A 576,716-nucleotide genomic window follows, 5' to 3' on the forward strand; every position below is an offset into this window, starting at 1 on the left:
ATCCAGGCACCACCAAAGTTGACAGCTTTAGTTTTGGTTGTTCTAACAGTTGCATACTTAATAACCTGAAAATTCTTGAGTATCTCCAAGGACAGCCCAGAGTGAATTGCAGTAGTCAAATCTGGAAATCAGTGGCATGAATCACTGTGGTCAGATCCAGCTGAGGCACATAGAGGGGCAAATAATGAGCCTGGTGAATGCCTGTCTTGACCCAGATCACAACTGGGTAAGCTCTCTTCCTAAGAATTCTCTATGATTAAATTATAAACAGAAGTAAGAAAAAAAAATCTGAAAGGGCTTTGATATTCCATTTGCAAAAAGGGGCAGTATAACAACCTAACAATCAATCAATTCCTTTTGCCTTTTATAGAAAGGTTTGTGAATTGCTACTAAGGAGGTGGTGTCAACTTTGCTGGATCAAGTACAGCAGGCAGACATTAGGCCCCTGAAGCTTCTGAGCCATTCCCTTGACCTTTTTAGAGGGGTGGTGGGATTGTGGTACTGGGGAGCTTTACCCAAAGGTTTTGCAGATTATGAGTGTCTGTTGTACCCCACAGAGGCCTTTTCCTTTTTTGGTTTTGTGAGCAACTAAGATAGGAGAGGGCTTATTAACCCTTATTCCTGTTTATCTCTCATTTCTATAACAGTCTGAGAAAATGAAGTGCTGAAGAAATAGAAGATCAATGGCACACGGTAACCAGAAAAAAACAATCTCGGATCATGTCTGGAAATTGGAAAAGGAAACCATGAGGTGGGTGAATTTAGAGCAGGGGTAGTCAAACTGCGGCCCTCCATATGTCCATGGACTACAATTCCCATGAGCCCCTGCCAGAATTTGCTGGCAGGGGGCTCATGGGAATTGTAGTCCATGGACATCTGGAGGGCCGCAGTTTGACTACCCCTGATTGAGAGTCTTTAAGGAACAGGTATTTTGGTGCATGGCAAATACTAGCAGTCAAAGCTTCCCAAATGGTTTTTCTGTGCTCATGAGCTGTTTTTGTAAGCAAAGAATGATTACATATAGCTTGCTAAAAATCAACATCCAGTGTCTCAAAGCGTAACAAGACAACACGGGTTTGTCAAGCCAACCTTGCAATGAGTATGTAATTGAATTAGTTCAGAGATATTCATGCCATCTGCCAGTAATGGATCTGATTGTCAGAGGAGGAGCTTCTTCAGGGTGAAGGTAGTCAATTTGGGGCTCGATACAAAACTACAGGGCCAAAGACTTGTCAAAATACATTGGGGCAAGAAAGGCTTGTATGCGTTTGAGCTTAGCAAAGATAGGCTATATAAGAAGAAGAAGAAGAAGAAGAAGAAGAAGAAGAAGAAGAAGAAGAAGAAGAAGAAGAAGAAGAAGAAGAAGAAGAAGAAGAAAGTGTTGGTTCTTATATGCCGCTTTTCTCTCCCTGAAGGAGTCTCAAAGCAGCTTGCAATTGCCTTCCCTTTCCTCTCCCCACCACAGACACCCTCTGAGGTGGGTGAGGCTGAGAGAGCCCTGATATTCCTGCTCAGTCAGAACAGCTTGATCAGTGCTGTGGTGAGGCCAAGGTCACCCAGCTGGTCGCATGTGGAGGAGGAATGGGGAATCAAATCCAGCTCACCTATTACATGTGGAGAAGTGGGGAATCAAACCCAGCTTGCCAGATTAGAAGCCATTGCTCCTAACCATTACACCAAGCTGGCTCTCATTTTTTTTGTGAATAAAAACCTTAGTACAAAATTGGCCTCTTTAATTGAGATCTTGTTTGAATGATCTTCAAGGAGAGAAATGTGTAAAATGTATCTACTCTACCTGGGAACTTAGTCAGAATGGGGCAAGCTGTATGGAGTGCATATCCTTGTACAACAGGCAAATGTTTTTACTGTGCCAGAATGATAGGGACAAAGGTTTCTGGGAGGATGGAATGCAAAGGTATCTCCCTTCTAGAAGCTCTGAGGGCAAAAGATTAAGCCGATCCTGAGTGAAGGTTCTGTGGTTTGAGGGAAATTTGATGGTGTAGAGGTAGTTCGTTGGCACGAAGTTTCGAGTGTAATTCCCATAATCCTTGTTTTATTATATCTTTGGCTTCTGGGGTCCCAAGTTGGCAAATTGTTGAGGGGAGAATCTGTATTGTTGTAATTTATTCTAGACAGCATCCACCGAACTGGAATTTCTGGGCAATATTCCCTAAAGTTAGTAGTGCTAAAAGGTATACAGCAAGCAGCAGAAGCTGTACATGTGATCTGTGTGCGTGCAAGGAAGAAAACAACACGACAAACTGAGAATTCTTTAGTCTTCTCCAAGGAATGTAAGTAGTTTATTAAGGAACTACATTGCTAGATATTGCAGGAAAGAGATAGCAACCTAATCTCTTTTTTCTGTCTAGGACGGATGGTGTCATGGTGCCAGTGATGGAGAACTCTGAGAGAGCTGTAAAAGAAGCAGGAAGGAAAGGAAGTTCCCTGAGAATATCTGTCTATGCATCAAAGGGGACAGGAATACAAATAGAGATGGGAATGCCAGGGCACTAACCTATCCATCTCTAAGGCTCTCTCATCGCCCCTCCGAAGGCTGAGACTCAGAGACATCCAACACAGCTAACCTGACCTGTAGGTAACTAGGAGGATTAAGGAAGCTGAACGAGATGGGTTAAGGCAGCCTTTCTCAACTTATTCATTCATTCATTCATTCATTCATTCATTCATTCATTCATTCATATTTAAACTTATATACCGCCGCTCGCAGAGACTTGTGGCGGTTTCCCTTAAAAGAATAAAACAACCCGTCCCATAAAAACCCCAATACATTAAAAGATGGCTACTCATAAATTCGTAGGAGTTAACTCCCCAGCTCCCCTCCCCTGTCCAGTTGCAATCAAGAAGTTTTTCATTAGAAAAATTATTTTGCAGGCTTTAAGAAACCCCAGAAGTGGTGCGATCATGCAGAGTGTGGTTAGGAAGCAGAGCTGTACACATGCCCGCCCAGGGCCCCTTCCCTTCTCACCTCCTCCAAGCCCATCATTGGCCATTTTGGGAAGGGGGAAATGGGTCAACATGACCATATATGGCCATAGCACCCAATAAATGTTTGATGATGATGATGATGATGATGATGATGATGATGATGATGATGATGATGATGATGATGATGATGATGATGATGATGATTCAGCCATTCAGTCGAGTCCAGCTCTTGGCGATCCTATGGCATAACTGCCGCCATGATTTTTGATCTTTCACCGCTTCTTTTTGTTGTGTAATGTTCTGGCTGGTGTCCATTTTGATTGTATCTAACCTCCGTCTTCTTTGTCAGACTGGTTTCCTTTTTCCACTGACCAATCCTTGCATGACTGCTTTCTCCAAGGAGTTTGGATCACATGATATGGCCAAAGTAAGTGAGCCAGAGTTTGGTGATATTGTCTATCAGTGAGAGATCAGGCTTCATGCACTATAGTAATTCCTTATGCATGACTTTTGCTGTCAATGGAATTCGCAGTAAACAAAATGTTTAACAAATGTTAAAAATATTTTAAAAAATTAACCCCCACCCTTCAGGAAACCTTTCTAGCACCATCAAGGAACCCCAGGGTTGAGAAAGCCTGGATTAAGTTTGGCTTAAACCAAAGGCCATGACTCTATTCAAAGAATGCATTTGGTATACTGTAAGAAGCACCAAAAATAGTCCTTCAGAATCTGGATTGTATGGCTTCTAGGGGGCAGGTGTCTTTCTATAAATAAATCTGTGAGCTGTACAGAAGTTTGGATAATACTTTAGCAGGAAAATCTTTAATGGTGTATACAAGCCAAAGCATATATCTGCCAACTTAGGGCATATTTCATGCATTAGATAAAGTGGGCTATAATAGCTTGTATGTACCATAATGAATCTCTTTGTCTGTAACCTTCTACCAACCCTTTACAAAAATGTACATATTGTCTTCATTATTATATTGTTACACCAGCCATCTTCAAATTATTTGTTGAACAAAAAGCTATGTTTTAACCCCAACCAATTAGAAAATTTAGATGTTTTGTGCCCAAGTCATTAGAAAATTAAGATAAAGTATAAAATAAACTTTCAGGAATTTTAAAGGAAAGCATCTAAAAACACCCACAAATATCTTCAGTAAATAAAATTAGCAATTTCTAACATTTTTGCACATGGGGATATATTTTTCTAAGCCACATTGGGGTATATTTTCTACCCCAAGAACATGTCTCTGTAGTGAAGTCAATATTTATGAGGAAGGATCAGCAATTCATCAAGAAGAATTGTATGTCTCCATGCAATGGCTTTCCTGGGGATGTATTTTATGAGAAAAGAGAATTATGTTCATTCAGGAAAAATTTCTCTGTTTTTGTTGTTGTTGTTGTTGTCGTTAGGTGTTAGATGCAGCTTTGCAGGTGAAAAGCTGAATTTAGAGGCTTTACCTTGACCTGGATATCCCAGGTTAGCCCTATCTCATCAGATCTCAGAAGCTAAGTAGGGTCAGCCTTGGTCAGTATCTGGATTGGAGACCACCAGAGGTGTGATGCAGGGGCAATGGAAAAGCCACATCTGAACATCTCTTACCCTGGAAACCCCATAAGTTGTGAGGTATGACTTGACAGCACCTTATAAACACACACATAAGGTGGTCCCTTATAAACACACTATCATTAATTCTTAAACGGTGAGGTAGATATGTTTATTTATCATGTGGCATGTGTACTGTAACCAAGAGATCTGAAGATTAACAGCCAAGGGATGTTGGGAGATAGTTAGCCATTTCCTGCCTCTGTGTCATGTCCACTAGTGGTCCTTAGAGGAACTACCACCCAAATCCTTGGCAGTTTCCCATCCAAATAATAGCCAAATTCAGCCCTGCTTAGCTTTCTGAGATCTGATGGGACCAGGCTTCCCTGGGCTCTCCAGGTCGGGGCCATTCGGTAGGTCCAGGAAAACATTCTAGCTACCACAAGGTACTTTGATTAGAATTAGAGCAGTTTCCAAAAAAAACATTTTGAGGCTCATCAAGATGGACAGGCAGCAGTCAATTCTGGAGGAGCAGGAAGATGAATTTGGGTTGTCATAATAAGAGATAGGAAATACTTATCCTTCCTAGACTAACTCAAAAAATGGGGCCGGGGGAGATGAAAGGCCAAATATCCAACTGCCAACTCCGATAATCACCGTAGTCATTTGTGATAAAGAGTTTTAGTCTTGGCTTGAGGTAGAAGAGGGCAAAGCCAGTTTAGAAAGAGGCTCTATCTCAAAAGCATCTTAAGAGAAAAGCCTGTTAGGTGATACAATGCAAACCAGGGGAAACATGCCTTTTCTTTCCGTAACACCTGCACAGATAACTTGACCGCAAGCGTTTTCAACAGAACGGCTAGTAGAACGAAGCAACTCCCCGGTGAGCGTTAATTATTTTGGTTTGCACCTGCTTCCTAAATGATGGAGAAAAATGCCCACATTGGGCTCGCTGCACAAGGAGGACACTGTTGCGCTGTTGTTTGTTTGCCATTTCTTCTTTTCTCTTGAATTAGGGCTGGGCGCAGAGAGCCAGGAGGGGGAAAGAAACTGCCCAGCGGACTGTGTGCTTTCATCAAAATGCCATTTGGCTTTAATATGAAATGAAAGCATAATGAAAGACGACATTTGCAATACTTAGCCCATCCGGCTTGTCTGTCAGCAGCACGATGCGATATTTTATCAACAAATATCAGAGTCCCATTGGTGGGGGAGGGGGATTTCAAATCCTCCAACTTTCCATGTGACCTAACATTGTAAGTAGAACTGTTTTTGTTTTTGTTTGGCTTTTTTTTTTTTGTACTCTTCTTTTTACTACCCAAAGGCGTTTCAAAGCAGCTTACAATTTCTGTCCCTTCCTCTCCCCACAACAGACACCCTGTGAGATGGGGGGAGGTTGAGAGACCTCTGTAAGAACTGTAACTGGCCCAAGGTCACCCAGCTGGCCACATGTGGAGGAGCGGGGTATCAAACTCAATTTTTCAGATTAGAGTCCATTGATCTTTAACCACAACACAAAGTCGGCCATTCTTGACCTCTACACCGAGCTAGCACCAAGCTGGATGCAGGATTGATGTTTGGAAGATTGAAATGCCGCCAGCGTCATAACCTAGACAGTTCCACAGGGCCTGCAAAAGGGAGCTCCTCCACCAGGCATTTGGTTGAGGTCGACCAAACCACTGATTCCAGTTGGCCCCCAAGTCCCCCCCCCCATGACCAACACTAATCAGTTACCCACTGGGTCCAGTAAGAATTGAGCTGAGGCTCTCACAATTTCTATTTTCTGGTGTTATTATTATGATCTTGTTGAGTTGCTATTGTTATAATATTATTGCAGTTGCTGTTACCTGTTACCATGTGTTAATTGTATCCTTTCCTGTTTTCTGTAAACCGCCCTGAGCCCTCAGGGAGGGCAGTATATAAATATAATAATAATAATAAATAAATAAATAAATAATAAAAAATAGCATTAGTCAACATGGTGTAATGATTCAGAGCAGTGGACTCTAATCTGGTGAGGTGGGTTTGTTGCTGTACTCCTTCACATGAAGTCTGCAGTGTGACCCAGGATCATTCACAGTTCTCTCTGAACTGTTCAGCCCCACCTACTTAATAAGGTGAAGAGCCAACATGCCTGTTGTAGGGAGAGGAAGGAAGACCCAACATAGTGTAGAAATTATGAGCAGTGGACTCTAATCTGGACACCAGGGGGTAACCTTTGATAGTGATGGTGCCATGCCTTAGCTAGCTGGCCTTGTGTGTCACTGTTTAATGGTAGGCAAAATCCAGCCTGGATTTCTGTTTGGGTGTCAAAGCACAGTAAGATGAAGTCAAGAACTGAGATGACAAACAGTTCATAGTAACATCAAAATGGCCTCTTGGCCAATGATTGCTTCGTCTCATCCTCTGTGTGCACATCAAAATGTGCACTTCAGACATCTCTAGGGTTGCCAGCCCCTTGTTGGGAAACTCCCGGGGATTTAGGGGGGTTGACCTTGAGAAGGATGCGGTTTGGAGAGGAAAGGGTCTTCAATGGGTTAATAATGCTATACAGTCTACCTTCCAAAGTGGCCATTTTCTCCAGGGGAACTGATCTCTGTTGCTTGGAGATCAGTTGTAATCCCAGGAGATTTGCAGGCACTGCTTGGAGGCTGGCAACCCTAGACCCAGTTCTTCGTCTTGTTCATGCCCCCCTCCTGCTTTGTTCTGTGCCTTTGTGCACACTTCTGTGGTTCTTTGTTCCTTGCAGACTCACTGGTGGCTTCTCTTTCTCAGCCCCCACCTTCTGTATTTGCCTGAACTGCCTGTTGGAATTGGAAGATTCATGGGCCCCAAAATGAAGACTATCGAAATGAAGACTGGCTTAAAATATCTTTTAAGATGAACAATAAAGAAAACATCTCTCAGCCTCGTTCTAGAACTACTTCATACTGCCAGTTTCTTAACTCTGTCAAATAAGGGAATACCTCTAGTGCAGTGGTTCTGAACCTGGTGGTCAGGACCTCTTTGGGGATCGAAGGATCCTTTCACAGGGGTCACGGCAGGGCGAGCAGCTTTGCTGGAGGGGGGGGGGGGCGCCGCCACTGTTGCCGTTCCTCCTGAAGGCACCCGCCAATTTATATACAATTTAAAAGAAGAAGAAGAAGAAGAGTTGGTTCTTATATGCCGCTTTTCCCTACCCGAAGGAGGCTCAAAGCGGCTTACAGTCGCCTTCCTTTTCCTCTCCCCACAACAGACACCCTGTGGGGTGGGTGAGGCTGAGAGAGCCCTGATATCACTGCCCGGTCAGAACAGTTTTATCAGTGCCATGGCGAGCCCAAGGTCACCCAGCTGGTTGCATATGGGGGAGCGCAGAATCGAACCTGGCATGCCAGATTAAAAGTCAGCACTCCTAACCACTACACCAAACTGTATATAACCAATTTATATACAATCATGAACAATGGATCTTCACGCCATTGGTCAGTTTGGGTTTAATTTCTGTGAAATAACACTTACATAATTTAACAGTTGGGGGCCACCACAACATGAGGAACTGTATTAAAGGGTTGTGGCATTAGGAAGGTTGAGAACCACAGCTCTAGTGTATACTCTCTTATCATTTCAGGAGCCAACCTCAGTTTTCTCCTCCAGCCCACCATTTTACCTGTTTCCCTAGATTAGGTAGCAGGGGTAACTGTCTGAAAAAACAACAACAACAACTCTGTAAACCTATAGCTGATTCTGTTCCCCACTGGATAGCCCAGGCAAGCATGATCAGCTCAGATCTCGGAAGCTAAGTAGAGTCGTCCTTGGCTCATATTCGGAGGGGAGACCTCCAAGGAACAATAGGGCCATGACACAGAGGCAAACCACCTCCAAACATCTCTTGCCTGACTATGAGATAATTCTAGGATCTGATTGCTATAATACAGACATACCATATGATAAATAATAAGTAAAATAAATGCCCACTCCCCTGGCTATGATGGCTTTGGGGGCTATGATGTTTTGGGGGTACAACTCATTATATTTTCAACACCCCAGCTATTTCCCCAATGAATATTTCTTTAAACCCAGTCCTGATTCTCACAAATATTCTGATTTCAATGAAGGTACCCCTTTTATCTCTGCTTTTACTGGAATTTTTCCATCTATCCCGAATCCCCTGCCAACAGTTCCCGGATAGATCTTTAAAAGGCTTCTCCTTTTGAGCTTACCCACCCCCACCCTTTAACTGCCATTAATAAAAATATTAATACAGGGGGGGGGGAAGCACACTAATGTCATTTTAATGGCTTGACTTTTAACTCAAGAAAGTAAGGAAATTCAAAGATAAGGCTTCCAATTAATCTTTAACTTCCAACATAAAAGTACCAATCTCTAGCCTATGCAACCCTGCAATTACAGCAGTACAGGGGAGGGGTGGGTGGGTGAAATAAGATGTGTACAGAGCCCGAGATGAATCTTAAATAGGTTAGGCCCTTTTTGTGGGTTGATCAGACCCTCCTTATTGAACAAAATGTTTGTGTGTATTATAAATATTAAATATACAACTATGAAAAGCCAACCAATATATGGAAGAGACTGTTTCCCAGGAGAGCATTTTAAGATCAAAAAGAGAGCAATGGAAAAGGGAGGGGCAGCCATTAGGGAAGGCTTGCCTGTGACCCACAACTCTGGGTGGGGAAATACCTGGGAACTTTGGGGGGGTTTCCGCACATGGGGCATTATCGTGTGAAGCCTGCTGTATGGCAAAATGCAAGAAATAATGGTGACTCAATGGCACTCCACACCTCTCAAGCTGTCTCGAATGTTTTTGGGTGCTTTTTGCATGTCTTGCACTCTTCACTCGCTGTTGGAAATGCAAGAAGAGCAGGGCACTTCAGTCTTGTTTTGCTTTGGCCTCCTACAACCGTCACCAAGCAATCCCCCTCCAGCACGGCTGTGAGATGAGGAACCATTGCTCTGAATCAGAAGGGTCATGTTACATATTATGTAAGAATTTCTGCCTTCAATCAGCTAAGAGCCAGTTTGGTGCATTGGTTAGGAGTGTGGACTTCTAATCTGCCATGCTGGGTTTGATTCTGCACTCCCCCACATGCAGCCAGCTGGGTGACCTTGGTCTCGCCACGGCACTGATAAAACTGTTCTGACCAAGCAATAACATCAGGGCTCTCTCAGCCTCACCTTCTTCACACAGTGTCTGTTGTGGGGAGAGGAAAGGGAAAGTGACTGTAAGGTGCTTTGAGCCACCTTCGGGTAGAGAAAAGCAGCATATAAGAACCAACTCTTCTTCTTCTTCTGATTCTTCTGATTCTTCTAAATTTGTAAGCATATTCTTGAGATCTCTCCAGTAGGCTTGAGCTGCTCCAGTGTTTTCTTTCCTCCACAGAAGCATGGCTCCTCCACCTCACCTAACCACGATAATGTGGCCTTCTAGATCTGGTTTTCAAAGATTCCCCTGCCATCCCTTGTGACTCACTGTTCGAAATGAAGAGTCGGGGCCACAGCATATAAAATTGTTGATGTCCTGTGAATTCCAATAGTTTATGAAGCCTTGATCCCCAATTGCAGAAGACCATTGGTTGGATCAGCTGCTGCTGAGAACATGCAACCAATAGACTGAAAAATCTGCCCAGTGGTCCGGAATCTTCAATTGTGCTACCTCAGCTAGGTGGGTGAGAACAAAACCACTCTGCATTGTTCTATTCATTAGAACGAGCATTACAGAATCGCAGTGAGTGATGAGCCATATGCTTACCTAACCAGATTGACATCCACACACCTGGTGACTCCTTGGAGAAAACAGTTATGTTTGTCATAATGGGAAGGAAGGTGGGAATTATTATTATTATTATTATTATTATTATTATTATTATTATTATTATTATTATTATTAGATTTATCAGGCATGCACTGATTCATCAGCATTAGCTAGGGGAGACAACTCCTGCAGGTGTTGGGGGATGGAACCTGTGTGGGTGGGGTCTGAGGAAGGGAAGGATTTCAGCAGGAAATGATGCCATACAATCCATCCTCCAAAGCAGCTATCCCCCCCCCCGGCCAAACTGATGTCTGTCACCTGGAGCTGGTAGCCGTGTTGGTCTGAAGCAGCAGAACAAATTCTGAGCACCTTTAAGACCCACAAAGTTTGATTCAAGGGATGAGCTTTCCTGTGCATGCACACTTTCTCAGATCTAAATTTGAACTGGAGCTGTTGTAATTGCCATGGATCTCCAGGTTCCACCTGGGAGTTGGCAACCTTAGCAACAACTGCCCATTCAAACAGAGGGGCGAAGGAGTTGACCGGACTATCTGCATTTCTGTTGACTGTGGCTGCAAAGCTATTCCTTTACCTTTTTTTGGTTCTGGTTAGCACTTCATTAAAACTGCTTGAAAAGGCTCCCTCCATAGAAATCTCCCAAACCTAAAATGTTTTTTAAAGACCTTTTTATTAACTATGATGATGACAGCAGCAGAATACAAGCAACAATGAGCAACCACTCATCCACAGGGGTAACAAACCAGAGGAGAGGCACAAATTACTGAGATCATGCAATGGAACCCAAATACCAGAACAGATAAAACAACACATATTACATTCTTTTATTATTGTATGGTGTGTGTATGTGTAGTGTAGCTAGGGAGTCCAAGGATTGTCTTGCAATCTGACAAGAGATGTTCAGAGGTGAGTTGCCATTGCCTACCTCAGCATCATGGTCCCTAGCATTCCTTGGCAGAGCTCCCCCCCCCCCAAAGTCATTGGAGTTCTCCGGTCCAAGTACTAGCTGGGGATGGTCCTGTAGTCATTCATTCTTACTGCAGTGAGTCATTCTGGAGCCAAGGTGAGAGGAAGTGCACTCAAAGGAGTAGGAAGTCTCCAATCTAGCCCATCAGGACACAAGAGGAGCATATTTGAAAAAAAAATACCAAGAGGTTCCTATTCTAGCTCATATGCGCATCTCCTCCAATGCCCCCTGCAGGACACTCTTCATATTCTGTTCAATCATGCACACTGCACATCTTGCGTATTCAGTCTCCTCCCAGGCAAGGCAGCTAAAAATGCAATGACCAGACTGTCAGGGAACAAAATATATTTGCCCAATTAGCAAACATTAAAACACACACACACACACATATGAAAACGTGTCCATTGGAAATTCAAAAGCACCCATAATTTAAAAAGCATCCAGAACTTAAAAAAAGAGTCCAAAAAGCGAACTGAAGCAAAAGGAGTGTTCACATGAACACAGCCCAATCTGCTGAAATAATTTGCCCTCCCCTAAATGTTCCAAGGCTCCCTGGGAATGAGACAGACATCAAATCTGTTGTAAGGCAGATGCTGTAGATAGTGCTTCCAAGGCATTCTCTGCAGACAAGAAAGACAGAGAATCAGGGAAGAAAAGGTGGATCAGGGTATGAGGATCTTGGTGCTCCACTGGGGAAGGAAAAGAGAAGGGTTAGCAAGAATCCTAGGAAAAGAGAGCCAGGGCAGAGAAGTCAGTCCCCCCTCCCTCACACAAAATATACACCTTCCTGCAATTGCATTTGGGACTGTTTCCATCCAAGAAGTTTCAAGGAAAGAGGTCCAAGTCTTGCCAGATGCCTCAGGTGGTCCCCAGATTTTGCCCTACATTAAATTTTGAAGCCTGTGCGAAGGCATCATAGCTGAGGATTTCCAGTGGAAGGTTGGGAGTTCTGCAAAACTGATATTTGTCAGATGGATGAGCATAATTATAACTGCAGGCCATCAAGTCATAACCAGCTTAGGGCAAGAGATGAGCAGAGGTGGCTGCCATTGCCTGCCTCTGCATAGTGCCCTTTGGTGGTCTCCCATCTACATACCATAGAATCATAGAATCATAGAGTTGGAAGGGGCCATACAGGCCATCTAGGCCAACCCCCTGCTCTACGCAGGATCAGCCCTAAGCATCCTAAAGCATCCAAGAAAAGTGTGTATCCAACCTTTGCTTGAAGACTGCCAGTGAGGGGGAGCTCACCACCTCCTTAGGCAGCCTATTCCACTGCTGAACTACTCTGACTATGAACATTTTTTCCTGATATATATCATTGTAGTTTAAACCTATTACTGCGCGTCCTTTCCTCTGCAGCCAATGGGAACAGCATCCTGCCCTACTCCAAGTGACAACCTTTCAAATACTTAAAGAGGGCTATCATGTCCCCTCTCAACCTCCTTTTCTCCATGTCCAACCCTGCTTAGTTCCCAAGCTCCAATGAGGAGGAGGAGGAGAACAAGAACTACCCGAAGGAGTCTGAAAGCAATTTAAAGCAGTTTACATTTGCCTTCCCTTTCCTCTCCCCACAACAGACACCCTGAGGGGTGGGTGAGGCTGAGACAGCCCTGATATCACTGCTCGGTTAGAACAGTTTTATCAGTGCCGTGGCAAGCCCAAGTTCACCCAGCTGGCTGCATGTGGGGGAGCACAGAATCGAACTCAGCTCACCAGATTAGAAGTCCTCACTCCTAACCACTATACCAAAGTGGTTAGCCTAGTCTGGGCTTCAGGGCGGGGGGATTGTGCAGAGATTCCATTTAAACTTCCAATGATATCATGTCAATCTTGGATTCCCTGTCCCCTTCCAGCATGCCATTAAAACGGACAATGCCTTCAACACTGTCCCAGAATCCCCTCCCCACCCCAATTGTGAGCCTCTGAGTGAGCCAACTTAGCAGCACCCGTCTTTTCGACTGCAGCGATAAAATAACACAGCTCTTGCCCGAGAGAATGACCCAGGAGAAACAGATAACATTGCAGGAAGCCAGACAACGCTATCCATCGGTCTGTTCTGCCAGCTGGAATGAAATGTGCTATTATTACCTGATTTAGGATTATGAAGTTCAGGTACGGGCACTCACTTCTTTTGGCAAGCGTCTCAGGTACTGGAGCAGACAAGATATTTATCTTCTGTAGTGGCTGCAAACCTCCGCCGCAGAACAAATTCCTTTTTGTCTTGCTTCCCTCCTTTCAAAGGCACATACTAAAAAAAAAAAAAAATTGTGTCTTTCCAGTACCATTAAAGAGGAACCATAATTCCAGAGCCAAAGCAGGGGTGATAAATACAGGATTCATCAAGCGTTAAGAGGGCTGAAAGAAGGAAGAAAGGCTGTGCTATCACCGAGGATTGCCAAGCCTAATGTAGTGGAGATGGGGGAGAAGGACAAATGTGAAAAATCAGAAGTAATGTGTAATGTAGGATCTGAGATGGCAATACAGCACCAATCTCATTCTGAGCATCTTTGTGACAGAAAGGCAACAGAAATGTGCTTGGATTTGTGCATTTATGTTTGAGTTTGTGTGGCATCACCCTACTTGGTGTGGTGGTACTTGGCTCCTTAGCTCAGATCTTCTGGCAGATGTTGCAAAAATATAATCCAGGAGTCCCCAATGTGGCATCTGTGGGTGCCATATGTTGCCCACCAACACCTTTTCTGGGACTCACCAAGTGTTTTTAGGAAGCTGGTGGGGTCAGGTAGGGCTTCTACCCAATAATAATTCTGATTAATTATTAAAGATTTGATTGGCCATGCAGATTTTTTTAAATGTTGCTTTGGCCACAGCTGCCACCACACTAGAAGGATCTACTCTGTGTTACTGAAGTTAATCTGTGGCAACCTTTTGCTGGCTGCCTCCCCCTGCGGCAGCTGTTTAGTGGAAGCCATTTTGTTGATGCCCAAATGTGTATTCAGGCTCAAAAAGGTTGTGTTGCATAACATAAATTTGTTTCCTGAATATATGATAGGGGAATTAGCCATTCCAGATGTGCTAAGTGAGGGGAGTAAAAAGTGAGATTTTCCACTTGTGCATACGGGAGGAGTATCCTCACCAGAAATTGCAGGAAGAGGCAAACACTGAAATTGACAAACAAGGATTTTATTGAAAAACAAAAATAAAGTCCCTAACACACTTTCACAATATTTAAACTAAGCAAGCATACAAGAAGAAAGAAAAGAGTTGAGATGATGCTATAGATGGATATTTTGGGTAAGAAAAGGATTAAGAGCTACCTTCCATGATGTGGAGAAGTGAGTGATGAGAGAAATGGCAAGACAAACCAGCCAGCAATCTGCAGGTATGTTGCACCCAAAAATGTGCCCTTGGGCCAGGTTTAGGCAGTTAGCCCCTGAAACAATGTGCTTGAATTACCGTATTTGCCGGCGTATAAGACGACTGGGCGTATAAGACGACCCCCCAACATTTCCACTCAAAATACAGAGTATGTTACATTACATTACAGTACTATGGGCCACTATGGGCAGCTATGTCTATCCCAACTGAAGTGCACCCGGCATATAGGACGACCCCCCCCCACTTGGAGGCATGTTTTTCAGGGGGGAAAAGTAGTCTTATATGCCAGCAAATACTGTAAGTACCAGTGAGAAATTGGGAACCCGAGACTCACTCATAATTCTAGCAAGTTTATGACAAACATACCTTGATTGAGTTAAAGGAAAACTTCTTGAGTTAGGTAATTTTGTTTTTTAAAGGGGGGCGGTGTTCTCAGGCAGCTGCAGCATTTGAATTCTTATCTGAATCAGTGCTCAAATGTACTTGGTGATCGGGTGATCATGAATGGGAAAACAGCTGGGCTAAATGACTTAATCAGGGAAATAATAAATCCAGGTATTGGGATAGTATTGAGGGTTATCTGGAAGGATTAGCTAACTGTCAGAGTGTGAAGATTCCTTTATTGAGGCATTCCAGGGGGAGGGAAAGGTCAATGACTAGGCCCCATTGTGCAATTAATTAGTTTATTCTATGATAGCCAAGATCCTTCTAGAGAGATATGGCAACTCACTAGAGCAAACTTGTTCTGGCACACTAGCATGTCTGAGCAAGGTCCCTGGCCCAACCATACCTAAGGTGTGTCAGAAATATTATTTAAAAGAAGGTTCACAGGCAAACTCCCCCTTGTGCACAGGGGCCTGGGGTCCTAACCATCCCCCCCAAAAAAATATAATCCATTGGGCTCAAGTCATTAAGTAACCTCTGAAAGCCCTTTCTCTTGTGAATGTAATGGATGCAATCATACTCAATATGACAAAGCTTTTACCCAGGACTTGTGGGGTTGGACTGAGCTCTTGTTTTGGCTGCCAAACTTCATTGTGTTGTTTCCACCCATGTATCAGACAATTTAGACTCACCCTGCTAGTGCTCAGTACTGAATACTTGCCATCATGAATGCCACAGGAAAGCTGCAGAAAATGGTTTCCCCATTAGCATGTAAGAGGTCCCCGGGTGAATCCTGTTTCAATGTGGCTTCATAACCAGTGTGCTGTAGAGCTGAGGATAACAGGCTACAATTTGGAAGACTCAGGTTTGAATCGCCACTCTCCCATTCATTCTCCTCTCAGACTAACAACAACAACAACAACATTAATCATTTAGTTTTAACTGACCCTTCTAGTGCTGTTTGGGGCAAGTAACAACATTTCATAAGAACATCATATACAAAATTAAAACAGTATTAAAATAGCATTAATTCACTTGCTTCCCATCTAATATTTTAAACAAATGTTTGGGGTTCAGGAACTTATCTTCCATTTGTCCCAGTGGTGGTGAGGCCAGCAATTATTGTCAGGTGTTATTTTGAGCCCTGACCGTAGGCCCTGTGGAATAGCTTTCTTATAGGAGTGCATTCCACCAGACTGAAAATGCCCTAGACTTGGTCAAGGCCAATTTCATCTCCTTTGGTCTGGGGATCCTTAGCAGATCATTACAGGATAGCTCCTTCTTTCAGGCCCAATGGAACTGTCTCCCTCAGGAGCACATTCCACCAGTTGTCTTGGAAGGCCAGCCAAGAGTGTTCCTTCTTGGTGACTATTCAGAGGTTTGGTGCCTCAGAACAAGGAGGTTTCCTTAAGTTAAAGTTATCTTAGCTAGTGGCTCTTGGTGGACCTCATCTCTGTGACTTTGTCTAACCCCCTTTGAAAGCTGCCTACACTATATCAATAGGTAGAAAATCCCTCAACCGATTCACAGATGAAGATTTCCTTCTACATCATAACACATGGAGATCACCATTTTAGCCTGCATGTTCTATTATATACAGGCTCCAGAAACATTTGGTATGAACATGGAGACTCCTACTGTGAGGACCCTACAAGGTTTATGCTTCAAACTGCAATCCTAAAGATAGTTACATCTTTTAAAAGCCATTAGATTTTATATACAAGTGTGCACTGTGAACAAAATGCACTATAATTCCAGATCCAAGTTTATTTTTGAATGGGATAGGATATTAATAGTTTGGAATGCAAATCTATATAATTCCAGATTTTAGGACCATTATTTTTAACAGGTAATGCATATGATGATCTGGGGCAACTGTTTCCAAAGATAATGCCACCAAATTTGTGTATAACACAGCCTTCTCTTTAATGTAAAGAACATCTAAGGTTCAAGTGAACTGGACTTGGAGGTCTGTTTTAGAGACCCTCCCCCCCTAAAAAAAAAAACCAAACTAGATACCTCTCAGTTCTCTCCAATGATTCTAGGATTGCGAGGCCAAGTTGGAAAATTCCTAAAGATTTTGGGCTGGAGCTGGGGAGGGGAAGGCTGTTTATGGAGGGGACTTCAGCAGAGTATAATACTGGCTCTCCAGGCTCCCACCTGGAGGATGGCAACCCTAACTTCAACTTTTCTTAGCATGATCGTATTTTCCAGGAACTCTTGTCTTCTTGTAATGTGCCCAAAGCACAATCACCTCAGTTTAGTCATTTGAGCTCCCAGGGAGAGTTCAGCAGGGTGCAATTCTGCTTAGGACTGCGCTGTAAATTTGAGACTAAGAAGAAAGAAACAGTCACTAAAGAGAATTCATTCTGGCTCTCGCTTGGCTGGCTTTAAATAGCTATGTATTTTAGAGGGTAAGAAATCCAAAGCAAGCCAAACAAAATAAAATCAGCAGGACATAGAGATACCAGATCCCTGCTGGGGGGTGGGTAAATCCCTGCATTGCTCCCTCTGCTTTGGGGTTTCAGAGGCAATCCCCCAAACAGCTGCTTTCATAGACACCCTGACACTCACCAAGACCACCAGGAAGAAGGCCCCAGTGTGCTGACATCATTTGAAAGTGATAGTTTGGTGTAGTGGATAGGAGTGCGGACTTCTAATCTGGCACGCTGGGTTCGATTCTGCACTCCCCCACATGCAGCCAGCTGGGTGACCTTGGGCTCGCCACGGCACTGATAAAACTGTTCTGACCGAGCAGTGATATCAGGGCTCTCTCAGCCTCACCCACCTCACAGGGTGTCTGTTGTGGGGTGAGGAAAGGGAAGGCGACTGTAAGCCACTTAGAGACTCTTTCAGGTAGAGAAAAATGGCATATAAGAACCAACTCTTCTTCTTCAGTAATGTCAAGGGTCTCTCAGCTTCCCCTACCTCACAGGGTGTCTGTTGTGGGGAGAGGAAAGGGAAGGCGAATGTAAGCCACTTTGAGGCATATAAGAACCAGCCTATCTTCTTCATATTGGCATGCTGGGGTCATGGGGTGTGACCCAATGGGTTTGGGGCAAAACTCTTTGGTTTGAGGTCAATATTTTTACCATAGAGTTTCCCCAAAAGCCAGAGCATTGCCCTCAGTATTGCTGATGTCACTTCCAGATGAAATCATCATGCTGAATGCTCTTCTGGGTTCAGGGAAGTGGGGGAGGGAGCTCCCGGAGAGTGCCCCCCCCTTTCCCACTACCTGGCAACCTTAAGAGAACTCAGTCCTCTGAAAAGGAACTACTGCTAGAAAGGTAGCCTTGGAGATTATTAAATGCGTACTAAATCAGTATATTGATTCATTCTTAAATGACTGTTGAAAATAATTTTCGGGAAAAAAAAACATGTTTTGTTCTCCCCCCTCCCCGAATCGTCGACTGCATTACTGCTAATAACAACTTCCTACCTTTTCGTATTTGCTGGGTCGGCCCTTAATCAAGGGAGTAAACAGCCAACAATGGGCTTTTGATTAGCAGTCGGTAGCAGCAACTGTAGCAAAAATGCTGTTTTCCCTTAAAAAAAAATGTTTTGCTCTGTTTGCTTGCAGGCCGGTGAGAAGCACATGCGGCACTTGGCAATCAAGACAACAAAAGAGAAATAGGAGAAATGTTCACCTCTGGAAGGCCAGTGGCTTTATTTCCCCTTATGCTGCAGATCTCTCGCCCTCTGGTTCTGATTGATAGTTTTTGAATCAGAGATTGACAACAGGTAGGACGGCAGTAATCGCTGGGCAGAGGAGCAGAGTGCTGGTACAGGAAAGGCATCAGACTGCACAGTAGTCCGTAACGGCAACATGGTTACTGCTGCACTTGAAGGAGTAGGTGTTTCTGTTTGCCGGTATCTGCAGGAACTAGGGTTGCCAGCTCTGGGTTGGGCAATACCTGGAGACTTTGGGGGTGGAGCCAGGAGTGGTCAAGATTTGGGGCAGGGAGGGGCCTCGGTGGAATATAATGCTGTGGAGTCCACCCTCCAAAGCAGCCATTTTCTGTAGGGCAACTGATCTCTGCTGCCTGGGGATAAGCTATAATTCCAGGTGATCCCTGGGTCCCACCTGGAGACTGGCATCCCTAAGATAGATGGCTGGCTGGCTGGCTGATGATGATGATGATGATGATGATGATGATGATGATGATGATGATGATGATGATGATGATGTAGATCAGGGGTAGTCAAACTGCGGCCCTCCAGATGTCCATGGACTACAATTCCCATGAGCCCCCCTGCCAGCGACTGCTGGCAGGGGGGCTCATGGGAATTGTAGTCCATGGACATCTGGAGGGCTGCAGTTTGACTACCCCTGATGTAGATAGATAGACAGACATTGAGGCAAATGGGTGTGACAGCCATAGACAAAGAGAGCTTGAATTGGGGGGGGGGTGTCTTTTGAGACTGATTCTTCTTTGAGAGGAAGACATGAGGCCTGGAGATCTCCCAGAGTTACACCTAATCTCCCAACAACAAAGCTCAGCTCCCCTGGAGAAAAGGACTGCTTTGTTGGGTAGACTCTATGACATTATACCCTGCTGACTCCCTTCCCTCTCCAAATTCTGACTCTTCCAAAGGTCCACCCACAAATCTCTGGCATTTCCTCACCTGGCATTAGCAACCATAAATGGGTGGCATCAACTTCACTTCCTGGGGTCAGGAATCCCAAGAGCTGACTGCTGAAAAAGCCTTCCTACGTATCCTTGCCGACATAAATCCTCTTAAAGTAAATGCCTGCAGGAAACAAGGTCTGAGCAAGCTTGTACAGGTAGAGGAGGAGAAGGTTGTTTGTTATACCCCTCTTTGGATGTGGGCGGAGAGGGGCTGAAAATGAGAGAAAAAAAGAGAGCAATCATGGTTGGGCTCTGCTTAGGATAATACTATAAGAACTCTAAAGATCATTATTGTGGGGAAACTTTCTGAAGGATTGCTACATCGGGTTCAGCACCACAACACTCAGTTACATAGAAGAAGAAGAAGAAGAAGAAGAAGAAGAAGAAGAAGAAGAAGAAGAAGAAGAAGAAGAAGAAGAAGAAGAGTTGGTTCTTAAATGCCGCACAGCACAGATTTTATAGGATACTCTGCATCTCCTAAATGTTGATCTGCTCTTGGCTCGGGATCTCAAGATAAAGAAACTTCTAAATTTGTCATTTTGGATTCTTCAAGACGAGAGCCGCAAAGCCAACACGGAACTCAATTCTTCCGGAAAATGCTCCAAGGTCGTGCCTGCCAATCGCGAATAAAAATTTCCGTCTTCCCTGGGCGGCAGCAGGAATAATTGAGAGATTGTTAGTCTGGACAAGGCCACTGGCCTTGCTAAAGATTCTCAGAGCGTGCCTGTGAAAGGTGAATGCTATGCCCTGTTAGCGGCTATTATCTTTAAGGTTTCTTGGAGGCAAGTCCCTTACAAAGGAAAGCCCTTCAAAAAAAATACATGTTGCCTTGCCAAAACAGGAATGCAAGTCAAGTCTTTACTCTTAAAATTTAACCTGGGATTTAAGGATGATAATCTGGCACCCTTATTGTGTGGAATTTACAGGTGAGGAAACTGGTGATTTGAGATTTTTGAAGGGACTGTTTGTTGAACTGAACACCTCAGTGTGCCCTCTCTCCTGGCCTTCCATGGAGACACTTGTCTCTGCAGGTTTCTTTTGTAGATACACCCACATACTCCCACACACATGATGCCGGAAAAAGCTGGCCATTTGTGATGGGGAAAGTACTCTTCAGATTAGGTGTCTTTCCCTTCTTTTGAATGCAGACAGAATGTGAACTAGATCTATTTGAATAAATGCATGCTTACCTTTTTTCCAATATATTTTTCAGATTTATTTCCTGCACTCAATATTATGCATCTATGACTGGACAAACTTATGGCCCATTTTGCACCCATTGGCTAATGCACTTTCAAGGTGCTTTTGCAGCTGGAATTTCCTGTACAGCACAGGAAAATCTACATCTAAACTGCACTGAAAGTGCTTTATCCTACATATGCACTTTCAGTGCACTTTCTTGGAATACCTTTTTTCAGACTGAAGAAAAGGATGTTGAGAGGGGACATGATAGCCCTCTTTAAGTATTTGAAAGGTTGTCACTTGGAGGAGGGCAGGATGCTGTTTCCATTGGCTGCAGAGGAAAGGACGTGCAGTAATGGGTTTAAACTACAAGTACAAAGATATCAGGGGGAAAAATTTCACAGTCAGAGTAGTTCAGCAGTGGAATAGACTGCCTAGGGAGGTGGTGAGCTTCCCCTCACTGGCAGTCTTCAAGCAAAGGTTGGATACACACTTTTCTTGGATGCTTTAGGATGCTTAGGGCTGATCCTGCATTGAGCAGGGGGTTGGACTAGATGGCCTGTATGGCCCCTTCCAACTCTATGATTCTATGATTCTCTGCATTGAGCAGGGGGTTGAACTAGATGGCCTGTATGGCCCCTTCCAACTCTGTGATTCTGTGATTCTGTGAATTAAGCATTGAGAGAACAAAAAACACACACACAATAATATTAATATTTTATGCAGTTACAGAGCTCATGGCCAAAAGGTTGTCTCTTAAAATGACCGGCAGGATCGATGTTTCTCATGAAGAAAAAAGATGTTTAGTTTCTTTAGATGGTAGGCTATCAAGGGTCAGTAATGAGCAAATTTTGAGCGATCTGAGCATGTTTGGTCATGTTGACTGCCTCCCTACTCCCAAAACGGCCAATGATGGGCCTGGAGAGGGTGGGAAGGGGAGTGACCCTTGGTGAACATGCACACATCTATGGCTCCCAACCATATTTTGCATGATCACACCACTTCTGGGGTTTCTCGAACCATGAAGAATATTTCAGGGGGTTCTCAATGGTAAAAAAAAAAAGTTGAGAAATGCTGAAATAGACCCCCCCCCTTTATCTCAGTTGTCTGCAGCCTTCATTTATCACTTCACATTAGCCTTGTCAGGACAAAGGAGCCCTATGTAAATAGCACTCTCTTTTATCCCCCATGTCTATCTTGATGCACCCCAGGCGAGGCACGGAAATGAGATTGCCTTGCGCTTTTGGATTTTATTTCTCACAACAGAGGGAAACACCAGCCGCTACTGAGGAATCTGAAGTAGTAAATTTAATCACCCACTTGGTTCAACAAGGTATTATATATCCCGATAAGTGAGGCTAAACAGGGAAGGTGATATCTTTTATTAGCCTGTTCTGCTGGATTGGTGGGAGGGGAGGGGGGAAGTTTTGCATATCTGAAATGTCTGCCAACTCCTCAACCTGAAAGAATAAACAAACATTTGCATCTTCTCCATTGCCCATTTTATATGGTTCCTTGGGCATCGGGACACTCTTTTCAAGGTCTTGTGGCTAGTGGGGCCAGGTTATCTGAATCTGGACATGACAAATCGTGGTCTGTCATGCCCTATACTGGATCTCTGTACTTGGTTGTCTCTACAGTGTGCTCCCTCTCTAGGGTGACCAGCCTCCGGGAGGGACCTGGAAATCTCCTTATGAAACCCAGGTAAGCCTGGGGTAGACTTAGCCTTCGCAAACAGGTCTACCTGCTTTAGTGGTAGATCTGACCATTGGAGAACAGCTCTACCCAAAAATTGGTGTGATAAGACCTTAGTAGAAGAAGAGCTGGTTCTTCTATGCCACTTTTCTCTACCCAAAGGAGTCTCAAAGTGGCTTACATTCATCTTCCCTTTCCTCTCCCCACAACACAAACTCTGTTAGGTAGTTGAGGCTGAGAGAGCCCTCATATTACTACTCGCTCAGAACAGCTTTATCAGTGCCGTGGTGAGCCCAAGATCACCCAGCTGGTTGCATGTGGGGGAGAGCGGAATCAAACCCGGCTCGCTCGCCAGATTAGAAGTCCCCACCCCTAACCACTTCATCAAAATTAGTGCACCCTACAAAACCTTTTCTTCTCGCTATGTGATCCTAGTATGATAGGCTAGTGATTTTAGCTTCTAGAGAGAGTTTGATCTACAGCCTGCTTCTTAGTCTTTTTGGACATCCACGGTATCCATAAAACTCTCCTCCCATACAAGATTTTCTTTCAGCTTTCTTCGTTGTCCAACTCTCATACCCATACATATTAATGGGGAACTGGAAATGACTTTCAGAATACCACCAACAAAGAAATGTATCACTGGAGGAAATGACTCTCAGTATGACACGTCTCCGAAATTGTTTTCAAAGGTATTTGTCTTGCGAGAACTTGGGCTTAAGAATCAAAGGCCTACAGGTCATGCCCAGGAACTGTCCTACATCGTCTTGAGAGTTTCTTCAAAACGTAGGTACATACTGTGTCACACCTCAAGGAGAACTCCCAGCTTAGTACCTGAAATGAGGATGTACTGAGGAGCTCTTAGCACCCTGTACAAATCTCGAAAAATAAATGCATTTAAAGGCAGTTTAGGAAGCATACGGCACTTCATTATCTGCCCTCTTTATTATCAACAGCATGTTCACTAATACAATCAATCAGTCGCCCAAAGAACTTCACCAGGAAATCCTCCTTAAAATGAGTTATTTTCTTCCCTCCCTCCCCAGTTTTCCCTGTAGGCTTTTCCTTCCTGTGCCCTGTTGATTTAAAACCTGCCTGAACAAAGAGATGACCCTGTCTTATGCAGCACTGATTCAATCCAGCTAAAGAGCTGGCTTTTTCATGCAGGATTCGCTAGGCCTGTGCACATGGGTCTCCCTTTTTCATTTTTAAAAACAGCACTTAGCTTGTGCTTTGGGGCTGCGTTTCGTAGATTATGAGAAATAGAACTGCAAATGGCAAACTGTCTTCTCCCTCCTCTAGTGTCTGTGAAGTACACCAGTAGGGCCCAATATGGCCTTAAGCAAAACTACCCAACTGCGTATGGAAGCTTCCAGTCCTGGTTTCCCCATCTTCCTTTCTCTCCTTCTTGTTCTTGTGCATGCACAGCAGTGGATTAGGAAGAAGGCAAGGAAAGTCCGAGATGTTAACAATGTGTGTCTGTGTTGAGTTGGCTTGCCAAGTTGCCAGCCTCTGATCGGCTTCCATGATGACCTCTGATCTCCAGATGATGGAGATCAGTTTCCCCTGGATAAAATGGCTGCTTTGAAGGGTGACCTCCATGGCACTGTTGCCTGCTGAGCTCTCTCCCCTCCCCAAACCCAGTACCCTGCAGGCTCCACCCCCCCAAATCTCCAAGTTATTCTCAACTGAGAGTTGGCCGCTCTAGTCTTAGTTCCTGAAATGTGTATGTACTGAGAAGCTCTGGGCACACTGCACAAATCTCAAAAAAGAAGAGGATTTGAAGGGAGCGTAGGAAGTGTATTTGTGCTTTGTTGTCCATTAACAAGAAGCTTCCAGCTTATGGTGACCCTGTGAATCAACCTTTCTCAATCTTTTTACCCTTGAGAAATCCCTGAAACATTATTATTTAACTTTTGAGAAACCCCAGAAGTGGCGTGATCATGCAGAATATGATTGGGAAGCAAAGCTGTGTACTCACCCACCCACTCACTCCCTCCAAACCCATCACTGGCCATTTTGGGAAGGTGATGGGTGAGTCAGCATGGACATAAATGGTCATATCACGCAGTAAATGTTTAACATATTTTAAGTATATATATACATACACACATACATACACATACATACACATACATACACATACATACACACATATATATACATACATACGTACATATTAACTCCCATCCATTCAGAAATCCCTTCTAGTACTGTCAAGAAGCCCCAGGATTTCATATAACCCTGGCTGAGAAGGTCTGCTATGAATGAATGTCCTCCAAAACATCCTATTATAAACTGCCATTCTCAGGTCTAGCAAACTGAGTGCCATGATTTCCTTGACTGAGTCCATCCTCCCCTCCCCACCGCCTCCAGGCCATTCTTTCCTCTTAGCTTGGAGCTCAAAATGGCAAGCACAGGGTGGGAACCACCAGTTTGAAGCTGCCCCCTCCCCATGCCCCAGTACCATTGAGGGCCCTTCATAGTATTGTACTTTGGCTGGGAAATCCTGATCTAGAGGTTAACAATGGGCAGAGTCAAAGCACCACCAATTAGAATTCATGGTAGACTGTCAAGAATCTTTGCTGGCTCTTTAAAGTAAGTTTATTAAGGGGGAGAGAAGTCTTTGGTCTTTTAATTACATATGGTAAGCCACCTTGAGCCACTGGGAAAGGACACCAGTGCCAGGAACAACCCAAACCAACAGATCGGTGTGCTTCTGTCAGCACTGCAGAGGGCTTGTGGCTAAGACCCAGATTGTGGCCATGACAAGGGATGGGTGTTCGCCGGATAGGTGGCCTGCATCCCTTGCCTCCACTGACATGGTCCAAATCTGAGCTCAGCACCACAGGAGGCACTTAGGCACTTAGATCAACTTCCTCAAAGGTTAGTTTTAATGCCCCAACAGGTTTCCATGGATTGTTGACAGGTGACTTGGAACATAAGAACATAAAACATAAGAGAAGCCCTGTTGGATCAGGCCAATGGCCAATATTGTGTCACAATGTGGTCAAAACCCAACAGCCATCAGGAGGTCCATCAGCATGGCCAGAATTCCAGAAGCCCTCCCACTGTTGCTCCCCAGGCACCAACAAGGCATGTTCAGAAGAGTGGCAATAATCCTCACCACTGAGGGACTGTGGCTTACTGGTACAGCATCTTCTTGGCATTGTCTGGGGTGCAAGTGGGTCTCTGGTTCAATCCAGGTCAAAGGACTAGATAGTAGGTGGAAGGAAAAATCTCTGTTTAGACCTTGGAGAGCTCCCAACAATGTGAACAGAGAATACTACCTGTGACGGAACAAGGATCTAATTCAGCATGAGATAGCTTCATGGATTCAGTTGACTTACGAGCTCATCCACATGATACCAATGCCATGTTATTTGACAGGATCTCTCTTTCTTTTGCAAATGCAGCTTCCAGGATTTTTTTTTTTCAAGGAAGAGAAAAAATTAGAAGGAAGAGGAGGAAGCGGTTTACAATTGCCTACCCCTTCTCTGCCCACAACAGACACCCTGTAAGGTAGAAGGGGCTGAGAGAGCTCTGAGAGAACTGTGACTGGCCCAAGGTCACCCAGTTGGCTGCATGTGGACGAGGAGTAGGGGATGAAACCCAGTTTGCCAGATTAGAGGCCACTGTCATGCTGGCTCTCTTGCCTTCCTTGCTGCTTTCTGTGAGGAATACTTCCAAGTTTCTTTTATTCCTTCTAGAAGAAAAGTACACATTCCTCTCTCTCTCTCTCTCTCTCTCTCTCTCTCTCTCTCTCTCTCTCTCTCTCTCTCTGTCTGTCTTCCAGAGGCATAAAAGCAACTTGATGGTGACTTCTAGAAGTATGAAAAGAGCACTGGATGGAAGGCTTAACAATTCTCTCTCTTGATCCCCAACACCGTTCTTTTCCTCCAAAAGAGAACCTTGCATGTGCAAAAAGAGGTTGGAGTCATTAAAAAATACAAGGAAGAAACTGTAGCGCGTAGTAAAGCCCTTTGAGATATGGAAGAAAGGGAACAGGGACAGCTGCAGGAATCCAGGAGTGGAGGCAAAGAACTCCCACAGAGCTAAACATAAAAGAAACAACAGCATGAAAGCTAAGTGGGCAAGAGGGACCTCTTAAGAGTTCAAATCCAAAAGCATTTTGTCTTAGATTTTTTTTTTAAAAAAGATAGACTGACATGACCAACATCCTTAATTTAACATAGAAAAGAACGAGAGTCCAGTAACGCCTTAAAGACTAACAAAATTTGTGCCAGTTTTGTGGAATCAGGGCTCACGCCTTCAGGTATCGGAAGTAGTGAGCAGTGACTTCTGAAAGCTCATGCTTGACCACAAATTTTGTTAATCTTTAATGTGCTACTAAGTCCTTGTCTTTTGTAGGGATGGGAATGAACCAGGAAAATGTGATTCAGTTTGCTTCATTCATGAAACACAAACTGTCATGAGTTTTTAAGCGTCAAACGAAATGGTCCAGTTCATGAGGTTTGTGACCTGGTACAACAGCCACAGCCACACACACATTAGAGACACCAAACTTACAGGAATTTCCTTCTCTTCTCCTTGGCTTCCAAGTTTGGTGAGCAGATTTATTACAGAATAAGAGTCCCTCCCCAAGAAGATGCCCCCAGGAAACTGCTTTCTGGGGAAATTACAAGTGCAGGTTAAGGTGATTCTCTTCCTCATCTCTTTATTATTTATTTATAATTTAATTTATACCCCACCCCTCCCGACAAAGTCCGCCCAAGGTGGCTTGCAAAAAGATGAAAGATAAAATATAACAATCTGGGGGTTCTGCTCTTGTCAGTTTCAAGAGGGTCCCCACATCCCCCACCTGGCTGGAGTTCCTTTGTGTTCTTATTTTCTTGAATTTGGATTTCTTGTGACAATGTGCATGGACATCCATCAGTCCTTTTAAGCTTGCATTCCCATGGTGATACTGGATTCTGTTGGGCATCCTGTAAACTGAACTGGTTGTGCTGGGAAAATCCCCCACCCCCACCCCACCCCCCGGCTTGGATTTCTTGAGATAGTATGCTTGGAGATCAATCAATCCTTTGAATCTCATGTTGCCACTGTGGAACTGCATTATGCTGGACATTCTGTATACATAACTGGTTGTATTGGGCTTGGGAAAATGCCCTTCAGTTTGTACTGCAGGGATTCTTTGAGCATTTCCACATCCTTTAAATGTAGTGTAACGCTTACCTTTTGAAGTCGTTATATTCCGGCCCCTCCAGATGAGGTCGTCAACATCTAGCGTCTAGGCAGTAACCAGAAGGCTATATCCTCCATTTTAAAGTGATAGTTGGTGAATCCCAAAAAGTGGATTCACCAACATATTTAGCACTACCTAATGTAGAGCAGCCAGCAGCCCACCAGCCAAAGACAGGTATGGAGGCTCAAATGCTCTAAAGGCTCCTGCCTCATTCCACCCTTGCTCCCACCCCATCTTCCAGGGATGGGAACGCCATTTGTAAAATGTATGACATCTTAAAATGCCCCTGGCACCCACAGCAAGGGAACTCCGGGGAGTGTGTGTGCACATGTGTGTGTGCATGCGTGCATGCAGGGGGGGAGGGACAGCAGCAGCGAGCCCTCACTGGGTAGTGAGTTTGTGTGTGTTTGTGTGTGTATGTTTGTGTGCACGTGTGTTTGCATGTGAGGAAGAGAGGCAGTGGCAGCAGAAGAGAAAGTTTTTTCTGTTTTTCAAAAAACTGCCTGGAACAACGAATAGGCATTCAGTCATGCAGGCAAAGACAAAAAAAATCCCCAAAGTTGTAGCACAAAGCATCCTTCTCTAAGCTCCCCCCCCATCAGGAATGATATTTTAAAATGAAGCAAGCATTGTGATTCCATAAGCGGTGGCAATAGGTAAAGGTATAGGTAAAGGTATCCCCTGTGCAAGCACCGAGTCATGTCTGACCCTTGGGGTGACGCCCTCCAGCGTTTTCTTGGCAGACTCAATACGGGGTGGTTTGCCAGTGCCTTCCCCAGTCATTACCATTTACCCCCCAGCAAGCTGGGTACTCATTTTACCGACCTCGGAAGGATGGAAGGCTGAGTCAACCTTGAGCCGGCTGCTGGGATTGAACTCCCAGCCTCATGAGCAAAGCTTTCAGACGGCTGCCTTACCACTCTGCGCCACAAGAGGCTCTTTATTGCGGTGGCAATAAAGACACACTATGAATCTATGATTAAATCCATAGGTGTTTCAATGGAGAATTATTGATTTAAAAAAAATTAGCGAGCATCCTGGGGGCCCTTCAAAGAATGGAAAAAGGCTACCTGGCTTGATTGGCAGGCGGAAGAGAGTCGCATATAAATCATGTTGCTCTCTTCTGCCATTTCCAGCAGCATTTGTGGAGAGGGAGAAGCGCAAATTGGCAGCAGAGAAGAACAAGACAGCAGGAAAGGTGAGGAGGGGCCGGGAGGCTTGATTATATGTAGCATTACACTAAGGTGACCAGATTTTAACATTGGGTAAAGCAGGACATTATTGACCGGGGGGGGGGGGTCTTGATTGAAAATGTGGTTTATATGGAGCAACCAAAAGTTTCATATAATGCATAGAACGCAAAAATAGTATTGTAATATATATTTTTTTATCTGCAACATAAGTACAATTTGCCAGGTGCCCCCAGGTGTCTCTCCAAAAGTGGGACAATCTGGTTACCTTACGTTACACCATGTGTGGAAATGCTCTTTGATTTGACAGTCTTTTGCTTACATTGCTGCAGTTACAGAAGTCTATGGAACAGCTCAGGAATAAGCCAGTGACACTGAACTTACAGGGAAACTTCCAGCCTGCTTTGGTTTGAAGTTTGGTAAGTATCTTGATTGAGTGGAGACAGTCTCTCTGGAAATCTATCCATTCATGAACCATAACAAACCTCCAGTTTATGTCAGTTGACCTGTCAGGAGCTTGACTTTGTGAACTGCAAATTAGTCAAAATTCATTATAAACGTTCATTTGTGAGCTGGTTCATACCCATCCCCCTACTCATTTCTACTGCTACAAACAGATTAACACAATTCCATATTATGTTCTATTAACGAGGAAAGTCTCCTTTTTAGCTATGAGTGTGTGTCTTCATTGAAAGACTTTCTTCAGTTGGGCATCTTCAACACTAGGCTTTTGAATCCTGGTGACCCTGAATTTTTTTTAAAAAAACCCTAATTACACCTTTTTCAATTTCCATTTTGATATTTAGCACTTTAAATTTTCCCTCTGCAATGTCTATGATTGATCCGTGATGACATTACTTTATTGGGTGTCAGTTCAAAGAGTGCCAGAAAAAGAAAAATGAACAAGCAGCCTCATCCTCCATTTCCCCCCTCCCCGCTTGCTTTGGCTATACAGTCAGGAAATGAATGGCAGAAAATAAACCCCTCTCCAGCCTTGTGCTCCTTGAATGCCAGCAGGAGCTGTGTGAGCACCGCTCCCCTCCCTCCTCTTAGCTTCCCCAATCAAATGGGAAGGAGAGAGCAGCCACCCAATTAAGTGTAGAAGACAATGTCTGCTTCAATTCAGAAAAATTAAAGCCAGGAGACCCGGATTCAGATCAATCTGAATTCAACAGGATCAAGAATTGGGGGGGGGGGGGGAGTGAGTGTGGACCCAGCCCTGTAAAGCAGGGGTAGTCAACCTGTGGTGTGTTTGCTGGCAGAGGCTCATGGGAATTGTAGTCCATGGACATCTGGAGGACCACAGGTTGACTACCTCTGCTGTAAAGCAACCAAGACGAGAAATGTATGTTTATCCCTTTTCAGACCAAAGTTATTTTAATGTCTATGAAGTCAGAAACATTGAACTATCTCAAAATGGAGTGAATGCAAACTTTCAGACTTTCGAAGAGCTACACTGGAAGAAAATAGAGGCCTTCACAACTTTCTATTACAATTAGGGTTCCCAACTTCCAGGTGCTGTCTGGAGATCTTCCAGGATTGTAACTGGTCTCCATGTTATAGAGATCAGTCCCCCTGGAGAAAACAGCTGCAGTGGATGCAGGATCCTATGGCATTATACCCTACTGAGGTCCCTCTTCCTCTCAAATTTTGCCCTCCTCAGGCTCCACCCCACCCCTTCCAGTCTCCAGGTATTTCCTAGCCTGGAGCTGACCATCCTAATTACAACTAAGGGCTGAGGAGCAATTATACTAATATACTTGGCTGCGGGTGAGGCTGAGAGGGCCCTGATATCACTGCTCAGTCAGAATAGCTTTCTCAGTACTGTGGCGAGCCCAAGGTCACCCAGCTGGCTGCATGTGGGGAGCAGGGAATCAAACCCGGTTAGCCAGATTAGAAGTCTGCAATCCTAACCACTACACCAAGCTGGCTGTTTGAATTGCACCTCCTGCTCTGTAGGTCTTCTTCACTGCATGCACAACACCCTTGAGACTTTCCAACAACTGGGAAGGTTTGAAAACCTCCCATGCAACCTCAGCTGGACAGAGACACAGCCTCCCCTGGACCATCCGCTTCACTCCTTTCTCGTCAGCTTACTTGGGTATACAATTGCTCGCGGCTCTCCCCAGTGCCTTGAAAACAGTGAGAACAGCTCCCTCTTGTTTCTTGTGTGGCAAACGATGAGACAGTCGAGCGATTAACGATCTAATATGTCTGCTCCCATGCGGGAAAGGCAACCAAATGCAGGATAATATTAACCGTAGTTGTGGGGATCAGCACGGAACACAGAGAAGTTCATTGTTTAAGTAGTAATTAACTCATCTGTCTTATTCTATTTTCCTTCCCCCTGTAGTCAAGTTGACTTTAAAAAAAATGCAGGAAGAAACGCATACTTAGGTTTCTGGTCTTTCTAGGAAAACGGTGGTCTCTGAGTTCCTCTTTGCAAAAGACATGGCCACTGCGGGAGGGGAAATTAAGAGCAGAGAAGCAGTGGGGGGGGGCGAGGAATGCTCCATCTTTGTCAACATTTTTCCATTCCCATGTCTCCCTGCCACCACCCCAGAGCTCTGACGAGCTTGTGTAGACAAAAGGAAGTTTTTAGACACTTTGGTTATTATTGTCCACAGAAAGACCTCCTCATTCTTGGTCTTATCTCAAGGAGCAGGCAACAACTGAGGGACCAGTTGAATTAAATATTGGTTTACTTTCTCCCAGTGGGAATCAAAAGGGCCTTGCAATATTTCCCTTCTCTGGTGTCCTCATGACATCCTTTTGAAAATTGGTTAGCCTGAGAGTCCAAGAGTAGCCCAGCATCCCCCAGTGAGCTTCCATGGCACAGATGGGATTCAAATCTGGATCTTTCATATTCAAGTCTGACATTCTAACCTAGCCTTTCTCAACTTTTTTTTAACCATTGAGAAACACCTGAAACTTTCTCCAGGCTTTGAGAAACCCCAGAAGTGCAGAATACGGTTGGGAAGTACAGCTGTGGACACACCCACCCAGGCCCCCTCACCTTCCCTCACCTTCCCACCCCTTCCAGGACCATCATTGGCCATTTTAGGGGAGGGCAACATGAGCATCTATGATCATATCACCTGATAGATGATGTTTACCAAATATTAAGAAACATATTAAACATTCATTAACTCTCACTCATTCAGGAAACCCTTCCAGGGCCATCAAGAAACCCCAAGGATTTATGATACCCTGCTCTAAACAATACACCATACTAAGTCTTGTGTGGGGGCAGGCAGTATCCGTGTTGGGGTAATTCCCAGTCCTTGTTAAGCCTTTGGTAAACTTTATGTAGTGAAAAACGGGAGACAAAAACCGGCAGCTATGGTAAACCGAATGCTGGCAGGGGCTCAAGGGAATTGTAGTCCATGGACATCTGGAGGGCCACAGTTTGACTACCCCTGCTCTGGACTTTTCTGTACTTGTTGGGGGGAAGTTGGATGGGAGAGCCTGTGATGATGGAGCATGGATTAAGCACTTAGGCCACCCTGACCTCCTCCACTGAAGTACAGCATGGTAGGTTCACACGATAGTCCTGATGAGGATTGTCCTCTTTTGTACTTACAGAGCTAATTTACTGTTTTTCTTTGAAATAAATATTCAAAAACATTTAACCTACTGATACCTCAATTAAGGTAATTTTATTGGTATCTATTTTTATTTTTGAAATTTACCAGTAGCTTCTGCATTTCCCACCCTCGGCTTATACTCGAGTCAATAAATTTTTTTCAGTTTTTGTGTGGTAAAATTAGGTGTCTTGTCTTATAATTGGGTTGGCTTATACTCCAGTATATACAGTAGCTAATCTTTCTTTCCTTTCTTGAAGGTGGGAGGGAGAGGATTGGAGACAGCAGAGGAGGGACCAAAAAAAAAAAAAACAAGAGGCAAATATCTGCTGAGAGAAATTAGGGCTTCTGGAACGTCTGCCAAGAAAAATTAGGGCTTCCGCTGGGAAGTGTTGGCCAATCAGGCTTCTCTACCACGGAGCTCAGCAGCAAGTTTGGAACAGGCAGAGCTCTTCATGCCGATTTTTCAAATATTGAGGGTTATATCCACTCTAGGATATTGTGGTGAAAAGGTAGAGTCACTCCAGATCAATCATGTTTGTTGCAGAGGGAAAATATAAATCAGACAAAATCAAAATGGAAATTGCATTCAGTGGAGATGGCAGGGATTGAATGGACCTGAGATTGGAATAAAAGCTCCATGCAGATTCAGCCCAGGTTAGTATGGTGGCCTTCTACCAGCTGCACCTGATTCACCAGCTCTCTCATTACCTCAACTCAGATGACTGGGCCACATTGATCCATGCTTCTGTAACCTCATGGCTGGATCACTGCAATATTCTTTATGCTGGGCTGCTCTTGAAGACAACCCCAAAACTGCAACTGGTTCAGAACGTGGCAGCCCAACTATTGCCAGAGGAAACATATTGCATGTTTTGAATGTGCTACATTGGCTGCCAATCTGTTCTCAGTTAAAGGTTGGCTATGACCTAGAAAGCCCTTTGAATCCTAGGACCCACATGTTTGAAGGGCCATCTCCTTTCTCATGTCCTTGTGTGCCATCTACTGCCAGCTACGGTTGTCAATCATCCATCCTACCATGTACTGTAGCTCTTCTGGCACAGAAGAGAACCCAGGCCTTTTCCATCAGGGCTACAGCTCTATAGAATGTACTCCCTGAAGACAGGGAAGGGACGCTCCCTAGAGAACTTCAGGAGACGCTACAAGGCCTGCTTGACTGCTAGGGCTGTGACGGGGCTTGATAGCAGGGAGAGATAGATCGGGGAGGGTTGCTATTTTATTTTATTTTAGCTGAAAACTTTTATCTGAAGCCACTTTGAATCGAGAAGAGAGGGGTGGATCTGTTGATGGTATGTACATCTGCTGCATCTCACAAAAGCTTATATTGTTAGCCTATAAGGTGCCTATGTTGCTACGACAGACTGACACAGCTACCTTCTTTGTAACTAAGGTTACTCTGACATCTTGGCTGCTGATGGAGGAAAATGGTGAGGATCCACTTGTATAAAAAGCAATTCCTATAGTTTATTGGGGCACTGAGAACTGCAGACTGCACAGCTGTCAGAGAGAAATGATGACCACTGTTAAAACCAACCCCCTTTTGCATAAAGGTGTAACACAGCCTGATATGTACATAATGCACAGAGCTTAGAAAAAGCAGTGAGTTTTGATACTGCCTTGTAGACAATGCACTGTTCTTCTAACACAGTTTGGGGGTAGGGGGGGGACAAGACCAAAGAGCCAAAGGAGAAGAAACTGGTCTATAAAGGGAAGCTTTGATGGTTCATGATCCATGATGCTCAAAAATTCCATTGTACATTCCTGAAACTTTGACGCAACTGTAGAATGCAGTCATCATGCATACTGCCATGGTGGAAAACACTGTAAGGTCACAGCTGAATAAGAGCCACCCTGCTGGGTTTTCAAGGCAAGACCCTGGTACTCCTTCGTGGTCTCCCATCCTACTACTAACAATGGCCAATACTGCTGACCTTCTGAGATCTGATGAAAACAGGCTACCATGGCAGTTCCATAATGAGAAACCAAAATGGTTTCTGGTCAGAGGAGGGGAGTAATAGAGGCGAGGATTTATGGGAAAGAAAAGGTACCTTTTCCAGTCAATTTGCATTGAACAGACTATAGAACCTTAGGGGTTATACTAGAGTCTTTATGGAAAAGGAGAGCTTTGAGGAGCAATTTAAAGACAGAGAAGTGACATTGCACAGAGGTTAGAAAAAGCAGTGTTTTGATACCGCCTTCTAGACAATGCACTATTCTTCAAACACAGTTTTTTGTGGGTTTTGTTGGGGTTTTTGGTTCCGTTTGGTTCTTGAACCACCATGCCAAGGTCTTATTAAAAAACTGATTGGACTTGCAGTGTCCCGGCTTCCTTCGAACCCATGGATTTATTAGGAGTCCTTCCTGGTGATCCAGAAGTAACTTGCCATTGAGCGCTAGAAATAACTTGACTGCATCCGCCATTCCGCACAGGCAGCAATTTCAGGTTTTTCGTAGTTTTATCTGGGCAAAAGCTAATGGACAAACAAGCCCTATGGTCCTACCGTACATCACTGCTTGGTAGCCAGTCTAAACCAAGATCGGTGTGTGTGTGTGTGTGTGTGTGTGTGTACTTGATTTCATCCATGTTGTTGCCACTTTTGAGTTGTCAGCAGAAGGACAATTTCTTCAAACACCCGTGAATGAAACTACTGCAAAAATGCCACTTTAGGTAATGTCAGAAGACAGCTAAAGAGAATCCGGAGCCTGACTGTGCAACAGTATCAAGTCTTACTGTGATTATCCCCAGTGGTCACAGAAATGTAACTTTAGATCTAAATCTCTTTATATATTTTTTGGTCTTTCTGCTAAGCCTCTGGGCGTTTTCCAGGGAACAGAAGCTTCCAAGGGGCAATGGTGCGTCGATGAAATAATCGTTTTATTCTTTTTACTAAGAAGTTAAATTTTATCCCCCAGCTGCCAACCTTTAAGTATGTGCATGAACATAGTTATTCCATGACTGCTATTTTCAGTGTTGTGCATACGTGTGTGTTTTAGACACAGCAAAAGCATGGAATATGTGAGATACATGGCTAATTATTTCAAAAAGGGTTTTTTTTAAAAGGATTGTTCCAATTCTCCTTCTGGCCCTGCTGCTGCATTTTGACACCAGAATGACAAGACAAAAAAGAAAAAAGGTTTATTTGGCAGACTTTTAGCTTAAGTTTTAGCTTAATTTCTTAGAATGAGGCTGCTGCTCAAAGTACATGGGCAGACTCAGTAAGGGGGGAATGGGAAATCTCTTCTTGTGTGGCAGAGATTCACATTCAAAGGCCAAGGGACGAGGGCGTCTTCCATACCTCTGCATCATTCCGTCTTATTCTTACCTCCTGAGACATGGTTGGTCAGTCACAAGGAGGAGAAAGTACAACCTTTGCACACGCTCAGAAGCCCTTTGCTGTATGCAGAACACTGACCTTGAAGGGTTTTCTGGAATCCTACCACCTTCCTGTAGGGAGGCCAGCTTCAAGGGGGATCCAGGGATCCCCTGGAATGACAGCTCATCTCCAAAGTCCAGTTCCCCTGGATAAAATGGATGCTCTAGCAGGGGTGGCCAAACTGTGGCTCTCCAGATGTCCATGGACTACATTTCACCTGAGCCCCTGCCAGCATATGGTGGCAGGGGCTCATGGGAATTGTAGTCCATGGGCATCTGGAAAGCCACAGTTTGGCCACCCCTCTAGATGATGGACTCTAGGTCAGGGTGGTTCTCCAGATGTCCATGGCTTACAATCCCCATGAGCCCCTGCCAGGATAAGCTAGCAAGGCCTCATGGGAATTGTAGTCCATGGATATTTGGAGTGCTAGTTTGGCCACCCCAGCTATAGAGCATTGTACCCCTCTGATGTTCCTGTCCTCCACCAGCTACATCCCCTAATCTCCAAGAGTTTCTCGACCTAGATATGGCAACCCCCCCCCCCAAGAACAGGAGAACTAGGCAGCCCTCTACAACAGTTTAGCAGGACTTTGGTCAAACCAACCAGGTGACAGCAGCCCTTCAAAGGAATGTTGGGGCTTCCAGATTTAAATGCTCAAAAATGTTCCATTGTATTGTTCCATTTGTTATCACTGTATTGTTACCGTAGAACTACTGAATTATCTGTATTGATCTCTGTTCTGCTAAGTCTTATGGATCCTGCCCTGAGACTTAGGGGAGGGTGGCATGCAAACAAACAAACAAATAGGAAGGGATGGCTAGGTGGGTTTTTGTGTCTGTGTCCCAGTTTCGGGGAGGGGGGCAGGGAGACCGAGGGACTCCTGCCTTTCCTTGAGAGGTCCGCAGTACTGAATATCTTCTAAAGGCTTTCGGAAGAGGCTGGGCAAACCTCGAGGAGGGCATCCGCAGAGATCAAGCAGCGGTGAAAACAGCAACCCGGCAGGAGGCTCCGAGGCGATGAATAAGGTCATCGGCTTTGGAGCTCTCGCCGGGCGTCATTCCCCGCGTTCGTCCCATGGTGGAGCTGTTGAGTCAGTTTTTCTCCCCCCCTGCGATCAAAACTCTTAATCCCCTTTTCCTTTCTCTCCCCTCCCCCAACACTCACCCTTGACGATCTCGATTTTAAGTGTTTTTGGCTACTTTCTTATCACAGGTCCGCATGGCCCCCTCGACTGAGGGAGCCTACCTGGCGCTGCAAAACTTCGCAGGTGTTACAGGAGACTGCCTTTGAAATGCATTGCATAACTGCCAGGTTTTTGCCTGGATCTCTCCCCCACCCCCCAAAATTGAGACTTTAGGGGTCAAACGAAATGTCAGAAAATCGAGTGTTTTGTACGCTTGAAAGAAAAAATAAAACCCACCAGCTTAAGCCACAAGGCTCGCAGCGCACGTCCGGCGCGATCCCATGCGGAGTCACGCCAACACAAGGCCGTTCGTTACAAGCCCGAGTCCCAGGCAAGGGAAACACGGCTGTCGAACGGACCCAGGATCGCACCGGAATCCGACTCGAACTGCATTCGGGGTGGAGGTGCAGAGCCCGAAAAGGGAAAAACCAAACCAGAGAATCCCCCCACCCCCCTTCCCATCCCCAAGCGCGTCTAGCATTTTGCAGCTCTGCATAAGACCCAGGCAATCCGCAGTCTGGGAGAGATTTCCTTAAGCAGGGAAGGGGCGATTTGGGGATGGGGGGGGGGGAGGCTAGCGCCGTTTCCCTTCTCCTTTCTTTGCTTCTTCTATCCCCCCCCCCCAGGGGTAGGCGGGGCGCGTGCCACGGAAGCCCGACGACCATGCAGCGCCCGTCGAGCCCATTCCCTACGGCGGGCTACCCTCGCCACCGGCAGCTCGGGGAACGGGGAGGCGAGAGTGGCGGATGCGGGCGAAAGACCCGGAGGAGGAGGATTGGGGAAAGGGGGGGTCGCATGCACTGCAAGAGGATTGTGGGAAACGGGTGTTATTCCTGGAAAGGCTCTGCACAAACACGGGAGACAAGGCAGATGGCGAGGCGGCTGCTGCTGCGAAGCGCCGCTGGGAATGGGATCCCCCGATTTGCACCCACCCCGGGCGCCATCCCGGGATCCATGCAAAGCCTCGTTCTGCTGCCGCTGCCGGCCCGGCTGGACTCGGGCAGGGGCTCGACCGGCAGCGTCGCCCCCACCCCCTCCCGCCCTTGAATCTCCCGCGGCAGCGCGCTTGGAGGACGCGTGCACGTGCGTGTGGCAGCGAGACCCAGACCGAGTCAAGCGGCTTGGCACCGCCAGCGGAGATCCGGGCTGAATCCCACTTAACCCACCGAAAAGCCGCCAGGGCTGCTGCTCCTCCCTCTCTTCTCCCTCCCTCTCCCCCCCCCCCCAACACACAGGGACTGCGGCGGAGCGCACTGCGCCTGCGCCGAGTTTTTCTCGCTGATGCTGCAGATCTGCCAGGGCCAGGCAAGGAGGGGGCGGAGCTCGAGCGGCCGGCCGGCCAACCAGGCGCGACCCCGCGGGACGGTGGGCGGGCGGAAAGGAGCCTGCAGCTGCCGGGCAGCCGCGCCAGGAGGAGGGGGCTCCCCGCACCGAGCTCCCGCAGAATGAATGCCTCGCGGGCCGGCCGGCCCTTCCAGGCTCGCCCCGGAACTGGGCCGCGGCCAAGGGGTGGCCCAGCTGGGCTCCTCCACGCTTCGCCCCCGCCGTGGCCGGCCGGAGACCGCCGGCCGGGAAGCGGGCTTTCCGGCCGGGCTGGCAGTGGAGGAGCCCCGGCGCCGCCTCCACCGGGGAGCCGTCTGGTGCGGAAAGGCGCGAGGGACGCCTCTGGGGGCGCCGCGGGCTGCTACTCCTCCCAGCCCGGCCCGTGGCTTGCGACACACGCATTCTCCTCCTACCCCCCCCCCTAAAAAGTTCCATTGAAAAAGAATTGTAGCCAAGCACCTCCATGTGCCCCCCCCCCCCCAACTGCAAGCAGTTCTGGCAAAGCAAAAGCAAAGTCTCGCCTCCGCTCCGACGGCTGGAGCTCAAGTCCCAGGAGGACCCCCCCCCCCTCTCCCGCGTATCCCCAGCTCCTTGAACCCCCGAGGGCTTCGGCCTGGGGGGAGAGACGGCGGCGCTAGGAGCCGGGCTCCGGCTGGGCCGGCCTCGCTGCCTCTTTGGCTGGCGGCGGAGCCAGCAGCAGAGCGAGAGGCTCCTCCGGCGCGGCGGCTCCAAACTCCTCCTCCTCCTCCTCTCTCTTTCTCTCATTCCCTGGCTCTCGCTCGCTCCGTGCCGGCAAGAGCGGCAGGAGGAAGGCGAAGCCCGGCGGCCGCGGCTCGCTCTCTCCGCGGCAGCTGCCCGGGCGCTTGGCGGACGCAACTTGGCGCACAGCGGATCGGCGCGCTCGCTCTCCTCTCCCTTTTGGCCGCGGCGGGCGGGGAGTGGGAGTGGGAGCGCGCCGGGGCGAGCCAGCCAGAGCCGCCCGCCTGCACCAACCAGCCGCACTTGAGCTTGGCGAGCCGGCGAGGAGGAGGAGGGACCGGGGGCTCCCCCCCCCTTCTTCATTTTTTTGCAAACGAGCGCGATTGCAGCGCTCCAGCCGGAGCGGCGGCGCAGTTCCGAGGGAAGCACGCACATTGCACACCACGTACCGGACTCTGAGCATCTCTCCGAGACTGTGCGCTGATTCTCTGAGATTTGGGGAGGGGGATCCGTCGCATCATCTGGACAGCTGCATTGCCGCCTCCTCCTCTCGCTCTCTCTCCCCCCCCCCCACCTCGATTTTGGGTTTCTCCTTCTTCTCCCGTGCCGGAGAGAGACGGATGCGATTCGGAGCTCAGTGGCTTGCGATTCACGTGGGAAGACGAGCCGCTGACATCGCTTCCCTTCTGCTTCGCTGCTGTTCGAGGAGGAGGGCGAGGATTTTGGAAGGGGGGGAGAGAGAGGGAAGGGGGACGCGCACAGACGCGTGCCCGCCCCGCAACCGAGATTCACGAGGAGGGGGCTCACCTTTGAACTTAACGACCCCCCCCCGTCTCGGAAATAAAGGCTTGAAGTTCCAGCGCTGGGGGTGGTGGGCTCCCCCCCTCTTTATTTTACCTGCATTGGGACGCCGAGGAAAGGCAGAGCGAGAGCGAGAGCCCGCAATCTCATTTGTGCCTCGGATCGGCGGGCTGCTGCTGCAGCCTCGGCTCGGCTCGCCTCCAATCGCACACGCCGCGTAAATGCAGGTAAGGCATACGCGCACACACCCCAACTGCGGCGGCGAAAGCAAACTTGGAGCCGGCGCTGACGTGCCGCTGGGCTGAGAAGGACCGGCGGAAAGGTCTCCCTTCTTTCCGACGTTTCGGACGCCGCAAGCTGCAAAACTGCCGCGACACCCCGGGTGCCTTCGGGACTACATGACCTTGCGCAGAGTTGGGTGCGAGGGGCGTGCGTGCGAAGCTTGTTTTTAAGAGATTCCCGAGCCCACCCACCCCCTCCAAGTCTCCTTCCCACAAAAAAAGACGAAGGACCTGCTTTCCGGAGAAAGCTCTCCACGTTGGGAAGGCAAAGACGACCGCCGGAGATGGATCGGGGCGCTATCCTGTCAAAGCGAGCGGATTTGCTGGGCGCTGCACGATAAGAAGCCAGCCGGGGAAAGCCCGGAGATCTTCAGCTGTTGACATCGCGGAGCCTGGACGATTTGTTCAGCCGGGAGGGGGGGGGCTGCTATTTCCCCCCTCCCGTTCCCTCTCTGGGGGGAAATCGGATTTGGATTCCCTCTCCCCGCCTCCCGGACACCGGGTCGCTCCTTGAACGAAGCGATTGACATCCCTCCCTCCCCTCCTCGTGTTTGCCTTGTGGATGCGGAGCGGAGGAGAGAGCCGGTTCCCCAGCGCCGGCCCGGAGCAAGCCAAGCCGGAGTCGCCCTGAACTGGACCGCGGGTGAGGGTGGGGGGAGAGAGAGACAGAGAGACCGACCTGCAATTTGGGGACGGACGAGGGAGGGGGGGGGGAACTGCTCCAGTCTCTCCACCGCTGCAGCGCCTTTCCTTCCCCCTCTTGCAAAACCTGGCAAAGTGATTACAGTGCCCTCGGGAAGCGAAGCGGGGGGAGGAGGAGGAGGGAAGAAGAGCGCCCCCCCTCCAAGCGACAACCCAAAAAAAAGCACCACCGCGCTTGCCCCGTGAACTGTGAGTCCAGAGCGACTGCAAGAAGCCAGAGAGGAAGAGGTGGGCAAGAGCAGCCAGCGAGCCAGCCCCCTCTCCACCCCGGCGCCCGGGATCCCCCCCCTTCCTTTTCTCCCCTCCCCTCCTTCACCGAATGCACCAGATGAGGATGCCAGGCGAAGTTTGAGCCAGAGCAAGAGGATTCTTATAATTGGTCTTTCTTTGCCCGAGACGCCCGGCTGGTTTTTCTCTTCCCTTTTTTCCCCCCCTCTTCTTTTTTCGTCCTTTTCTCTTTTTCTCCCTTGCTAAAGGGAGAGGGCCGTTGCTCGGCCGGGGTGGGCAGAAGCAGCCTTGCCGGGTGGGTGCCGCTGGGGAGGGGGGTTGAAGGGGGGCGACGGGTCTTTTTTTTTTTTTTTTTTTCCCTGCCTTCTTTCCCGGAGGGGGCGTCCTGTCCGAGGCGGAGATGGGGGAGCTGCGGACGGTGCTGGGGCTGGCGCGGAGCTTCTGCTGCTGCTGCTGCGTCCTCCTCTTCCTGCCGCCGCCGCTGTGGGTCAGCCCGGCGGCGGCCAAGCAGCTGCTCCGCTACCGGCTGGCCGAGGAAGGGCCGGCCGACATCCGCATCGGCAACGTGGCGTCGGACCTGGGCATCGTGACGGGCTCGGGCGACGTGACGTTCAGCCTGGAGTCCGGCTCGGACTACCTGAAGATCGACAACATGACGGGCGAGCTGAGCACGACGGAGCGGCGCATCGACCGCGAGAAGCTGCCGCAGTGCCAGATGATCTTCGACGAGAACGAGTGCTTCCTGGACTTCGAGGTGTCGGTCATCGGGCCCTCGCAGAGCTGGGTGGACCTCTTCGAGGGCCGGGTCATCATCCTGGACATCAACGACAACACCCCCACCTTCCCCTCGCCCGTGCTCACCCTCACTGTCGAGGAGAACCGCCCCGTCGGCACCCTGTACCTGCTGCCCACCGCCACCGACAGGGACTTCGGCCGCAACGGCATCGAGCGATACGAGCTGCTCCAGGAGCCCGGCGGCGGGGGCGACGGGAGCCGTCGGGGCGGCGGCGGAGGCAGCTCGGCCGCCTCGGCTGCCACCTCGGACAGCGCCCTCTACCCCGGGGGTAGCAAGCGGCGGCAAGAGGTTGACGGCGCCGCCCGGAGCAGCGTCTTCGAGTTGCAGGTGGCCGACACCCCCGACGGCGAGAAGCAGCCGCAGCTGATCGTCAAAGGAGCGCTGGACCGCGAGCAGCGCGACTCCTACGAGCTGAGCCTAAGGGTGCGCGATGGCGGGGACCCGGCGCGCTCGTCGCAGGCCATCCTGCGGGTGCTGATCACCGACGTGAACGACAACAGCCCGCGTTTCGAGAAGAGCGTCTACGAGGCCGACCTGGCGGAGAACAGCAGCCCCGGCACGCCCATCCTGCAGCTGCGGGCCGCCGACGCCGACGTGGGGGTGAACGGGCAGCTGGAGTACGTCTTCGGGGCGGCCACCGAGTCGGTGCGCCGCCTGCTGCGCCTCGACGAGGCGTCCGGCTGGCTGAGCGTCCTGCACCGCATCGACCGCGAGGAGGTCAACCAGCTGCGCTTTACCGTCATGGCCCGCGACCGCGGCCAGCCGCCCAAAGCCGACAAGGCCACGGTGGTGCTCAACATCCGCGACGAGAACGACAACGTGCCGGCCATCGACATCCGCAAGATCGGGCGCATCCCGCTGCGCGACGGGGTGGCCAGCGTGGCTGAGGACGTCCTAGTGGACACCCCGGTGGCCCTGGTGCAAGTCTCCGACCGCGACCAGGGCGAGAACGGGGTGGTGACCTGCACGGTGGTGGGCGACGTGCCCTTCCAGCTCAAGCCGGCCAGCGAGGGCGAGGGCGAGGCGCAGAACAAGCGCAAGTACTTCCTGCACACCTCGGCGCCGCTGGACTACGAGGCCGTGCGCGACTACAACGTGGTCATCGTGGCCGTCGACTCGGGCAGCCCCAGCCTGTCAAGCAACAACTCTCTGCTGGTGCGGGTGGGCGACGCCAATGACAACGCGCCCGTCTTCGGCCAGGCCGTGCTGGAGGTCTCCTTCCCGGAGAACAACGCGCCGGGCGAGCGGGTGGCCACCGTCCGGGCCACCGACGCCGACAGCGGCAAGAACGCCGAGCTGGCCTACTCGCTGGAGCCGTCGCCCCTGTCGGCCGAGGCTCCCGGCGGCCTCTTCACCATCGACCCGGACTCGGGCGACGTGCGCGTCCAGGCCGTGCTGGACCGCGAGCAGAGGGACACGTACGAGTTCCAGGTGACGGCCCGCGACAAGGGGGTGCCGCCGCTGCAGGGCTCCACCACGGTGGTGGTGCGGGTGGCCGACCGCAACGACAACGAGCCGCGTTTCATGCAGGACGTCTTCACCTTCTACGTCAAGGAGAACCTGCAGCCCAACAGCCCCGTGGGCATGGTGACCGTCATGGACGCCGACAAGGGCCGCAACGCCGAGCTCAGCCTGTCCATCCAGCCGGGCGAGCAGGCCCCCGGCGCGCCCGCGATCTTCTCCATCGAGAACGAGACGGGCACCATCTTCTCCACCGTCTCCTTCGACCGCGAGCAGCAGACCAGCTACACCTTCCGCGTCCAGGCGGTCGACGGCGGCGAGCCGGCGCGCTCGGCCACCGCCACCGTGTCGCTCTTCGTCATGGACGAGAACGACAACGCGCCGGCCGTCACGGCGCCGGCCAACAGCTCCTACACCGTCCTGCCGCCGTCGAGCCACGCGCGGACCGTGGTGGCGGCCGTGCAGGCCCACGACGCCGACGCCGGGCCCAACGCCGAGCTGAGCTACAGCCTGGTGGGCGGCAACCCCTTCCGCCTCTTCGAGGTCGACCCGGCCAGCGGCGTGGTGTCGCTGGTGGGCAAGCTGGCGCCCAAGCACCACGGCCTCCACCGCCTGGTGGTGCAGGTCAACGACAGCGGGCAGCCGCCGCAGGCCACCACCGCCCTCCTCCACGTCTTCGTCAACGAGAGCCTGGCCAACGCCAGCCTGGTGGAGGGCCAGGTGGCGCGCAGCCTCCACACGCCGCTGGCCCACGACATCGCCGGCGACCCCAGCTACGAGCTGGGCAAGCAGCGGCTCAGCATCGTGGTGGGCGTGGTGGCCGGCGTGGTGACCGTCGTGCTCCTCATCCTCGTGGTCGTCCTGGCCCGCTACTGCCGCGCCAAGGGCAAGCACGGCGGCTACGAGGCCGGCAAGAAGGACCACGAGGACTTCTTCACGCCGCAGCCCCACGACAAGGCCAAGAAGCCCAAGAAGGACAAGAAGGCCAAGAAGGGCGGCGGCGGCTGCGGCGGCGCCGGCGCCAAGCAGCCCCTCTACAGCAGCATCGTCACCGTCGAGGCCTCCAAGCCCAACGGGCAGCGCTACGACGGCGTCCACGAGAAGCTCTCGGCCGCCGGCAGCCCGGCCCTGGGCCGCTACCGCTCCGTCAACGGCGGGCCCGGCAGCCCGGACCTGGCCCGCCACTACAAGTCCAGCTCGCCCCTGCCCACCGTCCAGCTCCACCCGCAGTCGCCCACCGCCGGCAAAAAGCACCAGGCCGTGCAGGAACTGCCCCCGGCCAACACCTTCGTCGGCGCCGGCGACAACATCTCCATCGGCTCGGACCACTGCTCCGAATACAGCTGTCAAGCCGGCAGCAAGTACAGCAAGCAGGTAAGCGCCGGGACGCGGGCGGAGGGGAAGTGGGGCGCGGTGGGGGGGGGGCTGGAGAGAAGGAAAGGGAGACAGCCAGGCTCACCCTCCCACCCCCCAGGCCTGGGCCGGTCCGGACTCCTCCCCCCAGACAGGCTAGACCCCTGGACGCATCTCCCTCCATTGGGAATGGCAGGCAACCCCCCCCCCACCCCTGTAAGTGGCACTTTTTGTCCAAAGAGCCAAGCCCTGAAGCAAAGACCATAAAGGGAGATATCCTTGCATTGTGTTCAGGGGGACCTTAATTTTCTTAGGGTTCAGTCCCCCAACTGGGCTGGATGGGGAGGGGATAGATTCCAGCTGGGAAGTCAGAAAGGGATGGCTCTTGGATAGGTTTGGGCACACAGCCAGGCATGCCTGATGCACCCCACTCCACCCCCACCCCCCAAGCAGCCAGCCCCTAAGCTCTGACATGTTGGAGACCCAGGCCACTGGTGAGCTTGGTCTAACTAGGACTATTCATTGCAGGGAACGGATTCTGAAAAAGGCAGGGGGGGGGGTGGCTCCAGGTAAATAGGCTCTCTGCCCCCTCCCATACTCTTCCAGCACCGCAAAGTCCCTAGGATGCTTAGAGGGCAATCCTAAGGACATTTTCCCTGGGAGTAAGCTCCCAGTGTCGAATGAGTTTGCTCGGAGTTGCTCTTTTACAGCAGGAGCTTCTCTGGGCTTCCTCAAAAGTCAACCACCTGCCATTCAGTGGAGCTGACCACAAGCGTTCTTAAGGTGGTGCCCCCTGTCTGCAGTGTAGACAGTTCTACCACAGTTGCAAGAGGAAGCAGCATCTTTGCTTGGCCCTCTTATTCATACCATGTACAAGGCATGTGGCCCATCCATGCACAAATGCAGGAGATCGATAGACCCTGCCCCCCTGCCTTGCAATCTGCCATTTGACCCCTTTCACCCCCACAAGCTCCCCAGACTTCAGTAGTTATCTGCAGGTGTCCACAACCCCACATGCACTTCTTGGTGTCTTTGGTCTCAGGGAGACCGGTCAAGATGGGTAGGTGTGTTAGTCTGCCTGTAGCAGTGGAGGACAGCCACAGTCATGGAGCACCTGAAAGACTAACAAAATTTGTAGCTTTTGGAAGAAGGGAGGAGCTTTTGGAAGAAGGGAGCAGTGACCTACGGAAGTTCCTAGCCTCCCATACATTTTGCTAGTCTTTCAGGTGCTCCTGGACTTTGGCTTCTGTTTGACCTCACAACAGACCCCAGAAGCACTATGTTGATACAGGTGCCTAGGAAGTCACAGAACTGCAGTCAAGGAAGGGGGTGAAGAAAACTGACAGGTGGCAGTGGGCATCTAAAATGGGTTGGGGCCTGCTCTTTTACCCCATTCTTAAGGGGAGAGAGTGTGTCTAGGGTGCTGTATTCCTTGAGAGAGACAGCAGAGTCTTCATGATAAGAAGACCAGGTTGAAGGAAAGTGGGGCAGAGATGTCTCCTGCCTTCAGTTACTCCCCCCTCCCTTTATTTCCCTGTCGCTCCCAGTTACCAACCAGCTCCACTTCCCAGGTCAGGCTCAGACCCACAATGGGGCCTGCATGGCTATGCGACTGCAGGTGTCCATGTGAAGGCACAGGAAGGAGATGGGACTGAGCTTTGCAGACTTGTAGGGCTGCCCAGGTGACCCCATGAGTGGCTAAGCACAGTGTGTGGAGGGCTCCCCCCCCCAAATGATTCAGGAGAGTTTGTGCTTCAAGGTCAAAGGTGGGATCCAGGAGGAGATGGACCAGCTGTTAGAGATGGACCAGCTGTCCCTGTGAATGGGTATGACCTATTTGGTTGGGTACCTCTGCACCCCTTCTACAGCCCCACTAGACTCCATCACTCCTCCCCCGTCTCATGCATCAAGAGGTGACTTTCCTTTGATGAGAGAAATTGGGGAAGGGATGGGAGAAATTGCCCCATTCTCTTCTTCCCATCATAGATGGCCCACCATTCCTGGGGAATGGAGCACCAGCCAGCGGCTGCCCTGCCTGTGAAACTTACACAGATACCAGATCCCTGCCTGTGACCTGGTCCCACCAAGCATGGAGGGAGTACCCCCTTCACAGGAAGCTGCAACCCTTGGCAGAGTATATGAGGAGAAGTGTTAGGGGACAGCCCCTCTGCCCCATTGCCCCACCATCTTCAGCCTCCCAGCATTGATCAGCTTCCCCTCCCCCAGACACTGGCCCAGGCAGACAGAAGCTAAAGGATCCAGAAGACGTAGGAAGTAGAGTGTCCAATTTCCTGTCCATCTTGCCACTTCCTGGCATCTCAGCAGGCCACGGGGGGGGGGGGGGGTCTTGCCACAGGTCAGACCTCCAAACCCACCACCAGTCCTTTCCTTCACAATAGCTTGGTAGTTAATCTGAGAGGAGAAAGTCTTCTGGACCACTTGGGGGTAGGCACCCGGTCCAAACCAGGTCTCCGAAACCCGGAAACGTTGTGAGGTCCTCGAACTCTGTCTGTGTGGTGGGGAAGTGCTTGCGCTTAAAATATGTGTGATTTTCTACATTGCAAAAGTCCAGGGTGTTTTCCTTGAATTCTTCTTTCTAGCAGGAAAAAATGTCACACTTGTAAAGATTGGAGTGAAATGACATGTGCTGATCCCCCCCCATTGTTGTGGTCGAAGAGGTTAAAGAGAACTGAAGGGAGGTAGACAGGGTTTCCTCTCAGTCCTCTGTGAACTTTGCTCTATAAGCACTCTCTTTTTGGGTGATATTTCCATAGAGGGAAACCATGCTTTTATTCAGTGGTTAAAGCCGGCCATAGTCTGGTTTTGGGAAAATCCCAGCCGCATGATCCACCTGGAGTGCCAGAGCTTGACGTGCAGATGCCAAGGGCTATTTCTGAAGTTGGCTCCAAAACAGAGAGGAAACACACACCCTTCCATGCAACCATTCATACCCTCATAGGAATCCTCCGCTTTGGGGTGCCTTTACGTCCGATCTTCTAGGACAATCTGTTTCCTTTTCTGAACCAAGACGATTTCTCTCTGGGTCTTTCTGTACCTTGTTGGGAGGTTGCATGCCAAGCGAACCGCTAAACCGCCAGAACCTGAGCGAGGGTAAATGTTGTGTTATCTCAACCTGCATAGCACCTTGTGCGAAATTCCATTATAGGGAAATGCATGCTGATGAATGCAAATGCAGCACCGGGTGAGGAATGCAGAGATAAAGGCTTGGCTGATGAAACAGAAAACGAAAACAAAACCCATGTGCTTTAAAGATGCACAGGTGACTCCCCCAAACCCGTATTACCATTGTGGGACCTGTTAGCTGACTCTGTCCCAGAACTTTCTCCTATGCCACATGGTTGTATCTTGTGGTAGAAGAACATGTCTTGGTGGAAGGAGCTTGCCTGTGTTGATTGTCGTGGTGGTGGAACAAAAACAGATAGATCAGATTTTGGGAAAAAAAGGGGGGCATATATGTTTAGATGGACGGATATAGTTTTTGCAGATATAGTTTTTGCAGTATGTAACGTACTGCGGATGGACTCAGCCAACCTTTTGCTACATTTGATCAGCTATTGTTGTTTTTAGGAAGAAATATGACAATGTTATGCTTGACTGTAGTTCCACTGCTTGAACTTTTCCTTTGTTCCAGTTTACACCCTTGAACACTTCATAATCACATTAAAAAAACCAAACAATAGCTGTGATGAATCATGAAACCCTCATTAGGTTAATCAGATGCTGATGAACTTTTCCTGAAAGGTGACCTGAAATGAAATGTGCACACCTGTTGTTAGTTTCAATTGTGTCTAATTGTACTGTTCATGCTTTCTTGTGTCAAGAAAAAGGGTGATGGGGGGGGGAAGAGTCACTGCATGTTACTGTGTCAAAAAGATGCTGCATACATCTTACGTGAGATATTTGGCCAGAATCGGAGTAACGGGAAGGATCTTGGGGGCTGATCCAAATTGGATAGGGCTGCATTTTTAACGTTGCCCTCTTTCTCTTTTTGAGTGGATGAAGCAATCCCAAAGAAGACCTGTTTGTAGATTGATTTATTGGATGTGAACTACATGGCCTTCCAGTGTAAAGATGCAGATTTTACAACTGCTCTCTTAGGGGTTGTTGGTTTTTTATGCAGTGTGTGTGTGTGTGGGGGGGATCTATGACATCTCATCATTGAATAAGAACTCTGCCGTTGTATGGCGCACTGTCCCAGTTACTCAAAACACACAACTCTTCCAAGAAAACCTTGGGATTTGTAGGCAACAGCAATTCATGGATGGGAGGGAGGCCTGGGGAAGTGCTATGAAAGAGCCTCTCACAGAATATATTAACCATGAATCCTGCATGGGGTTAACTTGATTCCCGGTGACATTTCTTGCATCTCTCTCCCTCCCTGCCCATTTTTGCATAAAACCACAAGACTAGCGGGCAGAGGGTTATATAAATAGTCTGTGAACTTTTCAGAAGCTCAAGCAGGGTCCATCTGAGGGCCGCCAGATTCTTCAGTCACAGGGTCTGCATCTCCTCCAAACTCTTAAGCAGCTGGCTTTCATGTTGGCAAGGGGATTGATTTTGTGTAGGGCTGTTGTCGGAGGGTGTGTGTGCGGGGTTAATCTCACATCACAAACCAGTGGATGAAAGCAGAGAGGATGAAAGGGGGGGAAGGCGACAGCGGGCAGGTTCCGGGAAAGGAGGAAAAGAGATGAAGTTTGCGGGAGGCCTATGTATGCCTCTTTGGATGGAAAGGAGCATTTGTTTTGTGCAGATGAGCCTGTGCAGCCTCGGAGGGACCGGGGAGGTCGCAAAGGGCAGGCCAAGCGGGCCTTGCACAGAAGCACCGGGCGACAGAGGAAGGCCCATTAATGCAATTAGAATTGGTAAACTGATACCATTCGGTGTCTGCCAATCAGTTGTCAGGAAGTGCGGTCTCTGTTTGCAGGGCTGGATTACTCAGTGAAGAGAAACCACATCAGTGGCAGCTTCTGGTTGAGGTTTCCCGCTTCCTTTCTCCCTTTTTAAAGCCGGATACGTGTTTTTGTAGCATGCACAGATCTATATGGTATGCGTAGACCTGTACTGTTCTCTCATGGTGTAAATCGTAAAGAGGTTGGCCTGGATCTAACCAGCCTTCCCTAATGATTCTCGATGCTCCAACCGAGGTTCTTCATAGGGTTTGGCCCCCCTGGTCTCTAACATGACCTGGTTGGGGGTCAAAAGGAACCGTCTCCTTGGTTTGTTTGACAGGGGCAAAGCTGGATGGATCCAACCCATTGGCTCTGATCCAGTGTCCCGAATCCAGCAGCCAGGCCAGAAGCTTTGGATCCCAAGACTTGTGTAGCATGAAGTAAGACTCACTGGGTTACTTACAGGACGACCCTAAGTGGATGGATGTTCTTGTACATCCACTGAAACCACATGGCTTAGAAGAAGGGAACTCTGTTTAGGATTGTGCTGGGTGACTCTCCTAAAATGTGGATTAGGTGACAGCCACACAGCCCCTGGGTGACTTCCGTGGCATTTACGAGTCAGACTGCAACTCTAATGCTCGTATCCTAGACAGTCATGTTGGCCACTGGTATGGCTTTAGTCAAGAGACAATGCAGCAGAGGGATTAAGAGCAGCAGTCTCTAAGCGGGAGAACTGGGCTTGATCCCCCACTCCTCCATAGGCAGCCAGCTGGGTGACTCTGGACTAGTCACAGTCCTCAGAGTTTTCACAGAGCAGTTCTCTTAGAGCTTTCTCTGCCCTAGCTACCACTGGGTGTCTGCTGCTGGGAGAGGAAGGGAAAGGTGCTTGTAAGCTGCTTTGGAACGCATTCAGGTAGTGAAAAGTGGGGTATAAAAGAAACAGCTCTCCTCCTCCTTTTATGGCTGATTCTCGAGCCTTAGAGTAGTTTCAGGAAGAAAATCCCTATCCCGGTCTTACTTGAGCTGCATCCCCCCCCTTTTTTTTTGTCTGATTAAAAGGCCAAACTGAACGGAGGCTTGGATTCTTCAGCAGCAGCACAAGGGGGACTTAAAAAAAAACACTTCTTTCTTCCACAAGTACCAGTTGCAAAAGCTTCTGCCCAGTTTTCTTTGTCCCCCCACTCTTTGCTTGTATAGCTCAAGAGGCTGGCAGAGTTTTAAACTGAGACGTGTGTGTGTTTTTAAGCATATTTCTTTCATTGCATTTTGCACAAGAATCTGCAGGTGTCTGCCATTGTACGGAAAATGGACTCCTTCATTTTTGTCATTGCCTTATCACCCTCCCCCAATTTTCCTGCCACTCTCTAAGCAAACAATGCCAGCCGGGGGTAGGGGTGGGGGAGAGGGATATTTTGCCCTGCTTTCTGCCACCCGCTTTGTCCCATGAAACAGATGCCCCCTTCAGCCTAGTTTGAAAAAGCGCGATGGGACTCCACAAGTCCCATGCTCGGTCTACATTGTCACTTCACCGTTTGTTATCTTCTTCTTCTTTTTAATATATGAACAACCCAGACATTTTTGCTCTTTGGGAAAATATCCTGCCTATGGTAGGAGAATGTTATCAGGGTCCGCAGGGCTGGCACAGCTTTACCTCTCGAACAGAGCAATTTGCCGAAAATAATTCCCTTTTTTAAAATGTGGGATTGGCGCATTGTTCGGCTGGTTTACATTGCTTATCGGAGACCCAACCAGCTGGGTGGGAGGGTGGCTTTCGGCGCATGGCCAGCTTGCACGTGAGCGGGAACAGTCAGATATATATATATTTAAAAAGGTCTATTTCTCCATGAATGTGCGTCTGGAATTCCCAGTGACGTTAATGGAAGTTAATGCCTACATTAAGTGAAGAATCAGTTTCTAAAAAGGAGAGTTTGACTTGCTAGGCAAACCTGTCATTCATGGCAAGATAGATTCATCCATGAACTGATTGGAAGGTGAAAAGCAAGAAGCATCAAGGAGATGATCCAGATATGAACACGGCTCCTGTCCTGATGAATGGTCCTGAATGCAAACATAAAGGACTATAGATTCCATTTGAGCTTACACCGTGACAAACAATCAAATAGAAGTTGCATAGGATTTTAGAAACACATGTTGTGGCTATTTTTTCAAGGGATAACTAGAGTAATGTTGTCCATATAGGTCAGGGGAGACTGTGTGAGGGGTCAAACAATTCAGACCTGGGTTGCCAGGTCTGGGTCAGGAAAAGCCTGGAGATTTTTGGGAGGAGGAGATTTGGGGAGGGGAGGGAACTCAGTGGAGTATAATGCCATAGAGCAGTGGTGGTCAAACTGTGGCTCTCCAGATGTCCATGGACTCCAATTCCCATGAGCCCCCACCAGTGCTGGTGGGGGCTCATGGGAATTGGAGTCCATGGACATCTGAAGAGCCACACTTTGGCCACCCCTGCAAAATCTCCCTTTGCGAAGCAGCCATTCTCTTGGTAACCTGGAGACCAGTTGTAATTCCAGGAGATCTCTGGCCACGGCCTGGCCAGCTTAGTTTAGTAGGTGAGATTGGTAGCCTCTCATCTGAAGATCCAGGTTTGTTACTCCACTCCTCCACACACAGACAGCCGGGTGACCTGGGTCCCGTCCCTGTTCTCTCTGAGCTCTTTCAGCCTCACCTACGTCACAGGGTGTCTGTGATGGGGAGAGGAAGGGGAGGAGATTGTAAACTGCTATGAGACCCATGAGGTCTGCTGGGTGCCCTTGAGATTCCTCCTCCTTCTCCAGTCTTCAAGGTCCCATGAATGAGCATTGGGTCTTGTCAAGCTGGAATTAGGGACCTGGGGAGAGTCCTATAAATGTGTGGAGCTGGCTATATGTGGTACCGTCTTTGCTTCTATGTCAGTAAAGTTGCTGAGTCCTCGCTGGTAGTTTCCTAGAAATCTGAGAGGGTGGAGTTTGGGATGGAGATGGAGAACCTGCCCTCCAAAGCCACCGAACCTGGAATCTAGCAATCCTAAGCAGGCTAAAGTTGTAACCTAAGCAGGCTAAAGTTGTAACCCTAAGCAAGCTAAAGTTGTAACCAGGGCATTTTCTTCCCCCTGCTATTATGGCCTCTAGGGTTGATTGTTTGGGATAGAGCAAGGGCTTAAGGTCTATCAACGGCCATAATAGCTAAATGGAGTCTCCATGTTTATAGCTGGCATGCCTATGGCTCTCAGGCGGAGTTTTTTTTTAAGCTTCTTAGAGTCTTCTAATTGGCTGCCACTGGAAGCTGAATGATGGACATGGTGGACCTCAGCTCCATGTTCTAGCCCAGCTCTTTCCCCCTACCAGCACCCTGCTTTTAGAGAGATGTTCCTCTGCCATTCCAACAGATTGCATGCACATCTGAGCCAAGAGATTGTGGGATTTGGGGAAGGAAGGAACCTGTCATAATGTCATAAAATACACCTGCTGAAGCAGCCATTTTCTCCAGGGGCACCGAAATCTGTTGTCCATAGTTCATTTGTTATATCAGGAGATCTCCAGATGGCACCTGGAGATTGGTAACCCTACTGGTACTGAATTCCGGCACCTTTTCTGGGCTCTCCTAAGTCCTGGAAGGGGAGCACTGGTGGAAACCAGTGCAAACTTTTCTGCAAATACCGGCACCCTGATTGCTTCTGAATAAAGCACCAACTCGAATGCATCTCGGATTGCCTGGAGGTGCTTTCCGGCTTATCCATCAGTGTCCTGTTGTCTGTAGCTAGTTTCCCTGGTTAAGTTTACAGCCAGAGGAACCCATGTCCTCCTATAAAATCGCTCTGGCTTTAAAGTCTGTCCATAAAAGACATTGGGATCTCTTCAGTGTTTCAAAAAAAATGTGCTCCTTTATTGTCTGTTATGACTGGGGAAGCCAAAATACTGGATTTAAGAAACTGATTTGCAGTTTAATTTGTATTCAGGCGGGATGCCCCAATAAGGTGTGCTGTGGTACTTCCAACATTCTGTCAACAATCCTGGCCTTCTTAGAGGCATTTTAATTGACCTCTTTGAAGTGGCGGCATTCTTTATATACGAGGTGTCATTTTTAGAATCATAGAATCATAGAGTTGGAAGGGGCCATACAGGCCATCTAGTCCAACCCCCTGCTCTACGCAGGATCAGCCCTAAGCATCCTAAAGCATCCAAGAAAAGTGTGCATCCAACCTGTGCTTGAAGACTGTCCGTGAGGGGGAGTTCACCACCTCCTTAGGGAGTCTATTCTACTGCTGAACTACTCTGACTGTGAATTTTTTTTCCTGATATCTAGCCTATATCGTTGTACTTGTAGTTTAAACCCATTACTGCGTGTCCTCTCCTCTGCAGCCAACAGAAACAGCATCCTGCCCTCCTCCAAGTGACAACCTTTCAAATACTTAAAGAGGGCTATCATATCTCCTCTCAACCTCCTTTTCTCCATGCTGAACATTCCCAAGTCCCTCAACCTATCTTCATAGTCCCTTGGCGCCAGATCATCCTCGTCGCTCTCCTCTGTACCCTTTCAATTTTATCTACACCCTTCTTGAAGTGAGGCCTCCAGAACTGTACACAGTAGGGTTGGGTGTGTGGTTTTTTAATTTTTGTGTGTGGGGGGGGTTCTGATGGTTTGCTATCTGCAGATCTTGCCAGATTTGGCCGTGCCATGATTCCACAATACATTTTAACCCCACTCCCTTTTACACGGCAAACTGATTTGTAGTTTCATCTCGGGTGCACCGGGATTTAAGAACTTTGTACAGCGTGTCTTCCCCCAGGGCGGTTTTACTGGCCATCTCGGATCAAGAGGCCTTTGAATAAAATAAATGCTGAACGGCGAGATGGATCAATATCAGGGTCTCGCTTGATCTTATTCAGTAGGGTTTGCGGAGCTCACAATATCTTTCCCCCTACCATCATTTTTTCATTGTTCGGTTTTCTTTTCTTTCGGTTGTTAAAATGATCATCCCTCATCTTTTGGGTAGACATAACGAACTGAGTCCCGTCAGCTTTTCCACTCCGTCTTGGCCAGTTCATGTCCTTAATGTCCCCATCCTTACTCATATGCGTCCCAACAAAGCTTTTCCGATAGCCAGAGGGGACTTTCTCCTTTACTCAACAAAATCAGAGTCGAGTAGCACCTTTAAGACCAACAAAGATTTATTCAAGGCGTGAGCTTCACGCCTTGAATAAATCTTTGCTGGTCTTAAAGGTGCTACTCGACTCTGATTTTGTTGTGCTACTTCAGACCAACATGGCTGCCCACTTGAATCCATCCTTTTCTCAACTACAGCATAGCTGATTGGATCCAACCCACTCAATCCGACCACTGGGCCCCGTAATGGAATATTGCTCCTTTCGACTGGCGGCAGCCATCCGGGTTCTTTCCTTCCTGAGATTCCCCCCCCCCCGTCCCTCCCTCCAAAAGCCAAACAATGTTTTGGTATCTTTAATTAAAAACAACAACAGCCCAACCAGGTTTGCACCTCAGGCAGCTGCTGGAATAGGCTAACTTGAGCTATGAATGGCTATAAAAAAGTCTTTAAAGTTTTCTTACTTGTTGAATAGTGAGAGCCAGAACGAGGTCTGGGTTTGTGTTCATTTCCAGGGTGACCACTTCTCTCGGTAGTTTTACCCCTTATTTCCAGTCAGTCTCATGAATTCGCCTCATACTTATAGCTATCTATATCCAATGCCTATAACTTTGCTTTTAAGTATCAATCAGACCACAGGTTCTGATGTTCAGTAGAGGCACCCAAGTTGCAATAGTGTACATCTTCCTGACATGTGCTATCTTGGCAGGAAGTGGATACGGATCTTCCAGCTTCAGGGCAGGTCCTGCAAAGGCAAACAGGAGCTGTGTAGGGTTGCCATTTTCCAGGTGGGGCCTGGAGTTCTCCTGGAATTACAACTGATCTCCAGACTTCAGAGATCAGTTTCCTCCGGGAGAAGCGGTGGTAGGCTGGCTCGTTCAACTCCAGCCTCATCAAGCTCTACCCACAAACCTCCAGCAATTTCCCAAGCCAGAGTTGGCAACCCTAGTGGTGAGCATTACCATTGCTCTCTAAAAAGGTTCTAAGCAAGGTTGTTAGTCCCCAACAGTGGCTGAAGATCTCCTGAGATTGACACTGGTCTCCAGGTAATAAGGGACTGTTCATCTGGGGCAGATGGCTGCTTTGGAAGGCAGTACCCATGGCATTATACTCTACTTTAGCCCCTCTCCTCCCATGCTCCACCATCCTCAGGCTGTAACCTAGTCTTAGAACTAGGGTTGCAAAGCTTTGGTCAGGCGGGGGGGGGGGCGCCCCAAATCTCCAGGAATTTCCTGACCCAAAGCTTGCAACCCTAGTTCTAAGACTGAAAAGGATTTGATCACTTTCATTTAATGGAGAAAAACATGGAGGTATAGGCTCTGATTCATAGACTCCCTTTGGGGGATGGGTCACTCCTACATTTCTGTTTAGAGTAAAGAAGCCACCCAGAAAGCTCCCCTATGAATACGTTGCTAGAAGAATGTAAGGCTCCATTCTTAGTTTCTGGAGCAGACTGGTCACGCCTCCTGCCACGCAAGGAACATTTCCATGAAACTGCCAGGAGGGCGAGCACAGCTAATTTTCCACACATCCCACCCAATTCCCATGTGATTTCAGTCAGCCAAAAGGCCCCAGGACTGAGCTGAATTCTGGCTTTTATTTGTGTCAGAGGATGTTGCAAGTACACATTTGTCGTATGGGGTCCCAGTCAGTTTTGATCTGAATAGTTGGGTTTAGACCGTTGGTGGTTTGGCTGGGTGTCAGCTAAATTAGTCTTGAAAGGACCCCAAGATCTTGTGAATTAAGAAAGTAGCTAGTCTTGTGTCTTCAGACAATTTCATGGGTAATATTAGCCTACTGTGAAATATGTCCTTGGGGCAGAGCTGTAAATATGTTGTTTGAGTGTGTGTAAGGCTAGAGAAATTAAAAAAGCAACAACACATAATACAGTTTGAATCGTAGAATCAGAGTGGGAAGGGGCCATATAGGCCATCTAGTCCAACCCCCTGCTCAGTGCAGGATCAGCCTAAAGCAGTGGTCCCCAACCTTTTTATCACCGGGGACCAGTCAACGCTTGACAATTTTACTGAGGCCTTTTCGAAGTGAAAGAAAAAAGCTTTTAAATACTTTTAAAAGTTTTCCCCAACTGTAGCAGACATATACTAACTGTATTGAAGAGGGTGTACGCTGTAACGCCCCCCTCCAAAAATATATATATATATATAAAGTTTGGATAATGCTCATACTATTGGTACCATTGTGTCCCTGCCTCCCCTTGCTGCAACCCTAATCCTGGACAATGTGAGGCTATAAGAACAACCCTTGTTAAGTCTACCTGAGAGTGAGGCCTATTTTATCCTGTGGGGTTCATTCCCAAAAAAGAGTTCCTAAGCTTGCCATCTATGTGGGGTGCTTGGTTCATGGGATTATTTCGAGCACATGCTCTTTGGCCATGGCCCCACATCAAGGGTGGCAGCTGCCTGCCCCACGTGGTTCCCCATTTCAGATGTTAGCAGACATGGTGTGGGATCCAAGGACACAGAAATGTGGCATTCTTGCTCCACGTAAGGATCCATCCTTCAGGACCAGTAAAGAGCTCTGGGCTGGAACACTGCAGGGGCGGGGGGGGGGGGGCGGGGGGGCTCCTACATGATTTCAGTAAGAGCCCTGTACAATGGAAAAAACTGAACTGTGCATCAGGTTGATGCAGAATGTCTTTTCTCTGGTTCACTAATTCTCCTGTCCCTCCCTTTTCTTCTTCTACCCCTTTATTTGCCTGTTTGGAAATGTGAAAAGGGGGGGGGGGAAGTGAGAGAATGACAAAACCTTTTAGAAAGGGAACTGCACGTTTAGGGGAACAGAAGGTTCACATGAAAGGCTGCATGTGCTAGAGGAGCCTTGCTAAAGCTACTCTTAATTATCACCGGAAAAAAAAACAATGAAATAAACGAAAGGTTTCCCATTCTGTAAAATAGCATCTTGCCTCTCTTCATCAGCACTCTTGCAGGGTGCCAGGGACAGTTTCTGACTTCTAATGCAAGTGCTAGAATAGCAGCTTCCCTTCTATTGACTGCATTGTTTGATTCAGGGGCGACTCCCAGGCACAAGGGAGTCCCCCAGTCTGCATTGAGCACCTCCCCCATCCTGCCATCCTCCTTATGGCCCTAACCTTTCAAGTTGAGGTTGTGATGATGCGGGTTTCCTAGATTGTACTCTGGTATGAAAGAGCCTCTGGTAAGCGCAGAGTGGTGAGGCAGCAGACGTACAGACTGAAAGCTCTGCCCATGAGGCTGGGAGTTCAATCCCAGCAGTCGGCTCAAGGTTGACTCAGCCTTCCATCCTTCCGAGGTCAGAAAAATGAGTACCTAGCTTGCTGGGGGGTAAAGAGGTAATGACTGGGGAAGGCACTAGCAAACCACCCCGTATTGAGTCTGCCATGAAAACGCTGGAGGGCGTCACCCCAAGGGTCAGACATGACCCGGTGCTTGCACAGGGGATACCTTTACCTTTATCTTTACTTTTTTACTCTGGTATGAAATCTGTGTGCCCGTGAACCCTCGCTGCAAGATAATTAGACAGTTGTTATCTATTTATACAGAATATAAGTTATGGAGAAGCAACCTTTCCAGTTGCCGTGGGTGGCAGAACTTGCTGGTTGCCAGCCAAGATCCAGGGCTTAATCAGACAAGTCGCTTTTAAGGTGAAGCTAATTGGAAGACCGCATGGATGCATGTATGCTCCCTCCCTCTCTCACCCCGCCACATCAATGTTGTGCACCCCCGATCCAGTCTTGCTGCATGTTGTTTAAGCTTGGAGATTTTGCATGGGAGGCAAAGGAGTTCTTTCCCAGAGAGAAAATGTAATGATGCAAAAAGACACATGCACACCCTCCTGAGTCTGAATCACATCTTTGGGAATCTGGTATCTTGCAGGGAAGTGGTAGGAGAGGAAAGAGCCAAATAAATCCACTGCCCTGATGTCATGGCCCTGTATGACCTCTGGCCTGTATGGGGTTATGCCAGAGCTCCACTAGGGTTACACAGCCTCCCCCAGAAGATCAGATGGCCGCTGACATCGCTAGACATCACTGGAGCCCACTTCCCCTGTTGCTCTACAGGCTGAGTCTCTTTCTCCACAATGGAAATGGTCAATGATCCATTGATATGTTAGCTGGCTCCCGCATCATACTTCCGCACCCACTTCTCTGCAAGGGCGTCTCACCACTTCCAGAGTTCCTCGAAGTCTGAAAAATATTTCAGGGGCTCCTCCATGGTCAGAAGGTTGAAAAAAGCTGCTGTAGAGTTTTCAAGGCAAGAGGTTCTGGTTCAGCCTCACCTGGAGTACTGTGTTCAGTTTTGGGCATCCCAGCTGAAGAGGGATGTAGACAAACTGGAGTGTGTCCAGAGGAGGGCGGCAAAGATGGTGCGGGGTTTGGAGACAAAGACGTATGAAGAAAGGTTGGGGGAGCTTGGTCTGTTTAGCCTGGAGAGGAGATGACTGAGAGGGGATCTGATAACCATCTTCAAGTATTTAAAAGGCTGCCATATAGAGGATGGAGCAGAATTGTTCTCTCTTGCCCCAGAGGGACACACCAGAATGAATGGGATGAAATTAACTCAAAAGAAATTCCATCTAAACATCAGGAAGAAGTTCCTGACAGTTTCAGCAGTTTCTCAGTGGAACACGCTTCCTTGGGAGGTGGTGGGTTCTCCTTCTTTGGAGATTTTTAAACACAGGTTGGATAGCCATCTGACAGAGAGGCTGATTCTGTGAAGGGAAAGGGGTGGCGGCTTACAGTTGATGAGCAATTGGGATGTGAGTGTCCTGCATAGTGCAGGGGGTTGGACTAGATGACCCCATGAGTTCCCTTCCAACTCTATTATTCTCTGATTCTAGGTTCACAGGCGGTTTTCCATTTCTGGCCTCAGCATAGCAACCCTGGATTTCTTGGTGGTTTCCCACTCGAATGCTAGCCTAGGCTGACTCTATTTAGTTTCTGGCAAGATCAGGCTAGCTTAGGCAGCATGTGTTGGGAGCAAGTCAGCCTAACATGAGGCCAGGGATCCAAATTTCATCACCAATGCTGTTTCTCTAGTGGTTGAGCCCACAACTGGCATTAAGCAGAAGTCGACGCCTGGAGCCAAGTTCTCTGGCTTGCTGCTGCTGTTACCCACAGCTGGCAATACCCGTGGAGTTTGTGACTTCCGAGAGTGGAAACTGACGGGGAAAATATTTCAACTCAGCTGCTCTCCAAAACAGCAAATATCTCAGCTCAAATGTCAACCCTGTGATGACAGAACATTTGCATGGAAGCCAATTTACACCCAGCTCTGAAACACTTGTGCTCTCAACCCAGAGACATTTATTGCTGGGTGCAGTCTAAGCGCCTGTCTTTACGCACTGGGATGGCTTTGTTGCCTACAATAGCATAATTCTGGATCAATACTCCCTCCCCCTGCCCCAAGATCAGGTCTTTTATATACCTCTTCTCAGTGACGAACCGGTTGCATGAGTCAGGTTCTTCTTAGAATCATAGAATCATAGAAACAGAGTTGGAACAGACCTCCAGGGTCATCTTTTCCATCCCTGCTTGGAGTAGGGGATAGAGCAAGGGCTTAAGGCCTATCAAACTCAAAACTTCCTGCCCACCCACAGTGACCCCAATTCCATGTCCAGATGATGGTCCCCCCCAAACCAGAATCAGCGGCCAGTCTGGCCTGGAAGAAATTTGCCTTCTGATCCCAAAGGGGCAATTGGCCTTTCCCTGGGTGTGCAAGAAAGGGCCACAGGAGCCAAGCACCGACACAATCCCTTCTGCCCACCCACTTACAAACTGCCTAAATTCACAGAATCAGGATTGGTGCCTTAACACAGGAAAGGGGAACCCGCCTTTCCTTGTTTTTGTATCTGAAACCCTTCAGGTGGGGTTTGGACTTCTGGAATTGCAGCTGATCTCTAGATGATTGAAACCAGTTCCTCTGGACAAAAATGACAGGTTTGGGGGGTGGCCTGTACAGCGTCAGATGTCCACTGAGCTCCCACCCCTCCACAGACTCCGCCCTGCCCAGGCTCCACAGCCCCCCAATATCCAGGAGTTTTACTACTCAGAAATGACAACGCTCTCTCAGGCGCAGTCCCCTCCCCTCTTCCGAAACACGAACGCTTCATTACGTTTAAAATTGCGTAAGAATTGCTTTACCAAAGGGAGAAAAGCCAGAGCGGAGCCCTTTCGGAGTATTTATTTCCTTCCGAAATAACTTGTGGAAACTTGGTCAGTGGGAGTAATTGCATCCGAACCCGAAAGACCTCTTTAACGGCAGGCGGCTAGACGCTCATGCGGCAATCCTCCGCTCTGATCTTAGGTGATAACTGTCGGATAGATTTAGCCAGCTCATTCATAAAGCTCCTTGGGAAGAATTTTCGGCAGCTTCTTTCTGCTTGCTGCCAGGAGAAAGGCTACGTCCGACGATGATTGCTCATGTTTGCCATTCGTTTGCTGCATGCTTGGTGTTCACTTCCTTTGTTTTGAAACATGATACCCTGCAGATTTAATAGCCAGGCCTCCCCTAAACAGGGAATGTTGGTTGGTTGGGTTTTTAAACCACACCGACACATCAGTATGGTCAGTAAAGCGGATGGCAGCCATTCAGAACCAGAGTAGGTCTAGAAAACAGTCTAACAGCACAACCCTACATTTTCCTTGGGCTAATCCCCTGAAGAGTACACCTGAGCAGGATTTTGACTCGACCAGCTGAGAATGGCTCCCATGGAGAGCTGTAGTAAGCAGATCTGCTCAGAAGCAAGTCCCATTTTATTCAGTGGCACTTACTCTGTGGAAAGTGTCAGGGTGCAGCTTTAGTCAGTTATAGGATTACCAGCTCCGGACTGGGGATAGGGATGCCAGAACCCTTATTGAGGTTGGAGGAAAACCCGCTTTATCATTGCTCCCCTCATTTTGGGGGCTTCAGAAAGCAGAAGGAAATCCCTCCAAAACAATCGCTTTCATAGTGATCCTCGTCCCAGTAGACCCCCTCCCCACCGCACTCCCCGGGACCAGGAAAAACATCCCAAAGTGCTGACCTCACCCGGAAGTGATGTCAGCACACTGGGGTTGTTGGGGGTGATGCTCTGGGTTTGGGGCAGAAGCTCTATGATTTGAGGCCATTTTTTTTTACCATAGAGTTTTCCCAAAAGCCAGAGTGTGACTTCCAAGGTCTCCAACATGTTGACATCACTGGATCTTCTAGGTTCAGGTAATTGCAGGGATGCAATTGACTGGGAACTATAATGGGGAAATTGTGGGGGTGGAACCTGGGGAAGGACATAGTTTGGGGAAGGCTTGGACCTCAGAAGGGCATAATACTGTATGATCTGCCATCCGAAGTAGATATTTTCTCCAGGGAAAAGGATCATGGTCATCTGGAGACTAATAGCAGAAGATCTCCAGTTGCCAGTGGACCCTCACGTCCCGCCTGGGGACTTATATCCCTACTGCAGATGTCAGTTCACCTGGATAAAATGAATGCTTTGGAGGGTGGTCTCTGTGGCATTGTACCCCCTAAGGCCCTTTTCCTCCCTTGGCTCCTCCTCCTCCCAAATATCCAAGAGTTTTCCTACTTGGTGCTTGCAGCCCTATCCCACAGCCCCCACCTGTGGCCAGGAAGGACTGACTGACAGTTGTTTCTGCTTGCAGGAGCTGCTAACATATTTATGCATTTATGACATGTGTGTTGCCAGGAGATCTTACGATTGGAGGATTGCCTGGTAGCCAAGCAAGAGACATTTGGCCGTGGCTTGCCATTGCCTGTCTCCCCATCATGACCCTAGTGGAGGTCTCTGATCCAAATACAAAGCAAGGCCGAGCCTGCTATTTAATGCAGAAGGCAGTGTTTGCGTTTGCCATTGACCCAGACTGATTCCTGCCCATACGTAAAACATGAGAGGAACAAGCTATTTGCAGAAAACAGGATACCCTTTGGGAATGCTGGAGATGCATGCCCTTAGCACCCAAGGATGTTTGCAACCGTCATCTGGATCTTCACCCATTGTTGCAAGAGGGTGCCGTTTATTATTCCCTTTTTGTTCAAATTTATTGCTGAGTGCGTGTCCTGCCTAATCAAGGCACAAGAGGAATGCAAGAGCTCTCTAGACAGCACATGACTTTTTTTTGGAGAAAATAATGATACAGAGACCAAAGATCATAAAATTGCAACAACACAGCATACCAGTGTAACAAAACATAGCAAAAATGGAAAAGAGGAAGCAATAGCAGTTCGACTGCTGCAATTGAACTCTTAAATTCTCTGAATAACAACAGTTGTTCAGAATAACAGAATAACAACAAGTAGAATAAACCGAATTCTCCTTGGCTGGAAGGATGGTCTGCAAGGAAGAGGTCACCCAAGGCATATCTTTCCTTCTAGAAGAGGCTTTTTCAACCAGGCTTTTGCAAAACCCTGGGCTTTCTTGACAGACCTGTAGGGCTTTTCCAAATGGCTGGGAGTTAATTAATTTTAATATCTTTTAAAAATTGTTAAACTTTTATTGGGTGATATGACTATATATGGTCATGTTGACCTGCCCCCTCCTCCAAAAATGGCCAGTGATGGGCGTGGAAGGGGTGGGAAGGGTAGGGGCCCCGGTTGGGCATGGACACAGCTCTGCTTCCCAACCATATTTTGCACAACCACACCACTTCTAGGGTTTCTCGAAGATGGAAGAATGCTCCAGGGGTTTCTCAATGGCAAAAAAAGTTGATGAAAGATGGTCTAGGAGAAAGCAAATTGGCTTCAAATAGTTGGGGGCACAGGAACGACACTTCTCTTGAAGAATTTGATGTGAATGAGAAGGTCCCGTGGGCTAAGCAACTCCTGGTGTATCCCTTGCCAGTGTGGTGCAATGGTGAAATTGTTGGACTAGGGCAAGGGAAGTCCCGGTTCGAATCCCAGCTCAATCCCAAGCCGTGGAAACTTGGCTGGGCAACCTTGGGCCAGTCACACAAACTCAGCCTGACCTACCTCTTAGAATTGTCAAGGAATAAAACACGGAAGAAGAGAACAATGTAAGCCGCTTTTGGTTTTTAAATCAAGGCAAACCAAGCCAACGGCTGCTGTTTATGTGTACTGTTGTCAGCAGCCAGGGTCAACCATTTTGAGCTTGTGCGGAGGTGCATAAGAAGAAACAGGGGACGCAGGGAAGGAAGTTTGCTATGACTATCTACACTCCTCCCTGACGTCTCAGGATGACCTCGGTGGGCTTGTGTTGCTAGGTAACAATCTAGCTCAGTGTGTCCTCCTGTCAAGACAATGGCCTAGTTTTCACTAAGGTGGTAGATCTCTGTGCATGGCTAACAATGCTTCAGAAGGAATGCATCCTGGAACAACTCCCCACCCCTCACATACCTTCTCTCTGAGATGTAATTTTTGTTCCAGAGAAGCTTTCTTCCTGACATGTAGAGGTCATTCTTTTAACAGAGAAACATTCAATAATAGGAGACCTGTATCATCATGTGGTCCAGCTGGAGCATTGCCAGCTCTGAGTTGAGAAATACCTGGAGACTTTGGGGGTGGAGCTGGAAATAGGTAGGATTTGGGGCAGGGAGGGACTTCAGTGGAGTATAATGCTATAGAGTCTACCCTCCAAAGCAGCCAACTGGACCAGTGGAACTGATCTCTTTAGTATGGAGATGAGATATAATTCCAGGGGATCTCATCCCATTAGAGTTGCCAGGTCTTGCTTCACCATTGGCAGGGCTGGGTGGGTGGGGTTTGGAGTTGCCATGCTGGGTAACTCCTGGGGATTTGGGGATGGAGCCTAGGGGAGAAAGGGACCTCCAGGAGGCAATAGTCCCTCTATTTCCTGCCCCCATATGGAGCAGTTCCTGAGCAAAATATAACTGCTGTAGTGTTAAAATGCAACAGGTCAGCCATGATAAAGTAGAAGAAAAAAGTCTCAAGCTGGCGGAGGCGAAGTGATTTAATGTTCAAAACAATATCACAATTTTCAAAACGGGTATATGTCCGTTTTCAATATCTTCATCAGTGAAATCTCAATATTGTAATAATTCAGTCTTCTCTAATAATGTTTTTATGATTGTTGGAAATAAACTTAGTCTCTTATAATGTCTTGGGTATATAGTTCAATCGCAAAGTGGTTACATAATGTCCAAATTTGTAGGGCTCTACTAATATTAACACCACTATGTATAATTTCTCTATAGTGGGAAATACCTGGAGACTTCGGGGGCAGAGCTGGGAAAGGGTGGAATTTGGAGCAGGGAGGGACCTCAGTGAAGCATCATGCCATGGAGTTCACCCTCCATATCACCCATTTTCTCTATGGGACCTGATCTCATTAGCATGGAGATAAGCTGTAATTCCAGCAGTTCCCCAGGTCCCACCTGGGGGCTGGCACCCCCTACTCCAAGCAGTCATTTTCTCCAGGGGAACTGATCTCTGTAGTTGGAAGGTGAGCTGTAAATCAGCTCCAGGGAATCCCCAGGTCCCATTTGAAGGCTGGCATCTCTATAAACAGCCCAGAAAGGCTTATCACCTTAGTATGAATGAGGGCAGAATAGTGGGCCATGGCACCACCAGTTAGAGCTGAGGAACGGCTTGCCTGACCGAGCCACCAACTCCTTCGTTTTCTGCTGCCCTTTCTGCTGAATAAACAATAGCTCCAAGTTGAATGCATTAACATGGACTTTGGTGCCTTTTTTTTTTGTTTTTTTTAACGCTGCATGCTAAATTTAGAGCATAATCTTCGCCTGCCTCTCATCAGCCAGATAAAGCAACCGAACTCTGAAAATTCACCGGTAACCTTCCTCGTGAATTAATGTACAGGAACATAAAAGCCTGAGCCGAACAGTCCCTCGATCCAATGTTGCTAAAAGGCTTTATGTATTTATACGACTTTATGATCTACTATTGATGCAAATTACTAAGGATAAAAAAGAAAATCCATCTGTTATCAAAGGGGGAAAAAATAAATGAAATAATTCCCAGGATTTAAAAGACTTAGCACAATGACAAAGCCGGAATATATACTTTGCGATGGGTATATAGTAATTTAGAGTAGAAAATACTGAGGTTCTTTTTGGTCGTTCGTGTTATTTTTATTTGCCATAACTGGAAGATGACAACTCTTTTGCATCTGCTAGACAGATGTGAGCTGCCATGAGCCAGCTTGGTATAGTGGTTAGGAGCATGGAATTCTAATCTGGCGAGCCAGGTTTAATTTCCCCACTCCTCCCCTGCATGACCTTGGGCTCGCCACAGCCCTGATAAAGGTGTTCTGACCGAGCAGTGATATCAGGGCTTTCTGTTGTGGGGAGAGGAAAGGGAAGGCGACTGTAAGCCACTTAGAGACTCCTTCGGGTAGAGAAAAGTGGCATATAAGAACCAACTCTTCTTCTCCTTCTGTTCTGACCAAGCAGTGATATCAGGGCTCTCTCAGCCTCACCCACCTCACAGGGTGTCTGTTGTGGGGAAAGGAAAGGGAAGGCGACTGTAAACCACTTAGAGACTCCTTCGGATAGAGAAAAGCAGCATATAAGAACCAACTCCTCCTCCGCCTCCTCTCCCCAAGGAGGGGCAGCCAATAAATATATTACTACTACTACTGCTACTGCTACTGCTAGCATTTCTTGTAACATATTTAGTTCATTTCCCTCCTAATTTTGCATTTCTTTCTCTAGACATACTTGCTTCTATGTTTGGCCTACAACAGCTAAATAAATAGCAATTTATAAAATCTGAAAAGGAACCAGAGTATAGTGATAAATCAGATATTGTGTAGTCCGTATCATTATTCTTCTTAGGGTGGGTACAAATGAAAGGGCTTCCTTGACAACTTCACACATCAGGTCTTGTGGTTGGACCCCATGGGTGGGATTTAACCGGCTTTGTCGTTGGTGTCGTTCAAACTCTTCCCGCTCCTGTCCCATGCGGCTGTGATCCTGTGTATTTTTGTTAGTCTGGTGAAAATAGTTAGGTAGACCCCAAAGTGGTCAGATTCCAGGCTCCAAGAAGATCAGTTTCCAACACTGGATTGGGACATTCCTGCAGATTTGGTGGGCAGAGCTCAGTTCCCTGAAGCAAGCTGGCTGCTTGGGAAGGGGGACTCTCTGGCATTTTGCCCCACCAAGGCCCCTGGCCTCTCCACCTTGCACGCCTCCCCCCCCCCAATGTCTCCTGGATTTTTCCAGTCCAGATATGACCATTTTATTACCATCACAAGCCCATTCATACATCCCTTTCAATCTGGGTCAGCTACAGATTAAAGCAGGGATGGGTGGCCAAACTGTGGCTCTCCAGATGTCCATGGACTACAGTTACCATGAGGGGCTCGTGGTAATTGTAGTCCACGGACATCAGAAAAGCCACAGTTTGGCCATCTCTGGAATAAAGGCATTGGGTGATTGACGGTCTCCAAGCCAGATTAGTCTGCAAAGGTACAGCAAAGTGAAATCCGCTATCTACTGATGCCCATCTTCTGACTTGGCATGGAGCGCTAGGGTGGGAAGTTCATGCGGAGACGTCCACCCTCACCCCCCAGTTGTGTATGCAACATGTGCAAACAGGCCCTGAAGGTGCACACACGACTCCTGCGATTTGCCGCTTGGTTCCAGTGTGCCATTTAAAAGGCGCAGCTGTAGCAAACAAAATGTTGCCATAAACCCTAATTACTATGAAGTGTTCCTTTTTATATCGGGTGTTGAAATTGGTAACCGGTAAATGAAAGCAAACATAAACACATAACCAGCGAGCAGCGTGCATTGTGAGCCTAAAGTGTGCAGGTGTGTTACTGTGCAAAGGTTTTCCTCCCCCTCCCTGCCGCCCGCTTTTACCTTTTGTTGCCTTCTGCTACTGCTGTTTTGTTTGAAATTAGAGAGCAAGATTTCTCGGGCAGAGCCATAAATAACGTCCTGCATTCATAGTTTGAAAAAAAGAACTGTTCGGCTCTTAAAGATCCTTTGGAAAGGCAGGTTTGTGTAGGTTCCCAGCAAAGTTGGCTCCCATTGCTGTCTAGAGACTTGAAATTGCCAGTGCAATAATTAGGATAATTCCCCAAATGACATGGTAGCATGAATGTATGTGTCGCATGGTGTTTTGGTGGAGGCTGTTTCAGACAAGGAAGGTTATTATGGGCAGAAACAAACGGCAGCAGCAGGAGAAGGGGAAGATGATAATGTAGCTTGTTAAAGTTCCTACAGCTTCTGTGTCATACCAGGCTGGGAAGCCATCCGTGTTTCAGGTTGGACTTGGAATGGGCTAGAACAGCCTTTCTCAACCTTTTTAACCATTGAGAAACCCCTGAAACATTCTTCAGGCTTTGAGAACCCCCAGAAGTGGTGCAACGATGTAGAATATGGTTGGGAAGCATGGCTGTGTACACACTCACTGGGACTCCCTTCCCATCCCATCCCCTCCATCATTGGCCATTTTGAAAGGGGGGGTGGGTGGGTTGACATACATGGTCATTTCACCTGATAAATGTATAACAAATATTAAAAATATATTTAAAAAGCGAATTCACTCCCATCCATCCAGGAAATCCTTCCAGGGCTGTCAGGAAACCCTAGGGTTTCTCAAAACCCTGGTTGAGAAAGCCTGCTGTAGAGGTTGGCATACGGTTGTCAGATCCAGGTTGTGAAGCTCTTGGAGATTTGGGGATGAAGCCTTGAACATTCAATGGGGTGCAGTGTCAAAGTGCCCACCCTTCAAAGCAGCCATTTTCTCCAGAGGAACTGATCTCTGTTGTCCAGAGATGAGCTGTTATTACAGGGAATCTCCAGGTCCCACCTGGAGACTGGCAACCCTAGGCTGACAGGCAAAATCTGGCTGGTTATTTGGAACCCACACAGCAACTTTAGCCTTCTAGCCTTGTGTACCGTCACCTCGATTTTTCCAGTTTCATTTCCGCACTGATTGTCTCCTCTTTTACCTTTCCTCTGGCCTACTCCATCTTCACTGGTAAACATCTAGAGTTACCAACCCCTGGGTGGCACAATAAGATCTCAGAAATTACATATGATATCCAGGTGGCAAAAATCAGGCTATACAGCTCCGGACTACGTGGTCAGTTTCCTTGGGGGAAACAATAGAAGTTTAGGAAGGATGGACTCTGTGGCATTGTACCTTGTTGAGGCTCCTCCCCTTCACAAATCCCACCATCCCCAGGTGCCACCCCCACATCTCCTGGAATGACCTTGAAACTTAGAAACACCTGTAGAGTTTGGGGTGGAGCCTGAGGAGGGCATGATTTGGGGAGAGGAGAGACTTCAGTGGGGTATTTATTTACTTTTAGGTTTCTATACCACCAATCTCCAATGGTCTCGCGGTGGTTTCCAACATCATTAAATACAATAAAACCCATAAAACATCCCATAAAAACCATGACAAATTATCACAATTAGACAGATGGCGAATCAATCCTATAGGTGCCCTAACCCTAATACCATAAAGTCCACCTTCCAAAGAAGCCATTTTCTCCACACAAACTGATCCTGGTTGCATGGAGAACAATTGTTTACCTTTTCTCCACAGGGTTTTCTTCCTTTACTGTCCCTCTAGCACAGCCTTTCTCAACTTTTTTACCATTGAGCAAACCCTGAAACACTCTTCAGGCTTCAAAGAACCTCAGAAGTCATGTGATGGTGCAGAATATGATTGGGAAGCAAAGCTGGATACATGCCCACGCAGGGCCCTGCCCCTTCCCACCCCTGCCCCCAGGCCCATCAATGGCCATTTTGACCATATATGCTGATATCACGCAATAAAATTTTAACACATGTTTAAAATATATAATAAATGTATTAAGTCCCATCCCTTCCAGGGCCTCAAGAAACCCCTTGGTTTCACAAAACCCTGGTTGAGAAAGCCTGCTGTAGCATCTGAGGTGCCCAGCAAATGGCAACCACAGCCCTGTCGCCTGTTCCCCCTGTGACATCAGGGCAGTTTGGCCAATCACCATCAATCAGGGCAACTTGGCCAATCACCTTCCCTGCCACAGAATGCCTAATTGCACTGCCATGCCGATTCTGTCTCTCTGTAGCCACATGAAGCAAAGCAGGAAGTGTTCACTGCCATGAACAATAAACAATGAGAGTACCTGCTTTACACTGTCAGAAAGTTATATATATATATATATATTTAAGCCAAACCTGCTTATGAGTCCTCCAGCTTTCACAGCTGTTAATTTTGAACATTTCGATTGCTGTCCTGTTCGACAAGAGGAGGGTGCTGGGAGGGCAAAGAGGCCACAGTGAGTAGTGAGAGATTCTGACAACAGGAATCCATCATTATGAAACTGGCCATGCTTGGCCTAAGAGGTGGCCAGTGCTATGAAAAATGCAAAAGGAAAATAGGATTCCCCTTGCAAGATTATTGTTGTTTGATAATATCACACACAGGCTTCTTCCTAAATGCTTCTCACATGCATAGTCAGTTGTTGTTGTTGTTGTTGTTATGTGTGAAGTCGTGTCTGACCCATTGCGACCCCATGGACAATGATCCTCCAGGCCTTCCTGTCCTCTACCATTCCCAGGAGTCCATTTAAGTTTGCACCTACTGCTTCAGTGACTCCATCCAGCCACCTCATTCTCTGTCGTCCCCTTCTTCTTTTGCCCTCGATCGCTCCCAGCATTAGGTTCTTCTCCAGGGAGTCCTTCCTTCTCATGAGGTGGCCAAAGTATTTGAGTTTCATCTTCAGGATCTGGCCTTCTAAGGAGCAGTCAGGGCTGATCTCCTCTAGGACTGACCAGTTTGTTCACCTTGCAGTCCAAGGGACTCGCAAGAGTCTTCTCCATGGTATTACATTGTGCTGAATTCTGCTTTAATATAGCAAGTTTAATACTAAGGCCATGAGTGTTCTACATGGGGTTAGGTTACATTTTGAAATCCCGGGTGTCTCTCCTCTGTTGTGAAGCTATGCTGGTATGGGTTGGTTTTAGCCACATAGTTGATGGAGGCTTGGACCGTGTAGCCAGTAGTTGCTTGGTGGGATGGTTTGCAGATGGGGGAAACAGTGCATTTGGGGAGATAGCCAGCAGGTTGGAATGCAGGTAAGAGAAAAGTTAAACACCTCTCCCCATCTGCTGCTTCTGTACTGTTAAGGAACAAGAGTCCAGCAAGGGAGGGGAAATAAGCTCGGTCTGGCTTAAGAGCTGCTAATTAACAGGAGAAGGGAAGCCAAGGGGAATCTTTGTGGACATTGCTCTGGTCTGAAGGCCAGAGAATCATGACTGGTAAAAAGATGCTTGGCTGGTCCTTTCCCACTGCCCAAAGCCACCGGGAACTATTGTGGAAACCAGATTTGCTCGCCACAGCTGTTCTGACCGAGAAGTAATACCAGGGCTCTCTCAGCCTCACCTCCCTCACAAGGTGTGGGGAGAGGAAAGGGAAGGCTGCCTTGAGACTCCTTCAGTTAGAGAAAAAGTGGCATATAAGACCAAACTCCTTCTCCTCCTCCCTAGCTTTCATACCCAACATGAAATGTTCACCACAAATTATCCTAACAATGCTTCAGGTTGAACATTATCAGGGACATTCCCATGTCTTGTCTCATACTCCACCTGTGCAATTTTTTTTTCCATTTCCAAACCGCCACACTTGGCAACAGCCAGCAACAGCCGTCTTCCTTGGTAACGGAGTCTAAACCAGACGTTCTCAAATTTTTAATATTGAGAAGCCACTGAAACATTCTTCAGGCTTCAAGAAACCCCAGAAGTGGAGCAATCATGCAGAATATGGGTGGGAAGCAGAGCTGTGTATATCCCCACCCGGGGCCCTGCCCCTCCCCACCCCCTCCAAGCCCACAATTCGCCATTTTCATAGAATCATAGAATCATAGAATCATAGAATCATAGAATCATAGAATCATAGAATCATAGAATCATAGAATCATAGAGTTGGAAGGGGCCATACAGGCCATCTAGTCCAACCCCCTGCTCAACGCAGGATTAGCCCTAAGCATCCTAAAGCATCCAAGAAAAGTGTGTATCCAACCTTTGCTTGAAGACTTCCAGTGAGGGGGCACTCACCACCTCCTTAGGCAGCCTATTCCACTGCTGAACGACTCTGACTGAGAAAAACTTTTTCCTGATATCTAGCCTATATCGTTGTACTTGAAGTTTAAACCCATTACTGCGTGTCCTTTCCTCTGCAGCCAGCAGAAACAGCATCCTGCCCTCCTCCAAGTGACAACCTTTCAAATACTTAAAGAGGGCTATCATGTCCCCTCTCAACCTCCTTTTCTCCAGGCTGAACATTCCCAAGTCCCTCAACCTATCTTCATAGGGCTTGGTCCCTTGGCCCCAGATCATCTTCGTCGCTCTCCTCTGTACCCTTTCAATTTTATCGATGTCCTTCTTGAAGTGAGGCCTCCAGAACTGCACACAGTACTCCAGGTGTGGTCTGACCAGGGCCGTATACAATGGGACTATGACATCTTGTGATTTTGATGTGATGCCTCTGTTGATACAGCCCAAAATGGCATTTGCCTTTTTTACCGCTGCATCACACTGCCTGCTCATGTTTAGTTTACAATCCACAAGTACCCCAAGGTCTCGTTCACACACAGTGCTACCTAGAAGCGTATCCCCCATCCAGTAGGCATGCTTTTCATTTTTTACCCAGATGCAGAACTTTACACTTATCTTTATTAAATTGCATCTTGTTCTCATTTGCCCATTTTTCCATTGTGTTCAGATCTCGTTGAACTCTGTCTCTATCTTCCGGAGTATTTGCCAGTCCTCCCAATTTGGTGTCATCTGCAAACTTGATGAGTAGTCCCTCCACCCCCTCATCTAGATCATTTTGGGAGGGATGGCAGGTCAACATGACCATATATGGTCGTATCACCTGATAAATGTTTAACAAGTCTAGAAAATATATAAAAAATTAATTAACTTCCACTTATTCAACTCCCCTTCCAGAGCCATCAAGAAACCCCAGAGTTTCATGAAATCCTGCTTGAGAAAGCCTGGTCTAAACTCCAGTTGACCACATTATTCTGTTTTCTCTGACCAAGGCATCAAGTGGTTTTGGATAGTGGTGTTATCGGCTCAGTTGAATTTTTGTTGCATTTGGGTAAAACCCATTATCCTCTCGGAAGCCCTGTCAATTTATCCAGTGACCTGAGAGCAAGGTGATTCTTCACCCTCCTTCATTACTAGGGAAGACACGCCTCTTGCAAATACAGGTTTCTGTCCAGCATGCACTCAGTTGTTTTAAACATAGAGGACTGTATTGTGTGTGTGTGTGGAAAACCTGTGAGCCTTAGTGGACTGTATTGTGTGTGTGGGAAACCTGATTTGAAACCTCAGTGCTTCTTTTGTGTATATTTTCCATGTCATCATTTGGAGTTGAAATTCACTTAATTGTTCTGAGCAGTGATGTCATAGCTGCAAAGGAAAAAGCAGGCTGGGGTGACGGGTCTAGATTGAGCCCTGGAAGTATAATTGCAGTAGGGCTGCCAGCCTCCGGGTGAGTCCTGGAGGTCCACTGGCATCACAACTAATCTCCAGACTACAGGAGGCTGCACTATGAGAATTTTGTTTGGAAACCTAACCCCATCCACCCAACAGCCGTGATCTTGCCCCTTCAGGTTCCTTTTTGTTCCCAAAACTCAAAAGGACATTGAAAAGGAACACGATTTGAGTCCCTCGAGGCTGTCAAAACTGCCATTTTGCTATGGTACGTATCAAAGAGTGCAGAATTTTGGAAGGAAGGGTCAGAAAGATTGGAAACACTACCTTCAGAAATGTATAGAGTTAGTTAGCGGATATGTCAAGGAACAAAAACTTCACATTTTGGAATTGTTGTTTCATACGGCTGTCTATGGTTTTGTAGGAATACTTTTTGACTTGCTCTCGTGAGTGGGTGGGTTGGTGTGGGTGTTTGTTTATGTATTTATATATAGTAGATAGATAGATAGATAGATAGATAGATAGATAGATAGATAGATAGATAGATAGATAGATAGATAGATAGATAGATAGATGGATGGATGGATGGATGGATGGATGGATGGATGGATGGATGGATGGATGGATGGATGGATGGATGGATGGATGGATGGATGGATGGATGGATGGATGGATGGGAGTTGCATTTACAGTTACATTTGCAGTTACAGTTTGTTATTTACTTGGATTTCTGTTGAATTCACTTCTGTAAGCTATTGAAAATCCTGCCAGTGTTCTAATTTTATATCAGGGAGGCCTATGTGTGATCAGTATTCAATAATACTTAAATAATCAGGCAAAATGAAGGGGAAATTTCTGCTTTTTTGACTCCATGTGCATATGGCATAAAACCTCTCACTATGGCAGAAATCTAAAGCTATTTATTTTTCTTCCCTGAAGAAAAGTCTATTATTTAAGTAGTCTTGTTCATATAGATCAAAGGAGCTGAGAAATCCAGTTCAGTGAATTACAGATACCTTTTCTGTGTGTGTGTGTGTGTTTAATTCCTGTATATTGTGCTGGAAGCACATACATATTTTTAATCATCCCAGCATAGCTGTTTCCAGTCATGTTTTATTATTAAATAATTAAAGAAATATTGGGGGAGAATTTGTCAGGGGAAAAAATATATTCCCCTTTATCTCTTTTTCCTTTGTATCTAAAGCCCTGTACAATAAAGAAATTGGGGATGGAGCTGGGCAAACTTGAATGTTTATGATGTTCAAAGCATACTTGGTTTTGGCTTTTTATGCAAATGCTTCTGTTTGCAGAAATGTTGACTACACACACACACACACACACACACACACTTTTGGAACATAGTATAAGAAACTTTTCAAAAGATCTCTAGCCCAAACTGATGCATATTTACCCAGATGTCAGCTCCAATGTGTGCTGTTGTGCTTTAAGTAAAGGTGTAGGCATACAACAGACCTCACCCTTCCAAGCTGCTATTTCTTCCAGGATCTCAAACAATCTGGAAATCAACTGTAATTCTAGGAGAACTCCAGGATCCACCTTGAGGTTGGTAACCTCAACATCACTTCTCTGCTTGTAGCCAAATAGCCATGTGAAAATGCCCTCAGGTCTACAGCTGGGCTGGGTGTGCACATGTACAAAACCAGTACACCTCCCGAGAGCCACAGTTGCAAATATCCACAGTCATGCATGACTATCCAACCGTAACTCTCCAATCATATTAAAACCTGCCGCTAGTCCATGGATCACGTAGGCCTGGGAGGGCTCTACGCTCAGCGGGGAAGAATCTCCTGATCGTTCCTGGCCCTAGAGAAGCACGCCTGGCCTCTACTAGGGCCAGGGCCTTTTCGGTCCTGGCCCCTACCTGGTGGAATGAGCTCCTGGGTGAGCTGCAGGCCCTGCGGGATTTACCAGATTTCCGCAGGGCCTGCAAGACGGAGCTATTTCACCAGGTTTTTGGTTGAGGCCGGGGTCAGCGAATGAGTGCCAGCATTCCCCCCCCCCCTGGACCTAGTAAGTTAGATCTCCTCCCCACCTTCCCTGCCGCTCTGATAGCAGGGGATAGGAATAATGAGAGCTTCTGCCATGTTCAGATTGTTTTTAAAGTCTTTTAATGGGTATTTTAATGGGGATAAGACTATTGTGACCCGCCACAAGCCTACGGGGAGTGGCGGGAAATAAATCTAAATAATAATAATTATAATTCTTCTTATTCTTATTATTATTTGCACCATTCTCAAACTAAAGCTTGGTGAGTCTTGGATTTGGAATCCTTTCTCTAATACTTTTTTTTTTAAATGCCCATGGAGTAGAGAAGGTGGATAGATGGATCTTTTTTTCCATTTCTCCCGCAATGCTAGTATTCAGAGGCGTCCATCCAATGATACAGGACAGACCAAAGGAACTAGTTCTTTACTGAACGAGTAATAAAACTGTGGAAACACAGACCGATTTCAAAGGGGGCCAGGCTTATCTTCATGGAGGATAGCAACATCAGTGGCTACATGGCACAGTGCCTAAGAGGAGCCTCCCTATTGAGGAGCACCAAGCCTCCGAATGCCGGTGCTCGGAGGCAACATCAAGGAACTGCCCTGTCTGCTGGCCCCTCCAGGACAAGCAGCTAGCTGCTGTGAGTAGCAGGGGGCTGGCTGGGTTGTGAACTTTTAGATGTTACCGTGAGATCTGCCATTACAGTTGGTTCACAGATGACGAAGATCGGTTCATTTGGAGGAAATGGTTGCTTTAGAGGGCGGACCCTGTGGAGGTCCCTCCCCAAACCCCGCCCCCAGGCTCTGCCCCCCAAAATCTCGAGGTATTTCCCAACCCAGAGCTGGCAACCTTCGATGTGGGACCGGATGGGCCACCAGTCTGATCTAGCAGTGCTCCATTTATTTCTATATGGTACAGTTCAGCCCAAATACACCGAACAAGCGTTGTTCGGCCCAAGAAGAGTGTCGTTTTGCCCAAGAAGAGCCAAACTTGTTTGCCTCCTCTACCACTGGCCCTTTTGGACAGAAAGCAGTCAAAGGAGTATAGTAGTACCTGGAAGACTAACCGGTTTCTTGAAGTGTGAGCTTTTGCAGTGTGCAGATCGCTCGGTGAGATACGAAAAAGAAATTCTGGACTCAGCGGAACAGATGCAGGCAGAGGGAGGAAGAAAAGGGCAGATTGTAACATGTCCATGCAAAACACAAAAGCAGACAAGGTGACCACTCACTCTAGGCTAGAGTTCAGGGAGGAGACGTCAGCAGGGTTCTCTGATTTAATTGTGCCTGAGGAAGGTCTCAAGTCTCCTGAACCCTTTGCTGGCACAGTGCAAGATGCTGATGAAGGACAATTCAGCAGATTCCTGCTGGAATCTCCCTTGGGATTATAGTTCAAATGTTGTCAGCAAAGAATGGGGCCTTTCAAGGCAGCAGAAAGGTGCTCTGAAAGACTGGGTCCTGGGGATCTCCTGGATCTCTGGGAAATAGATCGCTTCCCCTTATAAAAACAGCTGCCTTGGTGTGGGGGCTCCATAGCATTATTTTACACTTAGGTTTCTCCCTGCCCCAAGTCCCACCCATACCCTATAGCAGTGGTTCTCAACCTGGTTGTCGAGCAACCCTTTCACAGGGGTCGTGGCAGGGCAAGCAGCTTGGCCGGGGGGGGGGGCATCATCCACACAACAGCCTTGCAGGGTAGGTGGAGATAGAGCATTCATCTGTCTGGAGCAGCAGAAAAGAGCGAGATCAGCATGGTGGGACGAGAGGCAGAACAGAACTGAGAAACTCTGGAAAAAAACCAATTTATATACAATCATGAATAATGAATCTTCACGTCATTGGTCAGTTTCGGTTTAATTTCTGTGAAAGAACACTTGCATAATTTTACGGTCGGGGTCACCACAACATGAGGAATTGTATTAACATTAAGAATGTATTAACATTAGGAATCACTGCCCTATAGTCCGCAGGTATTTCCAGACCCAGAGCTGGCAACCTTAATAAGCTCTGGGTCCTGCATTAGTGCATATCTCTTGATTTTTCTGTGCTTAACTACTGGACACTTGTTGACTGGGTCAAACAATACATTTGATGTTCTGCCCTGGGATGACTTTTGATGGGAAGGGATGTGAGGGTTGACTGTACATTTTCTCTCTCTAGCTTCTGATCTGCAGTGGCCCATTTGCACACACGAGTCATCCCTTGATCCTCCCCCCTCCCCGCTCCCCCCACTCGTTGCTTTATGAACCTTCCCATCTGAACTGTTTCCTCCCAGGGAAGAAGGGGAAAACAAAAGGACGGCAGTTTTTCCATTCTCTCTCCTAGAGCAGTGCCCTCGGCTGGCTTCTGCTGAGAGGGCCATCAATGAAATCACTTACACATGGAGGGAATGGATTTGAATGTCAGGCAAGGGGCCAGATTTGGTGTACTTTAGTGAAGCTCTGGAAAGGTATTCTGGGCAGGGGCTGATTTCGTGCCGAGAATTATTTTTCGGGTTATTGAACAAAAGAAAGATCAGAAACCATATAGGAAGGATCTCTCTCATGGCAAGCGTGAGTTCTAAACTGATTCTGCACTCCCTCACATGCAGTGGCTGGGTGACCTTGGGCTCATCACAAGCTGTTCTAGCTGAGCAGTAATATCAGGGCTCTCTCAGCCTCACCCACCTCACAGGGTGTCTGCTGTGGGGAGAGGAAAGGCAAGGTAATCGTAAGCCGCTTTGAGACTCCTTTGGGTAGAGAAAAGCGGCATATAAGAACCAATGGATCTTCTTCCAATGGATCCGGAAACTGCAAGACACACTAACCCTATCCCACTGTCGTCTGGGGTCTTCTGCATTTCGAAGGGTTCCTTTGTCACTGTGATCCCCTCCCCGGATTTTTTCTGCCAAACAGGTTCTGTGTTCTCACTGCCTCAGCAGGAGTCAGACAACATGGACCCCCCCCCCCCCCCGCTAAGCAGCCCAGTGAAGAAAGAAAAAAATAGACTTTGAATATTTTTCAAGGCTTATTCCCTCCACTGCATTGTACCGTACATGCTGGAGTCTCAGCTGTGCTGAAGTGGGGTTTCGCCTTTATTTTTACTTCCCAGTTGTTTTGAAAGAGCAAATGTTTGACAACCAATGATTATGTGGAAGAAAAGAGATGAATTCATGAAGGCAGAAAGGATTGTTTTGAAAATTGTCTGTAATATGTACTCCGTCAGATTTCATATACTGATGGGATTCTATGGACTGTTATGCATGGGTGTTCCCCCTCACTTTCACCTGCATGTCCATTTGGTTTTCTTTGTTGTTCTGCATTGATTTCCCTCCTTTCAGCACTCTGTTTGCTTTCTGGTCACTGTTTTCCCGGGTTTTCTGAAAGTGCTATTCTGTCAATTTTTCCCTTCTTTGGCTTCCAAGCCAGAAGTAATTCAGAAACGTACAGATTCCCTGGCATTTCCCTCCAACCTTTCCCCACTCCTTGAAGGTCACTTCCCCACTCACATCATGGTTGCTTTTCCTACTCTGCGCCTTCCACCATCCTCCTCCCTTTATCAGTGTACAAGCTTTATCCCCCCCCCCCCATTTTAGAATGTTTATTTTTTTTTACAAGAAGCATCAGTCTATCAATATGAGACTATCACTAGCCTTGGGTGACTGAATTAAAAAGAAATTAAAAAATTAGGGGGAGTTTAAAGGGATCTTTGTAAGGTTTAGTTCTCTGCTAGTACGGACTTGTAAGGGGGATTGAGAAAAGGAAATGGCAGTGCAAAAAAGAAGAAGAAAAGGATTTCAGTGCTGCATGCCAGCAATCAAACCCTCTGGCCCTGATTTGTGCCAGATGTTTGGAATAAGTGACTTAAGGCTGAAGGAAGATGATAAACTGATTCGAAACACTGTATTTTGGCATTCTGTTTAAAGTGGTTGGATTGTAGTCACTTTTTGTCCACTTGGCTATCACTAAGAAGATGAAAATTGCTGTTGTTCATTGTGAAGTAATGTCCGACCCATTGCGACCCCATGGACAATAATCCTCCAGGCCTTCCTGTCATCTACCATTCCCCGGAGTCCATTTAAGTTTGCACCTACTGCTTCAGTGACTCCATCCAGCCACCTCATTCTCTGTTGTCCCCTTCTTCTTTTGCCCTCGATCGCTCCCAGCATTAGGCTCTTCTCCAGGGAGTCCTTCCTTCTCATGAGGTGGCCAAAGTATTTGAGTTTCATCCTCAAAATCTGTCCTTCTAAGGAGCAGTCAGGGCTGATCTCCTCTATGACTGACTGGTTTGTTCACCTTGTAGTCCAAGGGACTCGCAAGAGTCTTCTCCAGCACCAGAGTTCAAAAGCCTCAAATTTTTGACGCTCCACTGTCCTTATGGTCCAACTTTCACAGCCATGCATTGCAACTGGGAAGACCATAGCCTTGACTAGACACACTTTTGTTGGCAGGGTGATGTCTTTGCTTTTTAGGATGCTGTCTAGATTTAAGATGACAATTAAAACCCCACAAAAATGTTTGTTGAGTTCACATCAGGACAAAAAAGACAAAGGCACTGCCTGTAGAATGGGTGTTTTTAGATAACGCAATGAACATTGCTTGTTTTTGTACATATAACAAATGAAATCTGAAAGAGTATACCACTTGAGCCATTTCTTGGAACTGCTTCTTTGAGGATGTTATTTTGAAAACTGAGGGCATGGATTTACAATTTCAGAAACGGCTCAAACTGAAGAGAATGGCATCTCATGGAGCTGTTTTGTGTTTGACTCAGTGGAAGCTGTAGTACTATGGTCTGTTGCATTTGCTCTTTAAATGGACTGCAGTCTTACAGCAGTCTGCAAAAACTTGTGCTGAATTAAAGAGTGGCAGTATTATATAGCTTAGCAGTGGTGCATTCAGGGATATGGAAGAAAATTGCATGGGAAATTGCCAAGGGAGGTTCATTAATTCCTCCCTGCTCTGCATGTGTTTGTCAGTTTGTCTTTCTGCCTTTGGGCAGAATAACAAATCTTTATTTCTGCTTCTCCTCTGTCGATTTTAAGAAAAGGGTTTACACACTGTAGCAACTGAATGCTTTAAGATCTCTCCTTCCAACCAATTTTAAATTGTCCTGTCTAAAGGTGTCTGTCAGCTTTGGTGGACAAGGTGCTGAAAGTGGATGAGTGGTAGGAGTCCCACAGTCCGGCCTGTTTGATGCTGAGAACCAGTTTGGTGTAGTGGTTAAAGAGCAGCAGATTCTAATCTGGAGAAGCGGGTTTGATTCCCCACTCCTCCTCCACATGAATCCAGCTGGGTGACCTTGAGCTGATCACAGTTCTCTCAGAGGTCTTTCAGCCCCACCTACCTCACCTGGTGTCTGTTGTGGGGAGAGGAATGGAAGGTAATTGGAAGCTGCTTTGAGACTCCTTCAGGTAGTGAGGAGAGTGGTACAAAAAACCCAGAGGTGGTGGTGGTGGAGTGGTTCTTCTTCTTCTTCTTCTTCTTCTTCTTCTTCTTCTTCTTCTTCTTCTTCTTCTTCTTCTTCTTCTTCTTCTTCTTCTCCCTTCTCCCTTCTCCCTTCTCCCTTCTCCCTTCTCCCTTCTCCCTTCTCCCTTCTCCCTTCTTCTGTTCAACATATGCTTTCTGTACATGGATGGCCTTTGCATATGTGCAGGGCTACTCTGTCCAGGTGTTTCTGCCCACCCATCAGATCCTGTCCCTTCTCAAATCTTTTAAGCTTCTGGCTTTCATGCAGTTGTGTGTGTGTGTGTGGGGGTGTGTGGTTCAGTGGGCAAGCATCTGGTTTGCATGCAGGGGGTTCCAGGTTCAATCCCCGGTATTGCCAGATGAGCTAACGTGACAGGAAAGATCTCTGCCCTGAGATTCTGAGTAGATGGTATTGATCCTGGTAAATCACCGGTGTTCCTCACTATAAGGCCACCAGATATACACACCTGGTTGTTGTCTGTGTATCCGCAGGGCCCTTCTCTCTTTTCTTTCCCTCAATCTGTTTCTTCCTGTACCCAGGACCACAGGGTTTACAGGGCCAAAACAAAAAGAAAATTGCCCTTCAGGGTGACTGAGGCTTATTGTATGGCCCTGTGGAAAGCACTTCATAGCTCCTGATAGTTGACTGACACTTTAAGAAAACAATTACTGCTTGGAGACTCTGTTCCAGTGTGAAAAATAAATTGGGCAAAGGTTTTGGAACATTTGACATCAGTGACTCCGATAAATCTCTTATCTGGATATTTTGTGCCTGTTTATTAGGCCTGCTTGAAAAAATAAGGCTAATTTCACAAATTTGAAATGGAATAGTATGAAGTCAGGTTTCCGGACCATGGGTCAGGTTGTGTGAGCTTGATGCTCTGGGAGACGCAGTGTGCGAAGCAAATATTTGTCATGTGTTTCTGAATAAGATTGTCTGGAATGGGGTACCTTCTTCAATCCAGTTATTTGCTTATAAAACACGTTCATTATGATAGGTTCATTATGGCCTTGTTTAAGGTGACCAGATTGTCCCACTTTTGGAGGAACATCTGGGGGTACCTGGCAAATTGGTGTCCCGCTTTACCAATGTTGAAATCTGGTCACCTTAGCCTCATTTTCAGGTAGGGAGGCCAGCATCTATTTTATTTTATTTGCTGGCCTCAACCAGGAAATCCTCTCTTATATGACTTTGATTTGGATCCTGCCTAAAGTTTCCACAAATTGAAGGATTTCCATCCAAAGAACATGACTTGTAGTGGTTTAGAGTGGCAGCCTGTAATCTGGAGAGCCAGGTTTGATTCCCTCCTCCTCTGCATGCAGCCAGCTGCGTGACCTTGGGCTATGCACAGTTTTCTTAGAGCTGTTCTTACAGACCAGTTCTGTCAGAGCTCTCTCAGTCCCAGCTACCACACAGGTTGTTTGTTATGGGCAGATGAAGGGAAGGTGATTGTAAAGCACATTAAGACTCCTTTGGGTAGTGAAAAGTGGGGTATAAAAACCAATTCTTCTGCGATTACATTCCTCCTCATGCTTCTTCTATGAGAAAAAGTGCTCCAGGAATAGATGACAGAGAGAGGCAGAGATCTGTCATGCCTGGGGGTGGAGATATACATACATACATATATACATACATACATACATGCATGCATGCATGCATGCATGCATGCATATATATATATATATATATATATATATATATATATATATATATATATATATATATATCAAAAATCACCTGTGCATTTGGAAATTTTAGGTGGGATCCATTCCATCATGTGGAGTTTTATATTCTAATCCCATTCCTTAAATCATGGTGCTGACTTAATATTCTCATTCACCGTTGTAACATCTCTGTGAGATCATTTTCATTCATGATTTAAAGATGGGGAGCCAAATATAAGAAAGGTATTAAATTTCCCAGGCCATCCAGTGAGTCTATGACTGAGTTGAGAGTGGCTCGTGTGTCATATCCCAGTGCAAAGTAGAACGCGAGTTGACCTTCGGAATAGATAGGGCCATTACATATGACAAAATGCATAGGGCCATTACATATGACAAAATGGCATAGGGCCATTACATATGACAACATTTCTTTTTCATAAGAAAACTGGGTCATCTTAATTTCTTCTTATTGATAAAATCCTGGAAAGGAAGGGTTCCAACCTCGAGTTTTCCTGTTTCAAGCAGGAAGTGCTGATCTTAACTCCAAATTTCCAGAGAGGGACAGCATGCAAAATTAATTCAGTTGCCTGGGCACGGATACCTTCACAGTGAATAACTTAATGTTAGGCTGCATGATGCTCTGACTAATTAGTGTTCACTTGCATCCATGGCTCTTTAGGATAGCAACTGTGGCTGCAAGTGTACCTTCCAACACTAAAATGTCATCCTTCCCCATTTAACAGTGGCTGGCGAATCACTTGGTTCTGACAGTACGAGAGGCTAGACTGAACAGATGGGCAAAGTTGAGACTCTTTTTTGTGAATGGCTGAATGCGTGAGAGATACCTTCAAAGTCTTTATACTCTAAAATGGTGATTGGATGCAAACAAACAGAGAAATGATTGGGAGTTGGTGGAAAATCATGAAGAAGTAGAGTTGGGTATTATACCCCACTTTTCATGCAGACCAGGTGGCTGCAGGTAGAAGAGTGGGGAATCAAACTGGACTTTCCAGGGCTGAATCTGTACTGGGCTTTTTATCCCCAGTGACCCTGAATTTTAAAAAGTCATCTACACGATATTCGATTTCCATTCTGATATTAAGCATTTGAAATTCTCCCTCTGCAGTGTCGATGATTGATCCGCTACAGAATATTGCATGTGCACTCTATATATTAACAAAAGCCCCACCCAAATCTGAAGTGGTGTGTCTCAAATTTGTCTCTTAAAGAAATTTTTAAAAAAACATTTCTTCCATTTCTGCTTTTGATCTTTGTAGAATAAAGATTCATCCGTGGAACGAAGCTTGCTCCTTTAAGAGGAAACAGCTGGATCCTTTTTAGCTCAAGCCAGTACCAGATATGGAGATGCTTAAACACTTTTTGAAAGCTGTATTGTGAATGGAGGTGGGGGGAATTTCATGCTTGATGTCCTCTCTGCTACTGCAGTGTTCACTGCAACTGGGGCTTTGTTATCTTAATAGCACGGCCAATTTTGCACTGGTGCTTTTCCTAGGTTTCGTCATGCATGTCCTTTGAGCCTGACTCTTTCCCATTGTTCACAGTGGCTGATAACACAGCAGAGAATGACTTAATACTCTGCGATATGGAAAATGGGGTTTCATAGATGCTTGTCAGTTTCAAGAAAAGTCTTGTCAATTTCAACATCAATTTCTCCTCCCCCCCCCACCCCCAGCCTACCTTCCTTTCTGTTTCCTTTCATTTGACAAACTAACACTAAAATGTATGAGCATATATATAGAGCCTCTTGTGGTGCAGAGTGGTAAGGCAGCAGACATGCAGTCTGAAAGCTTTGCCCATGAGGCTGAGAGTTCAATCCCAGCAGCCAGCTCAAGGTTGACTCAGCCTTCCATCCTTCTGAGGTCGGTAAAATGAGTACCCAGCTTGCTGGGGGGTAAACGGTGATGACTGGGGAAGGCACTGGAAAACCACCCCATATTGAGTCTGCCATGAAAATGCTGGAGGGCGTCACCCCAAGGGTCCCCAGTGCTTGCACAGGGGATACCTTTACCTTTATATATATATATTGTCCTCCCCCCAAGTTCCATCCCAATTTAGAACTTAGAAAAAAAAGGTAGCAGCAGGATAAATACATCAGAGGAAAAAGAATGGTGTTTATTGTGGGCATAGAATCCAAAGTCATAATTAATGGCTTAACTGCTCTAAAAATCTGCACTAAGATGTGCGTGTGTAATGGGCCTATGAGAATGGCTTGCCTCCCCGTTATTAACAGTAAGTGGGCTTTCAAAGGTCATCTCCTATCTGCTCTCTCATCAACTCAGTGTAGTGGACATGGTTTTCCCCCTATTCTATCCACACAACAACAACCTTGTGAAGTTGGTTGGGTTAGTGTTGAATGACTGTCTGCAGAGTCACTCACACAAGAGGAGGAGGAGGAGGAAGTAGTAGTGTTTATACTCCACACTTTTCATGACCTGAAGGAGTCTCAATGTAGTTTGCCATCACTTTTTCCTTCGTCTCCCCCAAACAGGCACCTTGTGGAGGAGGTGGGGCTCAGAGAGTTCAGAGAGAACTGAGACGGGCCCAAGGTCCCTAAGCAGGCTTCATGTGGAGGAGGAGTGGGGGATCAAACCCAGTTCTCCAGATTAGAGTCACTACACCATGGTGGCTTTTATGGCAGAACGGGGAATTTGATCCAAGCTCTCCCAATCCCGACCTTGGTGGACCAACGGCCTGGTCCAGTAGAAGGCAGGGTGATGCGTTCGTATGTTCAAGAGCCATTCATTTCTGCAGGGAATTTCTCAAGAGCAGCTGGCTTCTGTCTGTTAATTGAGGGCCCCAGGCCCATACGCTGCTGTCCTGTGCAATTTGTTTTGTGCATTCCAGCTGGAAATCCTGCCTGACCAGCTACGCGCGGATCCTTCTTGCTTAAGGGGAATCTTTGGATGCCAGCAACCATCGTGAAGTCTTACGAGTGCTCCTTTTGGCAGAGAGTTTGGTAAAGCAGCTGCAGCCACATAGGGTAATAATGTTGCTGGAGATAGTGGGGCGTTAATGACGGCAGGTCCACGCCCAGACAACGCCTGGAGTTCATCTCTAAACCGTCCATCTAGTCAACAACTCTTGTGCCTTTGAGATGCAATTCCTGGTTGGGTCTGGCCTGCCCTGATCCCTTGCTGTGGTGGTGGGGCTGGAAAGTGTCATCCAGTTGCAGCCAATTTATCATGACCCTTTGGGCTTCTTCAGAGCAAGAGGCTGTACAGAGGTAGTTTGCCATTGCCCGTCTCTGCATTGCAACCGTGGAGATAAAACTGGCCTCGACCAGAGCCAGGGCCTTTTTGGCCCTGGCCCCACCCTGGTGGAACACGCTGCCAGAAGAGATCAGCATCCTTCAAGATTTCAACAAATTGCAAAGGGCATGTCAAACAAAGCTGTTCCACCAAGCCTATGACTGCAGCCAGACTGGGCCTCCCTCCCAAAAATCCGCCTGCAGTTAGGCAACTAAATGTCCAAATTCCAGAAACTGCCAGCTCCAGATTGGGGAAAAAAACCTTAAGATTTCGGGAGTGGAGCCTCAGAAAGGCAGGGCTGGGGGGGGGGGGGCTTCACTGGGGTATAATGTCATAGAATTCACCTTCCAAAGAGGTCATTTTCTCCAAGTGAACTGATCAGTTGCAATCTTCAGGATCAGTTGCAATCTCAGATCTATCTCCAGCTACCACCTGGGGGTTGGCAACATACTTGAAGACCCAAAGTCTTTGCAGTTGTTCCAGAGTCCTAAGGCACTGGAATTCTCACCAAAGCCGAAGCCTGAGAGGATTGAGATGTGGGGGGCACTGGGAGTGCCTGAGGACCCCCAGGACATTAGTACCAGCATGGGTGTGCATGCATGCACCCATAGAAGCACGTCGTGTGGGGGAGAGAGGCAGACAAAACTAGCTGGAAGCCCCAAGAGGGAAATATAATATTTGTGGGGTTTCATCGGCTTCTTTGATGTGGTCTCCAGTAGATGGGCCAAGCAGCATGTTAGCGATGGCTTGAGTTCATTTATTCAACCAATAGTTACAGGAAAAAGGGGTTATGAGTGCTGGAAAATGTTTTTGCAAGGTGATTACATCCTTACTTAAGTCACGCAGCTGTTTAATCATTGGCCTAACTGTATCCAGATGTACCTTGACTTTACTGATTTGTTCCATGTTGCGGGAGCGCATGGACTGAATGTGAACATGGAAAGGCTTTGACAAGCCATTTGGATTCCATTCACTTCCCAGCAACTTTTTTTTTGATGTGCTTTTGGCTGAACCAACTTGGGGAGCGGGTGGGTTTCCATCTTCCAGGTAGGGGCTGGGTCTCCTGGGATTACAACTCATCTTCAGGTGCCAGAAATCGGTTCATCTGGAGACAGTGGCCAGCTTGGACTCTATGGCATTATGCTCCATTGAAATACCTTCCTAGGCCAAACTCTGCTTTCCTCAGCTTCCACCCCACAAAATCTCCAGGTTTTCTCCCTACCTAGAGTTGGCAAGAAGAAGCAGAGTTGGTTTTTCTACCCTGCTTTTCACTACCAGATGGAGTCTCAAAGCGGCTTACAGTCACCTTCCTTTCCTCTCCCCACAACAGACAACCCGTGGGGTGGGGCTGAGAGAGCTCTAACAACCCTGTGAGAACAGCACTATCAGGACTGCGATGAGCCCAAGGTCACTGAGCTGGCTGCATGTGGAGGAGGAGTGGGGAATCAAGCCCAGCTCATCAGATTACAGACCGCTGATCCTAAACACTACCCCCCCCCCCATCAACCCTAAGGTGGGACCTGGAGATCTCCCAGAATTTCAGCTCATGGATGCTTTGGAGGGTGGACTCCGTGGCAGCACATCTCTGCTGAACTGTCTCCCCTCCTTCCCCAGATTCCATCTCCAAACCTCCAAGTATTTCCCAACTTGGTGTTGGCCTCCCTAAGTGAGGCAAGGATTTAGAAGAAGAAGAAGAAGAAGAGTTGGTTCTTATATGCTGCTTTTCTCTACCTGAAGGAGGCTCAAAGCGGCTTACAGTCGCCTTCCCTTTCCTCTCCCCACAACAGACACCCTGTGAGGTGGGTGAGGCTGAGAGAGCGCTGATATCACTGCTCGGTCAGAACAGTTTTATCAGCGCTGTGGCGAGCCCAAGGTCACCCAGCTGGCTGCATGTGGGGGAGCGCAGAATCGAACCAGGCATGCCAGATTAAAAGTCCGCATCCCTACCCACTACACCAATCTAGCCTGCAGTGCTCAGAGCGTTTTCTTGAGGGTATAAGGCCCACTGAATCAAATGGCTCTTCCTCCTGCGTGTACCTGGGTAGGCTTGCTGCTGCCTTTAGTCATCATCCAATGATCTTCGTGGCTGACTGGGCACAGCAGTCTATTTTTATCAAGCCTCCCAAGAAGCCAAAAGATGCCGCCGCACGGTCAGCTCTGTGCAGCCGAGTGTTCATATCGGTAGAAGCCTCGCCTCGCCTTGTCGAGGAGGAATGATTCATTCCGATGTTTAAAAAAGAAACGTATGTCGCATTTGCATAGTTTAGTACAAGAAAGTTCATATTTCAGAACAATTTGGGGGGGGGGGTCAAGAGATTTCTTTTTAATATACTAATATAGTGTCTCTTATAAAATCAGCTTGGCATGTAATGGTGCAGGGGTAGTCAAACTGCGGCCCTCCAGATGTCCATGGACTACCATTCCCAAGAGCCCCTGCCTGCATTCACTGGCAGGGGCTCATGGGAATTGTAGTCCATGGACATCTGGAGGGCCGCAGTTTGACTACCCCTGGTTCAGAGCAACGGCCTCTGATCTGGAGAACCGGGTTTGATCCCCCGCTCCTCTTCCACGTGCAGCTATCTGGGTGACCTTGGGCCAGTCACAGTTCTTTTGGGGCTCTCTCAGCACCACCTACCTCAGAGAGTACCTGTTGCAGGGAGAGAGGGAAGGAAGGCAGTGGTGAGCCGCTTTGAGATTCCTTTGAATAGTAAATAGCAGAATCCTGAAATCTGGCTTTTCTTCTCTTTGTCTTCTGGATCCAGGAGTTAGCACTGGGGCTCGTCAAGCTGGCCATAGGGGGAGTGTAGGAGTAGAGGGGGGGTAGGCGATTGTAAGCCGCTTTGAGACTCCTTCCGATAGGAAAAAGCAGGGTACAAAAAAGAAAAAAAAACAGCTCTTCTTCCTTATTACAGCCCAGAGGCCATTCAGAAGCAGAAAGCGCAGCACTGTAATTGCCTATACATCTTAGTATACCTCATTCATCCCAGTATGTCTTACAGTTTAAGGGGTGGAATCAGAGTAGATTATATACCGGATGTGATCTCAGCCTGTATTTTCACTGCATAGGACAGAAGCTTAGTTACGGATACAGTATTTACTCAGCCAGCCACTGCTCATAAGATTTGGAGAGTTTTCTGCTCAGAGAACACCTTTTTAAAAAAATCAAACAATGCAGGTTTCAATAAATCTTAGCAGGTCTACAGTGGAACCAACATTTCAATCAGGTTAGCAAAGCAACGACACAAAATCTACAACTGCATGGACTGTCCCCTCCCCTTTCCTGAATGTAGTTCCTACGGTAGCACTTTAAATCAGACATGGACACCCCACAGACATAATACATCTCAAGACAAGGCGTGTTATTTGTAAACATTTTACAGATTAGTGACCTTCAGTGAGATGTTGTTCTTAATCAATTAGTCATGTTTCGCCAGGGTTTTCTTGTAGTCTTCTATTTGCTAAAAAGTTTTTGAACTGGATAGTACACGCATAAGAAACACCTGTATTGGATTTAGATGGTTCACTTCCACCCCTAATGTTTGAGCTCTTATAATACTCAAATGTGAGTAGCTTACCAACCACCTAGTTGGAAGGAAGATCTCGGCATCTGGTAAGTTCTTTCAAATATGCTTTGTAAGGCTGCATTATTTGGTTCCTTATTGTTGAAATTTTTAGTAAAAATTGAGGAAGGACTTTGGTAGTCCTAAACGGTTAGCCCACTCATCTTTTACTTTCCTTTTAGCCACATTCGTTGACCAAGTGATTTTTTTTTTAATGTGCTGATATTGTTTATATATTCCCAGTGCTATTACGCAAGAAGATTAAAGCCGCCCTTACGTATGAGACTGAGATATTCTTTTTGATGCTAACACATGGTTTCTCTCTCTTTGTATTAAATCTAGCCAGCACTGACATGCGACAATGTCTTGGAACAGCTAATAATAGATTGTGTGCATATTGTTGTCCGACCTTTTGCCCAAATTGGATACTTGGTGAGAATGTACCCTTCAAGGGTTTTTTGAAAATCAATATCATCCCTGATGTGTATGTAGCTCAAATAGTTGACTGGGGCACAGGTTTGCAAAGTGACGATTCTTATATCATACTTGTAGCCAGATCTCCAGGGATTTCCCAGCCCAGAGTTGGCAACCCTGTTGTGGACCCAAGGAGTGGGGAGCCAACTAAGTATCCTGTGAGGTTTTGCTGCTCTTCTTCAAATACTTTGCCACTTGGACTACCAGCACAGTGTCTCCTTTTCCTCCTTGATGTAGCGATTAAGAGCAGCAGCTTCTATTCTGGCAAACTGGGATTAATTCCATGCTCCTTCACATGCAGGGACCTAGGTGACCTGGGACTCATCACAGCTTTGATAGTGCTCTTCTGACCGAGCAGTCCTGTCAGAGCTCTCTCAGCCCCACCTCCCTCACAGGGTGTCTGTGGTGGGGAGAGGAAGGGAAGGCAATTGTAAACCACTTTAAGACTCCTTTGGGTAGTGAAAAGCAGGGTATAAAAACCAACTCCTTCTCCTTCTTCTCCTTTTTTAACCCTTCCCTTCCAACAGCCATCAGTGGGCTGGTATTCAACAGGTCAAGACCCGTAAGCCGCGATACAAGCAAAAATAATGATGTTCAAGCTGGCAATGGCAAATAACAGTTTATTCCACTGTGAAACAATTTCTCCAACTTCCAAATCATCAAAACGAACTAGGTAGTTTTTCGTTTTCAGTGTCTTCGTCATCTCACGAAAAAATAAACTGTTATTTGCCATTGCCAGCTTGAAAATCATTAATCAGTGGGCTGGCAGGCGACAGAGAGGGAGACACTGGTCTCCTGTCACCCGAGGGCTGTCTGTCTCCTTACCCCTGCATGGAAGGAGTGGAGGTTCCACTGGTGTAGCCTAGCCAGGAGTACTGTGGGCCAGACTTGACTGGGGAGGCGTGGAATGTTTTTGGGAAACTCCCTGCCTTGCCCCCTTCAAAGTGGGAGAGAGTCTCTCTGTCTGTCTCTCCTCTGCCCTCAGCAATATCTTGCTGGGTGTTCACCTGGCTGGCGCGTAATCTTTGTGCTCACACATGTTGTTCCTTCTCTGGTGGCCTTTGCTTGGCCTTTTCTAGCTGTCTACGCAAGCTTTTTGGTTTGATGAGGCTCCCTGTGCTTTTCTGTAGATTGCCTCGCGTGCTTTGACACATTGTCTCCCAGACTCGGCCTTCCCTCGGTTCTGCAGGGCTCTGCATGTGCAAATTGGATGTGTTTTCTAGAATCGCTTCTTAATCTCTTTGTTCCTGAAAAATATGCTGCATGTGTCACACATAGGACTTGATGTGTAGTCTGCAGATGACTTTGACTGGTGTGAGCAAAAAGCTTTGCAGACACTTAACCTACAATTCATTCATTCATTCATTCATTCATTCATTCATTCATTCATTCATTCATTCATTCATTCATTGTATGGCATGAGTGTAGCATAACCAGGAGATCCTAGGATTTCTGGCAGCCAGGCAAGAGACATTCTGAAGTGGTTAATGACTGTCCGGGACTCTTTCACTATTGGTATGCTTAACAGTGCAACATTCTGCTTGATCCAGTATCTTGTTCCAAGGCTTCCTAGCCTATGTGTCTGTCTTCTTCAGAAGCAGCCTTGGTGCTTGTAGGGACGAGACTCTGGCTATAGTATTGGATATCACAGGAGACAGTAGTCCTTCAGCTTCCCTGGGCCCTTCAGTGAATCATACTGATACCTAAGGTTTCCAGCTCTGGGTTTGGAAATACCTAGAGACTTGGAGGGGCAGGGTTTGGTAAGGGGAGGGACCTCAACAGGGGCAGGATTTGGTAAGAGGAAGGAGCTTAATGTCATGAATCCAAAGCAGCCATTTTTCCCAAGGGAACTGGTCTTGGTCATCTGAAGATCATTTAGAAGATGGTCAGTTGCTCCAAGGAGGTTCTATCGATACCCTAGGACAGTGGTCCCCAACCTTTTTATCCCCGGGGACCGGTCAACGCTTGACAATTTTACTGAGGCCCGGGGGGGGGGGGGGATGTCACTACCGCTGCCTGAGCCCCTGCTCCGCTTGCTTTCCCGCCGGCGCCCCTGACTTCCCGCTGGCCGCTGGGGGGCTCTGCCAGCAGCAGCTGTGCAGTGCTACACTGAGGGGGAGCCCCAGCCATGGCAGCCACCGGAGAACACCAAAGGTGAGCCAGCGTTAGACTGGCAGGGCAGCCCCCAAGGCAGCAGCCAGGGTGAAGGACGAGGAGGAGCTGCGGTCCGGTACCGACTGATCAACGGACCAGTACTGGTCCCCAGACCAGGGGTTGGGGACCACTGCCCTAGGAGGCCTGGAGATCAGAATGGGAACCATGGAGCGTTTACGCACTGGGAACTTCATGGCCCCAGCTTCCATGCATGAGCACACCAGGCCAAATGCTCCCCCGTGTGGGTGCAGGAAGAGGTGGGGCAACCTGCCATGACTAAAACTCCAGCCTGCAGCCTGGCATGAAACCTCCAGTGCATAAACGGTCATGGTTGGTATTCTTGGAATAGATGAATCCCAATATGGAAGCATCATTGCTATGGATGCAAACCTGTTGCATTACAGACAATGCTCTCCAAATGAATGTGATTTTACACCATTGTCTTCGATTGAACTTCATGGGGGACCCAAAATGTTGAAAGTGTCAATTTAAACTTTGAAGCCAGTTATGCTGACTTCAGTCATTGGAAGATTTAGCTTGGCTCAGGATGCGGTTGGGTCTTGCCAGTTGTCCTAAGTTGTTACTCATTTTGGGCCAAGTTTAGAAAGTGCTGACTTGAAAAAATACCCCCAAAGACTTTCCCTTGTGTCTTGAGACAAGGGTCAAACTTTACGTTTGCAGTAATCTTTGAAAAATGCAGTAAGGTTAGCAGAAGGAACTTTGGAAAGATTTCTCTTAGCCTCTTGATGTTTGGAATCCTCATTAAAAACCGCTCATGTAGATTTGAAAGCTCCAAGGAGGCTCGTGTCAAGGGATGAAATATCGTCACTGTGATTATCACAGCTTCGTGGAGGATGAAATCACTGGGGGAAGAAGAAGAAGAAAAAGAAGAAAAGCTGTTTTTTGGACCCTGCTTATTACAACCCAAAGGAGCAGCTGACAAATCACCTACGCTTCCTTTCCCCAAATCAGATGCACTGTGAAGGAGGTGAGGCCGAGAGAGCTTGGAGAGAACTGTGGCAGGCCAGCTGGCTGCATGAAATGGTCCATATTTTTCAGGGTTGGATCTGGCCAGCTTTTCCAATGATGAAAATGAAAATAGGAGGCCTGCTGTGATCACTCAAGAGGGGTATTTATTTATTCATTTTCAGATTTCTAAACCGGCCATCCCCCAAAAGGGTCTCAGTTATAATTCTCTCCCCCCCCCACAATAGTGACACATGTGGAGACACTGGGGGCTCAAACCAGGACCCTCATAACTCAGATGCGAGTAAAATTATTACAAACTACTTGGCACTTTGGATTGTTCATCCCTCGGATCCCTGTTTATTGTCAGAAGGGAAATCGGGAGGAGCAACAGCAGTGATAGGAAATAGGGGATGTTTACATTGCCTAGGTCTGGTAGAGAGTAAACAGTCTTTCTTTATTAGCGTGATAAAAGGGATAAGGGAATTAATAAAACCAGAACAGACATGCAAAAGTCAGAGGACGATAATAAAATTAATAGAACCATTATAATAACATATAAATTATGTGCAGCACATATACTAAGATTGGAACGATACAGAGAAGATTAGCATGGCCTAGGTCTGGTATAAATACGTAAAGAGTCCATCCTGAGGGTACCATTTATTCCCTCAATGCCTTCATTATTGACATTTCCAATATGAAATTGAATTGGTTGCCAGTTCAAAGGCCAAAACAAGGACTAGAGATGCAGCAATTTTCCTCTGTTCATCCATAAAGAACGACGACCAACGTAGATTGCAGTTTAGTTCTGAAACATCCATTTGTCCTGCCTCTGCATTCTAGACTTCTACTGTTGCCTTTGTCAAGAGACCGATAGCTATGTCTAGGCTCTCCTTCCAGGTGTGTCTCCACAGGAAAGTCATCTAACAAGGGTCTGTGAAGACCCCAGACTGGGGACCGTCCTCTTCTTGGGGCCTCCAACCTTCTGTAGCCTTTGGCATGCTGTCACAATATGGTAGGCACAACCACACAATGGCTGTCGCAGGAGATGGAGCCAGCCACAAAACTGATTCCTCAGCAGATGGGGTCAACCACAAGCTGCCAGGGAATGAGGTTATTCATGAATCACATAGTAACGCTTTAACATTTCAGGCAAAAATTATGCCCGTTAACAGGATCTACATGGCCAATAAGATCTCCAGCAAACAGTCAGGAGCTCTGCTGGGCAGATGCCCCACCTACTTCTTAAAAATACTTGGTAGGTGTCAGGAAAGGTGTTGCTGGGTGCCACGTCACCCATTGGGGACCCCAGCCATAGTTGCCAAGATCAACTGCTGGTTGGAAGAAACAGACCAAAAGGTTTAGTTGATGCAATTAAGCGAGCTATTGAACATGCAGCCCATCTAATAAAACAGAGCAGAAAACAACTTAGACTTAGGAAAAATCCATTCACTTTCAAATATGGAGTCATTATCTCAGGTCAACCTGGGGATTTTCAGGACTGGATTATTACCTGATGTCCACTTGTTAGAAGCCAGGTAGAGCAGGAGATCTTCCGACTGTGGATCCCCATTCCCCACCACTATATCACTGGGGAAGGAGGTGCGCTTGCCAGCATTGTGATGACACGTGCTATCGATTCTGGTGCAAATCTGGAAGGGACATCATTGTGTCAGTGCAAAAATGAGGATCCTGGACCATCACTCCAACATGACATCTCTTCTGGATTTTCACCGGCAGTGACATTGCGCATCAGCATGGCTGCCATGACCCTGTGTCCTTCCCCCAGTTTCCCCTGGTGGCTTTTTATCAGTGGCTGGTAACCCTTTCCATTTCATTTATAGTGACCTATAGCCCGAGTTTGCGCCTGACCCCCAGCACAAAGTCTTAGGACTTACAGTTGAATTTCCACTTTTTGTAGTAGCAGTCTGTTCTTATTAACTGTCTGAATGCGTAGAATTGATAAAGGCAGGTAGGAATGAATGAGGGGGGAAAGAAACATATCCCAAGTGTGAATTATGACATATTTCATTAGGGAATGTCCCGAAAAGAATTCAGCTTCACGAAAGAATTTTGCACATTTCTTAACTGTTCATCCAAGACCCGAAAGTCGTCTGTTGTCTAATGGTGACAGGGACATGAGCCCCAAAAGAAAGACAGACAGAAAAGGTATCACTTCATTTTGTTCCCTGCGTCGAAAACATGATGTATTGATTCATTCCAAATTGTTTGGGATCCGAGGTGTTTGGGGCTTGTAAAAGTTATGACTCGAGGTCCCTAAAATATGAGCCGTTAATATGAATGAAATGCTCAGACAATGCAGAAACTATTAGTTTGGAACAATCAATCTTGTCAAGCCCAAGGTACTTTCGGGACGGTTAAAAAATGAAGGTCACATGATAACACTGCTCAGGGAAGGATGTAAGACATTTTTGCCAAGATTGATTGCGGTATGAACTTCGCTCTAATATCTTTTTGGAGAATCTCTTGTTTTTATGGGGCTTCCGGCCCTAACTCTATTTTGTCCTTAATGGCACTAAATTACTTCTGCACCATTTGATAATTACATTAATCTCTTCCTTTCGAAGGCTCTTTCCAATTAGATAAATTCACTAGATGGTCTCCATTCCCCTTGATTTATTCTTCCAATTTAGATATATGAAAACTGCCTGGTTCAGATAAAGGTGGCGTCCCACACAGGAGTTAAACGGCAGGCCTATCATTTCTGTTGATGAATGAGCCAATCCGGAAGATTGGTAGTGCCGGAGAAGGGATACTTAGGCCAGGGCACCCCGACAGTGGCTTTAGCATCAGACACAAGCCTTAGATTGGTGTTCTGAAGGCCTTCGGCGGATTGTGTGCACTGTGTCTGGCAGATTAATCAACTCAAGCTTTAATGGATGAATGGTGCTGAGAGGAAAGATTTTTATTTTTAAAAATTTTAAAAGCCGTTTTGACTGTGATCTTTCTGTATCACCGTGGTCTACACATTTCCTGTGGCACAGTCTGGCTCTGAGGGGGTCTTGCCGGGACCTGCAGCTGTCATGTCCTCCAGTGTCCGCTTTGGCATGGCTGGTCCCCAGAACAGCCACAGAACTGTGAGGTTTATCTTCACCCAGGTCCCTCACTTGCCACTGCCAGTAGACCTTTCCTGGCTCTCTAGGAACCGGTCTGGCCTTTCCTCTCTGACTCTGAAAGCCAGCTGGGTGTAGTGCTTAAGAGGGATGGCCCCTAATCTGGAGTGTAGTGCTTAAGAGGGATGGCCCCTAATCTGAGCCTCCTTCGGGTAGGGAAAAGCGGCATATAAGAACCAACTCTTCTTCTTCTTCTTCTTCTTCTTCTTCTTCTTCTTCTTCTTCTTCTTCTTCTTCTTCTTCTTCTTCTTCTTCTTCTTCTTCTTCTTCTTCTTCTTCTTGATGTCATTCCAAAGCAGGCCCCAGCGAACAACTGAGAGAAACCTGAGGTTCTTTCTGTTGGCCTCCCTCACCTGGTCTTTTGGCATTCTTAGGCAGTAGCATCTGCTGCTGCTGAAAAGCTGTCACCGGAAGGAGAAAGTCTGTTGAGCTCTAACAATAATATATATTCTGCTTATATGCCGGAATAATGATGGGTGTATTTTTGTGCAGGAAAACACAAAATACCTTCTTTGTTTCTTCAGGGGGGAAATCGCTTACGATTGCTTTCCTGAATCATGCTCATTATCAGCCGTTATTTATTCTTTTCTTTCTTTCTCTCCCCCTCCCCCCCCCCCCTTTCGCCTTGCTGTGTGAGCTCATGATAGAAGACTATTTATATCGACCGTTTTTTAGTTCTTATTCAGATTGATTGCGCAAGCCTCCTTCCTTCTCTTGCTCTCTTTCATTAGAATAGAATACCTGCAAATCATTTGGGGGCTGTTAGATTAAAGTGCTGTACCCCAAGAGGACATTGGGAGGCCAAAGGAAGCATGGCATTCAGAGGGAAGTCAGTTTGGCCTTTATTGCTAAGGTTTGCGATCTGTGCTCTTCGGTTGAGGGGACTGATTGGAAACCATTTTGGTGTTCGGGAAATAGAAGTCACCCGATTTAATGTGTAAAAAACAAAAAGTCACAAAAGCTTGGATCTTTCCATTGTGAAAACTCGTATCTGGGGAATGGTAGGACCACATGCAACCAGCTGGGTGACCTTGGGCTCTTCACGGCACTGATAAAGCTGTTCTGACCGAGCAGTAATATCAGGGCTCTCTCAGCCTCACCCACCCCACAGGGTGTCTGTTGTGGGGAGAGGAATGGGAAGGTAAGCCGTTTTGAGCCTCCTTCGGGTAGGGAAAAGCGGCATATAAGAACCAAATCTTCTTCTTCTTCTTCTTCTTCTTCTTCTTCTTCTTCTTCTTCTTCTTCTTCTTCTTCTTCTTCTTCTTCTTCTTCTTCTTCTTCAAAGATACAGCACAAAACATTGGTGTGTGTGTGTGTGTGTGTGTGTTTGAGAGAGAGAGAGAGAGAGAGATGGCAGACCACACTGGGTATGGTTGCCAGATCTCCTGTAGCCATCAGTAGGGATGGGGCACTAGGATTGACAAGACCGGGTTGGGAAACTCGTGGAGATTTGGAGGGGTGGAGCCTGGGGAGGATCAGGACCACAGTGAGGTACAGTGTCATAGAACACACCCTTCAAAGTAGGGTTGTGTGCTTCGGTGTGTGAAGCGGCTGTTCCAGGCTGAAGTGGGAGGGGGGAGGGGAGGCTCCGGTGGCAGTGCGCAACCCGGCACCTGGAAGCAGGCACAGAGCTTTGTGACTGCATGTGTGTGCCGACTAGCACGCCGGTGCTACGCCTCCTCTCCCCGTGCCGTGGCGCTGCCTGCTTCGGCCTGGAATGGCCGCTTTGGACGCCAAAGCATACTACTCTACTTCAAAGCAGCCATTTTCTCCAGGGGAACTGATTTCCATTGACTGGAGATGAGCTGTAATTCCAGGGGATCCCCAGGTCCCACCTAGGGACTGGCATCCACACCACTGGTGCTTGGTGGCCACCAGCTTTATCCTCCACCCAGTCATAATGTAATCGGAGCATTTAAGATAATTTACAACTCCATTCTAAGTACAAAGGACTTAAATTAGAAGCGTAGCATGCTGTTTAGGATGACACTGCTAGCCTTATTGCTGCTAGAAGGGATTCTTCCAACCCAGAACCGTTAATGCAAATAGATCTGTTTTGGTTTCTTTCTGTAGTGCACACAGCGGGACCTCGCACAAATGTTTTGGCTCATCTTTGCGCATACTTTGCTGATGGTCAATTTCTTGGTATGTTTTCCAAAGCAAAACCAATATTTTCCCACGCACACTGACTTCTTCCATTAGTTTTGGGTTCTCGAATAAAACTGGTGGCACGTAACCGTAACAGCCTCACATATATAAGACACATGTGTATCCATTGGAAGCAGGAGTGGCAGCATGAGAAACACTGGGGGGAAGTGGGGGGAGTGATGGGTATATGATGTAAGTGATGTTGTCATGTCTCTGGTGACACTCTAGCATTCAGTCACATCTCTGTGATTAAACCATAGAGTTTTGACCAAATCGTAAAGCATAACTTGAGATTTTATTACATCACTTCCATTCACGCCAGAAGTGATGTCAGCGTGCCCTCAGCAACATGATTACGATAAACCATAGACTTTGGACCCAAAAGTAAAGCTTTGCTGGAGATTTCATTACGTGACTTACAGTGATACCAGAAGTGATGTCCGTACATCACTGGCAACATGGATATGTTGCCAGCAAGCTTTTCCTTCCTCTCAAATGGTGAATGTCCTACCAGTTACTAGCTAATGCCAGGCTTAGAAGAAGAAGTAGAAGAAGAGTTGGTTCTTACATGCTGCTTTTCTCTACCAGAAGGCGTCTCAAAGCAGCTGACATTCGCCTTCCCTTTCCTCTCCTCCCCAAAACAGACACCCTGTGAGGTAGGTGAGGCTCAGATAGCTCTGATATTACTGCTTGGTCAGAACAGCTTTGTCAGTGCAGTGGTAAGCCCAAGGCCACCCAGCTGGCTGCACGAGGGGAGCAGAGAATCAAACCTGGCTTGCCAGATCAGAAGTCCGTGCTTGTAACCACTACACCAGGCTGTCATATCAATGCTGGCCGACCCAAAACTGCCTTGTAACTCTGGGTGAGTGAAGAGGAGCTCTTTTTTTTTTTTGTACCCTCTTTTTACTTCCCAAGGGAGTCTCAAAGCAACTTTCAATCGCCTTCTCTTCCTCTCCCCACAACAGGCGCCCTGTGAAGTAGGTGGGGCAGAGAGACCTTTGAGAGGACTGTGACTGGCCCAAGGTCACCCAGCTGGCTGCCTGTGGAAGAATCAAACCTGGTTCTCCAGATTGGAGGCCACCGCACTCAGCCACTGCACTACGCTGGCTCTCCAAGCACCAGTTGGGAAGAGAATGTTAATTAAAATCCTTGCATGCATCTAATTGGGGATGGGGGAAAGTCCTAAGTCTCATGAGCCTGAGATCAGAGACAAACTGCGTCTGCTAGGAGACACTGGTGAATTGGAAAGAGACGTCATAGGAAATGCTGGAAGGTCTCAGGGGAAAGGAGAATAACTACGATCGCGTGCGTTCAGAGGGTAAACGACGCGCACAGTTGCGTTCTCAGGAGCCCATGTGCGTTATGCACACCCAGATGAACATCTCGGAGCTCTGTTGTACATGAAGGAATTGAACGAAATTATCTCAAAAAGAATGTTGTTATTGTTGGTGCTCTGGGGGAAAAAACATCCTTCAGACCCATGACAACCATGTTGAGAAGGAATACGAGAACTGATCTGGGTCAGTATGACATGTGTGGTATAGCCAGGGCCCATTCTGCACACATTGGATAATGTACTTTCAATGAGCTTTTACAGTTTTCCTGTGCAGAACAGGAGAATCTACCTCTAAAGGACATTGAAAGTACATTATCCAACATGTGCAGAATGGTCCCTGGAGATCTGAGGATTGTCCTGCAGCCAGGCCAGGAACATTCAGATTTGGTTTTCCATTGTCTGGTTCTGGGTCATGACCTCTAGTGCAGGGGTAGTCAACCTGTGGTCCTCCAGATGTTCATGAACTACAATTCCCATGAGCCCCTGCCAGCATTTGTTGGCAGGGGCTCATTGGAATTGTAGTCCATGAACATCTGGAGGACCACAGGTTGACTACCCCTGCTCTAGTGTTCCCTGGAGGAAGTACCACCCAAATTCTTGGGAGTTTCTCCCATCCAAATACTAGCTTGAGTTGGCCCTACTTAGCATCTGAGATATGACTGGATCGGATTTTCCTGGGCTATCTTGGTCAGGATATCTGTTTATCATATGGCAGATGAAGTGTAGCCAGGAGATCCGGGAGTTGTCTGGCAGCCAGGCAAGGGACATTTGGAGGTGGTTTTCCATTGCCTGGCTCCGGGTTCTGACCCCTAGTGTCCCTTGGAGGAACTACTACCCAAGACCTTGGAGATTGCCCATGCAAATACAAGCCAGAATCAGCCCTACTTAGCTTCTGAGATCTGATGAGATCATACTTGCCTGGGCTATCCTGGTCAGCTCACATGTACCTGTAACATGGATGTAGTGGACCTGGGTTGAAATTCTTCATTGTTTGTGTGAGTCACTAGCCAAGCCCATCCATCATTATTGAAACTGCCTCACTCGAAAGACTGGGAAATGCCTTGTTCTGCGCTCCTTGGGGGACTGGGGAAATAAAATGTAATAGAAAAAGATCCCCTTGAAAATGGGATGCATTGATTTCCTCCCTCCCCTTCATATTCAAACTGGATTGGGACTGTCTCTGTTGTGCTAGTTTTCTTCCTAAGCGCTTTAGTGGAAATCCACTCCCTTCAGAAGGGAGGAATTATTAGTTTTGGGTTTTGAAAGGTAGCATTGTTTCCAGACGTTTTGTTGCAAGGCAGGCCAAAGGAATATATTTTGTTATGTTACCAGTCTCTGGTCGAAACGAAGCAGAGACACTGAAAGATCAGACTTTTATGATTGCTGCCTGCCTCCATGTGACACCTGAACATCCTCTTCCGCCCTGATTATAACCAATCTCCAGGTGACAGAGATCTGTTCACCTGTAGATTTTAATTTTTTATCTCATGGCATCTGTGTAATGTTGCCAGGAGGTCCTAAGATTGTCTGGCTGCCGGGCAAGAGACATTTGGGAGGTGGTTTGCCATTGTCTGTCCCCTGTGCTATGACCTTGGTATTCCTTGGAGGCTGCCCTTCTGAGTGCAAGACGGAGTCAGTCCCAGTTAGCTTCCAAGATCTGATGGGATCACACCTGCTTGGGCTATCCAGGTCAGGGGGGGGGGAGGTGTTGCATTTTGCAGGGGTTCCTCACCCTAGTATCAGACAGAATTTACAGAGTTCCCAAGAAAAGCACACCTATGTATTGCAATACGGGTGTTGCAGTACTGGAAGAAACTGCTTCGGAACTGGAATTTCTGTGCCAAAATGAGCATTTTTGCAACAGTTTAATTTTGGCACCCTAAGAGCTAGTTTAGAAGGTGTTTCTGTCATTTCCGTTTCTGTGTTTCAGAAAAGTACAATACCATTCTTCTGCATAGAAGAACAAACAATTGGATGCACACTAGGATTTTCATTAACATTCTCTTTCCAACTATCACTTGGAGAGCCAGCGTGGCATAGTGGCTAAGAGCTGTGGCCTCCAATCTGGAGAAGCAGGTTTGATTCTGAGATCTGACGGGAGCAGGCTTTCCTGGGCTATCCAGGTTGGGTTCACCTGGAGAAAAAAGGCAGCTGTACAAGGTGGACTGGTGTGGTCTGATAACCCATATATGACCCTCTTCTCCCCAAGCTCCACCTTCCTCAGGCCCCACTCCTAAAATCTCAAGGTATTTCCCAACCTGGAGCTGACAACCTTAGTATGGGGTTCTGAGGATACGAACTATTAATGAATACTACTATATTCAAGTGAAAAAGTAAGTGTAGGAGGGGGTGGGGGGAAAGGTGGCCAAAATGTGTACATGCATTTAAAGTGATTCATAAAGATGATACGGTGTCAGGAACAAATTGTGTGGTCTGGTCTGTTTTATGATGTGATCAGCTGCTGCTTCAGAGTTCTCATTGAACAACGCCTTAAAAACCACTGAGTGCAAGAATGCAGTCTCAGCATTCGTGAATTGATTTTTTTTAATGGGATATTAAAAGCCTATTGAAGAAACTGCTTGGAGAAAATGCAATCAAAAATTACACACACACGTCGGAGCGATGGCTCTTTTTGCTTTCTATTAATTAGAATAATGGGTACATGTAAAAATGGATATTCTTAGCAGCTCCATTTGAAATTGCAGTTAGTTATGACTTGTTTCGGAACATTCAAACATTTGGATCGGAAGGAATGGAGAGTGAACTGGGCTGGTATTCAAAAACTACGTTGCAAACTTCTGATAATCTATTTGCCGTGTGGCAAAATGACACACTGGAAACACATCCATTGTTGTTCCTCTATATATTTATGAATCAGCGTAGGGGGTGGGACGTGTCCAGCTGTCCAAGTTGGAATAGGGCCAATCAGGGTGCAATAGGGCCAATCAGGCGACTGCGGTGTGTCCCGCCTTAGGTTCCCTTAATTCTGGTCACTTTAATCAAGTGTTGATTAGGCTAACATTATAAGTAGCGACAGGCAGGTGGCTGTGTCAGCCTAAAGCAGCAGAACAAAGTCCTGGCACTTGTAAGACCCACAGAGTTTTATTCAGGGTGTAAGCTTTCGTGTGCACACTGACTTCCTCAGATACAATGAAATGGAATTTGCCAGTCTGTACATATAGAGGCCATCACCTCAAGGGTCAGACATGACCCGGTGTTTGCACAGGGGATACCTTTACCTTTACCTTTACCTTTACCTTTACCTTTACATATAGGTAGAGAGTGAGCATCAAATTAGCATGCAACATAATGAAGATGTGTAATGGATTTCAGGGACCAAACTGGAATAATAAGCTTAGTTTACATGGTTGGCATTTGTTTGAGTTTAATTTGTGTGTGTGTGTGTGTGTGTGTGTGTGTAGGAACATGATAAAGGAAAGAAATATAATAAATACAGCAACAACAACAAATTGATTTACTGTCTTTAGGAACAAACTGTAAAGATACATTTATAATATCAGTAAATGCCAAAAATGTGTTAAGAATAGAAAAAACATATTTAAACCAACAGGTGCTGACTTTGGCAGCACATCCTTATCCATTGTTGTTCCTCTCTATATATATTTCTGAAGTAGCCTAGGGGGTGGGACATGTCCAGCTGTCCAAGTTGGAATAGGGCCAATCAGGGTGCAGCCAGCTTTGTCCTGATTGGCCTCGCCCCTGCGGCTCCCGCCCTCGAGCCCTGGATTCTAGCCTCTTTGCTCTCAGACGCCTCAGTGCCTGGAGCCAGCAGCAGGTAAGGGGAGAGGGCCCTGGGCAGAGGTGGTTCACCATTTCCTGCCTCTGCATCATGAACCCCCCAGTGTTCCTTCAGGGAACTTCATCCAAATCCTTGTCAGTCACTAGCCAGGGTTGGCTCTTCTTGGCTTCTGAGATCTAACTGGGCCAGGCTTGCCTGGGCTATCCCTTGAGCCCTAAAAAGGCTATAATTGGGGAACATGGAACCCAGATGAACAAAATCCCATCTGTAATGAGGGGGGGGGGTTAATAAGAGGGAATTGGTTGAGATTGAATGGGAAAAGAACTTATAGGATGCCGTCTTAGGTGATCAGGAATGATCTATCTCAGCAGTGACCACTTCGAATCCGACAACCATCTTAATTCATCCCCTCATTTCTCAGAGTGGGGAGGCTGTGGAGAATTGGACGCCTGCCCAGGCAGAGATACTGCAAGTCAAGGCATTGAACATTCTTGGATGGTTTATTTTGTTCTCCTCCCCCCACTTTCCCGCACAAAGACTGTGAACCTCTTGAACCGTCTTTTTATCAGTCCACATATTTGATCCTAACTTGAATGGAACCTTGCTATTTTTCTAAGGCTATTTCCTACCTAGGAAATGACTGGAAATTGATTTTTTAGCCCGGCGCGCTCTTACACTGAAGTAATATAAATTCTTTGTCTAATAAATGTACAGCAAGCCTTTGTGGGCCATCAGAGTGCTGTGACATTCGAATGCATTGATTTTCTTTCTTTCTTTCTTTCTTTTTTTTTTGCGGAGCTAAGGGGCGGCCGGGCTAGTGGTTATGGGGCGGGTGAGAATTGCGCTTTGAATTGTGCACCAAAATGAGCCCAGATTTTGACTGGTACACAGCGGGCATTTCAGAACACACTGGAAACACATAGGAGGGCGGGGGAAAAAACACAGCAGTCTCTTGTTGTTTCTAATGTGTAAACTTAGAGGACTTTACAATGTTCATACCAGCCCAGTGCATACTAATTGCACTATTTGCATGCAATATTGGACTTAAAAATATCCTTAAGATGTTCTGGGTTGCAGTCACTTGTACAGATGGAATGAAATGAGGCTAAATTTTATGGGGGTGGGGGGAATGGTTGGGGTAGGGTTGCCAGCTCTGAATTGGGAAATACCTGGCTCTTTTGTGGTGGGGGGCTGCTTTGGAGGGCCAGGGTTGGCGGAGGAGAGGAACCTCAGCAAGGGATAATGCTGTAGAATCCACCCTCAAAATCAGTTATTTTTTTCCGGAGGAATGATCTCAGTTCTCTGGAGATGAATTGTAGTAGCAGGGTATGTCTAGGTCTTGCACCATAGGTTTGCACCATAGTTGGGGAGTCACAATAACATCTCTACCTCAGACCTTTCCTCTATTCTGACTATGGTGTTGATCCACCGGGCAGGAAACTCTCTTAAACAGATTAAACTGCTGGAACTGGCAACCCCAGCACTGGGGCCAAACCCTTATGGCTTAGTTATCGGCCTGCATCTACTAGGCTCCACACATTCAGTGTGCAATCTGTGGCTTCCATTGTGCCCCAGTTCTCTTTGGATTAAAGGTGCTCAGCAGAGGCTCACAAATTAAGCTGTGAACAAAACTGGGGTGTGGCCTTCACATAGGTTTGGGAGTTACCTGGAGACTTTGGGGGTGGATCTGGGAGTGGGTGGGATTTAGGGTGGGCAGGGAGGGGCCTCAGTGGAGTATAATGCTATGGATTCCCCCCCTCCAAAGCGGCCATTTTCTCCAGGGGAACTGATCACTGTCACCTGGAGATGAGCTGTGAAACGAGGCGATCTCCGGGACCCACCCGGGGACTGTCATACCTACCTTCACAGAAGGAGCTGTGCACCTTTGATTACCTCTTCTTCAGATGAGACAGCTTTATTGTGCCATGCCCCTGTTCTGTAAAGAAGACTTTGATTACATGATCATTACTTGAAGAGGTTGGAGCAAAAGAAACAAACAAAACAGAAAAATCCGCATGAATCTAAGCCACAGGATACCTTAGCAAATTGACCAGGGAGGTACTAGATTTATGGACTTCAACCCATTTGTCTTAATCAGTTTTAAATTTATTGCTGAATGGTCCTGATACTCTGTGAGCTTGGCTGCTCGTCTGACCTGCGAGTGACGGAGAGGTGGGGGTCGGAGAACGTGTCGTGTAATAGATGTTTTCTCTATTTCCTAACAGCATAAGTATTCTGCTTAAGCGGATTTGCTAGGAAATGACAGTTTTGAAAAATTGGAACCCGGGGTTGCTGGAAGCCTCTGAGATCCAGGCAATCTAAATAGTGCAAGGAAAGGATTGGGGGTGGGGGGGAGAGAGATGAAATATCACTGTGTTTTAAAGATGACAGTTTTATCAAAGAATCTTTTCCCACTCTTTGGTTGAAAACAAATTGAGTGAATCAAGTACATCTGTTTAAACTGCATGTGCACTCAGTGCAGAAAGGCACCGTCTTGCATAAGCCTTCCTGCTCAACACCCCAGCGATAAAGCTGATCAGAAGACAGCAGATCAAAGAATCTATCTATCTATCTATCTATCTATCTATCTATCTATCTATCTATCTATCTATCTATCTATCTATCTATCTATCTATCTATCTATCTATCTATCTATCTATCTATCTATCTATCTAATTGCTAGTTCAACACAGTCATGGATCACAACAACCTTCCAATGGAGCATATATTTGGAGACCCTTAGAAGAATCTGCTATAGTTGGCATCTGTACATGTGTTTGTACTATAGGATGCAGACAGCTAGCTTTTTGACTCTGACTTGTCCATTTCCCTCCCTAGGGTTACCAGCTCTTGGTTGGAAATGCCTAGCCATTTTGTGGGTGGAGCTTGGAGAGGGCAGGATTTGGGGTGGAGAGGGATTTCAGGAAGGCATAATGTAGACTCCGCCCTCCAAAGCAGCCATTTTCTCCAGGGGAACTGACCTTGGTCAGCTAGATCAGTGGTCCCCAACCTTTTTATCACCGGGGACCACTCAACGCTTGACAATTTTACTGAGGCCCGGTGAGGAGGGGGGAGTTTACTCCTCTACTCTCAACCACTGCCCTAACACTCTTTGATCGCTATGGTAATGTTTAAACATCCCTTCAAAATAAGATACAGACATGCCACAACAATGAACATAAGGAACATTTTATTTTCATGGAAATTTTAACTCATGACAATGGCAAATCAATGGGAACCCTGAGCTTGTTTCTCTGATATGAGATAGTCCCATCTGGGGGTGATGGGAGACAATGACACCCGAAGTGTGTTGTAAAGGGCCGGGGGGGGGGAGAAGGCGTCCTTCGGGGCCCACCTCCAATTAGTCGAAGGACCACATGTGGTCCACGGCTCACAGGTTGGGGATCGCTAATCTAGATAACAACTGTAGTAGTGGGACACCTCCAGGTGCTAACTATGGGGAGCAGGTGTGCAGTAGCAGCTGTACCTGTATCCATTGGCCTACGCAAGCCAGTCCATTCATATCACTCAGAGGCAGCTTGGTGTCCAAATCCAGCTTGGTGCAATGGTTAAGAGTAGTGGCACCTATTCTGGAGAACAGGGTTTGGTTCCACACTCCCCCGCATGCAGCCAGCTTGCTGACCTTGGGCCAGTCACAGTTTTCACAGAGCTCTCTCAGCCCCCTCTACCTCACAGGGCGTCTGTTGTGGGGAGAGGAAGGGTAGGCGATTTTAAGCCACTTTGAGACTCCTTCAGGTAGTATAAGTGAGTTACAAACCTTCTTCTTCTTCTTCTTCTTCTTCTTCTTCTTCTTCTTCTCCTTTTTCTCCTCCTCCTCTTCCTCCTCCTCCTCCTGGAAGTAGCTCCAGAGCAGGCTATACCAAAGTGGCAGGCTTTTGCAGTTCTCCCAGCATGGAACTGGGATATGTGTTGTAGGACAACAGTCTTATCTTCCAGGCCCATTCCCGAAGAAGGCTTCTATACATCTCCAATTCACAAGAAGCCATCCTGCTTGTGATGTATCTTAGCAATTTCCCATGTTGATGTGATGTAGTTTAGGCATTTCCCGTGTTGTCATGGGAAACCTTTCCTGCAGATTGGATCCCTTAAACATAATGAGATCTGGGACACTGATTTGCTTGGAATCTAATCGATGAAGATGGATAGCCATGTTCCTCTGTTAGCAGCAGAAAAAAAGCAAGAGTCCGGTACCATCTTAAAGACAAATTTTCTGGCAGGGAATGAATTTTCCTGAGTCACTGCTTAAAGTGACTCAAAGCAATGACTCATGAAAGCTCATACCCTGTGACAAATTTTGTTAGCCTTTAAGATGCTACTGGACTCCTGGAATCTAATGTTATCTACAATTATTTACACTATGGACTGAGTCATCAGCCCCATACAAAAACCAGCCAGAATTCTAAAACCCCATTGAAATATCCCAACCCCCCCCCAATATTTTGCACTTGATCAATATTTTTCACAAATATACTCAAATATTAAATTTCACACATATTTTGGTCAAAGCAATGATTTTAGAAGGAACAGTTAATGATTAAGGAAGGTGGCATTTTAACAATGACTTGAGACTTAATTTCAAAGTAATTCCAATTATCCCCAAGTCAAATAATTAAGACTTCTCCTTTTTTCTTCCTCTTCCTTTAAAATCTTTTATGAAGGATCATCCACACACACACAAACATTTTCGTAAACAAAATGTTTGCAAAGAACAAAAAGCCAATTATTTGCCTTTTGCATAAAATCCATACAATAATTCTGCAGAGTTTAATTAAACCAGTACATCATTTTTTACATGTAAAGCAAAGGGATATCGAGTAAGCGTGTTTCCCCCCCTCCCCCCTTGTTAAGAACAGCCATATTGTTTGGATTAAAACCTACAAATTTACTAAAGAAATTCTAACCACAGTATATGCCTTCCCACCCTCTCATTCAAAGGAACTGCCAGCTTCAAACAATATTTCCTTGGGGGGGGGGGGATACCTGTAACACTTAAGGGAATTGTTGTTTGTTCAGCTGTTACATCAACACATCTATGTGTATTAATACTGTCAATACTGAGAAGTGAAGCAGTGCTGAGAAGGGATGCCACACTGTGTATGGTTTTTTTTAATTCTCCTGCAGCCACTCAGAGCAGTGGCAACTGGGAGTAGGGAATTCTTCCCCCCCCCCCCCCCAAAAAAAAAGGCCTGGCAGCCCTAGTTTAACCCTACTTCATCGGCCAAGCAATGGGATCTGTTGATGTCAGGGTGACATTAGAAAAACATATCTTCTGCCCTCCATCACTATGCTTTGTTCTTGAGACATGTGACTCCTTTGACCTGCATGGAATAAGGGAAGGGTCTCAGGTGCTTTTGTTTTAAATGAGAGTATTATTGCTGTACTATGCCCAGGAATGTGAGCACAGGAATGTCTGAGATAGGGTAACAGGCATATAATCGGCCACTGAAATGGCTCCTTCACTCTGCCTAATGGTTGGACTGGTTGTTTCCAGGAATAGGGATGGATTGGACGGTAAGACCATTGGGAGAAGTGGTAACCCTAGTTACCAATCCACCAGGAGTTCTTATCAAGATACTCACTAAGGATGCTTTCGGCTGATCCTTCATTGAGCAGGGCGTTGGACTAGCTGGTCTTCAAACTCTATGCTTCTGTTGTTCTAATTTATTTCCAGATGACCAGGATCAGTTCTCCTGGAGGAAATGTCTGCTTTGGGTGAATGGACTCTGGGGACCTGATGAGATCCTCCCTCTCCCCAAACCTCCACAGGGTCTACCCCCAAAATCTCCAGAAAATGTCTGACCCAGAGCTGGCAACCTTATGAGTGGGTTGATGGCTTGGGGAAAGGCGCACCCTTTCCAGGACTGCCCCAAACCCAAATAAGGGGTGGTCCTTGTCCCACACTAGGTGGGTGGGAGCTGTTTGGAGCTGAATTGGGTCATCCTGGATGTTCTCTTCTACAAGCCCCATTTAAACAATGGTTGTCACACCTGAGTGCCACAGTGTGCTGACAGTTGCTTTCCTATTTCACTGAGGCTTGGGTTGTAGAATGTCCCCTCAGGGAACCCTTGTTGATATATATTTCTTCCCCCTCCCAAGTGCTCCATGCATGAGTGAGATGAGCATCTGTCAAAGCCCCCCAGGTACATGACATGATGGGTAATGCTTTCTAGTGTCTGGTAGCAATGAACACATCAGTCTTGTGTTCCTGCTGCTGCTTCCTAGCCTATTTTTAAACACATTTACAAATTGTTTTGTTCCGTGAATAATGTACTTCTCAGAGTGGGGGGGAAATAAATTCTCCAGCATCTCCTGTGACCTTGAGTGTTAAGGCACTGAAGATCTTCACATGATGGCCCAGCGGCAGATACGATGTCCTGCTTTTCCTCACGGCCACCTAAGTTCCTTGAGAAAATAGGAAATTAACTCAAGACTTTTGCTTTCCTTAAACGTATATATATATGTTTTATATATAAATATATATAAAAACTGTTAAACATTTATCACAGTGGTTCTCAACCTAGGGGTCAGGGTCAAACAATCCTCTCACGGAGGTCGTGGTAGAATGAGCAGCTTGGCCAAGGGGCAGGGGCACCACAACTGTAGCCGCTCCACCTGCAAGTGCACAGAATTGAACTGAACTGAGAAACCCCAGGAAAAAAATGTATATACAATCATGACCAATGGATCTTCATGCCATTGGTCAGTTTTGATTTAATTTCTGTGAAAGAACACTTGCATAATTTTATGGTTGGGGGTCACCCCAACATGAGGAACTGTATTAAAGGGTCACGGCATTAGGAAGCTTGAGAACCACTGATTTATCAGTTGGTATGACCATATATGGTCATGCCAACCTACCCACCTCCCTCCCAAAATGGCCAATGAGAAGGTGGGAAGGGGAGGGTTTCCAGGAGGGCGTGTACGCAACTTTGTTACACAACCATATTCTGCACGATCAGGCCACTTCCGGGGTTTCTCAAAGCCTGAAGTCTGTTTCAGGGGGTTCTCAGTGGTAAAAAAGCTGAGAAAGGCTGATACACAGCATACATGGGAATGATTCTTATCAAAAGCTACAGACTGTCTTACATTAATATCTTTGCACTACGCATTTTACATTACTCAATCCATGTCATATGCCATATTTAACTGTTCTCCCAATGCTTCCCCAAAGTTCCAAATATTTCCAAATATTCCAAGTATTACATTGAACAAATGGAAATTTAAAAATCCCTGGGGCCAGAAAGAGAAAGACTCTTCCCCCTAAAAAATATGACAGGAACCCATATTTTTATTCTGGATCTCCAGCTGCCATTCTCTTTATCCAAGAATCTGGCCAAATAATAATAAGCACTTGAGAACACTTCCTGGCCAAGTTCTGAGCAATTGAAAAGCACATCAAGACACAAATAGCAATCCCCTTTCACAGCACTGAGAAAATACTCTTAAAGTCTTGGGCGTTTTATTTGCATTTAGTAATGTGGAGGGTCTGGAGAACACACATGAGATCATTAGCTGTGCTACCCACAAAGAAAGGCCATGATACAAGACAGATGTCTTCGAGAATCGTAAACACCACGTGAATTTAGGGTCAATGATGAAACCACAGGAGGTCCCGCCCACAAAGCAGGCTAGGCTGTGAAATATTTGAAAAATGTACACACCAGAACATCATTCAGAGAGAAATGAGATCTCTCCATGCTTGTGAAAGAACTGTGGAAGGGAAGATGTGCTAAAAGCCAGAACATTTTCTTTAACATGGTGAACTAAAAATGTGCCATGTGTTTGTGTTTATGCCTTAGAAATTTATTTATATATTAATTTATATAAATGTTGCTGCTGATCAACCCTATTTGTTGTTTAAGGCGAGTGGGATGGGATTAGGTGTCATGTCATTTGAACATGCACACACAAGCAACTCTATGATTCTATGATTCTGTTCTATGATTCTAAGCATACATGAAGATGCTCTAGACTGAATCACACATTGGTCCATCAGGGTCAACTCAGACAAGCAGCACCATTCCAGGGTCTCAGGGAAAAGTCTTTCACATCACCTATTGTCTGGTCTTAAATGGAGATGCTGGGGTTTGAACCTGGGGCCTTCTGCATGCAAAGCAGAGGTCCTTCCACTGTGCCGCAGCCTTACTTTGGGGTTGGAACTCTGAGAATATCCCCAATAGTGAATTGTATCTCTTCCTATGATGGGAATCCTTGGTTTAGAAGATTGTGGTCCTTTCCTTTCTCAAGGTGGTCAGACCTTGCAGGCAATGTGACAGCTTCTGGGTAGTAGTTTGTGTGAACAAGATCTTGGGGTACTTATGGACTGTAAGCTAAATATGAGCAGACACTGGGATGGGGTGCCAAAAATGCAAATGTAGTCTTGGGCTGTATCAACAGAGGTGTAATTGGCAAGATATCATAGTCCCACTGGTCAGACAGAACCTGGAGTCCTGTGAGCAATTCTGGAGGCCTGATTCCTGTTAGCAGCAGAGGATAGTACCCGCAGTGATGCCTTTAACTATGTGTAGAATGGTACTGGCTAGATATTGGGGGAATCACAGTCAGAGTAGTTCAGCAGTGGAATTGGATGCCTAAGGTGGTGAGCTCCCTTTTGCTGGCAGTTTTCTAGCAGCAGCTGGACAGATCCTTATCCTGAATGCTTGACACTGATCCTGCATTTAGCTGGGAGTTGGACTACTGTTACTGCTGCTGCTGCTGCTGCAGCTGCTGCTGCTACTACTACTACTACTACTACTACTACTTCTATTTGGATTTATTACCTGCCACTCTCAGCAAAGCCGGCTTGTGGTGGGCTACAAGATAAAAATAAAATAACCCCCTAAAAACCCTGCTAAAATACAATTCATAGCCTGTAGGGTCCCTTCCAGCTCTATGATGAGTCTATCCTTCATAGCTGAAATCTTGCATTCAGCATGGTCCTTGCCATTCTCTTTGGTAGGAAAGAGGCGATGTGGTGCCCTGCCTTTTTCTCCCATGACGTACCTTGCAGTGTTAAGTGCCTGAGCCTCAGATCTCTGTCATCCGCACAGATATCGATTCTTTTCTTTGGCTTCCCGCTTCTGCTGACTCCGAGTGTTTTTTATCATGCTGTCCTACTTGCTCACTTATGGACCGGGGGAATGAGGGATGAGGTGTGTGTGTGTGTTTTAATGCTTAGTTTAATTCAGCAGGCATAATTTTGACCTGTCATTGGCTATTGCATTAACTGGACTGAATGACCCAGTAAAGTGTGGGGATGCCGGTCATGCAAATGCAAGTTGCTGGTGACGCTGGGATTGATCTTTCCCCTATTAGACGCTGTCAGATTGACCTTTCCCCTATTAGAAAGTCTTCTGCTGCTAAACTATTGCTCTGCTTTGGTACTGTTTTTGGCCCTGCCTCTAGAGTTGCTGGCCTCCCAGTAGGCCCTGGAAATATTCCACTGTTACAATTGATCTCCGGGTGATGAAGATAAGTTTCCCTGGAGAAAACAGCTGCTTTAGAGAGTTAAATCCATGACCCTCCTGAGGTCCCTCCCCTCCCCAACCCCTCCCCTCCCCAGGTCCCAGCTTCCAGGTGTGTCCCTGTAGATAGACCATTTCCACCTGGTATACCACTGGCCTCCTCATATTTAATGTCCAGTTTTGACACATGCTCATGCATGATGTGTAACCCCACCCTACGAGAATATGATCTCCACCCTACGAGAATATGATCTCAGATAGGCTCCTGCAAAAAGGGCAGGGAGCAGTTCCTGTTTGCGACAGAGGAGAGGACCCGCAGTAATGGCTTCAAGCTGCATGCCAGTTAGGAAAAACAGTTCAGCTTACATAGAAGCTTGGTGGGGGCAGCAGGTCAGGCAGAGCTGATACCATTTTAGCTTCCCATTTATCCTGTGCCTGCAACCCAAACACGGGTGGATCTGAGATATATAGCGAGCACTGGCCTCCTTATATCTAACCTCTAGTTTGGACACACACATATCCAAACACCATATATTCTTTATGCATGATATATAGCCTTGCCCTACGGGAAAATGATCTTGCAGGACGAACCTCCTTTTTAAGACAGGCTCTTTCTCCTGCCTCCCCGTAAGCTGTGACAAATTCTCATCTAACTGCAGACATTAACAAATTATCAACTAGGGCCTTGAACTAACAACCAACAAACTAAACTAATAGGGTGGGTGAGATGCTGCCTCCTCTGCTTCCTCCAGCAGAAGGAGGTCAGCCAGGCCATTTGGCGCTTTTATATACAGCGCCTACCTCACCCAGCCACCCCACCAATCAGGCGCTTCGCTGCTGCTCCTGCACGCACCTTGAGCACACCTCGCTCCTGCGTCTCTTGTTCCCACCTGCTCCTCCATCTCTTCGGGTAAGTCTGAGCTGCTCTTGTCTTGGCATTCACTTGTATGAAGTAGTCTCTTGGGAATCTTTTTTGCCTTTTCAGAACACGGTAACCCTGGACAAGGTGCACAGGGAAGAGAAGCTGATGTTAGGGCTTGTTTAATAATTGTGATTTTAAAACTGAGTGGGATCTGGGATTCTTCCGCTAAAAGTTCAGACAATCCATTTGGTCTTGAGTGCTAATGGACGTGGGCAAAAGGTGTTCCTGCCCTAGGTGCACACTTGTAAATGTGTAAAAACAATTGTTTATTGTCTTGACAGTTATTAAAATAGTGTTAATGACATAATGTTTCATTTTTCAGTAGGGAATATTTAAGGGTGTTTTTAAGGAAGGAGCCAGACATCAGCTTGCTTAGAGGTTTGGGCTGTGGGGGGTATGGGTGGGCAGCAGGGCAGACAGAGCTGAGATCATTTTAGCTTCTCATTCATCTTGTGCCTGCAACCCAAACACAGGTGAACTGAGATATGTGAGGACGAGTTTTTGGCACAACAGCTTTTATACAGAAACAGTCATGGAATCATAGAGTTGGAAGGTTCTTCCAGGGCCATTTAGTCCAACCCCATGAAGTGCACAGTGCAGAAACTCACAACTACCTGCTCACCCATGGTGACCCCGATTTCATGCTCAAGTGACCCCTCCACCAAAAATCTTCAGAATCCAGCCTGACCTGGAATATGTTGAACAAGACGGGGTCCAGACCAGTTCCCTGAGGCACTCCGATCGTCACTCCTTTCCAAGAATATAAGGAACCATTCACAAGCACCCTTTGGGTGTGATCTGTCAACCAGTTCTCAATTTACCTAACACTAATAGGATCCAAACCCATTTTACCAACTTGCCAATAAGAATATCATAGGGAACCTTATCAAAAGCTTTAATGAAATCAAGATAAAAAATGTCCACAGCATTCCCATGATCTAGCAAGGTAGTAACTTTCACAAAAAAAGAAGAAGAAAGAAATAAAGTTAGTCTGATGTGACTTGTTCTTGAGAAGGCCGTACTGACTCTTAGTAATTACAGCCGTCTGCTCTAGCTGCTCAAGGACTGACAGTTTGATGATTTGTTCTAAAATTACGCAAGCTGACATCAAAACTTCTTCTTCTTCTTCTTCTTCTTCTTCTTCTTCTTCTTCTGCTTCTGCTTCTGCTTCTGCTGCTGCTTTGCCGGCTTATGGGAAACATGTCTTGGGGAATATAGCAGTTAGAGCCCTTTGCTTGAAATACTGTAGTAAGCATCCTAAACGTTCTCTAAGAATATTAATTCATGGAAATATATTTTCTCAGAACTTTATTGTCAGTATTTTTTTAAAAAAAGTTGTTGTGGATTTAGCTCACCTCAATTGAAATTCATCTCTTAAATGAACATTTTATTTGATTTTCTAATCTAGAACAGATTGCTGATTGCTGACTTAATTTTTGCCTTTCCCCAGCCTCCGTCTCTTAACATCTTCCCATCCTTTCGGCCTTTGGCTAGTAGACTGTTTGAGAAGCTTTTAAAGTCTAACTTTTATTTTGTTTTATTGTGTGCTAAATTAGAGTTTAATGATTTCCTAATTGAGGAACATCATGATAATAAAGCACATCTGTTGCACGTTAATGAGACAACTCTCTTAGAGGAGGAGTCAGCCATGTTTATTTTATGGGCTCCCGCTTCTCAAGAGAATTTTATGAAGGAACACGCTGCTCAGGTTTATTGCATTTGAGGGAGCTGAAAGACACTTAAAATCTCTGCGCCATCAAAGAGAGATGCTCAGCAGTGTGGAGGAGTGAATCAGGTCATTGGTTCATCTTGACCTATACTGTCTTCTTCAGTGGTTGGTGGCTGGCCAAGCTCTCTGCTTCCAACTGTGCTCCTGGAAGGTTCCTTTTCACTGGAAATGTCGGGAGCCAAACATAGGACGTTATATGTGACAGACGTGTACTCTGCTATTAGCTATCTGACCTCTCCCTTGATGGACTTTACAGTAAGTGACATGAAGGCCTCAGTCTACTTGCTTCGAAAGCCAGCATGGTATAGTGGTCAAAGAGAAGTGGCCTCTCATCTGGAGACACTCCTCCACATGCAGCCAGCTGGGTGCACCTGGGCTAGTCACAGTTCTCTTTGAGATGTTGTCACAGAGCAGTTATCTTAGAGCTCACTCAGCCCTAGCAGCCTCACCAGTGTGTATTTTGGGGAGGGGAAGGAAAAGGTGTTTGCAAGCTGCTAGGGAACTTCTTTGGATAGTGAAAAGTGGGGTATATTAGAAAAGCTCTTCTTGAAAAAAAAATGTTTATGAGATCTGAACAAATCTTTTCCCATAGACTTATGCAGGCTTTCTGAATCATGGCTTTGTGAAACCCGGGGTTTGTTGACAGCCCTAAAACGGTTTCCTGAATGGGTGGGAGTTAATTTATTTTTAATGTATTTTGATGATCTACTAACATTTATCAGGTGATATGACCATATGTGTTCCTGTCAATCCACATGCCTCCCAAAATGGCCAGTTATAGGGGATAGGAAGGGAAGCAGCCCTGGGTGGTATCTATCCAGCTGTGCTTCCCAACCATCTGCTGCACGATTGCACCACTTCTTGTGTTTCTTGATGCCTGAAGAATGTTTCAAGGGTTTTTCAACATTTAAAAAGTCAAGAAAGGCTGAAGTTGTGTGTGGATGGGTGGGTGGGGCAGGGTTATTTGGGATTGAAGTGAATTCTTCCATCTCTAGAAGAACCCTAACAGGATACCCAAGATTCCCAAGAAATGGGAGAATTCAGCTCCATTTCAAATACATGCCATGCTGCACTAGGATCCTGGAGGATCAGATTTGAATCCCTACTCTGCCATGGAAGATGACTGGGTGACCTGGGACTAATTGCCTCTTGCTCAGCATAGCCAGCTTCCAAAATGATGTTGCGTATATTCAATCTGCCACAGTCCAGAGTCTCAAATCACCTTTCTGCACCTCTACATTGAGGAGTGTGAAAAATTCAGAAACAAACTAACCGACCCAACTTTGGACACAGATGAATCCTTGGGTGTGTTTAACACAGCCTGTTGGGTCCTGAAGAGCGTGTGGCTTAGATAGGGTAGTCATGTTTCTATTCGGACACATGGCAGGCTGGGGATGTTGGAAATATGTTGCTGCTTCCACTATGGGGGCATGTTTTGCAGGCTTGCGCCAGATGGCTTTCCTTTGAGAACATCGTGTTTCGGCTGGGAACCAGGCACTCCTCAAACAGCATTTGACTGAGAACATTTGGAGGCCTTTTGTACATGCTGATCAGAAACTGTTGTTTCTTTTGCATTACAGATCAGGCTTTTTCAACCAGGGTTTCATGAAACCTGGGGTTTCTTGACTTCCTGGAAGGCTTTCCTGAATGGGTGGAAGTTCATTAATTGTTAATATATTTTTTTTCATTTGCTAAGCATTTATCAGGCAATATGATCATATATGGTCATGTTGACCCCCCCCCCCAGTGGCCAATGATGTGCCTGGAGAGGGTGGGAAGGGGATGGGCTCCAGGTGGGCATGAACATAGCTTTGCTTCCCAACCATATTCTGCATGATCACACCACTTGCAGGGTTTCTCGAAACCTGAAGAATGTTTCAGGGGCTTCTCAACGGATTGATAATGGGTTCTCTCCAGCCAGCTTTTTAACTCCCTCTTACCCCATTTCCCTCCTTACTACCATCCCTGGGTTTTTCATGGCTTTTTTCAATACAAATCCCATAGCTTTTTTTGTTGGGGGGAGCATTGGTCTTATGCACCTCATAATTTCCTTTCCAACAATGGAAAAGCTGATTGGATCCCACCTAGTACCTCTACTAGATTGTATGTGCAGTTGGGCACCCAGCAAGACCAAATTAATCCAATTTGTAAGTGACTGTGGTTATAGACAAGAACCCTGCTGTGTGTTGGGTCACTGGCACAATTGCAGAAGCACAGCTTTCCCTTGGCATCCTTGTCCTCCAAACCCAGATTGACTTGCTATTCCTATCATGAATTAATTGGCCTCTGGAGATGGCTTTAGAATGTGAAAGGAGCAGTGCTAGATGCCAATGACCCGCCCAGTCCAACACTCTGTGTCATACTGTGGCTAAAACTCAGGTGCTACCAGGAAGTCCACCAGTGGGGTCAGAGCTCCAGAAGCCCTCCCACTCTTGCCCCCAAACACCAGGAATATGGAACATTACTATCCCAGACATAAGAACATAAGAGAAGCCCCTTTGTGTTGTACAGTGGCCAAAACTTAGAAGCCCTCCCAAATGTTACCCACTAAAGCACTAAAAATATAGAAGAAAAAGAAGAAGAAAAGTTGGTTCTTATATGCCACTTTTCTCTACCCAAAGGAGGCTCAAAGCGACTTACAGTTGCCTTCCCATTCCTCTCCCCACAACAGATACCCTGTGACGTAGGTGAGGCTGAGAGAGCCCTGATATCTCTGCTCGGTCAGAACGGCTTTATCAGTGCCGTGGTGAGCCCAAGGTCACCCAGCTGGCTGCATGTGGGGGAGCGCAGAATCGAACCTGGCGTGCCAGATTAGAAGTCCGCACTCCTAATCACTACACCAAACTGGCATTACTGTCCCAGATGTAAGAGAGGCTATGTGGAATCATACCATTCAAGACTCTGTGTTACACTGTGGCCAAAACACATTTGCCATCAGTAGGGCCACCAGAAGCCCTCCCAATGTTGACTCCCACACACCAAGAATACAGAGCATCACTGCCCCAGACAGAGTGTTCCCTGTGTACCTTGTGGCTAATAACCAATATGTTACATTGGTGGTCCATGCCTGGATCCTCAAAAATGTAATTTGACCTCAAAAGGCCACTGAAGGGAACCTGATATGAATCAGGATGGTAGGTTGAAGATGTAAATAACCCTCCCCCCCCAGCACTGTTTCCCTGATCAAAACTGATTCTTCTTGCCCTTTTTGGGGCCGTTCAGTGGGCTAGATTTGGTTGGGAAAGGAATCTTTTAATCTCCTTTCTGCAAGTCCAATCTATATTGGGATGGGATCTGTAAATAACAATGGTCATATAATCAGTCCCAGATTTACAGTCTGCATAACTTGGCCCTCTGTATGGAAGGGAACCAATCAAATGAAAGTGGAAATTAGTGAATTGAAGAGTTGGTTTTCTATGCTGCTTTTCGCTACCAGAAGGAGTCTCAAAGCAGCTTACAGTTGCCTTCCCTTTCCTCTCCCCACAACAGACATCCAGTGAGGTAGGTGAGGTTGAGAGAGCCCTGATATTCTTGCTCAGTCATAGCAGCTTTATTAGTGCTGCGGCAAGCCCAAGGTCTCCCAGCTGGTTGCATGTGAGGGAGTGCAGAATCGAACCTGACTCGCCAGATTAGAAGTCTGCACTCCTAACTACTACACCAAGATGGCTCTGGAAGCCACTGGAAGCCCTGCATCTTCTCCTGTCTCTTGTGGCCAAATATAACTGTGATATGAACTCATCCTTTGACAATTCTGCCTGGCCTGAACCCCCACTTTATTGGCTGCTGCTTGTGAAGGTTAGGTGAATCTACAATACAGACGGAGGCCAGTGGCCCTCCTCTCCAGCCTGCACTTCCAAGATTAGTGGAAGGAAAAAAATGGGAGAAAATGGGAGCATGTTGGCACTGCCCCAATGCATGACATCACTTCTGGCAAAAAGTGGAAGTGACATCATTCGGTCAGGAACGATGCTGTCAGATTCACCTAAAACTAGAGTTCTGGGGGAATCCTACACCCTTGCCTGTAGTTTAATGACTTCACTTCTGGTTTTCACCAGAAGTGATGTCATGCATTAGCATGCATGTCCCTACCCATAATTCCTCCTCGGAGATTGCCAGCTTGGCTGGCATCCCTAAGAACACAGTAACGCAACATCATGAATCATGAGGAGACGAGGAGGAAGAGGCAGCTGTAGTGAACACTAGGAATCTTTTAAATGCCTAGTTTGTAAAAGGAATTGTTACTTGTAGTACATTTTAGACTACATCTTTTATGCCTATATTAAGACTTTATTTAGATAACAACCACAATATTAATTTTGTCCTGTTCAGGAGAGGAAAGCTCTCTCATTTTTGAGGACTAAATGAAAACAAAATCAGGGGGAAATCAACAACAATAATAAAACCACCCAAGGAAAGGGAGGCCCAGTTTGTTATGTATTTGATGGTTTGTCATTCAGCTGAAGCTGTGGCAAGACTCTTATTTTCTGTCCTTTTTTCTTTTAACTTGAAATCTGTGCAATGTTATAACTTGTGTACAATTGAACCATGTGGAGTGTGATTGGATTAAGGATGTGGACATATTAATCTCTTCTTTTTAAAAAAGCAAAGAAAAGAAACCGTGTGATAGGAATAGAGTAGCGAAACCCTACTCACATCCCGGTAAGCAGACATATATTTTTGTATTTTTTATAGGTGGATACAGTGCAGACCTCGCAGCCCCCTGGCCACATTGAGGAATCGTGTAAAATGAATGTATGTGCTCGTAAGTGAAATATTTATGAATGAAGCTCCAACTTGTGTACGTTGGATCAAAAACAAACAAAAACACACATGTGACCTCTGTTTAACCATGTCGTACTAAGAAATCGATTCCCAAGAGGCGGGGTCACTGCAAAGCTGAAAAGACTTTTAAAGCAAAGGAAAAAGAAAGGAACATTCGTGTTGTTTTTTTTTCTCAAACAGACTTCTGAATCATATTATTATTTTTATTTTTTTATAACAATAGAATCACAAGACATTCAGATTACCTCTTGGGATGACGGTGTGTTTGGGAAGAGCTATGGTTTGATTCCAGAGAGTCAAAGGGATGTGAGAATGGTTTTTGTTTTTGTTTTTTGGGTCGTGTGACCTGGTCAACTGTGGCTGAACGGAATCGCACGCCCTCTTATGTAGGACTGTGAATCGGAAAACGAGAGGTGTTTCCCACCCGTCAAACTGACTCCGAGAAGACCAGACCGCTGGCCAAAGAATATCACCAGAGTAGCTCTTCAGTTGGTAACTGCGGGGGGGACTGGAGGACAGAGATGAGTTTGAACAAAAAAACTTGCAGTAAAAAAATAGCTGTGCTATATAGGTTAATTATTTTTTGAAAAAGAAAAGATCCCTTGAGCATGTGCTAGATCAACAAAGAAAATGGTTTCGATACCTCAGAACTGGTTCTGGAAAATCAGAAGCAATCCCATCACTTAGAGATGCTGATGGAGAAGACCACACGTTCAAATTTGTCATTGTTGAGTCTCAGCTTATTTATGAAGTTAGCAGAATTTGCAATTGTGGGATGAAAAAAAAGGCCCGGCCCAATTGAAACCACATTGCAAAAGGGGGGGGGGGTCAGTATAATTAAGGGGACTCTGCATGAGATGGCTGCCCTCTTTTTGCCTTTCTAGCCCTTATTACACTGAATATTGCCATAATAATTCAAAGACTATATTTTATTTTGTAGCCAAGAGATTAAAGAATATATTTGAAGAAATATTATAAGGGTTTGGAAATGTTGATTTATGAGATGACAGAGAGAGGCTGATTATTCTATTTCCAAATAATTGTCTCATTCATATCAATTCCTTCCCCCCCCCCCCATCATCTAAGAGAGAAGCAGGGGTATTTAAGTATTAATGAATGTCTTAGGTCCCCTCCCCACCCTTTTTTGCTTACCTGCCAGTCACAAACTTAGCTTATTCAGATTGCTGGTTTCTATCTGGTATATTTATATGAAGACATTTATGTTGCATTAATGGATAAATTGTATACCTATACGATTACTTGCCTTTACAACAGGGGTAGTCAAACTGTGGCCCTCCAGATATCCATGGACTACAATTCCCATGAGCCCCTGCCAGCGTTTGCTGGGAGAGGCTCATGGGAATTGTAGTCCATGGGCATCTGGAGGGCCGCAGTTTGACTACCCCTGCTTTACAACATGCCTTTTTGGATAGTCAAAATACAGTGCTGAAGATCGTACGTCTGGGGCATGATTTTGCCAAAGTTAAGGACTTTTCAGTGCAATCCAAAACAGAGTTCTAACCTTTGAAGCAAATTTAGCTCAGTGGACTTAAGACGGTTATGACTCGGTTTAGGACACAGAAAGTTGACTCAGACCATTGGCCCTTCAAGGTCTCCTCTAATGAGGAGAAGATTAGTCTTAGGTGGTCTATTACACGATCTGCTAACCTGGTCTTCTTAATAAGAAACAATGGCCATTGAACCTGAGGCCTTCTGAACATGCATGAATATACATGAAACTGTGTTATACTGAATCAGCCCCTTGGCCCATCGAAGTCTGCATGGTCTACTCAGACTGGCCCCGGCTCTCCAGGGTCTCAGGTCCAAGCCTTGCACATCACCTACCACCTGATCCTTAACTTGGAGAAGCCTGGGATTGAACTTGAACTGTTTTGCATGCAAAACAGATGCTTTTCCACTGAGCCACAGTGAGGCAAGTAGATGCCTTGCCATTGAGGTACTGACCTTCCTGTTTGCACAAGCATTGCACTGTTAAAGTTTCATGTATTTCAGCAGGAGGAATTAAAGCACATGCTTAATGACTGTGACTTGAACATACTTGACTTTGGCTGGATCATACCCTTCTGTCTGACTGCTATGCATTTTCCCTTTTGTATTAAGTCACACGCGAGTTCTTACAATTTTTTTTAATTAATTTGGCAATTTGCCCACTTTTGGTAATCATTCTCAGGTGGTGGAATCTATAATATGGTAGGGGCCTTGGCCTCTTTATTGTATTAAGAATATATTATCAAACTCCAGAGTCTGTACCCTTCTGCTGTATTGATTTTTCTGTCAGCAAAATCAATAAGTAAAATTAAAAATAAAAAAAAAATCTATTCCTTCATTTGTTTTACGTTCGTATTTTGTTTGCTTAACCTTGAACTTTCAGTTTGGGAATACAGAAACACCGTCCAGAGTTCAGTAATAGAGAGTAAAGTACTTTTCACAGTAGGAATACACTTGGAAAGAAAATTAGGTTGATGGCAATAAAGTCAGAGAAGTGGGTTGCTATATCGCAGTGGTCCCCAACCCCCGGTCCGGAGACTGGTACCGGTCCGTAGATCAGTTGGTATCGGGCCGCAGCTCTTCCTCATCCTTCTCTGCTGCCGGCTCACCTTTGGTGCTCTCCAGTGGCTGCCATGGCTGGGGCTCCCCCTCATCATGGCAGTACGTAGCTGCTGCTGGCGGCGCCCCCCAGCTGGCGGCGGGAAGACAGGGATGCCGGCAGGAAAGCAAGTGGAGCAGGGCTCAGGCGGCAGTGGTGAAGTCCCTCAGCAAAAGACTACCCCGCCCCCCCGGGCCTCAGTAAAATTGTCAAGCATTGACCGGTCCCCAGTGATAAAAAGGTTGGGGACCACTGCTATATAGTACAATTCTGATTAATGTGGGTGGGTTTTTTGAGGTCCCTTCCCAATGGAGTTCACATGAACCTTGATTAAGCCCTGGGTTGGAAAATTCCAGGAGATTTGGACGGTGAAGTCTGAGGAGGTCAGTGTTTGGGGGAGGGATTTCAGTGGGGTATGATGTTAGTGATGCCAGATCTATTGGCACTGCCAGTGAGGGATGGGGGGAGTGCTTTCTGGAAGTGGGGAGGAGTTATGTGATGTGATTACGTCAGTCAAAAGTGATGTCAGCACATTTGAGACAATGGGGGTCATTTTTTTCTGCACTATATGCCAAAAATTTATGCCCAAATTCATGACTATTAACCCCCTCTAACCCTGATGTACCAATGTGACTTCTGGGTAACGTCAGCATGTGACATTAAAATGTGGTGTTCTTCTGGGGTAAATTGCGGGGCAGATTGGGGTGGGGGGTGGGGTGCATTAGGAAAGTGGGAGATCCCCACTCATACCAGGGGACCTTTGAAACCTGTATAATTCCATCAAATTCACTTTCCAAAGTGGTCATATTGTCCATGACTGCCTTTATTAACCTTTTGACTATGGAGTAATCCCTGAAATATTCTTCAGGCTTCTAGTAATCCCAGAAATGGTATCAGTGAGCCATGCCTCCCTGCCATGCCCCCAGAAGTTGCATGTTTACAGTGTGCATGGCATCATTAATAAAATAAAAATGCTTGTTAAATAAGAAGTTAGTTTCATTTTTTGTGTGTGCAGTACCTTGCCTGAGCAAAACAAGGAAGCATTCAACTCAGTTGGTATAAAGCCCACCGTGCAAATAAGCAATTCTCCTCAGGGAAAATGATCTGTGTGATTTAGAGATCACTTGTATCTTTGAGAGATTTCCAGGCAAAATAGGTGAATCCCTTTACTTGAAATAGCCTTCCTGCAGCCATTTTCTGCTGGTGGAGCTCTGAGAAGAAATTCTGAGAGGGGGGAAACGGGAGAAGCTAATAGAGGAAGATTCAGCTTTTTTGTGCCTATTCCTCCCACCTCCCATTTTATATATACAATAATATAAAATCACCCCCCCCCAATTGGAATAACTCCTCTGGGGCTCTGAAGTTGAGAATGACTGCTCCAGAGGAACTAACCTATGTTGCCTGGAGATCAGTTGTAATCCCAGGAGAACCCACCACCTGGTTGTTGGCAACCCTCAACTTGATCTGTTTCCAGTAAAGACCACCATGTTGCAGCCTACAGATGTCTGACATCTTTTATTTTGGCTTTTGTATATCTGACATGGTGTGTTGTCTGGAACTCTTATCCACAAAAGCAGATATGTGTGTTTCAGAATGCAAACCCAAGCCATATCTTGGATTTGATGCATCCAGCTTATTCATTTGTGAAAAAGAGAAGCTGAGGTTCCCTATGACAACCCACAAAGTCTGTCCTGAGAATCATGGGACCTGCATGAAAGAAAGAAAGAAAGAAAGAAAGAAAGAAAGAAAGAAAGAAAGAAAGAAAGAAAGAAAGAAAGAAAGAAAGAAAGAAAGAAAGAAAGAAAGAAAGAAAGAAAGAAAGAAAGAAAGAAAGACATGCAGAATGTGGGTTGTAGTAAAGAGGGGAATTGGGTGAGATTAAATGATAAATTAGGCTCCATCCTATCCATTTAACCATTTTGTGTGCATCATTATTGTACTGCTGTTTGTTTAATCCTTATCATGTTCCTCCTTCAAAAAAAAAAAAAAAACCCTCCCAAAACCCAACATTTCTTTCTAAAGCAGTATAACACATATCTGGTTTGTTGACACTCCCATGTGATTTTTGTTCCACGCTTGTGCTGAACTGTGGATCAGACTGGATCAGCAAACGCTGGCAGGGGCTCAAGGGAATTGTAGTCCATGGACATCTGGAGGGCCGCAGTTTGACTACTCCCGGTATATAAGAGAGATGCTCTTATGGGGAGCAACATACAACAAAGTTTATTACAGCGTGAATGCTTCTATATCTTTAACTGTGATACACTGGAGCCAAATGGCTTGAATTTGGAATGGGACTTGGCGTGTTTCCTGTGACTAATGAGCTATACCTGTTGCATTAGACAGCTATAACTTTAGTGGTCACTGATAGTGGTTAGGTCTAGCTAATTAAGACTTAAAAGCATGATAGGCGGAGAGCCCATGGGATAATTAATATGGAACAGTGAAAACATTAAGAAAATACTTAGGTATGTTTTGATTCTTAAATGCTGTAATTAGGTGGTAATAGGTGATTTTGGTTATATTATTTATTATATCATTATTATTTTTTATAGGATCGCAATCACTGAGGAAGTTTGGGAAAACGGGATATTATTTACCTAAGAACCCGTTTTGGCTGTGATTTATGATTTTGGATGATTTACTAAGTTTGGAATTATTATAAAATGAAGAAATAAAAAGACCAATTAATGATTTGAAATAGCCTGGACAATTCCTATACATTTTGTTTGGACTGGAGTTACCCCTGGTATAACCTGTTGGAAGTCTTGCATCAGGTTCCGAACATACAGCTGAGTATTTGGGGTTAGAAAATAGTGGGCATCTCAGGTTGGCCTGGATTGATTGGGCCTGCTGAGTGCATGTCAACTTGAGAACTGGATAGTCTTTGGTACCATCCATGTGACCAAAATACTCAAGATTTCTTCTTCAACAGCTTAACAAATATGTTGTCCAGTGGAGAAAATTAACACTGGAATATATCCTCTCATTATCACAAGGAGGCATCAAAATAATTATCACCTTTCCCCTGTATCATTACTGACTGAGCCAGTTAATGAGATATCTAATAAAGGTGTTTGATTGGATGTATTGTTCTTTGAAATGTGAACTTGAACCAGATTGGTTTGTACAGACACATTGAGTTGGAGATCTCTTGGGACTACAGTTGAACTCCAGGCAACAAAGATCAGTTCACTTGGAGAAAAAAGCTTCTGAAGAAGATGGGCATCGTGACATTTTACCCCATTGAAGTCCCTCCCATCCCCAAATTCCACCCTTCTCAGGCTCCACCCTAAAGTTCTCCAGTTATTTCCCAGCTGAGAGACAGAAACCCCAAGACTGAGTGTCCTTAGCTGGGCTATATGAATGAAGTCTACAAATGAGGCATGTTAGGTTTTTAGCAAACATGTGGCCTCCACCGTAAGGGAAATGGTTTCAGGCAAGTAGAGCAGAAGCGAAGGAGCTGGTGGTTCTATGCAGGGTTCATCCACAGGCTTCTCTAGACATTGCTTCTGAATACAACAAGTGAGCCTCACATATTTGTTTGTTTGTTTGTTTGTTTGTTTATTTATTTTCACATTTATATACCGCCCTCCCCAAAGGCTCAGGGTGGTGATTGACTTAGTACTCCAATGTACCAGATACCTATTCTAATCAGGAATTCGAAAGATCATTTAAGATATACATTGGAGTTTAAATGTAGGCTTCATCAACCTCATCAGACAGACCCAACATATTTTTGTGGCTGAAGTTCTTTGGGGGAAGGTCTACGTACCACTCCACATAATTTTTCCTGTCACACAGTTTCCAACTTCTCACGCTGCACCAGTGGCGGGAATCAAAGCAGTTCAAGGGAATATAATATGGGGTTAGGTATAAGCCCCCAATTAAGCCTTGCCTGATAAATGAGGCAAACTGACAGGCCCCAAAGGGTTTGCTTCTTAAAGTAAAAGAAAGGAAACACACAATTGAGGGAACTATTAGCAGTTCTCCAGGAGTTGTGACCTGCTAGGCTTTGTGTAGTATACGGTCAAGATAACCCTTTTCCTGAAGGTGTGTAATGTAATGCAGAAATTCAGCACTCTGCTGCAACTCAGTTAGACACCACGCTCTCCAAACCCTCATGACATCCTCTTAACACCTCATTTACTCAGACTGGAAAACTTAATCAAAGATGTGATGTCTCAGTGATCTTTAATTGACCTCCCATTGAACTAGCTCTTCTTCCTTGCTCACGATTTCCAACCTCTTAACTCTCAGCCCTCAAAACCCCAACTGACTTAAACCTCCACCTGTTAGATCTTCAACTTTTCCTAGCACACAGCTCCTATTGTCTTGCTTAGGTACATTTCTGGGTGATATCTGTCATAACTCTGCTTGCTTTGATACCTAACGACTCAGACTGGACTATGACCTTGCTCTGGTGTGGACTCTGGCTAGGCTCTGCAGCCCAGGCACCTCCTGCACAGCTGTGTGGGTGTGGCCAGATAGGGCAGCATACCTGTCATCATTTCCTCTTCCAGCTGGACACCAATTCAACAAAAGATTTTACATTAAAGAAAAAACTGAGAAAAGTCTATTGAAATTGATAATCACCTATCCATCTACACACCCATGCTGTATCACAAACTATTGTTTAAGCAAGCTAAAATAAAATAATAGGCAGAAGAAAGGGGGGATTTAATGGGTGGCATGGTTTGATCGATGCTAATGGGACATATTGTCACAATGTCAAATATCAACATTCTATCAATAGTGTTAGTGTTGTGGGGGCCTGTTCACACAACTTAGTGAGACAATTTGTGTTCTGCCTAAAGGAAGTGGCAGAAGTGAAGTCAGGTAGCTCTTGGAGAGGGGTGGCCAAACTTGGCCCTCCGGATATTAATGAACTACAATTCCCATGAGCCCCTGATAATTGTCCATACTGGCAGGGAATCATAGTAATTGTGATCTATGGACATCTGGAGGGCCACATTTCGCCCACTCGTGGTCTAGGAATTGCCCGAAACTCTATGGTAAAAACATTGAGGTTCTACTATTCCTAGAGCCACCCAACATGACATTCGTGTTTTCACCCAAAGTGATGCTTGCTCACATGCTACTTCGTGACCTCAAATCATCCTCAGGTTGTTATCCACATGCAATTGTAACAGAATGGTCAGCTCACAGGTCCCCTATAGAGCAGTGATCTAATTGTGCAAGGCAATTGCACAGGTTGCCATGATAGTCATGTTGAGCATCATTTAAAAAAGGAAAGTGAGAACTGCTTTTTGATGCCTGTCTCCATATTCAAGATATATGTCTATCCAAGATGATGCCTCTTTTCTTCCATTTCTGTGTTATTAGTTAGCTGCTCGGAAATCATTACTACCAACAGAGCCTTGAAGGACTATTGAGGAAATGCTGTTTGCTTGTAACGCGCAGCGTTTAGCAGCCAAGTGTCTCACAAGGAATAAAACAACTTTCCTTTTTGTCTCCTGCTACTCCTCCAGTAGGGAAAGGTCAGAGAAACAGTGGGGAACCAAATGAAGGGAGATATATGTTTTCCGCCAACTTTCAGAATGCTGCAAATTTCACAAATTGCAACAGAGAGATAGAAAGGTTTTTTCCTTCAACCCGTATTTCTTTCCTCCTGGCCTCCTACTGCTAGTTTATTGTTGGGAAAATGTATCCCCTTCTCCTCTGTCTGATGTGAGCGAGTAAAAACTTGTTTGTGACAAATGAAATGCTATTTTCCTTTGATATTGTTGGACAGGAAAAGTGAATAAAGGGATCCTTGGACTCACCTTTCTCAGGCTGTATTCTCACAATGACCAATTGACACGATGTATTGGCTTCTTGATGTGAGCGGCCCTTGGCCTCCCAGGAGTATGTTTGTGTGGATGTATAATTTGATCCAGGCAATCCCAGAGCCCATACCAATGATGAAAGTGGTTAACAGTACATCTACTCAGATGTGGGCTTAAAGAAAGCCTGGGACTGTGTACTGTAGAAAAATGTCTGGTGTGACATACCGTTGCAACAGTGGGTGATCCTTTAAGGGAAAATTAAATTCTATGCTAGCACAAAGAGCTATTTAGAAGAGATGTTCTTTTCATTTGAGATACATGCCCTTCCCGTGTCATATTCCAAAATGTCATCTTGAACTGTTGAACGGAGGATTGTGTTGGACAATCCTAAGAAGCAGCGTGAAAGGAGGTGACATGGTAGTCTCGTCAGATCTTGGAAGCTAAACAGGGCTATGATTTGAATGGGTAGGGTTGGCTTGGGAAATAGCTGGACATTTTGGGGGTGGAGCCTGAGGAGGGTGGAGTTTTCAGAAGGGGAGGGACTTCAATGGAGTGTCATGCTATGGAGTCTTCTCCAGGTGAGCTGATCTCTGTTGCCTGAAGATCTGTGGTAATTGAAGCTCTCCAGCTGCCACCTGGAGGTTGGTAAAACTATGGATGGGAGGCAACCAGGAGAGGTGATAGATGAACCACCTCTGCTTCTCACTTGGTGGAGTTGTTGTAAGTCAGTTACAGCTAGACAGCAGCTGTGACTTGCTTGTTCTCCTTCCCCACCCCCCCTTTCCCATGACTGAGATGCCCATTTCCCTTGATGGGAGATGCACATTATGGCCAATTAAGTCCAGAATGCTTATCTCAGGCCCCCAATGAGATGAGATCGAGGAACAAACCATTTTCATTTATCTACTACCAAATGCCTGCAGCGATGGAAATAATTCTTTAACCAGCTATACCACCATGATGCAACAGAACCCCACTAGTTGACTTGCCAGAAAATATACTCATCAGCAGTGAGACAACTATCAATGAACTAAAATGTGCAATAAAATCACTGATGAATGGAAAGGCACCTGGAGAAGACTAGGTTACTGCTTAAATGATTAACGATGGGAGAGACATTCTGCAAAAGCAGCTCCACCCCCTAACACTCATATGACGCTCAGAATGTATGTCATTAACACTAGCCATCCTTGTGCCAATCCTGAAGAAAGATCCTGAAGAATTGTGATTAAGATGGATTCCACAACTCAACAATGCAAGAAGAGTTTGAACCACTCTTCCATGCAAACACCCTTGGTGAACCATGGGTGACAACCACACACACACTTGCAGCCTACCTTTCCTCGTGAGATGTTTCTGAGGATACAATGGAACAGAAGATAATGCCATAAACAACTTTGGGTCCCCATTAGGTAAATAGGTGAGCTATAAATGAATTAAATAAGTGAATTTATTCGTCAACATTTGTATCCCCCATTCAAAAGGAGGGAGTGGCTGAAACTGCCATAAGTGTATACCTGGCAAGCCTAAAACCAGAGAATGGAAGAAAGGCCACATCATTTTTTTTTTTTTGGTGATAATTCAAAACTGGGTTCTTTTTCTTGCTAAACACTGAAGTAGAACTTAGCCACTGAAAGCTCCTGCCTGACATTTGACCCTTTATGGAAGTACCAACTCCCCCTCACACCGGAAAGGGAATGTATGGAAGAAAAGGGGGAAAGGTCATAGCATTTTCCAGCTATCTGCTACTTGGATTGGGGGTAGATGATCTGGCCTGCAACCCTTCCTTAATCATATTTTTTGACTCTGCTCTTTGAGCCAGGATTGTCCCATTTTAAGAGATCAGTCTTGAGAAAAACACTTATTATTAAATTCAGCAGTTGTTGACTTTTTTCTCCTCAACCAGTTTTTCCCATGTTCCTGTCTGTAACAAGGTAGATTGGCTTGTGAGAAAGAGACAGTTTTTAAAAATAAAAGTAGTGACACCCAGGCTCTCACAGGTATGTGGGATACATACCTGCTCCATCCCCCCTTCCCCTCTCCCTTCCCACTCCCTCCCTCCCTCTCTCACAAACACACACACACACACACAAACATCTCCCCACTTCCTCCTCCCTCTCGCTCCTTCCCTCTTCCTTCCCCAACCTATTCTCTGGTCCTTCTCCCCCCAGACACACACACACACACACACAAACACACACAAAGAGTCCTCCCCCCTCCATCTTACCTCTTCTACCAGGAGAGCTCTGGCCTCTTCTTGCCTGGAGGGAAGCACCTCGGCCTGCACTGGCATTACAGCCTGCGTGCCAGCCATTGGAAGCCTGGAGGGCAGACTGGAAGCCCCGTGGACTCCACTCTGGACCCCAGAGTCCTCCCCACCACCCAGACTCCCTGCTCGCTCCTCCCTATCCTCACCTCCACCTTGCAATGTCCCCTGGCCTCGGACAGGGCGGCGCTGGCCTGGCCTCTACCCACAATGGCATGCGCTTCCCCAGCTAGCTGTCTGCCATGGTGCCCCACAGCTGCCCCAGCCTCTTCTAGTGCATTCCCTGGGATGGGGCTATGGACATTATTGCTGTATCCATTTCTGTTCCAGGGGTTGCGTCAAAAGATGTGTCCCGCATCAAATATACCAGGGACTTAGAAAAAAGTGGGGTGTATATTGTGCATCTTTAAAATGTATCATACAAATTATTCAGTGGGTGTACAAAGAAAAATCTAGCGTAGATGGATTAAGGTAAAGGTAAAGGTAAAGGTATCCCCTGTGCAAGCACCAGGTCATGTCTGACCCTTGGGGTGACGTCCTCTAGTAGATGGATTAGGGCTGCGAAATTCCTGATGGATTTTCTGGTGATTCTTAGAGCTACCCGGAAATGACAAAGGGTAGCTCTAGGAATTGCTTAAAACTCCATGGTAAGTAGACAAGCAGACACAGTAGATCTTTTTTTCCCCTTCTAGGACGGCGCCTCCTTACAACTTTCCTGTTGGTTGCCTGGCAACCCTAACATGGATTGTACTTGTATTTACTGTAATGTATGTTCTCTGGGTTCTCAGTTTTGCATGCATTATACTTGCCTAGGGCAGAGAAGTCAGCAAAAAACTGAAGATGTAGTAGACATCTCTGTGTTCGATCCTCTTCATTATGATAATGCCTAATTCGTTACAATGATTCCAAAGCTACATCAGTTCTCACAGAGACAAAGAAACTGGCATAACCTGTGCTCTTTGAAATGCATTTGTTGACCATTTTCTTTGAACTTCCTTCCCCAGAGACTAGATTCTCTGCATACATGATATTTGTTAATTCCTCCTCTCAACCCACTAAGAGCCCCCCCCCCCCCACAACTGACACCCACATTCACCCTGCAGTGCATGGAAGATAGTGAGTGGGAGAAACATCCTTTTTAACCTCTACATTTATTGATAAAACATTGAAATAGAATCACAGAACCATAGAGTTGGAAGAGGTCATACAGGCCATCTAGTCCAGCCCCCTGTTCAATGCAGGATCAGCCTAAAGCATCCATGATAAGTATCTATCCAGCCACAGCTTAAAGTCTACCAGTGAGGGGGAACTCAATGCCTCCTTAGGCAGCCAATTTCTTTGCTGAACTACTCTGCCTTTCCTCCTAGGGCTTGGTCCCCAGGCCCTGGATCATCCTTGTTGCTCTCCTTTGCACTCTCTCCATTTTGTCCACATCCTTTTTGAAGTGAAATCTCCAAAATGGTACACGGGACTCCAGGTGTGGTCTGACCAATGTGGTATACATTTAAAAGGTGAACATTGCCTTCTACTGTAATAAGTTTTTTTTTTTTTACAAAACACTTTTAGTTTGGGAAAGAATGAAAGGGGAGGGATATGAAACTAGGAGTGGATTGTTTATTTCTGAGGAAGGAAGGGGTTTTGGCTTAGTTCTTAGTTTGAGAACCTTGCCCTAATAAACTCAACTTCCAATAGTCTCTTAAGAGAGACTCGCGTCCACTGGCATGGAAGATCTGCCACCACTCTGTAGACCCTGTTCCATTCTATGGCTCTTTTGGATGCACCAGTCATTGGATATTATATTTTATAATAAAATAATGTATCACTTGGATTTTCCTGTGTAGGAAGGGGCTGTACTGGTTACAAGAAATCACTTTGTGCTTACCCAAAGATAGTTTAAGTACCATTTCTCCTAAAGAACATTGTGCCATGAATATACTGATAGCTCTTGGTCTAGCTCATGGTCCCTGGCCCCAAAGAGGCAGCCTCAACCAGAGCCAGGGCCTTTTCAGCCCTGGCCCAGGCCTGGTGGAATGCTCTGCCAACTGTTATCAGGGCCCTGCAGGACCTAGATCAGTCCCGCAGGGCCCGTAAAACAGAGCTATTCCACCAGGCCTGTGGTTGAGGCCAGGACATAACACCTATCACATCAAACTGGCTGACCCCCCTGGCTAAACATCTGTGGGAAGAAGATCCATCCATCGAATGAATGGAGCTCCCTCAGAGACTTAAATTCCTTAGGCAGATGTATGTCAAAAGTGTAGAATTTGAACTGTTTTAACTAACAGTTTTAAACAACCTTTTAATCTGATTTGTGACTGTAACTGCTACTTGAACCACCCTGAGCCTCATGGGACATTATATTATTATAATAAAATTAAGTTCTTTATTATTATTATTAATAATAAACTGGGCCAGTGTGGACACTTCCCTTATAGCAAGTCCGTAGCCAAGTTTGCTTGTTTTTATATCTCAAGATTTCAAAGAGAAGGCCCAGGATTCCCATAATTCATGCTTAGAATGCACATGATATATGGATGCTCCCAGTAAACTGGGGGCTACCTGTTTTCCATGCAGGAGGAAAACAAACAAACAAACCCATGTGCAGCCCGCCATTGATAACTTTCCCTTTGCTGAGAATAAATAAATGCTCTTTTGCAGCAGATACGGATGTAATTTCGGATATGGCATTCCGACAGTGCATTTTCTATTTCTTAGTGGATAATTACTCTCAAGGTCTACAGAAAGTGGAATGCTAAAGCTAGCCTGATTTTTTTTAAGCCCCTAAACATGACTACACTCATAGAGCAGGATATGATGAATGAATCGAATAACTGCATGACATTTGCAGCTTGCCTGTGCTATTCCAGTGCTAAAAATTAAGCCATTTGTTTGTGTTAGAACATATCAGAAAACATCTGAAGCCTTTAATCATATTATTCCTTGACTTGCCATAGAAGGAGGAGCCAGGGATCGGTGGCAGAGCACTTGCCTTGCATACAGAAGGGTCTGAGGTTGGATGATTACGTAGGGGCTTTCACGTGTGCAAAATAACATCCACTCCATCCACTTTCAGTGCACTTTGCAGCTGGATTTCACTGTAGGAAACAGAAAAATCCACTTGCAAATGGTCGCTGAAGCAGATCGAAACATGTGTGAAAGGGCCGAGGATAGACTCTCTGGCGATGGCAGTTGTGGCGTGGGGTAGCTGACCTCAAGGGCGGTACCATATGGTGTAATAGAGAATTGATCTGAGGGGATCTCTCTGTATGTGTGTGTGTGTGTTTTAGGTAGAGGCACCAAATTTGTAGGCTTGTCCCTCTCCCCTCCCCAAATATCCCAAAAACATTGGACCAGGGGTCCACTTCTATGGCCTCCTAAGAATATGCTCCCATCCTCCATTGGTTTTTTTCTGTTTGTCCGTTCGTCCATCTGTCCGTCCATTTGTCCATTTGTCCATTTGTCCATTTGTCCATTTGTCCGTCCATCCATCCATCCATCCATCCATCCATCCATCCATCCATCCATCCATCCATCCTTCCATGCATTCATTCATTCATTCATTCATTCATTCATTCATTCCTCACCATTCCCAGCTGTTCCCAGCAATCCGGCTCGCGACTATGAGTTACAAAAATAAAACCCCACAATAAAATAACAAAACTATACCCCTTAAAAACATTCCCTCCTGAGTGACGAGCCTCTAATCCTCATCCTCCCCAACCCTGCTCATCAGCCTCCCAATAGTGTCTTAGAGGAGATGTTAATGGGGAGCTTGCTGTGATAGCTAAGCAGGGGAGGGGCCTCTGATATCAATTGCCCTGATCTCAATCAAATGCCTGGCGGAAGAGCTCCGCCTTGCAGGCCCTGCAGAACTATGAAAGCTCCATCAGGTCCCTCAGCTCTTCCAGGAGCTCCTTCCACCAGGTCAGGGCCAGGACCAGGAAAGCCCTGGCCCTGGTCAAGGCCTAGAATTCTTCTCGTGGGTCGGGGACCACCAACAAATTAGCACCCAGAGAGCAAGGCCCTGTGGGGGCATAAGGCAATAGGTGGCTCAGTGGAAGGGGAGGGAAGACCCTTTAAATGCCTTCTGCTAGATGCAAGTGAAGTGGTGCGGTCCAGCTGACAGGTACATACAGGAGCGGGCAGTTCTTTTGATCCCATTTAATCAGGACAGAGCTTTCACCCAAGCCAACTCTCAGTAGCTTTTGTATTGGTATTAGTCATGTTGCGACCTCGACAGTGAAACTAACGTGGGTTCAGGGATGCATGATGTTACTCTAGCTGGCAGCTCATTAAAGAGGAACAAGCAACCTGCGCATCTTCAGCTCCAGCTCCCCATCTTCAGCGTCTTCCAGAAGAGCAGGATGACGTGGGTGGGCTAGACATGTGTGTTTGTTCTGCCTGTTTGTTCTGCTAAAACAAATAGCACATTTGTGTTGTGGGTCAAAACGAGTGTTTTGCTGTCTCAGCAGGGGAAAAAAAAAAAGAGCCATCCTGTTCCTTGTGTGGAACTTGTAGACACAGCATGGAGAATCCATAGGTAGAAATGCAAAAAAAAAAGAAGGGAAAGAAAGCTCTGAAATATATGGAAATAAAATATAGCAGTTGTTTTTTTCTAGGAGATACCTGTTTTCTGTTTGTGTAACCATGATTATGCCTTAATAATATCCATAGTTATGCAAAGCATGATTTGGCATGTAATGTTTAACCCTCATTGCTGGCTTTGTCCTAGGGTTTGACCCCATGAGTTGGATTCACATTATGGCTTGGAGACAGCCTTGGCTAGCCTTCATCCGTGGTTTGTATCAGCCAGACGATAGTGTGAATATCGCTTATGCAAATCAAACTAGGGCCCAGATTGGGTAGAAAGCCGGGATAGAAATTGTAAATAAATGATAATAAATAATAAGGCAGCTCAGTTTACAAACCATTCAACTCAGCTGGGGCTTTCTGAAATGCAGTTGCTTTGATGATTCATCTATGTATGCATAAGTAGCTTCCAGTAACTCTGAAATATTATTAATTAGTAATCAGATGTGAATATTAATAGCTCTGTTTGTATACATCAACGGAGTTACATTACCGAAGGCTGAATGAAAAAGGATCGGGGGTGCTGCGGACTTGTTTTATTCACGCAGTTATGCATCACCCGTTGAAAACTGCAATGCGTCCTTTGTTTTTGTCGAACCAATTCTTCTTACACGAGCAACTAGCGCTGAGCCGAACCGTGCAGTCTCCCGAGGGCTCAAACCGAGCTGCAATCAGAGACTCTTGATGAGTTTGCATTCTTGCTATTTGGTCAGCTGTGGCAATTATCACATGAAAGTGCTCCCGAATGTCAGGACACTGAATGTTCCTCTTGCAATTCGAGCACTGGCGACCTCGAAAGGAAGGCAAGACATTCCAAACTCAGGGCTTCCAAGCACAGGAGATTGCCTTAAGCCAGACGTTTTTAGTCTTTTGACTGGGAAGGAACTCCTGAAATGTTTTTTTCAAGCTTTGAGGATCCCCAGAAAGGGTGACATGCCCCTTCAGAGAAGGGGGCACAGAAATAAGATGTGGGAGCCAGCCAATCAATTGATTGATCATTTAGCATTTCCATTGTGGAGAAAGAGACGAGGCCTCTAGAGGAACAGGGGAAGTGAGCTCCAGTGATGTCTAATAGGATTGCCTTCTCTGGTGTGCTTTGGCGAGCACCAAAGCCCGAGCTGGCCAGTGGCACGGAGAGGAGGGCTGACAGCGGGGGCCAGCTGGTGCACTACCGGTGCCCCTCCTCTCTGTGCTGCCGAGCTGGCCTCCTCGGTGCTCGCTGAAACAGCTGAATTGCACCAGAGTGCAGAACCCTAATGTCTAATGATGCAAGTGTCTATCCAAATTTCTTGGAATGGTCACATAAGCTCCGAGGAACTCTCACGTCACACCAGATTTCCCTGGACCTGGGTTGGGAATCCCTGTCTTAAATAGTGCATTAGGAAGGAGAGTGCCTGCTAGCACTCCCCCCAACCCTCCTTAAGAGGCCTGCCGAGGCCTGGAGAGGCATCAGCAGCCCTTTTGGGGGCAGCAGGGGAGCTTCACTAGCACTCCCCCCCCCCTCTCCAGGCCTCCCCTGGCCTGCCCGGGGCAGAGGAGGGCCCTAGCGCCTGTTGTATTTTGCTGGTATACATACATACATACATACATACATACATACATACATACATACATACATACATACATACATATATATATATATATATATATATATATAATTAACTCCCATCCATTTGGGAAACCCTTCCAGGGCTGTCAAGAAACCCCAGAGTTTTACAAATGCCTGGTTGAGAAAGTCTGTTCTATATCAATAATAGCTCAAGATCCTCCAGAGGTACATGTGCTTTGTCTGCATTAAAAAGACACGTCACCTTCAGGCCTGAAACCACTTCCTTTTTGGGCATGTATAAGTAACCCTTTTTGAATGCCTGCATACACAATCTAGCCAACCAGGAAGCAGTGACTCATAATAAGTAACTTACTCTGAAGTGAATGACTGGGAGTCAATCCAAAGTAGAGCTGGAATACTCAGGCAGTGCAGACTGGCTGTTTAGAAGGAGGCATGGTAGAGCAGTAGGCCCTGCAGAGACATAACAGACAACCTCCTTTGAGAGTATTTTGGGCACATGCGATCCTTTTTTATTTCTTGTTCCACATTTGCCGTTTTTTTCCTGATTTTCACCCGTGAACCAGCCTGCTCCTTGGGAACAATTTGGATTACGAAACCAAGGTCATTTCTGCCTATTCTAGTCTGCTTTGTTTTCTAAAACAGGGTTCTTCATTCATTCATCAACTCAGTTTCCCTTTGTTAATAAGAACGAAGAAGACAGGGAAAGCAAAGCTTCTGGGTTCTGTACATGGGGTTCCGAAAGAAGACTGAACTATAACATATATGAATTCTCTCATAAGATAAATGTAACGAGTCATAGCATGGTGGGCCCCTTGTTGTGCTTTAAAAAGCAGATCAATTCACGGTTGGCTCGGCCATTGGCAGTCATTTTTTGATACGCTGCTTTAGCACTTGGAATCCTTTCAAGGAGATTTAGGATTGATGCAGCCGGGCTCTGTGCCAGTCCCTTCAGTCAGCTGCAGTCTTATTCAAACGGGAGGCGTCAAGCCTGCAAGAGCCCAAGTCAACTTCGCCCACCATAACCTACTCTTAAGAGGAGGAAGAAAACATGGTCCCCACAGTCACCAGAGAGATCAACCTTGGGTCGTCATTGCTGGCCCAAGATGAAATGTATGCCGGAGGTTTAGCTGCATCCTCAGCCGCGATCTGTTTTTAACTGGGCTGAATAATACCTGATTGTTTTGGGGCCATCTGTTGGCAAACCTGGCAGCCAATGATTATGTGCAGCCAGTTCAGCAGAGCGCACCTTAAGCTCAGAGAATAGCTTGTTTATTCCCTACCTGGTCTCGGGGGGCGGATTAGGGGGGATAAGGTAATCTGATCCCAATGCCCTTTAAAGCAGCAGCATGAAAATATGCAGAATTTTGAATACTGATTCTTAATAGGAGGCGATCTACAAATCTTGGAGGAAAATTCAGAACGAGGAGGGGATATGGGTTTTTTGGCAGCCTGTTCTCCCCCCTCTTATGGTAGCTTCTGACAGCCGGTGAAGCTGCAGTCCACTGTTCACCTTTCAATAAGAACATAATTCTATATCTTAGATTTGTTGCCAAGGCTTTTTCAAACATGGACACAGCCAAAATAGGAATCAAACCCTAACATTAAGTATTTGGCTGATGGCCATAGGGCACAGGGCTCTCCAGGAATGTAAGCTTGAGTTCTCAGTAGAGTTGCCAGCTCCAGGCTGGAAAATAACTGTAGATTTTGGGGCTGGATCATGAGGAGGGCATTCCCTGATGGGCAGGAATGGATAGAGTTTGAGAAATATCATCCTAGAGAACTGCAATAGACCCATATTATGGTCTGCAAGGGGTCAGGTGGTGTAGCGCTCACTGGATTAGGTTCTTGTCAACAATAGGGCACTTCCACACATCTGTTCCTTTTAATAAAATGGTAAGAGGGAGCTGGGATTCATCGCCTACCCACCAATCAGGGAGGCTGTCTGGGCTGCCCCTCCCCAATTGGCCATACGTCCAATGAATGGCCAGTCAGGAGGGATGTCCTGCCCCTCACCACATCCTCCTCTAACTTCTTCCATATGGAGGAATTGCCAGCCTCCAGTAAAGTAAACAGGTAACTGGAGCTGGGAGTGAGTGGGGAGGGTCAGAGACTGCAGCCAGGGACAGTGGTGGTGAGCATGGGGGTGGAGGGAGGAGGGAGCCCCTGGCAGCACTCCCACTCCCCAAAACAGCTCTGGCCACAGCCTTGCCAAGCCTTGGCAGGGCTACCCATGGTGTTGTGGGGAGGACTGTAATCCCCACCAGCACTTCCCCACAAAAAAGGCCCACTGAGACCTCCAAGGCCTAGGTGGGCCTTCTGGGGGTAGTGTGGGGTAGAGAAGTCCCCAGCAGCATTTCCCCCCCCCCCAATTTGGGGGGCAGTGGGCTGGGAGGCTTCACTTGCCTGCCCAGGATGGGTGAGGGGGAGCCTAGCGCCCATTGTATTATTATGTACCACGGGCTTTGTTCCTAGTGCTAAATATTTAGCGTTAATCCAGTTCCATTACAGTTTGCAGGTGGATTTTGTCTTCGAACACAATGAAATCTGGTGTTTTTTTTTAACTGTTTTTCATCCACAATGCCTACATTCTCAAATCCCATACTCTGTGAAACCCATCATATTTGGAGAGGAAAAGCAAGTTAAAAACAACTACTGTTTCTCCCCTCTCCCCTCTCTCCCCCCTTCACACATGCTGCTTTCCCCAACAATGACATCTTCAGCAAAATGCACCATATCCCATTGTGGGTTTCTAGAATGGACTGAAAAAAACATCGAGACCTCGCCGCCTCTTCCCCACAATAGCGACTGTAGACTGCCATGAATGCATAATGTCAGGGATGATAAAACACCCGCGGAATTACATAATAGCACTTAACTAACGCTGAATGCATACATTAACCTCCAGAAACTGGCTGGTAGTGGTACTTATTTAAAGAAAACAGAATACGATGGTATTTGTTGTTGCTAATAACAGTAGTTCAGAGAGGTCTCTTTGAGTTCTTTTTTGCTTTCCAACAACTGCCATTAAGGGAACCAATCTGATATTTGCTTCAATACTAACACAATAAGGGTGCACAAATCAAGTGACATGTAGAACTGTAAGTATTAGCCGGGTGGAGACAAACTGTGGCAGAAGCTGCCATGCAGAGGCCTCTAAATGATATTAGGCTTGTCAGGTCTGGCCTGGTAACCAGTGTAGGGAATTACCTGGAGACTTCAGGGCTCGATCCGGGAGTGGGTGGGATTTGGGGCAGGGAGGGGCCTCAGCGAACTATAGCGCTATGGAGTCCATCCTCCACGGCAGCCGTTTTCTCCAGGGGAACTGATCTAGTAAGAAATTTTACTAGATATTTTCAAAAGAGTGGAGAATCTCTTACGCCCCCACATTTCCCTTAATAAAGCTAACGGCGAAACGTCGGGAAGGGGAGTTATTTTTGGAGCTGTAATCTGTGCCCAAACTGAATGAAATATAAGAAAGGAAGATAAAGTCTTGTTGAAAATTTTGTGGAGAATTTCTGTTACCCTGCAAAAAAGTAGAAGGTGGACTGGATGGCATCACACCCCATTGTAGTCCTTCCCCTCCCCTCCCCTCCCCAAACCCTGCCCTCTGCTGGCTCCGCCCCACAGAGTCTCCAGGTTCTTCCCAACCTGAAGCTAGCAATGGGAAATTGCGCATAGGCTCCTTAAGATTCTAGGCTATCCCTCCGTTGGATGTAGAAATAAGTGGCTAGAAAAACCTGCAGGGCTGTCATTGGGTCTGCCAAGCGATTCTTTCCGTTGGCCAGCATTTAAAATATTGCCTGTTCCAAGCAACTGCAGCGGCCCCTCGACGGTGTAATATAGTGACAGATCGATACCCATAAAGTCAAAGCAGAATTATGATTAGCCTAATGCACATTAGCCTTCGTCAGGATTTCAGGAGCCGTAGCAACTCTACATAAGTGCAGGTTTGGGTATATATGTAACGCATTTCACAGTATCGATGGCTGAAGACCCCAGCCATTTAAATCATCCTCCAAGCTTCACTTCGGGGTTTTATTTGGGGAGGAGGGATACTCCATACACTTTTAATTAGGGGAGAGAGAGAGAGAGAGAGAGAGAGAGAGCAATTCAATCACGATTATAGAACATACTCCATTTTCCATCTAGTGTCAATATCAGAAAAACTAATGGCCTGATCTCATTTCGAAGACTTGCTGAGCCAACAGAGAGCAACTGAAGGCAGAGTCGGTGGTTGATGACAAACCTGGACATGGTGCCAACTTCGTGGGGAAATGATACAGCCTTGAAGAAAGATACTCCCGCTCAAGGGTCCGGGATCCAAACCAAACCGGCTGTCACTGTAGCTTGATCCGGAGTGTTGGTCACATGCATTTGGGAGTTTCGGTGCTTTACCTCAGTGATCCTTTAGCAAAACCCTTGTTGGGTATACCACTGTTAACACTCATAATGCCGATGTGCAGCCCAAGTCACCTTAGCCCAATTAATGCAGTGACATATATGTATATACTAGTAAATAAGCCCGCTAGTATATATACTAGTAAATAAGCCGCTGTGGCGGGTGGTGGTGTGGGGCACTCCCGGGCATGTGGGCCAGCTGCAGGCATGGTGGAGGTGGAGGCAGTGGCAACGGCGCGGCGGATGGCCGTTACAGGGCACGCCGTGAGGCAGCGACCGGTCTGGCGGAATGCCATAGAAGAAATGGCGGCGGTCGGCCGGACGCAGGCAAGCTGGAAGGGGGGCGGATCGGGAGGCACTTCACATGGCTTGCAATTGGTCCCTTGCCACTGGACTGACAATCGGAGAGCCCAATCGGGCCCTCCGATTGTCAGTCCGGGGGAAGGGGCCTATGGGCACCCTTCCTCATCACGGACAGGGCCTGCCCTGGGGGCCGATACCGAATTATTTAATACGCTCCTCTAGGAGCGGGTTAAAGATGATGGAGAGAAAGGGATGGCTGCTGTTTTGAGACCCCGTCTGTTAGTGAAAGGCAGTGTATAAAAACCAATAGAACTGCTGGTGTCTCTTCCTCTTCCTCTTCTTCTCAGTCTGCATCTTTCCCCTAGCCATTTTATCCTCACAACATCCCAGTGAGGTATGTTAGGCTGAGAGGGTGTGTCTGGCCCAAGGTCAACCAGTGATTTTTGATGACATAATTAGAATTTGAACCTGGGTCTCACCGATCTGAGTCCAACGCTCTAGCACTACACGATCATTTGTCCTGAAATTTAAACGGAGTGCTTCCTTGCATATAGTTACCATGCATCTACTGCATCCAGTAACATGAAGCCTCAAAGTCTGTCTGCTGCTCTCATGACTGATCTTTATAAAATTCCTATTGTTTGTAACTGATCAGTGCTGTATTCTGAAGCATACAGGGATGTCATAAGAGCATAAGGGAAGCCATGCTGGGTCAGGACAATGGCTGATCCAATACAACACTCTATTGCACAGTGGCCCAAACCTAGGTGTCATCAAGAGGTCCACCAGCAGGACTAGAATTCCAGAAGCCCTTCCACTGTGGCCCTCCAAGCACCAATAAAGTGGAGCATCACTATCTCAGACATGAGAACATAACAAAAGACATCCTGAATCAGGCCAATGGCCCATCCAGTCCAACACTCTGTATCCCACAGTGGCCAAAATCCAGAAGCCCTTCCAGTGTTGCCTCTCAGGCCCCAAGAATGCAAAACATCACTATGCAAGAGAATTTTAAGAATGTAAGAGAAGCTACATTGGATCCGGCCAATGGCCCATCCAATCCAACACCCAGTGTTACACAGTGGCCAAAGTCCATCATGACATCCACCAATGTGACCAGAACTTCATAATCCATCCTACTGTTGCCTCCCAAGCACCAAGAAGCCAGAGCATCACTGCCCCAGACATAGTAGTCCATCTATACCTTGTACCTTGCTCCATACATTTATCTGTGTGTTTGTCCTTGAGAATCAGCATCTCTTTCTGGGTACCACTGGTTAGCACTGCTTGAAGCCCTATCAATGTGATGTGGGAGATCTATGATCAGGGTCCCCCCCAATCCTTGAATAATCTACCTGAAGGAAGCATTTGGGTGTTCAAGCAGCACAAAAGCCATCCTGAATTTTGCATTTTCCATCCCTTGCCTAGAAACTTTTCATTTCTTTTGCAGCAACATCTGTAATATGTTTCAGGTTACGAGTATAGATAAGAAGCACAGATGCATCTGAGCAAAAATCGTGATGGGAACATAATGCACTGGAAACAAGAACATCATGTGCATTGAAAGCAAAACAAAAAACAAAAAAACCTGGAGAAAATGCGGTGTAGTGGGTAGAATGCTATACTTAAGAATTATAAGATAGAGAAAGAAACTGGTAGCAAAGCCTCTGCTGAGAATGAATACGATTTCAGCAAAAATAAACATGTAAGACTTGGCTGTAAGAGGGCAGAAAAGGGGGAAAGTCTGTTTCTCTTCTTTTACATGTGGTATTTAGGAACCTAAAAATTGCCCTGTATTCAGGAGCTGCCCAGCTCCAGGTTTGGAAATACCTGGAGATTTGGGAGTGGAATCAGAGAAGGGCAGGTTCAGGAAGGGGAGGGAGTTCAGGGGTATAAAATGCCATAGAGACCCCCTTCCAAAGTGGCTATTATCTCCCAGTGAACTGATTTCTAACTCCTGGAGATTAGTTGCATACTCAAAGATCTCCAGCTACCACCTGAAGGGTGGCAACCCTACTCACAACCCTGGTAGGGTTTCCAAAAACGATGAGACTAAATTAATTTTTTACATTAAAAAAAACTTTTTAAAGCATTTATTGGGGGATATACCCATAAATGGTCATGTCCTGCCCCCCCACAATGGCCAATGACAGGACTGCAGGGGGTAGGAAGGGGAGGGGCCCTGTGTGTGTGTGTACACAGCTCTGCTTTTCAACCATATTGTGGATGATTGCACCACTTCTGGGGTTTCTCTAAGCTTGAAGACTGTTTTAGGGGTTTCCATGCTAAGGTGTCCCCCTTTCTCTATTTGTTCCACTATGACCGATTATGCATGGGTCAGAAAGGCCAGGCTCGTGGTGATAGCACTGTGGGGCTAATCCCCCGATAATGCACAACATCACCACCATCCTGTCCACCTCCCAGCCCTGGCCCAAATCAGGGCCTCAGATGGCCTGCGGTAAGGGAACGTGGATACTTCCGCATCCCCCGTGATGGGCCACCATCTGTGGCCCTGTTGGGCCAGCCCTGTGCATAATGGAAGAGCCATTCCCAAAGGCTCCTCCCCCAGCCTACAGGGACACCAAACACTCTGGTCAGCTTTGAGGTGCTGCAGAACCGGATGGGGAGGTCCCCCACGATCGTGTGTTGCAGCATGCCACTTTCCCACCATTATGGGCGGGGGGCATGCTCCCCATGCTGCCTCTTGGCATGATGGAATTGTCCAGCATTTCCTACTTGCCACCTACAAGTCAGCCATGGCAACATAACAAACCTTCTTTACCTTCTCTTACCCCATTTAGCTCTGCTTGTGAGGATATTTGTTAAGGGCATCTTCAGTATGAAGTAACACAAAATAGGAAAAAACACACACAATATAAACAAAAATCCTAAGCAATAAAACAAATCTGACACTTCCAGCACCATCCTAAAAAGATTTACACCCATCTGGGGACATTAAAATCAATACACCTAGAAGGGTATGGCTGTGTTTAGGATTGCACTGTTTGCATTTTAATCCACATCGAAGTGGCAGGGATTTATGTTCCCTATCAAAGGGCAGCCACTCCATGCCTCTCTGCTCTTCCGAGAGGTCAGCTTGTTGTCCTTTAGAAGGCCCCAGAATGATCACTTTTTTACCTAAGAGGCATTTATGTGGGCAGAGTTTAAATTTGCTAAGAGGAGTACAGCAACACTTTAAAGGAATAAAATAGCTTTATTTAAAAATGAAACAACTCTCTCTCTCTGTCTCTGTCTCTGTCTCTGTCTCTGTCTCTGTGTGTGTGTGTGTGTGTGTGTGTGTGTGTGTGTGTGTGTGTGAGAGAGAGAGAGAGAGAGAGAGAGAGAGAGCTAACTAACTGTTTGTTCTAGAGGCTAGTAGAGAGGAGGAATGCTCAAAGGAGCATGAAGTCTCCCAAGTGCCAGTGAGGACACTGGAGGAGACTATCTGAAAAAAAAAATCAGGAAGTTCATAATCTAACTGTGCTAAAGACACATCTCCTTTGACGCCCCCTGCAGGGTATTCCTCATATTCTCTTCAATTATGCATGCTGTAGATCTTGCATATTTCAACAATAGGTGACAAGGAAAGAGGCACACCTGAATGATTCAAGATGGCGGGCAGAAGGAAAAATGCAATTGCATGCCTTTATGCATTGAACAGCCCTGAATTAGACCTTGTTAGATCCTGCTTGAACAGAAGAAATTGGGGTTTCTGGAGATTCCTTTGCTGTAGGGCAAGTGAGGGGGGTGGGATTCAGTTCTGTGCCTGAAGAAGCGGATTTCAGCACGGAAATGGATGAAAAAGTCACCCTTTTAAAAATGCAATTCTGAACAATATCGCTAGTGTGGAAACAGACTTTGAGGATAGAACCTAAGGAGGGTGGGGCTTGGAGATGCGTGAGTTTTCAATCAGCTATAATGCCATAGAGTTCACCTTCCGAAGTACTCATTTCCCCCAGATGAGGAGGTTGGTTTGTTTTTTCCTCTTCTGTCCCTCGTGCAAGAGGAATGAAGGGGATGGGGAGAAAAAGGAGCTCGCCTAATGATAAGAAGAATCTTTGGAAGAAGGATGTGGAAATTGAGAGAGTTGCGAGAACGTTTCCCTCAGCCCCAAGAGGGGCAGGGGGGGGGGAGGATTCCAGCGTTCATTAGCGAGAGCATGGGACTGAGAAGATGAAGAGCTAGTTTCTAATTCCTTACCTCATCATTCCACGGTTTTGCACAATGAAAGAAAAAGTCTCATTAACATCTAAATCGAGGGTGAATGGAGCGAACAGGCCTCTCTATTTTCACTTGGGGAGGGGGATGTTTCTTGCTTGCTTGCTTGCTTTCTCGCTGTTTTGGTTTAGCTATTGGGTTATTTTTGTTGCCCTCACTTCTTCTCTAAAGGTAACAGCTCCTTGTGCCTTAGAAAGATATTTTAAATGTCAGTTAACTAGCTTTTTATGTTGGCAGAGCTAAGGCTGGTTGTCCCTCCTTTGGCATGGCCAGTAGGAAAGCGGGCAGGCTGCGAAGACTCGCTTGTCTCAGAGCGGTGTTATTTTATTTTTATTTTATTGAGGGTTGGGGGGGGGAGGAGACATGTGTCTTTGAGGTTTACAGTGGCCTCTCTGTTTGAACACCTTACAATCCCACTCCATGCGCCTGGGAGGAGCGCACTCGGGGCAAGAGAGCCACTTTCTGTACAGCCGGCTGCCCTGGCAACCGGAGAGAGTTCCAGCAGCCATCTGTGTGGGAGCGAATAGCTGTTCTTTTGCCACGTTAACCCTTTTTCTGGAGAGAGCGGATCGTGTTGAGTTTTTAGAATCATTATTGTTATTTTGGTTTGTTGTTACAATGGATTGTGCAGCTTGCAGCTGGCTTGCAAAGCCTGCGGAGGTAGAGAACCAGTTTTCTTCTGGGACAATTCTTCCCTGCGGTAGAGGCCTGTGGGTGCTCATAGCTTCAAGTTAAATTGTATGTTAAATAGTATGTTAAATTCCAATGGCTGAGACAGGCCAAATATTTAGAGGCCCAAGTAGGGACACCAGGCCCCTCCTGGCAACTGGCAGGGTACAGAGGGGGTAGAGCTGCCATATCCAGGTTGGGAAACTCTTGGAGATTTGGGGATGGAGTCTGGGAAGGTTACAATGCCCGAGAGTCAGTGGGTTACAATGCCTGAGAGTCAATGGGTTACAATGCCTGAGAGTCCACCCCCCAAAGCATCGATTTCCTCCAGGGAAACATATCTCTGTTGTCTGGAGACAAGCTGTAATTCTGGGAGCCCCCCAGGTCCCACCTGGAGGCTTGCAAGGCAGTGAAACCAAATTTATTCTCTCTCGGCAGGTAAATATTATGCATATCATGATAAAAAAATGAATGACAGGCTCCCTGCCACTAACTTGTTCCTGTAAATCTGCTATGTCCTCCTGGCACTCTTCTTCCTTTCATCCTCTTAGTTTCCTGGTTCACAATCCTCCTAAACTTTTTTTTTTTGGGGGGGAGGTATTTTCTTGCTAGTAGCATCTCATAAGGTAGCCAGGTCCCTCTTGGCTACTAGGAGGGGGGTGGGAGGTTTGGGTTTCCAGAGACAGGTTGGGAATCTTGCAGATTTGGGGATGGAACCTGGAGAGGACAGGGACCTCAGCGTGGTAGAGCAGTGGTCCCCAACTCCTGGTCTGGGGACCGGAACTGGTCCATGGATCATTCGGTACTTGGCCATGGGTCCTCCTCATCCTCCTCCTCGGCTGCTGCCTTGGGGGCTGCCATGCCATTCTGCTGCTGGCTTACCTTTGGTGCTCTCGAGCGGCCACCATGGCTGGGGATCCCCCTTGGCATGGCAATGCACAGCTGCTGCTGGCAGCGCCCCCCAGTGGTTGGCAGGAAGTCAGGGGCACAGGTGGGAAAGCAATTGGAGCAGGGGCTCAGGCAGCAGCCATGTTCCTCAGCAAAAGACTTCTCTCCCCCAGGCCTCAGTAAAATTGTCACGCGTGATAAAAAGGTTGGGGACCACTGTGGTAGAGTGTCAAAGAGCCCTCCCTCCAAAGCATCCGTTTTCTCCAGGGAAAATGAACTCTGTAGTCTGGGGGTGAACTGTAATTCTAGGTGCCCCCTGGAGACTGGCATCCCACCCCAAGCTCCAACCCCAAAATCTCCAGGAATTTCTCATCTTGGTTCTCTGTCTGCATCTTCTGTCATTCATATACAGGGTGGCCAAACTGTGGCTCTCCATGGACTACAATTACCATTACCCTGCCAATTGTTCATGCTGGCAGGGGCTCATGGTAATTGTAGTCCATGGACCTCTGGAGAGCCACAGTTTGGCTATCCCTGACAACAAATAATTCTGTGGCTCCTTTAGAAAGAATTATTTCTTTTTTTGCAAGGCCTCTTATGCTTTTCAAAACAGACAGACAGAAACAAGAACAGCTCTACTGGTGCATCACTTTTGTTCCAAAACTGGAGTGGCATGCATGGAAGATGAGAAGCAGGCATTCAAAAGGCTCCACCTCCCTCATTATTGCATCATGTACCTTCAGAGGCAGGCCTCACTGGTTGAACTTCTGTCTGCCATTCAGCTCTTCTGCCATCACAAGCACAAAATTCAGTCGCCATGGATTTCTCATGGTTGTCTCATTTTCCTTCGGCGAGAAGCTTTCCCTGTTAAATTCCTACTTCTGTACAGGTACCCTGTGAGACTGTATGTGTGCTCAGGTAGAGAGAATAATATAAATGCTCCACCGATTATGTGACAAATTGCTAGCACAGGTTTCTCACACATTAGAATGTGGCCAGCGCCGCGGTGCCTGGCAGGGACTTTGGCTGATATAGGAGCTGTGAAACTGTACTTTGGATCTGTTGTTGCTAGTGTTAAGAATAATTTGAGACCTCCCTGTGGTGTTGTACAATACTGCTGGTAACTCACCTTCAACTGTGCTTTAGAGTTTAAAAAAAACCTTTGGAAGAGAGCTGGTCAGGAAGTGTCAGAAGAAAAAAAAGAGACGAGTGGGGGAAATGGCAGAAGCAGATTTCTTCCAGCAGACTGGTGGAAGTAATGTTCCTGAAAGCCCAGTTCTCTGTGATATTTGTTTTAAAAAAATTACTAGGAGGGGGGTGGGAGGTTTGGGTTTCCAGACACAGGTTGGGAAACTTTTGCAGATTAAAACCGTCATGATTTCATGACTAATTATTACCTTTCTTTGGCCAGGGAAGGTTTATCCACCTATGTTTCTCTTTCTTTGTCAACTGGAATCTTCCATCATGGGAGCTCTCTCTGACATTTTTAAAGTGGTGAAGCCCCAAGCATAGGTCTGCACAATTAGTGATGTGGAAGATTGTGATCTCTCATGACTAAATATAGCAATGGGCGGGGGGGAGGTAACCCTTGATGATAGTTATGCACAGCAAACCCATACCTTCCATTAAAATCCTTGTTCAGTCTATTGCATGAAAAGGCACACAAAGAAATACCGTCGAGCTGTGAAAAATTCACCGTGAATCTGACACAACACGTTATGAGTCTTAACTACAGCAGCTGCAAAGCTCTGTTTTGTTTATTTCTAGGGTTGATTCTCCTCCATCCATCCCCTTCATTGGCACACGAGCATCATCTTCTTGTGCTTATCCATCAAGGATAATGGTTAAATTAAATTCACCTTTTAAAACGTTTAGCTGCACACACATACACACCAGCTGAAAGTTGATGGCTGCTGTGCTTAACTGGTTGTACATGACCCGATGCCAGACTTGATTCCTCCCCTCCCCCTTCCATTAAAACAATTGCCTGAAAGGGAAAACCTGGAAACAGATGGGGCAGTGGAAAGAACGGGGGAGTCATGGGGTAGCTGAGATGGAGGTGGGGATACTACCACATTTTGTGGGGAAATGCTTGATAGACAATTCTGTGTGTTGGTGCACACACACATAAACCACCACCTTAGAACTATGTTCTCTTTCTTTTTGAAAAGACTCCTGCCTATACTTCCACTTTTCTCTGTCAATAATCCCCTCAGTAATCCAAGAGTAGCGATAAACATATAACTAGACTTTTCCTGCTTGTAATAAACGAAGCAGAACAAATTTACATGATGGAAAAAAAACTAAGCAGTACTGGAGCTTGTATTCCAATGAGGGCAAGAGGATGGCGGAAGATACAGAGTGGAAGGAACAACCTCAATGTGTTCAGTGAAGTGGCCTCTGTGGGGTGAAAAAAAGGTGGAGGGAAGTCAAAAGTAATGTGTTCACTTGAATTACCTTACCTTACGTGAAGCAAGGAGGGAAACCACTACAAAACCATTCTCAGAAAACCAAGGAAAACAGCATATAGAATGCAAACTGTGCATCGAAGGGAGGAAAATCAATACAGAGTGAAAAAGAAAATTCAACAGATGTGCATGGTGTAAGTGATGGAAAATACTGGTGCATAATAAGCCTTAGAATCTATGGTATACTGAACACTTTGCTCTCAAAAACTTCCCTTTCCCCTAGGGGAACTGATCTCCGTAATATGCAGATCTCTTAGAGCACGGGTAGTCAACCTGTGGTCCTCCAGATATCCATGGACTGCAATTCCCATGAGCCCCTGACAGTATTTGATGGGAGCATCTCATGGGAATTGTAGTCCATGGACATCTGGAGGACCACAGATTGACTACCCCTGTCTTAGAGGACCTAAGACCACACTAGAATGTTAACAGCCCTAGTTATGACTCTTTTTGGGGGTGGATGGAAGCCACCCATCCTCCCACTGGTTGCCAGGCTTGGTGTACAAATCTTCACACTGCTTCTGATTGCTTATGACCTTTCTGCATTGCTCTGCTTTCTTTAAAAGGCTGGCATTCTGTGGATGTTTTGGGCAGTGGTGTTTTGAGAGGAAAGACATGATGCAACTTCACAAATTAATGCCACCGGGTTCCTATTGCTTCACCCTTCCAAAGTGCTTAGAGGAACTGAATTTGTTGGCGGGGGGACTGGCTAAACCGAGTCTGCAAGAGCAAGCTTGGAAAACAGTTGTTGGACACAGAAGACTCTTGGAAAACAATCTCTCTTGGATTAAAGGCTAGAGGTGTTTTTGGACTACAAGAGCTGGGATGAGTTTAATAGGCCGGCCTTCTTGCCAGTTGTTTTCTGACTGGGCAGGATCTGTTCCCGTCTGGCATTTCAGTCTTCACAGCTGCATGAAGAAATTTCAGCTGTTTCGCATCACTGCACGGGTGGCCACCTGTTCAGAGTTTTCATTGGCTGCTCTCATTTGCTTTCTACTTAGCATGGACAAAAGTTCTCTATAACTTCCCCTCCCCCCACCCCCATTGGAGACAGATTTGTATGTACTTGGGGAAATCTCCCTGCCAAATTTCTCCCCTGGTCTTTGGGCTCCAAGTGAACAGAACTCTCTTTACAAGATGCTGACAAAATTGGATTCTGTGTTCTCCTTTTATCCCCTAGATATATGTATCAGATGGTGTATTCTTTCAGAAAGGCAACTTAAAAAAAAACTCACAAAGGAAGATATTGTTTAAAATCTATTTTAATAAAAACATGTCTGCTCCATGCAGCAGTGTTCATGCAGAAAGTCAACTGGAAAACCTCCAAAGAAATACACATTTGTCTTCTCTGGAAATGGGGCCTTAAGGCAGAGATAATTGACCAGGAGCCACTTCAGGGTTGCCATCCTCCATGTGTGACATGGAAACTTGTCTGGAATTACAACAGACTTTGAGACTATAGAGATTAGTTTCCCAAGAGAACATTTCAGTTTTGGAGAGTAGACTCTGTAGAATCAGAACTAGGGTTGTCACCTCTGGTTCGGAAATACCTAGAAACATTGGGAGGTGGAGGCAGGAGTAGGCGAGGTTTAGGGGTGGGGAGGGACCTCAGTGGGGTATAATGCTATGGAGTCCATCCTCCAAAACAGTCATTTTCCCAGGGGAATTGATCTCGGTCACTTGGATATGTTGTTTTCTGGGGGATCCCTTCGTCCCACCTGGGGAGTGATATCTCTATGCACAACCATGTTGAGGTCCCTCTTCTCCCAAAACTTGGTCTTCCCCAGGCTTTATACTCAAACCTCCTGGAATTCAAAAGCTGGAGATAAGCAACCATAAGCTACCCATGGCTCTTCTGAACACCACTGTGGCATCCAACTATTGTAGGGTTGCATGCTGCGGCATGCTTCAAATGCTTCGGTGAGCACCAAAGCCCGAGGCAGCCAGCACTACGGTGCGGAGTGGAGTGGAGGGGCAGTGCTGGTGGAGGCACACGAGCCGGCTGGCACACTGCTGCTGCCCCTCCCCCTCCCCTCCCTCCGTGCCATGGCGCTGGCTGCCTCTGGCTTTGGTGCTCCCCAAAGCGGCCAAAGCATGCCGAAGCATGCAACTCTAGTGAGTGAGGACTGTGTTTGGCAGTTGTTCCATACCTTGAAACAGCTGCTGGAGGAACATAAAAACTCCAAGTACCCCAGAAGTACAGATAGTCTTGCCCAGCCCCAGTTGGAACCTGGGGATGCCCCAGTTTGAAGACCTTCTCCCACATTCGGATTCTCAAAAATCGAGAAAACTTCCCAGGCATGGGGAGGCAAGAAACAGGAAGTAAATGTGAAGTGACGCAGGCTTGTCAGTGACCTTGGGAGGCGCACACCCTAGTTTTGGGGCAGATCCCTATGGTAAGAAGTGAATTCCACCATAGAGTTTTTGCCCCAAAAACCAGAGTGTCACCCCCACCAACTCCAGCAGCTGGGAAGGCCCTGGCAACCTTAGACAAAGGCCTCCAACTTCCCGAGTATGCATCCATGCTGTCATCTAATCCATAGCAGATTTGGGCGATTTTCCCCGGAAAGTAAGTAGCAAATTGATTGCAGCAGATTACTTAGATTAAATAAAGTCTCCCAACGTGAAGCTTTTGTCCTCAAAATTAACTTGGAAAGCGGGGAAGGTGCAGACATCTGTCTGGGTGGTGTTATCTCTCTTTTGCTTCCTTTTTTGTGGAGCCAGGAGAGCTTTGACAGTGTGCCCAGTCCAAACCTCTTTTCAGAGCGCTCTCTCCCCTGGCTTCACCAAGGGATGGATCTTTAAAGGAGTCTGGCTCAGTCCCATTTGGCACATCTCTTCTGCTCTTTGCTATGAATGGAGAGTGCAGAACCCAGTCTTCCCCAGGAATCACTGCATCAATGGAGCTTGTTTAAAGTCCACCTCCTTCCCTCCCCCTTTCAAGCTATGGCTCAATACGCAGCACAATTTTGATTCTCTGCTCAGATGTGGGTAAGAGGGTGACATGGGTAAGGCTCAGACTGTTGGATTATGCAAGATTTGTAGTGTGCATGATTCAAAGGGATATGAAGAATATCTTGCAGGGGACGTTGGAGGAGATGTGTATTTAGCATAGTGAGGACCAGAACTTCCTGATGTTTTTCAGATCATCTTGTCCAGTGTTCTGATTGGTGGACTTTATGGCATCATACCTCACAGAGTTCCTGATCCTTCCCTAGCTCCATTCCCAACTCTCCAGGGGTGTCCCAAACTGGATCTGGTCATCCTACCCCACTATCCCCTTGATGGTTCCTGGGAGGGACCTGGCAATCCTAAGAGAAAGGCAGGGCACAAGTGCATTAAAGAAATCAACTAAACAATAATTGAAGTAAATAAATCAATAAGACAAGTCCTGTGAGGTAGGCTAAACTGGGAGTTATGTTACTTGCCCAAGGTCAGCCAGAAATTTTCTGTGGCAGAACAGGGGGCCAACCTGACTCTCAGAGCTCCTAGCCTAATGCTCTAACATTACACCACATGAGAGAGCCACACTTCCTCCCTGCTTAATCTGCTTCACTGAGATGTAGCTTGGGGTACTCATGCCACCCAGGATTTCATGACAGAAAAGTTGAGAAACCATTGTGACGGGATAGTCAAAGTTCAGCTTGGTTCGATACGAAAGTTCCAAGACAATTCGCAATCCTCCTTGGGCCACTGTGGATGGTCAAAGATGATGAATATTTTAATAAACTCCAAATAGCTTTCTTGCTGAGTTCAGGGGAGTTTAAGGAAGCCGTGGTCTCCGTGAGGTGGTATCCATAACTGTTCCTTAATTACATGTCCCTTAATGAACACTGTCACTTGGGAAGCAGTAAAGTGAGGCTAAGATCGGCAATGCAGCGGAATTTGCAGTCCTGTGTTCTGTTCAGCTGCTTTCTGCTTTGAAATCAGTGGACATTGGAAAGTGTCATTCTGCCTAGGATTGCAGCATGCAGATCATTGTATGGCTTCTTCAGCCTGTCTGGCTTTGCCATTGAGGTCCCTAAAATATATTGTTGGGTATGGAGCAGGGTGGACTCACACAGCGGGAACTGCAATTCAAACAGTGGGAGCATTTAAGTCTATTGGTTAGCATACAGGGCCCATCCTGCGACTAGACTGTTGAATAATAGACTGTCCAATAAATTTAAACCAGGGATCTTGCAAGGAGCCAATCACAGGGTTTGGTGGAAACTTGGGCCTATATATAAGCTCGGGTGGTGGGCTGTGTGTCTCAGTTCAGTCGGGGTGATCTAATAAAGAGATGATGTTTCATTCCACAAGTGACTCCATCTCTTATTGAACCCACTATCCAATAGATATCATATTTTTATGTTTTCTTTTAGCTCTTTCTCTGTTTTTAATCACCCATACTTCTGGGCTGCTTTATTATGCAAGAGAATCTCTCGCCCTCCACCCCTTCATGTAAAGAGCTCTTTTACAAATTAGGGGGGGGCAGGGAAGCAAACAGTATCTATTTACGTATGGATTTCAATCGGATAGCTTCTGTTGAACGCACCGTAGTCTCCGGGAGCTTCTGTCCCATTGTTCTGCGCATTTTCTTTTTGGAGGACTTTATGATGAAGTCTCTGAAATGGAGTGGGATTATTGCTCTGGCTCCCTTTCCAAGGACGATGATCTTCATTTTGCCCGTCTCGTCTACAACAATAGCGTTAGTGCTAAGACTCCGTTTTGAGAGTCGATAAAGCAGGCAATCCTACATGTGTTTCTGTGGCAACTTAGTTATATATATATATTTTAAAAGCTCTCTGATTTTATTCCCTTTCCGACTTGCTGAGTTAATGGCAAGCCAGTTATAAGTGCTTGTAAATACTGGAGAGAGATCAGATCAGATGGGTTGCCAGCTCTGGGTTGGGAAAACCCTGGAGGCTTTGGGAGTGGAACCAAGAGTAGGCGGGATTTCTAGCGGGGAAGGACCTCAGTGGAGTCTAATGCTAGGGGGTTCACCCTCCAAAGCAGCCATTTTCTGCTCTCTGTTGCCTGGAGATGAGCTAAAATTCCAGGAGATCCCCAGGTCTCTCCTGGGGACTGGCATCTCTATCAGACAACCCTAGTGAGACATATATTGGTTATTCGCTCCTTCCATCGACGACATACTGGTAAATCTCGAGCCGGGCTGGATATGAATACCTGTCCCAAGTAGTATTTTGGTATCAAGGTAGCCTGCGCGTAAATCAAATTTATTTCATCTGAAATGTGTAACTAAAGATATCAAGTTTTGCACCTGTCTTTTAAGGAAAAGATTGCCTCATTTGCTTTGAATATTTTCTTGAAATGGGATTTCATACCCGGAATAGCTAGCCAGAATCATGACTGGGGCAAACAGGATGGTCCCGAAGTTCAAATTTCTTCTGCCCCACAATATGTTAAAATTGTTGGTCTTAGGGTGATTGCAGAAGACTTGTGCTTGCTGGCGGATCAAGCAAGACTTGACTCCTTTGCAGGTGTGCCTGGGAAAACTGTTTTAGAGAGAGGGTGCAAAATTCTACAAGTCTCACAACTGATTCTTGTGTCTCCAGATACTGATAGGACAAGAACTTAGGAACTGCCTTGCTGGATCAGACCAAAGGTCTGTATAGTGCCATCTTCTTTTAGCAACAGTGACTAGCCAGATGTCCTCATGGGAGATGAAAGGCCAATCATGTATGGATGGCAGCCATCTCCCATTGTTTTCCTGCATCTGGTCTTCTGAAGTCCATTTCCTCTGAATGTGGACGTTCCATTTTTAGCAATTGTGGCTAATAGCTATTGCTAGTCCTTTCTCCCATGAATTTCTCTCTTCTTCCTTTAAAGTTATCTGAGCTAGCGTCCATTGCAGCTCCCCATGCAAATGAATCCTGCAGGAATCCTGCATTTTTGTGAAGATGACTGATTTGTCCAGAACCTAAGGTGTATCAGAACAGCACTAAGGTGTATCAATGGTAGCACTATTAAAATCAACAGGCACAGAAAGAAAATATGACAAAGGCAGGGGGTTGTACCCTGCTTTTTACTACCCAAAGGAGTCTCAAACTGGCAAACAATTGTCTTCCCTTCCTCTCCCCACATCCTCTGAGGTAGTTGGGACTGTGAGAGCTTTGAGAGAACTGTGACAGGCCCAAAGTCACCCAGCTGTCTGCCTGTGGAGGAGAAGCGAGGTCTCAAACCCAGTTCTCCAAATTAGAAGCCACCACTCTTAAGATATCATAATCCCACTGGATACTGCATTGGTCAGACCCCACTTGCAGTCCTGTGTGCAGTTCTGGAAGCCACCTCTTTGTTCTGGAGGACCGCCTTCTTCTTGCTGCAGAGCTGTTGAGTGGCCAGGTTAGTTGCGTTTGTTTGGTTCTTTATATTAAGGATACCTTCTGATGAGAGAGTGGTAGAAACCAGTAAGGCAGAAGCGTTGCACAAGAGGAAAGGTCAGGCAAATAGTAATAGATCTATGACACCATGCCTCCGAACATCACAGCATGATGGGAAAGAAAACGTGTCATTCCCATCCACTTCCCCATATCCAGAGAAAACAAAGTTTGAAAGGACTCGGTGCTGCTAGAATCTCTCCTTGGATTCTGCTTTCCTTGCACTTATTTTATTCTAACCGTCAAAGTCCGTTCTGTATTGAACCAAGAACAAAGAGACTGAGAATGAAATGTTGCACGGCAATAAGAAAGTGGAGCTCTGACATTGTGCAGATCTCTCTCTCTCTCTCTCTCTCTCTCTCTCTCTCTCTTTGTCACTTTAAAAGAAAGAATAAGCTGATGATGGAGAATTGGACAATCTCATAGTGCAGTGGTCCATCCAGTTCCTCACAAATCTGTTGATGGCTGCGAATGACCTTCCCACTGCCATCTCACTTTGGTTGAAGGGCTGTGGTCCATAATTCCTCACACCAGTCCATAATGGATATTGAGGTCTTAATTGCCCATGTTTTAGCAATACACATTCTAGCCACAATAATGAAGACTCCTATCTTCAAGACCAGCTCCCACGCAATCAGCAAAACATTTCTGGGGCCATTGTGAAACCCTGGTTGAAAAAAGCTGAAATAAGGAAACAACTTCAGCCTCCTTGACGTTTTCCTGATCTTAATTCCTAGTCACAGTGGATGCTGTGGAAATGTAAGAAATATAACCAAACTAATATATGTTCCTGAAACATTTTGGGTGGTCGGCTGTGACTCGGTGGTGGATCACCTCATTTGCACATAGAAACACCTGGATTAATTATTATTTTTAATTTATTTATTGGATTTATCTACTGCCATGCCCAAAGCCAGTCCAGCTCGTGGCAGCTTACAAAATGCAGTCCCTGGAAATGTGAGGTAAAAGGATCAGGTTGCCGGTGATGTAAAATATTAGGGCTGTCAGTTCCCAGCTGGGGCCTGGGGAGTCTCTGGTTTGGCACTTTTCCCCGTTTCAAGGGGAAATCTGGAGTATCCCCCCCAGAAAAAAAAACACACACACACACAGGCAAGAAGTCTGAGAAAAATAAGGATGTTGGTAATGTTGGGGGAGGGACAACACTCTGGTTTGGGAGCAAAACTCTATGGTAAGAAACTAATTCTATATCATCATCATTGTCGTCACTTCCAGATGATGTAGAAAAGTCAGTACTTCCTGTTTCTTTGCTCCTTCCCACCCCCCACCATCTGATCCTATGGATCTGGCAACCCTGTAAAAGGCTTTTACCTGAGACTCTGGAAAGCTGCTGCCGATTTGAGAAGACAGTATTGACTTTGAGAGACAAGGGTCCAGCTCATTCTAAATCCATTTCATATATTTAATGTTGTATGTTGATGAACTTTCGCGTCATGTGGGAAGGGGAGGATTGAATGTCTTTAGTAGTAAACCTAACATAATTCCTCAATTATCTTAAGTTTAATTAAATCATGTGAGAGGACAGGGAAGGAGCATTATTTATTTATTTTCACGTGTGCATGCCGCCCTTCCCCGAAATGCCTCAACGAAACATAAATGTTGTGGTCTAGCTGTAAGGGAACCACTTTGCTTAATAGATCTCTTCTCCGTTTCCAGCGCTGCAAAGTAAACATTTAAAAACGGCTGGGATGGGATTACTTTCTGGTTTGGCCTCTGGGCACAGCTGGCTGCGAATGGGAACAGACCCGAAATCTCTTCCCAAGGACTTTTCGGTCTATTATAGAAAGGCAGCCAGCATTTTGATAAGTTAAAGTCGGAATGTTTGACCCAGATGAAGAATGTAAAAAGCTTCATGTTTAAGTAAGGATAGAAATTTTGAATATGATTTGGAGGATTTGCAGACTCCAATAATGGATATGTAGATTCGTCGGAAAGAGCCATAAGCTACAATGCTAATGGGGTATTCAAGCAGATCTCGGTTTGGGGGAAATTATGAGCCAGTTGAATTATCGAAAGGGATTCGGTGAGGAGAATACTTAATTTTTAACATGGACTAGATAAGAAAAAAAAATCTCTGTGCTTTGTCAAGTCTACATTAATTTTCTTGCAGCTTTGCTTCTTAAGACATTGGGGAGGAGGGATTTTGCTGCCACTCTGATTCCTCCTTCCTCTTCTCCCGTCACATTCTCCGCTAGCTCATTTTACCCTCCACTGCCTGGCAAGGGCATGTGCAGGTGTGAAAGACGGTGAACATAATCGCCCTTCATCCTCTTTGTTTCTGCTGCAAGGCGATCCTGTTTTCCTTCCAGTGGGGGCCTTTTGGCTTGCTGAGAAATGGTATATTAGTTTGACCTCCTTTCAGAGAATTCTCAGGTTTGGTCCGGCACCCTGAGACCAGCCTGGCTTGACCTCTGACTCTGAGTTCAGGAAGTAGGGTACATTGGAAATAATTAGGATTCTAATGAACAGAGGGAAGACCTTTCTTTGCTGGAGTGTACTGCTGAAAAGAGAGGCAGAACACATGACACAGTATTATTTACCTTTCCTCTGATGTGTGCTTGTCTGCAGGTAAGCAGCTTTCTTTCTTTTGTTGGTGTGAAATCAAGATGGGGAGAAGTACAGAACTCTTTTCTGCAAGCTTTTCTTTAAAATCTCTCTCTGGCTGTCCTTTCTTCCTCAAGGGGAAAAATGTATGGACCTTTTTTTTCTCTCTAATAAAGGAAAAAAATATGAGGGTGGCAACTTTCAGAGTGAAATGGCTATCAGGTAAAGCCCTCCCCCTCACCTCCTCTTCCTGTTTAGACAAGACAGAGAAAAGTCACATGGAAGTGTGTGTAAGCTGTAGTTTGGCCGTGGGGTACATTTCATTTATTTATTGGTGTGGAAACACATCTACTGGCACACCCCTGGTAACTGACATGACATCTGTTTGTCCCACTCCTGCCCATGACAAGCAAGCAGGGGAAAGAGGGAGGGCACCAATAGATGGGAAAAGAGCCAGCTGTGGGGCAGGCAGCTCAGGTGGTGGTGGTGGAAGACTGAACAGAATGGAAAATGGGTGGCAGAGGCAGTGGCTGGCAAGGGCCGGTGCTGAGCCCTGCTCACTGCACTACCACTGCCTCCGCCAACCCCAGCCACCACTGTGCTCATTCGTGCTCCTCCCACACCCAGCCTCTGCCTGAGGCTGAGTTCCCCACTTTTTTTCTCCAGCCTTCAGGCTGGAATGAAGGAGTCCAGCTGGGGCAGAGGCAGGTAAAGGGAGTGCCAGAGCAGGTATGTGTTTCCACATAACCTGTAAAAATCAGATTGTTAGTAATTTTTTATTTATTATATTTATTCACCACTACTCTTGTTTCAGCCTTCTCACAGCGGCTTACAACACTGAGCATATAACATACAATAAAATCTCCACATTCCCATAAAATGTCCATAAACATAGTTTCACCCTGAACAAGACTCGATGGACCCTTCGTCCAAATGTCCAAATGGTAGAGCTAACATGATATAGTGGTGAGAATGACAGTCAAGGATCTAGGAAACCCATGTTTCATTTCCAGTCATTTCCTCTCCCTGATTGGCTGTCATGCTCCCCATTCAGCCATTGCCTTTGTCTTGAGCACCTCAGGCTTCAAAGACCAGAGGGGTGGCACAGGGGGCTAATCCAGATGTATTCTGGGCATTTCTGCCTTTGGAATGCCCAGACTCAGTACTCAGGTCCATGGGAATCCCCACAGCTGAGAGTTGAACCATCAGAACTTGCTGGTTACTCCATGCACCGGCGTAGCTGAAAGGAGACTTGCCCAATAGGGCGAAGAACAAAATTCACTCCTTGGGCATTGAGTGTGGGGGTGTGTGACCAGCTAGGACCAGCTATTCCAGTAAAGGCCGGGTATTCCAGCTTTGTAAGTGCCCTGTGTTTATAGGTGCTCTCTCCCTTTTTAATTGTGTTTTTTTTTTGCAGTCTGGAGTAGGCTGAGCCATTTCCCAGGCTTTCTTTGCATGTTTTGCCTCAAGGCCTTTCCTCAACCATGTAGGTATCCTTTGCATCCTTTCCCATCTGTCATCGTCTGCTTTCAACGGCAGTACCCAGACCTTAGCACGCTGCTACCCTAGGGTGGAGCTCGATGTGTGCCCCATGACCCCTCCTTAAAGAGCTATGTGGAGCTCCCTGAAAGTGCCCTGAAGGGAACCTGTGGTTTACGTCTAACAAAAGGCAGCAGGCGCTGTGACTTGTCTTTGTTTGGTCCTAGCGAACAGCTCAATCCAAGAATCTCAGGACATTCCTGACCGTGGATGTGGCTACGAATATACAGAACTTCAACAGTAGCACCCATAGCAAGAACTCAGGTGTTGAGTCGCACATGGAATGCAAAGAGGGAGATGGGTCAGGATGAGGAATTGCCAGGTAGCCACCAGCATCTGCTATGATTTACTTGACCAGAGTTCCAGAACTCTCCATGGAGAATTGTTCCACTCATCCCGTACCTTGCCTTTCTGTTCCCAATGCTCTGGGCCAGACAGCCCTCTCTCATGCCTTCAGATGTTTGGGCTATCTCCTTCCCACCAAGAGGTGCTAGCAGTAAACAGTACTATCCTTTGAAGATAAGAACCATCCTGTGTGAACCTGAATTGTGTATACCTGGTGGTGGGAATTTGCCTCTATAATTGCCTTTTGATCCTTATTGCTTTTATCTTAGCACCACTGAAGTCCTGTCATGCTGCTAATTCACTCTTGAAATAAATTACTGAGGTTTTTGTGTTTAGGGTTGTTGTTTTTTTGCCAAAGCTCTGAATTTGCCTATTTGGGGGAGATTTACAATGGTACAAGACAGGTCTGTACCTGTGTGTAATTTATACACTAGTTATTGCCATGTTTTGTTTTCATGGCTCCCCAGTTCCTTGAATTCATTTCCAAAGTCAGTTTTCTGCTGTGGAGTGAGACTCGGCATTATTTTATAGTGTATTTCTTTAATATTCAAAGAAGAATGATGAACAAAAGGAAAACCAAGCTAAGGGCTACTCTATGATGACTTCGGAGAAGAAACCAAATCTGCTGTAGAGGCGGATCACACTAATCTTCAGTTGCTAGCAAGAGGCTCAGAATACCTTGACTGATCCTCTTTCTTCTCTGGGAAGGTAAAGCCAAGCAAGGATGTGAATTTGAAGTTCTACCTTAAACGATAGGATCTTCTAGGCAGGCAGTAGCCAGCTCCCTGCCTTGTTCTTGGGGTACTTGTAGACTAGCTAAATATGAGAACATAGTGTGATGTGGTAGTAGAGAAGGGAAATGCTTTCTTGGGCTGTATCAACAGAGGTGTCACATCAAAATCGCAAGATATCATAATCCCACTAGATACTGCATTAGTCAGACCCCACTTGCAGTCCTGTGTGCAGTTCTGGAGGCCTCCCTTCAAAAAGGATATAAACAAAATTGTAAGGGTGCAGAGGAGAGTGACAAGAATGATCTGAAGCCTGGGGACCAAGCCCTATGAAGAAAGGCTGAGGGACTTGGGAATGTTCAGCCAGGAGAAGAGACCTATTGCTCTCTTGAAGTATTTGAAAAGTTGTCAGGGCATGGTTCCTGTTGGCAGTAGTAGATAGGGCCTGCAGTAATGGTTTTAAACTACATGTAGAACAGTACAGGCTAGATATCAGGAAAAAAACATTTTTACAGTCAGAGTAGTTGAGTAGTAGAATGGGCTGCCTAAGGAGGTGGTGAATTCCCCTCACTGGCAATCTTCGAGCAGTGGCTGGACAGATACTTATCAAAGACTAGAGGCAAAGCCCGTTGCACCCAGGAGTACAACAGGTGCTAGAACACACACCTGCACTGTGATCTTCTTGGATTCCGGCCCTGTCCCCCCCCCCCCCCCACACACACACACTCCCTGCTTGAGCTTGAGATTCAGTGTGGTGAAGTGATTAAAGAATAGCAGACTGTTATCTCAAGAGCTGGGTTTGATTCCTGACTCCTTCTCCATATGCAGCCAGTTGGGTTGCCTGGAAACCTGCACAAAGATGAAAGAGAGAAAGACAGTAAGAGAGAGAGAGAGAGAGAGAGAGAGAGAGAGAGAGAGAGAGAATCCCATAACAGGCAATGAGCAAGTCAAAAAAGACTTACTCCACCCTCCTGCAACAGCTTCTTCTGCCTGTGTTCTAGCTACATCTCTTTAAGGCAATGACAGTTTGTACAGCTTGGTGTATTGGTTAAGAGCAGCAGCTTCTAATGCGGCGAGCTGGATTTGATTCTCTGCTCTTCCACATGTTGGGTGACCTTGGGCTAGTCACAGTCCTGTTAGAAACAGTTCTCACAGAGCAGTTCCTCTCAGAGTTCTCTCAGCATCACTTATCTCACAGGTTATCAGTTGTGGGGAGAGGAAGGGAAAGATATTATAAGTCACTCTGAGACGCCTTTGTGCAGTAATAAGCAGGGTAGAAAAACCAACTCTTCTTCTACAGGCAAGGTGCTACTGGAAAACAGTGTCTCTCTCCCCACCACATGTCCCCAGAGCTTTGTGGTGCTTTGTGCCCCCTCTATAGTTTCTCCATATTCTATGCCATTGGTGCCAAATTTGCTTTGTTGTGATGGCCTTGGAAAGACTGTAGCAAGACCAAGGTGGTATCCATATGGGAAGGGAAAGTCTACATCTTCCCACTCTCACCCACATCAGCATTATTTTCCCTGCTGCAATTTCCTGTGTTGGTTACCCCCAAAGTATTCCTCCCTTCTTAGATTGCAAGTTCCATACCTCACAAGACTTACTCATGATTAAATATTCCCAGGGCAGAAGATTTCCCTGGCTGCCCTGGGTCCTAGAGGGTTGGCAGGGGACTGTTTCCAGGCCTCCCACAGTCCCCCCCTCCAGAAAGCACACAGATAATGTGCCAGGAGGCAGCTCACTCCCCCCCCCCATATCTTCTGAGTTGAAAGAAGTCAAGAGAAGGCTACTTTCTGTTAGTAGGGCATGCTCTGAGGCTAGCTCATCCTCTGCCCAGCAAACTTTTGAAACTGGCAGGAAGATGGAGGCAGAGAGCTGAGCCCATATTAGCTTTTCCTGGCTGAGAACTCCTCCTCATTTGGGCAAAGTACCAGGGTGGGCCATTTCTTATTGAGGGCCATCTCCTATTGAGGTAATATTCTGGGGGGGGGGGATCAGGTAGGGAGTGGTTTATCTGCATGCAATTTGAGCTGATTGACACTCATTGGCAGAGTGCAGTTCAAACTGATTGGCCCTCATTGGCTGAGTCCAATTTGAGCTAATTGGCTCTCATTGTCAGAATGCAATTTGAACAAATTGGTCCTCATTGTCAGAGTGCTCTGTTTCTATTGGTGGCACATACCCAGGGAGGTAGTGGGTGAGCAGTCAGTTTGGATTGTATAAGGTTTACTGATGCTCTAGGCTGATCCTGCATTGAGCAGGGGATTGGACTAGATGGTCTATATGCTCCCTTCCAACTGTATGATTCTATGGCTCTGGAATCTTGCTCTCTTACACTTCTGGTACACATCTCTTATACATCCGCATGTTGCAAAGTAGCACAGGGAAATTGAGGTGTGCATGTTCAAGTATCAGTGTTGTATTCTGTGTGTAATACAACCTGAAGTTGTATTTTGTCTTTCCCTCTACTATTTTGTTACTCTGTGTGAGTGGGTGGGGAGAGGGGGAAATTTTTCCTGAAGACGAAACAGTCAGAATCCCGAGACTGATGTCTGATTGTTAATCTGTGTGTTTTCTTTGGTGACTGAAGAGCCTCTTCAGACAAGAGTGAGTCACCTCCATGTGAAGAACAAAAGCACCCCAAGCAAGCATTGTAGGATGCATGATGAATTCCTTTCCCCTCTTTAGAATAACGCCTGGCTAAATGCCAACAAGGCATGGTTGAGAGGGAGACAGGAGTCGCTGGGTCATGGCTCCAAGCTTGTTGCATTGTGCAAAAACAGTGCGCGCCTCTAACGATGCAAAATCACAGAAATGTCTGAAATTGGAAACAAAACAAACGCCTGAATTAGTCACCGATTTCATTCACCGCAGAAACCCTTTTGACCTTGTACCCAATGCTCATGCTCTCCGTTGCAGTGCCTGATGTTTCTCGCTCCAGAGCTAACAAAGAAAGAATCAACATGGGTGTAGGTCTTTCTAAGAGTTCTTGAAGAGGCCAATGATAGTATGGATTCAGACGTGTCTTCCATGTTAGTTCAAAAGGCAATATTTGTTTTGTTTTTGCCAGTAGAGGGCATGGAGTCTATGGAGATCTAATATTACCAGGCTGTTGGATCTATTTTAATCATCTCTACCTGCCCCATTGGATGTAGTATTTTACTTCCCACCAGATAACTGTAGGAACTATGGCCTCTGTGTATCTTATTGGCTTCCTATTTGTTTGTTCTTAACAGAAGGCAAAGACTTTACTTAATCTGCCTGGAAAAAGAGAGTAAGTTCTATCCGTTGAAATACTGCTTCTTTCAAGCAAAATCACCTCCTCATTGGTTGTGTTTTGGGTACTGTGTGACCAGCATGGCTACTTTAGTTCCTGTTTGCTAGCTGAATGAAGTGTGATCTTGCTGGTGCTCTCTAGTTGATGAGCCAGATGCCTGTGGTACTTGACCTCAGGTGCTTGCTAAATGCTCTTACATGAAGGGAGATTTCTGAGTGAACAGATGTAGTGTAGTGTACAGGTGTAGTGGTTAGGAGTGCGGACTTCTAATCTGGTGAGATGGGGTTTGATTTCCTGCTCCTCCCACACATGCAACTAACTGGATGACCTTGTGCTTGCCACAGCGCTGATAAAGCTGTTCTGACCGAGCAGTGATATCAGGGCTCTCTCAGCCTCACCTCTCTCACAGGGTGTCTGTTGTGTGAAGAGGAGAGGGAAGGCTATTGGAAGCCACTTTGAGGCATCTTCTGGTAGAGAAAAGTGGCATACAAGAACCAACTCTTCTTCTTCAGTTGCTATTTTGGTATTATGAAATTGCTTCCTGGAAAAAGTGAGACAAGTACTTACCCTCAGGGACTTTCAGAGAAACTTTAAGACAGAATTATTGTAGAATTTATAGGTAGTTTGAATGGGCTGCAGCTGAATAGTCAGAATTATATGGGCTTTTTTTTTCTTTTTTAGTTATGGTGTTAATTAAACAGAATGTTTTTGTAAGATTATTATCATCCATCTACATTGAGTCCAAAGATCAGGCTAGTCTGGCCATCCAGGTTAGGGCAGAGAGGATACATCTTCTAAATCAGGGGTAGTCAACCTGTGGTCCTCCAGATGTTCATGGACTACAATTCCCATGAGCCCCTTCCAGCAAATGCTGGCAGGGGCTCATGGGAATTGTAGTCCATGAACATCTGGAGGACCACAGGTTGACTACCCCTGTTCTAAATAAATAAACACACAACATGCCTTAGAGTCACATTGGAAGGGATGGTTGTCCCATCTATCCTCCAGTGAGCTGTGAGAGAAGCATAAGTAAGACGTGAAACATCACCCCACCTCTACACACTTCTCCTTTCTGAGGTAAATTTTCCCTCAAAAATTAAACATTGTTCCCTCAGAGACTGAGATAGACTAGTCTTGTGGTTTTCTTTGTTATAAAAATAAAGTTCACTGTTCCACCCTGCCATAGTTAGATCTTTTGGGCTATATTCAGTCCAGAAATTTTGGGAAGGCACATAACCTTGTTTTCTTTTCTTTTTCATAAAAAAGTAGCATCATCAGAATGGCACTGAGGGATTTTTACCAACAAATTAAATATTTTATTTTACAAAGCGGGAAAACGCAGTTGGAATGAAGAATCAAATTTCTTTATATGAATCAGTTATTTTACAGTTTCTAGTTCTTAGTTAAAGGCTATAAAAAGATGTTTGTTTGTTTATTTATTTATTATCAGTTTTATATACCACCTCTCCCAACATAGTTGGCTCCTGGGGATTTACAGTTAATAACAAGCGTAAAAAACAGCAATAACACTAAAAACATCATAAAACATTCAATAAAAACCCAATAGTACCATAGTTACAAAAATTCAAAAAAATCAGAAGAATCAAGATGAAAGTATCAGTTCACTCCCCCAGCAGCTCAATGCACCTATTCACCATGGCATCACCAACGGCTATATATAACCCACTGGGAGATTATACAATAGTTTCTTCTGGAATCTCATTCCACCAGGTAGGGGCCAGGACTTTTTCAGTCCTGGCCCTGTTCAAAGTCAGGCCTGCCTCCCAGGGGCCCGGGACAACCAGCAGATTCATACCCACAGATGTTCTTTTAAACGAAGAGGTTATCCTCAAACACATTTGTTTTTCTTTTATCTCTCTCTTGTTTTGAGTTCCCCTGAATGCCCCTAGTTTTTAGAAAGTGGCTGCTTAGCTTGTACCCTCACTTCTCCCTTCTTAGGTGAACCAGTATCCCACTGCCTGAGGTAACTGAAACACTTTCTAACACACACACAAATCTGAGGAAATACACATACCTGATTTCCCCTTATTAACTAGGCAGAGATCTTCTTCCTTAGAAGGATTTTATTTCCAATTTGACTTAATTTGGGAGGCTAACACCTCATTGCTCAAATTCTCACTGCCAAATAACTGAGCTAGTTGTCCAGATACTGTGTGGATTAGCTGTCAGTGGTAATCCCAGAGCTCTCAGTAGAATTTCCTATCAGTGAAGGTGATCAGTAAAGGTTCTATCAGAATCAGACTCAGAATTCAGAATAAACTCAGAAAGCCTTCCCTTTAGCACACATTCAGAATATCAACTCTCACTCAGCTAATGCTGGCTAGGTAGAGGGCTCCGAGCAGCTTGCAGCTCTGTCTCTGTCTGCCTGGTGAGAATTTTTAACCCTCCACTAATTGTTGTTGTTTCAGCACTTAAAACCATCACAGTGTCCAACTACAGATGTTCTCCTAGAATCATAGAATCATAGAGTTGGAAGGGACCTCATGGGTCATCTAGTCCTTGGAGCCTGTGATAGTGAATGACAGAGTTCTAACACTGCTTTGGCAGGAGAAGGGAGAAAAAAGGGTTATGAGCCATCCTGATTCCAACATCACAGTGGATTTGCTGAAAGAAAGCTGCTCAACATTACTTACCACCTTCTGTTTTCTTTCTCCAAATGGAAAAGAGATAGCAAGCATATGACTAGGTCATTAGTTGGGGTTGAGGGACAAAGGTGCATTTACTTGAAAATCAAATGCTGTTTCTAGGTAAGCGTGTTTAGGGTTTGAGTCTCCCTATGTAATATTTGGTTGAATCTCATGTCACTTCATGGCCATCTCACCCTCCCCACTCCCAAGTTAATATTTACCATCGTCAGGGAGATTACAAAGGTAATTTTCAGTTGATTACAAAAGTCAATGGAATATGCAAGAAATTTGACCTTTTCTTAAACACTAAAACGACAAAAATAATGACCAATGCAAAACAAAACAAACAAACAAACAAACAAAAAACAGGCATGCTACAATAACAATTGATGGTGAAGAGATCGAATGCATTCACAAATTCATTTTTCTTGGATCTCAGATTAATGAGACTGGTGATTGCAGTATTGAAATAAAATATTGAATGGCTGTGGTTCACTCAGCAATGACGAGCTTGAACCAAACATGGAAAAGCAAGGACATAAGTCAGACTACCAAATGTAGTTAGTTAGATCTATCATATTTCCACTCACCACTTATGGCTGTAAAAGATGGATGATGGAAAAATCAGACAAGAGGAGAATCGATTTGTTTGAACTTTGGTGTTGGAGAAAGCTTCTGCGGGTTCCATGGATGGCAGAAGTCAAGAACAAGGAAATCACAAAATGCTGACTCACTTACTTTGGCCATATCATACTATCCAACTCAGTGGAATGAACAATTATGCTAGGATCTGTCAGTGGAAAAAGGAAACCAGGCCAACAAAGAACATGATGGTTAGACAGGATCAAAATAGACACCAGCCAGAACGTTACACAATGAAAAGAAGCAGTGCAAGATTGGAAATTGGGGCAACTGTTGAGCCATAGGGTCGCCAAGTGTCAGACTCAACTGAATGTCTAGCATCATCTTCAGGGCAGTGAAGCTGTTGACCCTATTGCTGCTTGCCAGCTTTTCCCAGCAGCCCCGCTGTCAACACCATTTGCATGCCTTTTCCTGCCTTATTTCTAGCTTTCAAGCCAGTAAGGACAAGAGGAAACAGAGAAGATCAACCGGGAGAACTAGTAAATGGGGAAAGGTCAACTATATCCTGGGTGTTAGGGTTTAATCATCAGTCTGATCCCTGGTCATGAAAACTGATGATACTAGGAATTTGATTCCAACTATTGATTTTATGGAAATGCTTAAAGCTGTTGGGCAATTCTGACATCATTCGTTCAGCACCTGGTCTTGGACTGATGATTAAATAATATCTTTAAATAAAATCATTAGATTTTAAATAAAATCCATCCAAACGATTCATCTAATTATACAAAGAATGATCATAACACAACAGACTCGCCCCCTTAATGACGGGAGCACATGATCTCGCAAACGAATCGTTCAATTTGTGCCGGTTTTAAAAAAAGACAACACATTCTATTTTTCGCTTTGTCTATTTCAATTCTCTCCCCCCCCCCCAACACAATTTGGTGCAACTTGTATAACCACAAAACCATCTGCACTTAATTAATCATCTGCTCCACCCCAACGCTATCATGATTATCCAGAGACAATTCCAAATATAAATTGCTAAATTAATTCATCGGCTAATACTTGTTTTTGTTATCAAAATGGTTAGCACTGTGGGGAAAATCTTACCACGCTGATGTGTGATGCAGATCTTGAGTCATCTCCACTGTCCTATTTATTTCATTTCATTTTTTTAATGCACGTATCTTTCGTTAAAACACATTTAAGGTCACACTTTTAGAAACCAGCTTTGTTGTGCAGGGCTAAGGACAGGGCTGCACTGCTTGGAATGTTAATGACGGAGGCAACAAATGCATATTAATGGTGTGTTGTGCCATCTCTGGCTTGACAATGCGCTGGCATTTGCATAGTCTTGTATGGGCTTCCTTTCGCTTTTGGTTCACTTTTAGATGGGGTGGGGTGTCTGCTTTGGTGCAAGTCATGTGTTTCCCCCTTTGCACGGTGGGGCGGGGGTCTTTGGCCTGTGATTCCAGAGCCAATTTTGGCTCAGTAGGGAAACAAACACAGCTTTCTTAAAAAGAATATGAAATCTTCTTGAGCTATGGCATCCTAGAAGGTGGGAAGATTGACTACCCAACATGGAAAGGGAACAGCAGGCAAAAATTTTGATGGCGCAAAAATGCTTTGCAGAAAAATGAAATTACAAAAGGGAAAATTTGCTAGTAATCTAAGAGCAAAACATGGCCAGGTTTATGCTGCACACTAAAAATTGCATTGGGTGCTTCTGTGCCTGCCACTTCCTGCTGCAGGACTTGTGACACCTCAGTTTATGGATTGGGTATCAACATATCATTTAGCATTACTGAGAAGTTGTATGTTTTCAGCTATACAAATGGGCTTTTTTACACGGTACATCTGTCTCATTCTTGTCTTGAGAGCCAGCTTCAGATTGTGGATAAGTGCTGTGGCCTCTAATCTGGAGGACTGGCTTTGATTACCCACTCTTCCACAGGAGGCTTGTTGGGTGACCTTGGGTCAGTCACATGCTGCAATCTCACTGTTAGACCAGGAAAAGAAGGTCATGCTTGAGAATGGCAATTCTTCATTGTAAGAAATGTCCACAGATCTCGCCAAATGGTGAGAAAATGCCCCAGACAAGTTGTTTTACCAAAGAAAGGTCCCAGTGTGATGTAATGGCTAAAAGTGGTGGCTTCTAATCTGGTGATTGATTCCACACTCCCACACATGCAACCAGCTGGGTGACCTTGGGCTTGCCACAGCCCTGATAAGGCTGTTCTGACTGAGCAATAATATCAGCCTCTCTCCGAACCACATACCTCACAGGGTGTCTGTTGTGGGGAGAGGAAGGGTAGGGAATTGTAAACCACTTTGACTTCTTTGGGTAGCAAAAAGCAGGGAACAAGAAACCAGCTGCTCTTCTTCTTCTTCTTCTTCTTCTTCTTCTTCTTCTTCTTCTTCTTCTTCTTCTTCTTCTTCTTCTTCTTCTTCTTCTTCATGCAGTGTTTAAGAGCAGTGGGCTCTATTTGGGAGATTTCCCTGGTTTGATTTCCCAGTCTTCCACACAAAGCCTGCTGGGTGACCTTGAGCCAGTCTCAGTTCTCAGAGCTCTCGCAGCCTCACCTACCTCACAGGGTGTCTGTTGTATGGAGAGGAGGGGTAGACTACTTTGAGACTTCTTTGCATAATAAAAAGTTGGATACAAAAACCCAGCTCTTCTTCTTCTGACTCATAGCAAGTTATACCAGTTTCAACCATCTTAAAAGTGGTTTTTTAAAAATCTATAATTGCAGACAATCAGTGGGTCCCAAACCAAAACTATGTGGCTCATCCACTGGAACAATACCCCTGTGTTTTCCATAAAAGCATAGCCTGAGGAGGAGAACTTCATAATGAATACTTTATAAACTGACCTAAAAACCATAGTGGTGAACTTGGGCATAGTTTGGAAACTTAGATTTCAGTGTTTTCTTGATGCTCAGAGTCATCTGATATTGGACTGTAAGAGCAAATTAACATATATGTAGCTGCCTTTGTTTTTCTGTCAAGGTCAATATTGTCCACTATGATTGGTGCCAGCTCTTCAGGGTCTCCATCAGAAGTCCTTCATATCTGCAGTTTTCATGAGAGATGTTAAGGTCTGTACCTGGGACCTTCTGTATGCAAAGCAGATGCTATGCTACTGAGCCACAGCTCTATCCTTAAATTAACACTTGTGTAGGTATAACACTGTCACTATTAAGGGCCCCATACAAGACTCCTGGTGGTCTCCAGGCACTCTGCAACATATGGCTACCTGCAGATTCTAGTAAGCATCACAGCCAGGTTGCATTTTCTGTTCATACCGTTCTCCTGTGACTAACCATTGATTACATCCTCAAAGTCAAATGCTTGTCTTGAAGTAGAGTCTTGCTTCTTTACCATTTATTCCTTTGCCATTAGCAGTTTAGTGGTGGCATGGCGGTAGTACTGGGTCTAGGACTCTCTGCCTGTTTCACAAATGGCCAAATGCCATAATTTTGTATTTAATTTTATTTGCCATATGATGATGTTGATGAAGACTAATTGGTTTTAGTATGCCGCCTCTCCTTGCATGCAGACTTGGGGCGGTTCACAATAAGCAGCACATGTGCCTATAAAACCACAATTTAAAACATTATTAAAAACTTATGATGCTCGGTTACATCTTCACTGTTTGTCCACCCTCACAGACTGCATGCCCTTCCAAATGGGCTCCAGCTTGGTGGAGGGAAACCTGGAGATGGAGGGAGGGAGGTCTGTTGATTTCATTGGGTGTTGGTTTGTTCTGGCCTCAACCAAAGGCCTGGTGAAAGGGCACCATTTTGCAGATCCTGCAGAACTTGGGTAGATCTGTCAGGGCCCAGGTCTTACACCAAGCTGGGGCCACAATCAAAAAGGCCTTGACCTTGGTTAAGGCCAGACACATTTCCTTCAGGCCAGGGACCACTAACATATTGGTACTGGAAAAATCTTAAAAGTTCTTCTGGGAACATATTTTCTCACAGTTAATCAAGGTGGATTACACTCAGTGAGTCAGGACAATAGACATGTCTGGAAGCACCAGCAAGAACTGAAGCAGTCGTGTAAACCTTCATATGACACACTGTGCGGTACAGAAATTACATGAATAGGGTCCTAATGGCAATAAGCTAAACACAATGCTATAGACCACAGTCCCCAACCATTGGTCCCAGGAAATTTGTCAAACCATAACGAAGTATATGTTAGCAGGTTATGGCTGTTATGTTGTACATGTCTTTTTCCTGCTGTCAGTTCTACAACTATTCCCCCCTCCCCCTAACAAAGCTATCAGGTTGTCTGGACAAGATCTGTTTAGATAATTATTATCACTTGAAGACCCTCGTACAACAAGATAAGTGGCAGGTTTTTTTTGCATCTACAGGTACCATTTTCAGGGTAAATGCTCCAAATGAAACGGAAGGTTGGGAACAATTTGTAAAACCACATTTTGTGTATTATAGCTATTTCGTGTTTTATATTGTGTTTTATACCCTTTAATGTGACTTATTCGTTTTATTATTTTGTGATGACTGTTTCAGACTCTGTAAATGTTATCTATGATTGGTCTATGACCGTCGTAACAATAAATCTGAAGCTGGCGTACCAGTTAAAAAGCAGTTTGAGCATTTAGTAGCAAAGAATAAAATCAGCGAGATTTAATGGCAGCAAAACATATTTTATTTATTGTCTGCCTGGCTCCTTTCAAATGGAGACCATGAGGGGTTTGGCAAGAACAGGCTCAGGGAGCAGTAGTTAACCAACAAAGGGACAGGACCAGTAGAGAAGAGAGGAGGAGAAGGGCTGGCATATGGATTGGGAGCCACTAGGCTGCCTTGGGTATGCCTCTCTGAGACCATTTATGCACTGGAGGTTTCATGCTGGGTTGCAGGCTGGAATTTTAGTCGTGGCAGGTTGCCCCACCTCTTCCTGCACCCACACGGGGGAGCCTTTGGCCCGGTGTACCTCATCCGCCCCCTAATTGTGCTTGTACACAGAAGCTGGGGCAGTGAAGTTCCTAGTGCGTAAACAGTCTGACTGGAAAAGGCCTCCTGGCCTTGGAAGAGAGTGGAAGAGTGAGGGGGGAAAGGGGTGCCACTGTCATTGCTGCCCATCTGAACAGCCAGGGGACAGGTGGGGGATGGTGAATTCCTTTCCCCCTCCAACCTGTTCTCAGCCCATGAGGGAAAAGGAGCTGTGGGATGACAAAGAACACCCCCTAAAAGTTTTGTAAACAGCCTCTCCCTCATGCCCCCCCTCCCCTCAGCCCCGCTGCTGAGGAGGAATGCAGGATGAATATGGGGTGGAGATTCTAGAGAAGCCTGGTTCAGACCCCACATACAAACACACACCTCCTGAGCCCTCTAGGTCACCTAGGGCCAGTTGTTCATTCTGGTCCACATCATAGGATTCTTCTTGTTGGTGTGGATGGGGCAGAGATAAGGAGAGCCCGGTGTACCTCCTTGAGATTCTCAAAAGTAGGACAGGGGGAAAGAGGAAACAAACAGGGAGAGACCAATTTATTGGGCCTTTTGTGGGTTCCCCAGAACATCAGTTGCTTTCATTACCAGGCGTCAATTGCTTTTGGTTGCATTTTGGGTAAAAAAAAATACTTGGGTTTGCCTGTGCCCTTTTTAACATTTTGATCTCCAGTTCCTGGCATTACGTGCCATGGCAAAGTTAGAAAAAAACCCAACACCCATAACAAATGAATTTACACCTCAGGGAGAACTCTTCAAGTGGTCTGTGGTCCCCAACCCCCGGTACCAGTCCGTGGATCAGTTGGTACTGTGCCGCGGCTCCTCCTCACCTCCTCCCCAGCTGCTGCCTCGGGGGCTGCCTTGCCACTCTGCCACTGGCTCACCTTTGGTGCTCTCCAGCGGCCACCATGGCTGGGGCTCCCCCTCGGCATGGCACTGCACAGCTGCTGCTGGCAGCACCCCCCAGCGGACGGCGGAAAGTCAGGGGCGCTGGTGGGAAAGCAAGTGGAGCGGGAGCTCAGGCAGTGGCAACATCCCTTGGCAAAAGACTACCCCCCCCCCGGCCTCAATAAAGTTGTCCAGCATTGACCGGTCCCCAGTGATAAAAAGGTTGGGGACCACTGGTCTAAAGTGCATAGAACAGAGGATATTTTTGGGTGGGAATGGTTTCCTTCCCCCATGTTGAGCTTACCTCCTTCAGCCTTTGTTTTTTTTTTTGTTAACTGGTCTTTTTATTTTCTATTATCAGTCCTTGTTACCTTGGTCTCCTCTGCCAATTTTACCCACCTTGCTCTCCTGCCAACCAGATCACAATCCCAAGCACTGAATGAAGCCAATGGCAGTTCTCATCCTGCATCTTGCAGTGCATTGAGATGCCTGCTTTGGCCTCCTTCTCCTTAACAAAATGTGTTTTCAGCATAAAAAGCTTTCGTTCAGTAACGGCTCAATAGCCAGGACTGGCTGATAGCTAATTACTTAGTATTAGACTTCATGTAGCTAAAAGGATCCATAAGCAAGCTATTATTATGTGGATGTGCATGAATGACAACTTGGAGGGGGCGAGAGGGGGGGTTACCCGTCTTCCTGGTTATTATTAATGTGATTTTTGTAAAGTGCATTTTTTCCCTCCCTCATGCAATGAATCTTTTATAGCCTATGATTTCCATTAATGGGCATAAAGCAATCCGGTGTTGGCTTGCATGTTGTAATAGCCTCGGACTTATGGCAAGAGGATGAGTTACTTAAAAAAAAATAAGACAGCGGTGCCAAGGGACATCCCACTGTGATAATTGCAACATACCCAATATAACAGGAAGGGAAACCACAAGCAAGATGAAAAGTATATCCCGAAGGCATCATTTTAGAAGCTTGCGAGCCAGTCCTCAATGTTCAGGGCTGCATTAATTGGTAAATTAAGGAACAGATCAACTGATGATTTAAACAAAAATAACATCAAAGGGGTCTATCAGATGTTGATAAGAGCGGCTGATATTTCAAAAAGCTGTTGGGGTTGCAGAGAGAATGCCTAATCAGCAGGAAGGATCTGCCACTTGAATACAGCAGGGTAGTAGGATGAACTGCTGGGCCCTTGGAACGAGGGTTTTGCAGTTTGGCTTGCGGTCTCAGTCCAGCATTTGTTGTTATCCTGTTGCACCAGAACTGTGGAGACTGACTTCAGTGTTACCATGTGCTGTCGCACCCTAGACATGAAATTGTACAAAGATGGTCTGCTTTGCAGTTACGGACAGGACTGGTTTATGGATTTGTGGGGCCCGTAGCAACAGAGCCAGTTGAAGGATTCTGTGGGGCCCTAGCAGAGTACAGTTGTGGCAGGAGCAGCCAGACTGGGGGCAAAGAGGGCAGTGGAAAGGGGTGTCAATCTGATTGTCCTTAAAGAGGTAAAAGGGGGGAGGAGAGAGTACAGTCATGATCCATGGTAGGGGGAAGGCACCATGCAGGGTCCCTGGAAACACAGGACCTGTAGCACGTGCTGCATCTTGTACATGGATAAACCAGCCCTACCTTTGTGTTCCTTTTCCTCTCAGAGGTAAACAGAGGTTCTATTTGGTAGAATGTAAGCTGATGATTCTGTTGAAGGAGAAATAGGTCAACTAGGGGAATGTATTGTGACCCTCTAACGGAATAAGGACGAAGAAGGTTTCCTTGATGAGACCCAGGGGTCTCTACAGTGAGAGGAAGAAAAAGATAATGAATTGGAAACATCTCTGAGGGAGCCTCCATTGTGGACTATGGTTTGAAAAAGGAAGCGCAGGCTTAGATGGTTCTGTATACCACAGGAGTGGAGTAATCAGTTTCAGAGTTTAATGGAGGATTCAGTTACGGTGGACATGGCTGAAGTGGATCATCACGGCCCTGAAAGAGGAAGAGGGGAGATGGAATAGAGATCTGCTGTGTGCAGTGGAATGAGCAAAAGAAGGGAAGGTCTTGGTCATCTGTGATTCCATGCGGGTTGGAATATTATGTTTTCGAACAAGACCCTTTGACTCAACAGGACATTAGTGATAGGAGGATGTAGTCTGTGAATCCCAGTGATTATCACCCTCTTGTGGCCACTAACTCCACTGAGTGTGGTTAAATGGGCCATGTGGTTCAGGGGAGACAAAGGATATGGGAGTCCAAGTGATGTTTGCCTCAGTCTTCTCTATTAGAGGAAGGTGGGGGTGGGGCAGCAGCAGATTTTGGAGGTAAATCAATGGTTGAGATAGTAGTTCCAGCAGGAGTGGTTCAATTTTGGGGATAATGGCTTAGGATGGCACGTGATGGGCTCCATTTTACAAGTAGTGGAAGAAAATGATTGGTCAGAGTTTCTCTAGACCAGTCTTTCCCAACTTAGAATTGAGAAACTCCTGAAACCTTCGAGAAACCCCAGAAGTGGCACCATCATGCTGAATATGGTTGAGAAGCATAGCTGGGCGCATGGGCATCCAAAACCCCTTCCCTTCCCACCACCTCCAGGCCCATCATTGGTCATTAGCAGGGGAGGGTTGACATTTATTTATTTATTTATTTATTTATTTATTTATTTATTTATTTATTTATTTATTTATTTATTTACTTACTTACTTACTTACTTACTTACTTACTTACTTACTTACTTACTTACTTACTTACTTACTTACTTACTTACTTACTTACTTACGGCTCAGGGCGGTTTACATGAAACAAGAAAAGGATACGGGTAAAATCATTTATAGTAACAACAAGGTGATAACAACAACAACAACATTAACATGATAAAACAACAATAACATTAAGGAATGGTGGAAACTGTAAGGAGCCTCAGCTCAACTCTTACCCAGTGGGTTGGGCAGATTCGTAGCAGTCATAGTAGGAGGGGGAGGGCTTGGGGGCCAATTGGAAGTGATTATTTAGGTCGACCTCAACCAAATGCCTGGCGGAGGAGCTTCCCTTTGCAGGCTCTGTGGAACAGTTCAGGTTCCATAGATGGTCATATCATCTGATAAATGTTTAACAAATTATATATACATATATAAAATTAGCTCCCACTCATTTGGGAAAACCTTTCAGGATCATCAAGAAACTCCAAGGTTTCACAGAACCCTGGTTGAGAAAACTTGACCTAAACAGTGATTTTAATAGACCATCAATCCCTTCCCCCTTTTTTTCCCTAAACACTTGTTTCAGAGGAAGATGGTCCTCTAGGGGCATAAAGTCTGACGCAGGCTTAATAAGAAAAAAGAGAGTACTGTATTATGAAGCTATTTGCATTGCTATGCAGTATTAAACAGCAGCGATTTTGTTTTCCAGTGTGACGTGTCCCATAAGCAGGCCTGCTTTTAAATTTTGTTTTGTGTTCTCAGAGATAATGGAAATTGTGCTGCCCGTCTGAAGCAGCATCTTTGCATTCCTCAGGGGTGCGATTTGCCATCTTGCAGAAAGCCATTTTCTCCTCTTCTCCTGTACATCCCATGCAGTCAGATGTATTGTCTGGCCTCAAAGGATGCAGCCTCTTCCCATCATGAACAACAAATGTTCCAAGGTGTCTCAGTTGGTTGCTTGCGATGGCCACGTATCAAAACACGTACGCCTGCACTGCAGAAATCTAGCCTGGTGCAGATGTGGTGGGGGACATCTCTGACAAATTCTCAATATTAGAATATCTCCAAAATGTCTGGTTGAGGAAAGTTGACCCTTGTGCCACTGGGCTTTGTGTCAGGCCTTTAAACATGTCATCAAATTGTCCCTATTTCTTAGGGATGGATTATTCACATTTTCTTGAAGAAGGAGAGTTGGCTTTTATACCCTACTTTTCACTACCCAAAAGAGCCTCAAAGCGGTTTACAATCACCTTCCCTTCCTCCCACACCACAGACAACATGTGAGGTAAATGAGGCTGAGAGAGCTATGAGAGAACCCTGACTGGCCCAAGGTCACTCAACTAGCTGCATGTAGAAGAAGAAGAAGAAGAAGTAGAAGAAGAGTTGGTTCTTATATGCCACTTTCTCTACCTGAAGGAGTCTCAAAGCGGCTTACATTCACCTTCTCTTTCCTCTCCCCACAACAGACACCCTGTGAGGTAGGTGAGGCTGAGAGAGGCTGATATTATTGCTCAGTCAGAACATCCTTATCAGAGCTGTGGTGAGCCCAAGGTCACCCAGCTGGTTGCATGTGTGGGAGCGCAGAATCAAACCCAGCTCACCAGATTAGAAGCCGCCACTTTTAACCATTAAACCACGCTGGCTCTTGGACCTTTCTTTGGTAAAACAACTTGTCTGGGGCATTTGGCGAGATCTGTTGCCATCTCTTACAATGAAGAATTGCCATTCTCAAGCATGACCTTCTTTTCCTGGTGTAACAGTGAGATTGCAGCATTCAGGGCCGACTAGGCATTTATTGAATTTCACAATAAAGAGACCCACATCAAGCTTCTTACCTAAAGTCATCCAAATTTCACCTTCCCACCTTTTTTCTGTGCCCATCATCTGCAGACGAAATGGGACTACACACTTTAGATCGGTGGTCCCCAGCCACCGGGCCACGGCTCCCTCTCCCTACCCCCCCCCCCGCAGTGAGAAACCTCCCAGGCCGCAAGCAAATTGGCCGCAAAAGTGGCCGATTAGCTTGTGGCCTGGCAAGCTTCTTTCTGTGGGAGGGGGGGGGGAGATGGAAGCAGGGCCGCTGGCGCAAACGTGCATGCGTGGACCGGCCGCGAGATCGCCCTCCCCACCACCACCGGTCCTCAGCCTTAGAAAGGTTGCGGACCAGTGCTTTAGATAGTCAATGTTCATGACTGCATCATTTTAAAAGAACTGGGGATATTAAGAAGATATCATGTTTGTCTGTCTGTTTCGCTGGGCACTTAAAGGGGGAGGCTGTGTCAGCTCAGATCTTAGCTAGATGGATAGTGTCCACAATCAAAGAAGCCTACACACAGGGAAATGTACGGTGTCCATTGAATATAACTGCACATTCGACTTGATATCAGTCAGTGTCGGCTGCTCTCTAAAGAGGCATTCCGATGACAGAACTGTGCAAAGCTGCTACCCAGTTGCCTGCAGATAGTTTCATAAAACATAAATCTGTAGATGTCAACATAAGAAAAAGAAACTTCAGCAAGAACAGTGTGTGTTTCAGTGAACCTAGGGTTGCTAGCTCTGGGTTGAGAAATACTGGGAGATTTTGGAAGTGGGCAGGGTTTGGGGCGGTGAGAGACCATAGTGAAGTATAACGCTATGGAGTTGTTCCCTCCACCCCAGCAGCCATTTTCTCCAGGAGAACTGATCTCTGTCACCTGGTAATGAACTGTAAAGTCAGGGGATCTCCAGATCCTACCTATGGACTAAAATCCCTGAGTTGCGTGCCTAATAAATTAGCTTGGTAGTCTACCAAGTGGGATTGGACAGGACTATGATGATGAAACCTGGGTTGCACTTACTTGTAACTGTTGTTCATCAAGTTGTCACTGAGCAGGCACACATCCCTCCCTCCTGCCCTGCTGTGAGCTATTTTAAAAAAATAGATCTGGATCCAAGCTTCTATGGCAGAGTGGGGAATCAAACCAGAGTGTCCCAGATTGTAGTCTGACACTCTAGCAGTTACGTGGTGTCGTTTGCATGTTTTGTGTAGCACAAAGGCTTTCCAGGACATCTTCTTCAGCAGAGGCCTCCTGCCCTGCAGTGCCCCTACCCACTGCTGTACAGTAGGATGGCAGGAGACAAAGAGGGAGGGCAGAATGCATTAATCAGCAGTGATACCACCAGTGACATCATATTATGCAAGTTCTTGTTTCCCTCTACTCTGGCGCTTCTGTCCTGTGTTATTTTCCCTGGCTTGATGTGCAGCCACGAACTCTTCTCAGAGACACTTGGCGGGTGCCATAAAAAGGGTCAGTAGGCACTTTGGAGACCCCTGATCTAAGGCAATATGTTCTGTAGCCTGATGCAGAAAATACATTACAAAGGTACATTACAAAGGCAGTCATATCCCATGCAGTCAAAGCAAGGTGATAACCATGAACCATGAAGTCTGTTACTTCATTAGAAACCCCTTCCTGACTCACACCATTAAAATGCAATTCCAACCACCTTAGAAGAAGAAGAGTTGGTTTTTATATGCCGCTTTTCTCTACTTGAAGGAGTCTCGAAGTGACTTAAAAATGCCCAAAATATTTCTACTTTGCCCATTTTGCGGTATGACAGGAGGGAAAACATCAGAATTCCTTCGTCCTGCAGAATATGAAAGACAGGCAGAGGAGAAGTAAAATCAGTGAAGCTGAATAGTTTCTGTGCTCTTTGAACCCCCCCCCCCATCTATTTTCTCCAACGTTCCTTCCTTCATTTGTTTGGTTTGTTTTTTAAGCCTTTGCTAGAATCTCTCGCATCACGGGAAGGAATTAATGGCTTGTGGTTTCTGCCGAGCCCTTCAGGGCTATTTTCAGTATCCAACCCAACTTAATGGGCAATGCAAAAAACAAAACAACACAAAACAAAAACAAAAAAACCCCAAAACAAAACAACCTATCACTCATGTTCCTGTCTGGCTTTTTGCTGGCTAACAAACCTTCCCGTTTCCCCTGCTTTTTTCTATGTATTTTTGTACTTGACATTGAAAATGAAGGGATACATCGGAAAGGGAAAGGCACTGGCAAACCACCCCGTATTGAGTCTGCCATGAAAACGCTAGAGGGCGTCACCCCAAGGGTCAGACATGACTCAGTGCTTGCACAGGGGATACCTTTACCTTTACCTTTATCGGAAAGGGATAACATTGTCAGATGTTCTGAGAAAGCTGTTCAATGCCTTAGGCCCAGCGAGTCAGGTAAGGATGTGCTTGGGTGGGGGGGGAGCATTGATTTTTCAGCCATAGTACCTAATGAGTAGGATGGGGGGGGGGCAAAATCAATACAATGTAAAAAATAAGAGTTTGGGGACTGGACAAATTTGTATTTTACTTAAAATAGGGTTTCCATTGTTGACATCTCTGAGCTGGTTTGCAGTTGATGCAGTTGATGCAGTTGATGCAGTTATGTCCCCACCCCATGCCCGAAGCAGCAGAAGGCAGAAAGAGAAATACACCAAAAAGTCACTTGTACTCATGCTGTGGTTTTCAGTTTCTAGGTTCCGATCCCCCATTGAAAACACTGGAACCTAAGGTCTGCTGGATACTTTGTAGAGTTGGATACTTGTAGTGACTGATTAAGAACAATTTGGAAAAACATTGGAATGTCATAAACTTGAAGCCACTGAAGAAGACTTCCCCTTGAAAATGAGTTAAATACTAGATCTCTTTTTGGCTTTTGTATTTAAGAATAAAGAAGATTCTTTGGTTGTATATAGCTGTATTGTCAGCGTTCTTCTCATCTGTGACTACCTGGTGATCGGCAGCCCTACTTATTAAGCTAAATACAGCCAGACAGTTAAAGGGATTTTTATTCATTTTGGTTTTGAATTTTGAAACTCCACCCCCCCCCCAAAAAAAAATAATAACTTTGTTATTTATTTGGTACAGGTCTAATTACTTTGTAAACTGCTCAGAGTGCTTTCTTTTTTGGCAGACACAGCATATAAATCTTACATTGTATTTGGTAAAATGATACCACAACTCTGGGAAGGTCAGTTCGTAAATAAGCTGCCACCAATGAGGAGACCTGAGTCTGTTTTGCCTCGCTTTCACTGCACATGTCCGTGAGGATTCCTTTGTCATTCTGCATTGATTTTCTTCCCTTCACCATTTGCTTTTTCCTCGTGTTTTCTGAGAGTGATTTTGTGCTGGTTTTTCCCTTTGCTTCACTTCTGAGCAGAAGCCAATTCAAAAGCATGCACATTCCTGTGGATTCTCCCCTGCCCATACACCATTTTTTATACATTTTGCCCCTCAGAGGTCACTCCACCACTTATATTGACAGGAGAAGAGGGAGAGAAAGCAGAAGAAGGGTAGGGGGCTTTCTTGCTGGTCTTGCTGGAAGCGGTAGAAGAATACCTTCCCTAAATCATGGGGGAAAGTGTCATGATGTACTGGTGGGGATATTGCTCCACAGTGAGACTTTTGTCAATTGCACCACATTTGATGATTTTGTTTGGAGTCTGGAGATGTTTGAATTTTCCAGCATCTGTTTGGCCTTTGCATTTAAGACCCTCTCCATTGTAGTTGAATTCGGCGCTAGCTAACATGTGTATTGTTGTTCTCTTCAACCATGCAAAGCCCTGGGCATCACATTTTATTGTTATTTGCATCTGTGGGATACTGCTTTCAATGCCTTGCCATGAAACTATTTATTTAATAGGTACTTAGTAGGTATTTAGCATTTAGTAGGTACTTAGGCACACCTTATAGGCTGGGAGAGGAGACATTTGTGGAGGTCTAGGTCTGATGAGGTGGTGGATCACCTTCCCTTGCTTACCTGAATGGGGAGCCTGTACTTTTAGTGTTCCTGGGGGGGGCTCTGGGGGGATAGAGGGTAGGTTTGCCAGATCCAGGTTGAGAATCTCTTGGAGTTTTAGGGATGGAGCCTGGGAGGACAGGGACCTCAGAAGGGCACAATGCCAAAGAGTCCACCCTCCAAAGCAGCTATTTTCTTCAGGGGAACTGCTCTTGGTAGTATGAAGATGAGGTGTAATTCCAGGAGATCCCAGGTCCCACCTGGAGGCTGTCATCCCTGTGTCATTTGCATGCTCACTTGAAGGCTTCTGCCTGGTGTTTCACCAAGGCATACATTCAGAGCACAGAAGTAGTGATATGCAGTAACGGTTCTTTCTCCTAGGTTCTGAGTGAGAAGGGCACTTTCTTTAGTGTTTGCCTCTTCCATTAAGAGTTACCAACCTCCACACTGGGCCTGGAGTTCAGCCGTAATTCTAGGAGAGCTCCTTAGATAATTTCCTTCAGGGGAAGTGGCAGCATTGGTGGGTGGCCTCCGTGGTGTCACATACACACTGAACACCTTTCCCGAGCACTGCCCCGAGACTTCCAGGAATTTCCCAAGGCAGATCTGGCAGCCCTCTTTCCAAATCTGTGTACTAAGCATGCATCTTGGGGGGATTCCTCAAGGTGCATGCTTAGTACACACAAATTTGGAAAGAGGGTTGCCAGCCATGGCATGCTTCATCTGAGATCCAGGTGTCTTGACTGAGGATTGTATAGGGCAGGGGTAGTCAACCTGTGGTCCTCCAGATGTTCATGGACTACAGTTCCCATGAGCCCCTGCCAGCGGTTGCTGGCAGGGGCTCATGGGAATTGTAGTCCATGAACATCTGGAGGACCACAGGTTGACTAACCCTGGTATAGGGCTTAGTTGCCCAAGATGGATTTCGTTGGGATCTTAAGATCCATTGGGGTGTTCTAGATGTCACTCGAGAAGGACAAAGGGAATTGGGTTTTATCTTGCATTGAGCATTTTTAGTGGTGTAATATTCCACAGGCACCGGGACAGGGTGTGGGCCTAGGGCAACACTGAAGTTTCACTCTTCCTCAGGGGTGCCATTAGAGATCTCCACTTATTATTCCATGTCAGCACAACCATGTAATTGTCATGTTAATACCGGCACAGCCTTGGCTGGGTAGTGTATCTGCAAATAACATGTATCTTTGCATAACATTTGCATGGAGCTTCATGGTAGCGACCCTAAGCTGTTGACAGAGTGGATATCCGAAGGCCAACTGGAAACCTCTCTTTGTTTTTGTTTTAACTTCTTTGTGAATGACAAACCTCTCTATTTCTTCCACTCTTTTCTGTATAAAAGAATACCTCGGGGAGGAAATCACCATGTTCTCTGCTTTTAAAGATATCTTTAAAAGGAAACAAAATTAAAACCAGCCAAAATGGAAAGCGACTGAATGCTCAACTCCCTTCTGCATCTCTTGGCTCTTAAAGAGTTTCGTTTCAATCCGTCTGCTTGCACATAGACAGAATTCTATTAAATTGTTCTTCCCCTGGAGAAACATTATGCTTTATAATTCATTTTATTTTATTTAACTCTCTCTCTCTCTCTCTTTTTGTATTCTGTACTGAAGCTGCGTTCCACTTCAACAGCTCTGCAGCTATACATAATCTCATCTGCTAAGAAGCTGCAGGTATTAACATTTGACGCCAAAGCTTTCTGGCTTGGGAGTCGAACAGAGCAATCCTAAGGGCCCTTTCCTAGGAGTCGGACTCATTGAGTAGACTTTAAGCGGGTCTAACTCAAAATTGTTCTCTACGTGCGGGAAAATACGCCTGGGGGTGTGAGGCACGGTGAGAGGTACACTTGAATAAGCAATACATTGCCATTGGAGTTCTGCCCAAAGGAAATTTGAACTAAAGTCTTCCCGTGACAATCTGAGGACTTTTGTGGAAAACCCGAGTGGTTTCTCAGGAAGATTTCTAAATTATCAGCAGCCTCTTAAAGCAAAAGGTGAGGTTAATTTGGAGACGTAATGGATTTGCCTGTTCCATTCTCCCTCAAAGCAGTTCAATCCTTCCCCTTCCCCTTTTTTGCCCCCCCCCCCGATCTTTGGAGGTCTTCAGGGGGCACTTCAAAGTTCCCCAGGATATTTGAGGGGGTTTGGATGGCAAGCATCTTTTAAGCGGGAAAGAGATTTGGGACTCGTTTCGTTTTGGTTTGAACTGAAAGTGCTTATTAACTATTCTTATAAACCACAAGGTTGTTGGCAGAGTTTACATTTGCAAAAGGGCAGAGCACCAGGCTGCTTAAATGGCCCAGACAACTGACCCAGACAAAAGTCCAGCAAAAAGGGAAGGCTTATTTGGTTGAAATAAAATATCATTGATCACACAGTCATCTGTCTATCATTTTTCAATTGGAGAAGATGAGCAATTATATGAGCAAAATACAATGTGGTGACACCAAAAGATATCTATCTTGCATTCCTCATCATTGTGTAGGCCTAGAAATAACTAAAATGCACTGTGACCAGTTCTCCCCTACAGTGCCCACTAATTCCTTTAACTTGCTTTCCTAAAAGCGGAAGACTCTCCATTGTCTAATGTTGAATCAGACAGCCCAGTAGCTGAGAGATGCTTGCTGGGAGCACACGCTTGTGTGAAAGGGAATTTTTGTTAGATAAAGGGCCCACAATACACTGTTCAATGACTAGAATAGCTTTGCACATGGGGAAGACGGGAGATGTTCTGATTTCTTTCTGGTTTGAGGACTGTTTTAGAAATGAGATGGCAGTGTTGAAGGCAAGAAGATTGCAAATAGTAGTTTAAAAAAAGAATCCTGTTAAATAGGATCCAAACAAAGGATTCAAACAGGCATTGCTGTGTGTGTGTATATATATATATATATACTTGCACTGGGCTGGTTTGGAAGGGACAATGCATTTGGGTAGCTGAGGTTGTAAAGAATCTAAGCATATATAAACTGTCATGTATATATTAAAAATTAATTCCCTCTGGATTCCATATATATATAAGGTTAATTCCCTCTGGATTTGATAATAATCTGAAATTTAAAATTACCTCAGAATGTAACTTCAGGTTTAGATAATCCGGAAAAGTACAACAGTTCAGCAAATCTCCGTCTTTCTTTTGCACAAATCTAGGAGCTCCATGTCAGCTGTTTTCTGTCAAAGGCAGAGATACTGGGATTCCTGGTCTTTACCAGCGTAAGAGGCTCTTTACTAGTGCCTCTTGGGGTGCAGAGTGGTAAGGCAGCAGACATGCAGTCTGAAAGCTCTGTCCATGAAGCTGGGAGTTCAATCCCAGCAGCCGGCTCAAGGTTGACTCAGCCTTCCATCCTTCCGAGGTCGGTAAAATGAGTGCCCAGCTTGCTGGGGGGTAAACGGTAATGACTGGGGAAGGCACTGGCAAACCACCCCGTATTGAGTCTGCTATGAAAACGCTAGAGGGCGTCACTCCAAGGGTCAGACATGACTCGGTGCTTGCACAGGGGATACCTTTACCTTTACCAGCACAAACTGACCATGCCAGATCCCAGAATGGAATGAAGTAGAAGTCTTCTGCAACTGGAATAACTGGTCTCTGAGTCCCCGGGGTAGGGGAAACCGTTTGGATCTAGAAGAGCCTTTCTAGACTATTTTTTTACCAATGAGAAACCCCTGAAACAGTCTTCAAGATCCCAGAAGTCCCAGAAGTGGTGTGATCATGCAGAATACAGCTGGGAAGCCTAGGTGTTCACACTGTGTATGAGAGAACTGTTAACCACTTTCCTTTCCTACAAGTCTACTGGTGGTGGTGGTGGGGATAAGGCCCACCATAATTGTGAGTCTGTGGGGGTCCCATTTATACACTCCCCTGGAAGTGTATATTGCTATTTGTGAGATTCCTTTGTGAATTTAATTATGAAGAACAATACAGATTTGGGGGGGATGTTTTTAGAAGAGACAAGACACTCCACCTTCCCAGGTTCTGGAGATCAATAACGGTTGAAGAACTTGTAACTTAATCTTGATAATCTGCCGCCTTCTCCCCACGTACCATTAAGAGAGGCCAGGTAAGAAGAAAACCCTATGTGCTTCCCACCCACTCCCCTCAAGAAACAAAGTCCCCTTGCAACTAGAAGTTCTGTAATAACACATTTCTTTTCATTTCATTTATTTATTTTTGATACAAGCTGCATTCGTATCAACCGTTTGTACCTCCCCAGGCGGGGGAGAAGAAATGCAGCTGACCTGCTCATGGTCAGTGGTCTTGATGACTATAGCCTTCAGTCATACATCTGTGGGAAGTGACCCCGATGTGGGAGGTTACTTCAGCCCGAAAGCAGGAGTTCAGAAGGCATTGGCGGTGTTGACTTCTTCTTCTTCTTCTTTTTTTTTAAAAAGCTTTCAGTGGAGTCTTTGTTTCTTTGATGCTATATAAAGAGCACACGGCTTTCTGGAATAACTTTCTGAAAGCCAGCTTTGTGTAGTGATTAAGAGCGGCGTTTTCTAATCTGGAGGCTTGATTCTTCACAGCCAGTCAGATGGGTGACCTTGGGCCAGTCACAGTCTTGTTAAGAGGTGTTCTCACAGAGCAGTTCTCTCAGGGCTCTCTCAGCCTCTCCTACCTCACAGGGTGGCTGTTGTGGGGAGAAGAAGGAAAGGTGATTGTAAGCTGCTTTGCGACTCCTTTGGTTGGTTAAAAGCAGGGTATTAAAAAAGCAGATTCTTCTACTACCTGTGGTTCTCAACCTTAAATTGATGGCAACCCCAATTCGACAGCAGCTGGCACATTGGTGTCCTCAGTGCTTGTGCGCGTGTGCACCGGTGACATGCACATGCATGGGTGGCATGCGCGTGCATATGCGCGCATACGCTCAAAATTGAGGCGGCGTGAAGGAAGCCATTTCCATGGCTCCATCTGCTCTGCCCACCACCGCATCTGCCCGCTGCAACCTCTGCCTGCCGTCGCCACCCACCGCCACCTCTGCCTGCCACCACGTACAACCACCACCTTTGCATTTCCCTGCTTCTGCTGCCACGGCCCGATACCCACCACTGCCCGCTGCCCACCACCGCCCGCTGCTGCTGCCTTCTACCACCATGGCAGAGGCGGGCAACCTGGCAACCCCGGGAAAGGGGCCAAGTGACCCCAATTGGGGTCACGACCCACAGGTTGAGAACCACTGTTCTACTACTTTGTTCGATCTCCAGGTTACCAAATAAGGGTGCATGATACCACATGGGGCAGTCACTGGCAGTCTTCAAGCAAAGGTTGGATACACACTTTTCTTGGATGCTTTAGGATGCTTTGGGCTGATCCTGCGTTGAGCAGGGGGTTGGACTAGATGGCCTGTATGGCCCCTTCCAACTCTATGATTCTGTGATGTGCCAATACATCATTTCTGGTGGAAAACCTGACACAGGGTAGCTCTAGACATTTGCAGGAAACTGGGGATTAAATTTATAATCTCTAGCATTCTCATTTTTGGCACCCATCTGCACACTTTATTGACATTGCAGGTTACTTCAAAGGAAGGAGACCTTGAGAGAAAGACAACTCACACCAAAATAAACTATGCACCAAACAAAGTGGACATGATTGTAACTTGTATTTAAAAAAAAAATTGTACTGAAGTAAATGCTTCATTAAAGTATTTATTGTCTGCCTTTGTCCCTGTATGGAACTAGGAAACATAACCCAAATAAATAAACTCCAAGCAGTAAAACTCAGCAAAAACAAAAACAGCCATGAATATCCCTCCACATAAACTATAGGAGGATAACTGACAAGAATATAGACAGGATAGTTTAGTGAATCTAGAATCACAGAATTGTAAAGTTGGAAGGGGCCATACAGACCACCTAGTCTAACCCTCTGCTCAATGCAGGATCAGCCTAAAGCATCCAGGATAAGTATTTGTCTAGCTGCTGCTTAAATCAGCCTTTCTCAGCCTTTTTACCATTGAGAACCCCCTGAAACATTCTTCAATCTTTGAGAAATCTTGGAAGTGATGTGATACTGCAGAATATGTTTGGGAAGTATAGCTATATACATACCCAACTGGGGACCCTCCCCTTCTCTCCCCTTTTTGGCCCATCATTAGCCATTTGGGGGGAGGTGGGCAAGTCAGTGTGGCCATATATGGTCATATCACCCAATAATTTAAAATATATATAATGAGTGACCGGATTGGCCTGTATCCATTAATATCAAACTTCTCCCAGGAGCCTTTATCCCTTTTATTTATATACTCATGGTTACAGATATGTATATGTAAGTATACATTTAATTAACTTCCACCCAATTGGGAAAACCCCTCCATGACCATCAAGAAATCCCAGGATTTCATGAAACTCTGGTGGAGAAAGCCTGACTTAAAGATTGCCAGTGTGAGGACCATCACAGAGAGCTTAGTATGAAGTGTTTCAAAGTGTTATCCTGTATGCATTCTGACATTGTACAACAACGCCTTCCACTTTTTCATCTGTTATTTTTGCGGGATAGATTTGCGGTTCCAGAATGCCATGTTTTGGGCATTACAGCTCAGCCAACCCTGCTTCTCGAGACTGTAAGGACGAAACAGAGATCTGAGGAGATCGAAATGGGGCTGAGTGGAGATGCCGGGGATGTGCTTGGAGGGTAGCGTGTTTGTGGATCGTCTAGTTCAGGACTTGTCTATTTTTTTTTCTCCTCCGGAGTCTGAAATCTGGAAGGGGTCTTCCAGCCGCAGCAGCACACCGGACACCAGCGATAAGGCCTGTCAGCAGTTCCATTTATAACCCCGGTCTGTCCTTCACACCCTCTTAAAAGCCTCTCAAATTGATTTTTTAAAGGTGCTTTTAATGGCAGCAGCCATGTATCAATTGCTGTGTGCAACATTTTAAAAAAATTCTTAACATACTTGTGTGATAAGCGAACAGCTTTTCGCAGAATGGAAAGGCGTTTTCGTTAGGGAATTAATAAGCCTCTGTAAACAGCTGTTCATTAAGAAAGCTCCCAAATGCCAAGAGAGGAAACACATACGCACACACCTTCAAGGGTTTCCCCCCCCCCCCTTTCTTTTTAAGTCAAGGGTGTTTTATACCTATCTGGCTTCCATGTCAACATTGATCTATATTTCCATCTCTAGAGAGACTACCCCCTCCACACACACACACACACTTGTGGTTGTATAGTACTAGAATAGGGGCGGCCACCCCGTATTGAGTCTGCCATGAAAACGCTAGAGGGCGTCACCCCAAGGGTCAGACATGACCTGGTGCTTGCACAGGGGATACCTTTTCCTTTTAGGGGCGGCCAAATGGTGGCTCTCCAGATGTCTATGAACTACAGTTACCAGAAGAAGATGAGTTATGTAGGCTTTATACCCTACTTTTCACTACCCGAAGAAGTCTCAAAGAGGCTGACAGTCACCTTCCATTCCCCATGACAGACCTTGTGAGGTAGGTGGGGCTGAGAGAGCCCTGATATTGCTGTTCTATCAGGACTTTGATGAGCCCTAGGTGACCCAGCTGGCTGCATGTGGAGGAGTGGGAAATCAAACCTGATTTGCCAGATTAGAAGCCACTGCTCTTAACCACGACACTATACTCTCATCCATTTTTCTACCATAGACCTCTGGCTCATCCCTCTCTCAGCCTCACCTGCCTCTGAAAGAACTGCTCTATGATAACAGTTCTAACAAAACTGTGACAAGCCTAAAGTTGCCCAGCTTGCTGCATGTCGAGAAGTGGGGGAATCAAACCTGGCTCTCTAATCTGGCTCAAAGCGGTTTACAAACATCGTTCTCTCTTTCTCTTCACAACAGAGCCCCTGGGAGATAGGCGAGGTTGATAGCTCTAAAAGAAATGCTCCAAATGATCATCTCTAAGAGAACCATGAATAGTCCTAGGTCATCCAGTTAGCTGCATGTGGGAGATCAAACCTGGTTCTCAAGATTAGAGTCCACCTCTCTTTCTCTACTACACCACGCTGGCTCTTGAGTTGTTACGCTTCCTCCATGTAACAACAATGCAAAGAAAACAGAATATTTATTTTCTGAAACTCAGGATGGTATTGTCATTTCTTCCTTACATTCTCTCCAGGTATTGCATGAAGGTCTTATGGGTAAAGTACTATCATTGCGTTAGGGGAAACAATCTGCCTCTAAGAGGTGTCATAAATTGTTGAAGAAAACAGAACACACTTACCATGGTGAACTGTTACCCATGGCCGCCTTTTCTTTTGAAAAAGGTGAACCTGTGTCTTCCATGGGTGTAAGAAGGCAGCCATGCCCATTTAGTAGTCCATACGTAGGAACCGCAGAGCTTAAAACAGAGAGGAGAGGAAGAGAGGATAATAAAGATCTTGATTTGAAAAGTGTTTGCATTCACTTGCAAGATAAATTGGCACTGCATGTGAATAGCCTTCAAAGCGAAAATCCTGAAGGGGGTGTACATTTTAATATTTAAGTATCCACAGAGGTACAGTTGCTGTCCATATTTTCCCAGTATGGATTTTAGTTATGCTTAATACATTTCAGCTTTTATATTGTTATAGCATGCATTGGCCTTGTTTTCACATGGATAACTTGAGCATTTTAAGTTGGTGTCCAAAAAGGAATAACTTTACCTTGCGGTGTTAAGACTGAGAAAGTCTTGTCCCTTTAACAATGTGATAGGTCAGAAATCCCTGTCAGAAATCCCACCCCTTCACCAAAAACTAGCATATTGGAGCAGCATGACAGGATAAGAGTTGTTTTGTATATGCCTATTTTCTCGACCAGGAGTCTCAAAGTGGCTGACAATCACCTTCCCTTCCTCTCCCCACAACAGACACCCTGTGAGGTAGGTGGTGTTGAGAAAGCTCTGTGAGAAACTGCTCTGTGTGAACAGCTCTAACAGTACTGTGACTAGCCCAGGGTCACCCAGCTGGCTGCACGTGGGGGAATGAGGACTCAAACACAGCTCTCCAGATTAAAAAGCCCCTGTTCTTAACCACCACACCAAGCTGGCTTCAAAATGATTTACTATTTTGATTCGTTTCCCTGTGCAGCCTGGTGCAAATAATTGAATCTGCTCATTCTGTTTTTTCTTTTTTTGAAAACTTGTTTTATAGGAAGAGAATATCTGACGTGAGGAACCCTTCAAATATGTGGCATGCTCAATGCCAGCAAAATCTGTATAATTAAGAAGCTAAACTATTCTCTCTCACATACTTGTTTTATAGAAAATGCCAGTTCGTGGTTTGGCTGTTAAAAAAATGGCATTGGTTCTCCTTGCCTCTATCAGATGTCAGCTTGGTAATTTAATAAGAAGGGAAGGTGTCCAGTATAGGTCTATGCAGTGAACAGCTGTGTGATGAATAACCTTGCCTGTGTGACCTCTGAGTTCATTGAAAGCTGGCCTCCTTCTGCAGTTGCTGCTGACCTTCTCAGCTTGGGTTTTCCACTATGACCTTGAAGTAGGTTGAAGGAATTTCGGGGAGGAAGCTTAAGAACTACTTTGGCCACAGGATGGGACAGCCTGGAATGAAAAGCACAAAGGAAATGCCATCTCCTTGTCGCCCTCCCCTCCTATTTGGGAGTGGCAGTCTATAATTAGGTAGACATAGACTCTTTCTGTTGTGGGTTGGGGACAGCTGAGTGTGTCCCCCAGCAGTGGAATGGGAAGGGATAGTGTTTTCAGCTTACAAAACCATGGATGTCATTCCTGAGGGTTAAGGACGAATTGGTGGCTTAACATGGAGGTGAGATTCAGATAGAGGAGACCAAACAGCAAGCAATTTGGAAGTGTTGTTTTTTAAATGGGGATCTTTCCCATGGGTCTCTTGTCTTTGCTGTGAGGGATGTAAAGGCATCAAAATCAGGCCACTAATGTTAATTTGCCCCTTCAGATCAAGGGATCTCGTGTGGGTGTGGAGAAGCATCAGCCATAAGACCCGTGGAGGGGCTGGAAGGTGACAGAGGCATTGTAACAACAATAATAGTCAAATAATGAAAGCATTATTTCGCAAGCTGTCACCAAAGAGGAGCAATTGTACGTACACTTTTGGGAATCTCTGCTCTAATTAACTTTTCAAGGTAACAAAGCAATGTGGCAATTGCGCATAACCATTCCACGCACATCGCTGCGCACTCTCGTCTCTCTGGTTCCTGGCAGTTCATAGACATTTCCTTTCCAATGTGCTGATGCCAGCAAGCTCCTCTCGCGATTTACGCCTGTCGTCTTGATGCATCTTGCGGGAGGCTGAATAATGGTAAATGTTTGCAAATCACTTCAGCCGTCCGGCCCATTCCTGGCTGTTTCAGTAGCATGCGGTGTTTTGATCAGCCTGCCCGCTTGCATGCGGCAGCGCTGCAGAGGAACTGAACCTCCTAATTTAATCAACCTGTCTTAGGAAATACAACACATAAATCAGAGCTATCGCTGCGGCTTTCCAAAGGGACTGGGGAAAGCGGCCCCCATCTCTCTACTGCCCCCATTTAAGCATCTTCTTTGGGGAAAACTGCCCTTAACCCTCCTCCCTGCCCCGGAGGTCTGGAATGCTAAGCACATAAGGCTCATGTGTCCTCTGGTCAGCAAAGCAGCCCTTTCAGTGCCAACAGCTGACATCTTCTTTCTCAAAGATAAGACCATTCATCTCTGCAGTATCTTTAGTCATCGGGAGCAGGATGAAGTTTTCTAGGTCTCCTTTCATCATGGATCTGTAGCTACTGAGATGTGTTCCCTGGTCTCTTTGAGATGAAGATGGCCACACACAACTGGAGGGGCAGGAGGGTTGGGTGCTGCTGGCCGCACATGGTCCTGAATTGTAATTTTGGGAATTGAAGTTTCGGGATGCATGTGGTGTTGTTGAATTGCAGTTTCGGGAATCGTAGTTCCACGCTACCACTTAGGGCCTTTAAACTGGCTGGAGGAGACGAGCACAGGTAGAAAATGTAAAAAAAACCCAAAACTTTAGAAGTCTGAATATCAGATAATTTACAAACATTCCTGGTAGATTAATGTGTCTAATGTGCCAGATAAAATCTGATGTGTTTTGGCTTCTACAGATTTCCACAGTGTTTTCAAATAGATTAAGTAGATAGAACAGATTTTCAGAGAGTATTATATATTGTTCACAATGGGTGTTGTTCTATCCTGTGCTTTGTGGTCAGGCAAATTTTTTTGAATATATAAGGCAAGCTTTCTCAGCCAGGGTTTCATGAAACCCTGGCGTTTCTTGGTGGCCCTGGAAGGGTTTCTGTGATTGGGTGTGAGTTAATTCAATTTTATATAATATATATGTGTGTGTGTGTATCTATAGATAAATTTGTTCAACATTTATTGGGTTATATGACAATACATGAGCATGTTGATTCACCATACCTCTCCCAAAATGATAGACCTGAAGGGGGTGGGGGAGGTGGGTATGTACACAGCTATGCTGCCCAATCATATTCTGAACAAGTGTGCCAATTCTGGGTTCTCAAAGCCTGAAACATGTTTCAGGGGTTTCTCAAGGATAAAAAAGAAGCACCTTTAAGACCAACAAAGATTTATTCAAGGCGTGAGCTTTCGAGTGCAAGCCCTCTTCGTCAGACTATGAACTGACGTGTAATGTGTAAGCAAATGTGTAAGCAAAAGTTAATCCTGTTACATTAGTAGACTGTGTCACAGCATGCTGTGATGGTTTGCTGGGGAGAGGACAACTTTGGAGGGATGTCAGAAGGCTTCTCTGGGAAAGTATTCTGGGTCCGTCCTTAGCCTCCTTCGAGGAGCTCTCTAAGCAAATGCATCCTGTAGTGGTTAAAGGTAAAGGTATCCCCTGTGCAAGCACCGAGTCATGTCTGACCCTTGGGGTGACGCCCTCCAGCGTTTTCATGGCAGACTCAATACGGGGTGGTTTGCCAGTGCCTTCCCCAGTCATTACCGTTTACCCCCCAGCAAGCTGGGCACTCATTTTACCGACCTCGGAAGGATGGAAGGCTGAGTCAACCCTGAGCCGGCTGCTGGGATTGAACTCCCAGCCTCATGGGCAAAGCTTTCAGACGGCTGCCTTACCACTCTGCGCCACAAGAGGCTCTTGTAGTGGTTAGTTATGCTAAAAACAGTTACCGCCTACGCCTTGGGAGTTAGAGCCATCTGCAGAGTATTGCACCGGTTGCTTACTCTCACCGCCGTTGGATAGGAATAAATAAACGTTTCATTTTTCTCGGTTTATATCTGCCATAGGAAGGTTTCCTGAAGTGTCTTTAATTTATGCAGCTGTTTATATTGTGTGTCAGGTAGATTTTTAAATATATACCACATGTGCAGAGTTTATATGTACGAAACAAGTCATGTATATGTAAATTCCCCACGTTGTGTGTAGCTGAATTTTTAATGGTTGTTTTTCGGGCCAAAACTAAGAAGTTTTAAATCAGCCTAGTTTGTTGTTGTTAGCTGCGAAGTCATATCTGACCCATCATGGCCTCATGGACATTGATCCTCCAGGCCTTCCTGTCCTCGACCATTCCCCGGAGTCCATTTAAATTTGCACCGACTGCTTCAATGACTCCATCCAGCCACCTCATTCTCTGTCGTCCCCTTCTTCTTTTGCCCTCGATCGCTCCCAGCATTAGGCTCTTCTCCAGGGAGTCCTTCCTTCTCATGAGGTGGCCAAAGTATTTGAGTTTCATCTTCAGGATCTGGCCTTCTAAAGAGCAGTCAGGGCTGATCTCCTCTAGGACTGACCGGTTTGTTCGCCTTGCAGTCCAAGGGACTCGCAAGAGTCTTCTCCAGCACCAGAGTTCAAAAGCCTCAATTCTTTGACACTCTGCCTTCCTTATGGTCCAACTTTCACAGCCATACATTGCAACTGGGAAGATCATAGCCTTGACTAGACTACTTTACCCTATCATATTCTACTCTGCTTGGCAGTATTTGCCTTTTATTGTTTTATGCCAATAAAGGTTTATTATATTATTATATTATATGTAGATTACCCCAGTAATGTATACAGTTTAGGGGGTGGCAGCAGTGCAAAATATTAGGAAATAGTTTGGTTTCCCCAAGAGGAAAGTGGAATTGAAACAAAGAAAGAAGAAGACAACAACAACAAGAAGGTGATGAAGAAGAAGATGAACTGGGTTTTGGTACCTGCTTCTTACTACCCATAGGAGCCTCAAAGCAGCTTACCAACGCCTTCCCTTCCTGTCCCCACAACAGACACTCTGTGAGGTAGGTGAGGCTGAGGGAGCTCTGAGAGAACTGTGCCTGGCCTAAGGTCTCCCAACTAATATGAAGAAAGAATGAAGAGCCACAGGCATGTTGTGTGTCAGAATTTTTGCCCACAGCCAGGAGCACAATGTTGCCCACACCTCTTTTTGGTTCTGAATCCCTGAGGTGGTGCGTTGTTCCAGTTTGACAGTTAACTCCCATCTGGGGGAAATGGTGCCTTGGATCCCAGTTGGATACTGTATTCAAGCTTGACAGAGTTAGACACAGGAAGCATATAGTAAGGTCATAATGTAAAATAAGTTGCCAAGATTGGGCAATCTCCCTAAATAATAACATCTAAGTTTTCAATCCACTCAGTTGCTGCTGGGGAGAGTACAAAGAGCTCCATCCCATCTCCCTGGAGAGCACAACTCTCACATTCCTGTGACGGATGGAGAGAAGCCTGGCAGACTTCACCACAATCACATTTTGTCCCATTGAAACAATGTCTGCACAGCCGCCTAATCCTGTTCATATTCTGTTCAGAAGAGTGGGGAAATGAATGGGAGCTACCTGCAATAGATGATTAATGTGTGTATGAATCGGCACCAGGCAATGCCAAGGAATGGGCAAGGCAAACATAAATCGATTACTAATTAAAGCATGCTGCAGCACTGCCCTCCAAGACAGAGAAACCTATTTGTATTTGGTTTGGCTTCCCATGCTCATCAGCTCTGTGTGAAATTTTCACTCATCATCTCTATGCGGAGTTTTCGCTCATCAGCTCTGTGCGGAATTTTCGCTCATCAGCTCTGTGCAGAATTTTCACTCAGCTCTGTGCAGAATTTTCAAGGACTCCATAGCTGTTGGAATTGCCGCAAACATTAGAGAAAGCAAATCCTCCACAAAAGGTCAGGTGCCCTCTGAATCACTTGTCCTTCCCCCAAGAGTAGGTCTGGGTCTGGGATGATGAGATTATGTTGATGAATGTGGCCATACATCATAGGGAACCTTGGCTGCAGGAACCTTTGGAACCTAATCTAGTTGCCTTCCTGGTTAAACAAGGAAGTCTGTGATTTATTGGCCCTCAACTTTCATTATGAATAGGTCAAACCATTTTTTAAAAAAAAAAGTAAGGCACATCCATTGCCAATAGCAAAATGTCCAATCTGTCAGTGTTGTCCACGTGAAGGACTCAGTTCTAGATATCACCGTCTGTGAACAGCGGTGAGCCCCATTTTGCTTATCCTTACTGCATTGCTTTGGACACACCAAGGAATGGGGAGAGGTTTAATAGCAAAGTCACAACAAGTGATGCCTGAAAGGAAAGGGAGAAACAGTACTGGACTGCCACAGGTCAACAATGAGGTCCTGTGGATTCACTGTAAGGGAGAAAGGAATGGCAGCCATTTGGGGGTTCGAGCAGAAAGGACTTTCCACTCACAGTAATACTTAAAACAGGGAGAGAGAAAAGCATGATGGGAAGAATCCGAGGATTTCTGTATCCCTTAGGGTGGGTATTCTCATCCCCAGTGAGTGAGCAATTGGAGCAGATAGGGAGACCAGATGTGTATTATTCAAGGCTTTATTTTATTTATTTATTCCTTAGATTTTTACCCCACCCATCCTGCCTAAAGGTTGGCTCAGGGTTAAAGCCACAGCAGAATATAGCTACAATAAAGCACTCAAAGCCATTGTTACCCAACCAACCCAGTGTATGGACCATATAAAAGAAATGGGCATCAGAACCATAGAATCATATAATCATAGAGTTGGAAGGGGCCACACAGGCCATCTAGTTCAACCCCCTGCTCAACGTAGGATCAGCCCAAAGCATCTTAAAGCAAGGCTTTAGAATCTTTAGTAAGATGTTGGAAAGCCAGGACTTGAAAAGCCGGCCTTGAATACCCAATGGAAGAGCATTAAGGGCAACAGCATCTATCTAATCTAGATAACTGGGTTTTTCCTTCCTCCTCCACATGTGGCCAGCTGGGTGACCTTGGGCCAGTCACAGTTCTCTTAGATCAGTTTTGAGTACAATCCTGTGACAGAGATTCAAGTTTTATTCAACTTTAATCCATAAATGAAGAAGTGTGCTTGCACATGAAAGTTAGTACCTTGAATAAAACTTGGTTGGTTTTAAAGATGCCACTGGACTCCTACTTTGTTCTGCTGCTTTAGTCTAGCATGGCTACCCACCTGAGAGAGATGAGTCAGCCATGTACCAAGTTGTGATCACACCACGATGGAAGAAGATGGTTTTACACCAGCATGGTTCAGTGGTTAAGAGCAGTAGTGTCCAATCTGGAGAACCAGGTGTGATTCCCCACTCCTCCTCCACATGCACTCAATTGGATGACCTTAGGCTAGTCATAATTCTCAGAGTTCTCTCAGCCTCACCTACCTCACAGAGTGGTTGTTGTGGGGAGAGGAAGGACAGGCAATTACAAAGACTCCTTTGGGTTGTGAAAAGTAGAGTACAAAAAACAACTCTTCTTCTCAATTCTGGATCCCTTGTGAGTATAAATGGCCTCATAGAATGCTATTTTCTCACCTCCCCTTTCCCTCTGCAGTCCTCTGAAATTTCTGAAGTGCAGCCTTGGTGGTATGTAGAGCTTGGGGACGGTGGAAGGGGAACTTGACATTTAAAATGTATACATAGGCAGACTGAGTGAGCAAAAGGGGGTTTAGGATCCATCTACATGTTTCTGATTTTCTAGGGAAAGTCTGTTCGGTTAGCAATCCACTCAGGGGAACATCGTATGGCACTTATTTGTTGACTGGGGAAAAAACACAGGTTAATTGTTAAGCATGTTGGAGGATGAAATATAGATTGATGCATCACATTAAGTTTCCAACTCTGGGTCAGGGAAATTCTGGATATTCATGGAGCCTTGGGAGGGACCCTACTGGGATATAACACTATGGAGTTCACCCTTGAAAGCTACCCTTTTCTCTTGAGAGGAACAGATCTATGTAGGTTGGAGATCCATTGTAATTCCAGGAAATCTCCAGGTCCCACTTTAAGGTTAGGGATGCCAGCCTCCAGGTAGGACCTCTGGATCTTCTGGAATTCCAGCTCATCTCAAGACTACAAAAATCAGTTCCTCTGGAGAAAATGTAATTTTGGAGGGTGGACTGTATGACATACTCCACTGAGGTCCACATCCTCCTCAGGCTCTATTCCCAAATCTCCAGTTAGTTTCCCAACCTGAATCTAGCAGCCCTGTCTCACAACACCTGCTGGTCGTCAGTGGGTACTTGGCACCCTACTGGAGGTTAGTAAGCCAATATTGCATACAACAATGAGGCCCAGAAAATTAAGCTGGCACCACAGCTTTAATCACAAAAGTGTGGGAGATATTAAAGTATATTAAGATGCAGTGTGAAGAATCAGAACATCTGCCAAACAGCATATTCTTTTGCAAGTTGATTCTCTCAAGTTGCTGACAGAAAGATGGCAGACTCTGAACCTATCTTAGGGTCCTTTGCTCAAGATGTTAGTTAGACAGTATCGTTAATCTTGATTCGCACAGATATGATGTCAGGTCCCAAGCCAATTTTGTGCAGCATTTCCATGCATTTTTGTGTGTGCCTAATTACTGCACAAGATCAGCCTGTTCCTAGCTCTGTACTCTTCCCTTTTTTCGCCCTGGTTCTTCTGCTGTGTGTAAAATGTTCTTACATGTATTGTTTGTTTGTTTTTTTATTTTAAAAAAATCCAATAAAACGTGTCTGCTAAGTTACTCCCACTGAGATCAGTGGAGCTTGTTTTGGTTTTTCTGAAGGTTTATTTTTTTATGGGGCTGTGGTGTTAGACCTATTTGAAGTCCTCTAGCAGATGAGTGCTGTAATTAGAAAAGCAAGAGAGGGAGAGCCTGTCTTTCCATGGGAAGTGAAATGTTTGCCAGAGGACATCAATGTGGGAGCGTCCTAGAGGCAGAATTGCCTGTTGGAACGCTCCCATTCTTCTTTCTTGTTCTTAGAGCTTTGGGGGAAGACACAACAGCAATAAAGAGAAATGTGCAGGCTGGGCCCTGGTATAATTACAGCTTGGATCTCTCCTTTGGTCCACCTCCAGACAGAAGATCTGACACCCGAAACACAAAGGGAGCTTCCCTTTGAAACTGGCAGAGCTTAATAGGGTGTGATATCATGTCTTCATGTTCATACATCAAGGCGGTGGGGGTGGGACAGAGTGAAAACAATGGTTTTCCCTCAGGGGAGGGTTTTTGCAGTTCTTACCCCCTGCTGTCTGGAACCCCCACACCCTGTTTTGAGTTTGCTTCTCACTTGAACAAGGCTAACAAGAGTGTTTGTTTTCTTGCCAGTGTCACTTTCTTCTCATTTGTTTCTCCATACAACTGGATTGGATCTGCTGGTAGCATTTGGGTGAAGAACAAGAGTTGGTATTTATACCCCACTTTTCACTTCAGGCAGACTCAGAGTGGCTTACAATTGCCTTCCATTCCTTTCCTCGCCACAGACACCCTACGAAGTAGTTGGGAGTCAGACACCCCAAGAGAGCTCTGACAGGACTGCTCCGTGACTACAGCACTCCCAGGGCTGCGACGAACCCAAGGTCACCTAGCTGGCTGCATGTGGAGGAGCGGGGAATCAAACCTGGTTCGCCGGTCAGAAGCCTCTGCTCTTAAACACTGGACTATGTTGGCATTAATTTTTCTACCAGAAATCTCTGACTCCTCCCTCATGGTATTCCAGAAGCTCCCCTGCCCCTAGGGTTGCCGGATCCAGGTTCCGAAATCACACACTGATTGGTGAAAGGAGAGAGAAAGAATGATAGCTGGGGAAGCAAGGGTTGGGAAGCCATGTGGTTTTGGATGAGAATTATGCAAGACTGCATTCAGTTGCTGGCTTGCTGGCGTGTAATGTTCTGGCTGCTTTCTTTTATATATTAAACAACCAACCAAATTATGTTCCATCTAGAGGAGATTTGTCCTGGTTAGAAGTAGTGTCGGTGTCTTTCTTTTCTCTGTGTCACTATGATACATGGGTGTATGTAGCCGGTGAATCTGTTCTAAGCTGGTTTTGGCAAAGATAATATTTGGGCCATCTATATATTCCAGAACCCTCCCAAGAGTAGGAAATAGAGCACAGAACACTCAGCCATAGGGGATGGGGGACAGGGGAGAAATTTTATTTTAATCAGTGAATCTTCCAGCTAATAAGAACAAAAAGTTTTATTCATATTGGGACAAAGTCAGCAATCCAAGTTGTGTCGTATTTGTTTATAAGACGGTCTCGTGAACACAGCCTTGGGTGTGAACTAAAACGAGGATTAACTTTCCCTGTTGAGCTTAAATAATCCACAGGATGTGTTAAGATAACTGTAGACTGCGGCTCGTAATTTGCCATGGGAATTGTGCGTTCAGCTTGAGCAGGCGGAGAAAAAGGGGAGGAGGGGAAGAAAACAACAAAACAAGCACTGCCTTTATTCCTAACTCATTTGGATTAGGGCGGGGGGTCGTTCGAGAAGTGCAAGATGGCAATGCCCTTTCCCCCCCAAAAAAGTCAGTTAATGCTAGGCACTCTGATATCCGCAGAGTGCATCTGGTTTATTTACTGCAAAGAACAGCGAGACGTCAAAATTGGCCGCTTTTGAAAGCCACGGGCAGTAAACACATGGCAGGACATAAACATCAAGAAAAGGAAGTTCAAGCTGACTCTTCAGATAGCAAGAGAGTGACTCCCCATTTATGAGATAACGTATCGTAAGCAAAAACACAATTTGGTTTGTGAGCTTGAGACGCGGCCTGTTATGGCCTACGTTCCATGTGCGCCATGCTTGTCTTTGACTTTTGCTTTAATTTGGCCCCTCGCTATTTTTAAAGTACTTTTTATTATTTTTAATGTGTTGCTTTTCCAGTTATGTTGGTTTGTGCTGCTTGATCCCCCCCCCCCCCCAACCCTGCATTACCTCCTCAACGGCCACGACAACAAATCTATTTACGGTCTTTCAAAGCAAACTGAAAAATACGCACTCAGCTCCCTCTGAATTATATTCGCTTCAGGGAAACACTCCTCCTTGGCAACTGACTCAACTTTATTGCTTCTTTAATTATATTTATTTACTCGTTCATTTGTTTATTGTTTACATTTATATTCCACCCTTTCCAGCACAGCTGGCTCACGGCAGGTCACAGCATATATAAAACAGTAAAAAAAAATATGTAAGAATCCTCCCCCCCCTTTCCCCCACCGCTTAACCCCTCCCACCCCAGACCCAGCTTAACCCCTCCCACCCATATACCTGGGAAGATGGTAATAGGACATGAGGCTAGGGTAAAAAGTGGTCTGGATCTGATTTAGTATTTATTCTGAAAGAGCCAGCTTGGTGTAATGTCTAAGAGTGGCAGCATCTAATCTGGAGACCCAGGTTTGACTCCCCACTCTCATCCACGAAGCCCTGCTGGGTGATCTCAGCCAAGTCACAGCTCTCTGAGCTCTCTCAGCCCCACCTACCTCACTGGGAACCTGTTGTGGGAGGAGGAAGGGTTGGCATTTGTAAGCCACTTTGAGACTGCACGCAGTAGTACATATGTACATAAGGCCTTTATTGGCATTATATAAGGACGTCCAATTGATATGTGTACAATGCCAGTTTATCGACACAAATAAATGTTGCAGCATGCAAAAACAAAAATTAGAACACATGAAAAAAGGAATGAAAATGAGAAATGGTGGGTTCAGCGACACAAAGGCGGAGAGGAAAGTTTGGGGGCCAACGGCACCGTTGAGGCCAACCAAGTTTTATTCAAGGTGTGAGCTATAATGTGCATTCATGCTTCTTCAGACAATGAAATGGAAGTCACCAGACTGCATGTATAAGGAGAGAGTAAATTAGTAGCAAATTAGTAAGTTGGCATCCTGAAAATGTCAAACAAATGCACCTGAATCCATCTGCAATGGAAAATAGAAACTACAAATGAGTGTTTTTGGGTCAAAACGGGACGAGAAGTTTGATCCCTAGAGCAGAAATTCTTTGCTTCAGCAACATGAGTTTGTGTGTGTGTGTGGGGGTGGGGGGCAGAGAGAGATGCTGTTCCATAATGTAGGATGCAACATGGTATTCTTGAACTGATGATTATTTACTGTAGAGGTGCTTTCTCTAGCTGCTGCTCCTCATTATAAATCAGGGTGGCAGAACTGGTGACCAGCAGTGCAGAATAGCTAGCTATGGGATCTTGCCAAGTTCTTGATAAAGCTCCCATTTCTGATACCTGCCTGGGATGGGGGCGGGGGGGGGGGCAGGAGGTTTGTCAAACACTTCCCAGGCTGTGTTCCGCAGCTGGTGGTCTGCAAACCACCTTTGGCGGCCCCTCACTCTAGGGTGTGATGCAAACAAATACCCAGCAAGTCAATTAACGGTGAGCTCCTTTAAACAATTGCACATTGGTGAGAAACATCACACTCCTGCCTGTACACATTCCTTACAAACTGCTGTCTCTCCTCATCTTGTCGGAGGTGAGAAAATTCCTCATTAGCCGGAAGAAGCGGTGAGCTGCTGAAATCCCCAGGCCCCCTGAATCCCCTTTGAAATCCCAGTAAGTAAGAACCTGTTGCAAAATAACAAGGGATGCACGGCAGCTCAGCATAATAATGGACAACATGCACGATGAAAGTGCCTGTTTTTATTGTGACTTATAGGCAATAGCCTTGCCTAATCTCCTCCCCCCCCCCCCCTCCCCAGCTAACCTGTTCCAAATTGTCTGCAGCAATGATGTTTTGTTAACCCGGCACAATATATCTCGAGGGTTCACTGTCCTTTGAATCTATTTTCTTCTCTGTGTTTGAGGAGAGGCGGCAGCACTGTCTTGTGCTAGACCGCTATTCCCACACTGAATGTTCCCTAGGCTGCAAATCTCCAGGTAGCTCCTGGAGATCACCTGCTTATTATAACTGACCTCGAGATGACTCAGATTGGTTCCCCTGGAGAAAATGGTGGCTTTGTAGGGCGGACTCTGTGGCATTGTATCCTGCTGAGGTCCTTCCTGTTGGAAGTTGTGCCCTGCGATGCCTCTTGCCCAGGCTGCAGCCGGAGAAGATACCATCCCATAGAGCAGTGGTCCCCAACCTTTTTATCACAGGGACCGGTCAACGCTTAACAATTTTACTGAGGCCCGGGGGGGGGGTAGTCTTTTGCCGAGGGACGTCGCCGCCTGAGCCCCAGCCATAGTGGGGGAGCCCCAGCCATAGTGGCCGCCGGAGAGCACCAAAGGTGAGCTGGTGGCAGAGTGGCAGGGCAGCCCCCGAGGCAGCAGCCGGGGAGGAGGACGAGGAGGAGCTGCGGCCCAGTACCGACCGATGTACGGACCGATCCAGGTCCCAGGACCGGGGGTTGGGGACCATTGCCATAGAGTCAGTGAAATAGATAGGAACACCAACCACTCACCTTTCTGATCTCTCTGATACTGTCCCTTTAAGGCTAGATGGAGTCTATTAGGGACAACTTCCAGTTTCCTGCATCTTGAATAAAGCTTGGTTGATCCTAAGGGTGCCATTGTCTCAGACTTTGTTCTGCTACTTCAGACTAACATGGCTACCCAGTTGAATCTATCTCGGTGTTTAGAGCAGCCACTCCTTATTTCATGTGCTAGGGGGACTCCTAATTCCCCCTGCATTGCTGCAGGATCATGCTACAACAATATAACATTTCCTTAAATCTCTTTTGAGGATTCTTTGTATAATGGTCTCTCTATGTTCAGGTAGATTTCTGATAGGCTGGCCATGGTCATTGGACCCCGATGATTGTGTGTTCACAATAAAGATTTAAAATAAAGAGCACAGATGCTAGACTAGTAGGGAAAGGGCTGCTTCATCACACTCCCCCCCCCTTTCTCTGTTCACACCCCACCTCCAGAAAACACACACAGGAATTTGGGTCGCTGCAGGATCCCAATATTCCTGTGCACACGGAAGAGAACATTTTATTTGAACTGAGGGCATGTTGCTTTGCGGTCCCCTAGCAATGTGGATTGCACCATTTTATTAGAAAAAAATTAGATCCGGAAATGGAGAGGGGACGGGGACGGAGAAAAAGGAATTGCAGAGTGATACCCATCATGCGATGGATAGGTGGTGTCCTGTGTGCCCGAATGAATCACCGTACAGTCAGTACTGTAGTTTGACTGGTAAGCTCTGTCAACCCTGCTTTCTATATCCCTGGAAATGTTAGACAGAGGTCTAGTCCCTGTTTTGCATGAGTAGGGCCTTCTGCATCAATATCTAATGTTGGAACCTTCTCATCGTCTTCTCCTTCTCTTCCTCTTCACAGAGGAAAGAGCCATGAAGACACAACTGACTTAAATCCACTCTGTATGGTATTCAAGGCAAGAGATGATCAGAGCATTGGGTTTTTATTTTGTGTGTGTTTGTGGAGGGGGGGATTGCTATTGTCTGTGGCTGTCCCTGGCCTTTGTCGGTTGTCTGCCATCCAAGTGACCAACCAAAGACAACCCTACTTAGCTTCCAAGATCTGATAAGACACCATTGGAGTTGCTTTGGACATAAGTGACTCACAAAATTCTGGAGCAAAGAACTTGGTCAGTCCTTGGCACAGTTGGTAAGGAAACCATCCCAGAGAAACTGGAGTGAAACCTCCCCTCTGTTACTTTTGGTCATGCCCGTGTGTGTGTGTGTGTGTGTGTGTGCATGCTTTTTGTGTTGCTGTTTTGTGCTGTTGTTTTTGTGTTGCTGTTTTCACTATCTCAAGCATCCAAGTGCTTTTATGATTCCAGGTGTTCACCTAAAAATCTCAGGAGTGCTGTTGTGGATGATGGAAGCTACTTTGGGTCCCTTTTGAGGAGAACAGTGGAATATAAATAGGGATGCCAGCCTCCAGGCAAGACCTGGAGGTCCCCTGGAATTATACCTCACCTAGATATGACAGAAATCAGATCCCCTGGAGAAAATGGATGTTTTGGGGGGTGGACTCTGTGGCACTGTACCCAACTGTACCCAACTGACGTTTCCCAAGCAGGATATACCCCCTAGCACCCCTTTCCTACTCCACTGGTAACCAGGGGGTACCTGACAACCCTAATCAGAAATGGAATAAATAATGTGCATGCCCTAATAATACCAATACGTGTTCTCTCCAAGGTGGCTTCTGTTTGTGCCTTCTATCTTCAAGGTGGCTTCTGTTTGTGCCACCAGCAAGGACCAAAAGTGCACCAAGTAGCTAAGCTGCCTTGAATTGCTACCTACAAGCTGCTAATAAAGTCCAGTAGTTGAAACCTAGTCAGCTGCTGTATAGACTGTGTTTTAGCAATCTGGCAATGCTGTGTCATAATTGTCATTGTCTTTGTTAGACGTGTCTGTATTAATGAATCAGTATAGTAGTAAGGATTCTTTTTTTTTCTGCCTTTCAAGCCTGGCAGTTGTGGCAAAATCATGGGAGGTTTTGGGGTTTTTTTTAACACATCAAACTGACTTTATCATATTTTTGGCAAAGCTGCATGTTGTGGATTTGGGGAGCACGTCTCAAGAATCCTTGAGCAAGATAAACATTCAAGTTGTACATAAACAAGAGCTTCAAACAGATGGGCTTGTGCTACTGCCTTTGGTCTTTATTTTTAAGTTCTTGTTTGTTTTTTTTCTGGTAAGAAAAAATAGCATTTCAATGAAACATGCACTCGGTACGTTCCAAATTCCTCCTTCTTTCTGCCATCCACTTGAGTTGAGAAAGAAGTCTTTCTGGGCATTGGGGTTCAAGAAAGATATTAACAAGTTGGAACATGTTCAGAGAAGGGTGGCTAGGATGTTTGAGGGGTGGAATCCATACCTTCTGAGGAAGGCTAAGAGAGCTGGGTATGTGTAGCTTGGAGAAGAGGAAGGCAAGGGGTGATAGGATAGCCAACTTGTTGACTGAAGCTTTAGAGACTAGTGTCAATTTCATACACATTGGATCATCCACTTTAGAAGTAGATTTTCTTGTTCCGCACAGCTGCAAATGCACATTAAAAGTGCATTATCAAATGTGTGCAGAATACGCCCGAGACTAGGAGCAATGGGTTCAAATTATGGGAAAGAAGGTTCCGCTTAAATATTAGAAAGCATTTTCTGATTTTGAGGGCTGTTCGTAGATGAAATATGCTGTGGCGGACTGTCTTTCATTGGAAATTTATAGGAGGAGATTGGATGAGCATCTGTCAGGTGTATATGATTTTTAAGCTCCTGAGAAGGTGGGAGGCTAGAATGGATGGCCTTTTATGATCTCTTCCAGCTCTGCGTGGTTCTGATTCTGAGTAAGCTTATTCTCACAGTTATTTTCACATTCTATGCACTGCTTTGGACTGGTCAGTAATTTTCTCCAGGTCAGTAATCTCTTAACCTAAGAACTAGCAGGCAATTTAATGGTAGTCTGTCAATTTCTTGTAGAAGATTCTGCAGAGAAAGAGTTCTGAGATGGCCAGGAAATAGACAATATGTTTTTTTGTTCATGTTTTAGTTGAAGGTAGTAGCACACTAGTGCCACGACATCCTATGTAAGAACACAGTTTCTTGTCCTACTCATAGGGATCCCAGCCTCCATGTGGGTTCCCCCAGAATGACAGCTCATCTCCAGGCAACAGAGATCAGTTCCCCTGGAGAAAATGGCCACTGAGAAGGTGATCTGTGTGCCCCATTGAAGTCCCTCACCTCCCAACCTCACCCTCTATAGGCTCTACCGCAGAGTCTCCTGGCAATCCTAGATTTTAAGCACTGGTAGAACATCACTACAGCCAAGTATTGATGCTGTCCCAGAACCCCACTCCAGGAAAATTGCTGTCTGCTGTTATTGTGCTAGGTTTGTTTATTTGCACAACGTATTCCCTCATTGGGGCAGTAGTAAGGTTTGCCCATCTTCGAGTGGGACCTGGAGGTCTCCTGCAATGACAACTGATCTCCAGACCCTGGAGGATAGGGCAGCTTTGGAGGATAGAATTTATGACCTTGCAGCTCCACTGAGCTTCCTCCCCAAACTCTGCCTTCTTCAGACACCATAACCAAAATTATCAGGAATTTTCTAAACCAGAGTTTCAGGAGCTGGAGATTATGTCTGCAATTCATCTCCCCCCTGAGGTGATTCCTTCTCAACACTGGGGCATTAGGAGTCCAGCTAATATTATTATAGAAGTGGCCAGACTGTAGCTCTCTCCAGATGTCAGTGGACTACAGTTCCCATGAGCACATGTTGGCAGGGGCTCATGAGAATTGTAGTCCATGGGCATCTGGAGAACCACAGTTTGGCCAACTCTGTATTATTATGTATTTATTGTATGGTATGTTCATTGTTTAAGATGAAACTCAAATACTTTGGCCACCTCATGAGAAGGAAGGACTCCCTGGAGAAGAGCCTAATGCTGGTAGCGATTGAGGGCAAAAGAAGAAGGGGACGACAGAGAATGAAGTGGCTGGATGGAGTCACTGAAGCAGTTGGTGCAAACTTAAATGGACTTCGAGGAATGGTAGAGGACAGGAAGGCCTGGAAGATCATTGTCCATGGGGTCACAATGGGTCAGACACGACTTCGCACCTAACAACAACAACAATGTTCATTAGCCAGGAGATCCAAGGACTGTCTGGCAGCCAGGCAAGGGACAACCAGAGGTCATGACTCTTAGTGTTCCTTGAAGGAACTACCATCCACATCCTTGGAGGTCTCGCATCCAAATACTGGCCACGATTGGCCCTACTTAGTTTCCAAGATCTGAAGGGATTGAGTTTACCTGGGCTCTCCAGTTCAGGGATGCCCATCTAATGGTGAGATGAAAGGCATGACTATTTAGTATGATTGCCAGGTCCCTCCTGACCACTGGCAAGGGATGGTGTCCCAGCTCCTAGATATTTGAGGGTGGAGTCTGGGGAGGACAGGGGACCTCAGTGGGGTACAATGTTATAGAGTTCACCATCTGGAACATCCGGTTTCTCCAAAGGAACAGATCTCCATAGTTTGGAGATGAGTAATAATTCTAGGGGATCTCCAGGTCCCACTTGGAGGCTGGTATCCCTAGTATTTAGGCCTGGTGGACTGATTGATACAGCTCCACAAACCACAAGCCTGTGGTCAATCCTGGAGCACAGTGTCATGTCAGACTGAGATCGATAAGTGGCAAAGAAAGTTGTGAAATGTCCAGCTTTCCCCCTTCCTTTTTGGTATTTGGGATATGCACTTATATTCTTTCAGATTGTAGCCTTATTCATTTCTACTCATGGCTGCAGAGGAAAGGACACACAGTAATGGGTTTAAACTACAAGTACAACGATATAGGCTAGATATCAGGAAAAAAATGTTCACAGTCAGAGTAGTTCAGCAGTGGAATAGGCTGCCTAAGGAGGTGGTGAGCTCCCCCTCACTGGCAGTCTTCAAGCAAAGGTTGGATACACACTTTTCTTGGATGCTTTAGGATGCTTAGGGCTGATCCTGCATTGAGCAAGGGGTTGGACTAGATGGCCTGTATGGCCCCTTCCAACTCTATGATTCTATGAAAATGGTGAGTGAAAGAGTCTTGCCCCAGACTTCAACATTTTCCCCTGGCCCCCAAAGGGCTTTAAAAAGTTTTATTTGAAGCCTGCTTGACCATCACTGCTTATGGAATGGGTACGACTATTCCACAGCAAGGAGGGAGATCTGGAAGGCCTCCCAAAAGGAAATAAAGTATAAATGTTAGTATCTCAGTTTATAGTTGGCTGAGAGCTAGAGACAGGTATAAATTCAGGCCTTTTCCATTTAATTGCTTCCCTACCACCCCTAGGATTATGCGCCCTTTGTACTATCAAGGCTTTAAGTGTCCATGGGACAAAATGGCCAAAAAAAACCATTTCCCCCCCTCTTCCCAGTAGAACAAATTGCTGCCAGACATTTGGAAGAGTAATGGGGTACATTAATTAGAGACAATTAGGGAAGTTTCTTGCATGTGTATCATGTCTGGTGTATACCTATGTGGGATGAGAAATTAAAAGAGATAAGCACTCCATTTCTCTGTTGATGTTCGGTATGTATTATTCGCCCAGTGGCCCTCTGCTGCATAAAAGTGAAGGTCAGTGAGAAAGCAGTGAAAGAGATTTATGGCCCTGCTCACTCCAAAGGTGTGTGGAAGTTGCCGAGTTGAAATGTCTTTGTTTTGGACCAGGAATAATCCTAAATCCGATTTTTCAAACATATTAGACTGACAAGCATCCTCAGTCTTATGATATGCTACAGTTGAAGTGGGGGGGAGTCACCAAAATTTACTCAGGTATATCAACAAGAAAACGGACAGGCTCATTAAGATAAGCTTAGCTCATTTCAGTGACGCGAGTACACAAAGAATCCCAGAATTACGAGACCTATAATTATATCCATTATATTTCTGAATTAGTAAAATAAGTCTCATTGAAATGGAAGGTTAAAATAAATGCAATTGGGTTAAAAAAAAAAGAGTACAGTAAACAAAATGCTCCTAGTTTATATAACTATGTGAAATATTTCTTCTCAGAAGATCCAAGAGGGCATTAAGGATTTAATTTGATCCAGGGCTACAGTTAGTATTGCATTTGCTAGGACTGAAATAAACTGTTTCTCCTCCCAAATTCTGCTTTGAACTTGGTTGTTGAATATTTACCACAGATTATCTGGATAGTCAAATATTGATTGAATACTGGATGCCTGTATTGGATGTCAGATACCAACATTTGACCTTGAATTTCATTTCAGCCTTTGGTATTTGAGAACTGATAGAGTCTCATGTTATTTCACAGTGAGCATATAATGGTATTCACCATTTTACTCGGATTATTTAGTATCTTGACTGTCTGTCAGAGTTGGCCCACGGGTGGATTTGAAAGGCAGAAGAGCCTTTGCGTGGTGGAGGCAAATTCTTTCCCATCCTTTCCAACCTTGAGATTGTTTCCTTTTGGAGAGGTTGAGTTGCTGTGAGAGCACAAAGGATTCTGGGAAATATGGGCATGGGGAGATCTTGTACGGAGAATATTACAATCCTTGGCCCCAAAGAAATCTGACTGGCCTCGACTAGAACCAGAGACTTCTCAGCTCTGGATCCTGACTGGTGGAATGAGCTACCAGTGGAGATCCAGGCCCGAATAGAGCTGGTGAAGTTTCACAGGGCCTGCAAAACGGTGTTCTTCCACCAGGCCTATGGTTGAGGCCAGGGCAAAACAAAAAACAGCTAAGGCCTCCCTCCATCTTTCACCTCCCATGTCTCCTACTGCAGCTCTCCAAGTACAACTGAATGATCTCCCACATAGAAAGACCGCCCACCATAGGCCTGAAAATCTGATAGAATGCCAGGGGAGCTTGGGGAAAGGAATAGCAATAGAACTTAAACTGCAACATTTTAATGGCTTTTATTTATATGATGACTAGCAAGAAAGCCCATTGCAAGCAGGAATGCAATGGGTGCTAGGACCCAGGGGACACCAGCAGGCGCAGATCTCTCTCTCTCTCTCTCTCTCTCTCTCTCTCTCTCTCTCTCTCTCAGCAGGAGCCATAGGAGGTAATCAGGGCTGTTTGTAGCAGGGAATGAGGGCTCGTTTGGGTGGCTCTCTCTGCCTGATCAGGGCTGCTTTGTGGTTTGGCAGGGCTCTCTGTGTCTCTGTGTCTCTCTCTCACATGCTGGCTCCTGCAGCATCTGAGGGCAAAGTGGCTAGCATCCAGGGAGGGAGGCCGGGAGCTTTAGGTGCATGGCAAATCAGGGTGCAAATTGGACAGCCAGGACACTTTCCACCCCCAGGGCTATTTCACAAATATTAAGAGGAACAATGGATAAGGATATTAAAATTGTTTTGTAAGCTAATATGATAACACAGGACTTGCAACAGGCCAAGGGAGGTTAAGACTGAGATGTGAGGGGTTTTTTTAAAAAAATAAGCCGTGCACTTTCAGCACTCATAGGCAACTAAAATCAAGAGGAACAACATTGGGCATGATGGTGCTTTAACATACCCCTGATTTCAGTGGGGAAATGGTCAGACTCTGTACACATATTAAATGAATGTGACCCCAATGCTTTCGTTGGAACAGGCCCATGGCCTTGTAATTCGAAGGAGTTTGACACATCAGATCAATTTCAACTCGTGTGTGTAATATAAATTGGCATGGACCCTTATCTGGCAAACAGTGAAAAGGCCATTTTTGTGATTGCCTGTAATACCAGAGGGATCAGGTCAGAGTTAATTCTGCACATTTATAATGCTGTCACCACCCAGATGTTTACATATGCTCTTGTTCCAATTTTCGAGAAGATAAATAGCAGATGGAAATCTGCACATTTGTCCCATTCCTTCCCAAGTATCAAGTCTCATAAAGTCTTTGCCACTATTCCCTGGATGCTTGTAAACATGGCGGATTGACCTTCTTCCATCTGAATGTCTCAAAGGCGTTTACAACACTGATGAATAAAGTACGAGGATTGTGTGGTGATGTGAGTGGGGAACTATACATGGGATACAGATGCAGATATTGGCTGATGGAAGAATCTGTGCAGTTTTTAACCTCTCTTTGGAGGCCTACATGATCTTGCATGTCTCTGGGTGGCTTTGCATCACCAATCAAGTACTTCCTCTGCTCGGAACAGGGCTTTCTACTTGGATAGCCTCAGGGCTGCCCTCAGCTTCAAGATGATGTAAGCTTCATCCCTGGCCTTTAAGAAATCAACAGGCCTGTGAGTCATTGGCTTGTAGAAAGGGTTAATGTATTGCAGAAGGGATGGGGGCAGGTCAGGAAGATTCTTTTAAATGTTTGATAATTTTTAAGTTGATATATTCTGGTATTTCTGGAAGCATCCTGATTCCCTGGGATGGAAGGATAATTATTTTAAGCTGATAAGCAGTTCTTTTCAGTCTTTTGACCATGGAGGAACCCCTGAAAAAAATGTCAGGTTTTGAGGAACCCCAGACGTGATGATATGACCCTTCAGAGATATAGGTGCAGATATAAGGTCCAATCCTTCAATTGATAATTTACATTTTTTTTCCATTGTGGAGAAAGAGATTAGGCCTGTAGAGCCAAAGAGGAAATGGGTTCCAGTGTTGTCTAGTGATTTCAGTGGCCATCCACATTTCTGGGAAAGGCCTCGGAAGTCCTGGGGAGCTCTCGTGTAACTCCAGGTCTCCCTGGAACCCTGGTCATGAATCCTGAGATAAAGGGTGGGGGAAAGTAGTTCACAACTGCAGCCCAAACAAAACAGATTGATTTCAAAGGGCCATGTAAATGAGCTTCATTGAAATAAAAGGAATTGTGATTTGTATCTTTCCCTGGATTAGAACTGGGGTCTCTGGTTTGGGAAGTGACATCATTCCCAGGTGCATAGAGCTGAGTACCCAGACTAGCTGGAACTTGTCATAGCTCTGAAACTAAGCAAGGTCGGTCAGAGTTGGTATGTATGTATGTATGTATGTATGTATGTATGTATGTATGTATGTATGTATGTAAGAGCCTCTTGTGGCACAGAGTGGTAAGGCAGCAGACATGCAGTCTGAAAGCTCTGCCCATCAGGCTGGGAGTTCAATCCCAGCAGCCGGCTCAAGGTTGACTCAGTCTTCCATCCTTCCGATGTCGGTAAAATGAGTACCTAGCTTGCTGGGGGGTAAACGGTAATGACTGGGGAAGGCACTGGCAAACCACCCCGTATTGAGTCTGCCATGAAAACGCTAGAGGGCGTCATCCCAAGGGTCAGACAGGACTCGATGCTTGCACAGGGGATACCTTTACTTGTATGTATGTATGTGTGTGTGTGTGTGTGTGTGTGTGTGTTTGTTTATTTGTTTATATCCAACCTCTCAAGACAGTGTCGCCACGAGGTGGCTTACAAAATCACCATAAAACAATATGTCCCATAAAATCCCGTTAAAACTACAATAACATTAATCACAATATCCCACCATTCTAAGTATCCCCCCCCCCCATTTGGAATGGGGGGACACCCAGGAAGACCAGGGTTGGTACGCAGAGGGGGGAAAAAACCATGGCAAACCAACCCCTTTTGCCTTGAGAGTTCTGTGCAGGGTTGCCATAAGTCAGTAGCAACTTGCCAATACTTAAAATAAGGCATAGGTTCAAAGCACTGAGAAAGGAGTGTGGCAGGTTGTGTCTCCTCCCCCTTGGATGCTGAGATCATTATGAGAGAGATGGAATTTAAAGAATCAAACACTGGAATTAAGATTGGAGGACATGTATACTGCCCATCTATGGTCCTTATTTCTTCTTGAAAAACAAATATAACATGTACTACATATTACAGAACTACTTTAAAAAATCGAGCCGGTATTTTGCAATCGATTTCCAGAAAGAAAATAGAGGACGTTATCGTTGAGACATTTCACATACCGCGTTCTACATTTCCCCCCACATTTTCATAGACAGTTTATGAGTTAGTTATTCTTTTCCGTTTCATTTTTACTGATCAGGATAACCTAAAATGGGACTCCATTTTCTTTTAAAATCTAGTATCGCTCTATTGTGCATCCAATGTTATCGCATATTCAGTCATTTTGCTTATTTCTCAAAGCATCAGCAAGAAAATTAAGGCAATGGGTTTATTGCAAGTCTACAAAAGGATGATCTACTCACGTTTTGCATGATTAGGCCTATGACACAAAACAGCCAAGGAAAGCCCAGTGATTTGTCCCAGCGTTTGAGGAACAGCTGAGCCTCTTGTGGCGCACAGTGGTAAGGCAGCCATCTGAAAGCTTTGCCCATGAGGCTGGGAGTTCAATCCCAGCAGCCGGCTCAAGGTTGACTCAGCCTTCCATCCTTCCGAGGTCGGTAAAATGAGTACCCAGCTTGCTAGGGGGTAAACGGTAATGACTTGGGAAGGCACTGGCAAACCACCCCGTATTGAGTCTGCCATGAAAACGCTAGAGGGCATCACCCCAAGGGTCAGACATGACTCGGTGCTTGCACAGGGGATACCTTACCTACCTTGAGAAACAGCTATGTGTGAGGGAGTGATGAATATTTTGAATGGAAATGACGTACATCCACCAATTAGGATGGGAACGAAATGTCTGGAGAACTTTACCCGTGTGAAAATTATATATCTGTTTTTGTACACATTCAGCCCAGCCCAGTGATGTCACTTTGAGCCATCTGAGGGAAAGGAGGGAGTATGTGTGTGAAATTAAAGTCAAGGCATTCTCTGCTCAGCAAATGCCAGCTGGCTGGTGATCCCTGGCTCTAGAGATGTCCAACTGACCTCGACCAGCCTGATAGAATGAGTTGCTAGCCGTCAAAATTCCCCAGGGCCTGTGAAATGGCACTCCGCCAGGCTTATGGCTGAGGCCATGACAGCCCATAATTGGAAAGGCCTGCCCTTTCCTTTCCTTTCCTTTCCTTTCCTTTCCTTTCCTTTCCTTTCCTTTCCTTTCCTTTCCTTTCCTTTCCTTTCCTTTCCTTTCCTTTCCTTTCCTTTCCTTTCCTTTCCTTTCCTTTCCTTTCCTTTCCTTTCCTTTCCTTTCCTTTCCTTCCCTTCCCTTCCCTTCCCTTCCCTTCCCTTCCCTTCCCTTCCCTTTCCTTTCCTTTCCTTTTCCATCCTGCGCTCTCTTTCCCTCCCTGCCAATAGACAACTCCGCTGAAAAAAATGAACAACCTGATGATAAATGGAGGCAGCTGGGTGGGTTTTTGGTAATCATTTTAATCAATGTTTTATACCCTACATTTCATTGCCTGAAGGAATCTCAAAGAGGCTTACAATTGCCTCTGTCCACAACAGACCCTGTGAGGTAGGTGATCCTGAGAGAGCTCTGAGAGACTGTTCTGTGGGATCAGCCTCTAACAGGGCTTTGAGGAGCCCAAGGTCACCCAACTGGCTGCATGTGGAGGAGGATTGAGGCATCAAACCTGTCTCGTCAAATTAGAAGCTGAGTCTCTTAACCACTTCACCAAAATATCCCTTTGGGAGGTGAAAAGGAAATCCATATGGTGTTTTTCATATTAGAGATGCATTTCCAGAAGTGGCAGCGATTCACAAAGACATATTCAAGGCCAGTCAGATCATCCCACTACTGTACAAGGCTTTCTCGTCCAAAGGCTTTATTCTTCCCCTCTCCCAAACAAAATTCTGCTCTGTCTCGTACATCTTATTTGGTCAAGGTAGAAGCTGGAACGTGCATATTTGTCCTGCAGAAGTGGAAGACGCAATACTGATGACTGTGCTAAATAATCCGGCAAGCCAGATGGCTTCATGGTAGTGACAAAAGCAGCCAAGTGGGAGATCGACATTGAATTCCGGGCCATGCAATATGGAGCTCCTGATGGCAAGTTCGTTTCCCCCCCTTTGTTTTTAATTATTTTAGAGGGCGCTGATCAGAAACTTTCTTAACTAATGCCAGCTGGCCTCCTAGAAGCACACAGTGCTTTGTTTTGTCACGGGCCAGAACGATAGCTTCTCCTCTCTTCATTATGGGAAACATAAAATAAAATTGTATTTATTCTGATATTAACATCGAGTGGTTAGGACTGAGGCAATGGAAGTAATGCTCATATTTCATTTTACTACCCTAAACCGTTCTAGCAATGCAATAGAAATCAGTGGGCCCTAAAGTAGCTAATTCCAGCCTGGGGTCATGAGATTTTTGGTGGAAGACCTGAGAATCACTGAGCTTTGAATGTTATCTGGACTTTTTTTTTTTTTAAGGCATCAACTAGAAACTTTCCTAACTAATGTCTCATAGAAGAACACATTGTTTTGGCTTGTCAGGCCAAAAATATATTCTCTTTGGTCTTCTTAATAAGAATCCACCTTGGATACAGTTACAATCTCAATACCAGCATGATGAAACAGAACATTGGGATGTCCTTGCTTGATCAAACTGAGGTCCACCATTTTGTTACCGATTCTGGCCACCCAGAAAGTTTCAGTCCATGGGAGAACTGCTGTGCTGTGACTGGTGGCTTGCTGTGATTGACAAGCCAAGAAATGGAGGGAAAAGTTCATTTTACTTTCCCTTGCAGCCTCGTGAGGAGGCAAAAAGCTGAGATGGGGCAGAGGGAAAACGTAGGAGGGGTCTCCCCATGAAGAAAGCTGAAAACGCAAGATTTACTATCCCGCATTTGCAAGCAGAAAGCCACTCTCACTTTACCCCTCTGTGTGGAAACGGTTGCTGAATCACATTTCAAAAGCATCGATGATCCTTCAAACACACTGCAATGAATATTTGAACACATTAGACGAAATCTGATCTTCGTTCTGAAAGACAATGCAAATCAATCACCAAAAATACTCGCGTAGGTTAGACTCTTGCCCTAGGATATCCATCAAACCACTGGCTTTTCTTGCCGCTGCAACCTTGAAATTGGCCAGACGAAATTGTGGCAGTAGCATCAAGGGATACACATTAAAGTTTACGAACTTGTCTTTAAAAGTCCCCCCTCCTCTTTCTCCCCTGATATGTTCCTGAGCAAAGCTGATAATGTGTTTATAGCTAAATATGTCTATAAACATTTGACTGACAGTGACGGTTGTTGGAAAGCTTTACGATCATCAAGCGATTAATCTTTGAACTATAATGTGAATTTCATCCTTCAACAGATGCATAAAACAAAGTGCCTCATAAATCATGTGCTGGATATAGTTGTGAAACAGACTATAGTTCTTTTTTAAAAGAAATTACCCTTCATTGCCTTATTTCTTTTTGTCTGAGATGAAAGAAGCATGCATTCTCACCTGCCATAGACGATACATGAAAATTGATTGACAAATCTAGCAACATTGTTTATATATTAGCAGTAAAGCCCGTTGCATCCAGGAATGAAACAGGTGCTCAGGAGAAAGGTAGACACGTGCATTACATACATAAAAGCAAAGAAATTAAATAAATACCTTCCTTAGTATGTAGCACCATTCTATCTTTCCCTTCCTCCAAGGATCTCAGAAAATAATATGTGGTTCTGTCATCCCCCATTATGTGTGTTAGACTGAATGAGGGAAAGATTTCCCCTTTTAGAAAAAGAAGAAGAGTTGGTTCTTATATGCCGCTTTTCTTTACCCGAGGGAGTCTCAAAGCGGCTTACAGTCGCCTTCCCTTTCCTCTCCCCACAACAGACACCCTGTGAGGGAGGTGAGGCTGAGAGAGCCCTGATATCACTGCTCGTCAGAATAGCTCTATCAGTGCTGTGGCAAGCCCAAGGTCACTCAACTGGCTGCATGTGGGGGAATGAAGAATCGAACCCAGCATGCCAGATTAGAAGTCCGCACTCCTAATCACTACACCAAACTGGCTCTCTAGTCTTTTAGCCATCTAGTTCCTAATTTATTACTCTTGGGGGAAATGATGGGATGGGATCTTTGTTCCACTCCAGGCCCTCATGGAAGATTCAAGTTATATGCATCCTTAGTGGTCTAAACATGATTCTTATTTCTGGTGAATGAAAAAATGAATGACCTAACTTCGGATTCAACAAAAAATGATTCCAATAGCACTCTTAAGACCAACAAAGATTTATTCAAGGTGCAAGCTTTCGAGTGCACACTGTTCCTCAGACTGGTCCTCAGAAGAGTGCTATTGGACTCAAATTTTTTTGTGCTATTTCAGACCAACATGGCTACACACTTGCATCTAACTTTTGTTTCTAAATTCAGAGACACTTTCAGATTTGCTGCTTCAAACCATTTCGAACAAGCAAACAGATGAATAAAAATATATTTAAAAGATGAATTCTATGGCATTATATCCCATTGAAGAACCTGCCCAAACTCTATGCTCCTTAGGCTCTACCCACAAAACCTTCACGTTTTTCCCTTCCTGGAACCTATGTTTGTTTAAAGTACAGGGCTTTTTTTGTTTCTGTGCAATATCTGCTCCCCTCATATGCCCGGTTTTTGTTCATGCAGTGCATCAGTATTGTGTCTATATTTCATGTGTGATATCTTAAAAAGGCATACAAGTGTACACAGGACATCTACCATTGGCCTCCTCATGGTTTAAGCCAGGGATAGTCAAACTGCGGCCCTCCAGATGTCCATGGACTACAATTCCCAGTAGCCCCTGCCAGCGAATGCTGGCAGGGGCTCCTGGGAATTGTAGTCCATGGACATCTGGAGGGCCGCAGTTTGACTACCCCTGGTTTAAGCACTTCCATTCATAATTCACTACAGGGTGACCTCTCAGAATGTTTGAATGTAAAAAAAAAAAATTCCATTCTCTTAGAGCAACCTTTCTCAACTTTTTTACCCTTGAGAAAGCCCTTAAACATTCTTCAGGCTTCAAGAATCCCCAGAAGTGGCATGATCAGGTAGAATATTGTTGGGAAGCAGAGCTGTGTACATACCTATCTGGGGCCACTCCATTTCCCATCCCATCCAGGGTATTTTGGGAGGGGTGGGTGGATTAACATGACTATATATGGTCATATAATATGATAAATATGTAACAATTTATAATTAATTAATTAATTGATTGATTAATTAATTAATTAACTCTCACCTGTTTGAGAGTCCCTTCCAGGACCATCTAGAAAACCCAGGATTTCACAAAACTCTGGTTGAAGAAGTCTGCCTTTAAATCATAATCAGTTTATCCACGTAGCACGTATAGCACATGCTATGGGCCCCACACTTCAAGGGCCCCATGCAGTGCCTCCCTCCCCATGAACCATGGCCATAGCCTCTCTCTTTCTCTTCACCTCTTGAAGGACACTGTGAGGAGCCCCTCTGCCCCTTGTCTCGCTTGTCCCACTGCGATTGTACTTTGCTAGGGGCCCCCAAATCCTTAAACCACTCTTGAACATAACAGTCAGGGCCTTTTCGCACAGGGATCTTTGTTGCAAATTGTTTGCGGAATGAAAAATCGCCATTTAAAATAGTGGAATTCGTCGTTATGCATACCTGCCTTTGTAGTGGAATCAGTTGCGTTTTTTAGCGTTTCCCACAGGCTTCCGGTCTCGGCAGAAATCGCTAGAAAGGAAGCGCTATTGCCAAGCTCGTCCCGCCCCTGGCCGTCAAGCAGCCAATGGGCAGCCGTTAGCATGCTCCCAAACAGCCCCTTTCCCTTTAAGAAAGGTTTAAAAAAAAAAAAACGACCCATAGCAACGAATCTAGGTAGATTCGTTGCTACGGAGAGACCCATCCAGCTGCCTAATGTGAGCTGTCGTTTGATTGTATGATCGTTTGCACGCTGCCTCGAGTGATAAAAAAAAAATCCCCCCCCCCTTTCTCACGGGCCCGTTTTTCGGGTGAATTTATTTGTAAAAAATAAAGGGACTTTATTTCAGAAAATGGGCTTTTCAGTGGTTTGTGCTTAGTGACTAAAGGTGAAGGACTGAAGCCAGGGAAGCCTCTAAACAGAAAGAGGCTCGCCGGTGCGTTTATCCCCGCTCGCTCGGAGAAAAAAAAATGGCGATCGCTTCGCCGGAAGTTTGGAGGAGAGAGCCAGGGGGGGGGACTTTGAAGAACCAGCAACAATGGTAACGCACAGGTCTTTAGCGCTACTATTGCAGATTGGTTGCAGGAGTGTATCGCTATCCGGAGGGTGAATCCACTTTTCTGGATTCCCCTGAAAGCGCCACAACGAAGCGCTTTTTGCTGATTGGTTTCAGGATTGTTGCAGATTGTCTACGACGTCGTGGGTTATGGCAAATTAGTAGCGTTTCCAAATAGCAACCATTCTGCTACTTTGAAGCCGTGCGAAATGGCCCTCAGTCTCCCCTGTTCTTACAGGTTTGTTGTTGCTGTTGGGAAATGTTCCCTCTCTCTCTCTCTCTCTCTCTCTCTCTCTCTCTCTCTCTCTCTCTCTCTCTCTCTCTCTCTCTCTCTCTCTGTGACAAATTGCCCCATGACATTAGAGGACCTGTTGTTGTGGCAGGGTGAACCAGGGATCATCTTTCCGTATATCCCATTCTTATTTGACAGCCTTGACCTAGGACCTCTGATCCATTCAGTGTAGCTGGCCAAGTCACTAGTAAAGGCAAATTGCCTTGCCAGCCCGAAGAGTGCTTCATTGCCACATTTCTGCAGGACAACAATGTAGGGTGAAAGCAAGCCGACCTCAACTCATACTTTCCCCAGGATTGGTTTAATTAAAATAAATACTGGTCCACGATAGATAAACAGCGATACAGTCAGTATAAATAAATTAAGAAGGAGAAACATATCCATAGAAATGCAAATGTAATGTGAAATCGATGGAAACATAATTACAGGGCACTTAAATATAATGAGCCTTTCTGGGTTATATACAGCTTATTTGATGTGCTGCTTGGGAGCATAGTTAATCGGTTGCCCATGAGCCTCCCTGGAAAGATCATTCTCCCTTTGGAAGGCAACTATTGATAGCCCACGTTTCCTTGATTGAAGAATGTAGTAGTGGATTTGAAGTACGAGTTTCACTATGCTGCTCTTGAATCTCACTTCTTTTCTTAGTTCATTGGAACAATTTATTTCCTGTCTTCATCCCCCCCCCCTTTTTTTTCTTCATGCAATCTCTCCATGCTAGGATATCCAGCTTTTGTAAGAAGAAGGAGCCTTGAGTTTATGTGTTTCACGGATTCTGTCTGTACAGCTACAATCTTGTTGAATTGCAGGCTGGGTGTCGGGACCAGTTCACACACTGTGCAGAGGCAGATTGCCCACTGTGTCCCAGATGCACCTTCCAAGCTCATCCTGTTTCTTTCCCTCCCTCCTGGCCTCTTAAACCATCTGTAATATATTGGCAGAGTTCAGATATGCAAAGAGGTGGTGTAACTCCAGGCTGCTTAAAGAATAAAACAGTTTTATTTAGAAGAGAAACAACTTTGTATGGAAAGTGTGCGTGTATGTGTTTGTTAGAGAGGGAGAAAGAGAGATTCTTAACTATTTAATTGTTGTTCTTTGTTGTCTTCATTCAGTTTGTTCTGGAGGCAAGGAGGGATGATGTTGGCTCATTTGGAGACTTCTGGTTCCATTAATCATATCAGGACACTGGAGGAAATGGTTGGAAACTCGCCAGGACGTTCCTATTCTAACTTTGTGAAATACGCATCTCCTGCAATGCCGCCTTCTTGTGCCTTCGAATCATGCAGACAGCAGATCTTCTATACTCCAACATAAGATTCTCAAGCCATTTTCCAGTTCCTAGGCCACCATTTTAGAATCACTGTCCAAAGCTGTTTGGTGTGTGTGTGTATTTGTGTGGCATGAAGCAAAGGTGTATTTCCACAGGAGGGGAGAGTCCTTGGCCCATTCCGTGCATGGTAGATAATGCACTTTCAATGCACTTTGGAAGGCAATTTTCCTGGTCTGCACAGGAAAATCCAGCTGCAAAAGCACATTGAAAGAGCATTATCCAATGTGTGCAGAATGGGCCCCTTGTCTCATTGGAGGAAGCATTTGAGTCCTCCTCCAGGCTTAAGTTGCTTCTTCTTCTTTTGTCACCCAGTCACAGCTGATTTATGGTTACCCTGTAGGGCAGGGGTAGTCAACCTGTGGTCCTCTAGATGTTCATGGACTACAGTTCCCAAGAGCCCCTGCCAGCAAATGCTGGCAGGGGCTCATGGGAATTGTAGTCCATGAACATCTGGAGGACCACAGGTTGACTACCCCTGCTGTAGGGTTTTCAGGGCAAGAGATAGTTGAAGGGGGTTTGCCACTTTTGGCTTCCACATGACGACCCTAGAATTTCTTGGTGGCTTGAGTCAAAGGCAGCTTGTATGAGGCAGTGTAAGCAACATGTCATATTCAAAATATTCCTCTGTTCAGGTTCCCTGTATATGGGGGGTGGGGGGAACCTGCTCTGAGTTGCCATAAATTCAAATCGTTTGGAGAATAGAAATTGTGGAGGAAAGATTAAATGGCCAATATTTCCATTTGTATCAAGCCTACATTTATTTTACTGCTTTAATAACAAAATGCATAATTTATAAGCGAAGAAGTGTTCATGCACATGAAAGCTTATACACAGAATTAAACTTCATTGGTCTTAAAGGTATCACTGCACTTGAACCTGGTTCAAATAACATCAGCGTAGAAAGAGCAATGTTTCGTCATAATTATGAAAGTGTGACTGTCTCAGTTTTCCTTAAGCAAAGCTCTGAATATCCCTAAGTTCTTGAATATGCGGCTTGCGTAAATCCACAAAGGCCTTTTCTGCATGCACAGTTCACTCTCCATTTTCACTGAATTCACATAATTATGGCATTAATTTGAATGATGTATAAGCCTTTCTATTTTCTTGGAAAGTGCAGTATATACCCTGCATACCAATAAGAAAAAACTGGATTGTATTGTGGTGCCAATTTTTGTATTTTGTTTCCAGGTGTAGCACATGAGTTATCCTATTGGTCAGTTTCTTGCTAGACATATGTTTTTTTGAAAGCTAAAATTTGAGATTCTTCAGTCTGTAGGTACTGTCTGCCAGTCATATTTGCAGACAGTTAAGTTCTTGTGCCTTTATTGGTGCAGAAATTCAATTTCCTTTTAATTTAACGTTTTGTTTGTTTGTCTATATCAAGAAAAGTCTAGCGTTTATTTAAGCTGAATGCTACTCTTGGATCCTGGGAGCATCAGTAATGCCTGCAGACTTGGGCTCATGGTGCATGGGCCAATTTCATGGGTACAGACAGAGGCAGCTGCCAGAATGAAGGGGGGAGGGAAAGCAAAGGCCCCTTTGTGTAGCCCATTTAAAGAGACTATACAGCTGCTATTCAGCAGGCCTGCCATGAGGACTAGGAAGAAAATGGGTTGCCTATTAAACCATAGCAGGGCTTCTGCACTCCTGTCCCTGCTGGATCAAGGGTTATGCACAGGTGCTCGACCTGGGGGTTGGCCAAGCAGCTCCACCTTGACTCTCAGCTCTGTGACCAGCTTGGCAGCCTGCTTCCCTCCCTTTCCTGGCCACACCCCTCTTTAACTTGTCTTCTTTTCTTGTGCAGCTAATGTATTTGTACAGCAGTTTCCATGTGAAGTGCAGATGAGAGATTGTATGTCTCCCACTACATTGAGTTCCCAGTGCTCCTGCAGCTGAGCTAGACATGCAGCCACTGCTCCCTAAGTGGTGCCCACTCCCCAAATCAGGGCTTTGTAGGGAGAGAGGTCCAGGGTGTTAATAAGCAGGTTACAGTAGATGAGCGATAGGGTTGTGAGTGTCCTGCATAGTGCAGGGGGTTGGACTAGATGACCCATGAGGTCCCTTCCAACTCTATTAAGCTGTGATTCTATGATTTTAAGCAATACTGGACAGTCTAAAAGTCTCTAAAAGTCCATCAGAACAGATACAAGCAGCCCTTGGGATGTCCAAAGCCCTTGGAGATCATGCAAAGATGGTCTGGGAAAGTGAAAGCACCTTCGTTTGTAATTCAGTAACGTCACTTTTTTCCTTCCCAGGGTTTCCCCTTTAGGGAGTACTGGCATTTTCCTCCAAGTATTGTGACAGACCTTCAATTATATTACTTTCTCCTACTTATCGGGCCTAAACCAAGTTTTCTTTAAAAAAAAACACAAAGAAAAGAAAAGAAATCTTGCCAACATATTTATCTTCTCACTTCGGTGTTGTACTTTCAAGAGTGGTAACAGCCTTTCTTGCCGGAGCAAAAATAATGCCAGCTTAATTTGCCAATTATACCCTGAGACACAATAACAGGATTGCAGAAATGTGAGACTCGTAGGTGGAGGAGAGGACTGTGTGGGCTGATATTCTGCATGAGTGGATAGCAATTGTTCATTAATATTTTGTTTGTTAGTCTTTCAACAGGCTGCTAGCAATTAAGAATGGGTACAAAGGCAAGGATAATGACATGTTTTTGTCAAAAAGGGGGAAAAAATACACACCTCTCAGCGCTTTCATGAAATACCTTGAAACTGTACGACTGGTTGCTGTTCCTTTCCTTTCCTCCTCTGGAGATCTACCCCTCCACATGACTCAAAACCACCGTGTTTATATCTTAACACAAGCCTCCCCCCCTCCCCATTAGTGCCATGAGACAAATATAGTGATTGTGTCAAAACAACTTTGTTTAGCTGTCGAGCATACGTGATTGGATAACGACTAGTGGCAGTGGAAGAAATTAGATTTTGTTAACAGAGTGTGGAGAGAAGAGCAGAGTTATTCTCGGGTGGATGACAGCTAGGGCTGTGTACAGAAGGATGGTTTCTCAAGAGCAATGGAAACCACTTCCTGAAGTGCATTTGCAGCGCCTCTCCTGTCCAGCTTTTGAAGTTGGACAGTCCTATGGACAGAATGGGGGCTGATGCGGATTGTGGCTGCTTCTAGCCTTGAGAGGCAATAGAGTGATGAAATTGACTAGACTGCAGTGAAATTGACTAAGCAGCAGTTTGGAAAGCGGAATACTGAAGGTCAGGAGATCAGCCAGTGGGGATAGATAGGCGTGCAATTTGATCTCCAGTTGATATAAGCTGCATGGCAGTGTTTGGGAATCTCTTTCCAATAGCGGCCCAGTTTTTGAGAGGATCGCCAAAGAAATGGATAGCTTCCTTCATCAGGGGATTGTATTTTAGATACAATGATGCATTAGGTACCCTTCCATCAAGGTGTTGTGATGGTTTTAGGGTCCAGTTCTATTGGGACCAGTAATTCTCTTTGTATGGTGGTGGACTAGTGTGCATCCCCTAAGATGTTCTCTCCACAACTTGCATAATCAAGGTGTGACCTGCTGTAGTGGTTAGGAGTGCGGACTTCTAATCTGGCGAGCCGGTTTTGATTATGCACTCCCCCATATGCAGCCAGCTGGGTGACCTTGGGCTCGCCACAGCCTTCATAAAGGTGTTCTGACCGAGCAGTGATATCAGGGCTCTCTCAGCCTCACCCACCTCACAGAGTGTCTATTGTGAGAAGTGGAAAGGGAAGGTGATTGGAATCTGCTTTGAGACTCCTCATGGTAGAGAAATGTGGCATAGAAGAACCAACTCTTCTTCTTCTACATCAGTGGTCCCCAACTCCCGGTCTGGGGACCGGTAGCAGTACGTTGATCAGTCAGTATCAGGCTGTGTCTCCTCCTCATTCTCCTCCCCGGCTGCTGCCTCGGGGGCTGCTCTGCCAGTCTGCCACCGGCTCACCATGGCTGGGGCTTCCCCTTGGTGGGGCACTGTGCAGCAGTTGCTGGCAGCGCCCCCCAGCAGATGGCGGGAAGTCAGGGGTGCCGGCGGGAAAGCAAGTAGAGCAGGGGCTCAGGCAGCAGTGACGTCCCTCGGCAAATGTCTACTCCCCGTGGGCCTCAGTAAAATTGCCAAGCGTTGAGTGGTTCCTGGTGATAAAAAGGTTGGGATCCACAGTTCTACATCATACTGAAGTCCAAGTAATAGAATTCTTTTCCCTTTAAATATTTTCAGATACTGGGGTAGGTGTGCAGGGGCTTACTTCTTTGTACTGATGCAGGATCACCAACCCAGGAATTACGAAACCATTGTATATCTGCAATTAAAATAAATAAATAAAAATTTGTAGTTCTGATATAACAATAACAGCTAGTGGAGAAACTTTCTACCCATTTCTGCTTTTTCCATATTGTTAACATGTGCTCCATGTGCTTTACAAATTACAAATTCGTCTTATTTATCAGATGGAATATGGCATGTCTGTAGTTTAGGTGGGAGATCTTATTATTGTAGGATTGTCTAGCAGCCAGGCAAGAGACATTCAGAGGTGGTTTGGCATTGCCTGCCTCCACATCATGACCCCCATTGTCCTTGGAGGTCTCCCATGCAGATACTAACCAAGGTCAACCCTACTTAGCTTCTAGGATCTGATGCGATCAGATGAGCCTTGGGTCCCCAAGTCAGGCTATAAACAGTTATAAGCCTAGTTAAAACAGATGAGTTAAAACATGTGGAGTTAAAACCACAATGCTGTTGCCACCAGCTGCCAAATATATCCAATTTCCACTAAAAGCACATCAGAGTAATTCTGCTTTGCACCTTTTAGGGAAGGAGCAGAGTATAGGAGCTTGCCATGCCACACCTGGGTAGTTGTTTCAAATTGTGTATGAAGCCACTGAGAAGAAGATTATAAATGAGCAGAGTTCCCTAACAGAAGGAAGCTTCAGAATTGAGTGGCCTGATTACCATAGTTGGCACCCAGGACTTCATGTGGGAAGATGGTTCACTAGGTATGTGCGTCCCAGGCTGTGAAGGGCTTTGTGGTGCACAGTGAGCTTATTTCGAAGAAGCACCAAATTGTCTTATCTTTTTGTCTTTTACAGTATCTGGTTATACTTTGTGTGGATCCCTAAAGCTCAGAGAGCCAGAGCAGTATAGTGGTTAAAAGCAATAGCCTTTGATCTGTAGACATGGGCTTGATTCCATGCTCATCTACCTGCAACCAGCTAGGTGACCCTGGCCTAGTCACAGTTCTCTTAGTGCTCTTCTTGCAGAGCTGTTCTCTCCCAGCTCTCTTAGCTACACCTCCCTCATGGGGTGTCTGTTGTAATGAAGGGAATAGTGTTGGGAAGTCACTTTGGAACTCTTTCAAGTGGTAAAAGGTGGGGTGTAAAAACAAGCTCTTCTTTTTCTTCTACTCATTGTTAAACAAATTTAAAAAATGAATTCATGTCTATTCTCTCTGTGTACTCCAGGGAGATGAAGAAAGGGGGAATGGAAAAGTATGAGGCCTCACTGGTTCTTTCACAGATCAGGTTTCAATCCAAATAACATTTTGACAAGGGAATTTTAATATTAGATTGAATGACGGTAGATAAATACTTCTTCACATTGTTATAAAAATATAATAAAATTAGTGTCCATAGTACCTATATGCACCAGGGAAATGAAGGGGGTGGGGATGGAGAAACAGAAAATATCCCCAAAGTGTGAACCCTTCTTGGACTGTCCATTGGTTCTCCCATAAATCAGGTTTCAATCCAAATAACAGTTTGACAGAGCAGGTGTAATATTTGATTGAATGAAGGTAGAGGAATAAATGTCGACCTGTTCATGTGTTTTCCACATGGGGAGGTAAGATGCAAAATTATTTGGGAAGTGGCATCTAAACAATGGGTTATATCCAGCTAGGGTTTGGTTGTGTGTTGTTGTTGTTGTTTTGCTCAGTATTGTACATTTCCTCTCTTCATTACCACTCCTTATCCCAATTAGTTCCAGGGTGTCCTAGCCCAGTGGTCCCCAACCCGCGGGCCGCGGCCCGGTGCGGGCCGCGAAGGCCTTGGCGCCGGGCCGCGGCTCCTTCTTCCCTCCCCCCCCCCGAAGCGAGAAGCTCGCCAGGCCACGAGCAAATTGGCTGCCAAAGCGGCTGATTAGCTCGCGGCCCGGCAAGCTTCTCACTTCAGGAGGGGAGGGAAGAGAAGCTTGCCGAGCCGCAAGCTAATCGGCTACTTTAGTGGCCGATTTGCTTGCGGCCCGGAGGGGCCGGGAGGAGAAGCCGCGGCCGCCGGGATGGCGGCAGCGGAAACGGCCGCGCACGCGCACGCGCATGCGCGTTTGCGTTAAGGCTGTCGCGCGTGCGTGGGCCCCCGGGCCGCCCTCTCCGCAGACTACTCTGCAGCGGTCCGTGACAAGCGGAAGCTTACCAACCGCTGTCCTAGCCCATTCTGCACGTGTTGGATAGTGCGCTTCCAATGTGCTTTTTGCAGGTAGATTTTCCTGCACAAAACACAACAATCTACTTTGAAAGTGCATCATCCAATGTGTGTGGAATTCAGTGGTTGGAGGGAACTCCCTCTGCCTTTTTTAATTAATAGAAGAAAAAAACCAAACAAAACTAGTTGGATTCATCCCATCACATCTCGAACTCTATGTTTTATGCACTACAATAGAATGCATACTATATGGACAGGGATAACAAACCTGCTTTCAAAACCTGCTTTTATGTTTAACGTTTTAATTGATGTCCATATTCAGGACATGGCAGATAAAGATTAATCACTGTGTGATCCTTCCTTCTACTTATTCTTGAATACAGCTCATGCATCGATACCTATTTGTAATAATTTTTTGACACATCCAAAGAATTAGGGTGATCCCTGGCAAATAGTCCCTGCACAGAGTTATGGGACTAGCCCAGACTAGCCTGATCTTGTCAGATCTCAGAAACCAGGCAAGGTCAACCCTGACTACTCTTTGGATGGGAGACCACCAAGGCATATTAGGGTGATGGATGCAGAGGCAGGCAATGGCAGACCATCGCTGAGTGTCTCTTGCCTTGACAACCCCAAATGCAGCAACCGTGGATGGCAGTGGGTATCCAAATGAGCAAAATTTAGAAATGAATTTGCTGTTCCGTGCTCAGTGGTGCAGCTGAGGGAAACAGCTAAAAAGTCTGCAAGACTAGCATCCCTCCTTGAGTGTTGTTTTTTAACACTGATAATCAAAGATATTGCCTTGCATTAAAATCCCCACTTTGAAAGCGTGCAGTTTGGGAAAGCCACTGAAAGATATGAGCAGCTTACTAGAAAGCTGCTATGTCAGCCCTCCAAGGCTAGATTTCTCGCGGTAGCTGACTGAAAAGAACGTTGGCAATGATTCTCCCATGAATTACTTAGACCTCGTCCGCTCTCCCCAATTCAGCATCTTCTGAAGAGGGAAGGATGAACGTGCACTTTTGTTGGATTCTTGAAGAAGTTGGTAATTGTGTGGAAATTGAGGGAGAAACTCAAAAAGACAGAGCCATAAATAATATAAAGGCACCAGGAGACAGAGTGGTTTTCTGAACCAGTCGTAAGGAGGTGGTTCCAATTAGTCTCCTTCCTCTTCGGTGTGTGTGTGTTACTTCCTTCCATGCAGGAGTTCCTACTTTAACTTTTAAAGACTAGTACGGATATTCTGGGCAGAAACCCAACTTTCCAAGACTCAATCAATAGTGGTGTAACTTTTGTAAAGTGGCTACTCTGGGTCTGTGTGTGTGTGTGTGGGGGGTCTTCTCCAGATAAATATCTTGGGAGTTTGGAGAGAAGGCAATTGTTCAGAGAACTTTGGTGGAATATTTGTATGTGCAAAGGCACACTTCCTTAGGTTGTCATCAGATTTCATGTAAAACTAAATGTCAAACAAATAGTTTTTCATCAGAGACATGGCCATGCGTGCTACGTTGGGGTCTTCCTCTGGGGGTCTCTTAGGAATTTTGGAGCTCGTGAAGACCCTGCAAAGAGAGGCTGGACTAGAGCAGGCATCTCTGACCTTTTTGGGCCTCGTGGGTGCCTCTGGAATGCTGACACAGGGTGCAGATACAAAATGGCTGCCACAGGAATTAGAACCCACCGCAGAATGTCAGGAAATGCGGTTATTCAAAACACTAATAGCAGTTCTTGAACATCTCAGGCAGAGACTCTGCTGAACAGGACACCTTTTAAAAATGAATATATTCTGTGTTGGTGGCTGCTGTAAAAAATCAGCTGGTCAGATCTCCAACAGCCAATTGAAGCTCTTCCGGGCAAAAAGCCCATTGAGCCTAGGCCACTTTCAAAATGTACTTGGTGGGTGCCAGGAAATGTTTTGGCGGGTGATCCATTGGCAGGTGATCCATTCTGCACTAGAGAACATGTCAGAAGAAGAGGGATATGCATTCATGTCAGTACCAATGGTTTTCCCAATTTACCTTTCAATGTCCTTCAAAATGCTGTGCTGGTTTATTGTGCCTTGTTTTATGCTAATGGAGGGAGTGGGAATTGGCTTCGACTGGCCAAAAACCCTAGGCTGGGGATTGTAGAGCAAAAAACATATGGGACAGGGGTTGCAATAAAGATGAGTGTGGGCAGACAGGGTGAAAAAGCTGGTGTGATACAGCTCCTCTCTCCCTACCACTGTGCTTGTTCCCCCTCTCAGCTGGTTCTAATCCGGGGCCACACTTGTACTTGAAGTAGGATCTCACCACCAAACACAGAGGTCCTACACAGATTTGTCCAAATCCGTAAAGTTTCATTTCTGTGTGTGTGCGCATGCTCCCTGTCCCAGGCAGCAGGGAACAAGCTCTGCCTGCAAAGGCATAGGAAGGCATTTAAGTGTGTCCCACCAAACAGCTGATATTGGCAGGCACTGCATGGCGTGCCCTTTAAATGCCTTCCAGAGCCTTCGCAGGCCTTGAGAAAGTTTTCTGTCATCTGGATAAAATATACCCACTCTTGTTCATAAGTTATACCAAATGCACACAAGGGAGATGGTGGCAAATGTTCCCAACTCTTTATGCACATTCAGTGTCCCCCGACTGGAATGGATGAAAAGAACCTCCTCTCTGCTGTGCATCCCCCAGTGAAACACAGATGACTGACCTGTAGCTTAATCAGTTGCTCAAGAATAGACATCTCTTCCTCCAAAGCTGTATGTCCAGCCAGTTCCATTTCAGCAGCAGGATCCATGAATATGGCTGAACCCAGACTTCTGTGAACCTGATTATAACCGGAGTGCTTCAAAGACTTTAACTCAAGGGTCGTCAAACTGCGGCCCTCCAGATGTCCATGGACTACAATTCCCAGGAGCCCCTCCTGGGAATTGTAGTCCATGGACATCTGGAGGGCCGCAGTTTGACGACCCCTGCAGTGGTCGTATAGCGAATGCATTTGAGCTGAGGTCTGTTGAATCATGTCCTTGCTTTGTGAAGCATGAGGAATTTACGACACATGCAGCTGAGAAACTCTTGCTGCTCCGGGAAAAGGAAATGCATGCTGCCCAGTTCAGATATCTCCCCCTACCCCCTAGATCTGTAGTCTCTCTCGGACTGCAGTCCAAGGAGCAAAATTGGAATTAACGGGCACATCATTTGTTGGGCAAGGCTTTGCCTGTGTTAACATCCTCATTTCAATTCTAAGGAATTGCTTTAGTAGGCTGAACATGATGTGTGTTAATTTGGGGGTCAGGTAATTTGGCGCTCCGGTCAGCCGCGGATGAGAAGAAGGGACCAGGGAGAATCTCGGTATGTTTTTAATGGTGATTGGGGGGGGGGGGAATGGTTGCGATGTTTTAGCAGGGGTTGGAGATGATCAAGCTCAGTGGCTGTAGAGGTCAGCATTTCCCCGGTCCCCTTGTAATAGCTGAGCTTCATTTCATTTTTAAACCTGGTCTGCATTTTTTATTATAGGACATAGATAAGCTCACCTTCTTTGGGTGGATAATTGGAGACAAATGCTGCATGGACAGCCAAAGTTACCAACAAGATAGTTTTAGAGAGGAGCAAACCAACTCTGTCATTAGAAGGCAAGATATTACGGCTAAAGCTCACTAACTTTGGACACATCATGCGATCAAACTCGCTAGAAAAATCATTAATGCTCGGCAAGGTTAGTGGCAAAAGGAAACATGGTCGCCAAAGGATCCGCTGGCTCGACACGATCAAAGCCGATACAGGGATGACCATGAACCAACTAAAAGAAGCAGTCAGAGACAGAGAGATTTGGTGAAAACTTTCCTATAGAATCACTGAGGGTTGGACACAACTAAACCGATAACATCATCATCAAACAGCATTACTTGAGCCAGATATTTGGAAGAATGAAGACCTGGCTTTCAGTAACGTCTGGGTGCCCTCATTCTCTCTGATAGCTCCCCCTTGCCACGTATGCTCTGAAGGGGAGCCAGGGCACGCTTGGCTGTTCTCCAAAGTAGGTCAAACCAACTGGGAAATGACCTTAGGTTTTGGTTCCTCACTGTTCTCCCTTATTTTCAGTTGGCTAAGCTCCACGGCTCTCTAGCAAAGTTCAGTAAACAAAGAAAGGAAAGAAGAGTTCCAGAATCTCAACACTGAGCTTTCTACAGCCTTCTGTGACAAGCAAAGTACGCAAAAGAAGTTCCTTTCAATTTGCGACCAATGCACACGGAGTCTAATAAAGGGTTTTCAAGTCAATTGAGAACAAAGGTAGTTTTCTTTTGCCTTCCTGTGCAGAGCTTTAGGGTCCCCCACCCAATTACCAACCCTACTTATCTTCTGAGCTCTGGAGATCAGGCTATACTGTGTTATTCCACGTCCCCAGTAGCCTCTACCTACAGTTTTTTTTAAATTCTTAAATAACCAAGCCTGTAGGGTTAGAGAAGCAAACGGCAACCTGGGAGACTTGGATTCAGATTCCCCAGCCTGCCTTAAAGTTCACAGGGGGACCTTGGACAGTCACTGTTAATGTACTCCACGAGGTTGTGGGGAGTATAAAACAGAGTAATATGTGCTACCCTGAGCTCTTAGTAGGAAAAGCAGGATGAAAATTGAATTCAGCAAGGCTTGATTTTGTTTGGACGATTAAATCCTGAAGGATTTAATAGAGTTCAGGATTTCATTTGCAGCTTCTAAGAACTAGTTTCGAAGGAGTGTACTAAGCTTTCTGAGATTCTAGAATGGCTTTTGGTTTGATTGAACAACACAATTGTTGATCCAGCAACTTTTGCCATGCATTATAGTCTTGGAAACATGACTTGATGTTTAATGGATTGAGGGAAGCAAACTGTCTAATGGCATCCTGGCCATTGTATTAGAGGAAGAGAGAGAAACCCGTGTAATGTGGTTGGGATCAGTCTGTCCCTCATGGCAAAAGAAACGTTAATGGCTGTGGCTGAGGGCCAGTCAAGCTGGGGGATTTCCCACATTCTCATTTTATTCCCTTGTGTGTTCTAATTGATTCAGGGCTTTTATTATCTTCTGCATGTGTTTTGCTCCCCCTAGCAGTTTTCAATATTATGCCTGGCATAAAACCCTGCAGTTTTAAATCCTGGGCATAAGCAATGCAATAGTGAATTGACCACTAGGGGGAGAAAAACGGATGTGGAACAGAAAGATCCCCTCAAAGAACCTTTCAAGTGAGAAAACTGAGAGTACAGAAAGACCCTTAGAGAAGCTACGGGGCAGCTGGATCCCGGGTTTGTGAGACCCGACATGACTTTACATTGCTTGACTTGCAATGATCTGTTCTTATTATGGGGCCAAACACATGTATGCCAATATGCTGAGAGCAGGTGAAATACTGTACAAATGAATATATGAACAAACACAGCAGTTTTCTCTCCCTACACAAATGTGCTTTTCCAAAGTCATTTGGCAAATATTAAGACTAAATGTATTCTTGACTAAGGTTTTCCACTCTTTTATTTAAACTGGCAAATTATGTACCGGCCATCTGATTACATAATCTGTGTGACAAAACAGGAGGACTTCAAGGGCAGCTACACTGTCGACAGTAAAGAAATCTGAATTATTTAAACTGTTAAGACAAGAGTGCGGATCATTGATGCAATGCTATAGGATGTATTAATTACTGCAATTTCAATCCACTATACATATTTTTCCCCCCTCCAAGTTTGGGGTTTCTTTAAAAAAAACAGTCAAAATTGTCTTGCTGCTGCAACACATGAGAAATTTGTGCATGTTAAGGGTTCTACATGCTGCTGACAGATTACTTGAAATGTCACTATATTTTACACTAATGTCTGTCGATTTACCAGCAGGGCTAATAGTGGCGATACTGTCCCATCCCAAAACTGGTAGAAAAAGAAGAGTTGGTTATTATATGCCACTTTTCTCTACCAGAAGGAGTCTCAAAGCGACTTACAATCACCTTCCCTTCCCTTTCTGTACAGCAGACACCCTGTGGGCGAGGTGAGGCTAGAACAGCTTTATCAGTGCTGTGTTGAGCCCAAGGTCACCCAGCTGGCTGCATGTGGGGGAGTGCAGAATCAAACCCAGCTTGCCAGATTAGAAGTCCACACTCCTAACCACTACACCAGGGGTAGTCAAACTGCGGCCCTCCAGATGTCCATGGACTACAATTCCCAAGAGCCCCCTGCCAGCGAATGCTGGCAGGGGGCTCATGGGAATTGTAGTCCATGGACATCTGGAGGGCCGCAGTTTGACTACCCCTGCACTACACCAAACTGGCTCTTTAACCCTATTAAACACTGCCCCAATAAATATTTTGGTCTTCCTTCATTTTTTAAAAAAATATTGAATTGTTTTATAATTTTGTATTTTTATTAGATCAATGTGTCAGCTCTAAGGTGCAAAACGCCTGAAGACTTTGGGGGTGGAGCCAGCAGTAGATAGGATTTGGGGTAGGATCTCAGTTGAATATAATGCTACGGAGTCCACTCTCCAAAGCAGCCATTTTCTCCAGGGGAATCACAGAATCATAGAGTTGGAAGGGGCCATCTAGTCCAACCCACTGCTCAACGCAGGATCAGCCCAAAGCATCCCCCAGCCTGCCTTAAAGGAACTGGAGATGAGTTATAATTCCAGGGGATGTCCAAGGACTGGCTTCCCTAGTTTCAACTGTTTTTAATGTTTGTCACCTTGTGGACCGTGACTGGGGACAAAGGCAGCATAAAAAATGTTTGAAATCAATAAAGCAGCAATAAGTCAAAGAAAGGCATTATCTTACATTTCAGAATTACTTTTCCCCTTCTGCCCTCAGCACAGTTTGTTTGTCACTGTGTTTATATTTGGATGTATATCCCCTCCCCTCCAGAATGCTGGCTCAGGGTAGTTTACAGCATCATCGATACAAGAAAACATCGTGAAACAATAAAACAATTAGAATTAAAATTCTGAGACAGCTGAAATTCCAATTATCAGCACGGCCTACTTGCAGATGTTGAATCCCTCAGCTGTTATTTGTTCCAAGGGGGAACTCTTCCAGGATTTTCTGGAAGGAGGCCAATAAAATAATGTACTGCTGATTATTCATTGACCCCAAACAAATGCCTGGTGGAAGACTTGCATTTGGCAGGCCGTTTGGAACTATGAAAGCTCCTGAAGGGCTCACAGGTTTTCTGGGAGCTCATTCCATCAGTCTGGGCCAGGACTGAAGAAGCCCCAGACTATCTCGGGGTCCAGGGACCACCAGCCAGTTGGAACTGGTGGAGTGCAACACTCTAAGGGGGCACAGTCACAGAATGATAGAGTTGGAAGGGGCCATACAGGCCATCTAGTCCAACCCCCTGCTCAGCGCAGGATCAGCCCAACGCATCCTAAAGCATCCAAGAAAAGTGTGTATCCAACCTTTGCTTGAAGACTTCCAGTGAGGGGGAGCTCACCACCTCCTTAGGCAGCCTATTCCACTGCTGAACTACTCTGACTGTGAAATTCCCCCCCCCCTGATATCTAGCCTATATCTTTGTAGAGTGTGGTCCCTCAGGTATGTGGGGCTCAAGCAACAAATGGCCTTAAAAGTTAATCCCAAACCCTTGAACTTCATCTGGAATTCAATTGGGAGCCGATGCAGCTGCCTGAGTCCTCTCTGTGGTATGTGGGCTCTCTGTGGTGTTCTGCTGCATTTTGGACCCCATTGCATTCTCCAGATCAGGTTTGCAAATATTTTGAATGTGTGTTTACCCTCCTTTGCATGAGAAGAGATTTCCTTGGCACTGAATAATGGAGGGAGTGGCTGAAATTAACACCACAAGGATTCCGGGGTTAGCATAAGAGGCTGAAATGATTGTGCAAACAAAATTTCACTCACCTTTCCTGGCAATATCTTTGAGTGTCAGAATTTAGTGCCTATGCTCCTCCAGTGACAGTTATTTCTCTGGACCTGCCTGGGCATTTCAAATAAACCCAATCCATAATCACAGTCAACGGGCCTACAGTCCCAGGGGGAAGCCTGTGGTGTCAGCAGCAATGGTTGTGCAATTTTGAAGGCTTTATTAAGTCAGCTGGCCAAACACCCCGTCCGCCAGCATTAAATTTAATGGCCAAAAGTGGGAGAGACTGAACCGTTTTCTCTCTCCTCACTGCCCCCCTTCCCTTCCCAGTGCTCTGCCTTACGTGGTCTGGCTTCAAAACCCACAACCATTGATTTTTAAAAGGCCCATGTGTGTGTTCGGTGTTACTGGCAGCCGTACTCTCCTGTAACATTTATGGGCTCTATAAAATCTTAGTTCGGGGAAGACCCTCGGAAGAGCTTTATGCCAGGCAGTGAGCTGGTTTCATGTTGAAACTTCTCCGACAGGCTTCGTTCAGAAACTGCTGCGCCTCAGAATAGCAACCTGCAACTTCTCCCTTGCCCCCAAGAGATTTCATAATTGCACCCTAGAGGTGAAGACAAATGTTGCCTACAAGAGTGGTGGAGAATTTTTTTTATTTAAAAAAAAATTGGTAGTGGGGGAGAGATGTTTATTGTATCCCGGTGGTCAAAGACGCACAATTGTGTACCCTAGTCAGTATTCACAGCATCTTCCTTGTCCTTAGAAAGCAATTTCTGAGGAGAAACAGGAGAAAATTTATAGGGCCCTTATCAAAGGGCCTTTATTATAATCTGCTTTAGCAGCCAGTGGTTAGTGGTATTTTTGTGTCATTTCAGTCTCAACTGTTGTTGTTGTTGTTGTTGTTTGGTTTTTTTTGTTTGCAGCAACTGAAGGGTTTTATTTGTAACAGAGCAGGCTGTTGGTTCATCATCATGGAGCAGGCATTCTCAACCCGGGTTTTCTGAAACCCTGGGGTTTCTTGACAACCCTGGAAGGGTTTCCCAAATGGGAGATAGTTAATCAATTTTTAATATATTATTTAAGTTTGTTAAGCATTTATTAGGTGATTTGGCTATATATGCTCCCGTCAACCCCCCAAGTGGCCTATGATGGGCCTAGAGGGATATTGTATTCCAGGCATCACACTATAGCAATCATTTACAACTGGATTGTCGTGTTCACAGAAGATAATACATTTATGAATGATTGGCAGCATCACATCACTGGATAGCATTGCACTATAGCAGAGGCTTTTCATGTGCACTCAAACCAGGTTGGATGTAGAGTGTGGTCGTGGAAAATGCTGACTTTTAGAGGTGTTTTGCCATTGCCTTCCCTTCCTCAGCATCTTAGATGGTATCTCATTCAGGTGCTGACCCTGCTTGGATTCCAAGATCTGATGAGATTGGACTAGCCTGGGCTCTCCAGGTTGGGACAGGTAGATAGTTTTGGTTTCTGTAAATAAGCATCTTTGTATCGGGCACATGTCAAAATCCATTCTGGAGAAAATGGTATTGAACATCTCTGGTAGAACTCTGATAAAGCAGATCTTGGTTTGACAACTTTCAGTTTTAGTTCTTATGTGTTTGTTCATTCCATTTCCATCACAACTTCCTTCAAGGAGATCAGGGTACCCCACGTAGTTACTTTGTTCTTTATTTTTTATCCTTGAGGTAGGTTACTCCAAGCCCATAGTGAGTCTCATGGTAGAGAAGGAGGATTTCTTCATTCCTTGATCCAACACTTGACTTGCAAGCGATATTCTTAGCCTAGGGGCAAAGAAAACTAGCAAGTGGGAGTCACCTCATTTTTTTTTAATCACACTGTTCATTGTAGCTTCTTTGGGAGAAGATCATGGGGGCTTAAAAGCTTCTGGAAATTAAAGGGTCATTTCCCAAACATCATTGTTTAGAGATTTGAAATTCTCACTCTGGTACAAGAAACATGATGTTCTTTTTGGGTTTCCAAGAGCAAAAACTGTATCCCATTGAGAGTTCTGTCCTTTCCTTCCCCCAGTAACATTTAGAAGCTCTTGCTTCCCTTGTGAGATTCATCACCCCCATTCAGTGCTCCTGAATGTCCATGTTAGGAGGCAGCATCAAAGGGATGCTTTGGCCTCCATGTTGTGTTTGGCCCTCAAGGACCACTGATTGGCCACTTTATGAACATAATTCTGGGCTGGATCTGTCAGGACACCTGTTAAGTTCCTCTTATATGAAAATTCAAGTAGAGGATGTATGGTCTCAGGAACTTCTGTCTCCATGGGCTTCTTTCACACTGCATGCTCACCATGCCATGACTGCAACATCAAGTAATAGTCATGTGCAGACAGGCCATCACAGATTGGATTCCACAGACAAAACATATGTATCCCCTCACATCACCCCCAGTATTGTCCCTCCTCTTGGAGTCAGATCACCCAATTAAATTCCCCACCTTTGTGAACAGTAGTCCAGTGTAGATGGATTAAGTATCATGATGAATGCGTGAACCAACTTCACATCTCCCTTGCGAGATCTGCTTTAAACTTTCAGAGTAGCCTTTGAGTATTAGCCTTGAGTGCAGAACTGGGCCTGTCAGACATTCAACAAGTACTTTAGATAAAGGCTCTGTAGTAGGGATGCCAGTCCATCATATGGGACCAGGGGATCCCCCAGTTTTACAGTTCATCTCCAGGCAACAGAGATCAGTTCCCCTGGAGAAAATGGCTGCTTTGGAAGGTGGGCTCCATAGCATTATACTCTGTTGAGGTCCCCCCATGCCCCAAATCCTGCCCACCCCCAGCTCCACCCCCAAAGTCTCCAAGTACTTCCCAACCCAGAGATCCCTAGTCAGAGAATGGGGGAGGGGGCTTGATTTGTCTCTTGTGGGCTCGGGTTTTTTTGTGTGTTGCGTGTGTTGTTGTTAAGAACGGCTTTTCTCGAACACCCTGCCTCTCAAGTGACATTCAGAATCTTTTCTTTTGCAGCCATTTCGTAGAGTGACGTTTTCAGTTGTGAGTCAGCCTCAGGACCCGCATCAAGGGTCATTGCAGAGTTGCTATGACAGCGGTCTGGAGGAGTCGGAGACCCCAAGCAGTAAGAGCTCTTCAGGGCCGCGGCTGGGTGCCCTTCCCCTCCCAGAGGACAACTACGAAAGGACTACGCCGGATGGCAGTGTTGGTGAGGCAGAGCATATGGAAAATGGTAGGGGCAAACACAACACACACACGCGCACACAACACGCAATGTACACGAGCGAACCCGCGTAAAGTAGACTTATCAAGAGGTCAGTTTGGGAAAAGGCTTGTCGAATGAAACAGGCTTAAAAGCGTGCCAACCAGCCACGTCAAAGCTCTTCACGTTCCTTTGGTTTTGAAACCATTGGCACCGCCTGTGCTGGGCTCTGACTTGGTTGCATTTGTAATACTCCAACGGAACTGGCCAAATAGGATCCTATAGTACAATAACGATATAACTTAAAAAGAAATCCTTGGGTTTTTAAACAGCACTGCTGAGAGACGTGATAGATCTTTAAAAAAAAGAAAAGAAAAGCCCAGAACTGGCGAAGCCTATTTAAATATCCCCGAGAATGAGACACGTTATCTCTGTTCAGTGTTCTCGTTCTAAGTTGTGCTGTGGAACAATCTGTTATTATGACTTCGGGAATAGTACGCGCTCCGTATCGGCCAAAAGAAAACAGGCTCCGAAGGGGTACTTCGAGATGGTGTTGTTTCCTTGACGGTTTGCAAACTTGGTTTCATTCCAAGAAAACATGTTATGACAAAGGGGGAGGGGGGGAGTGACCAGTGAAAGGTTTATCCCAAAGGCTTGTGGTCCCGACATTTTCCGTGCGATGCTATGGAAGGCCCAAAGATCTTCAGTTGCAAACATGTGAGTGAATGGCAAGTTCCTGCTTGCACTCCCTGGATGATAACCATTGGCAATCGATGCTAATATCAGGGGTTTGCACCATCTGCCTTTTATGGTAGACTTCCACTATTGTATATGCTTTTTGGTAGACTTGCAATATCACATATATACACAGGAGGAATATACGATATTGCCACATTCCAAAGGCATACAATTTATTAAGGGTGCATGGGCGGGTGGAAAGCATTCCCCATTACATTTTTGAAAATGCCACTGGAATGTTTCATTCAAAATTTGGGAGGCGCGGGGGGAGGGAGTTATATCAAGAGCAATATTGCATATCATTTCTCTGTTGAATTTCCCAGCAGTTTAATTTTGTGTAGTGTTTCAAGCAGTTGAATATGTTTTTTTCCAGATCCTTGCCACACACACACTTGTGTGTGTTTTTGCAAGGGGGGGAGTGTTATGTGCTTAAAATTAGACAGGAAGCAGTGTCCTTTTCAATGCCCCCACTGGATTCTATAGGACAGCTTGGCCTGATTTCCTGCTATCCTCTCATTTTCTACCCCCCCCCCTCCGATCGGAAATCTTTTGAAGTTGGTTGCATTGATTTTGCTGTTCTTTGGATGGACACCCCTAGGTTATTGAACGCCTGGGCACAGTCCGATAGCTGCAAGGAAAACAACATGGGTGCCGATAATATTTGTGTCGCTGTGAGCGTGGGCAGCTAACTGAGGGATCAGTTTTGCTTCAAATTCAAAGGTTCAGTTCTTTCTTTTCTTCTACTTCTGTATTTCTGTTTGCTTCTTTGGGAGACTTATAGCAACAGTTAATGCTTTTTCTTGTAGTTTCCCTTTCCCCGAATAGATGTATTAATGCAATTGCTTTCTATAATAAATGAAAAGGAAGTAATAATTACAGTAAAAAAGCAGAGCATCTAGATGAAACTGGTTTTTTTCCTTCTAATACTAATGATAACAACAACACAATATCACTCGAATGAAGAAAAATTCCTAGTGGTTCTTTCCTTAGTGTCTGTTTTGAAGACGTCGCATACCTTTGAAGGTTCTGATTGTGGTATGTGCTTTCAGAGAGTGGGGTGCCATTGTAGGTTTTTATATGAGAGAGAAAGACTAGGGATAATTCCCCTAGAGTTATAGCTCATCTCCAGAATAGAGATAAGTCCCCCTGGAGAAAATGGCTGCTTGGTGGGTGGACTCCATAGCAATATCCTCCAGTGAGGTCCCTCCCCGCCCCAAATCCCACCCACAGCCGTCTCCACCCCTCAAGTCTCCAGGGCCCATTCCGCACACAGAGGATAATGCACTTTCAATGTGCTTTGGCAGCTGGATTTTTCTGTGCAGAACAGGAAAATCTACTTCTAAAGTGCATTGAAAGTGCATTATCTATTGTGTGCAGAATAGGCCCAGGTCTTTCTCCTCCCATGGCTGGCATCCCTAATAAAGACCATTCAGTTGGGGAGACAAGTTTTCAAACAAAGTTTAGAGCCCAGTTATAGAAGCAAACAGCAAAATGTCATCCAGTCTTTCCATGAAATATGGTGACATTTTGTAGCCTGTCCCTTCCCTGAGCAGTCCCATGAATGCCCAGAAAAAAACTCTGTGTCTAGAGATGGAGGGGTTCTTGGGCACCCACTTAAGGTGTGACAAAGCAAAGAGGGGACAGTCATGCAACATCAGTGCCCCTTGACTTTGCACAGGTGGAAGAAGCTCCATGAACGGAGCAGAAACTCACCCAAATTGGAGCAGGGCAATTTCTGTCCTTGTTTCCCCACCACCACCCTTGGTGGCTGCCTCCCCACAGCAAGTTGCACTAACCCTGAGGGTCTCCAGTAGAGTTAAAAGTCTCCAGGAGGTGAATGGAGACCTCTCAGAATTACAGCTCATATCCAGATGACAGAAAGTCATTCCCCTGGAGAACATGGCTGCTTGAGATGGTAGACTCTGTGGCATTATATCCTGCTGAGGTCCTTCACTGCCCCAAACCCTGTTTTCCCCTAGCTCTGCCACTCAAAATCTCCATGAATTTCCCAAGCCAGATCTGCCTATTCTCGGGTGTTTCTTTGGGGAGCGTATATTCCTGGGTGGGGAAGATGGCAAAAATCCCCCCCATTTGTGAAAGCACTGACCTCGACTCTGAATTCCCAGAGCAATTATTGTGGCTCATTTTCATCTGGCAGAAGGAAGGCTTGCTTCTTAGGATTTCGGCTCATCTCACTCAAAGAGTAGTAAAACCAACCTTTCGGGCTATGGCTATGGCCTCTTGAAAGAAAAGCTCGCCCTCAATACAGTGGTGCTCATGTGCCTGTTTTTGGGGCTTGTTTGTTTGTTTGCTCCCAGGGCAAATGCCTCACAAACTGGTTCTGTGTGTGAATGATGAAACAGGAAGTAGGTTTGAGCTTGTTATGGTCTGATCCATGGAGGTGAGGGGGGGGGGGGCATGAGCTGCTACAGGATACACAGGACGTTCCAGCAAAACCACTTGCGTGGAATGATAGGCCAAATTGCAGAACAGCTCTTCAGATACATAGAGTGCTCTTGAGTTCCACTTTTGGGTGACAGGTGTGATAATAATACACAAGAAACACAATGGTCCTTGCCCATTTGGGGTGACAGACCAGAAACTGCCTCCATGGCAAAGGTGGGAGGAAGAGTGGGCTGCCACAGTGAGAATCATTGAATCCTAGAGTTGGAAGGGGCCATCCAGGCCATCCAGTCCTCCTGAACTTCACACAGTACCCTAGGTGCCATCTGACTAATGTGGTATACAGTGGGACTATGACATCTGTTCTGGCTGATTCCGCACAGACAGAAAAGACCAGGGTGGCATCAGAATGGACCTGGAGCTAATCCCTGTATTCATATGTCTCTACCAGGCATCTTAGGAATTGACCTAAGAGATGTTTTCCCTACATTTTGGGGTGAAAGGTACTCAGAGGCAGCTTTTCCATTGAGTGAGACCCTTGCTTTTTAATGTCTGTCAATTGCCCAGGTTATGGATGTATCACATTTATAATGTGATAATAAATAACTAATAATAATAATGAAAAAGGGGCAAATGGAGACCCATGGTTTTTCAAACAAAATAATTTATCTACAATACTTGTCTAATGCTTTTATTAACTTTATATTCTAAACTTATGAAGCCTTAGGCATACAGCTACAATAAATGACCAACAATATATTTAATTCTCAGCATGGGCCCATTGGTGGATTCTTCAGTCCAGAGATTGGTGAACAGACAGGACAGATCTTTTTATCTGGCCAAGAACTACCCCACGCTGCCTCCAATCCTGCCTTTCTCAACTTCTTTTTACCCACTGAGATATGTTTGTAGGAAAAAGACTATTTTTTTAAAGTTTGGGTGAATTCTTTGCCCAAATAATGTTAGTGCCTATACAAAATCAGTGCCAGAGAAATCTCAGTTATTGTGGTGGGGTTGCTAGGCAATCACAACAATACTGCCAGCCATCAAACCTTGGTTTCTGTTAGTAAAAAAGAGTGTGTGTTGGGGAGGGGGGAGGAGACAAGCCACCCCTACTCTCTTTCCTTATGTCCTGGAGAAAGGACTCATCAAGTAACTTGCTGTTGGGAAATTTGCATGATTCACCCGGACGCAGCAGTGGCTACCAGATAAGTTATTGTCATACAACTTGCCTGGGCCAAATAGCAACCTCCGCACAATTTACGCAACTTGGTCAGGCCCAGCAATAGCTATCACACCACCCACTTGAGGGACTCACTACAACAGGTCTTTTGCAACTTGGACCTACTTATCTGAGGTAGAAACTAATGGGAGGGGGCTGAGAGGCAGTGTGATATAGTAGAGTATCAAAGCTGGATCTAAAGAAGAAGAGTTGGGTTTTCACTACCTGAAGGACGTTCAGAGTAGCTTACAGTCACCTTCCCTTATCCTCCCCACAGCAAATACCCTGTCAGGTAGACGGGGCTGAGAGAGCTCTGACACAACTGCTCTGTGAAAACAGCCCTAACAGGTCTGTGACTAGCTCGGGCTCCCCCAGCTGGCTGCACGTGGGAAATAGGTGCAGTTTCCTATTCTGCCATGGGTGCTTGGTGAGTGACCTTGGGCCAGGCACTCAGTCCAATTTTCCTCACAGGTTTGTGTCAAGATAAAGTGGAGGAGAGGAGAAAGATGTTAACTGTTTTGGAGTATAAGTGAACTAAGTGCAATTAAACAAAACTGAAGACTTGGTGACAGATAAAAAAATGATGGGTTGGTCAGTGAAAAGGAGAAAAGGAAGCCAGGAAAGGGGAGAGGATATGGGGCTGCCGGGAAGAAAGAGGAAATAGTGGGTGAAGGTGATGCAAGGAAACCAAAGCGATCCCACACGTCCTTGTGGGTTCCCCACTTTTCATATCTGTTTCCCAGTTTAGGTGGAGACTGGTAAGTTTCTTCATCTAAGTATCAAAACACTGACTTGGACTCTTTGGAAAGGGCAAGCCATTGCAATGGAAACACAGCCGTGCCGAAAAGGGCCATCTTTTTGTCTCTATCTAAATTTGACTTTTCTGTCGCAGCATGTCATCTGCCTCCAGTAATTACTGTTGGCACTGGCCTGTAGGTAATGTCAGAACAAGAGGCAATGCACTTTTTTGCTAGGCTGTAAATGTAACATTTGACATTTGAGGAAGAGGATTCCCCCCTCCTTTCCCCTATGCTTCCTTTCCAGCTTTTAAGCCTATTTGTCCCAGCTCTACAATATTCTGTACAGCATCTGATTCTGCTTACAGACATCTCTAGAATTAATGGATTGTAGAAACCATGAGGACCAAAGTCTGCTAATCACTCAAGGGTTATGTTTCTTTCAAATCCAGAGAGCCAGTGGGGTTTTACATGGTGAATTTTTAATCTAGACACATGCTGGATTTCCATTCTTTCCCTTCCTTCCAAACAAGAACCAGATTTTCCTCTCTTCATTTATGGTCGGCCAGCTTGGTGTAGTGGTTAAAACAGGTGGCTTCTAATCTGGTGATCCGGATTCGATTCCACGCTTCCCCACATGTAGCCAGCTGGGTGACCTTGGACACATCACGGCACTAAAAGCTGTTCTGACCCAGCAGTCATATTGGGGCTCTCTCAGCCTCACCTCCCTCACACGGTGTCTGTTGTGGCAAGAGAAAAGGGAAGGTGACTGTAAGCTGATTTGAGATTCCTTAGGGTAGAGAAAAGCGGCATATAAGAACTAGCTCTTCTTCCTTCTTCAGTAATATCTGGGCTCTCTCAGCCTCACCTCCCTCACAGGGTGTCTGTTGTGGGGAGAGGAAAGGGAAGGTGACTGTAAGCCGCTTTGAGACTCCTTCAGGTAGAGAAAAGTGGCATATAAGAACCAACTATCTGGGCTCTCTCAGCCTTACCTCCCTCACAGGGTGTCTGTTGTGGAGAGAGGACAAGCATGTGATGTAAACTGGTTTGCGACTCCATAAGGGAGGGAAAAACAGGGTGTGAAAACGTAGGCAGCTGCTTCTTTTCGGCAGCTGCTTTGTTTGCAGTAGCCCTTTGATCATGATGATTCACCATACATCTGTGGGGATAACACGCAACATGCGAGACCAGTTATTGTGATTTTGTTTGCAAAACAACGCACTGTAGATATGTTCAGACTTTGTACATGTGTACCAGTTCTGGCATGCATGTGCTATGGATGAAAATGCACATTGCCCCTCTTCAGGCACAGTGCAGCCTCTGAAGTGAAGTACTAATATTAATAATAATAAATCTCAGCATAGAGTCGTATTTCCTTTGTGACCCTTAAGCACACAGTTGGAAAGCTCCCTCAACAGGCCCGTCTCTTCATTTCAGGGGCAGAGTGTTTACCCCCTTTAATATTCTGAAATGTGAAGTCTAACTACTACTACTTCTTCTTTTGGGTGTCCAGATCCTACCGGCTATGGTATGCCAAAGAACTACATGTATGCGCCTGCTAACACTTTCCATATTTCCGTAACACTTTCTGAACTCGCAGGACTTTCAGATCTTTCCACTAATTAGATAGTTCTGTAGGGGTGTAAATTCCAGTGCAAGGTCAGAACATGAGCAAGGGAGAATGCATTCTCCCTTCCAGTTATGGTTACTAATTATGACTAACCAGGACCAATTCCCCACTGAGTTAGATGTTATGCCACCTTAACCCAATACGAGATTTGCACATTTGTTTGTGTGTGTGCCTATGTATGTATACCTATAGGTATATGTATGTATATGTATTTGTGTGTGTGTGTGTGTGTGTGTGTATGTGTGTGTTTGTGTGTATGTGTATATGTATATATGTGTGTGTGTGTACATACATACATACATATAAATACATACATATATATATATGTATGCTATGATAGTGGTGATTTTTAGTTGCAAAGCAATTTTTAAATTTTATTTTAAGGGATTATTTTGCTGGATCAGATCAAAGGTCCATGTAGTTCAGCATTCGGTTCCCACCAGTTCTCAGCCTTTGGAACTTCTCAAAGAGGGTATAATCATCATCATAATCCTTGCTGGCATCTGGTAATTAGAGGTACAGGGCTTCTAAGCACTGAGGTACAATTTAATAATACGTTACAGTACGTGATGGCTGAACCTATCGATAAACCTGCCCGCTCTGAAATATGGGCCGTTTTTCTCGATTATTTCATTTTGTTTGCTTGATTTATGTCAGAATATGCAAGATCCGTGATGTGCATGATTCAAATGGATGTGAAGAATATCCAACAGGGGGTGTGGGAGGAGACATGCATTTAGCATAGTTAGAATAGGAATTTCCATATATCTCCAGGGTCCTGATTGGCTGCGTCTGAATTTTGTGGCTTTTGGTCCTCAATCGATTGTTAAAGAGACCGCCTATTTTGTATTTTGGAGAGTGAGCAGATTCTAAAGCCAGCTGGGGCAAAAGAGCCGGCGATGCAGAAAGTTCACCTTCTTGCCACGTGTTCGTCCTCAGGTCTCTGCGTGCACGTTGGCAGCTCTGTACAAACATGTCTGGAAGGGTTTTCTCTCTTTGTGGTTTTCCTGTGACTCGATGAGGAGAAAAAGGAAGCAGAGGGAGAGTTAGAGGTTAAAAAAGAAATTGGAATAGATGGCAAAGAATCCTGCTAGACAATTTAAAGAAGTTTTTAGCACACCAGTTCCCCTACCCCCTGCCAAAGATCCTCAAGCTTAGCTGTTAGTGCTCTCTTCTAATTTAGTGGGAGTTAGGGCTATAAATCCCTTTTGAAAAGAGATTAGGTCTCCCTTGGTTTCAGAGAGAAGAATTAGTAATTTGTATGAGGGGAAAGCCAAAAGAAATTGAAGCTATGGGCCGGAATTAACGCTGGAAGTTTAGGGGCTGTTCTTACACAAGCAGACAATTAAAACTCCCTGTTTTACCAAACGGTGACACTTTTCTTTTGTGTAAAACAGGAAATTGAATAAAGCAACCCCGAGTGACTGCAAAAGACACAAGTTCAGGTTTAAATGCGATTATGGTGCAAGGCAGGAAAGGTCTAATTCCTCAGTGGAATGTGTGTACATGCAACCGGGATTCCTTTATGGTGGGGTGGGCACGGTGGCCTTAATCTTTGGCCCTCGAGTCAGAGTACATAATCAAAGACTACCGTCTGGCAATTTCTGACTCATCAACAGAGCACAATTCAAGTCTTTCTGGTAATACAGTGAATGTTGAACTCTGGATTTATTACCTTTTTGTGGGCAGCACTGAGAAGGGAGGGTAGCTTGGGTATTAAATTCTGCCTCTGTGAGTAGGGTCTCAGCATGTATCATCAGTAGGGTCGCCAGCTTCCAGGTGGCACCTGGAGATTTCCTGCTATTAAGATTGATCCCCAGATGACCATGTTCTGTTCCCCTTGAGAAAATGGCTGCTTTGGTGGGTGGACACTATCGTATTATTATTATTATTATTATTATTATTATTATTATTATTATTATTATTATTATTATTATTATTATTATTATTATTATTATTATATTTATTTCCTGCCTCCCCCGACAGGCTCAAGGCGGGTCACAACAACTAACCCCATTAAAATTCCCATTAAAACATCAATCTACTAACATGACGGCTAAAAATCCCATCCCTCCCCCAATTATCAAAGAGGTGAAGAGGAAAGGATAGGGGAGTAGCGTACACTCCAACTCCTAGGAGGGGTGGAGCGATGTCCCTGATTTGCTGACCCCAGCCTCAACCATATACCTGTCTGAGGTCCCTCCCGTTCCCAAAACCTGCTCTCCCTTGTATGCCAATAAAGATTTTCAGAGTCTGAGTCTTAACCTGCTCTCCCCGGACTCCACCTCCTCAAATTTCAAAGTATTTCCCAACCCAGAGTTGGTGGTTCTAACCTCCAGAGTCATTTAACTGAGGCTGAGAGCCAGCCTTGTTCAGTCCCTCGCTGCAGTTTGGCCATTTCAAAGGCCCACACCACTGTTCTGTAGTGAATGACATGTTTTCCACAATGCCGCTACAGTAACTTCATAGCTGAGCAGTTATCCTATCATTAGCATGGAACCTGGATCTCATTAAATACTGGGGAATTTCACACTCACACCCCGGTTCTTGGGTATGAGACATACAGAACTACCCTGCTGTGATCCATACCCCTAGCCACTCCAGCCCACCGACTGTATTGGTGGCTGAGGAGAGCTTTCAGTTGTACCGCCATCTTGTTTTATTGTATCTTACTGTATTCTATTGTTATGCTTATTTTATTGCGGTAAGATTTGGGAATTTTATCGTAAGATTTTATGTACTATGTTTTATAGATATGCTGTAAACCGTCGCGAGCCAGTTCGCTGGGAGCGGCGGTCTAGACATCAAATTATAAATCAATAAAATCAATAAAATAAATGGGCTAGTCACAGTCCTGTTAGCTGTTCTGACCAAGCAGTAATGTCAGGGTTCTTTCAGTCTCACCTACCTCACAGGGTGTCTGTTGTGGGGAAAGGAAGAAAAGGTGATTGTAAGCCACTTTGAGACTATTTCTTATAGTGAAAAGCAGCATGTAAATAGTAACTTCTTTCTTTCTTTCTTTCTTTCTTTCTTTCTTTCTTTCTTTCTTTCTTTCTTTCTTTCTTTCTTTCTTTCTTTCTTTCTTTCTTTCTTTCTTTCTTCCTTCCTTCCTTCCTTCCTTCCTTCCTTCCTTCCTTCCTTCCTTCCTTCCTTCTTTCCTTCCTTCCTCCTCCTCCTCCTCCTCCTCCTCCTTCTCCTTCTCCTTCTCCTTCTTCTTCTTAGATTAAAGGATGTGTTCTACACTGGGTTGGAAACCTATGTGCATCCTATCCTTAACATTTTTGCATGGGATGAAATGGTTAATTAAAGAGCCAGGGCTTTGGGCAACCCAGCATGCTTTAGGAAGTGTCTAGCCCCCATAGTGTTAATTTATTTTGAAGGTTGCCTGGTTCTGTACAAGCAAGCAGATGGGTCCATGCTGGTTTTCCCTACTTGCTTGTCTTAACCTGCTTTCCCCCCTCTATATCTATGGAGCAAATCAACCCTAAAGAGCCCTGCAGGGGGACTTGTTCTTTTTACCGAGCAATCTGTATTATTGCTTCAGCAAGGGAAGTGAAATCAAAGTGAATCATATCTTAAACTGCATATAAACAAGGCAGAAGAGCTTTTTTCTTCTTCTTTTCCCCCTGTAGAATAATGGATGATTGGCTTCCTTGATCAAATGATTCCTTCTTTTTCAAATGTATTTTTTTGTTTTGTTTTGTTTTGAAATTTGCAAACAAGATTGCTGTTATCTCACGCGGAAGGAGGGGAGGGCAGGTGTCTTACCCAGCTCCTTTGTGTACAGATTCTCTGGAAAGCTGTGAAGTCCTTAATAGTTGCATTGCTCTTTCTCCAGGAGTCATCTTTCCAAAAGCTCCCACCATCTAATAGTAGATTGCATTAGAGAAGGTTAATTGGTTTTACTCTCCAGAGTGACTTTTTCTCCCCCTCCGCCCGTCAGCACATATAAGTGTTGTGGTGAGGGTGCAGTGCCCATTTTGTAGTTCAAGGGAAATGACATTTGTGTGTTCATGAACAAAGTTTGCATGTCAATTAGAAAAGGAGGGTGGTGGTGGGGAAGAATCTCAGCATAATCTAAACAATGTGGGTGGCCCCAGAACCTGCTACGGTTTCCCACATTACTGCTGCTAATGAAGAGCATACCTGTTCCCTTGATGGGGCACATTTTCCCATTATACTGCTTGGGAAAATGGCAATAATCTCTCTCGTGATCTGCCGTTAAATCTATCAGTGATGGTTTATCCTCTTGGCTGGTGGTCCTCTTGATGCAGCTGCAGCCTCTCGGTCTGGAATCAGGACTCTTTTTAATGGCAGGACATTCCACTCAAACAGAAATCCCAAGAATGTTGTTATGCGCTTATCCGATGTAGCAGCTTTGGGCCTTCTTATCGAAATTTTGCATATGAAAGCAAATAAACAGGTCTTTCCAGTTAGGTTTAAGCTTAAGCCCATAAATGCTTCAGCTATTACTTCATTTCTCATAATAGTTGACATTATTATTTTTTTTAACCCTAGCGCAAGTGAGTAGCGCATTGCACACATGCTGGCTAGTGTTAAACTTGGCTCCAGCTGAGAATGAGCCAGTATGACCAACAGAATAAACTTTCCTCATATCTTTTGGTATCACTGGTATGCTGTCCTCTTTCCAGGGAGCTGAGCTATTTTTTTGGTTCTTCTTGTTGCTATTTTTACCTCACAACAACCCTGTGTGGTAGGATCAGGTTGGGAAAAAGAAGTTTCTTGGCCTAATGAGCCTCAGTTATGTTCATGACACAAGAGGGGATTTGAACCCAGACCTCCTAGAGTTTACCTCAAAATTCTAAATACTATACCATGCAGGCTCTTAAATGGACCTTTTATGGCCCATGCAGTTCACACATGCATTTTCATCACTCAGTGATTGCATCATCAGTTTTATCAAGCAATAATGTGTGAATTGGCCATTGCAGTTACAACAGCAGCAAAAAAACAGTTTGACCTCACAGATTCAAATGTTTCTCAGTATGGTGGGTTCTCACATTCAGGCACTGATCGAAATGTTAAAAGAAATCAAATTATATGCTGGAATATCTGAATCAAACCTATGAAGAGATACAAATTTGTATTATTTGTGACAGTAGAATGGTCCCGCACAGTGACAGTAGAATGGTCCCGCCAGTCGGGGTTTGTGTGTGTGTGTGTTTGGGTTGGGGGGGGGGGTCATTTTTCAGGAAGGTGGAAAAATACCTCAGGAGGGGGCCTGCCCAGTGGCTGCATCATGTGGAAGCCTGGATTAGTTCCACTTCCATATGACAACCCTCTCAGCCTTTTCTGCTCATGCAGGATTGGCCTCACAGAACCTGTCTCTGCTTAGCTGGGCATCTGCTCTGAGGAGAATTTTTAATTACATTTATTAAAGTTTGCAAACTTATTTATGCAGTGTCTGGGTAACTGGAACATATATATTTTTTACAGAGGGAACTTAGGCAGTGAGGTATTACTCCCAATTCAGGCCAGAAAGAAGAGGGGATAATTCTTCTAATGAGAGAAGCCTTTCAGGTGTGAGGATTTCCTTAGATATGTGTGTGAGAGAAAACTTGCTTCAGTCTCCTTAGACTTGAGGGAAACTGGTATTTCTAGGAAGGGAAAGTGGTGGCAGTAGTATAAGGTACCTGTGTTCTAGAAACCATAAAGGTTCAAGGGAATTCAGAAAGCCAAAAGAACACAACAATCATGTTTTGGAAAAAAGACAGTGACTACAACCTCTTAGTGTGAAGAAAACTAAGTGCTAAGAACTAAGAAAAGCTTAAAGAAACCTCTCAACACTTGTAATAAATAACTTTAAACTACAAACTACAGCAACACCTTAGAGACACAGAAGGTTTTAGGTGGATAAACTCTAGAATCGAAGCTCTCCCTACCTGAACTTCATTAGAGCCAAAGCTCCCTTCATGAGAGCTGATGTAAGGTCATCTCTTGAGGTTGTGCATTTTCAAGTGGGGGTGGGGGAATGTGAAGTTTTCTCTCCTAACCACCTACCTGCCTTAATCCCTTTGATGAATAGCCAAAGATTCCTTATTTTGTGCAGACCTGCCGATCAACAGAGTTCGGTATTGCCCGCTCTGATTAGCAGCCACAGCACAGACTCATTTCCAGTCTTTTACCTAAAGGACTTTTCAACTGAGAGGTGCCGCAGATTGGACACGGGATATTCCATAGCCAAAACGTGTGTTCTACCTCCATGCTGTGGGTACCATGTGTTTTCAAGGTGGAAATCTGTGTAGTAGTATTGGCAACACTGAGGAGGCACCTGGGGATCTCCCACTATTAGAGATGATCTTAAAAAAAACACCCATGATCAGTTTCTGGGGTGTAAGTGGCTGTTTTGGAGGGTCAAAACACTGCTGAGGTCCCTTCCCTCCCTGAAGTTCGCCTTCCCCAGGCCTCACCCCTACCTCCAATTTCCAAATATTTCCCAACCTTGCTGGCGAGGGAAACACTGAATATATGTAAGGCTTAACCTCTTTGTATTAGAAATGGCAAAACATTGCACCAAGGTAGATCTTCTCCTTTTATCATTTTATTGTCTCATTTCATCCTGCTGTTACCCACCCCAAGCTGATAGGATGGTGCTGTCTAGAAATAAAATATTTCTTTATTTATACTTTCCCTACTAAAAAGGAAAAAAGAAAAAGAAAGAAAGAAAAGAATGCCTGCAAAGTGCAGAGAACGTTGCACAGATGTGATGTATTTCCCTCAGCCCTGGAGGCCATGCAGTAATGAGGTTGTCTCTGCCCCACCTCCATCCATCATAACAATGGATGTGTTGCCAAAAATCCAGACTGTCGACTGTGATCTCATGCGCACGCAGGTATGTGTGCCTTGTGTTTCCTCCTCTTTAAGGAGCACACTCCCCCCCCACCCACCCATTGCCTTCTGCTGCTGTTTTTACTAGCACCAAACACAAAATGGCACAAATTAATAAGCCGATTAAACAAAACATCACTGAAGTTGGTGGGAGAAAATGAATTTGTCCTATCTCAAGCTATTCTGTCTAGGATAACGTCGTTGTTGTTGTTTTTTTGGGGGGTGGCGGTTGTGTCTCATCTGCTTTGTGCAGATTTTTCTTGCCGCTTTGCCACCGGCATTTAGAAGACTCTTTGTTACCGAGAAGGTGGATCGGAAAGCTGTAGTGGCAAGATTAATTTCTCTATTACAGCGAAGATAAATAGTAAGAGAATTGAATCCAACCTCTATTCGGAGTGACCAGAAGTAATTACTTTCGGTCAGCCGTTACAGGTAGCAGGCATGAAATCCACTTGCGAAACTCTTTAATACCACAAACAGGGGGAATATTTTGCTAGCAGGCAATCCTAAGGGAGTATGTGGAAATGAATGGATACAAAAACGGGAATAGCGAAAGCATTGATCACCATTGATATCTGAAGGGTCTTTTGAGATGCTTGTTTACTTTTATATTTATCTACCTTCTAGCCCACCTTTCTCACTCGGACTCAAGGCATATTATAGAGCAGGGGTAGTCAACCATTGGTCTGCCAGATGTCAATGGACTACAATTCCTATAAGCCCCTGCCAGCATGGAATTATAGTCCATGGACATCTGGAGGACCACAGGTTGACTACCTCTGTTATAGAGAGTGAGTCAATATAATTCATGGTGTTGTGTCTGTAGGTCCACCTGGGAGTAAGCTTGAGGTCCGAGGCAGGATTGGGGTTTACAGTGTAACTGACCAATGTACAGCTAGATCGGTATCCATCTAATGGATACAGTCAGTTTAAACTGAAACTGACCAGTGGTGTGCACAGATAGGAAGGCCCATGGTTTTCTGTGTATATAAGTTGGGGGTTTCTGTCCGGTTGTTGATTCAGTTCAGTTCTTTGTCGCACCATGACCACGTCTGAACCCACGGATTTAACAGATGGGATGGGACATCTGATTCGCAATGCATTAGGATTAGGGTTGTAGCACCAACCAGAAATCTGGAGACAGGATGGAAGCAAAGCAAAAGTCTTAACAAGGTTGATTAAATTATGCCAAAAATCTCATAGTAATATCCTAGTAACAGCAGACTGAACACAGTAGTGTAGATCACAGTCCTGAATGATTCTTCCAAGTAACTTTGTGAATCCTTTAGTGCAGGGCAACTCTATTGCCTGCATAGAAAACCCCTCTTGGATAATTCAGGCTTGCGTAGATTCAAATGGGTACCCGTGTTGGTCTGAAGTAGCACAATAAAATCAGAGTCCAGTAGCACCTTTAAGACCAACAAAGATTTATTTAAGGCGTGAGTTTAAATAAGCTCACGCTTATTTAAGTGCAAGCACTCATAGTCTGAGGAAGAATGCTTGTACTCGAAAGCACATGCCTTAAATCAATCTTTGTTGGTTTTAAAGGTGCTACTGGACTCTTGATTTTATCAGGTTTGCATAGTTTGTGGAAAGCCAGGAAACTGGGTGCATTACTGACCATTGGTTCCGATTTCGATGTAACACTAAATTTATCTGAGCATTTAAAAAACAATGTTCATGGTTCAACCAAAAGTAGGCATGTCTTAGCCCCCACTGAATTAACCACTTAACCCAGGAAATAAACACTAAAGTTTATTCTTTCTTTCTTTCTTTCTTTCTTTCTTTCTTTCTTTCTTTCTTTCTTTCTTTCTTTCTTTCTTTCTTTCTTAGCTGGATAATTGGCATTGCTCTTACTGCTATTAGATGTTATTTGTGGCTAATATCAGTTATTGCCGTGTTTTTCACTTTGCCGTGCATTTCTATCAAGTCATACAACATAAGCAGAACGATAGGCCCCTGAATGTGGCAATCAGAAATCTAGCAGGAAGGAGAGGCCCTCAGGGAGAAAGATTCAAAGGCAACAGGGGATAAGGTTGAACAGATGCAGTTAGACATCGCTAGGCACCTCTGCCATTGGGAATAAAGCTTTGGCAGCTTGCTGGTGGGAGCTGAGTGAGGAAGAAAAGATCCCCTCAGAAGGAAAATTTGTGGGATTCTAAGCAAGGGTCAAGTTACATTTGTTTCATTGACAGATCAACACCATCTGTGGTGCAATGAACATATTCGAGAAGTGAAAGAAGACCTGCTCCTAGGCATGTTCAAGAGGGGAATTATTTAATGAATTTTGAGGGATTTATAGCTTCCTATGCCTCCCAGTTCCATTTATTTCATTTCTGAACATGCTTGACCATCAGATTCAGTGCAGGTAGGGACTGCCAATCCCCCAGATGGTGACTGGAGACCTCCTAGGACTACAACTGATCTCCAGACAACAGAAATCTGTTTGCCCAGAGAAAGCAGCCACTTTGGAGGGTGGCCTCTGTGGTACTATACCCCATTGAACTCCCTTCTGTAGCAACCCCCCCTCCTCAGTCTCTACCTCCCCCCCCCCAGATATCTCCCAGCCTGGAGTTAGCGGCCTTAAGTAATGAAGTATGCTAGATCTAAAGATACAATCCTCCTGATGAGACCTGGGTATACCCTGGAATTACAGCTCATTTTCAGACTACAGAGTTCAGTTCCCATGGAGAAAATGGATGCCTTGAAGGGTGGACTCTGGGGTATTGTCCCCCACTGAGGTCCCTGTCCTCCCCTGGCTCCACCATCCAGGAGGTTTCTAACCTGAATCTGGAAACCCTACACCCCCACCAGTGTCCAGGGGGAAGACCTGGCAACCCTAGCTAGGCCTGACTCCTCCAATGCCCCCCTCCACCTCTGCTTCCTCTGCTTCTCTCTTAGGAGTATCCAGAGCCTTTCCCTCCAAGTTGGGTCAAAGGGGTAGGGCATAGGGGGAGGATCTTCTCCTGTGTTATTTCCTTTCCTGTCCAAATATGATTTTTTTTGGGGGGGGCAGTGTTTTCAGACTGAATCTGAGGGGAGCTTGCCGATCAATAATGGAAACATTTGCTTACCAGCGTGTTCTTAAAAGCCAGCTGGGGGGTGGGGGAGAGAACGTGTATAAAATCCCCTTCCTAATATCTGTAAGGACCAAGCTGAGCTAAGCAGAGGTTTCACGCTGTTCCCGAGCGGGATCTAAACTGAAAGGCGCCAAGAATATATTTCTATACATAAAGAAATCGGCTTTTGTCTCCAAAAAGTTTTCTATACCAGCTCACACAAAAGGGAGCACTTTGCTAGATGTGTCGCTATAGGTTGGCAGCTTTGCCCCCCACGGACTTCTCCATCATTCCCTTTGACTCTTGTCATTTCGAAGTGCCCGTTAACGCTACTTTGATAAGTGGCCGCCATCCTCCTCGTGGGCACAGTGGGCGTGAAGCTGTCACCAAATCGGTTTCCGCCCTAACAAAGCTCCTCCATTGGTGAGACCGCCTTGAAAAAAAAAATTGTTCTATGCTTTTAATTTTTTTTTTGCTGCCTCGATGCAAGCTTCTTTCATTTCTTTCTCCCTCCCTCTTTATGCTTCCACAAGTAACGCTGACAAAGAATGTACACTAAAAGGACTGCGGGGAAAACGTATATGTCACACCCAGGGGTTTTGTTTTGGACAAGAATTCCCCCTCCCTAAACAGGCTAAGTTTTTAAGTGGCAGTAGTCTGCAAGTCAACTGTAAGTTGGGGCGAGGGAGTCATAAAATAATCCCCAATTGCACATCATTTGGGGCCAAGAAGACTCCTCTGCTCCCAAAATCCTTCCTTGCCACTGAAAATTTGGAATACAGAATTACAGATGAAACTGTGTTTAGCTGTTTTAGACTTTTAATTATTTATGGTATATATATTTTATTACTTTGTATGTTTTCGATACAGTGTCCCCCACTCTGAGTCGGAACAGAAAAGATTTCCACTGTGGGGAAACTGATTGACAATTACAGTTGTCAAATCAGTGATGTACAATAAAACCACTGCAAAAAGACATAGCAGAGGTATAGCCCCTCTTCCCACCCCCCTCTAAGAGATTTTTATTGGAGGAATGAAAGTTGAGTAAGTTTTTCCGCCGTACTTTCTTTCTTTCTTTCTTTCTTTCTTTCTTTCTTTCTTTCTTTCTTTCTTTCTTTCTTTCTTTCTTTCTTTCTTTCTTTCTTTCTTTCTTTCTTTCTTTCTTTCTTTCTTGTTCTTGTGATTGGTTGGGTTTGTGTTTTGTTTTTATGTCTGGGGGTTTTAATGTGGGTTTTTACTGGGATTTTATTGACATTTCTACATAGATGTGATTTATGGACGACGGTGATTATGTGTGTGTGGGGGGGGGGGTGCTGTGTCTGGGCCAGTAAGTCCCCCTCCCCAATCTGAAAGACCTGTTGTCCTTAGCAGACTTTCAAGTGCTTGATAGAGGCATATGTTTTGAACTCATTCTGATTGCTGAAGCACAGTGTTAGCTTCCTTGTTCTCCAAGTGTGTTACAGAGCCTGCACCTTCCCTGTGCCCCAGAGACCTAAGTTACATTCAACTTTTGGTGCCCTGTGCATTTTCAGGGCATGTCGGGGCCTGCCTTGCTAATCACATCTGTGGCTAGTCACAATAGGGACTGCCGTTAATTGTGTTCAAGTATAGCAAATAGGTCACAAGCCTACTTACACGCTGTCGGAAACATTCCCCACACTTGTATGCATTTCAAAAAAAGGCCTCCCAAAATAGCATCAACCATCCCCCCCACAACTCCCCATGCTGTGCATAATGCGGGTATTTTGCTCCAGGTGGTAACATCTGAACATCCAAGCAGGGCTTGGTGATACTCCAGGGCAATTAAAACGGTTGTTAGTGCCATCCTGCCGTGCAGCGTTGACAATTATGAACTAATCATGTTCTAAGAGACTGCCTTGATACAACTCTCCTCTGCCCAGAATGCTTTTGGATTCATAGGAACTGAGGAATGTACGGAAAAGAACTTCATAAAATCTAAATCACAGAATAAAGGCGATAGTAATAATAATATATTATCATCATAATCATAATTGTTATAATCCTAACTAGCTTCAAAGCCCGTTCCTATGAATGGGCCCTGAAATGGTCTCCTTCCCTGGTCCCTGGCCAGGCAGCTTAAGGTGGCTTTTCATGGCAGCTCGCAGCCAGATCAAGTGGGGTGTGTAGGGGCTGGGCAGCTCATTAGCAGGGCCAGGATAGAGCTCCTTAGCAGGCAGTAGGCAGGCCCAGCCCAGCAGGCCCAAGAGACCTTCATTAGCAAGCCCTCCACCATGACCCTTTGCCCGGGACCCTCTCCCCTTACCTGCTGCTGGCTCCAGGCACTGAGGCATCTGAGTGCAAAGAGTCTAGAGTCCAGGGACAGAGAGCGGGAGCTGCAGAGGCAGGGCCAATCAGGGCAAAGCTGGCTGCACCCTGATTGGCCCTATTCCAACTTGGACACCCAGACATGTCCCTCCCCCTAGGCTGTTTCACAAATATATAGAGGAACAACAATGGATAAGGATTATAGCTCATAATAGTTGATGGGATTAAGATTCCTTGAGGTGGGTAGCCATGTTGTTCTGAAGTTGGAATCCAGGTATACCTTTAAGACCAACCAAGTTTTATTCAAGGTGTAAACTTTCGTTTTCATGCACACTTCTCCGAACATCAAAATGGAAATCATTAGATCCAATCAGGAGGAAGGAGGGCTAGAAGCTTAATAAATGTTAATGATAATAGATTACACATATAAGGAGAGAGTAAATGTGTGCAAATTAGTAAACTTCAGCATGAAACTATCCAACAGCTATGAAGTGTGATGACAATGTTTAGTAGATTAAAGATTTTTGCTAGCATAACAAGCGGAGAGTATAAGGTTACCAGTTTGTTGGGTGCAACTCCAGTTTGAAAAAGATAGTTGTGGGAATTGAAAGTGTCAATATTAGTGATTAATGGCAGATGCATTCCCAGTTGTGGAGCAGAGAAATTAAAAGAGATCTGTTAGAAGTCACATCCATCTCCACCCAGGCATGGAGGCATCTTCACAAGTAACAGGCCATCCTGAGTTAGGTCTCCTGCCCTAAAACCAGAGAATTAGATACCAATCTTCCATTCTAAATGACACTACATCCTTATCTATTGTTGTTCCTCTATATATTTCTGAAACAGCCAAGGGGGTGGGATGTGTCTGGCTGTCCAAGTTGGAATAGGGCCAATCAGGGTGCAGCCAGCTTTGTCCTGATTGACCCTGCCCGTGCGGCTCCCACCCTCCGTCCCTAGCCTCTAGCCTCTGTTCTCAGACGCCTCAGTGCCTGGAGCCAGCAGCAAGTAAGGGGAGAGAGCCCTGGGTCATGGTGGAGGGCTTGCTAAGGAGGGCCTCTTGCCCTGCTAGGCTGGGCCTGCTGATGAGGGCCTCCCAGCCTGCTGACTGCCTGCTAAGGAGCTCAATCCTAGCCCTGCTAACGAGCTGCCCAGACCCTGCCCGCCCACTTGATCTGGCTGCAAGCTGCAGCCCAAAGCCACCTTAAGCTGCCTGTCCAGAGGCCAGGAGAGGGGACCCTTTCAAGGCCCATTCTTAGGAACGGGCTTTGAAGCTAGTACTACTATATTACATTATATTACATTATATTACATTATAATCCACTGTACAATTGTATTATCCCAAATGCAATGAAGTCAAGAGAAGATTGTAAGGAATCATCATAATCAGTAAACCTTAATAATGTCCAAACTGACTAGCCCACCCTGGTAGTTTAGCCCCCATCATGAGGGAACCTTCAGAAGGGTTTAATAAGCATTCAGCTTTCCACCCTCCACTTCCTGCCAGTTTCAGATGTTTACTGGGTGGAAGAGGAGTCAGCCTCAGAGCAATAAGGCTATTCTTATTTTCTGCCAAAGAATGCTCCCCCCCCCTGCCCCAACAAAGTAATAGGAGACTTATTTATTCATTTATTTATTATCATAGTTGGTTGCTTCTGGGAACAGATCAGCCAGATCTGATATGGGAAATACTTGGAAATTTTGGAGGTGGAGCCTTGGAAGGATACGTTTTGGGAAGGGGACGGGTCTCAGTAAGCTGTAATGTCATGGAGTCCACTTTCCAAATCAATAACTTTCCCTAAGGGAACTGAATTTTGTAACCGGGAGACGTTCTAATTTTGGGAGTTCTCCAGCACATAGGAATATGGGTTAATCCCCCACCCCACCTCCATCCTTCCTAGGAGGAGACAGGATATTTTGACATACAAACTATTTGAAACATTATGAAGAATTTTTCTAGGACATTATGGTTGTGAGGTCCTTTTTTGGGTTAGACATCATTCCTATCTGATTTCTTGAGTCCACTGAAGAAGAGGAAGTCTGGCGAAAGATAGTGTAACGGATCTTTGTGGGGATTACAGTGTGATATTTAAGACAGGATCTCATTTATAATTACTTCATGTGCATTGTGACTAGAAATCCTCAACAAAAAATGGAATATAATAATTTTTTTGTTAAAAGAAAATGGTTACCTGTATATAGATTGATTCAGAGGTTCCCAACCAGGTATCCACAGATCCCTAGGGATCCACAGGAGCTCCAGAGGAGGTCTGTGGCCTTTCCCCTCCTGCCTTAATGGACATCCACAAGTTAGGGACCTGGCCATTTCCATTGTTCGCCTCCCCCCATTCTTGAGCATGAATGGGTTCTCTCATGGTTTCTGCACCTAGGAGGGGGTGGAGCCTTCATTCCTACTCCCACATTAAATCACCTCCTGTTTCTCTCCCCTACCCCCCCCCCAGTCTTCCTGGAGCCTGCCTGTTAATTTGGGTGGTGATGTCACTTCCATTGACATGTCACTTCTGGGGAGCTTGGCAAGGGAAGGCATGACCAGCTGACATCACTTCTGGAGCTCCCCGAAGCCTGAAGAATTATTTCAGGGTCTCCTGCATGGTCAAAAGTTTGAAAAAGGTTGGATTGATTATACAGGACTCTCTGGACACTTGCAACCCTAACCCAACGTGGGTTCAGCACACCCCTTTTTTCTTCTCAAGAAATGGTAGTTGGTCAAATCCTAATTATCAGGTCCTTATCGTACTCTAACTTGAGAGCTTTGTGTTTTGAGCTTAAGTTTACACTGAACTTTGCAAGGCTCTAAAATACATAAGGGTTTGGGGACCCCAGAACAAACAACCCAACAAAACCAGGAATTCTCATTTACTTGCAGATTAACAAATCTCCGTGTGCATTGGTGTCTTGGAATTTGTCCTCAGGCAGCATCCTTATGCCAAAAAGGATGCCTACCATTGAGCTTGTCAGACGGCCCAGTTCCCCTGCAGGCACATGTTGTCTGAATAAACTTGTAAAAACCTGTAATCGATATAAGGTGGGGTCACATCTGCCAAAATGCATCTACTGCTTGACGGTTGAGCACAGCCCTTGTCTGTCATCCCTGGCCAGTGGTGTTACCTGCATAGCTCCGTAGGAAAATCTGATTTCATTTTGCGCCTCTAGCCTTTCTCATCAGCCTGCTGGTTTTATTTTAGATTATTGCGTTTGACGTGTAAAGTGGAGATTTTGAGGGGACCCCGCAAAGATTAAAACGTTAAACTCTAGATAACAAGAGAAGGATGAGGGAAAACACAGCCTAGTTGTATGACTGTTTAAACTGCTGAGTTTTTCACGGGAACATTGACATAGCAGACACTGAACTAAAACAAACTCCAGGGAGATTTTGTGAAGCTGACTTCCATGCCTGCATGTGTAGGATCAGGGCATAAGTGGTTCTGGATGGGTTATGTGACTTTACTAACTCAATTCCCCCCCCCCCCCCCCAGTTTTTCCTCGTAGATGAGGATTGGAAAACTACCTTAGGAGTTACTCAACATTTAGCTTGCAGTGATTGCCTGTAAGGGTGCTGGCTCCTGATGTGTTGAAGACCCCTGAGTCACAAGAACAGTAAGGAGAAAGTCATTCACCAATAAATATGCTGTTTCCACCCTAGGACAGCTGGCCGTTCTCTTTTAGACTTCTCCCTCCCGCTTTGCCAGTGAGATGCGTCAATTTTCAGGCCAAAGTAAAAGTTTCTTGTGTGGGGGAAAGAGAATTAATTACCGCAATAGGAGAAAATGATGTTTTAATTAAAACGGTAAGCAAACCATTAATCAATGATTAATCAGCAGCTCAGTTAGTGGAATATGAATATTTTTTTTCTAAAGAACACTCCGGCACAGTGCTGACACTGCTATAAATATGTGACGTTCAGCTCAGTGTTTCAGCATCAATTTATCGCCATTCAAAGTCATTACTTAGTTAAGAAGGTGGGAAATCAAAGGGTGTTGGGAACAGAGAATGCCCTTCCCGGAGGAGAAGAGGAACCGGACACACGTTCCTGAGCAAGCAAGAATCATAAAGGTTATGAGGATGGGGCTGCTTGAAAGTCGCTGACTTTGCATTCCATCATCCACATACATTCCCTGCCCGACTTTCGTCCCATTGCAGCTGACGGGCTCGAACAAGACTTTGCATGGGGATCAGTTCACACAACTGTGTTCATCCCTTGTTGTCTGTAGCACAGAGGTGCCATGTCTATGGGGTGTTATGCTTTTTATGGGAATTTTATTGTGGGGTTTAACATGTTGTTACCCGCCACGAGCTGGCTGCAGGAGTGACGGTTATAAGTCAAGTTATAAATAAAATATAAATAAAAATATCTTAAACCCACTGGTTTGGGTTGCCAGGTCCAGAGTGGGAAACTGCTGGTGATTTGGGGATGGTGAGGACAGGTACCTCAGTGGGGGACAGTGTCATAGAAGCTCCTCCAGTGCAGCCTTTTTTTCCCCTGGGAAACTGATCTCTTTAGTCTGGATAGAAGAGATCATTCTGGGGGGAGGGGAACCCCAGGTCCCACCAGGAGGCTGGCAGCCCTACCATAGTACCAAGTGATGACTTGCCTGTGTGAAATAAGCAGTCATGGGCTTAGTCTGTCTGTCTGTCTTTACTTATTTACTTATTTACTTATTTACTTATTTACTTATTTACTTATTTACTTATTTACTTATTTACTTATTTACTTATTTACTTATTTACTTATTTATCTGATTTCTTGACCTCACCCTCCAAGCTAGAGGACTCAGGGTGGTTCACCAAAATCGTAACTTAAAAAAAAACGACAATCCACAGAATAAAATTATTATTTTTTAATTAATCATTTCTAAAATGCTTCGGCATTCCACCATCCTAACCATTTTATTCAGATTGCCATTTTGTCCAGCCATTTTGACGGTACCCGGTGGGTGGGGAGGGGGTGGGGAGAAGCCTGCAATGAGGGGAGAAATCTGGCCAGGGAAACAGAAAAAGAGAAAGAGTACTGATCTAAATCACCCTATAAGCCTGGTGGAAGAGTGCTGTTTGACATGCTTTTCAGTTTAATTTGTAGTTTCTGAGCAAGTGCTTCATTGGGGCTAGTTGATGCATTCCCTCTTCATCACCAAATGTGGAGTAATCAAATGTTAAGGGATGTTGTGACATTGAAAACACTTACAACCAGCCCGACCTGTTTGGACTCAAGGCAACAAAACAGGGGTAGTTGCAAGGATTCAGAAGGAAGGCAGGTGCTCAGCAACAATATAAAAAAAGTTGTGGACAAATCATCCCAAAAAAAACCCACTTTACCTTCCGCCCAAATGCCCTTTGGAATCAAACTGGCTTGCATATTTTCATAAAGGGAGCAAATTACGATGATCCAAACCTGGCTTGAAATGGGTCAAGGGCTGATGTTTCTTTCAGAAACGCCTGAGGATATGCCGCCACCTCCTCCTCACCTACCCAGAAAACAAGGGGTTTGACACAGGTCAATAATTTGTCCAAATCCCTCTTACCCAAGGATGCCTTGTCAAGGAGAGCTCTAATCATGCTTCCTTCAGCTGCAAAGGAAGGAAACACTCCTTGTAAAAGAGACGTATTAATGATTTCCCTAAAGGAAGTGCCACTTTCTAATCAAGTTAGACATGCGTGTGTCGAGCGGTTTTATTGAAATTATAGAGCGTCGTAGCACTGTGAGGCTCTTGGGAATGATTATAGGCAATTGTCAGATCTAGGTCTACCTTCTATTGCTGGGTACCCAAGAAGGTCAAGAATGTATCCAGACACATTTAATTTTAGAAGGGAGTGTGCTAGGAAAATGTAGTCTTTGTGTTTTGGTCAGACATACCTTCCAGATACAGTTCTCCTTGTTTACACCTACAGGTGCCTTGCATAGCACTAATTGGCTAGTAACTGAAGTCACTAACTCAGCAGTGTTATTTTCCAGTGAGTAGCCACGTTGTTCTGAAGCAGCAGAACAAAGTTTGAATCCAGTGGCATCTTTAAGACTAAGCAAGTTTTATTCAAAGTATAAGTTTGCACGTGCATGGACCCTTCTTCAGACACAATGAAATGGAAATCATGCATCATCAACAACTTTCAACCGCTACTGGATAATGACAGATACTGTTTGGTCCTTGAATCTGTTAAACATCTTCATTATGTTGTATTCTAATTTGCTGCTCACCCTCAACCTATATGTCTGGACTGGTCATTTCCATTTATACCTTGAATAAAACTTTGGTAGCCTTAAAACTTTGCTCATCAGAGTTATGCCTTTGTAAGTCTCTGGGAGTTACTTGGCTAAGAGGATGCAATACCACTTAGGATGGCACTATAAGACACTCTCGTTGTCTTCCTTAACAAAGTTCTTCAAGACTGAGAAGAAATCAGACCCACTGACTGTTTGATTCATTTGAAAGATATATCAGTGCGGTGTAACAAGAGATTCTAGTCTGGAGAAACCAGGTTTGATTCCCCTGTCTTCCACATGAATCTTGCTGGGCTAGTCACAATTCTCTCAGAACTCTTTCAAGCCCACCTACCTCACAAGTTGCCTGTTGTTGGGAGAGGAAGAGAATGGAAGTGAATTTTAAGCCACATTGAGATTCCTAAATTAGAGAAAAGTAGAGTATAAAACAAACTCCTTCTCATTTTTCTCCTTTTTCCTCTCTATTATTGTTGTTGTTGTTGTTGTTGTTGTTGTTATTGTTAGTCTCTGGATGTGCAGCTGGCCAGGGCTAGCAACAGGCAGAAAATAAGGGGCTTGCCTACCAATTCTGGCATCTCCAACACCATGACATCACTTTTACTGCATGTGATGCCAGTTGTCTCTCTGTCATTCACCTTTGTCTCACTCACTGTAGAGTTCCAAGTGAATGGTAGAACATTGTCCCAATGTGTTGATGTCATTTCCACTTTTGGGCCTGAAGTGACACCAAAACACCCATTCTATCCCAGTTGCCTTGTTGAGAATCAGTGAGGCACGGGGGCTGGCCGGCATGACTCATGTTATAGCAGAGAACCCATCTTCCCTAAATGGGGGGGAGGCATCTCTGCTAGTCCTTTTCTATCTATCTCAGGCTTTTCAACCAGGATTTCATCAAACCCTGGGGTTTCTTGACATCCCTGGAAGAGTTTCCTGAAGGTGTGGGAGCTAATTAATTGGCTAGATATTGTTTAAAATTTGTTAAACATGTATTGGATGATATGACCATATATGGTCATGTTGATCTACCCACCGCCTCCCAAATTGCCAATGACAGGCCTGGAAGAGGTGGGAAGGGGAGGGGCCCCGGGTGGGTGTGTACAGAGCTGTGGTTCCCAACCATGTTCTGAATGATCACAACACTTCTGGAGTTTCTCGTAGCCTGGAGAACATTTCAAGAGTTTCTCAAAAGGTAAAAAATAAAGTTGAGAAAGGTCGCTATATCTGTTCTTATACACAACCATCAAACAGAGCTGCTTGCGTTTCTTCCTCTGGATCTCCACTGACCTGCCTTAAGAACTGCAGCTTCAATCTGCATTCTGGGGTTGGGAAAATGCAAATGAGATTGTCAAGCAGGCTAGCTTGATTATTGTGCTGTGTGCAATTAGTGCTTTCTTATGCAAAAACAAAAGAGGGGATGTGATTGAGCCAAAGATGACTCATCCCTCTAGGTGTGTTTACAATGCGCAATGTGGATTGGTGCGCTTTCCGGCAGAGATAATGGCTCGGTGCGAGTTCTAGCATGGCAGGCGTCTCTTAAGTGATGTGGTAGATATGTGACACATTTAACATTCTTTTGGAAGGCTGATGTTTGCATTTCACTTTGGTTTGGGACCAAAAGAAGAAGAAGAAAATGCCTGTGTTTATTGAGGCATTTCAGACGGGTCTGTTAAGCATCCCAGTTGCAACTTTTAATTTTTTTTAATTGCCGTCGGAAATCAGAGAACCTCCTGTAGATAACTATATGGCAACGCTGTAATTAACAGTACGGCAGTGTCTTAAACAAAATGCGCCCACAGATCTGCGGTTTTAATTATAACATGAGAATTTTTAGCCGATGGAAATAGAAGGGAGTTATTCAGGTAGCTTCATGGACAAATATATATTTCTGTCTATTCTAGTGAGTGCTCAGGACCTCCCGGTGCCTTGGGACAAGAGCTGCATTTGGGCAGGAAATAGATTATTAATTTTTCCAGAACTAATCGTTCCCCTTGGCTCAACTCAGTTTCGGCTTCTTTAAAAACAATATAATTGTCTGGGGGAAAAATAAACTGAAACTATTTTGGAAGGGTGCTGGGAGTGAGAATTTATTTTCTTTTAAAAATGAAGCATTTTAACACATTCTTAGAAAAAGAAGAGTTGATTTTTATACTTCACTTTTCACTACCTGAAGGAACCTCAAAGTGGCTTACAATTGCCTTCCCTTCCTCTCCCCATTACAGATACTCTGTGATGACGGTGGGACTGGCAGAGCTCTGACAGAACTGCTCTGTGAGAACAGTACTATCAGGACTCTGACTAACTCAAGGTCATGCAGCTGGTTGCATGTGTAGGAGTGGGAAATCCAACCTGGCCTGCCAGATTAGAAGCTGCCGCTCCAAACTACTAGGCCAAGATAGCTCTTAGGATGCAGTCTACTGAAGCAGAAACCACCATCAATCTGTTCAACTTCTACAATCCTGCAAGACTCCTGCTTTAGTCTTTGCGGCAACGCAACTAATATATCCAGCCCTCAGGGAGTAAAAAAAAGAAAAGAAAAACCTCTCCAGAAGCCCTGTACATATATTTGTTGCTTTCCCATAGCTCAGTGCCTCACTGCCAAGAACTGTGCATATGAGAATAACCATCTCCTCCCCAATCCAGGGCCTCAAAATTTCCTAAAATTTGCTGAGGCAGTGCTGGCAACCTTGCTACACTGGCATCTGCCACAGCCAGGAGCGTCCAGCAGCCCTGCTGGCGATGCATCGGGGGGACTTGGCCCCCTTGCCATGGCAGGTGTATATGAGGGGAGTTTGGAAGGTAATCTGCTTTCTAAAATAGACTTGACACGCTAAGTATATTGAGGAATCACTGTCTGTCCGAGGGGTACATGCCTATTCAGTATCCCACCTTCCTTGCTTTTGTGAAAGAGCTGTCCTTGTCGGTGTGCTGTTTGAGGAAGTGTAGGTTGAATAAAGCGGGTCCTTTTGGAAGGATGCCTTCCATCACAGCAAACGCGCTAGACTCTCTCTTTCATTTCGAAACAAAGCACACCAGCCGTGCAGTTGAGGAATTTGAGCTCTCTCTGGCCTTGCGCAAGGAACTTTTTTACCTGTTCACGTTCAATCACTGTTCCTGGCTTGAAAATACTTGCAGAATAAAATACGTACACACCACACACACATACGCCCTTGCGAATGGTTATTCATATTTCATGAAGCTGGAGCATCAGGCAGTTTGTTAGTCTGGCCTGGATATGTAAACAGCCGAGCAGCAAATTCTGCTGAAGAAGCATTTAGAACTGCCATTCTCTGAACTGCCATAAAGCGTACAGTACATGTTGTGGTATAGATTGCCACGGACTGCACAGATGATAGAAAATCTTAAATTTGCAACGGCTGGAAACATGACAGTCAATTTTGCTTGATATTCTCTGTAGGGGTTCAGAAACTCAAGAAAACCTACTGGAGAGAGGGCAGGGGAGGGGGGAAATGTACTTAGACATTCAGCATCTTCTCCAGTTCTTGCAATGTGGTTCTTTGTGCGGCCCGGAGTTAAGTGGTATACAGCAAGAGAGAGGATTCGCCCCCCCCCCTCCATTGCCTCCCATGGTCCCCTGGCAAAGGGCTTTGGGAGATGCAGATCTTCCCTACAGAAGTATAAATTTGTCCTTTCTAAGAGCTGAGCTGGGGTCTGCCTGGATAAAATGTCCTAGGGAATGAGGGAGGGGCTGGACTAAGCAGAGTGGATTCAACCCCTCGTCTACCATTCCACTTAGAAAAGTGTATTATGCAGTGATTTATCAGAATGTGTACACCACACTATTTCTTTTGGCTCGAATTAGGAGCTCTTCTCCCACTTAAGTGGATCTTCTGTTAAGGGAAATCTTCTTATATTGGAACAGACGGTTTTAACCTGGGGCCCCTCCCCTTTGCACTCCTTCCAGGCCCATCTTGGGCAGCTTGGAGGGGGGGCAATTTAAATGGCCAAATAAAAGTAGATTAAAAAAATTAAAAACAAAAGAAAATACTTTTTTTTTCTTTCCCACGGTGGGTCTCCCCACTTGCTGTTTTGAAAACCCTCATGCCGCCAAGTTCACGGCCCAAAAAATGATGTGATGATGAGAGGGCGGGGGAGCAATCTAGGGTTTGTCGAAACAATATGGTTTAACCCAGCCGTTCTCAGCCTTTTTATTCTTGAGAAACCCTTGAAACATTCTTCAGGCTGTGAGAAACCCGAAAGGAGACATGATCATGCACAATATGATTGGGATGTATAGCTGTGTACAAGCCCATCTGGTGCCCCTCCCCTCCCCACCCCCTCCAGGCCCATCATTGGCTATTGAGGGGTCAACATGATCATATATGGTCATATCACGATAAATATTAAAAAAAATTAAAAACATATATTACAAATTAATTAACTCCCATTCGTTCAGGAAAGCCTTCCAGGGCCTTCAAGAAACCCAGGGTTTCATGAAACCTTAGTTGAGAAAGCCTGGTTTAACCATAGCATTTTTGCAAATCCTAAAGCCCACTTTTGCTAAATCATTTCTAGTTTACACCACATTGATGTGACACAGGTATGCTTGTCTCTGCTGTTCAAATGATTCCAGGGGCTCCTGGCTGTGCCCTGGCAACCATAGCCCCTGCTGTTACAAGAGCTTTTGGTGGCATAAGCAGGAGTTGAGGTGATGAGCCTAAGAAGAGCTCTGTTGGATCTGCCCCATGATCCACCTAGTCCAGCGTCTTGTCTTACGCAGTGGAGGACCAAATGAGGACACAGATGCCAAGACCTTCTCCTGATGCCCCCTGGCATGGCTATTCAGAGATCTACTGCCTCTGAATTTGTAATTTCCCTTTAGTCAACATGGCTAGTCATCACTGGTAGACCTATCTTCCATGAATCTAATCCCCTTTTTAATCTCCCTTTGCTTATGACCTTTCGGCTGTCAGCAATTTCTGCATTTTAAGTATGTGATGTGAAAGAAATATTCCCTTTTGTCCACCCTCAATCTACTACTGCTCATCAACTGATCTTGAATGTGTCCCCTCCTTACTGATGCCCTGGGAAAGTTGGAATGACTAGTGTCCAAGGGTGCCATCGTACACATGGTTTGTAGGATCAGAACCCGTATTTTTTATTTTGTCTGCTCAGGCGCTTCAGAGCATTAAGATCCTTCAAATATCTTATGCATCCAACATGCTTTGGGATCATCACTTCCTGAAATGTAGGAGGTTAATTGCTCAGTGGAACAGTGTTGAGGTTTGACAGGCATAAACATGGTGGCACAGGGTCCCAGGAAAAACAACATGCTTCACCACCTCTTGTTCACAGGGCTCGAGTATGCAGAGAGAGAGAGAGGAGCACCAGACTGCTTCAAGAATAAAATAGTTTTCCTTAAAAAGAGAAACAACTATTTCTAGAAAGAGAGTCTTAACTGTCCAGCTAGCTGCAGTCAGTCTTCTGTTCAGCCGTTCTGGAGGCAAGCAGGGAGGAAGTGTGCTCAAAAAGCAGGACATTTCCTGTTCAGCCAATCAGGAAACTGGAGGAGATACTTTGAAGATTGTCAGGAAGTTCCTAACCTAACCGTGCTGAATTTGTATCACCTTGGATGCCCCCTGCAGGCATCCCTTTATATTCTGCTCAATTATGCACACTGTGGATCTTGTATATTCTAACACCTCTGAGTCCTGGAGAAAAGAGTAAAAACACAGTGGTCTGGAATGCTGAATCGCCCATCCACAGCCAAAACCAGCTAGGATGTAACAGCTCTTTTTTTCTTAGGAGAGGCGCCCCAAGGTGGTATGGTTGCTTCTGAGGCTTTCTCCCTTCCTCCAAGAGCAAAGGAAAAGTCAGGTTTGGGAGTTCTGTCTCTTTCACCATCCGCAGACACATTGTCTGGGTTAGAAGGTTGTGTGGGAAGTGCTTCTTATCTATTCCCCTCGTCCTGGAGGCTATACTGAAGAATGGAGCAGGACCAGGTTTAGCAATGCAGGTTTGGCCTTGTACATGGCTGGGCTCAAGGGAATGTCCTCAGTGATGGATGAAGAGGAGGGAAGCAGGGCAGTAGGGTTGGAGAAAGGGCAGGATCCTCTATCCCTTCCTCTGCTGTCAAACATGACAAGGTTTAGGTACTTGGCTAGATCTATGCTGTGGAGCATCTATGCTTGCCAGCTTCCTCCAGATCCAGGTTGCCAGACCCAGGTTGTGAAACTTCTGAAGATTTGGGGATAGAACCTGGAAGAACAGAAACCATAGAGTCTACCCCTCAAAGCATCCATTTTTCTCTATGGGAGTTGATCTCTGTAGTCTGTAGATCAGGGGTAGTCAACCTGTGGTCCTCCCGATGTTCATGGACTACAATTCCCATGAGCCCCTGCCAGCATTAGCTGGTAGGGGCTCATGGGAATTGTAGTCCATGAACATCGGGAGGACCACAGGTTGACTACCCCTGCTGTAGATGACATGTATTTCTGTGAGAGCCGTGTGGGATCCTTAAGATCAGCTCTTCCCAAACTTTCAGGCAAATGCAGCAGTGGAAAAGCATTTATCTCAGGCATGTGGAGACTGCAGAAATTCAGCGAGATCATATTAAAGTCTGCCAATACTAGAAGGTAAAAAAGAAAAGAGAGAGACCATTTCTGAGTTAATAACATAAAAATAACTAGTAATGACTTTCAGTGTCAGAGGAGTATTACATCTGCCCTTTGCTTTTTTGTCCTAGCTGGTTTGGCATCGGACTTCCTTGTGCGTTCTCATGCGATGACACGCACTATCTGCACATCTTTGTTAACTGGAAAAGAAAAAAAGAGCAGCATTTCAGCATTTAATCGCTGAGACATTATTTTGTTTTAGTACAGTTGCTAGGAAATAAAAGATCCGTTCTTGTGACTAGTGCAGTCATAGGAGCAACGTTCCAATTTACCTATCCGATGACAGATTTGGGGGAAAGTTCCTGCAGCGAGCTGTATACGCGAAAAACTGCTTGCACCAAGTTGGATGAAAGAAGGGCCATCACAAGACACAAAGGGATCACTTTCCGTAGCTTTTATTAATAACTTGGGGCCAAGCCCGTTGCATTCAGGAATGCTATAGGTGCTAGATCGGGGGTGGTGGTGGTGGTGGTAGAACTCTGTGGATGGCCTCTCCCTCCCCCCAGAACCTGGGATTTCATGAGACCCTGCTTGAAAAAGCCTGCCCTAACATGATTCCAGATTTATGCCAGAAGTGTCCTCATAAAACTGAAATGACTATATTTTAATATGTCCTTCACCCGAATAAGTAGCTATGCTTCCCAACTGTATTCTGCATGATGCTACCACTTCTGGGGCTTCTCAAAGCCCGAAGAATGTTTCAGGGGTTGCTCAGAGGTAAAAAAGTTGTGAACGGCTGTGTTAAGGTGATACTCTAGGACAGGGGTGGTCCTCCAGATGTTCATGGGCTACAATTGTAGTCCATGAACATCTGGAGGACTACAGGTTGACTACCCCTGCTCTAGGATTCTTTGAAACTCATCCTGACACTTCTTTTCCCTATAGGTCAATGCAAATATCAGTAAAGCAAGTATAGCCAAAGTACAAAAACCTTAGGGTAGTCAAACTGCAGCCCTCCAGATGTCCATGGACTGCAATTCCCAAATTTCCCCTGAGCCTTCGGGGAGGGCGGTATATAAATCTAAAAAAATAAATCTAAATAAATCTAAATAAACAAATTATGCAAATGCTGGCAGGGGCTCATGGGAATTGTAGTCCATGGAAATCTGGAGGGCCGCATTTTAACTACCCCTGTTGAGGCACACCAAAGTACTGTATATACACATATAAAATAAACCATATAAATAAACAATTTGATTGTTAAAGTCAATTAAAAACCAAAACACTTCTTTTCCCTATAGGTCACAAAGGTATATCAACTGGTTATATGATACCGAGAACAGCCCGGGACTCTAGGAAATAAGTCATAGAAACACACATGCTGGAACAAGAAATCTGTCTTCTTCTCCCTTTCACAGGCAGAAGCCCATCTGAGTCATTTAAATATGTGGGCTTATACCTGCACAATGAACTTCACGACACAGTGTCATTTTGCCCCTGGGAATTAATTTCTCAGAATGAAAAACTTCCTCGCTGCTGGCGTGTCGGTGACTGGCTTTGTGTAATGCTCGTAATCTAAGGGGGGGCGGGGGGAGAAGAAGAAAGGGACGTATTATTCTGCCAAGAAACTGTACGGTCTGCATTTTTGACAGTCAAGAGAGTGGACTTAGGCCAGGGATTTAACCGCTTGGCCCTGCCAGAATTCCTAGCTATGGTCAAACAAAGGCTCATGGGACTGATGTAGAAGAAGGCCTCGTTTCCCTATAAATTTTGCCATCTGTAAAAAGCTACTCATAAGTAGTAAAAACGTGGTGATTCTAATGCTAAAAAACCTCATCATAAGCAGTAGCAGCAGCTTTGCCACTTGCTCCTAAATGCCCAGACTTGATGACAGTGAGTCTTGGCTGGCATGCCACCATGGCAAACATGGGTAGGCATTTTTGACTGCTATACCTCAGCTATATGGTGTATTTATTTATTTATTTTACAGCATCTCCAATGAGCCTCTTGTGGTGCAGAGTGGTAAGGCAGCCATCTGAAAGCTTTGCCCATGAGGCTGGGAGTTCAATCCCAGCAGCCGGCTCAAGGTTGACTCAGCCTTCCACCCTTCCGAGGTCGGTAAAATGAGTACCCAGCTTGCTGGGGGGTAAACGGTAATGACTGGGGAAGGCACTGGCCAACCACCCCGTATTGAGTCTGCCATTAAAACGCTAGAGGGCGTCACCCCAAGGGTCAGACATGACTCGGTGCTTGCACAGGGGATACCTTTACCATTACCTTTACCTTACAGCATGTATGGTATAGTCAGGAGATCTGAGGATTTTGGGAAAGGGGAGGAATGTCAGTGTAGTATAATGACAGAACTCTGTCACCTGGAGATCCATTGTAATCTTCTTTGGAACTGGGAGCTGTCCTCCGACCTCTCTTTCTTCCTTTGTCCTCTCTCTCTCGTCCTCTCCATGGTCTTCCATGGAGATCTCCAGCCTCCATCTCAAGGTTGGCAACCTTATTAAGGATCAAATAGTGTAGTATGGGTTTTCACTAAAGGAGGAAGTTTGAAGGAAAAGAGCAGGGGTGTCCTGTAGGTGTTAAGGGAGAAAAATTTTCTGTTGTAAGGAGCAAAGAAAGTGAAAACGGAGAGTCCTTCCTTCATGTTTTAGTGGGTGGAAGGTGGTTGTACATTGATCCACAAGTCAATCAAGTTGGTGTTTAGTGGAGGATGGAAGTGTCCTCTTGAGAAGATACTAACCATTTTAAAACTCTATTGCCTTGAACATTGCCTCCTGGTTCCTCTTTGAACTTAATTCATGGGAAGGGGTAGAGCATTTGTGAGGCATGCAGAAGATCCCAGGGTCATTCCTTGACATTTGCAGCAGCAAGTCGCAGGTAGCAGGTGATATGAAAGACCCTGGAGACCTTCTGCCCACCTGAGTAGACAATGCTGACTTTGATGACCCAAGTCTAAATTAGTAGAAGACAGCTGTACATCTTCATGTGTTCAGATGAAACTTGGAGAGCATTGTTTCATGGAAATAGATTGTCTTCACATTTACTTTCCCATCTGCACTCAAGCTTCATCTTGAAAGTCATCTTCCTTCCAGAACCTCCAGTGTTGGACTGGGCAAGGAAAGCTAAACATGATGTGTTTTTTATGGGAAAACATTTCAGTGTGAATGATCCCCACTGACTTACTGCTGGTAGCCAGAAAACTGACGTTAAACCTAAATTGGAGGGATTATTTATTCCCTGCATATAATTTCTTTGTGGGATACAAACACAGAAGGGCCATGTTGTTCCTTAGATTGAGCACACTACCAATCTCTTTAACAAAAGTTCTGCCATTCTGTTCAGCAGGTGGAATCTTTGTTTCTTCCCATCAAGCATCTTTACCATCATGCAAAGGATGGTGTCTGTGGTGGAGTGAGCAACTCAGCATGCCTGGACATCAGTGCGAGGGAGTGCTACATCACTCTACATCTGTATAGGTGCTATCTTGCTGCTATGCTTCTCTTTATCTCCTTCTGTCTTTGCCCTCTCCTTCTACTTTGCCCTCTCCCTCTCTCTCCATGCGCTTCCATGGAGACACATGTCTTGGCAGGTCTCTCCTGTCGAAGCAATACCCTCATAATCCCCCACACATGATGTTGGAAAAGCTGGCCATTTGTAATTGGGCACTTGCTATTAAGTCTGTGGGTTCAGCGATCACAGACTCCAATTCTTCAGAGCAGCTCTTTTTATTTAGCAATTCCAGCAACAGACTACAACTACTGAACAGAGAAAAACAGGCAAACTCATGCACTTTTATACCTTTCAGGCAGCCTGCTGCTGCCTCTGATTGGCTCTAAGCAGAGCAATCCAATTGGCCCCGTCAGAGCAATCCGATTGGCCCTTAAGCAGAGCAATCCGAATCAAATTGGCCCCTAAGCAGAGCAATCCGATTGGCCCTAAGCAGAGCAGTCGGTTTGGCTCTAGCAGAGCGGTAAGGTTCCTTAGATTGGTTAGCTCCTTGGCTAGCAGAAGCCCTCATTTGCATCAGTGGCCAAATGCCCACAGACATAACATTTGCCATACTCCTAGGCGTTATTTTCAGCTTCTTGATGGCTGTTGGATATAAGTTAATGAGCAGTCTTGCTAGCCATTGTGGGGCCAAGACTAGGGCACTGTGTGTGTGTACATATATATATTTGTGTGTATCTGGAGAAAGACAGTATGAAAGTTGGAATGTTTTCAGCAGAACAGAGATGTGTGTATGTGTTGGTCACTTATCTAGGGTAAGTATTGTATGGTTTGCCTGTTTTATGTAAACCTTCCATGAACCTCAGAGGAGGGCGGTATCTAAATATAATAACTAAATAATAAGTACTGCTTGTTTGGGGTGAATAACAGTGGATAACCGAGTGCCCCACTTGTATATTTGTAAATAAACAGTTATTATAAAGCTGCCACAAATCTCGAGTGTCCTTTCCTCACGAGAGCGCAGATGCTATGAAAGGCTGTCCTCCCCCTGACACTTGCTACTGCTGGAGCACTGGGGAGTTGCTAAACAGCGCTTAAAATAGTTCAGCTGCAGCCTGCTCTGCTCACAGCCTAACAAGCTAAGTGCAGCCCACCAGCTCCATGCAGCTGCCTGCCAGATCCCCCTTCTTTTGGGGCTTGCAAAAGGGAGAAGTACTGAGCCATATTCGACAAATCCCGTTGTGTGACCCATGGACCAATGCAGTGTAGCGGGTTAGAGCAGCCATTCTCAACTTCTTCTTTTTACGGTTGAGAAACTCCTGAAACATTCTTCATGCTTTGAGAAACCCCCGCAGTGGCAGAATATGGTTGGAAAGCAGAGCTATGTACATGCCCATCCAGCGCCCCTCCCCTCCCCTTCCCATCCCCTTCCCATCCCCTCCAGGCCCATCGTTGGCCATTTGGTGGGGTCAACGGACCATATATGGTCATATCACCTGAGAAATGTTTAACAAGTTTTAAAAACGTATAAAACATTTATTAACTCCCACCCATTTGGGAAACCCCAGGATTTCACAAAACCCTGGTTGAGAATGCCTGGGTTAGAGCTTTAGACTAGGACCAGGGTCCTCAACACAAACACCTTTTCTGATGTCTGCCAAATAGGCCTTTTTATTTTTGTTTAGGGTTTTTTTGTCCAGTGGGACCTCTGGTAGGATTCTGATGCATCATGCAGCTTTGTAAAACACATTGCTTCAGCATGTGCTGCCCCAATAGCACAAGGATCCTCATTGGATAATCGAAGCAAGCTGAGTGTGTGCAAGAAGATAAATATTTTAAAATACTGAAAAGGAATCCTGTCTAACATGTGGAAGAGTTACAATTAGCCTCACTTTCTGACATTAAGCGGTGGTTCCTCTTCTTGGGACAGCCATTTTGTGGTTATGTCCATGCCCTTGTGTCATTATTCTAAAGGTGCCCACAGGAGCCCCCGGACTAGGAGTGGGGAGTCCCAGGGACAAATTCCCACTATGCAATGGAACCTGGCTGGGTGATCTAGGGCCAGTCCCACTCCGCCTATCTTTTCTCACACTGTTGTAGTAGACATAAAATGGAAGAGCAAAGAATGATGTAAGTCGCTTTAGGTCACTGTTGGGGAAAAGGACGAGGTACAAAGGCAATAAATATGTTTGCTCTGGGCTGACTGAACTGGTTTCCAAGCGGCAAAGTTGTTGTTCTGTTCTTCCCAGAAGATCTGTTCCAAGCAATTATCCTCCTCTCGTATATATACATTCCTTCTTTAAGCTGACTGGACGGTTTAGCTATTCCCTTTAAATGTAGACTCTGGAGACTGGAAAGAGATAAATAGAAGGGTGCTTGCTCTGTTGTGCCTCAAGGAATAACCCCTCCCCCTCCAAAAATAAAGCATAAAAACCTCTCTCTCTTTTTAAAGAAGCAAGAAAGGAGTTTATCAGGGCATAAAGCTTATAGAAAGGATCTCCAGAGATGGTTTTATGGCATTTCTACATTTCCCCTTTGATTATCTTCTTTAAAGAAAGCCAAAAGACTTAGTTAAGCTCATGTTTATTTTATTGGGGGGGGGGGATTACTGGTTTTAGTGGTGTCTGCAGTGTTGTTTATCAAGTGTGTTGCAACAGTGATGGGATCAGCCAGTCATCTGCACATCTTGAGCGGGGGACGGGGAAGGGTTGTTGAACTTATGCCAGTCCCCCTGTGGGAGCTGAGGATCCCCCTGGGATTATAGCTCGTCTCCAGTTCTCCTGGAGAAACTGGTTACTTTGGAGGGTGGACTTCATAGTACCATATTCCACTGAGGTCCCGCCCTGCCCATCTACGAATTCCACCCACTCTTGGCTCCACCCCCAAAGTCTCCGGAGATAGCATCCCTTGTAACGGTAAGCTAACATTCCTGTTTTGCTGGCTAGCTCATTTTTGTTGAGATGGTAGGTGATGTTGCAGTGGGGGAAGGTTCCACCTTGGTTATTTTCCCTCCCCAGTACCCAGTTATTAGTCCAGATGAGACTGCTTCTTCCAGTTGCAGTCCTATGTGTTCTTTTCATTTATTAGAAGAGAGTCCTAAGACACTCCCCCCACCCAGTGATATTGGCAAGAGAGACAGAGACCTTCATTGCGGGAGAGCGGCGTTTGGCTCCGTCAGACGTGGTGATAAAGCAAAAACCAAAAAGAAAATTCCTCTTCTGCTGATGTAACAGTAATCAGATGGAGGTGCTGCCGGGTGACTCACAGTTTCCTCTGGCGTCGAGCCTAAATCAAGTCAGTTTAGATGAAGATTCCTCAGCGTGCTGCTGAACTGTGCCAGATGTTGACTAATCGGATGCTGCAAGGCTAGAAGTCGTCAGAGGTGGTGTTGGGCTCGCCCAAAGGGCCAAGATCTCGTTTTGTTTGGTTTTTCTTCTTCTGAAGCAAAGGCATCTAAAAGGCCAAGTGAAGGATACTGATTTGAGAGGGAGAAATCACCTTCCTCGCCATGTTGGGGATGTGACTTCCTCTCAGGTATCTTACGAATGACAAAATAAAAGGGTTTTGTGTGCTATGGCCCTTGTGAAGAAAGAAACTGAAAGGAGAGGCAAAATGTTTGGTCAAAGTCTCAAGTAAATTCCACCTTGAGTGATGTAGGGTGGAGGAACCTGGGGGGGGGGGAATGGTGCTATGTCAAAGAAATGTAGGGACAAACAGGGTTATGCTGCTATCTAAAGACTGCTGCCCAAAGAAAGGGTCCAGTCACATCTTGGGAGGTATACTAGCCTCCGAGACTGTTTATGCACTGGTGGTTTCATGCCAGGCTGCAGGCTGGAGTTTTAGTCATGGCAGGTTGCCCCACATCTTCCTGCACTCGCATTTGGCCTGGTGTGTCTCATCTGCTCCCAATTTGTGCTCCTACATGGGAGCTGGGGCAGTGAAGTTCCCAGTGCGTAAACGGTCCAAGTGAGACCTATGGATCCCCTGGAATCCCAATTCATCTCCAGGCAACAGAGATCAATTCCCCTGGAGAAAATGGCTGCTTAGAAGGTGGACTCTTATGAGGTTATACCCCATTGAGGTCTCTCCCCTCCCCAAACCCCATGTTCTCTTGGCTCCACCCCTAAATTACCCAGGTTTTGCTCAATCCAGAGCTCGAAACCCTACAGCTAGAAGACAGAGCCCACAAAGGAAGGCAAACTCAAACAGACCTCTGTTTTTCCCCAAGGAGTTGTCCTTCTTCAAGGAAAGCCTATGATTCCAGTCTCCTCATGGCGTACACTCTTGACAAGTATCCTTTCAACTACCTCACTCACCCAAGTACATGCCAAGTTAGTACGCTTGACAATATCTGGGTAGGGCTTGGAGATCTTTGGCTTTTACAATTGGTCTCCAAACCACTGCAATCAATACCTCCATGGAAACTGGTGGCCAGAGACTCTATGACACCATACCGGGCTGAGGTCCCTCCCTTCTACTAATCCTGCCCTTCCCAGGCTCAACCCCCAAAATCTCCAGGTATTTTCCAACCTAGATCAAACAACCCTACGTATCAGCTTGCTTCCTGGTGCCTTCCTTTGCTGCATTATTCCCCATCATGCTCTCTTTGCATTTTGGGTCTACTACTAATTTGCTTGAGAAACAGCATCGGATATCACTTTAATAAATCATGAAGTCGCCGTAAGCCTCAGCGAGGCTCTGCTGCTGGAATGCACTTGCCATCCGTGACGCTTGCGATTGGAGGGGTGGTAACGATGACAAAAAGTAACAATCTAAGGACACGCGGCTCACACTTACCCACCATGTCACCCGAAGTGCTCCTGACCTTGGCAAAATTTCAACATCCATTTTGTTCTAACGTTCAAGCTGCTGCCGAGCCTTTTCACCAGCATATTTGAGACAAAACTCTCTTTTTTTCAACATTCAACAGGCAGGTCTTGCCTGTGGGGCTTGATCTCCTTCCCACGAGAACCTTTGCCTATGGCAAAGCAAGCCCCTTTATTCCATTGGTGATTGGAGTTGCCTTTGTAATGCTGAACTCTGAGACTAAGATTGGCATGCCTTATTTTTTTGCTCCATTTTCTCCCCCTTTTTAAGTATCTCTTTGAGACTCTGGTGCCAATGTGGTACCCGACAGACTTCATTACTTTGCTAGACATACTGCTGGATTATTATTTTTTTAATCACTGGAATGTATTATTCACAATATGGCAAGGAAAGAAGTAACGGGATTTGTGTTCTGTCACTTGAAGGAAACAATTGGCAAAAGACAGCAGGTTTGGGAATATCAACTATGCAGGCTTTAAGAGAAGCAGACTGGGTGATCAGTTAAGACATAGGCGTTTTTTTCCTTCCACCTGCCAAAATGCCTAGTTCCAAATGACTATTTGAGGGACTGCAAGTCTCTCCTTGACAATAGCTTGCATTGGAAATATGGATCCGCTCTGCCAATAGAAGTAGATGGTTTCTTGCCCTAGGCTTGTCAGCTCTGAGTTGAAAAATACCTGGAGACTTTGGGGGTAGAACTGCAAGTAGGCAGGATTTGGGGAAAGGTAGGATCTCAGTGTTGTATCCTGACTGTATAATGGAATCCATTGTCTGTAGACCTGGATATATTTTGCACGGAGCCAAATAAAATAGTAAAAAAACCAACAACCAGTTTAGACCATTGTATTATACTACAGTCAATATAGTCTGCTGAAAAACTACGCTGCAATGCTTTTTGCATGGAACAATTCATAGACCTGACCCCTGTAGATTTGCCAGTGACATGCTTTGTTCTCTAATGCAGTCACTAATCTGCATAACCAAGGAGCTTCTCTGCATGGCTGATGCAAGCAGAAGAGAAATGAATCGGTGAAAAGCTTCTTTCAGAAACAACGCTTAAAAGATGCTTAAAGCACCGAAGAGGCAGTTCACCATGCAGAGCAAAATCAGTTTTGCGGAGTAAATTCACGCTCCTGTGCAGAGATCAGAAAAACCACAATGTATTTAGTGAGTTTTCATCAGCTTTTCCATCATGCAGAAGGGGCCCTGCAGAATACCAAGCTTGAGGTCTGAGGGGGGAGCATATCTTACAATGTAATTGACCACTGTGTGGCTAGAGCCCTTCTGCCAGATCCAGTCAGTTTAAACTGAAACTGACCAATAGTGTATATCAGTTGCCGGTTTTCAAGGTGTTATTCACTTCTTCTTATAACATGCTGGGGCCCTGATAAAGAACTCAATCATGACCATTATACATGTCCACCGCAGAACCCAAGTATTTAACAGAGACTACCTTCCAAAGCAGCCATTTTCTCCAGGGGGAATGATCTCTTTAGTCTGGAGATGATCTGTAATTCCAGGGGATCCCCAGGTCCCACCTGGGAACTGGCATCCCTGTCTTGCCCTCACTTTCCCCCAGCGAGACCCCCTGTGGTCCCCATGGAGGCATTCTCAGAGCTTGATAACTGTCAAAGAAACAGTAGCACCTTTAAGACCAACAAAGATTTATTTTTGCTATATATTCCCACTGTCACGTAGGGAGTTCCTAGTCTGAGGAAGAGTGCTTGCACTCGAAAGCTCACGCCTTGAATAAATCTTTGTTGGTCTTAAAGGTGCTACTGGACTCTGATTTTGTTGTGCTGCTTCAGACCAACACGGCTACCCATTTGAATCTCTCAGAGAAACAGACATTACTTCCTTCCTTATTTCTGTCTTTATTTCTGTCTGTCTGTCTGTCTGTCTTTATTTATTTATTTATTTATTGCATTTATTTATTGCATTTATATATTGCCCTCCCCGAAAGCTCAGGAGCACTTTCATTCATTCACACTTTCAGTATACTTTGCAATTGGAGCTTACTGTGGTAAGAGCTTATACACGGTTACTGAAGTATATTGAAGCTGCCTTACGTAAGCAGCTGTGAAAGCACTCTATACGTTGCAGGCATGACCAGTCTTGCTGGGCCCTTCTCTTGCCAAAACCATAATGGATTGTTCTTGTTGCAGAGAAGTGCCCTAAACTTGGCAACAGGTTTATTATCTGGTTTATTTGATTAAAAAAAAATACACACCCCTAAATTTCCATCTGCTCAGTTTGCTCCTGTGAGTCTCTACTTGGGTTGCTGGTCACTAGGTGGTAAAATGAAATGCCAAAGATGCTGGCAAAGAGGCTACACTGGCTTTTCAGCTTCTCTTGTAGATCTCCTGGATGTCTGAGTTCTCGATTTCCAGGCAAGCAAACTTTTATTTCAGAAAGTTTCTCTAATCTGGAACGAAGACATCCATTCAAGGCATAGACAGAACTGGGGTTACAAACATGAGGCTACACATATAAAACACCAGTACACCTCTCTTTCCCCCTCTCCCATGGGAAGGTAGTAGCCTGTAGTTCAAAGGAAGACCAAACATTGTAATCTACTATAAAGGTGGAGGGAGGGAAAGCCGGTAGGAAAGGAGGCTGTGAGGGCTGCATCATAAACCACAAATGCTGGAATTTGGCCTTGAGGTATGAAGGGAAGCAGGCACTGAGAAGCATCACAGACTAGGCATATATGACAGCTTTGAGAACCAATCACAATCAATATGGCAGCCATTCCAAAGGGATTCAGAAACCGGAGTTACACTTGGTCTCTAGATTACAGAGATCAGTTCCCCAGGAGAAAATGGTCACTTTGGAAGGTGGGCTCTATGGCACTGTGACCCACTGAAGTCTCTCCCCTCCCCAAATCCTCTTCTCCCCAGGCTCAACACCCAAAATCTCCAGGTATTTCTCAACCCAGAGTCAACAGCCCTACTCCCACTAGGATTCCAAGTAGACATTACAGCACACGTACATCTTGTCATGAACTCCGATTCATGCCATCCCTGGCTCCATCCATTGCTGCATTTTTTCACACTTCTCTGTTCTCCCCGACCGGCTCTGGCCAAGGCCGTAAAGCTATAAACCTGTCCTCTGGGATCCTCACTCCCTTCCTTTCTTAGCGGGAGAGGCTCCATGCGAATGTATCAATCTTATTGTAAGTGTCCTTGCGGAGACAACTCAAAGTCTCAACAAAGTGCCAACCGCTTGATAAGATTCCGGGCCACCTGGCTGCCTGGGAACCGACTCTCTTCTGCTACCTTTCTGCTCTCCCGCCGAAATACCTTCCACCCCCCTCCCCTATTTGGTGGGCCCTATAACTACCCCACTTGTTTCCCTTACACTTTGTTATTATCAAGATCTTTGCTTAGGAAGAACTTGGCATGCTTTAGCGTTCTGTGGACTTAGCCAAATAAGGCTACTTTTGAAATTTGCAACCGACTGTTGGATTTCGAATGCGCTTTCACCTGGGACTCCACAGGCTGGCCTCAGCCTGATTCCTGACACATCTGACCCATGGACACGGATGCCATCTTAGAGCGGAATGGAACCACTTAAAAATGCTACATGGGCCTGACCCTGATCAGAGCCACTGCTTATCAGGACCAGGCAGTCTTGTCTCCCCCCCCTCCTGTTCTTTCATGTACCAAAACAGTTGTAAGGGTACTGTGGACCCTTGAAAAGGCATGGAGGCACAAGATTTCCTGACCCCGCTACTCTGCTGGCTGAATTCAGCTCTAACACGGTGTGTATTTAGATTCAAGTAGGTAGCTGTGTTGGTCTGAAGTAGCACAGCAAAACGTATGTTTTGTGAGCAACTAGCCTCTTTTAATTATTTCTTTTCACAACTGGGAAAGTGTTTGTCATTGATTACCAATATGGACAGTTCTATTTCTCTAATCTTCTTCGTGAACTTTGACTGAACTCAAAAGGACTCATTAGCTGCCTTAGCAAAGAATTGTCATGTGGCATAATAATATGGCATAATTTGGAGACTATGACGCAGTTTACTAATTTGCCACTGAAAAGTGTGCGTTCCTTTTGTAGGAAAGTGCCCTAAATGTTCATTATCAGCATGGAGGTAGGCAGCCCATCCATGAAAATACAGGTTTTGCACATACCATCCACTGACAATTACAGCTGTCAGGTTCCGATAGAGCAACATGCCTTCTAATTCTCTGATGGCATTTATTTTGGGGCAGATGACTCAGAGCCCATTTTGAGTCCTCTTGGCTGAAGGCCGGGTCCCCAAAGGTCAGCCTCGAGAAATCCTCGGAGATGACAGAAAGGGGATGAAGTCACCTGATAATAACAGCCACCTGTTTGAGAGCCGTCAGTAAAAACCTGTTCCCCGGGCAAATTCCTCCCTATTAATCACAAGGCATTATCTGGCCATCTGTTAGAGCTGCCAGAGAAGCAATAATTCCGTCAGTAGCCGTTATTAATGAATTCCACACTCCGCATTTTACTTGCTTGACATCGTCTGTCCTCCTTGAAAGGTTTTCTACCTGGGTGAGTGCCGAGGGGTCCTAACATTCACCTCAGAAGTTACTCGAAGACGCCCAACTGGCATAACAGTGTCAAGGCTGAGGCCGATGTCTTATTGAGGTAGTGGGCACACAGCTAAGGGCATATGAGAACAACTACATGCAGACCAGCACGTCAAAACTCAGCAAGAATCCTTTTTTAATTTTCTCAGAAATGGACCTCCACGATGACTGAGTTGAATAATTGCTCAAAAGACAGATGGTTTTCAATGATGGAGAGAGACAAATATATATCTCTGACAGCCATATATATTTGGTGTGGAATGTAGCTTTGCATCTAGGGTGGTTGTGGTTTTTAAAAAACCTACATAGCCTCTAGTGCAGCTTTTCTCAACTTTTGTACCATTAAGAAACACCTAAAACATTCTTCAGGCTTCGAGAAACCCCAGAAGTGATGTGATCATTTAGAATATGGTTGGGAAGCAGAGTTGTGTATAGGCTTACCCAGGGACCCTCCCTTTCTCACCCCTCCAGGCCCATCATTAGCTATTTTGGGAGGGGGGTGGGTTGAAATGACCATATTGCACAATAAATGTTACATATCTTAAAGGTATATAAAAATTAATCAACTCCCACCCATTCAGGAAACCTTTCCAGAGCTGTCAAGAACCTCTGGTTAAGAAAGCCTACTCTAATGGAAAAGGTTCCGAGTTGACTCTACAGTAGCACAGAAATATATAAGTTTACAATTGATTCATTGCCAAACATTATTTATAGTTCTAAAGGCTTTCTGTCATTTAACCCACCTGCGTCAGACCAGGTCTGGGGTGTACATTGGAAATGAGTTATTAGTGGCACGCAGACAGCTGTGCAGAAGGTCTGTACTTGCCAGATGGGCTGGCAAACATATGAAGACATAAAAAACACACACACATAACAGGGACCACCCACTGTCTTTCTACCAACAGCGAGATTTCTTATAACTCCTTGACCTCTCTTTTTCTTTAATAACTTTGTTCTTTGTTCAACCTTCAAGGTGTACAGCTGAGAAAACAAATAGGAACAGAATGTTACTAATTTTTAATCCAGAAATGCAAAATTGCTGTGCCTCCCCTCGCCCCCCCCCCAGGTTAATATTTTAAGTCCCCTTTTGGAAAGTCAGTTACATCAATGTCAGGGTTTTTTTTTCCCTTGTTTTTTTTTCTTTTTCTTTTTAACGTTTGAGTCCATTGGCACATTTAACCAATTTTGTCAGACAGCAAAGTTGGCATCTGGGTTTGTCGCAAGCTCTGGTACCCGTGTCCATAGCCAATTAAAATGATGGATTATTATGGGTGAGGAGTTGGTTGAGATTGGGGGGCTGTCTGTGTGCTAGAGAAGGTTTGACCCCCAGTACTTGTGAAATAGGGAATGCAGGTAGTTTGGCTTTGAGCAAATTATGAGTGATTCTCTGAATAAATCAGCCATATGGTTGTCTCACTGCTACCCTCTTTTGATATCATTTGTAGGATCTATTCCCTGCTTGTGTGGTCTAGAAGAAGACTAAAGCTGCAAATTTATGCACAGGGAACTTGAAGCGCACCCTGTTGAGTTCAGTAAATTTCTGAGCAAGTTCATGACTCAGTGTTAGGGTGCATGCTTTGTATGCCAAATGAACCAGTTCATTTTTGACATCTTCAGTTAAAGATCTCAATGAAGTGCATTTGAACAAAAAAAGAGAGGGGAAAACCCTGACTTGCTAGGCTGGAGAATTGCTTCCAGTGATAGTCTATAATGAGCTAGATAGCAAAACAAAAGACAGTTTGATACATTAATATGCACATCCCAATCCTATCTGGGTAGCCACTCCAGATTTTTATTTTTAAAATATATATTGGGGCAATGGTGTTTCATCAATTCTTTGAAAAACGGGAAACTGATAGTACATCTCTTTAGGAAACAGCAGAAACTCTATGGTTTTATCATAGAGGTTTTATCATGGATGATTTAACCATTTATGGTTTTATCATAGAGGTTTCCAGCAATTCCTAGAGAGGTGTGGCATCACTTCTGTGATGTCATACCAATGCTGATGGTACGCCCTCCCCATAGTCCTGCTGGTTGCTTGGCAAGCCTGATCCAGCTTATCCATACTAACTCAGAACTTATCTGTGCTAACTCAGAAAGGTTCCATGGGATGTATTCACTAGTAGATTTCAAATCTTGGAATTATGACTAGGGAGCTATTCTAAACATCAAGCCACATGTGTGATTCAGAGACTACATTATCTCATTAACCAATGAAACTGAGGGATAGTAGGTTCAGGATGGACAAGAAGCAATGCTACTTTACACAGAGAGTGATAAATTGTGGAATTCGCTGCCAGAGGATGTCGTGATGGCCACAGGAATGAATGGCTTTATGGTAGATTAGATATTCATGAAGGAGAAGTCTATCAATGGCTACCAACCATGGTAGCTGAGGGGAAGCTCCATATTCAGAGACAATAAATCTCTGAATTTCAGAGCCAGGAGGCGATGCCAGCTTCGACCCAGCTTCGATGCCCTCTTGTCCCTCCGGCCCTTTACAACACACTTCGGGTGTCATTGTCTCCCATCACTCTCGTTGCAGAGAAACAAGCTCAGGGTTCCCATTGATTTGTCATTGTCATGAGTTAAAATTTCCATGAAAATAAAATGTCCCTTATGTTCATTGTTGTGGTGTGTCTGTATCTTATTTTGAAGGGATGTTTAAACATTACCATAGAGATCAGAGAGCGTTAGGGCAGTGGTTGAGAGTAGAGGAGTAAACTACCCCCTCCACACCGTGCCTCAGTAAAATTGTCAAGCGTTGAGTGGTCCCCAGTGATAAAAAGGTTGGGGACCACTGCTCTAGAGTGGGTGGCATGCACATGTGCTGGTGCATGCAGGTGCACATGTGCATGGTGCACAACAATTGAGGCATCCGCCACCTCCACCCACCTCCACCGGCCAGCCACTCCCGAGCGGTGGGCAACCTGGCAACCCTGGTAAGGGGCCAAGAGACCCCAAATGTTGCAACCCCAAGGTTGAGAACCACTGCTCTAGAGGAACTGGTTGGCTACCGTCTGAGTCAGAATGCTGGACTAGATACATAAGTGGCATGTTCCAGCAAAGCTCTCCTGATGTACTTATGAAGGCCAAGGCCCCTGTGCCCTACTGTGGGCCCTCAAGAAGAACTGGTTGGCCACTATGTGAGATGGGATGGTAGACTAGATGGACCGTTTGTCTGATCCAGCAGGGCTAATGTTCTTATGAAAGCCTTGGCCTCTCTGCCCTGTTGTTAGCTGTCCAGAGGAACTGGTTGGCCACTGTGTGAGAAAGGATGGTGGACTAGATGGGCCATTGGTCTGATCCAGCAGAGCACTTCTGATGTTCTTATGCACAACACTGACCAAAGTGAGTGTTTTCTGGTACCCACAAAATAAATAGTATAGAATAACTAGGAAGAGAATCTATAGTCAAGCAAGAAACAATTTTATCCCTTCAAGTATTTCAGAAATTTCCAACTTGTGTCTTCATTTATAGGTAGCATTTGAGAGAAGGATTGCTAGTCCTGTCTTAGCAAATTCAGAGAGATATCAAGAGTGATGCTTGAAGAGAGTGGATTTAGTTGAGGATGTCCCATTCCACCATGGAATTTGTTCACCATGGAATTGATTGAAGCTGCAAAACTAGCTTCTGGGATTCTTTTATCAAAGAGGTGAACAAAATAGGCAAGGAAAGCCCTTAACTCTTTCTTCCTTTGTTGTTTTCTTCTTGGAGAAAACTACCCCTGTGCTAGGAAAACACCAGTGCCTGCAGATTTTGCCTGGCAGAGGTAAAAATGGTTCTGGAGTGGTTTTGTGTGCAGGGGTTGATGGGTAATTGGTATAGAAAAACAGGAGAAAACAGGCAGCCTCCCACCCTGTCCCTTATGCTATTCTGCTCCTCAATAAAGCAATCAATTAAAAAAAGTGATTTAAAATTAGTTCAGTCCTCACAATCTGATAAAGTGGAGGAAACAGACCTTGATATGCCACCCAGAATTCCTTGGAGGAAGGGCAGGATAAGAATGTGAAAGTCCTCTTGAAGATCAGCTCTCTTAGTCTACTCATTTGCCCTTCGAAGATCCCATATCTCATATGCCCCCAGAAGATACTCAATAACTATCCATACTTATCTCTAAAACCTCTAGTAGCCCCATAGGCTTTCTCTCTGTGCAGTTTCTAATTTTCTTTAATTCTGTCTGCTTTCACATGGCTCAGTCACTGATTCTCATCCTGGCCTTAAGGTGGCCTTTTTCAATCTTTTCTGACCTTGGAGATTCTGCTGATATTTGTTTTCAGGCTTAAAGGTACCAGGAAGTGATGTCAGCTGACCACGCCTCTATGCCAGTTTTAGTTTTCAGCGCTCTGCTGGAAGGAGGCATGGAGGTGGATGAGCTGACTGGAAATCAGGAACAAGTGTCCAAGGAAAGAATACTGAAGGAACGGATGGAATTCATGGTCAAGGTCAAAGAGTAAGCGTGTGCAATTTGGTTTGGATAGTCTGAAAAGTACCTAAATCAATGTTGATTCAGACACTTTGGGGGCTAATCCAATCTGGATCAACCTTCCTCCATATTTAAACTCTCAAAACAGTCTTGGCTGAACCACAATTCGGGTGCAGTTTGGCCATGCAGAGACTGGGCAGTTTAAAGGAGTCAAAAATGTCCTTTTCTGTTTGTTCTGTGATCTTGGGGGGAAGTAAGAGTTTGAAGTAGAGGCACCAAATTTACAGCATAGCTATGGAAGCCTCTCCTCAAAAGACCCCCGAGTTTCAGAAAGATTGGGCTAGGGGGCCCAATTTTAAGGGTGCCCAAAGAGGGTACTCCATCCAACCTCCAGTGTTTCCAATGGTGAGACAAGAACAGAGAATCTTTGCTCCCTCACTATTGGAAACAATGGAACTGGGATGGGGGCCCCTTCTTTGGGTGCCCTGATCCAATATTTTTGAAACTTGGGAGTTCTTTTGAGGAGAAGCTCTTACTACTACATTGCACATTTGGTGCCTTTACCTCAAACCACCAGACCATCAAATAGAAAGAAAGGGTAAATTTCCTACTGACTTTAATGACATAAAATAACTTCAGATTCACACAAACCACTTTGGCCAAATTCAAGTCAGGGAAGGTTGCTTTGGGTGTTTCTAATTTGGGCTGGATCTGAAATGGTCCCGATTTTCTTTTTTCTTCTTTTTTCCCCTTTTTTGCACATGCCAAATCAAGAGTGCAATCCAGCACCATCAGCAGGAAGAGATTGCAGGTTAATTACAAAATTGCATCAGCAAAAGACACCTCCTAGCCCCAAGTTAATATAAATTTCCAGTAGCCTCTCACTCCTCATGCTGTGATGCCTCACATACGTCTGCAGTCTACAACTCCATTGTTAATATGTCTTTTAGACTTGATCTCTCTTTGGCACATAGGCTAAATTGGTTAATCAGCTTGGATGAGCCTGGTGGACTGACAGGACAGGGAGCTGCACCTGGAGACTGGGCAGAGGAATGAGGGGATTCTGCAACAACTTCAGAGTCTAAGCCTTGATTTGTCTGCAGTTCAGTTTGTCTCTGCTGGTCAGATGTCTCTGCCTGCTGAACATCTGGCAGAGCTAAGCTGTCATCCAGCTGGGGCTTGAGTGAGGCTGGGAGCTCCCAGCAAGACTCACTAATAGAGCCAGAACTCCCAACAGCATCCCCGTCTTGGGCAAATGGCTGGAGCCCCTCCCCACTCTCTCCAGGCCCATAATTGTCCTCTTTAGGAAGGAGCAAGTCAACCTGTCCAAATAAGGGTTGTCTTTTTGTTTAAATTAAAACCCCTTTTTCTTTCACAGGGTGGGAGGGCTCTCCCCAGCTGCCATTTTGAAAACCTCCATGCCACGGTACCATTGAGGGGCCTATGGTACCTCAGGACCGTGGTTGAGAAACCCTGCCTTAAAGTAACAGGTAAATGATTATTTCTCCTCCGTGAGATACATCAAGGTACATAAGTTTGGAGCGAGTAACTCGGCATGCCTTGACATTGTGGGGGAGATACATCCCTCTTAAGTGTGCATAGGTATTATCTCCCTGAACAGGATGCCTCACTTTGTCTTAACCTGGTGGCTTCCCTATGACCCTTCCACTCTCAGTTTGTCCTCTCACTTTCTTCATGTGAGCTTTCAGGGGGACACAAATCTGTGCAGATATCTCCTGTACAGACAATGTCCTCATACTCCCATGCACATGATGCCAGATTAGACAGACGTTTGTGACAGTGAAAGTACTTTTTGGATTAGGCTTCTTTCACTTCATGTGACTACAACCTGAATGTGAACAGGATTTACTCAAATAAATGTACATTTACCTTCGTTTTATGCAGTATTCTTCATGAGAGGTCTATTTACTGCACTCAATATATAACTGAGCAAACCCAGCAAAATCTGCTATATTAACCTAATATCCCAATACATGCATTATGCCATTTATTTTTAGTTCTTAAAAGGCTTTCCCTTGTTCCACTGCGGGTTTGTACTTGGGCTTGCTTCTTGCCAAGGGCTATTGCATATTGGATTTGTGAAATGCAGCAGTGTGTGTGTACGTGTGTGCGTGTGTGTAAGGGGATATGATTTTCTGCTCCTGTACAATGCTACTACTTACTCTCCAGCTCAGTAGATGAAAAGCAAAACCACTTGGATGTAGCAAAGGACGAGGGGTGTTAGTTTGGCGGTAGAATATCTGATTTGCATGCAGACGGTTCCAGATTCAATCTTTGGCATCACTGGTTAAAGGAATGAAATAGTATGGGGTGGGGGGATCCTGCCTGAAATCTCAGAGACCCCCCCTACCAGTGAGAGCAGGCTGAACCGATCTTGATGGAACAATGGATTGACTCAGCATAAGATAATTTCATGTGTTCATACATGGATTCTAATAAAACCATATGTTTCTTCTGCCAATAAATGTTCTTGTGACTCCAGATAAATAGGACATAGCTATTCTAGGACAGAATTACAGTCTTGGAATCTTGTGCATGTATGGTTCTCGGTCCAAAACGATGCCACACAATCTTGTACCAACTAGCAAATTATCTGTGGGCACAGAATTATTCTTCTACTCATGAAATCCAGTTCATAACATTAGGGAAGTATACTTTGTATATCATGGTGGGACCGATGAGAGACAGAATAAATGGTCCAACGTTACCCAGTGAACATGAAGATTCGAACCCTAGATTCTGGCACCTTACCACACTGATTGCTTCATAGAAATAATGATGTCCACACCATGACAAAATTTCTCCTGATAAATTCTGTGGCTTCAACTACCACTAAAAGCCCAAGAACAAGTTAGTAACACCCCACCCCCTGTTTGTTCCTTGCCATCTCTGCTTCCTTTATCTAACTTGGCTGTCAAAGAGCCATTACGACAGAGTCCTTTCAGGTCGCCAGAGCTGTCAGAAGGTGTGCTCACAGGTTTGCCTGTTAATTGTCACCCACAGAGTTGTCAAGTTAAATAGAAGTGAGTCAGCCAGCTTGCTCTTTAGGAAATGTTAGGTGTTCCTGGGCCATCCCTGCCGAAAAGCAAATTCATCCCATGAAAATAGTGGTCACATCCAGGTTTCTTACATCCTGACTGAAAGCACTATGGTGCAAACCCCTTACTTCAGAGAAAGCTTTGTGTCAGCTGTTGGATCTGTACCTTGTGGGGAGCCTTGTGTGCTTTGCACAGTTCCAAACCCAAACACAAAAGACATTTGTTGGTCCGTTCATTCATTCATTCAGCTTATATACCGCTCCTCACTGTGAGGTCTCGGGGCAGTGCACATAGAATAGAGAAACAAGAAAATGCATTTAACATTTGCAACCATTCAAACAAGCATCGATAACACGGTCTACCAGATGAGTGGGATGTCAATGTTAGTTTCTTGACAACTGGGTTGATTATTGGGGGGGGGGGTCCTCCTTGCTGGTCATATTCAAAAGCTTGGTGAATGATCTCCATTTTGCAGGCCCTGTGGAACTGTTCCAATAGAGCCTTGATCTCGTTGGGCGCTCATTTTACCAGATTGGGGCCGTGGACGAGAAATCTATGGCTCGGATCAAGGCCAGGCACATTTGGGGGGGGGGGCAGGGATCACCATATTATTGGAGTGGATAGAGTGAGTTGCTGTTCAGAGAGTATAGGTGAGGAGATGGTCCTTGAGGTACACAGGACCGTTGAAGGTGAGTACCAAGAAGACATTCAGGCCAGTAGTCATGTGGGTCTGAAGTAGCAGGGCAAAGATAGGCCCTAGACTCTGCCCATTCCACGCACATTGGATAACACACTTTCAATGTGTTTATGCAAGCTGGAGCTTCCTGTGTAAAACAGGGAAATATAATTCTAAAGTACTTTGAATGTGCCTTATCCAATGTTTGTGGAATGGGCTGAGTCTAGTGGCACCTTTATTATATGGATTTTCCTTTTGTGGGACCCACCGTGAGCCATTTTTCGAGAGCGGTGGGCTATAAATCCAATTAATAAATAAAACCAACAAAGATTTATTCGAGGTGTAAGCTTTCTTGTGCATGCATACTTCCTCATACACAGTGAAATGGGGATTTTCCAGTGCACAGAGTCCAGTTCTGTACAATGCTTTATTGCACACCCTCCTCTTATATATGTGTGGACTGGAAAATTCCCATTTCATTGTGTCTGAAGAGGTCCATATGCACACTGAAGCATACACCTTGAATAAAACTTTGTTGAAGGACCCACCAGACTCTAACTTTGTTCCACAAAAGTTATTGTCGGTGTCGACCTAGCATCTGGAAGACCTGGGTTCATGTTTATACACGGACATGATGTTTGCTTGTAGGACCTTAGGTTGAGAAAGCCTGTTTCATACAGTTGCTCAGAGATGGGGGATCCTGGAGAAAATTATTTTTCCTTGTGTGGGCAGAACTTCAAAATTCCAAGAATCCAGGTAGACTTGCAGCCCTGAGGGCTGAAGTTGGAGGAGACAATACCGGCTAGGGGCCAGAAAGCAGAAGGTAGTTTCAGGTGTCTGGGCCTTTGTGTTTTATGAACCTCTTAGAACAGATTATATTGTCCCACCTAGATGTTAGGATTTTACTTAAGATTGTGTTTCTTATTCATTCTTATGGCTTCACATCTGCTGACTGAGTAAAAGGAGTCCAAGAAAGACTTTAAGATTTGCTCAACAAGCTTATCCCAGTTGGAAACATAAGAGATCTCTCTGACTAAGCCAAGGTAGCCCTCTTCTATGCTGAAGTATATAATTTTAACTTTAAGAGGGAACTCCTAAGCTTCAAGAGGTGATTGTCCCGATTCATCTCAGAGGAGTACCCCCACTACACCATTCAGAACTCCACAGAGGGAATGTAGGGACTTAAGAAGAACTGAATCCACAGGCTCCTCTGTTTTGTTAAACCAGATACCCAGCCCCATGTAAACTTTGTGTAGCCATCTTGGCTCTAAACACTTTTGATGGTGGTGGGCTATACTGAGCTGCAGATAAATAAAAGGAATGACAGATCCTATTTGACACCACGGTAGCCAATCTTTTAAGATGAGCAGCTTGCAGTGAAGAAGTATTTTAAATAGGGGATCCCCTCAATATCATCACCATGGGTTTTCTTCTTGTGGCATCATTGTAGTTGATGGACATCTGTAGAGCCACAGTTTGACCACCCCTGTTGTAGAGGTACACTTCAAGGGTCTCAGGTGTCAACTAAATCACACAACAAAGTCAAGAGGCCTTGGTTAACCTGTTGTCAGCACCACTGTAAAAGGTACAGCATTCTAAGACTTTGGAAAAGATTGAGCTTTGAGCAGATACGATCCAGCCAAGCTTTGTGTAATCCAGTTTCCTTGCCTGCTCTGAGTCCCGGATTTCCTCACTCACATGAACGGTTGGACTGCTTGTACAATGAAGAACTCTGTTTACAGAGAACTGCTTCTCCACTTTGTCCTGAACATTCTTAAGAAGGCCTTTGCTTAAACAACAAAGAATGGCAATGGGTTTTGTTGGTTGTTGTTGTTGTTGTTTTCTCAGAGTGTTAACGCCTAACAACTTAGTGAGTCATTGTTAGGCAGCCAGCTGAAGATACAAAACATTTAAAAAATCCATTACAGTTGGTATTTAAGAACCAGAGAAGCTGAGTGGGCATTGTCAGCTTCAGACAAATACAAAATGATGGTTAGATGAAATTCACAAGCTGTTGGTGTTTTGGTAACAGAAATTGCAAGTGAGGTCCATAAACATAGATGCTTGCATGAGGTCTACGCACACACACACACATGAGTGGTTGAAAGGGGGCAGGGCCATAAAGTTATGGTCACCTCATTGGGTCTTCAAGACAAGCTGTCAGTGTTTTGGTAACAGAAACTACCAGTGAGATCCAAAACCACAGATGCTTGTTTGAGATCTGCACACATGGTGGGAAGGGGGAAGAGCCATACAGTCATAGTTGACTTATGGTGACCTCAGTGAGTCTTCAAGACAAGGGATTTGGAGAGGTGGTTTGTCACTGCCTGCCTCTGCATAACAACCCTGGGTTTGCTTGGGGGTCTCCCATCCAAGAACTAACCAAGGTTGACTCTGCTTTGCAACCAACAGTTGAGGAGTTTGGGTTAGCCTGGGCCCCCTTGGTCAGGCTAGAATTCAGCCATCTTGCTGAACATAACAGTGAATCAATAAGCTCTGACAGATATCTGTGCAATTATGACAAGTAATGTTAATAGTATTGCACACTCTATGACAATACTGCAATTTGCTTTATTATTACAAAGAACTTTGTTGTGAACCATGGGGCTGCAAAATGTGTAGAAAGTGCATGCACATACCTGGTTATCATGGAGCCACTATGAATCAGAAGTTGTCTTATTAGCAGGGAGTGTTTTCCTGAATATGTTGCAGGGGAGAGTCAGTGGGGTGACTACAGGGATCTGTAGAAGCGTGCATGCTCACAAAAACTTAAATTTGAATAAAACTTGGTTGATCTTCAAGGAGCCACTGGACTCAAACGTTGTTCAGTTAGACCAGTGGTTCTCAACCTGGGAGTTGGGACCCCTTTGCGTGTTGAATGGCCTTTTCACAGGGGTTGCAGCAGGGCAAGCAGCTTGGCCAGGGGCCCGCCATCCACACAACAGCCTTGCGGTGTAGATCGAGATAGAGGGTTTGTCTGTCTGGAGCAGCAGAAAAGAGCGAGATCAGCATGGTGGGACAAGAGGCAGAACTGAACTGGAAACCCCGGGGAAAACCCCAACTTATATACAATCCTGAACATTTGATCTTCACGCCATGGGTCAATTTTGATTACATTTCTGAGAAAGAACCCTTGCATGATTTTATGGTTGGGGGTCACCACAACATGAGGAACTGTATTAAAGGGTTGCCGTATTAGGAAGGTTGAGAACCACTGAGTTAGACGATTCTTAAAATATTGGACATAAAGCTGCGACCCTTCCCCACATCTGCAGAACTTGTGGTTCAGTGTCTGCTTGCATAATCTCACATACAATACAAAGATTGAGGGTGAAATGGATATTACTGCAGAATGGATGTAGCTCTTGAGAGCCAGCGTGATGTAGAGCTTATGAATGGTGGACTCTAATCTGAACTCTAATCTTGATTCCCCAGTCCTCCTCATGAAGGTGACTATGGGCCAGTCACAGTTCTCTCAGAACTCTCAGTCCCACCTACCTCCTGAGTTGCCTGTTGAAGGGAAGGTGTAAGCCACTTTGAGACACTGTAAGGTGGAGGGGTATGGAAACCTTTTTCTTGAGCTTTATGGAGGAAGAGTCTGCTAATAAATATAAAATTTGTACCAACATTTAGCTCGTGCTGCCCAAAGCTTTGGGGCCAGACATTTTCCCCATGCAGGCAGTCTACAAATAATGGACATGGAAATATATTACAGTGTAGATCTCCATGCTGTTCATTGTGCCATGGTGAAAGAAAATCAGTTGTGTCTGTAAACATGGCGATCTGTAGCAGTGTCATGAATTCACAATGTACCATTAATAGACCTTTTTCTTACACCCCGGAGACTAGCATTTGATTCTTAGTTCTGTGTTGGAATATCAATAGGATATTGTGCTCTCTTTATACAGTTGCTCAGAGATTGGGAATCCTGGAGAAAATTCTTTTTTTTCTTATGTGGGCAGAACATCAAAATGCCAAGAATCAAGGTAGACTTGCAGCATTGATCTTCCTCGGGGCGCAAAGATCAAGCTTTATTAAGCACTGATTTAAAAAAGAAGCAGTTTTTTTTTCTTTCTTTCCCATATGTAAGGCACATTACTTTAGAAGAGCTACATAGAGCTATAGGAGGGATTTCCGAAAGACCAATCGGATCATTCGAGCATTTCAGTGTAAACACCTTGTGTGCTCATGTTCCTTACACTAACCATTGTTGCTTACTGAAAACAAAATTGCAAAAATGGGATACTGGGGGAGTCATGATTGAATTTCTGCAGTGCATTTAAAACAAAACCAACTGCAATTGTCATGGCCAGTTGTTTATCAGTCTAGAAGCCCCAAAAGAAGTTTCCTTGTGAGACAGGAAGGGTGGTTGCTGCCCCCTCCCAAAGTGGCCAAAGTGGGGGTGGGAATAGGGAGGTTCCGGGGAACACCGAAGGGAGGTGTGGCTAAATGACATCACTTCCAGGTATCACGATGGCTGAAAAAATATTTCAACAGTATTTCCATGGTCAAATGGCTGAAAAAGGCTGGAGTAGACAGTACTGACCTTGATTGGCCAAACAGAAAGCTTCATATATACCATTGGTAGTCAACCTGTGGTCCTCCAGATGTTCATAGACTACAATTCCCATGAGCCCCTGCCAGCAGATGCGGGCAGGGGCTCATGGGAATTGTAATCCATGAACATCTGGAGGACCACAGGTTGACTACCCCTGATATATACTGTTTCCACTGCCACACTGGTTCACCCTTCCCACAATGCTATTGGTCCTAGAAGTTTTAAATGATGGCCAACTGTTTGCCAGAGCCACTAACAATGTAGGGGAGCCAGCTGAAATGTGTGAAACCATGCAGGCATAGATGGCTGTGCTTCATCTACAGCTGAGCGAATGTTTCTTCATGCATTTGTTTTCCATTTAATTGGCATTTTGGCGACAGTTTTCATCTTTCTGTTTTGTCTCTGTTGATCTGTTTGTATGGTGTTCAGGCATTCTGGAACTTCCGTATACCGTGCCAGTGGCATTTATGCATACAATGTACACCGTTATATATAAAGCAAGGATGCCAATGAATCAACACACAAATGTTGCAAAAGTCAGCCATTGTTTTGTGACAACTCAGTAGGAGGAAACAGAAAATGGCGCACAAATAAAGCATGACTGGTTCTATGTGCCTAAGAGTGAATTGAAATTGGGATTTTTTTTCCTTAAAGAAGAAAAAGATTTGGTTTTTATACCTTGCTTTTTACTACCTGAAGGAGTCTCAAAATGGCTTACAATCGCCTTCCCTTCCTTCCCCCACAACAGATACCCTGTGAGGTAGGTGGGGTTGAGGAAGCTCTGACAGAACTGCTGTGTGAGAACAGCTCTACAATAGCTGACTAGTCCAGCTGGCTGCATGTGGAGGAGTGGGGGATCAAACCCGACTCTCCAGATTGGAGGCCACTGGTCTTAACTACTACACCAAGGCTTGGTGAAGTGGCTGGGATGATAGATTCATAACCATCCCAATATTGTTAAAAACACACACAACAAATCCAGTAACACCTCTCTGGTATCTCATCTATAACTCTCAATAAATGTCCTTTATGAGATATAAACAAGATTGAGTTTGATTATTACTTTATTTATTGATTTCTTAACCATGCCCTCTTCACAAGTGGGTGGTTCACAACAATGTTAGCATTTTTCCTTGATACAATGGGCTTTGCCCCTAGCAGTTCCAATAAAAACTATAAAAACTGTAAACCCTGAGTACTCTATTATCCAATCTCTTAGATTTTGTTCTTGTATCTAAATCTTAGTTCTGGAATCTATATCTTATCCTCAGTTGCAGAATACACCAGAGAGGGAGTGGAGGAGGTCCATTTGATTTTATTTGCTTGTTCTGGCCTCAACCATATGCCTGGTGAAATAATGCCATTTTGCAGACCCTGCAGAACTTTGGTAGTTCTGTCAGGTTTCCACGGGCAGCATATTCCACCAGGCTGGGTTCAGGGCCAGGCTTCTCTATACCTTTGATTTGCTTAAATTACTCTTCTGGTATTTATATTTGAACTGTAAAAAAATTGTAATGTATTACAGATGGTTTAGTCATTTACTGCATCAGCAGCCCAAAGCAGGTAGGGATATCTTGGGGTCTTTGTAATTATAAGTTCCTTTATTTTATTTGTATTTAAATTACTTGGTAGGTAAGAATAAGCTTGTCTCTTTTGTTGAAGCTGGTGAATATGCAGCTGTTCCAAGGGGAGAAAAAGCCTTATACAGTTTGGCTTCAGATGTCTTTGTGCTCTGGAAAATACCACTATCAACTCATAATTCAACATAGCCCATAACATAGATTGGCTGATAGGTGAATGGATCAATTTAATCTACTAATTACATCCTATGAGAACCATGGTTCATGCAAAACCTAGAATTACCTATTGGGGTTTTGTTCCCTATGAGCAATAAGAGCGATTAAAGAACAAGCATGGAGCAAACTCAGGCATAATGCATATTCTGTATTTCAAGAGCATTGTCCATAAGTTTTTGTCTTACCCATCAGTGCTAAAAGTAGGGATGCCATCCACTGGGTGGGGCATAGGGATCCTCTGGAATTAAAGCTCATCTCCATATCAGTTTCCCTGGAGAAAATGGATATTTTGGACAGTGGACCCTATGGTATTGTAACCCATTGAGGTTCCTATCATCCTCGGTCCCTATCTCCAAACTAACTATTCTACATGTGGCTACAATATTCCCCATTCCATGCCAGTGGTTAGGGGGGACTGGGCAACCCTAGCTGAAATATGAGAATCCTTCTTTCTTGCTTTTTTTTTTTTTAAGTTTGAAGTTGATGACCCTACCTGTCAAAAATAATCATTATAAAGATTGCTAAAATAGTTATGTCAAACAGAGTTCATTCTTCCTAACAACTGAAGTCTTTCCTATTTATATACCCAAGTGATTTAGTAAAATAAAGCAATCGTAATCAACATGCCCTCCATGCAGAACAGTAACAAAACTGACATTTTGAAATATTTTAATTGCATGTTCAAAACTGCTGGTGAATATGCCAGAGCTTTAATTGGTTTTACGATCTTGTTCCTGTGGATTCATTTATCAAGTGGCAATAGGGCTGTTATAAATACAATTAATAGCATTGTAAAAATATATTTCTGCATGCCCACATTGTAATACAGAATGCTGCAGCACTGCCCCATACAGTTTTAGCATCACAAATGTTGCAAGATTTATTTATTTATTTTAATTTAATTTAATTGCTTATTTAAGTCTTAGAAATGTCTGCATATTTCCAAACTTATTTTCCCCTAGAAAATAAATCACAGTCCTCCCCCTTTTATAATCTACCTTGTCCATGAAATTGAAGAAGAGTTGGTTTTGATACTCAGTGTTCCCTACCCAGAGGAATCTCAAAGCAGCTTCCAAAGCAGCCTGCCCTTCCTCTCCCCACAACATACACCCTGTGAGTTAGGTGGGGCTGAGAGAGCTCAGAGAGAACTTCTCTGTGAGAATATCTCTGATAGTACTGTGATTATCCCAAGGTCATGCAGCTGCCTGCATGTGGAGCAGGTAATCAAACCCAGCTCACCAGATTAGAGGCTGCTGCTCTCAGCCACTACACCAAGCTGGCATTCTAATTTTTAATAGACATTTCAATCTGCTATGTTTGCTTTTCACCATATACATGCTCTTCATAAACTAGGAAATAACATAACATGTTATCATTGTTATTATGGTGCTGAAGAGACTGAAAAGATAAAAAGGAGTAGAAGGGTGTGTGGCATACACTGGTTTTTTTATCTCTTGCTTTCTCCAGCAGTTACATCTCAAGCCAAATGCAATCATTAGAACAGAGAAAATAAGTTTGAAAACAAGTTATAGATTTGAATGATTCTTAGGGTTGTCATTTCCCAGGTGAGGGCATGGGATCTATAGTGAATAATGATATAGAAATGTGAGTTCTGGAATGGCATCCTGTGATGTTATTATTTCATTTCCTGCCACAGGACTAGAAGTCATGTCACCATGTTGATAAATGCTCTAGGATTTACCTGTAACTCTTTTACTGATGCCATGCAAGTCTAATTATGTTCACCAGTGTCTGAAGTCTACTTGACTGTTTCCTGAATTTAGAAGAAGAAGAAGAAGAGTTGGTTCTTATATGCCGCTTTTCCCTACCCGAAGGAGGCTCAAAGCGGCTTACAGTCGCCTTCCCATTCCTCTCCCCACAACAGACACCCTGTGGGGTGGGTGAGGCTGAGGGAGCCCTGATATCACTGCCCGGTCAGAACAGTTTTATCAGTGCCGTGGCGAGCCCAAGGTCACCCAGCTGGCTGCATGTGGGGGAGCGCAGAATCAAACCTGGCATGCCAGATTAGAAGTCTGCACTCCTAACCACTACACCAAACTGGCTCTCTTTAGAGGACCTTACTGCATTGAATGGGGGAACATCCAAACATATACAATATAGAATATTTAATGTGTAAAATAGAAAAGTATTTTCATAAATAACTCACTGCACATGTTCCATGTGGGGGTTGGTGGAGAATGTGGGCTTGAGGCTGTCTCCTGCAAGCCAGTATATATAGGACACAAATTAGATTCCTTGGCTTTATTGGTTCTACAGATAGTCACTTCCAGAATTTTGAGAGAAGGGTGACACTGCAGAATCATTGCCTTGGGAAGATCTTGGTGACACTACAGAATCATTGCCTTGGGAAGAACATCTGTAAAACAACCCAGAGCCAGCTTTTCACACTTTAGGCAGGCCAGCCCTGGTGCCGCTTCTCACAGGCAGTTCAGGGATCAATTGCTTGTCAGTGCTGAGAAAGGGAGCGTTGTGGACAAATCAGAAGTGATGTTACTTTCACTGAATGTTCTAGGAACCCCCCATATCTTAGTGATAAAGACCAAAGAGAATTGTGTGTTCCTAGGCCATTTGAAAACCAAAGAGTTTGTGGGATAGAAATGTATCAAAATAGATATCAAATGAAGTCATTAAACAAGACTCAGTATATTTTTAAAAACATAAAAGGAATCACTTCTTTTTTCTATAGATCATGCACAACTGTCAGCAAAATATGTGCACCATAAGTCCTAAAACCTTTGACCTAATGTATTTCAGTCATAAAAGATCTTCATCAGAGGTCAATGTTATAAATACAATATAAATATAAAATTCTTTTTTCAACCAGTGGGTTTTTAAAAACATTAATTAATTAGAATACCTTTATGTTTTCAGGGTCTGCAATTTACTGTTTTTCAACTAACATCTATCTGGAATCTCTCCTGGGTGGAAGTAGATTGAAGCCCTTTGTCCTGCTGCATCTGGACCAGCAGGCAAGAGAGCCTTAACCAGCAAGGATGGCTGTGTGGGGATGGGGGTGGGGGGGTTGGTGATGTGGCACTGATCTGTTTCCTTTCAATGCTTCTGGTGCCCCCCCCCCCACACTCTAGTATCCTGGGCACTCATGCAGAGCTGCCTAGTAGGTAGGAAAGCCCTGTGATGCCTGCATTGGTGGACAGGGCCAGCTACAACATGTTGGGGGGCTTCAAGGAACATGCCTTAATGGGATGGAGACAGCTGCTTCTCAAAAGAAGCCCCCTGCCTCCTAGCTTCTGCTGAACCACCTCGGCTTCTGAGGTAGTAGAAGAACTGCTGCCTGATGTAATTTCCCAGATGATGAAGGTTTGTTACCTAGGTTACCAAGCCATAGGCACCGAGCTGTGACATGTCTCCTTAGAAAGAACACAGAATTTTGCTAATATACTTTTAAGAAAAGAGTGACCTGGAGTGTCCTGTTTTTCTACTGTTCCATTCAATCCTAGGGACAGACAATAGTAGAAAGGACTGATAATTGAACAGATTTTGAGTCCGGTGGCACCTTTAAGACCAACAAAATGCTATTCAGGGTAGGGGCTTTCGTGTGCATGCACACTTCCTCTGATACAATGTCATGGAATGGAAGTAATCAGTTCATGCTTATAGGCAAAGCACAAGAGCAACTTAGCATACAGCATAGTGAAAATTCCAGAAATAAATGGGGAGGGGGGGCAGCAATTTGGATTTGTTCATATTCTTGAGAATGAGTTTGATAAAGGTGTCTTCACAGGAGAGCAATGAGCAAAAATATAATCAATTAAAGGCAGTTTACTGCTTGTGGTGTTTATATATATTTTTTCCATTTTCACATCTTGTCAACAAGTTTTCCAGGTCATTGTATTTTAATGAAACAAAACAAAAACACAAAGAAAAGAAAAACCAGTAGAATCAGAGGTAACAGTGAGGTAGACGTGGTTGGAGCATATGGCATGAAAAGTTATGCCTCTCAGCTCTTGTGAAAACTCTTTTGTGTGTGCAGCCTGGAAGTGCAGGCTTTGGGGGACACTCTTTGATCAGGTAGACCCTTTTTGTTTGCAGAGTTTGCAGTGGAGCACCAGGCTACTTAAAAGAATAACTTTGGAAGGAAAAAGGAGAGAGAGCCCCAATAGTCTGAGTGTCTTTATTCATTCTGTCTGTTCTGGTGGCAAGTACGGAGGCAGTATGCTCAAAGGAGAAGGAAGTATCCAAATGTGCCAGTTTGGGCGCCGGAAGAGACTATTTGAAAAAGAAAGTCATGAAATTCCTAATCTAACTGCTAAATACAATCTCCGATGCTCCCTGCAGGATATTCTGTAGATGCTTTTGAATCATGCACACTACAGATCATGCATATTCCAACACTTATGAGGGCTGGGCTGTCCCACACAAGGGGAGAAGAGAAAGTAAAGTTATACTTGGTCAGACACAGAGAAAGCAAGTTGAAGCATAGAGGTGTTCCTTTGTCATGAAATAAGAAAAGTGACCCACCATGCTGCTCATTTGGTACCTATGCTGAACCATGAACCTAGAAAGTCATATACTGTTTTGAGACTAGAATCTGGCTGTTCCCAAGCTGGAGTTTCTGCTAGACCAGGAAGTATCTTTAGCCAAGTTAGATGACCAGTGAGCATTTCTGGAGTGGTTCAATGCTGGAACTCCGACTGCCTATCTCCATGTGGGACCTGGAGATCTGGAATTACAGTTTATCTTCAGTCTACAGAGATCAATTTCCCATGAAGAAAATGGCCTTTTTTTTATGGTGATAGCTATGGCATTATATCCCACTGAGATCTGCCCCTTTGCTAAGTTTGCCCTACCTGGGCTCCACCCCCTGGAGATCCTTAGTCCAAAATTGGCAACTCTAGCTGGAATCTGGAAGGATATTACAATTATTTCTGTCTTTTGTCTTGTCAAATGATCACAGATTTGGGGGATAATCTCTGAGAAGGGTGAATTGTGGGGAAATTGTGGGGAAAATGTCCTCTAGGCTGCCTTCCCTAATATATATAGTCTTTGGCACAGATGCTAGGGGGAATTCCTAAAGTGTGGGAGGCTTTTATTTTCTTCCATCACTGGTAATTCCCCACTCAGGGAGGATAAAAGGGGCCTCTCCCTTTGAAAGTTTGTGTGATTCACCACATTGGGACACAGATCAAAAGGATCTCATTGTGGTCCTGCTCATCCCACGTGAATGGAAATTTAATTCCAGCAATACCGTTTAATAGAACGTCTGTTAATAGGTGTGCATAAGTAGACTTCTGGTAACTTGGATGCATGCCTATTGCAGATAAAAGCCTTGACCCTTCTAAGTATTAAAATAGACTAGTGGGCTTATTAAGTTGTTCAGTCATATCTTCCTGAAAATCTGTGAAGACATACTGGCTAAAAAGAAATTAGAAAACAGTAAACTTGAGAGCCACAAAATGTGTAAGATGGTTCAGCTGAGTTGGTAATCTTTATTATGAATAAACATTGAATAATAGGAGCTAACATCACCCTAGTTGAAGCTTTCTCAACCGGGGTTTTGTGAACCACTGGGTTTTCTTGACAGCCCTGGATGGGTTTCCTGAATGTGTGGGAATTAACTAATCTCAATATATTTTTAAAATTAATTTTGTTAAACATTTATCAGGTGGTCATGCCTACCCAACCACCCCTCCCAAAATGGTCAATGATGTGCCTGGAGGGTGTGGGAAGGGAAGGAGCCCTAGGTTGGCATGTACACAGCTACCCTTCCCAACCATATTCTGCACAATTGCACCACTTCTGGGGGTTCTCAAAGCCTGAAGATTGTTTCAGGGATTTCTCAACAGTATAAAAAAGTCAAGACAGGCTCACCTAGTCTTTTATGTAGTTAGCACGTCCTAGAATTCCATTTCCTGGACCTACTATGCGAAGCATCAGCAATGAGCCATTTTGTGGTCCAAATCCAGTTCTTGTAAGGGCTTGTGGTATGCTCTTCACCTTTGAGATACCAGCCCAATCTAGAGATTAGTCTTTTGCATTGCAAAAAGTCTCAGTCTAACAGCAGCATTAACCTCGCTGAGAAACCAGGTAGGACTGACACACCCGAACAAATAAACTCTTCTATGCAATGGCAGAAATCCTCCCTGCCCCCTTTCCTTCCAACTCCTGTCTGAAATTACTATCAATCTCAGTAATTGTTGTCTGTGCTGGCAGTGGTTTTAACTGTGATTTTAAAATTTATTGATTCAATTTTAGCCTTATGTAAAATTTGTATTGGTTTTATTCCAATTCATCAAATGTGTTGTTTACCGCCCCAAGACGGCAATGTCCGAGAGGGGCGGTGTATTAATCGCTTAATAAAATTAATTGATTGATTATATCCTGCAAGAAAAGGGATTCTGGGATAATTGTAGCCCCCATTGCTCATGTGAAGGAGCCTGGATTTCTTCTGTTCAAAATGAGTCACTTCTTATGCACTTCCCATCGTAAAAAAGCTTATATGCGTAGTTATGGTTATATACGTAGGAGGCTGAAGCAGCAGAGATGGGCATATTAAGAGTGTGCCTTATTTGAGACCCTTGATCTCTGAACACTTTGCATGTACGTCAGTAAAGACACTATTAATTTCTTCTATGCAAGCCCTATTGAAAGAATGGGAGCTAGTGCTGAAAAACAGCTCCTGTTCATCTCCATGGGGCTTGCATGTGAGATCTTTCTCACAGGGTTGTGCTCCAAGACATCGAAATGTTTCTATTTTTTTCTTTCCAAAGCCTAAAGCATTAATAATATGTAAATTGACCCTGTATACATAATCAACATATATTCGTGTTTATTTTTCTGTTCTATACAAACATAATTTTAAACACTCAGCTCTGAATTAAAGTTGAAGCTGCTGATTCAAGGGAAAAGGGAAACCTAACATTTTCCATATGCGCTGTCATGTTCCATCCCTCTTCTAATATTCATGTATCATGAGCATTCCGTTTGGGATGAATCTGGGCCTGGTCTGATGGGCAATTTCCCTGTTTCTCCAATGTAATATATGTACTTGTTGCTTTAATGACCAGGAGCCATTTTGCTGTGAAAATCTTACCTAGTTTGTAAAAGGAAAATTCCAAATCTTTATTAATTGGGTTACTATTTGATGCCGATTCATCCCGCAACGATACTTCGGACAAGGCAAATTCCACCATTCGGCATGTGGTAGATTGCTACTGGCATTGCCTGCAGAAGGAAAGGGCTGGTTTGCACACTCACTTCCATGTTGCCTTCTCACACTTTCTGGAGGACATTGTTCAGGTTCCCAGGGTCTGTCTGCAGGAATGTGATTACACACTATTTGTGGGATTCAGGTGGGCAGTCATGTTGGTCAGAAGCCATAGAACACAGTTTGAGTCAAATGACACCGTTAAGTTTAATTCTGGGTTTAAGCCAGACTTTCTCAACTTTTTTACCATTGAGAAACTTCTGGAAAGTTCTTCAGGTTTCAAGAAACCCCAGGAGTGTTTGAATCATGATAAATATGGTTGGGAAGCATGGTTGTGTACATGTTCACCTAGTATCCCTTTCTTTCCCACATCTTCAGCATATCATTGGCCATTTTGGGAGGGAGGATAAGGCCATATCGTCTGATGAATGGTTAACATTTGTTTAAAAAATTAAAATATATATATTAAAAATGAATTATCTCCCACCCATTTGGGAAACCCTTCCAAGGCCATTAAGAAACCACAGGGTTTCATGAAACGCTTTCATGCGTCTGCACATTTCTTCATATACCTGAAGAAATGCACCTTTAAGTTTATACTCAGAATTAAACTTTGTGGTTATTAAAGGTTCCACGGGACTCAAAATATGAGTTGTGTATACTCCAAAAATTCCTGCTTGTGCAGTGCCTGATTTAAATCAGCACCATACCACATGTGGAGAAGAGGCTCCGCCCATGTCATTTTCTTGATCCTAGCATTTCTAGGGAGTTAATGTTGGATCTTAGGGAAACCTACAAGTATTCCAATAACTGCATGGGTTTCCTTAAATATCACCTCCCAGATGATTTTAGGTTGGAACACAAGCAGAAGGGAAAGGTTCTGAGGCTCGGTTTACAGCAAAAACCTCATCCTAATCACATCTGGGAATTTAGGAGAACATCTAACACAAGATTTGGGTTGCCAGCTCTGGGTTGGAAAATACCTGGAGACTTTGGGGGTGGAGCTAGGAGTTGGCAGGATTTGGGGATGGGAGGGACCTTAGTGGAGTATAGTGTTACAGAATCCACTCTCCAAGGCTGCTATTTTCTTTGAGGGGAGTAATCTGTGTAGTCTGGAAATGAGCTATAATTTCACAGTAGCCGCAGGACTAGCATCCCTAAACTGGATAGGTATCCAGTGGACCACAGGCATTGAGAAGATGGGAACTTCCATCCAACTTGTGTATATCTGATGAGATGTTACACACACACACACACACATATATCTTTAGGATGCTTTGGGCTGATCCTGCGTTGAGCAGGGGGTTGGACTAGATGGCCTGTATGGCCCCTTCCAACTCTATGATTCTATGAATCCATGATTCTATGATTCTATACCCAGATTTACAGAGGCCTGAATTAGGAAAACCATGTTCCTCAATCAAAGAAAGAGAAAAAGAAAAGGAGAAAGAAATATCGCATCATACATATGGACAGGAAGGGGTGACTTCATACCTTCTCCAACATACATATAATACCAACCCCACCCCCTTTCAAGTGAGTGTATGAACCAGCTCTCATAACCTCTGGAAATGCCACCTGATGTGGCTGATGAGATTTAGATCATTACAACTTCTGGGAGTGGAAGATCTCAGCTTGTGCCCTGTCAAATGCAATGGAAATTTTAATGCATGCACCTTTAGATTGATCTCAAGCCGCTACCTTGCCACGGAAGAAGTTAAATTGGGCATCTCTTGAAGAACATGTTGTTTTAGAAACGAATGTGTTCGTGAGCATTTTGTTGTCTCTCTCTTCCCTTCTTCTTTAAACATCGGCTTGCGATTGGAACTAATTTACTGCCCAGGCGTGAGTTTAACAAATATAGGCTTGCATATATATCGTCCAGTGTGTCCCGAATAAGTGATGGAATCTTGTGTCCGCCAGGGCTGTGATGTCTAAATGCAACATACATGTCATTAAGCCTGAGGCACTTGGTGTTTGCATGCCAGTTTCTGGAAGGGCAGAATGGATGTTTCGGGACCAGCGCGCTCAGAAGTAGATGTGAATATGTCACGAATAGATGTTATCCGTCAAGCAGCAGGACAGCTCGTAAGCAGAGGCATGAGCCTCCTGCCTCAAAACATATTCAGCATTTCCCTTTCATGTGCGTAGGCTCATGCTTGAACTGTTTTCTGAGATGTGATTTTGTTCACTTGAGCCTGTATGCTCCACTACATTCTGTAACTTCTCTGCCAAGAATTTGACTTGCTTTTAGGGTTACTGAATAATCAAACAACGTTTTATTTGGTGCATTATATTATAGGCTTGATAATTGCAGGAGAATTTAACAGGGTGAAGTGTTGATTGTCAAAGGAGGCCATAACTGATTGTTTAATCGATTATAATAATGTGATGGGTCAGTCCTACCCATGACTGTTCAGGGGAGATATCAGAAAGTTCTGATAATATTGTGCAGGCAAATAGCTCCGGGAGATGGGTGGGGATGGATACTTTACTAAATAAAGGGATTGTTACTTAGCAATCATCTCGATGCCCGAATGATGTTTGACAGGTGATTATCAAAAAATACTGCATCTTTATTTCATTTTAACCCTGTCTATTCACACTACTGATTCCGTGTGGCTTTAATGATCAAAATCCCTTCCCTCACCTCAAGTGTCTATTTGCCCTGCAGCTAGTAGGACTAATGAATATCTCATTACCAATCTCTTTCTTTGTGTTTCATGGTCATCCCACCTACACGAAAGATCAAGGCTACAGCAGAGTTAGTTTTAACCTGCAATCACTCTGTTGGTGATCTATCAGAGCCAGCTTGTTGTAGCGGTTAAGAGTGGGGGCTTCTAATCTGGCAAGCTGGGTTTGATTCCCCGCTCATCCCCATGCAGCGTGCTGGGAGGACCTAGATAGTCACAGAGCTGTTCTCACAGAGCAGCCCTGTCAGAGCTCTCTCAGCCCCACTTACCTCACAGGGGTCTGTTGTGGGAAGAGGAAAGGGAAGGTAATTGTAAATCGCATTGAGACTCCTTCAGGTAGTGAAAAACGAGAGTATAAAAACCAGCTCTTCGTCTTATGTTAGGTTCTGTTAAGAATCTCTTAGGATCAGACTTCACTTGACACCAGAGACCTGGCATTTGAACAAAACAAGACCCCCTCCCAAAAAAAATTAAATGATGTTGCTTGGTACGGAGAGTGGTCATTCCACCCATGTTTATTGACTAATCAAAAGCCTTACCTCCTGGCTGTTTGCCCGGCAGCTTAACAACAGCAAGGAGGTGGAATGGTTTTGTAAAAACTGTATATGGGGGGAAATAACCCCACAGCTGCATAGAGCCACCTTGGTGTAGTGGTTAAGAATGTAAGCCAAGGACCCCACCTCTTCCTCCACAGGCATTCAGATGGGGGACCTTGGCCCAGGCACAGTTCTCTCAGAGCTCTCTAAGCCCCTCTGCCCCACCTCACAAGGAATCTTTTGTGGGGAGAGGAAGGGTAGGCGATTTTAAGACTCCTTTGAGACTCCTTTGGGCAGTAAAAAGCAGGGTACAATTTCCCCCCACTGTTCTTCTCTTCTTTTTCTTCAAGTAAAAGCAACAAAACAAAACAACGCCAATGTTGAGAACTCATTCTTAGCTCTCCAAGGTAAAATATAGTTTGGTTCTTAGAGCAACCTTTCTCGGTTCTTTTTTTTTTTTTAACTTTGAGAACCCCCTGAAACATTATTCAGACTTCAAGAAATCCATGAAGTGGTGCCATCATAAAGAACATGCCTGGGAAATATCAAGAAACCCCCGGGTTGAGAACCCTGGTTTCCCTGGTTTCTCAACCCTGGTTTCTCAACCCTGGTTGAGAAAGCCTGCCTCAGAGCGTCAGAGCTTAGTTTTTTTTTTACAAAGTTGAGAGGGGCATGCCTCCCCACCAGCACTTCCCAGGCCTGTGGTGTAGAAACACTTGCCCATGCTGACACTTCTCCCTCAAAATGACACTTCTCCCTCTTGCACATGAGTGAGTTCTCTCTTGGTTTCCGCACCTGGGTGGGGGCAGAGCATGCACGCCTACTCCCACCTTAAACTGCTTCCTGTCCTCCTGGAGTTTGCCTGTTAACGTGAGTGCTAATGGCACTTCTCTTGACATGTCACTTCTGTGGGGTGGGGGGGGGGAGAGATTGTGGCCAGCTGACATCAATTCTGGGTCTCCTCAAAGCCTGAAAAATTATTTCAGGGGCTCCTCCATGCTCAAAAGTTTGAAAAAGGCTTCCACAGATGAATGTCCCGAGAGATCGTTTCCTTTTTGGTGTAGCTGGGGGGCTTCTAGAAGTGGCAAGTGATTTGATGTAGCCCACTTCCAATCCAGGTTTTCAGTAGCCTCCTAAATCCTGGATTATTCTGGATTTTGCCCCTGAAAAGCCAGCTGTGCTCACATTTCTAGATGAGGGGGGACTTGCTCTATTTCTGTGGTATGGAAAGTTTTTTTTTTAATGGTATGTTAGCTTTACCGTTTAATCATAACTGGTTTAGAATAAGCGTCCAACCTCTCGACCTCTTTTACTTGTTATTCCAGTCATAATTGAAGCGCCCAAAGTATGTATTGCATGTCTGGCGCTTGTATACAAAATATTGCACATGGCTAGCATTTTTCTAATTATCTGTGCTGACACAACTCAACGGGTGTAACCCCCAGAAGTGCCACCATAAGCACACCTTTTTTAAAAAGATGTAATCTAGCTAGCAGCAAATTGGGTGTGTAGCTCTGCAGTTGTGGTGGACTGCATGTATTGAACCTTGAAGGCCTTTGCCTAACACTTTCTAGCAGATAATGTCACTGGCCCCAAGGGGGTCATGTATCTGTGATGTACTGCGGGAGATAGGCGGCCTGACTCCAGTCCACATTCATATCTGTGTTGCAAAACCGACAAGAATGTATGTCTCCTCCCAAAGCCTGCAGTGCAGTGGAAGCGATCACGTTTGGATACATCTCTAGATGTTCTTCCATATCCAAACTAATTGAGAAGTTCCTGGTCCATCAAGGGAAACTATAGATCCTCAACCCTGCTTGGAGCTGTGACTCTCCAGTGAACCAAGAGGGATTTACTCCCAAGTGAGCATGGATAGAGTTGAGTCACATTGTTTGCATTTTTAAGTGTATTTGGAGCTCATATTTTTTTCCCCATAATGAAATATTTAAGGGTGGCAAATATGGTAGTTACAGGATCAAATCTAGCTCTGCTTCAATTATTATGTTCTATGTTTTCTCTTCAAAGGGAAATCGGGGTGGCTTACAAAAATCAAAAAGGATAAAACAGAATATCTACAATAAAATATCTAATTATCATTAAACCCAGTCAGCAAAGACATCAGGAAATCCGTACACATCAGGAAATCTCCATGAATGACCTGTTACCCTCCACCAATGATGGGCTCAGGGTGGTTTCCAACAATAGTATATATCTAAAAACTATAAAACTCATAATAGAATACAGTTTGTTCCATAGTCACCACAATAGAACTGATTAATTTAGTGATCATGGTAGTAGTAAAGGGAAGCCTCATATAGGGAGATGGGAGGGATATGGAGAGAAGAGGAGGAAGGCCCATAGAAGTTCTAGGGCATCCTTGTTTTACCCATAGGCCAGTTAAAAGATGCCATTTTACAGGTCCTGTGGAACTTTGACAGCTCTGTTAAGACCCGGATCTCTGCTCTCAGCTTATTCTACCAGGAAGGAGTCAGGGCTGCAAAGGCTCTGGCTCTGATGGAGACCATACAGATATATCTGGGCCCAGGGATCAGCAACAAGATGGTATTTGCTGAACACAGGGTTCTCTGGGGAACATATTGAGAAAGGTGGTCCCTCAGTTACCTCCAGGCGGCCATTCCGTCAAGGCCATTCCACAAAGAAGAGGCCACTGTGCAGTAGGGTAGTCAGTTCTGGGTTGGGAAACATCTGCAGATGTGAAAGTTGGCAAAGAGGTTAAGAGTGGCACCTTCTAAACTGGCAAGCTTGGTGTAGCGGTTAAAAGCAGTGGCTTCTAATCTGGTGATCTGGGTTTGAGTCCTCACTCCAAATCTCAGCCCTCATCACAGTGCTGTTCCCACAGTGCAGTTTCTGCCAGGGCTGACTCAGTCTAATCAACCTCACAGGGTGTTTGTTGTGGGGAGAGGAAGGGAAGGCAAATGTAAGACTCCTTTGGGTAGAGAAAAGTGGGATATAATACCAGTTCTCCTCCTCCTGAGGAAGACAGGGTTTAGGGAGGGGTAGGACCTCTGTGAGGTATAATGTCATAGATTCTACCTTCCAAAGAAGCCATCTTTCTCCCCAGGGGACTGATCCTGGTCAACTGGAGACTGCAATGGTAGGAAGACTCCAGGTACCACCCAGAGGCCGGAAACCACAATGTGGAGTGTACCCACTGAGGCTGATTTTATTATCCTGCTTGAGAATATTTCAATTTTTTAAAAAAAAGAACTACTATGAGGAGCATATTTGTCATTCAGGATGCTATAGGGAGAGAGGCCGTTCAAGCGGGCTGAATCATGTGCCTTCCAACCATACTCGGGGACCACCTGCATTTCTTTGCCTCCGTTTCAGAGTAAGGCCCACTGAAGAACTGAACCTAGGCTCAAACTGCATGTTAGGAGTGTTAAGATTAGCATCCCCCAACCTGGTTGTTCATGCCAACAGCCAAACATCAGGAGTCTCTTCTGCTCGCCCCCCCCCCCCTGCACCAAATTCCTGCTTTGGCTTCGGTTTCTGGGCAATTGAAAAACAAATCCTCCAACTCTTCACATCTAACAGCATCAAATCCTGACAGATCCTGTATGCCACAAATTGCAATGTGCTATGTTCTTGGTTCCAGGTACAGGCATTGGCTTGGACTCCCTAATCTTTGGTATGCATGACAGTGCGTATAGCTGCCTGTGGTTAGTTGCTGTGTATTCCTAACTTATTCTAGTTAACATATGGTCTAAAGCAGTGGTCCCCAACCTTTTTATCACCGGGGACCAGTCAATGCTTTACAATTTTACTGAGGCCCGGGGGGGGGGGGGGGGGAGGGGATAGTCTTTTGCCAAGGGACGTTGCCGCCATGTGAGCCCCTGCTCCACTTGCTTTCCCACTGGCGCCTTTGATTTCCCGGCGCCCACTGGGGGCGCTGCCAGCAGCAGCTGTGCAGTGCCACATTGAGGGGGAGCCCCAGCCATGGTGGCTGCCGGAGAGCACCAAAGGTGAGCCAATTAGAGTGGCACGGCAGCAGCCAGGGAGGAGGACGAGGAGGAGCCGCGGCCCGGTACCGAATGATCTACGGACTGGTACCAGTCCCCGGACAGGGGGTTGGGGACCACTGGTCTAAAGAGTGATTCTGGACCTTTTAATTGTCAGATGAGGTGTGGAAAGTCCAGCAGGTGGCCCCTAAACCTGTACGAATACTGTTGCTGAACCTGTTGAACTCCTCTCTCAGGCAGCTGTCGAAGGCCTAGAAGCACCTTCAAGGACCAAGTGTCAAAGTCTCTAGGGAGAATTCCTCTCGGTGTCTGATTCCCACCTCAGGCAAGAAATGTTCTTTTCACCTATGTATTTTTTTTTGACAAATATTCTGTCTTTTTGCAAACAGCCAGCTGTCAGAAACAGAACGGAAAAAAGAATTCTCTGCTGGAGGAGAAACAAGGAATATGAAGGGATGAAATTAATGGAAGTAGGACGAACAGGCAGGGTTGAACTGTCTTTAGCTGTTGTTTCTTATTAAAGGAATCTTTATCCAGTTCCTTGCAACCTCAATTGCATTATTGTTGCAATGAAAAGCGAGAGTTAACATCTTAGTGTTGTGGGGTGAGCCTGAGAAAGAGATAGGACTGCGTTTTCGTTTCAGGCACTGATTAAATCTCAGTTTGTTTTACTAATTAAAAGGCAAAATGAATCTGTACAGTTTAATTTTGCAAATGCCCTATGAGGCCCCCGTCGACTTCCCTCCCTCTGCGGCAAGATTTTCCCTCCATTTTCCTTTCTGTGACAAAAGCACCCTGCTTATCTGTTTTCTCCTCTCCTTTTAGATCGCTAGCTGCCCCACCCTGTCACAGTAGGATGTTTTGGGCTCTTTGTTCATCCCAGGAACCTGAGCGAAGGAATGGGAATCCTCTTTATGATATACAGCTTCAATAATAATAATAATAATAATAATAATAATAATAATAATAATTCTAAATAGATTTTTATTTACTTCATAGAATCATAGAATAATAGAGTTGGAAGGGACCTCATGGGTCATCTAGTCCAACCCCCTGCACTATGCAGGACACTCACAACCCTATCGTTCATCCATTGTAACCTGCCACCCCCTTGAACATTCACTGAATCAGCCTCTCCGTCAATTGGCGATACAGCCTCTGTTTAAAAATCTCCAAAGATGGAGAACCCACCACCTCCCGAGGAAGCCTCTTCTACAAATCACTCTGTCAGGAACCTCTTCCGGATGTTTAGACAGGATTTCTTTTGAATTAATTTCATCCCGTTGGTTCCTGTCTGTCCCTCTGGGGCAAGAGAGAACAACTCTGCTCCATCCTCTATATTCATTCGTTCGTTCGTTCGTTCGTTCGTTCGTTCATTCATTCATCCATTCGTATATTTATATTAGATTTTTACATATTTAAACCCCCACATAATATACAACAATTTTGTATTGGCACTCAGAGGGTTTTCATTTTCCATATTACAACAAACCAATTTGTTCAACACAGTGGGGGGAAATCAGTTGAAATCAGGGGTAAAATTTCTGAGATTACTCAAATAGGGGTAAAACCAGCACACACAGAGACCTTAGTTCTTATGGCTAATGAGAGTCTCTTAAGTTTTTCACAGTCACTTAAATCTTTTTGTTGAGAGGCTATTGTTCCATTATTTTCTCAAAATACACCAATACACTTGTTTTGAACAATCTCTAATTTGTTTGGTTTCCAGAAGGTCAATACCCTCTTTTCAGTACCCAGACTCCTTCTCTTTAAATGTCAATACTCATCTTGAGTGTTTATCTGACTCTAAAGACAGTTTCTAACCAGACCAGACCAGAGACCTCTGCACTCTTTAGAGCCAACTCCCTATGTGTTTGTTTGTTTATTATATTTATATTTATATACCACCCTCCCCCGAAGGCTCAGGGTGGTTTACAGGAAACAAGAAAAACAAGACATGGTAGGGAATTTTCGTCTCCTCTAGAAGAGCTATCCCCTTTCCTTTGCCTGAATTGACGTTCTGCCTACTTCCCAAACATCCTTGCCAACTTTCTCCCAGTTTTCCTGTCTGTGTTAAACCACCAAGACTGCCCTGGGTCAGTATTCTAAGGCTAGCAATGGCAAACACATGGGATCTCCATAAATTTTCTGCAACTTGACACACACAAATTAATAGGAAGGAAAGTGTGCCTGTGAAATGGTGGCTTGACCAGGACAACCTGGTCAAGTTAATGGCAGCAATGGAAAGACTTGAAGTGAAGATATTTTTTTTCTTTACATAAAATAACTGCATTTTTAGGAAGGAGTGTAGCATGCTTCAAGTGGCTCACAATGTTTTCAATAAATATAACCCCTGTATGTAAACAGGAGGTCATTAGTGATTCTGGACAGATCTCCAAACCCCACCTTAAGACTGGTAACCCTGCTGGTATGGGAAGGTGCATATGATTGGGGAGATGTTGTGTAAAGGGGCTACAGGGTTTTTAGGTATGGCGAGCGAAAGAAAAGAACTTTCGGATGTGAGTGAATTTGTCTCCTTGTCCAGGGACTCCAAGATATGATGGGAATTAACCTTCACTGATGTCTTGTACCCCCACCTCCAAGACGTTGCTCAGCAGATACCTGATAATATTGTTAACCCCACTCTGCAATCTGCTTTTCTACTATCAGAAAATACCAAATCCATATCTGGTGTCTGTCTTAGTTACGTATGGGAAGCATGCTGGATTTCTGTCCTCAAAACGGTACCTGTCCAGATTCCCTTGGTGAGAGAAAGGCTTTGGTTTGGTGCCTCTGCTTGGCATCCAGAAGGTCCCAGATTCAAATGTGGCATCTCTGGTTAAAAGAATCAGGTAGGAGTGAAGCCAAAGACCTCTGCCTGAGACCCTGGAGAGCCACTGTCAGTCTGAGTAGACAATAGTGATGTGTGTTATGACTTGAAATGACCAGAATTCTGTTTTGTTCTTTCAAACTCTGCTCTTGCATAGTGAGAAGGCTTCGTGATTCAGGGGTAGAATATCTGTTTGACATGCAGAAGGTCCCAGATTTTCAGATTCCTGGAACCTCCAGTTAAAAAATTCAGGTAGGAGCTGTTGTGGGAGGTCCAGGAGAGCCACTGCCAGTTTGATGGACCAAGATTCTGATTCAGTATAAGATAGGTTTGTGTGTTCACATTACTCTGAGTTTGAAGCCTGCTTAAATTGAGCATGTTCCTGCATTTCTGGAAATCTTGTGAGATAGCTGTAGTCCATGGTAGATAACTTAGAATAGCCTTCCTGAACTTTTTTTACCGTTGCCAAACCCCTGGAACATTCTTCAGGCTTTGAGAAGCTCCAGAAATAGTCTGATCATGCAGAATATGGTTGGGAAGCATTTTGCCACCTCATCCCCCCCTCCCCACACCCTCCAGGCACATCATTGGCCATTGTGGAAGGGCGGCAGGTCGACATGATCATATATGGTCACATCACCCAAAAAATGTTTTAACAACTGGTCCTCGTGCTGCTGGCTGGGGCGACAACACCGCAGCTGGTTGACCTGGTGCATGGTGGCCAAGCCAGTAGCCCTGCTGGTCAGCCCACTGCAGCCGCTGGTGGCTTAGTTGATCTGCAGCCGAGGCAAGGTAATATGGGAGTGCCCTCCTTGGTGGCAGATAGCGGGATTTGTCCCAGACAGCACTCCGCCTAAAGAGGGTTTTTCACAAATATTAGAGCCACCAATGGTCCCACCCATTTGGGAAACCTGGGGCTGTCAAGAAATTCCAGGGCTTCATGAAACTTTGGCTGAGGAAGCCTGAGTTAGAAGGATGCTTCTTGTGATGGAGCCAGTGCCAGCCAGCACAACATCTCTGTGCATTTCATGTGGATCTACAACCCTGTTGCACTTAAATTATTGCCTTCTTGGTCACCGAAGGGAAGTTTCTCTGCATTCCAGGCAAATTGTCTCCCCTGGTTACGGGCAATTAAAAATATCCAAGGAAGAACAACTCCCGGACAGATGTGGCAATGTTCTCCTGGTATGACTTCCGTATTTTCATCAGCGCTGGCAAAAGTCACGGGCACTATTAATGACTTATCAGTGATTCGGATGGTGGTTGGGCTTATTTTTGCACATAAAAAAAACGGAACCCAAATGAGACACCGTGAAATCATATCCACTGTGTGGACTAGAAATAGCAGTGTTGTGTCTGGCATTGTAGCTGTGAAGTTTGAAAAGAATTCTGTTTTCTCATCCTCCCCTCCACCACCGGAAAGACAGAATCGCATTGCATGTCTGTTAAAACATTAACAACACATTAGAAATGTGCACTTGTAATTTGTTTAATGCATGTATTTAGCACCGTCTGAGAGCCCCACTAGACACAGTCTTGGAGCTCTACTACTGGAACACCTGGTGGATTACTGTCATTCAAAGCGGTGGAGGGAAAACAGTCCTCTGGCTGAATCAAAACTGTGGATCTGGGAAAGGGACGTTTGATTCTTCCTTTCCTCATAATTCCCCTGATCATCTATGATTACCAATTCTGGGTTAAGAAATTATTGGGTCCATTCCGCACAACTTTAATATAGCACTAGTCTTGCATTTTGTTTTCGGCACTAAAACTACGTTCCGCATGACGTCATGAGCAATCTGCAACACTCCTGCAACACTAGCGCCAAAATCGCTTCGTTGTAGCAATTTCTGGGGAATCGGGAAAAGTGGATTCACCCTCAGAAAATCGCTACACTCCTGCCAACAACCTGCAACACTTGCGAAAAGGACATGTGAGTTCTCAATGTAGCAGTTGCAACAAAGTCCCTCCCCCTGGCTCTCTCCTCCAAACTTCCGGCGAAGCGATCACCATTTTTTTTTCCTCGGAGCGAGCGGGGAAAGCAACAAACCAGTGAGGCTTCATTCACCCAGCGAGGCTTTTCTGGCTACAGTCCCTCCAGAGAAGTGCTTTAAAGCTCCCCTAATTCCCCAAGCACAACACAGCCCCCTGTTTGCCAGTTCCCTTTAATTTCGGCCAAAAATCACACCTGTGTGTGGGGGGGGGTTCCACTTGGGGGAGCGTGGTAACGATGACTCACCAGCTCACATGCCAGCTAGATGGGTCTCTATGTTAGGAAGAATCAAGGCATATTCGTTGAAACGTGTGTGTGTGTGTGTGTGTTTTTTTTTTAACTGTGCTTAAAGGGAAAGGGGCTTTTCAGGAGCATGATAACAACCACCTATTGGCTGTTCGTTTGATTAATGGCCAGGGGCGGGAACAAGCACAGAATAAATCGCTTCCTTTCTAGCGATTCCTGCGAGACTGGAAAGCTGTGGGGAACGAATGAAATGCTACTGGATTCCACTACAAATGAAGGTATGCGGAACACCGAGATTCCACTATTTAAAATAGTGTTATTGCTCTGTGAAAGCAATTGGCAACATTGGTCCTTGTGCATAATGGGCCTTGGAGATTTGAGGATAGTGGAAATCCAAAAGTACGGCCTTATTATTCAGTGTATCCACCTGGAACGTTAAAATGTGTGCTATGAAACCTTCACTCGTCCAGATACATGGAGCATTTTTCAGGATGGTGAAATAGGTACTTTAGAAATACAGGCATTCTACCAAACAATGGTGCAGCCCTGCTCAGGTTATATTCCCAGGCTAATTTTAGTCTTCGCTTAGAGCAGGCTTTCTCAATCTGGGTTTCGTGAAACCCTGGGGTTCTTGACAGCCCCAAAAGGATGGGTGGGTGTTAATTAATGTTTTATATTAAAAGGGTTTAAAGCCCGCTGTAGGCCCTATACAGCAGATGCTAGCAGGCCAGTGGCTGGGTGCGGGAGGGCCCCCCGCCCCCCCTGGCCTGGGCACTCCCTCCCCGCTCCTGGTTGTGGGGCCCCCACCATGAAGCCTTTCCCCCACTCCCCCTCCTGCCCTAGTCTCCGGCTTTGTTCCTTTGGCCGCACCGAAGCCTCCCCCGCCTGCCCCCTCCCACCCGAACAGGGCCAGCATGCCTGGGACGGGCCAAGAGGCCCCAGACTGACATTCGGAGTTTTTATCCCAGACTCACACCACCCCTTTCTCCTCCCACAGAGGCCTTACCCTTTTATTCTTACCGCTCCCACGGAGCAGTTTACAGATTTGTTAAACATTAACCCAGCCACCCCTTTCAAAATGGCCAATGATTGTCCTAGAGCAGTGGTTCTCAACATTTTCTTCGCTGCTACCCCAACTTTGGCAGCGGCTGGTGAGGTGGCCTCCACTCAACTCTGCTAGCCACCAGCCACCGCCTCCACCTGCTACCACCGCTGCCCACTGCTGCTACCACACGCCTCCACACACCTCCGCTGCCATCTGCTGCCCTCCACCTGCCACTACCATGGCGGGCAAGCTGGCAACCCTGGAGAAGGGGCCAGGTGACCTCAAATGAGGTCCTGACCCAAGGTTGAGAACCACTGTCCTAGAGGGAGTGGGAAGGGGAAGGGCTCTGGATGGGTGTGTACACCTCTACGCTTCCCAACCGGATTCTGTATAATCATGCCTCTTTGAGGTTTTCTTGAAGCCTGAAGAATGTTTCAGGAGTTTCTCAAAGGTGAAAAAAAACTTAAGAAAGGACTAGCTTAGAGAGTAACTTTGATGAGGGCCGTGTAGTTGCAGGTTTTATTCATTATTTACTGTCTCGCATGTGTATAATATGGCCAGGAGATTTAAGACTGTCTGCCTGCCAGGTGAGATACATTCCAAGATGTTCCCTGTATTGCATTCATGCCACCAATTTTGTATCCAAGAGCTGGGTCCAAAGTGGCTCTTGTGCAGGCAGAACATGAGTTTTCAGCTCATAGAAGTTTCTTGGGCATGTTGCATGCCAGAGTGAACCTTTGACCGATGTTTTCTCCCATGTGCTTGCACAAGCCCTCTTCTGAGTGGGAGCATGAGGACTGGTTCCCTATTACTGGACCACACATACTCTTCTGTGAAAGTTTGTGAAATTGGGCTAGGCAATGAATTTTCTTCTCTTCACACTTTCTTGGATCCAAGCCCCTGTGCTTAATGCAACAGCTGCTTTCCGTTTTATTATGGAGGTGAACGAACATTAAGCTGCCCTTTGCTGAATCCAGGTGGTGGAAGTGGCTATGCAGGACATCTAGTCCAACCCCCTGCTCAATGCAGAATCAACCATCAATATATCAGGCACTCCAGGGTTTGGGGAAGAGGTCTTTCAATCAGCTAGTATCTAGACCTTTAATTGGAGATGCCACAGATAGGACCAGCAACCTTCTGCATATCAAGCAGTGGCTCTTCCATTGAGCCACAGTCCCTTCCCAATAGATCAGCAGATGGGCTCTCCACTGGCAAACTAAATGTGTATGGTCTGGAGTGCCAAAACTAAATGGCACTCTCATCAGCTGTAAGTCACCCCATCCCTACAGAGATCTAGCAAATGAAGGATCTTAATATGCTTTGGACATGATGCTGTGGCCTCATGAATCTTCAGTGGGACCAGGCTATTAAAAATTGAAATGAGCAAGGATGCTGAGCATAAAAAGTAAAACTTGAAAGTGATGGCTCCATCAGTTGCTTGATATTGTAAGTTCTGGGGGAATTTGGGTAATGGGGCCATCCATCTATCCAAAACAACTAGTTCAGATATTCAAGGTTTCTTGCCACAATAGACTTCCTTCCTTCCTTCCTTCCTTCCTTCCTTCCTTCCTTCCTTCCTTCCTTCCTTCCTTCCTTCCTTCCTTCCTTCCTTCCTTCCTTCCTTCCTTCCTTCCTTCCTTCCTTCCTTCCTTCCTTCCTTGCCTGCCTGCCTGCCTGCCTGCCTGCCTCTACAATCCAGGCATTTTGCCCCAAATAATTGCTCTGAATTTCAAGATAACCCCTTTTTTCAACATTAAATCCACAACATTTTGTGTTGCCAGGAAAATATACTAAACCCATCCTAGTGTGTCTATTGTGGTTGGGAGCAGGTTGTGTGTGGGATGTTGTTTCTCAAGTTTTACAGGTTGCGAAAGCCTTGTGATTTGTATCTTTGGCGGCCCCACCTGCATCCATCCAATTTAAGAAGCCCTGGGGGCAAAAGGAGATTGTGTCTCAAAGCAGTATCCATTGTGCGCATTGGAGATGATCAGCTGGAACCATTAAATGGTCCACAGAAATGCATTGTTTGCCTTTGAAGATGATTATGGGATATACGTTTGTTTTGCATTTTGGTATATATGTTATTGTGCATTTTGGTATATGTGTTGTTATTTGTTCTCTGACGGCATTTCACCTGGGCTTGCTTCAAGACTGCGCCAAGCATGAGTCCAGATGTTCAGCAGACGGCCACACTGTCTGCTTCAGACTGAATAAAGACTTCACAGGGCCTCCCAAAATTTCCTGATACGATCTCAAATGCATGGAGTGCATCGCAGACACTAATGTTTCATGCGCTATTACATGTCCCTCTGTGGTATAATCACTTCTGTTCATCAGAAACATTCCTGTGGTCTGCTTTAGATTACATTAGGTAACTGAGAAGGCTGTAGGGAGTTTAAACGGGAAACCCGTTTTCTGCTTTTCTGCTTGTGGAATAAATTAAATGTCAGCAGCCATGCCAAGTGAGACATATGTAAGGAGCACCGTCTTGATAGAAGGGAGACTGTCCTTGGGAAATAAATGGCAGAAGAGGAGAGCCAGCGTGCTTGGTTGGAGCTTGGTTCTGACACAGTTTGTGGGAGCCCTGAGCTTCCTTGGAAGCTTGTTTTGGCCAAATGGAAACAGCTTGCTGCCGATGGCCCTCGACACGGCACATCTGTGAGAGTGTTGGGTTTGTGCTTGTTTAACACTGGATGATGGCTGTTGACTCACATGATTGGAGGGAGCCCTTGGATGTGGCCCAGAATCCTCTGATGAGCTTTCATGGATGATGTGCAAGCATTCCTTGGCTTACAAGACAGAGATGAGTCCCTGGGGTAGTGGATAACTTGTTAGACCGGGTTTAGATGTGTGTGTGGTGGGGGGGGGGAATCCAGTTTACTATCCCTGAGGAAGGTGACATCTGGAAATAAAAGTGTGCACAATATTCAGTGTGGGTTGCAATTACAGCTGGTAGACTCCAAAAGTCGGAGAGGCAGAGTTTTGCTTTAGAAGAGGACTTGTTTGACTGCCAATATGTTGTGGCCACCCCGACCTGTTGCAGTCACCCCAGCATTTGACAATCCCCACCCCATCTTTGCAGCATTGTGACCCAGGAAAACTGGAGGGGGGGGAGGGCTCACAGTAAATTCTCATAGGGTTGCTAACCTCCAGGTGGACCTGGGAATCTCCCAATATTATGCCCAATTTCCAGGTGAACAAGATCAGCTCCCCTGAAGAAAATGGCTGATTTGGTGGGTAGACTCTATGACATTATACTCCACTGAGGTCTGTCCATGCTCCAAATCCCACCCACTCTTGGCTCCACCTCCAATGTCTCCAGTTATTTCCCAAGCCAGAGTTGGCAACCTTACCTCCATTGTTTTAAAGTCTGCTTCCTGATGAGATTGTGACTGGGTTGTGTCAGTGTTTGTCTCTTGTGGCCCTTCCTTGCATGCCCAGCCCCCTCCTCCCAAGAAGGCTTATTCCACTGTGTGCCATCTGTAGTTATCAGCTACTCTCCTGGCTCCCAGTGGGGGTAGGTTGTGGGTCGGTTGCCACCGTTTTCTGGTAGTTTGTATTTTAATTATTGATTTTAGAGGGTTGTAGGGGTTTTCGGGGGATTGTCTTGTTTTATCCTATAACCCATCACGAGCTGACTTTGCCAAGAGTGGCGGGTAATAAATCCAAATAACAAAAACAACAACAACAACAACAACAACAACAACAACAAGGGAATGCTATTTTGCCACTTTGGGATCAGGAAGCAAATTTCTTCCAGGCCAGAGTGGCCTGGGATTCTGAGTGTTGTTTTTTTTTAGGGGGGGGGGGCGTCATCTGGGCATGGAATTAGGGTCACTGTGGGTAGGCAGTTGTGAATTTCCTGCATTCTGCAGGGAGTTGGACTAGATCGGTGGTCCCCAACTACCGGGCTGCGGCCTGGTGCCAGGCCGCGTAGGCCCTGACACTGGGCTGCGGCTCCCTCTCCCCTCCCCCCCCCAGTAAGAAACTTCCCAGGCCGCAAGCAAATCGGCCACAAAAGCCACAAAAGTGCCCTATTAGCTTGCGGCCCGGCAAGCTTCTTTTTGTGGGAGGGGGGAGAGGGAAGCAGGGCTGTGCATGTGCGTTTGCGCCATGCGAGGCCGCAAATGTGCATGCACGGCACTTCCACGCAAGCACGGCATGTGCGGCCGGGCGATCGCCCTCCCCGTTGCCGCCGGTCTGTAGCCTGAAGAAGGTTGCGGACCACTGGACTAGATGACCCTGGAGGTTCCTTCCAACTCTATGATTGTTTGAGAACTTGTCCAAAGGGAATCATCTGTTGTTCGTGAGCCATCACAGTTCTGATTTATTTGTTTTAACAAGCCCCATGGTACCAACCAAACATCTCTAAGCTTTGGCCATATTAGCTCAAGCCAGGCAAGTACCTAATGACATTTAATTCCAGCAGGCAGACCCATTATCATCACCCACTGAGGAGCTTCCCAGGAGTCAGAGTCTGGTCCTGCTATTAGTATTGTTACACCATGGTGAAATTGCCAGTTTAAGAATGAAGGCAGAACAGAGGCTTGGACAAAGGAGAGAGAGACAGAGAGAGCAAAATCTCTCACTGGTACAGGCCTTTGCTTCGCCTAGAGGGAGAGACGATTGTTGCGTGCTAAGATTGCAAAGCAAAAAAATAAATTTTAAAAATCACAGACACACCTAAGGAAAGAAACATATGGTTTGGGGGTGGCAGGAACAGACAGTGCGGAGAGAGGTCCCTGACTCAACTGAATATTTTATGATGAATTCTTTTTCACTGCGACTTGCCGGGGGAAAGGTAAAGTCGTGGAGCAGGAGTTGTGAAATATATGCAGCCATTTAAGATCAGTTTGGGGATTCTCTCCATTTTAATTGCTCTGGATTTTGCGTTTGCATGGAAATAGTTTTGCTTATGATTTGAGCTCAGTAAGGAAAGTTGGAACAGGGTTGGTCATTTTGCTGGTGGCATTTTGGAGCTGGGAGGCAACATTAGAGGAAAGCCATGGTCTCTACGCCTGTTGTTGGTTGCCCAGAGGAACTGGCTGGCCACCGTGTGAGACAGGATGTTAGACTGAATGCACCATTGGTCTGATCCAGCAGGGCTCTTCTTATGTTATTATGAAGGACTCAATCTTTGTGGTCTATTGCTGGCCCTCCAGAGGAGCTGGTTGGCCACTGTGTGAGACAGGACAATTGGGCTAGATGGACCATTGGTCTGATCCAGCAGGGCTCTTATTATATTCTTATTTGGCTTCTGGGAAGCCAATGTGGAGTAGGGTTGCAGTGTCAGACTAAGATCTGGGGAAACCTGGATGTGAATTCCACCTTGTCATGGAAGCTTGCTTGATGACCACAAGGCAGTTAGACACTCTCAACCTTACCTATCCCACAGGGTAAAAAAAAGGAGGGGAAGAGAACGATATGAACCATTTTGTGTCCCCGTGGGTGGGGAAAATGGCATGTAAATGAAGTACCTTCAAAAAGTCACAGCCACATGGCTGCTTAGATCTGGTTAAAATCATGCTGTATCTCCATAACAGGGGTGGTGAAACTGGCTTTCCCATTGTCCTTGGACATCTGGAGAGCCACAGCTTAGCCACCCCTGTTCCATAAGATTCCTGGTGACTTTCTGTAAATCAGTCAGCACAAATGCTTCATGCACATGAAATAATTCCAAATTCTATTTGCCTTCTTCAGAAGCAGGTCTGCTTCAGCAGGTGCCATTCCAAACCTGTAGTCCAATCAAAAGGAACCTTCCTCATCAACCCAAAGTGGATTTGGCTCTGAAGGGGCAGCACGGGATAGTGCTTAGTGCTGGCCTGGGATCTGAGAGATCCAGGTTCGAATTTGCACTTGTGCCGGGGAAACAGACCTTGGGCCAGTTGCTCTCTCTCTGCCTCACCTACCTCGCAGAGTTTTTGAGAGGATGAAATGGAGGCAAGGAGAACGATGTCAGCTGCTTGGAACCCCACACTGGGAAGAAGGGCAGGGGTACGAACAAAGTAAATAAAAATATTGAGAAATCTCACACCGAACATAGAGCCTTCTGCATTTATCCTCTGTGGAGGGGATAAACACTTGAACGTGTGAACCACACACCACACTTCTTTTCTTTGTGGGAGGGATGACAATAAGCTCCAGAGAAATTGCACGTACGCTTCGAAGCAGGCTGTTTTTAAGCTGGCGTGAAATAAAATGATGCTCTGTAATACAGAGTAGAGGGAGAGATGTGCATGTTTGCACGTGTGCGTGTATGTTAGCTCTCTCTCCTCCTCCAAGGCTCTTAGCTCCCCACCTTTTTTGATGCATTATAGATGGGGTCTAAGTCTTTGGCAGACTTTGCCACCGGTGGAGTTTGCCCTGTGGTGCCAACAACCATCTGAGCCCCTGTGTCGACAGAGCGTAAGTGCTAGAATATTCCTTTAGGTTCTTTCCTCTCCCTGGAGACTCAGGTTTCATGGAAGGGGAGCAGGATAAAACTTTTTTTCTTGCATTTCTACACTAAAAAATAAGTGTTCCCAGTTGGCATGCTGAGAATTTAACTCGTGCAGCAATAGCAATAAACCTGGCATTTGGGGACGTGCATCCAAAACATTTTGAACAGCAGTGCTTTCTTTCTTTCTTTCTTTCTTTCTTTCTTTCTTTCTTTCTTTCTTTCTTTCTTTCTTTCTTTCTTTCCTTCCTTCCTTCCTTCCTTCCTTCCTTCCTTCCTTCCTTCCTTCCTTCCTTCCTTCCTTCCTTCCTTCTCTCTCTCTCTCTCTCTCTCTCTCTCTCTCTCTCTCTCTCTCTCTCTCTCTCTCTCTCTCTCTCTCTCTCTCTCTCTCCTTCCCTCCCTCCCTCCCTCCCTCGTTTTACCCTTTTGCCAAGTTGCCTGCCCCTAGGAAGACCACAATACAGGTGTGCATCCTAGCACCTGTTCTCTGTATGTGTGTGTCTCTCTCTGTCTCTCTCTCTCCAAAACCCATTCTTATATTTTTAGAAATCTCTGACAATTTGACCCCATTTTAGTATACAATAGTCCACAATTTGCTAAGAAACAAGTTTGGCTTTTCAAAAACTTATTTCTAGTCCGTTTTACTGCTTAAGTTTTGTCTTTTGTCTTTTAAAATCAGAATTGTGTTTCTTATTCTTGACTTCCAGATTTCCCTTTGTCTCTTTAGAGGTTCTCCCCTTCTCAGGGAGTGGCATTTTGTGCTGCAACACTTCCGAGCTTATTAACTGGCCGTATATTACTCCCTGGAGTAATTTTCAACAAGTAAACTCGCACAGGCTTTTCTTTAAAAATAAATAAATAAATCTTGCATCTACTGAGAGTAAAACTCCTGACTATTCCCTTTCATACTTCATGTACCTTATTATTCTGTTTTGTATTGTTATGTTTTAAGATGTTTTAATTCCTGGTTTTAATGGATGTTTTTGTATCATCTTGTGCTGGTCTGTGACCGTAATAAAACTAACTGAACTGAACTCTTTCATACAACCTTCTGGATTCAAAAGTCATTACCACGAATATGTGACCTTGGTATGACGCTTCTTCTCCTGCACCATCCAAAATTCCATTGTGCACACTCCTTCTCTCTCTCTCTCTCTCTCTCTCTCTCTCTCTCTCTTAAATCTTTTAGTAGGAAATTTAAAACATGTGTGTGTTAAGTGCTGTCAAGTCACTTCTGACTTACAGAGACCCTATGAATTAATGAGAGAGGGAAGGCAGCAATCTCTTCAGATCTCCTAAGCAGGGATGGTATTTGGAAGGGAGACCACCAAGGGAGACGCTGCTGAGGAAAGCAATGAGGAGCCACCTCTGCTCCTCAACCCTTTCTGGAGTTGCCATAAGTCAAGTGCAACTTGGTGGCACACACAGAGCAAGGCAGACACACAAATTAATTGCCTCCAAAATGTTCTGTCATTAAAAATATCACTGAGGTCCTGAAAACTTAGAATTGTGGCTTCCTGTAATGAGTCAGCTTGGGGATAGTGCTGTTCCCCCGGAGCAGTAGCATCAGGGCTCTCTCCACCTCTCCTGCCTCACAGGGTGCTTGTTGTGGGGAGAGGAAGAGAAGGTGACTGTAAGCTGCTTTGATACTCCTGGTAGAGAAAAGAGAATTTTTTTTCCCCTGATATCTAGCCTATATCGTTGTACTTGTAGTTTAAACCCATTACTGCGTGTCCTTTCCTCTGCAGCCAACGGAAACAGCATCCTGCCCTCCTCTACATGACAACCTTTCAAATACTTAAAGAGGGCTATCATGTCCCCTCTCAACCTCCTTTTCTCCAGGCTGAACATTCCCAAGTCCCTCAGCCTATCTTGGTCCCTTGGCCCCAGATCATCTTCATCGCTCTCCTCTAACCTGTTCCTTCTTGAACACATGTGCTTTAGCCTAATGTTTTTTTATATATATTGTCTGTATTTGAGATGTGGCAATATTGTGCTGTTCTTCAGTTTGTTTTGTCTTCTTTTTTAAAAAAAGGTATTGATTACTGCTGTTGCTCTTCTGCTAGATGGCCCATGGCTAATGCAACAGAGAAATCTAACCCAATATAAAAATCTAACAGCTGCGAACAAGCTGTTTGCTCTCTGTCTGCTGTGCACTTGTTCTCTGCCTCTGGCGAGCCACGTTCTGGGGCAATCGCATAGGCTGATCTATAGAGAGGCTAATAGGGTGATGCTCATGCCTAGAAATAAGCAGGTAGGAGCACGCAGCTTTTTGCAGTTTTCCATAATGCAGTAGCTGACACTGTCTGCCATCAGGACTAGCACAGCTACCCAATAAAAAACGTGTCTAAAAGACATTTGGGGGGGACATGTAGGGAATTACATGTCTTTATTCACAGTCCACAGGTGGTTTTGGATTAAGATTTTAAGTCCAATTTGCGTGGATTTGGACTCATCCTTTTGTAGGATATAAGCCTGGATATTTTTGCCGTATTAGAAGAGTAGTAGAAGAAGAGTTGGTTCTTATATGTCACTTTTCTCTACCCAAAGGAGTCTCAAAGCGGCTTACAGTTGCCTTCCTTTTCCTCTCCCCACAACAGACACCCTGTGAGGTAGGTGAGGCTGAGAGAGCCCTGATATTACTGAAGAAGAAGAAGAAGAGTTGGTTCTTATATGCCGCTTTTCTCTACCCGCAGGATTCTCAAAGCGGCTTACAATAACCTTCCCTTTTCTCTCCCCATAACAGACACCCTATGAGGTCGGTGAGGTTGAGAGAACCCTGATATTACTGCTCGTTCAGAACAGCTTCCTCAGTGCTGTGATGAGCCCAAGCTGGTTGCATGTGGGGGAGCATGGAATCAAACCTGGCTCACCAGATTAGAAGTCCACACTCCGTACCACTACACCAAGCTGGCTCTCATTATTAATGTGCAATACAGAAATGAGAGTAGCAACTGTCGCTCAGCAGATCTAGGTTCAGAGTCTTAGTCTTCCATGTTACTGGAAGGTCTTGGACCAGTTGTTCTATTTCTGCCTGACTTTGGTAGAAGAAAGGATGCATATAGTTAATTCATTCATTTGCACATGGGTCACGTCATTTGCCCTGATTCAGATGGCCTGGCCCAATCTCCTCAGATCTCAGAAGCTAAGCTGGGTCAGGCCTGGTTAACAGATTCAGATTCAGAAAAGCTTTCTTTCAGGAGCTTTCAGCATTCCACAGGGCCTACAAAACGGAGGTCTTCCGCCAGGTCTATGGCTGAGGTTGGGTGGCAAGGAAGATCATGACCCCCCTATAGGATTGGTGGCTTGCAAGTTCCATCTGCTCCCTCCTTGCCCTCCCCCCCCCCCAGAGGTATTGCTGGGGATTGCTAGGGATGGGACAATGTTCTCGGCACATTTTTTATTGTATAGTCTTGATATTGTTGTATTTTATGGTTTTATGTCAGAGCTTTTAATGGGGATTCTTTTTTTTGGGGGGGGGGTTATCTGACACTGTAACCCGCCACGAGCCTTCGGGGAGTGGCAGGAAATAAATTGCAGTAATAAATAAATAATAAATAAAAGTCATAAAAGATGTCTCTGTAGAGAAGGAGAGTTCATTTTTATATCCTGCTTTTTACTACCTGTAGGAGTCTCAAAGTAGCTTAACACTCAAAGTCTCCCAAACGGCTGCTTGTGGAGGAGTGGGTAGGCTCTCCAGATTAGAGGTTGCTGTTCTTAACCATTACCCCATGATATCTGTCACATACCAGGGGGCAGGCAATGGTACAACTCTTGCCCCCAAAACCCTGCAGAGTCACCATAAGTTGGCTGCAACTTGGCAATGCTTTCTACTACCAACTCATGAACGGCAAAGAGTATGCCTCAATTGCTTTGAGGCTGAAAGAGAGAGTGGAACCAATGTTTCAGGTCAGGAAAAACATTTTTTGTTTAATAGCAGGGTTATGCCTGTTGGCCATTGGCTGCATTAATAAAGTACCTCGAGCTAGTGCCACTGTGGTTAATTGCTTGTGCAAATGTATGCAGACCTTGGGCCTTGACATTATGAAATTGAGACCCAAAATAACTAATTTGTGAGAACTGGGGGAAAGGATGTAATCTAACCGACGTACTGTCGGTTCGAACATAGCTCCAATACAATACAATACCAATTTGTGAAAGGATGGCAGGTTTGGTTGACCCCTGCTTTTCTTGAAAGCTGCCTTGTGTCAAAGCGCATTTTATAATAGATCAAGCTATCGTCATCGCGTGGATAAAGAGATTTTGTTGCTTGTGGGGCTGTGGCTGACTGGCAGAGCATCTGCTTGGTATGTAGAAGGTCTCCAGTTCAATCCCCAGCATCTCCACTTAAAAGGATCAGGTAGGAGGCAATGTGAAAGAACCCTGTTTGAGACTCTGGAGAGCCACTACCATTCTGAGTACAGAATACTGACTTTGATGGACCAACATTCTGATTTATGTGTTCCTGTGACAACGGGTACTCTTTGTCATTATGGGCAGGGCAAACGCTGGCAGGGCTCATGGAAATTGTAGTCCATGAACATCTGGAGGACCACAGGTTGACTACCCCTGATTATGGGAAACTCTTCAAGTGTTTGAAAAAAATAGAATACCCACTAGTCAACATTTCCATGGTGTGGTTTTCCTTATTCTGCTGTGTTCTGCTGCCTCCGCTGGTTGACTAAACTAAAAGTCCTGGACTTTGACAGTCACAAGTTTAAAAGATCCCATGGTCAGCCATTTCTAGCTTTAGTTAGGTGTTGACCAGCTTTCAGATATCTGGGTGAAGTCATGGTTAGATATTTTTGAAATACATCATGCTTCTTTATCAGATTTAAGCAGAACAATGTTGAGTCCAATAGTACCTTTAAGACCAGGAAAGTTCTTAGAATGTAGACTTTGAGATGTTTTTTGTAATCTCCATGTTTTCCACAAGTAGTGTATCAGATATCAGCTTGTTCATCAATGTCAGGGTACCTTGATTTAGAATATGTTGAATTTAGCCCCACAGATTTAAAGATATTTTCCATTTCCACTAGGTTTCCCAAATTGAGAAACTTGTAAAGATTGGGGGAGTGGGGGTAGAGCTTGGTGGCTGTGGGATTTGGGTAGAGGAGGGACTTCAGTGGGGTGTAATGCCACAGAGTCCAAAGGGAAACCAATTTCTGTATCAGTTTTAATTCTGAGAGATCTCCTGTGCATGGGCCCTCCTAAATTCCAAAAATTTCAAATAATTTAATTTCAGATGTATCAAGGAAAGCATTTTAAAGCATTTTTGAGGTGTATGTTATATGTTTTGGTTTGAGAGAGAAATGTATGGTTTTCCTGTTTTCAGTTTTCCCCCATTTTTAATCAAGGGGCATATTTGCCAAATTCTAATTCTCTAACAGGAGCATCCTATTGACATCCATGGGCTTAGAAGAGTCTAACTCTGCTTAGGATAGCACAGTAAAGCTATATCCACACTGTTGGATACTGTGTTCTTGCAATCATCAGAAACTGGATTTCCCTGTGCAGACAAAGTGGCCCTTTTGAGAATCATTGCTATGGTGCAATGGTAACACTCTTATCCTATAATGAGCGGCATCAGTCTAGGTCAGGGGTAGTCAACCTGTGGTCCTCCAGATGTCCATGGACTACAATACCCATGAGCCCTGCCAGCATTTGCTGGCAGGGTCTCATGGGAATTGTAGTCCATGGACATCTGGAGGACCACAGGTTGACTACCCCTTGTCTAGGTCATGCAGAAGTTCTCTTGCCGTTGGGGTACCGGAATGAATCAGCCAAGCGAATGAGAAACCGGAAATCTGAAACTCGCTTGTCTCACATATTAAGAAGAAGAGTTGGTTTTTAAACTCTGCTTTTCCCTGCCAGGAGTCTATAAGCAAAAATAATGAACTGGGAGGGGTGAGTCCCAGTGAAGAGACAAATATAGAAAAATATAGACACACTGGGAAACCAATATGGCAATAAGATATCAAATTGGACTTATATAGAGTCTTCTCTCTTCAGTAATTCTTTTATTCTTATTATATTTCACACAAGTCACGACACATTTCGCCTTACAGCTTTTTCAAGGGACGGTTCTTGGAAAATACAAAGGTAAAATTAGTGGTGGTCAACATTGATATTAACAAATTAACAAGCAATGGTCATGAATACATACTTTATATTTAAGGACCAACTTCAACTTATTAAGGAAGCTCTTGATAGAGTATCTAAAACAGAAATACAATATTCAAATTATTCTGAAAACAGGAGTAAAGATATTTTACAATGATTGTAAACAATATAACAAGCTTATATTGTTATTCTATAGCATTAAACTTGTAGAAAAAAGACAAAACAGAGACTTACAAGGTCATGCTCACAATAGCTAAACTTGGCTTGTGGTGCTTCAGACACACCTGAATCAGGGAGAGGAGAATGCTAAATACCCTCTCTAATTATCAACAGCTGGGATACTACAGAATCTTGAGCCAAATATCAATAATTACTGAAGAGAGAAGACTCTATATTGGTCCAAATTGATATTTTATTGCCATATTGGTTTCCCAGTGCGTCTATATTTGTTTCTTCACTGGGACCCACCCCTCCCAATTCATTATTTTAGGAGTCTATATGCGGCTTTACAATCTCCTTCCCTTTCCTCTCCACACAACAGATACCCTGTGAGGTAGGTGGGGCTGAGAGAGCTCTGACATTAATGCTCTGTGAGAATAGCCCCATCAGGGCTGTGACAAGCCCAGGGTCACCCAGCTGGGAATGAGATGGAATCAAGCCCAGCTCCCCAGATTAGAAGCCACTGCTTTTAATTGCCAGACCAAGCTGGCTGAATATTTCACTGGTACTATCCCCATTCCAAGTACTTGTGTGTGTCTGTTAAATCTCTTCTTGCACTTGGCCTCTTCTTTCAGTTACAGGAAGAGAAGGATTTAGGAGTGCTGTAGTTTCATTAAAGCCGAAATAAATGTTTACGAGAATGCGGCCTTGGTAACGTGTTGTCTTTTCTGAATTTGGCTGCAGACATCAATCTCTCGCCCAGGTCTGGCTGCTTGGGGAATCTGGGCAGGCAATATTCCATCAGCTACCACCATCAGCTACCATTGACAGCTTTAAAATCCCATACGTCAGTGAGCAGTCAGAGCTAGGCAGGAATGTATTTGAGTTTGTTTCCCAGCAGAGTGATAGGAATCCCGCTTTGCAATGAAATGAAGTATTTGTTGTTCTGGCAGAACACAACAGCAGCAACAACAAAAAGATATATAATAAAATATCAGAAATATGATTTGTTGTAAATCCAGTCTAGCTAGAGTGTTAAAAGAGATAGATAGATAGATAGATAGATAGATAGATAGATAGATAGATAGATAGATAGATAGATAGATAGATAGATAGATGGATGGATGGATGGATGGATGGATGGATGGATGGATGGATGGATGGATGGATGGATGGATGGATGGATGGATGGATGATGGATGGATGGATGGATGATGGATGATGGATGGATGGATGGATGGATGGATGGATGGATGGATGGATGGATGGATGGATGGATGGATGGATGGATGGATAGATAGATAGATAGATAGATAGATAGATAGATAGATAGATAGATAGATAGATAGATAGATAGATAGATAGATAGATAGATAGATAGATAGATAGATAGATAGATAGATAGATAGATGACATAATCCCTGGGAGCTCTCACATAACCCCACGGTTCTCCTGAACCATAGTTGAGAATTCTGGGTCTAGATCCAACCCAACTGATTAGGTCTAGCTAATTTTTTAGGTTGGTCTTGGGCAATTTCCCACTTTGCTACAGCACCCATTCAACATGACTTTGGCCCCATGATCCCCACTGGAGTCTTTTTGATGGTCAGAGGAGACCTTCGCCTCCTTTTTCTTCATTACTGAAAAATCTGGTTTGGATCTGACCTCAATACTGGAATGAAATCTGGCTTGCCTCTTAATGCCCCATCCGTCTCAATGTTGGAAGATGGCATCTAATGCACAATACGGTCCTGTTAAAAAGGCAAGAGATTTCGAATGAGTTGATGCAAAATGTTTTAGAATTAGGCAAGAGGAAAGCTGGCAAGCTTATGTCAAAATGATATTCTACGGTAATCATATTGCTAACATAGAAATGCACTCCTCAGTCTATCATCAGAGAGAGGTCTCCTTAAACTTGGGACCAACATATTTGTAAGGATACCTGCTCCAATGTGGTTCTGCCTTCCTTTTGAGAGGCCCCGAGTTCTTAAATTATTTTGGAGGGTACTAAAGCTAGGGCCTATTCTGTCCTAGCATGCCAATGTCCAACTAGTGTCTAGTCTTCAATGTTTTAGACATCATGTGAACAAGTTGTTATTCTCTCAAATGTTCAACGAGTTGCTTAAAAGTGTCTTAACGTTTTCCTTGGCAGTGTGTGTGATGCTTTGCTGCCATTTCATAGCTCTCTATCAATTGTTTCATGATGAGCGGCTTGCTTCTATTGCTTCTGATGTGCTGAATAAGGAAAGCCCTAAACCCATGGGTTTGTATGGGCATCGCTGCTTAGGACTGCACTGGTAGCCACTTTAAAGGTTTCGAAGAGGAAAGGCAGGGTAACAATTTTAAAAGGAACCAAGGCAAAGAAAAAAAAAAAAGGAGGATCCAGAGTAGAAGATTGTGCTCTAAAATACACTGGATTCTGGCTAGTTGGTGCTTCCAAGGTCAAAGGAGTATCATAACTTTCTATGGTTTGAGTTTCTCCAATTGTGAGTCTCTGCTAGGGGTTGGTCTTCCCCACACAGCAGGATGAGGGGGGAAGGAACGGAATGTACAACTCCAAATGAGGGATGCCAGGTCCCCTCTGGCTACTGATGGGGCTGAGGGGCAGCACTGCCTGATGCAGGCTGGGAAACTCCTGGAGATTTGGGGATGGAGCCTGGAGAGGACAGAAAACCTTAAAGGGGAGTCCATCCTTTAGAGCATTCATTTTCTCCAGGGGGACTGAGCTCGATAGTCTGGAGATGAGCTGTAACACCAGAGAATCCTTAGGTCATGTTTTCTCAACCAGGGTTTCTTGATAGCCCTTAAAGGGTTTCTAGAGTTGATGGGAGTTAATTAATTCTTTACATATTTTTTTAAAATTGTTAATGATTTATCAGGTGATATGGACATATATGGTCATGTTGACCTATTTCCCCTCCCTGATGGCCATGCAACTTCTAGGGAGGGGGGCGTGGAAGGGACGCATGGCCAGCTGACATCAATTACAGACTCCTCGAAGCCTGAAATATTATTTCAGGGGCTCCTCTATGGTCAAAAGGTTGAAAAAGGCTGGTCTAGTCTCAAGGTGAAGGGCATCTGTGCAGCTGAGGAGCTCACCACTAAAAAGTCTCTGGTCACCATCTGCCCCAATTTTGAAGGGGGGGGGGGCGTGGAGAACAGATCTTATAGTACAGACCTTGGCTGTCAGTCTAGATTGTACAGAAGAAAAGAAGCCTTCAAGATGTATGAGCCATGAGGAATATTTAAGTTCATAAGCAAATATTTGTTACTAATTAGGAAGGAGCCAGTCATCTGTATATGAGACTGCCCATTCCCACACTCTTGTGAGCTGCCCCAGTCTTGCCAGCCTATTTCAGATGCTATGGAGTTGGCAAAAAATCAGATTGTGCTGTTGGAATAAATCATTTAAATGGAGCCATTTATGTACAAAACAAAACTACACAGCTTTCCATTCTTCCAAAAGCGCTCCTGTTACTCTGATGTAGCTAAACAGAAATGGGGACAAATGTTTTTTCAAGTTTGAGCTCAAGTGCTTTGGGAAAGGGGTTTATAGCCTCTTGCATTCCTAATGTGCACCCTGGGGTCTCCCAGAGAGGTGTCCTGGCACATCCAAAGAGGGAGAGCCAATTACATGCCTCACATTTCAGCAGCTTGAAACAAAACCTCAGGCATTTCCAGGCATCATAAAAAAAGGTACAGTCACAACTTTTTTTTCCTCTTTTTTTAAGGCAGGTCACCTTGAAAAGATGCTCAGCTCTCCCCCAGGGCTTTGCTGGAAAGAAAGAAAAGGGGGTGGGCGGGAATGAATATCTGGAAAGAAACTTGCCATAGATGCCGACCTAAAAATCACTTGTTCGAGTGCAAAAATGGGTCGCAATTATGGGGCATAAGGTAATTTTAGCTGGTGGCTTGACTTTAGAGGACTTCAGAAGTCCAAATATGGAAAGATAACATATGCATATGTGCATCTTACATTCGGCATGAGCACTGGCGTGGTGCCTTTTTAGGACAACATAGTCATCCGAGAAAGATCTCTCTTTAAAGGAGTATATGATATAAATTCACTGGCCGGGAGGGGGGAGGAGAAAAGAAAGGGAGACTAGTTATGAGTTGAATGTACACAGATATATTTAAAGCTGCTAAGTGTGCAAAACAGTCCACTGAGAAAGGCAGGGCTGCTTTTAAGTTTGTATCGTTTTGAACCCATTCGTCATTTCACTTTGGGAAAAGGGAACCTATTCTTCGTCTTCTCCGACTACTTTTGTCTCCTTGTACCAAATTCATTCCATAAACTATAGGCTTGTTTGGAACATTATCTGTGTGTCCAGAAATCAGGCTTGTATATAACATGTGTCTTATACACATAAACGGTGTATCCTATACAGAGGAATGCTATATAAACTACACAGAAAAGTTATTTGGAGGGTTGGATCCAGCTAGGATTTTGGCTCAGTCTTTCTCAGTTCTCTTCTTTATTGCAGGTCTCATTCTATGTGGCTTTTGTCCATGCAGGTTCCACAATCCTGAATGTTGCATTTTTGGCAATCAAAGGGGACCCCTTCCTGCCTGCCCCTCCCATGAAAAATCTGGCTCAATATATAACAGGGATAGGCGATTTGGTTCAGATAAGCCAAAAAAGACCTGGAACAATGTTAATTCAGGTACTTTTCAAACCTATCTGAGCTGAATTCTGTACTTTAAACTGTCCAGATCCATAGCATCCAAATCATAATTCAGCCAGGTAAAAGGAAGAGTCGGGGGAAGAGAGTGTGCCAAACAGGGGGTTGGACTATATGCGTAGAGCAGGGGGCTGGACTAGATGGCCTGTATGGCCCCTTCCAACTCTATGATTCTATGATTCTATGATTGATTCTATGAAACAGCTGGTCTGTCATGATCAGCTGCTTGACACAGTCATTAAATGACTCCCCTCCCAGCCTTCTCAGGCAATGGAGACAACTGTGTTGCTTGAAAAGGGGGGAAGGGGAGAGGCACATGCACAGAAAAAAAAACCTGGACCGTTTTGGATTCAACTCAACTTGATTCGGTCAAATCTGAGCCAATGAAGTGTGATGCAGGTGATTTGAATTTGGCCCAAATCAAATTGGATCCAAATCTGAAACAGTCCTCCCCCCCCCCTTATGCACATGATGATGCATCCTAAACTTTCTCAATAAAAAAAAAAGGAAACCAGAATTTGAATCTGGGGCTGAAAAATGAGAGAAATGAAATGGGGAATATAGGTGAAATGGCTATTCCCACCCCAAAAAAAACCCCCAACCCTTAACACCCTTAAGAGGTGCTTTGCTGAAATACACCAAAAGGCAGTCTAATCCAACATTCTGATTCCATCAATGGCCAAGTAGAGAGCTTAGAGTTAGCTAGAGATGCCAGTCCCCAGGTGGGGCCTGGGGATCCTCTGAAATCATAGCTCATCTCCATGCAACAGAAATCAGTTACCCTGGAGAAAATGGCTGCTTTGGAGGGTGGAATCCATCCTCATCCCAAATCCTGCCCCATCCCACCTCTACCCCCAAAGTCTCCAGGTATTTCCCAGCCCAGAGCTGGCAACCCTGTGATTAGCAGTGATTATCATCTTGTGTGCATTCTTTCCAAGGCCGCACAACCACTGCGCATTATCTCCGTCTGCAGACCTCTCTTCCATGAACATGTCTAATCCTGATTTAATACTATCTAAGCTAGTGGTCATTACCCGCATCTTGTCATTTTGAATTACATGTTTCAACGTATACTTTCCCTCTAACACAGTCATTTTGTTAATTCTGCCACAGAAGCATGCTGTCAAAATATAAGTTTTGCGATCGTCGAAGAAGAAGAGCTGAATAAAAAGAAATTAGCCGCGTGTGTTATTTTGGTTTCAAAACCGCCTTTAAATGCGGCTGCTTCCACCACCATCCCAGCCAACCCATAATTAAGAGATATGGAATGTGGAAGGAATGGTGGTTTTGAAATGTTTCTTGCAAGCAGCAGCTCTTCTTTGGGCTCGGGTGTTGAAGGCAGAAGGCAAGGGAAACGCGAGAGGCAAAATCCCTCCCCCTCAGTTTCAACTGCTTCTGAGGACAGATTGTTCAACTGGTTTCCTTTCAGATTCTTTGGTCAGCTGAGATGCCGCTGACATCACAGATTTAAATAATGTGAAATAAAATGGTGGCAGAAAGGGGATAAATATCCAAGCAAAACCCCAAAAACTTCAAATGATGAGTTGGCCATGTCAGTAAGGAATTCATGAGTCTTCAATGAGAACCTGCAGTCAGGTGGGAGGGGTCACTCTCCTCAGCACCTTGAGAGCCAGCATGGTGCAGTAGTTAGTGGTGGACTCTACTCTGGAGAACTGATTTGGATTCCCCAGCCCTTCTCCACATGCAACCAGCTCCTCCTCCATATGCAACTAGCTTGGTCACATAATGACACTGTTTTCCTGCAGGGAACTTAGCTATGGTATATTCCTTAACCATATCCACTGCTCTCTCCAACCTGCCACGTGACACAGAGTTGCCAGGCACAGCAGGTTCCCAGCAGGGATTCTGTCAGTGATCATAGAATCATAGAATCATAGAGTTGGAAGGGGCCATACAGGCCATCTAGTCCAACCCCCTGCTCAACGCAGGATCAGCCCTAAGCATCCTAAAGCATCCAAGAAAAGCGTGCATCCAACCTTGGTGTGACCTCATTTCCAGGTGAAACCCAGAAATGACATCACATTCCTCTAGGAATCCTCAGAAATTTTATTGTAAAACAGTAGAGTTTCTGGTGATTCCTAGAGAGAACAGGGTCACTTCTGGGTTTTTTTCCAAGGAAGAATATCTCACCATTGACTTGTTAGCAATTTGCTGTAGCTGTTGCTGTTGTCACCAGGAGGGAGGTCTCGAACCATGATGGCAACCAAATTCTGTTTGCTGGGTCTCCTGCTCTTTGTTCAAAGAGTCTGGAATGAGATGTGTAGGGGGTTATACTATTCTATCTTCAGGGTAACAAACTACCTTGTGAGACCCATGAAGTGGAGAGAGGGAGGAAGCCAAGTAATATTCATGGCTACATGTGGATCTGAATCCTTGTCTACCTTGTCCTCGATGCTATTGCCACATCACGCTGTGTCTCACAATTACACCCTTCTATTTGATGGTTTTTTTGAAGGTTTCAGCCTTAAATTAGAAATACTGTATCATATGTAATCGCAGCCAATTATGTTCCTTGAAAGAGCTGAGCTAACATAATCTGTTTCTTTTGTGGGCGGCAATCTGAAAAATACAAAGAAAAAAAAATAAAAACATCCAGTGAGTTCCGAGAAAATGATTCCGGGGTGTGGAAGCCAGTATCTGAAATAAACAACAAACCAACGGTGATCTTTTCTTTCCTGAAATCTGTTTTCCGTTAACTTTCCACCTCACACAGCTCAATTCCTCCCCGAAGAATCGGAAATAGTCACAAAAAATTAGATCAGGGCTGTGGAAACGAAACTGAACATGCTATTCCCTTGCAGTTATACTCTTTTAGCATGGTTGAGTTTGCTGACTACAGTATTTTTTTTGTGAAGCAGAATAATTAAAAAAGAACTTGATGGTTTTCCTAGTTATTTTCATACATATCCACCAACCATTCCATAGCCGGTGCCTCAGAAATGCACGCTCAAAGAATTTCTGCAGCTTTCCCAGTGGAATGGGTTCATTCTGGGTCAATCAACCACCAAATTACATAGAGGGGGCATTCTCACTAACTGTGGGGGGACCCTCAGCTGCACCTGCCTCCAGAAGCACCATAGCTGCAACTCTCTGAAGTTTCTAGAAGAAATAACAATTCTATGCAACTTGTGACCCAGGAAGCCTGATCCAGTGGATGACTCAGATCAAATATAGCACAAGATGGTGGCTTATTTTAACAATGGTTTGTCGATGAAAGCAGGATTTGGCTCACCGATAAGGATACCAGCCTCCAGGTGGGATCTGGTGAGCCCCTGGGATTGTAGTTCATCCCCAGACTACAGAGATTGCTTCCCCTGGAGAAAACGGCTGCTTTGGAGGGTGGACTTGATGGCATTGTACCCCTACTGAGGTCACTGTCCTCCCCAGAAGTATCCAAGCAAGAAAGACTTTGACCGTTGGCCAACTGACCTATATAATTCTAAAGCCAGCCTGTGTCAGCCATGTCTCCAATGAGAAGGATATCTCTATTGTGGCTAGGGCTGCCAACCTCCAGATGACCCAGATTGATAGTTAGGCCTAATTAGGGTTCTTTTGCCCAGCCCCCATTAATATCACTGAGATTAATAGCTGGAGAGATACTTTTTTATGGATGCTGTAGGCTGATCCTACATTGAGCAGGAGGTTGGACTAGGTGGCCTGTGTGGACCCTTCTAACTCTATGAAATGAAATAGCCTAAAATCACTGACCTTCAAGTTCTCAGGAGAAGGTTACTCTCCCTTCTGCAAATATTAAACTGCATGAGCTGTGCAGGCATGTGCCAATCCTTATCTATAGGAGTGACTGCCAAATAATATTGTCATTTAACCCTTTCAGGTGTAAGGCTCCCAATCTCAACACCCAAGCTGTTTCTTGTCTTCGTAAATCTCTATCATCTCATCTGTTTGATTAAAATAGGACCGAAAATCGGAAATCTGTGGGTTCATGACAACATTCTGTGAAATGCTGGCCATGAAAGAACCTTCTGGAAACTGGTTGGAACCTGTCAGCAACATAAAACTCCCCTCTCCATTTAAATACTAATATATATATTTATGTTACCTTTAAAGAGGATTTTCTTGGCTGTATACCAGTCAGATAAAATGTGAATTGCAATGCTTTTCTGAGGGATTTTCAGAAGAGCAACGTTTCTACCCATTTTTCCCCCTCTTGAATAACTATTTTTATTTCCCATTGATTCAAATATTTTAAGGTCATGCTTCTGCAGCAAGTTTACGGTAAATATAATAAAGGGAACTGTTGTGGCCACTTTTCGAGAGGTCAGACAATCAATAGACAGTAACGGTAAAGGCTAATGGTGCAAACTGCTTATGTATTTGGTGCAAAAGTTACTCAGTTGTTACACGCAGTCAGTACGTCTCTTGATGATTTCTGTAATATGAGCGTGCTGTACATAAAGGAATTAGAATATTTGGGAGGTAGCCAGATTGCTCTAGTACTTGATGTAGGTAACCGTATAAACATTCTAGTTACTGAAAAGGATTCCCTTTGAATAAGGTGACCAGATTTTAAGATTGTTAAAGAAGGACAGGATTGACCGTGGGTTGCCAACCTCCAGGCATGGCCTGGAGTTCTGGATGGACTGTGGAGGGGGGTTTACTGCCAAACTGAATCTGCTGCTTAGTGCCTTTTGTGGGCAAAACAGAGAGATCAAATTCAGGAGAGTGACATGCTCAGGATGTCGCCTGTCAGTGCTGTAGGGCTAGGCAATCAGTGCCTGTCGTTAGAGCTGGGTTTGCAGAAAAAATACAGAGCCCTGTTTTCCCTGAAGAGGAATGCATTTCCCTGAGGAAAGGAAGGATGCTCTTGGGGGCAGTGATGGATCACGCAAATTAAGCTCTGTTCTCCGGGGCTCACTCACTGTGGGGCATCGGGGTGTGGCATCGGGGGGCGTTGTGGGTGTTGTTGTCGGAGGAGGCAGGAGCGGAGGCCCTGCCAGTGGTGTAGGAGTTGCAGGCGTGCTGGGCGGCCTCACAGCATTGCCTCCATGCCGCCGCTGCCATCCCAGCCTGTGCCTGTCACCATGGCCTCCCTTGTGGCAGGCAGGCAGGCAGCAGGCAAGCAGGTGGGCGCCCAGCCCACAGGGCTCCCTCAGCCCTGCACACACATGCATGCAACCCCCCCCCCCACTGCTTCCTTCCGATGATCCCCAGCCCGCCCGCAGTGGGCAACCAAGAGAGCACCCCGAGTGCAACTGCGCGCACCTCACCAGACTCGCCCGAATGAGGCTCACCCACCAGGAATCGCATGCCTGTGCACAAGGGCTTTATAGGACTGCTCCGAGCCCAGACTTTTCTTGCAGCAGGCGGGCAGGTGGATGCCCTCCCCACAGTGCACTCAGGTCCAGTGGCAGCGGCACAGCACCCGGCACCTCATCTTCCCATGATAGAACTCATGCTTGAGAGGATGGAGGGGGAGCAGTGGAAGTAACTGATTCTGTAGCTTGTGGAGAAGCCCCTTAAGACAAGAGGAGAAGGGCTGTAGACCCCCTCTGGAACTCCCATGGACCCCTGGAGATATGTGGATCCCCAGTTGGGAATCCCTGCTCTAGAGAAAGTGTGGACCAACTTTGGAGTGTGTACCAATGTCTCCAGGCATTTCCCAACCCAGAACTGACTTCACTACTTGCAGCCCTTGTAATATAGTGTTCTACTTTGGGCATGCTGCAGGCAGGAGGTTGAGTTTGAAGTTCTCTGTTTCAGAAGCAGTGTGTCCCAAAGCTGGGAGAGGGGAGCTATTGCTCTGTTCACATAAGTTGAGATTATTGCACACAATGATCAGAATTCCACCCCCCTCTATCTCCCCTATGTGTGCGCATATGTGCATGCATGCTCTGGAAAAGATGGTTATGCAATATCAACTTAAAAAAAAATCCAGTAATATACCATAGAACTTTCTGCTCTTAATTTTAATAGATCTTTTTGTCAAGAATGTAAGCGTTCCAATTAGGTGTCAAGGCCTTCTCAGTAAAATAATTGCAGGAATAACACTTACTTTGGTTTCCCAGGAAGAACTATTTCCAAAGTAGCATCCCTTTTGCTTTGTCTTAAAATAAGTAGGAGCTAAATAGGTGAAGTTATATAACTCTGGGCAATGTGACCTGGGGGAAAAAAGTGCTTTGCTCAGTATATTATAGGAGTACTTTTATATCGGTTGTTTATGAACTTCTTTTCCTCTCTCTTTAAGTCATAAAAGAATACAACCTTGGGACATGTTTGACACAAACAGATCCTGGTTGGACTTGTTCAAAAAGTTGCTGTGTTTTGTTTTCTCTTAAATAGTAAGAATGATTGCAGTTTTTACACTGTGAGCTATATTTATGGCTACGGCAGCAGTTCAGTGAGCCCCATTATTTGCAGACAATAAGGCTTAGGTACATAGACCTGCATTGCTCCTTGTCTGTTTTGGGGTATTTTTTTATTCTCCTAAGTGCCCTTCATCATCCACAGGGACAGGAGAGATATTTTGTCAGATGGTGTCAGATATGTGAGCTGAGAAACAAAGCTCACTGCCTAAACCACTGGATCTGTGACCTCAGCCTCTTCATTCTTCAATCTAAAGGAAGCTGTTAATAAAACTGACCAGATAAGAACAAGGTAAATAGTTGTAGAGATGCTGCCTTGAACTCTAACATTGATAAAGGTGGTCTCCTGACTGGAGGTCCCTCGTTTGACAAGGGTCTGATTCAGTATATGACAGTTTCATGTAATTGCCAGATTCAGGAAACTCCTGGAAATTTGGAGTGAAGCCTGAGAAGGACAGGGATCTCATTTAGTACAATAGCTTAGAGTAGGCTTTCTCAACCAGGGTTTCGTGAAACCCTAGGGTTTCTTGAAGGGCGTGGAAGGGTTTTCCGAATGGGTGGAAATAAATTAATTTTTTTTTAATTGTTCAACACTTATTGAGTGATATGACCATATATGGCCATGTCATCCTACCCCCCCCCCTCCCAAAATGGCCAGTGGTGGGCCTGGAGGGGGTGGGGAGGGGAGGGGCCACAGGTAGGCATATACACAGTTATGCTTCCCAACCATATTCTGCATGATCGGGCCACTTCTGGGGTTTCTCAAAGCCTGAGGTATGTTTCCGGGGTTTCTCAATGAAAAGAAAGTATGACTGCTTTAGAATCTACCCACCAAAGCATCAATTTTCTCCAGGGGAACTGATCTCATCTTCCGTCTCCTCTATGTAAAGATGCATAGAGACAAAAAAAAAAAAAAAGGAACAAGACAGTGTGGGTTTCTTCCTTTCTTGTTGTAGATGTGCTGTCTGTTAATGAAGTTTCAGGGGAAGGTTCCATTCAAATTTCATCCCAAAACTTTTGCTTGCTTCTCCTGATGGTTGATCTAGCCAGTCCGTTGTTTTGAGATATACATAGTGGACAGAACAAAATGTTACTTTTCCAGAATTAAGCCTCAAAGATTAGAACAGATGCACAGCCGTTGCGGGAAATAAATAAATGTCATACAACAAAGTCTTGTTTTGCATGGTAATGATTAAACCAGGAGGGGGGAAAAATGAAAGCTTGGCAATTGAGACTCCTATTCAATGTATTTTTAAAGGATTTGTTCTTTTCATTGTGGAAAGAATGTGTAAATAATAAGCAGAGATTTATTTTTGCTTCAGCTGGGTCACTTTGCAGTGATATTCAGGTGGGTTTGTAATGCACTTTAAATTAGGGGTCAGCAGTGGACGAACACTGGGTTGGGAAATTCCTAGAGATTTGGGGGTGAAGCCAGGAGAGGGTGGGGTTTGTGGATGGGAAGGACCTCAGTGTGGTAAAATGCCATAGATTCCACCTTCTAAAGTAGGCATGGTCTCCAAGGCATCTGGACTCTATGACCTGGAGACCAGGTCTAAGTCCAGGAAATCTGTGGTGGAGATGGACCTCCATGGAGTACAATGCTATGGGGTCCACCCTCCAAAGCAGCTATTTTCTGCAGGGGAACTGATCACTTTAGCTGGAGATGAGCTATAATTCCAGGGGATCCTGCCACCTAGCATACATTCGAAAATGAGGCCTGCTAGAAAACCTTAGCCCTGACTGGGGCTTAAAATCAAAAGCTTCCAGTATCCTCTGTGTGATTGCATGGAGCCTTCAGATAAGTACCCATGTAAGTTTGGAGGATGAGTCTGTCTGTGTGTGCTATTAGTAGATTGTTGGTCAAGTATCTCTGGCAGCAATCCTCAACCGCCCACTCCGACCATTAAAGTAATGGGCTTGTGTTGAAGCATTTGTCTGGCTCAAGTCCTTCCTGCCATTTGCAGTTATTATTAATAGATATCACACGGGAGGTGCTCTTTGGCTTGATGTGTCCGGCAGCCCTCTCAAACTCCCATTAAATTTGTTTATGTCATTGTTCATTCTCCTCTGTTGGGTTCTCACATCCTGATCTCTTGGGATGGTGGATGAGATTTGAAAAAGGAAGATGAAAGTAATTTGTCTCCCTCCCCCCGCCCCAATACTCAATAGCAATGTTTCTTAACACAAACAGAAAGAGGTAGCAGGACCCTGAGCTAAAATAATCCCATGCTTTATGTTGCAGAGAAGGTCCCCCCCCCCCAAAGGACATCTCTAGGGCAAAAAGTAGGCCAAAAATCAGTTTGGTTGCTGAGAACTAAGATTGTGACATAGACTTTTCCCTATAACACTAGCTATATATTTGCGGGAAGGGTTCGTTTTTAATGTAGGATAGCATTTTAGAGATTAGGGAAGAATTGTGATAATGCAGCATATTCTATCATGTCCTTCTGTTGTATGTATCAACCATGACTTGGTTGGCAATGTTTAAATATTCAAATAGGGGTAAAGCATCAAGCTGCTTAAAGAATGATTTTATTGAGAGGGGACATGATAGCCCTCTTTAAGTATTTAAAAGGTTGTCACTTGGAGGAGGGCAGGATGCTGTTTCTGCTGGCTGCAGAGGAGAGGACACACAGTAATGGGTTTAAACTTCAAGTACAACGATATAGGCTAGATATCAGGAAAAAGTTTTTCACAGTCAGAGTAGTTCAGCAGTGGAATAGGCTGCCTAAGGAGGTGGTGAGCTCCCCCTCACTGGCAGTCTTCAAGCAAAGGTTGGATACACACTTTTCTTGGATGCTTTAGGATGCTTAGGGCTGATCCTGCATTGAGCAGGGGGTTGGACTAGATGGCCTGTATGGCCCCTTCCAACTCTATGATTCTATGATTATGATGATGATAGAGAAACAACTTTGTGAATAGGAGAGGAGAGAGTTCTGTCTATCTGTTCTTTTCTGCGTTCATTTTGTTTATTAAGGAGGCAAGCAGGGAGGAAGTGTGCTCAAAGGAGAATGAAGTCTCCGAGGAGCCAATCAGGATACTGGAAAAGATTATTTGAAAAAAAACCCATCAGGAGGCACCCATTCTCACTATGCTAAATTCACATCTCCTCTGATGCCCTCTGTAGGACACTCTTCATATTCTGCTCAATCATGCGTGCAACAGAGCTTGCATATGCCAACATCCTTCCCATTATGAGTCTTTTTTTTTTTGTTTCTATTATGTTTTTCTTTAAATATATCAATTTACAGAAGGGCTTTGGCAGCACACAAAACTGTCAAAGATCAGTCTTAAAGATAGTGATTTTGTTTGTTGGATTTGTAACAGAGCACTTTTCGGCAACTGACAGTTTGGTCTTTTTCGCGGGGTTCCGCTGAGGTTTGCTCCCAAGGTCATACCTTAACGGCCAGAAGGAGTTACAAAAGTGACAGGGAGTCTGTGGACACCACTTAAACACGACACATTTTTGAGGTTTTTGGATGGAAAAAGAGGAATCAGTTGCACATCCATTATGATTTGGCAGTAGGGATGCCAGTTCCCAGGTGGATCCTAGGAATGCCCTAGAATTATAGCTCATCTCTAGGTGATAGAAATTAGTTCCCCAGGAGAAAATGGTTGTTTTAGTGGGTGAGCTCCATAGCAGCATACTCTACTGAGGTTTCTCCCCAAATCCCACCTACTCACAGCTCCACCCCTAAAGTCTCCAGATATTTCCCAACTCAGAGATGGCAAACATTTTTATCTGGGCTGTATGTCTTTTTTTTTTTTTGTCTCGAGGAGAAAAGTTTTCCACAAAAAAGGGATGATGTATCTTAATACTGCAGTCACATCCTTCAGTTCTAGGCTGCATTCATTTGCTGTAGTCTCTGCAGTCTGTTCATTTGGAGAACAATGATGATTACTGAGAAGGGTCAAGGCCCCAATTACTGAGAATTTGCCTTTGGGAATGATCTTAACATCTAGGTGACCAAATTGGCCTGCATTTGCAAGCCTCCGTCTCAGTTGGGAGGCTTGCTCAGCTTATTTTCTTCAACAGTCACAGGTGGATCTTGGAACTCAACACCTTTTTCAACAAGTCATGGAAATGTTCCTCTTCCTTTTTTCATTTCTTCTAGGAATTGGTCAGAGTTAACCTGTGTTGCTGTGGCAGGGTGTCACAGACTCCGTTTTGCCGACCTCTTGGTCCCATCATGGACTCTGTTTTGCCAACCTCTTGGTCCCATCATGATTCTGAAGGTGGAGCTTATCAGAGTTTTAGCAAACCTAGCCAGGAGTGAGGAGTGTCACAATTCAGGTGTACTAAACATTCTTGGATCTTGACCTGGTTGATCAATCCCTGGGCAAGATCTGGGGATCCCCTGGAATTACTACTGGTTCCCAGGTAAAAGAGTTCAGTTCCTCCAGAGAAAATGGCTGCTTTGTTGGGTTGACTCCATAAAACTGTACTCCACAGAGGTCCTTCCCAACCCCAAATCCCACCCACTCCCACCTCCACCCCCAAAGCCTCCAGGTATTTCCCAATCAAAAGCTGACAACCCTAAGGCCAACCCAATCTGAAATGACACCCTCATAACATCCCTAAATTATTGAGGGCTCAGCTCCTACCTGGTAAGTTCATGGAAGTTTGGAGGTGATGCCTTTGGGTAGCAAAGTTTTGATACGGGAGGAAGTTCAGTGGTGGTATGGTGCCATAGAACCCGCCCTCTGCCATATCTTCCAGAGATATGTCTGCCATCTGGAAATAAGTGGCAATTCCAGGAGAACTCCAAATCCCACCTTGCAGCTGGCAAATCTACTAAACAAAGGGGTCAGATTAGCATTCTACTTTCATGTTTAAAGATAATTATGTTGAGGGTTTTTTAAAAAGAAAAAAGATTTAAAAATTAACAAAAACTAATAGAAGATGTGAAAAAAAATGAAGAAAAGAAAAGAAAAAATAGAGAAGCTCCGGATTTTCCTTATGGCAAATACACGTAAAATTACGAACTTCCTCTATCATTACAAAGAAAAAATTCTCATTTCCTTTAATATCTAATATCCCCCCTTAATCATCAAATCCACAAATCAGCAGTTCATTGTTTTTTTTTCCTTTGCAAGCAAAAAGTCTATAAGAGGTTTTCAGTCAGCAAAAAAACGCGTAGATATTATCTTTTCTCTAATCAAAGAAGGAAGTTTAGCTTTCGAGTTCTGTCACCTTCACCAGTCATTCCTCTGCTGCCGGTAATGTTGAGCCTTTCCATGTTGGACCATATAATAATCTCACTGCAATGGTCATATAGAAAAACAAAGGTCCATGATTCTTTTTCCAGAGCTGCCTGTCCATTAATCCCAAAAGGTTTTAATTGCACATTAATCTTTAGAATCTTCTGGGTTAATGATTGTGTTGGTATAAAAAATATTGACTTTGTCACGCGGCTACTATAAATGCTAAAAGGTCATATCATGCTGTCCATGTTTCCAGTATACGTTCAAAATATTTTTATATATTCTAGCTAATTTCTCTGGTTTAAAAAAAAAGATTCTTCTGGCTCAGTAATGGAAAGGTGTAAAAACATTACAAAACAAACCTTTCTTTTGCTTCCTTTCATGGGCAAAGTGAGGTATGCAGGTGAAACAAGGGCTTCTTCAGAAAGATTCAGGATCAGACAAAGATGCAAGAGACCATAAATGGCCATCCAGCCCAGACCCCACCTTCTCAAGAACTTAAAAATCACACATGCCTGACAGGGGCTCATCCAGTCTCCTCTTTGGTGTAGAGCTAGTTTGGTGTAGTGGTTAGGAGTGCGGACTTCTAATCTGGCATGCCAGGCTTGATTCTGTGCTCCCCCACATGCAACCAGCTGGGTGACCTTGGGCTCGCCACGGCACTGATAAAACTGTTCTGACCGGGCAGTGATATCAGCGCTCTCTCAGCCTCACCCACCCCACAGGGTGTCTGTTGTGGGGAGAGGAATGGGAAGGTGACTGTAAGCCGCTTTGAGCCTCCTTCGGGTAGGGAAAAGTGGCATATAAAAACCAACTCCTCTTCTTCTTCTCTTTAAAGCCTCCAATAAAGGAGACTCCACCACCCTCTGAGGCAGCATATTCCATGTACAAACGGCCCTCACAGAAAATGCTTTCTAACATTTAAGTGAAACCTCCTGTCCCATAATTTGAAGCCATTGTTCCTAGTCCTTGTCTCTAAAGCTTTAGTAAACAAGTTGGCCACCTCTTCAACATGTCTACCTTTTATGTAATCCAGGCTTTCTCAGCCAGGGTTTTGTGAAATCCTGAGGTTTCTTGATGGCCCTGGAATGGTTTCCCAAATGGGAGGAAATTAATTTTATATATATATATATATATATAATATATATATATATTTAAAAAATTGTTAAACATTGTTAAACATTTATCAGGTGAGATGACTATATATATTTTCATGCTGACCCAACCACCCCTTCCCAAAATGGCCAATGATTGGGGTGGGAAGGGGAGGGGGCCTGGGTGGACAGCTGTGCAGCCCAACTTCTGGGGTATCTCAAAGCCTGAAGAATGTTTCAGGTGTTTCTCAACAGTAAAAAAGAGAAAGTCTGACATAATTCAACATAGCTACTAGAACAGCAAGTTCAATGTAAGGCTACCTTCTCTCATAACCTACACAAATGAGCACACTGGGGTTATTGTAGCTGTGTCTTCTAATATCTGCCCTTGAAGTGCTGTGGTAACCATAGCTGTCCTGGGTCATTTCAGGGGTTTCCCAGAATGCTTTGGGTTCACACAGTTTTGCTTTCATTTTTGATCTATAAATACCTCAGAGCTTAAACCTTCTGGTATCATATTTAGAATGAATCAGCAATTTCAGGGCACTCTGTGCTCTGCATTGATACATACACAAAGACCAGTGTGGTGGAGAAGTTATGAGACCCAGATTCAAATTCCTATTCTACCATGGAAGCTTACTGTGTGACCTTGAGCTTATTACACTCTTTCTGTCTAACCAACCTGATAAGATTTTTGCGAGAGGGGAGAGGAGAATTATATGCACTGCCCTGATTTAATAAAAAGATATCAACCTGCAATTTTGGTTGATCTCTAGACCAGGGTCTGTTCAGATAGATAGATAGATAGATAGATAGATAGATAGATAGATAGATAGATAGATAGATAGATAGACAGACAGACAGACAGACAGACAGACAGACAGACAGACAGACAGTTTGTAGCATGGGAGAACAATCAGTTAGTGGCCCTATCCGGTTTTGCCGGCCCTTCAGTTCTTGTTCGACACACAATATTCCTCTTGTTTAAAAAAAAACAAAATAAATTGCCAGCCATGAATGTGAATAAACTGCATAGCCAAATAGGGAGAAATTTTAGGACACCAAAGTTATGACATGCTGGGTTTGGTGGTACACCTGTTCATGCATATGCATCCCTATTTATTTAGTTCAAGGCATCAAAAAGACAATTAGCAATGACAGACATGCACTAGATCTCTTGAGCAAGTAGAAGGGGGGGGTTCTTCTGCAAAGTCATACTTGGGCTTCATCCATAAGATATTGTGTGACCGATTTATGGGCACTATAATATATAGGGAGGAAAGTGTTTAGTGTTTCATTAGCAGAACTTTCTCGAGCACAATAAAGTTGACTCTCTGTTTTTGTATTTGTGGAGGGCTCAGTACATTACGCCTTATGATGTCCTTTCTACTCAGATCAAAGGTCCAGATTTGTGAACAATCTCCTAGTGGGCTGTAGTTTATTATCTGATTTGAAGAAGTTGGAATTTTTGCCTTCCAATAATTAACACCTTGGTCATTTCCAACATGTTTTTGGCTTGGCTGCTGCGAAAATTCGGGCAAATTTATTTCTACTGATAGCATACCTTTCAGCTCTTTGGGTTTTTTTAAACAATTTGTTGTATTAATTGCTTATAGATATTAGTTAAATTTAAATTAGGATAGATAGGCAACCTTAGTGGATTGGATGTGGTAGCTGAGGGCAGAAAATTTTAAATCTATGTACTTGAAATTTATATATATCTGTATAAAAGGTAAAGGTATCCCCTATGCAAGCACTGGGTCATGTCTGACCCTAGGGGTGACACCCTCTAGCATTTTCATGGCAGACTCAATAAGAGGTGGTTTGCCATTCCCTTCCCCAGTCATTACTGTTTACCCCCAAGCAAGCTGGGTACTCATTTTACCGACCTCGGAAGGATGGAAGGCTGAGTCAACCTTGAGCCGGCTGCTGGGATTGAACTCCCAGCCTCATGGGCAAAGCTTTCAGACTGCATGTCTGCTGCCTTACCACTCTGCACCACAAGAGGCTCTATATATGTATACCAAATTGCAGTTATAGTATTTTTAATACTAAACTGTAGTATCGCAGAAGCATTTTTGTTATTCTTTTTTTATAATGCAGTTGTTGGGTGTGTGTGGTATGCTTTAAATTGGTATGCTTTAAATTGCGGAATGTGGTGTTTGTAACGGGTCAAAGACCCATAACAACTATAAACTGAAACTGAATTAGGATTGATAATTTTCTGAATGATCAGTTGAGTGTAATGCATTTTAACTGTGTTTTAGCTTAGAGTGCAAATATGATCCATGAAAGGAAATCACTAGATGTATTGTTAGATCTGAATCTATTTTTCTTTGCACTCGCCTTTGGCTCAGTGCAATAAATTTTACTGTCTTTTGCACCCCCTAGCAGGAAACGGCTCTGTTTTCTGATTAAGTTTTACTACAGGGAGATGCGAGGCCAGTTGGCAATCTGTTGAAACATACATATTCTGCAAAACAGATTAGCAGATGTGGATCACAGAATGCGCGGTCACCCAAAGGAAGCTATTTAATACAGTGTAAATATTTGGCCTGCTTTCTGTGTAGCCGAGGCCTTATCATTATCGTCATATTATGTCGATCCACATGTACTACAAATTGTGCAGGATGTGTAGTTAGGGAATATGCAATAGCTGTTGTTTGATTTGGTTTTGCTAACAGGATCTTTTTTTTTTCTTTCCCGAGCTGAACTATGTCCTGGGAATTGTGAATTCTTAGCCTAGTTTCGTGTATCATATTAATAGATTATAAAATCGTGTCGGTGGCACAATCGCAGTATGATTTTGTCTGAGAAATGAACTTCACTTCTGTTGTGTTTTAATCCTAGGCCAGGCTTTCTCTATCAGGACTTCATGAACCCTGAAGTTTCCTAGTGGTCCTGGAGAATTTTCCCAAATGGGTGATTGTTCTCCCATGCCATGAACAGGAGGTCATCTATCTATCTATCTATCTATCTATCTATCTATCTATCTATCTATCTATCTATCTATCTATCTATCTATCTATCTATCTATCTATCTATCTATCTATCTATCTATCTATCTACCTACCTACCTACCTACCTACCTACCTACCTACCTACCTACCTACCAATCTAGCTTAATTAACTGGGTGTTATGTCCATACATGGTCATGTTGACCCACCACTACCACCACCACCAAAATGGCCAATGATGGGCCTTGAGGGGTGGGAAGGCAAGGAACCCCAATTGGGCATGTACACAGCTCTTCTGCACAATTGTGCCACTTCTAGGATTGCTTGAAGCCTGACAAATGTTTCAGGGGTTTCTCTGTGGTAAAAAAAAAAAAAAAAATTGAGAAAGCTAAACTCATAGAAGTACATGCAATTGGAATTAAAAAACAAGATAAGATTTTATTTCAGCATAACAAGATTTTATTACAGTAAGTTTTCATGAACCAGACTTACTTCACCAGGTACAGCGTAGGGTTGCCCAAATCCTGGTGGTGCCTGCTAGGACTTCAGTGGGGTTTAACTTACAAAGCAGCCATTATCTCCACGGGAACTGATCTCTTTAACCTGGAGACTAGTTGAAAGCCCAGCAGCTCTCTAGCCACTACCTGGAGGTTGGCAACAGTAAAATTCCAATTTTCTTTCTCTAATCATACCCTTACATCCCTTGCATAACCCCCTGGGACAACAGTCTGTATACAGTTTTATGTTATAGGTTGTGTCCAGCCTGCAGTTCCACTAGAAGAACTGCTACTCTGCCTCCCTCTTTCTCCTGTGGCTCTTGGAAAGTCACTTCTGGAAGAAAGGAGACCTTCAATGACTAATGTGCATACTGGTCAGGAAGATCCAGTGAGGCAGGGAATCACGATAGATTGCCCCATCTCCTTTCTATGTCAGCGGAAAAAGATGCAGCTCTCTATCTGGCCATGTGCTATCTATTCAGGGGAGCAGAGGTCGACTTTGAATCTACTGGCCCTGCGGGGAAACTGGCCAGGTGTGAGCCAATTAGCAGCACAGGGTTATAATCCTGCCTCGAACCTCAAGCTCCGGTCCTTGGCAGATCCATATGCACAACAGTTTCTGTGTCTCTGTCATTTGCATGTGTGTGTGTGTTATAAAGAGTAGGATCTGACCAGCTTTGTTGCTGCTACAAAACGGATGGGGGGGGGGGAATCACCAAAATAACTCTGCCAGGGGTTATGGGATCTGCATAGACAAACCCTTGTGTATGAAAGAGAGAAATCAGGGGAGGTTGACTGTAGGATGGAAGGATGGCTGGATCAAAACTTTAGGTTATAGGAATAAAACTTCTTATATTTTCTGATAATTTCTTCTCCTATCAAAGGGTATATGGAATTGGGAAATGTGACTAATTACTCTGTTCTGAAATCATATGCATTATCTAATTAATAGTGTAATTTTAAGAACACCTTCCTGAAAGTAACACCCATTGAGTAGACCTGTTTGTAGGATGGCAGAGTGACACGTTCTCCCAGTATATTTACAACTCATATATAGAGATCAGTTCCTTTGGAGAAAATGCCTGCTTTAGATGGTAGAATCCATGGCAGGGATGGCCAAACTGTGACTCTCCAGCACTCCATGGACTACAATTACCACGAGGCCCTGACCTAACTTATGACAGAGGTTCATGGTCATTGTAGTCCATGGACATCTGGAGAGCCCTGGTTTTGACCACCTATGGCATTGTAGCCCACTGAGTTCTCTCCTTTCCTCCAATCCTATCTTCTCCAGTCTCCAACCTCTAATAGCCAGCCTAGAGTTGGTAGCCTTTGGCAACCTGCTAGCCATCCTAACTAGTATATACACTTAATAGCTTTGCACTGTAAATAGGCAGAAAGAGGATCTGAATCATACTACGTATCTCACATGCATTCGACATGCCAGCACCTTCCCAATCCCCTGCCCAGGTTTTTTTCGTTGCCTGATGCTTTAAAACAGAAAATATGTTGTTAGGCAATATTCACATTATTATTCTTTTTTTTCCCCATCGCCTTGAAATAAATAGTACTTACCTAAAAATAAAGGCAAGGCAGTGCGGTTCCTCGAGCATTGTGCATGCCCATAAATTGTGCTGCATGCTGTCTGATTAAGGCCTTCCAGGGCAACAGCCTCCTCCAGAGTTACGGCGCAATCCACGGGTAGGAATAAAATGACCCAATTTCTACTCAGAGGCAAGGGAATTAACACCAATGGCTTTCGTCACAAATGAAAAACATCCCAGGTATGACTTTTGTGACGAACGTCACCTGAGATACATTACTGCTGATCCTGTTATTGTTTTAATTTAATATAGGAGGGTGTGTTCCCCTCTTATCATCCTCATTTTCTCTATGACATTTTCAACTCAGGAGCAAAGTTGTGGTTGTTTAAAATCCCTACGATATGAATTTTGAGCAGACAAAACTAATATAAAGTAACAGTTCAAATTGTGTACAGGCACAAAATTACTTCCTGTAATCTCTTGCTAAGATTTCTGAACATTCTTCTTGATGGGCGGATTCTCAGGTTTTGCGGACGATGCTTTCAAAGGAAGCCTGTTGGCAGAGAGAAGTTTCCACTCATCTGTCTTGGGTCAGTTTGTATAGACCGTTTACACACTGAAGGTTTCCTGCCGGGCTGCAGGCTGGAGTTTTAGTTGTGGCAGGATGCCCCACCTCTTCCTGTATCCACATGGGGGAACATTTGGCCCGGTGCACCTCATCCGCCCCTGATTTGTGCTCCTGCATGGGAGCTGGGGCAGTGAAGTCCCCAGTGCATAAACGGTCCTATGGAGCTTTCTGCAACAGGTATTCAGGTTTTGGCACATTTGGAAAAATTATTTTCAGTGGGCTGGATCCAGTGCGGAGCTTCTGCAGGCCCAAGGGCCTCCCGCTTCCTGTGGCTGTCAAAATGGGTCTCAACATCCTGTTCCTGGAAGAAAGGGGTCCTCCCCAGGAGCCAGATTGGGGAGACATTTTCATCCACCATCGAAGGAGGGAGTTAAGAAAGTGGAAGTCCTTGTGCACTGGATCGAACCTATTAAATCTCCCATGGTGACATTTTGGGACTCTGTTAATGTATTTTCTCCCCTTCTGGCTTGTTCCTTTCCCCCTGCTCAATCCCAAGAAAAGCCAATGATCTATATATTGGCTAAAGTTTTGCTTGGGACTGGGGAGACCCGAACCACTCTGCCACAAAGGGTGATCTTTGTCCAGTTTCTCAGCCTTACCTATCTCCTGGGGTTGTTGTGAAAAGAAAACAGGAAGGGGTGATCTATGTACAATGTCCTGAACTCCTTGGAGGAAAAGCAGAACAAAAATACAGTCGGCGAAATGATAGAGAAGAAGGCAAAACAAGGATAAACCGAGCAGCATTTCTCAGCGGGGCAAGAGGATGTTCTGTAGGTCTCCCAACAGGAATGGGAAGCTGGCATCGGTGAGCCAGTAGGGTTTGGTAGGGCAGGAGCCCTGCAAGGTGTTTGACCATGCTGCAGATGGCCGAGCTGGCATTTGGCAAGACGGATAATCCTGCTGGGCAAGAACAGCCTTGCCAAGCAGGAATCCAGCAACATCCCATAACACGACTCCAAAGAAGAATCTAGCAGCCATTAATTCCTACTTTGATTAAAGGCCCCAAATATTAATTAACTCTCTATGAAGCAGCATTTCTTATATAATTAGGCATCCCAAAGGACTAATACAGAGAGATAGTTATTGAAAACGTTTGTCTTTTTTTTTTCCTGGCACGTGAATATTAATTGTAGAGGAATATTCGGCGCTAGTCTTACCACGTTGAACATGGGAAGACGTGTAATTTCATCTGTTGTCGTCAGGTCTGATTAGTCATTCAGCTTTATCTGCATCTCCATAGCAGGTTTCATGTTGGATGTCTTCTGGGACTTGCATCTTTTCAAGGAGCTGTTTTTTGTTGTTGTTACATGAAAAAAAGCATTGTCCCCCCCCCCCCGCCAACCCATTTTTTGTGTGCAGCCATTTAATGCTCCTGGTTCCAGATAGTTTTTGCATGGAAACTCCTGGCAGTTTGGAGACAATAATTAGCAGTGGCATAATGTGATGTAAATAGATTTTCATTTCTCCCTCCCCCCCCCAAAAAAAAATCATTTAAATAATGGGTAAGGAATATTAAGGCTATATTTTGATCATATGTTAATGGAGAAGCCACAGTGCCAGAAAAGAGATATAAATATGCAATTTTTATTTGTGTGCGTATGCTGAAGCAAAAGTCAGCATCTATTTTCCATAATAGTGTGCTTGCAAAATGTATCTGCTTTGAAAAGGCTTGATGCAATATTCTGATTTTGCACCGTCATTCTGTATACACAAAGAGGTTTTATTCTTTCGAAAACAAGGTCAGATTCATGCCTAATGACTCTATTTCTTCCAAGTTTTGCACCCAGTGAATATATATATATTTAATAAACAGTAAGCAAAATGCAGAATGCCAGATCTGGGTGTCATTCATGTCTACTTCCAGGACTTCTTAGCGTGGGAATCTTGACACATGTGCATTGTGTGTGATTTGATGTGTGTTAGACATGCACATGCATAAGTGCAATGGAAATTGACAACAAGAGCAGTTCAAACATGATCCCCCAAGACAAGTTCCAGGTTTGATGGAGACGGTGTAGGTTTATAGAATGCCCTCTATCAATCCCCTGCTCATTGTCCCCTTCCAACCCAGCTGCATCCTCTCAGTGTCCGGTCTTACAGCCATCCCATCACCTGCATGCCTTTCCCCTGGCAGCCTGTGTAACTCTGGGCAGAGATCTCTCGAGTGGGCAGTTGAAGGCCATGCACACATATTAAGAATATAAATGAAGCCATGCTGGATCGGGTCAGTGGTCAATCCTGTCCAACACTCTGTGTCACACAGTGGCCAAAACCCATGTGCCATCTGGAGATCTACCAGTGGGTCCAGAACTCCATAGGCCCTCCCATTGTTGGCCCACTCAACAGCAAGAATACAAAGCATCGCTGCCCTAGACATTTTGTTCCATCTATGTCTCCTGACTAATTTCTTTTAAGCCTGAGCCTCCGGGGAGGGCGGTATATAAGTATGATAAATAAATAAATAAATAAATAATAGGTAGTGATTGATATTTTCTGTTGAGTTTTCCACTAGGACTCCAAAATCTCTCTCTTGGTCAGTTACTACCTGTTCAGACTCCCTTAGGTAGTAAGGAAGGTGGGCAATCAATAGCAGCAGAGCCCCAGCAGCTGCCCCATCTCAAGGTATGCTGATACCAACCCTGTCCCAAGAAGTATAGGCTGAACACTCCATCGCAATCTATATGTGCAACCCTGGGTTTGTTCTTTAGCAGATATACATGAAGAAGGTTAAGTAAATTGGGAGAGGGAACTAAGATATGGTAGTTTAGTGAGACCCCTGTAACTTTCCCCCTTCCAGACTGTAGCATATTTTGCTGCAAGGGGAAGCATGTGGTTGACTACGCATGATCACTAGACTGCCCAGCTGCTGATGGTAGTGGGAGATTCTCCTGTCCATTCCTTGTCACCACTTGAAGCAGTTATGGGGGAATTTCTCTTGTGTATTTACCAGAACTGACTAACAGTCGCTCTAGGGATGGATGGAGAACTTTAGGGTTTAACCATGGAGTTTCTGGTGAGGATGATCTGGGGCCAAGGGACCAAGCCCTATGAAGATAGGTTGAGAGACTTGGGAATGTTCAGCCTGGAGAAAAGGAGGTTGAGAGGGGACATGATAGCCCTCTTTAAGTATTTGAAAGGTTGTTACTTGGAGGAGGGCAGGATGCTGTTCCCATTGGCTGCAGAGGAAAGGACATGCAGTAATGGGTTTAAACTACAAGTACAACGATATAGGCTAGATATCAGGAAAACATTTTTCACAGTCAGAGTAGTTCAGCAGTGGAATAGGCTGCCTAATGAGATGGCGAGCTCCCCCTCACTGGCAGTCTTCAAGCAAAGGTTGGATATACACTTTTCTTGGATGCTTTAGGATGCTTTGGGCTGATTCTGCGTTGAGCAGTGGGTTGGACTAGATGGTCTGTATGGCCCCTTCCAACTCTATGATTCTATGATTCCTAGAGTGATCCTATGTCACTTCCAGCAAATACCTAAACTTTCATTTAAAAAAAATCCTATGATGCTGCACCCACTGGCCCTTCTGCCGGTTGACACGCACTGCCTGTGAACCCTAGTGAGCAGAGTGGAGCCTTTCAAGTCTGAATATACTCTCAAACTCAGGGCAGAAAGGCTTGCCAAAGGCTGAGGCTGTGATGTACTTTTCCTCCTTTGCTGTAAACAGGTGTGGCAAGATAACCGGCTCTTCCTGGCATGAGATGGATCAGCCACCTTCCAAGAACCCTCCTTCCCCTTCAGCCATATTCTGATTCATTTTTTCCCAAAACACCGGGAAACACATAACGACAAACTAAGGTGTGTGCTTCCATCGTCATCCCAAAGGCATGGAACCATGTGCTTAACCACAAAGGCAAAGCATGCCAGAAGATGTCATAGTGATCTACAGGAGCTAAATCACTGGGCCATGAAAAGAGTGGAGAGGGCAGGGCTGGCGACGGCACATCTGGAGGTTGATTTCTGGCAAGGTCCACTGCTGCTGACTCCATGCCCCTCCCCAGATACCTTTCTGCATCTGTACGTCCAACTGCCTAGAGCCCCTGAGGAAGGACATGTGGGTGGTGTGCTTAATGATAGCACTCCTGTTGGCCATAGCAGCTAGTGCAAGCAAGCAGGCTGTATGGGCAGGTGGGGAGGTGGAAAGGGGCATGCACGGGCATCATCTGCCCAGTGTTTCCCCAAACCTGGAACTGCCTGAAGGAGAATCTCCGGGTATTTCCCAAACAGGAATGATCAATCCTACACAAGATCCTTTGGAGAGCATACGTGCGTTTCCCTTGCACTTTGTTAGAACTTTTCCCTCTGCGGAAAGCTTTCAATTTGCATATCCGTAACTGAACAGTCGAGCCTCTTGTGGCGCAGAGTGGGAAGGCAGCCGTCTGGAAGCTTTGCCCATGAGGCCGGAAGTTCAATCCCAGCAGCCGGCACAAGGTTGACTCAGCCTTCCATCCTTCCGAGGTCGGTAAAATGAGTACCCAGCTTGCTGGGGGGTAAAAGGTAATGACTGGGGAAGGCACTGGCAAACCACCCCGTATTGAGTCTGCCATGAAAACGCTGGAGGGCGTCACCCCAAGGGTCAGACATGACTCTGTGCTTGCACAGGGGATACCTTTACCTTTACCTTTTTAACTGAACAGTCAGAGCTGTTGTGTCGGATCTCATAGATCTGGTCTCCTAATGGTTACTAGTTGCCTTTTCCTTCTGCTTGCTGAAAGGCGGTGTCCCCAGGTCCATGGGATCCAAGCCATCGGATTACATTGGGGAGGGAGGAATAACTTGAAGCTGATAACTTTACAGTAGGATTGCCAAGCCTAGGTTTAGAGAATCCCTGAAGATTTGGGGCCGTAGCCTGAGGAAGGTGGGGTCTGAGAAGAGAGAGAGACCTCATTGGGTTATAATGCTATGGAGTCCACCCTCCAAAGAAGGGGTAGTCAAACTGCGGCCCTCCAGATGTCCATGGACTACAATTCCCAGGAGCGAATGCTGGCAGGGGCTCCTGGAAATTGTAGTCCATGGACATCTGGAGGGCCGCAGTTTGACTACCCCTGCTCCAAAGCATCCATTTTCTCCAGCGGAACTGATCTCTGTAGTTTGGAAATCAGTTGTAATTCTGAGAGATCTCTAGGCTCCACATGGAAGTCATCAACCCGACCTTACAGTATACCACCCTAAGGGGAGTTCCCCCGCTCTACAACCATTTTCCTCCCCTGCACTTAGAGGGGAGTAACTTGGCTTCAGATTGCCCTGTGGGCGGAATGCAAATTCTCAAAGACATGTTTTATATTTCGTTATCATTATGGAGTGTCGCAGCTGGGAGTTGCTCTCCCCCATTGTTTCTCGGTTGTCAAATGCTGTTGCATTCTGGCCTCAAGCCAGCAGTCATCTCTGTATCGGGACCCAGCAGGGGATGATGAATGGTTAAAGGCTGTGGCGGAGCAGGCCAAGAAAGCTCCACCCTTTCCCCTCTACTCGCTCTCTACATATGCAAAAGAAGGCCGTGTCTTGGCTGCGTACATGCTGCCTGGTTGTAAATGAGTTAATGAAGGGCTCGTGCTACAATTTTCTTGTGCCTGTGCCAACAATACAGATGCCTTAGCTATGGCTCTTGCATAAGTGAGCTCTTGTTGTAGCTTACTTAATGTGGCCAAGATATAAATAAAGCATCGCCATAATAATGTTAAGAATGTGTCTGGTGCTTTGGAGCATTCGGAGGGCTTCTTGGAGAAGAACTTGAAGAACTGGAGGAGACCTGATGGGGAGGAGGTCTCTAAGCCAGAGATCTGAGGAACTGGAGCCTTGGCTCCCTCACCACATATAGGGTTGCCGGGTTCTACATAGCTGCCAGAAGGGATATAGAGGGTGCACATTCTGGGAGCAGGGAGGAGCACCAAAAATGAATATGATTTGCTGCCATCACCCGGACATGTTGGCTTTGAGGCAAAAAACTTGATGGTGCACGGAGCTTTCTTCCCATAGAGTTTTGCCCCCAAACGAGATTGTTGCCTCCGACATCACCCATGTACCTGTATTGCTTCCGGGTGTTGTCAGCACGTCATGTTTACTTCCTGCTTCTTCCCTCACCATGCCTGCTAAATTTCTTCAGTTTCTGAGAGCTTGAATGTGGGGGGAAAGACTCCAAACTGGGGGATCCCTGGCCCCAATTAAGCCCTGCAACTACATGACTTCAATGTCATAAAAGCACATGAAACAGACTACTGGTCTATCAATGGCATCTACTCTGACTGGCAATGGCTATCCAGGATCTTCAGGCAGGTATTTTCCCATCACCAACTATCTGATCATTTTAACCGGACATAGAAGAACTGAGCTTGGGACCTTCTGGATACAAAGCACAGTACAATGTATGGGCAGTTCTAAAGGACAGATTCACCCTACACAGAGAAATAGTGTTTTCGCTCAGGAAAATGGCATGGGGCAACAGCAGGAGCCCCTTCTCCCCTGATACTCTCAGCCCAGTCCCAGTATGACTCTTGAGAAGTTCACAAATGTTCTGTGAGGAAAGCAAGTTGGGTCAAAGATCACGGAGCCAATGCAGTCAAAAACGTCAGCTGTAGTTTGACTCTGGGCCATGGCCTCACCCAATATATGAGTTGCTGTTATGTGTTCATTGGAAAAGTAGGAGAAAACACACCTTCCTTCTGCGGTTCTGGTCTTTTGTGCATCTGGTCACTCGTAAAAGTCTACAATGTGACATTACGAAGCCATGAAGCTGTCTCCTTTTCATGTGTTTATTGAAATGGCCGTTGAAAGGGAATTATCTGACCTTAAGTCCTAAAGCCGAAATCCACAGCAGGTGAAAGCAAAAAACCCAAAGCTGTAGCGCTTAGAACTCGTTCATATTTTAGCCCTTGGTGTAGAAGAAAAACGGGAGGGGAAAGCCTCAGAAACAAATTGACAGGAGAGAACTCAGCCAGATTGTGGTTTGGACACTCCCAATAGCTGCTTGTTCTAATATGGCAAAGAAATGAAGGCAGACATCTGACAACATGCTTTTATTAGACCAAATGCTCTCCTAATTAATAGAACACAATACAGAGGGAATTCTCAGGAGAGATAACAGCAGCACAAAGCCTGTACTGAGACTACCAATTCAGGCATGTTAATCAAAGTTGCAAGATAAGATCAGAAACATGAACTCCACAATGATCATTTGTCCAAAAATGAAGTCCCCATGGGAAGAGAAGAATGGTGGAATGGCACAGAATAAACACTCTCACTTGACAGTGTGTTCTGGTCCCCTATAAGGAATGAGTGTAGGCAAGGGGCAACCTGAAGTATACAAATGCACTGAAATACTTTGAAAATATGATACTGTTTTATCTATAAATCCATATTTGGCTCTGTGGCTCTGCATTTAACAGCACTGAAGGGCTGTTTGGCTCTGTGGCTTGACAGAGATCCTACGTAATTCAGTCTGTTTCAGTTTTTTTTTTTCCAGTTAGACACAGGACAGCCAAATAGCCTTTGGGCTGATTTTATTTCATTTTTTATTTTATTTTATACTTGGATTTATATCCCACCTTCATGACTTTTGTCACCTTGAGGTGGCTAATAATTAAAAACATCAACAATTACCCCCATAAAAACCTCATTAAAACAATAACAATACATATGTTGTTGTTGTTAGATGTGAAGTCATGTCTGACCCATCGCGACCCTATGGACAATGATCCTCCAGGCCTTCCTGTCCTCTCCCATTCTCCGGAGTCCATTTAAGTTCGCACCGACTGCTTCAGTGACTCCATCCAGCCACCTCATTCTCTGTCGTCCCCTTCTTCTTTTGCCCTCAATCACTCCCAGCATTAGACTCTTCTCCAGGGACTCCTTCCTTCTCATGAGGTGGCCAAAGTATTTGAGTTTCATCTTCAGGACCTGGCCTTCTAAGGATACATATAGTAACCCACAAGACAATACATATATTGCCCTGTTTTATTTTAACAATTCAGTAGAGATTTTTAAAATCATAATATCTTGGATTAGTCTGCATTTCTGATTCCAAATAAAATAATTTCTAAGAGTGCATAGTGAAATAATTATATATAACTGTATTTATTTTGAATTCTACATTAATTATATGTGTGTGTGTGTGTGTGTGTGTGTGTGTGTGTGTGTGTGTGTGCATGCATGCTTCTTTATTAGGGATGCATGCCTCAAAGGCCTTTATATTGATAGTTTCACCTTCCTGCTATGCCTACCTACCTACCTATCGTTCTCACAGTTTTGCTCTGCTCTTCTTCCAAGGGCCTCAAGGCTGTCTAGATTATTCTCTCTCCCATATTTTCACCATGACCCTAGGAGGTAAGCTAAACCAGCCTTCTCAACTTTAATACCATTGAGAAACCCCTGTAACATTCTTCAGGCTTCCAGAAACCCCAGAAGTGGCCCAATCATGCAGAATATGGTTGGGAAACATCGCTGTGTACATGCCCCACACAGGACTCCTCCCCTTCCCATCCCCTCCAGACCCATCATTGGCCATTGTGTGTGTGTGTGTGTGGGGGGGGGGGGAAATTGACATGCCTATATATGGTCACATCACCCGATAAATGTTTAACAAATTTTAAAATATATATTTAAAAGCCATGAACTCCCACCCATTTGGGAGACCCTTCCAGGGCCATCAAAAAACCCCAGGGTTTCATGAAATGTTGAGGTAGATTAAAGGTAAAGGTAAAGGTATCCCCTGTGCAAGCACCGGATCATGTCTGACCCTTGGGGTGACACCCTCTAGCGTTTTCATGGCAGACTCAATCCGGGGTGGTTTGCCAGTGCCTTCCCCAGTCATTACCGTTTACCCCCCAGCAAGCTGGGTACTCATTTTACCGACCTCAGAAGGATGGAAGGCTGAGTCAACCTTGAGCCTGCTGCTGGGATCGAACTCCCAGCCTCATGGGCAGAGATTCAGACTGCATTTCTGCTGCCTTACCACTCTGCAATGGCCCAAGGTCACCTAGGGACCTCAAGCACCACTGACAGCCCTGGCAGCCTGTGAAATGCTGGGATGATGATGGCAGAGCTCACTCAAGTGGGCAGTTGAAGGCCATGTCCACAAGTCCCAGTTGAACACTGTGGCCGATGCACCATTCCTGGTAACTTACATTTGGGTTGTATGGTTCTCTTAGGTCCATATTATCATTGCACATTGTATGCATTTTATTATCCATGGTTTTTCCCATTCCCTTTCCCAAAGCACAGACAGCCCAGATGTTCTGAACCATTTTTAAGCATCATGCGTGCATTTTCTTTGGTAGCTCGTCATATCCTGAAGTAGAGAGACAGATAAAATGACTTATTTTTAAGTGCAATGTTTGTTTGTTTGTTTGTAAACCTGTAACAAATAGCTGTACCCATCATTTCTAAAATATTTCAATCGATGTGCGCTCGTCAATTCTGAAATGCTTGAATTCAGTGCATTGGGACCCATAAAACGGATCGTGTTCCACACTGACAAACACCAGCCGTGTAAAACCACAGATCCTAGCAATTATTTCACATCACGTGCACAATACCTGTTAATTGTGAAACTGTTCACCCCCCCCCCTCGTAATGTTATCAGAACATATAATTATATTTAAGTACTATTATTTTAACTCAGCCTTCCCACGCATGTATGCTGGAGTCTGGACCCAGAGTTCCTTTGTTGCAGTAGGTGAAAAGTACATCCACTTCCTCCTTTCAGATGACATACCCAGGGCAAAGGGCTTGATGCAGGTGGAGAATCATAGAGTTGGAAAGGACCATCTAGTCCAACCCCCTGTAGCAGGGGTAGTCAAACTGCGGCCCTCCAGAGGTCCATGGACTACAATTCCCACGAGCCCCAGGGGCTCGTGGGAATTGTAGTCCATGGACATCTGGAGGGCCGCAGTTTGACTACCCCTGCCCTGTAGAATACAGGAAATTCACAACTACTTGCCCATCTACAGTGACCTCAATTCCATTTCCAGATGATGACCCCCCCAAAAAAGAATCCCTGGTCAGTCTTGGTCTGGAGAAAATTTGCCTTCTGACCCCAAAGTGGCAATCGACATTTCTCTGGGCATGCAAGAAAGGGCCACAAGAGCCAAGCCCAGACGCAATTCCTTCTGCCCCCCCCCCACACACACACTGACAATCTGCCTAAGATTACACCAGCTGGTAGCTGGGAATTTTACCCAAGTGCTAGATGAGGTGAGCCTGATCCATCACCAGGTTGGTTCCAACCCACTTTCCCAGTTATGAAACAGAACAGGATTAATGAATTGATTGATGACTGATTGATACATACTTTGATTTATAGTCCCCTCTTGGACTAGCCATCTCAGGGCACCGAATAACAGGATGCACATTCCACAATAAAACATATTAAATATAAAAATAATTTGTGATTAATTTAAAGGTAAAAATTATTGCCTGCAGCCAGACTACTTAGTCAGAACTCCTTTTGGTTGCCGGCAGCCAGACTGGAGAAATCAGGGTGGGGAGAAGAGAGGTGGGGAAAGAGAGGTTAGATGTAGCTTTGGTTGGTCTCAACTATAAGCACAGTAGAAGAGCTCCACCATGCTGGGGAGCTGCATGGGCTAAAGCCACGTGAGATGGGGGTTCTATTAAGGAGAAGAGTCCCAACCCATTTCTCCTTAAAAAATGCATTGTGTGCATACAAAAGATCACTATGCACAGATTAATTATACCTTTATTGTTAACAGACCCAGAGCACACATTCCATATTATAAATTTAAATCAGATCACTAGACCAGGAAGGTAATATTGATTCAACTAATCTCAACCACGATGCAAATTCTTAGCAAAGAAATCCGTGTGGTTTGGTTTGGTTTTAAACCCCATACTTATCACATTCTCTGCCACTTCCTCCACCCTCAAAGAAGTCTGCTAATACCCATACTTTTTGTCACACCGTACTGGAAGCAATTTAAGTCTCTAGTCCTCCTCTTTCTTCCCCTTGAAATTGCCTGCTACGGATGGCCATCCAGTCGAAAGTCATTGTGGTAGAAATGGAGTTTGTAAAGGAGCCAGCTGGAATTTTTGCTATATTTGTACTTGCCGTCTGTTTCAGGTATATTTGTATGCATGCATAATGATACTATGACACATAATTACACTTAAGTACTATTATTTTAACTCAGCCTACCCAAATGCATATATTGGTATCTGGCCCTGGTATTATTGTGACGGGTGGTTAGTAAACCGCTAGCCCCCAACCACTTCCTTTCAAACCTCATGCACAGTGCAGAGCGATGGGTGGAGGTGGGGGAAAAAAATTAGCAAAGTACTCATTAAAATGTAGGAAATCTCCAAGCAGAAGCTTAAGCCTTTCGTACAAACGGACTAGCAAAAACAGCAGAAACATCCCCGGGTAGCTAACAAGTTCTGGTTAATATGGGGAAATGGAAAGCTATCTGAATTGCCGTGCGGCAGATCAGAATGCCGAACTTTTTGCAGAAAGGATGGAATGCTGTGATTTGAATTATGCAAGCAAGTTCCCGCTGGAAAGAAATTGATGAGGATTATGTTTACTCCTGCGCAACCCAAGGCGGTGGGAGGCTCAACAGACGGATGGGAAATTGAACATAATTTCGCTGTCACCTGCCTTTGCCATCGCTCTTCTGTTGGCTCCAACGTTGCGTAGCCTCTTGTGGGTTTACTTTACTGGGGAAGCTTGCTTCTTCCTGGGGAGGTTCATTAGAGAAGCTGGCATCAGAGAAGCTTGGGCTTTAATTGCAGGCAACTGTTCTTTCCTTACCCATTTAACTAGCTGTACCCCTTGACTGTTTCCAGAGGATTCTGCAGCATTGCTCTGGTGTAAGTAACTGCAGGAGAGCAGCGCAGAGGAGCATGGTGATACCCTCCCCCCCAAAAAAAACCTTTCACTTCTTTGTCTTATGTGATACAAAGCTATATTTTGCTTCGGCCTACGCTTGGTCTTTGACAAGGGCGATTTGGAGTGCAGGACTGATGAAAGGCATCTTTTGTCACCAAAACTGAACAAAACGGGATGTTACCAAAATCATGGGACAAAACTGCCCATCCTGTCCCGATTCTTCCCAATAAGGATGCCTGCCTCCAGGTGGGACCCAGGGACCTTCCAGAATTACAGCTTACCTTCATACTACAGAAATCCGTTTCCATGGAGAAAAATGGGTATTTGGGAGGATGGATTCTGTAGCATTGTACCCCATTGAGGTCCCTGTCCTCCCTGGATTCCATTATCTAGGAATGCCAGTCCCCAGATAGGACCTGAGGGTCTCCTGGAATTATAGTTCATCTCCAGACTGAACAGATGAGTTCACCTGGAGAAAATGGCTGCTTTGGAGGGTGGACTCTGTGACATTATACTCCACCTCCCTGACCCAAATCCCACTCACTCTTGGCTCCACTCCAAAGCCTCCAGATATTTCCCAACCCAGAGCTAGCTCCATCCCCAAATCTCTAGGAGTTTTCCCAGCCTAGATCTGGCAGCATACCTACTCCATCCCTTGCCAGTGGTCGGGTGGGACATGACGGCCCTACTTCCCACCCATCCATCTTGTATCATTGTGTTGACTCTGCATCTTGAGGTCATTCCGACATGCATTTTCTTCATCTTACACCGCATCAGTAGAAAGTGTCTCTAGCCTCTTGGTGGGGCCTGTAGATCTCCCAGACTTCAGGGCTCAGTTCCCCTAGAGAAATGGTCAGCTTTGGAGGATGGACTCTTTGAATTTATAACCCACTGAGGTTCCTGTCCTCCCCATTCTCCATCCTCAAATCTCTAGGAGTCTCCTCACTTGGATCTGCACATGGCAATGTGATCTGGGTTGGGACAGGCCTGGCGAGCAACTAGTGAGAAAGGATTTGAGGTGGGGCTGCCACTTTTGGAATAGCTCAGTTTTCATGCTGTTACAGGTGGTTTTTGAGCCAGGCCCAGATCTGCTTGAGAGGAAAAAGGAATATACTTCCCCCCCACACCCTCCCTGTGCTCCTAATTGGTGATATAACAGAAAGCAATCAGACGCACTCAACTTCTTAATGGCAAGCCTGACAGGTTATTTAAAATGATGAACTATGAGAATTCTCTTTAGCGCAGAAATACATGCTGTTCCTGTGCCTTTTCTCTCCCTCCCTGCCTGCTTGTGGGGGGCGGGCGGGCGGGCGGGCGTGGGGTTGGGGAGGGGGAGACAAGCTTCTTACCGTAGGTTACCTGCTGGCACTGATCTCACCTTTGTGACTATCTTTATATTAAATTTTTTAGCTATGGCTGCCGCTGTAATTTCACACTTTAATGAGTTCCTTGCCCCGGTACTTTTTTAATAACGAACACGGCCGGGGATATGCAATTTAACAGGAGTGGCAGGTTCTGTGGTTCTAGTTACCAAGGGGTCAAGCTGCAGTTGGTGAAACATATAACAGGTTCCCCCCTCCCCAGTACTGTTTAGTTGTACTGACTTTGGTTTTCAAAAAAAAAAATGCATCTTAGAACTGAACCGTAATGCTTAACTGCAGCAGCAATGGAAACACTGGAATTGCTTCTTGAATCTGATCAAGTCCTAGAATCTGTTTCCAATAATTGCCTGCCAGATTTTTTTTGGGGGGGGGGAAGCTCACAGGGAGGATATGATTGGGGAGGGAGTCTCCTGTTCTTTGCATTCAACATCTGGTATTCTGGACCGAGAGGTGGGAACACCTTCCTTCCCTGGAAAGACAAGAGAATTTGGGGCATGGAGTGGGTTTGGGTGATGAAAGGGAGAGATCACAGACACTTATAAAACTATGTGTAGAAAGCAGATAGAATCCCACCCCCCCTTCCAAGCCCTAGAATTTGGGGTCATCAATGAATTTGATAGGCTGCAGATTCAGGACAGGCAAAAATCATTTTTTCAGACAACGCACAACTCATGTGGATGTTGTGATAGCGGTAGCTTTTTAAAGGGGTCTGCACAAATCCATGGAGGTTAGGGACTAGTAGGGGAGGGGCTGTGGCTTATTGGCAGGTCATCTGCTTGGCATGCAGAAGGTCTCCATTTTAGTCTCCAGCATCTCCAATTGAAAGGACCAGTTCGTGTGAAAGGCCTCTACCAGAAACCCTTTGAGTGACAGTACTGGCCTTGATAGATCAGTAGTCTGATCATATGAGCTTCATATGTATGAAGACTGTGAGGGCTAAATACAGCCTCTGTACAAGTGGTAAGAAACCTCTGAACACCTTTTTTTCAAGAACGCCATCTTTCCAGCAGTGGCAGCAGAAGGCCTTCATGAACTCCTGGCCAGATGGCATTTGGCGTTAGCAGGGCTTTCATTCCAGTCTGACATTCTGTTCTGTTGTTGCATCTAATAGTTGTTGATAATCCTGCCCTATATTTTAAAGTCTATATTTTAAAGGTGGTGGGGTATAAATTTAATAATAAATGAATGAATAATATAAATAAAAGACCATCTAAGTTCACTACAGTTTGTCAGCTTGATTGCCATAAGTTAGTTTTGCATTGCACAGAGAAGCACTTCCTCTTCTGAGCTAGTTACCAAGGGGTCAAGCTGCAGTTGGTGAAACATATAACAGGTTCCCCCCTCCCCAGTACTGTTTAGTTGTACTGACTTCGGTTTTCAAAAACAAATTGCATCTTAGAACTGAACCGTAACGCTTAACTGCAGCAGCAGTTATTAGCGGACGTAGCTGCCATCTGTTTCAGTGGATGACCGCAAGTTCTAATGATAAGGAAGCCTTCCAATGTCTTCTCTACTTGTACTTGTCCCAGAACGTACAGCTGTGATCCAAATCAGCCACGTCACGGAACAGAATTGCATTCATATCATATTTCTCTGTTATCTCATGGAGTGCCTTAGATTTTTATTGTCGTTTTTTGAATGGGTTGAAGATGCATTTGAAATAGAGTTCCCAGTCCCTAGTATGGGCCTGGAGATTTCCTGTTTTGGAGTCTCTAACCCCATTTTAGGGCTCTCACAAACTGGAGGAATTTCACAAGGACAAGGAGGGAAGAAGCAGGAAGTAAATGCAACATGCTGACATCATCTGGAAGTGACACAAGCATGTCAGTGACATCAGGCGGCAACACACTGGGGTTTGTTTTGGGCAAAACTCTATGATAAAGATGATCATTCTACCATAGAGTTCTGTGCCCAAAAGCTAGAACACTGTACCCAACATGGCCAATGTGCTGACTTCACTTTTTGGCAATGGCAGCAAGTCTCCACAACTGAAAAATGATAGATGATCAATTGATTGGCTGACTTCCACATCTTACTTCCATGATTAGGGGCATGTCACCACTTCTGGGGCTCCTCAAAGCCTAAAAAATCTTCCAGGGGTTCCCTGATGCCTTGTTGGTCTTAAAGGTTATATTGGAGGCAACTCTTTAACTGCAGATCAACATGGTTATCCACCTGAAGGAACCAAGATAGTCAGAGAACCTTAACATGAGTTCTGGGAAGAATGTTACAGGAACTGGATTAATTTAGCCCACAGAAGAGAAGACTGATCGGTATTTTCAAAACCTGCTTTCACATGAAAGGGGAGAAATTATGGATGCCAGCCTCCAGATGGGATTTAGGGATCTCCTGGAATTACAGCTCATCTCCAATATACAGAGATAAGTTCCCCTAGAGAAAATGGGTGCTCTGGAGGGTCAACTCTGGCATCCTACCCCACTGAGATTCCAGCCCTCCTCAGGCTCCATCTATAAATCTCCAGGAGTTTCTCATCCTGGATCGGGCAACCCTCTCCCTAGATCTCCTGCCAATAGCCAAAAGAAGAAGAGGGGTTTTTTTTAATATCCCACTCTTCACTGTCCAAGCCTTCCTTCCTCTCCCTACAGCAGATACCCTATGAGGTAGGTGGGGCTGAGAGAGCTCTGTGAAAAGAGCTCTAACAGGACTGTGACTAGCCCAAGGTCACGCAGCTGGCTATGTGTGAAGGAGCAGGGAATCAAGCCCAGCATTCCATATTAGAAGCCATTGCTCTTAACCACGACACCAAGCTGGCAACCCTAGGAGAAAATACATGTTCTCTGTTGTTCCTGAGAGCAGGATTTTATAATTAGATGAAGGAGGGTAGGTGTCAGTTGAACATTAACACAATGAGTATGGAACACAATGAGTATGGCAGTCTTCAAGCAAAGGTTGGATACACACTTTTCTTGGATGTTTTAGGATGCTTAGGGCTGATCCTGCGTTGAGCAGGGGGTTGGACTAGATGGCCTGTATGACCCCTTCCAACTCTATGATTGTATGATTCTATGAACCAGTTAGTGGGAAATAGGATTGCCAGCTCTGGGTTAGGGAATACCTGGAGATCCCCAACCGGCTTACAGTTGCCAATGAGGGTTGTTTAAAAATTTCTAAGGGGAACACAGGCGATGCATAGTATAAACAGAAAAGAACCCGGAAGGAAGGGGTAAAGTGGAGAAACCCACTTACAGCCCTGGACAACTATCAGAGATTGACATAGGGATGTAACATGGAGTCTGCAAAAGGTGGGTTTGAAGGAGGGGGGGTACCTCATGCTACAATGCCATAAAGACGACCATCCAAAGCTGTCATTTTCTCTCGATAAACTGTTATCTATAGTCTGGAGACAGTAGTAAAAGCAAGAAGTCTCCAGGCCCCACCTGGATATTGTCAACCCGAGTGGGAAAGTGAGGGGTAGGTCCTCCTTCCTTGGAGATCTTTCAGCAGAGGCTCAGTGGCCACCAGTCTTCAGCTTTGGATTCTATATACAGAGGAGCAGGTTGAACTAGATGTCCTCGGAGGCCCCTCCTAACTCTACATGACCTTTGTGAGCAGTGAAAGAGCCAGGCCTACAGCATGAATGGGGAGTGTGTGAAAATAGCAAGAATTCACTGTCTGGATGAATTCCAGTTTCTGTCCAGAGGTGAAATACTCCAGGCAGTTTCCGCATCAGACGATACACTTACGTTTTGTTTAGAGAATAACTTTTGCTTTTCCTCCCCCCCCCCCTTGTCCTATGCCTAAATCTGGCATGACTCTGCGTGCAAAGCTAGAGGAATTCCCACCAACTCCCTTGGGAGTGCCACCAGATGCTGTCTGAATTTTTTCCTTTGGCAATTTTGGGAGCGCAGAACAAGAGGCCACATGCTAGAATCAGCCTGCTGGGTATTTCTTCTTTTCCTCTTTCTTCCCATGGCCTGCTTTGAGGGTGGTTCTTTCTTTCTTTCTTTCTTTCTTTCTTTCTTTCTTTCTTTCTTTCTTTCTTTCTTTCTTTCTTTCTTTCTCTCTCTCTCTCTCTCTCTCTCTCTTTCTTTCTTTCTTTCTTTCTTTCTTCTCTCTCTCCCTCCTTCCTTCCTTCCTTCCTTCCTTCCTTCCTTCCTTCCTTCCTTCCTTCCTTCCTTCCTTCCTTCCTTCCTTCCTTCCTTCCAGGTAACCATGAATTAAAACTGAAGCTGATAGTGTCGTTACGAAGCTTGTTGTGCAGGCAGGGTGGGTGGTGATGGAAGCTGGTCCTGGATCCTTTCCCCAGCCTCAGCCCAGTTATCAGGACTTGTGTCCAACATCAACTCTGTGCAAGACCATGGAGATCAATCCCCCCCCCCAGTATTTGCTCTGTGCAGGAGCCAGATTATTATTAGAATTATTTTTTGCTGAATTGATTCTTAAAATGCTACAGTATGCTTTATTTGACACCTTGCCCTGATGTTTAGTGCATCCATGTTTTAAAGTTCTAAGTGGCAGATGGCATTTAGTAGAAGGGGGTGGGAGGCAGTTAGGCTTACCGACTCTACTGATCTGTCTGGAGGCCACCTTCCCTCTGCCCGCTACCTCCTCACCCCACTGCAGGTTGGCAGGGGAAGAAGGAGGGGCCAAAGTGCTTTTCACAGTTTGTGCCAGATGTTTGTGTCCAAGCAACAGCATTCCCTTCTGTTCGTGCCCTTCACTTTCTCCTGCCCTCCCTACCTTTCCTCCGAAGGTTGCCATCCTCTAGGTGGTGGCTTGGAGATTTCCTAGGATCACAACTGATTTCCAGGTGAAAGAGATCAGTTCACCTGGAGAAGATGTCCATTTGGGGAGGCTGAGAGTATGGTGTTATGTCCCGTTGAAGTCTTTCCCCTCCCCAAGCCTCTCCTTCTGACTCTGTCCCCAAAATCTCCATATTTCCCAATGCAGGTAGTAAAATCATGGTAGGTTTGTTTTGTTTTGGTCTTTTTGCTTTTGGGTTTTGTTTTTTTTAAGAAGAAGAGTTTGTTTTATACCCCACTTTCCACTGCCCAAAGGTAGCTTACAGTTGCCATCCCTTTCTGCTCCCCGCAACAGACACCCTGCGAGGTAGGTGAGGCTGAGAAAGCTCTGACAAAACTGCTCTGCGAGAACAACTCTAACAGGACTGTGACTAGCCCAAGGTACAGCATGTGGAGGAGCAGACAAATCAAACCCACCTCTCCAGATTAGAGGCCACCATTTTTAACCACAACACCAAGCTGGTTCACTGTTAGTCTTCAGCAATACTAATTGTTTCCCAGGCCAGCAACTTGGGTCTTGGTGTGGACATGGTAGACAGTGTGCTCAGGTTTTCTTGCATCTTTCCCTGCATATCTTTCAGGTAATTTTGAGGGGCACCCTTAGCATGGAGCATGATGAAAGTCTGTCAGCACTAATTACTCTGGTTGCCATTCCTCAACCTGATAAGTGACAAATCAAACCCGAGCGGCTGGAGTGCTGAAGGCCGTTTGACAAGGCCTTAGTGAGAAGAATCTGGAGCTCGGGAAAAGGAGCTATGCATGTTAAAGGAAGAACAGCTTTGCAACTCGGTTATAAGCAAGTGGAGACCTGCCTAACAGCTTCACAGTCATTTTTAGCTTATATTTTGCATTTTTTGAGCATTTTCATTTTCAGTTAGGTAAGGGGAAAAGCTGTTTGCAAAGAGATTCATAAGCATATTCAGTTGACAGTTATTTTTTTCTTCCTCATGTTTTCAAACTCTCTGGAATCATGACTCTAGGAATGTGGGTGTTTTAGTGGATAGAGCTTCTTCTTCTTCTTCTTCTTCTTCTTCTTCTTCTTCTTCTTCTTCTTCTTCTTCTTCTTCAAGATGTGCTTTGGCCATTCTGTGTTTTGCAAAAGAAACAAATCTGAGGACATGAAGGTACAGGTGTAAAAGATAAAGAATTAAAACCAGATGATGGAGTTTTATTTATCATTTTTCCCCTGAAGAAAATGAAAGCCTCAAAGGGCAAACTATGACATTACATACCAACTAAGTTGTACTTAAAACTACAATGGGCACTAGCCTTCCCTCCACTCCCCCATCCTGGGTAGGCACGCTGAGGCCTGGAGAGGCTATGGCAGGCCTTTTTGGGGTGGAGGAGAGCGCTGGTAGGGACTCCTTTCTTAAGTTCCACATAAGGGGCAAGAATCCTTGTTGGTTGATTTTTTTCGCGGGATTGTAGATTTCCCCCAGTGTCTACATGTCTTCTTGTCCTAGGAAGACCTCACTTTGGAGCGGTTGGGTTAGAGCCAGGAAACGACTTGAGTTGCAGAGTTCCCGGAATGTTCGGTGTATGATTTGTGGGAGTCACAATCTTATTTGGGAGTTCAAAGCTTTGACTGCAGCATTTCTCAAGTTTTTTTACCATATATGCTTTAGGATGCTTTGGGCTGATCCTGCGTTGAGCAGGGGGTTGGACTAGATGGCCTGTATGGCCCCTTCCAACTCTATGATTATATATATATATATATATATATATATATATATATATATATATATATATATATATATGTGTGTGTGTGTGTGTGTGTGTGTGTGTGTGTGTGTGTGTGTGTGTGTGTGTGTGTGTGTGTGTGTGCATATATATATATGTATGTATGTATGTGTGTGTGTGTGTGTGTATGTATGTATGTATGTATGTATGTATGTAAAGGTAAAAGTAAAGGTAAAGGTAAAGGTAAAGGTAAAGGTATCCCCTGTGCAAGCACCGAGTCATGTCTGACCCTTGGGGTGACGCCCTCTAGCGTTTTCATGGCAGACTCAATACGGGGTGGTTTGCCAGTGCCTTCCCCAGTCATTACCGTTTACCCCCCAGCAAGCTGGGTACTCATTTTACCAACCTCGGAAGGATGGAAGGCTGAGTCAACCTTGAGCCGGCAGCTGGGATTGAACTCCCAGCCTCATGGACGGACAGCTTCAGACAGCATGTTGTTGCCTTACCACTGTGTGCCACAAGATAATATAAAATAATATAAAATTATTATTAGATTTATTTCCTGCCACTCCCTAAAAGGCTCATGGTGGGTAACAGACATCATTAACCCCATTAAAATTCCCATTAAAAACTTTAAGATCCCCAACATGGTGGAAGAAAAAAAGAATCCCATTCCCAACCCCATTACCAAGGCGGTAGAGGGAATGGAGGGGAGTGATGTATACTTCCAATGCCGGGGGGGGGGGCGATGACTAGTTCGCTAACCCCCAGCCTCAATCATAGACTTGGTGTAAGAGCTCCGTTTTACTCGCTCTGCGGAAAGCTGACAAATCCCGCAGGGCCCGCAGCTCACCTGGGAGCTCATTCCACCAGGTAGCGGCCAGGACTGAAAAGGCCCTGGCCCTGGTTGAGGCTAGGCGTGCTTCCCTAGGGCCAGGAACAACCAACAAACTCTCACCCGCAGAACGCAAGGCTCTGCGGGGGACATATATATATAATTAACTCCTATCCATTTGAGAAACCCTTCCAGGGCCATTAAGAGCCCCAAAGGTTTTATAAAACCTTGGTTGAGAAAGCCTGTTTTAATTTGTCCTTAGGAGTTATTTATCATATTTCTAGCCTGCCCTTCCCCAAAAGCTCAGGCCACATTGCAACATATAAAATCACACAATTGAAATATCTGTATTTGGATGCAGGAATAAGAAACTAGGAAATGCGAATAAGGAGGTCGGTGTTGGGATAGCTGGTTACTGTAGCAGACTTTTGCTCAGTCATAGAAGTCTTAATCAATCTCCCAAGAAGAGGGCAAACTTGCATTCACTCCGTTCACATTCAGGCTGCAGTCGAAAGAAGAGAGAGATGCCTTATCTAACGAGCACTTTCCCGATCACAGATGGCCAGCTTGTCTAGCATCACGTGTGTGGGAGTATGAGGGCCTTGTCTCTATCGGAGAGACCTGCAGAGACATGTGTCTCCATGGAAGGCCACGTGAGGAGAGTGAGAGGACAAAGTGAGAGGAGGAGTCAGAGGGCATCTCCCTGGTTAAGACCAAGAGAGCCGTTCCATCCACGGAGATAAAACCTATCCACAGAGTGACAAAGCGCCCCCCCCCCCCCCCAAGCAAGAAGTGTTCACTCCCAGACTGTTCTTGGAGTCCAGATTACATTTCCTCGTAGTGAAAAAAAAAGATGTCCATGAACTGAATCTGTTTGCTGTGGATATTTTCTGCAGAAGGGAGTTCTGCCTCCCTCTCGCTATTTACCACCTTAAATCCTAATGTTAGTGTTTCCCGGCTCCTAAGAGAACATGCAACTTTCATAATGTTTTCCTTTTTAATGCTTAATTGCAGGGGAATAAGACTTCAGGTGCAAAGATTTGAATAAAACAGGAAGGTGATTAACATATTGTGAAACGTCTGGAGTCTGTAACTAGTCTACCTGTAGCGTAGCATTCCGATAAACCCTGCTCAGTGAGAATAAATGAATGTGCACTTTGACTGGCTCATCAGAGGAACGGGAAATTAGCCATCATTAACAGCCATTTTCCGAGCGATGAAGAATGTTTTTGTTTGTTTGTTTACTGCTAGGGGAGCATTGCTTGTTCTAGTACCTCCCCCTGCCCCTCCAGTCTTTCTGGGAGAGAAAAAGACTCACTCAAGGCTTTTTGCAGACAGTTTTAATAAGAACGTTAATTCTGATGCAAACAAGAACAGATCAGGTTGGCATACTGGAAAAAGATTCACATTTCTTCCTTTATAGAATAAAACAGACAAAACAACCGGGTTTAGAATTTGAAAAGGAAGTTCACCAATTACGTTCTCAGACATCATGCACTTTTACCTCTCTTTTGGTGTACACCCTACATCCTTTCTAGGGAGAAAAGGGAAATATGTCCTTTATGTTGCAACATACAAGATCTGCAATAGAGATCTGCTTAAAGACTGCCAGCAAGGGGGAGCTCACTATCTCCTTAGGCAGCTGACACCACTGCTGATCTATTCTGATTGCTCCCCCACCTCTAATATCTAGCTAGTACCCTTATACACATAGTTTAAATCCATTATTGCAGATCTTATCCTCTGCTGCGAGCATGAACTTCTCCCTGCCCTTCTCCATTTGACAACCATTCAGATATTTCAGGAGAGCAATCATGTCCCCTCTCAGCCTCCTCTTCTCCAGGTTGGACATCTCCAAGTCCCTCAGCCTTTCCTCATAGGGCTTGGACCCCAGGCCCCGGATCATCCTCATTGCTCTCCTCTGCACCCTTTGCATCTTCTCAATTTTGTCCACATCCTTTTTGAACTGAGGCCTCTAGAACTACACACAGTACTCCAGGTATGGTCTAACCCAGTGGTCCCCAACCTTTTTATTACCAGGGACCGGTCAACGCTTGACAATTTTACTGAGGCCAGGGGGGGGGATAGTCTTTTGCCGAGGGATGTCGCCGCCGCCTGAGCTCCTGCTTCACTTGCTTTCCCGCCGGCACCCCTGTCTCCGCAGTGATATGCTGAGGGGGAGCCCCAGCCATGGTGGCCGCTGGAGATCACCAAAGGTGAGCTGGCAGTAGAGTGGCAGGGCAGCCCCTGAGGCAGCAACCGGGGAGGAGGAGCCATGGTTCGGTACCGACTGATCAATGGACCGGTACCAGTCCCTGGACCGGGGGTTGGGGACCACTGGTCTAACCAATGCGATATACATCAGGACTATGTCATCTTGCTATTTTGATGTGATACCTCTGTGGATACAGCGCAAAACTGCATTCAGCTTCTTTACTGTCACATCACACTGACTACTCATATTTAGTGTACAATCCACAAGTAGCGCAAGATCTTATTCACATATACCGCAACACAGAAGTGTATCTATCTCCCAACCAGTAAGCATGCTTCTCATTTTTGTTACCCAGATGTAGAACTCTACACTTATCTGTATTGAATTGCATCTTGTTCTCACTTGCTCATTTTTCAAGCTTGTTCAGAATTCGATGAACTCTATCTCGATCTTCTGAGATGTTTGCTGCTGCCCCCAATTTGATGTCATCTGCAAATTTAATGAGTAGTCCTTCCACCCGTTTACCCAGATCATTGATAAAACTGTTGAAAAGTACCAGACCCAGTACTGAGCCCTCTAGCACCCCACTGCTCACCTCTCTCCAATCTAATGAAATGTGCATAATTCAGCAGAATATAAAGAGTTTCCTGCAGGGGGCATCAGAGGAGATGTATATTTAGCATAGATAGGATAGGCACTTCCTGATGTTTTTCAAATTATCTCTTCCAATGTCTTGATTGTCTCAATAGAAGACTTCCTGCTTTTTAAACACACTTCCTTCCTGTTTGCCTCCAGAATGATTGTTGATCAGAAGAATGACTGCAGAGAACAGTTGGTTAGGTCTCAGTCTTGCTCTTTCTATACAAAGTTGTTTCTTTTACAAATAATAATTAAAAATATTATTTAAGCAGCCTGGTGATTCGCACTCTCTGCACATTCAAACTCTGCCAGCACCTTACACATTTTTCATGGGAGATAAGAATGGAACAGACCCTTGACTGAGATAAGGTTGCTATAGCAATCAGCAGGTCAAAGAACAGATTTTGTGTGGGGTGGAAGGAAGGAGAGAAAGATCCAGAAATAGAGCTGATCAAACTTAAGGTCCCTAATCAAACTCTGTGTAATGATCGTAAATCATTGCTTAACTCCTAAGGGTCAATCAAGGAAAATGCTTTAACTTTTATTAATTAATTTATAATCTGCCTTTCTTGTAGAAACTTAAAGCCATCAGGGTAAACTGAACTGAAAGAACTCTAAATTGTAACATTTTAGGTAGCAAGGAAGGATAGTATGATTGATTGCTCACCCCATTACTTAAAAATCTCGCTATGTGTCCTATCTATATCCATTTCCTCAAGAAACTCAGAGCCATGTGCATAGGGTTCTCCGGTTCATCATTTTATTCTCAGAGCAGAAGAGATGAGGCTGAGAGAGCAGCTGGTGCAAGGCCAACAGCAAGCTTTGTGGCTCAATGAAGGTCTCCCAGATTCCAGTCTAACACCCCAACCTCCACACCACATTCACCTTCCCTTTCCTCTTCCCACTTACAATCACCTTCCCTTTCCTCTCCCCACAACAGACACCCTGTGAGATAGGTGAGGCTGAGAGAGCCCTGATATTACTGCTTGGTTAGAACAGCTTTATCAGTGCTGTGGTGAGCCCAAGGTCACCCAGCCAGTTGCATGTGGGGGAGTGGGGAATCAAACCGAGCTCACCAGATTAGAAGTCTGTGCTCCTAACCACTAAAAAAACTGGCTTTCCCCCTTTTTATCTGTGAAAGAAGGGAGGGGGAGAGAGGGGGGGAGAGAGAGAGAAATCCCAAAGCAAGCAAAAAGAGTGATAAATCAACAAAATTTTACGGGGGTGGGAAGCATTGGTGTTTGGCACATTTGTGGTGGCCTGTTTCCTTCAAAATTTATATCCCACCATTGTCCTCAACGAGGACCACCAAAGCAGCTAACAATATCAAACATACCTGATAAAATGACAATTTAAAACCATTAAAACCTACTCCCTCCCCAAAAATCATTAAAACAGTTAAAATACATACAAAACATTAAAAAAAAACAGTAAATAAGATATTAGTTAGGAAAGGGAAATGGCAAACAAAACAAATATTTTCACTGAATGGACAAATCTCCCTTAGGAGAAGGTTCTAGAGCAGTGGTCTCCAACCTTTTTATCACCGGGGACCGGTCAACGCATGACAATTTTACTGAGGCCTGGAGGGGTGTAATCTTTTGCCGAGGGATGTCGCTGCCCCTGAACCCCTGCTCCACTTGCTTTCCCGTCGCCGCCCCTGACTTCCTGCCGCCCACTGGGGGGCTCTGCCAGGAGTAGCTGTGCAGTACCACACCGAGGGGGAGCCCCGGCCATGGTGGCCGCTGGAGAGCACCAAAGGTGAGCTGGCGGCAGAGTGGCAGGGCAGTCCCCGAGGCAGCAGCTGGGGAGGAGGACAAGGAGGAGCCATGGCCCGGTACCAACTGATCTACGGACCGGGACCAGTCCCCGGACCGGGGGTTGGGGACCAATGTGCTAGAGCATTGGTGCCATATCTGAAAAGGCCCTCCTGGTGGCCACCCACCTAATCTCAGAAGATGAGGCCTCCAAAGCAGGTGATAGCGGTCAGGCAGGTTCAGAAAGACCCACCCACCTATGCTTCCAATTTGTGTCTTGCATCCTTAGCACAATGTCTGTTAAAATATATATTCTATACATTCTTCTGATGAGAATTTGGATCTTGATCAGGCCAAGATAACGGAACTTAGGGAGCTGTATGGCTTTGTTGATTAAGTCATTTCAATATTAGCACTTCCTCGTAGTAATATTGGATTTATGACTGGTCCTCAGTCTTGGTGCCATGGAGAATCCTTCCGAGTCAGTGGGCTCTGAGACTAATTTGCTCTGATTATCAGGAGGCATTACTTTGTCAGACTCCTTGCTCACTTATGCAAGGACAGACCTGTTAGTTCCAACTCGTTGACTTTATGCGGGATGAAAGGTGAATGCAACAAAAGTAGCCCTAGAAGCCTCAGGCTTTGTACATGTAGCAGTAAATGTTAGTTGTACGTGTCATGCACTCCCTTGGAAGGATGAAACATCACACAGCTTGGCTTCTAGGGGGTGTGTGGGGGGGTGTTAGATTGCTGACTCGGTCAATCAAGGGCATCCTTTGGGCTCCGTAAAGGAAATGCATGGAGCCAAGAACCTGCTGAGCTCACCAGCTCAAGGATGTGGCAGATAAATTCCATCAGAAAGCTGCCCTCTTTATAAGAAACATTCTAATGCAAGAAGACAAGAAATGCATTAGTAGACGGGAAAGATGGTGAAGATCCAGTGATGGATAAGCTGGGCACGGAAACAGATTTTGACAGATAGATTCTGCTTGTGGAGGAGAGGGAGTTAGATGCTTTCTGCATCTTGCCCTTGGAGATGGCAAGAGCACTGCTTGCTCCTAGCCCCAAAAGTGTGAAGGCTGTCCTCATAGCCTGCCCACATAGCCTGCCCACTACTTTTCTAATTGAGATATCCCTGTCACCCTCTCTCCCACAAGGGAATCAGAATTCCAAGTGAGCTAGAGGGTAAGCATCCCAGCCAATTTCTCAAATGTGTCCGTCAGCAAGTCAGCTCTACAGGGGGGTCCACTACCATGAATTTTTCTTCAAGATAGCTCATCCGGCAACAGTGATCCACGTTTCATGGATTGATTACTGGAACACGGTCTATGTTTGGCCACCATTGAAGATAACAGGAAATGTTCCTGGTCCCAGATTATGGCATCTTCTATTCAAGGTGCTGGTTATTTAAAGCCCAAGGCCCATATATGTGAAGGACCAACTTTCATATGTTTCTATCTGCCAACTATATGCTGTCCATCAGACTACCATCTACTGGCTGTTTCCATGCTTAAAAGTGGCATGCCTGGAGTCTGGGCCTCCACCATCATGGTTCCAACTCTATGGAATTGTCTCTCTCAAGAGGATCTCCTAATTGAAGATCCACTGCAAGTCCTATTGGTTTGTCCTGGCTTTTCTCAGAATCTGAACAGCTGTCACCTTAATGGGAGAAGTAGGAAGGGTTTATTGTTTATTTTTAATGAACTGTAAGCTAAGAGGAGTAGGAGGGAAGGCATGGTGAAGATGAAGAAGAAGAAGAAGAATTGGTTTTTATACCCCACTTTTCACTCAAAACAGCTCACAATTGCCTTCCCTTCCTCTCCCTACAACAAGCACCCTGTGAAGTAGGCTCTGTGAGAACAGCACTATCAGGCCTGTGATTAGTTCAAGGTCACCCAGCTGAATGCATGGGGAGGAGCAGGGAATCAAACCTGGCTCACCAGATTAGAAACCCCCACTGTTAACCACTCCTCCAAACCCAAGTAGGCTCTGTGAGAACAGCACTATCAGGCCTGTGATTAATCCAAGGTCACCCAGCTGAATGCATGGGGAGGAGCAGGGAATCAAACCTGGCTCACCAGATTAGAAACCCCCACTGTTAACCACTCCTCCAAACCCAATCTTGTCAGATCTCAGAAGCGAAGCAGGGTCAGTACTCAGATGGGAGACGGTCAAGGAAGACTGCAGAGGAGGCAATGGCCACTCCCCTCTCCTTCTCACTTGCCTTGAAAGTCCCTTGCTGGATTTGCTGTAAGGTGGTTACAACTTGATAGTTCTTGTACATTTAAGCACATAGGAAAGGTGGAGTAAAAATAAATAACTGAAGTGGGATGCCCAATGCTCAAAGTGGTCCTTTCCATATCTAGGTCAGTATCAGTCAGGTTAGGTTTCCCCAAGCTTCAGGAGGAGCACCGTACTCTTTTAGAAGATGATGTAATCTAACTACTGGCCTACACTGTTTCTTGTGAGGAGTGCTGGTACAATCTCAGACAAAGCAGCCTTGTACTCTTTTAAGGGAAATACCTTCTTATAACTTAGATTTCCCTTGTCAGTTGCTGCTCTAGAGTGAGCTAGGTCTGAAGCATAATATTGGGATGACAATATTTCTGTTTGCTGTGGTGTGGTCTGCCGTGGCTGACCATTTGCCTGTGGTTTTCTTGTACCTGCAGTGGTTGAATAGCATTTATTGCATAGAATGTAGATGTGAGCCAATGATGAGCTTTGAGGGCAGCGCCCTGGCTGGCCTACTGCTCTTGCTTTACACACAACAAGCTTTTGTTCTGCCTAGTATCTCTCTAGTATCGAGGCAAACACGGCTTTTGTTCTGTCTAGTACCTGGCAAACATGCCTAGTTATTTCAAAATATATCCGGTATCTGCAAATAGAAAGCAAATATGACACAGTGCTGAATGGGAAATGGATTGCATAACTTCTTGAACTTCACATTTGTTTAGATTTGAACTCTGTGTGCATGTGTGAGTGTGTGTATGTGTGTATTTTGGAGCCAGACTACAGTTTCACCTAGAACATTAGGCATACTCAACAATGCAGGCTGGTCTTGAACAAAGATAGATCAGCAATTATCTCACGATGCAGTAGACCTAAGGTTGCCAGCTCCAGGTTGGGAAAAAAACATGGGGACTTTGAGGGTGGAGCCTGAAGTGGATGGGGTTTGGGGAGGGGAGGGGCTTCAGTGGGGTGTAATGTCATACAGATTGCCTTCTAAGCAGCCAGTTTCTCCAAGGGACCAGACCTCCGTTGCCTGAAGATTTGTAATCACAAGGGATCTCCAGATCCTGCCTGGAGGCTAGTATACCTAGGTAGACCCTCTGAAACCAATGTGAAAATGTGACAGTTTCAAACTTTCCCCCTATTGATCTATCCAGCTAATTGCCTTAAAAGGTAGTGTGGTAAACATCAATGATCTTAAAGTAATGCCAAACCTCAAGACATTTCCTGCTATTGTATAGTATTTTTGAAGGGGAAATGGACAAAATGAGAACATTGGGGACTTATCTTTGTACCAAAGCCCTGTACATAAAAATCAATACATAGGCAAAAGTTTTGCTTTTGTTTTTGTTTTGCTGGACCTTCATCTTTGATCAGTATCTCACTACAGGAAAGTATTTTCTTCCTGTTTGAGACAGAGTATAAATTTATTCTCAGAGAGTGTGGGTATGGGGGAGGACGGGACTGGAAGAATTTTGCAGCAATTCAGCTTTCATTGGTATCCTTGAACAGCAAATACAATGCTATTGTTTACCCATCTTTCACAAATAGAAGATCAAGTTGCGGGTCATCAATTGACTGGAGACTGGAAGTTCTCAAGCAGACAACATAGCTGAATTTTTAGACAATAGGTTTCTGCAGGGAAAAAAATATGTTTCTAATTAACGTTGCAATTTCTAAAATAAACCCCTTTGGCCATTGTACCGGAGTAATATTTTTTTCTCTCTCCCTTGGATTATGTGCCTCATTAAAAGAAAAGATAGGAGAAAAGGTCAAACTCATGTAAGCACCATTGTTCCTTAACATTGTTCTTTCCAAGAATATGTACTGTGCTTTACTACCCACAAATGATTAATTCCATTTTCTACTGTTTATTAGTTTGGGTGAAGAGAGATTTTAGCATTTAAATTCATATGGCTTATACACCCAGATGCGTAGGATCAAAGCACACATCCAGATTTTGTATCTAAATCTTACTTTCTTGGGGTTAATGTTCTTTGGCTATAAATGTATTAGATAACAAAAGGAGAAATCTTAAGCCTCAGACCCAAGTGAACACCAAGCATGAAGGCAGGTATATCACACATGGGCAGGCAGAAATTGTGTACCCTCCAGTATTCCACTGATAAAAATAAAGATACTCCTGGTACTTCTGACATCCCTGTTCTCACACCAGGGATCACTGCCTGAGTTGCACTTTCTGATGCCAAACTCAGATGTTGCCGGACATCTTGCTGGTGATTTATCTCAAGAGGAAGATTTTGGAAGATTATAAGGGACAGCCAAACTGGATCTCATTCCAGTTGAGCATGAACTCGCACCCTAACATACCGTACAACAAAGAGGAATCACTCCTAACTACTAGGGTTCCCAACTTCCAAGTGGGGCCAGAATTACCATTCCCCTGCAGAAAATGCCAGCTTCAAAGGGTAGGATCCGTATCCCTGCTGAGCTCCTTTCCATATTCTACTCTCTTGAGGCCTGGATCTTAATCTCTGGGAGTTTTCCAACCTGGAATGCCACCCCACACAATCTAACAGTCCTCTATTGGCTACTCAGAACTTCTAGACCATGCATGAAGACCTCCATGCTTCAACAGGAATCACTGTAAGAAAGACAAGGTGTATCATGCATTCCATCTTTATATCCATTATGGAACAATGACAGAATAGAAATAAAACAGTGATGGCATATATGCTACTTACCCTGAATATTAAGCCTCATCCTAATTTTTGTTTACAGTCTTCAGGAGACATTATTAGATCCTTTTGATAGCTTTCTGTAGTTTGGGTTTGTTTTTAAAGAAATTGCTCTGCATATGATTTTGTTCCTGGCTTGCTTTTTACTGAATCTGGTAAACTAATGCAAGGTACAATGTTGGTATAGTTCTCTCCTCTCCCCTCCAAATTTGTTTTAGTAAATGATCTTTATCCGATACCTGTTCACTCCACCCTTCCTAATTAGCATTGACCTTCAGGTGGCAGTACAGTGGCATAAATATTAGCTCCCCGAGCAATGTGTAAATGTGTGATAACATTTCCCCACCCAAATATTTCACCTTTCCGTGTTTCCTCCTTCACTAAGTAGCTGTGAAAGAATCCTGTTTCAGATTTCTCAGTATTCTTCTAAAATCTCGCCTTACTTTTTTTTTTTTTGTCGCAGAACGGGTTAAAACCTTTTCACTGTAAATATGGAACTTGAGACTCAGTTCAAAGGAGGAGCTATTCACACTCGGAGAAAACCAGAATTGCTGGGAAAGAAAATAATTCTAGGAAATGTTGAAGGCAGCAGGAAAAGAGGAAAGGCCAACATGAGATGGACTCAACTAAGGAAGCCACAACTCTCAATTAAGTTAGCCACAATTAAGGAAGCCACAACTATTAATTCATTCATTCATAGGGGCACCACAAGTCAGAAGCGAATTGACAGCACTTCATCTCATACACACACACACACACACACACACACACTGAAATAAGTGGTTTGCGTACATGGCCTTTCTGGTCATTATTTTTAGCCAGATACTAATTTACAATATTTGTGAAATAATACTTAAAAGCCAATGGGACAGTCTTGCGATGGATTCACACCATCGTGTGGAGGATAAAGGGCTTGTATTTAAGAACCAGTTTGGCGTAGTAGTTAGGAGTGTGGACTTCTAATCTTGCAAGCCAGGTTTGATTTCGTGCTCCCCCACACGCAACCAGCTGCACCTTGGGCTCGCCACAACACTGAGAAAGTTGTTCTGACCGAGCAGTAATATCAGGGCTCTCTCAGCCTCACCCACCTCACAGGGTGTCTGTTGTGGAGAGAGGAAAGGGAAGGCGACTGTAAGCTGCTTTGAGATTCCTTCGGATAGAGAAAAGTGGCATATAAGCACCAACTCTTCTTCTTCAGTAATATCAGGGTTCTCTCAGCCTCACCCACTTCATACCCACCTTCTCCACTGTTGTGGGGAGAGGAAAGGGAAGGCGTATGTAAGCCACTTTGAGACTCCTCAAAGTAGGGGGAAGCAGTATATAAAAAACAACTCTTCTTCTTCTTCTTCTTCCTCTTGGGGGAGCATCATTATGCCTGCCTGCCATGGTGTTAAATACCAATGAGATTTTTTCCTTCAAAGAAATACGTTCCTTGACATGTAAGGCACGTATACACTCTCATACGTAGCCAATTGACCTGTCTGCTTATTGCCTTGCCTTTGTCATCTATGACTATACCGTATCCATCCATATGTTCACCTATGGTGATAATAATTCATTTATACAGTTTCTTGTCTTTTGCTTGCAGGCTGCTTTGCCTTCAGACCCTTCTGAGTTTGTTTTTCTTCCAGTCACACTGGCATATGTGAAAGGCCCAGTAACCTGGAACTAGTATGCTTGTCATTGTGTGTGGCGGGTAAGTGGGCTTGTGTCTTACGAGGACCCCCTGGGTGGTGCAGTGTGTCTGCCTGAGTTCTCCATCCATCTTTGTGACAGCAGCTGTGTAACTGTGTTTTTAACTTTGAGAGCCAGCTTGGTGTTGTGGTTAAGAGCTGCAGCTTCTAACCAGGAGAACCAGGTGGGGTTCCCCACTCTTCTTCCACATGCAGCCAGCAGGGTGACCTTGGGACAGGCACAGTTTTCTCAAAGCTCTCTCAGCCCCACCTTCCTCACATGGTATTTGTTGTGGGGAGAGGAAGTATAGGTTATTGCAAGCTGCTTTGAGATTCCTTCCGGTAGTAAAAAATGGGGCACTAAAAGCTGCTCTTCTTTTTCAGTGTAGGGCTCATTCTGCACACACTTCACTGTGCTTTTCCAGCTGGATTTTCCTGTGCGGAATAGGAAAATCTACCTCTAAAGTACATTGAAAGCACATTATCCAACATGTGCAGAGTGGGCCTTGCACAAGCTTCACTTTTCCTGATATGAATGAATACAAAAGTAAGTGCTGTCAAGTTGCAACAAACTTCTGTTGACCCCAGCAAAGGGCTTTCAAGACCAGTGAGAAGAAGAGTGGTTCATCATTGCCTTCTTCTGCAAAGGCTTCCTTGATGATCTCTCAGCCCAGTAGCAGAAACATGAATGTATAATAGGAAACATGAATGTATAAAGGAGGAACTGAAGGACGTAATTCTTGAGAGCCAGTTTGGCGTAGTGGTTAGGAGTGTGGGCTTCTAATCTGGCATGCCGGGTTCGATTCTGCACTCCCCCACATGCAACCAGCTGGGTGACCTTTGGTTCACCACAGCACTGGTAAAGCTGTTCTGACCGAGCAGTGATATCAGGGCTCTTTCAGCCTCACCCACCTCACAGGGTGTATGTTGTGGGGAGAAGAAAGGGAAGGCGACTGTAAGCCGCTTTGAGACTCCTTTGGCTAGAGAAAAGCGGCATATAAGAACCAACTTTTCTTCTTCTTCTTCTTCTTCTTCTTCTTCTTCTTCTTCTTCTTCTTCTTCTTCTTCTTCTTCTTCTTCTTCTTCTTCTTCTTCTTCTTCTTCTTCTTTTGACTATATGGGGAAGCAGGGCTAAATCTGTCTCTTGCCCTTGGGATACCTGTCATTCTGCATCAATTTGTGTTTCTTTGATTCCCAGTGGCCAAATGGCACGCAGAGATCTTCTAACATTACAGTTGATCTTTAGGTGACCCAGATCAGTTCCTTTGGAGAGAATGGCTACTTTGGACGACAGTCTTCATGACATTATGCCCCGATAAGGTCCCACCCCAAACCCTGCCCTCCCCAGGCTTCACCCCCAAGATCTCCAGAACTGGCATCCCGATCTGTTTCTGCTTACTCAGCCCTGCCCCCCCCATTATTTTCCCTAATCTTCAGCAAGATCTCTGTTCTAAGTCATGTGAATGGATGTTTCCATTGAGTCAAAAACCTGCAGAGACTACAATTCCCATCCTCTCTTGCAATTCAGCCAGTGCAGAGTGTAGACCAAATGTTGCTAGCAGCAGGCAGGCTGCAGTGACAAGGAACACCGTCCAATTTGGACCATTTATGCACTGGAGGTTTCATGCTGGGCTGTAGGCTGGAGTTTTAGTCATGGCTAGTTGCCCCACCTCTTCCTGCACCCACACGGGGGAGCATTTGGCTCGGTGTACCTCATCTGCCCCTGATTTGTGCTCCTGCATGGGAGCTGGGGCAGTGAAGTTCCCAGTGCATAATTGGTCTTGTTGACACAAACGTATTCGAAATGCTGCTAATTTAAATTGCAAACCAATCAGTGGTTCGAGAGCCAGGAGCGCCCGACTCTCGAGAAAACAGTCAAGGTAAACACGTTTTTTAAAGTCGGCTATTGACAAGGATTGCAGCATCGCTATTAGGACTGCTTTCACGGACCTAGTGGGATGATACAATCCATCGCGTTACCTCAGGGCAGTCTTTTAAAATGAAGCACGACAGAATAAAATGCAAATTGATCTTATTGTAAAATATTTGGGACACTGAAGAATGGGAATTCCCGTTTTCTCTCTTGTCATATGTGCGAGTTTCTGTAATTTGCAAGAATAATGCACCTGGCTTACATTTGATGTGTACTGCTATTACCTTTTTGGTTTCATCTGTTTGCATCAGGTAGCTCCAAATTACACAGAGCAGAGATTCCTTTGAGAGTTATCCGTCTTGCAAGTTTTGTTTTGTTTAGTTGTTCTGCCTGCCCTGGTCTCTCTCTCTCTCTCTCTCTCTCTCTCTCTCTCTCTCTCTCTCTCGTATGTATGCATGCACACACGTAAATGTACTAATGGCATAAATTGTATCCCGTTTTTTTTCCTCCTCCGTGTTCATTGGATGCTGTCTGGGATGTCACTGTCTTTTACCTTCAAATGTTTCGGTTATGTGGGAGCAAAGTACGTTGGCTCTGCGCTTCCAAGGAGTTGTTTCCCATTTGCCATCTTGTCTTTTGTGAACAGTGGCCTATTTTTAGCTTCTTCTTTTTGTCATGATGTAGCTTTTCAATTTTGGCCTGCCTGGTTTGACTTGGTCCCACCCTGTTTTCCCCGTGGATCTTTATATAGCTCTCGCCTTTGGAGTTATATTGGTGTGCAGTGGCTTGCTTTTAAATTTAGTTGTTTATGAACTCACTTTTGCCAGGCCTATATTCAGGCATTCTTCAGCTTCACCATAATGTTGGGTTTTTTCACCTCCCCTTCCGTTTTAGGCTATTTTTATCAGGGAACAACTTGACAAATTAAGCATTTGGCCTGGACTCTTTGAATCAGTCCATTAAATTCAGCTCCTGATGTCTCCTGGTATGGTCCCTAGCCCTGTGTTGGGGAATGCCTAGAGATTTGGGGGGTGGGGGAGATCCTTGGGAGGATGGAGTTTGGGGAGAGGAGGAAATTCAGCTGGATATAATGTCATAGAGTAGACCCTCCAAAGCAGCCATTCCCCCCCCCCAAAAAAAGAACTGATTTGGGTCTTCTGCGATCAGCTATAATAACTGGAGATCAAATGACAGCCAGTGTTTAGCTTTTACATAATGCATCAACCTTGACCTAGATGGCCCTGGCAAGCTAAGCAGGTCAACCCTGGCTAGCATCTGGATGGGAGACCTCCAAGGAACACAAGGGTCATGGTTTCAGTTAGCTGCAAAGATGCGTCTTCACAATGGAAAAAGCGCAGTGTGCACAATTAGCTACAGCAGACACAGCAACGTGTGAACCAAGCCTCAAAGAAATGGCGACGGTCATTTTTAGTCACCTTGCTACATGAGACCATGGTATCGGTATAATATTACCCATATCACAATTCAGGAACATTGTTGTTTCCATTTTCATTTAATGCCTAATAGCTTCATGTTCCTTGTAGGCCGTAGAATGGCCCCTGTTCCACAGCATCATGTAACACAATGCTGTAAGCTTCCTATTTTTAAAACTCCATTCCGGCAGTTCATATGACTGGCTTCAATTTTGTATTCGAGCTCACCCGTCTATTTATGCCATACTGTTGCAGTGCTTGTTTTGATTTACTTGCTCTGGGTTATGACCCTTTTCATTAGAGCTGACTGCTTAATTAAGTTTCCAATTGTTTTTTTGCTCCGTATCCACTGCCCCGGCTCTCCCAACAAAATAGCTGAAGCACATCCGTCGCATTTGTGCAGTTGCTTTATCAATTATATTTCCCTCTTATCAGTTGTTTTCCTCTCTTTTCATATTAGCTGCGTGCTTTACAAGGATGTTAATTTTCGGAAGCCTTGGAGACACTAATATTAAATTCGTATCGATCATTCACTTAACAGGGGTAACATTTATGCTGAGGTTCATCCAGACATTCAATAACCTTGTTGAGAGGGGCTAGAGAAATGTGTGTGTGTGTTTGGCACAACCACATATTAATTTTGTCCCCACATTGTTGTGGATTTCTTTTTTTTTAAATGAGGTGGGGATGATGGGATTGTGTTTCATGCTTAATAGTGCCATTCAAAGAAAGGACTTCCATTCATTTCACTTGAACGGAATGAGGGGGAAATAAGACAATTTCTGCCACACTTCATACCATGTGCTCTGAAGTGTCTAATTTCAGGGAACTTATGTTTCTTACAGCAGCACTTCCCAACCCATGGATCGGGACCCAAAATGGGTTGCAATGCTTCTGAAAGTGGGTAACAAGTCAGCACTCCTCAATGACCACCCCTGCCCTTTCTGTCATCATCTTTTTGTATTTTGGGAACCCAGCTCTGATCCTGGAAACAGCATCTTCCATGTCGCACATTAATTGGTAGTTTTTCTTCATTGCATATGCCTGCTGAACAAGTAAAACATGCATCAATAGTTACTTGAGTGCATGAGAATTTTAAGGGGTAATCAGAGGAAATAATGGAGGAGGAGAGTGCAGTGATCCATCCCAGGCTGGGCTGGAGACCCTTGCTTGGCTTGGCCTGTCACAACTTTGGAGCGGGTAGAGTCCCCTGCTGTGCTATTATCAGTCCTGGATGGAGGCCAGCAGCATAGCAAAAGAATATGTGCAGAGCCTCAGCCAACAGCTGGAAATGCAACACAGAGCCAGAACTTGTCTTCTGTGAGCAGGCAGACAGGAGTCAGGCAGGTCAGTAGGCAGGCCAAAGGTCAGTGGGCAGGTAGACAGTCAATGTAGTTATAAAGTGGTCCAAGAGGGCAGGGGGCAGTCGATGAGGTCGTGGCCAATCCTGGACAAGAACAGACAGGAATTCAGTCTGGGCAGGATTCCAGGTGGAAAGATGTGGATTTGACAGCAGTCTCACTTGTTGTACCCAGACTGAGCACTTGGTGTATCAGCTGCAGCTAGGCAGGGCCAGAGAACAAGTGCAACATTGGCAAAGGAGTTCAGGCCTTTTTATCCTTTTCCAGCTTTTTGTTGTAACAATCAGCCAGCCGGGCAGTTCTCCATCTGAGACTCAGGTCCTGCCTCTGCTGCTATTGCTCCATATCTTCACCACTCCCCCATGGCTCCCTCCTGCTCATGGCTTTTCTGCTGGAGTTGGGCTGTGGCTTCTCTTCCTCCTCCTCTTCCTCTTCACCGGCCTTCTCGGGATGACTCCTGGCAGAGTGGGTGGTCAAAGGCTGGTATATAACCAAAAGGCAGCACGTGTCACAATTCCACTTGCTTGGGGTTCATAATAGGGACAACTGCCCCCTTTGTGTGATGTTGGTTTCTCAAATGCATCTGGTTGGCCACTACATGGGTGCCATGTCCATAGAAGAAGAGTTGGGGTTTTTGCATCCCACTTTTTACTACCCAAAGGAGTCTCACAATGACTTACAATCGCTTATACTTCCTCTCCCCACCACAGACACCCAGTGAGGTAGGTGAGGCTGAGGGAGCTCTGAGACAGCCATGGCAGGCCCAAAGTCCTTCAGCTGGCTACATTTGGGAGAATCTAAACTGATTCTCCATATTAAGAGGCCAGCATTCTTAACCACTCCACCAGCTTTTTTACTATTGAGAAACCTCTGAAATATGCAAAATATGGTTGGGAAGCATAGCTATGTACATGCCCACCCAAGGCTCCTCCCCTTCCCACTCCCTTCAGGCCCATCATCGGCCATTTTGGGAGGAGGACCAGATATGGTCATATCACCCATTAAATGTTCAGCAAATTAAAAAATATATAGTAAAAATTAATTAACTTCCACCCATTTGGTCATCAAAAAACTCCAGTGTTTCATAAAACCATGGCTGAGAAAGCTTGCACTACACCAAACTAGCACACCTAGGGCACCAAAATAACTTGGGTCAGCTCTGACCGGGTCGCCATACCAAGTAAATTTGGACCTGTGGGTCACCATACCAAAAACAACACTGGGAACAGCTGTCTTAAAGGGTTTTGCAGATTAGCTTTGGAGCCCCTGGAATTCCGTCCCCACGGATAGCCATTTGTATTGTGCCTGGCCCGTTTGAAATCTATAGCTGACATCCCGAACTTCCATTCCACTGTGCCTTTTTCTGCTCCAACCCTGAGTCATCGGTGAGCTCTCCTGGCAAGAATCACGTTCTTTCTCTTTGGTGTTTGCCACACCGCTGCCTGATATATAAGGTTAGGTTTAGCCTAGAGAGGAGACGACTGAGAGGGGATCTGATAACCATTTTCAAGCATTTAAAAGGATGCCATAATGAGGATGGAGCAGAATTGCTCTCTCTTGCCCCAGAGGGGCAGACCAGAACAAATGGGATGAAATTAATTCAAAAGAAATTCCATCTAAACATCCAGAAGAAATTCCTGACAGAGTGGTTTCTCAGTGGAACAGGCTTCTTCAGGAGGTGGTGGGTTCTCCATCTTTGGAAATTTTTAAACAGAGGCTGGCTGGCCATCAGATAGAGAGGCTGATTCTGTGAAGGCAAAGGGGTGGCAGGTTACAGTGGATGAGCGATTGGGATGTGAGTGTCTTGCATAGTGCAGGGGGTTGGACTAGATGACCCATGAGGTCCCTTCCAACTCTATTATTCTATGGTTGTATGATTCTATGTTAAGCGGTAGTAATAGTATTGAGGATCAGTCAAGTCACATGTTCAATCGCTATCTGCCATTCTCAAGGCTAAGCTGGGTCAGTTAGTTGCTTCTCCCACTGTTCCTGTAATCACTGGCCACAGAGCAAAAGAAAGGGGAAAGCTCCACATTTAATAATGTGTTAGTAAAGGGATCGAAATTAAATCAAGAAGACCGGTGCAAGCAAGCCACTCTGAATTACAGTGTTCCTTAAATATTGAATAAATTATACAGGTTGTATTTTATACATTTCTCATCGACTATTTGCTATTAAGCCTGTTCCTTCTATTAAAAACTTCAGATATCTAGTCTCTTGGAACGCCATTATGCCAAATGAGCCGTCTCTGATGGGGTGGCTGTTGATTTACATTATTGCAAAGAAGAAGCCGGGGAAGAAATTCATAGGCAGCAAATGAATTTATAGGCTAAATGAAGGCTGCGTGTTGGGGTGGGGTGGGGTGGGGAGTTACTGCCTGGTGTTGTTAATGCGTGATTTTGTTATAGCTGCTCTAGTGCTCGTAACTTAGGAGTGTGTGAAAGCTGAGATATGTTGTTGTTTTCTCCAAGCTCTCTTGAATGCTTTGGGGTTTATTCTAAAGGGTACCTGTATTATACCAGGCTTTGCATTATCACCTAGGAAAAATAATGACTATACTGTATAGCCCAGGCTTTTTCAATAGGGGGTTCGTGAAACCCTGGGTTTCTCAACAGCCCCAGAAGGGTTTCACCGATTGGGTGTTATGACAATACTAGGGGCCAAGTCCGTTTCATTCAGTAATGCACTGGGTGCTAGATTAGGGGGGTGGAGTGAAATAACTCTGTGGACAGCCTCCCCCTCTGCTTAGGACCTAGAAAGGCTGCAGGCAGCTGTTAGGGAACTCACCAGCAGGGGCAGCTTTCATGTGGCAGGGATCTGCAGCCTCCAAGCCTCAGAGGGAAATGGAAGGAGGAGGGGGTGGTCAGGAGTGGGAGGCAGAAAGTGATTGGCTGGCCGCTGGATAGACAGGCAAGCTGGCTGGAGGAGGAGGAGGAGGCACTCAAGGGTGGGACAGCCACCCTGAGTGGGTGTTAAGCGCTGAATGGCACTTAAGTCATGAGACACGCTCCTCCCCCAAGGCCTTACCAGGAATATATAATGGAACAGATATGGTTATGTCAATTCAGACTCACACACACTCTTCCAAAATGACCAATGATGAGCCTAAAAGGGTGGAAAGGGGAGGGGCCATGGTAATAAAAATCCTTATTGGCCAAGGCTTGTTGCATGTGGTAGTGACTGGAGGCCAGAGAAGCAGGTACTCTCCTTTTAACTTAACTGCATTGGGGTGTGTAGAAGGGGCTAATAGAGCGATGGATGCCTGCCCAGACTTGTCTCTAGCCCAATGGAGTAGGTCACTGGGCCATTTCTAGAGTTGGAGCGGGGAGGCGATAGATCATGATGTCACATCCAGTGTGAGTGTCTGGGTGAAGTCACTTCTGGTAACATGTGACCTCCAGGAGCATGGCATGAAGGTGTGGCCTGTTGAATACTTCTGGGGTTCCTTGAAGTATGTTTCCAGGATTTCTCAATGATGGAAAGGCTGATAAAGGCTGTTCTAGCCTTAGCTGAAGGCATTTCTCCTGAGACGGATTTCCCAAATTCAGCAACTCTGCTTCAAACAAGGCTATTATGGATCATTGTTATGTGGCCATGCATTTCGATTTGCGCTGTGTGATGGTAACACCAAAACTGGGGCATCTGCTGTATATGGCTACAATTCTGGATTCCAAAATGTGTATATATTCTATATTTTAAGTCTATATTTTAGACCACCCAGCAGATTAAAGACAGCAGTTATAGTTTAGCTTTTGAAATACTTTTGAAGAATTGCGGGCCTTCAAACTCTTTGTTTCTGTGTGCGTGATAGTGTAAGCCTCCAAGTTTCAGGTGGGATGCAGGATTTCTAAGGTGCCTGCAATAGGCCATCTTGGCCCCCAAGGCCGAGAGGGCAACTTGATGGAGCTCTGTAGAGCTGATGGGGGGGTTCTGCTCTGGATTTCAGCATTCCCTGAGGTGGGGCAGCTGCCAGGATCTTGGCTAGATCTTGAATCAGAGAACATTATCTACCAGGCAAATACCTGACTGTGATGATTCAACATCTGTATGTGCCCTCTGGCACAGCTGTTCCGGAGTTTTGGACTGGGTTGTCATCAGTATGTGGATGACACCAAGTTTTATCTCCTGATGGCTGGCTGGCCGGGCTCCCCCCCAGAAACGTTTGCCAGTTGTTTGGAAACAGTGTCTGGGTGGCTCAGGAAGAGTTGCCTGAAATTCAACCCCTCCAAGATCGAAGTTCTTTGGCTGGGTAGAAGGGGACAGGATCAGGAAGCACGTCTCAACCTGCCTGGATGGGGTGCAGCTTACGACTGTACCTGAAGCCAGGAATTTTGGAGTGGTCTTTGATGCCTCCTTATCTATGGAGGTTCAGGTCACAAAAGTAGCCCGTGTGGAATTTTTCCATCTATGCCAGGCTAGGCTACTAGTGCCCTGGCCTCGACCAGGGCCTTTTTGGTCCTGGCCCCAACCTGTTGGGATGAGCTCCCAGAAGAGCTAAGGGCCTTGATGGAGCTCTCAACATTCTGCAGGGCCTGTAAGACGGAGCTCTTCCACCAGGCATTTGACTGAGGCTGGGCTAGGAAGAGCTTCTCACTTCCTGTGCAGGCCTGTAAAAGCCTGTTGGAACACACTTTTTGAGGCTGCCTGTTGGAGGATTGGTGGCTGTTGTGTATGGGGGTTGGGTGAGTGGGGGCTAAGTGGGTTGTCCTGTTGTTATAATTTTACCACCATCTTGGTTGAGTCTGGGAGTGACGATCTAACAATTTACAAATTTGTTGTTGTTGTTATGTGCAAAGTCGTGTCCGACCCATCGCGACCCCATGGACAATGATCCTCCAGGCCTTCCTGTCCTCTACCATTCCCCGGAGTCCATTTAAGTTTGCACCTACTGCTTCAGTGACTCCATCCAGCCACCTCATTCTCTGTCATCCCCTTCTTCTTTTTCCCTCGATCGCTCCCAGCATTAGGCTCTTCTCCAGGGAGTCCTTCCTTCTCATGAGGTGGCCAAAGTATTTGAGTTTCATCTTCACATTTACAAATAAATAAATATAAAAAGAAATGATTGGTGGTGGTGGTGGTAATAAATTGAAATTGAAGTATTTTCCAAATTCAGAAACAGGTGCAAGACCCATGCCATGGACAACACATAAGCCTGGACAATCAGTCCTCTGTTAGGTACTGGCTCTCACTTACTGAGGAACCTCAAGACCATCTCTGGTGCCTTCAGCTTGACCTGTGCTCAAAACAATGCACTTCCTATGGTACACAGAGGCTCGGACTAAAAGTAATCCTCTTGCTGTACCCTATGTCTGCAACAGTGTGTGTGTTTGCGTGTTTATGTGTGTGTGTGTTAAAGTAGTTGTCACATTATCAGCTTCACTGCCAATGAAAATCAATAAAAACAATTTCCAGCTACATTTATAATCCATTCTTCGCCACTTTCTCCTTATCATTCTCCAGACCCGTTTCATCAAAATGTCACTGGATCTGAATATATAATGTTATTTTTGCATTGCCTGTCTCTCTCTCCCCCCCTCCCTCCCCCTCCAAACACAGGGCCCTTGATTTATGTTTATTTTCACCCAAGTATAGTAAGCTTATTTGAGTGCAATATGAAAAGGATATGAGATACTTATATTCATGATCCACCCCACCCCACAAAGGATAATATCAGCAGGGCTTTTTCTTTCTAGACCCAGATCAGAGATTCTTGAGCTGAAAAGTTATAACAAGCAGGCAGGAGTTCAAACAAATATACTTACAGATCCCTCCCCTAGCATTCTTCTTTGCATATGCTTGCTGGGAGGGTGGAATCTCCAAATACTGGATGCCTGTATTTCCCATTCTGTGTTTGATTGATGAGAGTTTGTAGTTCTCCTCCGTCCTGGAGGAGTGTGAGAATGCACAAGCGCTCCCAATAATCAGACTGCATATAGGTAAAGGAAATACTTTATTGAGACACCAATCAGATCATCGCAGGGCCCTTGCTAAGACTGGGAATCTTACGCAAGCACTCCCTTGTCAACCCAGCTCCACAGCCCCTCCCAGCACCAAACAGTTTTAGGCATAAACAACCCTTGTTGACAAAACAGCTTGACCTTCAAAGCCTGAGATAGTTCCCAAGGCAATAGCCCGCAGGGGCAGGAAGTGGGCTTTCACAGCTAAGATCCGAGGCAGGAAGAGGCTAAGGAAGGGATCAAAGACCCTACAATAAAACAGGAATGGAGACTGACAGAGACTTGTAAAGGATGCTAAGCGGAATACATGGCAAAACATTAACCAATTGTGATTTTGACAGATAACCCAGGATTGCCAGACCTCATCAGTGCTGGAAGCTAAGCAAGACCGGACCTGGTTAGAACTTGGATGGGAGACCACAAAAGAATGCCGGGATTGCTGCACAGTGACAGGCAACAGCAAACCTCTGGCCTCAAAAACCCTATAGTGTTGCTGTAAGGCAGGGGTGGGCAAACTGTGGCCCTCCAGATGTCCATTCGCTGTCAGGGGCTCATGGGACTTGTAGTCAATGGACATCTGGAGGGCCACAGTTTGCCCACCCCTGCCTTACGGTATCGGTGACTTGTTGACACTTTCTAAAAGCTGTCTTAGCTTATTTATTGTATGATATTAAGACCAGAGGCTGTAAGACTAAATAGATTATTTACTTATTAAAGCCACCGTATTGTAGAAACAGGTAGTTCCTAGGAAAATGGTAGAATTTGGCAATACTAGAGAGTTGACATGCAGCTGTCACTGAGAAGGACATCATTGTGCTTCCAGGAGGAGTGAAGTGAACTTGTGGCCCCATCTCCATTCATGATTGAATGATCCACCCCCATCCCCCACCTAGGTATGGGTGCTGGAACATGGACCTGGCATCTACAAACATACAATCTGCACACAAATCAACACTTTCCATAGTATTTAGTAGATACAGTGCTATTGTCATTAGTTTTTGAGATTGCCTATTTGAAGCCTTCCAAAATCACAATGGATAAAACCATTGTTAATATTTAGACCAAAAAAAAAAGAAAAGAAAATGTTTTTTGTCAAAATCCATTTTGACAAGAGATTTTTCAGCTTGACACAAAATCGTATTTCCTCACCCACAGAAAACAAATAGCAAAATTGTTCCGTCTGTGTTTGCTGGAGATTTACTAATCCTTCAGTACTGTTTAAGCTGCATTCCTTTTCTGCAGGATGGTACTCAGTTTAAAAGTTCATTTATTTAACTAAGAGCCAAACCTGTGTATTTTCTCATCGCTGATTCTCCTGCTCCAGTTGCAAATACTGATATTAAACAGTGTTGTCTCTGGCCTGTGCCTGGCGGAACAGCTCTGTTTTACAGGTCCTGCGGAACTGCCCTAGGTCCCACAGGGCCCCAATCTCACCGGGAAAAGCTTTCCACCTGGCGGGGACCAAGGTCAAAATATGCATTAGCTACTAATCTGATAAGATAGAACAATATATTTTGGTGGAAGAAGGGTTTCTTGGTGGGGTGATCATTGGGATTAACATCCTCAGATTTTATTCATAGAATATTCATTTATTTGTGTTCACGTCAGTTTTGAGGTAGTTCCAGAATAAGTGATAGTCTATACAGTCAATCCCTTTTTCTCTGATTAAATGTCAGAGTTTGTAAATATGTAGAAAACTGATAATTATTCAATCATAAACAATCTGTACCATTAATCCATTGAATGGATTTCTATGTTGTAATTTATACAGTTTGGTGTAGTGGTTAGGAGTGTGGATTTCTAATCTGCCATGCCGGGTTCAATTCTGCACTCCCAGCCAGCTGGGTGACCTTGGGCTTGCCACGGCGCTGATAAAGCTGTTCTGACCGAGCAGTGATATCAGGGTTCTCTCGGCTTCACCCACCTCACAGGGTGTCTGTTGTGGGGAGAGGAATGGGAAGGCGACTGTAAGCCACTTTGAGACTCCTTCAGGTAGAGAAAAGTGGTATATAAGAACCAATTCTTCTTCTATATTGAATTCCTATGCATGAATGCTCCTAAGAACTTTTGGGCTGTTTCATCACTACGAGAGATGTGACCTCTCCTTTTACACCATGATTTGGAACGGATTTTTTAAAAATATACAGGATTCCATAATTCCCTAATCCGGCTCCTAATCATACTCAGCCTGATAATATTGGGATTAAGATGGGATCAAAATGACCCTCTTCTATCAGCTATTCCCTCCCTTACCCAGTAGCCAGTGGAGTATCAGGGTAGGCTGGTAGCCAGTGGAGCAGTAGAGAAGTCTTTCTGTGAAAGTATTGCCCCTTGGTGACTGAAAGGTCAGCTCCATTTGCATCTGTTCTTACCATCTGGGCTGCTGCCTTCTGTGTATAAAGGAGTATTGCAGGCTCCACAAAGAGGTCATCTACAATGCCCCCTTCCCAGTTGTTTGTTTTGTGGAAAGAGAACAAGATGCCTGTTGTTGTGAGAATGACAAAGCTGAAGGAAGTTCATTATGAACCAGGCCCAAGCTTTAGTTGAGCTGAGGCTTGCCTTCAAATTAACCCAAAAGATTGGACCTTCCAGTTTGTCTTGAAGAGTACATAACATTCAACTATTCTATTGGAGACATCACTATTTTTATGCATTCTTTTCATATTGTCAGCCCCATGTTGACACCATGCTGAAAGTCAGCATGTTGCAATGGCTGGAGTATTGGACTAGGCCCAGGGAAAGCCAGGTTCAAGTTCCCGTTCACCATGAAGTTGTAGAACAATTCCAGATGGAGATATTCTTTCTCAGGTTGTTGAGAAGGTGAAATGGTGAAAACTGGAGCCCTGCACACTACTCAGATTCTTCAAGGAAGGGTGGAACGTAGGGTTGGCAATCCAACCCAGCCTGTAGGAGACCAAGGGGCTGCCGTCACCAGTGGTATGATGTCATTTCTTGGATCCCAGTCCTCTCTAGGCATCACCTCCGTGGTTTTACAGTAGAGTTTCCAGCCATCCCTAAACAGGTAATGTGACTTCTAGTGTTTTCCTTGAAGTGATGTCATTGCATAAGTTGCTCAAAGCTTTGGTGAGAAATGGGAGATGGGGAGGGGTCAATCACCACTGGGGGACCAGTAAACCTAATTTAGTACTAAGTTAATAGTGTACTAAACATGTACTACATGTATCCATGTACTACTACTACTAATAATAAAAAAAACAGGCACTGCTATTTCAAGTGGTTGTTCTGCACAATAATGAGTCACATTTCTGTGACTCTAACTCCTAAACGCAATGGAGCCAGCACTAGCATGTTCAATTGGCACACGGTGCTTACCCACATTCAAGTCTCATTCCATCACTTGGGTAGATGACGGTTGGGGCTTGTTTGGCAACACAGCAACAAGCGACTAGGAACACCCTGTATTGCTCTCGGTCTCTTCCCATGTGTTTTGTGTGCGACTCTGTTGCTGATGCTTAGTAACATAACACATTTTCCATCCACTTATCCCAAGAGGGAGACATCACACTAATTTTTTGGCTATGTGGACCTGGGGAGGGGCCATGGCTTGGTGGTAGAGCATCAGCTTTGCATCCAGCATGGTCCAGTGTCAGTTTTAGGATTGCCAGCCTCCACATGGTGGCGGGAGATCTCTTGGGATTACAATTGATTTCTGTGTGACAGAGATCCATTCTCCTGGAGAAAATGGCTGCTTTGGAAAGTGGACTGTGGCATTATATCCTGCTGAGGTCCCTGCCCTCCCCATGTGCTATCCTTCAAATCTCCTGGAATCACCCACCCCAGCGCTGGCAGTCTTGTAAAAAGGTTCATATAGAAGGTACTCCGCCTGAAACCCTGGAGCACCCTTTTTCAACCTTTTCAAGGTACCAGGGTACCAGGAAGTGATGTCAGCTTTGAGGTACCAGGAAGTGATGTCAGCTGGCCATTCCTCCCTGCCATGCCCCCCCCCACCAAGTGAGAGGAGCTTTGGGTGGTTTAAAGGACTCCTCCCCTTCCCACACCCTCTAGGCCCATAACTGGTCACTTTGGGAGAGGGCGGGTCAACCTGTCCAAGTAAGGTTAGATATTATTTTTTTAATCACCTTTTTCTCTCCACTTCCTCTCCCCAGCTGCCTTAAAAAAAAAAACATTTTGCAGTACCATTGAGGGGCCTTTGTGACTCTGTGCAGTACAATGACACTCTGGTTGGAAACCTCTGCCTTGGTGGATCAAGGCCACTCCATTTTGACCTGCGTAGGCTGATGGTCTGAATCGGCAGGAGGTAGATTCATGTGGTTCGATGCATTGCCCTGTCTCGGTGAAATGCTGCATTCCCCACATCTTGCATCATTGACTGAGAGAAAATGTACTTTCCATATTGGAGAATTTGCCATGCTTTGAATTTCATGTCGAAAAACACCTTTTCGGGTGAGAAGAAGAAAAAAAAAACATTGCTCAGAATCGACCCCTTACTGAAATTAACGGATTTGTGTCCAAATTAGTTTTTGGTGCAAGGCTTTTTGCAATCAGCTCAGTGTCAGAAGGAGACAGGACATGTGATCAGCAGAGGGCAAAATCCCTCGCACTTTACACGAAGCAAATTAAGCACCAAAAATATTTGAACAAAATCAGTAAGGGGGTGGGCGTTTCTTCTCTCCTGTAAAGCTGTTTTTCACAGCAAAAAAAGAAGAAAGAAATCAGCTGAACATTTGACACAGTGCTAAGGGCTGGTTGGTTTGTTTTGATCCAGTTATGTCTCTCTTTTTTTTTTTGAAAATCCAGGTCTACCTATCTGTCTTTGACCTACAGGGTATTGTTATGGTTCTTCAATTGGAAGCTTTGAATGAAAGTTGTACTCAGTTGACTGATGAGCTTAATTGGGTCTCCTACAGTATTCCTATTCCCACTCAGAGCTTTGAGTAGTTATAGGAGAGGCTGGGCTTTACTGTTACTCGAAATTGTATATCAATCTTAACTCAAGTAGCACGCCCCTTGTGCAGCATCATTTGCACACGCATCCCAAAAGAAGCAATCGTGCCCCGTGAAAGGGACACTTCAGTGTTGCCATGTAGGGCAGCAGAAATCAGATCATAGAATCATAGAATAATAGAGTTGGAAGGTACCTCATGGGTCATCTAGTCCAACCCCCTGCACTATGCAGGACACTCACACCCCAATCATTCATCTACTGTAAATCGGTCATCAATTCGCCTGGACATAATTGCTGTTTTGGATGGTGGACTCTATAGCCTCACGCCCCACTGAGATTGTTAGCGATTCCAAAACCTGCCCTCCCAAAGTGCCACCCCTCCACATCTCCAAGCATTTCCCAACCCGGAATTGGCATCCTGGGTTGTCTAGGTGATTCGTTGGACATTACCTTCATTTTTAAGGATTATGGTGATTTTTAAATCGATAGTCAACACTTGCCCATTTTTTCTTGCGGATATTTCTGTATTCTTTCATACTGGCATCATATGTTCAGGACATTTGCAGATTTTGACACTTAATTTTGTATAATGCCCCAAGAGTTTTACAATAGAATCATAGACTTGGAATGGTCCATACAGGCCATCTAGTCCAACCCTCTGCTCAATGCAGGATCAGCCTAAAGCATCCATGGAAAGTATCTGTCCAGCTGCTGTTTAAAGGGGGGGGAGCTCACCACTTTCTTAGGCAGCCCGTCCCACTGCTGAACTACTCTGGCTGTGCATTTTATGTCTTTCTATCTAGCCAGTACCATTTATTATGGGACCTATCCTCTGATGCTCTCCTCCAAACCATCTCAATTTTGCCCATGTCCTTTCTGTAGTGAGGCCTCAATATCAACATGTTGATCCACATCTGCTTATGATCCCCAGCCTGAAGGAGGTGAAATTGGCCTCAGCCAGGGCCAGCATTTTTGTTTGCCCCAGCCCCGGCCTCAGCCCCAGCCCCAGCCCCAGCCTGGTGAAATGAACTCCCTGGAGAAATCAAGGCCCCACAGGACCTTATGGCTTATGGTTGAAGCCCACAGTAGCTGGCTTCACTGCTGGGAGGAGGAGGAAGAGAGTAAGAAGATTGGCTCCTTGCTAGAGGACTCACCTGTCTGGGAAGTTCAACTGGGGGTGCTTTTGTAACAATTGTAAATGTTTTAAAGTTTTGTGAGTAGATTTTCCTGCTCTTACCTGCCCTGAGCGACTCAGAAGGGTGGGTTAGAAATGAAAATGTATTATTGCTGCTGCTGTTGTTTTGAACCAAGAAAATTCAACTCATTGGCATATCTCCAAATGCATGTTGTTAGCCATGGTTGCACATGTCTTTGCTCATGCAACAACATAGGTCAGTATCACAAGAAGGGATTGGGTTTGTGGCCACTCCCCAGCCCAGCTCTTGAAATGTGTTCAAGAATTTTGGTTATACAGAAGGCGTGAACACCTGACTAACTAAGATTCCCAACTCTATGTTGGAAAATACCTTGAGATTTGGGCTTGGGGTTGAAATATAGAAGATCAGTAGTGTGCATGAATCAACAATCTAAAAAGAACATCCTGCAGGGGGCATTGGAGGAGATTTGTATTTAGCATGACTAGCTTAGGAACTTCCTGTTACTGTTTTTTTCTTCCAAATAATCTCCTCCGGTGCCCTGATTGGCTCTTTGGAGACTTCCTGCTCCATTGAGTACATTTCCTCCCCACTTACCTCCAGAACGTACTGAACAAATGCAGAACACTTAGACATTTAGGTCTCTCTCTGTCCTCATTCCATATAATGTTTCTTTCTCTTCACAACGAAAATCTTTTATCCTTTTAAGCAGGCTGGTGTGACTATCCTCTTTGTCTGTTTAAACTCTACCAACACCTCAATCTTGGGGAGGATGAAACCTGGGGAATAGAGAGAGCTCAGCAGGGACATAAGGCCATAAAATCCACCCAAGAGAAGTGATCTCTGCAGTTGTAATTTCAGGAAAACTCAGGCATCATCATCTGGACATGGAATTGGGATTAGTATGAGTGGCAGGCAGTTGTGAATTTTCTGCCTTCTGGGGGTGGGGGGGTGGGGGTTTGAATTAGATGACCCTTCCAACTCTATGATTCTGCTATCCTAGGTGTGCCACCGGGTTATTGGCAACCCTATGGATGACCCATGCCTTCTGGGATTTTTTTCCAAGTAGAAATTGTAGATGTGAGATCCATGAGCCCATAGAGGTCAGGGTTGGGACCTCTAGTCTCTTCATCTGCACCCAAACAAAGAAGTAAACAGGGTTGGATGGAAGGGAAACGCAGCCTCTGAGTTTTCCAGCACTTTTGAGAATTTGTTTTAGTTAGCAGAATGAATTATTGATCAGCTGCTCTAACAGAACCATTTAGGAATGCAACATTTGAGCCATTTTTGTTGAAATAGAATTGCCTGAAATATTTAGACAGGGCCTTGACGATGAATGCTTCTTCCTTCCAGGCGGTTGCGGGATGCTCATAGCTCTCATTGATTTGCAAGATCCAATATTCACCGTCCCTTTCTCTTTAAATTACAAGTCACTGCAGATGTTCTGTGCTATTAGCAGAAGGGAACTGTTAGAGGGCCCCGATAATGTTTTCAAGGTCATTCTGTGTGTGCTGCAATTTTTAAAAGACGCGCAGATGTAACACTTGCAAAAGAGGTTGAAGATGTGCACAGGTTTGATGGAGGAAACTAAAGCCTTTTTAAAGTTGAAATGCTATGTTAATTGACACTTCAAAGAGGGATTTGTCCATCCTTTGTGGTGCAGGAGTTAGAGAAGCCTTTTTCAACTTTTTGACATTGGAGGAGCTCCTGAAATAATATTTTAGGCTTTCAGGAGCCCCAGAAGTAATGACACCTAGCCACGATTCTCTGCCACGCCCCTGGAAATGACATTGCCACACATGTTAACAGGTAGGCTCGAGGAGGAGTGGAAGGAGGAGAGACAGGAGGTGGTATAAGGCAAGAGTGGGTATGCAGGTGCAGAAATCTTGAGAGAACTCACTCCTGCTCAGGAGGGAGTGGTGGAAGTGGCCGATTCCCTAGCTTATGGCCAAGTCCATTCAGGCAGGAGAGCACAGGCCACAGACCTCCGGGGGTCCCTGGTTGAGAATCCCTGGGTTAGAGAGTGAGAGCAGAATCTAAGAAATCCAGGTTCAAGTCCCAGCTATGGAAGGCTGCTGAGTAGGCCACCTTGAGAAGAAAGGGGTGAAACGAACAAAGAAATATGCCATCTAGCCGTAATTCTCCTGCATCTCGATGCTGAAGGTATTGTCCTGCCCAGGGATGGGACTATCTGCTCTCTTCAGCAGCTGCTGAATAAAAAGAGAGGAGGCCAGAAGATCGTTTCAGAGAGTAGACCAATCAGAGTTGAGTTCAGTAGTGCCTCAGAGATTGTCTCGTGGGACTTGATCTCTGGGAAATGCATGCCTCGAAACGCTGGCTGGTTTCTAAGGTAGTATGGGAGCCAGAACGGTTAGTGAAGTAAAGCCCTAATTGGCTACTTCCTCAATCAACAGGAACTTCTGGCTTACAGAGGCCTCTAATTATTGGATTTGTCTCTCATGGCAGATTTATTAGGGTTTTGTGGTGGTGTTTTTTAGTAGTTGTTGTTTTTTTTAATGTTCTCTGGCGCATGCTTTGAGAACAACTGTTCAGGTCTCAGGGCTGCACTTAAGCAGTACTTTATGTACTGGATTATAGTTTGTTATCCATTTAGTGCCCTAGGAATTTTAACACTGTTTTCTATCATTCCAATGACACCACCTATAGGACTTTTCCTGGAAGTGACATCATGCCGTCACTGATGGCCGCTCCTCCCATGTTTCCTGTTTCCCACCAAGCAAACCTATAACTGTTAGATCACTTCATACTCAGAGCCACAGTGTACGAGCATGTGTGTGTGGGAAATAGCAAATTTCCTGGCATGTATTCAGTTTCACTGAGGGAAATTTCACCAGTCGAAGCCACCAGCAGTCTCAGACGAAGCTCAGATATTTTTGGTTTAACAACTGACACTTTTCTCCAGTTTGGAACCTAGAAATGAGAAGCTATTCCTTTAAGCACATGATTTTATTGCTGAGACTTTGGTCATTGTGCCCCCTCCCCCCAGATTGTTATTCTTGTGTATGTGGGCAATCTGAGACAGAGAGCTTGGAGCAAGAAACTGGAGTCCTGAACTCATGACTGGGATTGGTCAAGTCCCTGTTCCTCGCTGTTCATTGGACAATTTAATGGACCTTTTTAGGGCCTCTATTAGGGAACAGTTGTTTGCCTTGGCAGAAGCCTCAGACATGTAGATAAGTTCCCCGGTTTTGCTTGTCGTTGTTCAGTGTTCTTGTGCTTAGTAAAGAGTTGGTTGTTTGGAGCTGAAATGTCTGTGTCTTTGCTGAACCCACAGATTTAACAGTTATACTCCCCTTTGCAAATTCCCATGAACAGACCTGGCAGCTAACAAGCTGAACCTGTTTCCCCCAAGCAAGAAGGGTAGTTGGCTCCAGTGGGAGAGAACAGATGTTGTTTTGCCTTGTCCTCGCAGGGCATCATATTTAGAAGTTGTGACGATCTGCCCTAAGGGCTCTGTTATTTATGAGGTTTCTAACAAGGTTTCAGCTGCAGGCCTGTTCCTGCGGAAGGAGGTTTAAAGGGTTTTATTAACTTTGTACATGTTTAATCTGGGAACAATAAGGCATCTTGAGCCGCAAGGAAAAGGTGAAGAACCAACATGTTAATGCATAAATACACAGCTTGCAAACTGCCCGCCATGCCGTGGTCTCAAGTCTGTTCTTCTTCCCCAGCCAGTAGAAACTCTTTATATCAAGTCTTAGATAAGGGTCCCAGGTTCCTAGTAGCCACCAGTGCACTATGAGGATGTGCATCTTGGGAGCGGGGAGGAGCACTGCAAATTAGTGTGATGTACTGACTGTTAGATCCGTGGGTTTAGAGAGACCAGGACACTGGGAGGTCATTTCAGCTCTTTATTGTGAACCTCAGCATGATAGTACAGGATCTAAAACTGAACCAAGGAAACCTACAACCAATTCCACCTTATATACACAAACCACCCAACTGATCTTCCCTGTGTGCACTATTGCGCTAGGCAGTGAGTGTTAGTGGTCAGTTTCACTTTAAACTGTCTGGATCCAGCAGACAGGATCTAGCTGCACATGAGTCAATTACAAGATCCAGCTTATGATCCTGCTTTGGACCATAGTGCTCAACAAACACAACACCAACGCCACCTGGAAGGGATGTTAGTGATATGGGGGAGGGGCTGAGGTTCTGGATTTTGGCCCAAAACTATGGTAAAATTAGCTTCTTATCACAAAGTTTTGCCCAAAAACTAGAGTTTTGCTCCCCACATCATCAACATGGGTATGTCACTTCCAGCTGACATCAGCACTTCGTAATTACTTCCTGCTTCTTCCCTCACTGTGCCTGATAAGTTCCCCTGTTCGCCCTGAAAATGCTACCTACCACACAAGGCTATTGAAAACTCAGACATCCTTGCATCTTGGTGTCCTGCTTTTTCTTGCTACAAATCATTATGGATAAGTATAACAAAGATACTTTGGGACTTAGGAGCAGCTGGTTTTCCTCTGAAAAAGCTGGCCAACAGAAGAGGGGTAGTGCCAACATCTGAAGGTTTTGTTTTTTTTTTTAAACAATACTTTGTACATATTCTGCTTTTCTCCTTAAAACAGCTTGTGTTGTTCTCTTCTCCATTTTATCTTCATAATAACTCTGTGAGGTAGGTGAGGGCTGCATGTTACTGGCCCAAAGTGGATTCCATGTCAGACTGGGAACTTGAATATGGGTCTCCCAAATCTCTAACTCAGCCTTTCTCAACTTTTTTACCATTGAGAAACCTGTGAAACAATCTTCAGAAGTGGCATGATTGTGCACAATATGGTTGGGAAGCATAGCTGTGTACATGCCCATCCCTTCCCACCCCCTCCAGGCCCATCAATGGCCATTTTGGGAAAGGGGGACAGGTCAACATGCCCATATATGGTCATATCACCCGATAAACATTTAACAAATTTTAAAAACACATTCAAATTTATGCCCACCCATTCAGGAAACCCTTCCACGACTGCCAAGAAACCCCTGGGTTTCATGAAACCCTGGTTGAGAAAGCCTGCTCTAAGCACTGCACCACAGGGGCTCTCTAAAATTGTAGGGCAAACAGCTGCTGTTGAGTTTATGATTGCCAGGTCTCCAGGTCCAGGCAGGGCTTCTACACTTTCTAGATGCAACTCACCCCCACAAAACTTACCCCAACCCAGAAGAAAGCCACATTTTAACGTGACATGCTGACATCAGCCAGAAGTGACATCAGCACCCTGTGATTGTTGGGAGGTGATGATGCTCCCCCCCCCCCACAACATCTCTGCCATGCCGATGTCACTTACAGGGGATGTTCCCACCACCCCCATCAGCAGTGCTGATGGACCTGCCAACCTTAGATGAGGTAGTGAATCAGATCCTTTGCTCTTCTAGGATTGTGTGGAGCATGTCCCTCTGTCAACACCTTATGATTAAGCTGTCTTGATTCAACATGGAGAGTAGTACCAGAGACCATATACAGGCAAAACAGGTGTTCTACAATCAGCAATGACCTTTTCCTGTAGCCGCAGGAGTGATAATTGTCTGTCAGCACAGTGTTTTGATGCTTATTGATAGTTGCAAGTGTTTCCTTGTCATTGGTCAAATTGGCATGGCAACAGCTATGTGACCAGTGAGTTTTAGGCCACATAATTGCTTTTTTATCAGTGTGATCCTAAGCAGAGTTATACCCTTCCACGTCTATTGAAATTGGTGGGCTTAGATGAGTTTGGTCTGCTGAAGATTGTGCTCATTAGCCATTGGTCAGAGACAAGACTTGCCCCGGGCAGAGCGATCCACAAAAACCTCGTGAACCAGAGAATGTCTGGTAACTGAGGGCTGACTAGGGTTGACAGCTCTGGGATGAGAAATATCTAGAGACTTTGAGGGTGGAGCCAGGAGTGGGTGGGATTTGGGGTGGGGCGGGGTCTGATTGGAATTTAATGCTACGGGTTCCACCTTCCAGAGCATCCATTTTATCCAAGGAAACTGATCTCTTTAGTCTGTAGATGAGTTATAATTCCAGGGGATTCTGAGGTCCCTCCTGGGGACCGGCATACCAAAGGCTGGCCAGTATACCTGACTACAGAGTTCAAGAGTATTAATAGCCTTCCTTAGCGGTTGTAATATTGGCCCTTATTTTCTTTGCAGCCAAAGCAAATAGAGCAGTTTTATATGTTACATTATCAACCTGGTCAGATAAAGCTGGCCAATATAGTAATGGGGACTTTCCGGAGTCCTGTAAGACAGAACTGTTCTGCCAAGCCTGTGGCTAAGAAAGCATATCAAACCAACACTGGCCTCCCTGCTTGAGAACCCATCCAACCAATGGAAACCATCCCAAACCATCCCATCCCTCTGTGAGATTTTCAGTTGTTATAGCGGGCCGCATTTAAATCCATTTTAAAGCTTAAATTAAAAATTGCAACGTCTTATACATGTGATTTATTTTCTCACTTATTGTTTTAACCCCGATATTGCCTGACCTAAGCTGACCAGGGAAGGGTGGGACGAAAAAGAAAATAGTAATTATTAATAGTAGTAGTCATAACAATGCTTAAAAATCACCATGGGTTTCTAAAAATGCCATATATTTCAGTCTCCACACAATGTTCACTGGAGGTCAGAACCAGCCTATGTTCTTATTTTCATTTATTTTCCACACACATACACACACCCGTTGTAGAAGCTTCGTTCTAAGCCTTTAAATCTTTAAATATTATGCTGAAGGGAAGTGGCAGTAGTCTTTGTTTCAGGTTTTTGTTTTGGGGGTTGTTTGTTTTTTGTAATTGAAAAGTGTTCCGATGCTCGGCTTCAAAGCATGCTTACTGCATTAATCTCATTCTGTGCTGAGAAGCTAAAAAAAATGACAACACAATTATTCCCGTGAATCCCTCTGCCCTAAGGGGGCCCGCTCTAAGTTGGGAAATACATGGAGATTTTGGGGGTGGAGCCAGAAGTGGGTGGGATTTGAAACAGGGAGGAATCCCCCCTCCAGAGGAGCCATTTTCTCGGGGGAACTGATCTCTTGTCTGGTCTCACCTGGAGACTGGCCTCTCTACTCTGCACTAAGGCAGAGTTTATGGTTTATTCTTTGAATGTAATGGTTGCATACTTGGGTCTGATGAGTGTGCTTGAACCTGTCCTCCTTGGTAAAGGGCATAGGAGGATCCATGGGTCTTCTGGCCTTAACGGTTGACGAGATGGTTTTGTTGAAGCAGCTCCATCAGAGTTTGAAGGAAGTCATCCCTACCTCCTTTCACTCAAAGGAAAAGGCAGAGATCAGTCTGTGTGTGAAGCAAATAGAAGTCCAGCAACATCTCAGAAACTTAACACCATGGCATGTAAAGAAAGCTCCACTGAGGTTATTAAAGGATGGTGGTCCACTTCCAGGTGGGACCTGGGGATCTCCCAGAATTGCAATTGGCCTTCAAACTACAGAGGTAAATTCTCCCTGAAGAAAATGCCTTATTTTGAAGGATGGGATCATTCCTATCATACCCTGCTGGCAACAATGGGTTGCCAGCTCTTGGTTGGAGAATATGAGAAGTCTTTGGGGGTGGAGCCAGGGGAGGTGGGGAGGGACCTTAGTGAAGGATAATCCTATGGAGTTCAACCTCCAAAGCAGCCATTTTCTCCAGGGGATCTGTTGAGTTTGGAGATGACCTATAATTCCAAGGGACCTGGGGACTGGCATCCCTATATGAGTGGGAGAGAAGCAGACAGACCCTGCTGTGAGTTGGCTGGAAAAAAATGGGGAGGGGGCATGATTAATCTCTCTCTGGAGCTGATAAAGGATAGCATAACCTCTATTGCAGTTGATCTTGAGATAACTAGGATCAACTCCTCTGGAGAAGACAGTTGCTTTGGAGGGCAGATCCGGTGGCATTATACCTGATGAGGTGTCTCTCTTCCGTAAGCTCCACCGTCTCTTGGCTCCACCACTAAAATCCAAAAACTACCACCACACTCCAGCGTGCCCTCCTCCCTGGAGAACCAATGCAGTAAGCACTCATCTTAGAACTTCTCACCACTTGGAGAAGTGAGACAAGCATAGCCATATAGAGGCCCACTTTTATGGACACATCCATTGCCATGATTCATTCATTTTTACCAGCACCTTACTTGTTCTTTTTTATTATTATTGTAGACATTAGATGGTTAGCAAAGGAATGTGGCCTTTAATAAAAAATAGGCAGAAATGTTGCTTTGGGAAGGGAATATTTAGAGCAAAACTACAAAGGGGGAGAAAGAAGCCGCTGCACTTCCCTTCGCTTGCTTCTTCTGTACTCCAGATGGTCAGTCCAGTCTCCAAGTACAGTTGCCAGTCTCCAAGAAAAACCTGGAATCTCGGAGAATTACAACTGTTCTCCAGATGGCAGAAATCAGTTCTCCTAAATAAAATAGCTGGTTTGAGGTCTGAACCCTGCTGAGGTCCCTGCCTTCCCCAAACTCTGTCTTCCATACATTCTGACTCCAAAACTCTAGAAACCTCCAAGCAGGGCTGGATTTTCCTATAGGCTAACTAGACTTCAGTCTAGGGCCTATATGCCAAATTTTTATAAAGGTTAGTACCAATCACAACATGTCTCATTTAACATATTGATATATCACAGTGATGATGTATTTTATTATCTCTCATGTAATTTACAAACTTAAAAATGGAAGGTGAAAGGGCCACATAAATGGAATAGCCTAGGACCTCTTTTTTCATGTAAATCCGGCCCTGTCCCCAAGTCTGAAGATGGCAGCCCTGTCCACAAGGATCTGATCCCTCTAGAAAGGTCCAGAAGTGTAGTTGGGGCAAGCCCACTTCTGGTGACCTCAGAAGGAGGCAAAGGCAGAGAATCTGGAGCAGACAAACACCTGGCAGGGAATGGGTGTACTACTCACCCCTTTCACTGCCTTTCTCTGCTCCCAAAACCTCACAAAGCAGACATTCATTTCTAAATGAAAGTGTTGTTTGCATGTCATGTGAAGGAGATGGGGCTACTCTGTTGTCGATTCTCTGCACTTCCTTGCAGTTGTTCAAAATGCCAGGTACTTCATTGACTGACTGACTGCTCTGTCTGTTCACCACCCAGCTGTGCCTGTCACTATTGTGATTTAAAGGCATTAAGACAATATTCACTCATGGGGTGTTACAGTAGTTGAACAGCACGTTACTTGACTTTCTCATAGATTCACCATCTGTTTCTGGACTAGGACTTGGGCCCCATCCCCTCTGGCCTAATAGGGAGATCAGGTTGCCAGAGCCAGATAGGGAGATTTTGGGAGATTTGGGGATGGAGCCTGGGGAGGATTTGGGCATCAGTGGGGTACAATGCCATAGAAGCCACCCTCTGAATTATCCATTTTCTCCAGGGGAACTGATCTCTGGAGTCTAGAGATGAGCTAATCGTGGGGATTGGAGGCTGCCATCCCTATCCCTCCAATCCCCAGGCATCCCAGATCAAGATATGGAGCTACTGTATATGACAGCAGGCCAGCCTTTCTCAACTTCTGTCCTGTTGAGATACCCCTGAAACATTCTTCAGGCTTTGAGAAACTGCAGAAGTGGCATCATTGTGCAGAATATGGTTGGGAAGCAGAGAAGTGTGCATACCCACCCGGGGCCCTTCCCCTTCCCACCCTCTTCAGGCCCATAATTGGTCATATGGGGAGAGGGGGACAGGTTGACATGATTTTAAACATATTAAACATAATTAACTCCCACCCATTTGGAAAACCCTTCCAGGACCTTCAAGAAACCCCAGGGACCGATTATGCACGGGGCGGAATGCCTGGGCTGGCAGCGACAGGGCTGAGAGGCTAGTTCCTAATTATGCCTGATGTCACTGACATACCGGGCACCGGCCAGCCCGGGCCCAACTCAGGCCCTCGGATGGCCGGTGTTAAGGGAACACAGGGTCTTCTGTATTCCCTGAGATGCCATGGGTGCTGTCAGGGGCTAGGTTGGACCAGCACTGTGCATAATCCTCCTCTGACCTATGATATCCCTTCAGGGACACCACATGCCCCTGTCAGCTCTGCAGAGCTGTGGAGCTGGCTGGAACATTCCCCCACCCCAACCTTGGTGGGAGAGTAACAAGGTGCTCCCTGCCATCATGCGGTGGGGGCCCTATGGCTCCTGCTGCTGCCGCTGCTGGGCAGCACATCGGGCTTTCCAGCCCCGGCAATGTGCATGCACGCATGCTACACCAGGGCAGTCCACGTATGCCGGGGGATTCCCTCCCCCGTGCTTACAAGGAAAGCGGTGGGGCATTCCACCCAGGTGTATGGACCCGGCAGTAGGCCGGCGTGGCTGCTGCCATGCATAATGGGTCAGGGTTTCACAAAATCCTGGTTGGGAAAGTCTGCAGTGAGCCATTGATCTCTTAAACCCTGCACTATCTGCTCTAGCCAGGAGCAGCTCTCTGAGGTTTATCTCATTTTAACTAGAGAATGAACCAGAGGCTTTCCATGTAGAAGCTTTATTTTATGTTGTTGAGCTGTGCAAAAATGTCATTATAGCTGCAGACCCCTGCTGCTGACCAGGGGAGATGAGAACTGAACCCATCTCTGCAGCATTTGACCCATTTTATGCCATCCTAACAGCATCTGCTCTCGATCACTGGCTGCAGCACGGTGAAAGGCAGGGCATGGTTATGTTGTGAGATGTGCAAATGATCTCTAATATTGCCAGGGTGCGGGGATAAGGGGAGGAGAGCCGGACTCAGGGCTGCCATTTTCACCGGCAGCTCCGTGTCACACATAATGTGTTGCTGCTGGTAATTGCCCTTTTCTATGCCATCAGCCCTGTTTTCCCAGCTGCTCCAAACAGAGATTAATCCATCACAACCCTCTGAATCGGCCACTGATCTTCATTTTCCCCTTCATTTGTATTCATGTTTTCCAGATGCCGTGTTTACTCATTTGTACCTTCAGGTTCTTCTCCCTCCTCCCTCCCTGCCCCACAATTATACATGACATCGATGTAATTCTCTCCTATGAACTATTTTATCAACATCTATTAATTTCAGGCTGCCTCTTTGTTTTCCTCTCATCATCTGAAAATGAGAACCTATCGACATCTATTTGGCGCAGTGTACAACACGGCACGTGCGAGCTGACACTCTCGACTGTTTGTACAGAGGGCCTGTGTATTTCATTGCACCGCTGTCTCCTTCAATCACATGTCAGCATCGGCTCTCCCTTTGATGATTCTGAATCTCCCGGTGTAGGCTGGCATTTTGGTGTTGTCCCCCATCTTCTTTTCCCTGCACTGCTGCAGTTTTTGTCCTGTTTATCAAAGCGAGTCACCGTCCCCTCCTGCCAACACGATGGTGGCACTCAGGCAAAAGGTTTCTTTTAAAATCATTCTTTTAAAGTAAAGAGAAAGTAGGTAGAGCTCTGCTAATTGCTGTGCATCGTTGTCAGCTCTGCATACTAATTAATTCCAATGTAGATTGAAAGAGTTATCCAAGGTGAAATATCAAACACTCGGGGTGGCAAACAGCAATACAGACAGCAGTGGATTCTGTCTTTTTTTCAAAAGGCCTGCTTTTCAAGTGGTTTGCATGCCCAGTGCTCTGAGCCTCCATAGTTATCTAAGCTGAATCCCATTTTCTCCACCAAGCTTAGCTTCCCCACCAAGCCCCACCCAATCTAGCATGCTGATCAGCCAAAGACTGCTGAATTAATTCCTCACATGAAAAGATACCATGCAGCTTTTGTTTGGGGGTCTTACTTTGGACCCACACCACTACTTACAATTCAAATCAAACTAGAGCGTGGGCCATCAACCCCCGGGCTGTGGCCCGCTGCTGGGCCGCGAAAGCCTCAGCAGCGGGCAGCGGGGGCCGCACCTCCCTCTCCCCGCCCCCCCCAGTGAGCGGCCAATTAGTTCGCAGCCCGGCAAGCTTCTCGCTGTGGGAGGGGGGGAAGAGGGAGGCACAGCTCCTGGCATGCCAGCGGGTGCAAACACGCATGTGTGGCAGCTCTGTGCATGTGCAAAACTGTTGAGTTTGTGCGTTTGCCCCCCGCTGGGGGTGCAAATGCGCATTCACGGCAGCTCAACACATGCGTGTTTGTGCGGGGCTGCCGTGCATGTGTGGCGACCTGGGCCGCCCTCTCGCCCCACCCCTACCTAGCGGTCCGCAATTGGGAAAAGCTTGCAGGCCACTGAACTAGAGACAGACGCTTGTGCATGACTTTAGTATTTCCATTTCTATGCTAGGCTTGCCAACCTCTAGGTGGTGGCTTGAGATTTCTTGGGATTACAGTTGAACTCCAGTTGACAAAGGCCAATTCATCTGGAGAATATGGCTATTTTGGAAGGAGGACTGGATGACCCCATTGAAGTCTTTTCCCACCAGCTCTCACCTCCGCAGGCTCTATCCCCAAAACCTCCAGGTAGTTCCCAACCTGGAACTGGCCACGCTATTCTGTGCTCCTTTACACACTCTTTATCCAAGCCCTGCTCTGACCTTCAGTGGTATCCCTCAGTGGTGGTAGCCAAGTCAGTAGGCATGGACACCAACATCTCTTCCTTAAAGTGTGACTACACCACTTAAGGAAGAGATGTTGGTTAGCCATACCTACATAGCCATTTTTGTTGTTACTTGTTTTTGAACCACCAGAAGGCCTCAAGTTTTCTGGTTCACCGTCACACTGACCCATCATTTTCGGATCGGGTGAATTCGTCTTTTGGAGACCAAACAAAGCAGAACAAATACTCATCCCATAGAACAGGGATAGTCAAACTGCGGCCCTCCAGATGTCCATGGACTACAATTCCCATGAGCCCCTGCCAGCATTTGCTGGCAGGGGCTCATGGGAATTGTAGTCCATGGACATCTGGAGGGCCGCAGTTTGACTACCCTTGCCATAGAACTTCCTACTGGAGCTGGCAGATCAGCCTGGCTCTTTCCCAGCAGTAGTGGTTAACGTTTTCCATTTTAATAGAATATTTGATTAGTTTTAATTTACATATTTTTTATTATATTTGTTAACCACCACTCTCAGGCCAGCCGTCTCGAGGCAGCTTGCAAGTAAAATACAGTGCAATAAAATAGACTGATGCACTAGTGGAATAAAATAAAACTTCTAACAACAAAAAACTCACCCTCCAAACTTTCTGGCTCCGTGGCCCATCTTGACCTAATGCCTCAAGATAGGTTCTTGGAGGAGGGGCCCAATATAGTCTTCCTAGCTCTGGCCTCAACCAAACACCTGGTGGATGAGCGCCAATGTACAGGCCCTGTGGAACTGAGTTAGTTCCAGCAGGGCCCTCAGCTGTTCCAGGAGCTCATTCCACCAGGTAGGGGCCAGGACTGAAAAGGCCCTGGCCCTGGTTGAGGCCAGGCATACCTCACATTAGAATTCACAGAGTGGAGAGTTTTGTGGGGGCCATAAGGAGTTAGATCAGGGGTAGTCAAACTGCGGCCCTCCAGATGTCCATGAACTACAATTTCCATGATCCCCCTGCCAGCATTTGCTGGCAGGGGGCTCATGGGAATTGTAGTTCATGGACATCTGGAGGGCCGCAGTTTGACTACCCCTGAGTTAGATGGTCCCTCAGGTTTGGTGGGTGAGGGTGAAGTTTGGAGTGCTCTTGATATTTTAGAAGATGGGCTGTTACTGAATCTCTGCTTTTGTTATATCAGTTTTGTAATATATGGTTACATATTGTATTTTCTTTAAGCTGTGATGGCCAAGGTTATAAAAGAGGTCAATGGTTGAATAAATGGGAGGAAAATAAGAGTGAACACCATCCCCTGGCTCTGTTCTGCTGCCATTTCTCAAATCATCTGCGCAAAGGCATTCTGCTCATCTGACCTTCGTCTCCTCTCTTTAGATTACCTCCCCGCTCCAAAAAAATAACATTTTGCTTTAAAAATGTGTGTCTGAATGCATATCTTACTTAGCTATTCAAGAGGATGTGTCATGGGTTCTTGACTTTATGACTACTAGCCATACATCGCGCTGGGAACTATAGATTCAAATAAGGATTCAGCTTCACTGTTTGATAGTTGGCAAAATGGGATAAGTTAAAAAAATACTCTTGGGCCTCTTGAAGTCTCATGGTGCTGATGATCTACATGTGAGGGTGTTGAGAATTTGCACTTGGCTTGGTCCTGAGTCTCTTCAGACAAATAGAGCTGCAGAGTAACAGAGCATTTTGAAAATATGCAGTTAGTTACCTTTCTGGATGAGGCATAGATCTAGACTCACAGAGCTTTGAGGTTTAAAAGAGACAAATCTTTACTGAAAAGATTATACATTAAAATATATCATATTCATCTGCTTCAGTCTCCTTACTGAGGTAGTGAATCAAAGCTTAAAAGGTAGTTACAAAGAAATACATTGCAAGCCCCTATGGCTGGGCTGCAAGTAGACTACATGCCCACACATCAGCAGATGGAGAAAGCAGAAAGCCTAATGGAGGACACTTGCTTCCTCCCTGCTAGCAGAGAGCCTTCTATTCATAAAGAAGAAGTAGGCAGGAGTCCAGCTTAAACAAAGGGAATCCCAGCCATTTGCTTGGAATTTTTCCACTGCAATCATTAGGTGTCACTAGTGAGCACATGGGCATAGCTTAGCAGGTTAACAACTGTACAGCAACAACCTTCCAGAATAAGTTGCTGATTGCAGTTCCAACAGAGGAAGATCTCCCTGTAACATCTGTCATTCCAATGATTGCCAGGGTAGATTTGGCTGATCTGGCAAGCTAGGCAGGTGTCCCCTCCCTCACCACTCCATGTGCACCCCTCTTGAAGCCACTCGCTCGGTGGAGGAGGACAAGAATCACAGAGAGGAGTGTGCCATTCTTTGCTGATGATCCTTGTAGAATGGCATATTTTAATATGTGTTTACAGTTGTTGAGAGATGCAGTTATAAATAGTTCACTAACATCCCCATATTTAAACAGTTCAGAACCTGTTAGTGCAGGTAATACTGATTTAGATTCAGACTAGTGTTTCTATTTTGGCATAATTCCCCGCTGTACCAAGGCAGCCTAAAATGCCCCTTGAAATTCAGTTCCTGGGGCTTCCTGGTATAGTTACCAATTCTAGCCTGGCCAGTCCCTGCAGATTTGGGGGCAGTGTTGGGGGGGGGCAGTGCCTGTGAAGGTAGGTTTGCCAACTTCCAACTGAAAATCTCCCAGTATTGCAGTGAATTTACATGTGACAGGGAAAATGGCATCTTCAGAGAATATGCTTTTATGGCATCATATTCCTCTGAGATCCCTCCCTTCCCCCAGGAATCCTATGAATTTCCCAACTCAAAACAGGTAACACTCTGTTGAGAGGGAAGGTGATCAGCAAGGAAATGATGCCATAGAATTCACCCTCCGAAGGAACAGATTTCTGTAGTCGGGAGATGAATTATAGCTCTGGAGGGCATCGCTCTGAGACAGACAGCACTAATTCTTGGGAAACCTGGTGGTGGTGTTTGAGGTAAAGGAAAGGGTGTTAAAATACCCAAGAAGGCCCTTAGTTTTGTCTTTAAAATATTGGAGGGCTTACAAAACTGCAGGGTGGGAAGCTTGCATCTGGCGATATTTCTTTAAGAGAGAGCGTTCGATAGACCAAGCCGTTGCACCTTTGCTACTGTTAGAAGGAGACATAAAGAGCCCAGCTTTACGTGATGATCTTGCAGAGTTGCTAATTTCCTTGTGTTGCAGGATCCCTTGATGCATGTTAAATTACATTAATTAACCTTGCCTCCCAGATATCAGATGTTAACCTCTTATGGGAAAATTATTCCTCAAAAGGGATTATTTTTTTACTTTAATTTGCTTTTTACAGTTTGTCAGCATAAGTGAAAGCCCCAAATCAGTATGGAGCATGTCATAATTTCTAGAACTGGAAAGGATGTTCTTATCCCATTTTTAAAAACAGCCTCTTAAAGATTAGGCTAGTCTTTCCCTCTATGAGAGCATCAATAGGATTTCTGGTAATATTTGCTTCTGTGTCCCATAGGGCTGTTTCTTTTGAACTCTAGCACTGTAGACTGAATGTCTCTGAACATCTGCAGAGTTCCTTCCCCCCATGGGAGCAAATTTGCTTTTTGTTAAGGACCAATGGGCAAGAAGCATCTAAACATATACCAAATGCCTTTTGCTTCTGTTGGCAGTGGAAAGCTTGCTGTCCTGGTTCCTGAATGCCTGGAATGCCGTCCTTTTTGTTGATAGTATCGTTCTGTCCTCTTGTGCGGAGGGCAATGACCCCACACCTCTCTCAGATGACCGTTCTTTGCTGCAAAGCAGAATGGATCTTTGTTGCAAACCATGAAGGATCTTTCCATTAGAGCATAATGTCTTGCTGGTTGCACTGCGTTAGCAGTATAATCTGCAGCTGTTCCCATAATAGAGAGTCTGCTAGGAATTATTATTATTATAAAGAATGATTCCAGGGTAGTTTTAAAGAACCTATAGATACCTCTTTGTGCGGGCTGCTGGTAACATTAAGGTGTGTGTGTGTGTGTGTGTGTGTGAAATAAACCAAATAGGGCCAACTGGAATCACATTAATTTGAGGTTGTTTTTTTTTTAAGTGGTGTTGAATTGTGCAACGCTGAGAATACGGATAAGGATGTCTGCCTGATAAGTTAGACTAGCCTTTCTCAACTTTTATACCATTGAGAAACCCCTGAAACATTCTTCAGTCTTCTAGAAACTCCAGAAGTGGTGCCATTGTGCAGAATATGGGTGGGAAGCATAGTTGTGTACACAGCCGCCCACGGTCCCTCCCCTTCCTCCATGTAATCTGACTATTCTCTCTTTAACCAGCACTCTGAAATCTTTAGGGCAGGGGTAGTCAACCTGGGGTCCTCCAGATGTCCATGGGCTACAATTCCCATGAACCCCTGCCAGCGTTTGCTGGCAGGGGCTCATGGGAATTGTAGTCCATGGACATCTGGAGGACCACAGGTTGACTACCCCTGCTTTAGGGGATATTTCAAGGATTAACTCAGGAAGCTAAGATGGCCACTAGGTTACAGTGACCCATTTTCTAATCTGTACTTGCCGTTTCTTGGTGACCTTGGACCAGTCATTCTCTCTCAGGCTAGCCTAGGTTTGTCACTTAACTTGAGCATGGCAGAAATCCTCCAGCCAATATTCTCATGTCCTCTCACACTTGCTCAGAGTGGTTGAAATGGCAAAAGGTTATGTCAGCTGATGGCACAGAGCTGTAGAACATCCTTGACATTCCATGGTTTTACCATAAAGTTTCTTTTTTGGGGGGGAGGAGGTGGATTCTTGGTGCCTTATGATGTCACTTCTCTGTACAACTGGGGAGTAACAGGTAAAACCTGGAAATGGCACCCCAGCATCAATCAGTGGGCTGTGGCTCAGTGGTAGAGCATCTACTTGGCATGCAGAAGGTCCCAGGTTCCATCTGTTGGCAGAGCTTAAATATGCAAGGAAGGCAAAGCACCAGCTGTTTAAAAGAATCAAATAGGCTCATTGGAAAGGGAGAGAAAACTGTGAGAAAGAGAGGAGAGAGATACTGACTAATGGTCTTCTGAAGGGAAAGCAGGCAGGAAGTGTTCTCAAAGGAGCAGGAAGTCTCCAACTGCACATCTCCTCCAGTGCCCCCGTAGGATATTCTTCATATGGAGCTGAAGAATGCATGCTACAGGTCTTGCAGTTGCCAACACAGCCCCTGGTCTGTGCAGTTTAAACATTCTGGCAGTAGATGATGTGGAAGACCTTGGAGAGCTGCTGCCTGTCTGAGTAGATAGTACTGATTTTGATGAACCAAGGGTCTCATTCAGTATGTTGGTTTCATGTACTAGTGCTTCCCCTCACCATACCCTAACCTCCCAGGCTCCCAGGAGTAGAGTGCTGAAGCCTGGCAACTGTAGGTTATTATGAGAATAAAATGTAGGAGAAGAAGATCCACATCATGGAGATCTCCTATCTGGCCGGTACTCCAAGAACTCGGTTGGCTCCCAGTTGAATTCCGGATTAAGCTTAAGGTTTTGGTAATCACCTTTAAGGCCATATGTGGTCTGGGCCCAGTGTATCTGAGAGACCGCCTCCCTGCCTATACACTCAGAAGAGCTTTACACTCTGCCACCTCCAACTGGCTACGGATCCCTGGCCCTAAAGAGGCACTCGGGCCTCAACAAGGGCCAGAGCCTTCTCGGTCCTGGCCCCCACCTGGTGGAATGAGCTCCCCAAAGAGATCAGGGCCCTGCCGGAACTTCCACAATTCCGCAGGGCCTGCAGAATGGAGCTCTTCCACCAGGCATTTGGTGGGGCCGACTGAGCCATAACACCTACAGGTGCCCCCAGACTGAGGGACCGAACCTACTGAGGGAATCAAGTTATTGTTGAAGTGCTGTTCTAATTGTTCCAGTTGATGTGTTTTTGTTATTGTCATACTGTTATATTGATTTTGATAGTGTTCTATATGAATGTTCAAATATGTTTTATGTAAACCGCCCAGAGCCGTAGGGAAGGGCGGTATAAAAAGATAGATAGATAGATAGATAGATAGATAGATAGATAGATAGATAGATAGATAGATAGATAGATAGATAGATAGATAGATAGATAGATAGATAGATAGATAGATAGATAGATAGATAGATAGATAGATAGATAGATAGATAGATAGATAGATGCCTCCCAAAGATCCACTAAATATAAACGAAATTCCAAGAACTTGTCCTCACGAAGTATGTACTCCAGCAATGATATATTAACCACTTGCTGTATGATGCCATAAAAGAGCCAGCTTGGTGTAGTGCTTAAGAGCAGCAACCTCTGATATGGAGAACCAGGTCTGAGTCCCCACAAGTTAGCTTCACCACTGACCAGAGATTTGGATCTGAATTTTGCATAACTTTACAGCATTGGTAACTTCTATGTAAGCAAATTTCTGAGTCCACTGATGTTAGAAAGCCAGCGTGGTTTAGTGGTTAAGAGTGGCAGCCTCTAATCTGCTGAGCCGGGTTTGATTCCCTGTTCTTCCACATGCAGCTAGTTGGGTGACCTTGGGCCAGTGACAGTTTTCTCAGAGCTCTCTCAGCTCCACCTACCACACTGGGTGTCTATTGTGGGGAGATGAAAGGAAGGTGATTGTAAGCTGCTTTGAGACTTCTTTGGGTAGTAAAAAGTGGGGTACCAAAACACAGCTCTTCTTCTTCTTCTTCTGCTTCTGCTTCTGCTTCTTCTTCTTCTTCTTCTTCTTCTGCTTCTTCTTCTTTTTCTTCTTCTTCTTCTTCTTCTTCTTCTTCTTCTTCTTCTTCTTCTTCTTCTTCTTCTTCTTCTTCTTCTTCTTCTTCTTCTTCACTGTAAACATTCTCCATTGTCATTACAATCTGAGAAGGAAGATTAGGCTGAGAGAGGATGGCTTGGCCAAGTTAGCTTCACCATTGAGTGGAGATTTGGGTCTGAATTTTTCATATGGGACTCAAACATGCTCACGCAGGCCTATGACACCCCCACACACAAGGCAAACAATCCATTTATTGTGCCATCCCAGGTGCCCTTCAACCCCCACCAACCTCAGTGAAAACAAGAATTTTATTGGGCCACCCCATGCAGCTGGCACATTGACTAAAGAAGTCAAGTTGCATAGGCCTGTTTTAGCTTTTCCGTTCCATTGGCTCCCTAGATGAGACTCGAGCTTCAAATGTCACAACCAAAGGAGTTTCATAAAACAATGCAATTTCTTTCTCTCTTTTCAGAAATATACTCTATACTTCTTTTTGCCCGCCAAATGATTACAGATGTCTAACTTTCATATTTGGTGTTCTGCAGTTGTTTTCGTATGAGTTGAGTTTCTTATTTCTCCCTCTGCTGAGCAAATTGGATATCCATGTCAAGAGCAAAAAGTGCTTTAAGCTGTTGATATTGTGTGACCTTCTAGTCGTTAACTGTGGGATGGCTCAGATAATCCTGAAAAGGATCATGCCCCAATGACAAAAAGAGTGGAGAGACACGGGGTGGTCAGCTATGCTGAGTCTTCCGAAGAGCATTATTAGCGCTGGTGCATATGTACGCACTGTTGACCAATTGCACTTCCCATTTCTTTCAATGTTTTACTTGGCAAAAAGCATAAATATACACCAGTGTCATGCGGAACTCATCAAGTGTCAAGGACATGTGTGTCCAATTAGAAAGCCATGGGTCTGTAAACCATTTGGAGAATGAATGTCTGACTCTTGTAATAGTCTCATTTCAAGTGTTGACATAGTTCATTGCTTGTTATTACTACAGTCCATAAAATATATGCAGTGTGGTATGAGGGAGGAACTAGAGTACATAAATAGTAAGGCTGCAAGAAAATCCACTGTCCAGATGTTCTTCAGCCAAGTGCAGTTCCTCTAGTGCAGGCTTTCTCAACCAGGGTTTTGTGAAACCTCTTGTTTCTGAAGGGCCCTGGAAGAGTTTCCTGAGTGCATGAGCGTTAATTATTTTTTATATAGTTTTAAAATGTGTTAAACATTTATTGGGTGATATGACCATATAATGAGCCTCTTGTGGTGCAGAATGGTAAGGCAGAAGACATGCAGTCTGAAGCTCTGCCCATGAGGCTGGGAGTTCGATCCCAGCAGCCGGCTCAAGGTTGACTCAGCCTTCCATCCTTCCGAGGCTGGTAAAATGAGTACCCAGCTTGCTGGGGGGTAAACGGTAATGACTGGGGAAGGCACTGGCAAACCACCCCGTATTGAGTCTGCCGTGAAAACGCTAGAGGGCGTCATCCCAAGGGTCAGACACGACCTGGTGCTTGCACAGGGGATACCTTTACCTTTTACCTTTACCTCTGTATTGTCTACCTCAGACTGTCAGGGGCTCTCCAGGGTCCCAGGGCTTTATCATCAACTACTACCTATAGAGTTCGCAGCGCTGGGATGGGAAATACCTGGGGGCTTTGGGAGTGGAGCCAAAAGTGGGTGGGATTTGGGGCAGGGAGGGTCCTCAGTGAAGCATAATGCTATAGAGGCCACCCTCCAAAGCAGCCATTTTCTCCAGGGGAACTGACCTCTTTAGTCTGCAGATGATTTATAATTCCAGGTGATCCCCAGGTCCCACCTGAGGACTGGCATCCCTCACTACCCGATTCTTTTATCTGGAGATGCCAGGGGTTGAACTTGGGACCTCCTTCGTGCCAAGCAGATGATCTACTATTAAACCACAGCTCCTCTCCATGTAATCACAGAGTTGGTTGTATCCTCAGGCTCACTTCAGCTGGCTCTAGATTTCTGTGGATTTGTTTTCCATAGGCCCCAGTCTCTGTGAATTAACCCACACCCAGGCACAGGATGTTGAGGGGCACAGAAGGCTGGCACTGGAAGAATAGTGGGGATATTTCCTTTGCATGAGCAATGCTTGGGATGCGGTGGTTAGCACTCAACCCAATAGAGAAGGGGTAGTCAAACTGCGGCCCTCCAGATGTCCATGGACTACAATTCCCAGGAGCCCCTGCCAGCATTTGCTTGCAGGGGCTCCTGGGAATTGTAGTCCATGGACATCTGGAGGGTCGCAGTTTGACTACCCCTGCAATAGAGCATCTTACACTGCACCAACATCATTTTCGATCTCCAGAAATAACGGACAAAGGCCTTTTTCCATCTCCATGATTTCGTCACTTTTGGATGAAGTCAGTTTATACTTTCAATTCCACTGTTGGTATTATATGAAATCAGTCCTCTTGAGTTCTCTTACTTACACTGATCAAGTCTTTTTCTTGTCTTGCTCCGATATCCTTTCCAGCACCTGCAGGAACAAAGCAAGCATCTCCTTGCGTGTAGCGCTTATTCGTCTTAGCGATTCTGAGATTCTGAGTCTGTGTGAGATTCTTGCGGAGGAGATGTAGGCCACGGAGGGGGAGGGGGAAACCTGCCTTGTTTCGAGAAAGAATGAAAAGGAGAAGTGAAAGTGGGAAGAGCGCAGAAGACAAACATAACTAGTTTGTGAGCGAGCCAAATTTTAGAGGATTATGTTCTTAATCTTGACATTCAAAGGAGACATCCTGTGATGCTGTAAATGTTCCAACAGGATTAAGCAGAGTGACTGCAGAGACTGTAAGAGCATTCCAACCTTTTCCCAATATGCTCATTTTTGGGGACAGAATCGTGCAAAAAGAAGGGAGGGGTGTCGTATCAGACTCTTAGCTGTCTTGTCAGCCGAATTCAAGGTTTGACTCGCATCCGTGACTGTTGCGATAGCATAATTCTAGCTAATTTCTTGCCCTGTTTTCCCCTCCTTCCTGTGGGCAGCATGGACAAAGGCGGTAGTGGAGGAAAAAGCCTCCAAACGAAATGGCAAGTGGGTCAACTATAGCAGGAAGCATCACAACAGGATTAGCAGAAACCGGTCTGAAGACGGAGGAATCCAAACGAGAGAGAAATTGATACATCCAAACCTGGGAGGGGGGCGGTGGATCTTAGATGTTTCAGAATGTGCAGATGAGAAAAAAATCAACATGATGTAGCTCTAGCTGGTCTCTACCATGTTGGAGTTCAGGTTGGGAAAGGTGAAGAATCATCGTATTATAAAAGCAAATAAACTTTTTTAAAAGAATGACGAGTTAGGGATGGTGTGTAACAGAAGGAAGCCAGAGTGAATTCCGCTAGGGGAAAAGCTACTCAAAGATGATAGGGCAATGGGAAAAGGAATCCCCTTGGCTCAGAATGAATGCTTTGCATGTTGAACCTTTGCATCACTAGTAGAAACATCCGGCACTATGACAGACTGAAAACTAGAAAGTGGCTGCTGGTTAGCATTGATAGACCAATGGTCTGATGTAGCATGGATGAAATTCACATATGCGTTTGAATGGGTGTCGTGCATTTCTCCCGGTTATGTGTTCCAGCTGTAAATCTTGCATTCTCTGACTGTGCCTTATCCAGCAGGGCCAGCCTAGCACTTACTAATGGTAAATTGCAGCCCTTATTTTTTAGAAACTTGTTGAGGTTATGTTTCTGTAATCCTGTTAGGCTGAATTGCCACTCTTCGGGATTCGGCCCCCTACCCAGGTTTGGAGTATATTTAAATAACTGTGTTTGGGTGTATGGAAGAGAGAAAGATGCATCTTAAATTTAATGCACACATGGGCACATGAGCACATATGGACACTAGTGTACTGCTTGTTGGGTTCAGGCTATCACCCCCAATATGCCTTTGTCACTTCTGGCTGGAACGTCATATTTAATTCCAACTTCTTCCCTCCCATTCCCTGCTGACTGATCTGATGGACCCAACAACCCTAATGCATTGGAACTATAAGGATCCGTGGAAACAGAATCATTATAAGGTACTGGATGTTGAAGCAGGGTCAGAGCCTCCAGCCGTGATTGGCTGAGTTACTTCAGTGTCACCAGGAGGTGGGGTAGAAGGGCTTTGGGAAGCCATTGGTGAGCTGTTAACTCCTCTTAGAATGAGCAAAGCCAGCAGGAATGTTAGGGTTGCCAACTCCAGGCTGGAAAATTCTGGTGATTTGGGAGTGAGCAGAGCCTGGGGAGGGGAGAAAGCTTTGGTAGCATGGGATGCTATCCTGTCTACTCTCCGAAGCCACCATTTTTCCAAAAGAAATGATCAACTGTAGTCTGGAGATCACCTCTGATTCTAAGGTGCTTCCTGGCCCCACCAGGGAGGCTGAGAATCCTAAGGGCTACAGGAAGAAGGGATATAAGGGTAGACATGAGGAAGTGGGTAGATAACGGGCTAGGACAGGCTTTCTCAACCCTGGGGTTTCTTGATGATCCTGGAAGGGTTTCCTGAATGGGGGGGTTCTATCTATCTATCTATCTATCTATCTATCTATCTATCTATCTATCTATCTATCTATCTATCTATCTATCTATCTATCTATCTATCTATCTATCTATCTATCTATCTATCTATCTATCTATCTAAACATTTATTGGGTGACTAGCTTCTAAGCCCGTTCCTAAGAATGGGCCTTGAAAGGGTCCCCTCCCCTGGCCAGGCAGCTTAAGGTGGCTTTGGGCAGCAGCTCACAGCCAGATCAAGTGGGGCGGGCTGGGGCTGGGCAGCTCATTAGCAGGGTGGGGACAGAGCTCCTTAGCAGGCAATCAGCAGGCCGGGAGGCCCTCGTGAGCAGGCCCAGCCTAGCAGGTCAAGAGGCCCTCGTTAGCAAGCCCTCCACCATGACCCTTTGCCCAGGGCCCTCTCCGCTTATCTGCTGCTGGCTCCAGGCACTGATGCATCTGAGAGCAAAGAGGCTAGAGTCCAGGGATGGGAGCTGCAGAGGCAGGGCCAATCAGGGCAAAGCTGGCACCCTGATTGTCCCTATTCCAACTTGGACAGCCGGATATGTCCCACCCCATAGGTTGTTTCACAAATATATAGAGGAAAAACAATGGATAAGGATATGACTGTATATGGTCATGTCAACCCATCCACCCCTGCCAAAATGGCCAATGATGGGCCTGGAGGGCGTAGGAAGAAGAGGGGCTCTGGGTGGGCATGGCCAAAGCTGTGCTTCCCAGCCACATTCTGCACAATCATACGACATCTGGGATTTCTTGAATCCTGAAGAATATTTAAGGGGTTTCTCAGTGGTAAAAAAAAGTTGCGAAATGCTAGGCTAGGAGAACAGGAGGGAAAACTTTCCAGAAGAATTAGGAAAGCCAACCAACATAGGTGTTCTGAAAAAATAGAATGGGTGAGAAAATGAACCAGCAAGGAGAAAATAAGAAATAAAAGTGGCCGGATCGAGTGAATACTTGGCCGCAGGCCTTCAGCCTTATTCAAATATTGGAAAGCGTTTCAGTGAGGCTCGGCTGGGAGATGGGGCTGCTTGTTATACCAGTCAGGCAAGAGGGATTTTCAAAATCTATTGCTCAGATGCTAGCTTCCTGGGATTGTTACAGTACAGAGAGCAGGGGAGAGGCAGGAGAAAGGGGCAGCATTTGATACAAAAGTGAAATGGGATGCGATTAAAAACAAACAAACAGAAGAGCACAGAAAAAATTGATCCTGATTTGGAATAATCTTTTTCAAAGGACTCTGAGTTTGTTTGTTTGTTTTTTTTTCTCCCCCAGGTCCATACCAGATTTCGATTCTGCATTTGTTCTGAATGAACCACCAAGAAGGAAATCAATATTGAGATCTCCTTCTGCCAGCATAGCTGCACTCCATTTTAATAAATCATTTGAGTGTCTTTAATAATCATTTGTTCCTTTAAATAGTTGGGGATTTTATGGGGTTTGACGATGGTATCAGCGGGGAGAAGCTGTTTAATAACATGCAGTGCGATGTTTGTTTTATCTGAGGTTCTCTTTTTGCATCTTAATTTTAAAGCCCAGGTTCCTTCCTCTCGTAAGTTACCTGCATGTTTGGCTGTTTGTTCTCCATCAGGAAGAGGCTCAATCTGAAATGACTCAATCAGATCCATACCTTTTCATTGTGGGGGTTTTGTTTCATGTAGCAGCTTGCCTTTTTAAAAAATGCAATATGCTTAAGCAATACAACTTTCGATCCTCAAGCTGCTGTGCGTAGGGAACCGTCCCCGCCATATAACAGAGATGTAACTGAACCTTGTGAGTTTGAATCTTGTCATCTGGAATTCTGTTCTCTCTTGTGACGAACAAGCCTGAAGAGCATGCCTTTTTGGCTTGTCCTATTGATATCTCTGCTGCAGGGTTTAAGTTGAAGCAGGCATGCGCCTACTTGAATGATGCTAGTTTGAGAGACAGCACGGTGTCGTGGTTAAAAAGTAGTCATCTCTAATCTGGAGAACTGGGTTTGATTCCCAACTTCTCCGCCACGTACAGCCAGCCAGGTCTAGTCACAGTTCTCTTGCAGCTGTTCCTACAGAACAGTTCTATTGGAGCTCTCTAGCCCCCAGCTACCTCATAGGATGTCAGTGGTAGGGAGAGGAAGGGAAAGATGTGGAAACAGGAAGGTACTGTATGAGTGGTAATATTTTAAGCATGTTTGTATTTTGAGTAATTGAAGATGAGAGGAGAGAAGAAGAGCTGGTGGGGTTTATATCCCACTTTTCACTACCTGATGGAATCCCAAAGTAGCTTACAAACACTTTTCCCTTCCTCTCCCCACAACAGACACCCACATAAGTAGGTGGGGCTGCGAGAGCTCTGAGAGAACTGCTCTATGAGAACAGCTCATTGGATTATCCCATAGATCTGGTGATGGGGTGGGGATGGAGTTGTGAACTGCCCCGAGCCCATATAGTGAAGAGGGGTATAGAAATTAAATATGATGATGATACGGGGTACAGAAGGATCAGCCACAGCATTCCTGGATGACGGGTGACTCAGGTGTACTGCTTTTTACTGAAGCACACTGTTGCCGTGCCGTGCTTATTCTTGCTTTCACTGCTGGCGCTGCCATTTCAGTATCGATCCTTATGTCCTTAACACTATCAGGCTCTCTTTGTGGTTTTCACCCATCTTCTGTTGCGGTGAAGTACATGGCAAAGTGTTTATCACTGGGATGAATGTCACTGTCTCTATGCAAGTTTTTGATCATAGATTTCCTTCCATGCTGGGCTTTTTCAACCAGGGTTTTGTGAAACCCCAGTGTTTCTTGATGGCCCTGGTAAGGATTCCCAAATGAGTGGGAGTTAATTAATTTTTAATATGTTTTATAAAATTGGTTAAATATTTATCGGGTGATATGAGCATATATGGTCATGTCGACCCACCCATTCCCAAAATGGCCAATGTTGGGCCTGGAGAGGGAGGGAAGGGGAAGTCCACAACTATGTCCACAGGTGGGCAAGTCCACAACTATGCCATCTCATACAGGGTGGCACTTTTCGCTCTGGCTGCCAGGAAGATCCGAGCCAAAGCATTTTTACAGGATTCTCCACCTTGATACACCATTCCCCCCCCCTCTTATTGTAACTCAGTAGCCCATGTTTACAATTTTATGTACGCAATATTGGAGAAATACTGGTTTATTCGCATTTGTATCATATTGTTTTAATTGTGCTTTGCAATAAATGTTATCGTATCATATCAATTATACACAGCTATGCTTCTCAACCATATTCTGCACGATCGCGCCACTACGGTTTCAGGAGTTTCTCAATGGCAAAAAAGTAGAGAAAGAGCGCTCGACATGCACGCACCCACACAATTAAACAAAACTCCCTTGAGTCATGTTCAAAGCGTATTTGCGTCACTACTGCAAGTTGCCAAGCCAGTGTGTGAATTTGTCGCCTGAAAAAATGCCACAGCTTTTCTCCTTCTTTCCAGTATCGAAAATGCTTCCCCTTAATTTCTGAGCAAGTAGGAAATTGGTGTATAATTGCCAGGGCAGAAAAAAAAATAGTTGGTTCCTGCATAACAATTTCTCTGCAACGCTTGTTATCGTGGGCACATTTGCAATGGCAAAAATTAATTTCGTTCACTATAGCTGTGCCGGCTGTAATGAAATCAGTCCCTTAAGTCACCAATACACCTCTGCAAATGGTTACAGATGATAGTCTCAGAGAGGCGCACATTCCGGTCGTCTCCCCAGATGTTTTAGTGTTGGCTATCAGGTAGCACTAATTCCATTCTGCGTCCCTAATTCTCATTTGTATGAAAATCCAGATAGAAATGAAAGTAATGTATTAGCTGCATTGGAGAAAACGTTAAGTCAATTATCCTCCTACAAGATTTATACGAACTAAAGTGAGTATAAATTTGAATTGTCGAAGGAAATTTTACATGCATTAACCACTCCGTAAAATCCATCATATGTATTTAATTATGTACCGAGTTTTGAACTGCCATCTCCAAGGCGGTGGAGAAGGAGAGCTTTCCCAAACCACTGTTCGTGGACATTGTTGTGAATTATGCATGCCAAAGACTCTGTGTTTTGCAAAAGTTGAAATCTCTCCGAGCGACCGGCTGTGCGTGCATAAACTTCTTGTCTCATTCTGGAGGGAGAAAGCATTAGCCGAATGGAATTCTCACCAGATATGTTAAGGTTCGTAGGAAGGAAGTGCACTTGGATGGGATGTGGCCTGTTCTTTGGGGTTATGCACAAGATGTGATTTTGGGGCATAGCCAGTGGAGAGTCAGTCTCTGGCTTTGGTGGTGAAAAGAAGCCTGCAAAAAGTTCCCTCTTGAGCATTCAAAACATCTGAAATAAATTTCACATAATTAAAAACTGGGTAGAATTTTAGAATTGACATTTACCTTTTGGATTTATGTGTGTGTGTGTTTGTGTGTGCATGTGTGTGTGTGTGTGTATTGATTCATATATACGTATATGTATGTGTATGTGTATGTGTATGTGTATGTGTATGTGTATGTGTATGTGTATGTGTATGTGTATGTGTATGTGTATGTGTATGTGTATGTGTATGTATATGTATATGTATATGTATATGTATATGTATATGTATATGTATATGTATATGTATATGTATATGTATATGTATATGTATATGTATATGTATATGTATATGTATATGTATATGTAGAGCCTCTTGTGGTGCAGAGTGGTAAGGCAGCTGTCTGAAAGCTTTGCCCATGAGGCTGGGAGTTCAATCCCGCAGCCGGCTCAAGGTTGACTCAGCCTTCCATCTTTCCGAGGTCGGTAAAATGAGTACCCAGCTTGCTGGGGGGTAAACGGTAATGACTGGGGAAGGCACTGGCAAACCACCCCGTATTGAGTCTGCCAAGAAAACGCTAGAGGGCGTCACCCCAAGGGTCAGACATGACTCGGTGCTTTCACAGGGGATACCTTTACTTTTTAATATGTATACCTTTACTTTTTAATATGTATATGTATGTATGTATATGTATGTGTATGTGTATGTGTATGTGTATGTGTATGTGTATGTGTATGTGTATGTGTATGTGTGTACATACAAGCCTCACATCTTCAACCAAACTTTCAGATTTGGGATTTTCTGTTTTGTTTTGTTTACAAAAAATAGCTACCAGATTATTAATGCTTGGCAAGCAAGATTTCCAACCTCCAGGTAGAGCCAGGAAATCTGGAATTATCATTGATCTCTAGCCTCTTGGAAAACTGGGCTAAAATGAATTTTAGTAGTGATAAATGTAAAGTTCTGCATTCAGGTAGGAAAAATCAAATGCATCGTTATAGGATGCGGGAGACCTATCTTGGCAGTTGTATGTGTGAAAAGGATGTGTGAAAAGGATCTTAGGAGACCATACATTGAACATGAGCCAGCAGTGTGACTCGGTGGCTAAAAAGGCAAATGGGATTTTGGATTGTGTCAAAAGTATAGTTTCCAAATTGCGCAATTTGATGTTACCGCTTTTCTCGGTCCAGAGGAGGGCAATGAAAATGGTGAGAGGTTTGCAGACCAAGTTGTATGAGGAAAGGTTGGGGGAGCTTGGTCGGTTTAGCCGGGAGAGAAGACAACTAAAAAGTGATACAATGGCCATTTTCAAATACTTGAGGGACTGTCATATACAAGATGGGGCAGAGTTGTTTTCTGTAGCCCCAGAGGGATGGACCAGAACCAATGGTATTAATTTAATTCAAAAGAATTTTCAGCTTAACATCTGGGAGAAGGTCCTGACAGTTAGAGCAGTTCCTCAGTGGAACAGGCTTCCTCAGGAAGTGGTTGGTTCTCCTTTGGATGTTTTTAATCATAGGCTAGATAGTCATCTGACAGTAATGCCGATTTTTAATGTGTCGAGCCGGGTTTGATTCCCCACTCCTCCACTTGCAGCCAGCTGGGTGACCATGGGCTCGCCATAGTACTGATAAAGCTGTTCTGACCGAGCAGTAGTATCAGGGCTGTCTCAGCCTCACTCATCTCACCGGGGGTCTGGGTAGGATATGGGGATCCCCTGGAATGACAGCTCATCTCCAGGCAACAGAGGTGAATCTTCCTGGAGAAAATGGCTGCTTTGGAGGATGGACTCTGGGGCACAGCCACTCAAAATACCCCAAGTTGAAGGGTCAACTCTCCTTCTCCCCTTTACAGACAGCCCAGAGACCTCACCTATGGCCTATCTTTGAAGATCTATCTTTGGCTCATGGCCACTCAGCCTCTTCAGTGAACCAGCAGGTCTCATGGCTGTGATCTTTGGGCTCTTCTTTTTCCCCCATGGGTGGGGTAGCAATGCAGTGGGTCCAGGGAGCAGCTTAATTCCCTCTCATGCTCCCAAAAAGGGAGAGTGGCATGGCAGTGGCAGCAGTGTCCCAAATTGGCCCGGCTGCCCATGGCCTGTCCCCAGATCAGTTACCCACAGCCTGCCTGGGATGGTGCCATTGTCTTCGGCCTCCTTTGGTGCCCCCTCTGGCAAAGGAATGATCTGTGAGGCCAACCTTGTGGGCCAGGATGCAGCTTTGTGTGGACTGCTCTGCAAAGGCTGGTTGCCTCAGGAGAGCAGCGCAGCCACACGGCCCTCTAAGCACTGGGTTTTTCCACCAACAGGAAAAAGGCAGTCCAGATTCAGCAAGCACTCTTCCTTAGACCATGAACTGACCATCATAACCAGGGGTAGTCAAACTGCGGCCCTCCAGATGTCCGTGGACTACAATTCCCAGGAGCCCCCTGCCAGCAAACGCTGGCAGGGGGCTCCTGGGAATTGTAGTCCATGGACATCTGGAGGGCCGCAGTTTGACTACCCCTGATCATAACAGTAGGAATATATACGCAAAAGTTAATCCTGTTATATGAGTAAACTGTGTCAGAGCATTCAAACACAGCCACATGATAACTCCCCGCCAAACCAGCCAATCATCAATGGGTTCATCAGCGGTTGTCAGGCAGATCCCCCTCGGACTGCCTTTGTTGTATTGGAGAAACACTCCCCCACTGAGGGCCAATTGCCTCCAGTTTTCAGGAGTGTGTCCTTGAGCCCACAGGATTGGTTTTGTTATGAGGAAATATTGGCTGGACCTCTGTGCCTAATTGGCTCTCCTTTGAAAATGCCTGGTTCTCCGAGCTGTCTGAAGGACCATGTGGTCTACATGTAAAGTCTCTGAAAATAGGGCCCCAATAACAGGCAGGGATGTGCCCGTTAGGTCCTTCCAGAGCTGTGTTTGTTGTGGCTGGCCTGTCAGCAGCTGCTTGGGCAGCTAAGCTGAAGCGTATTGATCGATTAGTGCCAGCTCCAATAAGAAGTATGCCAGCCCAAATGGGTTGTTAACAGAGGAATACAGAAAAGACCCTGTCAAAGGAGAGTGTTTTTTTTTTCCCAGAGAGGAGGGGGGCTCTGAAGGAGAGCAAAGGCCTCAGTAGAGGGACAAATGTTTCATTGTGAGAAATTTCATTCCCCAGTAACAAAAGGGGCTTGCTTGTCTGAAAAATGGGCGGATCACATCAAGTTTTACAAGCCCAGATGACAAAGCATGTAAAAATCTTTCTTTAAAAAAAAAAATAAGATTGGGTATGTTTAAAACAGTCCCAACTTTTAAACCTGTGAACATTTCGCTTGAAAATTTCTTTGTATGCCCTTGTATTGAACAAGGCCAAATTCATTCCTAGTATAGTCATTTCTTTCAAACTGGGCTGAATAGCGTCAGCGCAAGAAGGAATTTTGGAGCGCAGCCTCCAGGCGACGGTTATCCCTGTGAAAGATTCCTGTCTAATGAAAGGGGGAAGAATGCTTAGTTGATAGGAAGGGCGGGGAAAAAAATTAGAATCACATCTGTGACACCCCCTCCCCCCCCCCCGTGCCCCCGCTTCAATTCATTTTTCCATCGGAAAATGACAAGGCTAGATTGTTTTGTTTGTTTGGCCTTTTGCAAAAGGGGGGGGGGGAAAGCCCACCTTATTGCTTGGAAGTGCTTGACTTAATCAAGTGCTTCATCGTTGTTTGCGGTGAAAAAGAGAAAGGAAAGGAAACAGGAGGGGAAACCGTGAGGCCAAACACACACGGGAGGTAGTGGGGGAACGGAAAGACTAACGCTTGGAGTGCTTCATACAAGACAGGAAGTTTGAAATTGGAAGAATACCGGTCTCCTAGAAACAGCCGTGTTGATCTGAAGCAGCAGAACTAAGTCGGAGTCCAGCGGCACCTGTAAAACCAAATATAGTTTTATCCAGTGTGTGAGTTTTTGTGTGCAAAAACATTTCTTGTTCAAACTTAAGACCTTGAATCAAACTTTGTTGGTCTTAAAGCTGTCACTAGACTCCAACTGGGTTCTTCTCCAATAAAATTATTGCAGATATCTTAACTTGGTTCTTTGGTTCCGCCAGCTTCCTGGTGGGACCTGGGGACCCTCCACCATTACAGCTCATCTCCAGAGATCAGTTCCCCTGGAGAAAGTGTATATTCTGGAGGGTAGACTCTATGACATCTCACTGAGGTACCTGTCCTACTCAGGCTCCATCCTCAAATCTCCAGGAGTTTCCCAACCTGGATTTGGGAAGCCTACTCCCTATCCCCTCCTCACACAGGCTAGAGGGGTCCTTGCAACTCTTGCATATTCATAGTTTGTTATTGATTCTGTAGCTCAGGGATAGTCAACCTGTGGTCCTCCAGATGTATATGGACTACAATTCCCATGAGCCTCTGCCAGTATTTGCTGGCAGGGGCTCATGGGAATTGTAGTCCCTGATGGGACTTTTTCTGTTCTTTCTAGAATGTCTGTGATTATTTAGGATGTCCACCAAGTGTAGCAAGCAAAGTTTGACTGCTTGTTGTGGATGCTGTAGATAAGGTGGCCAAGCCTGGAGGGGGTGGTGGATTCCCCCACCTGAGGTCCTGTTGATGGTCACTACTTGGTGCATCAGTAGAAGATTGTTTTTTGAAAAATAAATGCAGTCTTGTATACTTACCAGAAGTTCTTGCTGAAAGTGATAGGAGGAGGAGGAGGAGGAGGAGGAGGAAGAGGTTCTTATATCTCGCTTTTCTCTACCCAAAGGAGTCTCAAAGCAGCTTACAGTCGCCTGCCCTTACCTCTCCCCACAACAGACACCCTGTGAGATGGCTGAGGCTGAGAGAGCCCTGATATCACTGCTCAGTCAGCTTTATCAGTGCTGTGGCAAGGCCAAGGTCACCCAGCTGGCTGCATGTAGAGAAGCATGTACAAGGTAGCTCTAGGAACCTCCAGAAACCTTATGGTTTTATGATAGAATTTTTGGCAGTTCTAGAGCTATCTTTTGCCCCTTCTGGTAGGAATTTCCGGTAAGCACATAAGGCTGTGGACAACCTCATAGAATGAAGTAGTGGCATTCCAGGATTGCATTACGCTCCTGGTTTACATCTATGTGTTTCAGGCATGTCTGGATTTGATTATAGAATCCACTCTGGCTTTCATAATCTGCTACAGGGTTTTGGCAAACTGGAATTCTTCTCCACCAAGTCTTTGTGAATCACTTGGCCTTTACCATCCTTGAACCAACTATTATCTGCTGAGTATGTACTGTTCATGGCTCAGTGAGTTATGGTGTGAAATGTAGAATATCTTTGAATAAATGTAAATATGATGTGATTCCTGTCTGTGATAACAAGACAAGGTTTGAGCTTCATATGTCTCTATATCAGTTAAGCCTTCCATGTAATTTGGGCAGAATCACACTGTGATGCTTCTTCTACTGCCCTCTATAGGCAGAATGCCTACTACTGTCTATAACAGTGGTTGTCAACCTAGGGATCGCGTCCCCATTTGGGGTTGCCTGGCCCCTTGGTGGGGGTTCCCTGATTGGTTGTTGCTGCTGCCACGGACAGGGGCAGGTGGCAGTGGCCAGGAGTGGGCAGTGGCAGCGGTATGTGCATGCTGCCGCCACTACACCGGTGCCATTGCAGTTGGGGTCACGGCATGGGAGTGGTCCCTACCTAGGCCTCTCCAGGCCTTAGCGGGCCTGCCCCAGGGGCAGGGGTAGGAAGGAGGAAGGGAGTTCCCAGCAGCACTTCCCCCTGCCCCGAAAATACTGTGCCGTGGCTTCTCCAGGCCTCGAATGGCCTGCATGGGGTTGGGGGGGGGGGGCTAGTGCTGTTGTATGTTTAAGTACAATGGGCTTTTTTTGCTAGTTGTGTAAAATATGTTAATCCGAGATAGTAAAGTGTGTGTGTCTATCCTGTAGTCACACAGTGCACAGGGCTACACTAAAACAAGAAGTTAACTTTTATTTATGGTGTGAACATAATACTGAGGAGATTAAGGCAGAAGTAGCAGCAGTTTGCTTCCACTGAACTTTTGAACTCGGGTCCTGTTACTGCAATTGGGATTCTTTCATTCAAATTGGCTATTCTCAGCCAGTTCCTAAGCCAGACATCTGCCTTTTCTTCCCTCAAACCTTAAACTACCAACTCCTAACTGCTGCTCTCTCTCTCTCCTGAGCATTTTGACAGCTCTCGCTGGTTGCTCTTAAGGCGGAACCTAGCCCCACCATCACATACGCCTATTTAGAATTTATATATGTATTGTAATAATTGTGTAGCATCCCAGGTTTCAAGCCCCTAGAGGTAGACACAGTCTAGAAGTATGCCCTCTTGAACAGATGTTTGGTGCAATAACTAGAAATAATATAGTCTTCTATGTCCCCTAGGCAGGTTGTGAAATGTTCCACTGAACCAGTCTAGAAACGACCATATCAAAATCCCAAATCAGTCATGACCTCTCCATTATACGTTCTCCCCCTCTTTCTCTCCCTCCCCTCTGATTTCTGTGTTTGGCCAGACATACCCAGATATACATAGATTTCTGAATCTAAAATAGCACATTGGAGGCTTCTAAGCTCCATATTTGGTCATGAACGGTCTCTTGCCGTAGAGATGACTGAATTGTCCAACTGAAGCCCTAATTCCTAACTTGCTCGTTTCACTTTGAAGTTTACAAAGTTTTATGTTTCAGAAGTTGAACTTTTCACTTAATGCAGCGTGGAGTGTGCCAGTTGGCTCCGTTTAACCACATTTCTTGTTGGGCTGGCTACGGCGGCTGAAATCACAGCTCATAGCTATGAAGAATGTGGTTAAAGGGGGGGAGGTTATATTTTAGAATTACTGGAACAGCTCTGAAGTAAATGAGCCAGATTCGAACCAGTGTGCGTTCCTTGGGTATTCAATTAGTATTGATGCATGTGCTCTTAATGAAATGACTACTCATATGTTATTTGCCATTCTAATGCAGATTTAAAATGGAACAGAGGGGTTCTGATTTACACTATTTTTTTAGAGGGGAAAGTCTGATCCCAGCTTTCTCTTGACATTAGATATCAGTCTGTGTCTTAATATTAAGATTCATTTACTTGTAGTTGTAAGAGGTGTTGTAAAACTTGCCTGGATGTGCCCTGCCTTAGATTGGCTGCTTAAACATGAAGCACTTGTATGTTCATCTCCTAAAAGAGACCAAGCACAGCATCACCATTAGTTAGAGCATTGCATTTGTGGAAGGCTGGATAAAAATAGAAGGCAAGAATTCAAGACAACTGGGGTGCAAAAGACTACAGTCATATATGTTGTGATTAATTTATAGATGAATGACTTGATGAGACCTGGGACATGTTGTACAGGAGTACAACGTCATATAAAGCCAGCTTGGTGTAGGGCTTAAGAGTGATGGGAAATGTTTCTCATGCTGCTGTAGTAAGACATATATCAGAAATTAGAATGCTGAAAATGAATAGAAGACCAAATGTGTTAGAACTGTGTAACCTTAGACTGTCTTAAGGCAACTGATCAGCATAGAAAAACCAGTGAAATGCCAGCCATTTTGACAGGTAGGAAGTGAGTTATGGAGGGAGGGCCTATCAGAGAGATGGGGGTGGGGTGAAGTTCTCTGTACATTCTCCCCCATCCCTAATGGACCAAGATGGACTACTCCACTTGAGTGGTATTTCCAAATTTCCATTTGACCTATAGAGGTGAATGGTGGCTGTTTTATTTATTTACTAGGGGCAAAGCCCGTTGTCTCCAAGAATACAACGGGCGCTAGAGCGTGGTAGTGGGAAGAGGAAGGGGAGGAGTTGTCCAGTCTGTAAGGGCATGGGGTTGTCATGTGTGTTGTGTGGGAGGTTGTGGTGGCGTGGTGGCAAATGAGGCCATGGGTGTGGAGATATGGGTGTCAAGAACCTGTGGTGTGGAATGTTCATTGATTGTGGGAGAGGACTGACCTTTGGGAATTGTGGCATAGTGGTTACAGATGAACTTTCCAGAGCCATGTCCTCAGATATGTGAAGGGAAAATCAGACTGGAGACTCTTCTCAGGGGAAGATTACATGGCAACCAATTCCCCCCAGTTCTGCGTCATTTCCCTTCTTGTGTGAATTAGGCCACATTCACCGAAATGCCCCTCTGCCCTAATACACCTAGGGTAGTCACAGTACACAGGTGTACACCCTGTTCCTTCTGTCTCCCATATTTTCACTGTTGGTAAAATGTTATGTGCCCACATGCTTCTTTCATGGTTGTTCCTTAGAAGAACGGATTTTTGTACCCTATTGCTTACTACCCAAAGGAGTCTCAAAGCGGTTTACAAACACCTTTTCCATTTGTCTCAAAAGGAAGGCCCTGAGGCTCCCCTGCATTGCTTTTGGAAAGGCCTCCTCTCCTCAGTCAGGGCCTGTCAGAGGTTCCTTCGCAGCAGGCCTGAAGGGGGGGGGGAGCACTCTGCAGCCTCCTGCCAGCTCTGTCAGGGTTCTGAGGCCATTTGCAGTTGGACTTGACAGTTAGGACAGCCTTGGGGTGAAAAGGGCTGGTGCAGCCTGTCCCAGCCTCTGTTCTCATCCCCCTTGGCAGCCCTACTGACCTCCTCTCCCTGCAGTGGTCAGGAGCAGACTGGCAGCCAGACTGGGCTGGGTGAATGGAATTTTGGTCTGTCCTGGTGAGGGGCCAATAGGAAGGCACTTTGCGCACCTCCCCATTGGCTGCTTGGCCCTGGATGGACACTGAGTTTTTATCCTGGACAGGGCCCGCCCTAACTCCTCCCCAGGTGGCCTCACTCTTTTATTTAATAGGACCCTGTCCTATTTAAAGATAGTTTGATTGTATACTGCCTCTCTCAAACTCAAGTTCCAACAGAATCAAGTTCCAACAAATCATAACAGCAAACAATAAAACAATAAAAATAGTTTAAAAAACCCCTGCAACTGTGTCCCAAGTTGAAGATGGTTTGCTTTGCCCCATATAACTTAATGGGACTGAGCCAGCTTCTATCAAAATACCTGTTTTCCCAATATTTAATACTACCCTCTCTTTGGCTCTGTTTCTTGATGCCATGATAGTGACAGTCTTGAGTCCTTAAAAGTATGGAAGAGAGAGCAAATATTGAAAACTGACCAATTGAAATAGAGAAATGCTGTAACATTTGAATAGATAAGAATTATCCTCCAGCTACTGCTTATTTAATGTAAATATCATACAGAGGATCTACATGTTTCCCCTCCTCCAGTAATGTAAACACCTGAGATTATGGTCTCAGCCAGCCAGGCTGTTCTACTAATTTGCTTCTGTCTGAGGACAGGTGGATTTGAGGATTCCAGGTGGGGGGGTGGGGGGAGTTAAAATGAAATATAACATTAGTGTTCAATGCAATAATGGCCACTTGACCTGCTAATGGGCCTTTGAAATCTCCTAGTTAGTTCAGTTTCATTGATCTGTCCTTTTCCCAACCTTTTCTTGAAAACTGAGTGACTGAGATCATTGAAATGGTCAAATAATTAATACAAAAGTGTTTCATATGGATGGGAGGGAAAGCAGACAACCGAGAGGTGAAAGATACAATCGGGGGAGGTAGGAGTTTAGAATATGAGGAATGACTCAGATGGGGAATAAAAGAGGAAGAAGTTCTACGACTGGATAAATATTGAGTCTGTTCTATAGACAGATGGTTGGGTTTGACATAATATGTTTGGTATATATGAAGACAATAAGACCTAATTATTATCTCTTTGACTTAGCACTGGGAAATGCAGAGAAAGAAAGGTGGATGGGTGGGTGGTAGGGTAAAAAGAGAGGCAGGCTGGCTGGCTGGCTGGCTGGTTGGTTGGTCAGTTGGTCAGTTGGTCAGTTGGTTGTTGGTTTTCTATAAAATGAAGATTTTCGATAAGGTTCAAGTTGATTTGGAACTTTCAGGAAGTCAATACAGACAGTGAAAGAGATTCATTTGAGACTAATAATATAGCAAATCAGTAGTAAGACAGATGGAAGTGGGATTCGTCTTGGAGAATATTAAACTATTGAGGTGTTAATGAAGAGAGGGCAGCACTTTTCTGTCGTACATTATTGACACATTCACTTGAAGCATCTGACATGCTGCCAACATTAGGTCTAGACTAGTAGGCAAGAATGGAAGGTAGGGTCCTAAGGATGAATGGACTCCTGCCCTCTCCCATCTCCGCTATATTCATTAATATGAATTCACTTTTCATTCTGGCATTTTCCATGTCTTTGTGGAACTTCAAGAATTAAGACCCCAGGAGTAAAAAGGGAATCTTTATCCAGAGTTTACAGATTCCACCTTGTGTAACATTTATGGTATAATGTGGCCAGTCTACCTTGCGTTGCCTTGTCCTTCCAGGCCCTGGCCCTCCTGTCTTGAGTTGCCAGATTCAGGTTAGGAAATGGCTGGAGATTTGGGGAGATCAGGCTCCAAGATAGTGGGGTGCAATGTCATAGATTTCACCCTTTGGAGCAGCCATTTTCTTTGGATAACTGATTTTTGTAGTCTGGAAATGAGCTATAATTCCAGGGGCTCCACAGGCCTCACCTAGAGGCTGGTAGACCTACATGTACCTGAGCAGGGTTTTTCAATCATTTCTAATGAGAATTCCAGGATTTCATGCTACCTCACTGCCAGCCACAAGGACAGACATTTTGTATATACCCCCCCCCAAAAAAAAAAGCCATTTTAAAAGAATACTATGTACACTTAGGTCAACACACAGAGTCCTAATTAAAAGACACAATGGTGGAATGTGTGTTCCCAGGTATTAAAATGTGTTTAGCTGGGTCCTCATCTTGGACTGAACTGTCTTCTTTAGGCCCACCTACAATGTGACTGGAGTAACAATCCCTAAACCAGGGGTAGTCAAACTGTGGCCCTCAAGATGTCTATGGACTACCATTCCCATGAGCCCTTGCCAGCATTCGCAGTTTGACTACCCCCACCCTAAAGGTTTGCTGTGAGAAAAAATATGAGGGGAAGTACCAACTCCTTTTTAAAAATCATCTTCATTTAGCAAACAAGACTGGCAAGAACCTTCTTGGGGGGGGGGGGTGCCTGATTTATTTTCTGCACAGAATTTTGCCGCGAGGTGCTGAGTATCTAACTGCCACACATTTTCATTCCTGTACTTAAGATCTAAGCCCACTTAGCTCACTAAGCCAGTTCCCACCATCTGATGAGAAGGTTCCCAAGGAGTCCCTTACAGGAAAGTTGGCAGGATTTCCCTGGGAGTGGCACTTGAAGAGGACAGGGACCTCAAGGTTGACTCAGCCTTCCATCCTTCCGAGGTCGGTAAAATGAGTACCCAGCTTGCTGGGGAGTAAAATGGTAATGACTGGGGAAGGCACTGGCAAACCACCCTGTATTGAGTCTGCCAAGAAAACATGAGAGGGCATCACCCCAAGGGACAGACATGACTCGGTGCTTGCACAGGGGATACCTTTACCTTTATGTGTGCTAACTCCACCCCCTCCCAGGCACAAAAAACATGAGAGAACTCATTCATACACGGGACAGGGTTAGGGGGAGCAATGAAAGCAGCCAATCCCCTAGCTTGTGGCTAAGTCCATTAATAAAGGAGAGGAAAGGCTGCAGACCCCCTCTGGGACTCTCACACACCCCTGGGAGTCCATGGACGCCTAGCTGGGAATCCCTGTTCTAGAGGTGAACTGTAAAAGCTGGCATCCATACCTCACACATCCCCATTTTCCATTCCTTCCTGTGCTTTCAAATCATCCAGGTAGTCTTTAGCAGGAGGAAAAAGAAGAACTGTGTAATGGCTAGTATTATCTTCTTCTGTGTGTGTGTGTCTGTTTGTCTATGTTTAATAACTGACTGACAGCCTTGTTTTCGCACAGGGGGGAAATATGCAAGGGGGGGTTTCATTTATGCAATTATGGAGAGCAGAAAACTTGAAATGCGTCTTGGAACAAGTGTCAAGGCTCGGTGATCAGGCTGACAGATCCATAATCAGTTGTCATCTCGAATTTACGTTAAAAGACTTTATTTAAGAAATTTGAATAATTTTGATGGGAGCTGATGACACCCGACGTCATATTATTAATAGGGAAGGAACAAGGTGATAGTAAGCTCAATTGTGCTCACTAAGGAGGAAAAGTGCTCATTAATGCGTTCTGTCATAAGTACAAAAACAACACCTCGCGTGCAGTTGGCCAACTTTAAACTGGGACATCGAGGGTTAAAAGATTGCAGGCCTCAGATTGCTGTGAAATTTAATGTGCTGCTAGAACCAGGTACCTGAAACCTTGCACTTGAAAGGTGAGATCATTCATCCAGCGGGTTTTTAATATTACCTCCACAAAAAAAAAAGTGGTTACTCTGCCCAACCCCAGGTCAAAGCCAGACAATTTGGCCCACGGTATGAATTTTAGCTTTTTGATAAAGATTGAGGTGAGGTGACTGTGGGTGGTTTATAAATGAATAACAGCTCTGGGCTTGCAGTCAGCAAATCAGGATTTAATCTTGGACAGGACTTACAGTTATGCCACAACAGTGTTGCCTGGAAAATATGTTAGCAGAGGGAAAATACAATCAGGTTTGGTTTGGAGTTTTTTGAAGGAGAGCTGACATGTTGTGTTGTGTTTCCTAGCGTTTTCTTGGCTCTTCACAGCGACTATGAAAAGTAGATTGTTAATATATGTCACTTCATGAGAGATTACTACTAACCTATTACTACTACTAACCTACTACTACTACTACTACTAACCTAAGGCTAACAACAGAAAGTTATCTAAAATAAAATTTGGGGCTAGCTCCTCAAGCGACACATACTTTGGGAGCACTAGGAGAGTGCTAAGACTGCTGGGTCATCCATTCCTGCTTTGAAACAGGAAGTGACACCATGACATTTGAAATCATAGAATAGAATCATAGAATCATAGAGTTGGATGGGGCCATACAGGCCATCTAGTCCAACTCAATGCAGGATCAGCCCTAAGCATCCTAAAGCATCCAAGAAAAGTGTGTATCTAACCTTTGCTTGAAGACTGCCAGTGATGTTCAGATCCCTGTGGAAATGTGGAAGTTCATAGACCATCGCAGTGTAACTTCCATTTCTGAACCAGGAAATAACATCATGATGTTCCAGGAACATCTACATCTCTATAGAGTTTTGAAAATTCCTATAGTGTTGTGACATCACATCCGAGAAATTTCAAGAGGTGCCAAAATAAATGTAATAAGGCAACATTTCTCAGAGGGACAGGTGGGCGTCCGTCCATACATCCTCGATTGTCATTGGACAATATGCAGAAGAAATTAGGAAACATTTTTTTCCCATTCCTTCTTGAAAAGGGGTGCCATAGACTTTGCAGCAAGGAGTTTTGGGACATGAATATACCATATTCAACAGCTGTAGTCACCAATAAACCTAGGCTCAGCTGAGACCTGCCCAACTAACGGTCATCGAACAGTTTTGCAGCTGTGCAGCAGCTAGGGTGGTAGAATTTTGTGTCTTTTGCATCTGTGTGGGAATTGAAATTATTTAGGAGTGGAACTGTGATGGCATACCCACTAATGCAGTATAACAATACCGGGTTTGCCATTGGTCCATGAATGATGAGCAAACCCTTTTCCTGAGCCCCATTTCCCCATCCCTAGGAAATGAAAGAGCAGAAGGAGAAAAAATAGCCCCGTAGCAGTGCTCTGGGAATTTCCTCATGCCTATATGGTCCCTATCATAGAATTTATGGGAAGTTACTAGAACATCACCTAAAAATTGTCAAATCTTCCCAAAACCCTCCCATCCCTGGGCACCACCCTCAGAATCTTCTGGCTTTTCCCGGACAATCCTTAAAATGCACATGAGCAAATCACCTTAATAACTAGGATCATCAAGCTCTTGCTGGAAAACCCTAGGAGTATTGGGTGTGAGTGTGTAGAGACTGCTGGGACAGAAAGTGGCATTGAAATAAGAATTAACATCATGACATTAGTAATGTTCAGATCTCTGTGGTAAAAACCATGGAGATTTGGAAATTTGTAGACTGTCCTGATGTCACTTCCAGTCCTGGATCAGGAAATAACATCTGGACACTCAAGGATTTGAAAATCCCTACAGTGTTATGATATCACTTACTGCATTAGTCAACACTGTTCTCCCCTCTTCTCATCCCACCACACCATTGAGGAAAGGTGGAAGATGGGGAGCATTGGCGGAAGGTGTCCCACCAGAACTTAATACTTCACAACTCTATTGATTAAAGAGAAATGAACACCAAATTGCATGAATTTTTAGAAGACAGAGCATTTATAAGTACTGGTTGACTGGCTGACTGATTTCCTTCCTAATTATGCTGAGTTCCAAGTAGCAGGTAGGGACAACAGGTCCGTTGTTTCAACACCCTGAACCAAGTTTAATTTTTCTGGTTTGTGCCCATCCCTAAACTTGGTGCCTTAAAGACCTCCCCTGGGAGGCTATTCCACATGATTGGGCCACAGTGAAAGAGACACAAGTTAAGATCCAAGCTCATATTCCTCGGGGGCAATATGATAAGTAGGAGAGAAAACAATCAAAAGCAGTGACTTGTATAGAACTGCAAAGGAAGCATTTTGATATCTGGCACCTTTCCTGACAGTAAACTTGCTAATGGCTTAAAGAAACACGGTTGGATCTAGCTAGGTTTTTGCCCAGTCAACCACCAGAGTTAACAATTCTGGGGATTTAAGGGTGGAGATGAGGAGACAGGGATTTAGGGAGGGGCAGGACCTTGTTAAGGTATAATGCTATGCAGTCCACCTACCAAAGCAGCTGTTTTCTCGAGTATAAGTGGAAGCAATAAGCAATAGCAGTTAATTTATGGAATTGGGAGATCATTAGTCATTCCTGTCTCCACCTGAGGGTTTACAACCTTATCTCTTACCAAATTCCTCTCCTGTCTGTTCCCATAATCCCAAGCATAGCCTTTTGGGTGGTCCAGTGGTTGACCTCAGCTTCCCATTTTCACCAGTGGAAAAGCTAGTTGGAGGGAATCATATATTTGCGAGTAGGAAATAGTATGCCTACCTAAAATAGTTTGGTCTGTTCTGTTTCAGTAACAAAGGGAAAGAGCACACAGAAGGTAGCAATTAAACTGTTTTGAATAATGCTCAGGTTTACTGTCTATTCAAAACACTACATAAATCACATTTCAGTGGCTTAGATCTTGCTTTGATTGGGGAAAAAAAATAGCTTCCCTTTAAATTTCCCTTTAATGTTTCCTTTTAATATTTTAATAAGTACGCTTTTTGATAAGTATAAATGCCCGTTTTATGTTCCTTTTAACTATCTTTTGTTCTTTAATGGAATGTTTAATTGGCAATATTCGGTTTTGGTAAAAAGGGATAGACGTGTAGTGTATAATTTGAACTGATTTTTTATTTTTTTTGGCATGTCATATCAGCAAACAGAGTACGAAAATCTGGTGCAAGTCTTTCATCTCAGATGGAGTGCTCTCTCCCTGAGTTTTCTTGTGATAATACCCATACTAGAGTGAGCTCTCAAATTCTGTGTTCCAGTCTGCAGCTTGGATGAAAGAGAACTGTTTTTTGTTGAACCGTGAGGCATGTTACAGGAAAAGTGAAAATGTTTCTCCGCGGGAATTCTTTTCCCCATCCTTCTGCCACCTTCTCCAACAGAAGTGGCTCTTCTCCTCACGAAAGGTTAAGAAAGCTTCTTGGAAAGATTGCCAGCTCTGGGTTGGGAAATACCTGGAGGCTCTTAGAGACCATTTATGCACTGGGAACTTCACTGCCCCACCCCCTGTCAGGAGCACAGATCGGGGGTGGATGAGATGCACTGAGCCAAATGCTTCCCCATGTGGGTGCAGGAAGAGGTGGGGCAACCTGCCACAACTAAAACTCCAGTCTGCAGCCCTACATGAAACCTCCAGTGCATAAACGGTCAGAGTGAAGCCAGGAGTGAGTGGGATTTGGAGCAGAGAGGGTCCTCAAGTGGAATAAAATGTTATGGCACCCACCCTCCAAAGCAACCATTTTCTCCAGAGGACCTGATCTCTTTGGTCTTAAGATGAGCTATCATTCCAAGGGATCCCCAGGTCCTGCCTGGAGGTTGGCATCCCTACTTCTTGGGCACATGGAACTCTTCAGGAACCTTTGCCTTTTACTGTGTCACCAAATTCATATAATAAAAGTGTGAAAATAGATTGCAACATGTACCCATGGAAGAATGTCCCCTGTTCCATAGAAGAACTAATGTAATGTAGTATTCTAGATCAACCTCTCTCAACTTTTTTTTACCATTGAGAAACATGCCCACTCAAGGCTCTTCCTCTTCCTACCTCCTCCAGGCTCATAATTGGCCACTGGGCAGGATGGGTCAATATACGGTCATACTGAATGACAAATGTTTAACAAATTTTAAAAACATACAAAAATAAGTTAACTTCTACCCATTCAGGAAACCCTTCCAGGGCCATACACAAACCCCAGGATTTCATGAAACCCTGGCTGAGAAAGCCTGTTCTTGGTGGAAGGCTATAGATAGGGAGGCCTATTGAATCATTACTTCTCCTGTGAAAAGAGGGAAGGATTGAGTCTCAGTTCATACCACTGTCCACAGAGAGGTAGAGTCATCAGCCTATCATCTCATGGTGCTTGTTCTGCATTTCCTCTTGAAGATGTGACCATTCATGCCATGAAATCTGGTAGTTTGTTTTCTTCTCCTGCTTTTGGGGTTATTTATTTTTTCTGTGCAGTTCTATGAACAAACAGCATGAAAATGCATAAAGATCATCAAAGGAACAATAAAGAATGATGAGAGATATTAAGTAAAATGAAGTGCAACGGAGAAACTCTCCTATGCACCTACTGATTTGAAACTTGCAGCTCTTGCCAGAGGTTATGTGGTATAGATTGCACTGTTTGGAACAGAGCTAAGCTCCACTGCTAAGTGCTATAGAAACACAAAAACATATGCCCAAGGAAAGGCAGCACTGACCTCAGTGTATTATTATTACTGTGGGTAGGCATATCTGGGATGTAAAGGTTGGAAGGGGGGATCTCACTTTAGCATCTCTCAGAATTGGGATGGGTATTGTGGATAACCAAATCCTTCCCCTGGTTATGGTTCTTTGTCATAGCGTGCACCTAGGCTTAGTCACATAAGCATACATAAGCCCAAAAATCTGTAACTGTCATCCACTCTTCCATTTTCACTAATAGCATTTGGCCTATTAGTGTTGATTCTATACAGGTAGATAAGCCCGAGTGGGTGACCGTCATCCCAGTGTCTATAGGTTCAGGTGGGCTGTCATGTTGGTCTGAAGCATCAGAATCCAGTTTTGAGTCCAGCAGCACCTTTAAGCCCAGTATTACTTTAACTCAAGGTATAAATTTTGGTGTGCATGGACACTTCTTGAACTGCAAGGAAATTCTGCTATCTGAAGAAGTGTGCGTGCACATGAAAGCTTATACTTTGAAGAGGTCTGCAAGACTTATAAAACAGCTGTTCTATCAGACCTATGGTTGAAGCCTAAAACATGGTGTATTGAGCTGGTCAAAGCCCCAACTGCACATAATCTGGGGCCAGTAAGACACCTCTGCCCCCATATCTCCATCCTTGCCACTGGAATTTAGAACAGGCAATTAAGGATGGAATTGTTTTTAGAAGATTTAGAGATCATCCAATCTCAGAAGCTAAGCAAGGTCAGTTCTGGTTAGTGCTTGGATGGGAGACCACCAAGGAAGTCCAGGCAATGACAAACTACTTCTGAATGTCTCTTGCCTTGAAAGCCCTGCAGGGTTGCTACAAGTCAACTGTGCCATGTTCCACCACCACTACCATGTTTGAAAGCATGGAGCTCATGAGAACTTCTGTTTCATCAATTCCAGATATGTAGATCTGCCCATAGCTCAAGTTATTCTGGGCAATTTTTAAAAAAGAAAACAAGAGAAATAACATCTTGTGGTGTTCAGCTAATTGAGCTGTGAACCCTGGGGAACTAAAGCATTTGTTCATTTCAGGAGTGCTAATCAAGTCCAAATTGACATGAGTCCCAACCTCTCTGTGCTGTTGATTAAATGTGGCCTGTCAAAGTTGTGCCTTAGGTATGTTCCACTTTGTCCAGGAAGACTGATTGGGGACTACCTTTGTGCAAATGACAGACGCCACTATCTAATGCAGAGAACATTGGTTCAGGGCTTCAACCAAAGGCTTGGCAGAAGAGCTCCATTTTACAGGCCCTGCGGAACTACTGAAATTCTGACAGGGCCCCAATCTCACTTGGGATTTCATTACACGAAGCTGGGGCCAGGGCCAAAAATGTGATAACAGCAATAATAATACTAATAATTATATATACACACACACACACACACACACACACACACACACACATACACATACACATACATATACATATACATATACATATACATATACATATACATATACATATACATATTTATATGACCCACCCTTCTCCTGAAGGCTCAGAATGGTTAACAACATATAGATAAACAATAAGAATTCAATTCAGTATGAACATTAAACGTAACATATAAACAGTCAAATCATAAGAATACAGAAATTAGATTAAAATAGATCTTCTAAGCCACCACATCTCCTTCTAGTGAGAGGACTGATGTAAAAATAGAGAGGTGATAAGAGGGTTAACTGATGTTCTGAGGAGAGTGATGATTTGGACAGGGAGGCCAGTCTTCCAGTATTGTCTCCAAACTCAATCCTGTGGAACTGTCCTTGGTCCTGCAGAGACTTGATCTCCTCAGGGAGAGCATTCCACCAGGCTGGGGCCAGGAACAAAAAGGCCCTAGCCCTAGTTGGTGCCAGTTTAACCTCTTTGGGGCCAAAGACCTTGAGCAAATTTTGCCTGCTAGATCTTAGTTTCCTTTGGGGGGACATTAGTAGTAGTAATACAATTTGGGAAGTGTCATATTTTTCCAGATCGGGTGTAGGAATGCTTCTTGCAAAGACAATTTGTACGTTAATATCTAAATTAGGGGATAGTGGGGGGGGGGTCAACTGCTGTTTAGGCTTTTCCACCCAAAAACTGTTCTTGCAAATTGGGGAGACCTCCGATATGGTGGCCGATATTTCAAAAGGGGCTACAGCCTGCTGAGAACTGGCAAATGTCATTGTTTAACCACACATTTATCATTACACTAAGAAACACTCAGGCATTGATAAGCAACTGGGAGAAGGCAGGGGATAGAGAATTATACATATATCTTGTGGGAAAGCAGAGTTTTTCAATGAATGCAAATAATATGATGTTGGCAGGAGAGATTTTTAGATAAGCTTTTCTTAAGATCCTTGAGAGGCTTCCCTCTCTCCCCCCCCCCATTTATTATTAAATCCTAACAGGAAAAATGTTATTATTCCAAACAGCTGAAACATACATGAGAGGAAAACATATTTTCATCTCCAGGATTTTGAACAGATGGCCGTGTAAAATACAAATCCGTAGAACTTTTAATCTATTAGAACCAAATTGATGAGATGCCGCTCCAATGTTTTGTTCAAACTTTAAAGGCTACTTTAAAGGATGTTGTCAGTTATGAACTGAGATATTGTTTTCCATAATCTCTTTGGATCCAGCATTTGATAACTTAGAACACAGACAATCAAATCTCCTTTCCAGCAAATGACCCCAAATTCTGCAGCCTAAATGTGCTCCTGGGTTGAGTTTTGTAAGCTTATTGGGTCGATGACCAAATCTTCTCTCATTGTTTGACAATAGTTTGACTCACCCGTGGATTTGGTTGATCTGAAATGGAGAGCAATCATGGATGTGGGCTCAATATAATAAACCTCCGACTAAAGGATTATATGATAAAATACTGAAATGGATCAAAGTTATTGCCATGGCAGACTTTATCTATGGCTCATTGACCACGGAGAGAAAGGCGCATAGAATAAATGTTCAAGTCAAGTTTATCAATGGTCATTGACCAGTAAATATAAAGTTTAAAGCAGTATTACATAAGCATAAAAATCAAGTGAATCCTCTACCTTAAAATCCAAACTTATATTTTTAGGAGGCTCTCAAAGACACTATCTTACAGAGTCACCCAATAATTAAAATCCACAAATATATGCAGGGGGAATACATCAAATGCATTTTGTACCTCCTAGACCAGTTCTTTCACACTCTGCTTGTTGGCCGCCTCTGTGCTGAGATCTTGGCATTCCATAAAGGTCTCTCATCCAAACACTAACCATGGCTTACCCTGGCTCATGGGATTGAGCTAGCCTTCATAAGAAGAGCTCTAGATCCCCTCTGCTGCATTCCACAGCTGGGCCTTGTAGCACATTTAGTGTTGCCTACATTGGGTTGGAAATTCCTGAAGTTCTGGGGGGGAAGCCAGGGAATGGTGTAGTTGGAAATTGGAGTGATCTGGCAGCAATGTGATACCACTGGAGTCCATCCTTCAAACCTGCTGTTTACTCTTGGGGAACAGATTTCTGTAATCTGGAGATCAGTTTCCTTGGAGAAAATAGCTGCTTTGAAAGGTGGACTCAATGGTACTATGGTTCCCTCTCCTCCCTGTATCCCACCATCCAAATCTCCAGGAGTTTTCCAAGCCATAGCTTGCAAATTTATAAATCCAGCCCATTTTGCTCTGCCAATTTGGAGCCTCCCTCCACCCATTTTGTAGTTTGAGCCATTATCTGAGGCTGGGAAAAGGTTTCACACTTCCTGAGCACAGTGGCTGAATCCAGGCAACAGATATATGTGTTATTCTCACACATAATTGGGGCAAGGAACAGGGCAGAGAATGACTACTTCTCTCTCATTGTCAGAATCCAGTTGGTTCTGCCATGATTTATTGCCTGAGGGGACATAGTTAGCCTGCCTGTAGCCATCTTGCTTGTCTGCTCTGATTTTATGTATTTGCTTGTCTTTTGTTACTTTCCATTTTCACACTGTCTGGCCTGCAAGGTCAGATTCTCAGGCTGGGTGTTATCTACATTCTGCATGGCATGCTTCCCGGACCCTGCACCTGGGATGCTTTATGTTATGTCTTGGCCTTGGGCGTACTGTACCATCAACACGGAGGGGAGGGGGCCTGGGTGAACCTTATAATGTATTGTTTGGCCTGAATCAAACAGAACTGTCTTTGGGTTCAGTTGATGCAGTTCGAAATAAACTTCTGTGCTTCAAACAGATTTTTTTTGATTTTCGAGTCTGAGATTCTGACATTCATACCTGGGGAAGATAGGGACCTCGATGTGGCACAGTGCCATAAAGTCCGCCCTCAAAAAAGAATTGTTTTGTATATTCACAGAAAGCTTTGCAAATGAGTTCCAGTTGGTCACATGGTTCTCCTCTTGATGGTGAAAGTGATGTCAAGTCATCGTTGACTCACATCAACCTTGTGGAGCTTTCAAGGCAAGAGACATTCACAGGGGGTTTACCATTGCCTGCATCGGTGTCATGTCCCTGGTATTTCTTGGTGGTCTCCCATCCAAATACTAGCCATGGCTGCACCTGCTTAGTTTCCAAGGTTTCATAAGGTTGGGTTAGCCTGGCTGTCCAGGTCAGGGTCAGAACTCTTCTTTGGCTATGAAAAAAAACTCATTTGTATACACTAGGGATGAGGGCTTACAGGTGGGACCTGGGGACTTCCTGGAATGACAGTTCACCTCCAAACTACAGAGATCAGTTTCTCTAGAGAAAATGGCTGTATTGGAGGGTAGACTCTGTGGTGCTGCATCCCACTGAAGTCCCTGTCCTCTACAGCAGGAGTAGTCAACCTGTGGTCCTCCAGATGTCCATGGACTACAATTCCCATGAATTTACATGTGCATCCATACCACTTGAGTCCTCTACAGCAGGAGTAGTCAACCTGTGGTCCTCCAGATGTTCATGGACTACAATTCCCATGAGCCCCCTGCCAGCGTTTGCTGGCAGGGGCTCATGGGGATTGTAGTCTATGAACATCTGGAGGACCACAGGTTGACTACCCCTGCTCTACAGACTCTACTCCCAAATCTCCAATAACTCCAAATGCTGAGGCAAATTTGGAGGAACTTTCTCAGGGAAGGCATCTGAAGAATCAAGGGAAGCAAAAAACCTGATGTTTTGAAAAGAGGATTTTGAGGAGAATTTTTGGGAGCAGATGGGTTTTGAGTCAACTAGCATGTGTGCATAGCATGAGAGTCCTTCTAGTACATAAATGTGTGGCTTTTCCACTTTATCCCATAGCTCTGTAACCTCCAACTCCTGATTGTAAGCTTCAAGTTCGTTGCGTGGCCTTAACCCCGTTGTGTCTTACTGAAATACCCAGGTATATCATGGGCGGATAATTAATCCTCTTCTTTTTAACTCAGCAGGATTCACATAGCTAAATGAAGTATCTTAACATGGCATGAAGGATAAATAAATCCCTGAGGTTATTGCTATTTTCCATTTAGCAAAGCAACTTTTTTCTTGACAGTTACTTAAAAAGACATGAAGTCTCTGGATATTTGTCTTCCATCTTCAAATATCACATACGGTTCCTCCTGCGCTCTGCATTATTTAGATGATCGTTAGCATGAAGGGCATGAAGAGGTTCGTTAAACTCCCCCCCCCTTCCTTCTTCTGAAGGGAATCTAAGACACATTAAGAAGGATTGCACATGCTTCATGCTTCTTTGCTCAAGGTAATTTGGGCTACAATACTGGGCCTTGGGAACAGGATGGAATTGCATATCTGCATACATAGTCTGCACTCCAGAGATAGATCAAGATAGGTAGCCATGGTAGTCTGTCCATAGCAGCAGTAGTAGAAAATAGTTAAAGTCCAGTAGCAGCTTAAAGACTAACAACATTTGTGGCTGGGTATGAGGCTTTTTGAGTCATTGCTGTGTACTGTAGAGCAGGGGTAGTCAACCTGTGGTCCTCCAGATGTCCATGGACTACAGTTCCCATGATCGCCTGCCAGCATTTGCTGGCAGGGGCTTATGGGAATTGTAGTCCATGGACATCTGGAAGACCACAGGTTGACTACCCCTGCTGTAGAGCCAGCGTGGCATAGTGGTTAAGAGTGGCGGCCTCTAATTTGGAGAACTGGGTTTGATTCCCCATTCCTTCTCCGCATGCAACCAGCTGGGTGACCATGGGCTAGTCCCAGTTCTCCGAGGTCTCTCGCCCCCACCTCCCTCACATGGTGTGTGTGATAGGTGAGAGAAAGGGAAGATGATTGTAAGCCTTGTTGAGACTCTTCGGATAGTGAAAAACGGGGTATGAAAACCGACTCGACTTCTTCTCAGATACTGGTAGAATGTGAGTCTTATCTGTTTTCATATCTTGAAAAGAGGAGGGATTTCAGATTGTGAATGATAATAGCATGTTTTGGTAATGAGACATGAAACCGAGGTCTCAGTCCAGTCCAGCAAGATGCATTACTTTGACCTTCCTCATCCATTGCAATTCAGCAGTCTCTCTTTCTAATCTCTCTTTGACATTCCTCTGGAAGAGAACTGCTACTCTTAGGAGAGCAGCTGAATGTCCTCGAAGAGAAAAGAAATTGTGCAGTTTGGGGGGAAATTAGCTATACTCATGGTTGAACAGGGGTTTGGACTAGATGGCCTGCATGGCGCCTTCTGCCAGGCATTTGGTTGAGGGCGGGGTAGTTAAGATCAGAGACTCCTCTTCCTCTTAGCTGGGACTGCAAGTTATTCTCCCCTTAATCTCCCTGAGGCACTGTGTGTGTGTGGGGGGGAGTTGTTGAATGTGGGGGAGAGGGTCAGTTTTAGCATTCGGCATCTGAGAGGGTTAAGTTTGTAAGGTGGGGATTGCTTTTATTGTTTTATTGTGGGGTTTTATTGTTATAACTTGCTGCGAGCCAGCATCCTGGAAGTGGAGGTTAAGAAATCAAATAAACAAACCAGCAGAGGATTGGGGGTGGGCAGATTTAGCAATTTCAGGAAGGAAGACCAGCCCACGTTGCATCAACATGACTACATCCAACATGACGGGGAATTGATGTCCACACACAGTGGTGTTGGAACGATGCTCTGGTTTTGTCAAAATATCTTGAAACTAGGGAATAAAGCCCATTTATAAAAATGGGCAGAGGTTGGGCGTAGTGAGAATGGGCTTCGGGGCGTTCGTTTAAATGGAGGTAGCGGCGCAGGGTGGGCTGAGGGGATGGGGCGAGTCATCGGGAGGCGAAGGACGCATGCTCGGGTATCCGCCGCCCGCTAACCCCCCCACCCTCCCCGCACCCCGCCGCCACTTCCCACGCTTCGCGCACACACTCACCCGCGCCCACACCATCCGATCACCCTCCCACCCTCCCCAGACCCCTTCCCGTCCCGCTAACGCTTCCGACATTTCCAGCACCCCCCCAACCACACAATTACCACCCTGCCGCCGACCGATCACCCCACCACACTACCCAGACCCCTTCCCACCCCGACACGAGGTCCAAACAACCAGCCGCAACATACCTCCCAGCTCCTGTCCCCGGCCTTCCCCACCACCCCTTTCCACCCTCGCCGCCACCACGCTCACCTTTCCTGGTCCTCCGCAGCCCGGCCCCTTCCTTCCCATTTCGCCGACGCTGGCCCCAGCCGCCCTGCTCTGCCCGCCTGCTCAGGTATCCGGGCATGCGTGCAGGAGCGTGGGGGCGGGGTGCTTGGGTGGCGGAAGTGCGTTGGGCTCTGCAACCAGGCATGCGCGTGAGTCCGCGCATGCCTGGGTCATTCTAGGGCCGGTGGAGCAGGCGGGCAGAGCAGGGCGGCTGGGGCCAGTGTCGGCGAAATGGGAAGGAAGGGGCCGGGCTGCGGAGGACCAGGAAAGGTGAGCGTGGTGGCGTGGAGGGTGGAAAGGGGTGGTGGGGAAGGCCGGGGACAGGAGCTGGGAGGTATGTTGCGGCTGGTTGTTTGGACCTCGTGTCGGGGTGGGAAGGGGTCTGGGTAGTGTGGTGGGGTGATCGGTCGGCGGCAGGGTGGGTAATTGTGTGGTTGGGGGGGTGCTGGAAATGTCGGAAGCGTTAGCGGGACGGGAAGGGGTCTGGGGAGGGTGGGAGGGTGATCGGATGGTGTGGGCGCGGGTGAGTGTGTGCACGAAGCGTGGGAAGTGGCGGCGGGGTGCGGGGAGGGTGGGGGGGTTAGCGGGCGGCGTGCAGGTGGGTGAGTGTGGATGGTTGTTTGAAGGGTGGAATTGGCGGGGATGCGGGAAGGGGGGCTGGTCGGCGGGCTGGTCGGCGGCGAGGTTCTTTCGGCGGAGGCGGGCTGACGTGGCGAGAGGCGCTTCGCGCCTCTCGCCGCTTCAGGCCACCAGGCAGGGAACCCCCCGCAGCCGCGCTTCGCTCCCTGGGTCACTTCGCTTCCTTTGCTCCCTTTGCTCCGCTTCGCTTTGCTTCGCTCCGCTTCGCTCCCTGGGTTGGCGGCCTGACGCAGCGAGAGGCGCTTTGCGCCTCTCGCCGCATCAGGCCGGGAGGAACTGTGAGCCGCGCTGCGCGCGGCTCGCAGTTGCTGGGGCTGGGAATCGGAGGGACAAATCGGCAGGCGCTTTGCGCCTGCCGATTTGTCCCTCCGATTGTCTGTCGTGAGGAAGGGTCCAATCCGGACCCTTCCTCATCACGGACACATCCCGCCTCGGCAGCCCTTAACGAATTATTTAGTCCGTGGCGCCCGTGGCGCCATGGGCGGTTTAAGGATGATCAGATTAATCACTGCTTCCTAGAGTTACTGCTTGGGACAGGAACACAATATCGGTTTTGTTAGTTTGGGTTTTGTTTTTGTTTTTTTACCTCTCTATATTGTAGTTTTGACCTGCTTATTTTAATTATTACACATGCTTGGAGAGTTTTTAAATAACTAATTTTGGGATTTATTCCCATTGTTTTCATTAGAAAGCATTTCTGACTATAGATATGAATCTCTCATTGTGATCAGTAATTTGGGGATCGGGCACCCAAAACATGTGTGCTTTCTGGTGGTGGGGCATTAATGGGGAAAGAGGGAGGGCGTGTGATGAAGCAGCCCTCTCCCTATTAGCTTGGTGTCTGTACTTTGTGATTTAAATATTTACTTTACAGTCATTGGGGTCCAGTTACCATGGCCAGCCTATCACAAATGTACCCAAAAGTAAAGAGAGACCATTATAAGAATCCTGAAAAGAGATCTAAGGGAATGTTTCATTGTTGTGACGTGATCCTGTGGCAACACAGAAGTTGACATTGTGGCATTTTCCCATAGAAATGCTGAAGTGCATTTTTTCTTCTTAAAAAATTTAATTTCAGGGCTCCAGGGGGAAGGTAGTTTGAATCACCAGAACAACAGCTGTGAAGGGATTGGTGGCTTGCCTTGATTGACAAGCTGAAGGAGTGCAGGAGATGTTTTGTTGTTCTCTCTTCTGGCTTCTCCGCCACCTTATTGGGAGGCAAAAAGTTGTGATGAGGTGGTCAGATAACATGGGAGGGGCTTCCTGTCAGGAAGCTTGCAGACGTGTGGCTTCCAATCGCACGTTTGCAAGCAGGAGGTGGAGCGCGTTTTACTCCTCCATGCGGAATTGGTCATGGTGTTGTAAGACTTATGACTCTTAAAACAAGACTTACAACTCTTAAACACATGCTTTGGGCTTGTCCACTTATTTGATCTTTTGGAGAGGAAGGAATTACTCATACCTATTTTGTATTAAAATATTCATTGATCTTTGAGTATGGCTATGTATTTTTAAAATATTTGCCTCCATGCCCTTGCTGTAGTTAAAAGACTTACATTACATTACTGTACACACAAAAAATTAACTAACTTCTTATTTAATAAGCATTTTATTTTATTAGTGATGCCAAGCACACTGTAAACATGTGACTTCCAGGGATGTGGCAGGGAGGCATGGCCAGCTGGCATAATTTCCATGGTTATTCAAAGCCTGAAGAATATTTCAGGGGTTACCCCACAGTTTAAAGGTTGAAGAAGGTTGCAAATGTGCCATTGGAACAATCAATGTCCACAACTGTAATCCGGTATAATTAGTATTAGGATGTATGGCGTATAGCTAATAATGTTGTATTTCATATATATCTTTGTTTGTTGTGATCATGGATCAGCCAAGATTGACACACAGAGTCATCTGTAGATATGATAACACTTCAGTAGCACAGACAGAATTCTAAGAAAAAAATAAAAGCTTAACCAGCTGCTTCCTCATTGATCTGCCAAGGTGCAAAATGCAGCCATTTAAAGATGGTCTCATTAGAAGAGGGGAGATGTATAGAATGTATCAGGTCTGCTGAGAAAACTCAATAGAATTAGAGTTATTCCTGGAAATCAAATATCTCAGCAACACACAGGGCAGGCTTTCTCAACCAGGCTTTCATGAAACCCTGGGGTTTCCTGATGACCCTGGAAGGGTTTGCTGAATGGGCAAGAGGTAATTTTTGATATATATATTTTAAAACTGTTAAACATTTATCAGTTCATATCAACCCACCTCTCCCAAAGTGACCAGTGATGGGCCTGGAGGGGGTGGGAAGGGGAGGGACCCCAGGTGGCTGTGTCCATAGCTCTGCTTCCAATCATATTCTGCCCAATCACACCTCTTCTTGAAGCCTGAAGAATGTCTCAGGGGTATCTCAATGGTCAAAAAGTTAAGAAAGGCTGACAGAGGGCTACACGGAAGCACATGATCAACTGTTTTGATGATGCTCATTCAGCAGAAATAAACAGGTGAAGAGCTGGGCTACTTTAGGTTTGCCACTATTGCATGTGGATGGGGAGGGGCAAGGAGTTTCATCAAACATTTTAGTTATATGGGCTAACACATTGATTCTTCCTCCCTTTTTTTGTGGTAAGTCCCCTGATGGCAGCTGATTGGTCGTGGAGAGGTGGGGCATTGTAACAGGAGACCACCTCACCCCCCAATTGGAGGGGTCTGGCATCCCTAGGGTATTTACTCACTTTTTTACTTCTTTCTGTTAGGGGTAAAATAAATATATTTTTTCCCCTAAAAAAACTGAGCAGACAGCAGAGATTGGGAGTTGTCTTTCAGTTGCCACTGCATGAGTGTATCTAGCCTTGACCAGGGCCAGGGCTTTTTTGGTCCTGAGCCTGACTTGGTGGAATAAGCTCCAAAGTGAGATCAGGGCCCTTTTGGAACATCAACAGTTCTGCAGGGCCTCTAAAACAGCTTTCCGCCAAGCCTTTCATTGAGACCAGCACAGATACAATAAGGTAACTATGGGTCTTCCCCTACATATATACATACATACATGTATATACTCTTTACCTTCACATTAGGAATCACTTCTTGAGGTCTTGGGCAGCCGTTTTGGTGACTAGAGGTCAATTAATCTAGTACTATAAATTGTTTTGGTTTTATATCCATTACTAGCTTCAAAAGCCCGTTCCTAAGAACAGGCCCTGAAAGTGTCCCCTCTCCTGGCCAGGCAGGTTAAGGTGGCTTTGGGCAGCAGCTTGCAGCCAAATCAAGTGGGGCGGGGGCTGGGCAGCTCGTTAGCAGGGCCAAGACAGAGCTCCTTAGCAGGCAGTCAGCAGGCCAAGAGGCCCTCATTAGGAGGCTGTCCCCCACAACCCTTTGCCCAGGGCCCTCTCCCCTTACCTGCTGCTGGATCCAGGCACTAAGGCATCTGAGAGCAAAAAGGCTAGAGTCCGGCGTTGGAGGGCGGGAGCCACACGGTCAGGACCAATCAGGACAAAGCTGGCTGCACCCTGATTGGCCCTATTCCAACTTGGACAGCCAGACCTGTCCCACCTCGGGGGCTGTTTCAGAAATATATAGAGGAACAACAATGGATAAGGTCTATTGGCAAAGCCCAGTGCACCCAGGAAAGCACCAGGCACAAAGAGGCATGCATGGATTGTGGCCTTCGTGGGTGCTGGCCACATGACAAAAGCATAAATCATGGTTTCAACATCCTCCTCCCCCTGCTTCCCACTCCATCTTAAGATTCAGTGAGGTGTAGTGGTAAGATAGCGGCAGACTCTAATCTCAAGAGCTGGATTTGACACCTCCTCCATGTCCAGCCAGTTGGGTTGCCAACCTCCAGAGGAGCCAAGAAAAAGAATCAATAATTGGCTGTGCTATGAAGTCCATTTATTCAAATGGACTTTATCACACAACCAATTATCAATTTGTTTCTCTGCTTCTACTTGTGGGATCAACAGGTTTTTGTTTTTGAACCTCATAGGGAGGCCTGGAGCTCTTCAGGAATTACAACTGGTCTCCAGGCAGGAGTCCCCATGGAGAAAACAGGTGCATTTGAGTGTGAACTTTCCCCCCCCCGCCCCCTGCCCAATGCTCTCTGAATGCAGAGAGTGCAGGAAGAAGCACTTGGCCAGCAGTTGGTAATCTGTGGCCTGGTGTAGGTCTTGCCAGGGAAAGTTCATGCACACAAACATGCATGTTATCTCCTCCACATGCTGGGTGACCTTGGGCCAGCTGGGTGACCTTGGACTAGTCATAGTCCTGTTAGAAACTGTTCTCACAAAGCAATTTATCTCAGAGTTCTCTCAGCCTCACCCACCTCACAGTGTGTCTGTTGGGAGGGATAGGAAGGGAAGGCTAATATAAGCAAATCTGACACTCCTTTGGGCAGGGAAAAGCAGGGTATAAAAACCAACTCTTCTTCTACTGGGAAGGTGCTACTGGGAAACAGTCTCCATGGCCTGTGTCCCCTCTACAGTTTCCCCCCCTTCCATGCCATTAGCCTCAAATTTGTTTTGTTGTTATGGTCTTGGAAAGATTGAAGCAAGACAGAGGTGGCATCAATATGGGAAGGGAAAGTCTACATCTTCCCAGTCCCAACCACATCAGCATTATTGTCCCTGCTGCAATTGCCTGTGATGGTTACCCTGAAAGCATTCCTCCCTTTTCAGACTGCAAATGGCAAACCTCACATGACTTACTCATGAGTACACATTCCCAGGGCAGAGGCTTTTCCTGGCTGCCCTGCATCCCAGAGGGCTGGCAGGGCGCAGTTTCTGGGCCTCCCACATCTTCCAGAAGGCGTGCATAGACTGTGCAAGGAGGCACTTCATTCCACCACCACCCCATGTTCTCTGAGTCGAAAGGCCAGAAGACCAGGGCAAATTGCTAGCAGCAGAGCATGCTCTGAGGCTAGCTCCACTTCTACCTACCAATCTTCTAAAACTTGCAGGAAGTTGGAGATGGTGAACGGACCACTTATTAGCCTTTCCTGGCTATGAACTTTCTCCAGATTGGAGCTAAACAACTAGGGTGGGCCATTCTTGGCTGAGAACCATGACTTACTGATGAGTAAACATTCCCAAGGTAGAAGCTTTTCCTGGCCACTCTGGGTTCCAGAGGGCCAGCATGGGGGCATTTCTGGGCCTCCCACAGCCTCCCCTTCAGAAGGCACACAGGGGCTGCCCCAGGAGGCACCCCCCCCCATGTCCCCTGAGTTGAAAGAAGCCAGGAGGCCAGGGCAATTTACTGGCAGCAGGGCATAGTCTTGTAAGAGTTAATGTGTTAGTTGTGCTATTGGTTCCTTGAAACACAGACGTGCTTACCAAAGTTGATACATTTAACCCAGATGCTTTCATCTCATTGGAAGCTTGAACCATCTGACCTAGTCTACAAGAGAGAATGTTAAATGCAGTAGAGTTTGTGAGGCAAAGCTCTTTTAGTGCTTTATGGTTGGGCTGTCTTTCTCCCCCCCCCCTCATTTTCTAATTTTATTAGTGTTGCATTCATTAGTGTTGCATTCATTGTGTTGCATTCACGCTAACTTGGTGCAAACAGCCGTGATTGAGGATTTTTTTTAATGCGATGAATTTATGCCTTCCTGGAAAAACACGTCATTGCAAAAGTGAGCAGCCTAGTCTCCCTCTTATGCACCCATCAGTGTGATGATGCACTGTCTGTTACTTAATCTGCACATCAATTTGCTGATATGCAATGACTGGTAACCACTTTCATTGAAGTGGCTTCATGGAATAACCTTGTGTGAGAAGGCAGGGAAACAAGAACTTGTCGCTATGACACTAGATCTGTGCTGGGTCAGGCAGGCAGGCAAGCTATCACTTGACACTATGGTCATAGTTTGGTGGATCTGCGAATTCATTCTGGGCAATGAATGTACCTATACAAACTGCCTCCTTGCTCAAATCATTTCTCTTGCAGTTATTGTATTTAAATGCATCCTATCAGTTACTTGAGTGGCATGTTTGCATTGTGTTAAATGTGCAAGTTAAGGCACATGGACAGCTTCAAAAGTGAGGTTCATAGACAAGAGGCATGTCGGTGGATACTAGCCATAGTGCCTAAAGGGAACTTCACATTTAAAGGCAGTAAACCTCTGAATACTAGTACCAGGGGGCAGCATCAGGGGAAGGCCTCAGCCTCTATGCCTAGTTGTTGGCCCTCCACAGTAACCGGTTGGCCACTGTATGAGAAAGGAGATAGGATTAGATGGATCATTGGTCTGTTCCAGCAGGGAACTTCATTTGTTCTTACGAAGGTCCTGGCCTCTGTGCCCTGTTGCTGGCCCTCCAGAGAAACTAGCTGGCCACTGTATGAGACTGGAGGCTGGACTAGACTGACCACTGGTCTGATCCCATAGGGTTCCTCTTATGTTCTTTCTTTCTTAAGGCAGAACTATACAAGCTTTGACTCTTGCAGTGTATTTGAAACCCACAAGACTGCTTTTTATCATTAAGGCACTTTCATATCAGCTCACCAAGAATAATTTCTTAAAAAATAATAAAGCTATAAAAATCTTCATGAAACGGAGAACAGCAGCAGAAGAATAAGCAGCATAAAATAGTCTGGTTCTCATAACTGGGTACTTCATAGGGATGCCAAGTCCTATTTACCCTGGAGTATCTCGCAATTCCTAGAGAGATCCTTTGTCACTTTAAGTAAGAACTTCCAGTAAACTCATGAGACTGCATTTTAGAAAAATGTTCTCCCATTACCAGGTACTGGGTAGGAAACCTATGGAAATTCGCAAGGCTATGATTTTTAACTTGCCTTTATACCAGGCTTTCTCAACCAGGGTTTCCTGAACGGGTGGGTGTTAATAATTCTTTTATATATTTAATTTGTTAAATATTTATCAAGTGATATGAATATATATGGTCATGTCGACCTGCCCCTCCTTCCCAAAATGGCCAGTAATGGGCCTGGAGGGGTGGGAAGGGGAGAGGCCTCCAGTGGGCGTATCCACAGCTCTGCTTCCCAACCATATTCTGCAGGATTGCACGACTTCTGGGGTTTCTTGGAGCCTGAATGTTTCAGCAGTTTCTCAATGGTAAAAAAAAAAGCTGATAACGGCTGTTTTACACACTGATCTGCCTCCTGTTCGCAGTGTATCTTAGACCTTGGATGCTAAGAGATTTTGGAATCCACATGTCAAATCATACTTTTCCTTCGATATGGGGAGGCTATCTGAGTTTTGCATGCTTCCTATGTTACAGAAATACTTTGGACTTCTGCTTTCTAGGTTCTGAACAGTCCAATTGGGAAGTGAATTGACCCATCAGAAATGAGACCATTCAAATTAATTCAGAATGAAATAACTTTACCAAAGTTTCCACACTCAATAACAGCACGGGCATGGAAGGCAGTGTGTGATTTCTGAGACAGACGGCTACAGTGTAGAGAGATTACATTAATCTTAAATGGCCATGAGTGAATAACAATGGTGAAATCAAAAAAGAAGGAATAGAGGAATGATTTGGTCCAGTCTAAAACCATTGATTGCAGTGTACATTTAAACTGGAGCAAAACTACACAGGATTGCACGGGGAAGTGTAATGACTAAGAAACAAAAATCGATCTGAGTTTAACAGTTCAGTGATCTGTATTGCTGTATCAGCCGAGAGGAGTTCAGACGTTAAATCTAAAAAGACAGAGGTTCCCGTTTTAAGCGAAAGATTTACAGAAGATTTTGTCAAGTGCAGAGTGATCAGTTGCAGAAAATAACCATTTGCTCCAACCCACAAATTAAAGTCTAAAAGTTAGTTCAGTTCCCATCTCTGCCTCTTGGATTCTATCTCTAGGACACTCGCATCACTCCCACCTGAAGAATGAAAGGTCCTGACCTCAGCTTGGCCATGTCACTTGTGACTCACATCCTGAAATTAACCAATATTCAGACTCACCTCTGGCCTGCCTGTTTTAACAGTTTTTTTTAAGGCTTAAATAGATTCCAGACAATGGATCTATGTAGTCAGTCCTCACTATAAGTGAGCTTATCCACCCCCCACCCCCCAGATATGACATACATTCAAATATGGATTAAACTAGATTACAGAAAGTATGGACATAGATCTCTCCAATCTTGCAATGTAATGTAACTTTTTAAAGCAACATTGAGAGCACATAGGGTCCACTTTAATAACAAGTAGTAGTAGTAGTAGTAGTAGTAGTAGTAGTAGTAGTAGTAGTAGTAGTAGTAGTAGTAGCAGTAGTAGTATTAGTATTTATTTTTAGCTCGCCCTTCTGAACACGCAGGGCAGGTAACACCAATAGAATAAGCATTCTCTTCAATACTTACAATACACAAATAACCCCCTCTAAAATTTCCAGGCAGGGAAATCTTCTAGGAGGAAGCTGATCTTCCAGCTTCTCCTCCTCCTTGCGGAGAGGATTTTCTTGGATGTTATGGTGGGCTGCAACTACTTGGATGACTACCTGCCACCCAAATGAATCTCCTCCCAAAAATCCCCGGAAGAGGTACACAAAGGAACACCATTGCAAAGATGCTCAGTCTTTAGTCTGCAGCTAGAAGGACCTGGCCTCTTGCATCAGGCAATGAAGAGCTTTCAAAATCACTGTGGATTGGCTCCGGAAGCTACCTCCTTTGATTTACTGGGTTGGATGCAACCAGCTGGTGAAAAATAAAGGAGGTAGTCTGCTTTGATCGCAAACCTGCCCTCTGCTGGGTGCAGTGGGATCTGCATGGGCAACTGCCATGGGGTCAGGCATTATAGTAAGGAGAGGAATTAGTCAGAACTGAGAAAACTTGGCTGGATCGATTGGTGTGGGCCAGCCAGTTCAGTTAAGTTGGCTGTGCTTAAGATACCCTGGTGTTCCTATGGATTTCTTGCCCTGCATCATCCCATGCAAGCATCATTGCAGCTCATCTGATTAAATCTTGGACAATTTTTGTGCCGTTAAGATTTTTTTAAGGGTTGTGAGCTATTCCCAGCACATACTAATAGGCTTTCGGCTCTGTGCATGTCTAAAGCAAAATCCCATGCCGTGCAGTTTGTGCGTCTCCCGTAGCCAATCTGCACTTGACTTTATTCAGTAAGACTGCTTCGGAGCCGGCGTGCGGTCTCTCTACCGTACATGATAATGCCACATTTGGAATGACAGCGGACCAAGCCTTGGGGCAGGAAATGCTGCTTGAGATATGTTCAGTTGCCGTTTAACTGTGTTTCGCCCGAGGTGCTGGGAAAGAAGTTGCCAATGCTTTCAAACATGCTTAAGCGCTTTAAGAGTGTCTTGGCTTGTCAGAACGATGCCACAGTGCTAACTGGGTGCTACTCGCTACATTGCTGCAGTGAGGTCATGTGGATTTTTGAAGAGAGCTTTTGGACTGTAGTCATTATGCTCTGGGGGTGAATTTCACAATCTGCCTTCCTCCCCCTTCTCCATTGTGGATGCTCTGGTATGTAGCAGAGAGAATGTAAAGGCTCCATTGTCTTTGCTGACACAGTTTTCCATCTTGATTGGCACCCACAGTCTGAGTCTGAGAACATGGGCTCCTTGCAAATGACTCAGACTGGCTCGCACCCTTCACCTGAACAGGAAGTGACAGATTTCATGCAGCTGAGAAGCGGGGAACACACCCGATGCTGTGTGCATAATGCAGCATGTAGCATGGATGCGCCATGTAGGGAATCCGAAACGTTTGTCTGATACTCTCCCCATGGGGGAGGGGAGCAAGAGGGAACACATGGGCTTCATTGTTTATTTGAAAAAGTGTCAGCCCTGCTGCAGAGCAGTCACAGTAATGATCCTTTGAGAAGGTTGATCTATCTCTTTGAACAAAGTGGGGTAGAGGGGCCAGGGTTTGGCCCCTGGCTGGCAGGAAGGGAAGCCAGTCCACACTCATGCCAGGGGCCTGACACAGGAAGCTGGGGTGGCCCAAGGAGATCAAACGTGCTGTGAAAAGTGAGCAAATGAAAACAAGGTGCACTTCAATAAGGAGAAGTGCAGAGTTCTACATCTGGGTCACAAAAGTGAGGAGCATGCATAGTGGATGGGAGATCAGCAGACAGTGTGATGTGACTGTAAAAAAGGCAAATGCAGTCTTGGGCTGTATCAACAGAAGCATCACATTGAAATCACAAGATGTCATAGTCCTTCTGTCTACCACATTGATCAGGTTGGTCCTGGAGTACTGTGTCGAGTTCTGGAGGCCTCGTTTCAAAAAGGATGTTGGCAAAATTGAGAGGGTGCGGAGGAGAGTGACGAGGACGATCTGGGGCCTGGAGACCAAGCCCTATGAGGAAAGGCTGAGGGGCTTAGGGATGTTCAGCCTGGACAAGAGGAGGTTGAGAGGGGACATGATTGTTGCCCTTAAGTATTTGAAAGGTTGTCACTTGGAAGAAGGCAGTGAGTGGTTCCTGTTGGCAGCAGAAGATAGGACCCCCCGTAATGGCTTTAAACTATGTGTAGACCTGTACTAGCTAGATATCAGGAAAAAATTTTCATAGTCAGAGTAGTTCAGCAGAGGAATCTACACCCTTAGGATCTGCTGAGCTCCCCTTCACTGGCAGTCTTTAAGCAGCAGCTGGACAGATCCTTATCATGGATGCTTTAGGCTGATCCTGCATTCAGCAGGGTGGTTGAACTAGATGGCCTGTATGGCCCCTTCCACCTCTATGGGTCTATGATTCTATTTTCCAGTTTGTACCTGGCTGCACACAGCAAACTAGACTGTTCCGCTGGTGCAATGTAACTCTTCAGCCTTTTAATTTGTAATGCTGGGAAGGAGATTTAAAAATATTCAGTGACTCAATTTTAGCTCAATGGGGAAAATGCAAATCTCCTCATTGTGTTAGATACCTTCCTTTGGTGATAACAAACAATTGTTCTGAAAGTGATCCAGAAATGGCATAAACATATACGTGCACGTAAACAACCATGTTCATTTGCATGCCGCTATGCAAATCAGTAACAAGATGTGGAAGAGAAAAGGCAGACACAGATACATCCCTGCAGAATGACACATATATGTAAGGGGAGAGTGTTGTTCCTTTGCCATCTAGCTTTTCAGCAAGAAATATAAGCCTTAAGTCCCCTCAGTAAGTTGGTGTAACCATTACTATGTCTTTTTTAGAAACCAAAATTTGTTCAGGATCCTGTGGCCCCAAAGAGGTGAGGCTGACTTCTCAGCCCTGGCCTGGTGAAATGCTCTGCCAACTGAGATCAGGTCCCCAAGGCACTCTCCACCCCCAGGCCTGTTTCACAAATATTAAGAGGAACAAAGTTCAGAGAACCAGCAAACCTAAATGAGGCCCTCTCTAGCAGAACTCCCTTTGTGTCGCGTGAAAACAAACTAAGCTGTATTGATTTGAAAGAGGCCGATAGAATCAAAGAGTATTCAGTCCTTTGAAACACTTCCACTCAGGGTAATGCTTTCCTCCAAAACTGAAAGGGTCTTCCACTAACCTTGAAGACTCTTCCACAAAAGGTTTCTCGTGCCAAGGGGAATGGGGGAAAATAACACTTTCAGGGCATAGTGTGCAATAGTTTCACCAGATTCAACCAACTAGAAAATTATTCCCAAATTCTTAAAGCACTCATGATCAAACTCTTCCAGCATGTTTTGAACCTCTGCTTTCTCCCTCAAGGAAAACTATGGCACGGATCGAGGAAAACCTATCCCAATATCTATTCAGCAAAAGAACAGTTGAAGCTAGTACTCCAGCAGGATGAAGGATTGGTTCTCTCTAGGTTTGATTAACAATTTGTCAGACCTTGGAAGAGCAGCTTTATATCTCTGGCTGCCTCTATAAATGTTGAACAAGGTGATCTATATAGAAAAAGCTTTGCTAGAGACTGAATCAAACGGCTGATATCAATCCAGAAGTTACTCGGAGAGAAACTGAGGAGTAAGAAATGACATTTGGGAAGGGGGGGGGAGGAGGAGGGTAGTCTGATGGGGTTAAGAGATCTAGTCAATGAACAACATCATTTATCACTGCCTTTTCTCTCCTCCCCCCTCCCCTCCCAATTTCCTCTGTGGTTTTCATTCAGCAGTGACTAATAGGCTAGACCTGAAAAGAGAGTCATAACATACTGGAAATGGTTCCACGTGGCCAGGGCAGGTGTTTGAGCTTGCTCTGCTTTGCCCTGGTGCTTTCTGCTTAAGGCAGGGGTAGTCAAACTGCGGCCCTCCAGATGTCCATGGACTACAATTCCCAGGAGCCCCCTGCCAGCGAATGCTGGCAGGGGGCTCCTGGGAATTGTAGTCCATGGACATCTGGAGGGCCGCAGTTTGACTACCCCTGGCTTAAGGCATTTGAAATATTTGTATTTGGTTCATGTTGCCGGATAAGGTTTGCTCCCATGCTTCCATAGCAGAATGTTCTGTTGAGTCCTGTTAATTAGCAATGGACGAAGGCCCAGAGTGCGCTTGCCGCTGTCTAAAAGAGCAGCGGGAGACAGTCCTGGCCCAGGGCTCTTTGCCGAGTCAAAGGCCATGACTTTTGCACTGGGATACTGTACAGGATGCATCTGAGGATTTTCAGAAGGCTCACTAAAGTTCAAGGTCTCACTCGTGCTGCCAATCAAACAGGTTGAGTCAGCCCAACCTGTCTGTCCTACTTTCACAGATCTCCCGTAAAAGTCCCTGGGATGTAAAAATACCTGAACAAAATATCTGTCTATCTACCTACCCACCCACCTGTCCATCTACAAAATGAGGAACTACCCAGGAATATTTCTGTACTACCCTGGAATATGTGGATTAGCTTCCCCAGTCCATTCATTGGTATCTTGGGGCTGAAATCCAAACAGTCCTGATTTCTTTAATATGAGAGTCGGAGAGTGGTGTAGTGGCTGAGCAGGGATGCCAGTCCCCCAGCCCCTGGAATTATTGTTTATCTCCAGATTAAAGAGATCATTGCCACTGGGGGAAAAAATGGCTATTTAGGAGGGTGGGCTCCATAGCATTAAGCTCCACTGATGTCCCCCCCCCCATATCGTGTCTACTCCCAGCCCCACCCCCAAAGTATCCAAGTATTTCCCAATCTGGCACCCCTAAGATTAAGACCGACATTCCCTCCTCCTCCTCATGCAGCCAGTTGGGTGACCTTGGGCCAATTACGGTTCACTTAGAGCTCCTTCAGCCTCACCTACCTCACTGGGTGTCTGTTGTGGGCAGAAGAAGAAGAGGTGCTTGCAAGCTGCTTTGAGACTCCTTTGGGTAGTAAAAAGTGGGTACAAAACTCCCAATTATTCTAAATTGGCATCAGCAGAAGCATACCTCTTGCCTGCCTGCTTTGCCCATTAGCAGGGATGTAAAAATCTGTTTTTATTAATCACCATATTCAAAGGTATTCATTTGAGTTTCGAGGTCAGCAATGCAGATTGGGTTGTTTGTCTTCCGTGATGATTTACTGACTGCTGACAGACACCGTGACACGTCAGATCCAATTAAGCTTGTCACCTACCAGTGTGGTCTCCAATGAAGTGTCTAAGTTTGGAAATGATTTCTTTATTAGAACACAAAAAAATCCCACGTCTTATGAATAAGAATGAGATAAGACGCAAATCCTGGGATCGAAGGGATGCATCTTTTAAGGAAGAACTGAATCTGATGTTGGAATCCATAATATTATTGAGATGAGGGGATGGTTGCATGTGGGGGAAGGTGGTATGGTGTATCCCAGTCTTGTCAGAGTTCAGAACACAAGCAGAGCTGAAACTTGGAAGGGAGACCACCGAAGAAGATCCTGCAGAATGAGGCAACGGCAAACCATCTCTTCTTCTCATTGTCCTTAGAATCATAGAATCATAGAATTAGAATGGACGTCCTGGTTCATCTAGTCCAACCCCCTGCACTATTCAGGACACTCACAACCCTATCACTCATCCACTGTCACCTGCCACCCCCTTGAACCTTCACAGAATCAGCCTCTCCATCAGATGGCTATCCAGCCTCTGTTTAAAAATCTCCAAAGATGGAGAACCCACCATCTCCTGAGGAAGCCTGTTCCACTGAGAAACTGCTCTGTCAAGAACTTCTTCCAGATGTTTAGACGGAATTTCTTTCCTCTTACGTCTTGGTCTCCAAACCCCTCACCATCTTTGCTGCTCTCCTCTGGCCTTGAAAGCACCTTGCTTGGATACCCATGGTTCTTTGCAGTTATGCGCATATGTAGGGGGTGAGTGAGGCTGTTGAATGCATAGGTTGCCAGGTCCAGGTTGGGAAATTCCTAGTGATTTGGGGGCGGAGCCTGAGGGGAGTGGTGTTGGGGAAGGGAAGGAGACTCACCTGAGTATAATACCCCTCCCCCAAAGCAACGGTTTCCTCCAGAGAAACTGATCTCTGTAGTCTGGGGATCAGTTGTAATTTTAGAAGGTCTCCAGGCATTACCTGAAGTCTTCAAGGAGAAACCTCTGTCTCAGTGGCTTATATTTCTGAAATTCCTTTATGGGGGTAGGCTGTTTCCACACAGTTCCCCCACTGAAAATGTTGAAACCTAAGGTCCACTGGATACTTTGTAGAGTTGTATACTTGTTGAGACAGATTGAGAACATTCTGTAACATCATGTGCATTTCAGAAATATAAGCCACTGAGGAAGAGTTTTCTCCTTGAAGAGGATTTAAACACTGGATCTTGTTTGGGCTTCCACGTCTTGAATAAGCAAGATTCTTTGTTTGCAAACAGCCTTCTTCTCCTCTGTGATTCTCTTCGGCTGACAGGTCTTCGTTTTTTATCATTTGAAGTTTGGGAACCCTACGGATGATTTTATCATTAATCCACTGGCTGCAGTCCACATTTTGTGGACATCAAACCCTCCTTAATGTTATTGTGGCCGGGTTGTGCAATAGTTAGAAGGGAATAGAAGGGAATAATGATGGTGGTTTTCCTTCCTTCTGTTACAAAGAGTAACCCGGAGGGGGGGGGGATAGATTTAATTACCTAGAAGATAAAACTAGTTTGGATGGGTAGATGGCATGAAATCGAATCCTAAGCATCATTAAGAATTCAAAATTGAATTACGAACATGAACAATGGAAAGTCTATTACTTTAATTGTAAGGTGACGATCTCTTCGGAAGCTAAATGGGATGTCATTTGTTGGTTTTGGGATAAGGCCTTCTACACAGCAATGCAGTTATATACAAGCTTGTTAAAGATGCCAGACTCCAGGCTGGACCCCCAGAATTAAAGCTCACCTCCAGAGATCAGCTACTCGGGGAAAAAATGGGTGGCTCGTCATTGGGACACACACGATCTGTCGTGTGACTGAGTTAACAGAATCAGAATATCTTACAGGGGCATTGGAGGAGATATGTAGCTAACATATTTAGGATAGGAAGGTTCTGATATTTGCAAATATTCTCCTTCTGATTGGCTCAATTGGAGACTTCCTGCTCCTTTGAGTATACTTCCTGTCTCTTTCCCTCCAGAACATTTAGTCAATTCTCTGTCTCTCTGTCTCTGTCTCTCTCTGTCTCTCCCTCTCTCTGTGTGTCTCTCTCCTTTCTTCCAAAGTCCCCCCCCCTCTTCTCAATAAAACAGTTTTATTCTTTTTAAGGAGGCTGTGCTCTGCTCATTAACATATTAACATTCTGTCAAATATTGTAGGCTCTATGGCATGACCCCTTAAAGCAGCCTTTCTCAACTTTTCTGCCATTGCGAAACTTCTGAAACATTCTTCAGGCTTCAAGAAACCCCAGAAGTGATGCAATCATGGAGAATATGGCTGAGAAGCACAGCTGTGTAGATGCCCACCCAGGGCCCCTCCCCTTCCCACCCCCTCCAGGCCCATCATTGGCCATAAGGGGGGGGCAACATGACCATGTATGTTCATATCACCCGATAACATATATAATTAATTAATTCCCACGCATTCGGGAAACCCTTCCAGAGCAGTCAATAAATTTGTGGTCTTATCTAGAAGAGCTCGTATATATCCCCAAGGTACTTCTATGCACAGCTCAGGGAGATGCAAAGTGGAATTATTTCAATTTGCCTTTAGTGGATGTAACTAATGAATGTCACAGGAAGCTGGGACTGACATGTTTGAATTTGACATATTTTAATTTATATTTTTTATTGTTGTATACTGTTTTATAAAGCTGACTGTTTACATTTTGTAAGCCATCTTGGGCATTGTGGAAAAGCAGGATACAAACAACCTAAATAAATAAATAAAAGCTGGATTCTCTGTGTTGATGTCATCCCTTCCAGCGAAATGGTCATCTGCTCTTCAGAAAGAGAGAAAGAACCTTCAGGCTGTTGCAGGAAGGCTGAAAATTCCCTGCACATGACCCTTTGGACCCTACCCTTGAAACACGAGGCTGAGATCATTTCAGTAGCCTGGTTATAAGTGCTCCCAGGAGATAGTTAAAAGATTTCTCCTGGTGGTACTCACAGCAGGAATAAGGAACCACCATAAACCTGGCTCTCTAAATGGTCATTATTTGCATACAAATTATAGACTCCCTTGCAGAGCTTATTAAGAGTGGAAATGATAGCAGGGATATGTTTAGCCTTATTGTGAAGCTTTAAAAATTTAAGAGGATTTCCCTGCTTAGAAATCAAATAGAGTCATGTATTCCCAAGTAATAAATCATTATTCCTGCTTCTTACTTTTGGGAAATTTGAGAATAATACCAGGTTTACTCTGATACATAATTGTGCCTTCCTGTTATGTTCTCTGAAGCCTGCCTGTGTACCTATCATGCTCCATCCCCAATAGTTGTAAGATTTTATGGATTGACAAATAGTCAATAGACGGTTATCCATTATTAGTGAACAGAAATGGAGTGTTTGTTTAGGAACTGAGTCCAGTTGTTGGACAGCTAGATTAGCATCAGGGCTACTTAGAGATGAGGATGGAGAGTGGTAGTTGACCAAGGTTTCCTTCTGGACCACCAAGTGCCTCCTGGGATCCCTCTTCTTGGCTCTCAGTTGGATGTTTGAGGTCAGATTCTGTGACATGTCTGCTCCTTCATCATACAGCTGCTGATCCCTACTCCAGTGTGCATAAACCAAACCCCCAAAATTAACACTAGGGATCATTGCAGGTCTTCATTTGGATTGGGAGGGTTAGTTTATTGTACAATTATGGTTGTGTGTATACTCAAATAAGCCCAAATTGTGATCAAATATCAGTTTCCAGTTCTGGGCCTTTGTTCACAAAGCTGGTTAGTGGAGTCAGACATCCCACCTCCACTAGACCCAAGGCTTTTCCTGGATTTTTACTTCCTCTCTACTACTACTGTTTTGTGACCAGAGATGATGGATGGAAGGAAGGAAGGAAGGAAGGAAGGAAGGAAGGAAGGAAGGAAGGAAGGAAGGAAGGAAGGAAGGAAGGAAGGAAATAGACATGCCAAAGTAAACTTCTGGGTGTTTCTTCCTGAATTGAGAACCACACATGTTCCCAAGATAACTACCAAGGGTAACAAGTGTTCCTTTAAAGTCCTTCCAACAGTACATTAGAAGAAGTGGAGTTGGTTTTTATACCCCACTTTGTCACTACCCAAATCAGCTTCCCTCTCCCCATAAATATACACCCTCTTAGGTAGCTGGGGCTGAGAGAGAGAGAATTCTGACAGTACTCCTTTGTGAGAACAGAACTATCAAGAATGTGACTAGCCCAAGTTCACCCAGCTGGCTGCATGTGGAGGAGTGGGGAATCAAACCTGGCTCACTAGATTAGAAGTCGCCACTCCTAACCAGTAAACCAAGCTGGCTCTCATGTAACGTCCTGTAGCAAGGAATCGACTGTATTTACCTCCATTTTATACAATATGTTCAAAATGTACTGAGTATGTAACACAATATATATTTTTCATGGTCTTGGTCACCCCTTTGCCCCCCCCCCACGCTGAAGTCAGTGTTCATTTAAATCCCATTGAACAGGAAGTTGCAAATAGCTGAGGGGTGCACATTCCTACCTGGAGGGCTGTCAGCCGTCTGCAACATCCTGTTGCAACATCCTTTTCACTCAATTAGATCTGTATTTGAGATGAACGTTTGATGCTGTTGGATGATAACTTGTATGGTAACATACTTGAAAGGGAATAGAATGCTATCGGTCCTTTCTGCCTCAAGCAGGCACCATAAATAGAATTTTATCTTGGACTTCAATACGCTTATCTGTTTTCCGACCCGTCTGGCCAAAGACATTTAAGTAACAAAATTAAAGACTTCCCTTTATTTTTAAAAAAGGCAGTTAAAATGACGCATTCAAAAGGGGGAGGGGAAGAATAATGATTAAAACCACACACAAATAAATCGATCCAAAATAGCCTTCACGTCATTAGTCGTAGGGTTTCCATACATTGACAAATGATATAAGTTGGTTAATTCATCAATGACATCTACATAGATTGGCAATTGGGATATAAAGCAATAGTTTTGAGAAAATAATTTATTTTATTTGGTATTGCAGCCACTAGCATCTTGATTACACGTATGAAAGAACAGAGGTCTTTTCTAAAAAGCAAGTTGCCATGGGCAATTTATATAAGGAAATACACTTTTAAAAAGGAAATAAATAATTTTTTAACCTATTAATATAATTACATGGAGCGTGAGAAAGGCCCAACCTCCGTTACCAGCAATGAGGTGACATCACTTCCTGCATGTACAGGAAATTATATCATCATGCTGTATCACACTCTGGCATTTGGGAAGAAACCCTTTGGTAAAAATGGCTTCTACCACAGAGTTTTTGCCTAAATACAGTAGTCACAAAATGGCTACCAAAGGCTACTTCTCTTCAGTCACACAGTGAATATTCTTGTGCTGTGGTGGTAAGTGCTGCTGAAGCAATGTTTTTTTTTTTTAACCTGCACAGCCAATTAAATCTCAGCAGCCAATCATAAACGTTGATGGTCAAAATCACCACCTGATTCTGCCTAACATTCTAAACTACCTGGAAAGGTTTTGGCAGGCACCATGGGCCCCACTGTGGGAAGCCCAGAATTAGGGATCCTTTTTCCTTCTCTCCAGGAACCCCACATCTGGATTTAAAAAGGAGCTCATGAAGATGATAGGAGCAGATGCTATGATCACAAAACCACATTGCATTCACAAAACACTGTTTCAAATCAATAGGCACTTTGTACAATCAGACACTTACATAAACACATAGAATGGTATGCTTTTTTGTCAATTTGCTTCATTCTCATCCCTTAAAATCAGCTGTTTGTGTGCTCCTAACTGTTTAATGAATGTCTGGATTTAGTGCATTATGTACAAACACCTTCAGTTCCTGTGAAAACTGGTGCCTCTTTAAATTGTGTAAGGCAGCCCAATTAATGGCTCCGTTGACGTACAACAACAACACCAATCTGGCTTTTTAACCCTTCACCTTACGGCATGCCTCTAGTTCTAGTACCCCCTTCAAAGTGAATGAATGTTCTTTGTTATGGGTTATATCTCTGTCTTCAGCTAAGGTTGATATGAATGGTGCCTCCTTTGCTCAAGTGAGGTCCAAGATAAAGAGCAGATGTTTTAGGGGAAAACAAACATAATTGGGCACCAGTTTTTGCAAGACAGTTGTTATGAACATCAGAGATTCAAAGGGAAGGTTTTGCATTGAGATACCCCCAGAACGTGTTTAGTCATTTTTCTTTTGTCCCCACAATGGACAAAGTCCACATTACAGCTTAATGTCCATGGCAGGTGAAGTATGGCCAAGGGAACAAAACTCTAGGTGCCCTGTTCTCCTATTTGGTTCCTCTGATTTTGTTCCTGTCACCCTGGTGACTGAAAAGGACAAAAGAATTCTCCACTTTCCATGCAGACAGCTATGAGTGATCACTTCCCATCCTGATGTCCTTCTTTCCTAACCCTCTGGAGTAAGGGCTCCAAAGCCAGACACTTTAATTTCCAGGCAGGCTAGAGCTCTGGCACTTCTCAGTTAAGCATTAACTGGAAGAAAGGGGAAAGGGGAGACTCCAGTACGAGAAAACCCTCTCATGGGGATGCTAAAGTCCCCATCTCTCCTTTTAACCAAGCTTACTTTCTGAAAATGTGCCTGATTTCTAAGTATTGTGAAATACTGTTGTATCCTTGGTTAAGGTCCACCGAGCATTGAACACACAGAGAATTCAAGGTCCCTTTCAGCTTTCACTATCGAAGGTATTCTATCTCTCTCCCAGGTGGCATGGAGTTGTGATGCTGAGTGTATTGCACAACTAATGTCAACCTGTTGTTAGCATTGATGACATCCAGTCCCAGTGGGTGTAGTTCTCAGGCAGTGATAGTATTGACACTGAACAAAGAATCCCCCATACCTTCATGAACTAGCAGTTCCCAAAGTCCTTTGGGGAAAGCTGTGTCAATTGGATTACTCTCAAATAAGTTCGAATTTTCCATGGAAACTCTTGCTGAGAATTCTCAGTCAGATGTCCTCTATATCTTCACCACCACAACTACTTCAGTATTTTAGATTTACAACCCCGGATGGTCACTGGCTTGTCAGTGCAAAACCAGCCTTTTCAATTGTATGTTCTCTAATATTTGGTAGCCGCAACGAAGAACAAAAATCTAACATCCATTTTTTTTTGGTCTTTTGTCTTCAGATTCAAGACCTTTACCAGATGTAGCCCTGACTGGGAAATGCACACGGGAATGCGATGAGTACGGCCATTCGGACTCTTGCTGGATGCCAGTCCGCACTTCACCCGAAAGGAAGCCGAAGAACCAGCCAAAACTTTCTACTTTCATGCCTGTCGATGAACGGGGCAGCCAAGAGAAGCTGGCCAATGGAGAAGCCTCCATCATGGGTGACCGCAACAGAAACCTCCTCAACAAAAAGTTGACCTCATCCTATGAGACCTTCAGTGCAGCCAGTTTCAGCAAAAACGAGGAAGCCAACCCGGAGGATATTCCCCTCACACAGACAGGGGAGTACAAGCCATCTCCTGTCAACACTTTAACGAGAAGAGAAGTCTACCTTTAGGCGACAAAGAAGCCACAAAATGGTCCTCTCGTATGTCAGAAGGGAATTTTTTTTTTAAAGGCAAAAAACCCTATACATTGAAACAATAGAAACTCAGAAATAAAAGGAAATTCTATCGAAAACAAAAGAGGGGGGCTACCAAAGAGACAAAAGCTCGGCCGGCCACTTCTGCCTCCGCGCCAGGCAATTTAACGCACCCTGTCTGCCTGACAATGCCTGACAATGCTGGACAATGTAGAAACCGTTGTTGTTCCTGCATGCCTGATTCCCCGGCTCACCGATCATTCTTTTCCCCAAATGTATGGTTAATTCCTTTCAAGGGAACAAGTCTGAAAAATTGGAAAGAACCACAGGGACTGCTGATACTCAATTCCCTCCCCCCCCCCCACCTGCCCTCTGCTGAAGCCACTCTGCTTAAGCCACTCTGATTCTGGTTCGGTGGTCATTTGGCTTATTTGGGAAGAACAGGTTTAGGTAATTTTTTACTTAAATATGTATAAACATGTATATGTATATTCACGCGCAAACACATGCACACACATATATATCGAGAGAGAGAGAGAGATTCCCAAGATATCATCTATTACTGGTTCCTATCAGAGATGAGCCTTCGGAAACGACAGTGAAAATATGTAAAGGGATAACTTTATGAAGCTATTTGTGAAGATCACAGCTTTAATACTTTCCTGTGGCTGAAAACAGCAGAAAATATGTATATATATACATATATTCAGCCCAAACATAACATGTTTCCTGTAATCATAAACTAGGGGTTCAGTTTTATCCATACTATCTCTGCTTTCATCCTTCTTTCTGACTCTTCCTTCTTCTTCTCTCTCGTTATCCCTCTTTACTCCTCCCCCTCCTTTCAGCTTCAGAATCAACAAAATAATAATAACATGTATCCCTGCATACTAAAGATAAACTTTTCAACTGGTACTTGTTTTTGTTAAGGCCAGCTTTCTAGCTTGGATGACCACCATCACTAAAAGGCCAAAGATCACTCTCTGGATCAGGGGAATTGCTTATTGGTCACGGTTTAGGAGATCGGACATAACACACACACAGACAAACACATAAGCATGCGCTCCGTACACCTTTGCGCAGCAACCTGTGCTGCCAGCTAAATAACATTTTTTTTTTTTAAGCAAAGTTTAGTTGAGTGCCCAGAGAGGTCAGGCGAGTTCTGATGGTGATACTAAGACACCTTAGTTGCTAGATTAACGTTCCCCTCCAGTTCTAGAGTGTATTTTCTTTAGAAGGTTTCACATCCGTACAGGAGGCTGGATCAATGAACGACAACCATGTGCTAAGGAGTGGGGAATGAAAAGAAGAGTGCAGCGATGACAGAGGAAGAATATATATGTCAAGTCAAGTACGACACCATCTTTGCTGAGAGTGGGTGTTGGCCCTTGGGCCATCAGGATTCCAAGTCAACCTTCTGCTCTTGGTGAAGGTCTTATGCAGGTTTTCTTAAAAAAAAAAAAAACACAAGTGCATTAACACTGAGTCCTGTGCAATACAAAGCCAATGGCAAGACTCAAGGCAATCAGGAGTCTTGGTTGATGTCACTGTCGACACGTTCTGTGCAAGAGTTCTGTTTCAGGCAGGTCACAAAGAGTCCGAAACGGATCGTGCCGGTGCAGAGCTCTGGGCTGTGACAGTTCTCACATTTTGCACTACACAAAGTGAGCAGGAGAATGGACCAGGTATATTTTGTGCAATAAGAAGTTACAGGAGTGTGTAGAATCGGAGCTAGTTGTGTCTTGAGGACGATGTTAGTAATAAAGAGTGGGCGAGCTTAGACATTCAAACAAAACTGACAATCGGTTGCCGCAGTGGGGACAGCTCGAGAAGTGGTACAAAGAGAAACCAACCCCCTCTGGTTGTTTTAACTCAGCATTAAAGCATGACTAGATGGTTCTAGTAGATTGTAGTCACAAGATAGCTTTGGGTAATTTCTTGCTTTAAGAAATGACATAGAATATATTGTTAAACAGTCTAAAATACAGACTGATCAAGAGGTACCGACTTATCACAAGTTTTATGTTTTGAACCCCCGTTTCTAGCCAAGTGCCCTGCCATTTGTCTGTGCATCTTCTAATTTTTTTGTTTGTTTGTTTTGCATTTTATTTTGAAATTAGTTTGTGTGTAGCAGTTCCAGATGGGCAAGTATTAGAATGGGAAGACATTAAGAACAAATTTATGAGTGATCATTCTAATATGCCATTTTTTAATTATAGAGATGCAAATTTCAATTTTATTAGAGGACTGAATACAACTTTTACCGTATTACATAACTTTTAAGTATCTTCAAGGGATGAAATGCTTCTCAAAGTACTTACGATAAAAGCTCAGACGTTTCCTGCCAAGTTCAACAGAAAACCCAACCGCATCATCCCAGTGATCAACAGTGATATTTAAAAAAAATAAAAGTCAAAATTACTGAATACCTACTTGAAATCCACTCAATTAAAAAGTGCTCTAGATAAACTTTCTCTCTTTTAAACCGTTTTCTAGAAAGTAAATAAAGGTCAGAGAATTCACCAACGAATTTATCAATTTAGACTCCGCAGTTTTGTGCTACGATACAAGGCATGTCTTGTGATCAAGGAATTTATCTAATTTACTCTTAGAGCTAAGATGGGTACAAAAGGATAAGAAAACAAAAATTACAATGTACTTGTAGGTATTCTTGGCAATTTTCGTGAAATCTAGCCATCGAAATTAGAGAGTTGCTTCTTACGACCTGGCATGAAACACATATTTTTGTGGGTTTTTTTTTCCATTTGAAAGTAATTAAATCTGGTGGCACTCCATATATAGAGTGGTTTTGTAAAGAAAATAATAATCAATAAAACTAAAATGAAAACTCTAGAGTGAATGCAAATTATGCAACTGTGCCTTTTCTACCTGTTGTTATGGTAAAATGATGGTTGGGGGTAGACACTGAAGATTAATGGGCTATTCCCACTTTTTTGAATCTGTATATTCAACCGTGTTTATTTTCTGAAAAATGAAAAAAAAAAGATATATTTGAAAAAAAAAAATCTTCTACCAAACTCAGATAATGGACCAGTCTTAAATATCATTCATTATTAAAACCATGAAAGTGGTTTTAGAATGGGACATTTGTTGTCCTACCAGCTGCAATATCAGAGCCTGAGCAATCCTAAACAGATCTACTCAGAAGTCTGTCCTATTTATTGAATGGGATTTTCTCCCAGAAAAGTGTTCTTAGGGTTGCAGCCAGAGGAAGATGTTATGAGTCAGTTTGTCATAGGAATTGAAGATTTGATTTTTTTAAAAATATTATTATTTACTATCAGAAGCCATTTTCTGTTCATTTCACAATGCAAGAATCCTGGTTTTTGTTCTTTTAATTCTGCAAGCCAACTGAAAGCTACTGTGCATGTATTTTAGGTTCACTCATTTATAGACTGACGCACCACATTTGTAACTTTTATATGAATTAGAAGATGTCTGTATTAACTGCAGTCTAAACTCATGTTCATTCCGACCTCCAGATCTGCTAATCTTTAGTCAATATGATTTCCGACTGGCCTACTGCCTGAGTTTCAGAAAACAAGGTAGACGTTATTTTTCTGTGGGGGAAGAACTCCTGTGAGAGATTGAAGGTGCTTGGCTGAAAGACTACCCTGGGAAGTTGTCATATGGGTACATGGAGCTGTAGGGAAATGGAGAGAGGGGGCAAAGTGAAGCTCCCGTAAATGCAGTTATCATGGAAGGACTTCTACAACTTTTGAAGAACAGGATGGATCAGAGATAGAGATCCAGTGTTAAGTGCTGGCCAATGGATGATGGTGGAGATAAACCTTGTCGTTTGCCATGAAGGACATGACATTTGGAAGAAGGCAACATTTCCCAGCTACCTGGGGTAGACTTTCAGGCATTCCGTTTCCTGAATTTTGAAGCACTTCAGCATTCGGTGTGGTTACGACCTGTTTGTAATATTAATCATTGACTATTGTTCTGCAACTTGGATGTTGATAGTGAAGCAAAGAACAACTTATCATTGTTTATTATGAGTCACTATGCACGCAACTATGCTAAAATTTAAAAAAAAACATGGCAAACATGTATTCAATGCTAGTCCACCTCTATTTATGAAAAGATTTTTTGCATAATTTAAGTTGCTTTTGTACAGTTTTATGTAAATAAATTGCTTGTCATTTTTGTCTCTGCAGATTAAAATATAACATGTTCAAATGACTGACTGCTCAGTGCTATTGGACTCAATTTTTGTTGACTGCCCAATGGTATGTGTGCTGTCAAGAGGATGGTTTTGAAGAAATCGGAAGAGGTTTGACGTGGAGCCCGGATGGCAAGATGGAAAGCAATGTGCATTGACCACTTGCTTTTCACTCCATGAAGGAGTCTCAAAGTGGCTTACAATCACCTTCCCTTTCCTCTCCCCACCACAGACACCCTGTGAGGAAGGTGGGTCTGAGAGAGCCCTGATATTACTGAAGAAGAAGAGTTGTTTCTTATATGCCACTTTTCTCAACCCAAAGGAGTCTCAAAGTGGCTTACATTCCCTTTCCCTTTCCTTTCCCCACAACAGCCACCCTGTGAGGGAGGTGGGTCTGAGAGAGCCCTGATAGGACTTCTCTGTGAGAAGAGCACTATCAGGGCTGCGATGAGCCCAAGGTCACCCAGCCGGCTACATGTGGAGGAGCAGGGAATCAGACCCGGCTCACCAGATTAGAAGCCACCACTCTTAACCACTACACCAAGCTGGCTCTCTAGATTGACCAAGAAAGAGGGGAGTCAGTGGAGAAAGACACAAGTAACAAGACAGCAGAATGGAGGAAAAGATTTGAAGAACCATGACCTGTGAATGAGAATCTTTCCCTTATTCTCTCCTGACCTAATTCAAATCTTGCACAAAGTGAGTCTTAACATGAGCCTATGTGCATTAGTACAGCTCTTCTGAGCTGCTGCTTTACACCACACAATTATTTCCAAGCACTCTTGTTCGCTCCCTGAGGGCGTGAGATCTAAATGTTTGGCAAGGTCTTAAATGACTATAGCCTTCCCGAGCGGCACATCAGTGAACTTAGCATAAACCCTTCAGGTTTACCTGCTCAGCAGTGTTGCTTTAATGAGCAGCTTCAATCAAGCACCTCCCTTTTTTCTCTGCTAAGCATGGCTGGCAAAGGTGGGCTTTTATTTGTTTTCCTCCTTGCTTTTTATCTTGATGCTGACCTAATACTTATTTACCTGGCTGCATCTCGGGAAATGATTAAAGCAAGATGAAGCAAGTTTCCCAGATTTCTTTTGTGTGTGGGGCAGGAAGCACAAACAAACCATTCACCTGTTTCCCGCCAGTTGGAATGTTGTTGATGTTGACACTCCTTTGCTACAATGTAGGAATTTAAGACTTTTAACAGCAATGACCTAATCTGGAGTAAGACGCAATTATGCCTCAGGAAGTGGTGGCAGCTACAAGCATAGATAGTTGCAGTGGTTCTCAACCTGGGGGTCGGGACCCCTTTGTGGGGTTGAACAACCCTTTCAGAGGGGTAGCAGGAGAGCATGCAGTTTGGCAGGGAGGGGGTGCCATCCACACAACAGCCTTGCAGGGTAGATCGAGATAGAGCATTCATCTGGCTGGAGTAGCGGAAGAGAGCGATATCGGCATGGTGGCAGAACTGAACTGAGAAACCCCAGGGGGAAAAAACAATTTATATACAATCGTGAGCAATGGATTTTCATGCCATGGTCAGTTTCGGTTTGATTTCTGTGAAAGAACACTTGCATCATTTTATGGTTGGGGGTCACCACAACACGAGAAAGTGTATTAAAGGGTCACAGCATTAGGAAGGTTGAGAACCATTGGTTTAGAGAGGGGACTGGAGAAACATATGAAGCCAAGGCCCATCAGTGGCAACTAGCCACAAGGTATGGAGGAAACACTCTGCCTGGGGCAGTGATGCTCTGTATTCTTGGTGCTTCTGACCCTGCTGGTGGACCTCCTGATGGCACCTGAGCGTTCGTCAATATGTGACACAGAGTGTTGGGCTGGATGGGCCATTGGCCTGTGGTGTGTGTGTGTGTGTGTGTGTGTGTGTGTGTGTGTGTGAGAGAGAGAGAGAGAGAGTTTCTGTCAAGTCTCCTGTGGAAGAGCACATAATACATTTAACAGTGTATATATGTCCTGACTACCCAAGTCACAGTAATTGACTCTGGTCAAATGTAAAGTTGATGCATGAATCTTTACATTTACAAATCCTAGCAGATGGTGCTAAATGGCCACACCACAGAAGGCATAAAGGTGTTCTTCATGCAGAGGGAAATATTTCTCATAGATCCTTGGATTTTACAATCAAAGTAACCAGGGTAACTGTATGGGGGTGAAGGTGACAGAAAAGAAAGCTTAGTCCAACATGTTAAAGGGGTGAGGGAAGTAATTGGAACCTGGTTTATTGCAGTGCAGGACTTGATTGACAAATGGCATTGAATGTTTTCCGTGGGGCCCAGTTTGAATGTTAGGACTTCCACCCAATATATCTGCTAACCTCAGCAGACATGTTTAGGCCTGCCATTACATTCCTGAAGTGTCCTTCCTAAAAAGGAATTGAAATGTTTGCTTTGAATTTTGCTGGAGGTGAAAATCTGATACCATCATTCATTTAAGAATTCATTTTGGAATGTATGTGGAATGTTGTGTTTTCTGAAATTAAATCTTCATTGCAGTTTCACTCATTTCACAAAAGCATGAAATCTCAAGGGATAGGGATCATCCACAAAGCATCATGAGCCACCAAGGAGAATCAGTTGGTCAGGAAGTACCTCACATAGCATTGCTCAAGGCAGGGGTAGTCAAACTGCGGCCCTCCAGATGTCCATGGACTACAATTCCCATGAGAATTGTAGTCCATGGACATCTGGAGGGCTGCAGTTTGACTACCCCTGGCTCAAGGTAAGCTGGAAGGGTGGGAAAGTACGAGCTCTATAGAAACCCATACATTCCTTCCGGCTTGGTAGAAGCAAAATGAAACAAAATTATGAGGCAAATCCTAAATAGCATTACTATTTTACAGCATTACAGGTCTACTCAAAATCACCCCCAGTTTTATTCAAGGGAGATCTCCTGGGAAAGGTGTACTATCATCACCACTGTTCTCATATTGTCCTGAAGGATATGGCATGCAGATGAGAGTTTGATTCGTTCTGGCCATTGATTGATTTTCCTGTGGCCATTTCTGCCCAGGGAATATTCCATTACTGATTGAAGCTGTTCCAGATGGAGTTTTCTCTCTCTCTCCCTTTTCTGTGTGGTATAGTAGATGCCCCTGAATTAAAATGAGATGTTTCCACACAATGTCATGTTTTGACTTGATCTGACTCATTGGGTTCTTGGGGCTTTCCCCTTCAAACCTGGTTTTAAAGTGATACTTCCTTTGGTCAAAGAGGGGAGCTGTGAGGTGAGTATGGGTTAAATTTCCTGTCTTATCAAAAATCTTTTGGTTTCCCTCACAACTACTTCATTGTTTCAATTTAGTCAGAACTGTAGTAACAAGCATGATTTATTGTGTTTCAATTTTAAGATTTCTTCCCTCTTGATAATCATCTCAGAGGCACACTTATAGAACCATCTTAAGAAATATTATTAACCTTCTGACATTTGTTTCTCAAAATTATTACTTAACTAGGGACAAAGGCTGTTGCATTCAGGAATACAATAGACATTAGATTGGGGGCTGGGGGCTGGAAGAACTCTGTGGATAGCCTCTCCCTTACCCCAGGGCCTGGAAAGGCTGCAGGCTGGAGGCTTCTGGGCAGGAAACTCACCGGCTGGGGCAGCTCTCATGCAGCGAGGATCTGCAGCCTCTGAGCCTTGGTGGGAAGTGGAAGGAGGAGCAGGTGGTCAGGGATGGGGGACGGAAGGTGGTCACTGGACAGACAGGCAAGCCAGTTGGAGGAGGAGGAGGAGGAGACACTCAGGGGCAGGACAACCACCCTGAGTGGGCGTTAAGCACTGAGTGGCAGTTAAGCCATGAGACCAGCTCTTCCTCCAATCTCCTACCAGAAATATATAGTGGTACAGGTGGAAATGAAGCCAAGATGTTAAAGTAAAATCTCTTCAGGGATGGAGAGTAAAATAAACGTAACATGTTTACCAGCTGACTAGGAACCTTCAAATTCACCTCAAATTTGGCGTTAAAATAAAACTGTATGATAACAAACCCAGGCAGACTGGGCGGAGGTAATCTGGTAGCTGCTGCATCATTTTTGTATAATATGTAGAACCCCCCCAAAATTACATATGATTCAGTACTCAAGCCAGAGCTAAATAATAAATTGGAGCAAAGGGACATGGACATTAAGAAGCCTAGGCAAGGGAAGAAAGCCATCTAAATTGTGAAATTTAATGAGATGGAGAGTCAACGAGGCAGAAAGATGCAAGGGGAATGTTGTACAGGGAAAGCTGTTGGCAGGAGCTGTGGGGATAGAAAATCCCTCTCTGAGATAATCTTGGGTTGCCCTTGGAATGCACGGAGAAGGTGGACTTTTCTGCAGAAGCGGCAGAGGATGATGGGAATGCTGCCAAGTCTGTGAGGTGAATTCTCTTGGGAGCAGAATATAAGAATAAATATAACACTTATTTGGAGCAGTTATCTAGCAGGGTATTTCAAACTAGCTTGTGAAGTTCACCCTTCATCACCTCAGTGGCTCCTTGCCATGTGCAGTTCTCCACATTTGCTCTTTCTTGTTTCTTTAAAAAAACATATTTAATTTTTTGCAACATTTTCCAGTATTGGTTGACAAAAGGATAATTACATCTTTTAGTCACAATACATCTACCAGTCACAGTACAAGATGTGCCAATAATAGCAGAAGATGAAGACTTTCACCGGGTCAGCCAAAGGTGGCAAAGATGTGACTGTGTGTCATATATATATATCATAATTACAGTATTTTATGTAAGTCACACGTGCACACAGATATATGAGAGGATTTTTATGTGACTTTACTTTGCACAGTACGCCAGCTTGTGCAGTGGTTAAGCGCAGCGACTTCTAATCTGGTGAGCTGGGTTTGATTCCCTCCTCTTCCACATGCAGCCAGCTGGGTGACGATTTGCTGGTCACAGTCCTGATAGAGCTGTTCTCACAGAACAGTCCTGTCAAAAATCTTTCAGCTCCACCTACCTCTTAAGATGTGAGGAGAAGAAGGGAAGGCGATTGTAGGCCTCCTTGAGATTCCTTCAGGTAGTGTAAAGCAGGGTATGAAACCCAACTATGATTACTATTATTATTAGTATTATTGTTGGTGGTGTTTATTGAAATTGCCCTTCTCATGGCATGACAAATATTTATGGCCGCTTATGTTTGCTTTTTCACAGTTTGATTTTTTTTTCTAGCTAGAAGTTCTCAGTTCCTTAGAAATCATTAGAATATAGGTGTCATTGACATACCCCAGTGAATTGTGATTGAGGAAGTAGGTATTTTTACGTTATTGTTTCCATGTGACTAATTGACCTGTCCTGGAAGCCTTTGTACCTTTGTGTTACCCACAAACTTCACTTAGTTTGGGGGGATTAACAAAAGGAAACTGTGCAAGAGGAGGGGCAGCTGGGATCTCCATCTAGGTTTATAGGGACTTGAGAACTCTCGGAAATTAGGACGCAGTTATTTATGGGAAAGGTTTTTATTGGATGGCATGAAAAACAGGATAAAACAGCAAATACATAAAAGAGCTGTCAGAAATGCAAAGTGGAAACTGGAAAGCATTTATAGGGATGGGTGATGATTACTGATCTAGAAGAGGTCTGTGGAGGCAAGACAGACAAAGAGGAAAAGGACAGCATTTCAGGTAGCAAGAGAGAACCACGTGCAAGTAGGGGGTACTGGGGATCCCAGAACACATACACCTTGCAGGGGAAGCAGAATGATATATATGTAGGGCAAAAAGTATCATGAGACAGGTTGACTCACTGCCAGAGGTCAGTGATCTGATGGTTCTACTGGAGGTAGACGAAGGGGTATGAGGGGCTTGATGGGCTCCAAGCACCGGACAGGAAGGCTGATTGGGAAAGTTAAACAGACTTAATTAATTACTGCTTAATCAAAGGTAATGGGGAAGTCAGATGGGTATCAATGGGATTATACTGAGAACTGATAGGTCCTGGGTGACCCATTGTTCTATGCCATTGCCTCTCTCCATGGAAAAGAGGGGAATGTAGCCAGCCAGCTGCTCTGACTTGCACCCTGAAAAGTGTTTTCTCAGTGTTTTTCTGATTAATATCCATCTTCATCCATTTTAGCTCAAGAGTGCCCAGCAATTAGTGTATTGGCTCTTTTAACCTACAAACTACTCCTCAGCAGTATGAGGGATCTGACTGCTAACATTTGGACAAGATGGTCAGCGATATAGATGAGAGCCATTTCTCTTACATTTTCCAACGTGTTTTATTTTTTATTATGATCATGACGGGATTTATATTCTGCCGTTATCATTGGGAACTTGGTGTTTCATGGTTAGTTGACTCAGTTTATTTCCCCCTCCCTCCTAGAGACTGCTGATATGATAACACTAAACCAGCATGAGTGTTGCTCATGTATATAATCTCATCTACAAAGGAAATCGACCACACATCAGGTGCAGATAATTGCTAAACTGCTGGACCCCCACAGATCTCTGATTCTCTCACACTCTTCGCATTGTTCCCCTCATTCTTCTTGAACACTCTCTCTTCCAAGCATCCTTTCCTGACCATCTACTTCTGTTGGTCTTTGTCTTCTCTTTTCATAACTTCTGAGACACTTCTGTAGAATAGGGCAGCAGAGTCAAGAACTGCCTGTGGTGAACTTTCTGTGTGCTATCATTCTCCACAACCCTCACAACAAAACCTTGGTATAGTGGTTGAGCAGCGACTTCAAATCTGGCAAGCTGGGTTTGATTCTCCTCTCCTCCACATGCTGCCAGCTGGGTAACCTTGGGCTTGTCACAGCCTCATCTACTCACAAAGTATCTGTTGTGGGGAGAGGAAGGGATGGAGATTGTAAGCCACTGGGACTCCGTAGGGGAGTGAAACGCAGGATATAAAAACAACTCCTCCTCCTGTTTCTCTTCCCCTTCCTCTTACTCCTCCTCTTCCTTCTCTCCAGCCTGTCCCCCATTTCTTGCCTTAATGGCATTGTAACGAAAACAGAGAACCAGCCACTTCCATTGATCTGAGGGTGGCATTCTTGCATGGTTACCATACCTGGGAAAGAGGGTAACACTTGAATACCTACCCTGCCTCATACTGCATCCTTTTCCTCCCCGCTTTCAGTTCTTCTTGGGTGTGACCAGCTGATATCACTTCTGGCCTGGTTCCTGAGCTTCTTGAAGCTTTAGGAATATTCTAGGGATTCCTCCATGGTCAAAAGGTTGGAAAAAGCTGGTATGAATTATCATAGATTATTTTCTTTCCAGTCCTATGTCTCATCTTGCTGCATCTCATCATGTTTCTCCGGCTAAATTATTTACCTGAAGTAGTGACAACATCAGCTTTGATTCTCTTTCCAGTCCTGTACATCAGAAAATCAGGACTTTCCCTAGCCTCACTGACGTCTTGAGTATTTCACAGCTCTGCATGCATGCTACCGCTAGTCTTACCTTTAGAACCCAAAGTTCACATGTAATGTTTTTCACAAATACTCTAAATGCAAAACCAAATCTTCAAGGGGTCCATGCAGCTAGAGAGGAAAGCAGAATGGCAGGGTTTCTTTCAGAGGCCGAATAACCATTTAACTTGCAGCAGATGTTCCTGCCATGCAGGTCTTACTGGGATGGGTCTGTGGTTCAGCGGTAGAGCATCTGCTTGGTAGGTGGAATTCCTGAGGTTTAATCCTTATCATTCACAGAAGAAAGGATCAGATGGTAGATGATGTGAAAGACCTCTGCCTGAGAACCTGGACAGCCACTGCCAGTCTGACTAGACAATACCAACCTTAATGGACTAAGGCAGGGGTAGTCAACCTGTGGTCCTCCAGATGTCCATGGACTACAATTCCCATGAGCCCCTGCCAGTGATGCAAATGCTGGCAAGGGCTCATGGGAATTGTAGTCCACAGACATCTGGAGAACCACAGGTTGACTACTAAGAATCTGATTCAGTAGAAGGCAGCTTTGTGTTCATATTTGAAGACAGGAATAAGCATAAGGTAAAGGTAAAGGTATCCCCTGTGCAAGCACCGAGTCATGTCTGACCCTTGAGGTGACGCCCTCTAGCGTTTTCATGGCAGACTCAATACGGGGTGGTTTGCCAGTGCCTTCCCCAGTCATGACCGTTTACCCCCCAGCAAGCTGGGTACTCATTTTACCGACCTCGGAAGGATGGAAGGCTGAGTCAACCTTGAGCCGGCTGCTGGGATTGAACTCCCAACCTCATGAGCAAAGCTTTCAGGCGGCTGCCTTACCACTCTGCGCCACAAGAGGCTCTTAGGTGAATAAGCATAATCCTCCCCTAATATCTCTGCCAGCATTGCAGCAGCCACTCAACGTGGCTTATTTCTGGGCCATTTTAACTTTCCTATTACCTCTGATTTCTTGTCTAAAAACGTTACCCTTGCATTTCTCTTCATCATCCTCTGGGGCATGAACCCTCCTGACCTCTTCTCCCATTACTTATTTAATGTATGCATTAGTACATCATTATCCATGGACTGAGCATGCCAGAACAAAATGAAAGAAACGTTCTGTGATAGATACCATTGAGCACGCTAAGGTGTGACCATGGTACACCGGTTGTTTTCTGGAATGTTTATGTATGCAAAAAATAAAAGTCCCTGTGGTACCAGCATAATGAAAAGGCATCACAAAGCAAGTGTTAAGTACTATGATGAAATGATGTGGAAAATGCACATCCACCACCAGAAGGGGTGAAAATCATGCAAAATTGAAAATACCATGGTGGAGCTCCTGTGGGGAGAATGCTACCAAAGGCAAAAAGTAAAAAAAAAAAACACACAGTGGTTTTTGCAGAGGTTTTGCAAGGTTTCCCCCAGTGCATAATATTTTTGGATGTCCATTTATCCGATGGCAGAGGAACAGAATACTGTTTATTCTGTCTAGCTCCCTGGAGTCCCAGGCAGAGGTCTTATCCCATCACATACAACCTAAATATTTTATCTGGAGATACTGGGGATTGAACCTGGGACCTTCTGCATGCAAATCAGATGCTCCAACAGAGGTACTGAGCCACTGAGCCAAGCCACTCCTTCACCCCATAACACATTGCACCTGGAGTGAAGATTTTTGTCTCACAAAAATGATCGCTATTTTAATGAACTCTGCGGTTTCACACCCATTACAGTCAACATAACTAGTGAACAGTTTCTCTGTTTTTCCTTATTAGAGAGGAACTTTATATTATTAATGTCACTCAGTACCGCCTACATTTCATCTCCCCTTGACTCTTCAGTTTAAGAAACAAACTTCCTTTTAAATTGAGTGCATAATGAGGATCCAGTTATGTTCTGTGTGCAAGTGATATAAAGTCACTTCCAACTTATGGTGAACTCCAAAATGTCCTATTGTTAACAGCCTTGTCTGGGTCTTGCAAACCAAGGGCTGTAGCTTTCTTGATTGAGTTGATCCATTTCATGTTGGGGCTTCCTCTTTTCCTGCTACCTTAAGATTTTCCTAGCATGATTGTCTTTTCCAGTAACTCTTATTTTTTAATTTTTTTTTAAATTTATAATTTGATTTCTAGACCACCGCTCCCAGTGAACTGGCTCACGGCGGGTTACAGCATATATAAAAAACATCATACATAAAAATCTTATAATAATAAAATCCCAAAATCTTACCACAATAAAATAAACATAACAATAGAACACAATAAAACAAGATGGTGGTACAACTGAAAGATCTCCACAGCCTCCAATACAGTCAGTTCGGTGGGCTGGAGTGGCTAGGGGTATAGATTACAGCAGGGTAGTTCTGTATGTCTCATATCCAAGAACTGGGGGGGGGGGGGGAGTTTGAAATTCCCTGGTACTCATCGTACCCAGCCTCAACTAAATGCCTGGTGGAAGGGCTCCTTCTCGCAGGCTCTGAGGATTCTCGAAAACTCCAACAAGGCCCACAGATCTTCAGGGAGCTCATTCCACCAGGTAGGGGCCAGGACTGAAAAGGCCCTGGCCCTGGTCAAGGCTAGGTGCACCTTCTTACAATGTGGCCATAGTATGCTAGCCTCAGTTTATTATCATTCATTCATTCATTCATTCATTCATTCATTCATTCATTCATTCATTCATTCATTCATTCATTCATTTGATTTCTTCCCTGCCGCTTTCGGTGAACCGTCTTGTGGCAGGTTACATTTTAGCTTCTAGGGAGAGTTCAGGCTTGGTTTGATGTAGAACTCAGTTATTTATCTTTTTTATAATCCATAAAGCTCTTCCTGAGATCTGCAAGACTCTCCTTCTATTCCATAGCACCTGTTTTAAAAGGATTATGCTGGAATGCGTTTGTTTTTACAGTGCCAAAAACTTCCTGCCCATGGTCATGGTTGAGAATACATGGCTGTGCCACTTATCCAAGTCCTACCGCATTGTCTAAGACAGCCTTTCTCAACCAGGGTTTCATGAAGCCTTGGGGTTTCTTGACATCCCTGGGATTTCTTGACAGCCCTAGAAGCCCTGCTTCCTAACTATATTCTGGTCTAAGAAGACAAAGAGTTCATTTGAAGGGGAGTCGTGATATGTGGGGGATGGTAAGGTCCCTGAACTGTCAAAACCTTTGAGGAAGCCTCCCTCTCCAGTCATAAGGACCTCCCCTCTCTCTTTTTTTTACATTGAAAATATTTGGCCACAACATGCCTTAACTTTCAGTTACATTGGGCAAAATGGAGGTAGCATATCTGAGGGCACTTGCAATGGAAGTGAAACATCTGCAAACATTTCCAATGTGAAAAGAGGAGTTTAGAAAGGCCTAAAGCATTCTCCAAATGCCCTGGACTTTGAGCCAATGGTGTCTTTAGTTACTTGGACAATTTGTTCTCCCCCACCCCCATACTTCTTTGAAAGAGGCAGATCCAGTAAGCATTTTAATTAGAACTTCCAAGTATATTTTTCTGAGATCAATTGAGGCTCCCTTCCCCCCATCCGGATGGTTTCCCTCTTTGTGTTTCTTTGAAGGAAGCAATTTCAGCTTAATGGGATTCAATTTGGGAGAGATTAGCATCTTTCAGATTAATCTGCCCTACATGCTAGTCACACACCGTGCTCAAAGACAAATTCTCTTGTTTGTTTTTTTCTAACCACCTTCTTATTACTGTAAGAGGAAAAATCGTATCATTATATAGAGGAGGAAATCAAGAAAATGTTTATAAATCAGCAGACCTTTTTAAAGCTGCTTTGCCTTTTTAACACCACTCTTGTTATTTTGAAGTCATAGTCAGTATCCAGAAGGTTATGAGCTGTACATTTTGCCATAGGTGGTTTGTCCAGTGGTCCAATGAATTATCTACTCTTTTACCATCGAGAATCCCCTGAGACATGCTTCAGGCTTCAAGAAACCCCAGAAGTGGTGTGATCCTACAGCAAACTTAGGTGAACTTGAGTCACTTAGAGCTCTCTCAGCCTCATCTACCTCACAGGTTATCTATTGTGGGAAGAGGAAGGGAGAGCAACTGGAAGCCAGTTTGAGTAGTAAATAGTAAGGTTATGAAAACCAACCTTATTTTAAAAAAAAACCTTCTTCTTCTTCTTCTTCTTCTTCTTCTTCTTCTTCTTCTTCTTCTTCTTCTTCTTCTCCTTCTCAAGGTTCTGTTACTACATGCCCTGCAAATCCTTAAACCACTCCTGCATTTGACACAGCCAGATAGATAACTGAACATGACTCTTCTTCATTCCTTATGACAGGTGCCCAGTTCTCTCAGCCAGCCGCCCATTATGCCAAGCACTTCCGAGGACCAATTTTTCTTGTGCCATATTTTTTGCCCATACCATGAACACCTTGGAGGGCACGACTCAGCATGCCTGGATATTGGGGGTTACTTCATCATTCTAAATCATTCTAATTGTATGATTATTAGTGCAGATTGTTTCATGTATGGTTCATAAGTTCAATGTAAACCGCCCTGAGCCTCCGGGGAGGGTAGTATATGAATATAATAAATAAAATAATAAAAATAAATAAATAAATCTGTATAGGAGTAGTCTTTCTGACTCTCTTTGTATTAACCTGGGAGTTACCCTCTGACCCCCTCCTCTTTTGCTAACTTCACCCTCTCCCTCTCTCTCCATATCCTTCCATGTCCTTGCACTCGTTCCACATGGCCTTCCATGAAGACACATCTTTCTGCAGGTCTATAGAGACAATGCCCTCACACACCCTCATATGATAAGCTGGCCATTTGTGACAGGGAATGAACTCTTTAGATTAAGCTTCCCTCTCGTCTTCTGACTACAACCCCAATGTGAATTCAATCAACTTGAATATGTATATTTTCACCTTTTTTACAATATACTTCTTGGGAGATTTATTTACTGCACTCAGTATCATGCTTCTGTGACTGGGTGAAACTCTGCTGTATTAATCAGATCCAATACCAAATGGTAGAAACCCAGCAAATTGTTATGCAGGTAAGATATTAAATTATGCAACTCAATTACATTTAAATTGAAAAACTGAAGAAAAAAAGAAGAAGAAAGCATTAAGGCTTGCAAGCAAACACTGAAAGGACTTAAACAATATTAAATTCATTTGGGGAAGAATAGATTTTAAAGAATTAAATCAAATGTCAATTTACCACATTAATTGCTGCTCATCATTGGACTTGGAGGCACAGTGTATTTGTTGGTGCTTGAATCAGATCTATCAAATCAACTTGCCTAATGGGAGGGGGAGAGGAAGAAAAAAATCAGGGGCAAGGAGAGTCCTGCTAAGAGAAACATTAGCACAAAGATATGAAACCTGAATCCTATGCCTTTCCTGGGGAGATTTACTCCTGCATCCCACCTTTGCCATCCTCAAATAAATGAATGGGATGGCCCAGACTAGCTCAATCTCTCAGATTTTGTAAAATAAGTAGGGTCAGCCCTGGTTAGTATTTAGATGCAAGACCACCAAGGACATTTGGGCTCACTATGCAGAGGGAGGCAAGAGCAGACCAACTCTGAAGGTCTCTTGCCTTGCAAACCCAGCAGGGTCACCAAAAGTCATCTGTAAGTAGATGACTCCACTACCATCACCCACCACCACCAAAGAAATGACACACATTTTAAGAAGTCAAATGAATAGGACGATCTGCTTTTCTCCTCTAGGCTCCAACTTGTGGGGGAATGGGAGCAAAACAATTTATCCTGGGAAAGAATTGACCCTTGACCCTGCTAGCTGGAACACGATTCCACATGACGGCTCCAATCCCAGGAGAAATGTTGTGCCAACCTTCAGCCCAAAGGCTGGCTCCAAATAGCATTTTCATCTTGCCAGTTGGCCCCAGCCAACATGTTCAACGAATGTCATCCAGTTTGGCTTCTTACCGTTGGCAGAGTTTAAACAGGCAACGAGGGACAAAGCACCAGGTTGGTTAAACAAATAAAACAGTTTTAGTATGAAGAGAAACCACTTTCTCCAGAAAGAGAGATGAGAAAGAGAGTCCTGTCTCTGACTAACATTCTGTCTGCGCTGGAGGCAAGCAGGGAGGAAATATGCTCAAAGATTGCAGGAAGTCTCCTATTGAGCCAATTAGGACACTGGAGATTATTTTTTTTTGGGGGGGGGGACAGGCAGTTTCTATCTATGCTAAATGCACATCTCATCCAATGCCCCCTACAGGACATTCTTCATATTTTTTTCTGAATACAGATCTTGCATATTCCAATCCTTTCCCCAACTCTTCAAGACTTTTGTCCATGAAGGTCTCATGATTTCCATTGTACCATGTTGCTGATCAAAAGGGACCAACTCATTTGTTTGTTTCTTATTCTAGTGAACGAGCTGGTTGGATGCAACCCCAAATAGCTGCATAGGAGACAACAGTGGCTTAATGGGAACTAATAATTTCGAGGGGTGCACTGACCATTCAGATAATGGCGTGTGGGTTCCTCAGCCAGTGCAGTCCATGCCAGAACCCCAACTGCCAAAAAATGTGATCCAGCCCAATGAACAAAACATCCCTGAAATCCTTTTGCGGTGTGCAGTTCAACTAATCCTCACGCAAAATGAAGTAAGTCGTTTTGACTAAGCCGTTGTTAAGAGCTGAATCAGGCAGACATGTCAGAGACGATATAAGGTGACCTGAAAGCCGTTCGAAGCTGATGGTTGTCTCTTGCTCTTTCAGCATCACTGCTTGTCTGCAGAGCAAGCTTCCCCCCTCCCCTTTCCTTACTGTATAAATGGAAGAAATGCCCTTGGCACAGAGCTGACTGCAGTTTGTGTTTATCTGTGCAAAAATATGCTAGAACATTCCGGGCATCCTTCTTCAGAATTAGGTCCTGCTTTGAGGCTCCCTCCCGAAGGTGTGAACAGTCCTGCAGCAATGTATGCCTTTTAGGCCTGACCTATGGGTCAGGGCCCAGAAGTGGGTCATGAAGCATCTGCATGCGGGTTGCGGGTCAGCCCTTCCTAAAGGCTGCCCCTGCTCTTTCTGTGTTGGTATCCCTGGAAATAGTATCTGTCATGCCATACATTAGCTGATATTGTTTTATTTCTTCACTGTTTATGCATATTGATCACCGAGGTAAGGATCTTAGCTGGGAATAGAGAGAGTAATGGAGAAGGAGAGGGTGGTCAAAGGCTGGGATGAAACCTTCATATTCCAAGGTGGTGCATATTCCAAGATGGGATGCACAGCAGGGGAAGTTATCCCTTTTGTGTAATGTTGGTTGGTCTCTCAAAAGCATCAGGTTGGCTGCGGAAGAAAATAGATGGTTGAACTAGATGTGTCACAAACTCAACCCAAAATATTTCCATTTTGTCAAGAGGGTCGAGCCACAACAAATAAAATTAAATAAAAATTAAATATGAGAACCATAAAGCCCACACAGGCCATCTAGCTCAAAGCAGGATCAGCCTAAAGTAGCCTTTCTCAACTGTTTTTACCATTGAGAAATCCCGGAAACATTTGTCAGGCTTTGAGAAGCTCCAGAAGTGGCTAGATTGTGCAGAATATGGTTGGGAAACAAGGCTGTGTACTTGCCCACACAGGGCTCCTCCCCTTCCTGCCCCTTTCACGCCTATAATTAGCTTGTTTGGAAGGAGGAAAGGGGGTCAACATGACCATATATGGGCATATCACACTATTAATGTTTAAAACACACACACACACACACACACATATACAAATTACTTAACACACACCTATTTGAGAAAGCGAGTTAAGTTTTAGCAAAAGTAATTAGCTCAACTACTGAATTTAGGACTGAGATCACATTTGAATTTAAATCTCCCCTGTCCTGCCTGGCATAATCCTGAGGCAAACTGAGGCTGCATACACCTGCAATTCACATTTTCTGGACAGGCCAAAAGACGATGTTCTTCATCTCATCTGTTACAGAGCCCGAAGAAGAGTTGTTTTTTGTAGTCTGCTGCTTTTCACTACCTGAAGGAGTTCCAAAGCAGATTACAAACGCCTTTCCTTTCCTCTGCCCACAACAGACACCCTAAGAGGTAGGGGCTGAGAGAGCTCTAACAAAACTGTTCTGTAAGATCAGCCCTAAGAGAACTGTGACTACCCAAAGGTCAACCAGCTGGCTACATGTGTAGGAGTGGGGAATCAAACCGCCATTTTTAAGCACTACACCCCTCTGGTTCTCAACAGTAAGTATATTTCCGAATACCAGTGCTAGGAGGCAACATTAGGGGGTATTGCCCTCCATGACCTGCTATTTTAGCCCTCCCTCCAGGGCAACTGGGTTGTTGTTATGTGAAACAGGATTCTGGATTAGATGAGCCGCTTGCCTAACCCATTAGAGCTAAGCTTCTGTTCTTCATGCTCTGACTGCCTTGCTCCAGAGAATCACATCATTTGTCCAGATGCCTGTAACTATTGTAGCTATGCCTGTCAGAATAATTGCATAATTGCATAATTGTAGCTATGCCTGTTTGAGTAATTTTCCACTCGTAGCTGCATTTGGTTTCAGAGGTACCCCGGAAGAAGAGCTGCATATCCCGAGAAGTGTTAGGGAGCCGATTATTCCGTGGTGCTATTTTCTCCGCCCTGACCCTAGATGTCCCAGGCCAGTCCAAATCTCATAAGATCTTGGAAGCTAAGCAGGGTCCACCCCAGTTAGTTCTATGGAGGGAAACCACCAAGAAACAGGTGGAGAACTTGGCAGAGGTAGGCAATGGCAAGCCACCTCTAAATGACTCCTGCCTTGAAAACTGGACAGGGGCACCATAAATGGGTGGCAACTTGAGAGCACTTCCCAACACCGCCATTTTCTATGCACCTCTGATAGCCTTTGCACTTGCCGTAGATCACTAGAGAGTCTCCATCTCCTACTTGAGTTTACTGGGAACCCTACTTGATAGGGAAACGCTCAGAGAAACACTGAAACCTGGAGCTTTACTACGAGTCAGAAGATGTATAATTTATAATTGCGTTATTTATTAATGCGTGCTGTTTGGGCACCCTGGCGCGCGATCAAGAGTCGTGTCGTTCCCCACAGGCCGGAAGAAAGCAATCTCCCTCTGACAAATGTTGACAGCGTCTTCTCTTGAACTCAAACAGGAGCCTCCTTGTTTCGGTGTTTGCCATTCTCTCCCTCCCTCTTAAAAGTCACTCCAGAGCTATTTACTCTTTTGCTCTCCGTAGCACTTAAAGACTTTAAAAAGCACTTCCTGTGGCGGTCAGTGCCGGATTAACGCAGCAAGAAACAGACAGGCACATGGCAGTAATAACTCTCCGTCTTGCTCCCCCCCTCCCTCCTCCCATCGAGAGACAGAAATACACAGCAGCCCAGAAGCAGTGGCATCAATTTACTTCAAAGGAAGTAAAGTGCGGCCAAATTTAACACTGGTTCTGAGGCATGGTTAACAGCTTCTGACATCCATTGCATTCAAATGTGTTTAGTGGAGCGGGGTTGGTTTTTTTCCATTCCCCTTTTCCCAGCCAACTGTGTGCTATTTCACCTACAGATCTCATCAGCTGCTTGAAAGGCTGCCCTTGCTTACTCCAAAGGCTGGACCTATGCTACTGTTTTGCGACTTCTTGCTTCTTCTTGTTCTTCCTCCTCCTCCTTCTTCTCCTCCTCCCTCATCTCCCTCTCCTCCTCCTCCTCTCTCTTTCTCCCTCCCTCTCCTCCTCCTCCTCTCACCCTCCTCCTCTAGATTTCCTACAGGAACCTGGTCTCTCAGGGAACAGCACTGTCCGTTGGAAGTCCTCTGTAGTGGACTGGGAATGACTTGGAGGGAAGGACACACCTCTGGGCCCAGCAGCAGGACACAACTGGGTGGAGAAGGCTGCAGCAGTGGTGGTAACAGGGCTGCTTTGGTGGTCTGTCCCGGGGAAGCTCAGAAGATATGAAGGCAGGGAGCAAGCCTGAATGAGAATACCGGTTCTCTGGGCCCAGGGTTTTTTAAGGCAGGTTGGGGTTGTGGGGAGCAAGGAACAGGGAAGAAAAAGAACAGCTTTGTTTTTGTACCTCGCTTTATACTTCATCAATTTATTTGTTACAGTTTCATGACTTCATTGCTCTGAGGAAGTTGTGGGGGGATTCATTGTTTGCCTCTCTCTGACATTTTAACAGTACAACAGCCTTGTGAGTTAAGGTTAGGCTGAACAAAAGTAATTGGTTAATCTTCATCAACGAATAAGTTTTTATACCCCACTTTTCACTACCTGAAGGGGTCTCAACATGGTTCCCTTCCCTTCTCTCCCCACCACAGGTGCCCTGTGAAGTACATGGGTCTGAGAGAGCTCTGACACAATGGCTCTGTGAGAACAGCTCTAACAGGACTGTGACTAGCCCGTGGTCATGAGCTGGCTGCAAGATGCATAAGAAACTGGGCAATAAAAACTGCCTTTTTCCAATCGCAACAATTATCATCCAAGAAATGTACGACATAGAACAGGGATTGGATCTAGGTTTTCTCTAGGGAGGATTGGCCCATAACCCACTTTCAGAGACTTCATGGCCTGCTTCTGGGGAACAGCCCACATGCTGGGGGAAAACTGTTTCGGATATATAGGTCTAAGCTATAAAGGACTTCAAAGGTCATAACCAGCAGTTTGCATTGGACTTTGAAACGTATCGGCAGGCAATGTCGCTGTCTTGAGATGGATTTAGAGATGAATCTCCTCAGACGTTGTCCTCAGACACCAAATTCACACTGACATTTCACTGTATGCAGAAGTTACCAGTAATAGCCCACATGGCTGCGGATTTTGCGGTGCGCGATTATCAGAGTGTGCCAGGAGTCTGTCTCTGTGTATGTCTGTCAAAGCTGTGACATTTGTCACAAAGCTGGCTGCATTAATACTATATTGAGGTTGGGCCTGGATGTGATGCGACCCAGAGACTTACAAAGCAGGCGGCCACTTTGTCAGAGACGCCAGCCATGTCGCCAGCACCCATTGTACGGCCGAGTCGCTCAGGCTGAGAAATTGTGTTCTCCCTCAAGGTTATCTGATGAGGTGAGGATTGTACCCAGCAGACACCATGCAAACACAACCAACCAAGCTGAACAAGCTATTTCGAGCAAGGCCCACACAGAGGGTAACCGAGGGAGACAGCTCAGAGTGGCGCGTCGTCCCGCTGTGCCAACTGACCTTGAAGGGAATTTGAAAGCAGGCTCTGTGTACAAAATGGTAAAAGCTCTGAGGAACCGTCCCTCTTAGGAGCCGGGGGAGGGACCTTGTAACTGTTGTCTGCGGAGAATACAATTTATTTACAATGTTCTGGAGACAGGAGTCTTATTTGGGAAGAATTCATGGGACAGTTAGAGAATTCTAGATTTGGGTTGCTGGGCAGAGAGATTTTAGGGACCCCCCCTTTCTACCCACTCACATAGGTGAGTATCCATTTTTCCCTGGCTGATGCACAAGCCCTCCCACAGCCTATGCTCACAGAAGAACAGCGTTGGTTTTTATACCCTACTTTTCATTACCTTAAGGACAATCCCACCCCCTTTGTTTCCTCATGACAGGCATCATGTGAAGTGGGTGGGGCTGAGTGAGCTCAGAGAGAACTGTGAGTAGCCCAAAGTCACTCAGATGGTTTCATGTGGAAGAGTAGAGGGAGAATCAAACCAGGTTAGAGGCCACTGCTCTTATCCACTACAACCAGCACTACAATCAAGTTTAACCATTACATCAACAAGTCAGGGGGTCAGCAGCAGTGGGCCCTACCATATACCTTGAGATCTCCACCTGAAGGTATGCTGATGCCAGCTCTCATGGAAGGACAGAACAAGTTCTTGGGCTCAGCAGTAGTACTCAGCAGTAGGGCTCACCAGGATGAGACACAGAGGGCACCCGGGGGCATAAATGTGCAGTCAGAATAGAAGAAGAAGAAGAAGAAGAAGAAGAAGAAGAAGAAGAAGAAGAAGAAGAAGAAGAAGAAGAAGAAGAAGAAGAAGAAGAAGAAGAAGAAGAAGAATGGCTGACAACAAAAACCTGTCCGAGACTTACTTTGGCCAAACATTGACATGGCAGAAGGTTTGCTGGGAGGAAGAAGCAACCTTGCAGTGTCCCTCTAGTGTGTGCACTGTTGGAACACAGCACACACAGCCTCAAGGGCAGGGCAGGATCTGTGATGACTATTTAAGTCACCACATGCATGGGTTTCACCCTCTTCACCAAGGACACTATGGGAGCTGCTTCCCTCCCACCACCCTATGTTGTTGTATACAGCATTGTTCAGGGTTTTGAGGTGAATTTTCTGTTCAATAATTGTCACAGCTGTGGGTTTGCATGGGATGGAGCCTGTTGGCAGGGGGGCTGGTGTGCAATCGGACTCCCTGGGGTTCAGGGCCTCCTTATGAGGCGGCATGTATACAAGCATTGCTTACCCAGCTGGGAGGTCAGAGGCTCATTTGCCAGGTGGGCCTGGGGGAAGTCAAATCAGGTTGGCACCCTTTGGCTCCCCCACATAGGAAACCCTCAGTTTCATTAGCACCACAAGGGCACAGACATACTTCTATTGGCCAATGCTGTGATCTTCCAATGAGTAAGTTGAATGACTGTAGGTCTACCTCCCCCCTACACACAATATACTTCTTAAGAGAAAGATTTATTGTACTCAGGATCACTATACTCTGACTGGGCAAAACTCTTCTCCAGTAACCAAATATCCCAAAATACTTTTTAATCTTGTGTGCTGTTTTGTTTTGGGCCAGCCGTCCGGATCAAATTATGATCTCTCCAACAAAGAAGGCTCACAAAAAAAAAAAAAAGCCAATGTGGCTGTTCACAGGATAATAAAATCAGTTTTCATTTATGGGCCTTAACTACATGACATACCAAGTCAATTGGAATGATTGGCAGGCCACAGCTAGCTCCAGGGTCATAGACAATTCTTTTGTAAGTAGACAAGATATATAAGAACAAAACTCCCCCATTGTCTTCATCAGTGGCTTTAGAATATACTTGTCTATAAAATCAGTGCATACACACGGGGAACTTATCTAACCAGTGTTCCTTTGCCATATAAGTAAATTTTTATTTATTTATTTACCCATTCATCTTATATACTGCCCCTCATTATGACAACTCGGGGCAGTGTGCCTAGAACAGAGAGAACAAGAAGGTACGCTAAACAATTGCAACCATTTGAAACAAAGACATATAACAGCCATCAGTAATCAATGAATCACATATAACAGCAAATATTGGGTGTCAGTGTTAACATTTGCTGGCAATTGGGATGATTGTGGGGGTCTTCAATGTTGGTCGTTCAAAAGACTGGTGGAAGAGCTCCATTTTACAGGCCCTATGGAACTGTCTGAGTTCCAGTAGGGTCTCGATGTTGTTGGAGAGCCCACCAGGTTGGGGCCCATGGAGGAGAAGGCTCTGGCTCTGGTTAAGGCCAGGTGGATTTCTTTGGGGCCAGAGATTGCCAGGTTGTTGGAATGAATGGAGCGAGTCCCTTGTCAGGGAGTATAGGCAAGAGGTGCTGAGAATTTCAACACAACAATGTTCACCCGGCATGTTAAAGTCCCCTCAACTTATGAGTTAGAACCCTCACTGGATTGTCTGTGTTTTCTGTAGAAACGTGCCTTGGGCTCCATGCCAGGCACAGTAGATACTTGGTTGTAGGACCCAGCCAAGCCTTGACTATGTATGTTCTGCAATGTCTGTGTATTCAAACTCTGCGAACAGTAAGCAAAGTGAATCAGGACCTTCAAATTCTTTGTTTCTTTAAATCACATTGCTTAAATCGCTTCGTTCTATATCTTGGGAATGTGGGTAAGCTGCTTCAGTCCCTTTTGGGGAGAAAAGTGACATATAAATGCCCTAATAAAAACCAGTCTGTTATTCAATACATAAAATGAACAAGTATATAAATAGAGGAGATGCAGCTCTAATGTGTAAACCATTAAAAGAGAAACAAGTTAAGGTCATACCCTTCCCATGCAGTATTATTCCTACAAAATGGCCCTTTATGTTTTGATTTAACCCCCCCCCCCCACACACACACACACACACACACACAAACAATTCTTTATAGCTTTAGATCAGTGTTTCCCATACTTTTTTGTGCTGTCTCCCCCTTGGCTGCCAGGCCACATGCCTAATGTGCCCCAGACACACACATGAACACACACCTCTTTCCTGGTGTTAAAGGTAAAGGTAAAGGTATCCCCTGTGCAAGCATTGGTTCATGTCTGACCCTTGATGTGATGCCCTCTAGTGTTTTCATGGCAGATGCAATACGGGGTGGTTTGCCATTCCCTTCCCCAGTCATTACCGTTTACCCCCCAGCAAGCTGGGTACTCATTTTACCGACCTCAGAAGGATGGAAGACTGAGTCAACCTTGAGCCGGCTGCTGGGATCGAACTCCCAGCCTCATGGGCAGACGGCTTCAGAGAGCATTTCTGCTGCCTTACCACTCTGCACCACAAGAGGCTCTTTCCTGGTGTAAGGTCTACTGCAAATTCAAAACCTACTATATTGCCTACATTTCTTCTTCTTCTTCTTCTTCTTCTTCTGGTTGCTGTGCAGTGGCCATATTTTAGTATGAAAAAAATACATGTTATTTGTAAAAGTTATTTATAAAAGCCACTTTAGATCTTCTTTGGAGAGAAAGACAAATGGGGGGGGGGGAGAGAGAGAGAGAGAGAGAGAGAGAGAGAGGCAGGTAATGGAAAATCACATGAACAGAGGCAAGCAGAAGAAGGCTTTTCCATCATCCCAAAGATGGAGATTTTTTTGGGAAGGGTTGCCAGGACCAAAAAGGCCCTGGCCCTGGTCAAGGCCAGGTGAGTGTTCCTGGGGCCAGGAATGACCAATAAGTTGGTACCCACAGAGTGCAAAGCCCTGCAGGGGGCACAGGGTGACAGGTGGTCCCACATCTCACATTTGGGATGTGCATGACGTTCTTGCCAATATAACAGGTTGATTCTGCTGGGTTTGTTTGGGGCAGTACTTTGAGCAATGTTCCTCAAGGGACCCTCATGAACTACAATAGGCAGAATTCATTAAAAGTTGAATTATCTTACACTCCTTCTGAGGGGTTTTCTTTGGGGGGGGGAGCATGAGAATAGCAGTGATGAATGTGGGACCAGTTCAGACACTGACCATGTTGTGTGCATGATACAAGAGCATACGAAGAATATCCTACGGGTTCATCTGAAGAGATATGCAGTTAGCATATTTAGATTAGGAACTTCCTGAATGTTTTCAAACATTTTCCTCCTGTGTCCGGATTGGCTCCATTGGAGGCTGCTTGTTACTTTGAGCACCCTTTGTGCTTCCTTTTCTTTCCATGGTTGTTAGTCAGCTAGACAGTTAGGACCATCTCTCTCCTCTCTCTTCACACAGATTTCTCTTCTTAATAAAGCAATTTTATTATACAGGCAGTTGTTGTTTGACTGCTTTGCATATTTACAATGTGACAACATGCCTGAGCTGGCCATCCCTGGACTCAGCCCTGATTTGGGCAAAGATGGTGGAGAATCGAATGCAGTCAAGGCATTTCTTTGGATGCCATGTTCATTTGCATCCCACTTGTCTCAGCTTTCTTGCACCAGACTGGCAAGGCACAAGGGGGGGGGGGGGTTGCAGCAAGCGGGAAGAGTTCTTCGCCTCTCCTGGATCTGAAAAGTGCTGATCCTTGGGAGAACGGGCCACAGCAGCCCGGGCGACAGTGTCAAAACCGGCTCCCTTAATAAGCTGAAAATCTCCTGCAATTCAGCAGTTTGCCAACAAGCATTTGGACTGAAGAGCTGGCTCCTGACTTGAAAAGGTTTGCTGCACATCAGCAATTCCGTCAGAGAAATCCTGCTTGCTCCAGTGCTTATAGCTTGCTGCTTTTCTAGAAGAAATCCTACAAGAGCCATTATCTGCAAACCACTCATATTCGGCAATACTTTTTCCTGACTGTGAGGAGGAAAATTGAGTGGCACCTAATTCTTAAAGCATTTTGGTGAAGACTGGTAGCCCGAAACTGTGGTATTTGCAAGGAGTTCCACATTTGGTTCACATCTTCCTTGAAACAGGGAGTGGTACAGACTCAAAGGTAGCTAGCGGTCCAAATTCTGAGAGCCAGCATGGTGTAGTGCAGGGGTAGTCAAATTGCGCTCCAGATGTCCATGGACTACAATTCCCAGGAGCCCCTGCCAGCGAACGCTGGCAGGGGCTCCTGGGAATTGTAGTCCATGGACATCTGGAGGGCCGCAGTTTGACTACCCCTGGTGTAGTGGTTAAAGAGTGGCAGCCTTTAATCTGGAGAAAAGAGTTTAGTTCCCCACTACTGTTGTTGTTGTTATTGTTATTATTACCATCATCATCATTATCATTACTGTTATTATTATTATTGTCAAGTCTTGGCTTTGCTTTGACATGTTTTATTTTCCTATGTGCATTTGCTTTTTCTCCCCTCGGGGAATCATTTCACTATGAACTGTGACTACCCAAAGGTCATTTCAATATGACCGCGTGTGAATGGCTTTGGTGTATTTTATCTACAGCACTGTGATATTGTTTTCCTCATGACGAAGATGGGGGACGTGGTTCTCCACTCTTCCATTTTTATTCCTCCTAGAATCCTAGGATCATGGAGGTGGGAGGTCTCCCCAGAGTCATCTAGCCCCAACCCCTTGTTCAGTGCTGCAGAACTCTGGAGGTGGGTTAGGTTGAGAGAAAGGTGCTGGTCAAAGGGCTCCTGGTAAATTTCATGGTGGGTTGAAGTTTGCATGATTGAGCTCTTGAAATAATTGAAAAGCCGTCACTGGGAGGTAGGCAGGGAGTTGTTCCTGTTGGCAGAAGAGGATAGGGCTCACAGTAATGGGTTCAAGTATTTAAAATGCTGCCATGTGGAGGATGGAGCAGAGTTGTTCTCTCTTGCCCTGGAGGGATGGACCAGAACCAATGGGATGAAATTAATGCAAAAGAAATTCCATCTAAACATCCAGAAGATGTTCCTGACAGTTGTAGTGGTTTCTCAGTGGAACAGGCTTCCTCGGGGGTTGGTGGGTTTTCCATCTTTGTATGTTTTTAAACAGAGGCTGGTTAGCCATCTGACGACAAGGCTGATTCTGTGAAGGCTCTAGGGGGTGGCAGGTCCCCTGTTTCTGTACAGGCCTACTCTCTTTCTCCACAATGGAAATGCTAAATGATCGATTGTTTGATTGACTGGCTCCTGCATCTTCTGTACCCACTTCTCTGAAGGGACATTTCAGCACTTCCAGGGTTTCCTGAAGCCTGAAAAATATTTATGGGGTTCCTCCACAGTCAGAAGGCTGTAAAAGGCTGCTTTAGGCTGATCTTGCATTGAGCAAGGGAGGCTGGTCTAGATGTCCTCTATGGGTACGTCCAACTCTAGGATTGTAAGATTCTAAAGATGTGCACATCTCTCTTGAGAATGCAAATAAGCCTAGTGCCACCTGCCAGTCCTGGCCTAGTTGATATTATGTTTTCCTCTACAGTGAAGAGCTCCAGTTCCCTTTTGGGGTCTTCTTCATTACCCCATACCATTACAATAATTGTAGTTTGTGCTCTGTCTTCCATGAGAGCCCATGGCTCACGCTGCTTTCCTCTGTCCTTGACTTGGCTTCTGATGGTGAAAAGAGCTTTGGAGAAAGCAGTGTTCCTATCACCCACACTGTTTTCGTCCTCGAATTGCTGTGATACAATTATGTCATACCGAAACTTCATTAAATGAAGAGTTTAGATCAAACGTGAATCTCGTAGATAATCATTATTTATTTGAACAGATAATTATTCTTCTCCCCACCCATTTTTAGATCAGGTGCTTGGAGGGGCACAAAAGCTGGTGAATCTCTTCTGAACGGAAAACAAGTTTTTCCCTGAAAAAAAATCCTTTTGTTATTAGAAGGAGAAGAAGAAGAAGAAGAAGAAGAAGAAGAAGAAGAAGAGTTGGTTCTTATATGCCGCTTTTCTCTACCCGAAGGAGTCTCAAAGCGGCTTATAGTCACCTTCCCTCTCCCCAGAACAGACACCTTGTGGGGTAGGTGAGGCTGAGAGAGCCCTGATATCCCTGCTCAGTCAGAGTTTTCTCAGTGCTGTGGTGAGCCCAAGGTCACCCAGCTGGTTGCATGTGGGGGAGCGGAGATTCAAACCTGGCTCGCCAGATTAGAAGTCCGTACTCCTAACCACTACACCAAGCTGGCTCTTTCTGAGGAAGTCTACTGCAACTTTCTTCTGGCTTTCTCCATAAATTCTGTCCCAGAAATCTCTTGACTGGTTTTCTGGCAAAAGAGTTCATTAAGGAGCCAGCAGAGAATCAGTTATGACCCTGTGCTGAATATGAATATCTATAGAGCTGAAACACAGATTCTGCCCACATGTTCTGGAGACATCCTCACCAAATATAGCAAGTTACCCTAAGTTAAACTCTCCTAATTAAAATATAAGAGCTTGTGGGTGATGGTGGGGAGCACAGCTTTCAGGAAGGAGGATTTCATCATTGCTTGGTCTTCAGCCGATGAGTCTGGATCCTAATTTGGGCGACCCCCCCCCCCCCCCAAGATCATGCGTTCATCTAAATGCAGAATTTATGTTGCTCAACTGTCCAGAACCATGGGAGTCTGTTTATCATGGAGCTGAAGACCCATCCCATCAACCATGCAAATTTTGAAATGAAGAAGGCACATAAAACTCCAGAGAACATTTTCTGGTCGACTTAGTCCTAAACCAACAGCAAAAGCTAATGACTTTTCAATGCTTAAGGAAAGAACGTTGCAATGACTAGTATAATGGACCCTAATTTGCTGTAAACTGCAGAATGTCATTGTTTTATGGTCAATTCTAGGATTGATTTTTTAAAAAGTGCTTGCCGTACTTGTTTGAGGCATCATGGGGGGGGGGGGGGGGGAGGCTGGTGGAATGTTGTTTTCACCCTAAAAAGGAGCATGTTAACAGTAAGGGACCAATGCAAGTTGATAGTGGGAACAACAATTATCTCCCCCATGTGTCATAAACCACTTCCAATAGGGCATGGTCTGTTTGACAAGATCCAATAGGATATGGTCTATTGGACAAGATCAGGGCTGGCACCTGAACCTCTTCAGTTGCAACTGTGGGGTTCCCTGGAACAAAGACTCCAGTGTCCATGGCCCTGCATAGGTGGGGATTTTGAAAGACAAAGGCATCATGTCTTTGGCCACTCTAGCCCACCTCTGTATTGATGAACCTTACACTGTGGTGCACAGTCCCTTGCAGGAGTACAGAGCAGTAGAACTTGAGGTTGCCATACTCCTGTATGCTCCTGTTTGAGGCACATATGGGAATATGGCAACCGATCACAGCTCCAATACTGTGGGGGAATCCTAATTGGCTGAAATCATCTATGTTTTGTGAGAGATAAGCACACAGAAAGGACAGTTGAGCCAAAAGCAACCGAGCACCTCAAGCCCGCCAGTCTTCCCCGCAGATGCCCAATGGGGCATGGCACCATGCGTGGTCTTTTTGCCCCAAAAGGGAAATTTACAAGAGTGCCAGGATTCCAGCCAACCTACCTTCCCAATCTCTTTGCCCAGGCAGACCACCTTCCTGTACAACTCTGCCTCCATGGCAAAGCAGATCTTGAGGACAATCTCTCCTATGGTCATGCCTAGTACAAATTGTTCAGAGACCAGTCTACATGAGATGCTGTTTGCAAGGTACCAGAGAGCCATGGCCACCTTCTTCTCTACCATAATGGGCTGGTGCATGTTGGTGGTCTGTCGCTGCAGCCTCCCTTGTAGCACAGAGACCAGCTCCTTGAAAGTCCCTTGGGTCATCCTGAAGTTCAGGATCCACTGGTTGTCACTCCATGCAGACTGGACAAAATGCTCCCACCAGTTGGTGTTTCTCTCATCCACCCACATCTGTTTCAGAATGTGAACCTCAGTGAGCACAAATCACTGATGCCCGGTGGTTTGCCTTGCCCTGACCCAGCATAGCCACTGCCCTGTGATCCTCCATTTCTGCAGATGCACAAAATGACCAAGAACAAAAGGAAATGGTGGATAGGAAGGTTGCTTAAGATAACTTGGGATGTGGTCAGGGCATGGAGTAGTGCTCTGCCAATCAGCAGGCATTACTGGGTAGAATACAGGTACCAAAACATGAATCAAAACCACCACCCCTAAAATAAATCAAGGGTAATGTTTTATTGCTGCTGCCAATCCCTGTAGCAATGTGGACATTTCCTTTAAAAAAAAATTGCGAAATTCGGGGGGGGGAGAGTTTGAGCCCCCCAAACCACCACTGAGAGGGGATTGGTGGCTTCCGTTGATTGACAACCCGAGGAGCAGGAAATAAATTTCAGGTTGTCCATGCTTCTGGCTTCCCTGCCACCATGTTAAGAAGGGAAAAGCCGTGATGAGGTGGTGGGATAAAGTAGGAGGGGTCTCCTGTCGGGTAGCAACCAAACGTGCAGTTTACCATCACGCTTTTAGAAACAAAAGGCAGCGCACATTTTCTACCTCCGTGCGGAAATGGTCCAGAAGCTGTCACTTTGGAGCGGGGGGGGGGGCAGGGGGGGAGATAATGGTTACAATGTAGTGGTTCCTCATTAAACTGAAACTCCAGGCTACCACTCAATCCTTCACCAAATTTGTTTCCCCCCCCCCCCTCGAGAGATGTTGCTGTTTTACAGTGGGCTTCTCCTGTATTAGCACTGCTTTAAAAGCAGGTCCCAAGACACCTCAGTGTTATCAGTGAGTAAGGAGGCTTGGCTCTCTACCAGAAGCCATCTGCTGTGCCTGCCCATCTAACTTGACCCTTGCTGAATGTGAGGCATCCAAAGTTCACCAAATTATAGCCAACAGATCGGAAGGAACCAGGAGGACACAGGAGAAATGACGGTCAGCAACCTGGCTTCATGACACAGTAATAACACAATTATTAGTTTCCCTTCTGAGAAACAGTAACTCTCCTAATTCATTACTTGCATCAGATAGCTTCAGAGAGTAATGGGGATGGCTTGCAGTCAAACAACTACATTGGAATCCAGAAGCACCTTAGAGTCCAGCCACTGAGGTCTCCTCTTTCCTGGATGAATTGATCATTCCCTAATCCCCTTTCATGTTCTCTCTCTCTCTCTCTCTCTCTCTCTCTCTCTCTCTCTCTCTCTCTCTCTCTCTCTCTCTCTCTCTCAAGGTCTGCTCCTCTTCTCTTTACCAAACAACAAACAAATGAATCCAGCCCTGTGCCTCCTAGGACCTTCTTCAGTTGCCACAAAGACAAGCAGAACTGACTGACTGAACTTGAGAACCTGACAGCCTAAGCAGCTTCATGATGCTGCCCAGAGATTCAGGGAGTGGGCCTTGAGCCCTGACTGCCCACAGACGTTTACACCCCTGAATTGCTATGCTTATCCTGCAAGCTAATGCAAAAAGGTAGCATTTCCTGTAACATCTTTGGTCTTGCCTTAATGAAACCCCACATCAACGTGGGGTTGCCTTGCCATCACTGAATTATATCTTTATATACTTGATTAAAGAGATATCCACTCAACCTTCTCCCTGGCCGTTGCCACTGAAGCACATCTGAATGAATGTCTCTCGTGAATCACAATTCAAGTGGCTCGCCATGTTTGTCTGAAGCAGCAGGACACATTTCGATACAATGGCACGGAATGAATGTGATCAGTTCATACTTACTGGCAAAATATAAGCAGTACATTAACGTACTGCATGTTAATATAAGCATAACAAAATATAAGCATAACATTAACATAAAATGTTTGACGAATTCAAAGACAAACTGGAATAAGCAGCAATTGGTTCTTATATGCCGCTTTTCTCTACCTGAAGGAGTCTCAAAGTGACTTATGATTGCCTTCCCTTTCCTCTCTCCACAACAGACACCCTGTGAGGTAGGAGAAGCTGAGAGAGCCCTAATATTGCTGCTCGGTCAGAACAGCTTTATCAGTACTGTGACTAGCCCAAGGTCACCCAGCTGGTTGTGTGTGGGGGAGGAGTCGGGAATCAAACCTGGCTCGCCAGATTAGACGTCCGTGCTCTTAACCAGTACACCAAGATGGCTCAACAAGGGGAAACATAGTGTGTGTGTGGTCAGTAAATATGTCAAACTGGTAGAAACTACAGTTGGTGCAAAATGCATCTGCTAGGGTCCCCACTAGGTCATCTTGGAGGGCCCATGTCCAGCCAGTGCTGAGGCAGCTGCATTGGTTGCCAATTGCCTTCCAGATCAAGTTTAAGGTTTTGGTGTTAACCTTCAAGGCCATCTGTGGTCTGGGCCCCACAAATCTGAGAGACTGCCTCTCTCCTTATGCCCCTTGCAGGGCCCTTCAGTCTGAAGGTTTGAATCTGTTGGTGGTTCCACGCCCATAGGAGGTGCCCCTGGCCACAACCAGGGCTAGGACCTTTTTGGTCTTGGTCCCAGCCTGGTGGAATGAGTTCCCAGAAGAATTCAGAGCCCTGATTGAGCTATCACAGTTCTGCAAAGCCTGGAAGACCGAGCTCTTCCACCAGGCACTGGGTTGAGTCCAGGCTGTGGAAAATCTTGGGTCCCTCCACAGGTTGCCCTGAATACCTAGGGCAAGAGGGGCTCCCCCTGAGGCCAGTAGGCAGTGTATGCAGGGGAAGGGCCTGCTGAGTTGGATTGCTGAGTTGGAAGGGAGTTATGCTGGTTATGCTGCCAGAGAATTTTGTCATTTTATTGGAGTTTTTATCAGGGTTTTATTGAAAACCACCATGGGATGGCTTGGTCCAGGAGTGGTGGTCAACAAATTGTTGCTAATGTAACAGGGTTAACTTTTGCTTATATATTCCCACTGTCATGATGGTCAGTTCATAGCCTAAGAAAGAGTGCTTGCCCTCGAAAGCTCACGCCTTGAATAAATCTTTGTTGGTCTTAAAGGTGCTACTGGACTCTGATTTTATAAATCAAATAATAATTTATCTTAAGAGTGATGAGCAGATGTATAATCAATTGCTGACAGCATATAAGTAGGAACTGATTACTGCCATTCCACGCAATTGTATCTGAAGAAGTGTGATGAACATGAAAGCTCATCCCTTGACTAAAACTTCCTTGATCTTAAAAACATCCCTGGACTCAAAATGTGTTGTCCTGAATTGCATCAATCATCCAAACCCCATAGAAGTGGTTTGATTTGGGTGGGCTACAGAGGGGGGGGGGTTATGTGAACAGTTTTAAAACACCAGCTTTTAACATTTTGTTCTTTTCTTGTCATGTTCTTTCACGCCTGTTCAATTGTAGGCCATTCTTTCCGGGACTTGCCTGTTTTCCTCCTTTGACAGGGCTGAGCAGAATTTTAAAATGCATAAATACGACAATGTGTTACCCTGCCAGTCTTGTGCTTCAGAACGTTTGGCTTCGATTTCATAGCACACTTGCCTGCTTTGACTGCCGAAATTGGTTCTCACACAGCCAGTCCTGCAACGTTGAAGTGCGCCCATGTGACTTTCATTGGCAAGAGTCCCACCTGGACTCCTTGTCTGATGGGCACCTGCCACATTCCGAAATCAAAAGATAAGTAACGTGATTACAATCAGATTAGCGTGCGTAGGCAACTCAATGAGACCGCTGGGTTCTTGGAGTGAAAGCCCGGCCTTCCTAGGGAGATCGTTTTACATTGAATTAATCCACGATGATTTCTTCAGTCAAATGTAAGTGAGTGACTGGCAAAGCTGGCCTTTGTGAGCCAATGGAACTCTCTTTGTTGCCAACTATTAAAGAATTAGTTCCTGTCAGAACTTGGTACCCCTTGACTAGATGCCGACTGACTCAGATTAATTGGAAATCACCTTTTCTTTACAAAGTAGAACAAAAGCTATTGCGAGCAAGAAAGCCAGCCTGATACTTTTTTACCTCTTTTTTTTTTTTTTTTGGCTTTCATCAGCAATTTGTCAGGAAGATCTGATGGGGGGCACTAGGGTTGCCAACCTCCAGGTGGCACCTCAGGGTCTCTCACAAATACAACTGATCTCCAGAGATTAGTTCCCCTGGAGAAAATGGTTGCTTTGTGAGGATGGAATCTGTGACATTGTATCATGACATCCCTCCTTTCCCCAAACTCTGCCCAACCTATGTCCCATTTTGGGAGGGGGGGCAGGTCAACATGGCCGTATATGGTCATATCACCCGATAAATGTTTAACACATTTTAAGATATATGGGAAAATGAATTAACTCCCATCCATTCAGGAAACCCTTTGAGGGCCATCAAGAAACCACAAGCCTGTTCTAATTGACAGTACAGTTATTGGAATGTGGCTTTAGTTCCATATTGCACTCCAAGATCTGATATTTCTTTCTTCGCAGTATTAAGAAATGTTGCTTTGCTATGTAACCTTTTATCTACAATGGAACATAGGGGAAATGGTTTATGGCATGCCTTTCAGATAGGATAAAGAATTCTTTTTTGACTACAATAAAAAAGGTCACTTTAATTCTTATTTCAATTCGCCTGATACAAGCTGGCACCAGGAGTGGAGGACCGTTAAGAAATATGTTCTGTTTAGCATAAGCTTGAAGGAAGAGTCCTGACCTGATAACCCAGTCACATCTGAGGTAGGATCAGGGCTCCAGGGCTTACCTGGAGACTTTGGGGGACAACCAGTGGGGACCTGGAGAGGACTCTGAAGGAGTGGCATTATTGCATCGGCCCAGGCTTTTGAGCCTACCCTATGAGGTAGAATTCCTTGCAACCCTCTATTATTTGCCATTTGCCCAAATGAAAGACCCAGTAGCGACTGAGCATCCCCATGAAATATAGAAAAGTGAGAACAGCTGACAGTGATTTAAAGAAGAGGGGAAATAAGCCCATTCAAGCCCCTGAGATTCAGGGGGAGGGAAATTGTAAGGTTGCCAGCCTCCAGGTGGTGGCTGGAGCTCTCTTGGGACTACACCCGGTATCAAGATGACAAAGGTCAGCTCACCTGAATACAATGGCTGCTTTGAAGGAGGGTTTTGATGGGAACGTAGCCCACTGAAGTCCTGCTTCTCCACAAACCCTCAGGCTCTAGCCTTCAAATCCCCAGATATTTCCCAGCCCAGAATTTGCAACCTTCTTTTCGTGGAGATTTTAAAATGATTCTTCCACTTGTGATTCCTTGCAGGAGCCCAGCTTGTAAAATATGCTGGTTTACTGATGTATGAATCACACTAAAAACTGAAAACATTTTGTGGGGGGGAACCAGTACAACAACAAAAAACAAACTGGCAAGAAAATAAACATGGGATCCGTTTGCCAAGTGGACAAGTGAAATCAAAATGGAGATCTCCCTCCCCCTCCCAGTCAAACTCAAAACTACTGAGACAGGACACTGAAAACTAGTCCTGTTGTCTGTCAACAGAGGAGTGGCACATTTCCTAGGCATGAATCAAACAACTGACCCAAGTGGAAAGAATGGAATGAGTCTAAAAAGAAGTTAAATGCAGCCAAAATCTGTAGGAGGCTGTGAGGCCTTGTACACTAGGCCAGTGTTGCTCAGCTTTTTTTACCCTTGAGAAACATGAAACATTCTTCATGGTTTGAGAAACCCCAGAAGTGGTATGATTGTACAGAATATGGTTGGGAGGCACAGCAATGTACATGCCCACCCAGGGTCCCATGAAACCTTGGTTGAGAAAACCTACATTAAACTGTTCAGGAGAGACTACAAAGAGTTACTGCTAATGGAAGCTAATGAAAGACAGTCAGTTGGGGGGTACTGTGACCCCAGAGCTTTCCATGTGCCTTTCCTCCGAGGGCCTGAGTCTGAGACAAGAAACTTGACAACTTTTTCGCTCTCTTTAACTTTTTAAAACACCTCAAGAAGGTTCTTTGGAAAGGTAGCACAGACATGTTCTCAATAAATAATTAAATTTCCCCTCAATGAAGTCTGTAGCAGAGCCTCTCCTTTCAGCACTCCGTTATATGAGTGAGTGAGAATTCATGCAAAGGAAAGCCAGCCATTCAATGGCAGATATATTCCTTTCTATGATGAATCTTCTGCAATTTACATTGTGGTGGGAAGGTTAGTAGAATGGCTGCCAACCCATGCATGGTGGCCTGAGGACCTTCCAAAATGACAACTGAACTCTAGACTACAGACAGCAGAGCCCCCTAAGAAATGGAAATTTCAGAGGGTGTGCTCTGTACATTATCTCACTGAGTTCCCTCTCCACCCCGAATTTCACTTCCACTGTCTCTGCCCCCAAATCTCCAGGAATTTCCCTAACCCAGATTTGGTAAGCCTAGTCTACAGGGCCCCATCTCCATTTTCGATGAGACTCCAGGTTTAAATTAGAGGTGGATCCTGGAGGTGTGGGGTTCTGGCAATGGAAGGACATCAGAGCACCATAGAGTCAACCCTTCAAATAGTCATTTTCTCAAGGGAAAATTATATCTAGTCTGGAGATCTCTTGTAATACTGGAAGATCTCCTGTACTCACCCAGAGGATAGTAATCCTACATGGAGACACAGTTTTTCTGAACTTAGACTGTGTATGATCTAAACTTAGATGAATCCCCTCCTTCCATCTCAATTCTAAATGGGTTCACTCTACTTAAAAGCCTCAGAAAATAGCCTCCAGCTTGCAAATTTGTATTGATCTAATGTATTCTAAGTGGTTCCCAATAGGCATTGGGATTTGGCCCCAATCAATTTGGTTGCATTTGAATCAATGATTCGGTACAGTGGTTTGAATTTGTCTGATTTAAGTGTGCTTGAGTCAATTTGGGCTCAGAGGCATTTAAAGGGACCTAGATGTCCCCTTAAACACCTCTGAGCCTGCTAAACAACTGATCCCACTGAAAGAAGGCTCCAGGAGTGTGAGCACAGGGTGGACAAGCCCACCCTGTGTCTACCCCTCCTGATTCCATCTGGCAGATGGGTCTCCCCCCTATAGACACTTCTGAGACAATGGAGATTGAGCTTCTGCTGCCTGGGAAGCCTCTGACTGGAAGGGGGAAACATTTAATGAGTCCCCAAACAGCTGATCCACTAGGATCAGCTGTTTGGCAGCTCTTTTTCCCCTTCTAAGGCTGTACTGAGCTCTCCAGAGCCTGGGAAGACCTGCCCAATGCAGGAATCGGTGATTCAGCTGATTTAAACTAATGCATTTTTTAAATTGTCTTGGATGCAGTTGAAAAGTACCCGAATAATGATTTGGGTAAATCCAAACTGAATTGCTTATCCCTAGTTCCTAACTAGTACTCTCCTTTTGTAGCCTGTTGTACTTAGGGGGAGAAGAAAAACTATTGAGAAGGCTTCACCCATCTACTTAACCTTGAGTCCTCAGCCTACTTTTTTGTTTTTTGTTTTAAAAGGCAGCAGTCCTTGTATTTACAAATGATAGGAGGGTTCCTTGAGCCTTCATTAAACCCTAGAAGTCTTAGCAACCAGGAGCTCCCGTTGCAAAGAATCGTGGGAATTTTAATTTGTCTGGGCTTACTAAGCAATGGCATTTTCCAGGCTTGGTTGAAGACAAAAATTGAACAAACCAAAATCATCAGTTAGTCTTTAATAAAGATGCTGCTTTCAGACTGTTTATTTTATTCTTGAGCTGTCTTCTTTGGGTATTTGTTGAGGATTGCCAGTTTACATTTATTACACTGAACATACAAAAGAAGCAAGTATGAGGATGTAGGCTTTCTCAGGTCCTTGAGACTTGGCTCTTTTATGTGACAGTGGTGAGTCAGAAAGAACACACAAAGGGTTAATTGTTCAGCTCCAAGTGCCTTTGTTCCTATTATCATTTCTTTTCCATAGCTACACCAAACAGGAAATATTTCACTGAATAGGTGCTGAAATAGGTTGGGGCATTTGCTGGATGTGTAAATGTTCTGAGCATGTTATTGTATTCTTTGCACCCAGTTTTGGTTGGCATCTTGCTCTGTTATATGAATGCCAGCATCTTCCAGTTGGCAAGGGAGTATTACTTTTGCCAACTGTTGGGACTTTCAGACTAAACTTTGTCCTAGGTCACTCCAAAAAATTAGAGCTGCAGATTGCCCGAGCATTTGGGAAGTATGCAGCTATTAGCCTTTGTGGATGAGGCACAGGTCCAGACTCAAGTGCTTTGAGGTTTAAAGGAGAGATAATCTTTACTGGGAAAGATTATTTGCAGGATGTATCATATCCATCTGCTTCAATCTTCTTACTGAAGCAGAGCACTAAAGCTTAAAAGATAGTTACAAAGAAAACATGCCTTATATCAGCAGAGAGCAGTAATGGCTGCTCCTTGCTTCAGAACACACACTGATCTCCTCTTCCTGAAGAAAGAGGAAGGGGGTGGCAGGCCACCTTAAACAAAGGAATCTCCAGCATATGTGCTGGGGGGGGGGGGGGTTCCATTGCAACCTCACCTGGGACCACTTGATACACTAGTGAGCACACAGGTACAACTCAGCTGATTAAACAACTTAACAACAACCCTTCAAGACTTTACTTCACCAAATGACTTCCTGTTTGCAATTCCAACACCAATCTCCATGTGGGGTTGGGAGATCTCCGACAATGATAATTGATCTCATGACTGCAGAGATCGGTTCCCCTGGAGCAAATGACAATTTTGGAGGATGCAATTTATGGCATTATATCCCGCTTCTTCTCTACTCAGTTTTCACCCTCCTCATGCTCCACTCCTGAATCTCAAGGAATTCCCCAACTTGGAGTCAGCAGCCGTACAGAGTCTATAGATTGGTCTTGATTGCATTTGATATCTTGGGAAGGCATGGTAGAGGCTCGACCATCCCAGATGCCCTGACCATGACCCAGATGACTCTGACCATCCCAGATGCCCTCAGTGAAGTCAGTACTGGACAGCAATGTCTTCTGCAACATAGAGAACATTCTGGAGCAACGGGATTCCATTTCACTTGTAGGACTTGGGGAATTCCTGGAGACATGTAGGTTGGCCAGTGCTGGTTTGGGAAATCCTGTTTCCCAACCAGGATCTTCAAACCTACCCCTTATCTTCAGGAAAATTAATCTCTGTAGACTGATGGTCAGTTGGAATTCCAGACTAGGCCTCACATTGAGGCTGATAGCTCTATTTGCCTGGGGCACCGGTAAAGATCAGCAAGCAACCACTCAGCTCTCCCCCCTCCCTCTCTCACACTGCCAGACCTTTGCTGTGAAGGGAAAATGGAGGTAACATTACTACTGGAATCCCTGTTATATTTTCCCTCAAGTTCCAGAGCATACCCAAATCTGCTGACTTCACATGCTGGCCCTGTGTATCTTTACAGAAGAGAATACTCATTCTATGTGGAAATATCTTTGACCTTGATTCGGAAATTACAGTTGGTACAGCATCCTTACAGGAACCTCATGGAGGTCCCGTATTTGACCTATTATCCAGAAGCTCCACTGGTTGCCTACCAAGTTCTGGGTCAAATTCAAGATCTTGGCCTTAACTTTTAAAGTCTATACAGTGTATGTCCTGTTCCCATTATGTTCCCCCGAGGGCATTATGCTCAGTGAATACCAATACACTGGTGATCCCTGGCCCTACAGAGGTCTGCTTGGTCTCAAACAGAACCAAGGCCTTTTTGGTCCTTTCTTCAACCTGGTGAAATAAGTTGCCAGTTGAGATCTGGGACCTGATGGAGCTATCAAAGTTCCATAGGACCAGCAAAAGAGCAGTCTTCCACTAGGCCTATGGCTGAGGCCAAGGTGGCCTGAAATCCAGTTAGGCCCCCCCTTCCCTTTTTCTTCTTTCCTATTTCCTTTTCCTCCTCTCCCTTGTAAGTTCCATAGAGTGCTCGTTCTCCCTCCAAGGGGACTCACCCATGAACAACCAGCCTGATGGTGGAGAAAGATAGTTAGGGGTGTGGAAGGAGGTCGCTACTGTTGCTTAAGGTTTTATGATGGTTTTATTGATGTTTTGATGGCAATGATATCTTATTAATGTTTGCTTTTATGTTGTAGACTGCCCCAAGCCCTCCATGTGGAGGGTTAGTATGCAAACTTAATAAATAAAATACTGAACACCCCCTCCCCAAGAAGTATCAAGATGCAGTCTGATATAGTAAGCACATTACATTAATTTTTTTTTAAATACATTTATTTATTTACAGTGAAATTTAAAAATACTATAAAGCCTCAAAGAAAATGGCAAACATGAACAAAATACATTTGAGCACAACCACCTTCTTTGGTGGTTATATATTAGCATACATGAATTTGTATAATACATAGGCTTCAGACATATATTATATATTCTCAGTGACACCAGGCTAGGTTGGAATTGAAGGGGCCTCTGTAACTAGGCCCTGGTTAGATGAAGTTGTACTATTTTGCATACAGTGCAATCATACATGTGATTGGCTCCACACCAAGGGAATGTTCAGCCAAGTGGAGAGTCAATTAAGAGGAGACATGATTGTTCTCCTTAAGTATTTGAGAAGTTGTCACTTAGAGGAAGGCAGGGAGCAGTTCCTGTTGGCAGCAGAGGATAGGATGCACAGTAATAGTTTTAAACAACGTGTAGAACAGTATGGGCTAAATATCAGGGGGGGGGAAATTTCACAGAATAATTTCACAGAATCGACTGCTTAAGGAGCTGTTGAGCTCCCCGTCACTGGCAGTCTTCAAGCAGCGGTTGGACAGATCCTGGACAGATCCTTCTCATGGATGTTTTAGGCCAGGCTTTCTTAACCAGTGTTTTGTGAAACCCTGGTGTTTCTTGGTATATAGATAGATAGATAGATAGATAGATAGATAGATAGATAGATAGATAGATAGATAGATAGATAGATAGATAGATAGATAGATAGAGATAGAGATAGAGATAGAGATAGAGATAGAGATAGATAGATAGATAGATAGATAGATAGATAGATAGATAGATAGATAGATAGATAGATAGATATAGATATAGATATAGATATAGATATAGATATAGATATAGATAGATAGATAGATAGATAGATAGATAGATAGATAGATAGATAGATAGATAGATAGATATTAATGTGACATGACCATTTATGGTCATGTTGACTCACCCACCCCTACCAAAATAGCCAATGATGTGCCTGGAGGAGATGGGAAGAGGAGAACCCCAGGGTGGGCATGTATACAGCTATGCTTCCCAAGTGATTGCACCATGTCTGGGGTTTCTCGAAGCCTGAAGAATGTCTCAGGGTTTTGTCAATGGTAAAAAAAAGTTGAGAAAGCCTGCTTTAGGCTGATCCTGCATTGAGCAGGGGGTTGGACTTGATGGCCTTCCTGCTCTACGATTCTATGATTATTTATACTGCTAGTCCAAGATAAAAAAAATCATCCTTACAGACTGAGACAGGGCTAAACTGTGAGCCTGTCTGATTCGTCCGACTGCAATCATGTGTTTTCATCAATTAGTTGATGTGGTTGTTTTTAATTTGATTAAAGGGATGTCAAGGTCTTAACCTTTAAAAAAAAATCATAAACAGGACAAAGTCACGGACTAAAACGAGGGAGGGGCAAGGAACCAGAAAGAAACCAAAGAGATCCAGCGCACCACGAGAGGAGGAGACTTGGGTTAAAATAGCTTGCAGACAAAGACAGTCTCACAGAGAGACTAAAAATACACATAAAACCTCACACTCTTGTCATTTCAACGGATATTACTATACAAACATTCCCCCTAGTTTTGCAGGCTGTGAAATAAAAGCACATGTTCTTATACGTTTCCTGTGTTGTTGATTTACAACTCAGCAGAATTTCCAGTTTTGTTTTTTTTTAATTTTATTTTTAGTATTGCCGTCCCCGATGAGAAACAGGGTTAGTTTTGAACAGCTGCAAGACCAAATATCAAAGTTCCCCATGAAAAAGTGCACTTGATGGGGTGGACTTCAAAGGGGTCACAGTGAATGCCAAGGCTGAGTGGCAGGCATTAACATTCTAATTCAGTGCATGTGTTTTGTAACGGCTGAATTTGGGCTGCCTTTGAAGTCTTCTGAATATAGTCCTGTGGCAAGAGCCATTATGAGGGTCTCCAGTGACTCAGACTTGGAGACCCAAAGGTCAATGGCTAGAAGCTCGAGGCGGGTGTCTGTTGAACAGGGATGCTGTGGTGTTGATCGGCCAGTCTGTATATCTCAGAGGTAGTCAAACTGCGGCCCTCCAGATGTCCATGGACTACAATTCCCATGAGCCCCTGCCAGTGAATGCTGGCAGGGGCTCATGGGAATTGTCATCCATGGACATCTGGAGGGCTGCAGTTTGACTACCCCTGATCTAACTTTTTCAATTTGTTCCCAAGCTTCTCATAAGCTCACCAGTGTCCAGGTGACGTTTGGCATCCCCTCAATAATACAACTCATTGTCAGACTACAGAGAGCTGTTCTAGGAAAATGGCGGCTTTGGAAGATGGTCCTGTGTCATCAAATCTCTGCTGGGTAGGGTTCCTGGTTCCCTCCTGGCAGCTGGCAGGAGATGGGGACTGGGTTTACCAGGTACAGGGAGTGTGGTTTAGTGGATAAGAGCGGCAGCTTCTAATACGGTTTGCCTGGTTTGATTCCCCAGTCCTCCATATTTAACCAGCTGTGTGATCTTGGGCTAATCGATAGGGCTGTTCTGACAGAGTAATCCAGCTCTCTCATTCTCACCTACCTCACAGGTTACATATTGTGGGGAGAGACAGGGAAGATGATTGTAAGCTGCTTTGAGACTCCTTTGGGCAGTAAAAAGTGTATAAAAACCAACTCTTCTTCTTCTTCTTCTTCTTCTTCTTCTTCTTCTTCTTCTTCTTCTTCTTCTTCTTCTTCCAGTGTTTCAAAATGTGCCCATATGACTTCCAAACATGGCCTAGAACTGATGTAGAAACTTGAAGGACATGCTTTAGACGGATATAAATTTCCTGGGCAGGATGGTGTCTATCTGATAGTACTTAAGAACTATCTGGGGAGATTTCATAGCCATTATACATTATCTTGGAGGTCAGGTGATGTGCCTGATGAATGCAGAAAGGTGAATGTTGTCCTGATTTTTTTCCCTTCAAGCCAAGGAAGGATGACCTGGGGAACTACAGGCAAGTAAGTTTAATCTCTGCCTCAGAATGAATTTTAAATGGATTGATTGGTAAATATCTAAGGGGCAGCTCAGTGAGAATATGTCAGCATTTCTGTTTTTTATTTGGTGACAGGTTTTTGCCAATCACGGGGATGCCATCAAATAAGGCTAGAGGGTCACAGATGAGGTTTCAGAATGGTTAGACTTCTTAGAGGTATGTTGAGGATGGACCATTTTGATTCTGTATTGGCCAATCTGGGCGGCTTCCCGCTGGGCAGACATTCTGTGTAGGAGACATGAAAAAAAACTAACCTCAGCAAGTTCCATGGGGCATCAAGGGACAGAAATACAGACAGGGAGGATTATGAAAAGTCCATATTTGATCAGGAAAAGTGTGGGGAATAGTTTGCTAATGTATTCACACAACTTGCTGACATCTTTGTTAGAACAGCTTTGGATCCCTAGTGGCCCCTCAGTCCCGGTTTGTGCTTGCAGCACTGAGGCGGGAGAGCCCTGAGAAAGGAGAATAGATTAGACCAGCCCAACCCAAAGGGCCCCCATGCAACCCTGGCTGCTTACTCACCAGGCTCCCCGCCAGCAACAGTTAGGGGCAGGGGAAGTAGCTGGATTGGGCGGCTGGCCATTGGGTGGCCAGCCAATTAGGTGGCAGGACAACACAGTATTAATCGGCCCTTAAATTGTGAGGCCCAAAAGGCCATTAGGCCTTTTATTATAGGTACAGATTGCTTCACTGTATTTTAAACTGAATTTTAATATGCTGTAAACTGCCCCGAGCTTGTCCACAGAGAGGAGTGGTCTATAAATTTAATGATAATAATAAATAAACAGTTTGTTTGTTACTACATTCCCCTTCCCTGTTTCTCCCATGAGTGTATACACACACATGCACACACGCACACACGCACACACACAAGCAGGGGATCTCTGCAAACCTCAATCCATTAAGCTAAAGAAAGAGGATACTCAAATCAATACAGTAGTGTGCTTGTTACAGACTTGGGGCTTAAAAGCACTGCAGGCCAAGTGAAGCCAAGCAAGGCCACCAACAAGTGACCCTTCCATCTCTCCTTCACTCTGCTTAAAGCTGTGGCAGTGAGGGAATTAACGCTCCTAGCTGGACTATGCTTTTATTATTTACTTATTCATTTATTCACCAGGAGACATTATGCATGGCAAAAGTCATGCTGGACTGCTGCCGGGCAGTGTGCCGGGGCAGCATGCCCTGGTACTTCCCACGTATTCATGGGCAATGGATTCCCCTGGCATATGCAGGCTGCCTGACTCTGCCGATTGTGCATAGTACTGGCCTGACCAAGCCCCTGCTGGCACCCACAGCATCCCATGGAAAGTGGAAGATTCCTCATTCCCTTGCTGCGGGCCTTCCGGGGTGCTGTGCTGGGCCAGGGCTGGGATGGTGTCAACGTAATGCACAATCGGGCTGCCCTGCTGCCACCCCAGATTTACTGCCCCATGCATAATCAGTCTAGGAGTGGTTGAAGGATTCATAGGGCCCATAGCACCAGTGCCAGTTTAAGGATTTGCGAGCTCTATCGAAGTCCAATTGTTATGGGATCAACTAGACTGGGGACAGATGGGTCCCGCACAGTAGAAAGGGGTGCACTCCGAGTGTCTTTAAAGAGGGAAAATGTTGCAGGAGAGAGGCTACAGCCCTGATCCATGTGGGGGAGGCACCTTCTGGGGGCCCATAGCACATGCTACATGTGGTACATAGATAAACTGGCTCTGCACCCTAACTTTCTCCACAACAGGGCCTGAGGCAGCTGACATTGTTTTTTTTTTTATCCTCCTTTTTTATCTTCACAACAGCCTGTGAGGTAAATTAGGTTGAGTGTAACCAGCCCACAGTCACCTGGTGAGCTAAGAAATCTGGCCAAAACAGAAATGGTTCAGAGAAGGTGTCAGTATTACTTCTCGTACCAAGTCTAGAGAAGCCGCTGATTAAATCACTGAAGTCTTAAGAATCTAAGGATTTCTTTATACTTCTGACCCAGTCAAGACTATTTTCACTCCTCTCAAAATTTGAAATTTCTTAGTTATTTCTCGGGGGCAAGAAGTTCCCGACATGAGGTTTCATTATGAAATGAAATCTGGCAGCAGACTCAGCTTATGATTCAGGGCCTAATGATGTTAGAATGAACTTCCTATTCATAACCTGCCCTTTAGGATCACAATGTAACTTGGCAAAATGGTTGTTTCCAAAACTCTGGGCTAGATGTGCCAGCCACCGGTTAGGGCTGAGTAGAATTATGAGGAGCTCCCCCCCCCCCTGCATGTTAGGCCCAGTGTTACCAGGAGAGGGTTAAGGATTCACAGGACCTGTAACACCAGAACCAGTTTAAAGATTTGTAGGGCCCGAGCGGGGTACAAGTGCAGTAGAAGCAGCCAGACTAGAGACAGAGGGGACCCCCACAGTGGAAAGGAGTGTCACTCCACGTCTCTTTAAATAGAGAAAAGTGGGGAGGAGAGATGCTATGGCCATGATCCATAGGAGGAAGGCACTGTGTGGGGTTCCTGGAAGTGCGGGGTCCATAACACGTGCAGCATTTGCTACATGGGTAAACTGGCCCTAGGTGTTGCTAACTTCTTGCTTTGCTTTTTATTTGTTTTGTTACAAACTGTCAAGGACTAATATCTTAAGCAACACGTAGGTCTTAAATTTGTAGTTTTGCATAATACAAAGCTATTTATATTTTACATGTGAGGAGTATACCAAACAGCAGGATTTTAGGGGCTAAATGACATTTTCATTCTTCCTTTCCTCCAAAAAGTTTAGGATGTTGTTCTCCCTTTTTTCAATCCTCGGCACACTGTCAGGTAGATTCAGGTGGGTAGCCATGCTGATCTGAAGCAGCAGAACAAAGTGGCACCCGTAGCACCCTTAAGACCACCAATGTTTTGTTCTGGGTATAAGCTTTTGTGTACAGACACATTCCTTCAGATATGTTGAAACAGAAGCCACCAACCATTACACATAGCTAGAATTGGGGTATTTGGTTAATATAGCAGACACTTGCCCAATCATAGAAGTGTAATATTAAGTGAAGTAAATAAATCTCCCAAGAAACATATGTAAAAAGGTAAACTTGCATTTATTCAAATAGATCCAGTTCACATTCAGGTGTCAGTCAGAGGACAGAATTTAATGACATTAGTATGTGTAGTGAGATTAAAAAACAAAACAAAACACCAATGTCTCTGTTAAGCCCTGGGGAATCCATTGTCCTGAGTATTGTAATAACTTGTAATTTAGCAATCTCCCATTTTAGTCTGATTCTGAAGATCCTTTGAAATAAAACAACTAATTTGAGGTCCCTCATTGTTTGTCCTGGAAGGCTGAAATGTTCTTCTACGGGTTTCTCAGTTCTGAGATTCTTGATGTCAAATTCATTTCCATTTATACTTCGGCTTAGGGGTTGACTTGTAGTGAGGTAGCTTAGGCTGAAGTAACGAATAGTTTTATTGCTGATAGAGAGTTTGAACCAAGGTCTTCCTATTTTTGTCTTCAAAAATGTGTACAAATTTTATATCTCTTGATGAGCTGTGGTGATTCCTAGTGCAACCCTCTGTCACTTATGTTTTCTTCTTGAAAATGTCTTGGTGTTACACACAGCCCTGCAGTTAAAAAAAAATCACCACTGCTCCCAGGAGGGGGTAGAGGACCCCCCATCCTCACCAGGTGAATGGGACCCATAACTTTAGATCACATTGACGGACAAATTCTGGGATTGGAACATACTTCCCAGGTGAATGCAGGCCTGAATCGGAAAACACAGAATAAAGTTCTGAGAACTTCCAGAACCCAACTGTGGGCAGATATCTGTAGGACATAAGGACTTTTAAATCAGCCTTAGCTATTTTGGACTCTGACAAAATGGTAGCCATGTGTCTCATCCTTGAAGCTGACTTGCTGGAAGTGTTGGGCCTCTGTCCCTTTTCAGAATTTACTGACCAATTACATATCTCGTTTTAAACACACACTCAAACAAAGAAAATGTCAGACATTTGCACATGGATTTGAGGATTCTGCATTCTTTGTTCCCTGTTTCAAAAACAGAGGGTTAATATGATTAAAATGAATGGGTTTTGAATAGAGAGCCTAAAACTCCCAAGAGAATGTTAGGTTAAGATGGCCAATCTTCTTTTGCTACATTATATTCTGCCTGCTCAAATTCAAGGGGATTGTTAATTCTGGAAGTAGGATCCCCATGGCTGCTGTCTGCTTAAATTAGCCTATTTACCCTCAAAAATGTCTTAGGGACAACAGAATTTCCCAGGTCAATCAAAGGTTGGAGGAACTTATTCATATAAATCAAGATGGGTACCCAGGTTAGTCAGTCTGAAACAGTTAGGGATGGGCATGAACTCAACCACAAAGCAAAATTTGTCACAAATGTCATCCTGTTTGCAAAGTCAAGTTCATGGCAGGGCACCCAGCATGAATTTTCCATAAATTTTGACATCCTTCATGGATGTTTGTATTAGTTTGTGAGAGGATACATTCCCATACAGACTGTCTCCATTCAATCAGAATGTTTACAAATTTCAAATCACCAGCTTGGAAGACATCTAGACAAGCATGCCATTATCCCTTGTGACTTTGTTGTCTCTAACTTGCACATGTTCTATACCATCCTGAACCTTGGTCATTTTGACAGACACAGGTTCAGGAATGTATAGAATGGATCCTGTGCAATCTAGAAACACCAATCTAACAGTGGACCTCTCTGGGATGCTCCTTTACATGCCTCCAAGTTTGGTGGTCATTTCCCCAGAAAGCACTTTCCTGGGGGCACCTTCTTTGGGGGTCTGTAACTCAGACCCCGTGTATCCAAACCTCACCAAAGGTGGAGAGCAGGTAAAGGAGAGTCAGATGGAATTCTTCGGTGAGTATGGTATCTGTAGTATTCCATGGGAGTTGTTCTAGCAGGTCATGAACCAAACCCATTTGTAAGGTGGCTAAAAGTTTGTGATGGTCTGTGGTTCACGAACAGGTCACATCATGAACCATGAACCAAACTGCATTTTCCCCAGCTTGTTCCCATTCCCTAGTAGCAGTAGAAAAGAACAAAAGTCTAGTAGCACCTTAAACCTGCCACCAATTTTGTTAGTCTTTAAGGTGCTACTAGACATTTGATTTTTCTGTTACTAATATAAACAAATGTATAAGAGGGAGACGTGTGAGAACTTGGAAGAGAGGGGCCATCCCATTCCACTCAGGATTGCTTACTTCCCTCTTGTTTAACCTCCACCCCTCCAATTGTGGCCCTTTCTTTTTTCTGTTCTTCCTCATTGCCACTTTCTCTCTTGGTCATCAGATCCCTGGGATGGAGAAAAGGCAGGTTGTGGAATTAAAACCATTTCTTCTGTGCTGTCACAGCTGCTGCTTCGGATTGACCGATAGGACTGAGCTGGTGGTGAACGCATATGTGAATATGTGAACCAGACATGTCTCTGTTCAGTGATGCAGCAAGAAGCTCAAATCTCCATTAATTTGCCAGAATTCTTTTCAGAAAAGAAGCATAGGTCATCCCCATATCCTGTAAAGATCCATTCCACAGTCTAATCATTGTACATCTCCTGTAGCATCCAGGACAATTCCCCACAATTTGTTAGTGGTGGGATGTGAGGAAGTGAGGCAGGAAATGTATCTCTCCAGTGTTACTCAGAGGAGAATCTACAAGGGTGGCTGTGATGGTGGCAGGAACTTCAGCTCACCAGAACTTGGAAACTAAGCCAGGTTTGCTATAGTTAGTACCTGAATGGTAAACAAGCAAGAAAGATGGGATGCTATGCAGAAAAGGGCAATGACAAGCCACCTCTGGTTGTCTCTTGCCTAAGATGTGTCATGAATGATGTTGCTATGAATCTGTTGGGAATCAAGAGGGATAGAGGCATGTTTTATCTAACAAATGGAAGGTTGGCCACGGTTATATGAGAAGATTATGGAGCCTGTCAGTACATGAAGATCTACTTTCTTTGGAATGACCTGAGCCCATTCCTAATCCATTTCTTTGGGCAACTGTCGGGGAGGGTGGATACCTTGAGAATATCTTTCCAAAAAGGCCTGCCTTTTCAAATGGTGTGGAGTTTTCAGTATTCAAAAGTACATATGGACTAGTTCAATGCCCAGCCAACCCATGTGTAGACTGACCCTGAAAACAGATGTTGAACTTTTATTATTTTTGTTCTGTTTTTAATGGGGGGGGGAAATCAAAGTCCCCCGTCCCCCTTTTACTGAGGAGGGTGGAATGGGACACTTCCAAGAAATAATTTCTCTATGAAAAAAGCTTCAGTTTTCATCGCCAAGAATAGGTCTCTTTCAGAAGTAATCACAGAGATGAAATAGGATAAAATATCTTCGCTAAATGCTTTAAAAGACACGGAGACAGGTCACAGGAGCCAAGGCCAGTATTTGGGGTTCAGATAAATAAAGTTATTAGGCTTTCAACAGCCAGTTAATTAAATTAAAGTTCACTAGCCTCTTTCTGGAGTGAGTTTCTCTGCATTAATTAAAAAAATGCTGGCTGACGGCTGAGTATAAACAAATGTGGTTTCGCTACGATCTTTGCAGGAATTCAAAGGCAGAGGGGGGAAGAAAACATTGTTTGCACTTATAAAATGTAGATTGTTTCCATCACAAAACGCTTGTTTAAAGTTCCTTCTAATTTTAAACAATGGCCCCTCTTTGCAGATAGAAGGTGGAATTCATCCACTTAATATTATAGCAAGACATCACAACTGGTGTGGTTTACAGATTAGCTAAGGCCTACAAAGACTCATTTTCAAAGGCAAGGTCCCTTAAAGCTCATTGGTGATTTTGGGCAAGTCACGCTCTCTCAACCTACCCTTACTAATTGGTAGAGTTGCCAATCCCCAGTTGACAACCTTCCTTGAAACCTCAAGGAAGAATTCCAATTGGGATTGACAAAAGGATATACCTATTAGGAGAGGATTACAATTATATTATATTTTTTAAGGTGGATGAAGGTGCTGTGATGAAGGTGCTGTGAACATTGAAATTGAGTGAATAATCCGGAGCTTCATTGTGGTTTGGTTTTAATTTGATTTACTTTGTACAATAAAAGGAGAAAGACTTGATGTTTGAAATTAGTAGCTATATTAACCATTTTTGCTATAGCGTCGGACCTTTCTTCTTTTTTAACTTCCACTTGGGAAGGTAGACTCTATGGGATTATATCCCACTGAAGTCCTTCCCTTCCTCAATCCCCCCTCCTCAGGCTCCCCCCTCCCAAATTCTCCGGGTATTTTTCAAACCAGAGCTGGCAGCCCAACTGGTAGAGCTGCTTGCTGTGAAGATAAAATGGAGGAGCATGCTTAAATTGGAGGACCCATTATGCATGTCAGCAGCCATGCCGGGCTATTGCTGGGTCCTTATGCTGGGTGGGATACCCCACCACTTCTCACATACACACAGGGCAGGGAATCCCCCGGCATATTTGGAATGCCCTGGTGTAGCGTGTGAGCACGCGCTACACCAGGACTGAAAGAGCTCGGTGTGCTGCATGACAGCAGCAGCACCGGGGGGGGGGGATGGGGGGCAGGGCCCCCTGCTGCACAATGGCAAGGGAGTGGCATGCCGCTTTCCTACCAAGGTGGGGGTAGGGGAATGCCCCATCCAGCTCCATAGCTCCACAGTCCTCCACATCCATAGGTTGGGGGTGGAGATGGGCCCAAAGGCCTGGCTCTTCTAATTATGGATGAGGCTGATGCCGGAGGCATCATGGGTAATGTTGGAGTTCACACATTTGCATACTGTGGGCCTTCTGGGTGCTGTGCCAGGCTAAGGCTGGGATTGCGGCAGCATCATGGACAATCAGGGCTATCCTGCTGCCACCACCCCTGAATACCCACCCCATGCATAATTGGTCAAAGAGTGACTTTCGTTCTGTTGCCGTTGAAATCCTTCCCTGGTTATGAACTGACTAATCATGTTTATGGTGAGAGCAGAAGCACATAGACAGTTTGAGGCCAACTACTGGAGAATATGCCAGATCTTGCCCCTTCAGATTTGCCATGTGCACAAGACCATGGGGAAATTCAGAAATTCTCTAGGTGCTCTGTTAGCCCAGCAGCCAACATGGCGCTTTGTGGAGTAGTGGTGAGGAATAACCTGATAGGGATACATCTGCACCTCTGAATTTCCCATCTAAAATGGTGTAAGTTTTCTACTGCTCCTGAATCTCATGCAGCAAATAGATGCATGGCATATGTGATTTCAAGAGTAGTCTGGTGCTAGATTTGGATTCTCTGCTTTGTGTGTAGAGGGGTTGGAATTCATGCCTTATGAGGAAAGGTTGAGACAGCTGAGTATGTGTAGCTTGGAGAAGAGGAGAGCAAGGGGGAAGAGGATGGCTGTGTTTAACTATGTAAAACTTAGACATGTTGGAGGGGGGCAACTTGATTATTGCATCTTTAGAGACAAGGGCAAGGAGCAATGGACTCAAATTACAGGAAAGGAGGTTCCACTTAAATATCAGAAAGCATTTTCTGATGACGAGGGCTGGTCTTATATGGAATATGCTACCTCAGAAGGTGGTGGAGTCTCCGTCATTGGAAGTTTTTAGGAGGAGACTGGATGAGCAGTTGTCAGGAGTGTGTAATTTTTAGGTCCCTGAGAAGGTGTGTGTGTGGGGGGGGGCTGAACTGGATAGATCTTTATGGTTACTTTTAGCTCTGCATTATCCTGATTCTGAACTGGATCCAGCCAATTTTCTTCAACCAATCTTACCGAAGCCCCATAGTTTTTACAACCCCTGTCCTACATGGCTTTTGTTCATGTAGATCCCATGATCCCCAGTAGAAATCTTTAGGGTAGCGATTTCCAACCTGTGGGCCACGGACCACATGTGGTCCGTCGACTAATTGGAGGTGGGCCGCGACGGACGGCTTCTCTCCCCCCCCCATGGCCCTTTACTTCATTCCCCCCCCCAGCCCTTTACAACACACTTTGGGTGTCACTGTCTCGTTGCAGAGAAACAAGCTCAGGGTTCCCATTGATTTGTCATTGTCATGGGTTAAATGAAATGTTCCTTATGTTCATTGTTGTGGCGTGTCTGTATCTTATTTTGAAGGGATGTTTAAACATTACCATAGCGATCAGAGAGCTTTAGGGCAGTGGTTGAGAGTAGAGGAGTAAACTACCCCCCCCCCACCGAGCCTCAGTAAAATTGTCAAGCATTGAGTGGTCCCCGGTGATAAAAAGGTTGGGGACCACTGCTTTAGGGTATCCTTTCTTTCCATTTTTCACCAGTAGAAAAGCTGGTTGGATCCATCCCACAAGAATAGCATATCAGGATGTCAGCTGCTAAAAACCAGCTGAACGGTGAAAGATACACAGACACACACACAAACACACACCAGACAGTGGCAACTTGTTTCCAAGCTACAGATCAATGCAATAAGGACAAGAAAGAGGTGTGACCTTTGTCTACACTGTATCCCCCCTGCCTGTCTTAAATGATCAAGGAGTGTTCATAAACTATATAAGCTAATCATCTGCTAAGTAATTTTTATTTTTGCAACTCTCACCTATCCCCCCTCCCGCCCCCATCCAAGCAGCATATGTGAATTTTCACTGCAGGTGTTATGTAAAATATACGTGTGGGCATGTAATTTTATTCCTTTGAGCACACTGCGTAACACTAGCCGAGGAACTCTCTGAGAAAGCCATGTCATGTATATATAAACCGTCTCCGGAGGGGACACATAAATGCTGCTTAAGATAATGCATTGTTGGACTGAAACCAGCAGTGCAATTCTCTTGGACTTGCATTTTTAGATGATTCATCAAATCTTGACTTAATTTGTGGTCTGGGGCTTGAGGAAGCTTGTCCTCTACCCTACCCTGAACCTGTGAAAACAAGCAAAAAGCCTTTAACTGCCCCCCCTCCCCTGAAGAGCCTCTCCTTGGATATATTAGGCATACAATTCACTAATACTTGCAGTGTACAAATTGATGCCAGTACCAATGATTCATCAGAAAAGAGGACAAAATACTTTAACCTTCCCCACCCCAAGACAGCTGGTATGTATTTGAGATGAAAAGGAAGATGATAAATTTCCATTCTTTCAAAAATCTTTCAAAGTTCCATACATGTTTCTCCCAAGGGGAGTGTCCAAATCCATTTTGGGTTTTGCTTTAAGATTGCTCTTGGGATGTATAGAGAGGTAAATGAACATTGTTCATTTGTTGGCTGAGTTCAAAGATTGATGGGGTTTGTTTAATGAAGAACGTAAGTCAAATTTCAGTATAAATGTACACTGAAACTGAAACTGGATAATAATAACTTTGATTTTTAATTTGCTTCCTTTCTTAATATATCTTGTGGGCTTTTAATTTAATGCATTCTGCTATTTGTTGTTAGTTGCGAAGTCATGTCCAACCCAATGCAACCCCACGGACAATGATCCTCCAGGCCTTCCTGTCCTCTACCATTCCACAGAGTCCATTTAAGTTTGCACCGACTGCTTCAGTGACCCCATCCAGCCCCCCTCATTCTCTGTCGTCCCCTCCTTCTTTTGCCCTCAATCGCCCCCAACATTAGGCTCTTCTCCAGGGAGTCCTTCCTTCTCATGAGGTGGCCAAAGTATTTGAGTTTCATCTTCAGGATCTGGCCTTCGAAGGAGCAGTCAGGGCTGATCTCCTCTAGGACTGACCGGTTTGTCCAAGGGACTCATAAGAGTTTTCTCCAGCACCAGAGTTCAAAAACCTCATCAGTATATATATATATATATATATATATGTATGTATGTATGTATGTATGTATGTATGTATGTATGTATGTGTATGTGTATGTGTATATGTATATGTATATGTATATGTATGTGTATATATATGTGTATATATATGTGTATATATATATGTGTATATATACGGTAAATTAGTGGCAAATTAGTGTCATAGAATCCAAAATATGCCATATTAAGCCATATGATAATTCTTTGCTAAACCGGCTAATCATTCCTTTCAAGTTCAGTTGTAGTGTAAAAAAAAAACATTGGAGAAATAAAACTGTCCATGTTAGTAATAAAGAGCATGGCACATAGTAATTAATGGCAGACACCTTACCAGTTGTGAAAAGAAATAATTAAAAGAGACTAGTTGTTTGCCCCATCTGTCTCCACCTGAGAGTGGAAGCATTCCTGCAAGTAACGAGCTGTGCTGGCCAGTTATCTTGTCCTGAGACCAGAGAGTTAGATTTGAAATTACCGTATTTGCCGGCGTATAAGACGACTGGGCGTATAAGACGACCCCCCCCCAACATTCCCACTCAAAATATAGAGTTTGTTAGATTACATTACAGTACCTGTCATTGTCACTATTGTACGGCCGCAGCATGACCGCAGCGCCTCTGGCCCACCCTTGCATCTCCCTGGGACTGGCACTAGTGCACAAGTGCGCATGTGCGAGCTCTGCGTAGACAAGGGGCGGGCCGGAGCACCGCTGCTTCCTGCCGAGCAGAACCGGCCGGTCACGCCGAAAAGGCTGGCACCCTTGTCTCGCTGCTGATGCTCGCCGCAGCCATGCTGATGACCCGTCGCGGCTTCGCTGGATATCGCGCAATACTTGTTCCATTTTGTCTGAGGAAGTGTGCCTGGAATGTAGAATGAGGTGGGCGGGTATCGGGAGGCCATTATGGGCAGCTATGTCTATCTCAACTGAAGTGCACCCAGCGTACAAGACGACCCCCCCCCACTTGGAGGCATGTTTTTCAGGGGGGGGAATAGTCTTATACGCCAGCAAATACTGTACATTACATATTTACTAACATCACATTACAGTCACATTGTCCCAAATAAAATAAAAGAAGAGGCCCTTCAACTCCATAGTAACGAAACGGCAGCGATCAATAAACTGCTTGATAGCAAGGATCCCGAGCGGATCGCCCCCATTGCAAAATTTTTAGCAAAGGTTTTTAGTATTAACTCCTTGTTTTTAACAAAATTGAGTAACTCTGCCTGACTCTTATAATTATACCATTTTGTATCTCCTTACCTGTATTGTTCTTTATGCCAATAAAGGCTTTTTATATCTATCTTGTATCTATCTAAAAGAAGAGGGGAATGCGAATATAAGAGTTGAATGAGGTTAGCATGCTTAGGGAGATTAAAAAAAACCTATGTCCTTGTTGAGTCCAGGGTATGCCATTGTATGGCTACATGGCTATCCACTTGAATCTATCTTCAGGTGGGAGTAGGCATCCAGGCACAAAGGTGAACATAATTGCCACAGGGTCAAAGGAGGACATGGTTGTCTGTAGAAAATAATGGTGAAAGGCCAGGGAGCCCTGAGTGAATCCTTTTTTACTGAAGGATCGAGACCTTCAGCGTGCAGAGCAGACCCTGTACCACAAGGCCATGCTGTCTATATCTGGTGGCCTCAAGAATCACAAAAGAGTGCGACTTTGATCGGTTTCTTCAACCCCCGAGGGAGGTATCAAGCGCACAACTTTCCTGTGAACCTTTGCTAGCCAGAACTAAACTCTTCTGGCTTCCCTTGAAATTTGTTGGATGTTTCACCCGAGGGGGAACATCGAGGCTCTCTTTGTATTTCACTTTAGGCAAATGCGGCTGACAACTCACTGGGTGTGCTAGGACTTTATCATGAGCCACGGGAAAGGGAGAGCAGCCTTCCTACAGTATTAATAAAGAAAGGTGGCCTCTCGAACCAATTTAAAGCAATTACGTTGGGAGAAAAACAAAGAACTCAGCGGTAAAAAGAATTTATTAAACTATTTGGCACGTAGGGCCCTCAGCCTTGGGAATGGATAACGGCGTGCTTCTGCCTTTTCTATTCCGCTCCCTTGGTGCACTGCAATAATGATTTGTCTTTATTTATGGGACTAACTATTGCCTCTGAAGCCAAGAAACAGCCACAATTCAAACGGCAGCTTCTCCTTTCTTGTCACATCTATACTGGCCTCCTCACCCACTCGACTAAACAGATCTGGCTTTGCTCGAGATTTGTCAGCAATATCTCGCCCTCCTTGCCTATAAATTGACCCATTAATGATGCCAGGTAATGGAATGAGAGCCCTTGTCGGTTTGTTGGTTTGTTGTTTTTTTCCCCTCACACGATTTCTTTTGCTGTTGTTTCTCTCATAAAGGCAAAGGACCTGGTGAACAAACCTTTACAGCAGGGTGAGTCCTAATGTAGAAAGAAATTAACTGAATCTGTTTGGCATGCATTTTGCAAGGGAATGCAATTAAAGGGATCCGTATGAGAGACGGGAAAGAATATCTCACACTTGGAATTATAAAACAGTTGATGTGAAACATATACATTAGGGGACTGGGTATAATAGGAATATAAAATTCATCACAGCAACTCTTGTGTCTCTTTGATATGGTCTAATAGGGATTCCAGCCTCCTGGTGGGACCTGGTGATCCTCAGGAATTACAGCTCATTACCAGACTACAAAGGTAAATCCCCTGAGAGGAAATGGCTGCTTTGGAAGGTGGATTTTGTGGCGTTGTATCTCACTAAGTTTCGTGTCCTCCCAAATATCCAGGGGTTTAACTAATCTGGCACCCCCCTTTCCCTGCTCTAAATTTAGATAATCTACCTTCTTGGTCTCCCCTAGGATTAAGCTTTTGTGTTGGGAGGGAATAAAATTTAAATCCCTCATGATAAATTGGAGTTCAGGCCCAGGTTTCATGGATAAGAATGATATTGAGGACTCTAATATATTCCAGAAAATCATAGTCTGAAGCCCTATGCCTCCAACTTGCTATATTCCATGAGATGAGCTTTAGCGTTGGGTGTGGAAGGGAGTTCCCAACTCCTTTTGCCCAGTGGAGTTGGCAACCCTAGTCTACAATGACTAGCATGTGACTATGGTCAAGATTGAAATAGGTTTAATAGTAATTTCCTCTTCCCAGTAATCCCTGGAACTGTAGTTCAGTGAAAGTTAGGGTTTTAGCATTCCTGGAGATTTGGGGGTGGAGCCTAGAGAGGTGGGGGAGGAACCTTCACAAGATGGAATGCCATAGAGACCACAATCTAAAACAGTGCGGAATAAGCAGGTAAGGGTCAATGCCGCACAGAGCCTTGACTGACAGGTTGCTCCAAGGAACCAGCTGAGCAAAGGAAAACTTAAGAGCTGAATGCTGAAGAGAAATTAAGTCTGGCTTCAGCCTTAGCTGAGAAGCTTCAAGTACTGTGAGAGTCTGAATTCAGCCCTACCTGGGAGCAGTTTGACACTGATAGGAGAACTGGGGGAAGTTGGCAAGGACAACTGGGTAGTTATATGGAGTCTCCCATTTGGATCAAGGAAAGGGGAGAGTTCTTCTAGTGAGAGAAGAATTTTGCTGCCCAGTTGAAACAGGGAGATAGCTCTGAAGAGTGGAAAGATTCCTGGGCTAGTGTGGTTAGAGACTGCCTTGTAAAATCTTAAGAGTCCATTAAAAAGAGTAATGGTGGATTTAAAGAAGGGGCTTAGATATTGGATAGAGTATCCCAGCCTTCTGGAAACCAAAAGAATCAGTGGAAGCTCAGAGGAAGTATTGGAGTGTTTGGGAAACACTGGTACAAAAGCCTCTCATCATAAAGATTTTAACTCCCTGTGAATAGCTTAAGAAACTCTCATTAGCCTGAAACATATGAACGGCAGTCTGTACATCTATAGATTTTACCTCTGATTTATTTATCTGTGTTACCTCCGGAATTTTACCCCTATGGCTAAGTTGACAAATTTAGTAAACAGGCAACCCTCTGATGAATTTCATGCTCACTGGCACTTTTACTTGGACTATATCAATAAGTTTTTAGACGGTATTAGATTAGAAGAACTGTAGAAGGTGACAATTATTTTACTATACCTAAATTAGTGAATGCATACTGTATATACTCATGTAAAAGCCGAGTTTTTCAGCACAGTATTTACATTGAAAAAGTCCTCCTCGGCTTATATGCGAGTATATACGGTAATTGAACTAACAGCCTGCTCCCAGTCAGCCAATCATTTCATTGCTTCTGCAAACCTTCTGCAAGCTGAAGCTTGCTTGCTCTGGCTGCTTGTAATACAGCAATGGTTTGAGTGAGGGACTATGATCTTTCTTTTTTTCCTTTTGCCTTTACTTATTCCAAACTATTCTTTTGGTTTCGGTGGGTGGGGTGGGGTGGGGTGAGGTGGGTTTTGGGGGTGCATTGGGATGTACTGTTTCTTTGAAATAAATATTCAGAAACATTTAACCTACCGGTGCCTCAATTAATGTAAATTTACCAGTAACTGATGCATTTCCCACCCTTGGCTTATATGCAAGTCAATAGGTTTGCCCAGATTTTGTGGTGCCTTGATTTGTATTCGGTGCCTTGATTTATATTCGGGTCGGCTTATATGCGAGTATATACAGTAATTTGTATATTATGTATAATCTGTATATTATCAGGAGTTTCTCAATGGGAAAAAAGGTGAGAAAGGCTGCATTAGGATTATGCACATGTGTCAAAAAGTCAACATGCATGCATGGGAGTATCACATGTTCTGTCCTGCTTCCATCCCAGACGGCAGCTGTCCTTGCAATGGATGCTGTTCAACGTGGCTGCAGCAATGAACTCATAGAGGGTTAAGGAAAGTGTTGAATGAAGCATACAGTAAGGGGTGTGTTTGGCTTCCTGAACGATAACCAGCAAACCAGATGGAAAACCTGTAGAGAAAAGAAACTGTTCGCTTTATTGTGCAAGACGGTAGAAAATACAGGCCTGAAAATGTTAATCCTATAATTACTACAAGAATAAATACTAAAATGATCCAGGTTCCTAGCCTTGCTTAATCATATTATAGAAAGTAATACTTTAAGAAAAGTTTCACATTTTTGCCTAACTGCTTTAACGAATAATTGGAAAGACCATGTTACATGCTCGGAAACCTCACCTAATCTTTTTCTGGGACTTCGATCCGGAGAAATTTGACTTGCTCATTATGCTAGTACATTTATATTGAACGTTATTTCTAAATCTGTTAAATCATAATTGTGTGATTATTATCTAGCTAGGTGATTGGTTGTTGACCGAACATGAGATAACCAACACAGTATGAGATAATCAAACCATGTTGGAGACCCCTGTTTTACTCTAATACTGAGCAAAAACTTATTTACTTTACTTACTTATTTATTATTCTCACTTCCCCTTTTTCTCATTCCCCATAAAATAGACACTGTGTTTCACTATACTTATCCATCCATCCCCTCAGTTTTATAAACTCACATTTATCATATGCATACAAGTGACGCATTTGTATATAATGCTACTATATGTACATAGAACAGACAAACCTTAAAAGCAACAGCAGATACCACCCTGTTTATCCAGCCCCAGTTTCCTGTCCCTGAAGAAATAAGGAATGGGGGATAGGATGACGTTACCAGAATCATGCTTATACACCTGTCCTGTGACATGGGTGTATTAAGCCATGGGGAAATAGCTGAGCAAGAGTGTGGTAACATAGTGTTTGAGAATTGATTGCCAATGTTTTATGAGGTGATTACACCCTTAAGGACTCAAGGCACACAATGTTGGTAAATTGTAAAAACTAATAACAGTCTTCATTAGAAAGAAAATTATAAAAACATAAATATATCTAACACACTTAGCAAGCAGTCATATAGAGAAGAACAGGGTGGGGGAAAAGGGTCCAGTATAATTACCTTTCCGTGGAGATGATAGGCAAGGGAAAGCAGGCTGTATCACCAGCACACATGGAGTTCCGAATTGGATCCGAATCAGACAAGCTCACGAGGAAGAGACTCAAAGTGGCTTGTTAAATCCATAGTTTATATAGAGCTTTGGGGGGGCTGGGCTATGGGATAAAAGCTAGGTGGGAGTCTAGTTGGAAATTTCCACTGAGCCTGGTGTTGGGCAACTGCTGGCCCAAGCTGGACATGCCTGTTAATGGCCTTAGACAAAAGGAACTATCCTAGAGGTGGTGCTATCTATTGACTGGGTGATGGGATTATCCCCTGGCAGAGCGGCCAAGTGTGAGTCACGGGTAGGAGGCAAAGAAATTGGCAAGAGCCCCTGGCCAAACCAGTTCTGGCTAGACCATGCTATCAGCAAAACTATGGGATGGAGGCAGAATCAGAGTCCAAAATGCATCTGAAATTCCATCCTGTAGCAGAGAACAAGCCAAGGCATGTCCTGGTTTCCAAAATGGATTCTGTCCTAGCGGTGTGTCTGGTCAGGTAATTTTAGTGTGTTCCTGTGTCTGGCTTGCTCCCAAGCCTAGATTGTTGCAGTGTACTTTGGAGTACAGTGGCCCTGTCATACATAACAATGACCACCACATAGTGATACTCTAGGAATTTCCCATTGCCTCTACAATAAGGACAATAGTATTGACTGTCTTCACTGACATCATATCCTCTACAAACCTGTCCCTTCTCAGACATCACTTCCAAAATCTCCTTGTGTTTGCCAAGGTGGAGTTGGGAACACTAACTAGCAGTGAAAAATAAGAGATGCTGATAAACAGGTATTAAAAGAACCAATGGGGGATGTTTTTTTTTTTAATCTACACATTTCTAAGTTGCCATCAAGTTTGGCTCCAAATAGGATCTGGAGTGATTGTGGCGTTTTACCTCAGGTGAAAGTTTTGTAGGAAATTGGAGTGCAGCTAAAAGAACTTGGGTTTGGATTAACACAGTTTCTTGGGCATGCATTTCCCACCTCTCTAAGGGAAATTGTTTTTCAGCTGTGAACAACAACACCAACTTAATTGCACACAGCAAAGTATAAAATGGCTCATGTTAAATCGGTGGTTCAAAAGACTGCCAGTTTTTTTTTAAAGCCTCTGTCTCTTGTGAATGAGTTCATGCTCTTAGCATTACTGTGGCCTCTTAGCTTCTCTCAGTTGTCTAATAACTGAGGAGAAGGTGGACGACTGTTGAGTTCTTACATGTTGTTTCTGCCAGGAAGATGGCAAGCTCACATAAATCTTGAACAACAGAAAGCTGCAAGCCAGATATTTCCAGGGAGTTGGTACAACTGAGAGTGGTCTGTTACTTGGCTGCCATTTCCTCCTTCACAGATAAAAACAGAAGATGTTGCAACAATAAACAGACTCATGGACAGTTCCATATCCTTATTTTTATTTGTCAAATGTCAATGTACATCATCATGATATAATGGTTAAGAGCAGTGGTTTCTAAGTGTGGTGGTCTTCTGCTGCTCCACTCAATGATGGATAAAATCTTCCTCCAGCCTAAGGAATTTAGAAGTAGAGTTCATTTTTATACACTGCTTTCCTCCACCAGAAGGCGTCTCAAGCAGCTTATAATGACCATCCCTTCCTCTCCCTACAATTGGCACCCTGTGATGTAAGTGGGGCTGAGAGAGCCCTGATATTACTGCTCTGTGAGAACAGTACTATCAAGGTAGTGTCAAGCCCATGGTCATCCAGTTAAACTAGGAAAATTCAACCAATTGGCTGGTACACAAATGTAATCTTTTTGGTTATAATTCTTCCAATTTATTTTGTAGATATTGCCTTCATATCTATGATGTACAAACATAAATCAAAATGGGTTCCGGGTAAACACATTTTTCTTCTTTTTCAATAGCCCATTTTCAAAGTTGTTTACATGTGTATTTTTTCCTTGAATTAAACTAGCAAACTTCCACCTACTTAAGAATGAGTCATATCTCAATGTTATTGAGTATTAGTATGAAAAATATACAAATCCAGGATAAAACATTCTATGTTAATATATAACAAAACCTGTTAACAAAGTCATCATTGAGTTGACTTCTTCTTGTTACATAACATTTATTACCATATTAATAGTCCCTAAGGCTCATGGTTTCATGGAGGTTTCTTTACTGCTCTTTGGCTGTGAAAAACCCCATAACTCCCCCTCACGTAATGGCTTATGAACAGTCTCTTAATTGCCAGGTGCTGTTCTGGAAAATGGTGAGTGGGTTACTTTCATGAAATTACCCAATAGCCTTTCCCAAGGGCCTTCAATGGACAGGCTATGAAGGAACCTGGTGGAATAATAAAGTGTATGCTCTACGCTTTGTTATACATGATGCTGCTGTATCTTTCCAAGAGGGCTTTGGAAATGAAACTTCTAGAGAACTAGGTGAGTGGCTGACACCTGAGCCATTCAAGTGCATGGCCCGTGTGTACACCAGGCTTCCCATTCCCAAGGTGGAGCCTGGAGACTTCCCAGAATTACAAATGATCTCCACTTGACAGCATTTCCTCAAGAGAAAATGGCTCCTTTGGAGGATGGATTCCACAGCATTATACCGTGATAAAGCCCTTCTCCTCTCCAACCCCCACCTTCCTAATTTGCAGGAATTTCCCAACCTCAGGTTGGGAATCCTAATGTATACCCTATCCACAATTTAAGAAAGCATTTCCAACAACTCCCCCACAGGCAAAATGAAGAAACTGCATTATTCCAGGGACCAACACCCCAAAGAAGGGAGTGTCTCTACTGAATGGCAGTAACCAGCCTCCATAGATTTCTTTCTTCACAAAGGCTGACGACAAGAACTACAGATTCAGATGGATCGTTGTGTTGGTCAGAAGCAGCAGAAGAACGTGTGAGTACAGTGGCACCTCTAAGACCAGAAAAGTTTACTTTTGGGTATAAGCTTTTTGTGTTTATGCACACAGCACATGCAAACCTGAAAAGCAACACCTTGTGTAATTATGGTGTAGTGGTTATGAACCTACTTGGGATAGTGGTTAAGAATGGTGCCTCTCAGCACTGTCTCAGTTTTCACCTACCCCACAGGGTGCCTGTTGCAGGGAGGGAAGGGTAGGTGATTTGTCAGCTGCATTGAATATTAAAAAGCCGGGTACGAAAACCCAGCTCTTCTTCTATCTGACAAAGCGTGCATGAAGACAAAAACGTACACCTGGAATTATTCTTCAGTCTTAAATGGGCCACTGGACCCCAACGTTGTTCAATAAGAAACACACAGAAGTGTTTTAGAGAGGAGACTCTATTGTGCTGTTGGCAAGCGAGTTATAATCCTCATTTTGAATGCTTCTCTCAAAAATGATGGCGTTTGAGTCATTTCACTGTTGCTGGGGGGGGGGAGGGCTGTTGTTGATGTCATGTGCTATTATGCAGCAAGCATCAGTGGCCGTGGTCCCCAAAGAGAAATCACAGAGCTAACAGGGAGCTACAAACACCTGCAGATGTGATTATTGCTCTGATTAAGGAGGAAGGAAAGATGATTTCTGGCTGGAGGGAGCAATAATGAGTCAGAAGGCAAAGAAGAAAACAGCCCACAACAATTGTTGCTTTGCCATTGGGGGATTCCACAGATGTTTTGGCATCCTTCTCTTGGAGGTGCTACTGGGAAATATACAACTTCTTCCCTCCTCGGAAGTTACCTGCATCTATCTTACCAAAGAATGAAAGAAAGACTCTCTTTGCATTTAGCACCAAGAGGGCTTGCGGGGATCTTTTTCATAATGTATCACCCTGCCGGTTTCCATCTCAAGTGATGCCATTTGCCAGGTTTAGTGCAAGGCAAAATTGGATCTTCCATGTATCCGAAATGGAACAGCATAAATACAAGCAGATACCTTTGGGTGACTTTAAACATGGGCAAGTCGAGTGAGTCACTCCTTAATCAATTTGCCCTTAGGAGTTAATGAACTGTAATACAGTTTATTTATAGAATTATCCATTGGAAGAGCTTTTATTACAGCCTTGGGAGAGAACTCATGGCTTGGCATGGCATGCTACTTGTTCCAGACACTCTTTTTTTTACTCCCCCATCCCACCCCACCCCACCAAGGTTTGTTTTTATGCTTAAATTAGCAGTTTTCCACATTTCAGGTTTCTGAAATGGTACCTAAAATGGATTTGTCACCTGAATATTGGATGGTGGAATTAGTACATTCTAGGAGATCTGAGCAAGACGGGGTAACGAGCAGAATCTCCACCAATGTTTAAGAGGTTGTCCCCAACAGAAAATTTATAAAGAGGCCAAATCTGAAATAAAATAGAAACAATCTTTATCAGGAAGTAAATTAAGAAACTTAACACATTCACACATAACTTAAACGAAAAGAATAACATAAGAAGAAAGTAAAGGGTTGAGATGGAGTGATAGGGGCTTATTGACTTGGTTCAATAAAAGAATGATAGCTCCTTCTGTGATGTGATGTCTCTGAGTGCAAGGTTTGGTTTTGACAAAAACACACACAAGGCTGTAGGCAAGTGTGTCTGCTTAAGTGCTTAATTTCATTCTTGGAGGCTAAGGCCAGGTAGCTAGTCCCTAAAAAATAGGATATAATTTTTGTTCCAGAGTGAGGCAAGGAAATAGAGGCCAGGTAATGGCTCTGTCATTGTTCAGATAAAAGGCTTTGATTGAGTTACGGACAGCTCACAAATCAGTTAGGACACTGATCATTGCTTTAGGATGGGCCTCATGGTTTTCCCAAGTGGACAAAAGAGCGACTAGTAAGTAGTCCAGGTGTTAGATGCTCTGGTAATTAAGGAAGGCAAATGATTGAAGTAGGGATGAATTAACGAAGGGAAGGAATGACCACAGGTAATAGGAAAGCATATTAGGCTAACAAAGAAAATAGCATTTTTCCCATCAGTTATCCCATCAATGAGCCTTATTAACATAGTCTAGCAATGAGAGAAAGGTCAATGAGAAAGTTGCTCTGCATACTCCAGGGTCCTCCCAGAGGGATGTGGCATATGTTTGGTTGTGACTTAAAGTCATAATTATTAAAAACATATACACTTAAAACATTCTAATTGGTTTTCTCCATTAAAATGTAAGAACATACATAAAAGGTAAGATTTAGATAAAGTTGTTACTTTTTAGAACTGTCTTTGCATATCCTAGATCACTGTAGTACACTGCTTGCCTCCTAGATTTTCTAATAAAGATGTACAGGTTTACTAATGTGTGGAGACCTTAGTCTCCATCCTCATAATGTCTTCCACACATTAGGAGAAGTTGTACAGTTACTAACCTTCAAGTGGGGCTCAGAGTTCTCCTAGGGTTGCCAGTTTTCCCCAGGTGCCAGTTGGGGATTGGGAGTAGGATTTTCAGTTTCAGTTTCAGGATGGAAACTCCAGGTGATTCAGATATGGAGCCTGGGAGGACAGAGACCTCTGTGGGGTACTATGCCACAGAGTATCCCCTTTAAAACATTCGGCGCTCGATCCATACCAGTCTGGCTTCCATCCTGGTCACGGGGTTGAGACGGTGTTGGTCTCCTTGTTGGATGAACTCCATCTCCAGCTTGACCGAGGCGACTCTGCTGTGCTAGTTCTTTTAGATCTGTCAGCTGCGTTTGACGTGGTCGATCATGAGCTGCTAGCGAGCCGTCTCACCAGTACGGGGATAAGGGGTACAGCCATGTGCTGGATACGCTCCTTCCTCAAAAACCGGACACAGAGGGTAGCTGTGGGAGATGAATTATCGGGCCCTTACCGGCTCCCTTGTGGGGTCCCACAGGGCTTGGGGCTCTCTCCCACATTATTCAACATCTTTATGCACCCTCTGGCTCAACTGGTATGGAGTTATGGGCTGGGTTGCCATCAGTATGCTGATGACACTCAGCTCTTTCTCCTCATGGATGGCCGCCCAGACTCTCCCCCGGAACCATTCACCAGATGTTTGGAACCATTCACCGGAACCATTCACCAGATGTTTGGAAGCAGTGGCTGGATGGCTCGAGCAGAGTCACCTGAAACTCAACCCCCGAGGTTGTGTGGTTTGGTCATAGAGGAGCAGACCAGGAAGTGCGCTTGCCCTCTCTAGCCGGGACGCAACTTAAGAACACATCTCAGGCCAGAAACCTAGTGCCCTAGTGCTCTATCTGTCCTCTGAAAACTTGGCCACAGTGATCCATGCGACGGTCACCTCCAGATTAGATTTCTGTAACTCACTCTACACTGGCCTGGTCCAAAATGTGGCTGCTAGGGTCCTCACAGCTACACCTTGGAGGGCACATATCCAGCCAGTGCTGAGGTAGCTGCACTGGCTACCGGTTATCTTCCGGATCAGGTTCAAGGTTCAAGGTTTTGGTTTTGACCTTCAAGGCCATCCGTGGTCTGGGCCCAGTGTATATGAGGGACCACCTATCATCCTAGCCCCCCCCTCAGGGCCTTACGCTCTGTGGGGGCTAACCTATTGGTCATTCCTGGTTCCAAGGAAGCTCGCCTGGCCCCGACCAGGGCCGGGGACTTTTTGGTCCTGGCCCCAACCTGGTGGAATGAGCTCCCGGAAGAGCTGTGGGCCCTGTGGAAATTGTCATCATTCCACAGGGCCTGCAAGACATCATTCCACAGGGCCTCTTCCGCCAGGCTTTTGGTTGAGGCCGGGCAGCAAGAAGATCTAGCCCCCCTAACAAATGTGACGGTTGCATCTGTCATCTGCCCCCTCCCTTTCCCTTCTTAGGGGGTGTGGAATTGGGTTAGCTATATTGAATTTTGCCACCATTCTTGTCATAACTTTTGTATTAATTGTATTATGTTTTATTGTGCTTTTATTGTTTTGGGGAATTGGTTTTAATGTGACCCGCCTTGAGCCTCCGGGGGGGAGGCAGGATATAAATTAAATACTACTACTACTACTACTACTACTACTACTACTACTACTACTACTACTACTACTACTACTACTACTACTACTACTAATAATAATAATAATAATAATAATAATAATAATAATAAAAGAGATACATCCTTCTGGTGAAAATGGCAGTGTAGACTCTATGGCATCAGATGCCCATTGATCTCCCTCCCCTCTCCAAACCCCACCCATCCCAGGCATCATTCCTCAAATCTCCAGAAATTTCCCAAGCCAGAGTTGGTAACCCTATCTATGGTACTGACTTATGTAAATCACCTCATGGTCCCCTTGAAGGCCAAAGTAAATTATAAATATCTATGGATACACACTAATAGTCCTTTTGTGTGTGGAGTAAATAAGCATGCCTACAGATTACGATTTATTTTAATGTTGTTGAGATGCCACCTTCATATCTTTTTCTCGTAATTTTCATACACCTTTATTTGTTGGTGCATAAACAAATTTAATTGAGAAGTGGGCACCAAAGGAAACAAAAATTTACATTTGATTTCTGACTAATGAGTACCTTTTCTTACACCTGGATGGTTGCTGAGAGAAAATTAAGAAGGAGGTTCTTAGATGAGGCATTGGTAGGAATGCTGAGAAATGATAACCATTTCAATAAGGTTGTGAAAGTGGAGCAAAACGTTCTGGAATTTCGAAAGAAGCTAAGTCTATTCAGGAATCAATTCAATAGGGCCTACTTAGCATTCCAGTCAAAAAACTGGAGGGGGAGGCATAGTTCTCCAATTGCTCCTCTATTTTCCACATCTCTCACAGACATGGCTACCAAGGGTTGCCAGTTCTATCTGCGCTGCCAGCAAGGGAAGGGGGACACTTTCCAGGTGATTCCACATACTAACAACACTCAGAAATAACAACAGAATATCAGAGACATCAGAGTGCCATTCCACAGTTCTGCAGGGCCTGCAAAAGGGAGCTCCTCCACCAGGCATTTGCCTGAAACTGACCACAGGTCCCTCTCAGACATCCCCTCCATGACGTGAACCAGTCTGACCTCTCTAGGGGCCTTAGCTAAGTTCCTGTTATATTATTGTTCTTTAAGATCACTGAAATTGTGTTATTTAGAACCATTGTTAGATTACTGTTGTTGTATTTGTCTGTGTTATATGTTAGTTTGCTCCATGTATCCCCCCCCCCTCTTGTATGTAAACCACCCTGAGCCATATGACAGGGTGGTATAGAAATCAAATCAATAAATAAATAAATTCTGGCTTTTGGGCAAAATTCTATGGTAAATTTCTTTTCAAATGATAGTTTCCACCTAAATTCTGAATGTCACCACTCTTATGATCCTGACATGCTGACATAACTTTTGGGTTACATCAACGTGTTGCAACATAATTCTGGGTTTGGGTGAGTTTGGGAAGGAGTCTTTATTTGGGGGCAGGAGCTATATCCAGAAAGTAGGGGACCCTCCCACTGAGACAAGTAGACCTGGCAACCCTACAGCTATTGTTGCTTGTGTGACAGGCAGATTCCAAAGAAAGATTTGCATTGTTGTTCTGAAGTGTTTGTCATAGACCATGTTTGGGGCAGCAGAATCGGTGCCATTGTTTATTCCTGGCCCTGTTTCATTCATGCATTCATGCATTCATGCATTCATGCATTCATGCATTCATGCATTCATTCATTCATTCATTCATTCATTCATTCATTCATTCATTTCAATGTTTCAGTTCTTCATTGTCCTTCATGAAGCTTGTTTGGAAGGCCACACAAGTTTACCATATTTTAAAGACTAGTTTGTTCACCAAAGAGGATGGTTAAAGGTGTAAAGCAGGTTTTCTCAGTCACGGTTTCGTGAAAGCCTGGGGTTTCTTGATGGCCCTGGAAGGGTTTTCTGAAAGGGTTTTAATTTTAATGTTTTTTTTTAATGTTAAACATTCAGTGGCCAATGATGAAGTGGGAAAGGGAGGAGCCCCTGGATGGGTGTATACACAGCTATACTTCCCAAGAGAGCCAGTTTGGTGTAGTGGTTAGGAGTGCGGACTTCTAATCTGGCATGCCAGGTTCGATTCTGCACTCCCCCACATGCAACCAGCTGGGTGACCTTGGGCTCGCCACGGCACTGATAAAACTGTTCTGACCGAGCAGTAATATCAGGGATCTCTCAGCCTCACCCAACCCACAGGTGTCTGTTGTGGGGAGAGGAATGGGAAGTCGACTGTAAGCCACTTTGAGCCTCCTTGGGGTAGGGAAAAGCGGCATATAAGAACCAACTCTTCTTCTTCTTCCAACCATATTCTGCACAATGGCACCACTTCTGGGGTTTCTTGATGCCTGAAGAATGTTTCAGGGGTTTCTCAATGGTAAAAATGTTGAGAAGTGGTGGTGTACAGAGAAAGTGAGTTGCCTGCAACAAGTATGACTCCTAATGTGCAATCAGGTCCATTTCCAAATAGGCATTGGCAAACATTAAGAGTGTGATTCAGATCAGTGTCTTCTCTGGTTTTGAGTCAGTTTTATCAACATCAGGGATAATAGAAATATAATTGACTCATTGGTTCTATTGGCTTCAAACAGACACATTGAGTGGGTAGATTGTCCTGTATGGCTGAGGCTAGTCCTATCCTTTGTCCAGGCTGCTCCTGCCTTTGTCAGATCTTGGAATCTAAGCAGGGTTAGTACTTGGTTTAGAGACCACCAAGGAATCCCAGGGTTGTTACACAGTGACAATCAATGGCAACCCATCTCTGTTCAACTCTTGCCTTGAAAACCACAACCATTGTTGGAAAGGTGGGATAAAAATAGTTTAAATAGATCAGTTTAAATCAACAATGGTCATGTGGACAAAATAGAAAGAGCTTTTAATGGACCACAGCACACACCTCAGAGTATCCTTTCTCCCAAATGTCCGGCAATTATAAACATTGTCTTGAAACTAGAGGCCATGAAAATGTTGAGTTGCAGAGTATGCACAAGCAGGCATGAACTGAGGTGCAAAAGAGCTTTTCTTTCTTTCCCCAGGATCTTCAAAAACAGGAGGTGGAGATGGGTGGTTCTTTGTTATATAAATGACATTTGTAGATTTGTGGGTGTAAGGGGGGAATTAAACCCTGTTTTTCTTTCCCAGAATCCCTGATTTGAAAACAAAACTTGGAAACACAGAGTTTGTGTTTCTGTAGAATCAGATAGTCTTCCCAAGGCCAGTAATTTCACCTGCTGATTGGTAGGAAACAGAAGCATTGTATCATGACCTTGGGACAAGCACCCTTGAAGACACCAAAGCAGACTTAGGGCTCGTCATAGAGATGAGTAAAAGCAGCTTTATTGGGAGTCTTGGAGGAGCATTGACAGGAAGTTACCATCACAAAACATACATTGTTGAAGATGCCTCATGGAGTTTTCCAAAAACAGTTATACCCTTGTCTCCTCCCTCCTCTGGTGTTCCCAAGGTAAGACAGAATTATCTGAGTACAAACCGAAATCAAATTCAAATGTCTTAATATCCAGATGCAGAAAGCCAAGCAAGGTTGTTTCACATTTCTTACAACACCAAACAGGATCACTTGCAATAGATAACAGGAAGAGCTTCAGAGTTGGGAAGAACAAAGGATGGGGAAGGGGGGACGATAGAGCCCCCTTTGAGGAACTCCGGTCCCTTCACCAGGCCTCCTTAATCGAAGGCATGCACTCTTCTATCAGGCATAGGGTTGAGGCCAGCTCAAGCACAACATGTCATCAGAAAGGACCCCCCCCCTTTTCCACCTCCCTGGCCATCTGAAAACTGGGCTATGTTGCCAAAGCAGAGCACTCAATAGGATTTTTAGTTTAAAATTTTAGATTGCTGTTTGAAAATGTTTTCAGATCTATTTTGCATATGTTTTATTGTTGATCGCCTCCCTGATCCTGTTGCCAGGGAGGGGTGGCCAATAAATATAAGAAATAATAATAACAACAACAACAACAACAACAACAACAACAACAATAATAATAATAAGATGATGATGATGATGATGCCAATATGTTTTGCACCCAGGGCAGCTATGCAGGCAGAACTGAGGTATTTTCATGTGTTGGTGAGGCAGCAGCACCAGGAAGAAGCTACCTTTGTGAAGTACTGGGATATTTTGCAGAAGGGATGGGCTCCCCTTGAACAGCAATTGACCCAGGTTACTAGCACTTAATAACCGAAAGAAAGAAAGAAAGAAAGAAAGAAAGAAAGAAAGAAAGAAAGAAAGAAAGAAAGAAAGAAAGAAAGAAAAGGCTTCAGAACAGGAACCAGGGACCAGCTGGTGCAGAATTACTCCTCTTTAAGAAATACTGCGCTAAATGTTCCAGGTCATTAAATGTGGATAGGGTAGAACTTGGCAAGGAAGACACAGAAAGAAATGATGGTCATTTGAAGAGCACCGCAGAGGAAGCATGAACACACACGAACATACAACCCTTTTGAAAAGGAGCCCAATGCATAGATGTTCTTGTGCTAGAAACATCCCTGGCATGGTGGCCGAAGACCAAGCTGACTTCATGGTTGCCTGGTGATGTGTTTGAGAAAAAGCAGCTTGACCAAACAACATCCCCCATCTGGAAGGCAAGAAGCGACCCGATTCTTATCTTGGATGCTCCCATGATTCAGTGAGTTTTAAACAGGAAAGGCAGATAATGGGGTTTTTCATACCACCTTTCTAAACCAGATCTTTGTTTGGGGCCTCCAGCATTTTTGAAAATGTTCTTCCTAGAAGGCTCACAAAAAACAGGGGGAGCCTGCTTGTATGAGTACAAAGTCTCATGATGTGCTCTGTTTTCTGTCCCCTTCTCAACAACTGGTGTACTGTTAAACCAGATGCTAAATGATTTCGCCCTCTCACTGAAGAGCCACTGAGCTAGGGACCATGCACCTGCTGTTTCCTCAGGGCACTGGACTTCCTTTGATGAGATCTCCACTGAAAGTTGTGAAATGGAGTTTTTGCACTCATGGGGGAACTGGTCCAAGCCAGCCTCTAGGAATGGAAAATGATAAGAGAATTGTGCCTGATGAATTACAAGAGGAGCACCACAAAAACCCCAAACTGAAAAATGCTCCTGTAACTTATCCCTTGTGCAAATGAAAGGACATGAATTTGGCCTATTACATGCACAAATATTTGTTTAGGTGTACTGCAGAATGCCATCTTACTCTGTCTAAATTTGCCGTGTCCTCTAGAATCTTGAAGTACTGTAGATTTTCCTCCTTTGCTCAGGAAAATCCAGCTGCAACAGCTCATGGAAAGTGCGTTAACCCATGTGAGTGGAAGTTCCCTTTCTCAAGGACTGTGGTACAGAAGATTGTGCACATTTGGACTGCCTCCCAGCTCAAGAGCATCCTGATTTATGGAACTTGTATATATCAAATATGTACTGTAGAGGAGGGGAAGGGCCTGAAATTCCAGAGAGGCTACTATATAAATCTCACATGTGTATGTTTAGCTCTGGGCCGCTATGTGCGTCGGCAACGTCTTGCACCTCACCTCTTTAGGAATATTCCTGTGTTTGATAGGGTGCTTGTGGATGCTTTCGGTGTTGGGAGAAAGTCTGCAAAGAGGTTGCATATTCAGATGTTGCATATTCCAGCTTTCTGATGCTTTCATAGCATTCTAATGGAATGGTTCAGAATGAGAGGTATTTGTGGTTGGCAGTGATCCTGTTCCTAAATATCTTATTTCTGGCAGCTGTAGTCATTGCCTGGTTGGAATGTTTGTGAACATTCTGTCACACACACTTTCTAGACCTGTCAGAGTCATTGCGCTATAGATCTGCTTTCTGGCTTCCCATCCATTGTATCAATAAGGCCTCCACAAGGATTGTGTTTGTGAGGCTCGCAGAGTCTAAGCGGCCTTTGTTGCAGGCTACTGGAAGGAATCGGCAACGATGGGGACAAACGTGCCTGTGATTGTTTGCTTTTACTTTGGCCACAGGCTTGTTGTGTGAATTATGGAAGGGAAATGCAGCTTGCCTGCCGTTGTTCCAAAGGTCAAACTAGATTATCATAATAGCCTGAAAATCTATGAAAGAGTAAGGACATTATCCAGCAGTCAATGAGCCTTGTGAGTTGCTCAAGCCAGTTCTAAAAAATCTATCCACACCGGCTGGCACTTAATCAATCCCTGCAGGTGCACTTAACATCTGAATTGCTTCTCGGATGGCAACAGGTAACATGCCTAAGAAGCAAAAAGCAGCATTACCAAAAGTGAATGAATGGGACGATCGCTAATGTGGGAATACATTAAATTGCACAGCCGGATCACTTTTTCCTGGTGGTCTGGGGGACATCTTTGTTTCTTCTCTCCTACTTGAATGGGATTCTCTATGCCGGGGGTGGGGGGAGGCCAAACTGTAGCCCTCTAGAGGTCTATGGAGTACAATTTCCATGAGACCCTGTCAGCATGCTGGTCCTTGGTCATCTGGAGAACCACAGTTTGGCTTCTAATATAGGAATTGAGCTGTTAGTCTTCATAGGAAAAGAGTGTACATATTCTACAGGATCCTCTCCTTGCCTGGAAGTAAATTTTTATTAAGGCACTCCTCCCCTATCAGCCTAAGATTTAGAACCATTCACGTTGAGCACATGGCCCATCTGCACATTCAGGCAACAAGGAGAAAGGGAAAGTTGGTATAAGGGCTTTGCCCCACTCTTTCCTGTTTGCTAGCTTGTCAGTACTATTTCTGCACTTGGAGGAAGAGTGAACATACACACTCTTTCACTATGCTTTCTGAACATTCCTAGACATGGGGAGGGAGTGTACTGGGTACATTTATTCCAGGTGTTGGTTCATTGGTGACAATCATGTGAAGGTAATGGGTGGGGCCAGCACATTCATGTCCACCATTCCTTCCTACCCTTTGACTGAAATCAGAGAGGGGTCTTGTTAAAGGTGTTGGGAAAGACTTTCTTTGCTTAACCTTCTGAAACAAAAATGAAAACAATGGAGGCAAAGGGCAATCAAGAATAGACAAGAGAAAAAGCCCAATTTTCCAAAAGGCCAACCAAAATACATAATGTGTAATGCACACGCAACAGTAATATCAGGGCTCTCACAGCCCCACCCACCTCACAGGATGTCTGTTGTGGGAAGAGGAAAGGGAAGGCAACTGCAAGCCGCTGTGAGACTCCTTCAGGTAGAGAAAAGCGGCATATAAGATCCAACTCTTCTTCTTCTTCTTCCTCCATGTTATGTCTGTTAAATCTTCAAATGCAATCCACAAAACTCTCAGCTGGGACACCGGGGAGATACCAGAAGAAACTCCCCAACAGATACTGGGCCTTCCTGTTTTGCACAGGCTTTATCCAGGGTAAAGAATTATTTAATAAAGTGATATGGTGTTTAATAATAATCGATGTTGCTTTTACATCAATGGTCCCCAACCCCCGGTCCGGGGACCGTTACTGGTCCGTAGATCTGTCAGTACCAGGCCGCGGCTCCTCCTCGTCCTCTTCCCTGGCTGCTGCCTCAGGGGCTACCCTGCCATTCTGCACTTTGGTGCTGTCTGGCAGCTGCCATGGCTGGGGCTCCCCCTTGACATGGCACTGGATGGCCGCGGCTCCTCCTCGTCCTCTTCCCTGGCTGCTGCCTCAGGGGCTACCCTGCCATTCTGCACTTTGGTGCTGTCTGGCAGCTGCCATGGCTGGGGCTCCCCCTTGACATGGCACTGTGCAGCTGCTGCTGGAAGCACTTCCCAGTGGGCAGCGGGAAGTCAGGGGCGCCAGCGGGAAAGCAAGTGGAGCAGGGGCTCAGGCAGCGATGACATCCCTTGGCAAAAGACTGCCCTCCCCCCCGGGCCTCAGTAAAATTGTCAAGCATTGACCGGCCCCTGGTGATAAAAAGGTTGGGGACCACTGTTTTACATTAAAGGTAAAGGTAAAGGTATCCCCGGTGCAAGCACTGGGTCATGTCTGACCCTTTGGGTGACGCCCTCCAGCGTTTTTGCCAGTGCCTTCCCCAGTCATTACCGTTTATCCCCCAGCAAGCTGGGTACTCATTTTACCATCCTCGGAAGGATGGAAGGCTGAGTCAACCTTGAGCCGGCTGCTGGGATTGAACTCCCAGTCTTATGGGCAAAGCTTTCAGACGGCTGCCTTACCACTCTGCGCCACAAGAGGCTCTTAAGAGGCTCTTACACATTATTTATTTTTGGTTGGCCTTTTTGTACAATGGACTTTTTCTATTTTTAACCTCCTGAAAAGCTGCTGCCAGTCAAAGCAGACAGTACTGAACTCAATGGGCCAACAGTGTAGCTAATCAGTCCAGCTGTTGCCCCCCCATATTTGTTAGAGGTTCTTTGTTGACCTTACTTGGTGGTCAAACTTATCATATTCAGTTATGACAATCCACTATGAATCAATCATTGGTTCTGTTCAGTTCAGCACTGAATGGCTTGAATGTCTGAAGATCAAGTTTGTATAGGGTTCCTATTATTATTATTACTATTATTAATATTATTAATATTATTATTGTCACTAGTCAGATATTTGACTATTAGATGGTATTCTACAATTCGAGATCCTGCCAAGTTCTTGGGAACTGCAGATGAATCATTGCAGTCTCCTTTTTGGTCCAAGAAACTAGGGATGGGCACACACTGGCTCACAAATTAAAGTTCATGATGGAGTTTGGCCGGTTCATGGGAGCAGAATTCTCCATCCTTGGAAACACCATTAGGTTTCATGTGCCTTTGATGTGTGTTGCTTGCACTTTTGAGCCTGGGCCTGACATTCCCCCCCCCAAAAAAAAAACTTTCCTGGGGTCATCTTCTTTAGGTGGCCATAACATGGACCCCCTAAATCCAAAACCAAACTTGGAGGACATGTACAGGAGCAGGGAGAGGTTTCTCTGTGATTTAGTTATAAATAATCCACCTCCTTTCCCTCCTCAGTTGCCTCCATTCATCATCAGAGTTGTAAGTTTTATAGGTGGAGTTATCTAGTTGGGGAGAGGCAGCACACGATGGAAGAAAAGAAGAGAAAGAGAAGGAAGTGGCCTATCCAGTCATGGCTGCCTGGACTCCCCCTCCCCATAGGCCTGGGGGGGGGGAAGTGTTGGTTTGCAGGACCTGCAGAACTTTGATAGCTCCATCAAGACACAAATCTCAACTGGCAACTCACTCTACCACTCTGGAGACTGGGCTAAAATAGGCCTAGCTTGGTCAAGGCCAGGCAGACATCTCTAGGGCCAGGGTTCACCAGCATGTTGGTATTTGCTGAGCATAATGTCCTCCAGGCTCCTCAGACATGCAGGGTCCAGACCACATAAGGCCTTAAAGGTCAATACCAAAATCTGGAACCGGAACTTCACTGGCCACCAGGGCTGCTGCTGGAGGGCAGGTCAAATTATAATAATTATCATAACCATTATGTTAAGTTACTGGACATTATTCCTGGAGATTACCCTGGTGCACTGAGATGGGTTAATGCTTTTATTAAAATGGTTATTGTTAATTTTTGTTCGTATGGTCTTATTAATGGTTTTATTACTATGTATTTAAAGTTAATGTACTTTATTCTTATTGCTGTTGGAAATGGCCCTGAGCTGCTAGGGAGGGCGGTATATAAATTTAACAACAACAACAACAGCAACAACAACAACAACATATTTTTTAAAAAGTTGCTAAGTCACTTTACATGGATTCTGTCATGTAGGACCTTTTCAATGATTTTAGCAGAACTGCCTGTTTCTTCTTATAGAACTTTGCTGGAACTTTCTCAGACTGATCAACATCTTCTACCCCAGGTCATTTGGATCCGGCCAGTCAACAAAGGCAATGCTATTCTTCCTTTGTCAACTTAGCTTCCATTTACAGTTGTCAGAAGTTGTCCACCCGGTTCTTTGAAAGGCAAAGTGTGACTCTCAAAACCCCATTTGAATGCAGCGTTGCCGAGAAGTGCTTCTTGTTTATTTCAGCAACTCTTGGGTGTTAAATTTACGGTGTTCGCTCTATAAACAGCTCTCCCAGGAGGTGTTGCAAACACCCGCAACCTAAGTTGCTTGGGCTCCGTATCTGCAGCATTCTGTGTTCTGCTTTTCATTTGTAACTTCAGAATCATCATTACAGTCATTGTTTCCAAATCCCTGGAGCGGTATACAGAAGTCAGAGATATCACAAAAGACTTTTGCAGGGATAATACAATCCCTGCAGAAATTCTTTTTCCACGCTTATTAACCTTTCTCTGGCTTGCTAAAATATCCCCCAAGTCCCAGAAACACAGTGGGCAAGATTCGGAGGAACCTAAGATGATGAGACGCTTTCACGAAACCGACTGAAGGATACCGAGGAGGAGGGAATGTTGCCCGATAATCAGTTCACCCATTTTCACAGATGAGTCTTTTCCATTCGATGGCTTCAAGAGGGAAAAAAAACCATGACAATTTACGGCTGCTGTTTGGGGTAGCACAGAGCAGTATTTTTCGGTGTGACAATGCGTCCCCTTTTGTTTGGCTTCTTTTATGATATACATCCAGGGGCTGTTGTTACAGGTTTGTCAATTCAGAGGAGACGGGTTGGATTTCCACAGGTAGGATGCAGAGGAGAATTTGGCTTGTTCTCGCATCTTACCCAAGGCTCTCTACGTCGTGCGTTGAGCTAAGAAAAAAGCATTGGGACCAACAATATGCCATTGGTGATCCAAGAGATAATCACTCAGAAATTATTAGGAGCATACTGAATTGTTGGCAGCGGTAAGGCTCCTGGTTACCTCCCTGGAAAAATAGTCATACAATCCGGCTCTCTATTAACTAAAGTTGTGGTGGTAGCTGGGGCTTGAGGGTACACTAGACAGGGAGATGTACAAAATAGTAGGGATTCTATCTGTCAGGAATCCTACAATTTTAAATCCAGTACCCCATTTTGAGTTCTCTACTCTCAGGTTTCAATCTAATTGTGAGTTCCTAACTTTGTGCCATTTTCTGTTTCATTGCGGTTCATTATCTCTTCCATTCTTAACACTATTTTAGGGATACTTTCATATAACTAGAATTTTTCACAGCAAATCACAGCTGGCTTATGGTGACCCAATAAGTATCTTTAAAGTAGGATAATTCCAGAGGTTGTTTGCCATTGCCTGCCTCTACATAGTGATCCTTGTATTCCTTGGTAGCCTCCCATCCACGTACTGATCAGGACCAACCCTACATAACATCGGAGTTCTGATGAGATCAAGCTACCTTAGGCAATTCAGGTCAGGGAATCAATAATGTTTTTTGTTGTTGCTGGGTTCTGTCATTTCTGACTCATGGTGATCTTGTGAATAAAGACCCACCAACTCAGTCAGCTGTCATTTCTTTCAAGTTTTTGTAAGGTCGATCCACTTATGTCTTTGTTTCTATCCATCCATCTTGTGCCAGCTTGGTGTAGTGGTTAAGTGTGGTGGCTTCTAATCTGGTGAGCCAGGTTTGATTACTCAGTCCTTCATATGCAGCCAGCTGGGTGACCTAGGCCTCATCACAGCCCTGATAGTGCTGTTTTGACCTAGCAGTCCTGTCAGAGTTCTGCTGTCTCATCTGCCTCACAGGGTAGCCTGTTGTGGGGACAGGAAAGGAAGATTATTATAAGCTACTTCAAGACTCCTTTGGGTAGTAAAAACAGGGGTATAAAAACCAACTCTTCTTTTCTTCATGTAGAGAGCTGTATTCTGACATTTCCCATATCCTGAATGTGCTGTATTCAGGTTGGGAATATGGGGTGCAACTAACTCCTCCTCCTCCTAACTCTTTTTCTGTTTTCTTCAATCCCACCAAGCATAAATGATGTAAACATGGTATAAAAGAGATTAATCAGAAACACAATGATTGGATTTTTGATACACTGGTAGACCTAAATGTTCAGATGCACACTGTAGTTTTATTAGCCAGTTCCTAAGGAAGCTTTGTCCACACAAATGGTGTCCCTTTCTCAAGTGTGAGATATGTGTGATGATAGGGTCATTGTCTGTGGCAACATTCAAGGTACACAGTTTTTCCATATGGATAAGCAGAAGGAGAATATCCTCATGTGGCAGGAGGAAGGCTTGGCAATATGAGACCAAATATGTCATGGATTGCCATCCAAAAGGTGTGTGTGTAGAGTTGTCATAACACATGGGAATGCTAGGCAGTTTCCAGGAGCCCCACGAGAATAGGGACCCCTTACTAATCTATGTATATATTGGTAGTTTGTGATATGTGAATGAACAAGGTCTTCCACCAAGCTCATGGTCAAGGCCCACAATAACATCCAGTGAAACAGGTGACTTCACTGCTGAGAGATAGGGAAGAAGCCTGAAGATTGTAAGGAAATAAGTTTATTGTTGCCGCTTTACACCATAACATGTTAGCACATAATAATTAAAATAAATTCAAACTGAAAAGATTAAAACTTGATATGAAAAGATTTTAAAATAAAGATCTAAAATAATATACAGTTGTACAATTGTACAATAAAAATGTTCGGCTCTGAGTTGCATCAGAGACAAATCTTTTCCTGATAGACAGGGATAATAATATCAGCTGTCGGGAATACATCTGCCAAAAGAAACTTAATTTGGTCCTCATCCAAACCAGAAATACAGAACAGTATTTGATTCAGATTAGGTCGGATAGAGTCATAAAGTGGCCAATATAGCAGATAGTGTTTGAGATCTTCTACCTGGTTCATATTGCAGGGACATAAATGTTTATCTAATGGGAGACTGTTAAATCTCCCCTATAAGTTTGCTGACGGGAAAGTTTGTAAATGGGCCCACGTAAAGGCCTTTCTTAATGTAGCCTTCACTAAATCATTCGGATAGCGGGAGAAGCATCTATTAGGCTTTAGCCTAGGATAGCATACTAAAATTTTTGACTTTTGTGCCAACTCATGATCACATACAGCATCCTTCTCCTGGACCCAGGCCTGGATGTTATCAAACTCCCATGATTTAATCGTGTCAAGTGATGGCAAAGCATAACTATGCAAGATGGAAGAGAACAAATTACGCCAACAATTCCTTTCTGAGCAGTATTGAAAACTGAGCTTAATTAAATGGATTGAAGGCAAATTTGCTAGCTTTATATAATATTTTATTAGTTTTAGATATGCTCTTGCAGCAAAAGACATTATATCAACCAGAAGATTGCCTCCCTGTGAGATGACTCCTCTGTCTGGAGATTTTTGAGAAGATCATTTGTATAATTGTTTTAAATATTTAAAACTTGTACGTGTATTTTACTGTTGTTGCCTGCCCTGAGTGTTTTGGAAGGATGGGTTATTATTTTCTTTTTAAATCACCATCATCATGTGAGAATTGTAGAATGTAGACCTAGTTGAGGCTAAGCCTAGCCTCACAGTGTTATGAATCAGTATGTAGTACAGAGTGTGGATTAAGAATAAATAGTGTCCTGGTTCTTTTATTTGTGTTTCAAATATTGCATTTGTGTAGTGAAAGGCAGGAGGAAGTGTAAATAAAGTGAAGTAAGGCAAAAATAATGCTTTGATTGGCAGGAGGGCATGTGGGCAAGCAAGACACGTCTCAGATTGGCAGTAACAAGGCCACAGCTTTTATTCTTACTAAAGACGTCTCCAGCCAGAGAGTTGGCCTGGCATGAGAAGAAGAGCCCACCATCAGCCATCCAGCTGATCATGCCATGGCTCTGGGGGAATCCTAGTACCCACCACCATCCCACCTGGGATGGTGGGTTCCTTGCCCCCAAGGTCCTAACCTCAGGGAAGCTGCTTGGTTGATGGCTGATGGGCGCCCACCTCACTTGGCCATCCAGCCACCTGGCTCTAAGCCCCTGGCCTACCTAACCGCGTAGGCCACACTCCTTCTTGAGCCAGACTTTTATGGAGCCCGCCCCCCAAGGTTCAAGCCCTTAATCAATCTCATGCCCCCTTTTAAACTGCTGTGATGAAATTACATATCTTTAAAGCAGGGGTAGTCAAACTGCGGCCCTCCAGATGTGCATGGACTACAATTCCCACAAGCCCCTGCCAGCGTTCGCTGGCAGGGGCTCATGGGAATTGTAGTCCATGGACATCTGGAGGGCCACAGTTTGACTACCCCTGCTTTAAACCATCCAAATTTAGGGCGGACAGGTAGGAAGCTGTCCAGACAGCTTCTGACTGCAGAAAGGCCGGGCCCTAGCATGTGGCAACTTCGATAGGTGCCCTGGGCCCGCCCCTACTGCAACAGCTCACTCTGCACAGCCATGTCTTGCTGGCCTGCCTCTGTGGCATCAACTAGCGGCCGCAGTCATTCACAGCCACACTTTAATGTTTAAACACTGATTTTGTTGGCTGTTCTGATAAACAGAAGTCTAATTTTACTGATAATTGACGTTTTTAATCCCGTGAGTGGTGGTATAAGTAAGGCCTCAGAGCACTGCTTTGCCTGGGGGCCTATAATGCTATTAAGACAGCCCTGGGTGTGTGTTTTGCCTGGGTTAAAACCGCTGAGCTGGCTTCCATGCCCGAGGGAGCTCTTGTGAGCTACTTGAGGGAACAAGTGAAGGTGGCTATGAAAAGCAGAGAAACCTGAGACAGGTAACAGCAAAATCGGAGCCATGTGTCTTTGCATTGTGGTGGGTTGGTCAAATACTATTATGATTGCATTTGTATAGAAAACTTACTGTGTACAAAGGGGGATCACGGAACCCAGACGTCCCTTCTGAGATTCTGGTACAAGCATAAGACTCATAGGTCTTGGATCTGTAGATGCACTGTCTCCATATCTACTCTGCTGTAAAAAGGCAGCTTTGATGCTTCAAAAGCTTAAACCCTGGAACTCTGCTTGTCTTCTATGACGACACTGGATTCAAATTGCACTATCGACCGACATTGGCTACCCTGCGAAATGATCCAAACGCATAATTCAACAAATTAAAATTCTATCTCTGTCCTTCGTTCACTGCCCAGAGATGGTGCGTGTCATCTTCCAGCCCAGGGGGAAGATTTATGGACACGTTCATGTCCTATCTCTGCTATCCAGGAATGAGAGCAGAAAAAAAATAATGGATGCAGATTGAAATGAATCTGGCCGCTGCCAAACGTAATGGCGACAGAATTGCAGGGAATGGAAGGAGCTGCCAGAGCAGCTTGTTTTCAACCACAGACCACAAACATCGTGATAGGAGGCTGGGTAACACTGTATCCCTCTCTTGCCTACAAGTCCATCATGGTAGTGGCTGTTGTTCAGAGCTGAAAGAATCGAGGAATTGCCCAATATCTCCAGAGCAGTCAAGAAAGAAGAAAAGGAGGAGCTGTTTTTTTTTTTTTTTTGTACCCTGCTTTTTACTACCCAAAGTGTCTCAAAGCGGCCAGTTTGGTGTAGTGGTTAGGAATGCAGACTTCTAAGCTGGCAAGCCAGGTTTGATTCTACGCTCCCCCACATGCACCCAGCTGGGTGACCTTGGGCTCACCACGGGATTGATAAAACTGTTCTGCCCGAGCTGTGATATCAAGGCTCTCTCAGCCTCATCTACTTCACAGGGTGTCTGTTGTGGGGAGAGGAAAAGGAAGGCGATTGTAAGCCGCTTTGAGCCTCCTTAAGGTAGAGAAAAGCAGCATATAAGAACCAACTCTTCTTCTTCTTCTTCTTCTTCTTCTTCTTCTTCTTCTTCTTCTTCTTCTTCTTCTTCTTCTTCTTCTTCTTCTTCTTCTTCTTCTTCTTGTTCTTCTTCTTCTTCTTCTTCTTCTACTTCTTCTTCTTCTTCTAATTGCTTACCCTTTCTGTCCCAGCAACAGATACCCTGGGAGGTAGAAGAAGCTAGAGAACTGTGAATGGTCCAAGGCCACCCCGTAGGCTTCATGTGGAGGAGTGGGGAATCAAACTGAGTTCTCCAGATAAGAGTCCATCACAAAACCCTGGTTGAGAAAGCCTTGTCTATGTCCTGAAATAAATCAAATTGATGCTTCCCTGTTCATTAGTTCTCTGCATTTTGGGCTTGTGTATTGCGCTTATTGCTTTTAATCTAATGATTCTTGTTGCTTGGTGCCACTGGTGTGAATGGCCCTATGGTTTTCTATTGATGTTGTTATAAGCTACTTGAATAGCCAGGCTGGGCTGAAAATAAAGGTGGGATATAACTATTCTCAGTTCTAAAAGAGATCTGAAGCATCCGTTCTTTGGAAGCACGCAGCACAGCAGGGCACCACCTAGGCAAAGGCTAAGCAAATCTGTATGTGGGAGTCTCTCCTCTGAAGTGTTTTTGGTTAAGTATTGCACTAAAAATAGCTTTAAAGTTTTCTTTCTTTTAAAAGTTTCCTAATATGTTGGTGATGACTCTTTAATCAAGCACGTATCTGATGTGAACAAATCTAACTTCTCAAGTAAACATTTCAGCCCCGTGAAATGCTGTCCAATTTACTTCTTTGAAGACCAGGTAAATAGAGATGCCCCCCCAGCCTTTGGCAGGGAGTACAGGGGTCACATTGCCAGATCCAAGCTGGGAAACTCCTGGAGATTTGGGAGTGGAAGCTGGGAAGCAGGGACCTCAGTACAGTACAGTACCATAGGGTTCACTGTCAAAAGCACCTAAGTCAGGCCAGCCTCATGCTAAGACATTCTCCTTGCATTGCCATTGAAAAATGGGCTCTGTTCAGATGGGTAACATGCCCAAACTAACCAAGCTCCTTGCAGGATAGCTAACACACATTGATTACTTGCCTATATTTTCTATTTAGGAACTCAGAAATTGAGCTGTACAATAAAATAATGTAAAACTTGTTGATTATTTATTATCGTGCACAATTAAAAACAGAATAAAAACTTCATAAAAATTATACAGAACTAACAGCACAGAAGACCAAACGTGTTTCGACCCTACTGGGTCTTCCTCAGTGGTTAGAACTGTGATGATACACTCTTATATTAAATACCTATATTAAACTCTTTATAAAGTGTAGCTGAGTAGTTAAATGGGATCTGTAAATTATGGCTCCAACCAATATATGTAAATTTTATCCTTTTGGGAGACCACCTCCTATGATATGCACCTAGGGTTACCACTCTTTGCTATTGTTTAATTCTGTGCTGAGAGTATATCTCATGTGCATCACCCTCCTGATCTCTTTGGGAGTGTTGGCTTTGAGGTTTAATGGGCCTTCACCCATCCGTAACCCCACATACCTGTTCCTTTTCTGTTACCATCCCTCCCCACCTCACATCCCAGGATTTATGACCAGCTGTACTCTCCCTTATGTATCACTGTCCTTGGTTCACATGGTAGGGGTTGGAAATTTAGTGCCAGGAATGGTAGACAGCCCAGACGGACTGTCTCCTGAATTCATGCCTTTTAGATCAAAAGCCTCCTCTATGGGAACTATTTCTCCCACTTAAGCTAACCCCCTATAGATAGATCCAAGGTGCTTGTCTTTGTCAAAGCTTCTGTTCCTGCCAAATCCTGTCTTGCTTTGCCTCATGGAATCTCTCAATAAAGACTGATTTCTTTGCATCACATGTGTCTGAAGAAGTTCTCTATGTGCGGTTCTCCTATGGTCAGCTGGACCAGCCTGTGGCCTTTGACCACATTTGGGCTCTAAATTCCTGTCAAGAGCTTGGGTCCTGTAACCCTTGTCTTTAGCCTCTGCTGATGCCACTGGAATCAAGCTGTGTTCTATTGCTTTAGATCAGCATGGTTCCTCATCTGAATCCACTCTCCCAATGAAGCCCTGTCACTTATTGTTGCATGGAAAAGGGGGAAAGCATGAGTTGAACCCAGTATGAAATGCCAAGCACAAAATCTTGCACAAGCTGCAGAGCGAGTATTGTTAAGAGGTCTTGCACTAGTAGAAATGGAATGGAAAAGGCTGCGGGAGCCGCTGGGGGTAAATCAGACACGCTGTGTCCCCACTTGCTTAGCAGCTCATGCAAGGTTTCCTGCAACCAATTTCTTGGCAACATAATATCCAGGCTAAAGGAGATCTTGTCCAAGCAGAATTGTGTTAAGTCAGTTTTCATTTCCACTTGTGCGACACTGGATCCAGGGTTTCAGCTGTGAATTCGTAACTAGAAAAAGCCTTGTGAATAGTGCAGCCAGCCTCCTATTGGGGCCTGGAGATCCCCCACGATTCCAACAGATCTTCAGGCAACAGAGATCAGCTGGAGCAAAAGGCTTCTGTGGAAGGTTTACTCTGTGGCATTATATTCCATTAAAATCCCTCCCCTCCACAAACCCCATCCTCATCCAGCTCCACCCCCAAAATCTCCGGGTGGAGTTGGCAGTTCTCTTTAAAGTATATGCTACTTTCCACTCCTTCATTGCTTTCTTTCTTTTTCTGGTCTTGCAAAGCAACCCTAAGGAAGATATCTAAACATTGGCTAGCTGTGAAATCTCACCAGAACTGTGAACATGTAACTGTCTGGAAAAATATTCACAAGGGGGACAGCTGTGTTCCTGCAAAGCCAGAAGATCCTCAATGGAGAACATTTCGGAATCCAGCCCATATTGGCAAAGGAAGTGAGATGCATCCTTTCACTTGACTAAGAATAGTATCAGTGCTGAAAGCTGGCTTGTGCTCCTGTGGCTCTCTTCCTTGTGTCTTCTGGGAGGCTTCTGGCAGTACTTCTTTGTATGTTGAGGCATCTATTAAAAGACCACCTGGCATGAAGGTGTTGCTTCCACACTTCCCAGCTGTGACTAAACTGCTGTGGCCATGGGTCATTCCACACTTCTTCAGATGAGTAGCTGTCATGTCTTCCTTTGTTTCATTTTTAGTGTTTGAGTCCATTCTCTATTTTTCAAAAAAAAAGGAAAGAAAAGAGGATACCATAAGAATTGTTTTTAAGTCTTGCTTTTAAGTCTTTTAAGTCTTGCTTTTCACTACCCGATGGAGTCTCAAAGTGGCTTACAATTGCCTGCCCTTCCTCTCCTTGCAACAGGCACCCTGTGAGTTAGATGAGGCTGAGAGAGCTTTTCACAGGACTGCTTGTTCAGAACAGCACTCTCAAGGCTGTGACGAGTCCAAGGCCACCTAGCTGGCTGCTTGTGGAGGAGTGGAGAATCAAACCTGGCTCTCCAGATTAGAAACCACCACTCTTAACCACTACACCACCCTGGCAATAGTAACAATGATCGTGATAGACAGTTGCATGAAAATCCAGTAGCAAGCCGTTCTAAGATAATTGGCTTGGTGTAGTGGTTAAGAACGTTGACCTATAATCTCAAGAACCAGGTTTGATTCCCCACTCCTTCATAGGCACCCAGCTTGGTGGTATTGCGCTAGTCATGGTTCTCTCTGAGCTTTCTCAGCCCCACCTACTTTTCAGAGTGGCTGTTGTAGGGAGAGGAAAGGTAGGTGATTGTAAGTTACTCTGAGACTCTTTCAGGTAGTAAAAAGTGGGATACAAAACTCCAGGTCTTCTTAGTTCAAGAAAATCAAGGCCATGAGGGAGCCTGCAATTAAAAGAACATAATTTGTATCAGAGAAGTACCATGAACAATGGGGTGCATCACCCTTCCCTTATACTTTCCACCTAACATCCAAGCTTCCAAGAAGAAATGGTTGTTTTGGGGTTTTGTTTGCTATCAAGTCCATAACTGAACTCAGAGGGTTACTTTGGGGGAGGAGTTGTCGTGCACCTATTGACTCCCATGTGGGGTCCCTCTGGAACGATTTGCCAGATGTTTGGAAGAGGTGACTGAATGGCTTGAGCAGAGTCTTCTGAAACTCAACCCCTTCAAGATGGAGGTCCTGTGGCTGGGAGGTAGGGGGGTGGGCCAGGAAGCACGCTTACCCATCCTGGCAGGGATGCAACTTACGACTACGCCCCTGGCCAGGAATTTGGGTGTGACCTTCAATGCCTTGCTAACTATGGAGGCACAGAGTTCTGCAGAGTCTGCAAGATGGAGCTCTTCCACCAGGGATTTGATTGAGGCTGGGTGGTGGAACATCGATTGGGCTCTCCCCTCGAAACCTATGGTGGGAGATGGCATTTCCAGCCATTTCATGGTGGGGAGTGGGGGTGTTGTTTGTTCTTATTTGTTTTGGTTTTAAATTGCATTTTCCATTGTTGTGAACCGCCGTGAGCCAGCTGGCTGGGAGGGGTGGTATACAAGTCTAACAAACAAATGAAAAACAACATTGAATGAAGTGACAGAGCAGTGATATAGAAATGTACCAAATATCTTTAAACTGTTCATAACTGGTGAGCAGAATGTGAGATGAACCAGTGAATATTGGAGCATGGTTAGGTATAATCTGAACAATAAAAAAGGATCATATTAATTGCAAAGATCCTTAGTCCAGTAGGAGGATCATGGCACTGGTTAGGCCTTCCCCCTTCTCCCGGATAGGAATTAGACAGACTGCATTATGCATACAAAACACCAAGCCCCTAATTCATGCAGGTGTTTGCTTGTATTAGTATAAATTGATGCTCTGGGCTTGTTTTCTCTGTTTACAGCCCACCAAATGAAGGCCCATCCGCGAACGGCAGAGAAGAGCAATTCCATTGTACCTGTCAATCAAATCCTGAAAGAAATATGAAGAGATCAAATCCTTCAGGGAGCAAATTGTTAAATATAAATGGAAAGGCAGCTCTTGTTTATCTTGGCCTGGTCAGCCAGAGGAGATGGGCTGCTGGTAAAAAAAAAAAAAGAAGTTGTGTGTGTGTGTGGGGGGGGGGGGGAAGAGTGTGACTGACATTAGGGCCTGCCAGATCTTGCAATATTCATGAATGTTCACTTATTAAAACTTCTGCCCAGCTGAAAGTGGGATCGGCGTGAGTGTGCCTAGGCTCAAGATAGATAGCCATGACTTTGGAGATTTATTTGAAGGATACCTAATTCCAAGGGTATTCTGGAAATCTTTTTCTTCGCACCCCCACCCCAAATCACACTCCTCTATTTCTTCCATCTCTCTCTGTTCCATCACTTCAGGGATATACAGATTCCCTTTAAGTGTCTGGCAAGTGGCCACCGATGCATATGAAATGGAATGAGAGAGTACAGTACCTTTGCATAATTTAAAAGAAGAATGACAAAATATGGAAATGTGGGCCTGGGTGGGTTTTTTTTTTTTGTGTTCCCGATGTAGCCCAATGTGAAATAGGAAAGTAAAGTTGACCGTAAAGGCAGTCATTCGACATCCAGTGCTTTACAATTGAATCACAACTGTGGCTCCATCCTATCCAAGTTCATACAAAAGAAATCCCATTTATTTCAATGGAACTTACTCCAAAGGGTGTGTGTGTGTGTAAGGATAAGGGAATAACAGTGTAGAGTTAAATAGAGTTATATTTAGGACCCTTGTGGACCTATTAACTTCAATGGACTTAAAGGGGCGTAACACTGCTTAGGACCGAGATCTGCTGGGTCAATAGTGTGATTCACCAGGTGCAGCTTTCTGTTTCCATCGCTGGCCAGCTAGATGCCTCCAAGAATTTCACAAGACTAGCCAGAAGGTCTCTTGTATTCAGTGTTCAAAGGTATACTGCCTCTGAACGTGGAAAGTCTATTTAGCTAGCATGGCTATTTGGATTTCCTCCCACTGTTTGCTTGGAATGATTTCAGGTACTATAGATTTGATTAATGAAATTGTTTGTATTCAAATGATAGAAATCAGGTAGCTGAGGCATTCATTTTCAGAAGACTGACCTAATTCTTTGGATTATTTGACTTATGATTTTGTAGAACTTTTCCTCTTGTTTATACCAACCAGTTCGTCCAATACTCTTCCTGAATATAATGGTTCAGCCACCAACATCTGTCCAAGCACTTCCACAGTGAAAACTGGCACGAAACATTCTCTCAGCTTGTCTGCATCCTCCCTATCCTTCATTAGCAATCTTTTCACTTCTTTGTCATCCAGTGGCCAAACAAACTCCCTGCATGGCTTCATGCTTCTCTGAGCTTAAAAGAAAACCTGGTTCTTATTTTTTTTAAAGAAATATGCTCCTCAATTTTTCATTTTGCTTGCTTGCTTGTCAACTTACATTTATTTTGCTGGAATCTATACTCCTTCTTGGACAAGACTTCAGCTTTTTTGCTGTGCTGGCTGACTCGTGGACTTCTCTGGTATCTTTCCAAATCCGAATGGGTTTGATGGAGTGCTGTTTTAAAGGAACTGATTACAACCTTCTAATTGATCATATAGTTATTGGAAATAGGCTTTAGTCTCATATTTGAGCTGGAATCTAGCTGAAATCTAGATAAGCTAAAGAATTATGCCAAAAGCAACCTGCAGATAGTCCTAACATATTTAGACTAAGATTCGGAGTCATTGTAATTTACATCCTTGTTTGGAGCAGGCTGATGCCAGAAGTAGAGGGTGTAGAAATATGCTCTGTTTTGTATAAGATTGAAGGATGAGTATTGATCTGGTGACCCTGATACATCAGAGATATGAGATAAGGGCTCCTGGGTTGACCTGGACACTGTGAGGCTTGTCCTGGAGGTGGAATGGGGTAGGGGGGGGGAGTGGCACTGCAGCTTTGGCCCAGGCCTCTGAGCCAATCCCATGAGGCAGATTCTATGCCACCCTTTGTTCTGGGCCCAGGTTTTGATAGACATGAGTCCTCTGCAACTTTTTATTTTTGATGCAGCTAAAATTTCCCAGTCTGATGTGTTTTTGGGTAACTCACCTTGCTTGGCCCCAGGTCAGCAGTTCCAAGCAAAGCATCTGATACTTTCAGTACTTTTGTCTGTCTATCAGGAGCTCTGCCTGCACTCAGAAATGTGTTCGTCTTTAATTGTATATAAAACGACTTTCTCCAAACTGCCTAGCATTTGCCAGTGGCTAAGGGACCTTATTGTCTTAACTGGAGCTTTCTTATCCTTTATGGCTTCTTTGACTCTGCCTATTAACAGTATTCAGTATCCTCTTGGACTTGATAAAACCTTTCCTAATCCAAGGTATACGTTCTGTCTGAGCCACAGTCATTTGAAGGTTTAATGACTTCTCAAAATCCTGGCCTTTTTCCTTTCAACTTCCTTTTCATTAATCCTTTCATGGGGGGGGGGAGTCCTTCTCTGAAATTGAATGTGAACATGTTGTGCTTTTTTTGTGCCTCTTCCCACTTAGCTCAATGTTGAAATTAATATTGGCAATGTTTTGCTAATGTCGCTTTTATTAAAGCTTTTAAAACGACATAGAAAAGAAGAAAGAGATAAAAATACATAAAAGAAAGGAGAAAAATACAAAAATAGTGATAGAAAAGAGGAGAAAGAACTAAGAGGGTTCTGGGTTTATCTATGCTGAATATAAATAAAATTACTTGTCTGATCTACGATGATTATATCAACCAAAACATTAAAATGCCTATTTTGTTCTAGAAACTCATGTTTTCCCCTTTAATCCTCAAAAACCACACACCATCCCTTCATTTGTGTTCATAATGCAAAAAGTCTATAAGAGGTTTCCAATTAGCAACAAATACAGCAGTTGTCTTTTCTCTAATTAAAGAGGTACGTTGGACCATCTCTGCCAATTCGAACCTTGTTATCAACCATTCTTCCATGGTGGGTAATAACAAACTTTTTCCAGTTTTGAGCATAAAATAGTCTCAACTGCAGTAAACCTGGTCATGAATCACCTAAGGCTGCAGATTGTGGCTGCAGAGGACTCAAGGCTAGAAGAAGGGAAGTCTGGGATGCCAGGTAGGGACAGCCAACACCTTTAGATGAGGCTTCACATCCCCTGCCCCCCAGCATCTTTCGTCCTGGGCCAGCTCTTGAGCTATCCACCCTTCCTACCCTATTTATTGGCTACAGCAGAGAGACTTCAATCAGTCACCAACCATTTAATATGAAAGTTCCAGAGGACATTATATCGATGTTATAGAATTACAGATAGGATAGATGGACAGATGGATACAGGTATGGATGGACAGACAGACAGACAGACAGACAGATAGCTATACACAAACAGAAAGGTAGATTTTTGAGGGGTGGAGCTGGGAGTGGTTGGGATTTGGAGCAGGTAGGCTCCTCAGTGAGGTATAATCCTCCAAAGCAGCAATTTTTTTCCAGGGGAACTGATCTCTTTAGTCTGAAGAGAATTTATAATTCCAGGGGATCCCCAGGTCCCATCTGAGGACTGGCACCCCTAATGCTGCCCTATTCAGGCAAAATGAAGAACCCCAACCGGATGTTCTGTGGTTCCTTTCATCATTTCCCTGAAAAGTTACTTTAGATGCTGCACAGTGAACTTTTGACCTCCTGGGTTATCAACTTAGATTGCAGGACTGCAGGGATGGGGAGGGATGAATCCATCCAGGCAATTACGTTTTCAGCTACGCTACCCTCCATCGTAACTATTCAGTATCGACATGAGCTTTGTGTTCCGATCTTCTTAACATGTATAGCGCACAAGACTAAGTGACTGATCCATCCAAATTCTAAAACAGCTGAAAAAATATCACTGCCCAGAGAATAGAGTTATTAAATATATGGTGCAGAACTCGGGCACTGCTGCCAGAAGTTGTATTTTCTGATTAGTTGGCAAATGGAGGTCTCTTTTTCCAATGCCTCATATAAATGTGTTTGTTGTTCATTTCCAATACTCTGGAATGTGCACATATTAATTGGAGATGGCCTGTGCATGCAGCTGGGACCTGGTTTTTGCCATAGAGATGGCTGAGCAAATAGCCGTGATCTGGCCAAGCTGTCCCAGTGGAAAATGTTCAACAGCTTTACTTACCGAAGCCTGGTCTTTAGCAGGTACCAATGGGTAAAAGCAACAACTGTACAACGTGATTTTTCCATCATGGCCCCCACCTTGTGGAACATCCCACCTGAGAAGGTGAGGAAGGCTCCCCTTGTTTGGCTTTCTGCAAATAATTTAAAACTGAATAATGAAAATTGGATTTTCTATGCAGGCAAAAGACTTGGGCTGGACTAATTAATTCTGAGTGTTACTTGGAAAAAAAGTAATAAGGACCGTGATTTAGCTTGCTGAATCTGTGATCCTACAATGGAATTTTGCAGCAGTAAATATGCTACATTAATACTACTGCTCTGATTCAGCTGTTTTCTAGACTTCTGGTTGGTTCTGCCAACCCTTATCCCTATTGCAGTATTAGTGAATATCCATCTGTCCGTCCGTCCATCCGTCCATCCATTGTATTGACTGACTCTGCACAATCTCAGTGAGAAAGGGGGACTATATTGTAAATAAATCAATAATCCTGCATGGATAGAGTCCTTGGTAACATGGCCTTCTAGCAGGATCGAGGACAGCAACCAGGGCAGAGCCTGAGAACAAAACTTGGATAGGGAGTGAGTTCAGGCAGAGGTAGAGCTGTTCCCATTTCACACACTCTCCCAATCATAGGAGTCACATGAACTACTCATCTAAAAAATATCAGGGATGGAGCTGTAAACCCCAACTCTAGAATGTCAGTGCTAGGAGCCAGTAGTCCCCAACCTTTTTATCACCGGGGACCGGTCAACGCTTGACAATTTTACTGAAGCCGGGGGGGAGGGGTAGTCTTTTGCCGAGGGGTGTCACTGATGTCGCCGCCACCTGAGCCCCTGCTCTGCTTGCTTTTTCACCAGCACCCTGGACTTCCCGCCACTCACTGGGGGGCGCTGCCAGCAGCATCTGCACAGGGCCACGCCAAGGGGGAGCCCCAGCCATGGCAACCAAAGGTGAGCTGGCAGCAGAGTGGCAGGGCAGCTCCCAAGACAGCAGCCAGGGAGGAGGAAGAGGAGGAGCTGCAGCCCAGTACTGACTGATCTACGACCCGGTACCGGTCCATGACCCAGGAGTTGGGGACTGCTGCTAGGAGCCACACATTCCAAGCACACTTGCGCTGTGCAATTTCTCAAGAACAGGGAGGAAAGAGGCCAAAAATATTGAGCCAAAAGATACAGGCAGAGTGAGCTCCAGAACAAAGTCTGAGTCCAGTGACAGCTTTAAGACCAATAAAGCTTAAGCTAAAGAAGTGTGCATGCACACAAAGGTTTATACCCAGAATTAAACTTTGTTGGTCTTAAAGGTGCCACTGGGCTTGAACCTTGTTCTACAGCAAGCTACAGTTTACTTATCCACCTAGATTTCAAACAGATATCCAAATCCAGTTGCCTGGCTTTAAATATCCAGGCAACAAAACAGCCCAAAGGATGCCAGCCTCCAGGTGGGACCTGGGACTCCCCCAGCATTGCAGCTCATCTCCAGACTAGAGAGATCAATTCCTTGGGAGAAAATGGATGCTTTGGAGGGTGGATGCTATAGCAGTGCACTCCACTGGGTTCCTTGTTCTCCCCTGGCTCCATCTCCAAATCTCCTGAAGCTGGTTGGCCAGGTTGGAGCTGGATCCCTACCCCAAAATGTAAGGAGGCAAGGGAGCATGTGCCTTGGTAAAGGAACAGGATTTCCCCTCTCTTGGGCAGCCCAGACCTCAATTTGGAGTCAAGCCTTGTTTCCAATAGATATTAAGCAACACACAGGAAAGAACTGAGCTTTGTAGAACCCTGGAACTGCCATGCGGTAGAATGAAACTCACTTGGACCCATTTTCTGGAAACAATCAAGTAGGCTTTCTTAACCAGGTTTTCTTGGGATATCTCCATGATGTTGTTTTACTAATTTACTGCTAATTTACTCTCTCCTTATATAGGGACTCTGATGATTTCTGTCTCATTGTCTGTGGGAGCGTGCATGCCCATGAAAGTTCACACCTTGAACAGAACTAGAAGAAGAAGAAGAAGAAGAAGAAGAAGAAGAAGAAGAAGAAGAAGAAGAAGAAGAAGAAGAAGAAGACTAGGTTCTTATATGCCACTTTTCTCTACACAAAGGAGTCTCAGAGCGGCTTACAGTCAGCTTCACTTTCCTCTCCCCACAACAGGCACCTTGTGAGGTCGGTGAGGCTGAGAGAGCCCTGATATCACTGCTTGGTCAGAGCAGTTTTCTCAGTGCCGTGGTGAGCCCATGGTCATCCAAGTGGTTGCATGCGGGGGAGCACAGAATCGAACCTGGTGTGCCAGATTATAAGTCCGCACTCCTAACCGCTACACCAAGCTGGCTTGGTTGGTCTTAAAGTTGCCATTGGACTTAGATTTTGTTCTGTTGCTACAGACCAACCCAGCTATGCCCCTGACTCAATCAATCTGTTTAGTGGTGGATTATAATATTGCAATTGTAGAATGATGTTGACTCAGCATTGATTATATATCCAGAAAAATGGCCCTAATACATTTGTGAATAATAAGTGCCTGTCATAGCTATCAAACCTTGGGAGGGGAAGGGGGAAGCTGGTATCTGAAAGGATGAAAATAGATTCTTTAATCATTAAAAAGGTGATTTAAGGTTAACCTTCCAGCATGCTGATTTTGTTGCAAGGCATTAAATTTAATTACTGGCTGTACAACATGGTAAGTAAGGCATCAGTCTGTAAACAGTTTTGTTGCTTAGAATAGTAATTACGAGAAGGAACATCAAAGTTCATTAACCCGGGAAGGCTGCTGGGCCATCAACTTTTACTAGGGGAGCAAATATGCATTTGTAAGAGTCATTGGCAGTCAACAAAAGAAGTCAGGAGAACAAACAAGTGGCACATGCATAGGAGACTTGCATTCCAAAAACATGTTTGCAGTATGGTTAGAATATTTCGTTTAAGACCCTAAGCCAATATGGGCAACAGGATACAATCCCCTGCCCCCCAATCATTTATTAATGGCAATAAGCTTCCACAGCAATATCCACCACCATACTGGCAGAGTTTGAATATGAAGAGAAGGCTAAGCACCAATTTTCTTCTGCTTAAAGAACAAAATAATTTTATTTATGAAGAGAAACAGAAAGAGGCAAAGAACTGAGTATCTAGGTAGCTGCAGTCATTCTTCTGTTTGACTGTTCTGGAGGCAAGCAGAGAGAAAGTGTGCTCAAAAAGTGGAAAGTCTCCTTTTGAGCCACTCTTGAGTCTCCAGTAAAATCACCTGGAAGTTCTTATCCTAGGTACGTTAAATATACATCTCCTCTGAGGCCCCCTGCAGGACATCCTGGAAATTCTGCTCAATATTGCACACCATGGATCTTGCAGATTTCAACAAACCAGACTCCAATGATGCTGAACTCTTGGCTGGCTTCTGAAGATGTTTCCTAGGACTTGTGCACCTAATACAGGTCTGTCAAGCTTCAGATGGTGACTGGGGATCTCTTGCTATTACCACCTATTTTTTGGTGGCAGAGATTCTATGATTTTAGATCAATTTCCCTGGAGAAGATAGCTGCTTTGGAGGGGACCTCTGTGGCATCATAACCTGTGGAGGACCCTTCTCTCCCCAAACCCTGTTGTCCACAGGCTGTATCTCCAAAATCTCCAGGGCTGGTAACCTGGGGCTAGTAATCAGAACCAAATGTGTTCTCAGTTGAAAGTTCTGGGAGAGTTGGCCTTAAATTGATGCTTATCAATACATAGCAAGTGTTGTGTTGTTTGTTTATTCATCATTTTTGCCCCATCAGGTATTTGTTTCAGCTATTTCTTCATTGCCTCCCAACTCACGGCCCTCAGGTGGATTTCTGGATTTGAAACCATCACAAAAATCAGTAAAAGCACCTCCTCCTATAGTTCCACCTCCTCCTTCTCTTCTTCCTCCTCTATTGAACATTTGAACTCTCCCCTTGTTGTTTGGCAAACACTTGGTTGGAATGCATCACTCGGCTGTTCATTGCTTCAAGCATCAGAGAAGACGTATCTGTGTGGGAAGATGTTCAGCCATGTTGAGATAAGCAAGGAGACCTCTTTCTTTTGTACAAAGAAGGCGGTGGCAGAAGACATTGGGGGCTGACATATGACAAGGTTTATTGTTCCCAGCCTTAAAGAGTGCCTTGACAATAACTGTAATTAAAGTTGCCACTGCTTTGACCTGATTAAACACAGAACAATGCTACTGCCATTCTTGGACTACCTTAGGCCGGTGAGCTTTTGGATGAAATATAACATCTTTTGGCAGCTGAGTTAATTATAACATAGCTCACTGTATGTCTTTGGAGGGGAAAATGTTTTTTGAAAAATCCAAGGGAGAAGGGCCTCTAATGAAAGCTGTCAGAATGATGCTCAACGTCGCTAATGAGTGCATCTAGGATCTCGGGAATCTGTTAACATTTTACGATCGGGCTGTGTTGAAATGTGCTGAATCGCCGTTCTTTGCAGCTTAGGAGACAGGACCCATCCAGGGGTTACGGATGTGCGGATATCGACGCTGTTGCTCTCTGCAAGCCAGGACTTGATGAACGCAGGATGGATGTAGCGATCAAAACTGAGGCTCTATTAGTACAGAATTAATCGGGCTGGGATGCACAAATTGCTTAGAGGGGAATGGAAGTGGTTGTCATTTCCTCCCCCTCTTCTCAACCCTCTCTATTAGACAGCTGACATGGGCGTTTCAAATATATTTCTGGGGCTGAGGCATCAGCAGCAGAATGGGTGTGATGTGTACCAAGCAGTCGGGGTTAGATAATGAGAAATGATGTTTCTGCTAATCTGCACATTTTTTTAAATTATAGGATAAGTTTGTCAAACTTGCTTCAAGAAAGTACTTCACTCCAGTATCTGCATTCAATCTCACCACCAAGTGACACCCTTTCTCCCTTGCTCAAAATCACTACACTCTCCATACCTTCTGTCCTACAGGTTCTGGGTTACAAGTAGGTCAGGCAGTTAAAGTGCAACACCCATTTTGCCCCCTTTTAAAATGTAGAGAGAGCTGTGACCATTTCACATTTCAGGCCCTCTCACTCACAAGGACACCACCAAGCACGGTGGCCCATATACTTTTAATAACCACTCCTAAATCCAACACCTCACAGAGCTAACCCTGACCTGAATAGACAACAGTCTTCGGTGGCCTGTTTTGGTCCATGCTGAATTCAAAGTACCAGTGTTAATTTTCAGAAGATATTGATGAAGGCCCTGACCTTACAAAGATGTCGGTGACTCTGTCAAGCACAGTCTTCTGAGTGGAGGTCAGAGATTATGTTAGGATCAACAGCTTATTGGACTGTAGACTCCTTCTTGCTCTGGGACCTTGTGGTACCATGTTCACAACCAGGGCCAGAGCCTTTTCATCGGTGGCCCCAACTTGGTGGAACAAACCCCCCAATGAAATCAAGGCCCTAACAGAAATCATACAATTCTGTAGGGCCTGCAAAATGGAGATCTTCTGCCAGTCTTTCAGATGAGACCAACAATGGGGGACCCCTACAACTGGTCCCCTACCAGGCAACCTGACACTCAACATGTCTCTAACCATTGATGCTGTCCCTCTTCAATTATTGCGATTACCCAAATGTTGTTGACTTTCAGGAGGGCATGTTGGGCTAAGTACTACACCCACACATTTTGGTTGGCTTATAATAAGGCCACAGCTTTATTGGCATATCAGAGAACCCTGATAACAGTGGTGCCCTGGGAGCCACCCAGTTCTGCCTCTGGGAACATGGGTCCCCTTGCCGCTGGGTCCCATCCAAGGGAGGTATACCCTCCTGCAGTGCCAAAGAGAGGTGCAGACCTCCTCCGAACCCACCCCAGGCCACCTGGCCCTGAAAGCCCATTTGTCTTCCCCCGCTGGGTTGGCCCTGCTCGCAGCCAACCATCCATTATGTGGGGCCCTAACTATGGGGAGTTCGATGCCCCCAACCGAAATTCCCCAAAAACACGCTCCATTTCATACCGAAACCGCCTCCCCACAGCTGTGACAAATTCAGACAAGAAAGCCTCCATGACTGTATCTGAAATAACAACACAACCAGTATATAACAAGACTAGAAATAAAGCCCATTTATAAAAATGGGCAGAGGTCGGGCTTGAGGCGAGGCCCCCATACCTGGGAGGCTGTTGGGCCACTGGTGGGGGCGGGCTGTGAAGTGGCGCAACATGGAGTTCTGGCAGCGCAGACGACAGGGAAGGGAAGGAGAGCTCCTGTGGAGTGCGAGCATGTGTGGTGTAGGCGAGGGGCGGGAGGCGGGGCATCTGGCTGAGCAACCAGGCATGCATGTGAGTCCGCGCATGCCTGGTTCATTTGCGTGCCGTGCTGGCCGGCGAGCAGGCTGCGCTGGCTGGTGGCGTGGCTGGCAAGGCGAAGCGAAGAGAGGGAGAGCAGAGAGGGAGCTGGCAGAAGGTGAGGGCGGATCGGGGAGCAGGGAGTGGCCGGGGGAAGGTTCAGTTGTTGTGGGGGTTGGAATCACGGGGACAGGGGCTGGGGTAGAGGTGGTGGATGGTAATTGGGGCGTTGTGGCGGGTCCAGAAGGGATCTGGGGAGGGTGAGTGGGTGATTGGGTGGCGGAGTGTGTGGCTGGGTGGGTCGCTTGGCGGCGGGAAGCGGGGAGAGTTCGGGAAGGGGTCTGGGGAGGGTTTGGGGGGTTAGCAGGCAGCGGGTGGGTGTTGGAGTGTGGCTGGGTGGGTTTGTTTGTATCAGGGAGCGGCGGCGGGTCAGGAAGGGGTGTGGGGAGGGTTGGGGGGTTGGCGGGCGGCGGGTGGGTGGTGGAGTGTGTGGGTGTGTGTGTGTGTGTGTCGGGAAGCGGTGTTGTGTTGGTAAGGGGTCTGGGGAGGGTTTGGGGGGTTAGCAAGTGGCAGCTGGGCACGGGAGTGTGTGCGTGGGGGATCTTGTTGTCGTCGGGGCGGGAAGGCAGGTGGGGATGGAGCGGGGGGGGGCGTAGGACTGAGCGCTTAGCGTGGTGTTGGGGGGTGGTGGGAAAGGAGCAGAGACGCTGCGTCTTCGACGCGACATCCCTGCTCCTTTCCCGAGGGCATTGGGAAGGAGTCCCTGGCGGGCGAGGCGGTGGCAAGTGGCTGATGGGGAGGCGCGCTTTGCGCGCCTCCCCATCAGCCGCTTGGGCCAAGAGTGGCACTCGTTGGGGCAAATCAGGAGCCACTTCGCGGCTCCTGATTCGCCGCTGCAAGAGTTTTTATCACGGACAGAGCCCGCCCTAACTCCTCCCCAATAGCCCTTAGGGCTTTATTTAATCCGCTCCGCAGGAGCAGTTAAAGATGGGTGGGAAGCTGCTTTGCTCAGCTGCTGCAGGGGAAAAGCGAGTGGGACTCCTGCACATGGTGCCCTTATAAGGGCGCCATGAGCTTGGCCCCCTCTCCTCTGTGAGTCGCTTTGTACGCCACGCCTGCCCGCCCAGCTGCTGGAGTAGCACCGGGAGCATGTCTCCCTTGTACC

At 45.0% G+C, this 576,716-nt stretch overlaps 1 protein-coding gene and 1 long non-coding RNA gene across 7 annotated transcripts; one reads left to right on the plus strand and one right to left on the minus strand.

The window, feature by feature from the left end:
- Positions 1–10,938: 10,938 nt before the first annotated feature.
- On the minus strand, positions 10,939–40,181 carry LOC143819720 (uncharacterized). The gene is made up of 3 exons (XR_013225061.1): positions 39,487–40,181; positions 13,318–13,477; positions 10,939–11,846 (listed from the first exon to the last, which is right to left on the minus strand). It is a non-coding gene; the product is annotated as an uncharacterized LOC143819720 (long non-coding RNA).
- A 2-nt stretch (positions 40,182–40,183) lies between these two features.
- Positions 40,184–480,714, plus strand: PCDH7 (protocadherin 7). Of its 6 annotated transcripts, XR_013225060.1 has the most exons (4): positions 40,184–44,680; positions 238,490–238,706; positions 289,063–289,174; positions 476,098–476,222. XR_013225060.1 is itself a non-coding variant. In XM_077301622.1 (3 exons), the coding sequence occupies exons 1-3, from the start codon at positions 41,450–41,452 to the stop codon at positions 476,475–476,477; spliced, it is 3,828 nt and encodes a 1,275-aa protein (XP_077157737.1). In that variant the 5' UTR covers positions 40,184–41,449; the 3' UTR covers positions 476,478–480,714. The 6 variants fall into 6 exon arrangements, 5 of the variants coding, with proteins under 5 accessions (XP_077157737.1, XP_077157738.1, XP_077157739.1 ...); XM_077301622.1 differs by lacking the exon at positions 289,063–289,174 and having other exon boundaries at positions 476,098–480,714; XM_077301623.1 differs by lacking the exon at positions 289,063–289,174 and having other exon boundaries at positions 238,490–238,682; positions 476,098–480,714.
- The last annotated feature ends 96,002 nt before the right edge of the window (positions 480,715–576,716 follow it).

The sequence above is a fragment of the Paroedura picta genome, chromosome 10 (assembly GCF_049243985.1).
Source record: "Paroedura picta isolate Pp20150507F chromosome 10, Ppicta_v3.0, whole genome shotgun sequence".
NCBI lineage: Eukaryota > Metazoa > Chordata > Lepidosauria > Squamata > Gekkonidae > Paroedura > Paroedura picta.

Bases quoted from the DNA above. Each gene is read 5' to 3' on its own strand.
- PCDH7 (XM_077301622.1), top strand. From the start codon at position 41,450: ATGGGGGAGCTGCGGACGGTGCTGGGGCTGGCGCGGAGCTTCTGCTGC. The intron at 44,681-238,489 runs GTAAGCGCCGGG...TTTCTTTTGCAG, and splicing joins GCAGCAAGTACAGCAAGCAG to CCATTTCGTAGAGTGACGTT. The intron at 238,707-476,097 runs GTAGGGGCAAAC...TTTTGTCTTCAG, and splicing joins GGCAGAGCATATGGAAAATG to ATTCAAGACCTTTACCAGAT.